The 576,716-nt window shown below is 33.5% G+C and overlaps 27 protein-coding genes, 3 long non-coding RNA genes and 1 other non-coding gene across 86 annotated transcripts; 11 read left to right on the top strand and 20 right to left on the bottom strand.

Moving 5' to 3' along the window:
* The first annotated feature begins 2,444 nt into the window (after positions 1–2,444).
* On the top strand, positions 2,445–3,587 carry LOC125056237. The gene is made up of 2 exons (XR_007118024.1): positions 2,445–2,592; positions 2,775–3,587. It is a non-coding gene; the product is annotated as an uncharacterized LOC125056237 (long non-coding RNA).
* A 51,249-nt stretch (positions 3,588–54,836) lies between these two features.
* Positions 54,837–66,512, bottom strand: LOC125056231 (alaserpin-like). The gene is made up of 9 exons (XM_047659264.1): positions 66,414–66,512; positions 65,198–65,286; positions 61,013–61,156; positions 59,003–59,206; positions 58,482–58,580; positions 57,257–57,397; positions 56,180–56,389; positions 55,549–55,693; positions 54,837–55,016 (listed from the first exon to the last, which is right to left on the bottom strand). The coding sequence occupies exons 1-9, from the start codon at positions 66,433–66,435 to the stop codon at positions 54,892–54,894; spliced, it is 1,179 nt and encodes a 392-aa protein (XP_047515220.1). The 5' UTR covers positions 66,436–66,512; the 3' UTR covers positions 54,837–54,891.
* Positions 66,513–72,665: 6,153 nt separating this feature from the next.
* LOC125055705 (alaserpin-like) lies at positions 72,666–82,230 on the bottom strand. Its single transcript, XM_047658189.1, has 9 exons — positions 82,158–82,230; positions 80,957–81,045; positions 78,658–78,801; positions 76,680–76,883; positions 76,151–76,249; positions 75,000–75,140; positions 73,970–74,179; positions 73,339–73,483; positions 72,666–72,821 (listed from the first exon to the last, which is right to left on the bottom strand). The coding sequence occupies exons 1-9, from the start codon at positions 82,177–82,179 to the stop codon at positions 72,700–72,702; spliced, it is 1,176 nt and encodes a 391-aa protein (XP_047514145.1). The 5' UTR covers positions 82,180–82,230; the 3' UTR covers positions 72,666–72,699.
* Positions 82,231–87,040: 4,810 nt separating this feature from the next.
* LOC125055703 (alaserpin-like) lies at positions 87,041–98,159 on the bottom strand. Its single transcript, XM_047658188.1, has 9 exons — positions 98,083–98,159; positions 97,004–97,092; positions 94,319–94,462; positions 92,775–92,978; positions 92,231–92,329; positions 89,712–89,852; positions 88,694–88,903; positions 88,100–88,244; positions 87,041–87,205 (listed from the first exon to the last, which is right to left on the bottom strand). Exons 1-9 carry the CDS (start codon positions 98,102–98,104, stop codon positions 87,081–87,083), a joined length of 1,179 nt encoding a protein of 392 aa, XP_047514144.1. The 5' UTR covers positions 98,105–98,159; the 3' UTR covers positions 87,041–87,080.
* A 5,676-nt stretch (positions 98,160–103,835) lies between these two features.
* On the bottom strand, positions 103,836–136,348 carry LOC125055700 (alaserpin-like). Of its 2 annotated transcripts, none has more exons than XM_047658183.1 (9): positions 115,457–115,545; positions 114,241–114,329; positions 111,941–112,084; positions 107,872–108,075; positions 107,343–107,441; positions 106,190–106,330; positions 105,161–105,370; positions 104,535–104,679; positions 103,836–104,015 (listed from the first exon to the last, which is right to left on the bottom strand). In XM_047658183.1, exons 1-9 carry the CDS (start codon positions 115,476–115,478, stop codon positions 103,891–103,893), a joined length of 1,179 nt encoding a protein of 392 aa, XP_047514139.1. In that variant the 5' UTR covers positions 115,479–115,545; the 3' UTR covers positions 103,836–103,890. The 2 variants fall into 2 exon arrangements, with proteins under 2 accessions (XP_047514139.1, XP_047514140.1); XM_047658184.1 differs by lacking the exons at positions 107,872–108,075; positions 111,941–112,084; positions 114,241–114,329; positions 115,457–115,545 and adding exons at positions 130,790–130,993; positions 132,768–132,911; positions 135,068–135,156; positions 136,277–136,348 and having other exon boundaries at positions 103,842–104,015.
* An 11,894-nt stretch (positions 136,349–148,242) lies between these two features.
* Positions 148,243–163,705, bottom strand: LOC125055702 (alaserpin-like). Its single transcript, XM_047658187.1, has 9 exons — positions 163,566–163,705; positions 162,488–162,576; positions 155,727–155,870; positions 153,928–154,131; positions 153,412–153,510; positions 151,524–151,664; positions 150,500–150,709; positions 149,906–150,050; positions 148,243–148,422 (listed from the first exon to the last, which is right to left on the bottom strand). Exons 1-9 carry the CDS (start codon positions 163,585–163,587, stop codon positions 148,298–148,300), a joined length of 1,179 nt encoding a protein of 392 aa, XP_047514143.1. The 5' UTR covers positions 163,588–163,705; the 3' UTR covers positions 148,243–148,297.
* An 8,707-nt stretch (positions 163,706–172,412) lies between these two features.
* LOC125055701 (alaserpin-like) lies at positions 172,413–205,899 on the bottom strand. 2 transcript variants are annotated; one of them, XM_047658186.1, is made up of 9 exons: positions 205,758–205,829; positions 185,677–185,765; positions 178,729–178,872; positions 177,182–177,385; positions 176,639–176,737; positions 174,771–174,911; positions 173,752–173,961; positions 173,129–173,273; positions 172,413–172,591 (listed from the first exon to the last, which is right to left on the bottom strand). In XM_047658186.1, exons 1-9 carry the CDS (start codon positions 205,777–205,779, stop codon positions 172,467–172,469), a joined length of 1,179 nt encoding a protein of 392 aa, XP_047514142.1. In that variant the 5' UTR covers positions 205,780–205,829; the 3' UTR covers positions 172,413–172,466. The 2 variants fall into 2 exon arrangements, with proteins under 2 accessions (XP_047514142.1, XP_047514141.1); XM_047658185.1 differs by lacking the exons at positions 172,413–172,591; positions 173,129–173,273; positions 173,752–173,961; ... (3 more) ...; positions 178,729–178,872; positions 185,677–185,765 and adding exons at positions 194,409–194,625; positions 195,129–195,273; positions 195,767–195,976; ... (3 more) ...; positions 202,272–202,415; positions 204,633–204,721 and having other exon boundaries at positions 205,758–205,899.
* On the bottom strand, positions 201,733–201,851 carry LOC125056340. Its single transcript, XR_007118043.1, has one exon. It is a non-coding gene; the product is annotated as a 5S ribosomal RNA (ribosomal RNA).
* Positions 205,900–211,764: 5,865 nt separating the features above from the next.
* Positions 211,765–223,422, bottom strand: LOC125055699 (alaserpin-like). The gene is made up of 9 exons (XM_047658182.1): positions 223,269–223,422; positions 222,142–222,230; positions 219,736–219,879; positions 217,054–217,257; positions 216,347–216,445; positions 214,156–214,296; positions 213,127–213,336; positions 212,501–212,645; positions 211,765–211,981 (listed from the first exon to the last, which is right to left on the bottom strand). The coding sequence occupies exons 1-9, from the start codon at positions 223,288–223,290 to the stop codon at positions 211,857–211,859; spliced, it is 1,179 nt and encodes a 392-aa protein (XP_047514138.1). The 5' UTR covers positions 223,291–223,422; the 3' UTR covers positions 211,765–211,856.
* Positions 223,423–226,498: 3,076 nt separating this feature from the next.
* LOC125056238 (alaserpin-like) lies at positions 226,499–236,704 on the bottom strand. Its single transcript, XM_047659269.1, has 9 exons — positions 236,598–236,704; positions 235,043–235,131; positions 233,722–233,865; positions 232,027–232,230; positions 230,959–231,057; positions 229,714–229,854; positions 228,820–229,029; positions 228,153–228,297; positions 226,499–226,684 (listed from the first exon to the last, which is right to left on the bottom strand). Exons 1-9 carry the CDS (start codon positions 236,617–236,619, stop codon positions 226,557–226,559), a joined length of 1,182 nt encoding a protein of 393 aa, XP_047515225.1. The 5' UTR covers positions 236,620–236,704; the 3' UTR covers positions 226,499–226,556.
* Positions 236,705–258,024: 21,320 nt separating this feature from the next.
* Positions 258,025–281,717, top strand: LOC125056077 (alaserpin-like). Of its 21 annotated transcripts, none has more exons than XR_007118001.1 (10): positions 258,025–258,181; positions 262,304–262,392; positions 264,522–264,665; positions 265,638–265,841; positions 266,306–266,404; positions 267,426–267,566; positions 268,202–268,411; positions 270,986–271,130; positions 277,898–278,116; positions 278,437–278,516. XR_007118001.1 is itself a non-coding variant. In XM_047659003.1 (10 exons), exons 1-9 carry the CDS (start codon positions 258,160–258,162, stop codon positions 281,212–281,214), a joined length of 1,182 nt encoding a protein of 393 aa, XP_047514959.1. In that variant the 5' UTR covers positions 258,025–258,159; the 3' UTR covers positions 281,641–281,717. The 21 variants fall into 21 exon arrangements, 20 of the variants coding, with proteins under 20 accessions (XP_047514959.1, XP_047514960.1, XP_047514957.1 ...); XM_047659003.1 differs by lacking the exons at positions 277,898–278,116; positions 278,437–278,516 and adding exons at positions 281,087–281,214; positions 281,641–281,717; XM_047659004.1 differs by lacking the exons at positions 277,898–278,116; positions 278,437–278,516 and adding exons at positions 280,555–280,682; positions 281,641–281,717.
* A 43,413-nt stretch (positions 281,718–325,130) lies between these two features.
* On the bottom strand, positions 325,131–357,399 carry LOC125055678 (2-oxoglutarate dehydrogenase-like, mitochondrial). 7 transcript variants are annotated; one of them, XM_047658142.1, is made up of 23 exons: positions 357,261–357,399; positions 356,175–356,294; positions 355,430–355,564; positions 351,251–351,401; positions 350,448–350,515; positions 346,930–347,062; positions 344,465–344,543; positions 343,705–343,881; positions 342,162–342,310; positions 341,469–341,554; positions 339,536–339,715; positions 337,529–337,709; positions 335,927–336,145; positions 334,908–335,101; positions 333,928–334,181; positions 333,180–333,292; positions 332,327–332,514; positions 331,814–331,907; positions 331,154–331,346; positions 329,788–329,925; positions 328,975–329,139; positions 327,547–327,642; positions 325,131–326,172 (listed from the first exon to the last, which is right to left on the bottom strand). In XM_047658142.1, the coding sequence occupies exons 2-23, from the start codon at positions 356,259–356,261 to the stop codon at positions 326,073–326,075; spliced, it is 3,180 nt and encodes a 1,059-aa protein (XP_047514098.1). In that variant the 5' UTR covers positions 356,262–356,294; positions 357,261–357,399; the 3' UTR covers positions 325,131–326,072. The 7 variants fall into 7 exon arrangements, with proteins under 7 accessions (XP_047514098.1, XP_047514099.1, XP_047514097.1 ...); XM_047658143.1 differs by lacking the exon at positions 346,930–347,062 and adding an exon at positions 348,897–349,014 and having other exon boundaries at positions 357,088–357,394; XM_047658141.1 differs by having other exon boundaries at positions 357,088–357,394.
* Positions 357,400–358,381: 982 nt separating this feature from the next.
* LOC125056322 (calcium uptake protein 1 homolog, mitochondrial-like) lies at positions 358,382–369,173 on the top strand. 4 transcript variants are annotated; one of them, XM_047659365.1, is made up of 11 exons: positions 358,382–358,799; positions 359,152–359,284; positions 359,830–359,989; positions 360,427–360,464; positions 360,895–360,906; positions 361,233–361,347; positions 365,311–365,471; positions 366,256–366,391; positions 366,670–366,775; positions 367,795–368,012; positions 368,498–369,173. In XM_047659365.1, the coding sequence occupies exons 1-11, from the start codon at positions 358,573–358,575 to the stop codon at positions 368,650–368,652; spliced, it is 1,461 nt and encodes a 486-aa protein (XP_047515321.1). In that variant the 5' UTR covers positions 358,382–358,572; the 3' UTR covers positions 368,653–369,173. The 4 variants fall into 4 exon arrangements, with proteins under 4 accessions (XP_047515321.1, XP_047515320.1, XP_047515323.1 ...); XM_047659364.1 differs by lacking the exon at positions 359,830–359,989 and adding an exon at positions 359,439–359,598 and having other exon boundaries at positions 358,384–358,799; XM_047659367.1 differs by lacking the exon at positions 360,895–360,906 and having other exon boundaries at positions 358,385–358,799.
* Positions 361,808–371,628, bottom strand: LOC125056324 (carbohydrate sulfotransferase 11-like). 2 transcript variants are annotated; one of them, XM_047659375.1, is made up of 3 exons: positions 371,495–371,628; positions 363,203–363,449; positions 361,808–362,506 (listed from the first exon to the last, which is right to left on the bottom strand). In XM_047659375.1, the coding sequence occupies exons 1-3, from the start codon at positions 371,534–371,536 to the stop codon at positions 361,824–361,826; spliced, it is 972 nt and encodes a 323-aa protein (XP_047515331.1). In that variant the 5' UTR covers positions 371,537–371,628; the 3' UTR covers positions 361,808–361,823. The 2 variants fall into 2 exon arrangements, with proteins under 2 accessions (XP_047515331.1, XP_047515330.1); XM_047659374.1 differs by lacking the exon at positions 371,495–371,628 and adding an exon at positions 364,102–364,417.
* LOC125056323 (PDZ and LIM domain protein 3) lies at positions 371,562–400,527 on the top strand. 6 transcript variants are annotated; one of them, XM_047659370.1, is made up of 12 exons: positions 371,562–371,695; positions 372,226–372,317; positions 383,406–383,554; positions 386,118–386,198; positions 387,169–387,246; positions 388,270–388,444; positions 395,248–395,394; positions 396,791–396,838; positions 397,207–397,295; positions 398,387–398,507; positions 399,081–399,137; positions 400,083–400,527. In XM_047659370.1, exons 2-12 carry the CDS (start codon positions 372,228–372,230, stop codon positions 400,167–400,169), a joined length of 1,122 nt encoding a protein of 373 aa, XP_047515326.1. In that variant the 5' UTR covers positions 371,562–371,695; positions 372,226–372,227; the 3' UTR covers positions 400,170–400,527. The 6 variants fall into 6 exon arrangements, 5 of the variants coding, with proteins under 5 accessions (XP_047515326.1, XP_047515325.1, XP_047515327.1 ...); XM_047659369.1 differs by lacking the exons at positions 371,562–371,695; positions 372,226–372,317 and adding an exon at positions 374,523–374,705; XR_007118039.1 differs by lacking the exons at positions 371,562–371,695; positions 372,226–372,317; positions 400,083–400,527 and adding an exon at positions 374,522–374,705 and having other exon boundaries at positions 397,905–398,507; positions 399,081–399,120.
* Positions 400,528–408,551: 8,024 nt separating this feature from the next.
* On the bottom strand, positions 408,552–427,483 carry LOC125055812 (E3 ubiquitin-protein ligase MARCHF8-like). The gene is made up of 7 exons (XM_047658430.1): positions 426,966–427,483; positions 426,168–426,289; positions 422,224–422,368; positions 420,962–421,082; positions 412,999–413,220; positions 411,852–411,966; positions 408,552–410,507 (listed from the first exon to the last, which is right to left on the bottom strand). The coding sequence occupies exons 1-7, from the start codon at positions 427,165–427,167 to the stop codon at positions 410,355–410,357; spliced, it is 1,080 nt and encodes a 359-aa protein (XP_047514386.1). The 5' UTR covers positions 427,168–427,483; the 3' UTR covers positions 408,552–410,354.
* A 482-nt stretch (positions 427,484–427,965) lies between these two features.
* LOC125055886 (nucleolar protein dao-5) lies at positions 427,966–432,928 on the bottom strand. Of its 2 annotated transcripts, none has more exons than XM_047658570.1 (7): positions 432,713–432,928; positions 432,315–432,421; positions 431,797–431,872; positions 429,871–431,097; positions 429,688–429,789; positions 429,352–429,480; positions 427,966–428,485 (listed from the first exon to the last, which is right to left on the bottom strand). In XM_047658570.1, the coding sequence occupies exons 1-7, from the start codon at positions 432,818–432,820 to the stop codon at positions 428,330–428,332; spliced, it is 1,905 nt and encodes a 634-aa protein (XP_047514526.1). In that variant the 5' UTR covers positions 432,821–432,928; the 3' UTR covers positions 427,966–428,329. The 2 variants fall into 2 exon arrangements, with proteins under 2 accessions (XP_047514526.1, XP_047514525.1); XM_047658569.1 differs by lacking the exon at positions 429,352–429,480 and adding an exon at positions 428,741–429,196 and having other exon boundaries at positions 428,265–428,485.
* Positions 432,929–433,551: 623 nt separating this feature from the next.
* On the bottom strand, positions 433,552–435,230 carry LOC125056249. Its single transcript, XR_007118031.1, has 2 exons — positions 435,150–435,230; positions 433,552–433,977 (listed from the first exon to the last, which is right to left on the bottom strand). It is a non-coding gene; the product is annotated as an uncharacterized LOC125056249 (long non-coding RNA).
* LOC125056247 lies at positions 433,596–435,947 on the top strand. Of its 3 annotated transcripts, XR_007118030.1 has the most exons (4): positions 433,596–433,738; positions 434,075–434,149; positions 434,570–434,699; positions 434,779–435,224. It is a non-coding gene; the product is annotated as an uncharacterized LOC125056247 (long non-coding RNA). The 3 variants fall into 3 exon arrangements; XR_007118029.1 differs by lacking the exons at positions 434,570–434,699; positions 434,779–435,224 and adding an exon at positions 435,875–435,947; XR_007118028.1 differs by having other exon boundaries at positions 434,570–435,224.
* A 3,014-nt stretch (positions 435,948–438,961) lies between these two features.
* On the bottom strand, positions 438,962–492,349 carry LOC125056112 (PDZ and LIM domain protein Zasp). 11 transcript variants are annotated; one of them, XM_047659056.1, is made up of 17 exons: positions 492,134–492,349; positions 474,749–474,853; positions 455,955–456,106; positions 453,820–453,994; positions 452,968–453,098; positions 452,775–452,866; positions 451,980–452,313; positions 451,307–451,495; positions 450,412–450,502; positions 447,762–447,927; positions 446,446–447,138; positions 444,730–445,491; positions 444,519–444,657; positions 442,643–442,829; positions 442,070–442,190; positions 441,098–441,213; positions 438,962–439,745 (listed from the first exon to the last, which is right to left on the bottom strand). In XM_047659056.1, exons 2-17 carry the CDS (start codon positions 474,851–474,853, stop codon positions 439,668–439,670), a joined length of 3,531 nt encoding a protein of 1,176 aa, XP_047515012.1. In that variant the 5' UTR covers positions 492,134–492,349; the 3' UTR covers positions 438,962–439,667. The 11 variants fall into 11 exon arrangements, with proteins under 11 accessions (XP_047515012.1, XP_047515011.1, XP_047515013.1 ...); XM_047659055.1 differs by having other exon boundaries at positions 444,519–445,491; XM_047659057.1 differs by lacking the exon at positions 451,980–452,313 and adding an exon at positions 452,496–452,637 and having other exon boundaries at positions 444,519–445,491; positions 492,134–492,348.
* Positions 492,350–493,442: 1,093 nt separating this feature from the next.
* On the bottom strand, positions 493,443–508,271 carry LOC125055963 (translocation protein SEC63 homolog). Its single transcript, XM_047658753.1, has 12 exons — positions 508,025–508,271; positions 507,501–507,832; positions 507,017–507,187; positions 506,290–506,496; positions 505,401–505,629; positions 503,900–504,193; positions 502,928–503,054; positions 501,412–501,629; positions 500,514–500,713; positions 499,034–499,199; positions 498,102–498,223; positions 493,443–493,626 (listed from the first exon to the last, which is right to left on the bottom strand). Exons 1-12 carry the CDS (start codon positions 508,146–508,148, stop codon positions 493,576–493,578), a joined length of 2,241 nt encoding a protein of 746 aa, XP_047514709.1. The 5' UTR covers positions 508,149–508,271; the 3' UTR covers positions 493,443–493,575.
* Positions 508,272–509,316: 1,045 nt separating this feature from the next.
* On the top strand, positions 509,317–510,277 carry LOC125055692 (iron-sulfur cluster assembly 1 homolog, mitochondrial). Its single transcript, XM_047658173.1, has 3 exons — positions 509,317–509,456; positions 509,632–509,923; positions 510,003–510,277. Exons 2-3 carry the CDS (start codon positions 509,632–509,634, stop codon positions 510,104–510,106), a joined length of 396 nt encoding a protein of 131 aa, XP_047514129.1. The 5' UTR covers positions 509,317–509,456; the 3' UTR covers positions 510,107–510,277.
* Positions 510,278–510,823: 546 nt separating this feature from the next.
* Positions 510,824–524,556, top strand: LOC125055691 (polyadenylate-binding protein-interacting protein 1). Of its 3 annotated transcripts, none has more exons than XM_047658171.1 (8): positions 510,824–511,118; positions 511,394–511,608; positions 511,985–512,137; positions 513,560–513,778; positions 517,695–517,799; positions 520,492–520,669; positions 521,871–522,006; positions 522,685–524,556. In XM_047658171.1, the coding sequence occupies exons 1-8, from the start codon at positions 511,007–511,009 to the stop codon at positions 522,782–522,784; spliced, it is 1,218 nt and encodes a 405-aa protein (XP_047514127.1). In that variant the 5' UTR covers positions 510,824–511,006; the 3' UTR covers positions 522,785–524,556. The 3 variants fall into 3 exon arrangements, with proteins under 3 accessions (XP_047514127.1, XP_047514125.1, XP_047514128.1); XM_047658169.1 differs by having other exon boundaries at positions 511,391–511,608; XM_047658172.1 differs by having other exon boundaries at positions 510,825–511,118; positions 511,391–511,608; positions 521,883–522,006.
* A 1,341-nt stretch (positions 524,557–525,897) lies between these two features.
* LOC125055974 (D-2-hydroxyglutarate dehydrogenase, mitochondrial) lies at positions 525,898–533,094 on the bottom strand. The gene is made up of 9 exons (XM_047658767.1): positions 532,846–533,094; positions 532,168–532,315; positions 531,345–531,542; positions 530,270–530,463; positions 529,576–529,744; positions 528,792–528,921; positions 527,094–527,250; positions 526,832–526,997; positions 525,898–526,309 (listed from the first exon to the last, which is right to left on the bottom strand). Exons 1-9 carry the CDS (start codon positions 532,945–532,947, stop codon positions 526,053–526,055), a joined length of 1,521 nt encoding a protein of 506 aa, XP_047514723.1. The 5' UTR covers positions 532,948–533,094; the 3' UTR covers positions 525,898–526,052.
* Positions 533,095–533,702: 608 nt separating this feature from the next.
* Positions 533,703–536,029, top strand: LOC125055851 (ribosome biogenesis protein BRX1 homolog). Its single transcript, XM_047658499.1, has 5 exons — positions 533,703–533,912; positions 534,014–534,290; positions 534,926–535,209; positions 535,421–535,658; positions 535,789–536,029. Exons 1-5 carry the CDS (start codon positions 533,790–533,792, stop codon positions 535,998–536,000), a joined length of 1,134 nt encoding a protein of 377 aa, XP_047514455.1. The 5' UTR covers positions 533,703–533,789; the 3' UTR covers positions 536,001–536,029.
* Positions 536,030–536,740: 711 nt separating this feature from the next.
* LOC125055849 (choline transporter-like 1) lies at positions 536,741–547,791 on the bottom strand. Of its 3 annotated transcripts, none has more exons than XM_047658496.1 (12): positions 547,355–547,791; positions 546,750–547,284; positions 546,406–546,578; positions 546,279–546,338; positions 545,814–545,981; positions 545,566–545,701; positions 540,976–541,123; positions 539,873–540,013; positions 538,828–538,990; positions 538,142–538,363; positions 537,503–537,649; positions 536,741–537,089 (listed from the first exon to the last, which is right to left on the bottom strand). In XM_047658496.1, the coding sequence occupies exons 1-11, from the start codon at positions 547,457–547,459 to the stop codon at positions 537,506–537,508; spliced, it is 1,995 nt and encodes a 664-aa protein (XP_047514452.1). In that variant the 5' UTR covers positions 547,460–547,791; the 3' UTR covers positions 536,741–537,089; positions 537,503–537,505. The 3 variants fall into 3 exon arrangements, with proteins under 3 accessions (XP_047514452.1, XP_047514453.1, XP_047514454.1); XM_047658497.1 differs by having other exon boundaries at positions 537,513–537,649; positions 547,355–547,790; XM_047658498.1 differs by having other exon boundaries at positions 540,976–541,111; positions 547,355–547,790.
* A 4,516-nt stretch (positions 547,792–552,307) lies between these two features.
* On the top strand, positions 552,308–553,234 carry LOC125056008 (39S ribosomal protein L55, mitochondrial). Its single transcript, XM_047658815.1, has 3 exons — positions 552,308–552,444; positions 552,531–552,731; positions 553,005–553,234. The coding sequence occupies exons 2-3, from the start codon at positions 552,537–552,539 to the stop codon at positions 553,149–553,151; spliced, it is 342 nt and encodes a 113-aa protein (XP_047514771.1). The 5' UTR covers positions 552,308–552,444; positions 552,531–552,536; the 3' UTR covers positions 553,152–553,234.
* A 647-nt stretch (positions 553,235–553,881) lies between these two features.
* On the top strand, positions 553,882–555,891 carry LOC125056007 (holocytochrome c-type synthase). Its single transcript, XM_047658814.1, has 5 exons — positions 553,882–554,028; positions 554,117–554,332; positions 554,585–554,821; positions 554,903–555,027; positions 555,120–555,891. The coding sequence occupies exons 2-5, from the start codon at positions 554,162–554,164 to the stop codon at positions 555,355–555,357; spliced, it is 771 nt and encodes a 256-aa protein (XP_047514770.1). The 5' UTR covers positions 553,882–554,028; positions 554,117–554,161; the 3' UTR covers positions 555,358–555,891.
* A 115-nt stretch (positions 555,892–556,006) lies between these two features.
* On the bottom strand, positions 556,007–558,317 carry LOC125056005 (BRISC and BRCA1-A complex member 2-like). Of its 2 annotated transcripts, none has more exons than XM_047658811.1 (7): positions 558,061–558,317; positions 557,676–557,974; positions 557,424–557,599; positions 557,079–557,201; positions 556,935–556,998; positions 556,666–556,819; positions 556,007–556,258 (listed from the first exon to the last, which is right to left on the bottom strand). In XM_047658811.1, exons 1-7 carry the CDS (start codon positions 558,143–558,145, stop codon positions 556,074–556,076), a joined length of 1,086 nt encoding a protein of 361 aa, XP_047514767.1. In that variant the 5' UTR covers positions 558,146–558,317; the 3' UTR covers positions 556,007–556,073. The 2 variants fall into 2 exon arrangements, with proteins under 2 accessions (XP_047514767.1, XP_047514766.1); XM_047658810.1 differs by having other exon boundaries at positions 556,007–556,273; positions 558,061–558,316.
* A 264-nt stretch (positions 558,318–558,581) lies between these two features.
* Positions 558,582–565,151, top strand: LOC125056006 (uncharacterized protein YJR142W). The gene is made up of 7 exons (XM_047658812.1): positions 558,582–558,838; positions 558,907–559,004; positions 559,111–559,251; positions 559,430–559,607; positions 559,814–559,949; positions 560,504–560,733; positions 563,152–565,151. The coding sequence occupies exons 1-7, from the start codon at positions 558,754–558,756 to the stop codon at positions 563,262–563,264; spliced, it is 981 nt and encodes a 326-aa protein (XP_047514768.1). The 5' UTR covers positions 558,582–558,753; the 3' UTR covers positions 563,265–565,151.
* Positions 565,152–565,673: 522 nt separating this feature from the next.
* On the bottom strand, positions 565,674–572,897 carry LOC125056003 (methionine aminopeptidase 2). Its single transcript, XM_047658809.1, has 8 exons — positions 572,663–572,897; positions 572,264–572,458; positions 571,790–571,950; positions 571,302–571,476; positions 569,627–569,835; positions 568,997–569,087; positions 567,692–567,866; positions 565,674–566,782 (listed from the first exon to the last, which is right to left on the bottom strand). Exons 1-8 carry the CDS (start codon positions 572,799–572,801, stop codon positions 566,530–566,532), a joined length of 1,398 nt encoding a protein of 465 aa, XP_047514765.1. The 5' UTR covers positions 572,802–572,897; the 3' UTR covers positions 565,674–566,529.
* Between the last annotated feature and the right edge of the window lie 3,819 nt (positions 572,898–576,716).

Genomic DNA, 576,716 nt, shown 5'->3' with positions numbered 1-576,716 from the left:
GGCGGCCACACGCTACAAATCGTCGCAGCTCGCTTCTTGTGGCTCGCACCGGCCACTAAACGCCGACACAAAAAGCTGCCACACGCAACTCGCGCGATTCCGCGCCCCTCTCTCCCTTACCTCAGTTAACCTGAAGTCGACGGTAACGCACGCACGTAGTCTGTGTTTCATATAGGTAGATAAATATGAATATCTTCTCTTCTTTTAGTGCCTCTCCATTACTGGAGGTTGGCCGTCAGTATCTAAATATGAATATAGAATTATTTATATCAGAGAAACAATCCCGTCCTGCGATTTGGGATTCAAAAAGTGATAGTTTTATTTTTAATTTTCCAAATATTTTCCAGAATATGGCCTCATCATATTTTCACTGAGGCCAAATGCTTCATCATGTACAGTTCAATGGTTATCGATTACCGACCTGTTGTGGTGAGGGGATATTTAATATGTGTATCCAATAACTACGGTTTCGTCTTCTACGACGACGTATTTTTATCAAAAGTAGCGCAATTAAACCTTCGTCAGAGTCCATTATGATACTGCAGGCAAGGGTTAAAAAAGTAGCAGCCACCGACCGCAAGTGTCGACCACCGGCCACAAGTAGCTGTCGCGCGCTTCAGCTACCTTTGTAGCCGCTTCTAGCTTCTCGTGGCCGCGTTTGTGGCTGTGGCATGTGGCCCGTGTGCGGCGACAGTAAGATACTTCTAACAATTGCGTTGTACATGAGATGGATTTAATGTTTGTAAACGTTGTTACCCTTGCGAAGCACAAACCCCATTATTTTGTATGCTTTCTTACAAATTCCACTATCTAGATCCCGAAAACTCTATTATTTCCATTCTGCTCTCATATTTTTATTTTGCCGTCAAAATACATGAATACGTTTTCATGTCAGTTAAACGAATATATAACTAAAACAGGAAATCATAAATAAGCCGACGGCGCACGCGAACCACACTAACTAGTAAAATCGTAACTTGATAAAAAGACTTTGAACTTTAAAATGTTTAGTAGCCAATTATAAAAATATAATTTAGAATTTTAATCGTCCTATCGCGTGCCTCGATAAGAGTGGTTAACGTCTTGGAATTCTACTTTATGTTTTTAATCTTCGCTGAGAGGTAAGACTTGAAAATGAGAGGCTTTATGGGCATATGGAGGGTGAGTAAAGATTCGTTTAATGATGATTCATTTAGGAAGTTTCAAGCTTTCACGGATGTGTGTGTGTGTTTGATACAAAAAGTGAAAAATAAATGTACTGCCTTGCGATTCTGTAACACACTAAAGCAGTCGATTTGGCATTCTGATAAACAATAAACTACAAGCTCCCTCCTTAACAGAATGCCATATCGTAAAATGACTGCTTTACGACTGATTTGAGCGTGAAAACCGCTGTGTGAGTTCGAAAAGTGAGTTACAGAATCGCAAGGCAGGTTTTCAGTATTAGACCACGGTATAATCTAAAATGTTATTTTAGTTTAAAACTGCATTTGTTTTTAATATAACAAATGACTCCTTCTGGTTGTCTCTTGTGTCTGTGCCTTCCCAGTTAAAATAGGCGTAAGGTTTTTGACATTGACGATGAAACGATGAAACGTCAATTGTTTTACGTTTAAAAAGTCTTAAGTATAGTAAGGCATATGTAAGCACATGGCGAGAGGAACAGAAAAGTGACAAGAATTAAACTGGGGCCCAAGGTACAATAAACGCAAAAATAGAAGACAATTTAGAGAGGATAAACTATATAAAGGAAACAGCAGGTACGTAGCAGAGGATAGCAATGCAGAGAAAAATAGCAGGATTCTGAGGAGGCCTTAGCAAAAAAAGGGCCTACATATATCTAAAACAAATGAGATGATATGAATATGACTGTATTTAAATGTCATATCTGAAATAAATTGTTATTATTACTATCATAATTTTTTGACGTGATAACGTCTTTAAAATCGTTTTAGTCGGGTGACATGTTCAGAAACTTGTGTCACACCAAAACCTCACGAGCGCGATCGCAGGTATAACGAGAGAGAGACGGACCGATCTCCCGTCTCATCTCGAGAGCTGCCAGTCATTCCGTGAATGTATGAAGAAAAATGTATATCATAGTCGAATAAGTAAACTTGTCATTTTACACCCGAAATTTATCATCAAAAGTGTGAATAAAACGATAGATGTAATTTAAAATTTGAAAAAATTGTTATCTTCATTAATTCCTTACTTCCCAAAAACTTATATCACCAATAAGACGTTATCACGTAAACATCTCGATCGTAACCCCACGTTTTTTTTTAATGGCTCTGGCACGATTTGTGCATTAGCCAGCGTCAAGTATAGGATTTTTTATACTTCGTGCTTGTCTTTAAAAATTCGACCGTGTCCTCCATGTACGGTTTAAGCACTCGCCCGGTACCACACAGGCCTCCCAAAGGCCGAGAACAAATTTTAAATTAACCCTAGAAAGATAACGTGCGCCTCAGAGGCGCCCGCGAAATATATATTTCGCTGCCATTTTGTTACCGACGCGCATACAAGTTTGTGTTTCCGGGCCAATTCAATCCTTGGTCATCACTTCCGAGAGACTACTGCTTCTGTTCGGTAAGTACCACAGTTTTGCTGTTAGAGCGATGCGTTGCGCTCGGGAGGCGCATGTTTATCTTTTGTGTAACTTTCGCCACTTTCATAGTGATTTTGTTTTTATAATTTTTTACCAATGTACGGTAAGTTTAAAGGTAGGTTTTTTTTATTGGTGAATACTTATTGTAATTAATTGTTTGAAGGAGCGTTTTAGCATCATGGCGAGCAGAAGAGTGTTGGATGAAAGAGAAATTGTTTCTTTATTGAATGAAGAAGATGAAGGCGCAGATGTCGGCAGTGACAGTGAGATCGAGGACCATGTAAGTGAAGACAATGTGCAAAGCGATACTGATGATGAGTACGTAGATGAAGCTATGATTTATGAACATTCGAATGATCCTTCATCGCAGAATGTCTCTGAAAATACTGGACATGACCAACGCCGCCTAATGATGTGATCAGGGGCAAGAATAGGCATGTTTGGGCTACTGCTAAAGGACAAAATAACAGAAGAACGTCTGCGATCAATATAGTTCATTCCAATAGAGGGCCTAGTCGCATGTCTCGAAATATTTTTGAACCACTTACATGCTTTGAGATATTTACAACTGACGAGATTATGCAAGAGAAAGTATTGAGAATATCCTCCCACAAACTAACCGAGAGATGTCTGAAGAAGCTGATGAGGAACCTCCAGCTAGAATTCGACGGTACTGTAGCTTATATACAAAAAAAAGAAGAGAATGTCCAAGATGAGTTGCACAATATGTAAAAAGACAGTGTGCGGAGAACATAAAAAAGATGGTTGCAACAATTGTCTTTAGCCGTTGATTTTTCCAGTATTTTTTTAAAATTGAGACTGATTATATAATAATTAATTAATTAATAAGAAAAAACACTATAAAAATTACCTATTTTTAAAAATTTCTACCTAAGTACAGAAGACTTCTAATTTTTGTTAAGGGTTTATAAATACCTACAAATTTTCATATTTTCAATAAAAATTTATGATAATACTTATGTATTTTATTTACTTATTAATAATTCAACAATTTACAGTAGTGAATGAAATAAAAATAATTGACATTCATTAAAAAAATCTGCTATTAAAATAGTGCGCCTCTCAGGCGCATGTTTATCTTTTCAGTACAAAAAAATAACGTTATCTTTCTAGGGTTAAATTAAAACTTGCCCTCGAACCGGGAATCGAACCCGGTACCCCTCACATAGCATCATAAAATCATAAATGAAACAGACGTGAAAATGTGTCAACAAGATGGCACCCCATTGGGATGTTCAAATAAATGTCTTTATTTTGTTTTAGGTTAGGTTAATTCACTATGTTTTCACTAAAACTTCACCTCACAATATGTTTATAATTCTAAAGTTTTGAACTCGACTTCTTACATAGGTGTCGAATTCGAAATTAACACATTTACGACTCAAAATTAACTTATCAAAGTTCTGATTGGATGTGAAAGTTAAATTGAAAACCATTTAAAGGCATTCATCGGTGAAGTTCGGCGAATTACTTCGGCCAAGACTATCCATTATGGGGAATAGGGTTTTCAAAAAACGTCAAGGAGCTAAAACCGTACCAATTTATCACGCGCTCGTGCGTCTCTCGTTGGCTACTAAAAGAGAGTCGCACAATACTAGTAACATTTGTTATTTATTAAACCATAATTTTCAAGGAATATACTTAGGGATACACAATGTACGGATAAGTTCTACATAAGTTCCAAATTAGCTATATATTACTTATTGGTATGATAAACACTATTGTTGCGTTTCACGATTGTCAGATAGCGCTATTCGTCACATAAAGTCCATCGTAAGTTATGAGTCCGATGAATGTCAAATAGCCAATTTATCTTCCAAATAATTTATGTGTTGCATAGCTATTTGGTACTTTATCCATACATTGTGTAACAGACCCTTAGTGTATACTTATAAAAATCTGAAGAATTTTCTAAAATCCGTCTGCAAAAACCAACCCAGGAGTTCAGACACCACTCATTCGAATTCGTCGCGATTATAACGGATTAAACAGTTCTTATCCGAAGCTGGATATATTCCGTATCTCTTACATAATCCGCTGTGTTGCTGGTATTTTTTTTCTTGCTTTTTCAAAATAATACTATATATTTTGATATAATATGTATTTTTTGTATATAAATATAATGATAGTTTGTTAAATACGTTTTTAATTATGTATGATGAAGTAAACTTCCATAAATCAATACAAAATAATCATTGATTTAACTAAAAAAAATCAATGGTTCTACAACCTTTTTAGGTCAGGGCCTCAGATTTCTGTATCTGTTTCATGCTCATTTGGTAATCTAATAGGTACTACTTATCTGGACTCTCTGTCTGCTAATAGTTACAAGCTTGTTACTAATATGCTTGTTACAAAGAAGCATGGGACTAGGTCAATTGGTGTGAATTGTCTTTTAAAAAATAATAATAATAAAAAAATAACGCACGCAATTTGACGCGTAAGTGATGTCATAAAAAAATTGTTTTCATCTCTGGGCGCTAGCTACCCAGTACTCCTCCAAATTGACCATAGAGCTATTCTCATCTTTGACAAACTGGGAGGCTCAAACCCTTGGTGTTGTGTAGAGATGTGGAGTCTGTCTGCATCTTCTACCCCAGCCTTGCGATGCTGTAACTCACTTTTCGAACTCACACAGCGGTTTTCGCATCGGCGGTCGCTCTCAAATCAGTCGTGAAGCAGTAATTTTATGATTTGGCATTCTGATAAGGTGGGAGCTTGTAGTTTATTGTTTATCAGTGATTTCGAATAGTGAGTTACAGAATCGCAAGGCAGTTTTAGCATTTATTCTGAACCATCTGCCCATTAGGTATTACCGAACCAATTCAACTTCGGGTTAAATAAGAAAATAGCGAATCGATTATTAAAAGACCGGCAGCCTACTCGCGAGCCTTATGGCATTGTACCCTTGTACACACACACAGAAATGTATGTATCGTTGAAAATTGTACACGATCCATACCAGCGAGCGACCATTTGCGAATTGTACGACTAGCTTTATTTCAAAATAATCCTACTGGTCATTGAATGATTGTTCCACTTAGAAATCGAATCGGGAAATATCGGACTTGTTTATGTTTCGAATGAACCCTCTCATCAAATATTATGTTTTCAGGGTGGATTTGTTATATTCGTCGATCATTTTTTATGACTCGTTTTTGTTGGGATAACACAAGTTATTTCAACAAATAGTTGTAAATTTATCAACTTTTTCATGTACAGTGTAAACTCTATATACCGCATTTCAAGGGACCGAGCATTTTTGTTAGTTATAGAGAGTTTGCGTTATAGGGAGAGAAGAGAAAAAACCGCAAATTTAACCAATTACAATAATTTATATATGCAGGATAATATTAAGTGATACGATATAAAATTTTTTCAAATCATAAATTTTTCTTTACTTCGGACCCCACTGTGAACAAAAATTACTCCACCGAAAAGTGACCCTGTACTACACGTTTTGGCGCATTTGATAGGGATTCTGAAAAGGTATTACAGCGACTCATGGCCATGTGTAATGTAGTGAGATAAATCAAATGAAAATTCTTATTTTCAAAATACACTTTACTAAATAACTATATATATTTATATATGTAATCTTCATCTAGAGATAAAATCTTTTGCTTCCGTACGAACACTACGTGGGTGGCCAGATCTTTTTCTGTCACAAATAGAGGAAATCTCATTGAACCAATTAATAGCCCAGTATATCGTACAATGTATCAGCGCCATAATGAGAAATCTCAATGAACAATCATATAAAAGTGACAGATTCCAAATTCAAATGTAATATGTTGTTAATTTTCCATTGTAATTCCACAGTATTTATGGCCATAATAAGTATATATAAACACTTTATTAACAGTCACAGACTCTATGTACTATGTATATTAAAACTACCCAACTGAACCAGATTATTACCTTATAAGAGTAATAAGCATTCGTGCAGGTTTCTCCTGGTTCTTCTCAACGCTTTTCAATTAAATATAAATAGTACATTTATTTGCTAAATTAGGCATTAAATTTCAGCTCCTTATCTCATATGAAACGCTCAACAGGTCGCAAACTCAATTACAATAACACGTGAGAAATATCAAAACCCTTCGAACGAGCAAGATCACTCGAGTCCCTTGTTGAAATTCACGTTATAGACCCCTTGGGAGTAACCGATGAGCGTGGAAATTCTGCCTTTAAAGGCTTCTTATCTTTGACGTCTCGCCTCATCAATGTTTGAATAATTTCCAACGTTCGCTTAGCGTTACATTGAAAAGGAATACAGAAGCAGCTCGATTTCATTCAAATTCGATTTTCAAATTTTGTAACGACGGAAGTGTTTTTGTAACACAAAATGTTTTAAAATTACGCTGTTAAAAACTTTGTATCTGATATCTACCCTTATCGTCTTATATATAAAATACTAGTGTCACGGTGTTTGTAACTACTTCTCCGAAATGGCTCGACCGATTTTCGTGAAATTTTGTCTGCATATCGGTTAGGTCTGCGAATTGAAGCAAATCTATTTTTCATCATTCATATGTTAAGGGTGGTCCCCTAATTTTTTATTTTTTGGACAAAATTTTTAGTTCTTATTTTTTATGATACTGCATACAAAAATACATACAACCCTCAATTTTCATCCCTCTACGATCAACCCCTATTTTTCATTATAGTAGATAGTTATTTTTATTGAACTTTAGTATTAGAGGTACACAAATGAAAACCGAAAAAGGCTTTCACTGTCTTTATTGTCCACTGTCTTACATGGAGGTTTTAGGGCGACTCATTGATCCACGTGCAAGTGGAATTACGAAATAACTATACGTAGACAATATTACAAATGGAATTACGAAATTTCTATATAGACAATAATTACACCTCTACAGAACTAAAAAAATGTTTCCTAGAAATAATATACATTCAATACATCGTTTGCCAGGTCAGCTAGTTTATTTATAAAAAAACACAAGCCCGTCCTAACAAGTGACCCTAAATCGACAAGATTGCAAAATCAATGAACAAAAATTACACACGAAACAAATATAAGAAATTAATTGTGAAAAACAAAATTACATAATTAAAAAATACATAAAATAAACTAACTACTATAGTAGTAAATGATTCTAGCTTAGCCTAAAATTAATTCTTATAATGTCACATAATTTCCATCATTATGTCATAAAGAATTCTATTTCATTAATTACGAACGAGCTCGTACAATTTGCTATCTATGAATTGTGACGTATCATTAGATCTGCAAACGGTTTTTCCTTCTGATCGAATACAAAGCTCGGCCTTAATTACCTGACAGAATTAATTCGATCTCGTACTTCTAATTAAAAAGGTTTATTGATCTCAAAACCTTTATCAGTACATAAATTAATTTTCATTTATCCTACTATTATAAACGCGAAAGTTTGTAAGTATGGATGGATGTTTGTTACTCTTTCACGTAAAAACTACTTAATGGATTTTAATGTAACTTTACAATAATATAGCTTATACATCAACACATAGGCTACACTTTATAAAAATGTGTGAATTTTCCTAAATATCAAGTAAATAGATTAAAATCTACCATCTGCGAGCTATTCTGGCGTGCGCTGCCAAAACCGCTAGAGTTACGTATATGTAATGTATGATGGTAATGTTTATGTTAAATAGTCATACAAAAAAGCCCACTATACGTAAGCCATTATAGCCAAAAAGACACTTGTAAATTAAGAGGTCAATCAAAACATAATCCCTCACTATTATAGAAGACAGGATCTCATTAATCGTTAACAAAACAAGCCGTAAGACAGCTTCTGACAGCACATTACACATCGTCAATACAATTCTGAGCCAACTTGATTGGATCATGAGACGTAGATTTGCGATTGTCACGTACGCTTATTTTACGTGATATTAAATACAAATTAACTATATGTTAAAAATTCACTTGATTATCATTTTTAGTAACCTATTGAAGAGAGATATAAACCTGTATATTTCTATTTGACCAAGATAATTTTATTAGAAATCCTCTTCTATTTGTGCCTAAAAAATTGAGCAAACTGGTTCACATAAGAAAGGAAATGAAAATAGGAAGCATTCACTCTCGCTCTATCTCTTTCTATTCCTCTCCCCCGGAGCGTTAAACGTTTAACGCAACATTGTTGGAAGTCGCATTGGAAGTTTCACTACAAAAATTAAGCAAACTGATTGACATAGTAAAAGAATAAGAAAATTGAATTTGTCTCATAAGAAATTAATAATGTCAAAACTTGTAAAAACTATGTGAGTGCTTGATAATACAACCTTATTTAAAAAAAAAACATTTACGATACTCCCAAAATTGTATTACATAGGAAATCTATATCTAAAATACGTCGCTGAATATATTTGAAAATCACTATTTCTCGCGCAGCCAATTTAAGCCTTTCATATCTATTTCATAGTGTTTCATACGAAGTTTTGCAGTTTTATTCGTTCCCCGAGTGCGAATTCCGTTTTTAATAATTCCTTGATGCTGCCAACATTTTTCATTTCGTCCACAATCCAATTAAAATCTGGCAAAATATAAACAGCGGATTATTTCCACCCGACTACATTTTCTATTTGTTTTATACGATACTAGATAGTACTCCAGGCTCGCATGGGTGACGATATTTTTTAGTTATGTTGCCTCGTTTTAACACCGTACGAGCCTTATTAACTCAAAATTCCATCAGTATCACGTTGATGGCTTTCTTTTTGCAAACTAGCGACCTATGAAATCGATTCCTGGTAAATACGACTTCCAATTGTTTAAAGAAAGAGTAGATTCCCTCATAGGCCGACAAGCTAGTAAATGAGTGTCAATAGGCTTACTGCCCTTTTGGTTAAATAAATATATAATCAATTTTCTTTATAACTATGTTTATGTAACCCACTCGAATCATTACTCACCCTTGTTCTATGAGAAATGTTTGTCGCGTCACTCACTCGTTAAATTAATATGTATAATTAGATCTCAGGGACAGTTTAATTTTTCACATTGATAGGTATGCAAACAAACAAATATATAAACAAATACGACGGAATCGTAATTTTTCATGGACTCAAATTTTTTATTTTTGAAGTTATACTTCTTTAGGCGCGTTATGAAAAATTGATGAGAGTGAAATTTTACGATTGCGCGCGCACCGTGACACAAACTTGTCAGTGTGATTATATCGTGCGCGAGCGAGATGGGAATAAGACAATCTACAAGTAAAAAGAAATAGAATATGCGTGAAGTTCGAAGATCGCAAATTTTGAATAACCATAATGATTAATGACATTTGTCATTTACCTTTTAAACAAATAAAGGAGTTTTAATTATTTTTTCAAAGAAATTTAGCAATGTTTTTTTCACAAAGACCTAATGTTACTTAGTTAAAAGGTTATGAAACATGCCAAATTATTAAATTGAATTAATAATATAATAAAATAATAAATAATAATTGTTATTAAAATTAATTAATAATTGAATAATATACTAAATATTAAATATTATTAAATTGTTTACGTTAAATATTAATTATTAATTAATTATATTTAAAAAAATAAAGAAAGCCAAAGAAGTATAACTTCTTACGCGCGTACATAAGTACACGCAACCTTTTTTTTTAAATAATAACACTGTCATCAAAATACAGATACCATTATAATGTTTATTATTTTCTTGATTCTCTCGAAACCCTTATTTTATCGTATAACGCATACCCTATTTGTATTGTGACGAACACCGAGCTCACAAATCTTCAATTATTTAATTACTACGGAACAAGGAGACTTCTTACCAACCCGTGGAGTTATTTGTCTAGATCATGCACTGATCAGATCACATTCGCAATCACGCGTGGCTGTTTGCCCATCCCAAGAGAATTATTGTCTGTTATTATAGGAATCGATCAGCCAAAACACATCAGTAATAATTTAGTTAAAGCCTCCGCTATGATAAATAAAGTTACTAAATAATAGTGAGCAGTGTTGGCCTAGTGGCTTCAGCGTGCGACTCTCATACCTGAGGCCGTAGGTTCGACCCCCAGGTATGCACCAATGGACTTTCTTTCTATGTGCGCAATCAACATTTGCTCGAACGGTGAAGGAAAACATCGTGAGGAAACCGACATGTCTTAGACCCAAAAAGTCGACGGCGTGCGTCAGGCACTGGAGGCTGATCACCTACTTGCGTATTAGATTTAAAAATGATCATGAAACAGAATCTGAGGCCCAGATTTGAAAGAGGTTATAGCGCCTCTGATTATTATTTAATAATATTTAGGGTCTATTCGAGCTTTCTATATAAAATTAAAAATATAAATGATATTGTTGCTGCTTATAAAAACGATTTCAAATTAATAACACAAAAGTTATATATAAACGAAATTCTTAAACTTTTAGAAAGCCGTGGATAACATCTGGCTTGCTACGTTGCATTAATCGGCGAGGTTATCTGCATATCTTATCATTTCTTTAAAGAGTACACGTAATATCGAAATTTCTGTAATAACATCCTTCAATACCTAAAATTATACATGACCTTTCCCTCATTTTCAAAAATCAAATACATATGCTTTCACATATCCACCAAACCAACCTTTCCTAGAACCCACTAAACGACAAAGTACGTGGGCTTCATGATTGATTCGGGTCTTTATTGGGGCACTCAAATACCTTTATTCTTCAGTTCGCAAACTTAAAGTGTATTTTAGTCAGAAAACCTTTCGACCCACATACAATCATGATAGCATACTGCATTACGGTATGGGGAAGAGCCATCGTCTTAGATCAGAGCTCCCCAAACTTTTTGTGTCGTAGATTGCCCTTGCCATGTTTTTCCGTGTTGGTTAGACCCCCTACTATACCTGATATTGATTTCCTGTAAATGACTAACTGTATTGAAGTTTAGTGTTAAAAACTTAAAGTAAAAACACATGTTAATCGATATAATACATTTATTAATTGAATTTAAATTAAAACTACGCAAAATAATTTGTTTATCTGATATGTAGGTACTTTTATAAATAATGTATGTTTTGATATTATAAGATAGTATGATGTAATTATATAGGTACAATCAGTGTATGTGTTGAGATCCACTACCGTGGACCCCCATTTTCATTTTATGGACACCCAAATTTTTTTTCGCTGACGTAGACCCCTTGCAGGTTATCATAGACCCCTAGGGGTCGATATAGACCACTTTGGGAATCACTGTCTTAGATGATGAAAATTGAGCGTGTAAGTACGATAAAACAAAACATTAAACGGTTAGACATTTATACTTAATAGCAATATGCCAACTTATTTGGAAACAAACCGAACACACTATCATCAAAATTTTCACTCTCGATTCAAAACTTTATACAAACAATATTAAGCAACATCTAAACCTGTCTTATAATAGTCATGATCCAGACCCACAAAGGGATTTAACAAGTCATAAAAGGGCGGCTACCGCGTCCCTTTCACACCCTTTTTAGTGAATGCTTTGCCGGACGAAAGGAGAAGTATTTATTATGTATTCTCTTTTTAAATACCTGAAGCTCGCTGGGAAGAACTCAACTGGGAGCCGATCCGACAGTTAGCTAGTTCGCTATAACCAATGAACTAAATGTTTGAAATTATAATGAATATCAAAAAATGGCTTTTAACCCTAGAAAGATAACGTTATTTTTTTGTACTGAAAAGATAAACATGCGCCTGAGAGGCGCACTATTTTAATAGCAGATTTTTTTAATGAATATCAATTATTTTTGTTTCATTCAGTACTGTAAATTGTTGAATTATTAATAAGTAAATAAAATACATAAGTATTATCATCAATTTTTATTGAAAATATGAAAATTTGTAGGTATTTATAAACCCTTAACAAAAATTAGAAGTCTTCTGTACTTAGGTAGAAATTTTTAAAAATAGGTATTTTTTATAGTGTTTTTTCTGATTAATTAATTAATTATTATATAATCAGTCTCAATTTTAAAAAAAAAACTGGAAAAATCAACGGCTAAAGACAATTGTTGCAACCATCTTTATTATGTTCTCCGCACACTGTCTTTTTACATATTGTGCAACTCATCTTGGACATTCTCTTCTTTTTTTTGTATATAAGCTACAGTACCGTCGAATTCTAGCTGGAGGTTCCTCATCAGCTTCTTCAGACATCTCTCGGTTAGTTTGTGGGAGGATATTCTCAATACTTTCTCTTGCATAATCTCGTCAGTTGTAAATATCTCAAAGCATGTAAGTGGTTCAAAAATATTTCGAGACATGCGACTAGGCCCTCTATTAGAATGAAGTATATTGATCGCAGACGTTCTTCTGTTATTTTGTCCTTTAGCAGTAGCCCAAACATGCCTATTCTTGCCCCTGATCACATCATTAGGCGGCGTTGGTCATGTCCAGTATTTTCAGAGCCATTCTTGGATGAAGGATCATTCGAATGTTCATAAATCATAGCTTCATCTACGTACTCATCATCAGTATCGCTTTGCACATTGTCTTCACTTACATGGTCCTCGATCTCACTGTCACTGCCGACATCTGCGCCTTCATCTTCTTCATTCAATAAAGAAACAATTTCTCTTTCATCCAACACTCTTCTGCTCGCCATGATGCTAAAACGCTCCTTAAAACAATTAATTACAATAAGTATTCACCAATAAAAGAACCTACCTTTAAACTTACCGTACATTGGTAAAAAATTATAAAAACAAAATCACTATGAAAGTGGCGAAAGTTACACAAAAGATAAACATGCGCCTCCCGAGCGCAACGCATCGCTCTAACAGCAAAACTGTGGTACTTACCGAACAGAAGCAGTAGTCTCTCGGAAGTGATGACCAAGGATTGAATTGGCCCGGAAACACAAACTTGTATGTGCGTCGGTAACAAATTGGCAGCGAAATATATATTTCGCGCCTCTGAGGCGCACGTTATCTTTCTAGGGTTAATAAATAATAGTTTTAAAAAACACGCTTTTAAAGCACATCAAACTAAAAAGTGAAAAATAATTCCTAATTTAGGCTGAACATGGTAATGAACAAAAAATACTGGCATTATTGTGAAAAAGCGTGGGTTGCTCGATAGACGAAAAATATGGCACAGAGCGCCACACATTTTATTTTTAAGTAATTTTTATTTTATTTTTTATTCATTTTTTTTTCGGATTATTGCATTGTCATCGATCTTTGACAGGTGCGCAAAGTTTGAATTAAATCTGTCCGTTAAAAGTGGGTCAAATTGGAGTCCGAAGGAGTCGGTTACATACATACTTACATACATACATACATACATACATACATACAGGTGAAGCTAATATAAAGCGTGTAAAAAGAACTTGTGTTGTATTAGATTTAAGCAAGCACTAAATGGTTAAATACAACACAATCAATACGAACGTTTTATTGTATTTAAATAATTTAACATTTAAAGTGCAGTACAGTTTCATATAAAGACGAGAAAACGTTGCCTTATTAAAACTAAGCCAAATCTATATATACCCAAATAATTTACGAATAGAAATATTGGAAGATCGCAGTTATTACATTCAGATTGTAATATATTTGTATACGGTTCGTGCTCAGATTTTCTCCCCAAAGCCGTCGTAATGCCACGCTCGTGGGCTGTGAAACTATAAGTTATACTCTATTGGTTTTCCGCACTAAATGTTCACAATGTAGAGTGATCGTTTTATCCCTTAATCCTGTATCACGCATCACTAATGCACTATATACACTGACGAGAACAACTACTATATTGACCATCTCACGTGGAAATCGAACATATCAATCATATGGTCGACGACTCATTGGTCTAGTGGTTAGTAGACTGCGAATCCATGGGTCCTGGGTTCGATCCCCGGCTGAGACGAACATCGATGTGATGAGCATTTGGTGTTGTGCTTAGGTCTTGGGTGTTTAAATATGTATTTATATGTCTATCTATCTATAATATGTATGTATATCCGTTGCCTAGTACCCATAACACAAGCTGCACCAGCTTAGCATGGGACTCAGTCAATTGGTGTGAATTGTCTTTAAAAAAATATATATATCTGTTGAATTGACATTTTTGGTGTGTAGCGGCGTGAAATGTCAGCTGTCACACGGAATAGTTTAGTTATGAAGCTTACGTTATTGCACACACACAAACACACAAATCTCTTATTACATTATCTCTGACATATTATTATAAAGAGGAAAAATGTGTATATTGACACGAACCAATTTAAAAATTACTGGACGGATTAGTAAAAAAAAATTACAATTAGGATGGTACGTTCTTGACAAACTAAACTATATTTATCTCCAAAATATTTACGAACAGAAATGTGGAATGTGAAGCCTCCATTACCAGGCCTCATTTATCTATATATTTGAATATTATGTTTCAAAACTTTCATAGGATTTGTTTCCGAGTATTAAACGTTGAGCCTTATAACCATTGTAGAGGTACCTTTATATAAATACATTGCCAAATATAGAGACATATATCAACGGGTAAAAAGTGTCAGTTGGAAGCGGATGATTCTTGTAAATTTATCAAGCGGGTGACGGTCATTTGTTTTCGCGTTAGAATTTGTAATTACGTCGCGTGGAAATGAATCCTTTATTTTCATAAAGATTGTGCTTTGAAAATGATTATATTTTGCGTTGGTTTTTATTACGTAGATGTCAGATGTGGAAATTTGATTCGATATTCAAATTTATATTCGTTATTTAAATGAGTAGTCGCGTATACAAAAGAAAATGTTTGGTATATTATAAAAACATTAAGTTTCACTACAATCTTTTAGGTCTGGGCCTCAGATTTCTGTATCTGTTTCCGTTTTTTTTCTTTCTAATAGACAATATTCCTTGTAGGCTTGACACACGCCGTTGACTTAGGGGTCTAAGGCATTTCGGTTTACGATGTTTTACTTCAACGTACGAGTGATTAATGCACATATACAAGTTCATCAGCCGGAAACGAACCTACAACCTCAGGGATGAGAGTCGCATGCCGAAGCCACTAAGTCAACACTGCTGACATGAAATAAACTAACTGCCATACTCCGTCTGAGTACATGATATCGACTTCGGAGACCAGAGAGATCTATTTCAATCATTATGTATATCTTAGACAACAGATATTGCTGGCTGTAGAGAGGAATATTGAATGTTAATGTTAATATAGTATCACTAGCTGATTCGGCAAACGTCGTTTTGCCATTTATATCATTTATAATAAAAAATTGGGGTTGATTGTAGAGGGGTGAAAATTAGGGGTTATATGTGTCTTATAAAAAAATAAAGAATAAGTTTTTTATCTAAAATTAAAAAAAAAATTAGGGGTAGACTACCCTTAACATTTAGGGGGATGAAAAATAGATGTTGTCCGATTCTCAGACATACCCAATATGCACACAAAATGAGAATCGGTCGAGCCGTTTCGGACGAGTTTAAACACGAACACCGCGACACGAGAATTTTGTATATTAGATTTATATAATATTTTGATAAAAGTCAACAATTATTTACACGAAATTGCATAATGCCTTTCAGATCATTCTAATTTATACATTATGACTTTTCATACATAAAGGTAACTAACATTTCCGCAGTATGTTAGCAATATGCACAATTTTAATACTAGCTAAACTTTTACCCTCCATTGTTACGAGTACCTATACAGTATTGTGGATAATCCGCTCCAATTTCCGATATAATAAAAATACCGGCTTAAAATTTATAACTATTACAGAGACTTTATATTTAATTTATAGTGTTTTTTTGTTGTTTAGAGAACAAACCTACCGGCAGGAGGTTCATCTGATGTTCAGTGATATCGACTCAATGCCCACGTACAGACTCAATGACAGAGGGCTCGCGAGTGCGTTGCTGACCTTTTAAGAAGTGATACGCTCTTTTCTTGAAGGACCCTTTTAGAATAAAAAAAAAACTATGGCACTTCACGATGATAATTGGACAACAGCATTTCCAGTTTGCACGTAAAACTATTTTTGGGTTTTTGAGCTCAAAATTTTACTGTCTCCCATAGTAGGACTGACATGTATAGATTGATAGGAAGAGAGGGAAGAGAGAAATACACTTTCGGCAATTTCGCTCTTTTCACTCCTACAAAGTGTGAGTTAGGGGCGCAGAGGTCGATTACTGGTTGGTGGGTTGGGCAAAATGTGTTGCAGATAGCTATAAAACAGAAAACCGTCAGAAATATTTTTAATTTCTATGAGATAGCAATAAAAATCGGTTCCCAAATTTGCGGCTCTAAAGTCTGCCGCCCTAGCCAACTCAGCCTTCTGGTAAATCGTCATCAATTTAATCACCAAATAAACTTCTTAACTACACTCATAGTTCGCCGCGAGCAGTAAAGTAGAATAACCGAATATTTCGGATGTAACGTACCGACATACATACACTTCACAGTACATTGGGTTCCCGCAAACTGTGGCTCGTGGTTGTTTTACATCCAGCCTACTACTCAGTTTAACGGAGTTTATTTGCTTACTTTTGCACGAATTTCATACTGAATATTATTTTTATTATGTATATAATTACACTAGCATCTTACTAAGCTGATGCGCGCGTATTTGGGGATTTTGAGAAATTATCCAACTTATTTTTTTCCGGAAGCCTTCCAGTCGGCCACTACCAGAGGGCTCGCGAGTGCGTTGCCGGCCTTTGAATAATTAGTGCGCTCTTTACAGTACCCTAAGTTGAATTGGGACGGAAATACTTCACTGGGCAGCTGGTTGCACTTAATGGTGCGCGGTAAAAACGCTCAGTTGTGGAACGATTATATTTATTATTTTCTCATTCGTGTGTGTGTATTTTTTGTATATGTTGTAGCAATTATTTTAAATACTTGTTAGGATGTCGTGCTAACAATTATTTGTACAGTAAAATAAATATTGTTAGTTGAAGTAACAATAGAAGGTTTTTACGCATTTTCAACCCTGTATTACTTAATTTGACGATGTATTAGGACAAAAAAACACGAAAATTGCCTTAAATTCAGATCACGTGATGAGCTAAGTACAATGTCTAGCGTGTGATTAATCTAGTTGCGATGAGCTTGGGGTAAGCAGGTGCTCATGATTAATTATACACGAAATCACTCAGAAACAATTATTTATCATTTAATTGAATGGGCGAAATTTATTCCACATTACATTAGTATTTTTCAATGTATCCTGAAGGATTAAAAATGAAGAACAGTAGTAATGTCTTGTTCTAACGACTCTGGGTTTAGATTTTTGTAACTAACCCATCGTAGATCTTTACTAACCTTTATAGATCTGGGCCTCAGATTTCTAAATCTGTTTCATTATTATTTGTCATTCTAATAGGCTAGTAGGTGATTTGCCTCCTGTGCTTGACGCACGCACTCAACTTTTTGGGTCTAAAGCAAGCCTGTTTTCTCACGATATTTTCCTTCACCGTTCCAGCGAATTTTAATATGTACATAGACAAGAAAGTCACAAGCGGGAATCGAACCTATGACAAACAACATACGTTTATACGTTTCAACATACCTTCGACTGGTGTTTGGCGAAACAAACAGAAACATATTTATATACTTAGGCACTGGGCAGACCCAAGTTGTAGGGGATTTTTTTTACACCCAACTAAGGTTTTACCCTTAAAATTGTTGTCCTATACATGTTACATAAAAATATTCCCCATAATGTTACACAGCCACGTAACGACAGGGGAAGAAAAATTGTATTATGTCACGGGATTGATGGAAGAAGAAAAATTATGCTGTCAGAATAAAAATGTTAACTCCGCATATTTTTTCCACATTTTCTTAACCTGTTTTTAGGAAACTATTTTTATCATAAAAACCAATTTATCATCTACTAGATATATACGTTCACGTGGCTTATTCGCATCTAAGCGTACAGTATAAAGCTATTAATACCATGTAGGGGATCGTCATATATTATATTGTGTGTATGCTTTATGGGGTCATGCTGCTGATGTCGAAACTATTTTCATCCTGCAGAAGAGGGCTATTCGTGGAATCTATAATTTAAAATGGAGGGAATCTCTAAGAGATAAATTCAAGGAAATTAATATACTTTCCTTGTCCTCGCAATATATTCATGAAAGTATTACGTATGTACTATGTATACAAAAATAGTGATAAGTTTACTAGAATAGAACATACGCACAATGTTAATACTCGGAACAAACGCAGGCTGCAATTTCCCCGTACTAGACTATCTAAAGTTAGATTCTTTTTTGGGAAAAGGGATACTCTTCTTTAATAACTTTTTTACTATAAAGTTAACGATTATCTAGTTGATAAAAGGGCCTGGGACTAGTGCTAGACAAAGCTGGACCATAATGGCGTCCCAGTGGGGGGGTCCTATTTGCAAAACGATACAGAGGATTATCGCTCACGACATGGTCAGATGACATTATCAAAGAGGCTGGCTCGAACAGGATGCAGTTTGCCCATTACAGAGATACGCAGAACCTTCAGAGGGGTTCTTGCAAACTAGTTAGCAATTTATTTAGTACAGATAATAATTAGTGCTATTTATTATCTTTTATATATTATAATATTATAAGGTTTACTTTGGCATTTTATTATTACTGATACAAAAACTATTATTCATAATCTACAAGATTCTATGATTTGTCTATACCGAACACGCATAGAACGATTAAGAATAATTCAATATTTTAAGAAGGTACAGAGCGCTAAATAAACATTTTGGCATTTTCAAAAACGGAACATAAATGAAATAATTATCATTCTTCATTCAAAACCAGTGACGCTGTTCAAAAGTTAATGAGGTGTCAGTGAAGACACTTTCCATGAAAACGCCACCGCTCCGCTCGCACTTGAAGAATGTTTCACTGCTTTTCATTTATAATACTTGTATTCTAATTTCGTTAATTTGTGTAATATATACAGACATATACCTAGACTAAAGGGGTATACATACACATCATTCTCTTCGCTTCGTTTATGTTAACTCTTTTTGTTCAGATAATAAATATAGTATGAGGAGTCAGATTTTTAATACATTTATTTTATTTATAAAAAACCCTAAGCCGATACAAGTGTCGAACAAGTAAAAAAAAGTATTTATTTATATAATTACGCCTTTTTCCCGAAGTGACCAAGGATCTACACTCGCTACGGTCCTGACCTACTTCGCTCGCATCACCCACTTTCATGACTTCCACCATGTATGCACGTTGGTTATAGGAACATTTAAATTCTCGCTTCTCTAGTTCCTCCTGGATTTGGTCCAAAGTTTAGTTTGGAGTTAGATGAGGCCTACCCAACCCGACTACACCATCTACGGTTGGCTTGTATATCTTATTTATAAGCCGCTTCTTAATCATTCGTTCTACACCACCATCCCTCCTAAGCAATGTAACAAGCTACAAAGATGCAGGGAACGAAGACGGTATCAAATAGCCACTTTTTCCTTGTGTCTTTATCCTTCTGTGTAACATAATTGTTTAGCTTATAAGCTCATCTGAAACACAAACGCTTAGAATCAAAGATAGAAAAAAAACCTCATAAGCATCCCTTTTCGTCTTGTTACTTCTTCTAAGCCACTGTGGTCACGAATCTCACTATTTCTTTGGACTACTACTATAATAATAATAATAATAAAACCCGTTTTATTTACAAAATAAAAAAAAAATATAAAGAAACATATACAGCTAAGATAATTTTACATTTTTGTCATAAAAAAATTTCTTTTGCTTGTTATCCTATATCCTAGCTACCTTCAGTACCGTCGATCGGAACCCCTTCACGGGTAAAGGCCTCCTCCAGCTTTTTTCAACTGACTGACTGACTGACTCTCTACTACTATAATAGAAAAATTAAAATGAAATATGTATCTATCTGTGGTCAAAGATCAGACAATGATAAGTATATTCATTCATATATCGAGTGTTTTATATTTTAATAGTGCCTCCAAGATTTCTTAATAATTTAATTGTCCTATAAAGTAGTGTAATTGCGTTTAGAAGTGATATTATTTGCAGAGAATATTTAAGGTTGCCACTGTAAAATGGAGCCATTAAAAGTCTGGGCTAATTTTAACTATAGTATTTAGCTTAAAATTAAGCATTGAATAATACTTTTACTACACATTCGTACTATTGACACGTTTGTTCTATAGTTCATATAGTTGTTAAACAAATGTTTGCGGTTAGTTCCATATACGCCGACGAAGCACTGTTCAACGCTCCCTGAGTGCATACAAAAACCTATTGCTATTGTTCTGTTAGGTTAACTTTTTGATTTTTGGGATTTATTAGAGTAGTTTGTTGTTTATGGTGTAAACAATTTAAAACTGCAGCTTCCGACATACATACCCGTGATCTGAGTCATAAAAAAGTAGATGCATATTGCATGGTCAACTCTACGTATATGAGGTACATGTTTAATAAAACCTTATATGTTGTTTTCTAGGCGTTAATATGGTTAATAAATGTATTTTATGATTTGATTGAAGCATGTATGAAACAAACAAATTTAATCATTTTATATTTACAGAATTAAAAATATGAACAATTTAATTTTAGATGGGACCTTCACAAACGTTTTATCATAATCCAAAGCGGTTCTAATAGCAATATTATAAGATAAAAAATATATTTGAAAATAAATTATTCTAGTCTTTTAGCAGCGGTCTTCTTCCTGCCCATGATGAATGTGTTTTACAATCAACCGCTTAATAAAACTTGTCTTGATGGACATTCGGAAAAAAAAGGATTTGCCAACGAATTATAATTTGGATACCCCTTGTGTATAAAGCGATTGTTTATGCTTATCATTCGGAGCTTAATTTAAAAAAAACCTCACTAATATACATGTGGATGTATTAAATGGAACATATTCTTGTCGTAAGTAAAAATTATTGACAATTTTTTTATGGAACACACGGGGGCGGACGGACAGGAGGCTCATCTGATGTTAAGTGATACTGCCCTTGGACACTCTCAATGCCAGAGGGCTCCCGAGTGCGTTGCCGGCCTTTTAAGAATTGGTACGCTCTTTTCTTGAAGGACCCTAAGTCGAATAATAAATAAAATATAACAAAATACTAGCTGACCCGGCAAACGTTGTTGTCAGCTATTATTTTTAGCTAGTATTTTTTATAACTGAAATGTAACTAATTTCCTTGAACTGGGCGGGCAGACTGTTAGAAGCCTTGCATATGCCGGCAGAAATATATTAGAATAGCAGATGTCACTACTAGCATAATAACTACATTATCGACCTATAAAAATCCATCCATCCCCACATCATAAATAATGTTTTCGAAAGCAGTTTTCCGTATACTACGGCAAATAACACATTTCCCATTCGGGGTCGTAAATTCGACAACTGTGCTTCCATTTGCAATTGAAAGGCTTCTTTATAAACGGATATGTCCATTTTTACGAGTGACTACAATTTCAATGTATTTAAGGACATATTTCACTTCTTATAATATGTTTGATTGTGTGTGTCTGTGAAGTTAGCAAAACATGAGACAGTTGGAGTTCTGGTAACAGACAGAATAGTTTTATGGGGTCTGATAGTTTTTAGAAAGAATACTGGATATTTAAGTCTCGTATTATATACTTTTTACAAGCGTAAAATGTTCTTTTTTTTTCTTAGTGGGTGCGGTTCATTTTTAGTGGGTCGGCCTTTAAGGGAGGAGTACACTCAAATTTTGAATAGTTGGAGGTCGTATCTCTGTTCTGCCAGCTTCCGGATTTTTTAAAAATATATAACGGATAGGAGGCTCATCTTATATTAAGTGATACCGCTGCTTATGGCCACTCTCAGTGGCTAAGGGCTCGGGAGTGCGTTTACGGCCTTTTAAGAATTGGTACGTTCTTTTCTTGAAGGACCCTAAGTCGAATTGGTTCGGAAATAGTTGCTGCGCGGCAAAAACTGCCTTATAAAACGCTCAGTTGTGGAACGATGGACGTCGAGGTGATACGGGTGGGATTTTGCTTTCTGCGCCGGCCGATAATGTAAAAGTTTAATATATTGCCATTTTATTTGTGCAACATTTTATTATAATTTATTAGAATGTTTGAAAAATGCTCATTATTTTCTCACGTTTTTTTATTTATAAACAGTACTTTTTCTTAAAATTATAAGGAACTATTTAATTTGTGATGTTGTATTAAGACCTTACTTTTAGTATCGTTACATTAACAATAAATCACTTTTCCACGTGTTCCATTTGTGTTTGTGAAACATAGTTTTATTTAATTAAACAAAATGTACGAAAAATGCTCATTATTTTCTCACTCTTAACATTATTATTGCTCATACAATAATAGAGAACTATTGTATAGAGACCTCAATTTTCGAAATCCAAAAGAAATGCTCTACTGTGATCAGCTACGAAATTACATAAACTCTCTGAGGCCAAAAGTGTTGCAGACCATTGTACGTGGATTATTCTAATGCATTCATTCGGCAATTCTACAACTCATACAATGGATGTAAGAATAGAAATCAAAGGTTGACTAAGAGGTTACCAATCACAAATAGAATTGAAATCGAATTCACTAATTGATTAGTAATCCGGCAGAAAAGCCGGCGGCTTTGACCGCCTCAAAGGGTTGTAAACACGCTCGTACACGAAATAAACCACTTCACATTATGAGAGCCTATACACTTATAATCCTAACTTTTTTCATTAGTCGAAGTCGCATTTACGGGTTTTTCTTGTCCGCTGTTGGTAGACCCTGATGATTAAGGAGTCAATGGACGCAGGTACGCATGGCACAAGTTGATCTAGTCTTAAACATAATACATGTCTTGAATATTGATGTTTCAAATCCAAAAAATATTATTATTTTTGTGCATTTTGGAGTCAATTAGATTGTTTTTAATCGAAGTTATACGTAATGTTGCTACCATGTTACTATTAACTAGAGCAGTGTTGGCCTAGTAGTTTTAGTGCGACTCTCATCTAGGTCGTAGGTTCGATTCCCGGCACCAATCTTTAACAAAACACAATTTGTAGTTGACAAACGAATGGTTTGTGATAATATAATGTATTTTTATTTTATAAATTATCTCTGCACAAAGACATCATTTAATATTACGATCTAGCCTAATTCTAAAACTAATCTAATTTAAAACTAACCATATTTACTTATGTGTGTTTAAAGTGTCCAATATAACAACTTATAGTCTATATTAAAGGCAAGACACTCTGTTCTTGTGTCTTTTTTTTCACTACGGTTTAGCACTTAAGACTAATTCACACTCACGTTTCATATGGTTTTGTCCTTTCCAACCTTCTTACTAGGTCCGTGGTGTCAAAGAGTTGAATAGCCTCGACATTCACGTGATGGTGGAGCCTTTGTTTGTGGGTTCCAGCAATCTTTTTGATTATTGTGGTGACGTCCTCTAATAATATTATGTATTTCAGTTTTAATCCACTAAAGGGTCCATAAATATATACTCCTTTGAAGGTATAAATCCTCATGTATCAATTTATTAAAGGTTAAAGGTTGTTGGACTGAGTTTCCGCACTTAGACTCTCACTAGGTCCGTTGTGCGTAAAATCCTGGCTAACTAAGCCGGCCTAGAACCTTCCAGAAGCACAGAAGTCTCCTGGGCACTTCGCAGGCTTCACGGAGCGACCTCACTGCTCCGAGGATTTCTCTACGTTGGTTACCCACAGCATCACATTCCAGGACTACGTGGGTGACTGATTCCCCTGCGCTGAAACAGCCTCTGCACATGGGGCTGTCTGTCGCGCCTATTGTTAAGGATAATAAACATATTTTTGTCCTATGTCCTATCCATGTGACAATGGCCCGTAATTGTCTCTATCATTGTTTTGAGATTAGTTCTATTAAGGCTCAGAAGTCAATTTTTTTTAAAATTCGCCTAAGTTCTAAACTAATCGCTAATATAATCATATTATAACCATTCTTGCCTATCCCATACAAGATATTAAACCTGTTTTGAACATCGTATACCCGAGACCTTTTTATAGCAAAGTTGTCTTTTATCTAAAGCATATCTTTACAAAAAGCTAAGTGCTTCGTGGAGCACTATGTCATTGACAAAAGTTGTCGGGCAATTAATCGCCGGAGAGTGTCAAGTTCTTAATTGACAACGTCCGGAGAGTCACTTAAGCCCGTAGGATACTTGGGATGAGAATGCATCGAAAAATGTTTAAGGCTAAACTTTGATTAATTTATTAGGGAATTTTTGTTCCCAAAGCGCAGCTAAACGGTCGTGCTTTCATACCACTGCACACACCTATGGATTGTTTCTGTGAGCGGTAATAACTATGATGGAAACCAATGACCATTTATTACAGAAATACATACATTACCCTTACAGTACTAAGCCAATACGATAATGTCGAGGAAAATAATGAAGTATATAATAAACTTGAGTAGAGTGTCGGAGAGTTTATTGCCAGTTCTTCTCTTCCGTTCTACACCCTTGGTTTGAGAACTCGCAGCAAATGTTAAATTAGAAGCATTTCATATATATATATATATTTTTTTACGTTCATAAATGTACATTGTGTTTCCTATATGAATAAATGATTTTTAATTTTGAAACACATAGTGAACAGACTCTGCGCGATATATATATATAATATATATAATATCGCGATAGTGTCGGAGACAGCATTCAGTAGGCCCAACGTCTTTGTTAACGGGAATCTAACTGGAACATACTGGTATCTGATACCCTTGGTATCGCAAACAGGCTTCCTTTGCCGTCGCACATATCCCATAGGTACATAGTACCGAGTTCTTGGAGAACTCTTAGAATAGTGCGGTCTCTACTGCAACTTCTCCCAAAAAATAAGCGTATGAAAATTTTGTTTTTTTTTTTGGCTTAAGTTAGGTTCAATACGATCTTTATACAAAATCGTTGTATTTCCGAACTAATTCGACTTAGGGTCCTTCAATAAAGGCCGATAAAGAACTTGCGAGTTTTCTTTCAACGTGAGTGGCTATGGGCGGTGGTATCACTTAACATCAGGTGAGGCTTTTGCACGTTTGTCTCCAGTTACATACTGGTCACAATGTATACATTTTTAATAATCGCAATCTCACATATTCAATAACACAAGTTAGTAGCCTCATACATTTGGTCAGCCAAAAGTCAAAAGCCTGAAATCCTAAGATAATTTTAAGTTCGATTTAATTGATATCAGCGTAAACAAACGTTTATCAAGAGTCTCGAGAATATTTTATTACTAAAAGCCAGTTCATTAGGTTGCTTGTAAGTGATCTCTTTGTTTGAATTCATAACGATAATAAACAAATTGTTCTGTGAAGCAATTAAAAATCTTAGTACTTGAACTTTTAAAGAACACTACACCCTAGATCTTGGCCTCAAATATCTATATCTGTTCTTCCTAATAGGCTAATAGGCTATTAGGAAGAATTAGAAATAAAAATCCTCATTATTATTATAAGGAAGTACTTACGGCGTTATTAAACCCGATATTAAAATGATACTTTATAAAGTATACCTATGTTCTAATAAATAAAGCAGTGGCGCAACAATCTTAGGTCTGTGTCTCAGATCTGTATCTGTTTCATGATCATTTGTCAATCTAATAGGCAAGTAGATGATCAGCCTTCTTTGCCTGTCACGAGCCATCGATTTTCAGAGTTCAAGGCAAGCCGGTTTCCTCACGATCTTCTCCTTTACTGTAAGAACGAGAGTTAAATGCACACATAGAAATAAAAGTCCATTGGTGCAGTTTCGGGGTTCGAACCTACGACCTCCTCCTCCTCTTGAGTTGAGGATCACTTATGTCAGACTCAGCGGCTCAGACCCAATGTGGAAATGATCACTTATCGAAGTTATTAGCCCCTAATCTCATGTTGTTCACGAATCCAAGTATATCATGATGTTTTCAAATAGAATCAAGTATATTTCCAAATTCGGGGACCACTAAATTAAAGTAAGCAGCTGGTTCAGCTATATAATATATTTAGCGATATATATATATCACTGACTGAAATTCTAAATATAACGTTTTTTCTTTAATTCGATCTCATTATATTTTCTTATTGTAATAAAATCATTCCGAAAATGTTTTATGTAAAAGTTGCTTTTGTTAGACGTTACAAAGTTCGTCCAAGTTTCCGATAAAAATATTTTGGCGCACTTTTATCTTGCCTTTTAATAGGCAAAGTTTTAACCCGTGAGATAGGATGCATAAATTGTATTAAAGCTTCCATAGTAAAAGCCTTAGCTTGCTTTTCAATAGTTTTTATGAATTTCAAAGCTGCAATGAAACCTATTTTATCAATACATATTTTTTTATTTGCAATGCGTATGAACTTAGTATGCATAATTAGTGAGCATAGTGGAGAGCTTCTGACCCTGATGTTGTGTTTGACCAATCAACACTTGTTCCGTGATGATGATAAGTATACGGAATCCGTATAAAAGAGACTAAGACCCCCGAGTTTGTTTCGACATTTCTTCTCAGGGCAGTCAGTTAGGAAATGTCGACTTCATCTAGTTTAGGAAGACATTGTAAAAGTGATTTATATAGTCCTACTTGCAAGAATAAACTATTTCATTTCATTTCGTACGAGTGCAATTAGGATCCTAAGATTTTGGAAATAAACCTCTGCTAAAAGTATTCTTTGTGTATAGTAAGAATTAAAGTAATCTAAGTTGTATGTTATATTACTAATTCTATTTTTTTTATTAAATTGGCGCCTGATAGATAGTACCGATGACCCCAGAACGGATCAGTAACGATAAACTTAATTTATTAATTTGTTAAATATTTTCACTGCAATTTGAATTTTAAAAATTAGTAATTAAATTAATAAATTCTTCTTCAAAATCAAACTATAATAAAAAACTCATTGTGATCATTTTTTTCGTAACTAGGTGATCAACCTACTGAAGTCCATTGGTGAAGTGCCGGTGTTCAAAGTCAAAGTCAAAATCATTTATTCATATAGGTACACTTATGAACGTTGAAAAAGAAATATACATTAAATGCTTTTAATTTTACATTTACTGCCAGTTCTCAAATCAAGGGCGTAGAACGGAAGAGAAGAACTGGCAATAAACTCTCCGCCACTCTTTATAATCGCCATGTTTTTTTTACACAACATTTGTAAGGAGCTGCATTACACCATGTTCCACATGACATCTTAAGAAATAAATAATAATAAAATAAATTAAAAACAAAGACTTGTCCTCTATCAAAACCGTAGGTTTAAGGCTGAGAGGTCGCCAGCCTTGGTCTAGCCAACAATGCTCTTTCCAAACTTTAATTACCCAATGAATATTTCCAAATTAGCGAGCGTAATGAAAGCTTGAATTTCCAAAGCAAATTGTGGATTAGGTCGTCCGAAATGGGCACATAGCTTTAAACCTTTTATCGTAGTCCAGCAGTGTAGGGTGACATAAATACGACACTCGACCACATCGGTTTACAGATATTTTCCTACCAAACATGAATATTAAACCCCATTTGCGTTAGGATCTCACCATAATGGACGATTAATTTCAATTTCTGACTCAGAATATTTTAGTAAACTACAATCGCTGGTATTATCTTTGAACTGTCAACATGACGGGATCATGTCGAAATCAATCCGCGAAACGACGGGGTAGTTTTTTTGATTCAATATAAATAAGTGTATTTTTCTTTTCAATAATTTTTTTTTATTTTATTTTAAAAGGCACACTAACGAAACACATACAAACACTTACAGAGAACACATAACATAGAAAACAAGATACATGCATGTGCATCAATAACAAGTGTGCACAACATTTAGAGGGAAACATTACTATGATGAAGATAAAATATCTTAAACTTTAAAAGTAAAATAAAACAAACTAGATTAAAAAAAATACAAACATGCAATTACAATTACATTACAATTATATATAATGAAATCTCAATCGGTTATTTTTCGGTCGGGTCGGTTGATCCTCAACTGATGCGTATTGGAGTCGCCTGTAATGAAGATGAAAAAGAGAAAGAGAAAATGATGATAAAAGAGAAGATGCCAAATGCAAGGATTTCCACTTCTTTGCTGTTTTTACAAGAAATGACGATCCAAATCGTAAAGTGCGGCATGTGGGGATTTTTACAACGAAAGGTTACAACTTCTAGATAAGCGTTGTGTAAAAAAAAGGGTGCGTGTACTTATGTACGCGCGTAAGAAGTTATACTTCTTTGGCATTATTAAAAATAGTTTTTGATTGCATGCAAATAATTAATAACAATTAAATAATCAAAGACTGGAAAAGGAGTCATTAAAGTCAATAAAGTTCAGTTTACATTTGAAAAATTAATTAAATAAATATTTATTATTATTCTCTTACATTAAACAAATAAAACACTATTTATCTTTAAAACATTTTTATTTCATTATACTATTTATTTTTAAGTGACTCTAATGTCTTCATCAGAATTTCGGTTTGTAATTTTAAATTAATCATTACTTGGTTGTGCATCTACGAGGCTTCTCCAAAACTACTTGCTTTCTGCAACAAATAAGAGAATATTAATTTAAGCTCTGTCCATGCAAAACTTAAAATTTTTTATAATTCATATTATAAATTTTTTAACACATTTATATTAATATAATTATATAAATGTGTTAATAATATAATTTGTAGCACATGCTACAGACCTGGATAGCAACTTTCTTTTATTCTATTTAGAGATAGAGATAATTTAAATATAATACCGGTGTCTTCCTTGTAGGTTTCTTTGGAGTTGTTTGGGGATTCTTGTTGTTCAGTTCGACATGATTTTCTTTAACCTTTCTTTAATCCTACAAAATAATGAAATTGTTAAGTTATGTTGTCACTGTTGTGCACACCTTTGTTTGGCTTTTTTAGTATTCAAGTTATGTCAAAACTGATTTATTACCTTGTCATTGTCGGCTTTATTTGCTTTTGGGATATCAATTGTTTCCAAAATGATTTTATTTGTAATAACCTGAAATATATAAATAACATCTATTAATTTAAGTATCATGGTGAGTGGTTCGCACTCAGGTATTAAGGTGTATTATACCCACTGTCCATTATAAGTGGGAATGGGCTCACTTCTGGCAGGACAGAGTTTCGGTACTACAAGTGCAACATGGATGTTTTGAGGTATTACAATATCTCTAACTACCCTGTAGGGGAATAAAGTAATGTTGTAAGCATATGCCTATGCTTGAAAGGTTGAACCTTGAACATCACCATACATCATATTTATAATTAACATTCCTACCTCGACACCATCACAATCAAATTCATTGAAATCTACTTCAAACCATTGTGTCTCGAGAAGGTGATGGTGGCTTTGTTCCACCTCCAGTTTTTGATGTTTCACGGCGATAAGATGACAACTCTTTTTTTGTATTCAATTTAGTGCACTTCCACTGATTCATCAATTGTTTTTTGTCTCTTGTCCTTATATTTGCTAGATTAAATCTGATGTTTTGATTAAATAATGTGGTCATTTTTTTGAGATGCAGGTACTTATTAAAATGTTTACTTCTCTGTTATATCGCTCCAAGCCTTCATTTTCTCCTTATTAGTATTCGTGCTTAAATCTTTGTTCTCAATTATTGATATATAGGGTCGTAGAATATTTCTAAAAAGTTGCTGTAACAAACGCAATAAACAAAAGCAATGAATAATGGTTCATGTTTCAGTTTTAATCAACAATAATACTCGATAATACATACGGATAGTTAACCTCAATTGTATTGAAGCACTCAGGAAGGTTAGCACAGTTTTTTCACAAATATTTTATATTATTTCACAAATATTTTGTATAATGAAAATAACTAGGTATATAATTATTAATTTTAAACAATAATTAAAAGTTAAAACTCCTATATTTGTTTAAAAGGTAAATGTCATTGTCAGATGTCAATTGTCATGGTCATTCAAAATTCTTGTTAAGCTGCTAAGCTAGAATATGCGTGAAGTTAGCTTCACGCATATTCTATTTCTTTTTACTTGTAGTTTGTCTTATTCCCATCTCGCTCGCGCACGCTATATCACACTGCCAATTTTGTGTCATAGGTGCGCGCGCAATCGTAAAATTTCACTCTCATCAATTTTTCATAACGCGCCTAAAGAAGTACAACTTCAAAAAGGATGACGAAATCAGGTTGTGTAGTTCATGGAGTACTCCGGAGAAAATTATTAGAATAGATATGATGCGTGGTACACTAATATTTAAATAAAAATTGTTTTTAAGCTGTTATTTATTAAGATGTAGCTGGTTCCCTCGACTTCGTCTGCGCAGGATTTAAATAATATTTGTCTAAATGATGTAGCGTGAAAGACATATTTTATCTATTTTAAATACCAGAAGTGATAAAAGTATCTATTTTCATTAAGGAATCAATTTATTACTACCAAATGTGCATTTGAAACAATTTTGAAATATTTATTGTAGTAATGGTTCACTATTTTGGATATAATGGATTACACATAAGACGTAGATATATACTGTTGTGAGCTTTTTTGTAGGCCTATTTAAGATAAACATTTCCATCATACATTACATATGTGTAACTCTAGCGGTTTTGGCAGCGCACGCCAAAATAGCTCGCAGATGGTAGATTTTTCCCTACTTACTTGATATTTTGGACAATTCACACAATATCTTTATAAATTGTAGCCTATGTGTTCATCTGATGTATAAGCTATATTATTGTACAGTTTTATTAAAATCTATTCAGTAGTTTTTACGTGAAAGAGTGACAAACATCCATCCATACTTACAAACGCGTTCATAATATTAGTAGGATACATCACGTTACTACCGAATTAATATTTGCCGACTAGTAGATATTTATTAAATATTCGTAAAGATCATACCCAAATTACGGTTTGGGTATGCACCGTGTATTTAGGCACCTTTAAAATTAGACTTCATTTCTCTACTACGTAGACTAGACACGTCTCTACCTAGTGCGTGTTTTGTGATTATGTTTGAAGGTGTATTTTTTGCTTTTTGCATATAAGCATTTTTGGCTTTTGTGTATAATGTAATTGTTTAGATATATAAGTAGCTGTAGGTATACTGACAAGAAAATATATAAAGAAATAAAACAACCCAATCTTAACCTTCTGATACATTCGTATTCTGGTGTGAAGGTGATAAAACTGGCCCAAATTTTTTTTTCAATAAAGCCTTCTGTTCTCGACCGGTTGTACGACCAGAAAAAATAAATCTTCTAATTGCCTAGTGTTGTTTAAACAAAAATTTGTCAGTAAAAAATATTATTTAATATATAATTTGTCATAAGAAAATACTGATGGAATGGTTGAATTTTTCAAAAGAATTTTTTTTTTTTGTTTGATAGATATTTTGTATTGATCGATTACAATATAATCGATGCTCGTTCCGCGCTCTCGCTTGCACTTCAAGCCTTAAGTGGAACGCCTCATAGCGAGGTAGCGCCGCATGCGTCATGGTTTTTCGTGCGTGCAGCCGGCTCCATCGAATTATCAAACGTTGTCATGTCAAAAAGAATAATATTAAGAGGAATAGCAAAATTTTTCGTCTTCGCCTAATAGTAGGTTTGATATTCTTATTCGTATTCATTAAAGTAGTATTCGCTGCATCACTAATATAAATATTCTAAATAAAACAATAATTATTAATTAATATAAATGTCAATCAAAGCTAAATGAAAGCTAACGTTCTAATAGTTTACGTTATTATGAATATAGAATTGTATGATGATTTATTGAATTCAAAATTTCATTGGACTCTAACTGAATGGAATCAGTCAGTGTAAAACGAAATACAATATGTTGCGTTTGATTGTAATTGGACGAACTGTATTAAACATAATATATATGTATTCTCTCACGCATAACTACGATTGTTTCAGTATAGTCAGTCACTTGAATAGGTATTTTGCCTATTAATAACACACGGTTGAATAGTAGGTATATAATGTTTTATATAAAACCTGCACTTTTGTAAAAAATATTGTTCACACGCTTTGTATCTTTAGCAAATAAATTTTACGTTACATAGTTTTTTTTTTAATATCTGAAGATCGACAAAAAATAAAATTTATACAGCGTATTTTCAAATAATTTGATATCACTATGTACATAACTAACCTACCATTTTCACGCTAAGGGAATGAAGTTCTTCGAGAATAAATTTTTTGTACCGAAAGCTAAACAGTTCTTTGTCTGGAAGAGCCGGAACTTATACGTGTGTGTGATAGAAATAATTAATAATTTCGATTGAATATCATCCACACTGAACTATTACTTAGCTTGAATTCAGAAGTTATTTTTAACTTTGGAGCACCCGTGTCTCGGCATATAATATACTCGCGCGCCGTCTTTCAAACCGAGAGTTTATTTCGTCTTTGTTATTTTGATTTGACACAAGTAGATTTGTCCATATGGGAAATTATTACTTTATTAAGCGGTTAAGGATAACATCGTGAGGACACCCACGTGTCTAAGATCCATAAATCGCCGGGATGTGTCAGGAACCGGACACCTATAATAATCAAGATTGTCAATGTGTGTGTATTCCAAGACGTAGGAGGAAGTAGAACAAAAATTAGTTCAAAGTCGGAGTTCTAAGGCAGCTCTGGGTAACGCAGTACTAGTCATTTATAACATTGTGAATACAATTTTTTTATACAATTGGGGCAGATATGCAGGAGGCTCATCTGATGTTAAGTGATATGGACGCTCGAAATGCCATAGAGCGCGTGCGTTGCCGGCCTTTTAAGAATCAGTTCGCTCTTTTTTAAATACTTTAGTTGGCAGCTGGTTCCACATAGAGGTGGTGCGCGGTAGAAACTGCTTGAAAAACGCTCAGTTGTGGAACGGCGGACGTGAAGGTGATACGAGTGGATATTCGCAATCTAAAAAAATAATGTTAGGATTAAACCATATTATTGCTGAGTCAGGGCCAATAACAATCACACACACACACATTACACACTTAAAAAGTACCTTATTCCTTTTTATTTTCTTTCCAGAGTTTTTCTTTTTTGATTATTATTATTATTATTTTGTGTGTCTATGTCTATGTTCTAAAACGAGCATTGCAATTGTTTAAAAATAGAAGAATCAGCTCTTTTAAAACAAAATGGTGAGACGAATGCGGCAATGCGGGTAGCCAGTTGTGCTCGTTAACTGATACTAACTAACGTATTTTAAACCGTCCAATTAAGGCGCAGTTTTACTTACAAATCCATTCACAATTTGTTGACCGCATCAAATTCATTGCTGAACCCTTAATTGTGTCTTATTACTACTGTACTGTAAAGTGATAGTACGAAAATCTTCATTATGTATAGATTTTCACATCTGCCTTAATAATACTAGTGGACCCCACAGACGTTGTCCTGCATGATATTTCAAGCTATTAGGATATTAAAGTATGAAAGCATCGACTGCAGCGCCACCTGCCGGGCTGATTTGTGAATCTAAACCATTCCCAGATCCCCTTGAACACACACAAACAATTTCATCAATATCGGTCTAGTCGTTTGAGAGAAGTTCAGTGACATACACACTCACAGAAGAATTATATATATAAAGACTAGTGGACCCGACAGACGTTGTCCTGCATGATATTTCAAGCGATTAGTAAAGCAAAGTATGAAAGTACCCACTGCAGCGCCATCTGGCGGGCTGATTTGTGAATCTAAACCATTCCCAGATCCCCTTGAACACACACAAAAAATTTCATCAAAATCGGTCCAGTCGTTTGAGAGAAGTTCAGTGACATACACACTCACAGAAGAATTATATATATAAAGACTAGTGGACCCGACAGACGTTGTCCTGCATGATATTTCAAGCGAATAGTAAAGCAAAGTATGAAAGTACCGACTGCAGCGCCATCTGGCGTGCTGATTTGTGAATCTAAACCATTCCCAGATCCCCTTGAACACACACAAAAAATTTCATCAAAATCGGTCCAGTCGTTTGAGAGAAGTTCAGTGACATACACACTCACAGAAGAATTATATATATAAAGATGTTCACTGTTAGCACTGACTTTTTGGAGTGGGTCTTGATGACTTATAAACAGAACGTAATAGCTATGAAAATAGTTTTAAGTAGCACATAAATAGTAGCTTTTCAAACAAATAAAGGTCTGCATCTGTAGAAGTTATAAACCGACTCAGAAAATCATATTTACTACAACCTTTTATTAACGCTGAGAGAATAGACTTTAGTTTATTGGCTAATAGTATGGAAATGTGACTTTGCGGTCATAGAATATATTTCTAAAAATACTGATAAACTTACGTACAATATCTTTACGTATTTATCTGTGCACCCTCTAAAACCCCAAGGCGCCACCAACAATCGCCTTAGGCGATATGCGTAACAGCAGAGCCTTATCCGCTTCCCGACTTGAGTTTGTGAAGATACTTAACACAGCAAGTATCCTAAAGTGAATGGCCTGGCCATTCGCTTTAGTAAAATAGCTAGGGGAGATCGGGTCCAGTCCTTGCAGGGATGGATCACCATCCCTTCTTTTCAACGCATGGACTCCTGCTTGCCAGCTTGGGCACTTTTTAGATGGCGAGGATTTAGTGAGCGCGTCGCCGTCACGCATGGTTAGGTATGTCCGACAAGCCTTACTCTTTTTCTTCTTCTATCTACTTGTATATGGTTCATTCATCCGTTCTACATGGCATCTAAATATTGGTATTGGTATCCTTGTCACTACATCCTCCTTTAACCAACACTGTTCACCTATCTCACTATTACTAATTTTATGATCGAAATAATTTTTTTATTATTATTACCTTAATAACTGCCGAATCTGTCAGAGAATGAATGAAGATCTGCTGTATGTGATTCGGCGGATTCGTAAATTAAAAATACACCTCAAAGACTATTGAAATATTGAAGTAAAATGCTTACCAAAGATATCATTTACGTCTTGTTAGTAGAATAGTAACACTATCTGTGAGAGATGGAAGTTAACTTGATACTTACTATTCGTTTTGGACTTAATATTTCGGAGTATTTTATCCCATAAAATGCCTGTTGTCTGTCTTAGTAGTATAACATTATAAAAAAAACGATATTAACGTTTTCAAATTCTTTTTTCTCTGTTAGAAAAAACGAAAAGCCGATAGAAATACTCAATCAAACGTGAATCAGACAACCTTGGGACGGAGCCAAAATTTTGTTTTCATATTAAAGAGATGCAGGGACATGTCATATCAGGAATAGATCTGATAATCTTACTAAGAATCTCGTATTAAATAAAACGTAATATTCTTTTAAGGGGCTCCAAATGAAACCACGGGTAAAATCTATACAAACAAGACGGCGACTTCGCAACTCATAAATAAACAAAATCTGAACGCGGGTCAGGCCAACAACGCAAAAATTCACGGCTCGCCGACCGGCTAAGCGGATCCATTCCGAAATTTTTCAATTTATTTGAGCAGGATTTCCTTCTGGAATTAATATTATTTATTCATACTGTTAATGACGCTTATTGTTCAAAGTGACACTTTATATATGTCAACAGTTGAACTGTGACCACAATTTTTTTTTTGACAATTCACACCAATTGACCTAGTCCCATGCTAAGCTGGTGAAGCTTGTGTTATGGGTACTAGGCAACGGATATACATACATATTATAGAAAGATAGACATATAAATACATATTTAAACACCTAAGCACAACACCAAATGCTCATCACATCGATGTTTGTCTCAGCCGATGTTCGAACCCGGGACCCATGGATTCGCAGTCAGGGGTACTAACCAATAGACCAATGAGTTATAACGTTGTTTTATAACTTTAAATTCAAAACTTTTAATAGCCCGTAACTTGATTTTGGGTTATAAATTAAATTGTACTCTGAGTTTGAGTGAGTGCATATAATAGTGTAATAATGTATGGTTATTACTTACGAGTAATAACCATACATAGTTTTCCGTCCTAGAAACCGAATGGAAAATCGTTCTTACTTCAGTAAAAATATATAAAGTTATGGTCTTGTTTGATAATAAAATAAATCATTGTCGCTACAACCTTTTTAGGTCTAGACTTCAGATTTCTTTATATGCCTCCTCTCCCTGACACACGCCGTCGACTTTTTGGGTCTAACAAAGCCGGCTTCCTCACGATATTTCCCTTCACCGCTGGAGCGAATGTTAAATGCGCACATAGAAAGAAAGTCCATTGGTACACAGCCGGGGATTGAACCTACGATCTCAGGGATGATTATTTGCGTGCTGTTTTAAGTTTTTCTGTAAGGCTAAGGTTTGTTTTGGTGTGCTGTAGGGTGTTTTCATATTTTCGATTTTGAGGCCTTTTTTGTCACACCACCACTATGTGGAACCAGCTGTAATGTATTTACGAACCAATTTGACTTAGGGTCCTTCAAGATTACACCGTACCAACTCCTAAAAGGCGACGCACTTGCGAGCCTGGCAGTCTTAGTGCCCATGGGCTCTCACTTATTACCTAACATCAGATGAGCTTTCTGCCTATTTGCCCCCTGTGCTAAAATAAAAACATCGAAATACGTAATAACCACTAATTAATAAGCTACATTACCTCATCCATGGCAATTTTGCTATGCGATTGATTTGCATGCAGGTTTGATTCTTGATAAAACAATTATTGTTTCGTATAGCCAAAGACTGGTGACCTATAAAAATAATCAATAATTCACAAACGTCAATATATCTTTAAAATATCCGCCCCATTTATTACGTTACTTGTATAAGTTTTCTGTTGCCTTATATGATCATGTTATTCCTAGTTTAATTTATGTGTATATGTAAAATAATTAGAATTACATCGCGATATTTTATTTCCGAGCGTAAATACTAATTGCAACATATATAAAGTTAAATATTAAAAACCCCAAGTTTCAAAGCACCTAAACTTACTCTGCTCTATGAGTTACGTTTGTAAATTAAAAACATGTTTAACACACATAGTTGACATATGAAAAAATCAAAAAGATGTAGTTCAGTTGACACAGTAATTTCGTTGAAAGTTTGCGCTGCAAAGTTGTAAGGCGGTAAAAACTCGTTACGCCAAATCGGCCACTAAAACTCGCGAAGCGAAAATTCTATCCAACTTCAATTTACTTTTATTGTTCTTGCTTCCTGTTGTGAAAAAAAACTTTGTGCCAAGACACGCTAAACACACTTATAAACTAGCTGACCCAGCTTCGCACGGGTCCGGCTTGACCTTTTAAAAACTCCCAACAATTATTACTTATTATTATCATCCGCAAATTATATATCATCTGTATATATACTTATAATTGTCTTTTAATTTAAACAATTCATACATTTTCGCCATATGCCCTTTAACTTATATGTTATTTTTAAGTAATGTTATTCTTATACTATTACTAACTTCTAACTAGTAATCTAGTTGACTGTTTTGTTTTGTGTGTTTCTCTTTTAAAACTTTAAAGTTATTTGTGTACCCATATATTTAGTATATTTTGCTACCACTCAGTATGACTTTGCAGTGGAATGGAAGCCTGGTTATCCATATCTCAGGTTCTTACCTAGTTTGGAAACTCTACCAATACCTTCTTAACTGTAATCGTATTGGTTGCAAATGTTATATGGGAAAAATAAAGAATTATAATTATCTTTTTTATTCTGAACTTGTTAAATTAATATCACCAGTTGCTCTGTACGATTTATAAAAATTTAATTGTATTGTAACAATTTAAAATTAAGAACTTCAGTCCATGTATCAAGCTACAAAGAGGCAAGGAACGAAGAGGCTATTTAATAGCCATTCCCGCCTTGTGCCTTTATCCTTCTGTGTACAAACGCCACTTAGAATAAAAAACGACGGGTTGCACTCCGGGAGTAACGGCAGAAGAGAATACTTGATTATTAACGTTTACTATTTCTTATGTGGTAAAATACAATATTTATTTATTGCGCTATCGTACACAAGCATGACAATTTATATTACATTAAATACGCCGCGCCGTCTACTTTTCATCCGTCTTACGAATTTTTCGATCAGGTCACGTGTCCTGATGCGAGTTTAAAAATTTTTACCCATTCCAAAAAAAGTGTACAACGCCGCTAAAGAAGTTTTCACTTCAAAAAAACCTTTCTCACCTAGTCTTAATCTTACTTACAAATTCTTCCTAAATTTGTTTGTTCCCTTTGCAGTAGAGACTCTTGGGCCGTGGGGTTCAAGTGCACAGGCGCTAATTATTGATTTAAGTTGGCACCTGGTAGATAGTACTGGAGACCCCAGAGCTGGTGCTTTCCTCGCTCAACGAAAAAGTATTTAAGGTACACTTCCACAGGCACCAAAGTTTTTAAATTTGTTTTCATTTTCTTTTTATTACTTTTTAATTATTTTAATTATTACTATGTAGGTTAAGAAAATTGTAAATACTGTATATTTGATTGTTATGATTAGAAACTTATTTTTAGATCACATAATATCTTAATTATCAATACTACTAAATAGATTTTCGGGTATATTTTCAAATCGGAGATTTTGATTAAATAAATGTGTATACGTGGACTTTTTATTGCGAAACCAGGGCAGGCCGTCGGTTATATACTAATTCTTTTGAGTTGCAAAATTTCACGTTTGAATTCGCTTTCTTTCTGATCAAAAGCCTCCGGGAAAATCTTTCTCAGTGATCTTTATTTGAGTTTTCGTTCACGTTTTACAGAGGTAACGTTTAATTTGCGGATTTTCATCAAATGCCCTTTGTTTAGCGGACGAAAGATATTTTTGTATACTTTTCAATTTTCCGAATTGCTACGGTGACATTTAAGGCGTTTCTTTTTTTAGCTGCTCTAAAAAATAGTATCTTATGACAGAATCTTAACTTTAAAAATACTTCATTTGTTTTAGACGAGTAATTCATTTGTTTTAGACGAGTACTTCATTTGTTTTAGACGAGTACTTCATTTGTTTTAGACGAGTACTTAATTTGTTTTAGACGAGTACTTCATATTTTGTTTTAGACGAGTACTTCATTTGTTTTAGACGAATACTTAATTTGTTTTAGACGAGTACTTCATTTGTTTTAGACGAGTACTTCATTTGTTTTAGACGAGTACTTCATTTGTTTTAGACGAGAACTTCATTTCAAGGTCTAAGGGAATATAGGGATTTCTTTTTAGTATTTTGTTTAGGGATTTCTAAAGTGAGTAGACTAAACATTGGTTAATCCAGGGTCTGCAGTTTTCGAACAGTCCTAAACGGTAATTTTCAGGATTGGGTTAAAGTCAGGAACGGATGGCAACTTTTTTATATTACAAAATAATATTGCTGCTGTCAATAACTGAGGGTAAGATTCCGAGTCAAGAATAAAGCTAGGACATCAAAAACGTAGTTTCTGACTGAGTTTCAAGTTTTAGATAACGGTGATTGGAGTGGAAGCTTCAACTGCTTTTTACCGATAAACCCACAGGAGGTTTACGATTTAAATTTATATTTTTATGTGTGTTGAAGCAAAGCTTCTCAAAGCCAGCCAGTTTTTTTGCAATGACCTCCAACACACAACAATTTATAGTCTAAATAATCTAATTAAAACTAAGTATTTTAATATCTAATTAATTTCTCCTAAACAAAACCAATTAATACAAATAAGAAATATTGTTATATTAAAGCGACTTTTTCTTGTTCTCAGACTTCATGGTCCGAGAGCTGGCACCAATTTTTGGGCAGGTATTTGAGGCAAGCTGAAAACTTGTCACATACCTCTCCTATTATATTCCAACACGGAATTGCAGACCTGGCTGGTGAGTAGCGGGGCTAAATCAACCCCTACATTTTTGAAAATATTATTTTTTTTTTCCCAAAAATATATTTGAGGCAATACGCAATTTATATATGTTGCAGTGTAATACTTAATAAATACGAAAAAAAATAAGCCAGACAATTTAATCGGGGCTTTAACATTACCAGACGCGTGCAAATATTTTAAAAAAAAATTATAAAAAATGTTTTTGAGGCAGCTTGAAATTTTAATGGAGTGTTATTTATAACTATAAAATAAAATTCCCAAAAAGACAGATCATTTCGGTAGGGCTTTCTACCTGCCAGGCGATCAAACAAATAATGGATGGGTACGGGCCTGTACTACTATAGACAAGCTGTAGTGTGAGCGGCAAGCTGTCTTCGTTCTTGCTTGCCGCGTTACTATTGGCTCTAGCGAGGCCACGTGACTTACAATGAGCTTTCTAGTTAGAATTTCGGATTAAAAAAATATAAAATTTTCTGAATTTGTACTAAATACATTTTGCATAAAAGTGATTGTAATGATTTATGGACGTTAAAGGGAGATATTTTTGTGATTTCTTTTTTATCTTAAAAAATTAGCCATTTTGCCAATTTTAATGCGAATTTAAACGTAATGAATTGTTAAATATTTGATATTTCCGTAAAAATATTTATTTTTTGAAGAGAATTAAAAAAAAAAAATTCAGTACAGAATTCATACTGTTGCCCCTACATTCAAAACTAAAAATTGTTTCTCTGACATTATTGCAAGTCAAAATTTATACGGAAATTTAAAACCTTTTTCATCTTAAAATTAATAAGGGTTACGTATAAAAAAAACCAATGATTAACATACAAAATCGCAAAACTAGATTTATAAAAATATAATATTTCTTCAGTGTTTCAATTATTTAAGTATAAAAAAATTTGAAATAAATTAAATTCGTTTCACGTCAGATAAATTATCATTTTTCGTCTGTGGATCAGAATCTTCATCAGAACTACTTGAATCTTCGGATTCATCTGTATCAGATTCGGCAACCTCTTCATCATCTGCGAAAAGAAATAGATATTTATTTTTTTAATTAATCACAGAAATTTGAATGCAGCAGTTACTAAAAATAAACCATTTATTCTCACCTGTAGTATGATTTTCATCATCGTTATTTTTATTTTCCTCGTGAACAACAGCGTCGAATACCAATTGCGGCATACACTCTCCGTCAAACCAGTGAAAATCTAGCGTATCCTCATTAAGTGTCCATCCGTTTCTATTAGGTGTCAAAGAACTGGGGAATCGTAAATATGCATTTCTCCAAATGCTTGTTATATATTGCGTTCTTAAAAGATGTTGTTTTAATTCAGAATAAAGAACAGCTGTAAATGCTTAATTTTATTTATCAGTATGTAATGCTTGAAAAATAATTAAATTAATACAATACCTTTTGTAAGAGTATAAATATTGGATTCAATCACAGTATTTTCACTTCATTTTTTCATCATCTGAAAGGTTAGGAATCACTGGCAAAACAATATGATTATATTTTAACCTATGATGTTTACAGATATTTAACACCTCCTGACTTTTTTTTAGAGTTTTCTCCACAAAAGCAATCACTTTAGCATCATTTTTTCAAACTAACTTTTCACTAGACATTTTCTAATTAGTTTTAAATAGTGTAATAATACCATTAGTAGAATAATACGACTGAAAGTAACGACTCCGAAATTCTAACTAAAAACCTCATGGGTTATTGTAAGTCACGTGGCCTCACTAGAGCCAATAGTAACGCGGCAAGCCAGAACGAAGACAGCTGTCGATATGCGCTCTCTCTCACACTACAGCTTGTCTATAGTAGTACAGGCCCGTACCCATCCATTATTTGTTTGATCGCCTGGCAGGTAGAAAGCCCTACCGAAATGATCTGTCTTTTTGGGAATTTTATGTTATAGTTATAAATAACACTCCATTAAAATTTCAAGCTGCCTCAAAAACATTTTTTATATTTTTTTTTTTTAAATATTTGCACGCGTCTGGTAATGTTAAAGCCCCGATTAAATTGTCTGGCTTATTTTTTTTCGTATTTATTAAGTATTACACTGCAACATATATAAATTGCGTATTGCCTCAAATATATTTTTGGGAAAAAAAAATTAATATTTTCAAAAATGTAGGGGTTCATTTAGCCCCGCTACTCACCAGCCAGGTCTGCAATTCCGTGTTGGAATATAATAGGAGAGGTATGTGACAAGTTTTCAGCTTGCCTCAAATACCTGCCCAAAAATTGGTGCCACCTCTCCTACTATCAAGAGAATGCTCGGTGGAGAGAAATGTTGCGTATTTAAGGCCAAAGACAAATCTTTATGGATATAATTCTTCTGTACGTGTGTATGTCACTTAACTCCTATTAAACGGACCGATTTGAATGATTTTTTATGTTTGGGTGGCGCTTTGAATGGCTTAGATTAAGAAATCAGCCCGGCAGATGGCACTGCAGTCGGTATCTAGTTAATTTTTTATACAGCAAATAAACAGCTGGTATATAATTATGCAAAATCCTCTGTGGATGTGTTCGTAATTAAACTCCTAACGGCTGGGCAGATTTTTATTTGTTCAAGTGAAGTCGTGAATGATTCACATTATTAGATATTTTTTTGTATGTAAGACGTGTGCAGGACAACGTCTGTCGGATCCGCTAGTCTTCCTATAAAATGGTATCGAAAAATTCAAGACAACATGTGTCGGATCCGCTAGTCTTCCTATAAAATGGTATCGAAAAATTATATGACCGCTATCATCGTTGTATCGCAATCGAAGGTCAAATTCTATCAAAAAAAAAAAATTTTTTGTATGTTAGCCTACAAGATTTTCAGCCTTCGAAAACTTATATTATATATGAAATAAATATCACAAGCATAATATTTTAAATTATTATTCTGTTAATCATGCTGTTCAATTAATCATTGGGCGCCAAACGTCAACCATCGATTATAAATTAAACATGCATTTAATAAAACACTAATTGTCGATTTGCGTGTTAACTTTATATTAAGCTTTTGTTTTTGAATAACACTCGTTTGGTGTTGATACAATATAATTATATCTTATATCACTTTAAATGGTTTTAAATACTTAATAAAGAATTACTGTTTGCGGGATTTCAAAGACCGATGGAACGATGTATGATAGGGAAGAAAAGAATAGACAAAATAAAGAATACGGCTATAAGAAAAACAACTACGGTAACAAATGTAATAATAAAAATAAATGAACTAAGGTGGAAATGGGCGTTAAGAGGTAAGAAGAACAGAAAAGTGGAGCAAAAAAGTACTTAACTGGTGCCCAAGATATAGCAAATGATAAAGAGGAAGACAACTTAGAAGGTGGATAGACCAAACTAAAGAATCAGGTGGTACATGGCAGAGAGTGGCACGGTGCAGAGGGGAATTGAGGGGTTTGGACCAAGCCAGCAAAAAAGAACACAGATACCTAAAATAAAAATGAAATAAATACGAAAAGAGGTTATAAAATATTTGCGGGATTTGGACCCCTAAAAGTATATGTTGATACTGAATAAATTTTAATTGCGATACGGGTTGACGTTTTTGTATATAAATTCCACATTATCTAAACATCCGTAGCGATATTGACCTTGGGATCGTGAGGTTACAATAAGTAAATATTTTAGAAGTTTTTGCGCTTGTCTTTTTGTGTTAAAGTAATCCTAACCATTTAGCAGAGATATATGTCGTTCATTTCTTTTGGCGATCCCAAGTGGTGGGGGCCTGATGACCTGTAGCACAGGCATCAGTCTCACACAAACAAGCATTTCTTTCAATAGAAGAAAATAATGTATAATATTATATGATAAATTTATTTTGTAATAAATAACTGTTTCTTTATTTTGGGCTTTATGTATGAACTTTTCTAACTCTCACAGCGGTTTTCACAGCGGTGGCATTCTGATAAACAATAAACTACAAGCCCTCTCCTTATCAGAATGCCAAATCGTAAAATGACTGCTTCACGACTGATTTGAGCGCGACCACCGCTGTGAAAACCGCTGTGTGAGTTCGAAAAGTGAGTTACAGAATCGCAAGACAGGACTACCAGCGCGGAAGCGCAGTGACTGAACTATCAAAAAATGTTTTCTAACATATTCCATGGCTTAAGTAATCAACAATAAAAATGTCTCTTACCATATGAAAAAAATGTACAGATTTAAAAAGCTGTCGAAATTTTATCTAAAATACAGACTGTGGCCATTCTAACAATGAGTACAAAACCTTCTATGAAGCTTAACACTTATAACAAATAAATCTCAAAGAAAACCCTAATATCATCTCGGTTTTCCTTATTAATGTTCTTTAATAAAAACAAAATGTCAAAACGGGGAAAGAAAGCAATTGTATACTTCATCATATTTTTTAATTTAACCTCAAACAATCTAATAAAAGCCAAAGATTTTGGTCATAATAGCAACTCGTTCTTATAATTACACTCATAATGGCTTTGAAACGATTAAACTAATTGCTGTGATAACAATGTAGCTTATAATTACATTATTTAAGTTTAATAAATTAAAACCATAGTTTTCACAATATAAAGTAACATGATTATTATTATTCCCTTCGTAACTTTGGTAAAAAATCCTACCTTTAGGGTCTGTTTCACAATGTACGGATAAGTTCTACATATGTTCCAAATTAGCTATTCATTACTTATTGGTAGGATAAACACTATTGTTGCGTTTCACGACTGTCAGTTAGCGCTATTCGCACATAAAGTCCATCATAAGTTATGAATTCGATGAAATGTCAAATAGCATAATCTATCTTCCAAATAATTTATGTGTTGCATAGCTATTTGGTACTTTATCCATACATTGTGAAACAGACCCTTAGTATACGATTGTAACAAGACTGCGTGATTATGTAATACGCTTATTTGATTTGTCGAACGGAATGACGATTAATTTCGGTTTTCTGATTGGACTATGCTGTTGACCAATCACAATCAATCGAAACGTGCTATCGTATCATTTCTCTAAAATCTTATTATACTTAAAGCTTAAGTCTATTAGGTACTTTCGTTAAAACAAAATAAGACTAAAAAAGTTTTATAAATAAGCAAAAGTCTCTCTGCAAGTCTACAAAAACGGCATCACCAACGGGATATATGGAAAAGCAGCTGAGCTGTCAAAAACTTTGTATATTTTTAACGGATTTCTTATCTGAAATTTATTTTTCAATGCCTATAATTTTAATTAAAACCCTACCCTCGTACCATGTACAAAAACTATAACATAAAAGGCCCTTTTTTAATTTGTCCTGTTCACTGTTTGGATATATTTTAATTGATTTGTTTTGTTCCAATAGTTTTGTCTGAATAACTATATGTCTTTTGTATTTTTGCACTTCTTGCGCTTATCTCATCTAATTTAATTTTTTGAAGTTATACTTCTTTAGGCGCGTAATGAAAAATTTATGAGAGTGAAATTTTACGATGCGCATGCACCGTGACACAAAATTAACAGAATGAAGTTGCCCACGGAAGATGCTACGGCATTGGACATAATTTAAAAACAACATTCGAATAATAATACAATTTATGTTACACTTAATGTAAGAGAATAATAATAAATATTTATTTAATTTTTCAAATGTAAACTGAACTTTATTGGCTACTAGCTGGCCTGGCGAACATCGTACCGCCTAACAGTCGATTCTTTATTTTTTTTAAATACTTATTCTGCTATTCGGGTCACCGGTCTAGCTAGTAAGATAAAAAAAAGAAAGTTGATAAGACAACAAATACATTATGTCAAAAAATAATAATTTACCTTCCCCTAAGACTTGAACTTTATGATATGGTATTAAAGTTCAAATTGACTTTTAAGTTTAACTTATTACGAATATTATGTATGGGAATATAGAAAAGTGTTGTTTTTATACTTTTTCACTCATTTTTTTTTAATTTTTCTCTCCGCAAGAACCATCCACGTACTTCAAGGAATATTATAAAAAAGAATTGGCCAAATTGGTCCAGGCGTTGTTGAGTTATGCGCTTACCAACACATTTTGCGATTCATTTTTATATTATAGATAATGACTCCTATTCCAGTCTTTGATTATTTAATTGTAATTAATTATTTGCATGCAATCGAAAACTATTTTTAATAATGCCAAAGAAGTATAACTTCTTACGCGCATACATAAGTACACGCACCCTTTTTTTCTTCAAGTGTTTGACTGGAAAAGATAAGGCCACCAGTCGCGAGTTTTTTCTCCTTTTAATTTAATTATGTCAATTGTATTAAATTTCTGTATATGAAGTGGTTTTACATAAATAAAATAAACATTTGAAATTCGACAATTTGTAATTGCAAAATCTCTTGAACAAAATTGGATATCTCGTTATGCATAACTCTTGGTTGTTGTACAAGTCTGGAAATTTCATATTCTTGCCGCATTGAGAAACAGTAAAAGTTAAGTTCATGAATAGCGATCTAGGTTAGATCATTGTTATTCAGTTAAAAGAATTTACAAAAAATCTTTGTAATTATAATTTATTACTTCGATTATTTCATTTATGCAAACAGGCATCTCCTGGACAGGCATGCCTGGAAGCCACATCTCACTTAACATCAGGTGAGATTGTGGCCAAGCGTCTGTCCAGTTCTGTATAAAAACAATGTGTATCACCACGATTATCTATCTAAGGAATTCGGAACAACGACCTCTATATTGCCAGTTCTTCTCTTCCGTTCTACGCCCTTGATTTGAGAATTGGCAGTAAATGTAAAATTATAAGCATTTCATATATATATTTTTTTTACGTTCATAACATTGCGTCACCTATATGAATAAATGATTTTGACTTTGACTATAATATCTAAATTCTAAATAGATTCATGAATAAATTCACTTAAGTCAGAAAAACACTATGCAAGTTTTATATGTTTTTTTGTGAAAATGCAAAAAAAACAAATCATTGGCGCTACAACCTCTTTAAGTCATGGCCTCAGATTACTGAATCTGTTTCATGATCATTTTTAAATCTAATAGGCAAGTAGGTGATCAGCCTCCAGTGCCTGACACACGCCGTCGACTTTTTGCGTCTAAGACATGTCGGTTTCCTCACGATGTTTTCCTTCACCGTTCGAGCAAATGTTAAATGCGCACATAGGAAGAAAGTCCATTGGTGCACAGCCGAGGATCTAATGTAGGACTCTCAGGTATGAGAGTCACACGCTGAAGCCTCTAGGCCAACACTGCTCGTTTAATGCTACAACTAACTTATATTTCATAATACAGAAGAGAGCCCGTCCCGGCTTTGGGATGCTATGTAAACGATTGCCCCGTCTTACCTTCCTCGGAGCAGGCGGAAAATAATAAACGACTCAGATATAAGAGTATTACCACCATACTCACCATAGCTGGTGCTTTCCTCGCTCAACGAATAAGTATCGCAATACAGCAAGGAAATGTTGCCAGAAATAAAGATACAGTGCCACAGGGACCAAATTTTTTAAATTTTATGTTTTCTATTTGTCAATTTTGATTATAGACCAGTGCCGATAATTTTTGAAACCAAAAAAAATTACAGTAGGATGAAACCCATTAGAAAAGGAGGGGAATATGATCAAAATGAAAGGAAAAATAAATTACGGTCGATCTGAGGTCGGGAAGGGGTAGGGGGGGGAGTTTTAAGGGTAAAAAACGGTTTATCTCGATTTCCGGCAAAACTAAAAGTCCTATCGAAGAAAGTTAAATGGCAAAGTTGTAAGTAATAAAAAGATCTAAAACTTTTATATTCACACATTTTTCACATAACCTCAAAATTTATGTGAAAAATACAAAAAACCAAGTTTTTGGTTTTTAATTTTTATCTTTTACAAAAATATTTTTTTTTTAACGAAATTTGGTGAAAACTTACCTTTCTATGTCCCAAATACGCTGTAATTTATTTGATTAAAAATATTTATTTGTACCTTATTTTGAATGAATATCGAAAAAACACCCTAATTTTCAATCGAAAATTCTGACGTCAAAATTTCAGCTTTTTTCAAAAAGTTGGTGTGCTTTCAGTTTGTTGAAATCTCTACTTTCCTATGGTAAAAAAATATATATATATTACCATAGTAAATCTTCTCAGAATATGCAAAAAATCGTATGCAGTAACGCCCAGACCCGTCATCCCCTTCCCTACTTCTCTATGAATCTTCTTTAAATTATAATTAGATGCCTATTTATTACTATTTTAAGATAACTTATATATACCTGAGTGACCTAAAAAAAAATTAGCCTTTAGATGGGCTAAAATTTTCGTATTTCATAGAGAAGTAAGGAAGTGGATGACAGGTCTGGGCGTTACTGCATACGATTTATTGCGTTTTCTGAGAAGATTTACTATGGTAATATATATATTTTTTTTTACCATAGGAAAGTAGAGATTTCAACGAACTGAAAGCACACCAAGTTTTTGAAAAAAGCTGAAATTTTGACGTCAGAATTTTCGATTGAAAATTAGGGTGTTTTTTCGATATTAATACAAAATAAGGTGAACAAATACTTATAGTATTGTCTTTGATTTACATAACCTTTACACATTTAAAGAAAAACGCTTTTTACCGGATTAAAGTTATGTATTATTATTATAAATTTACAACTATTTGACATAATTTTAAATTTATCCGACGTTTCGCGTGCTTTACAGCGTGCGTGGTCACGGTGACTGAAGACAAAAGATGTTAAATGTCAAAAGGTATCACAGCTGCAGAGAAAGTTGCCTTATCTGTATTTGTTTCCCCGGAGTTGGTATCGACTAAAAGATGGAGGGTTTTGGCAAAAATGGCTCACGGTGTCCTCTATTTTCGCGGATTGTTTTTCTTTTTGAGATTTTAATTTGGATATTATTGGATCCCAGGTGTTTGACAATTTTAGGCCGTCTTCTCTATTGAAATTGGGGTGTTTTTTGATTTCAATGGCTTCGCGTACCAATCTTGGGAAGAATCTTTTCTCTTTCGCAAGTACTTTCGGTTGGTCAAAGCGTATGTAGTGATTAGGCCTATCTAGTATGTGTTCACAGACTGCTGATTTTGTGTGTCGTCTATGTCTTATGTCTGCAATGTGTTCTTTGAGTCTGCTGGACATATTGCGTTTAGTTTGCCCTATGTAAGACAGGCCACAGTCGCAATCCAGTTTGTATATACCTGCATCTTGCAATGGGGTGTTACTTTTGATTGGTCTTAGGAATTGCTGAATCTTCTTGTGCGGCTTGAAAATTGTATGAATAGAAGCTCGTTTTAGGATCCGGCTAATTCTATCTGTAACTCCCTTTACATATGGCAAGTAGGCTGGCTGGCGGGGAACTGTTTGTGTCTTGTTTTTGTTTTTGTGATGTAGCCGGGGGATGCGCAGCTTGTTTCGGTGTAGCACCTGTTTGACATGCTGTAGTTCCTCCTCGAGGTGGGCATCATCACAAAGACGCTGGGCTCTCTGAAACAAACATTTACCGACAGAATGCAGTTGTGAAGGGTGGTGGTGGGATTCACCATTGAGGTACCTATCTGTGTGGGTTGCCTTCCTGTGTATTGTGTGACCTAGTGTGCCATCTGCTTTGCGTATAATTAAAATGTCTAAAAAGGGCAGACAGTTGTTGTTTTCTTGTTCAACAGTAAATTTAATGTTCTTGTGTATTGAATTTAAATGTGCTAGAAATGCAGATATTTTGTCATTGGGGAGTACTACAAATGTGTCATCGACATATCTCTTGTACAGTCGAGGTTTAACCGGGGCATTGGCTAGAGCTCTCTCCTCAAAGTCCTCCATGAAGATGTCAGCGACTATAGGTGACACTGGAGAACCCATGGCTACTCCATCAACCTGCACATAGAACTCATCTTTCCACATTAAGTATCCTGATGTGAGACAGTGTTTTACAATATCTACATAATCTGGTGACATGTTCTGTTCCCTAAGTCTTTTTGCAATGATATCTAGATATCATTGCAAAATGTGCAGGTTGATGGAGTAGCCATGGGTTCTCCAGTGTCACCTATAGTCGCTGACATCTTCATGGAGGACTTTGAGGAGAGAGCTCTAGCCAATGCCCCGGTTAAACCTCGACTGTACAAGAGATATGTCGATGACACATTTGTAGTACTCCCCAATGACAAAATATCTGCATTTCTAGCACATTTAAATTCAATACACAAGAACATTAAATTTACTGTTGAACAAGAAAACAACAACTGTCTGCCCTTTTTAGACATTTTAATTATACGCAAAGCAGATGGCACACTAGGTCACACAATACACAGGAAGGCAACCCACACAGATAGGTACCTCAATGGTGAATCCCACCACCACCCTTCACAACTGCTTTCTGTCGGTAAATGTTTGTTTCAGAGAGCCCAGCGTCTTTGTGATGATGCCCACCTCGAGGAGGAACTACAGCATGTCAAACAGGTGCTACACCGAAACAAGCTGCGCATCCCCCGGCTACATCACAAAAACAAAAACAAGACACAAACAGTTCCCCGCCAGCCAGCCTACTTGCCATATGTAAAGGGAGTTACAGATAGAATTAGCCGGATCCTAAAACGAGCTTCTATTCATACAATTTTCAAGCCGCACAAGAAGATTCAGCAATTCCTAAGACCAATCAAAAGTAACACCCCATTGCAAGATGCAGGTATATACAAACTGGATTGCGACTGTGGCCTGTCTTACATAGGGCAAACTAAACGCAATATGTCCAGCAGACTCAAAGAACACATTGCAGACATAAGACATAGACGACACACAAAATCAGCAGTCTGTGAACACATACTAGATAGGCCTAATCACTACATACGCTTTGACCAACCGAAAGTACTTGCGAAAGAGAAAAGATTCTTCCCAAGATTGGTACGCGAAGCCATTGAAATCAAAAAACACCCCAATTTCAATAGAGAAGACGGCCTAAAATTGTCAAACACCTGGGATCCAATAATATCCAAATTAAAATCTCAAAAAGAAAAACAATCCGCGAAAATAGAGGACACCGTGAGCCATTTTTGCCAAAACCCTCCATCTTTTAGTCGATACCAACTCCGGGGAAACAAATACAGATAAGGCAACTTTCTCTGCAGCTGTGATACCTTTTGACATTTAACATCTTTTGTCTTCAGTCACCGTGACCACGCACGCTGTAAAGCACGCGAAACGTCGGATAAATTTAAAATTATGTCAAATAGTTGTAAATTTATAATAATAATACATAACTTTAATCCGGTAAAAAGCGTTTTTCTACAAATACTTATTTTTAATCAAATAAATTACAGTGTATTTGGGACATAGTAAGGTAAGTTTTCACCAAATTTCGTTAAATAAAAAATATTTTTGTTAAAGATAAAAATAAAAAACCAAAAACTTGGTTTTTTGAATTTTTCACATAAATTTTGAGGTTATGTGAAAAATGTGTGAATACAAAAGTTTTAGATCTTTTTATTACCTCTAACTTTGCCATTTAACTTTCTTCGATAGGACTTTTAGTTTTGCTGGAAATCGAGATAAACCGTTTTTTACCCTTAAAACTCCCCCCTACCCCTTCCCGACCTCAGATCGACCGTTATTTATTTTTCCTTTCATTTTGATCATATTCCCCTCCTATTCTAATGGGTTTCATCCTACTGTAATTTTTTTCACTTTTTATTTATTTTAAAGGCTATCTGCACTGGTCTATTACTTTTATTACTTACTACGTAAGTTAAGGAAACTGTAAATCCTTTATATTTGATTATTATTATTATTACTAATAAACTACATTTATTATTGTATATTTCATAATATACAATACTTGCATTGTATATTATTAAATATTTAACTAAAAATTTAAAAATAATTACTAAAAATGCTACTAAGCAAGTTCTTTACGCAATTAGTATCATCAAAAGACATTTAAAATGGCTTAGCAGATTTCTCCATTAGAGCTATTCAAGAAGTTGAGCTAAAATCCTTTAGCAGCTAGAGCATTATATTTTTGTACCGTGGCTGCAAAACGTGAGGCACATACCAACGGTCACCTGATTATAGTTCACAGCTCTCACATTATGAAACGGGCATTTTTTGAATACAAAGTCTATAATATACGTTTACAGCAAATTCAAATTCATTTCTTCATATTATAGGTGACACAATGTATAATTTCAAGTTCATAAGTGTACATTGTGTAATACCTACATGAATGAGCAGTCATTTTATGATTTGGCATTCTGAAAAGGTGGGAGCTTGTAGTTTATTGTTTATCAGAATGCCAAATCATAAAATGACTGCTTCACGACTGATTTGGGAGCGACCGCCGATGCGAAAACCGCTGTGTGAGTTCGAAAAGTGAGTTACAGAATCGCAAGGCTGGCACTAAACCTAAATTTAGAAACCTTTTTTTTTATTTCTTATAACTTGTATTACCTACAGGATAACAGGATACATAATTTTTAACTGATTCCAAAAACACCTGTATGCACCCATATGCTTATATTTCGAAGCTCCCCGAAAATCTAATTAAAAAAAATAAACCAGTGACTGGGCCTCAGATTTTTGTATCTGTTCAATGATCATTTGTCAATCTAATAGGCAAGTAAGTGTAAGGCAACCCGTTTTCCTCGCGATGTTTTCTTTCACCGTTCGAGCGAATGTTAAGTACGCACATAGAAAGAAAATCCATTTGTGCACCGCCGGGATCGAACCTACGACCTCAGGTATGACAGTCGCTCGCTGAGGCCAACACTGCAAAAATCCAATTTACATTCCGCAAATCTAAATTTATAGACTTAATCCCGATTGCTTAATTGCAAAATATATATTTTATCGCTTGTTTACCTACACTAATTAATTATTAATGGCGAAAATAAATATATATTAATTTCACATTTGTCTAACGGTAGTACAATTAACGGGCAATTAGCAGACAAAGGGAATACACGAGCTAGATATAAAAAAAGAGGCGACGTGGTTTTTGTCAAACCGTATTCTATTTGGCTATATGTGGCTTCATTGCCAGGTGACTAATGTGTCCTGTCCGTCAATGATTTGTGTCCACACTAATGACTACGTGAATGTTATAGTAGCCACGGGCTGGGGCTATTGCCATTGTATATTCGAGGTGACGTACAATTTAACATGTCTATGTAATGGTAACAAATGAGTTATATTACCCTTAAAAAAGGTGTTAGCATAATTTAACTAACTCTAGACAAACATATGACCAGTTGTTTTCTACGGCTGTGAAGCTTGGAGAATAAAAAAAGATACCCGCCGGCGCTTGGAAGCATTTGAGATGTGGTGTTATATACCCATGCTTTGTACAGGCTGGGTCCAGAAGGTCTCTAACGAGAAACTTCTTAATTAGGTTGGAACATGTTGTGTGTTGCGTCATGACCGCTACCACCTTCTTCAATTAATTATAATGGGTAAAATCCAGGATCAACGGCGTGTTGGTAGGAGGAAAAACTCATGGTTTTTTGGGAGTGGACGGGTATTGCAACTGCGAAAGAGTTGCTGCATCTAGCATAGGACAAAACACGCTTCACGGAACCGACGCCCACCTCCAGTAATGGAAGCAAAAGAAGACTTAAACATTCTTGTAACACTGATACTTTAGACTTTAGGTATATTAATACTTAATTTAAACCATACACGAATAATATTTAATGAAAGCTGGGTGTTTTATAACATTTATATAAAGAGAGATGGCCTGATTATAATTTAGAGTTTTTGTAATACAAGTATAATCTAAAGTTAAGTTTAAACCTCGCAAGCGCAATTTTAAGCTATTGCATAGATTTTATTGCGGGTTTTGAGCGCCGCGACCGAACCAAGAAATTCCGTAACGAAAAAAACCTTACACACGATGACGTAATATAGGTGAGCGTGAGCGCGGCCGGTGCATCCGGTACGCGTTAGAGTGAGACAGACTATATAGGCATTTTAGTCTGAGTCTGGTAGAGTGGTAGATTGAAATAATATCAAAGAAAAAACTTGAATTAATATCAAAGAAAAACAAATACTGCATAAATAAATAATTATAACTGCATAAGTTGATAAAAAATGCTATGCAATAGCTTTACCGCGGCAGTCCCCGAGTGCCACATTAGAACACAGAGTGTTATTTTATTTTTGCTATCAAACATCATACATTCAAGGAGGATAATCAGCTGATACTTATGAAGATTTGTTACAGAAAGGATATACATGTGTAAAAATGACCTGAGAACTTAAGAATGCGCAAACAGATCTATGCAACTTCCTCACAATCACAGCACACTTACGGCTTTACGAGGGGACTCTTTGTATCGAAGAAATCGCATTTTACGTCAAAATCAAACACGTTTTAGATATACGGGAATCTAACACAGCGGTAAGACTTATCTATAATTATATAAGTTATTCGTTTCTTGTTTAAAACAACATTTTCGAATAACACTTTATTAAATACATGTCACCTTTTACAAGTCAAGTTCAATATTATTCAGCTTTAACACCGTTAAAAATGGGTATATCGTTTACCCTTATTTCAAAGTAAAATGGTCTATTAGCAAAGAATGTAACCGGCGGTTGTGAGTCAAGACTGGCTGTCGTACCATCGAATTCTGAAACAAAACATTGGAATTATAATAAAATATAATAGAAAATTATCGAACAATTATTGAAAGAATGTTGTGTAATATAATAAGTCAAGGCCAGTAACATCCAATAAAAACATATTTATTATCATAAAAAGTAACTGTCATATTTTTTTTGTGTTACATGGGGCAAACGAGCAGTTGAGCAACTGATACAGCTCATAGACCGTTGCCAGTAGGCTTGCAAGTGCGTTGCCGGTCCTTTAGGTTACATAAGAAAAATGTAACCCAGGCTCCAATCTATTGAAAGTCCCACCAGTTGATTCAATATATACTGAGACAGTTATTATGGTATTGGATCACGATATTATTGACCGTCGGACCCCTGCCATACAGGCTCTATTTTAACTAATCAGTCACAGTCCTTTGTCTTACTTGTTTTTTTTTTTGTTCCTTTGTTTAATCCTTTGTTCTGAGTGAGCATACTCACTAACCGATTTAAGTCAAAATTGAATTAGCATTATATTTAATTGTCAGAATGAATTATATCGTGACTTACCGTTGCCTGCTGCACCTTCTGCGCCATCCTCATTGACTTCAATGAAAGCCTTCTGTATGGCGTCAGATATAAATATGTCATCCCATTCCATTAGCATTTTACTTAAACGGGCTTGTCCGGGTACAAATAGTTTCGTAACGTTCATCTGAAAAAATATTCAATTCTAAATTGGATTATTCTAACTGCCCATAAAAATGTAAGCAGAATAAGATTATTTAATGGAGTAGTAATTTAAAACAAAGGTTTTGTGTGTAATGTTCCTTATATCGAAAGGCACAAGGGAAAGAAGGAGAAAAGCACCCAAAAAGAAGATGGATAGAATATATAGAAGCTTTTGTAGGAAGCGAATGGAGAAAAGAAGCAATGGACAGAGATATTTAGAAAAAGCTGGAGGAGGCCTTTACCCGTGAAGAGATTCCGATCAATGGCACAGAAGCCAGGATATAAGAATAACAAGAAAAAAATGCATATAACAAATCTAAACTGTACTGTCGAGATAATAAACGGGCTTTGTTATTATTATGTTCGCCAACATAAATGAAGATTTAAAATCGGAAGTTAGGTCTAAGTATTATCTAAAAACGTTATAGAAAACACAATGTTTAAAAAACTTTAGAAAATAATAAGTTACCTTAAATAAAACATTTTTCAGGTCTGTTGTAGTTTCAATTTTGAACTTAGGAATTGTGACATGGACTTGTGTATCGTACATGTTATGAATGGCTCTGTCGATTGCTGATGGGTCTCGTAATTTCTCCTCTAGCTGGTCTATTCCATCGATTTCATTGGGGAGCACCAGTATCATAGATGCTTCACGACCTTCATAGAACATTTGGAGGACCTGTAAAATATGTTTATTACCTGTTAAGTACACAAACACATGTTCGTACATGTGAATAAAACAAAAATAAAGTGTGTGCGTGTTACGTTTACGCGCGATTGAAGTAAAACTTCTTTGGCGTTGACGGCATATATCACTGAAATGATTAAAGATCAAATAAGAAATATCATATTATAATTTAATTATATTTATTATTCATGTGCTTAACAAAGATTATTCAAATACGAAAAAACTGGCCGTATCTATAACAAAAGAAAAGCAAGCTAGGATGGGAACCTTCCCTTTATAGTGGAATTTTAATTTGGTCACATGTTACTTGTATGGATTTTCATTTTAAATATAAATATAATAATAATAACATAATTACAAGAATCAGTATCAAATAAAACGAGTGAATGCTATCCTAAAAAAAACTCTACCAAGTAACTGAACTTAAATCAGTTCAAATAATGCACCACTAGATGGCGCTGACGGACTTATAAAACGCGCTATCGTTGTTATTTTAAATAGAGAAAACTACACAGACTATAGTAAGCATTACCTCCGTCAAAAACATACCCCCTAGTCGCGCTTAAAGAAGTTTTACTTCAATAATTAAATTTAAAACAGCCTGTATTCGGGTACTTAATAATCAGAATTACATTAAGCCCATGTCGTTATGTTTGACAGTTTACAGTTACAGTAGTAAAACACGACCTCCTACGGAGTGAAGGTCTCCTGCAAATTCTTCCATTTGTCTCTCATCCTCGCCATTATTTTCCAATCCTTCCCCGCTATCCCTATTATTGCACTTGGTTATTTAATCCAAGAGGTTTTACGGTATCTGCAAACTACAAGAGTTATAAAACTCTATACTTTAAACCTTACCTTAGCGTCTAATTCTGGAACCTCCACGTAATTGAAATAAGATTTTTGGTACATCATCGGAACTGTTACTAATCTCTCTTTAGTAATATGGAACACCTGGTCGTATGTATTGCCATGGTTGAACGGCTTCTGCCAGAGACCCTATAGAACATTAAATAAATAATGAAAAACAATTTAATAAATTACATATGTATTTATATGTACCTAGGTTTTATGAAGCTGCTTGGAACTAATAATTTTATATAGAACATTATATTATGCTGACAGTTTTGTCTTGTTGCCAATTTAAATGTTGAATTTATAACTTAAAAATATCTTCTAAATATAAAATATAAAAATGATGCGTGCATCATGCGTGAACGGCTGGACCGATTTAGAAAATTATCTTTTTGTTGTGTTTGTTATTCTCAGGAAAAGGTTCTTATGAAAGAAATATTAAGAAAATTGCGCGGAAAATTAGATAATTTAAGAAAACTTGACCACCTTGTTAAGTTATCCTAACTTATGTTACGATCAGCGCTATCAGTGCATAGCGCTTTTACAATTCAAACTTTTTTGATGTAACCTTATGGCATTTGACATAACATTGACAGAATGCGTACTGCACAAATCGTCAAAAGGATTTAAGAAAAATTAATATCGTTTAAAACAAATGCTTCGATTGGAGTTATTATATTGATAATATTCATATGAATTAATTATATTGATAAAATACTTCTGTTCTCGTGGCGGAATACCAACAAAACTAAAAAACTAAAATATACGCGCCAGAAAAACAAACAAAGAATGTTCTTATATCATATACACTTTGTTTCCTAAATATTTTTTTTAGATAATTATACCAATTAGAAATCAATATTCATAGTTAAGACAGGACAACGTCTGTCGGGTCCGCTAGTTATTTTATAAATATTTTATTTTCTTAGCTTAAAATTTACTTGTGACAAAATATTTTATTAATCACACAGGAAAATTATTATTTATCTTTTTTTTATTATTGTATTAATGTGAAATAAAATAACACTTGGGGATCAACTAACAAACAGGCGCTAATTAAAGATTTAAGTTGGCGCCTGGTAGATACCGGTGACCGGTGTCTTTATAAGTACTAATGTCATTTTCACTCGTGTATATCGTTTTATTATATTCATAAGTATCTGATTATCCTCTTTGTAACTTTACAATAAGATTTAAAAGTTATTGCGTATTTTAAATGTTATTTTACCTTAAAGTAGATAGCGTTGACAAGAACAGCATGAGTATCGGCATCCAAGGAAAACGGGTCAACGAGATCTTTAATTTTTTTATTCGTTTGTTCTTCAACCTGTAATTAATGTTTGTGTTAACCCAATTGCAACATGTTCATTTTTGTATGAAATTCACAAAGAGATAACGATTTTAATTGCATTGTAAGCTTGTATGGATTAATAGATTTTAGGCTGACTGCCTAATGCTACCAGCATTTACCCAAACCTCTGCCAAAAAATTAGAAAAAATCTGACTATATGTCCTGGCAGAAAAATCAATTATCTAACCACTACAGCTGCCAAATCTGTATAGAAAATCTACGAGAGATAGAGAGAGAGAGGCACTACAATTCTAAACAAAAATTAATGAAAAACCCGTATTAAAACATGTTTCTACGAAACAAAAAAAAATATTAAACTATACTATGGCAGAAAAATTTATGTCTGAATAATGATAGTTTAGAATTTTGAAATTATTGTTGTTAAATGTATTTATTACCCAAGCGTTGATTTCGTTAGCGGTTTTCTGTGCTTGAGTAAAGTCTACATTTTTGAATTCGGAATCAAACACGTCACGGATGGTCGTTGCAAAGTTTTCATATACTTCAGATTTGGACGTGACGTATATTTTACTTGCTGTTTTAAGTTCCACTCCATTTATGGTTTTTAAGTTTCTTTTGGCCTCTGAAAACGCAGCTATTATCTGAAACATTTATAAAAAAACGTTAACTCTTGAGATGAAAGATGCATTAAATTAAAATAAAAATAAAATAAAATATGTTTATTATGGAACATATGATACATGTAACACGTATTCCACGTCATTAAATTTGAATTTGTAGGCTTCCCTACTCATCGGCAATAAGACAGAGGGTGTAAGCTGAGAGAAAAAGCCGGAGAAAAAACTCTCGGTACTCTTTTAAAATAGCAAATCATCAAACAACACTTATTTTAAAACAAATATCGCAAATTAATTAGAAGTAGCCTGTCTAGCACTAGTCCCAGGCCCTTTTATCAACTAGATAATCGTTAACATTATAGTAAGCCTTTTTACACAGCTTTTCTTTAATACATTTCTTAAATTTATTAAAAGGCAAAGATAAAATAGCCTCTGGGATTTTATTAAAGAAGACTATCCCTTTTCCCAAAAAAGAATGACTAACTTTAGATATCTAGAATACGGGGAAATTGCAGCCTGCGTTTGTTCCGAGTATTAACATTGTGCGTATGTTCTATTCTAGTAAACTTATCACTATTTTTGTATACATACATAATATTTTCATAAATATATTGCGAGGGAAAGGTAAGTATATTAATTTCCTTGAATTTATCTCTTAGAAATTCCCTACATTTTAAATTATAGATTGCACGAATGGCCGTCTTCTGCAGGGTGAAAATAGTTTCGACATCAGCAGCATGACCCCATAATAATAAGCCATAAGTCATTAAGCTATGAAAGTAACTAAAATAAACTAGTCCAGCTGTATCGACATCAGTTAGTGAGTGAATTTTTTTAACCGCGTAGACTGCAGAACTAAGTCTCTTCGCCAATCCGTTAATATGAGGGGACCACTGAAGTTTTGTATCCATGGTGATTCCAAGAAATACAGTTGTCCAGATTCAATTCCTCACCATTTATCTATTATTTTGGTCTAGTATCCAAAACCCTTGCATTTTTTGCACAAAATGTATTCCTTTTTTGCATTAAATTGAAGGCTATTCATACTAAACCATTGGATAATCAAAGATTGTTGTTGTTCACATCGTCAAAATTCGTTATTTGTCGTTTGATTTTAAAAATCAAGGACATTACATCAGCAAACAAAACTATCCGATGTTTTTTCTCTACCATAAAAGTTACATCATTTATATAAACAAGAAGGAGGAAAGGGCCAAGAATTGAGCCCTGTGGTACCCCCATATCTACTGCCAACCCTAAGGACCTCTTACCATTCACTTCAACCTTCTGAGTTCTACCATGTAAATAGGAAGTCAGTAGGTTATATCTTATGATGTTGTGAACTTCGGTACATTTAAATGCTAGTTTAGTTAATTATATAAGGAAGCATAGGCTGTGAAATATCTTTTTGGGTTCCAGATCTCTCTGGACCTTAAAAGTTAAATGACTTGTTAAATGACGATTCACGACTAACGGCTGTAAGTACATCTGCATTGAATTTGTCTTACAATAAAGCTTTAAAATGAAAGGTCATTAACTAACTCTAGTATAATATCAGCATTGTTAAGAGATTGAGTATTTTAAATAAAAAAATACTAGTAATAACTAAAAATAGAAGTGTATTTTTTTTTAAATAAAATTTATGTTCACTTAATCATATATTTTAGAATTGATTGTTACTTATACTGTAGAAAATGCAATATATATGTGATGTTCTTTAATAAATATACTTTAAAAGTGGATTCAATATAACATATTTAACTTATATAAATAAAAAAATAAAATATAACTAAAATTAACTTGAATCCCTCGAATAGCCTCTTCACTTACCGCATTATCGTTGGCCATGCCAATGGCCTTCAAAAGTTGGTGGTGCGATTCACCCTCAGAGGCCAAGGCGAGCTGGGCCAATGGGGTCAGTACAGAGTATCCTGACAGCACTACACTCTGTTGTGGATTCTCCTTCACTATTTCCTGTAAAGAACGTATTTAGTATTTTAATAAACTGCAAAGCAGTCGTTATTTCATTATTTACATTTCTCGACGCTTCGAGTGCTTATAGTTATGGTCAGTCGTTCAAGAAGTTTTTTTTAATAGTAGGCAAATGGGCAGGAGGCCCACCTGATGTTGAGTGATGCCGCCGCCCAAGGACAGTGCCAGAAGCAAGTGCGTTGCCGGCCTTTCAAAAATTGATACGCTCTTTTCTTGAAGGACCCTAAGTCGAATTGGTTTGAAAATACTGCAGTGGGCAGCTGGTTTGGCTGTCTAGCTTTTAATATAAACAACAGACAATATTTATTTTTAATAATAAAAATAAGGCTACATTAAAATATTTATATTCTATTTGAATTATTACTTCAATTATGAACTATAAACACTAAAAGACGAGCTCGGTTGAACCGTTACTTTCTAAGGGGAGATGTCTCTGTTATTTTTCGTAGGCGTCAAGTCTTGAATCCACAGGTAACATCTTGGGGGAACACATAACTCCTTCTATATACGCCTATGCACTAGTTGACTACTACATATAATTAATTTTTAAGATTGCACGACATGTTTTCTATTTGCGGTACGTCTGTGGTCTACACCTTTTCATTATCATATAATAATACATAACAAGCTTTTAATGCCTTGCTACACGTAATACTAATTGTTTCGCTGTAAATCAAATCAAGGACTTCTCGGTCAAGTTTTGAATTAAAAAATATATTTCATTACAAAACACATCCAAATGATTGTTTCCTCTTTAAATATCAGCCATTTCAATAAAGTCGCCGATTTTTAGGTCTTATTTATCCTTTTATTTACCTGTATATCTATATTTAATGGATCTCAGAAATGCTGATTTCCTCACAATGTTTAACTTCATAGCGTGGGTTTGAAACCGTCCTCGCAGAAGATAATATATAATTAATTCGTTGGTATGGTATACATCTTAGACATTGAAGCTTGTATGAGATACGATAAAAACAAAATCTAGCATAAGCTATATGAATAAATGTGTTTATGTATTATAACAATGCATTACAATGTGTAAGATTTGGAAACCCGTTTAAGTAAAAAAATAACCGTGTCAGGGTGTCCATAACAAATTACAAAAGGGTGCGTTTACTTGTGTACACGCGCCTAAGAAGTTATAATTCTTTGGCATTAATAAAAATAGTTTTTGATTGTATGCAAATAATTAAATACAATTATTAAGTAATGTCAAAATTATGTCCAATGCCGTAGCATCTTCCGTGGGCAACTTCATTCTGTTAATTTTGTGTCACGGTGCGCGCGCATCGTAAAATTTCACTTTCATAAATTTTTCATAACGCGCCTAAAGAAGTATAGGGTGTCTCAGTAAGAGTGCACTTTTTAAAATTGTAATATTTTTGTTTTCCTGCAAGTGACAACTCTGAAATTTGACAGCTGTCACCTCTGTTTATTCCGATTATTAAAAATGGAGCGCTTTTCAAAAGAACAACTCGTTATAATTGTGAAAACTCATCACAAAAGTAACGCTGAAAACGCTCGCAAACTTCACCAAATTTTCAGCCGAGAAAGTGCACCTAATGTGTCAACCAATCGAAGAGTGGTCAAAAAATTTTAAGAAACTGGGTCAATTATGGATTATAAGAATCCTTTGCGTCAACGTACCGGTCGGTCCCTTGAAAACATTGCTGCTGTAAACGAGTGTCGTCGAATACCCAAAAACATCAATTCGACGCAGCAAATTTTGACTAAAGACCTCCACCTTCATGCGTACAAGATTCAGTTAACTCAAGAGCTCAAACCAGCAGACCAAGGAAAGCACCAGCAATTTGCTCAATGAGTAATGGAGCAAAGGGAAGTCGATGCCAATTTTTCGAAAAAAGTCTTTTTCTCCAATGAACAGAACAAATTATCTCACGAAATTTTGATGTCAACTAGCCACCAAGATCGTGCAATTTAACGCCGTGCGATTTTTTCTTTCGGGTTTTGTGAAATCTCGAGTTATTTGCGAATAAACCCGAAACCATTCCTTAGCTCCAATCGGAAATCCAACGCGTCATCGGTGGTGTACAGCCACGTCTCGGTGCAAAAATCATGGAAAATTTCATGAAAAGTGTAATGGCCTGACATCCGAGCCGTGGAGGTCATTTGCCGGATATTTTATTCCATACTTAATCGGAACATGTCTTCTTTACAATACAATAAAAATATCAGAAGTATGTTATAAAATACTTGTCTTTATTTAAAAATTAAAAAGTGCACTCTTACTGAGACACCCTATATAACTTCAATTTTTTTTTTTTATTTAAAATTATAATTTTGATTTTTTTTAAACTGTTAACGACAATTTCTCCCAATTTTTTTAACAAAAAGCTGTGTGTGGGGGGGGTATATTTAGGGTGTCTCAGTAAGAGTGCACTTTTTAAAATTGTTATATTTTTGTTTTCATGCAAGTGGCAACTCTGAAATTTGACAGCTGGCACCTCTGTTTATTCCGATTATTAAAAATGGAGCGCTTTTTAAAAGAACAACTTGTTATAATTGTGAAAACTCATTACAAAAATGGGGAAATTTACGCTGAAATCGCTCGCAAACTTCACCAAATTTTCAGCCGAGAAAGTGCACCTAATGTGTCAACCATTCGAAGAGTGGTCAAAAAAGTTAATGAAACTGGGTGAATTATGGATGATAAGAATCCTTTGTGTCATCGTACCGGTCGGTCTCATGAAAACATTGCTGCGTAAACGAGTGTCGCCGAATACCCGAAAACATCAATTCGACGCAAAAAATTTTGACTAAAGACCTCCACCTCCATGCGTACTACATTCAGTTAACTCAGGAGCTCAAACCAGCAGACCAAGGAAAGCACCGGCAAGGAAAGCAAATTGTTCAATGAGTAATGGAGCAAAGTGAAGTCGATGCCAATTTTTCGAAAAAAGTCATTTTCTCCGATGAACAGAACACATTATCTCACGAAGTTCTGATGTCAACTGGCCACCAAAATCGTGCGATTTAACGCCTTGCGATTTTTTCTTTGGGATTTTGTGAAAACTCGAGTTTATGCGAATAAACAGGAAAACCATTCCTGAGCTCAAATCGGAAATTCAACGCGTCATCGGTAAGATACAGCCACATCTCTGTGCAAAAGTCATGGAAAATTTCATGAAAAGTGTAATGGCCTGTCATCGGAGCCGTGGAGGTCATTTGCCGGATATTTTATTCCATACTTAATTGGAACATGTCTTCTTTACAATACAGTAAAAATATCACAACTCTGTCATAAAATACTTGTCTTTATTTAAAAATGAAAAAGTGCACTCTTACTGAGACACCCTTTATTATCAATGCTAATAATTGTCAAAATGTCAAAATCATTTAGAGTATAAGATGACCTATTGTACGAGCCAAGGCTGTAGATTTTACAGGCTCACTCAGGCTTTCTTAGCTTAGCTTTATAAGCATGGCGCTTTTCTAAATCGTCGGAGTTACGCCCCGAGAGTATAGACAGACGTAGGCACTCTCTTCGACGGTTACATTGCATTCATTCGTTACATAGCAAAGTGAGTGAAAAGTGAAAAAATCCTCTATTATGTTAGCACCCCGATGAGCCAGGATCGAACTATTAATAGCTTTATATAAATATTGAATTCAAGATATTACATTAGAAAAGCATAATCATCAATTATACAGACGTTACATTTCAAAACGCATAACTGTTATCTGAGTTATGCATTTTACTCATTAGGTGATTTAACTGGAAAATGTGTACTAATTTACAAGTAGAATTTTATAATTCACTAGATATTTATTTTTTATAATGTTTTCTCAATGTTTAGTAGTTTTTAAGTTTATTCATTACCCTTAACGGAATAATAATACCTAATAATAGCCTACTTTAATTCACATTCACATTTTCTTGTAACATAATATATACTGTTGATATATTATGATGTGGCGTACTTTAATAAATAAATAAATTATTATGAAAATATATAATTTATTTACGTAATAGATAATATAGATATATAAAACACTCACATAAAACATTCTCGATGTAAATGCATCATTTCCCCTTTTGAGGTCTCCCGGTAGTACCACGGCGATCGTGACGGCGGCCACAGAAAACACTGAAAAATATTAGCGAATTTTAACACTCAATATTTAGTTCATTTCAATTTTGGATAACATAGGTTAACATAATTTTGGTAAATTGAAGTTAAAAGCTATGTTAGAAATTGAATATTAAAAATTAGCGTTAATTAGACGTACATTTGAAGCAAGATTATTATGGTTTAGTTAAAATAGTGTAATTTTTTTTTTATTATTGTTGCTTAATATATTATAAATTACTAGAATTACAGAAAACATAAAAAAACACTATGGGTTCTAACGTTGGGGCTTGAAACTACAGTACTTCCTAACAAACTAAAGAGTTAAAAAAAATTTAATAAAAAATCCGGTTAAAAAAAGGTTTTATAATCGTCGCTTCAATGGCTATTAATTCAGGAATCAGGGTATTGAACATATTACACTTGACATTGTGCTTCCGGGACTCATATAACTGATATTCGGAGTTTGGGAAACCTACCTACTTCTTTCAAGTTTAAGAAATATAAAAAAAAAACTAAAAAAATATAAAAAAAGAAATATAGTGGATAAAGTGTATACAATAACATAACCAACATAAACATAAACAAACAATAACATAAACAAATCTAATCAAATTAAAGAAACTTTATTTAAAACAAAAATGTGTGCGTGTACTAGTGTACACAGTACACACGTAAGAAGTGAAACTTCTTTATGAACTTATTTTTTCAAAAAATGATCTACTATATGCAACTTTACAGAAATTGGTTAAATAATGTTAAATTAGATAAAGTTTTAGAAAAGGCTTTATTATCATAGACATGAATACAAATAATAAAATTATTTCATTTTACCTTATTTCTACTAAGATTATGACAGAATTTCATTAATTGTAATATAACTATTACTATCAATGTTATAGTTATTATATATTTTTGCTATTAATGCCTTTGAATCTCTTCGAATCAACCATGGTAGGGACAAAAAAATAATAATGCGTAAAGGAAAACTGTGACGCGCAACCGAAAACTGTGACGGTAAATTTTTTTCCAACGCCGATAAAGAAGTTTCACTTCAATACAAAAACAAAATAAACTTAAAACTATTCGGTGTTAATTGAACCAAAAATACTAAATAAATGTTTTAAATAGAAAAAATAACTTACAATAAAATAAAGCGATCTTCATACTGCCAGTCGACCCGTCCTCTTGCCGGCCACACTCTAACCTGTTGTACAAAGGTTTTACTCTCTTTAAATATATGTCAATGCGTGATAGTAATTCATAGGGTGCGTCCACATCTGGCGAATATGCCGCGAATGTGCAGCTCGCGAGCAGTTTGCGAGGTGCGCGCGTGCAGTCACGGCAATGGTAGCGTTAAATTTATTTTTATGGACAGATCCTTTATAGCCACTGTGTGAGCCCAGTTTTTATAGAGCTCTTGCTTAAGACGGGAAGCCTCTCTGCAAGAATGACCGAACCATGGCCAAGATTTACCACGAATGGGAACCACAGAGTATGGGTAATGGGATATAGAGTTCCATTGCTTGTAGCACCACATCTCTCACTCAGCGACTCTCTCTCTCACTCGACTCAGCGCTGGCGTCAAGACCCTTGAAGCAGACTTGTGACCATGGGTATGCTGCAAAGAAATAACGCATGTCATCCCAATTGGCCGATTTGTAATGCCAGACACGACGGCATTCCGAAAACTGCGGGCGGGTTCGACGTCTAATTGCCATAACGATAGGCACCAAGCAGTGGTCGGAGGACCCCAGAGGGACATCCACAATAACCTCATAGAAGCCTGGATGAGAAGTCAGTATAAGATCTAATAGCGAAGGCTGATGGTCAGCTCGGTCTGGTATTCGCGTAGGCGAAATTATGGTAGCCTCTTCCCAAATAGTCGGTCGTACGAGAATTCCACCACTCAAAATGATGGGCATTGAAATCACCCAGTATAACGACTTCAGCAGGCGAAAGAGACAGAAGGGAATCGAGAGCAGTTTAAACATGTTCTATAAATCGATCAACTTCGGTGTTGTCGCTGTGTGACCTGTAAAGGCCACCGTACCCACAAGGTTGAATATCAAGGTAGATCTTCATTTTTTGGTACTGAAAAATATTTTTAGAAGGTATAAAATTTAAAAAAAAATACTTGGTGAGACCAAGTTCTCTTATTTTTTTATCTATATCTATATTTTTATATAGCATAAAATAACAAAAATTTCATGCTTATTATTTGACCGGTATAATTGGGTATAATGCAAATAATAGGCGTGAATCTCTGATAGCAGCAACATAATAAGTACTCTGTAACAGCGAACCTGATTTTAATATCAAGATTTTACACCACACGATTTCAAGGTTGCGAAGTTCAACCTTTTTGTATTTTCATGTATTGCATCTTTGGCTATATCTTTAGCACGTGGGTAATACTGAAAATGTTTAGAACTGGCCAGTTGGAAACATTTTGAATTTCAATTTTAGAACACTTTGGTAACCTAACCTATATTGCATTAATTTGTCATTTGATTTTGTAAAGTGTGGCGGCAAATCTAAAACTCTTGTTACACGTGGAAGTGAACCCAATGCGACATTTTCGGTCAATGATTTTTTATTAGGACTTTCGTTGTGGACTAACTGAGCAAAAAAGCTATGATTGAGCGCAAAAGCGTAAATGCATTTTTTTAGTCAAAGCCCCAAGTTGACAGTTGCAGAAGTCCAAGAACATCTGGTCCGACATTTTCTTGGACCTGCAGCATTAAACATAGAACTCCGAATCTCCCTCAAAGATATTCGATCTCCTATAGCTCTTCAGAAACTATTGCTTCTTCACGCAATTCTGGACATTCTCTGCAAGAATTTCCTCGAAATATTTTCAATGTTGCAATGGGTGTTATGTAAAATTGAAAAATGAGGGATTAGTAACTCGTCAAGCGAAGCAAGTACACACTGAGTGAAAAGTGTAAAAAATCTTTGTGCTCAGAATGTAAGAATGAGAAACATGCTTGATTTTGTTATTTTTTCTTATGTAGGTATGAATATAATTCTAAGTATCAATTAGTGGGAATCAGTTACATTACACAGTTTATTTTATAAAACTTTTATTTGAATAAAACATTGCCTTTAGTACTTACTTGAGTTTTATTTATTGCATGTTTTTATTAGGATTATTTGATTTTTTTTTTATTGAAAACTTTAGGTTTATTGCCATACATCTATTACAAAAAATGTGCCTTAATCTGTATAGATAAATGAGTCACCTGTGTCATTTTATCCCAAAACGTTCCTGTGACTCATATATTATGACTCATCGGACAGGGAAGTTGTTAAGATGGTTAAGGGTAAATCAGGAAGAGGACCTTGCAAAACTGTCAGTCGAAGTCGAAAGAATCTTATTGTAATTTAATATTGAACGAAAGTCAACGGCTTTAGATATATAACCACTGTGATGATTTCACGAAACCTATTCTGAGCATCTTAAGTAACCATTGATTAAAGAATGTGTTAGGAAGTATCAGCTGCATTATTTAATACATAGGAACACACAGGCTGACTTCTCATAAGTCAAAACAGCAAATTTTTCTAAATACATAATGTAAGTATTAAAAAAATATGTTTTTATAAATTGTATTAAAACTTTCTTAATTCATAAACTATGTATTAAAATGTAAATTATAAGAAAATTATCATTATTAAACGCATTATGACCCTGTAAAGTGTATTTTGTAGTTAGTTATTCGGTCGTTTCTTTAATACAATCTCAAAGAATCTTTTTATGTGCATTTATCACGCTCTGATAAGACTGCTATTGTTTCCATAATGAATGATTGTGTTATTCTATATAAAAACTATGCATGGTATAAGATAACGTACCATTTCGACGGTCCCTACGTTTAAAGCGACATGTCAAATAGAGAGGTTTTCAGGGGAGCGTAATGAATGTTTTTTTTTTTATAAATATTCTTCTCCCCTGCCATAGCGTCCAGGGACTTTTTCTTTCTCTTAACTTCACATCACACGCCTCTCGTAATAAATGTTTGAATCTCTCTAGAAATTTATCTATTCACTTTTTGATACTAATATTTTCTGAAAGTTTATGATTGTATTAACCATATTTTGTGTGTTTATACACGTTTTCATGAAAAACTTGATAGATGACTGTTTCTACATTATAAAATTTATATAAGCCAGTCGGTCAAGTCTTAGTTTTATTGAAGTACCCCGAGTCGAATTGTTTCAGAAATAATTCAGTTTCAGCTGGTTCCACATACCTAGTGGTGGTGTGCGGCAAGAACTGCCCTAAGAAATGCGTTACTACTACAATATTTTTCACTCGAACCCATACATCAGTTTTCCTTAAAATATGTGTGTTTTTGTATGTCGTGTTGTCTCTGTAAGTATTTGTATGTGTTTCGTTAGTGTGCCTTTTTAAAATAAATAAATAATTAAACTATATTTAAGATAAACGAATAGAACTCGAATGAACTATTGAACGCCTACGGAGCACTCCAAAGCAAATTATATATACTTTATATCAACTATAAAATTTTGAATAGCATGCTAGCATGAATATTCTCATGCTAATCGTAATTAAATGAGAAAAGACGTGTTACGAAGTATCCACGAGAAATTAATTGAGAAGCATCTCTACTAATATTATAAATAGAAAAGATTTATATTTGTTTATGTTCGTATCGAATAAATTAAAGAAATACCTACAGGTTCTTTATCGAAAACTCTTATACCATTATATATATAACAAACAAACGTGCGAATGCAAGTACTATATAATTTAAGTCAAGTGCAAAATTGATTGAGTTTAAATATAGTTTGCTATTATATTTTAACAGGCGCATATAAAGTTTTAGAGTCCAGGCATAGTATAATTATGGAGCCGGAGACAAAAGAGCAGACGCGTTTGAAATTGATAACCGCCGCCGATTGACACCTGTAACGCTGGGGGCTAGCGGGTGAGTTGCCGACTTTTCAGGTAATGGTACACTCTTTTCTTTAAGGCCCCTAAGTAGTATCAGTTCGGAAATCAGCAGCTGGTTCTACAGGTGGTGCGTACCAGAAAATGCTATGTTGTCGAACGAACTCGAACTCTACCTCGACGTCAGTTGATGGAAGTCAGCCGCAGGAACAATTCCTCAGAGGAGTCACACAAGTTTGACTTCCAAATGATACAATATACATCTAATACGTTTTTGAGATATGGGAGTGACAGTTCCCGTTGAGTTTCAGTGTTATATTACCCTTAGTGCGGATGGGTCTAGCGGTAATGCGATATTACGGTGTTAAACTAGTGAGCATTACCGAAAATTTATAATTGTAAGGGTAAGATTCAAAGACGAGACTTTTATAACCCTTAGATCCGAAAAAAAATACAGGTATCATAAGACCGACTTGCATATAAATAACAATTATAACTTTATCAAATATATAAATATGATGCTAAAGTAGTTATAAGACCCATAGATATATGTAGTTAATAAACAGTATTTATAATACTTTATAATTACCGTGGGTAATGGTTATAAAATAAATGTAAAAGCAATATGTTATGTAATATAGAAATGTTATGTTCTTAGCTACTTAAAATAGCCTTTTTTGATAAATTTGGCAGGTAATAACTTCAAGGTAAGGGTCCTAATGGCAGCTTACAAAAAGATATTCAATGTATCTTACCATGTGTCACAGACGGCTGTCAGACTTGGGAATTATCTCAGAAACATATTTTAAAGTTGAGAATACCAAAGGGAATGGAAAGAAGCATGGTGAGTGTAACACTGAGACATCGCAAAAGTGTAGAACAGATATGATTATGATCAAAGTAGAAGACATTATAATGAAACTAAGGCAATTGAAAATGCGCGGGACCGGACACATGACGAGAGATAATAAGAAACTTCTTAATTAAGTTGGAACATGTTGTGTGTTGCGTCATGACCCCGTGTGTAATCCTGGGCACGCAGTTGCTCCAGCGGGGGAACAGGGGTTCATGCGTCGAAAAGAAGGGATGCTGACGCATCCCTGCAAGCATCGTTCCCGTCCTCCCCCAGCTTTATAAACAGGGTGAATTGGCCGATGTGAAAGGCCCTTGCTGTGCCAAGGTCCATTCCACATCATTCGTGGCCGTAGAGGACCGTGATACTAACGGCTGATCGCGTGGCTGGATGCAGACAAGACTACGCTGTTACCGTGTCCTGCCCCGGGCGATTGCTGGTGGCGCCGTGGGGTTTTAGTGGGTATGCACTGTTGTGCGAGTCCCACATAACCCTTCCCCACCAAGGTCAACCGTGCCGCGGGAGGGTATGCGTAACGCATTTCCCCACGAAAAAAAAAAAATATAAAAAAAAAAAATGACCGCTACCACCTTCTTCAATTAATTATAATGGGTAAAATCCACGATCAACGGTGTGTTGGTAGGAGGAAATACTCATGGTTTTTTGGGAGTGGACGGGTATTGCAACTGCGAAAGAGTTGCTGCATCTAGCATAGGACAAAACACGCTTCACGGAACCGACGGCCTACCTCCAGTAATGGAAGCAAAAGAAGACTTAAACATTCTTGTAACACTGATACTTTAGACATATTAATACTTAATTTAAACCATACACGAATAATATTTAATGAAAGCTGGGTGTTTTATAAAGAGAGATGGCCTGATTATAATTTAAAGTTTTTGTAATACAAGTATAATCTAAAGTTAAGTTTAAACCTCGCAAGCGCAATTTGAAGCTATTGCATAGATTTTATCGCGGGCTTTGAGCGCGGCGACCGAATCAAGAAATTCCGTAACGAAAAAAACCTTACACACGATGACGTAATATAGGTGAGCGTAAGCGCGGCCGGTGCATCCGGTACGCGTTAGAGTGAGACAGACCAGAGTATATATAGTCTGGTAGAGTGGTAAATTGAAATAATATCAAAGAAAAAACTTCAATTAATATCAAAGAAAAACAAAATAAATGCCGTGGTAAAATTGCATAGCATTTTTTATCAACTTATGCAGTTATAATTATTTATTTATGCAGTATTAAATACTATGCAATTTTACCGCGGCAGTCCCCGAGTGCCTCATTAGAACACAGAGTGTTTTATTTTTGCTATCAAACATCATACATTCAAGGAGGATAATCAGCTGATACATATGAAGATTTGTTACAGAAAGGATATACATGTGTAAAAATGACCTGAGAACTTAAGAATGCGCAAACAGATCTATGCAACTTCCTCACAATCGCAGCACACTTACGAGGGGACTCTTTGTATCGAAGAAATCGCATTTTACGTCAAAATCAAACACGTTTTTGATATACGGGAATCATACACAGCGGTAAGACTTTTCTATAAATATATAAGTTATTCGTTTCTTGTTTAAAACAACAGTTTCAAATAACACTTTATTAAATAAATGTCACCTTTTACAAGTCAAGATCAATATTATTCAGCTTTAACACCATTAAAAATGGGTACATCGTTTACTCTTATTTCAAAGTAAAATGGTCTATTAGCAAAGAATGTAACCGGCAGTTGGAAGTCAGGACTGGCTATACTATTGAAATCTGAAACAAAACACTGGAATTATAATAAAATATAATAGAAAATTATCGAACAATTGTTGAAAGAATGTTGTGAAATATAATAAGTCAAGGCCAGTAACATCCAATAAAAACATATTTATTGTCATAAAAAGTAGCTGTCATATTTTTTTTTTGTGTTACATGGGGCAAACGAGCAGTTGAGCAACTGATTCAGCTCATAGACCGTTGCCAGTAGGCTTGCAAGTGCGTTGCCGGTCCTGTAACCCAGGCTCCAATCTAATGAAAGTATAGTCCCACCAGTTGATTCAATATATACTGAGACAGTTATTGTGGTATTGGATCACGATATTTAATGACGGTCGGACCCCTGCCATACAGGCTCTATTTTAACTAATCAGTCACAGTCCTTTGTCTCACTTGTTTTTTTTGTTCCTTTGTTTAATCCTTTGTTCTCAGTGAGCATACTCACTAACCGATTTTAGTCAAAATGGAGTTAGAATTATATTTAATTGTCAGAATGAATTATATCGTGACTTACCGTTGGCTGCTGCACCTTCTGCGCCATCCTCATTGACTTCAATGAAAGCCTTCTGTATGGCGTCAGATATAAATAAGTCATCCCATTCCTTTAGCATTTTACTTAAACGGGCTTGTCCGGGTTCAAATAGTTTCGTAACGTTCATCTGACAAAATATTCAATTCTAAATTGGATTATTCTAATTGCCCATAAAAATGTAAGCAGAATAAGATTATTTAATGTAGTAGTAATTTAAAACAAAGGTTTTGTGTGTAATGTTCCTTATATCGAAAGGCACAAGGGAAAGAAGGAGAAAAGCACCCAAAAAGAAGATGGATAGAATATATAGAAGCTTTTGTAGGAAGCGAATGGAGAAAAGAAGCAATGGACAGAGATATTTAGAAAAAGCTGGAGGAGGCCTTTACCCGTGAAGAGATTCCGATCAATGGCACAGAAGCCAGGATATAAGAATAACAAGAAAAAAATGCATATAACAAATCTAAACTGTACTGTCGAGATAATAAACGGGCTTTGTTATTATTATGTTCGCCAACATAAATGAAGATTTAAAATCGGAAGTTAGGTCTAAGTATTATCTAAAAACGTTATAGAAAACACAATGTTTAAAAAACTTTAGAAAATAATAAGTTACCTTAAATAAAACATTTTTCAGGTCTGTTGTAGTTTCAATTTTGAACTTAGGAATTGTGACATGGACTTGTGTATCGTACATGTTATAAATGGCTCTGTCGATTGCTGATGGGTCTCGTAATTTCTCCTCTAGCTGGTCTATTCCATCGATTTCATTGGGGAGCACCAGTATCATAGATGCTTCACGACCTTCATAGAACATTTGGAGGACCTGTAAAATATGTTTATTACCTGTTAAGTACCCAAACACATGTTCGTACATGTGAATAAAATAAAAATAAAGTGTGTGCGTGTAACGTTTACGCGCGATTGAAGTAAAACTTCTTTGGCGTTGACGGCATATATCACTGAAATGATTAAAGATTAAATAAGAAATATCATATTATAATTTAATTATATTTATTATTCATGTGCTTAACAAAGATTATTCAAATACGAAAAAACTGGCCGTATCTATAACAAAAGAAAAGCAAGCGAAGGATGGGAACCTTCCCTCTTTAGTGGAATTTTAATTTGGTCACATGTTACTTGTATGGATTTTCATTTTAAATATAAATATAATAATAATAACATAATTACAAGAATCAGTATCAAATAAAACGAGTGAATGCTATCCTAAATAAACACTACCAGGTAACTGAACTTAAATCAATTCAAATAATGCACCACTAGATGGCGCTGACGGACTTATAAAAGGCGCCATCGTTGTTATTTTTAAATAGCGGAAACTACACAGACTATAGAAATCGTTACCTCCGTCAAAAAAAAATCCGACATACCCCCTAGTCGCGCTTAAAGAAGTTTTACTTCAATAAATAAAATAAAAACAGCCTGTATTCGGGTACATAATACATTATGTTTAACAGTAGGAAAACTTGACCTCCTACGGAGTGAAGGTCTCCTGCAAATTCTTCCATTATTTTCCAATCCTTCCCCGCTATCCTTATTATTGCACTTGGTTATTTAAACCAAGAGGTTTTACGATATCTGCAAACTACAAGAGTTATAGAACTCTATACTTTAAACCTTACCTTAGCGTCTAATTCTAAAACCTCCGCGTAACCGAAATAAGATTTTTGGTACATCATCGGAACTGTTACTGATCTCAATTTAGTAATATGGAACACCTGGTCGTATGTATTGCCATGGTTGAACGGCTTCTGCCAGAGACCCTATAGAACATTAAATAAATAATGAAAAACAATTTAATAAATTACATATGTATTTATATGTACCTAGGTTTTATGAAGCTGCTTGGAACTAATAATTTTAAATAGAACTTTATATTATGCTGACAGTTTTGTCTTGTTGCCAATTTAATTTAAATTTAAAATTAAAATTTGTGTTTGTTATTGTCAGGAAAAAGTTCTTATGAAAGAAATATTAAGAAAATTGCGCGGAAAATTTGATAATTTAAGAAAACTTGACCACCTTGTTAAGTAATCCTAACTTATGTTACGATAGCAATTTTTTTTCAGTGCATAGCGCTTTTACAATTCAAACTTTTTTGATGTAACCTTATGGCATTTGACATAACATTGACAGAATGCGTACTGCACAAATCGTCAAAAGGATTTCAGAAAAATTAATATCGTTTAAAACAAATGCTTCGATTGGAGTTATTATATTGGTAATATTCATATGAATTAATTATATTGATAAAATACTTCTGTTCTCGTGGCGGAATACCAACAAAACTAAAAAACTAAAATATACGCGCCAGAAAAACAAACAAAGAATGTTCTTATATCATATACACTTTGTTTCCTAAATATTTTTTTTAGATAATTATACCAATTAGAAATCAATATTCATAGTTAAGACAGGACAACGTCTGTCGGGTCCGCTAGTTATTTTATAAATATTTTATTTTCTTAGCTTAAAATTTACTTGTGACAAAATATTTTATTAATCACACAGGAAAATTATTATTTATCTTTTTATTATTATTATATTAATGTGAAATAAAATAACACTTGGGGATCAATTAACGAACAGGCGCTATTTAAAGATTTAAGTTGGCGCCTGGTAGATACCGGTGACCGGTGTCTTTATAAGTACTAATGTCATTTTCACTCGTGTATATCGTTTTTACATCATATATTCATAAGTATCTGATTGTCCTCTTTGTAACTTTACAATAAAATTTAAAAGTTATTGCGTATTTTAAATGTTATTTTACCTTAAAGTAGATAGCGTTGACAAGAACAGCATGAGTATCGGCATCCAAGGAAAACGGGTCAACGAGATCTTTAATTTTTTTATTCGTTTGTTCTTCAACCTGTAATTAATGTTTGTGTTAACCCAATTGCAACATGTTCATTTTTGTATGAAATTCACAAAGAGATAACGATTTTAATTGCATTGTAAGCTTGTATGGATTAATAGATTTTAGGCTGACTACCTAATGCTACCAGCATTTACCCAAACCTCTGCCAAAAAAATAAAAAAAATCTGACTATATGTCCTGGCAGAAAAATCAATTATCTAACCACTACAGCTGCCAAATGTGTATAGAAAATCTACGAGAGATAGAGAGAGAGAGGCACTATAATTCTAAACAAAAATTAATGAAAAACCCGTATTAAAAGGTGTTTCTAAGAAATAAAAAAAATTTATTAAACTATACTATGGCAGAAAAATTTAAAATTTATGTCTAAATAATGATAGTTTAGAATTTTGAAATTATTGTTGTTAAATGTATTTATTACCCAAGCGTTGATTTCGTTAGCGGTTTTCTGTGCTTGAGTAAAATCTACATTTTTGAATTCGGAATCAAACACGTCACGGATGGTCGTTGCAAAGTTTTCATATACTTCAGATTTGGACGTGACGTATATTTTACTTGCTGTTTTAAGTTCCACTCCATTTATGGTTTTTAAGTTTCTTTTGGCCTTTGAAAACGCAGCTATTATCTGAAACATTTATAAAAAAACCATAACTTTTGAGATGAAAGATGCATTAAATAAAAATAAAATAAAATATGTTTATTATGGAACATATGATACATGTAACACTTATTCCACGTCATTAAATTTGAATTTGTAGGCTTCCCTACTCATCGGCAATAAGACAGAGGGTGTAGGCCGAGAGAAAAAGCCGGAGAAAAAACTCTCGGTACTCTTTTAAAATAGCAAATCATCAAACAACACTTATTTTAAAACAAATATCGCAAATTAATTAGAAGTAGCCTGTCTAGCACTAGTCCCAGGCCCTTTTATCAACTAGATAATCGTTAACATTATAGTAAGCCTTTTTACACAGCTTTTCTTTAATACATTTCTTAAATTTATTAAAAGGCAAAGATAAAATAGCCTCTGGGATTTTATTAAAGAAGACTAATCCTTTTCCCAAAAAAGAATTACTAACTTTAGATATCTAGAATACGGGGAAATTGCAGCCTGCGTTTGTTCCGAGTATTAACATTGTGCGTATGTTCTATTCTAGTAAACTTATCACTATTTTTGTATACATACATTTACATAAATATATTGCGAGGGAAAGGTAAGTATATTAATTTCCTTGAATTTATCTCTTAGAAATTCCCTACATTTTAAATTATAGATTGCACGAATGGCCGTCTTCTGCAGGGTGAAAATAGTTTCGACATCAGCAGCATGACCCCATAATAATAAGCCATAAGTCATTAAGCTATGAAAGTAACTAAAATAAACTGGTCCAGCTGTATCGACATCAGTTAGTGAGTGAATTTTTTTAACCGCGTAGGCTGCAGAACTAAGCCTCTTCTCAAATCCGTTAATATGAGGGGACCACTGAAGTTTTGAATCCATGGTGATTCCAAGAAATACAGTTGTCCAGATTCAATTCCTCACCATTTATCTATTATTTTGGTCTAGTATCCAAAACCCTTGCATTTTTTGCACAAAATTTATTCCTTTTTTGCATTAAATTGAAAGTTATTCATACTAAACCATTGGATAATCAAAGATTGTTGTTGTTCACATCGTCAAAATTCGTTATTTGTCGTTTGATTTTAAAAATCAAGGACATTACATCAGCAAACAAAACTATCCAATGTTTTTTCTCTACCATAAAAGTTACATCATTAAAATAAACAAGAAAGAGGAAAGGGCCAAGAATTGAGCCCTGTGGTACCCCCATATCTACTGCCAACCCTAAGGACCTCTTACCATTCACTTCAACCTTCTGAGTTCCACCGTGTAAATAGGAAGTCAGTAGATTATATCTTATGATGTTGTGAACTTCGGTACATTTAAATGCTAGTTTAGTTAATGATATAAGGAAGCATAGGCCGTGAAATATCTTTTTGGGTTCCAGATCTCTCTGGACCTTAAAAGTTAAATGACTTGTTAAATGACGATTCACGACTAACGGCTGTAAGTACATCTGCATTGAATTTGTCTTACAATAAAGCTTTAAAATGAAGTATAATAGCAGCATTGTTAAGAGATTGAGTATTTTAAATAAAAAAATACTAGTAAAAACTAAAAATAGAAGTGTATTTTTTTTTAAATAAAATTTATGTTCACTTAGTCATATATTTTAGAATTGATTGTTACTTATACTGTAGAAAATGCAGTATATATGTGATGTTCTTTATTAAATATACTTTAAAAGTGGATTCAATATAACATATTTAACTTATATAAATAAAAAAATAAAATATAATTAAAATAAACTTGAATCCCTCGAATAGCCTTCACTTACCGCAGTATCGTTGGGCATGCCAATGGCCTTCAGAAGTTCGTCGTGCGATTCACCCTCAGAGGCCAAGGCGAGCTGGGCCAATGGGGTCAGTACAGAGTATCCTGACAGCACTATACTCTGTTGTGGATTCTCCTTCACTATTTCCTGTAAAGAACGTATTTAGTATTTTAATAAACTGCAAAGCAGTCGTTATTTCATTATTTACATTTCTCGACGCTTCGAGTGCTTATAGTTATGGTCAGTCGTTCAAGAAGTTTTTTTTAATAGTAGGCGAACGGGCAGGAGGCCCACCTGATGTTGAGTGATGCCGCCGCCCAAGGACAGTGCCAGAAGCAAGTGCGTTGCCGGCCTTTCAAAAATTGATACGCTCTTTTCTTGAAGGACCCTAAGTCGAATTGGTTTGAAAATACTGCAGTGGGCAGCTGGTTTGGCTGTCTAGCTTTTAATATAAACAACAGACAATATTTATTTGTAATTATAAAAATAAGGCTACATTAAAATATTTATATTCTATTTGAATTATTACTTCAATTATGAACTATAAACACTAAAAGACGAGCTCGGTTGAACCGTTACTTTCTAAGGGGAGATGTCTCTGTTATTTTTCGTAGGCGTCAAGTCTTGAATCCACAGGTAACATCTTGGGGGAACACATAACTCCCTCTATATACGCCTATGCACTAGTTAACTACTACATATAATTAATTTTTAAGATTGCACGACATGTTTTCTATTTGCGGTACGTATGTGGTCTACACCTTTTCATTATCATATAATAATACATAACAAGCTTTTAATGCCTTTCTACACGTAATACTAATTGTTTCGCTGTAAATCAAATCATGGACAACTCGGTCAAGTTTTGAATTAAAAATATATTTCATTACAAAATACATCCAAATGATTGTTTCCTCTTTAAAAATCAGCCATTTCAATAAAGTCGCCGATTTTTAGGTCTTATTTATCCTTTTATTTACCTGTATATCTATATTTAATGGATCTCAGAAATGCTGATTTTCTCACAATGTTTAACTTCATAGCGTGGGTTTGAAACCGTCCTCGCAGAAGATAATATATAATTAATTCGTTGGTATGGCTAGTTTTAGTTTAGTTAACATTGCAAGGACACGGTTATTATATAGGAGTTAATTGAATTCTAAAAATACATCACGACACATCTTAGACATTGAAGCTTGTATGAGATACGATAAAAACAAAATCTAGCATAAGCTATATGAATAAATGTGTTTATGTATTATAACAATGCATTACAATGTATAAGATTTGGAAACCCGTTTAAGTAAAAAAATAACCGTGTCAGGGTGTCCATAACAAATTAAAAAAGGGTGCGTGTACTTGTGTACACGCGCGTAAGAAGTTATAATTCTTTGGCATTAATAAAAATAGTTTTTGATTGTATGCAAATAATTAAATACAATTAAGTAATGTCAAAATTATGTCCAATGCCGTAGCATCTTCCGTGGGCAACTTCAACTTCTGTTAATTTTGTGTCACGGTGCGCGCGCATCGTAAAATTTCACTCTCATAAATTTTTCATAACGCGCCTAAAAAAGTATAACTTCAATATTTTTTTTTATTATCAATGCTAATAATTGTCAAAATGTCAAAATCATTTAGAGTATAAGATGACCTATTGTACGAGCCAAGTCTGTACATTTTACAGGCTCACTCAGGCTTTCTTAGCTTAGCTTTATAAGCATGGCGATTTTCTAAATCGTCGGAGTTACGCCCCGAGAGTATAGACAGACGTAGGCACTCTCTTCGACGGTTACATTGCATTCATTCGTTACATAGCAAAGTGAGTGAAAAGTGAAAAAATCCTCTATTATGTTAGCACCCCGATGAGCCAGGATCGAACTATTAATAGCTTTATATAAATATTGAATTCAAGATATTACAGTAGAAAAGCATAATTATCAATTACACAGACGTTACATTTCAAAACCCATAACTGTTATCTGAGTTATGCATTTTACTCATTAGGTGATCTGACTGGAAAATGTATACTAATTTACAAGTAGAATTTTATAATCCACTAGATATTTATTTTTTATAATGTTTTCTCAAAGTTTAGTAGTTTTTAAGTTTATTCATTACCCTTAACGGAATAATAATAATAATAGCCTACTTTAATTAATATTCACATTTCTTTCATTTTCTTGTAACATATTATATACTGTTGATATATGATGTGGCGTACTTTAATAAATAAATAAATTATTATGAAAATATATAATTTCTTTACGTAATAGATTATATAGATATATAAAACACTCACATAAAACATTCTCGATGTAAATGCATCATTTCCCCTTTTGAGGTCTCCCGGTAGTACCACGGCGATCGTGACGGCGGCCACAGAAAACACTGAAAAATATTAGCGAATTTTAACACTCAATATTTAGTTCATTTCAATTTTGGATAACATAGGTTAACATAATTTTGGTAAATTGAAGTTAAAAGCTATATTAGAAATTGAATATTAAAAATTAGCGTTAATTAGACGTACATTTGAAGCAAGATTATTATGGTTTAGTTAAAATAGTGTAATTTTTTTTTTTATTATTGTTGCTTAATATATTATAAATTACTAGAATTACAGAAAACATAAAAAAAACACTATGGGTTCTAACGTTGGGGCTTAAAACTACAGTACTTCCTAACAAACTAAAGAGTTAAAAAAAATTTAATAAAAAATCCGGTTAAAAAAAGGTTTTATAATCGTCGCTTCAATGGCTATTAATTCAGGGTATTGAACATATTACACTTGACATTGTGCTTCCGGGACTCATATAACTGATATTCGGAGTTTGGGAAACCTACCTACTTCCTTCAAGTGTAAGAAATATAAAAAAAAAAACTAAAAAAATATAAAAAAAGAAATATAGTGGATAAAGTGTATACAATAACATAACCAACATAAACATAAACAAACAATAACATAATCAAATTAAAGAAACTTTATTTAAAACAAAAATGTGTGCGTGTACTAGTGTACACAGTACACACATAAGAAGTGAAACTTCTTTATGAACTTATTTTTTTCAAATAATGATCTACTATATGCAACTTTACAGAAATTGGTTAAATAATGTTAAATTAGATAAAGTTTTAGAAAAGGCTTTATTATCATAGACATGAATACAAATAATAAAATTATTTCATTTTACCTTATTACTACTAAGATTATGACAGAATTTCATTAATTGTAATATAATTATTACTATCAATGTTATCGTTATTATATATTTATGCTATTAATGCCTTTGAATCTCTTCGAATCAACCATAGGGACACGAAAAAGATAACGTGTAAAGGAAAACTCTGACGCGCAACCAAAAACTGTGACGGTAAATTTTTTTCCAACGCCGATAAAGAAGTTTCACTGCAATACAAAAAGAAATAAACTTAAAACTATTCGGTGTTAATTGAACCAAAAATACTAAGTAAATGTTTTTTAGATAAAAACAATAACTTACAATAAAATAAAGCGAGCTTCATACTGCCAGTCGACCCGTCCTCTTGCCGGCCACACTCTAACCTGTTGTACAAAGGTTTACTCTCTTTAAATATATGTCAATGCGTGATAGTAATCCATAGGGTGCGTCCACATCTGGCTAATATGCCGCGAATGTGCAGCTCGCGAGCAGTTTGCGAGCTGCGCGCGTGCAGTCACGGCAATCGTAGCGTTAAATTTCTTTTTATGGACAGATCCTTTATAGCCACTGTGTGAGACCAGTTCTTATAGAGCTCTTGCTTAAGACGGGAAGCCTCTCTGTAAGAATGACCGAACCATGGCCGAGATTTACCACGAATGGGAACCACAGAGTATGGGTAATGGGATATAGAGTTCCATTGCTTGTAGCACTACATCCGCGACAGACTTAGCAATGGCGTCAAGACCCTTGAAGCAGACTTGTGACCATGGGTATGCTGCAAAGAAATAACGCATGCCATCCCAATTGGGCGATTTGTAATGCCAGACACGACGGCATTCCGAAAACTGCGGGCGGGTTCGACGTCTAATTGCCATAACGGTAGGCACAAAGCAGTGGTCCTCCGACCACTGCTTGGTGCCTGGCCTCATAGAAGCCTGGACGAGAAGTCAATATAAGATCTAATAGCGAAGGCTGATGGTATAAAACTCTTGTTACACGTGAAAATGAACCCAACTCGTGAACATTTTCGGTCAATGATTTATTATGACTTTCGTTGTGGGCTAACTGAGCAACAAAGCTATGATTGAGCCCACAAGCTCGTAACTCTTCAGGAACTTCAATTGCTTCTTCAAGCAATTCTGGACATTCCCTGCAAGAATTTCCTCGAAATATTTTCAATGTTGCAATGGGTGTTATGTAAAATTGAAAAATGAGAGATTAGTAACTCGTCAAGCGAAGCAAGTACACACTGAGTGAAAAGTGTAAAAAATCTTAGTGCTCAGAATGTATAATGAGAAACATGCTTGATTTTGTTATTTTTTCTTATGTATAAATATTCTAAGTATCGATTTGTGGGAATATGTTACATTACACAGTTTATTTTATAAAACTTTTATTTGAATAAAACATTGCCTTTAGTACTTACTTGGGTTTCATTTATTGCATGTTCTTATTAGGATTATTTGGTTTTTTTTTAAATTGAAAACTTTAGGGTTATTGCCATACATCCAGGTTCATAACAAAGATGTGCCTTAATCTGTATAGAGAAATGAGTCACCTGTGACTCATGAACTTATCCCAAAACGTTCCTGTGACTCATATATGACTTATCGGACAGGGAAGTTGTTAAGATGGTTTAGGGTAAATCAGGAAGAGGACCTTGCAAAACTGTCAGTCGAAGTCGAAAGAATCTTATTGTAATTTAATATTGAACGAAAATCAACGGCTTTAGATATATAACCACTGTGATGATTTCATGAAACCTATTCTGAGCATCTTAAGTAACCATTGATTAAAGAATGTGTTGAGAAGTATCAGCTGCATTATTTAATACATAGGAACACACAGGCTGACTTCTCATAAGTCAAAACAGCTAATTTTTCTAAATACATATAAGTATTAAAAAAATATGTTTTTATAAATTGTATTAAAACTTTCTTAATTCATTAAAGATAAACTATGTATTAAAATTCAAATTATAAGAAAATTATCATTATTAAACGCATTATGACCCTGTAAAGTGTATTGTGTAGTTAGTTATTCGGTCGTTTCTTTAATACAATCTCGAAGAATCTTTTTATGTGCATTTATCACGCTCTGATAAGACTGCTATTGTTTCCATCATGATTGATTGTGTTATTCTATATAAAAACTATGCATATAAGATAACTATGTATAAGATAACGTACCATTTCGACGGTCCCTACGTTTAAAGCGACATGTCAAATAGAGAGGTTTTCAGGAGAGCGTAATGAATGTTTTTTTTTTTATATATACCTATTCTTCTCCCCTGCCATAGCGTCCAGGGACTTTTTCTTTCTCTAAACTTCACATCACACGCCTCTCGTAATAAATGTTTGAATCTCTCTAGAAATTTATCTATTCACTTTTTGATACTAATATTTTCTGAAAGTTTATGATTGTATTAACCATATTTTGTGTGTTTATACACGTTTTCATGAAAAACTTGATAGATGACTGTTTCTACATTATAAAATTTATATAAGCCAGTCGGTCAAGTCTAAGTTTTATTGAAGTACCCCGAGTCGAATTGTTTCAGAAATAATTCAGTTTCAGCTGGTTCCACATACCTAGTGGTGGTGTGCGGCAAGAACTGCCCTAAGAAATGCGTTACTACTACAATATTTTTCACTCGAACCCATACATCAGTTTTCCTTAAAATATGTGTGTTTTTGTATGTCGTGTTGTCTCTGTAAGTTTTTTTTTGTATGTGTTTCGTTAGTGTGCCTTTTTACAATAAATAAATATCATAAAATTTTTAATGTAATAAAGTTGTGGTAAATTTTTTTTTTAAAATATTGATTTTTCAATTTGTTAAAAAAAAAATTATCAACAAATGGCGGGAATTTTTTTTTTTGCAAATCAATAAATATCTTGTATTAATAAAAAAACGATTATATGATGATTTAGAAAAAAAAATTTTTTTTAACAACATTACATTAAGTTTTTGTTTAAGTAAAAAAAATGTTATAAACAAAGTATAAATATTTTTTTAACTTTTATGGCACGATCTTGTTAAGTATGTATGTAAGAAAGGCTCTACAAAGCGAAATATTTTTACGACCATTATTTAAACATTTTTTTTCACTTACAATTAAGACGGTCGTTCGAGAAAATTTCGTTTGTTAATAATTATTTAACTTGTTGAAAAATTAACTTTAAGTAAAATTTTCAACGGGAATAAATTAATTATAGTGTTCAGAACACACCATAATTTTTTCAAATTTAAAAAACAATATTCAATACCTTAAATAAATTAATTAAAGGCGCTTTTGACGCCACGCGCGAATCCTAAAAATGTCACGCGCAGACCTATTTTCAGCGTTAAATTAACATTATAAATAATGGAGATAGAGTTCTGGGAGTCAGGAGTTTTTTGTTGGAAATTTCCTCCTCTTTCAGAATCTTTATTTGAAATTTCTTAAATATTAATAGTTTATTAAATATTGGCAAAAAACTAAATGCCATTATTTTTTCATCTTTAATTGTGTATAACTTTTGCAATTTTTTATGTGCTAATACACGCTTTTAGCACATTTTTCTAGGCGTCATTCCGGATCCAATGAGCTATCGCACATAATTTTAAGAGCAGTATCTCTATTTTGTTCCATTTTCAACTTGTCGACTAGACTAAATTATTAATGGCGAAAATAAATATATATTAATTTCACATTTGTCTAACGGTAGTACAATTAACGGGCAATTAGCAGACAAAGGGAATACACGAGCTAGATATAACAAAAGAGGCGACGTGGTTTTTGTCAAACCGTATTCTATTTGGCTATATGTGGCTTCATTGCCAGGTGACTAATGAGTCCTGTCCATCAATGATTTGTGTCCACACTAATGACTACGTGAATGTTATAGTAGCCACGGGCTGGGGCTATTGCCATTGTATATTCGAGGTGACGTACAATTTAACATGTCTATGTAATGGTAACAAATGAGTTATATCACCTTAAAAAAGGTGTTAGCATAATTTAACTAACTCTAGACTTATGACCAATTATTGTTCTGTACGGCTGTGAAGCTTGGAGAATAAAAGAAGATACCTGCCGGCGCTTAGAAGCATTTGTGATGTGGTGTTATCGTCCCATGCTTTGTACAGGCTGGATCCAGAAGGTCTCTAACGTCATGACCGCTACCACTTTCTTCAATTAATAATAATGGGTAAAATGCAGGATCAACGGCGTGTTGGTAGGAGGAAAAACTTATGGTTTTTTGGGAGTGGACGGGTATTGCAACTGCGAAAGAGTTGCTGCATCTAGCATAGGACAAAACACGCTTCACGGAACCGACGCCCATCTCCAGTAATGGAAGCAAAAGAAGACTTAAACATTCTTGTAACACTGATACTTTAGACTTTAGGTATATAAATACTTAACTTAAACCATACACGAATAATATTTAATGAAAGCTGGGTGTTTTATAACAGTTATATAAAGAGAGATGGCCTGATTATAATTTAGAGTTTTTGTAATACAAGTATAATCTAAAGTTAAGTTTAAACCTCGCAAGCGCAATTTTAAGCTATTGCATAGATTTTATCGCAGGCTTTGAGCGCGGCGACCGAATCAAGAAATTCCGTAACGAAAAAACCTTACACACGATGACGTAATATAGGTGAGCATGAGCGCGGCCGGTGCACCCGGTACGCGTTAGAGTGAGACAGACTATATAGACATTTTAGTCTGAGTCTGGTAGAGTGGTAGATTGAAATAATATCAAAGAAAAAACTTGAATTAATATCAAAGAAAAACAAATACTGCATAAATAAATAATTATAACTGCATAAGTTGATAAAAAATGCTATGCAATAGCTTTACCGCGGCAGTCCCCGAGTGCCACATTAGAACACAGAGTGTTATTTTATTTTTGCTATCAAACATCATACATTCAAGGAGGATAATCAGCTGATACTTATGAAGATTTGTTACAGAAAGGATATACATGTGTAAAAATGACCTGAGAACTTAAGAATGCGCAAACAGATCTATGCAACTTCCTCACAATCACAGCACACTTACGGCTTTACGAGGGGACTCTTTGTATCGAAGAAATCGCATTTTACGTCAAAATCAAACACGTTTTTGATATACGGGAATCTAACACAGCGGTAAGACTTATCTATAATTATATAAGTTATCCGTTTCTTGTTTAAAACAACATTTTCAAATGACACTTTATTAAATACATGTCACCTTTTACAAGTCAAGTTCAATATTATTCAGCTTTAACACCGTTAAAAATGGGTATATCGTTTACCCTTATTTCAAAGTAAAATGGTCTATTAGCAAAGAATGTAACCGGCGGTTGTGAGTCAAGACTGGCTGTCATACCATCAAATTCTGAAACAAAACATTGGAATTATAATAAAATATAATAGATTATTTTTCCGACCCTAATGTCGGCCAATAGAATTGCACCATTCGACGTCACATGGTATTATACTGAAAATTTTTTGTGAAATTTTTTTCTGGTCGTTGCTTCAAGAAAAGTATTAAGTAGTTGTTTTATTCATTATGATATTCTTATTTGTTAACTGTACATTTCGTCTCATGGTGCAATTCTATTGGCCGACATTTGGGTCGGAAAAATAATCCCCCGAATACCACTCGAGCTTCAAAATTATCTGGTATTTCCCTCAAGGTTCCCTGCAAACGACTATAGTCGTCATGACGACTATATTAATTGTTTGCAACGAACCTATCGGGAAATACCCGATAATTTTGAAGCTCTTGTGGACATATGAAAATTATCGAACAATTATTGAAAGAATGTTGTGTAATATAATAAGTCAAGGCCAGTAACATCCAATAAAAACATATTTATTATCATAAAAAGTAACTGTCATATTTTTTTTGTGTTACATTGGGCAAACGAGCAGTTGAGCAACTGATACAGCTCATAGACCGTTGCCAGTAGGCTTGCAAGTGCGTTGCCGGTCCTTTAGGTTACATAAGAAAAATGTAACCCAGGCTCCAATCTATTGAAACTATAGTCCCACCAGTTGATTCAATATATACTGAGACAGTTATTATGGTATTGGATCACGATATTTAATGACCGTCGGACCCCTGCCATACAGGCTCTATTTTAACTAATTAACAGTCCTTTGTCGCACTTGTTTTTGTTCCTTACAATCCTTTGTTCTCAGTGAGCATACTCACTAACCAATTTAAGTCAAAATGGAATTAGAATTATATATTTTAATTGTCATAATAATTTATATCGCGACTTACCGTTGGCTGCTGCAGCTTCTGCGCCATCCTCATTGACTTCAATGAAAGCCTTCTGTATGGCATCAGTTATAAATAAGTCATCCCATTCCATTAGCATTTTACTTAAACGGGCTTGTCCGGGTACAAATAGTTTCGTAACGTTCATCTGAAAAAATATTCAATTCTAAATTGGATTATTCTAATTGCCCATAAAAATGTAAGCAGAAGATTATTTAATGTAGTAACAATTTAAAACAAAGGTTTTGTGTGTAATGTTCCTTATATCGAAAGGGACAAGGGAAAGAAGGTGGATAGAATATATAGAAGCTTTAGTAGGAAGCGAATGGAGAAAGGAAGCAATAGACAGAGTTATTTAGAAAAAGCTGGAGGAGGCCTTTACCCGTGAAGGGGTTCCGATCAATGGCACAGAAGCAAGTTAGGATATTAGGATAACAAGAAAAAGAAAATTTATATTACAAATCTAAACTGTACTGTCAAGATAATAAACGGGCTTTGTTATTATTATGTTCGCCAACATACAACAACAACTAAGTATTATCTAAAAACGTTATAGAAAACACAAGGTTTAAAAAACTTTAGAAAATAATAAGTTACATTTGATAAAACAAGTCTCAGATTTGTTGTAGTTTCAATTTTGAACTTAGGAATTGTGACATGGACTTGTCTATAGTACATGTTATAAATGGCTCTGTCGACTGCTGATGGGTCTCGTAATTTCTCCGCTAGCTGGATTATTCCATCGATTTCATTGGGGAGCACCAGTATCATGGATGCTTCACGACCTTCATAGAACATTTGGAGGACCTGTAAAATATGTTTATTACCTGTTAAGTACACAAAAGGTCCATGAACTTTAGTATTCGTACATGTGAATAAAATAAAAATAAAGCGTGTGCGTGTAACGTATATGCGCGATTGAATTAAAACTTCTTTGGCGTTGACGGCATATATCACTGAAATGATTAAATATTAACTTAAATAAGAAATATCATATTATAATTTAATATTTATTATTCATGTGCTTAACAAAGATTATTCATACGAAAAAACTGGCCGTATCTATAACAAAAGAAAAGCAAGCTAGGATAGGAACCTTAATTACCCCTCTTTAGTGGAATTTTAATTTGGTCACATGTTACTTGTACTTCATTATAAATATTTATTTTATTATTTTAAATATATTTTATTATTTTATTATTTCAGTCACATATTTTGATAATAATAATAACATAATTACAAGAATCAATATCAAATAAAACGAGTGAATGCTATCCTAAATGAACATTACCAAGTAACTGAACTTAAATCAGTCGCGCCTAAAGAAGTTTTACTTCAATAATTAAATTTAAAACAGCCTGTATTCGGGTACTTAATAATCAGAATTACATTAAGCCCATGTCGTTATGTTTGACAGTTTACAGTTACAGTAGTAAAACACGACCTCCTACGGAGTGAAGGTCTCCTGCAAATTCTTCCATTTGTCTCTCATCCTCGCCATTATTTTCCAATCCTTCCCCGCTATCCTTATTATTGCACTTGGTTATTTAATCCAAGAGGTTTTACGGTATCTGCAAACTACAAGAGTTATAAAACTCTATACTTTAAACCTTACCTTAGCGTCTAATTCTGGAACCTCCACGTAATTGAAATAAGATTTTTGGTACATCATCGGAACTGTTACTGATCTCTCTTTAGTAATATGGAACACCTGGTCGTATGTATTGCCATGGTTGAACGGCTTCTGCCAGAGACCCTATAGAACATTAAATAAATAATGAAAAACAATTTGATAAATAACATATGTACCTAGGTTTTATGAAGCAGCTTGGAACTTATTATTTTGAATAGAACACTATATGCTGACAGTTTTGTCTTGTTGCCAATTAAATAAATATATAAATGTTGAATTTATAACTTAAAAATATCTTCTAAATATATAAAAATGAATCCCTATTTCCCTTAGTCACGGCATCATGCGTGAACGGCTGGACCGATTTAGAAAATTATCTTTTTGTTGTGTTTATTATTGTCAGGAAAAGGTTCTTATGAAAGAAAAATTAAGAAAATTGCGCGGAAAATTAGATAATTTAAGAAAACTTGACCACCATGTTAACCCTAGAAAGATAATCATATTTTGTAATACGGAAAAGATAATCATGCGTAAAATTTACGCAAGAATTTGAATTAGTTGTAGGTCTAGGTTTAATAGTTTATTTTAATGAACTGTATGTTATTATATATACACATATATTAGAATAATTAATACTGCAGATAATTTTTTAAACTCCTTTATTTTTACTTAAAAAAAAAGAAAACTTTAAACGTGGTCCGCTACTTCACTGTCGGTGTCCTCACACGGAAGCTCGTCATCACTTTGCATAAGAGCGGCCAGGATTTCGTGTTGGTTTCAATTGATACTCCCCATTGTGATATATATTTGCCTCAATATCTTTAAAAATGAAATTATAATATTAGTTATAATATAAAGTATTAAAACAGTACTAAAACTGTCATATAAGCCAAAATCATAAAAGTCACGATAAAGATAATCATGCGTAATTTTGACTCACGCGGTCGTTATATTTCAAAATCGGTGGCACTTACCTTATTGACACATACGTCACGCGGCAGCTCCCAACCACGAATGAAAAGTCCTAAACGCACAGCTATGGATTCGCGCCAATTAGAAAGATAGAGCAATTATTCGAAAACGCATGCGTAAATTTTACGCAGACTATCTTTCCAGGGTTAAGTAATCCTAACTTATGTTACGATAGCAATTTTTTTTTTCAGTGCATAGCGCTTTTACTTCAAACTTTTTTGATGTAACGTTATGGCGTTTGACATAACATTGACAGAATGCGTACTGCACATATCGTCAATAGGATTTAAGAAAAATTAATATCGTTTAAAACAAATGCTTCGATTGGAGTTATTATATTGATAATATTCATATGAATTAATTATATTGATAAAATACTTCTGTTCTCGTGGCGGAATACCAACAAAACTAAAAAACTAAAATATACGCGCCAGAAAAACAAACAAAGAATGTTCTTATATCATATACACTTTGTTTCCTAAATATTTTTTTTAGTTAATTATACCAATTAGAAATCAATATTCATAGTTAAGATAGGCAATGTCTGTCGGGTCCGCTAGTTATTTTATAAATATTTTATTTTCTTAGCTTAAAATTTACTTGTGACAAAATATTTTATAAATAACACAGGAAAATTATTATTTAACTTTTTATTATTATTATATTAATGTGAAATAAAATATATACCGGTGACCCCAGAGCTGGTGCTTTCCTCGCTCAACGAATAAATATCGCAATACAGCGAGGAAATGCTGCCAGCGTTAAAGGTACACTGCCACAGGGACCAAACTTTTTAAATTTGTTCTGATTTTCTTTTTATTAGTTTTTATGATTACTATGTCGATTAAGAAAATTCTAAATACTGTATATTTCATTGTTATGTTAAGGTTTTGATAAACGTAATACATAATTAAATGTGAAAAGAATTAAAGGTATTATAGTCATGTGTGAACGCGTAAAAGAAACGCCTCGGCTTTATAGGCGATATTTATAGGTAATACCCTTTATTATATATATATATATATTTCATAAGATCCAAGGGTTAAGCCACAGTTGAGACTTAGTGTTAATCTCGTATGTCAAATACATATTGGATTTGTCATAAAGAAGTCATCGAAGTATCGAAGCGTACAGACGGCGGGAAACGACTGTGCATGGTCTAATAAAACTGTGATGAAAAATTACTCGATGAACATTTTCAGTTCACTCCATGGAGACCTTTCGCCGAGTCGTTTTAGAAACCTTGCTGTGTTAATTTATTTCCTATTGTTGTTAAATTCGAGCTTGGCGGACCCATGCGACTTCTTCAATACAAAGAGTCCTGTCGTGAGTTGTCTGCTGAGATATCGCGGGCTACTTGATTGTGAGGAAGTTGCATGGATCTGGTTAGCGCTGTCTTTATAAGCACTCATGTCATTTTCACTCGTATACTTCGTTTTTACATCATATATTTATATGTATCTGATTGTCCTCTTTGTAACTTTACAATATGATTTAAAAGTAATTGCGTATTTTAAATGTTATTTTACCTTAAAGTAGATAGCGTTGACAAGAACAGCATGAGTATTGGCATTCAAGGAATACGGGTTAACGAGATCTTTAATTTTTTTATTTGTTTGTTCTTCAACCTGTAATTAATGTTTGTGTTAACCCAATTGCAACATGTCCATTTTTGTATGAAATTCACAAAGAGATAACGATTTTAATTGCATTGTAAACTTGTATGGATTAAAAGATTTTAGGCTGACTGCCTAATGCTACCTGCATTTACAAAAATCTATTAATTAAATATATATAAAATTAAAAATAATTTATAAAAATCTGACTATATGTCCTGGCAGAAAAATCAATTATCTAACCACTACAGCTGCCAAATCTGTATAGAAAATCTACGAGAGATAGAGAGAGAGAGGCACTACAATTCTAAACAAAAATTAATGAAAACCCCGTATTAAAAGGTGTTTCAAAGAAATAAAAAAAAAAATTATTAAACTATACTATGGCAGAAAAATTTATGTCTAAATAATAATAGTTTAGAATTTTGAAATTATTGTTGTTAAATGTATTTATTACCCAAGCGTTGATTTCGTTAGCGGTTTTCTGTGCTTGAGTAAAGTCTACATTTTTGAATTCGGAATCAAACACGTCACGGATGGTCGTTGCAAAGTTTTCATATACTTCAGATTTGGACGTGACGTATATTTTACTTGCTGTTTTAAGTTCCACTCCATTTATGGTTTTTAAGTTTCTTTTGGCCTCTGAAAACGCAGCTATTATCTGAAACATTTATAAAAAAACGTTAACTCTTGAGATGAAAGATGCATTAAATAAAAAAAAAAATAAAAAAAAATATGTTTACTATGGAACATATGATACATGCCTTTTTACACAGCTTTTCTTTAATACATTTCTTAAATTTATTGAAAGCCAGAGATAAAATAGCCTCTGGGATTTTATTAAAGAAGACTATCCCTTTTCCCAAAAAATAATTACTAACTATTAAAAACTAACGAATAGCCCTCTTTGGCAGGGTGAAAATAGTTTCGACATCAGCAGCATGACCCCATAAGTCATAAGTCATTAAGCTATGAAAGTAACTAAAATAAACAAGTAGCTGTATCGACATCGACTGCGACCGAGTAGGCTGCAGAACTAAGTCTCTTCGCCAATCCGTCAATATGTGGGAACCACATCCATGGTGATTCCAAGAAATACAGTTGTATCATCCAGATTCAATTCCTTATCGTTTATAATTGGTCTAGTATCCATAACCCTTGCATTTTTTACAGAAAATTTAATGCATTTTGTCTTTTTTGCATTAAGTAGAAGGTTATTCATACTAAACCAATGGACAATCGAAGATAGAGCATTGTTCACATCGTCAAAATTTCTAAAAATCGATTGGATTTTCAAAATCAAGGACATAACATCAGCAAACAAAACTATCCAATGTTTTTTCTCTACCATAAAAGTTACATCATTTATATAAACAAGAAAGAGGAAAGGGCCAAGAATTGAGCCCTGTGTTACCCCCATATCTACTGCCGACCCTAAGGACCTCTTACCATTCAACCTTCTGAGTTCTACCGTGTAAATAGAAATATTATACCTTATGATGTTGTGAACTTCGGTACATTTGCTATGCTTGTTTAGTTAATGATATAAGCATAGGGCGTGAAAAATCTTTTTGGGTTCCAGATCTCTCTGGACCTAAATTTTTTATTTTAAAATTTAAAAGTTAAATGACTCTAATGATTCACGACTAATGGCTGTAAGCAGCTGCATTGAATTTGTCTTACAATAAAATTAATAGCTTTAAAATGAAAGGTCATTAACTAACTCTAGTATAATTTCAGCATTGTTAAGAGATTGAGTATTTTAAATAAAAAAATACTAGAAATAACTAAAAATGGAAGTGTACTTTTTTTTTAAATTAATTTTTAAATTTATGTTCACTTAGTCATATATTTTAGAATTGATTGTTACTTATACTGTAGAAAATACAGTAAAAATACTTTAAAAGTGGACTCAATATAACATACATATTTAACTTATATAAATTAAAAAAATATATATAATTAAAAGAAACTTGAATCCCTCGAATAGCCTTCACTTACCGCATTATCGTTGGGCATGCCAATGGCCTTCAAAAGTTGGTGGTGCGATTCACCCTCAGAGGCCAAGGCGAGCTGGGCCAATGGGGTCAGTACAGAGTATCCTGACAGCACTACACTCTGTTGTGGATTATACTTCACTATTTCCTATAAAGAACGTATTTAGTATGTTAATAAACTGCAAAGCAATCGTTATTTCATTATTTACATTTCTCGACGCTTCGAGTGCTTATAGTTATAGTCAGTCGTTCAAGAAGTTTTTTTTTTAATAATAGGCAAACGGGCAGGAGGCCCACCTGATGTTGAGTGATGCCGCCGCCCAAGGACACTTACATTTCCAGAAGCAAGTGCGTTGCCGGCCTTTAAAAAATTGATACGCTCTTTTCTTGAAGGAACCTAAGTCGAATTGGTTTGTAAAAACTGCAGTGGGCAGCTGGTTTGGCTGTCTAGCTTTAAATATAAACAACAGACAATATTTATTTTTAATAATAAAAATAAGGCTACATTAAAATATTTATTTTCGATTTGTATTATTACTTCAATTATGAACTATAAACACTGAAAGACGAGCTCGGCTGAGCCTGTTATTTTCTAAGGGGAGATTATTGTCTCTGTTATTTTTCTTAGGCGTCAAATCTTAAATTCACAGGTAACATCTTGGGGGAACACATAACTCCCTCTATATACGCCTATGCACTAGTTAAGTACTACATATAATTAAATTTTAAGATTGCACGACATGTTTTCTATTTGCGGTACGTCTGCGGTCTACACCTTTCCATGATCATATAATAATACATAACAAGCTTTTAATGCCTTGCTACACGTAATACTAATTGTTTTGCTGTAAATCAAATCATGGACTTCTCGGTCAAGTTTTGAATTAAAAAATATATTTCATTACAAAATACATCCAATAGATTGTTTTTGATCATTCTTCTTTAAAAGTCAGCTATCCCAAAAAATTCGCCGATTTTTAGGTCCTATTTTTATTTATTGCGTTTTAGAAATGCCGATTTCCTCACGATGATTAACTTCATAGTCGGGGATTGAACGTTCTCTGCTCTGGATTAACAGTTGTTGCCAGAGCCAACACTCCAACTAATCAAATAGTAATACATACATCTAACATAATATTGTAAAATTATTATTATAAAAATGATTACCGTCCTCGCAGAAGATATATATTATATGATTATTATATAATTAATTCGTTGGTATGGCTAGTTTTAATTGCAAGGACATGTCATAGGAGTTAATTGACTTCTAAAAATACATCACTGACACATCTTAGACATTGAAGCTAGTATGAGGTACGAAATGAAAAAAGTGTGTTTATTTATTATAACAATGCATTACAATGTGTTAGATTTGGAAACCCTTTTAAGTAAAAAAAACCGTGTCAGGGTTTCCAGAACAAATTAAAAAAAAGGGTGCGTGTACTTATTTACGCGCGCCAAAGTAGTATAACTTCTTAAGTTATACTTCTTTGGCATTATTAAAAATAGTTTTTGATTGCACGCAAATAATTAATTTTAATTAAATTATCAAAGACTCGAAAAGGAGTCATTATAGTTACTAAAGTTCAGTTTACATTTGAAAATTTAAATAAATAAATATTTATTATTATTCTCTTACATTAAGTGTAACATAAATTTTATTATTATTCGAATGTTGTTTTAAATTATGTCCAATGCCGTCGCATCTTCCGTGGGCAACTTCATTCTGTTAATTTTGTGGCACGGTGCGCGCGCATCGTAAAATTTCACTCTCATCAAATTTTTATAAGGCGCCTAAAGAAGTATAACTTCAATAAAAAAAATATTTTAAATTACAATTTTGATTTTTTTTAAACTGTTTACAACAACTTCCCCAAATTTTTTCAACAAAAAGCTGTGTGTGGGGGTATATAATATGTTGTTGTAATATTATTGTCAATGCTAATAATTATTTCGACATTTTGCTTATATTCTCTTTTATAAGAATCATTTAGAGTATAAGATGACTGATTTTGCTCACTCAGACTTTCTTAGCTTAGCTTTATAAGCATGGCGAGTTTCTAAATCGTCGGAGTTACGCCCCGAGAGTATAGACAGACGTAGGCACTCTATTCGACTTTTAAATTGCATTCATTCGTTACATAGCAATTAACATGTCATTATTTCGTTTATAATCTGTTGTTGTCACGAGTAGTTGATATAAAGTAAAAAAATCCTCTATTATTTAAAGCACACTGATGAGCCAGGATCGAACTATTAAAAGCTTTATTTAAATGTTTAATTCAAGATATTACAGTAGAAAAGCATAATTATCAATTACACAGACGTAGAAATTTCAAAACCCATAACTGTTATCTGAGTTATGCATTTTACTCATTAGGTGATTTGACTGGAAAATGTATGCTAATTTACAAGTAGAATTTTATAATTCACTAGACATTTATTTTTTATAATATTTTCTCAGAGTTCAGTAGTTTTTCAGTATATTTATTGCACTTAACGAAATGATAATAGTAATAGCCTACTACATAATTTTAATTCACATTTACATTTAAACACATTTCTTTAATTTTCTTGTAACATAAATACTGTTAATTATGATGTTGCGTTCTTTAATACATAAATGAATTATTATGAAAATACATAATTTATTTTTGTAATAGATTATATAGATATATAAAATACTCACATAAAACATTCTCGATGTAAACGCATCATTACCGCTTTTGAGGTCTGTCGGCACATTCACGGCGATTGTGACGGCGGCCACAGAAAACACTGAAAAATATTAGCGAATTTTAACACTCAATATTTAGTTCATTTCAATTTTGGATAACACAGGTCAACTGGTAAATTAAAGTTAAAAGCTATGTTAGAAATTAAATATTAAAAAGGAGCGTTAATTAGACGTACATTTGAAGCAAGATTTTTATGGTTTAGTTAAAATAGTGTGACAGATATTTTTTTGTTTTTATTATTATTGCTTAATATATTATAAATAAACTAGAAGTACAGAAAACATAAAAAAAAACAATTTCTAATCTTGGGGCCTGAAGGGCTAAACTACAGTACTTCCTAAAAAACTAAAGAGTTGAAAAAAAAATGGTTTAAAAAAAAGGTTTTATAATTGTCGCTTCAATGGCTATTAATTCAGGGTATTGAACATATAACACTTGACATTGTTCTTCCAGGAGTCATATTATAACTGATCTTCGGAGTCTGGGAAACCTACCTAATTCCTTCAAGTGTAAGAAATATAATAAAAGGAAATATAGTGGATAAAGTGCAAGAAGTGCATAAACACTTAATCTAAAATAAAAATGTGTGCTAGTGTACACACTTAAGAAGTGAAACTTCTTTATCACCTTATTTTTCGAAAAATGATCTACTATAGGTATGCAACTTTAGAGAAATTTAAGTTAAATAAAGTTTACCAAAAGGCTTTATTATCATAGACATGAATACAAATAATAAAATTATTTCATTTTACCGTATTACTACTAAGATTATAACAGAATTTCATTAATTGTAATATAAATATATATATATATGGCTTTTAATGTCTTCGAATCAACCATGGTCGGGACAAGAAAAAGATAACGCGTAACGGAAAACTGTGACGCTTAACCGAAAAATGTGCCGGTAATTTTTTTTTCACAAAAGCTTCACTTCAATACAAAAAAAAATAAACTTAAAACTATTCGGTGTTAATTGAACCAAAAATACTAAATATATGTTATTAGTATTTAAATAGAAAAAATTACTTACAATAAAATAAAGCGAGCTTCATAATGCCAGTCGATCCGTCCTCTTTCCGGCCACACTCTAATCTGTTGTACAAAGGTTTACTCTCCTTAAATATATGTCAATGCTTGATAATAATTCATAGGGTGCGTCCACATCTGGCGAATATGCCGCGATTGTGCAGCTCGCGAGCAGTTTGCGAGCTGCGCGCGTGTAGTCACGGCAATGGTAGCCGCGTTAAATTTCTTTTTATGGACAGATCCTTTATATCCACTGTGTGAGCCCAGTTTTTATAGAGCTCTTGCTTAAGACGGGAAGCCTCTCTGCAAGAATTACCGAACCATGGCCGAGATTTACCACGAATGGGAACCACAGAGTATGGGATATAGAGTTCCATTGCTTGTAGTACCACATCCGCGACAGACTCAGCGCTGGCGTCAAGACCCTTGAAGCAGACTTGTGACCATGGGTATGCTGCAAAGAAATAACGCATGTCATCCCAATTGGGCGATTTGTAATGCCAGACACGACAGCATTCCGAAAACTGCGGGAGTGTTCGACGTCTAATTGCCATAACGGTAGGCACCAAGCAGTGGTCGGAGGACCCCATTGGGGCATCCACAGTAACCTCATAGAAGCCTGGATGAGAAGTCAGCATAAGATCTAATAGCGAAGGCTGATGGTCAGCTCGGTCTGGTATTCGCGTAGGCGAAATTATGGAAGCCTCTTACCGAATAGTCGGTCGTACGAGAATTCAACCACTCAGAATGAAGGGGCATTGAAATCACCCAGTATAACGACTTCAGCAGGCGAAAGAGACAGAAGGGAGTCGAGTTATGCTCAAAACAATAGCCTGGATAGTGCAAATGTTCCACAGACGAGGGAAGTATCTTGGTCTCCGTTAGAATCAATATGGTGGTGAAAATGGACCAGGTTCATCAAAAATGATAACTGTGTTTAACATGTACAATAGAATTGAATCTTCATATTTTGGTGCTGAAGAATATTTTTAGAAGTTATAAAATTAAAAAAAAATAATAGAACCTGTTGAGACCAAGTTCTATTATTTTTTTACCTATATCTATATTTTTATATAGCATAAAATAACAAAAATTTCATGCTTATTGTTTGACCGGTATAATTGGGTATAATGCAAATAATAGGCGTGAATCTCTGATAGCAGCAACATAATAAGTACTCTGTAACAGCGAACCTGATTTTAATATTAAGATTTTACTCCACACGATTTCAAGGTTGCGAAGTTCAACCTTGTAATTTCCATGTATTCCATCTTTGGCTATATCTTTAGTACGTGGGTAACACTGAAAATGCTTAGAACTGGCCAGTTGGAAACATTGCTAATGAAAACTTTTTTGAATTTCAATTTTAGAATTCTTTGGTAACCTAATGTATATTGCATTCAATTGTCATTTGTTTTTGTGAAGTGTGGCGGAAAATATAAAACTCTTGTTACGCGTGAAAATGAACCCAACTCGAGAACATTTTCGGTCAATGATTTATTATGACTTTCGTTGCGGGCTAACTGAGCAACAAAGCTATGATTGAGCGCACAAGCTCAGGAACTTCAATTGCTCCTTCAAGTAATTCAGGACATTCTCTGCAAGAATTTCCTCGAAATATTTTCAACGTTGCAATGGGTGTTATGTAAAATTGAAAAATGAGAGATTAGTTACTCGTCAAGCGAAGCAAGTACACACTGAGTGAAAAGTGTAAAAAATCTTTGTGCTCAGAATGTTATAATGAGAAACATGCTTGATTTTGTTATTTTTTCTTATGTATAAATATTCTATGTATCGATTAGTGGGAATATGTTACATTACACAGTTTATTTTATAAAACTTTTATTTGAATAAAACATTGCTTTTAGTACTTACTTGAGTTTTATTTATTGCATGTTCTTATTAGGATTATTTGTTTTTTTTTTTAATTGAAAACTTTAGGTTTATTGCCATACATCCAGGTTCATAACAAAGATGTGCCTTAATCTGTATGGAGAAATGAGTCACCTGTGACTCATGAACTTATCCCAAAACGTTCCTGTGACTCATATATGACTTATCGGACAGGGTAGTTGTTAAGATGGTTAAGGGTAAATCAGGAAGAGGACCTTGCAAAACTGTCAGTCGAAGTCGAAAGAATCTTATTGTAATTTAATATTGAACGAAAGTAAACGGCTTTAGATATATAACCACTGTGATGATGTCATGAAACCTATTCTAAGCATCTTAAGTAACCATTGATTAAATAATGTGTTAGGAAGTATCAGCTGCATTATTTAATACATAGGAACACATAGGCTGACTTCTCACTGACAGTAGGTATTTATAATACTTTATAATTACCGTGAGTAATGGTTATAAAATGAATGTAAAAGGAATATGTTATGTAATATAGAAATATTATGTTCTTAGCTACTTAAATATAGCTTTTTTTGATAAATTTGGCAGGTGATAACTTCAAGGTAAAGGTCCTAATGGCAGCTAACACAAAGATATTCAATGTATCTTACCATGTGTCACAGACGGCTGTCAGACTTGGGAATTATCTCAGAAACATATTTTAGTTAAGTTGAGAATACCAAAGAGAATGGAAAGAAGCATGGTGAGTGTAACACTGAGACATCGCAAAAGAGTAGAACAGATAAGATTATGACCAAAGTAGAGGACATTATAATGAAAATAAGGCAATTGGAAAGGCGCGGGACCGGACACATGACGAGAGATAATAATATAATAGTAATAATATTTTTTTTATAATTTAAAATTATTACCTCATTCGGTAATCCGGAAGGAAGGAATTCCATCCTTCTCTGTTGTTAGCTCTGTCTAGCCAACAATATCATCTAGTGCGGATTTAAGCTCAATATATTTTTGATCAGAAGATAATGATCTTACGTTGAGGGTGCAAATGTAGATAGTATTTTTCGTTTGGATAGTTGTTCTTGGGGGGGTTTTGGTCGAACTCTCCCGCCGTGACCGGCCTTACTGGGAGGTTAGGAGTTGGAAGAGGGTCCGATTTAGATTGCTATGCTGTGTTGTGATCCGGTGTCTTCGGTTGGAGTTGAGTCGATTCTGTCTGGGAAAGAATTAGTTCAGGCTTTTGTATAATAGTATAAGATAGTTCTTCATGTCCCCTTTGTTTTTCTTAGGTTGTTTACTAGTCTGTTGAACAATTTGGTTGTCAGAGTGGAGCGTTTCCGGGGACTCTGATAGGTTTCTGTTGCTTGACTGTTTCTCTGGGGGTTTTTTGTTGCTCAGTATAATAATTTTATCATATTTTATAAAGGCTGTGTTTCCTGCCTCTTTTTCTTGCTGTAGATCTTTACGCTTAATTAAGACTTCGATTGGGTAGTTTTCTTTTAAGTAATAGGAAGTATTTTGAAGGTTATGTTTGTTTTCTTTGTATTTTTAATTTGAAACCTAAAATTGAATTATATTACTATCGGTCGTACTTTTTCACCCTTTTTCGCCAACCTTCTAACATCTTCTATATGACGAGAGATAGTAGGTTGAAATGGACAAAAATGATTACAGAATAGCAACCACTAGATAGAAAAAGGAAAAAAGGGAGATAGAGAAAGAGATGGACAGACGATGTAAAGAGAATATGAGGCACAACTTGGACAAGACGAGCTAACATTAGAAAATAATGGAAGCAGCTGGAAGAGGTATATGTGTCATAGGACACGCTGAATACATCAGCTATTAAGTTAGGTTATGTAACTTAAACGAGTGTTTATATATATTATACTCGGTGTCAGTAATAAAGGCTTAATAAAAATAAAACTCCGAGGAGACTTTAAGCTTGAAGATGTTATTATAATTAGGAAATCGTTAAGTCTGACATGTAGCCTAGACAAGTTGGCAACAAGTTTTTTTAACTATGTGCCTATAAAGACGTTTAAAATAGTTGGTTTTTATTAAAAAACCAACAGTAAAACTATTTTAAAAAAGTTTTAAGGGTAAAAAACGGTTTATCTCGATATCCGGCAAAACTACAAGTCCTATCGAAGAAAGTTAAATGGCAAAGTTGGAGGTAATAAAAAGATCTAAAACTTTTGTATTCACACATTTTTCACATAACCTCAAAATTTATGTGAAAAATTCAAAAAACCAAGTTTTTGGTTTTTAATTTTTATCTTTTACAAAAATATTTTTTTTTAACGAAATTTGGTGAAAACTTACCTTTCTATGTCCCAAATACGCTGTAATTTATTTGATAAAAATATTTATTTGTTCACCTTATTTTGAATTAATATCGAAAAAACACCCTAATTTTCAATCGAAAATTCTGACGTCAAAATTTCAGCTTTTTTCAAAAAGTTGGTGTGCTTTCAGTTCGTTGAAATCTCTACTTTCCTATGGTAAAAAAAAATATATATATATTACCATACTAAATCTTCTCAGAAAACGCAAAAAATCATATGCAGTAACGCCCAGACCTGTCATCCCCTTCCTTACTTCTCTATGAATCTTCTTTAAATTATATATATGTATGTCTATGTAATGGTAACAAATGAGTTATATCACCTGAAAAAAGGTGTTAGCATAATTTAACTAACTCTAGACTTATGACCAATTATTGTTCTGTACGGCTGTGAAGCTTGGAGAATAAAAGACCTGCCGGCGCTTGGAATCATTTGAGATGTGGTGTTGTAGTCCCATGCTTTGTACAGGCTGGGTCCAGAAGGTCTCTAACGAGAAACTTCTTAATTAAGTTGGAACATGTTTTGTGTTGCGTCATGACCGCTACCACCTTCTTCAATTAATAATAATGGGTAAAATCCAGGATCAACGGCGTGTTGGTAGGAGGAAAAACTCATGGTTTTTTGGGAGTGGACGGGTATTGCAACTGCGAAAGAGTTGCTGCATCTAGCATAGGACAAAACACGCTTCACGGAACCGACGCCCATCTCCAGTAATGGAAGCAAAAGAAGACTAAAACATTCTTGTAACACTGATACTTTAGACTTTAGGTATATTAATACTAAATTTAAACCATACACGAATAATATTCAATGAATGCTGGGTGTTTTATAACAGTTATATAAAGAGAGATGGCCTGATTATAATTTAGAGTTTTTGTAATACAAGTATAATCTAAGTTAAGTTTAAACCTCGCAAGCGCAATTTTAAGCTACGGCATAGATTTTATCGCGGGTTTTGAGCGCGGCGACCGAATCAAGAAATTCCGTAACGAAAAAAAAACTTACACACGATGACGTAATATAGGTGAGCGTGAGTGCGGCCGGTGCACCCGGTACGCGTTAGAGTGAGACAGACTATACAGGCATTTTAGTCTGAGTCTGATAGAGTGGTAGATTGAAATAATATCAAAGAAAAAACTTGAATTAATATCAAAGAAAAACAAATACTGCACAAATAAATAATTATAACTGCATAAGTTGATAAAAAATGCTATGCAATAGCTTTACCGCGGCAGTCCCCAAGTGCCACATTAGAACACAGAGTGTTATTTTATTTTTGCTATCAAATATCATACATTCAAGGAGGATAATCAGATACCTATGAAGATTTGTTACAGAAAGGATATACACGTGTAAAAATGACATGAGAACTTAAAAATGCGCAAACAGATCCTCACAATAGCAGCACGCTTACGAGAGTACTCTTTGTATCGAAGAAATCGCATTTTACGTCAAAATCAAACACGTTTTTGACATACGGGAATCATACACGTTTCTTGTTTAAAACAACAATTTCAAATAACACTTTATTAAATACATGTCAGCTTCCTCTTAGGGAAGTTATTTTAATTAGCTTTAACACCTTTTACAAGTCAAGTTCAATATTATTCAGCTTTAACACCGTTAAAAATGGGTACATCGTTTATCCTTATTTCAAAGTAAAATGGTCTATTAGCAAAGAATGTAACCGGCGGTTGGAAGTCAGGAAGGGCTCCGTAAGTATTGATAACTGAAACAAAACATTGGAATTATAATAAAGTATAATATAAAATTATCGAAAAATTATTGAAAGAAATTTGTGTAATATAATAAGTCAAGGCCAGTAACATCCAATAAAAACATATTTACTGTCATAAAAAATAACTGTCATATTTTGTTGTGTTACATGGAGCAAACGAGCAGTTGAGCAACTGATACAGCTCATAGACCGTTGCCAGTAGGCTCGCAAGTGCGTTGCCGGTCCTTTAGGTTACATAAGAAAAATGTAACCCAGGCTCCAATCTATTGAAAGTATAGTCCCACCAGTTGATTCAATATATACTGAGACAGTTATTGTGGTATTGGATCACGATATTTACTGACCGTCGGACCCCTGCCATACAGGCTCTACTTTAACTAATCAGTCACAGTCCTTTGTCGCACTTGTTTTGTTCCTTACAATCCTTTGTTCTCAGTGAGCATACTCACTAACCGATTTAAGTCAAAATTGAGTTAGAATTATATTTAATTTTCAGAATGAGTGACTTACCGTTGGCTGCTGCAGCTTCTGCGCCATCCTCATTGACTTCAATGAAAGCCTTCTGTATGGCGTCAGTTATAAATAAGTCATCCCATTCCAGTAGCATTTTACTTAAACGGGCTTGTCCGGGTTCAAATAGTTTCGTAACGTTCATCTGAAAAAATATTCAATTCTAAATTGGATTATTCTAATTGCCCATAAAAATGTAAGCAGAATAAGATTATTTAATGGAGTAGTAATTTAAACAAAGGTTTTGTGTGTAATGTTCCTTATATCGAAAGGCACAAGGGAAAGAAGGAGAAAAGCACCCAAAACGAAGGTGGATAGAATATATAGAAGCTTTAGTAGGAAGCGAATGAAGAATGGAAGCAATGGACAGAGATATTTAGAAAAAGCTGGAGGACGCCTTTACCCGTGAAAGGGGTTCCGATCAATGGCACAAAAGCAAGTTAGGATATTAGGATAACAAGAAAAAGAAAATTTATATAACAAATCTAAACTGTACTGTCAAGATAATAAACGGGCATTGATATTATTATGTTCGCCAACATAAATGAAGATTTAAAATCGGAAGTTAGGTCTAAGTATTATCTAAAAACACAAGGTTTAAAAAACTTTAGAAAATACTAAGTTACCTTTAGTAAAACATTTTTCAGGTCTGTTGTAGTTTCAATTTTGAACTTAGGAATTGTGACATGGACTTGTGTATCGTACATGTTATGAATGGCTCTGTCGATTGCTGATGGGTCTCGTAATTTCTCCTCTAGCTGGGTTATTCCATCGATTTCATTGGGGAGCACCAGTATCATGGATGCTTCACGACCTTCATAGAACATTTGGAGGACCTGTAAAATATGTTTATTACCTGTTAAGTACACAAACACATGTTCGTACATGTGAATAAAACAAAAATAAAGTGTGTGCGTGTTACGTTTACGCGCGATTGAAGTAAAACTTCTTTGGCGTTGACGGCATATATCACTGAAATGATTAAAGATCAAATAAGAAATATCATATTATAATTTAATTATATTTATTATTCATGTGCTTAACAAAGATTATTCAAATACGAAAAAACTGGCCGTATCTATAACAAAAGAAAAGCAAGCTAGGATGGAAACCTTCCCTCTATAGTGGAATTTTAATTTGGTCACATGTTACTAGTACGGATTTACATTTTAAATATAAATATAATAATAATAACATAATTACAAGAATCAGTATCAAATAAAACGAGTGAATGCTATCCTAAATAAACACTACCAGGTAACTGAACTTAAATCAGTTCAAATAATGCACCACTAGATGGCGCTGACGGACTTATAAAAGGCGCCATCGTTGTTATTTTTAAATAGCGGAAACTACACAGACTATAGAAATCGTTACCTCCGTCAAAAAAAAATCCGACATACCCCCTAGTCGCGCTTAAAGAAGTTTTACTTCAATAAATAAAATAAAAACAGCCTGTATTCGGATACATAATACAGTATGTTTAACAGAAAGAAAACACGACCTCCTACGGAGTGAAGGTCTCCTGCAAATTCTTCCATTATTTTCCAATCCTTCTCCGCTATCCCTATTATTGCACTTGGTTATTTAAACCAAGAGGTTTTACGATATCTGCAAACTACAAGAGTTATAGAACTCTATACTTTAAACCTTACCTTAGCGTCTAATTCTAGAACCTCCGCGTAACCGAAATAAGATTTTTGGTACATCATCGGAACTGTTACTGATCTCAATTTAGTAATATGGAACACCTGGTCGTATGTATTGCCATGGTTGAACGGCTTCTGCCAGAGACCCTATAGAACATTAAATAAATAATGAAAAACAATTTAATAAACTACATAATATGTATTTATATGTACCTAGGTTTTATGAAGCTGCTTGGAACTAATAATTTTAAATATACTTTATATTATGCTGACAGTTTTGTCTTGTTGCCAATTTAATTTAAATTTAAAATTAAAATTTGTGTTTGTTATTGTCAGGAAAAAGTTCTTATGAAAGAAATATTAAGAAAATTGCGCGGAAAATTAGATAATTTAAGAAAACTTGACCACCTTGTTAAGTAATCCTAACTTATGTTACGATAGCAATTTTTTTTCAGTGCATAGCGCTTTTACAATTCAAACTTTTTTGATGTAACCTTATGGCATTTGACATAACATTGACAGAATGCGTACTGCACAAATCGTCAAAAGGATTTCAGAAAAATTAATATCGTTTAAAACAAATGCTTCGATTGGAGTTATTATATTGGTAATATTCATATGAATTAATTATATTGATAAAATACTTCTGTTCTCGTGGCGGAATACCAACAAAACTAAAAAACTAAAATATACGCGCCAGAAAAACAAACAAAGAATGTTCTTATATCATATACACTTTGTTTCCTAAATATTTTTTTTAGATAATTATACCAATTAGAAATCAATATTCATAGTTAAGACAGGACAACGTCTGTCGGGTCCGCTAGTTATTTTATAAATATTTTATTTTCTTAGCTTAAAATTTACTTGTGACAAAATATTTTATTAATCACACAGGAAAATTATTATTTATCTTTTTATTATTATTATATTAATGTGAAATAAAATAACACTTGGGGATCAATTAACGAACAGGCGCTATTTAAAGATTTAAGTTGGCGCCTGGTAGATACCGGTGACCGGTGTCTTTATAAGTACTAATGTCATTTTCACTCGTGTATATCGTTTTTACATCATATATTCATAAGTATCTGATTGTCCTCTTTGTAACTTTACAATAAGATTTAAAAGTTATTGCGTATTTTAAATGTTATTTTACCTTAAAGTAGATAGCGTTGACAAGAACAGCATGAGTATCGGCATCCAAGGAAAACGGGTCAACGAGATCTTTAATTTTTTTATTCGTTTGTTCTTCAACCTGTAATTAATGTTTGTGTTAACCCAATTGCAACATGTTCATTTTTGTATGAAATTCACAAAGAGATAACGATTTTAATTGCATTGTAAGCTTGTATGGATTAATAGATTTTAGGCTGACTACCTAATGCTACCAGCATTTACCCAAACCTCTGCCAAAAAATTAAAAAAAATCTGACTATATGTCCTGGCAGAAAAATCAATTATCTAACCACTACAGCTGCCAAATCTGTATAGAAAATCTACGAGAGATAGAGAGAGAGAGGCACTACAATTCTAAACAAAAATTAATGAAAAACCCGTATTAAAAGGTGTTTCTAAGAAATAAAAAAAAATTATTAAACTATACTATGGCAGAAAAATTTAAAATTTATGTCTAAATAATGATAGTTTAGAATTTTGAAATTATTGTTGTTAAATGTATTTATTACCCAAGCGTTGATTTCGTTAGCGGTTTTCTGTGCTTGAGTAAAATCTACATTTTTGAATTCGGAATCAAACACGTCACGGATGGTCGTTGCAAAGTTTTCATATACTTCAGATTTGGACGTGACGTATATTTTACTTGCTGTTTTAAGTTCCACTCCATTTATGGTTTTTAAGTTTCTTTTGGCCTTTGAAAACGCAGCTATTATCTGAAACATTTATAAAAAAACCATAACTTTTGAGATGAAAGATGCATTAAATAAAAATAAAATAAAATATGTTTATTATGGAACATATGATACATGTAACACTTATTCCACGTCATTAAATTTGAATTTGTAGGCTTCCCTACTCATCGGCAATAAGACAGAGGGTGTAGGCCGAGAGAAAAAGCCGGAGAAAAAACTCTCGGTACTCTTTTAAAATAGCAAATCATCAAACAGCACTTATTTTAAAACAAATATCGCAAATTAATTAGAAGTAGCCTGTCTAGTAGGGTGGGTCAAAAAATTTTATTTTAAGTAACCGATTTCTAATAGCGAAAATATGTTGTAGTTAGGTATTGTTATAAACCCTTGAAAATATTTTTTTAATTATTTTAAGTGGAACAGCCCGCGCAACGGCCTCGAAGTTTTGAAAAAAAATAGCTCAGGTACCCACTTTTACACCTTAAGTTACACGTTTGAAGTTGGGTATAGTTTAATGTTTTAATAAGTGTCCATTAAAATACGCATTACTTTTCTTATATAAACAGTGTTATTTATTAAAAGAAGATTTTTTGAGGTAAGTACATTCAGAGAATTCATGTATCAATGTGGCTAGTTTCTAGTGAAATGTTGCGAAATTGTAAACTATGTACTTTTGCTTAAGAACTTGGAAATCAAATTTTTCTATCATGTCAAATAATAGACAGTTTGACAAGTGCCCTATATATATTAAGAACTATAGAAGATATAAAAGAAATCGTGTTATCAATATACCAGGATGTCATGAAATGTTACGAGTGGATAGACTACAGAAAATTAAAAATAGCAGTGAATAAGAGCCTGCGTTTTCCGAAATTGCAGAAATTGTAACTCAGAAAATTTAAGGAGAAAAGGCATCAATCCCTGTAGCCTTGCATACAACAGTCATTCAGCTCCTGAAAGCATTACAAGGAACTGCAAAGGCCATTGAGGTATCAATAAACGCTTTTCTTTTCGCCAAAAATATAAGTACTGTTGACCTCCTGGCTATTGGATGCGATGGAACAGTAACAAATACAGGTAAATTTATTAGTGTCAAAAGGCTATTTGAAAAAAGACTTCAGAGACCTTTGCAATGGATAATTTGCTTGCTGCATTGAAATGAACTGCCCTTGAGGCATTTGTTTGATTATATGGATGGTAAAACTTCTGGCCCATCTACGTACAATGGTCCTACTATTTGTATGTTGCTGGATAAGTGTGAAACGCAAGCTGTAGTTGAATTAGAGTCAATACCAGGTCAAAACCTGATGACTTAAGCACAGACCAAAAGTATTTGTATGAAATTACCTTAGCAGTAATTACTGGAAGAACTTAGCAAATAAATCACCTGGATAAATATCACATGCTCGTTGGTTGACTAAGGCAAACCGGATCTTGCGGCTTTACATTTCTACACCAACGCCATCAACTAATTTTATAATTTTAGCCCAATACATTGTAAAAGTATATGCCCCCGAGTGGTTCCAAATAAAGACACACTCATTATACAAAGACGGATCACGGCACCTCTGGACATTGATTAAATGTTCGCGATTTTTATCAAGTGCATTAAAAGCAGTCCTAGATCCTATTATTCACAGAAACACATATTTGCCCACCCTAAAAATCTACTATTAGCGATGTTAACAGATAAAGAAAAGCGTATAAGAGAACTTGCAGCTAGAAGAATTCTAAAAGTAGTTCATCTACAACGGGAAAACTACCACGCACTTTTGAAGTTCCTAAGCTTAATTTTGATGCTAAATGTTACATTGATCGAATAAACTGGCCAGAAACCAACTTTCATCCACCTATTCTAAGAAATCAAACTAATGACGAACTTATTCAGATAATGGAGAAAAAGGTGACGAAAGGATGTTGTTTATTAGGCTACCTTGCCATATACTAGCGGTTGAACCAAGTGTAAAGATAGTGACAGAAGCTGCAATGTCGGCATGTGATCGGAAGTGAAACTCACTTCAAGGAAAGTTATGGCGAAATTCAATAGTAGGCGGGATTTTTCTATAAAAATAAATAATTTTTTGATAACCTTTATGTGTATTTGTTTAAGTGTTTTGTTTTAAACGTGAATAAATATGTCTTTCGCTAAATATTTGTAATGTTTCAATAGTATTTCAAGTAATTTCTAATAAAGAACTATCGTATTTAGTAATACATGTTTTTCTCAAAAACTAATAACTTTGAAGCTCATGCGCGGGCTGAAGATGTATGTTTTATTATCCGTTTTTTAGCTAAACATACTTTTTATAGTACACTACAACATAATATTACTATTAGAATTTGATTCATCAACTTTTATTTTTTTCCTAACTAGAGTGACCCACCCTACTGTCTAGCACTAGTCCCAGGCCCTTTTATCAACTAGATAATCGTTAACATTATAGTAAGCCTTTTTACACAGCTTTTCTTTAATACATTTCTTAAATTTATTAAAAGGCAAAGATAAAATAGCCTCTGGGATTTTATTAAAGAAGACTATCCCTTTTCTCAAAAAAGAATGACTAACTTTAGATATCTAGAATACGGGGAAATTGCAGCCTGCGTTTGTTCCGAGTATTAACATTGTGCGTATGTTCTATTCTAGTAAACTTATCACTATTTTTGTATACATACATTTACATAAATATATTGCGAGGGAAAGGTAAGTATATTAATTTCCTTGAATTTATCTCTTAGAAATTCCCTACATTTTAAATTATAGATTGCACGAATGGCCGTCTTCTGCAGGGTGAAAATAGTTTCGACATCAGCAGCATGACCCCATAATAATAAGCCATAAGTCATTAAGCTATGAAAGTAACTAAAATAAACTGGTCCAGCTGTATCGACATCAGTTAGTGAGTGAATTTTTTTAACCGCGTAGGCTGCAGAACTAAGCCTCTTCTCAAATCCGTTAATATGAGGGGACCACTGAAGTTTTGAATCCATGGTGATTCCAAGAAATACAGTTGTCCAGATTCAATTCCTCACCATTTATCTATTATTTTGGTCTAGTATCCAAAACCCTTGCATTTTTTGCACAAAATTTATTCCTTTTTTGCATTAAATTGAAAGTTATTCATACTAAACCATTGGATAATCAAAGATTGTTGTTGTTCACATCGTCAAAATTCGTTATTTGTCGTTTGATTTTAAAAATCAAGGACATTACATCAGCAAACAAAACTATCCAATGTTTTTTCTCTACCATAAAAGTTACATCATTAAAATAAACAAGAAAGAGGAAAGGGCCAAGAATTGAGCCCTGTGGTACCCCCATATCTACTGCCAACCCTAAGGACCTCTTACCATTCACTTCAACCTTCTGAGTTCCACCGTGTAAATAGGAAGTCAGTAGATTATATCTTATGATGTTGTGAACTTCGGTACATTTAAATGCTAGTTTAGTTAATGATATAAGGAAGCATAGGCCGTGAAATATCTTTTTGGGTTCCAGATCTCTCTGGACCTTAAAAGTTAAATGACTTGTTAAATGACGATTCACGACTAACGGCTGTAAGTACATCTGCATTGAATTTGTCTTACAATAAAGCTTTAAAATGAAGTATAATAGCAGCATTGTTAAGAGATTGAGTATTTTAAATAAAAAAATACTAGTAAAAACTAAAAATAGAAGTGTATTTTTTTTTAAATAAAATTTATGTTCACTTAGTCATATATTTTAGAATTGATTGTTACTTATACTGTAGAAAATGCAGTATATATGTGATGTTCTTTATTAAATATACTTTAAAAGTGGATTCAATATAACATATTTAACTTATATAAATAAAAAAATAAAATATAATTAAAATAAACTTGAATCCCTCGAATAGCCTTCACTTACCGCAGTATCGTTGGGCATGCCAATGGCCTTCAGAAGTTTGTCGTGCGATTCACCCTCAGAGGCCAAGGCGAGCTGGGCCAATGGGGTCAGTACAGAGTATCCTGACAGCACTACACTTTGTTGTGGATTCTCCTTCACTATTTCCTGTAAAGAACGTATTTAGTATTTTAATAAACTGCAAAGCAGTCGTTATTTCATTATTTACATTTCTCGACGCTTCGAGTGCTTATAGTTATGGTCAGTCGTTCAAGAAGTTTTTTTTAATAGTAGGCGAACGGGCAGGAGGCCCACCTGATGTTGAGTGATGCCGCCGCCCACGGACAGTGCCAGAAGCAAGTGCGTTGCCGGCCTTTCAAAAATTGATACGCTCTTTTCTTGAAGGACCCTAAGTCGAATTGGTTTGAAAATACTGCAGTGGGCAGCTGGTTTGGCTGTCTAGCTTTTAATATAAACAACAGACAATATTTATTTGTAATTATAAAAATAAGGCTACATTAAAATATTTATATTCTATTTGAATTATTACTTCAATTATGAACTATAAACACTAAAAGACGAGCTCGGTTGAACCGTTACTTTCTAAGGGGAGATGTCTCTGTTATTTTTCGTAGGCGTCAAGTCTTGAATCCACAGGTAACATCTTGGGGGAACACATAACTCCCTCTATATACGCCTATGCACTAGTTAACTACTACATATAATTAATTTTTAAGATTGCACGACATGTTTTCTATTTGCGGTACGTATGTGGTCTACACCTTTTCATTATCATATAATAATACATAACAAGCTTTTAATGCCTTTCTACACGTAATACTAATTGTTTCGCTGTAAATCAAATCATGGACAACTCGGTCAAGTTTTGAATTAAAAATATATTTCATTACAAAATACATCCAAATGATTGTTTCCTCTTTAAAAATCAGCCATTTCAATAAAGTCGCCGATTTTTAGGTCTTATTTATCCTTTTATTTACCTGTATATCTATATTTAATGGATCTCAGAAATGCTGATTTCCTCACAATGTTTAACTTCATAGCGTGGGTTTGAAACCGTCCTCGCAGAAGATAATATATAATTAATTCGTTGGTATGGCTAGTTTTAGTTTAGTTAACATTCCAAGGACACGGTTATTATATAGGAGTTAATTGAATTCTAAAAATACATCACGACACATCTTAGACATTGAAGCTTGTATGAGATACGATAAAAACAAAATCTAGCATAAGCTATATGAATAAATGTGTTTATGTATTATAACAATGCATTACAATGTATAAGATTTGGAAACCCGTTTAAGTAAAAAAATAACCGTGTCAGGGTGTCCATAACAAATTAAAAAAGGGTGCGTGTACTTGTGTACACGCGCGTAAGAAGTTATAATTCTTTGGCATTAATAAAAATAGTTTTTGATTGTATGCAAATAATTAAATACAATTATTAAGTAATGTCAAAATTATGTCCAATGCCGTAGCATCTTCCGTGGGCAACTTCATTCTGTTAATTTTGTGTCACGGTGCGCGCGCATCGTAAAATTTCACTCTCATAAATTTTTCATAACGCGCCTAAAGAAGTATAACTTCAATATTTTTTTTTATTATCAATGCTAATAATTGTCAAAATGTCAAAATCATTTAGAGTATAAGATGACCTATTGTACGAGCCAAGGCTGTACATTTTACAGGCTCACTCAGGCTTTCTTAGCTTAGCTTTATAAGCATGGCGATTTTCTAAATCGTCGGAGTTACGCCCCGAGAGTATAGACAGACGTAGGCACTCTCTTCGACGGTTACATTGCATTCATTCGTTACATAGCAAAGTGAGTGAAAAGTGAAAAAATCCTCTATTATGTTAGCACCCCGATGAGCCAGGATCGAACTATTAATAGCTTTATATAAATATTGAATTCAAGATATTACATTAGAAAAGCATAATCATCAATTATACAGACGTTACATTTCAAAACGCATAACTGTTATCTGAGTTATGCATTTTACTCATTAGGTGATTTAACTGGAAAATGTGTACTAATTTACAAGTAGAATTTTATAATTCACTAGATATTTATTTTTTATAATGTTTTCTCAAAGTTTAGTAGTTTTTAAGTTTATTCATTACCCTTAACGGAATAATAATAATAATAGCCTACTTTAATTAATATTCACATTTCTTTCATTTTCTTGTAACATATTATATACTGTTGATATATGATGTGGCGTACTTTAATAAATAAATAAATTATTATGAAAATATATAATTTCTTTACGTAATAGATTATATAGATATATAAAACACTCACATAAAACATTCTCGATGTAAATGCATCATTTCCCCTTTTGAGGTCTCCCGGTAGTACCACGGCGATCGTGACGGCGGCCACAGAAAACACTGAAAAATATAAGCGAATTTTAACACTCAATATTTAGTTCATTTCAATTTTGGATAACATAGGTTAACATAATTTTGGTAAATTGAAGTTAAAAGCTATGTTAGAAATTGAATATTAAAAATTAGCGTTAATTAGACGTACATTTGAAGCAAGATTATTATGGTTTAGTTAAAATAGTGTAATTTTTTTTTTATTATTGTTGCTTAATATATTATAAATTACTAGAATTACAGAAAAAATAAAAAAACACTATGGGTTCTAACGTTGGGGCTTGAAACTACAGTACTTCCTAACAAACTAAAGAGTTAAAAAATTTTTAATAAAAAATCCGGTTAAAAAAAGGTTTTATAATCGTCGCTTCAATGGCTATTAATTCAGGAATCAGGGTATTGAACATATTACACTTGACATTGTGCTTCCGGGACTCATATAACTGATATTCGGAGTTTGGGAAACCTACCTACTTCTTTCAAGTTTAAGAAATATAAAAAAAAAACTAAAAAAATATAAAAAAAGAAATATAGTGGATAAAGTGTATACAATAACATAACCAACATAAACATAAACAAACAATAACATAAACAAATCTAATCAAATTAAAGAAACTTTATTTAAAACAAAAATGTGTGCGTGTAGTAGTGTACACAGTACACACGTAAGAAGTGAAACTTCTTTATGAACTTATTTTTTCAAAAAATGATCTACTATATGCAACTTTACAGAAATTGGTTAAATAATGTTAAATTAGATAAAGTTTTAGAAAAGGCTTTATTATCATAGACATGAATACAAATAATAAAATTATTTCATTTTACCTTATTACTACTAAGATTATGACAGAATTTCATTAATTGTAATATAACTATTACTATCAATGTTATAGTTATTATATATTTTTGCTATTAATGCCTTTGAATCTCTTCGAATCAACCATGGTAGGGACAAAAAAATAATAATGCGTAAAGGAAAACTGTGACGCGCAACCGAAAACTGTGACGGTAAATTTTTTTCCAACGCCGATAAAGAAGTTTCACTTCAATACAAAAACAAAATAAACTTAAAACTATTCGGTGTTAATTGAACCAACAATACTAAATAAATGTTTTAAATAGAAAAAATAACTTACAATAAAATAAAGCGATCTTCATACTGCCAGTCGACCCGTCCTCTTGCCGGCCACACTCTAACCTGTTGTACAAAGGTTTTACTCTCTTTAAATATATGTCAATGCGTGATAGTAATTCATAGGGTGCGTCCACATCTGGCGAATATGCCGCGAATGTGCAGCTCGCGAGCAGTTTGCGAGGTGCGCGCGTGCAGTCACGGCAATGGTAGCGTTAAATTTATTTTTATGGACAGATCCTTTATAGCCACTGTGTGAGCCCAGTTTTTATAGAGCTCTTGCTTAAGACGGGAAGCCTCTCTGCAAGAATGACCGAACCATGGCCGAGATTTACCACGAATGGGAACCACAGAGTATGGGTAATGGGATATAGAGTTCCATTGCTTGTAGCACCACATCTCTCACTCAGCGACTCTCTCTCTCACTCGACTCAGCGCTGGCGTCAAGACCCTTGAAGCAGACTTGTGACCATGGGTATGCTGCAAAGAAATAACGCATGTCATCCCAATTGGCCGATTTGTAATGCCAGACACGACGGCATTCCGAAAACTGCGGGAGTGTTCGACGTCTAATTGCCATAACGGTAGGCACCAAGCAGTGGTCGGAGGACCCCAGAGGGACATCCACAATAACCTCATAGAAGCCTGGATGAGAAGTCAGTATAAGATCTAATAGCGAAGGCTGATGGTCAGCTCGGTCTGGTATTCGCGTAGGCGAAATTATGGTAGCCTCTTCCCAAATAGTCGGTCGTACGAGAATTCCACCACTCAAAATGATGGGCATTGAAATCACCCAGTATAACGACTTCAGCAGGCGAAAGAGACAGAAGGGAATCGAGAGCAGTTTAAACATGTTCTATAAATCGATCAACTTCGGTGTTGTCGCTGTGTGACCTGTAAAGGCCACCGTACCCACAAGGTAGAATATCAAGGTAGATCTTCATTTTTTGGTACTGAAAAATATTTTTAGAAGGTATAAAATTTAAAAAAAAATACTTGGTGAGACCAAGTTCTCTTATTTTTTTATCTATATCTATATTTTTATATAGCATAAAATAACAAAAATTTCATGCTTATTATTTGACCGGTATAATTGGGTATAATGCAAATAATAGGCGTGAATCTCTGATAGCAGCAACATAATAAGTACTCTGTAACAGCGAACCTGATTTTAATATCAAGATTTTACACCACACGATTTCAAGGTTGCGAAGTTCAACCTTTTTGTATTTTCATGTATTGCATCTTTGGCTATATCTTTAGCACGTGGGTAATACTGAAAATGTTTAGAACTGGCCAGTTGGAAACATTTTGAATTTCAATTTTAGAACACTTTGGTAACCTAACCTATATTGCATTAATTTGTCATTTGATTTTGTAAAGTGTGGCGGCAAATCTAAAACTCTTGTTACACGTGGAAGTGAACCCAATGCGACATTTTCGGTCAATGATTTTTTATTAGGACTTTCGTTGTGGACTAACTGAGCAAAAAAGCTATGATTGAGCGCAAAAGCGTAAATGCATTTTTTTAGTCAAAGCCCCAAGTTGACAGTTGCAGAAGTCCAAGAACATCTGGTCCGACATTTTCTTGGACCTGCAGCATTAAACATAGAACTCCGAATCTCCCTCAAAGATATTCGATCTCCTATAGCTCTTCAGAAACTATTGCTTCTTCACGCAATTCTGGACATTCTCTGCAAGAATTTCCTCGAAATATTTTCAATGTTGCAATGGGTGTTATGTAAAATTGAAAAATGAGGGATTAGTAACTCGTCAAGCGAAGCAAGTATACACTGAGTGAAAAGTGTAAAAAATCTTTGTGCTCAGAATGTAAGAATGAGAAACATGCTTGATTTTGTTATTTTTTCTTATGTAGGTATGAATATAATTCTAAGTATCAATTAGTGGGAATCAGTTACATTACACAGTTTATTTTATAAAACTTTTATTTGAATAAAACATTGCCTTTAGTACTTACTTGAGTTTTATTTATTGCATGTTTTTATTAGGATTATTTGAATTTTTTTTTTATTGAAAACTTTAGGTTTATTGCCATACATCTATTACAAAAAATGTGCCTTAATCTGTATAGATAAATGAGTCACCTGTGTCATTTTATCCCAAAACGTTCCTGTGACTCATATATTATGACTCATCGGACAGGGAAGTTGTTAAGATGGTTTAGGGTAAATCAGGAAGAGGACCTTGCAAAACTGTCAGTCGAAGTCGAATGAATCTTATTGTAATTTAATATTGAACGAAAGTCAACGGCTTTAGATATATAACCACTGTGATGATTTCATGAAACCTATTCTGAGCATCTTAAGTAACCATTGATTAAATAATGTGTTAGGAAGTATCAGCTGCATTATTTAATACATAGGAACACACAGGCTGACTTCTCACTGACAGTAGGTATTTATAATACTTTATAATTACCGTGAGTAATGGTTATAAAATGAATGTAAACGGAATATGTTATGTAATATAGAAATGTTATGTTCTTAGCTACTTAAATATAGCTTTTTTTGATAAATTTGGCAGGTGATAACTTCAAGGTAAAGGTCCTAATGGCAGCTAACAAAAAGATATTCAATGTATCTTACCATGTGTCACAGACGGCTGTCAGACTTGGGAATTATCTCAGAAACATATTTTAAAGTTGAGAACATACCAAAGGGAAGCATGCTGAGTGTAACACTGAGACATCGCAAAAGTGTAGAACAGCCCTGCGATTCTGTAACTCACTTTTCGAACTCACACAGCGGTTTTCGCATCGGCGGTTGCTCTCAAATCAGTCCTGAAGCAGTCATTTTATGATTTGGCATTATAAAAAGGTGGGAGCTTGTAGTTTATTGTTTATTAGAATGCCAAATCATAAAATGACTGCTTCACGACTGATTTCAGAGCGACCGCCGATGCAAAAACCGCTGTGTGAGTTCGAAAAGTGAGTTACAGAATCGCAGGGCAGATAAGATTATGACCAAAGTAGAGGACATTATAATGAAAATAAGGCAATTGAAAAGGCGCGGGACCGGACACATGACGAGAGATAATAATATAATAATAATATTTTTTTTTATAATTTAATGCTTGGACCTCATTCGGTAATCCGGAAGTAAAGAATTCCATCCTTCTCTGTTGTTAGCTCTGTCTAGCCAACAATATCATCTAGTGCGGATTTAAGCTCAATATATTTTTGATCAGAAGATAATGATCTTACGTTGAGGGTGCAAATGTAGATAGTATTTTTCGTTTGGATAGTTGTTCTTGGGGGGGTTTTGGTCGAACTCTCCCGCCGTGACCGGCCTTACTGGGAGGTTAGGAGTTGGAAGAGGGTCCGATTTAGATTGCTATGCTGTGTTGTGATCCGGTGTCTTCGGTTGGAGTTGAGTCGATTCTGTCTGGGAAAGAATTAGTTCAGGCTTTTGTATAATAGTATAAGATAGTTCTTCATGTCCCCTTTGTTTTTCTTAGGTGGTTGTTTACTAGTCTGTTGAACAATTTGGTTGTCAGAGTGGAGCGTTTCCGGGGACTCTGATAGGTTTCTGTTGCTTGACTGTTTCTCTGGGGGTTTTTTGTTGCTCAGTATAATAATTTTATCATATTTTATAAAGGCTGTGTTTCCTGCCTCTTTTTCTTGCTGTAGATCTTTACGCTTAATTAAGACTTCGATTGGGTAGTTTTCTTTTAAGTAATAGGAAGTATTTTGAAGGTTATGTTTGTTTTCTTTGTATTTTTAATTTGAAACCTAAAATTGAATTATATTACTATCGGTTGAACTTTTTCACCCTTTTTCCCCAACCTTCTAACATCTTCTAAGTATATGACGAGAGATAGTAGGTTGAAATGGACAAAAATTACTACAGAATAGCAACCACTAGATAGAAAAAGGAAAAGAGGGAGACAGAGAAAGAGATAGGCAGGCGACATAAAGAGAATAGGAGGCACAACCTAAAAAAAGAGCTAACATTAGAAAATAATGGAAGCAGCTGGAAGAGGTATATGTGTCACAGGACACGCTGAATACATCAGCAATTAAGTTAGGTTATGTAACTTAAACGAGTGTTTATATATATTATACTCGGTGTCAGCAATAAAGGCTCAATAAAAATAAAACTTCGAGGTGACTTTAAGTTTGAAGATGTTATTATAATTAGGAAATCGTTAAGTCTGACAAGTAGCCTAGACAAGTTAGCAACAAGTTTTTTTAACTATGTACCTATAAAGACGTTTAAAATAGTTTTACTGTTTTATTAAAAAGTTGGCGTAGCAGTTCGATTCGAGAAACAAGCTATAACATTGTTTTCTAAAGACAGACTATTGCTTCTAGGAACTACACTTATAACTTTACATTGTATTACCTAAAGGATACATCATTTTTAACTGATTCCAAAAACACCTGTATGCACCCATATGCTTATATTTCGAAGCTCCCCAAAAATCTAATTAAAAAAAATGAACCAGTGACTGGGCCTCAGATTTTTGTATCTGTTCAATGATCATTTGTCAATCTAATGGCGAATGCTACACGCTCGATATTTATCATGATATTTATCTTGTATTTTTTTAGTATACTACACACTCGATACGAATCGCGTCAGTACGACGGTAAATTTCATTGAGTACACTCGTACGTTTCGTGTTATAATAATGAGTAACAATATTAAGAAAGCTTGCGTTGCTATTATATTAGCGATAGCATTGAAAAAACGTATAAAGCGAAAGAAATGGGCGAAACATTGGTTTCACGATAGAGACAGAGATAGGACAACAGAGCACCACTCTAGCAATAATAAGGTAAGTATATTATGTGATAAAATTCATTCCCAAAAAATTATTGTGGTTCATCAAAATATACAGGGGATGAAAAATAAAGAATTAGAAATTGAACTATTCTTGAATAGTCAAAAAATAGACTTTTTGTGCATAACAGAGCACTGGCTAAAAAAATATGAAGTTTTGTTTAATTTTTGAAACCACAGGGTTGGTAGTGTGTTTTGCAGAGAAAATGCAATTCATGGTGGCTCATTAATCCTAATAAGTAAAAAACTTAAATGCAAAGAAAGAAATGATATTATCAGCCTCTCTGTAGAACTAACTATTGAAATCTCCTGTGTGGAACTGGAGCAATTCATTGTTGTATGTCTATATTGTCCTCCATCAACTGTCTATAATAATGTTGAAAATGTATTAGAGGAGATATTGTGTAAATTAGTAAAGTGTAATAAAGGGCTAATTGTGTGTGGGGACTTTAATGTCAATTTACTTTGTCATTCTAATTCAAGTGTACGCATACTTAGTCTTTTTCGTTCATACAATTTAATAAATCAATTTCATTCACCCACAAGAATAACAGCTAGCACCGCAACTTGTATAGATAAAATATATAGTGACATAGCCCCTTTGAATGTTTGTATTTTCAATAGATTTAAATCTGATCACACTGGTCAATGGTTTGAATTCCAATTAAGGAAACAAAAAATATGTAAAAAGAAGAAAATTGTGATAACTCCTATTACAAATGACCGTTTGGACAGATTTAGAGAAGCATTGGTCTATAGAATGCCATTTCTGTGTGGCAACTCATCCCCTAATAATTTATACAATACTTTTTTTGGATCATTTATTGATGAATTCAAGAAAGTATTTACTCAAAAGACTTTATTGGTCTCTGAGAAAACAAGTTTCTGTGACTGGGCAAATGAGGAGTTACACAGGAAAAGGTTAAAATTATATGAAATCTATGACGAAATGCAATATAACACTAGTGTGGAATTTAGGGAATATGTTAGGTTGTATTCAAATAATTTCAAAAAAGATTGCAAAACTGCAAAGTCTCAATATTTAAGTTCAAAAATAAAAAATAGCATGGATAAAGTAAAAGCTACCTGGAAAATAATAAATGAAGAATCAGGTAAAACGTCTGACAAACGAACTGATTATATGTTAAAAGTTAAAGGGAAGTTAATAAAATCTGACCCAGAGGTAGCTTCTTCTTTTGAAGAGTTCTTTACAAATGTACCACTAAATACGACCAAGTCCCTAGATTCTTCACCTGCTGCTGCGATCTCATTGCTAGAAAAATGTGTACCTGAATGTAATATTAAATTTCAGTTTAAACATATAACTTGTAATGATATCGTTAAAACTTTTAAGCTTATTAATTTTAAAAAAAGTAAAGATATATGGGGTATGTCAACAGTCATTTTAAATTCCGTTATTAATGTAATAAGCTCTGAATTGTCTATAATTTTTAACAGCTGTATCGATTGTGGAGTCTTTCCGAGACGAAATGAAATTAAGTAAGATTACACCGTTGTTCAAGGCAGGTAGTGAGTCTGATCCGTCAAACTTCAGACCTGTCTCCGTGCTCCCTGCGTTGAGCAAAGTTTTTGAAAAGATAATGCTAGACCAGCTTTCTTTACATTTTAATAAAAATAAACTCTTACATAATAAACAGTATGGTTTCACTAAGGGTCGCTCCACAATCGATGCCGGTGTGAAGTTGATTTCGGACATATTTAACGCCTGGGAAGAATCATATGATGGAGTCGGCGTCTTTTGTGACCTGTCAAAGGCCTTTGACTGTGTTCATCCTGATATACTCGTTGGAAAGCTTCAACACTATGGCGTTGATGGCAAAGCTTCCAGCCTGATGAATTCATATTTAAAGGGAAGGATCCAAAGAGTTCATGTCAATGGAGTCACCTCTCCGGGTTCGCCGGTATCAATGGGCGTCCCCCAAGGATCGATTCTCGGGCCTTTCTTATTTCTGATTTACATAAATGACCTCCCATTCTTTGTCAACGAAGTTCATGAGATGGTATTGTTTGCTGATGACACTTCACTTCTATTTAAAGTGAATAGGAATAACGTATTATTGGACGATGTAAACAATTCTATCTCTCGTATAGTTAACTGGTTTAATGTAAATAACTTATTGCTTAATGAGAATAAAACAAAATGTATTAGATTTACAACTACTAGCGTAAAGCGAGATATTGGTAACCTGAAAATTAAGGACAGTGAACTAAACTTTGTTGACAAAACTGTTTTTCTAGGCATAACAATAGATAGTAAACTCCAATGGGGCCCACACATAGAGACTCTTTCGAATAGGCTGAGCTCTGCAGCATATGCAGTAAAGAAAATCCGACAGTTTACTGATGAGGACACGGCTAAAATTGTGTATCATACCTACTTTCATAGCGTTATGTCGTACGGCATTTTATTGTGGGGTGCTGCTGCAGAGGTTCAATCCATATTTGTGCTGCAGAAGCGGGCTGTTCGGGGTATTTGTTGTGTTTCTCCGAGGGAGTCGGTACGGAATAAGTTTAAGGAATTAAATATTATGACACTATCTGGTCAATATATTCTTGAAGCCTTGTTGTATGTCCAAAAAAATATAAACGATTTTAAAACAAATGGTGACTTTCACCAGTATAATACGCGAAATAGAACTAATTTGAGTGTACGACCAACCAGGCTCCAAAAGATAAACCACTCCTTATATGGAAATTGTATTCGTTTTTACAACAAACTCCCAAGCGCAATTAGAGAATTATCACTAAATAAATTCAAAGTCCTCGTTAAACGAAAATTAATCAACAAAGCTTTTTATAAATTTGAGGACTACTTAAATGATCCTAATCCTTGGGATTGAATTGCTCCAGTTTAATCTTGGCGATTAAAAAGAGTGGCGGAAAGTTTCTTGCCAGTTCTTCTTACCCGCTCTACGCCCTTGACTTGCGAACTGGTAGTAAATGTAAATTTACGATTAATTTAACTTGACTATTCAAAAGTGTACTTGGTTACCTACTTGAATAAAGATATTTTGAGTTTGAGTTTGAGTTTGAGTTTGAGAAAAATATACACATCTGAATTTATTAAATCAAATTACCCTATCAATCGGCTTTTCATTTTTATTCAAAAATTTCAGCATATGATATACCCAAGACTTTGGATTGTATACATTTTCAGCTGCAGCACCCGATCGCTTCGAATCTGTTATTTTTTTTAATTCTTTTCTATAGTTCGATTTTAATGAATTGATCTTGGCAATCACGTCTTTAGCTGTCGCGCCTGGTTTAATTTTCTTAAAAATTTGAAGCAGCTGCTCATACGCATTCGCCCTTTTCACTTTATTAATTATGTTTGCATTTGAACTGTCACATATCTCAGGTAGTGTTTCTAATACAAGTATAAATTCTTTCAAGTGTTTTTGGTCGTTTGTTTGAAGTCCGGCGGGCGCCGACTCAATATGCGAGTCCTTGATACGAATCGTGGATTTTTAGATTTCTAAAAATCCACGATCCGTATCAATTATCGTCGATAAATATCGAGCGTCTAGTCTCTGGTCGATATTTATCGCGTCACAATTAATTCTGCCAGCGATGGAAGAGGACGCGCATATTGAGTCGGCGCCCAGCGCACTTCAAACAAACGACCAAAAACACTTTTAATGAAAGAATTTATACTTGTATTAGAAACACCGCCAAGATCCGTTCATTAAAATCGAACTATAGAAAAGAATTTAAAAAAATAACAGATTCGAAGCGATCGGATGCTGCAGCTGAAAATGTATACAATCCAAAGTCTTGGGTATTTCATATGCTGAAATTTTTGAATAAAAATGAAAAGCCGATTGATAGGGTAATTTGATTTAATAAATTCAGATGTGTATATTTTTCTCTATCTTGAAACCAATGTTTCGCCCATTTCTTTCGCTTTATACGTTTTTTCAATGCTATCGCTAATATAATAGCAACGCAAGCTTTCTTAATATTGTTACTCATTATTATAACACGAAACGTACGAGTGTACTCAATGAAATTTACCGTCGTACTGACGCGATTCGTATCGAGTGTGTAGTATACTATAAAAATACAAGATAAATATCACGATAACTATCAAGATAAATATCGAGCGTGTAGCATTCGCCAATAGGCAAGTAAGTGTAAGGCAACCCGTTTTCCTCGCGATGTTTTCTTTCACCGTTCGAGCGAATGTTACGTACGCACATAGAGAGAAAATCCATTGGTGCACCGCCGGGATCGAACCTACGACCTCAGGTATGACAGTCGCACGCTGAAGCCACTAGGCCAACACTGCAAAAATCCAATTTACATTTCACAAATCTAAATTTATAGACTTAATCCCGATTGCTTAATTGCAAAATATATAATTTATCGCTTGTTTAACTACACTAATTAATTATGAATGGCGAAAATAAATATATATTAATTTCACATTTGTCTAAAGGTAGTACAATTAACGGGAAATTAGCAGACAAAGGGAATACACGAGCTAGATATAACAAAAGAGGCGACGTGGTTTTTATCAAACCGTATTCTATTTAGACTAGTGCAGATAGCCTTTAAAATAAATAAAAAGTGTAAAAAAAATTACAGTAGGATGAAACCCATTAGAAAAGCAGGGGAATATGATCAAAATTAAAGGAAAAATAAATTACGGTCGATCTGAGGTCGGGAAGGGGAGGGGGGGGGGGGAGTTTTAAGGGTAAAAAACGGTTTATCTCGATATCCGGCAAAACTACAAGTCCTATCGAAGAAAGTTAAATGGCAAAGTTGGAGGTAATAAAAAGATCTAAAACTTTTGTATTCACACATTTTTCACATAACCTCAAAATTTATGTGAAAAATTCAAAAAACCAAGTTTTTGGTTTTTAATTTTTATCTTTTACAAAAATATTTTTTTTTAACGAAATTTGGTGAAAACTTACCTTTCTATGTCCCAAATACGCTGTAATTTATTTGATTAAAAATATTTATTTGTTCACCTTATTTTGAATTAATATCGAAAAAACACCCTAATTTTCAATCGAAAATCCTGACGTCAAAATTTCAGCTTTTTTCAAAAAGTTGGTGTGCTTTCAGTTCGTTGAAATCTCTACTTTCCTATGGTAAAAAAAAATATATATATTACCATAGTAAATCTTCTCAGAAAACGCAAAAAATCGTATGCAGTAACGCCCAGACCTGTCATCCCCTTCCTTACTTCTCTATGAATCTTCTTTAAATTATATATATGTATGTCTATGTAATGGTAACAAATGAGTTATATCACCTGAAAAAAGGTGTTAGCATAATTTAACTAACTCTAGACTTATGACCAATTATTGTTCTGTACGGCTGTGAAGCTTGGAGAATAAAAGAAGATACCTGCCGGCGCATGGAATCATTTGAGATGCGGTGTTGTAGTACCATGCTTTGTACAGGCTGGGTCCAGAAGGTCTCTACCGAGAAACTTCTTAATTAAGTTGGAACATGTTTTGTGTTGCGTCATGACCGCTACCACCTTCTTCAATTAATTATAATGGGTAAAATCCAGGATCAACGGCGTGTTGGTAGAAGGAAAAACTCATGGTTTTTTGGGAGAGGACGGGTATTGCAACTGCGAAAGAGTTGCTGCATCTAGCATAGGACAAAACACGCTCCACGGAACCGACGCCCATCTCCAGTAATGGAAGCAAAAGAAGACTTAAACATTCTTGTAACACTGATACTTTAGACTTTAGGAATATTAATACTTAATTTAAACCATTCACGAATAATATTCAATGAATGCTGGGTGTTTTATAACAGTTATATAAAGAGAGATGGCCTGATTATAATTTAGAGTTTTTGTAATACAAGTATAATATAAGTTAAGTTTAAACCTCGCAAGCGCAATTTTAAGCTATGGCATAGATTTTATCGCGGGCTTTGAGCGCGGCGACCGAATCAAGAAATTCCGTAACGAAAAAAAACCTTACACACGATGACGTAATATAGGTGAGCGTGAGTGCGGCCGGTGCACCCGGTACGCGTTAGAGTGAGACAGACTATACAGGCATTTTAGTCTGAGTCTGATAGAGTGGTAGATTGAAATAATATCAAAGAAAAAACTTGAATTAATATCAAACAAAAAAAAATACTGCATAAATAAATAATTATAAATGCATAAGTTGATAAAAAATGCTATGCAATAGCTTTACCGCGGCAGTCCCCAAGTGCCACATTAGAACACAGAGTGTTATTTTATTTTTGCTATCAAACATCATACATTCAAGGAGGATAATCAGATACCTATGAAGATTTGTTACAGAAAGGATATACACGTGTAAAAATGACATGAGAACTTAAAAATGCGCAAACAGATCCTCACAATAGCAGCACACTTACGAGAGGACTCTTTGTATCGAAAAAATCGCATTTTACGTCAAAATCAAACACGTTTTTGACATACGGGAATCATACACGTTTCTTGTTTAAAACAACAATTTCAAATAACACTTTATTAAATACATGTCAGCTTCCTCTTAGGAAAGTTATTTTAATTAGCTTTAACACCTTTTACAAGTCAAGTTCAATATTATTCAGCTTTAACACCATTAAAAATGGGTACATCGTTTATCCTTATTTCAAAGTAAAATGGTCTATTAGCAAAGAATGTAACCGGCGGTTGGAAGTCAGGAAGGGCTCCGTAAGTATTGATAACTGAAACAAAACATTGGAATTATAATAAAGTATAATATAAAATTATCGAACAATTATTGAAAGAAATTTGTGTAATATAATAAGTCAAGGCCAGTAACATCCAATAAAAACATATTTACTGTCATAAAAAATAACTGTCATATTTTGTTGTGTTACATGGAGCAAACGAGCAGTTGAGCAACTGATACAGCTCATAGACCGTTGCCAGTAGGCTTGCAAGTGCGTTGCCGGTCCTTTAGGTTACATAAGAAAAATGTAACCCAGGCTCCAATCTATTGAAAGTATAGTCCCACCAGTTGATTTAATATATACTGAGACAGTTATTGTGGTATTGGATCACGATATTTACTGACCGTCGGACCCCTGCCATACAGGCTCTACTTTAACTAATCAGTCACAGTCCTTTGTAGCACTTGTTTTGTTCCTTACAATCCTTTGTTCTCAGTGAGCATACTCATTAACCGATTTAAGTCAAAATTGAGTTAGAATTATATTTAATTTTCAGAATGAGTGACTTACCGTTGGCTGCTGCAGCTTCTGCGCCATCCTCATTGACTTCAATGAAAGCCTTCTGTATGGCGTCAGTTATAAATAAGTCATCCCATTCCAGTAGCATTTTACTTAAACGGGCTTGTCCGGGTTCAAATAGTTTCGTAACGTTCATCTGAAAAAATATTCAATTCTAAATTGGATTATTCTAATTGCCCATAAAAATGTAAGCAGAATAAGATTATTTAATGGAGTAGTAATTTAAAACAAAGGTTTTGTGTGTAATGTTCCTTATATCGAAAGGCACAAGGGAAAGAAGGAGAAAAGCACCCAAAACGAAGGTGGATAGAATATATAGAAGCTTTAGTAGGAAGCGAATGAAGAATGGAAGCAATGGACAGAGATATTTAGAAAAAGCTGGAGGACGCCTTTACCCGTGAAGGGGTTCCGATCAATGGCACAAAAGCAAGTTAGGATATTAGGATAACAAGAAAATTTATATAACAAATCTAAACTGTACTGTCAAGATAATAAACGGGCATTGATATTATTATGTTCGCCAACATAAATGAAGATTTAAAATCGGAAGTTAGGTCTAAGTATTATCTAAAAACACAAGGCTTAAAAAACTTTAGAAAATACTAAGTTACCTTTAGTAAAACATTTTTCAGGTCTGTTGTAGTTTCAATTTTGAACTTAGGAATTGTGACATGGACTTGTGTATCGTACATGTTATGAATGGCTCTGTCGATTGCTGATGGGTCTCGTAATTTCTCCTCTAGCTGGTCTATTCCATCGATTTCATTGGGGAGCACCAGTATCATGGATGCTTCACGACCTTCATAGAACATTTGGAGGACCTGTAAAATATGTTTATTACCTGTTAAGTACACAAACACATGTTCGTACATGTGAATAAAACAAAAATAAAGTGTGTGCGTGTTACGTTTACGCGCGATTGAAGTAAAACTTCTTTGGCATTGACGGCATATATCACTGAAATGATTAAAGATCAAATAAGAAATATCATATTATAATTTAATTATATTTATTATTCATGTGCTTAACAAAGATTATTCAAATACGAAAAAACTGGCCGTATCTATAACAAAAGAAAAGCAAGCTAGGATGGGAACCTTCCCTCTATAGTGGAATTTTAATTTGGTCACATGTTACTAGTATGGATTTTCATTTTAAATATAAATATAATAATAATAACGCAATTACAAGAATCAGTATCAAATAAAACGAGTGAATGCTATCCTAGATAAACACTACTAAGAAAAGAACTTAAATCAGTTCAAATGATGCACCACTAGATGGCGCTGACGGACTTATAAAAGGCGCCATCGTTGTTATTTTTAAATAGCGGAAACTACACAGACTATAGAAATCGTTACCTCCGTCAAAAAAAAATCCGACATACCCCCTAGTCGCGCTTAAAGAAGTTTTACTTCAATAAATAAAATAAAAACAGCCTGTATTCGGGTACATAATACATTATGTTTAACAGTAGGAAAACTTGACCTCCTACGGAGTGAAGATCTCCTGCAAATTCTTCCATTATTTTCCAATCCTTCCCCGCTATCATTGCATGTTATTATTGCACTTGGTTATTTAAACCAAGAGGTTTTACGATATCTGCAAACTACAAGAGTTATACAACTCTATACTTTAAACCTTACCTTAGCATCTAGTTCTGGAACCTCCGCGTAACCGAAATAAGATTTTTGGTACATCATCGGAACTGTTACTAATCTCTCTTTAGTAATATGGAACACCTGGTCGTATGTATTGCCATGGTTGAACGGCTTCTGCCAGAGACCCTATAGAACATTAAATAAATAATGAAAAACAATTTAATAAATTACATATGTATTTATATGTACCTAGGTTTTATGAAGCTGCTTGGAACTAATAATTTTAAATAGAACTTTATATTATGCTGACAGTTTTGTCTTGTTGCCAATTTAATTTAAATTTAAAATTAAAATTTGTGTTTGTTATTGTCAGGAAAAAGTTCTTATGAAAGAAATATTAAGAAAATTGCGCGGAAAATTAGATAATTTAAGAAAACTTGACCACCTTGTTAAGTAATCCTAACTTATGTTACGATAGCAATTTTTTTTCAGTGCATAGCGCTTTTACAATTAAAACTTTTTTGATGTAACCTATGGCATTTGACATAACATTGACAGAATGCGTACTGCACAAATCGTCAAAAGGATTTCAGAAAAAATAATATCGTTTAAAACAAATGCTTCGATTGGAGTTATTATATTGGTAATATTCATATGAATTAATTATATTGATAAAATACTTCTGTTCTCGTGGCGGAATACCAACAAAACTAAAAAACTAAAATATACGCGCCAGAAAAACAAACAAAGAATGTTCTTATATCATATACACTTTGTTTCCTAAATATTTTTTTTAGATAATTATACCAATTAGAAATCAATATTCATAGTTAAGACAGGACAACGTCTGTCGGGTCCGCTAGTTATTTTATAAATATTTTATTTTCTTAGCTTAAAATTTACTTGTGACAAAATATTTTATTAATCACACAGGAAAATTATTATTTATCTTTTTATTATTATTATATTAATGTGAAATAAAATAACACTTGGGGATCAATTAACGAACAGGCGCTATTTAAAGATTTAAGTTGGCGCCTGGTAGATACCGGTGACCGGTGTCTTTATAAGTACTAATGTCATTTTCACTCGTGTATATCGTTTTTACATCATATATTCATAAGTATCTGATTGTCCTCTTTGTAACTTTACAATAAGATTTAAAAGTTATTGCGTATTTTAAATGTTATTTTACCTTAAAGTAGATAGCGTTGACAAGAACAGCATGAGTCTTAATCTTCTCTTATCTTTAATTTTTTTATTCGTTTGTTCTTCAACCTGTAATTAATGTTTGTGTTAACCCAATTGCAACATGTTCATTTTTGTATGAAATTCACAAAGAGATAACGATTTTAATTGCATTGTAAGCTTGTATGGATTAATAGATTTTAGGCTGACTACCTAATGCTACCAGCATTTACCCAAACCTCTGCCAAAAAATTAAAAAAAATCTGACTATATGTCCTGGCAGAAAAATCAATTATCTAACCACTACAGCTGCCAAATCTGTATAGAAAATCTACGAGAGATAGAGAGAGAGAGGCACTACAATTCTAAACAAAAATTAATGAAAAACCCGTATTAAAAGGTGTTTCTAACAAATAAAAAAAATTATTAAACTATACTATGACAGAAAAATTTAAAATTTATGTCTAAATAATGATAGTTTAGAATTTTGAAATTATTGTTGTTAAATGTATTTATTACCCAAGCGTTGATTTCGTTAGCGGTTTTCTGTGCTTGAGTAAAGTCTACATTTTTGAATTCGGAATCAAACACGTCACGGATGGTCGTTGCAAAGTTTTCATATACTTCAGATTTGGACGTGACGTATATTTTACTTGCTGTTTTAAGTTCCACTCCATTTATGGTTTTTAAGTTTCTTTTGGCCTTTGAAAACGCAGCTATTATCTGAAACATTTATAAAAACACCATAACTTTTGAGATGAAAGATGCATTAAATAAAAATAAAATAAAATATGTTTATTATGGAACATATGATACATGTAACACTTATTCCACGTCATTAAATTTGAATTTGTAGGCTTCCCTACTCATCGGCAATAAGACAGAGGGTGTAGGCCGAGAGAAAAAGCCGGAGAAAAAACTCTCGGTACTCTTTTAAAATAGCAAATCATCAAACAGCACTTATTTTAAAACAAATATCGCAAATTAATTAGAAGTAGCCTGTCTAGCACTAGTCCCAGGCCCTTTTATCAACTAGATAATCGTTAACATTATAGTAAGCCTTTTTACACAGCTTTTCTTTAATACATTTCTTAAATTTATTAAAAGGCAAAGATAAAATAGCCTCTGGGATTTTATTAAAGAAGACTATCCCTTTTCCCAAAAAAGAATGACTAACTTTAGATATCTAGAATACGGGGAAATTGCAGCCTGCGTTTGTTCCGAGTATTAACATTGTGCGTATGTTCTATTGTAGTAAACTTATCACTATTTTTGTATACATACATTTACATAAATATATTGCGAGGGAAAGGTAAGTATATTAATTTCCTTGAATTTATCTCTTAGAAATTCCCTACATTTTAAATTATAGATTGCACGAATGGCCGTCTTCTGCAGGGTGAAAATAGTTTCGACATCAGCAGCATGACCCCATAATAATAAGCCATAAGTCATTAAGCTATGAAAGTAACTAAAATAAACTGGTCCAGCTGTATCGACATCAGTTAGTGAGTGAATTTTTTTAACCACGTAGGCTGCAGAACTAAGCCTCTTCTCAAATCCGTTAATATGAGGGGACCACTGAAGTTTTGAATCCATGGTGATTCCAAGAAATACAGTTGTCCAGATTCAATTCCTCACCATTTATCTATTATTTTGGTCTAGTATCCAAAACCCTTGCATTTTTTGCACAAAATTTATTCCTTTTTTGCATTAAATTGAAAGTTATTCATACTAAACCATTGGATAATCAAAGATTGTTGTTGTTCACATCGTCAAAATTCGTTATTTGTCGTTTGATTTTAAAAATCAAGGACATTACATCAGCAAACAAAACTATCCAATGTTTTTTCTCTACCATAAAAGTTACATCATTAAAATAAACAAGAAAGAGGAAAGGGCCAAGAATTGAGCCCTGTGGTACCCCCATATCTACTGCCAACCCTAAGGACCTCTTACCATTCACTTCAACCTTCTGAGTTCCACCGTGTAAATAGGAAGTCAGTAGATTATATCTTACGATGTTGTGAACTTCGGTACATTTAAATGCTAGTTTAGTTAATGATATAAGGAAGCATAGGCCGTGAAATATCTTTTTGGGTTCCAGATCTCTCTGGACCTTAAAAGTTAAATGACTTGTTAAATGACGATTCACGACTAACGGCTGTAAGTACATCTGCATTGAATTTGTCTTACAATAAAGCTTTAAAATGAAGTATAATAGCAGCATTGTTAAGAGATTGAGTATTTTAAATAAAAAAATACTAGTAAAAACTAAAAATAGAAGTGTATTTTTTTTAAAATAAAATTTATGTTCACTTAGTCATATATTTTAGAATTGATTGTTACTTATACTGTAGAAAATGCAGTATATATGTGATGTTCTTTATTAAATATACTTTAAAAGTGGATTCAATATAACATATTTAACTTATATAAATAAAAAAATAAAATATAATTAAAATAAACTTGATTCCCTCGAATAGCCTTCACTTACCGCAGTATCGTTGGGCATGCCAATGGCCTTCAGAAGTTCGTCGTGCGATTCACCCTCAGAGGCCAAGGCGAGCTGGGCCAATGGGGTCAGTACAGAGTATCCTGACAGCACTATACTCTGTTGTGGATTCTCCTTCACTATTTCCTGTAAAGAACGTATTTAGTATTTTAATAAACTGCAAAGCAGTCGTTATTTCATTATTAACATTTCTCGACGCTTCGAGTGCTTATAGTTATGGTCAGTCGTTCAAGAAGTTTTTTTTAATAGTAGGCGAACGGGCAGGAGGCCCACCTGATGTTGAGTGATGCCGCCGCCCAAGGACAGTGCCAGAAGCAAGTGCGTTGCCGGCCTTTCAAAAATTGATACGCTCTTTTCTTGAAGGACCCTAAGTCGAATTGGTTTGAAAATACTGCAGTGGGCAGCTGGTTTGGCTGTCTAGCTTTTAATATAAACAACAGACAATATTTATTTGTGATAATAAAAATAAGGCTACATTAAAATATTTATATTCTATTTGAATTATTACTTCAATTATGAACTATAAACACTAAAAGACGAGCTCGGTTGAACCGTTACTTTCTAAGGGGAGATGTGTCTGTTATTTTTCGTAGGCGTCAAGTCTTGAATCCACAGGTAACATCTTGGGGGAACACATAACTCCCTCTATATACGCCTATGCACTAGTTAACTACTACATATAATTAATTTTTAAGATTGCACGACATGTTTTCTATTTGCGGTACGTATGTGGTCTACACCTTTTCATTATCATATAATAATACATAACAAGCTTTTAATGCCTTTCTACACGTAATACTAATTGTTTCGCTGTAAATCAAATCATGGACAACTCGGTCAAGTTTTGAATTAAAAATATATTTCATTACAAAATACATCCAAATGATTGTTTCCTCTTTAAAAATCAGCCATTTCAATAAAGTCGCCGATTTTTAGGTCTTATTTATCCTTTTATTTACCTGTATATCTATATTTAATGGATCTCAGAAATGCTGATTTTCTCACAATGTTTAACTTCATAGCGTGGGTTTGAAACCGTCCTCGCAGAAGATAATATATAATTAATTCGTTGGTATGGCTAGTTTTAGTTTAGTTAACATTCCAAGGACACGGTTATTATATAGGAGTTAATTGAATTCTAAAAATACATCACGACACATCTTAGACATTGAAGCTTGTATGAGATACGATAAAAACAAAATCTAGCATAAGCTATATGAATAAATGTGTTTATGTATTATAACAATGCATTACAATGTATAAGATTTGGAAACCCGTTTAAGTAAAAAAATAACCGTGTCAGGGTGTCCATAACAAATTAAAAAAGGGTGCGTGTACTTGTGTACACGCGCGTAAGAAGTTATAATTCTTTGGCATTAATAAAAATAGTTTTTGATTGTATGCAAATAATTAAATACAATTATTAAGTAATGTCAAAATTATGTCCAATGCCGTAGCATCTTCTGTGGGCAACTTCATTCTGATAATTTTGTGTCACGGTGCGCGCGCATCGTAAAATTTCACTCTCATAAATTTTTCATAACGCGCCTAAAAAAGTATAACTTCAATATTTTTTTTTATTATCAATGCTAATAATTGTCAAAATGTCAAAATCATTTAGAGTATAAGATGACCTATTGTACGAGCCAAGGCTGTACATTTTACAGGCTCACTCAGGCTTTCTTAGCTTAGCTTTATAAGCATGGCGATTTTCTAAATCGTCGGAGTTACGCCCCGAGAGTATAGACAGACGTAGGCACTCTCTTCGACGGTTACATTGCATTCATTCGTTACATAGCAAAGTGAGTGAAAAGTGAAAAAATCCTCTATTATGTTAGCACCCCGATGAGCCAGGATCGAACTATTAATAGCTTTATATAAATATTGAATTCAAGATATTACAGTAGAAAAGCATAATTATCAATTACACAGACGTTACATTTCAAAACCCATAACTGTTATCTGAGTTATGCATTTTACTCATTAGGTGATCTGACTGGAAAATGTATACTAATTTACAAGTAGAATTTTATAATCCACTAGATATTTATTTTTTATAATGTTTTCTCAAAGTTTAGTAGTTTTTAAGTTTATTCATTACCCTTAACGGAATAATAATAATAATAGCCTACTTTAATTAATATTCACATTTCTTTCATTTTCTTGTAACATATTATATACTGTTGATATATGATGTGGCGTACTTTAATAAATAAATAAATTATTATGAAAATATATAATTTCTTTACGTAATAGATTATATAGATATATAAAACACTCACATAAAACATTCTCGATGTAAATGCATCATTTCCCCTTTTGAGGTCTCCCGGTAGTACCACGGCGATCGTGACGGCGGCCACAGAAAACACTGAAAAATATTAGCGAATTTTAACACTCAATATTTAGTTCATTTCAATTTTGGATAACATAGGTTAACATAATTTTGGTAAATTGAAGTTAAAAGCTATGTTAGAAATTGAATATTAAAAATTAGCGTTAATTAGACGTACATTTGAAGCAAGATTATTATGGTTTAGTTAAAATAGTGTAATTTTTTTTTTATTATTGTTGCTTAATATATTATAAATTACTAGAATTACAGAAAACATAAAAAAAACACTATGGGTTCTAACGTTGGGGCTTAAAACTACAGTACTTCCTAACAAACTAAAGAGTTAAAAAAAATTTAATAAAAAATCCGGTTAAAAAAAGGTTTTATAATCGTCGCTTCAATGGCTATTAATTCAGGGTATTGAACATATTACACTTGACATTGTGCTTCCGGGACTCATATAACTGATATTCGGAGTTTGGGAAACCTACCTACTTCCTTCAAGTGTAAGAAATATAAAAAAAAAAACTAAAAAAATATAAAAAAAGAAATATAGTGGATAAAGTGTATACAATAACATAACCAACATAAACATAAACAAACAATAACATAAACAAATCTAATCAAATTAAAGAAACTTTATTTAAAACAAAAATGTGTGCGTGTACTAGTGTACACAGTACACACGTAAGAAGTGAAACTTCTTTATGAACTTATTTTTTCAAAAAATGATCTACTATATGCAACTTTACAGAAATTGGTTAAATAATGTTAAATTAGATAAAGTTTTAGAAAAGGCTTTATTATCATAGACATGAATACAAATAATAAAATTATTTCATTTTACCTTATTACTACTAAGATTATGACAGAATTTCATTAATTGTAATATAATTATTACTATCAATGTTATCGTTATTATAAATTTTTGCTATTAATGCCTTTGAAGCTCTTCGAATCAACCATAGGGACACGAAAAAGATAACGTGTAAAGGAAAACTCTGACGCGCAACCAAAAACTGTGACGGTAAATTTTTTTCCAACGCCGATAAAGAAGTTTCACTTCAATACAAAAAGAAATAAACTTAAAACTATTCGGTGTTAATTGAACCAAAAATACTAAGTAAATGTTTTTTAGATAAAAACAATAACTTACAATAAAATAAAGCGAGCTTCATACTGCCAGTCGACCCGTCCTCTTGCCGGCCACACTCTAACCTGTTGTACAAAGGTTTACTCTCTTTAAATATATGTCAATGCGTGATAGTAATCCATAGGGTGCGTCCGCATCTGGCTAATATGCCGCGAATGTGCAGCTCGCGAGCAGTTTGCGAGCTGCGCGCGTGCAGTCACGGCAATCGTAGCGTTAAATTTCTTTTTATGGACAGATCCTTTATAGCCACTGTGTGAGCCCAGTTCTTATAGAGCTCTTGCTTAAGACGGGAAGCCTCTCTGTAAGAATGACCGAACCATGGCCGAGATTTACCACGAATGGGAACCACAGAGTATGGGTAATGGGATATAGAGTTCCATTGCTTGTAGCACTACATCCGCGACAGACTCAGCAATGGCGTCAAGACCCTTGAAGCAGACTTGTGACCATGGGTATGCTGCAAAGAAATAACGCATGCCATCCCAATTGGGCGATTTGTAATGCCAGACACGACGGCATTCCGAAAACTGCGGGCGGGTTCGACGTCTAATTGCCATAACGGTAGGCACCAAGCAGTGGTCCTCCGACCACTGCTTGGTGCCTGGCCTCATAGAAGCCTGGACGAGAAGTCAATATAAGATCTAATAGCGAAGGCTGATGGTATAAAACTCTTGTTACACGTGAAAATGAACCCAACTCGTGAACATTTTCGGTCAATGATTTATTATGACTTTCGTTGTGGGCTAACTGAGCAACAAAGCTATGATTGAGCCCACAAGCTCGTAACTCTTCAGGAACTTCTATTGCTTCTTCAAGCAATTCTGGACATTCCCTGCAAGAATTTCCTCGAAATATTTTCAATGTTGCAATGGGTGTTATGTAAAATTGAAAAATGAGAGATTAGTAACTCGTCAAGCGAAGCAAGTACACACTGAGTGAAAAGTGTAAAAAATCTTAGTGCTCAGAATGTATAATGAGAAACATGCTTGATTTTGTTATTTTTTCTTATGTATAAATATTCTAAGTATCGATTTGTGGGAATATGTTACATTACACAGTTTATTTTATAAAACTTTTATTTGAATAAAACATTGCCTTTAGTACTTACTTGAGTTTTATTTATTGCATGTTCTTATTAGGATTATTTGGTTTTTTTTTAAATTGAAAACTTTAGGGTTATTGCCATACATCCAGGTTCATAACAAAGATGTGCCTTAATCTGTATAGAGAAATGAGTCACCTGTGACTCATGAACTTATCCCAAAACGTTCCTGTGACTCATATATGACTTATCGGACAGGGAAGTTGTTAAGATGGTTTAGGGTAAATCAGGAAGAGGACCTTGCAAAACTGTCAGTCGAAGTCGAAAGAATCTTATTGTAATTTAATATTGAACGAAAATCAACGGCTTTAGATATATAACCACTGTGATGATTTCATGAAACCTATTCTGAGCATCTTAAGTAACCATTGATTAAAGAATGTGTTGAGAAGTATCAGCTGCATTATTTAATACATAGGAACACACAGGCTGACTTCTCATAAGTCAAAACAGCTAATTTTTCTAAATACATATAAGTATTAAAAAAATATGTTTTTATAAATTTTATTAAAACTTTCTTAATTCATTAAAGATAAACTATGTATTAAAATTCAAATTATAAGAAAATTATCATTATTAAACGCATTATGACCCTGTAAAGTGTATTTGGTAGTTAGTTATTCGGTCGTTTCTTTAATACAATCTCAAAGAATCTTTTTATGTGCATTTATCACGCTCTGATAAGACTGCTATTGTTTCCATAATGATTGATTGTGTTATTCTATATTAAAACTATGCATGGTATAAGATAACGTACCATTTCGACGGTCCCTACGTTTAAAGCGACATGTCAAATAGAGGGGTTTTCAGGAGAGCGTAATGAATGTTTTTTTTTTATATATACCTATTCTTCTCCCCTGCCATAGCGTCCAGGGACTTTTTCTTTCTCTAAACTTCACATCACACGCCTCTCGTAATAAATGTTTGAATCTCTCTAGAAATTTATCTATTCACTTTTTGATACTAATATTTTCTGAAAGTTTATGATTGTATTAACCATATTTTGTGTGTTTATACACGTTTTCATGAAAAACTTGATAGATGACTGTTTCTACATTATAAAATTTATATAAGCCAGTCGGTCAAGTCTAAGTTTTATTGAAGTACCCCGAGTCGAATTGTTTCAGAAATAATTCAGTTTCAGCTGGTTCCACATACCTAGTGGTGGTGTGAGGCAAGAACTGCCCTAAGAAATGCGTTACTACTACAATATTTTTCACTCGAACCCATACATCAGTTCTCCTTAAAATATGTGTGTTTTTGTATGTCGTGTTGTCTCTGTAAGTATTTGTATGTGAGTGAAGCCACCCAAGTCACTAGGGTTCTTTTTAAAAGAAATAACAATGATCTAGTTATTGAGAACCCTGATACCTCTCATAAAGATAGGCAGCTCCGAGCAATGACACCTTGGAATGAAACAATAAGTCATTAAGAACAAAGGCTCATTAATAAACAATAAGTCATTAAGTCTGCATTCCTAAGACGACACCAGTGACCACCGGCATCCTACCCCGCGGACGCCGCATCTTTTGTATATAAGCAGAAGACTCGTGACAACTGATCATTCACATCACCACCTAGCACTAGGCTCTAGATAATCTTAAGTAATTTGTATATCTTTAAAGTGTAATCTTTTATATCTTAAATAATTTGTGTATTTTTAAAATAAAAAGTGTAATCTTTTAAATAAAGTTTTTTTTAAATATCTCACACGTTGAGATATTTTGACTGGCGCCCAACGTGGGGCCCAGCAACGTAATTTCTCGTCGCATAATAAATAAATAATTTAACAACGCGATCATCGATCCAGTTGATTTCAACGACCAAGGAATTACGAAGTTTTCTTAAAAACAAAACGCTGGGTAACACAAGAAATAAATAAGTCAAAATATCAAGAGGAAAAGTGAAGAAGGACATGTTCCGGGAACTACTACAAGGTCTTCTGTAAGTACCTTTGCATTTTAAATCCCGCCAAAATTCCTTTCTTTCTCAAACCTCCGACTTTTGTATATAATAGAGTAAGTGTTAGTAATTGTGGTGTGAATCACCCTCCTTCTGGTAGTGAGGGCAATACCAACTTGCTCCATAGTGTGTCAAGTTCATTAGATAGTAATACTAACTTGCTCCATAGTGTTCCAAGTTCATTAGATTTTTTTAGTATACAAACAAAAGAAGGATCAGAAATAATGGATCCTAAAACTTTATTAGCATACGTCCCATCTTATAATGGTGACCCAAACAGATTATATAACTATTTAAACAGAGCAAAACAATGGTTAATGCGCGTGGGAGGTGAGTCCCCAGATACTACTATGTTACTTATAAGTAAGTTAGAAGGCAAAGCAGCCGAATGCGTGAGTATGATGGACCATGAATTAAAATGGGCAAACATAGAGGAAATCTTAAAGAGTGAATGTGGCGATAATCGTGAACTTAATACATTATTAATAGAAATAGTAAATTTAAAACGAAAAAATACATATAGTGAATTAATTTTTGAGTTGAAACAAAAATTATTTTATATGAAAAGTAAGTTAATGGATACTTATAGAGATAGGAATAGGGTAGAAGATATGATGATACCATATGTTAATGTAGCACAAAATACTTTGCGTAATAATCTTCCATATCATGATCAAAACTTTATTTCAAATTGTAGTTTTACAGAATCTGTAAATCGGGTATTAAATTTCGAAGCAGAGGGAAGATTTGATAATATAAAACAAAAATTTTCGCAAATTTTACCTCTACCAAAGATTATACAAAATTATATTAAACCACACTATCCGATGTTTAATGCAGCGGGACCTAGTTACCAGTATCCGCGATCGTATAACATACCGCAACAACATTCGAGACATGTTTATCCACCAACACAAAGGTCAATTAATCAAAGAATGCATTCAAACAGACCAAATAACGCTTGGATACCGAATCCAAATAATGTATTTACAAAACCTAAACATGACTACTTTAGGGGTCAACAACAACATTATCCTAATCAAAAGTTTCAACAAAATCGGTTGCCAAATGAGACGACTGATGTGTCAATGCGAACGGCTCCTCACCTTAGACCGGGGCAAATAAATTTAGGGAAAGGTATGGTAGCGGAAGAAGTTTTCTTCCATGAGGAAAATATGGGGGAAGATGAATATTATGGATACCCTCATGAATACGAGGAATATAGTGAACAAGCAATTATTGATGAATCCTCAAAGGTTATTAATGAAGAAAATTTTCAATCGGAAGAAAAAGTAATAAAAAAATCATAGAATTTAATCATGTTAAATCATATTTACCATATTTCGAAACAAATAATCCAAAGTTAAAAATTTTGATAGATACCGGTAGTCAACGTTCTTTTATTACAAAAAAGGCTTCGGAAAACTTTAGTGAATATTATAAACAAGAGAAATTCACGGTGCGAACTTCTCATGGTGTAACACATCACGATGGTTTAATTGAAACACCATTTTGGACAAAATATTTTGGCGATGTAGATAAGGGTAATATGAAATTTTATGTATTTAATTTTAGTGACAAATATGATATTTTAATGGGTACCGACATGATAGAGCAGATAGAAGCATTAATTGATTTAAGGGAAAGAAAATTAATTTTACCAGAAAATGAATTATTGATTTTTCATATGTCTGATGACAACTTATTAAACATTAAAGATTTATGTAAAACGTATAGTGATTTGTTTACCGAAGACGTAACAAATAGCACAACAACTTCAATACGTCATAAAATTACGTTAATAAACGAGGAACCTATTTATCAACGACCATTTAGGTTACCACAAACTCAACAACAAGAAGTGGATAGTCAAATTCGTAAATTATTAGACGAAAACATAATAAGACCGTCCGAATCTCCATGGTCATCTCCGGTTCATTTAGTTCCTAAAAAAATGGATCAATCAGGTGTTAGGAAATGGAGTAATAGATTATAGGCGATTAAATGAAGGAACTAAATCCGATAAATTTCCTTTGCCAAATATAGAAGAATTATTTTCAAAATTACAAGGTAATAATTATTTTACAACATTAGATTTAACTTCAGGATACCACCAAATATTAATGGAAAATAACTCTATTGAGAAGACAGCATTTAGTACACCTAACGGTCATTATGAGTTTCTTAGAATGCCATTTGGTTTAAAAAATGCACCAGCAACTTTTCAAAGAATGATGAATAATGTATTAAGAAATGAGATCTCGCATAATATCTGTTTAGTTTATTTAGACGACATTATAGTTTATTCAAAAAATGAACAGGATCATATAAATAAACTACAACAAGTTTTTGAAGCGTTACGAAAAGTTAATTTAAAGTTAAACCAAAACAAATGCGTTTTTATGAAAGAAGAAATTGAATTCTTAGGACATATTTTAAATAAAGATGGCTTAAAACCAAATCAGTCTAAAATCGAGGTCATTCAAAAATTCCCTATACCAAAAACATTAAAACAAGTTAGAGGATTTTTAGGATTGATAGGATATTATAGAAAATTTGTTCCTAATTTAAGTAAAATTATAAAACCACTTACGGGAGTTACTAAGAAAAACGCTATTATAGATATTACAGATAAGAAATATATAGAAGCATTTGAAAAATGTAAACATTTATTGAGTAATACTCCTATTCTAGCTTTTCCCGACTTTGATAAAACCTTTGTTATAACTACAGACGCTTCTGATATAGCATTAGGAGCTTTATTAAGTCAGGATAATCATCCAATAGCTTATGCATCGCGAACACTGAGTGAAACTGAACAAAAATATAATACAACAGAAAAAGAATTATTAGGTATTTTATGGGCTGTAACACACTTTAGACCTTACATTTATGGAAGGAAATTTATATTAAAAACAGATCATAAAGCCTTAATATGGTTATCAAAATTAAAAGAACCAAATCAAAGGTTAACTCGTTGGAAGTTAAAATTGCAAGACTATGATTATAAAATAGAGCACGTTAAAGGTAAAGAAAATTATGTAGCAGATGCCTTAAGTAGAATACAATTACACCACACAAGTGAAGACTCATTAGCTGTACAACATGACGATGACAATAGATCATTAAATACTACACCAGTAAATACAGACACTAATTCTTGGATATCAGATAAAGACAATAGGTCATTGAATAACACAATACACTCTTGTCAAGAGAATAGCGATGGAGGCATACCAATTATTAATAGTTATCCACCCAAACGGTTAAGACGTGTAGTGTTTGAAGTTGCTCCGTACAAAAAAGCAAATTATGAAAGAGGTATGTGGTATTTTTATATTCCACCTAATAATGAAGAACAAATCATTAAAGAATTTATGTTAGAATATTTAAGTAAAGATAAATATGCTTTTATCATACCTAATGAAGAGTTATATTATAAAGTTACAGAAGTTTATAGGAAGTATTTTGATCATAATAAATTTAAGCCAGTTAGGTATACAAGAAATTTAATCGAAATAGATGACAAGGAAGAACAATTAACATTAATTAGAGAATATCATTTGTTTGAACATAGACATGCTGGTATAGAAAGTGTGTATAAACAGTTACGAGACAAATATTATTGGGAAAATATGCGTAAACAAATAAAGAAATATATTTTAAATTGTGAAACATGTAAAAAGGAAAAATATAACAGACATCCTAATGTATCTTTATCTTTAGAAACAGAGACTCCTTATGAGCCTATGGATATATGGCACATTGACTTCATGTCTTTAGAAGGACAATGGTATCTTACAGTTATAGATAAATTTTCAAAGTACGCTATAGTCAAACCATCCGAAAAAAGTAGAGTATACGACACTATAGCAGAAATTTTTGCGTTAATAGGTACACCTAATAAAATTATTCATGATGGTGAACAATCATTGTGTAGTATTATCATGCAAGAACTTTTTAAAACTTATAACATTAAAGATTATACAACTACACCTCAACATCATAAATCTAACTCAGATGTAGAAAGATTGCATAATACTATTCAAGAACTTTATCGTTTACAAAGAGATTCTGATCTAGAAAAAAATCAAAAAATTAACTTAATAACACATTCCTACAATAACACGGTGCATAGCTCCATAAATATGACACCATTTGAAGTTCATTTTGGAAGGAAAGCAAAATTGCGTAGCTTTGATAATCTCAAAGTAATTATACAAAATTATACAGCTCAACAGCGGGAATTTTCAAAAAATTTAAATAAAAATGTTCATGAATTATTAAAACGAGGAAAAGAAGTTAGAAATGAACGAATTAATAAGAAAATTAAAACCCCTAAAATTTATAAAGTAGGTAATGTCGCTTATTTAAAAAATAGCATGGCAGATCGGCATAAAACTAAACCTAGATTTTTAGGTCCATTCACTATAGTCAGTGTAGAGCCACATAATAAGTATAAATTGAGTAATGGTCGATCATATCATGTTGAAGAACTAAATATTGTTCCAGACTCATCTTCTTCGTCACAGCATTCAAGTTCAGAAAATTAACTCCATCAGAAAATGTAATTTTAATAGAATCTAAACCAACCCGATTACTAGAAGGACGGTGGGCGATTATTCATAAATTAGATATTAAACCTATAAAGAATAACCTAGATAGTATTGAAAATTCTATGAAAAATGCTCTCACTAGATTTAAGTCTGATGAAGTTAAGCATGTATATCAGAGAATCGATATTATTTTAGAACATATCAGGGAAATTTGTAAACATTTGAATATACAAAGTAATAGTCGCGTAAAGCGTGGGTTAATTAATGGATTAGGATCTGTAATCAAATCTATTACTGGTAATTTAGACCAAAACGATTTAGATAGTATTCAAAAAGATTTAGAAACTCTACGAGTAGCATATAATAAACAAGTATCTGTAACAGACGATACATTGGAAGAATATAATAAGCAAATTGCTAATATAACCTTAATTCAAGAGCAAATTAATCAACAATTTCAAGGAGTATTTAATTCAAAAATACAACAAAAAGTAGCGATTTCCTTATTATTACAGGCTCAAACTTTACAAGATGTATCTGAAAGACTTAGTACTGCGATCACTTTTGCAGAACATAATATGTTTCATTATAGCATTTTACAATCTCATATTTTACAGGATACTATAAGTAGTATACCAAAAGAAGTAATGTTATCTAATAATATAAATGATATAGAATCTTTTATAACAGTAAATAGTCGAATTATTAATCAGATAATATACTTTGTTATTAATATACCATTAGTTAAGATTCAAGTTTATAAGTCAAGGAAAATTGTTCCCATTATCCAAAATAATCCCTCCTGTACCTATCCTATAATGCAAAAGGTTACTTTAGCATACAACGATGAAGAAATCTATGAAGTAGAGGACTGCCGAAATTTGGATTTTCAGATATGTAAAGGAAATTTAATTAAAATCAATACTTGTGAGTCAGAAATACTAAACAAGAAAGAAAGTGACAAATGTCAAGCTGTTCCAATAAAATGCCCAGTTCAGGAAGTATTTCAAATTTCACCAAAAGCTTTATACATGTTTTTTAATAAAACTACAGAAGTAAGTGCAAATTGTAATAATCACCAAGAAACTTTATGGACAAAAGGATCAAACATTTTGTACGGTGAAAACTGTGAATTAAATATTTCTGGTATAAAAATGTTCAAAACCACAGAGTCAAAAGACAAAATGATAATTGCTAATATTGATATTCCAATGATAGAAACTGCATCAGAAATAGACATTGTATATGACGCTACAAAAATCAAGTCTAAGCTGAAGCAACTAAAAACTATAGATTCTTTTAGTGAACACAGACAACATGAAATTATTCAATATAGTTGGATCAGTGTTATAACTATAATAATTGTCATCATAATTTTTGTTAAAATTCTCAGATCCAAGGTTTGGAAACCTAGGACTTCGAATTTGGAAGGGGAGAGTGAAGCCACCCAAGTCACTAGGGTTCTTTTTAAAAGAAATAACAATGATCTAGTTATTGAGAACCCTGATACCTCTCATAAAGATAGGCAGCTCCGAGCAATGACACCTTGGAATAAAACAATAAGTCATTAAGAACAAAGGCTCATTAATAAACAATAAGTCATTAAGTCTGCATTCCTAAGACGACACCAGTGACCACCGGCATCCTACCCCGTGGACGCCGCATCTTTTGTATATAAGCAGAAGACTCGTGACAACTGATCATTCACATCACCACCTAGCACTAGGCTCTAGATAATCTTAAGTAATTTGTATATCTTTAAAGTGTAATCTTTTATATCTTAAATAATTTGTGTATTTTTAAAATAAAAAGTGTAATCTTTTAAATAAAGTTTTTTTTTAATATCTCACACGTTGAGATATTTTGACTTGTGTTTCGTTAGTGTGCCTTTTTACAATAAATAAATATCATAAAATTTTTAATGTAATAAAGTTGTGGTAATTTTTTTTTTTTAAATATTGATTTATTCAATTTGTTAAAAAAAAAATATCAACAAATGGCGGGAATTTTTTTTTTTGCAAATCAATAAATATCTTGTATTAATAAAAAAACGATTATATGATGATTTAGAAAAAAAAATTTTTTTTTAACAACATTACATGGATTTTTAAGTTTTTGTTTAAGTAAAAAAAATGTTATAAACAAAGTATAAACATTTTTTTAACTTTTATGGCACGATCTTGTTAAGTATGTATGTAAGAAAGGCTCTACAAAGCGAAATATTTTTACGACCGTCGTTCGAGAAAATTTCGTTTGTTAACAATTATTTAACTTGTTGAAAAATTAACTTTAAGTAAAATTTTCAACGGGAATAAATTAATTATAGTGTTCAGAACACACCATAATTTTTTCAAATTTAAAAAAAAATATTCAATACCTTAAATAAATTAATTAATGTGCCGTAGTCGCTTTTGACGCCACGCGCGAATCCTAAAAATGTCACCCGCAGACCTATTTTCAGCGTTAAATTAACATTATAAATAATGGAGATAGAGTTCTGGGAGTCCGGAGTTTTTTATTGGAAATTTCCTCCTCTTTCAGTATGTTTATTTGAAATTTCTTAAATATTAATAGTTTATTAAATATTGGCAAAAAACTAAATGCCATTTTTTTTTCATCTTTAATGGTCTATAACTTTTGCAATTTTTTATGTGCTAATACACGCTTTTAGCACATTTTTTAGGCGTCATTCCGGATCCAATGAGCTATCGCAAATAATTTTAAGAGCAGTATCTCTATTTTGTTCCATTTTCAACTTGTCGACTAGACTAAATTATTAATGGCGAAAATAAATATATATTAATTTCACATTTATCTAACGGTAGTACAATTAACGGGCAATTAGCAGACAAAGGGAATACACGAGCTAGATATAAAAAAAGAGGCGACGTGGTTTTTGTCAAACCGTATTCTATTTGGCTATATGTGGCTTCATTGCCAGGTGACTAATGTGTCCTGTCCGTCAATGATTTGTGTCCACACTAATGACTACGTGAATGTTATAGTAGCCACGGGCTGGGGCTATTGCCATTGTATATTCGAGGTGACGTACAATTTAACATGTCTATGTAATGGTAACAAATGAGTTATATTACCCTTAAAAAAGGTGTTAGCATAATTTAACTAACTCTAGACAAACATATGACCAGTTGTTTTCTACGGCAGTGAAGCTTGGAGAATAAAAAAAGATACCCGCCGGCGCTTGGAAGCATTTGAGATGTGGTGTTATATACCCATGCTTTGTACAGGCTGGGTCCAGAAGGTCTCTAACGAGAAACTTCTTAATTAGGTTGGAACATGTTGTGTGTTGCGTCATGACCGCTACCACCTTCTTCAATTAATTATAATGGGTAAAATCCAGGATCAACGGCGTGTTGGTAGGAGGAAAAACTCATGGTTTTTTGGGAGTGGACGGGTATTGCAACTGCGAAAGAGTTGCTGCATCTAGCATAGGACAAAACACGCTTCACGGAACCGACGCCCACCTCCAGTAATGGAAGCAAAAGAAGACTTAAACATTCTTGTAACACTGATACTTTAGACTTTAGGTATATTAATACTTAATTTAAACCATACACGAATAATATTTAATGAAAGCTGGGTGTTTTATAACAGTTATATAAACAGAGATGGCCTGATTATAATTTAGAGTTTTTGTAATACAAGTATAATCTAAAGTTAAGTTTAAACCTCGCAAGCACAATTTTAAGCTATTGCATAGATTTTATTGAGGGCTTTGAGCGCCGCGACCGAATCAAGAAATTCCGTAACGAAAAAAACCTTACACACGATGACGTAATATAGGTGAGCGTGAGCGCGGCCGGTGCATCCGGTACGCGTTAGAGTGAGACAGACTATATAGGCATTTTAGTCTGAGTCTGGTAGAGTGGTAGATTGAAATAATATCAAAGAAAAAACTTGAATTAATATCAAAGAAAAACAAATACTGCATAAATAAATAATTATAACTGCATAAGTTGATAAAAAATGCTATGCAATAGCTTTACCGCGGCAGTCCCCGAGTGCCACATTAGAACACAGAGTGTTATTTTATTTTTGCTATCAAATATCATACATTCAAGGAGGATAATCAGCTGATACTTATGAAGATTTGTTACAGAAAGGATATACATGTGTAAAAATGACCTGAGAACTTAAGAATGCGCAAACAGATCTATGCAACTTCCTCACAATCACAGCACACTTACGGCTTTACGAGGGGACTCTTTGTATCGAAGAAATCGCATTTTACGTCAAAATCAAACACATTTTAGATATACGGGAATCTAACACAGCGGTAAGACTTATCTATAATTATATAAGTTATTCGTTTCTTGTTTAAAACAACATTTTCGAATAACACTTTATTAAATACATGTCACCTTTTACAAGTCAAGTTCAATATTATTCAGCTTTAACACCGTTAAAAATGGGTATATCGTTTACCCTTATTTCAAAGTAAAATGGTCTATTAGCAAAGAATGTAACCGGCGGTTGTGAGTCAAGACTGGCTGTCATACCATCAAATTCTGAAACAAAACATTGGAATTATAATAAAATATAATAGCTTATTTTTCCGACCCTAATGTCGGCCAATAGAATTGCACCATTCGACGTCACGTGGTACAACCTACATGGTATTATACTGAAAATTTTTTGTGAAATTTTTTTCTGGTCGTTGCTTCAAGAAAAGTATTAAGTAGTTGTTTTATTCATTATGATATTCTTATTTGTTAACTGTACATTTCGTCTCATGGTGCAATTCTATTGGCCGACATTTGGGTCGGAAAAATAATCCCCCGAATACCACTCGAGCTTCAAAATTATCTGGTATTTCCCTCAAGGTTCCCTGCAAACGACTATAGTCGTCATGACGACTATATTAATTGTTTGCAACGAACCTATCGGGAAATACCCGATAATTTTGAAGCTCTTGTGGTATTACATATGAAAATTATCGAACAATTATTGAAAGAATGTTGTGTAATATAATAAGTCAAGGCCAGTAACATCCAATAGTATAAGATCCCGCTATACAACGACCTTCACCGAGATGCTTATTTAATGAAACTTATTTTATATTTAATTTAATATGTCAATAAATATAATCCATATGGGTTGCCTAGCAAATTTCAGTCCAGAGTATGTTTAATGAATATTTAAAAAAAAAATTTTTTTTATAATTTGCATGTAGTAAATTTCTTGAACTTTTTTCAATCAATATTTTTAATCAGGGTAGTATTATATATGTATCACTAAAAACTTCTTCTATACTCAAGATGTATATATACTTTAGTGTCACATAAAAAATATACACATAAATAATTAATTGATTAAAAACAACCTAACTTTTGCATATTCTATGGGCTTCATACTTTCGATTGGTATAGAATTTATCTAATAATCATACCGGTGAAATGTTTAAAAAAATATTTTTTTTTAAATTAATTAAAAATACTCTGGACTGAAATTTGCTAGGCAACCCATATGGATTATATTTATTGACATATTAAATAATATATAAAATAAGTTTCATTAAATAAGCATCTCGGTGAAGGTCGTTGTATAGCGGGATCTTAGACCACAATAAAAACATATTTATTATCATAAAAAGTAACTGTCATATTTTTTTTGTGTTACATTGGGCAAACGAGCAGTTGAGCAACTGATACAGCTCATAGACCGTTGCCAGTAGGCTTGCAAGTGCGTTGCCGGTCCTTTAGGTTACATAAGAAAAATGTAACCCAGGCTCCAATCTATTGAAACTATAGTCCCACCAGTTGATTCAATATATACTGAGACAGTTATTATGGTATTGGATCACGATATTTAATGACCGTCGGACCCCTGCCATACAGGCTCTATTTTAACTAATTAACAGTCCTTTGTCGCACTTGTTTTTGTTCCTTACAATCCTTTGTTCTCAGTGAGCATACTCACTAACCAATTTAAGTCAAAATGGAATTAGAATTATATATTTTAATTGTCATAATAATTTATATCGCGACTTACCGTTGGCTGCTGCAGCTTCTGCGCCATCCTCATTGACTTCAATGAAAGCCTTCTGTATGGCATCAGTTATAAATAAGTCATCCCATTCCATTAGCATTTTACTTAAACGGGCTTGTCCGGGTACAAATAGTTTCGTAACGTTCATCTGAAAAAATATTCAATTCTAAATTGGATTATTCTAATTGCCCATAAAAATGTAAGCAGAAGATTATTTAATGTAGTAACAATTTAAAACAAAGGTTTTGTGTGTAATGTTCCTTATATCGAAAGGGACAAGGGAAAGAAGGTGGATAGAATATATAGAAGCTTTAGTAGGAAGCGAATGGAGAAAGGAAGCAATAGACAGAGTTATTTAGAAAAAGCTGGAGGAGGCCTTTACCCGTGAAGGGGTTCCGATCAATGGCACAGAAGCAAGTTAGGATATTAGGATAACAAGAAAAGGAAAATTTATATTACAAATCTAAACTGTACTGTCAAGATAATAATCGGGCTTTGTTATTATTATGTTCGCCAACATACAACAACAACTAAGTATTATCTAAAAACGTTATAGAAAACACAAGGTTTAAAAAACTTTAGAAAATAATAAGTTACATTTGATAAAACAAGTCTCAGATTTGTTGTAGTTTCAATTTTGAACTTAGGAATTGTGACATGGACTTGTCTATAGTACATGTTATAAATGGCTCTGTCGACTGCTGATGGGTCTCGTAATTTCTCCGCTAGCTGGATTATTCCATCGATTTCATTGGGGAGCACCAGTATCATGGATGCTTCACGACCTTCATAGAACATTTGGAGGACCTGTAAAATATGTTTATTACCTGTTAAGTACACAAAAGGTCCATGAACTTTAGTATTCGTACATGTGAATAAAATAAAAATAAAGCGTGTGCGTGTAACGTATATGCGCGATTGAATTAAAACTTCTTTGGCGTTGACGGCATATATCACTGAAATGATTAAATATTAACTTAAATAAGAAATATCATATTATAATTTAATATTTCTTATTCATGTGCTTAACAAAGATTATTCATACGAAAAAACTGGCCGTATCTATAACAAAAGAAAAGCAAGCTAGGATAGGAACCTTAATTACCCCTCTTTAGTGGAATTTTAATTTGGTCACACGTTACTTGTACTTCATTATAAATATTTATTTTATTATTTTAAATATATTTTATTATTGTATTATTTCATTCACATATTTTCATAATAATAATAACATAATTACAAGAATCAGTATCAAATAAAACGAGTGAATGCTATCCTAAATGAACATTACCAAGTAACTGAACTTAAATCAGTTACTCCCCTAGTCGCGCTTAAAGAAGTTTTACTTCAATAAATAAATTAAAAACAGCCTGACGCCTGTATTCGGGTACTTAATAATCAGGATTACATTAGGCCCATGTCGTTATGTTTAACAGTAGTACAACACGACCTCCTACGGAGTGAAGGTCTCCTGCAAATTCTTCCATTTGTCTCTCATCCTCGCCATTATTTTCCAATCCTTCCCCGCTATCCTTATTATTGCACTTGGTTATTTAATCCAAGAGGTTTTACGGTATCTGCAAACTACAAGAGTTATAAAACTCTATACTTTAAACCTTACCTTAGCGTCTAATTCTGGAACCTCCACGTAATTGAAATAAGATTTTTGGTACATCATCGGAACTGTTACTGATCTCTCTTTAGTAATATGGAACACCTGGTCGTATGTATTGCCATGGTTGAACGGCTTCTGCCAGAGACCCTATAGAACATTAAATAAATAATGAAAAACAATTTGATAAATAACATATGTACCTAGGTTTTATGAAGCAGCTTGGAACTTATTATTTTGAATAGAACACTATATGCTGACAGTTTTGTCTTGTTGCCAATTTAAATGTTGAATTTATAACTTAAAAATATCTTCTAAATATATAAAAATGAATCCCTATTTCCCTTAGTCACGGCATCATGCGTGAAAGGCTGGACCGATTTAGAAAATTATCTTTTTGTTGTGTATATTATTGTCAGGAAAAGGTTCTTATGAAAGAAAAATTAAGAAAATTGCGCGGAAAATTAGAAATTTTAAGAAAACTTGACCACCATGTTAAGTAATCCTAACTTATGTTACGATAGCAATTTTTTTTTCAGTGCATAGCGCTTTTACTTCAAACTTTTTTGATGTAACGTTATGGCGTTTGACATAACATTGACAGAATGCGTACTGCACATATCGTCAATAGGATTTAAGAAAAATTAATATCGTTTAAAACAAATGCTTCGATTGGAGTTATTATATTGATAATATTCATATGAATTAATTATATTGATAAAATACTTCTGTTCTCGTGGCGGAATACCAACAAAACTAAAAAACTAAAATATACGCGCCAGAAAAACAAACAAAGAATGTTCTTATATCATATACACTTTGTTTCCTAAATATTTTTTTTAGTTAATTCTACCAATTAGAAATCAATATTCATAGTTAAGACAGGACAACGTCTGTCGGGTCCGCTAGTTATTTTATAAATATTTTATTTTCTTAGCTTAAAATTTACTTGTGACAAAATATTTTATAAATAACACAGGAAAATTATTATTTAACTTTTTATTATTATTATATTAATGTGAAATAAAATATATACCGGTGACCCCAGAGCTGGTGCTTTCCTCGCTCAACGAATAAATATCGCAATGAGGCGAGGAAATGCTGCCATCGTTAAAGGTACACTGCCACAGGGACCAAACTTTTTAAATTTGTTCTGATTTTCTTTTTATTAGTTTTTATGATTACTACGTCGATTAAGAAAATTCTAAATACTGTATATTTCATTGTTATGTTTAGGTTTTGATAAACGTTATATATAATTAAATGTGAAAAGAATTAAAGGTATTATAGTCATGTGTTAACGCGTACAAGAAACGCCTCGGCTTTATAGGCGATATTTATAGGTAATACCCTTTATTATATATATATATATATATATATATATATATATATATTTCATAAGATCCAAGGGTTAAGCCACAGTTGAGATTTAGTGCTAATCTCGTATGTCAAATACATATTGGATTTGTCATAAAGAAGTCATCGAAGTATCGAAGCGTACAGACGACGGGAAACGACTGTGCATGGTCTAATAAAACTGTGATGAAAATTACTCGATGAACATTTTCAGTTCACTCCATGGAGACCTTTCGCCGAGTCGTTTTAGAAACCTTGCTGTGTTAATTTATTTCCTATTGTTGTTAAATTCGAGCTTGGCGGACCCATGCGACTTCTTCAATACAAAGAGTCCTGTCGTGAGTTGTCTGCTGAGATATCGCGGGCTACTTGATTGTGAGGAAGTTGCATGGATCTGTTTAGCGCTGTCTTTATAAGCACTCATGTCATTTTCACTCGTGTACTTCGTTTTTACATCATATTATTATATGTATCTGATTGTCCTCTTTGTAACTTTACAATAAAATTTAAAAGCAATTGCGTATTTTAAATGTTATTTTACCTTAAAGTAGATAGCGTTGACAAGAACAGCATGAGTATTGGCATTCAAGGAATACGGGTTAACGAGATCTTTAATTTTTTTATTCGTTTGTTCTTCAACCTGTAATTAATGTTTGTGTTAACCCAATTGCAACATGTCCATTTTTGTATGAAATTCACAAAGAGATAACGATTTTAATTGCATTGTAAACTTGTATGGATTAAAAGATTTTAGGCTGACTGCCTAATGCTACCTGCATTTACCCAAACCTCTGCCAAAAATTTATAAAAATCTGACTATATGTCCTGGCAGAAAAATCAATTATCTAACCACTACAGCTGCCAAATCTGTATAGAAAATCTACGATAGTGAGAGAGAGACACTACAATTCTAAACAAAAATTAATCAAAAACCCGTATTAAAACATGTTTCTACGAAACAAAAAAAATTATTAAACTATACTATGACAGAAAAATTTATGTCTGAATAATGATAGTTTAGAATTTTGAAATTATTGTTGTTAAATGTATTTATTACCCAAGCGTTGATTTCGTTAGCGGTTTTCTGTGCTTGAGTAAAGTCTACATTTTTGAATTCGGAATCAAACACGTCACGGATGGTCGTTGCAAAGTTTTCATATACTTCAGATTTGGACGTGACGTATATTTTACTTGCTGTTTTAAGTTCCACTCCATTTATGGTTTTTAAGTTTCTTTTGGCCTCTGAAAACGCAGCTATTATCTGAAACATTTATAAAAAAACGTTAACTCTTGAGATGAATGATGCATTAAATAAAAATAAAAATAAAATAAAATATGTTTATTATGGAACATATGATACATGTAACACTTATTCCACGTCATTAAATTTCAATTTGTAGGCATCCCTACTCATCGGCCAAGAAAACAGAGGGTGTAGGCCGAGAGAAAAAGCCGGCGAAAAAACTCTCGGTACTCTTTTAAAATAGCAAATCATCAAACAACACTTATTTTAAAACAAATATCGCAAATTAATTAGAAGTAGCCTGTCTAGCACTAGTCCCAGGCCTTTTTATCAACTAGATAGTCGTTAACTTTATAGTAAGCCTTTTTACACAGCTTTTCTTTAATACATTTCTTAAATTTATTAAAAGCCAGAGATAAAATAGCCTCTGGGATTTTATTAAAGAAGACTTTCCCAAAAAATAATTACTAACTATTAAAAACTAACGAATAGCCCTCTTTGGCAGGGTGAAAATAGTTTCGACATCAGCAGCATGACCCCATAATAATAAGTCAAAAGTCATGCTATGAAAGTAACTAAAATAAACAAGTAGCTGTATCGACATCGACTGCGACCGAGTAGGCTGCAGAACTAAGTCTCTTCGCCAATCCGTCAATATGTGGGAACCACATCCATGGTGATTCCAAGAAATACAGTTGTATCATCCAGATTCAATTCCTTATCGTTTATAATTGGTCTAGTATCCATAACCCTTGCATTTTTTACAGAAAATTTAATGCATTTTGTCTTTTTTGCATTAAGTAGAAGGTTATTCATACTAAACCAATGGACAATCGAAGATAGAGCATTGTTCACATCGTCAAAATTTCTAAAAATCGATTGGATTTTCAAAATCAAGGACATAACATCAGCAAACAAAACTATCCAATGTTTTTTCTCTACCATAAAAGTTACATCATTTATATAAACAAGAAAGAGGAAAGGGCCAAGAATTGAGCCCTGTGTTACCCCCATATCTACTGCCGACCCTAAGGACCTCTTACCATTCACTTCAACCTTCTGAGTTCTACTGTGTAAATAGAAATATTATACCTTATGATGTTGTGAACTTCGGTACATTTGCTATGCTTGTTTAGTTAATGATATAAGCATAGGCCGTGAAATATCTTTTTGGGTTCCAGATCTCTCTGGACCTAAATTTTTTATTTTAAAATTTAAAAGTTAAATGACTCTAATGATTCACGACTAATGGCTGTAAGTACAGCTGCATTGAATTTGTCTTACAATAAAATTAATAGCTTTAAAATGAAAGGTCATTAACTAACTCTAGTATAATATCTGCATTGTTAAGAGATTGAGTATTTTAAATAAAAAAAATACTAGTAATAACTAAAAATAGAAGTGTATTTTTTTTTTAAATAAAATTTATGTTCACTTAATCATATATTTTAGAATTGATTGTTACTTATACTGTAGAAAATGCAATATATATGTGATGTTCTTTAATAAATATACTTTAAAAGTGGATTCAATATAACATATTTAACTTATATAAATAAAAAAATAAAATATAATTAAAATTAACTTGAATCCCTCGAATAGCCTTCACTTACCGCATTATCGTTGGGCATGCCAATGGCCTTCAAAAGTTGGTGGTGCGATTCACCCTCAGAGGCCAAGGCGAGCTGGGCCAATGGGGTCAGTACAGAGTATCCTGACAGCACTACACTCTGTTGTGGATTATACTTCACTATTTCCTGTAAAGAACGTATTTAGTATGTTAATAAACTGCAAAGCAATCGTTATTTCATTATTTACATTTCTCGACGCTTCGAGTGCTTATAGTTATAGTCAGTCGTTCAAGAAGTTTTTTTTTTAATAATAGGCAAACGGGCAGGAGGCCCACCTGATGTTGAGTGATGCCGCCGCCCAAGGACACTTACATTTCCAGAAGCAAGTGCGTTGCCGGCCTTTAAAAAATTGATACGCTCTTTTCTTGAAGGAACCTAAGTCGAATTGGTTTGTAAATACTGCAGTGGGCAGCTGGTTTGGCTGTCTAGCTTTAAATATAAACAATAGACAATATTTATTTTTAATAATAAAAATAAGGCTACATTAAAATATTTATATTCGATTTGTATTATTACTTCAATTATGAACTATAAACACTGAAAGACGAGCTCGGCTGAGCTTGTTATTTTCTAAGGGGAGATTATTGTCTCTGTTATTTTTCTTAGGCGTCGAATCTTAAATTCACAGGTAACATCTTGGGGGAACACATAACTCCCTCTATATACGCCTATGCACTAGTTGAGTACTACATATAATTAAATTTTAAGATTGCACGACATGTTTTCTATTTGCGGTACGTCTGCGGTCTACACCTTTCCATGATCATATAATAATACATAACAAGCTTTTAATGCCTTGCTACACGTAATACTAATTGTTTTGCTGTAAATCAAATCATGGACTTCTCGGTCAAGTTTTGAATTAAAAAATATATTTCATTACAAAATACATGCAATAGATTGTTTTTGATCATTCTTCTTTAAAAGTCAGCTATCCCAAAAAATTCGCCGATTTTTAGGTCCTATTTTTATTTATTGCGTTTTAGAAATGCCGATTTCCTCACGATGATTAACTTCATAGTCGGGGATTGAACGCATATGCTCTGGATTAACAGTTGTTGCCAGAGCCAACACTCCAACTAATCAAATAGTAATACATACATCTAACATAATATTGTAAAATTATTATTATAAAAATGATTACCGTCCTCGCAGAAGATATCGTGGCCTTCAAGCCAGAGGGGCGTATAAGCAATACCCCTACTTTTCAGGAGACAAAAAAAACTTAATAAGTTTTTTTGCAATGTATCTCTTTATCTGAAAATGTACATGTGTCTACTAAAGTACTTTCTTAATAACGTGAAATGATTATTTTCTTTGTAAGTATTTAAAAACTTGCAATATTGCACTTACTTCCATTTGGCTCGACAGTTGTAGGCAAACCGTATGTTTTCTTTTCTCAGAAAACGCTTTTATCGGATGGACGTAAAATACAAAAGCTTTTTACGCAATGAAATATTTAAAAAAACATCTGAACTTAGTTCAAGTATCGTGAAAAATCATAAATAAATATTTTTTATATAATTAAATGCAGTATTTCTACCATTTTTGAAGATAACACGTCCGTCTGGCTTGTCAAAAATATAAAATTAGTTTTGTTCCAAGACAGACGTAAGGGCTTCTTAGGGTTAATTTCGATGGCAGTGAAATAAAACAAGGCACAAAAATAGTTTAAAATTATTATTATTTAAAAAGGAACTTGGAACCATTAAACTTTTAAAAGAAAAACTTAGCATAGGTATAATTAACACTCTAGTATTACAAAGATAATTATTGTTTCTTTGGTCGTATTCAGCATTCACGATTGCAGAGATCTTAAAGCTGTTGAAAAAAAGTTGTTTACCTACATAGAAACAGAATAAACAAACTAAAAAAACTGATAATTATAAAAATATCTATAAAGATGAAAAACATGAATAGTATTAAACTTGGTTACCTATTAAAAAATAGATGTTTACCTAAATAGAAACAAAATAAACAAACAAAAAAAATACATCTATAAAAATATCTATAAAGATGAAAAACATGAATAGTAAGTACTTTCCATTTAGTTGCATGCAATCTCATTTAAATTTAGAGCAGGTACATGCAAACGACTTAATCTATTTAGATCCAACTGAGCAAGCAAAAGTAATAAGTTCAAACATCTATGTAGGTTCTTATCAAATGAACTGATTAATTCTTTTTCCCTGACCGACGTCTTAAATATGAGGCTCGTGTTGCAGATAATTCCAATTCGTCATCATCTTGACGAGGCCTAGTCTGAGGCAACGATCCTGATACAGACTGAACAGGAAGTTTTTCATAGTAGTAGTTATGATTCTTGGTAATCGTCCCATCTCAACGCATTTCCATCAGATCTTTATGTTTTGCTTGTTTTAACAAAATTTGTCCTGGGTACAGTTTTGCAAGATTCGAATTATGTTCCGATCTAGTCACTCTCTCCTTTAATTTTACCTCTTTGAATTCTTCCCAGAAAACATATTTAAAAAACAACGAATGGGAAATGTTTTTATTAAATCGTAACCATCTTACGTTAGCCCATTGCAAAACAGTTCCATCAGTGGCTTTCATTGTATTTGGAATAATAGTACTTCGCAGTGATTTGAAATCCAAAAAGTCTGTGTGTTCCATAACTTGAACATTATATGGATTGTCTTTACGAGCTAGTCGTATGACATTTTGCCAGTCATCAGGGATGTAGATTTTGGCATACTCAGAAGCTCGTTCAATTGTCGAGTGCATGTTGTCGCACTCCATGTAGGTGTGACCAGGTTCAAGAAATTTATAGTCAATGACTCTAATCTCATTGTCAGGTGATGTAATGATATAATTGAACATAGCAACAAGCACAGAATTTCTATTCTGCCCTGGACAGCAGTCAGAAAATAAAATCAGGTGATCGACATTGGAGAGATTTGAGATGTAATTATAGAGACATGTTGATACTTCGTTTGATCCACGGTTGCCTTCATATTCCGGCCAAAAATAACAATAGCCTTGTTTAGTCGCTGCATTGTGAATTGTGAAATTCATGCTACCTAACTTCCGTTTATAAAATACAGGTTTTCCTAAAACCAAAGGACAATATAGCACTGCTTCAAAGTCAAAAGTACAAACATGCGAGCGACTATCTTCTATTGCTTTAATTTTATCCGATGTTTTTTCTTCCTGTGCATAGTATTTTCTGTTAACATGCTCTTCATATTCTTCTTGTTTCGCCTTTTGTTCTTCTTCAGTTAATTGCTCATATTTGTTACACCAACACTGGTCCTTTCTTGGTTTGTGGAAACCTATATTCTTATTTAAAATTAGTTCTTTATACGAAGTTTTTCCAATGGGTTTCTTATGGTTCTCCAAACATTGCTGCTTATATAATTCGTACATTTTTTCTTTATTGAGAATGGTCTCCAAATAAATCTTTTTTGTATCTTTACGGCACCAATGAGAAGGCACTTTTGGAAATGAATCTATGTGATCATTAGCAAACTTTATGTTGTCTTCGCTAAATTTGTTGCAAGGTATGTGATGACCTCTTTTATCAGGGGAAGGTATATTACCCACTCCTCGGCGCGCTTTCTTCAAAGCAGTACGGACCATCTTGTCACTGATATCCAGTGTACGAAGAAAAAAAGGTTGACACACATTTACCGTTTCCGAATTAATCTTGAAACTGTAATTCAAAGTGAATTTCCTTCTCGAGTTTGTCACACGTGATCCTGTTGCTTCAGTTAAAACCACGTTCGATACTATAAAATCCCTTTGTCTTTCAATACTACCCAAACCCCAAAATGACAAATGAATATTCTTTCTCGTACTATTATCAATTTTTGTATGACAAGCTCGTTGACACTTACAATTTTCATTGCCACACTTTTTTGCCGGTACATTTTTTCCTTGACTTGATATGTATGTTTCACCGCAATTTTTCTTCGTTTTTCTAATGTTTTTTTTCCAATTTTCCGGTATTTTTCTTTTGCATCTTTTCACTTTTTGACGATCAAGGTTACTTTCAAGTGTGGGCGATTCTTCTATTTCTTGTGGATTAGTAATGCTGACTGGTTGTTCAATTTGAACTAAAGATGAGGACGTAATGGGTGACATTGGCGAGCACTGAATTTCCTCGTCATCAGGTTGGTAATTAGGGTCTGCTACAGAGTCATCGCTGTCATCAATGAAAGTTGACAGATTCTCGTTATGTGGGTTTTCAGAAGTTTCTATAATGCTAGGGCTTCCTATTGAGTGTATGGATGCTACTGGTGTAAACAGCGGTGTAAGTTGTTTTTCTATTGATGGAACCGATGATTCTAGTAGTTCGTAATCCTTGTTTGTCCTAAATACTGACAATGGTGATTTATTGGAATATAATATTGGAACATTAAAGTCATAACCGTTAAAGCCTAAATTTTCCATTCCATCAAGGTTACTTTCAAGTGTGGGCGATTCTTCTATTTCTTGTGGATTAGTAATGCTGACTGTTTGTTTAATTTGAACTAAAGATGAGGACGTAATGGGTGACATTGGCGAGCACTGAATTTCCTCGTCTTCAGGTTGGTAATTAGGGTCTGCTACAGAGTCATTGCTGTCATCAATGAAAGTTGGCAGATTCTCGTTAAGTGGGTTTTCAGAAGTTTTTATAATGCTAGGGCTTCCTATTAAGTGTATGGATGCTACTGGTGTAAACAGCGGTGTAAGTTGTTTTTCTATTGATGGAACCGATGATTCTAGTAGTTCGTAATCCTTGTTTGTTCTAAATACTGACAATGGTATACGGCCGACTATTGAACACTGCGACTGCGCGGGTGGAAAGAGCGCGGCGCGAATTCAAGGTCGTATACGCATACGTCTTTTTGGCATGACATTTTATTGGTAATCAAAACAAATTCGAAAGTCGTATGAACATACGTCTATATGGCCCGACAATATATTGGTAGGTCATATGAAAATCGATAATCGTATGAAATCGAATGTACGTACGACTTTGTGGTCCGTTACACAATTCGTCATTAGTGGTTACGACCGCGGTACGTCTTTCTGGCATGAAAATAATATCTGAATTCAGTTATACGCCTAAAAGTATTTTATTAATATCTTCTAAAGTAATTAACTTACAAATATGAAAAAAACAGAGGTGGTGTATCGATAAACTTAGAAATAATTGACGTAATAAAAAAAAAAACGATTTTTTTTTATACGCCCCTCTGGCTTGAAGCCCGCGATATATATTATATAATTAAGTCGTTGGTATGGCTAGTTTTAGTTTAGTTAAAATTGCAAGGACATGTCATAGGAGTTAATTGTCTTCTAAAAATTCATCACTGACACATCTTAGACATTGAAGCTAGTATGAGGTACGAAATAAAAAAAGTGTGTTTATTTATTATAACAATGCATTACAATGTGTAAGATTTGGAAACCCTTTTAAGTAAAAAAAACCGTGTCAGGGTTTCCAGAACAAATAAAAAAAAAAGGGTGCGTGTACTTATGTACGCGCGCCAAAGAAGTATAACTTCTTAAGTTATACTTCTTTGGCATTATTAAAAATAGTTTTTGATTGCACGCAATTAATTAATTTTAATTAAATTATCAAAGACTGGAAAAAAAGTCATTATAGTTACTAAAGTTCAGTTTACATTTGAAAATTTAAATAAATAAATATTTATTATTATTCTCTTACATTAAGTGTAACATAAATTCTATTATTATTCGAATGTTGTTTTTAAATTATGTTCAATGCCGTCGCATCTTCCGTGGGCAACTTCATTCTGTTAATTTTGTGGCACGGTGTGCAAATTACACTCTCATCAAATTTTTATAAGGCGCCTAAAGAAGTATAACTTCAATAAAAAAAAATATTTTAAATTACAATTTTGATTTTTTTAAACTGTTTACAACAACTTCCCCAAATTTTTAACAAAAAGCTGTGTGTGGGGGTATATAAAATGTTGTTGTAATATTATTGTCAATGCTAATAATTATTTCGACATTTTGCTTATATTCTCTTTTATAAGAATCATTTAGAGTATAAGATGACCTATTGTACGAGCCAAGGCTGTACATTTTGCTCACTCAGACATTCTTAGCTTAGCTTTATAAGCATGGCGAGTTTCTAAATCGTCGGAGTTACGCCCCGAGAGTATAGACAGACGTAGGCACTCTATTCGACTGTTAAATTGCATTCATTCGTTACATAGCAATTAACATGTCATTATTTCGTTTATAATCTGTTGTTGTCACGAGTAGTTGATATATATAAAGTAAAAAAATCCTCTATTATTTAAAGCACACCGATGAGCTAGGATCGAACTATTAAAATCTTTATTTAAATGTTTAATTCAAGATATTACAGTAGTAAAGCATAATTATCAATTACACAGACGTAGAAATTTCAAAACCCATAACTGTTATCTGAGTCATGCATTTTACTCATTAGGTGATTTGACTGGAAAATGTATGCTAATTTACAAGTAGAATTTTATAATTCACTAGACATTTATTTTTTATAATATTTTCTCAGAGTTCAGTAGTTTTTCAGTATATTTATTACACTTAACGGAATGATAATAGTAATAGCCTACTACATAATTTTAATTCACATTTACATTTAACCACATTTCTTTAATTTTCTTGTAACATATATACTGTTAATATATGATGTGGTGTTCTTTAATACATAAATGAATTATTATGAAAATACATAATTTATTTTTGTAATAGATTATATAGATATATAAAATACTCACATAAAACATTCTCGATGTAAACGCATCATTACCGCTTTTGAGGTCTGTCGGCACATTCACGGCGATTGTGACGGCGGCCACAGAAAACACTGAAAAATATTAGCGAATTTTAACACTCAATATTTAGTTCATTTCAATTTTGGATAACACAGGTCAACTGGTAAATTAAAGTTAAAAGCTATGTTAGAAATTAAATATTAAAAAGGAGCGTTAATTAGACGTACATTTGAAGCAAGATTTTTATGGTTTAGTTAAAATAGTGTGACAGATATTTTTTTGTTTTTATTATTATTGCTTAATATATTATAAATAAACTAGAAGTACAGAAAACATAAAAAAAAACAATTTCTAATCTTGGGGCCTGAAGGGCTAAACTACAGTACTTCCTAAAAAACTAAAGAGTTGAAAAAAAAATGGTTTAAAAAAAAGGTTTTATAATTGTCGCTTCAATGGCTATTAATTCAGGGTATTGAACATATAACACTTGACATTGTTCTTCCAGGAGTCATATTATAACTGATCTTCGGAGTCTGGGAAACCTACCTAATTCCTTCAAGTGTAAGAAATATAATAAAAGGAAATATAGTGGATAAAGTGCAAGAAGTGCATAAACACTTAATCTAAAATAAAAATGTGTGCTAGTGTACACACGTAAGAAGTGAAACTTCTTTATCACCTTATTTTTCGAAAAATGATCTACTATAGGTATGCAACTTTAGAGAAATTTAAGTTAAATAAAGTTTAACAAAAGGCTTTATTATCATAGACATGAATACAAATAATAAAATTATTTCATTTTACCGTATTACTACTAAGATTATAACAGAATTTCATTAATTGTAATATAAATATATATATAAATGGCTTTTAATGTCTTCGAATCAACCATGGTCGGGACAAGAAAAAGATAACGCGTAACGGAAAACTGTGACGCTTAACCGAAAAATGTGCCGGTAATTTTTTTTCACAAAAGCTTCACTTCAATACAAAAAGAAATAAACTTAAAACTATTCGGTGTTAATTGAACCAAAAATACAAAATATATGTTATTAGTATTTAAATAGAAAAAATTACTTACAATAAAATAAAGCGAGCTTCATAATGCCAGTCGATCCGTCCTCTTTCCGGCCACACTCTAACCTGTTGTACAAAGGTTTACTCTCTTTAAATATATGTCAATGCTTGATAATAATTCATAGGGTGCGTCCACATCTGGCGAATATGCCGCGATTGTGCAGCTCGCGAGCAGTTTGCGAGCTGCGCGCGTGTAGTCACGGCAATGGTAGCCGCGTTAAATTTATTTTTATGGACAGATCCTTTATAGCCACTGTGTGAGCCCAGTTTTTATAGAGCTCTTGCTTAAGACGGGAAGCCTCTCTGCAAGAATTACCGAACCATGGCCAAGATTTACCACGAATGGGAACCACAGAGTATGGGTAATGGGATATAGAGTTCCATTGCTTGTAGCACCACATCTCTCACTCAGCGACTCTCTCTCTCACTCGACTCAGCGCTGGCGTCAAGACCCTTGAAGCAGACTTGTGACCATGGGTATGCTGCAAAGAAATAACGCATGTCATCCCAATTGGCCGATTTGTAATGCCAGACACGACGGCATTCCGAAAACTGCGGGCGGGTTCGACGTCTAATTGCCATAACGGTAGGCACCAAGCAGTGGTCGGAGGACCCCAGAGGGACATCCACAATAACCTCATAGAAGCCTGGATGAGAAGTCAGTATAAGATCTAATAGCGAAGGCTGATGGTCAGCTCGGTCTGGTATTCGCGTAGGCGAAATTATGGTAGCCTCTTCCCAAATAGTCGGTCGTACGAGAATTCCACCACTCAAAATGATGGGCATTGAAATCACCCAGTATAACGACTTCAGCAGGCGAAAGAGACAGAAGGGAATCGAGAGCAGTTTAAACATGTTCTATAAATCGATCAACTTCGGTGTTGTCGCTGTGTGACCTGTAAAGGCCACCGTACCCACAAGGTAGAATATCAAGGTAGATCTTCATTTTTTGGTACTGAAAAATATTTTTAGAAGGTATAAAATTTAAAAAAAAATACTTGGTGAGACCAAGTTCTCTTATTTTTTTATCTATATCTATATTTTTATATAGCATAAAATAACAAAAATTTCATGCTTATTATTTGACCGGTATAATTGGGTATAATGCAAATAATAGGCGTGAATCTCTGATAGCAGCAACATAATAAGTACTCTGTAACAGCGAACCTGATTTTAATATCAAGATTTTACACCACACGATTTCAAGGTTGCGAAGTTCAACCTTTTTGTATTTTCATGTATTGCATCTTTGGCTATATCTTTAGCACGTGGGTAATACTGAAAATGTTTAGAACTGGCCAGTTGGAAACATTTTGAATTTCAATTTTAGAACACTTTGGTAACCTAACCTATATTGCATTAATTTGTCATTTGATTTTGTAAAGTGTGGCGGCAAATCTAAAACTCTTGTTACACGTGGAAGTGAACCCAATGCGACATTTTCGGTCAATGATTTTTTATTAGGACTTTCGTTGTGGACTAACTGAGCAAAAAAGCTATGATTGAGCGCAAAAGCGTAAATGCATTTTTTTAGTCAAAGCCCCAAGTTGACAGTTGCAGAAGTCCAAGAACATCTGGTCCGACATTTTCTTGGACCTGCAGCATTAAACATAGAACTCCGAATCTCCCTCAAAGATATTCGATCTCCTATAGCTCTTCTTAATGGCGGTACGGCGGTAATCTGCGATGACGGAAGGCAACGGGAAACCACCGTCATAATACTCCCTAGTTGATCAGCTCTGATCATTAAGCATGGATAGCACAAATATAGCCACGGCCCTGAGTCTCCGGCGTCCCTTAAATGGGTCAGGGGTGCGAAGAATCTCCGGAGGGGATCACGAACAAAAACAACGACACAGGCTAAAAATTGGAACATGGAACGTAAGGAGTCTTAAACAGCATGGGAAACTACATAATGTCATCAAAGAAATGAGGCGCCTAGAAATTGGGGTGTTGGGTATTAGTGATACTAAATGGCCAGGAAACGATCGATACAAGACCACAGAGGGCGAAGTACTGTACTACTCGGGTAAAAATGGCTCAACCGAACCTTATGGAGTGGCAGTCCTGCTCACCAAAGAAACTGCTCAAGCCGTTCGCGGTTTCATACCACATTCCAACCGAAGTATGCTGTTACGTCTGGAAGCTAAACCGCAGAACATAAATATCATACAAGTATATGCCCCGACAGCCGACAAACCCCAGAACGAGTTGGATGAATTTTACGCGGAAGTTAGGAATCTTTTACAATACACGAAGAAACATGACATAAATATTATAATGGGAGATCTAAACGCAAAGGTGGGTGCAGGGGAGGTACCAGGAGTGATCGGACCTTATGGATTAGGGGTAAGAAATGAACGGGGCGAAGCGCTCATTGAGTTCTGTCAAGAACATGAACTCGTAGTCACGAACACCCTGTTCAAACATCACCCAAGGAGGCTCTACACATGGACCTCACCAGCGCATACACCAGATCACATAGTTCGCAACCAGATAGATTACATAGCGATAAATAGTCGTTTCAAAAATTCGATTAAAAGTGCTCAAACCTATCCTGGTGCTGATATCAACTCTGACCACAACCCCGTTATAGTTAAAATGTGCTGTAACCTGAAAAAACTAAAAAAGACTAAAATCATCTGTCGTCCGGATATACGCAGTATCAAACATCCGGATAAAAGAGTAAAAGTCTCCAAGGCTATAAACCGCTGGGCTGAAGAAAATTTTAATACAACTGCATCTGTAGAAGAAGTGAATCATGCTCTAGTTAGAACCATTACCGATATTAATGAAACTATTTTGGGTCAGACGCAATATAACAAAAGACAACAGTGGATGGAAGATGAAATCTTAGACCTCATGGAAGAAAGACGTCTGATTAAACAATTCGATCCACACGCATACAATGCCCTAAATAAGTTAATCAGGAGGAAAATGCGAGCAGCTAGGTCAAAATTTTATGAGGACAAATGTGTTAGGTTGGAAGAGCTCAACGCCAAACATGACAGCTTTAACTTACACAAAGAGATCAAAGAGATGGCTGGATTGCGGAAAAGGACAAACCGGAATACGTTAGTGGATGATAGTGGTAATATATTATTAGACGTAGAGAGCAAGAAATCTACTTGGAAACTCTATGTTGAAGACATATTCGCAGATGCAACTAGAAGAATCACAGTAACACCAGGAAATGAAACTGGACCTCCTATATTGAGAGCAGAGGTAGTAAAAGCTCTAAAGAGAGCCAAAACTGGAAAATCTCCAGGTCCAGATCAAATTCATGTGGAGATTCTCCAACTATTAGAGGAACACCTTGTGGATGCGGTAACCAACTTCTTCAACTGTATTTATGCAACGGGGATTATGCCGAAGGATTGGTTAAATTCAACGTTCATCACCCTCCCGAAGAAACCTACGGCTAAGAAATGCACAGAATATCGCACAATAAGTCTGATGAGTCAGGTCTTAAAACTTTTTCTCTCGATTATACATGAGAGGATTAGAGGCAAATGCGATGCACAAATTTCGGAGAGCCAGTTCGGGTTCAGATCTGGAGTAGGAACCAGAGAAGCCTTATTCTCATTGAATGTGCTTGTTCAAAAATGTCGAGACTTACAGACAGACGTCATTATATGTTTTGTTGATTACGAAAAGGCCTTTGACCGTGTCAAACACGAGGTACTTATGCGTCGTCTGCAAGAAGTCGGAATTGATGGCAGGGATATGAGGATAATACAAAACCTCTACTGGAATCAAACCAGCACGGTGAGAGTGGACGGTGATGAAACCGAACTAATTTCAATCTGTCGTGGAGTCAGGCAAGGGTGCATTCTGTCCCCGCTTCTATTTAATCTGTATTCAGAAGCAATTATCTCTGAAGCACTGGAAGGCAAAGAGTGGGGTATCAAGATCAATGGGCAAATAATTAACAACTTGAGATACGCCGATGATACCACTCTTATAGCAACAACGCCTGAAGATCTACAGAGTATAGTTGACCACGTCTATGAGTGCAGCAAAAGAGCGGGGCTATCAATGAACCTTGCCAAAACCAAGTATATGGTGATTAGCAGAAGAGAAGACTTAAACCCAACAATCTCGGTGGCAGGTACTACTTTAGAGAGAGTTAATAAATACAAGTACCTAGGCACATGGCTGACGGAAGCATGGGAGTCTGAAAATGAAGTGAAGACCCGAATAGAAGTTGCTCGTGCTTCCTTCAACAAAATGAGAAAGGTACTTTGCAACAAGGACATCAGTCTGCACCTCCGAAGTAGGATGCTTCAATGTTACATCTGGCCAGTTGTAATGTATGGTTGCGAGGCTTGGACCTTGAAGGAGGCAACCATTAAGAAACTTGACGCCTTTGAAATGTGGTGCTACCGAAGAATGCTGAGGATAAGCTGGGTCCATAGAGTCACGAACGAAGAAGTTCTACGGCGCGTCAAACGATCCCGAGAACTCACGTTGAGCATTAAAAAGAAGAAGATAAGTTACCTGGGACATGTGTTTCGACACGAAAGGTACCGACTTCTTCAAGTAATCATGATGGGCAAGGTCGAGGGGAAAAGACGCGCTGGCAGAAGGAGGAAGTCGTGGCTCCGCAATATTAGAGAATGGACGGGAGTGGCCAGCGTAGAACAGCTGATGCGCTTGGCGAAAAATAAGAAGGAGTTTGACGAGCTGACCGCCAACCTCCAGTAGTGGAGAGGCACTTTAAGAAGAAGACGAAGATAGCTCTTCAGAAACTTCAATTGCTTCTTCACGCAATTCTGGACATTCTCTGCAAGAATTTCCTCGAAATATTTTCAATGTTGCAATGGGTGTTATGTAAAATTGAAAAATGAGAGATTAGTTACTCGTCAAGCGAAGCAAGTACACACTGAGTGAAAAGTGTAAAAAATCTTTGTGCTCAGAATGCTATAATGAGAAACATGCTTGATTTTGTTATTTTTTCTTATGTATAAATATTCTAAGTATCGATTAGTGGGAATATGTTACATTACACAGTTTATTTTATAAAACTTGTATTTGAATAAAACATTGCTTTTAGTACTTACTTGAGTTTTATTTATTGCATGTTCTTATTAGGATAATTTGTTTTTTTTTTTAATTGAAAACTTTAGGTTTATTGCCATACATCCAGGTTCATAACAAAGATGTGCCTTAATCTGTATGGAGAAATGAGTCACCTGTGACTCATGAACTTATCCCAAAACGTTCCTGTGACTCATATATGACTTATCGGACAGGGAAGTTGTTAAGATGGTTTAGGGTAAATCAGGAAGAGGACCTTGCAAAACTGTCAGTCGAAGTCGAAAGAATCTTATTGTAATTTAATATTGAACGAAAATCAACGGCTTTAGATATATAACCACTGTGATGATTTCATGAAACCTATTCTGAGCATCTTAAGTAACCATTGATTAAAGAATGTGTTAGGAAGTATCAGCTGCATTATTTAATACATAGGAATACACAGGCTGACTTCTCATAAGTCAAAACAGCTAATTTTTCTAAATACATATAAGTATTAAAAAAATATGTTTTTATAAATTGTATTAAAACTTTCTTAATTCATTAAAGATAAACTATGTATTAAAATGTAAATTATAAGAAAATTATCATTATTAAACGCATTATGACCCTGTAAAGTGTATTTTGTAGTTAGTTATTCGGTCGTTTCTTTAATACAATCTCAAAGAATCTTTTTATGTGCATTTATCACGCTCTGATAAGACTGCTATTGTTTCCATAATGATTGATTGTGTTATTCTATATAAAAACTATGCATGGTAACGTACCATTTCGACGGTCCCTACGTACAAAGCGACATGTCAAATAGAGAGGTTTTCAGGAGAGCGTAATGAATGTTTTTTTTTTTATATATACAATTCTTCTCCCCTGCCATAGCGTCCAGGGACTTTTTCTTTCTCTAAACTTCACATCACACGCCTCTCGTAATAAATGTTTGAATCTCTCTAGAAATTTATCTATTCACTTTTTGATACTAATATTTTCTGAAAGTTTAGTTTTCATGAAAAACTTGATAGATGACTGTTTCTACATTATAAAATGTATATAAGCCAGTCGGTCAAGTCTTAGTTTTATTGAAGTACCCCGAGTCGAATTGTTTCAGAAATAATTCAGTTTCAGCTGGTTCCACATACCTAGTGGTGGTGTGCGGCAAGAACTGCCCTAAGAAATGCGTTACTACTACAATATTTTTCACTCGAACCCATACATCAGTTTTCCTTAAAATATGTGTGTTTTTGTATGTCGTGTTGTCTCTGTAAGTATTTGTATGTGTTTCGTTAGTGTGCCTTTTTAAAATAAATAAATAATTAAACTATATTTAAGATAAACGAATAGAACTCGAATGAACTATTGAACGCCTACGGAGCACTCCAAAGATAATTATAATATATAATTTATATCAACTATAAAATTTTGAATAGCATGCTAGCATGAATATTCTCATGGTAATCGTAATTAAATGAGAAAAGACGTGTTACGAAGTATCCACGAGAAATTAATTGAGAAGCATCTCTACTAATATTATAAATAGAAAAGATTTATATTTGTTTATGTTCGTATCGAATAAATTAAAGAAATACCTACGGGTTCTTTATCGAAAACTCTTATACCATTATATATATAACAAACAAACGTGCGAATGCAAGTACTATATAATTTAAGTCAAGTGCAAAAGTGATTGAGTTTAAATATAGTTTGCTATTATATTTTAACAGGCGCATATAGGGTTTTTTGAGTCCAGACATAGTATAATTATGGAGCCGGAGACAAAAGAGCAGACGAGTTTGAAAGTGATAACCGCCACCGATAATTGACACCTGTAACGCTGGGGGCTAGCGGGTGAGTTGCCGACCTTTCAGGTAATGGTACACTCTTTTCTTTAAGGCCCCTAAGTAGTATCAGTTCGGAAATCAGCAGCTGGTTCTACAGGTGGTGCGTACCAGAAAATGCTATGTTGTCGAACGCACTCGAACTCTACCTCGACGTCAGTTGATGGAAATCAGCCGCAGGAACAATTCCTCAGAGCAGTCACACAAGTTTGACTTCCAAATGATACAATATACATCTAATACGTTTTTGAGATATGGGAGTGACAGTTCCCGTTGAGTTTCAGTGTTATATTACCCTTAGTGCGGATGGGTCTAGCGGTAATGCGATATTACGGTGTTAAACTAGTGGGCATTACCGAAAATTTATAATTGTAAGGGTAAGATTCAAAGACGAGACTTTTATAACCCTTAGATCCGAAAAAAAATACAAGTATCATAAGACCGACTTGCATATAAATAACAATTATAACTTTATCAGATATATAAATATGATGCTATGTAAAGTAGTTATAATACTCATAGATATATGTAGTTAATAAACAGTATTTATAATACTTTTTAATTACCGTGAGTAATGGTTATAAAATGAATGTAAAAGCAATATGTTAAGTAATATAGAAATGTTATGTTCTTAGCTACTTAAAATAGCCTTTTTTGATAAATTTGGCAGGTAATAACTTCAAGGTAAAGTTCCTAATGGCAGCTAACAAAAAGATATTCAATGTATCTTACCATGTGTCACAGACGGCTGTCAGACTTGGGAATTATCTCAGAAACATATTTTAAAGTTGAGAATACCAAAGGGAATGGAAAGAAGCATGGTGAGTGTAACACTGAGACATCGCAAAAGTGTAGAACAGATAAGATTATGATCAAAGTAGAGGACATTATAATGAAACTAAGGCAATTGAAAATGCGCGGGACCGGACACATGACGAGAGATAATAAGAAACTTCTTAATTAAGTTGGAACATGTTGTGTGTTGCGTCATGACCGCTACCACCTTCTTTAATTAATTATAATGGGTAAAATCCACGATCAACGCTGTGTTGGTAGGAGGAAAAACTCATGTTTTTTTTGGGAGTGGACGGGTATTGCAACTGCGAAAGAGTTGCTGCATCTAGCATAGGACAAAACACGCTTCACGGAACCGACGGCCTACCTCCAGTAATGGAAGCAAAAGAAGACTTAAACATTCTTGTAACACTGATACTTTAGACATATTAATACTTAATTTAAACCATACACGAATAATATTTAATGAAAGCTGGGTGTTTTATAACAGTTATATAATGAGAGATGGCCTGATTATAATTTAGAGTTTTTGTAATACAAGTATAATCTAAAGTTAAGTTTAAACCTCGCAAGCGCAATTTTAAGCTATGGCATAGATTTTATCGCGGGCTTTGAGCGCGGCAACCGAATCAAGAAATTCCGTAACGAAAAAAAACCTTACACACGATGACGTAATATAGGTGAGCGTGAGTGCGGCCGTGCACCCGGTACGCGTTAGAGTGAGACAGACTATACAGGCATTTTATTCTGAGTCTGATAGAGTGGTAGATTGAAATAATATCAAAGAAAAAACTTGAATTAATATCAAAGAAAAACAAATACTGCACAAATAAATAATTATAACAATAGCTTTACCGCGGCAGTCCCCGAGTGCCACATTGGAACACAGAGTGTTATTTTATTTTTGCTATCAAACATCATACATTCGCGGAGGATAATGAGATGCTTATGATGATTTGTTACAGAAAGGATATACACGTGTAAAAATAACATGAGAACTTAAGAATGCGCAAACAGATCTATGCAACTTCCTCACAATCGCAGCACACTTACGAGGGGACTCTTTGTATCGAATAAATCGCATTTTACGTCAAAATCAAAAACGTTTTTGACTTACGGGCAGCATACACAGCGGTAAGACTTATCTATAAATATATAAGTTATTCGTTTCTTGTATAAAACAACAATTTCAAATAACACTTTATTAAATACATGTCACCGTTTACAAGTCAAGTTCAATATTATTCAGCTTTAACACCGTTAAAAATGGGTACATCGTTTATCCTTATTTCAAAGTAAAATGGTCTATTAGCAAAGAATGTAACCGGCGGTTGGAAGTCAGGACTGGCTGACATACCATTGATAACTGAAACAAAACACTGGAATTATAATAAAATATAATAGAAAATTATCGAACAATTGTTGAAAAAATGTTGTGTAATATAATAAGTCAAGGCCAGTAACATCCAATTCAAACATATTTACTGTCATAAAAAGTAACTGTCATATTTTTTTGTGTTACATGGGGCAAACGAGCAGTTGAGCAACTGATACAGCTCATAGACCGTTGACAGTAGGCATTCAATGCGTTGCCGGTCATTTAGGTTACATAAGAAAAATGTAACCCAGGCTCCAATCTATTGAAAGTATAGTCCCACCAGTTGATTCAATATATACTGAGACAGTTATTGTGGTATTGGATCACGATATTTATTCACCGTCGGACCCCTGCCATACAGGCTCTATTTTAACTAATCAGTCACAGTCCTTTGTCTCACTTGTTTTTTTTTGTTCCTTTGTTTAATCCTTTGTTCTCAGTGAGCATACTCACTAACCGATTTAAGTCAAAATTGAGTTAGAATTATATATTTTAAATGTCATAATAATTTATATCGCGCCTTACCGTTGGCTGCTGCAGCTTCTGCGCCATCCTCGTTGACTTCAATGAAAGCCTTCTGTATGGCATCAGTTATAAATAAGTCATCCCATTCCATTAGCATTTTACTTAAACGGGCTTGTCCGGGTACAAATAGTTTCGTAACGTTCATCTGAAAAAATATTCAATTCTAAATTGGATTATTCTAATTGCCCATAAAAATGTAAGCAGAATAAGATTATTTAATGTAGTAGTAATTTAAAACAAAGGTTTTGTGTGTAATGTTCCTTATATCGAAAGGGACAAGGGAAAGAAGGTGGATAGAATATATAGAAGCTTTAGTAGGAAGCGAATGAAGAATGGAGAAAGGAAGCAATAGACAGAGTTATTTAGAAAAAGCTGGAGGACGCCTTTACTCGTGAAGGGGTTCCGATCAATGACACAGAAGCAAGTTAGGATATTAGGATAACAAGAAAAAGAAAATTTATATTACAAATCTAAACTGTACTGTCAAGATAATAAACGGGCTTTGTTATTATTATGTTCGCCAACATAAATGAAGATTTAAAATCGGAAGTTAGGTCTAAGTATTATCTAAAAACGTTATAGAAAACACAAGGTTTAAAAAACTTTAGAAAATAATAAGTTACATTTGATAAAACAAGTCTCAGATTTGTTGTAGTTTCAATTTTGAACTTAGGAATTGTGACATGGACTTGTCTATAGTACATGTTAAAAATGGCTCTGTCGACTGCTGATGGGTCTCGTAATTTCTCCGCTAGCTGGATTATTCCATCGATTTCATTGGGAAGCACCAGTATCATGGATGCTTCATCACCTTCATAGAACATTTGGAGGACCTGTAAAATATATTTATTACCTGTTAAGTACACAAAAGGTCCATGAACTTTAGTATTCGTACATGTGAATAAAATAAAAATAAAGCGTGTGCGTGTAACGTATATGCGCGATTGAATTAAAACTTCTTTGGCGTTGACGGCATATATCACTGAAATGATTAAATATTAACTTAAATAAGAAATATCATATTATAATTTAATATTTATTATTCATGTGCTTAACAAAGATTATTCATACGAAAAAACTGGCCGTATCTATAACAAAAGAAAGGCAAGCTAGGATGGGAACCTTAATTACCCCTCTTTAGTGGAATTTTAATTTGGTCACATGTTACTTGTACTTCATTATAAATATTTATTTTATTATTTTAAATATATTTTATTATTGTATTATTTCATTCAAATATTTTCATAATAATAATAACATAATTACAAGAATCAGTATCAAATAAAACGAGTGAATGCTATCCTAAATGAACATTACCAAGTAACTGAACTTAAATCAGTCCCCTCCCCTAGTCGCGCTTAAAGAAGTTTTACTTCAATAAATAAATTAAAAACAGCCTGACGCCTGTATTCGGGTACTTAATAATCAGGATTACATTAGGCCCATGTGTTTAACAGTAGTAAAACACGATCTCCTACGGAGTGAAGGTCTCCTGCAAATTCTTCCATTTGTCTCTCATCCTCGCCATTATTTTCCAATCCTTCCCCGCTATCCCTATTATTGCACTTGGTTATTTAATCCAAGAGGTTTTAAGGTATCTGCAAACTACAAGAGTTATAAAACTCTATACTTTAAACCTTACCTTAGCGTCTAATTCTGGAACCTCCACGTAATTGAAATAAGATTTTTGGTACATCATCGGAACTGTTACTAATCTCTCTTTAGTAATATGGAACACCTGGTTGTATGTATTGCCATGGTTGAACGGCTTCTGCCAGAGACCCTATAGAACATTAAATAAATAATGAAAAACAATTTGATAAATAACATATGTACCTAGGTTTTATGAAGCAGCTTGGAACTTATTATTTTGAATAGAACACTATATGCTGACAGTTTTGTCTTGTTGCCAATTTAAATGTTGAATTTATAACTTAAAAATATCTTCTAAATATATAAAAATGAATCCCTATTTCCCTTAGTCACGGCATCATGCGTGAACGGCTGGACCGATTTAGAAAATTATCTTTTTGTTGTGTTTATTATTGTCAGGAAAAGGTTCTTATGAAAGAAAAATTAAGAAAATTGCGCGGAAAATTAGATAATTTAAGAAAACTTGACCACCATGTTAAGTAATCCTAACTTATGTTACGATAGCAATTTTTTTTTCAGTGCATAGCGCTTTTACTTCAAACTTTTTTGATGTAACGTTATGGCGTTTGACATAACATTGACAGAATGCGTACTGCACATATCGTCAATAGGATTTAAGAAAAATTAATATCGTTTAAAACAAATGCTTCGATTGGAGTTATTATATTAATAATATTCATATGAATTAATTATATTGATAAAATACTTCTGTTCTCGTGGCGGAATACCAACAAAACTAAAAAACTAAAATATACGCGCCAGAAAAACAAACAAAGAATGTTCTTATATCATATACACTTTGTTTCCTAAATATTTTTTTTAGTTAATTATACCAATTAGAAATCAATATTCATAGTTAAGATAGGCAATGTCTGTCGGGTCCGCTAGTTATTTTATAAATATTTTATTTTCTTAGCTTAAAATTTACTTGTGACAAAATATTTTATAAATAACACAGGAAAATTATTATTTAACTTTTTATTATTATTATATTAATGTGAAATAAAATATATACCGGTGACCCCAGAGCTGGTGCTTTCCTCGCTCAACGAATAAATATCGCAATACAGCGAGGAAATGCTGCCAGCGTTAAAGGTACACTGCCACAGGGACCAAACTTTTTAAATTTGTTCTGATTTTCTTTTTATTAGTTTTTATGATTACTATGTCGATTAAGAAAATTCTAAATACTGTATATTTCATTGTTATGTTAAGGTTTTGATAAACGTAATACATAATTAAATGTGAAACGAATTAAAGGTATTATAGTCATGTGTGAACGCGTAAAAGAAACGCCTCGGCTTTATAGGCGATATTTATAGGTAATACCCTTTATTATATATATATATATATTTCATAAGATCCAAGGGTTAAGCCACAGTTGAGACTTAGTGTTAATCTCGTATGTCAAATACATATTGGATTTGTCATAAAGAAGTCATCGAAGTATCGAAGCGTACAGACGGCGGGAAACGACTGTGCATGGTCTAATAAAACTGTGATGAAAAATTACTCGATGAACATTTTCAGTTCACTCCATGGAGACCTTTCGCCGAGTCGTTTTAGAAACCTTGCTGTGTTAATTTATTTCCTATTGTTGTTAAATTCGAGCTTGGCGGACCCATGCGACTTCTTCAATACAAAGAGTCCTGTCGTGAGTTGTCTGCTGAGATATCGCGGGCTACTTGATTGTGAGGAAGTTGCATGGATCTGGTTAGCGCTGTCTTTATAAGCACTCATGTCATTTTCACTCGTATACTTCGTTTTTACATCATATATTTATATGTATCTGATTGTCCTCTTTGTAACTTTACAATATGATTTAAAAGTAATTGCGTATTTTAAATGTTATTTTACCTTAAAGTAGATAGCGTTGACAAGAACAGCATGAGTATTGGCATTCAAGGAATACGGGTTAACGAGATCTTTAATTTTTTTATTTGTTTGTTCTTCAACCTGTAATTAATGTTTGTGTTAACCCAATTGCAACATGTCCATTTTTGTATGAAATTCACAAAGAGATAACGATTTTAATTGCATTGTAAACTTGTATGGATTAAAAGATTTTAGGCTGACTGCCTAATGCTACCTGCATTTACAAAAATATATTAATTAAATATATATAAAATTAAAAATAATTTATAAAAATCTGACTATATGTCCTGGCAGAAAAATCAATTATCTAACCACTACAGCTGCCAAATCTGTATAAAAAATCTACGAGAGATAGAGAGAGAGAGGCACTACAATTCTAAACAAAAATTAATGAAAACCCCGTATTAAAAGGTGTTTCAAAGAAATAAAAAAAAAATTATTAAACTATACTATGGCAGAAAAATTTATGTCTAAATAATAATAGTTTAGAATTTTGAAATTATTGTTGTTAAATGTATTTATTACCCAAGCGTTGATTTCGTTAGCGGTTTTCTGTGCTTGAGTAAAGTCTACATTTTTGAATTCGGAATCAAACACGTCACGGATGGTCGTTGCAAAGTTTTCATATACTTCAGATTTGGACGTGACGTATATTTTACTTGCTGTTTTAAGTTCCACTCCATTTATGGTTTTTAAGTTTCTTTTGGCCTCTGAAAACGCAGCTATTATCTGAAACATTTATAAAAAAACGTTAACTCTTGAGATGAAAGATGCATTAAATAAAAAAAAAAAAAAAAAAAAATATGTTTACTATGGAACATATGATACATGCCTTTTTACACAGCTTTTCTTTAATACATTTCTTAAATTTATTGAAAGCCAGAGATAAAATAGCCTCTGGGATTTTATTAAAGAAGACTATCCCTTTTCCCAAAAAATAATTACTAACTATTAAAAACTAACGAATAGCCCTCTTTGGCAGGGTGAAAATAGTTTCGACATCAGCAGCATGACCCCATAAGTCATAAGTCATTAAGCTATGAAAGTAACTAAAATAAACAAGTAGCTGTATCGACATCGACTGCGACCGAGTAGGCTGCAGAACTAAGTCTCTTCGCCAATCCGTCAATATGTGGGAACCACATCCATGGTGATTCCAAGAAATACAGTTGTATCATCCAGATTCAATTCCTTATCGTTTATAATTGGTCTAGTATCCATAACCCTTGCATTTTTTACAGAAAATTTAATGCATTTTGTCTTTTTTGCATTAAGTAGAAGGTTATTCATACTAAACCAATGGACAATCGAAGATAGAGCATTGTTCACATCGTCAAAATTTCTAAAAATCGATTGGATTTTCAAAATCAAGGACATAACATCAGCAAACAAAACTATCCAATGTTTTTTCTCTACCATAAAAGTTACATCATTTATATAAACAAGAAAGAGGAAAGGGCCAAGAATTGAGCCCTGTGTTACCCCCATATCTACTGCCGACCCTAAGGACCTCTTACCATTCAACCTTCTGAGTTCTACCGTGTAAATAGAAAATATATTATACCTTATGATGTTGTGAACTTCGGTACATTTGCTATGCTTGTTTAGTTAATGATATAAGCATAGGCCGTGAAAAATCTTTTTGGGTTCCAGATCTCTCTGGACCTAAATTTTTTATTTTAAAATTTAAAAGTTAAATGACTCTAATGATTCACGACTAATGGCTGTAAGCAGCTGCATTGAATTTGTCTTACAATAAAATTAATAGCTTTAAAATGAAAGGTCATTAACTAACTCTAGTATAATTTCAGCATTGTTAAGAGATTGAGTATTTTAAATAAAAAAATACTAGAAATAACTAAAAATGGAAGTGTCCTTTTTTTTTAAATTAATTTTTAAATTTATGTTCACTTAGTCATATATTTTAGAATTGATTGTTACTTATACTGTAGAAAATACAGTAAAAATACTTTAAAAGTGGACTCAATATAACATACATATTTAACTTATATAAATTAAAAAAATATATATAATTAAAAGAAACTTGAATCCCTCGAATAGCCTTCACTTACCGCATTATCGTTGGGCATGCCAATGGCCTTCAAAAGTTGGTGGTGCGATTCACCCTCAGAGGCCAAGGCGAGCTGGGCCAATGGGGTCAGTACAGAGTATCCTGACAGCACTACACTCTGTTGTGGATTATACTTCACTATTTCCTATAAAGAACGTATTTAGTATGTTAATAAACTGCAAAGCAATCGTTATTTCATTATTTACATTTCTCGACGCTTCGAGTGCTTATAGTTATAGTCAGTCGTTCAAGAAGTTTTTTTTTTAATAATAGGCAAACGGGCAGGAGGCCCACCTGATGTTGAGTGATGCCGCCGCCCAAGGACACTTACATTTCCAGAAGCAAGTGCGTTGCCGGCCTTTAAAAAATTGATACGCTCTTTTCTTGAAGGAACCTAAGTCGAATTGGTTTGTAAAAACTGCAGTGGGCAGCTGGTTTGGCTGTCTAGCTTTAAATATAAACAACAGACAATATTTATTTTTAATAATAAAAATAAGGCTACGTTAAAATATTTATTTTCGATTTGTATTATTACTTCAATTATGAACTATAAACACTGAAAGACGAGCTCGGCTGAGCCTGTTATTTTCTAAGGGGAGATTATTGTCTCTGTTATTTTTCTTAGGCGTCAAATCTTAAATTCACAGGTAACATCTTGGGGGAACACATAACTCCCTCTATATACGCCTATGCACTAGTTAAGTACTACATATAATTAAATTTTAAGATTGCACGACATGTTTTCTATTTGCGGTACGTCTGCGGTCTACACCTTTCCATGATCATATAATAATACATAACAAGCTTTTAATGCCTTGCTACACGTACCTAATACTAATTGTTTTGCTGTAAATCAAATCATGGACTTCTCGGTCAAGTTTTGAATTAAAAAATATATTTCATTACAAAATACATGCAATAGATTGTTTTTGATCATTCTTCTTTAAAAGTCAGCTATCCCAAAAAATTCGCCGATTTTTAGGTCCTATTTTTATTTATTGCGTTTTAGAAATGCCGATTTCCTCACGATGATTAACTTCATAGTCGGGGATTGAACGCATATGCTCTGGATTAACAGTTGTTGCCAGAGCCAACACTCCAACTAATCAAATAGTAATACATATTACATACATCTAACATAATATTGTAAAATTATTATTATAAAAATGATTACCGTCCTCGCAGAAGATATATATTATATAATTAATTCGTTGGTATGGCTAGTTTTAGTTTAGTTAAAATTGCAAGGACATGTCATAGGAGTTAATTGACTTCTAAAAATACATCACTGACACATCTTAGACATTGAAGCTAGTATGAGGTACGAAATAAAAAAAGTGTGTTTATTTATTATAACAATGCATTACAATGTAAGATTTGGAAACCCTTTTAAGTAAAAAAAACCGTGTCAGGGTTTCCAGAACAAATTAAAAAAAAGGGTGCGTGTACTTATTTACGCGCGCCAAAGTAGTATAACTTCTTAAGTTATACTTCTTTGGCATTATTAAAAATAGTTTTTGATTGCACGCAAATAATTAATTTTAATTAAATTATCAAAGACTGGAAAAGGAGTCATTATAGTTACTAAAGTTCAGTTTACATTTGAAAATTTAAATAAATAAATATTTATTATTATTCTCTTACATTAAGTGTAACATAAATTCTATTATTATTCGAATGTTGTTTTTAAATTATGTCCAATGCCGTTGCATCTTCCGTGGGCAACTTCATTCTGTTAATTTTGTGGCGGTGCGCGGTGCGCGCGCATCGTAAAATTTCACTCTCATCAAATTTTTATAAGGCGCCTAAAGAAGTTTAACTTCAATAAAAAAAAATATTTTAAATTACAATTTTGATTTTTTTTAAACTGTTTACAACAACTTCCCCAAATTTTTTTAACAAAAAGCTGTGTGTGGGGGTATATAATATGTTGTTGTAATATTATTGTCAATGCTAATAATTATTTCGACATTTTGCTTATATTTTCTTTTATAAGAATCATTTAGAGTATAAGATGACCTATTGTACGAGCCAAGGCTGTACATTTTGCTCACTCAGACTTTCTTAGCTTAGCTTTATAAGCATGGCGAGTTTCTAAATCGTCGGAGTTACGCCCCGAGAGTATAGACAGACGTAGGCACTCTATTCGACTGTTAAATTGCATTCATTCGTTACATAGCAATTAACATGTCATTATTTCGTTTATAATCTGTTGTTGTCACGAGTAGTTGATATAAAGTAAAAAAATCCTCTATTATGTAAGCACCCCGATGAGCCAGGATCGAACTATTAATAGCTTTATATAAATATTGAATTCAAGATATTACAGTAGAAAAGCATAATTATCAATTACACAGACGTAGACATTTCAAAACCCATAACTGTTATCTGAGTCATGCATTTTACTCATTAGGTGATTTGACTGGAAAATGTATGCTAATTTACAAGTAGAATTTTATAATTCACTAGACATTTATTTTTTATAATATTTTCTCAGAGTTCAGTAGTTTTTCAGTATATTTATTGCACTTGTAGTGGTGTAATTATTGTCTTTATAGAAATTTCGTAATTGTATTTGTAATATTGTCTACGCATCATTATTTCGTAATTCCACTTGCACGTGGATCAATCAGTCGCCCTATAACCGCCATGTAAGTCAGAGGACAATAAAGCTAGTGAATTCTATTATGGTTTTCATTTAGTGTACCTCAAACACTAAACTGGTGACCCCGACGTGATTCGCGGGCGGCCTGACGTGATTCAATGGGAACAAAAAGGAAAATCTAAATAGGGCGGAGCGACTCACAAAAAAATGTAAAAATTTGTCGTGCAAGTATACGAAGAAAGCGCACAACAACGGCGAAATCGCAGCCATGGCCGGAGCATCATCAGCAGCACCACAGATGCCTGCTGTAGCAGACACAATTACGGGGCTCATGCAGCAAATAAACAAGCTCAGGCTGGAAGTTGCGGCACTCCGCAGCGAGGAACAAGATCAAGGACGTCCCAGGAGTTGCGGCCATCAAAGCTACAGGAGCAGGTCCGCGTCGCACAAAAGAAGGACTCCAGGGGATCCAGAGTGGCTCTGCAGGTTTCATTTCCGGTGGAGGAAGAACGCGAGGAGGTGCGAGGAACCTTGTGCCTGGCGTAAAGACAGACAGCGGCGCGGGAAACTAGAACCAGTATATCCGCAGGCGGTGGACGGATGTACTGAGGGACAGGTATCTAGTAATCACCGTTTGTTAGTTAGGGATAGTTTATCTAAGTTTACTTTCCTGATAGACACAGGAGCTAATATTTCTGTAATCCCGAAATGGTGTGTTAAACAACGCACACTAATTCATTGCGATTTTAAATTATACGCGGCTAATGACAGCGAGATAAAAACATACGGCATATGTTATTTAACAATAACTTTTGGTCTTAGGAGGGATTTAAAATGGCCGTTCATAGTGTGCGATGTTAAGCAACCAATAATTGGGGCAGATTTTTTAAGAAATTTTAGATTATCTGTAGATTTATATAATAATAGATTAGTTGACCTAGTTACTAATTTGTACGTTTGTGGAACAAAGAGTGTAAACTCGATAGGAGCGGTGAACTCTATTAGTAGTAGCCAGCCGTACGCGGAATTACTTGAGCAATTCAAGGAAATCACGCGTCCACCTATTTTTAAGGAAGTGCCAGAGCATTCTGTCTATCACCATATTGAGACAGCAGGCCCGCCAGTGTATACGCGCGCAAGGAAGCTGCCACCTCACAGGTATGATTTAGTTAAAAAAGAATTTCAGCTGATGCAGGAGTTAGGGATATGCAGACCATCGAGTAGTCCGTGGGCCAGCCCACTACATGTAGTGCCTAAAAAGAACGGTGACATTCGACCTTGCGGGGACTATAGAATGCTTAATGCAATAACAAAACCGGACCGTTACCCGATACCTAGAGTTCAGGACTTTACCTATGGTTTACATAACAAAAAAGTTTTTTTCAAAAATTGATATTTGTCGAGCGTATCATGTTATAAAAATTAGGCCGGAAGATATTGAAAAGACCGCGATTATTACCCCATTCGGACTTTTTGAGTTCCCAAGGATGACGTTTGGACTGCGTAACGCGGCACAAACATTCCAAAGGTTTATAAATAGTACGATATTAGCAGGCATAGAACATTTGAATAGTTTAGATGATAAGAATATAACCGGAGAATCATATGTATTCGGGTACCTTGATGACGTCATCATTGGATCAGATAACGAGCTAATACACCAAAAGCATTTGCGACTATTGTTCGAGCGTTTCAGTAAATACAGTATGTCAATTAACTTAGGAAAATGCGTTTTTGGTCAAACAAAAATAGATTTTTTAGGATACGAGGTCTCAGAAAAAGGTATTAGTCCGTTACACGACAAAGTTCAGGCTATTGAAATGTACCCGAAGCCAGAAACTATTGTTGACCTTCGCAGGTTTCTCGGCATGTTAAACTTCTATAGAAATCACATACCAAACGCCGCGAAAGTACAGGGAACGTTAGATAGGTATTTACACGGAGCAAAAAAGAACGATAAGCGTAAGATACAGTGGACAGACGAGGCTAGTAGGGCATTTGAATTGTGTGAGGAGAATTTAAAGAACGCCGCTACTTTATCGCATCCGATTGCAAACGCAGAATTAGCTTTAATGACCGACGCATCCGATTTCAGTATCGGCTCGGTGTTACAACAAAAGGAAAACAACACTTGGAGACCCCTAGGATACTTTTCAAAAAGGCTTACGGAATCCCAAAAGAAGTACTGCACATATGACAAGGAACTTTTGGCGATTTACTCAGGCATCGTTTATTTTAGGGACTTAATAGAAGGTAGGAATTTTACGGTGTATACAGACCATAAACCGTTAACATTCGCATTTAGTAAGTTAAACTCAAATAAAGAATTACCTAGAAGGGCGCGACAGCTGTTATTTATTAGCGAATTTACAAATAACATCCAACATGTAATAGGTAGTGAGAACGCAGTTGCGGACGCATTGTCGAGGATAGAAGAGATAACATGTCCGAACCCGATACAATACGTAGACATCGCCCATGCGCAGGCCGATGACGCTGAGTTAGCAAATTTATTGAGTACAAGTACCGCTAGTAGCATACAATTGAAACAAATGAACTTAAATAATTCCGATGACTTGATTTATTGCGAAACGTCTACTAAAAATATTCGTCCATACATTCCGAAAGAGTTTAGAAAGTCTATATTTGATTATTTCCATGGGTTAGCGCATCCAGGGATAAAGGGATCGCGAACACTTATTTGTAAAAAAGCATTTTGGCCAAATATGAACAAGGATATAGGGATTTGGGCAAAGACATGTATTCAATGTCAAAAAAGTAAAATAGTGCGACACACGGTGTCTAAGTTAGGTACTTTCGAGGAAGGCGACCGTTTTGCACATTTGCATATCGATTTAATAGGACCACTACCCGTGACGGAACATGGCTATCGGTACTGCGTGACGATGATAGATCGGCGTACACGATGGCCTGAGATTTGTCCAGTTACTGATATGACAGCTGAGACTGTTGCAAAAGCAGTTTATGATAACTGGATCTGTAGGTATGGTTGCCCAATTTTCCTGACGTCAGACCAAGGCCGGCAGTTTGAGAGCGATTTATTCGTAGATTTAATGAAAATATTAGGCATTCGTAAAACACGTACTAGCCCTTATCATCCGCAGGCAAATGGTAAAATAGAAAGATGGCATAGGTCTTTAAAAGCGGCATTGATGGCGAGGTTAAATAATAACGCAGCTTGGTTCGCAGAATTACCTACGGTGATGCTAGGACTGCGAGCAGCGTGTCAGGCGGACAGCGGTTACATAAGCGCAGCGGAATTCACTCTAGGTCATTGTTTACGTTTACCTGGTGAATTTTGTAGCGATAGTATTACCAAAATAGAGAATCCACAAGCGTACATAATTAGATTGAGAGATATTTTAAATAGTATTAAACCTAAATCTAGAGATTTTAGTAATAAAAATATGTTTGTACATGCTGATTTAGGTTCCTGTTCACATGTTTTCTTAAGAATAGACGCAGTACGGAAACCTTTAGTACCACCTTATTGCGGACCCTACAAGGTATTGGAAAGGAATAAAAAGAATTTTAAGATTGCGATAAATGATAAAATTTCTTACGTTTCAATAGACCGTGTAAAGCCAGCGTATATACTAGATGAGTTTAATTACAATCAGGTTAGCGGAAACTTAGATCAGCATAAGCAGGTTAATGAACCTTTAAAAACGCGTAGTGGTAGAAGTATTAAGCAACCCGTTAGGTTTATGTTTTGATTTGTAAGCAACATACTTAGTATTGCAAATTCCGCGATTGTTCAGCTAATTGCAAAACTAATTTGTATTTAGATTTAAAAGAAAAATATAGAATTCATTTATACTACGTATATAGTTATAACATTTACACTTTGTCATAGTTTTATTTAGAAGTTTCAGTAGTATTTTTTTTTTTTGCGTTTATATGTATCTACTAATTTTTTTTTTAAGAAGGGGGTGTATGTAGTGGTGTAATTATTGTCTTTATAGAAATTTCGTAATTGTATTTGTAATATTGTCTACGCATCATTATTTCGTAATTCCACTTGCACGTGGATCAATCAGTCGCCCTATAACCGCCATGTAAGTCAGAGGACAATAAAGCTAGTGAATTCTATTATGGTTTTCATTTAGTGTACCTCAAACACTAAACACTTAACGAAATGATAATAGTAATAGCCTACTACATAATTTTAATTCACATTTACATTTAAACACATTTCTTTAATTTTCTTGTAACATAAATACTGTTAATTATGATGTGGCGTTCTTTAATACATAAATGAATTATTATGAAAATACATAATTTATTTTTGTAATAGATTATATAGATATATAAAATACTCACATAAAACATTCTCGATGTAAACGCATCATTACCGCTTTTGAGGTCTGTCGGCACATTCACGGCGATTGTGACGGCGGCCACAGAAAACACTGAAAAATATTAGCGAATTTTAACACTCAATATTTAGTTCATTTTAATTTTGGATAACACAGGTCAACTGGTAAATTAAAGTTAAAAGCTATGTTAGAAATTAAATATTAAAAAGGAGCGTTAATTAGACGTACATTTGAAGCAAGATTTTTATGGTTTAGTTAAAATAGTGTGACAGATATTTTTTTGTTTTTATTATTATTGCTTAATATATTATAAATAAACTAGAAGTACACAAAACATAAAAAAAACAATTTCTAATCTTGGGGCCTGAAGGGCTAAACTACAGTACTTCCTAAAAAACTATAGAGTTGAAAAAAAAATGGTTTAAAAAAAAGGTTTTATAATTGTCGCTTCAATGGCTATTAATTCAGGGTATTGAACTTGACATTGTTCTTCCAGGAGTCATATTATAACTGATCTTCGGAGTCTGGGAAACCTACCTAATTCCTTCAAGTGTAAGAAATATAATAAAAGGAAATATAGTGGATAAAGTGCAAGAAGTGCATAAACACTTAATCTAAAATAAAAATGTGTGCTAGTGTACACACTTAAGAAGTGAAACTTCTTTATCACCTTATTTTTCGAAAAATGATCTACTATAGGTATGCAACTTTAGAGAAATTTAAGTTAAATAAAGTTTAACAAAAGGCTTTATTATCATAGACATGAATACAAATAATAAAATTATTTCATTTTACCGTATTACTACTAAGATTATAACAGAATTTCATTAATTGTAATATAAATATATATATATGGCTTTTAATGTCTTCGAATCAACCATGGTCGGGACAAGAAAAAGATAACGCGTAACGGAAAACTGTGACGCTTAACCGAAAAATGTGCCGGTAATTTTTTTTTCACAAAAGCTTCACTTCAATACAAAAAGAAATAAACTTAAAACTATTCGGTGTTAATTGAACCAAAAATACTAAATATATGTTATTAGTATTTAAATAGAAAAAATTACTTACAAAAAAATAAAGCGAGCTTCATAATGCCAGTCGATCCGTCCTCTTTCCGGCCACACTCTAACCTGTTGTACAAAGGTTTACTCTCTTTAAATATATGTCAATGCTTGATAATAATTCATAGGGTGCGTCCACATCTGGCGAATATGCCGCGATTGTGCAGCTCGCGAGCAGTTTGCGAGCTGCGCGCGTGTAGTCACTGCAATGGTAGCCGCGTTAAATTTCTTTTTATAGACAGATCATTTATAGCCACTGTGTGAGCCCAGTTTTTATAGAGCTCTTGCTTAAGACGGGAAGCCTCTCTGCAAGAATTACCGAACCATGGCCGAGATTTACCACGAATGGGAACCACAGAGTATGGGTAATGGGATATAGAGTTCCATTGCTTGTAGCACCACATCCGCGACAGACTCAGCGCTGGCGTCAAGACCCTTGAAGCAGACTTGTGACCATGGGTATGCTGCAAAGAAATAACGCATGTCATCCCAATTGGGCGATTTGTAATGCCAGACACGACGGCATTCCGAAAACTGCGGGCGGGTTCGACGTCTAATTGCCATAACGGTAGGCACCAAGCAGTGGTCGGAGGACCCCAGTGGGGCATCCACAGTAATCTCATAGAAGCCTGGATGAGAAGTCAGCATAAGATCTAATAGCGAAGGCTGATGGTCAGCTCGGTCTGGTATTCGCGTAGGCGAAATTATGGAAGCCTCTTACCGAATAGTCGGTCGTACGAGAATTCAACCACTCAGAATTGCATTGAAATCACCCAGTATAACGACTTCAGCAGGCGAAAGAGACAGAAGGGAATCGAGTTATGCTCAAAACAATAGCCTGGATAGTGCAAATGTTCCACAGACGAGGGAAGTATCTTGGTCTCCGTTAGAATCAATATGGTGGTGAAAATGGACCATGTTCATCAAAAATGATAACTGTGTTTAATCATGTACAATAGAATTGAATCTTCATATTTTGGTGCTGAAGAATATTATTAGAAGTTATAAAATTAAAAAAAAATAATAGAACTTGTTGAGACCAAGTTCTATTATTTTTTTATCTATATCTATATTTTTATATAGCATAAAATAACAAAAATTTCATGCTTATTGTTTGACCGGTATAATTGGGTATAATGCAAATAATAGGCGTGAATCTCTGATAGCAGCAACATAATAAGTACTCTGTAACAGCGAACCTGATTTTAATATTAAGATTTTACTCCACACGATTTCAAGGTTGCGAAGTTCAACCTTGTAATTTCCATGTATTCCATCTTTGGCTATATCTTTAGTACGTGGGTAACACTGAAAATGCTTAGAACTGGCCAGTTGGAAACATTGCTAATGAAAACTTTTTTGAATTTCAATTTTAGAACTCTTTGGTAACCTAATGTATATTGCATTCAATTGTCATTTGTTTTTGTGAAGTGTGGCGGAAAATATAAAACTCTTGTTACGCGTGAAAATGAACCCAACTCGAGAACATTTTCGGTCAATGATTTATTATGACTTTCGTTGCGGGCTAACTGAGCAACAAAGCTATGATTGAGCGCACAAGCTCAGGAACTTCAATTGCTCCTTCAAGCAATTCAGGACATTCTCTGCAAGAATTTCCTCGAAATATTTTCAATGTTGCAATGGGTGTTATGTAAAATTGAAAAATGAGAGATTAGTTACTCGTCAAGCGAAGCAAGTACACACTGAGTGAAAAGTGTAAAAAATCTTTGTGCTCAGAATGTTATAATGAGAAACATGCTTGATTTTGTTATTTTTTCTTATGTATAAATATTCTAAGTATCGATTAGTGGGAATATGTTACATTACACAGTTTATTTTATAAAACTTTTATTTGAATAAAACATTGCTTTTAGTACTTACTTGAGTTTTATTTATTGCATGTTCTTATTAGGATTATTTGTTTTTTTTTAATTGAAAACTTTAGGTTTATTGCCATACATCCAGGTTCATAACAAAGATGTGCCTTAATCTGTATGGAGAAATGAGTCACCTGTGACTCATGAACTTATCCCAAAACGTTCCTGTGACTCATATATGACTTATATATATATGACTACCCTGTAGTTGTTAAGATGGTTAAGGGTAAATCAGGAAGAGGACCTTGCAAAACTGTCAGTCGAAGTCGAAAGAATCTTATTGTAATTTAATATTGAACGAAAGTCAACGGCTTTAGATATATAACCACTGTGATGATGTCATGAAACCTATTCTAAGCATCTTAAGTAACCATTGATTAAATAATGTGTTAGGAAGTATCAGCTGCATTATTTAATACATAGGAACACACAGGCTGACTTCTCACTGACAGTAGGTATTTATAATACTTTATAATTACCGTGAGTAATGGTTATAAAATGAATGTAAACGGAATATGTTATGTAATATAGAAATGTTATGTTCTTAGCTACTTAAATATAGCTTTTTTTGATAAATTTGGCAGGTGATAACTTCAAGGTAAAGGTCCTAATGGCAGCTAACAAAAAGATGTTCAATGTATCTTACCATGTGTCACAGACGGCTGTCAGACTTGGGAATTATCTCAGAAACATATTTTAAAGTTGAGAATACCAAAGGGAATGGAAAGAAGCTTGGCGAGTGTAACACTGAGACATCGCAAAAGAGTAGAACAGATAAGATTATGACCAAAGTAGAGGACATTATAATGAAAATAAGGCAATTGAAAAGGCGCGGGACCGGACACATGACGAGAGATAATAATATAATAGTAATAATATTTTTTTTATAATTTAAAATTATTACCTCATTCGGTAATCCGGAAGGAAGGAATTCCATCCTTCTCTGTTGTTAGCTCTGTCTAGCCAACAATATCATCTAGTGCGGATTTAAGCTCAATATATTTTTGATCAGAAGATAATGGATCTTACGTTGAGGGTGCAAATGTAGATAGTATTTTTCGTTTGTATAGTTGTTCTTGGGGGGGTTTTGGTCGAACTCTCCCGCCGTGACCGGCCTTACTGGGAGGTTAGGAGTTGGAAGAGGGTCCGATTTTGATTGCTATGCTGTGTTGTGATCCGGAGTCTTCGGTTGGAGTTGAGTCGATTCTGTCTGGGAAAGAATTAGTTTAGGCTTTTGTATAATAGTATAAGATAGTTCTTCATGTCCCCTTTGTTTTTCTTAGGTGGTTGTTTACTAGTCTATTGAACAATTTGGTTGTCAGAGTGGAGCGTTTCCGGGGACTCTGATAGGTTTCTGTTGCTTGACTGTTTCTCTGGGGGTTTTTTGTTGCTCAGTATAATAATTTTATCATATTTTATAAAGGCTGTGTTTCCTGCCTCTTTTTCTTGCTGTAGATCTTTACGCTTAATTAAGACTTCGATTGGGTAGTTTTCTTTTAAGTAATAGGAAGTATTTTGAAGGTTATGTTTGTTTTCTTTGTATTTTTAATTTGAAACCTAAAATTGAATTATATTACTATCGGTCGTACTTTTTCACCCTTTTTCGCCAACCTTCTAACATCTTCTATATGACGAGAGATAGTAGGTTGAAATGGACAAAAATGATTACAGAATAGCAACCACTAGATAGAAAAAGGAAAAAAAAAGGGTGCGTGTACTTATGTACGCGCGTAAGAAGTTATACTTCTTTGGCATTATTAAAAATAGTTTTTGATTGCATGCAAATAATTAATTACAATTAAATAATCAAAGACTGGAAAAGGAGTCATTAAAGTCAATAAAGTTCAGTTTACATTTGAAAAATTAATTAAATAAATATTTATTATTATTCTCTTACATTAAACAAATAAAACACTATTTATCTTTAAAACATTTTTATTTCATTATACTATTTATTTTTAAGTGACTCTAATGTCTTCATCAGAATTTCGGTTTGTAATTTTAAATTAATCATTACTTGGTTGTGCATCTACGAGGCTTCTCCAAAACTACTTGCTTTCTGCAACAAATAAGAGAATATTAATTTAAGCTCTGTCCATGCAAAACTTAAAATTTTTTATAATTCATATTATAAATTTTTTAACACATTTATATTAATATAATTATATAAATGTGTTAATAATATAATTTGTAGCACATGCTACAGACCTGGATAGCAACTTTCTTCTATTCTATTTAGAGATAGAGATAATTTAAATATAATACCGGTGTCTTCCTTGTAGGTTTCTTTGGAGTTGTTTGGGGATTCTTGTTGTTCAGTTCGACATGATTTTCTTTAACCTTTCTTTAATCCTACAAAATAATGAAATTGTTAAGTTATGTTGTCACTGTTGTGCACACCTTTGTTTGGCTTTTTTAGTATTCAAGTTATGTCAAAACTGATTTATTACCTTGTCATTGTTGGCTTTATTTGCTTTTGGGATATCAATTGTTTCCAAAATGATTTTATTTGTAATAACCTGAAATATATAAATAACATCTATTAATTTAAGTATCATGGTGAGTGGTTCGCACTCAGGTATTAAGGTGTATTATACCCACTGTCCATTATAAGTGGGAATGGGCTCACTTCTGGCAGGACAGAGTTTCGGTACTACAAGTGCAACATGGATGTTTTGAGGTATTACAATATCTCTAACTACCCTGTAGGGGAATAAAGTAATGTTGTAAGCATATGCCTATGCTTGAAAGGTTGAACCTTGAACATCACCATACATCATATTTATAATTAACATTCCTACCTCGACACCATCACAATCAAATTCATTGAAATCTACTTCAAACCATTGTGTCTCGAGAAGGTGATGGTGGCTTTGTTCCACCTCCAGTTTTTGATGTTTCACGGCGATAAGATGACAACTCTTTTTTTGTATTCAATTTAGTGCACTTCCACTGATTCATCAATTGTTTTTTGTCTCTTGTCCTTATATTTGCTAGATTAAATCTGATGTTTTGATTAAATAATGTGGTCATTTTTTTGAGATGCAGGTACTTATTAAAATGTTTACTTCTCTGTTATATCGCTCCAAGCCTTCATTTTCTCCTTATTAGTATTCGTGCTTAAATCTTTGTTCTCAATTATTGATATATAGGGTCGTAGAATATTTCTAAAAAGTTGCTGTAACAAACGCAATAAACAAAAGCAATGAATAATGGTTCATGTTTCAGTTTTAATCAACAATAATACTCGATAATACATACGGATAGTTAACCTCAATTGTATTGAAGCACTCAGGAAGGTTAGCACAGTTTTTTCACAAATATTTATATTTAAAATTAATAATTATATACCTATATAATTATTAATTTTAAACAATAATTAAAACTCCTATATTTGTTTAAAAGGTAAATGTCATTGTCAGATGTCAATTGTCATGGTCATTCAAAATTCTTGTTAAGCTGCTAAGCTAGAATATGCGTGAAGTTAGCTTCACGCATATTCTATTTCTTTTTACTTGTAGTTTGTCTTATTCCCATCTCGCTCGCGCACGCTATATCACACTGCCAATTTTGTGTCATAGGTGCGCGCGCAATCGTAAAATTTCACTCTCATCAATTTTTCATAACGCGCCTAAAGAAGTACAACTTCAAAAAGGGAGATAGAGAAAGAGATGGACAGACGATGTAAAGAGAATATGAGGCACAACTTGGACAAGACGAGCTAACATTAGAAAATAATGGAAGCAGCTGGAAGAGGTGTATGTGTCACAAGACACGCTGAATACATCAGCTATTAAGTTAGGTTATGTAACTTAAACGAGTGTTTATATATATTATACTCGGTGTCAGTAATAAAGGCTTAATAAAAATAAAACTCCGAGGAGACTTTAAGCTTGAAGATGTTATTATAATTAGGAAATCGTTAAGTCTGACATGTAGCCTAGACAAGTTGGCTACAAGTTTTTTTAACTATGTACCTATAAAGACGTTTAAAATAGTTTTACTGTTGGTTTTTTAATAAAAACCAACAGTAAAACTATTTTAAAGGAGTTTTAAGGGTAAAAAACGGTTTATCTCGATATCCGGCAAAACTACAAGTCCTATCGAAGAAAGTTAAATGGCAAAGTTGGAGGTAATAAAAAGATCTAAAACTTTTGTATTCACACATTTTTCACATAACCTCAAAATTTATGTGAAAAATTCAAAAAACCAAGTTTTTGGTTTTTAATTTTTATCTTTTACAAAAATATTTTTTTTTAACGAAATTTGGTGAAAACTTACCTTTCTATGTCCCAAATACGCTGTAATTTATTTGATAAAAAATATTTATTTGTTCACCTTATTTTGAATTAATATCGAAAAAACACCCTAATTTTCAATCGAAAATTCTGACGTCAAAATTTCAGCTTTTTTCAAAAAGTTGGTGTGCTTTCAGTTCGTTGAAATCTCTACTTTCCTATGGTAAAAAAAAAATATATATATATTACCCTACTAAATCTTCTCAGTAAACGCAAAAAATCATATGCAGTAACGCCCAGACCTGTCATCCCCTTCCTTACTTCTCTATGAATCTTCTTTAAATTATATATATGTATGTCTATGTAATGGTAACAAATGAGTTATATCACCTGAAAAAAGGTGTTAGCATAATTTAACTAACTCTAGACTTATGACCAATTATTGTTCTGTACGGCTGTGAAGCTTGGAGAATAAAAGACCTGCCGGCGCTTGGAATCATTTGAGATGTGGTGTTGTAGTCCCATGCTTTGTACAGGCTGGGTCCAGAAGGTCTCTAACGAGAAACTTCTTAATTAAGTTGGAACATGTTTTGTGTTGCGTCATGACCGCTACCACCTTCTTCAATTAATAATAATGGGTAAAATCCAGGATCAACGGCGTGTTGGTAGGAGGAAAAACTCATGGTTTTTTGGGAGTGGACGGGTATTGCAACTGCGAAAGAGTTGCTGCATCTAGCATAGGACAAAACACGCTTCACGGAACCGACGGCCTACCTCCAGTAATGGAAGCAAAAGAAGACTTAAACATTCTTGTAACACTGATACTTTAGACATATTAATACTTAATTTAAACCATACACGAATAATATTCAATGAATGCTGGGTGTTTTATAACAGTTATATAAAGAGAGATGGCCTGATTATAATTTAGAGTTTTTTGTAATACAAGTATAATCTAAGTTAAGTTTAAACCTCGCAAGCGCAATTTTAAGCTACGGCATAGAGCGCGGCGACCGAATCAAGAAATTCCGTAACGAAAAAAAAACTTACACACGATGACGTAATATAGGTGAGCGTGAGTGCGGCCGGTGCACCCGGTACGCGTTAGAGTGAGACAGACTATACAGGCATTTTAGTCTGAGTCTGATAGAGTGGTAGATTGAAATAATATCAAAGAAAAAACTTGAATTAATATCAAAGAAAAACAAATACTGCACAAATAAATAATTATAACTGCATAAGTTGATAAAAAATGCTATGCAATAGCTTTACCGCGGCAGTCCCCAAGTGCCACATTAGAACACAGAGTGTTATTTTATTTTTGCTATCAAACATCATACATTCAAGGAGGATAATCAGATACCTATGAAGATTTGTTACAGAAAGGATATACACGTGTAAAAATGACATGAGAACTTAAAAATGCGCAAACAGATCCTCACAATAGCAGCACACTTACGAGAGGACTCTTTGTATCGAAGAAATCGCCTTTTACCTCAAAATCAAACACGTTTTTGACATACGGGAATCATACACGTTTCTTGTTTAAAACAACAATTTCAAATAACACTTTATTAAATACATGTCAGCTTCCTCTTAGGAAAGTTATTTTAATTAGCTTTAACACCTTTTACAAGTCAAGTTCAATATTATTCAGCTTTAACACCGTTAAAAATGGGTACATCGTTTATCCTTATTTCAAAGTAAAATGGTCTATTAGCAAAGAATGTAACCGGCGGTTGGAAGTCAGGAAGGGCTCCGTAAGTATTGATAACTGAAACAAAACATTGGAATTATAATAAAGTATAATATAAAATTATCGAAAAATTATTGAAAGAAATTTGTGTAATATAATAAGTCAAGGCCAGTAACATCCAATAAAAACATATTTACTGTCATAAAAAATAACTGTCATATTTTGTTGTGTTACATGGAGCAAACGAGCAGTTGAGCAACTGATACAGCTCATAGACCGTTGCCAGTAGGCTTGCAAGTGCGTTGCCGGTCCTTTAGGTTACATAAGAAAAATGTAACCCAGGCTCCAATCTATTGAAAGTATAGTCCCACCAGTTGATTCAATATATACTGAGACAGTTATTGTGGTATTGGATCACGATATTTACTGACCGTCGGACCCCTGCCATACAGGCTCTACTTTAACTAATCAGTCACAGTCCTTTGTCGCACTTGTTTTGTTTCTTACAATCCTTTGTTCTCAGTGAGCATACTCACTAACCGAGTTAGAATTATATTTAATTTTCAGAATGAGTGACTTACCGTTGGCTGCTGCAGCTTCTGCGCCATCCTCATTGACTTCAATGAAAGCCTTCTGTATGGCGTCAGTTATAAATAAGTCATCCCATTCCAGTAGCATTTTACTTAAACGGGCTTGTCCGGGTTCAAATAGTTTCGTAACGTTCATCTGAAAAAATATTCAATTCTAAATTGGATTATTCTAATTGCCCATAAAAATGTAAGCAGAATAAGATTATTTAATGGAGTGGTAATTTAAAACAAAGGTTTTGTGTGTAATGTTCCTTATATCGAAAGGCACAAGGGAAAGAAGGAGAAAAGCACCCAAAAAGAAGATGGATAGAATATATAGAAGCTTTTGTAGGAAGCGAATGAAGAATGGAAGCAATGGACAGAGATATTTAGAAAAAGCTGGAGGACGCCTTTACCCGTGAAGGGGTTCCGATCAATGGCACAAAAGCAAGTTAGGATATTAGGATAACAAGAAAAAGAAAATTTATATAACAAATCTAAACTGTACTGTCAAGATAATAAACGGGCATTGATATTATTATGTTCGCCAACATAAATGAAGATTTAAAATCGGAAGTTAGGTCTAAGTATTATCTAAAAACGTTATAGAAAACACAATGTTTAAAAAACTTTAGAAAATAATAAGTTACCTTAAATAAAACAGTTTTCAGGTCTGTTGTAGTTTCAATTTTGAACTTAGGAATTGTGACATGGACTTGTCTATCGTACATGTTATAAATGGCTCTGTCGATTGTTGATGGGTCTCGTAATTTTTCCTCTAGCTGGGTTATTCCATCGATTTCATTGGGGAGCACCAGTATCATGGATGCTTCACGACCTTCATAGAACATTTGGAGGACCTGTAAAATATGTTTATTACCTGTTATGTACACAAACACATGTTCGTACATGTGAATAAAACAAAAATAAAGTGTGTGCGTGTTACGTTTACGCGCGATTGAAGTAAAACTTCTTTGGCGTTGACGGCATATATCACTGAAATGATAAAAGATCAAATAAGAAATATCATATTATAATTTAATTATATTTATTATTCATGTGCTTAACAAAGATTATTCAAATACGAAAAAACTGGCCGTATCTATAACAAAAGAAAAGCAAGCTAGTATGGGAACCTTCCCTCTATAGTGGAATTTTAATTTGGTCACATGTTACTAGTACGGATTTTCATTTTAAATATAAATATATTAATAATAACACCAATTACAAGAATCAGTATCAAATAAAACGAGTGAATGCTATCCTAGATAAACACTACTAAGAAACGGACTTAAATCAGTTCAAATGATGCACCACTAGATGGCGCTGACGGACCTATAAAAGGCGCCATCGTTGTTATTTTTAAATAGCGGAAACTACACAGACTATAGAAATCGTTACCTCCGTCAAAAAAAAATCCGACATACCCCCTAGTCGCGCTTAAAGAATGTTTACTTCAATAAATAAAATAAAAAAAGCCTGTATTCGGGTACATAATACATTATGTTTAACAGTAGGAAAACTTGACCTCCTACGGAGTGAAGGTCTCCTGCAAATTCTTCCATTATTTTCCAATCCTTCCCCGCTATCCTTATTATTGCACTTGGTTATTTAAACCAAGAGGTTTTACGATATCTGCAAACTACAAGAGTTATACAACTCTATACTTTAAACCTTACCTTAGCATCTAGTTCTGGAACCTCCGCGTAACCGAAATAAGATTTTTGGTACATCATCGGAACTGTTACTAATCTCTCTTTAGTAATATGGAACACCTGGTCGTATGTATTGCCATGGTTGAACGGCTTCTGCCAGAGACCCTATAGAACATTAAATAAATAATGAAAAACAATTTAATAAATTACATATGTATTTATATGTACCTAGGTTTTATGAAGCAGCTTGGAACTAATAATTTTAAATAGAACATTATATGCTGACAGTTTTGTCTTGTTGCCAATTTAAATGTTGAATTTATAACTTAAATTCTATCTTCTAAATATATAAAAATGAATCCCTATTTCCCTTAGTCACGGCATCATGCGTGAACGGCTGGACCGATTTAGAAAATTATCTTTTATGTTGTGTTTGTTATTGTAAGGAAAAGGTTCTTATGAAAGAAAAATTAAGAAAATTGCGATTAAGCAATTTTTTTTTCAGTGCATAGCGCTTTTACAATTCAAACTTTTTTGATGTAACCTTATGGCGTTTGACATAACATTGACAGAATGCGTACTGCATATATCGTCAAAAGGATTTAAGAAAAATTAATATCGTTTAAAACAAATGCTTCGATTGGAGTTATTATATTGATACTAGCTGACGGGGCAAACGTTTTGTTTTTTTCGTTTTGCCATGTATATCATTTATAATAAAAAATATGGGTTGATCGTAGAGGGGTGAAAATTATAGGTTGTATGTATTTTTTAATGCTGTATCATAAAAAAATAGAAATTAAAATTTTTGTCTAAAAACTAAAAAAAATTTTTTAGGGGTGGACTACCCCTAACATTTAGGGGGATGAAAAATAGATGTTGTCCGATTCTCAGACATACCCAATATGCACACAAAATTTCATCAAAATCTGTCAAGCCGTTTCGGAGGACTATGGCAACGAAAACTGTGACACGAGAATTTTATATATTAGAAAATACTTCTGTTCCCGTGGCGGAATACCAACAAAACTAAAAAACTAAAATATACGCGCCAGAAAAACAAACAAAGAATGTTCTTTTATCATATACACTTGGTTTCCTAAATATTTTTTTTAGATAATTATACCAATTCGACATCAATATTCATAGTTAAGGACAACGTGTGTCGGGTCCGCTATTTATTTTATAAATATTTTATTTTCTTAGCTTAGAATTTACTTGTGACAAAATATTTTATAAATAACACAGGAAAATTATTATTTAACTTTTTATTATTATTATATTAATGTGAAATAAAATAACACTTGGGGATCAATTAATGAACAGGCGCTAATTAAAGATTTAAGTTGGCGCCTCAGAGCTGATGCTTTCCTCGCTCAACGAATAAGTATCGCAACACAGCAAGAAATGCTGCCAGCGTTAAAGGCACACTGCCACATGGTCCAAACTTTTAAAAATTTGTTCTGATTTTCTTTTTATGATTACTATGTCGATTAAGAAAATTCTAAATACTGTATATTTCATTATGTTTAGGTTTTGATAAACGTAATACATAATTAAATGTGAAAAGAATTAAAGGTAATATAGTCATGTGTGAACGCGTACAAGAAACGCCTCAGTTTTATAGGAATAATGAAAGCGTACTATTTCATAAGATCCAAGGGTTCAGCCACAGTTGAGATTTAGTGCTAATCTCGAATGTCAAATACATATTGGATTTGTCATAAAGAAGTCATCGAAGTGTCGAAGCGTACAGACGGCGGGAAACGACTGTGTATGGTCTAATAAAACTGTGATGAAAAATTACTCGATGAACATTTTCAGTTCACTCCATGGAGACCTTTCACCGAGTCGTTTTAGAAATCTTGCTGTGTTAATTTATTTCCTATTGTTGTTAAATTCGCGGGTGCTTGGCGGACCCTTGCGACTTCTTCAATACAAAGAGTCCTGTCGTGAGTTGTCTGCTGAGATATCGCGGGCTACTCGATTGTGAGGAAGTTGCATGGATCTGGTTAGCGCTGTCTTTATAAGTACTCGTGTCATTTTCACTCGTGTATATCGTTTTTACATCATATATTCATAATTAGTATCTGATTGGACAATCAGATACTTATTTGTAACTGTACAAAAAAATTTAAAAGCAATTGCGTATTTTAAATGTTATTTTACCTTAAAGTAGATAGCGTTGACAAGAACAGCATGAGTATCGGCATCCAAGGAAAACGGGTCAACGAGATTTTTAATTCTTTTATTCGTTTGTTCTTCAACCTGTAATTAATGTTTGTGTTAACCCAATTGCAACATGTCCATTTTTGTATGAAATTCACAAAGAGATAACGATTTAAATTGCATTGTAAACTTGTATGGATTAATAGATTTTAGGCTGCCTGCCTAATGCTATCTGCATTTACCCAAACCTCTGCCAAAAATTTATAAAAATCTGACTATATGTCCTGGCAGAAAAATCAATTATCTAACCACTACAGCTGCCAAATCTGTATAGAAAATCTACGAGAAATAGAGAGAGAGAGAGACACTTTTAGAATTGCTAAACAAAAATTAATGAAAAACCCGTATTAAAAGATGTTTTTACGAAACACAAATTTTTATTAAACCAGACTATATACCCTGGCAGAAAAATCAACTGCCTACCCACTGCTGCGAAGGCTGTATAGGAAATCTAAGAAAGGTCATAAAATACCGTTTTCGCCTCAAACATATGAAGCTTTATTTTTGTCTTAATTTTTTTACTGAAATGGATTAGACTAAAATTTCTAGGCCTGTAGGTACATTGTAATTATTTTACAATTATTTAAATTTATGTCTAAATAATGATAGTTTAGAATTTTGAAATTATTGTTGTTAAATGTATTTATTACCCAAGCGTTGATTTCGTTAGCGGTTTTCTGTGCTTGAGTAAAGTCTACATTTTTGAATTCGGAATCAAACACGTCACGGATGGTCGTTGCAAAGTTTTCATATACTTCAGATTTGGACGTGACGTATATTGTACTTGCTGTTTTAAGTTCCACTCCATTTATGGTTTTTAAGTTTCTTTTGGCCTCTGAAAACGCAGCTATTATCTGAAAAATTTATAAAAAAACGTTAACTCTTGAGATGAAAGATGCATTAAATAAAAATAAAAATAAAATAAAATATGTTTATTATGGAACATATGATACATGTAACACTTATTCCACGTCATTAAATTTCAATTTGTAGGCATCCCTACTCATCGGCAAAGAAAACAGAGGGTGTAGGCCGAGAGAAAAAGCCGGCGAAAAAACTCTCGGTACTCTTTAAAAATAGCAAATCATCAAACAACACTTATTTTAAAACAAATATCGCAAATTAATTAGAAGTAGCCTGTCTAGCACTAGTCCCAGGCCCTTTTATCAACTAGATAATCGTTAACTTTATAGTAAGCCTTTTTACACAGCTTTTCTTTAATACATTTCTTAAATTTATTAAAAGCCAGAGATAAAATAGCCTCTGGGATTTTATTAAAGAAGACTATCCCTTTTCCCAAAAAATAATTACTAACTTTAGATATTCTAGTACGGGGAAATTGCAGCCTGCGTTTGTTCCGAGTATTAACATTGTGCGTATGTTCTATTCTAGTAAACTTATCACTATTTTTGTATACATACATAATATTTTCATAAATATATTGCTAGGGAAAGGTAAGTATATTAATTTCCTTGAATTTATCTCTAAGAGATTCCCTACATTTTAAATTATATATTGCACGAATAGCCCTCTTTGGCAGTGTGAAAATAGTTTCGACATCAGCAGCATGACCCCATAATAATAAGCCATAAGTAATTAAGCTATGAAAGTAACTAAAATAAACAAGTAGCTGTATCGACATCGACCGCGACCGCGTAGGCTGCAGAACTAAGTCTCTTCGCCAATCCGTTAATATGTGGGGACCACTGAAGTTTTGAATCCATGGTGATTCCAAGAAATACAGTTGTATCATCCAGATTCAATTCCTCATCGTTTATAATTGGTCTAGTATCCATCACCCTTGCATTTTTTACAGAAAATTTAATGCATTTTGTCTTGCATTAAGAAGAAGGTTATACTAAACCAATGGACAATCGAAGATAGAGCATTGTTCACATCGTCAAAATTTCTAAAAATAGTTTGATTTTCAAAATCAAGGACATAACATCAGCAAACAAAACTATCCAATGTTTTTTCTCTACCATAAAAGTTACATCATTTATATAAACAAGAAAGAGGAAAGGGCCAAGAATTGAGCCCTGTGGTACTCCCACATCTACTGCCGACCCTAATGACCTCTTACCATTCACTTCAACCTTCTGAGTTCTACCGTGTAAATAGAAATATTATACCTTTTGATGTTGTGAACTTCGGTACATTTGCTATGCTTGTTTAGTTAATGATATAAGGAGGCATAGGCCGTGAAATATCTTTTTGGGTTCCAGATCTCTCTGGACCTAAATTTTTTATTTTAAAATTTAAAAGTTAAATGACTCTAATGATTCACGACTAATGGCTGTAAGTACAGCTGCATTGAATTTGTCTTACAATAAAATTAATAGCTTTAAAATGAAAGGTCATTAACTAACTTTAGTATAATATCAGCATTGTTAAGAGATTGAGTATTTTAAATAAAAAAATACTAGTAATAACTAAAAATAGAAGTGTATTTTTTTTTTAATAAAATTTATGTTCACTTAGTCATATATTTTAGAATTGATTGTTACTTATACTGTAGAAAATGCAGTATATATGTGATTTACTTCACGTTTATACTTTAAAAGTGAACTCAATATAACATATTTAACTTATATAAATAAAAAAATAAAAACTTTAGAGGTGTTAAGGGACACCCGGATGGAACGAAATTCCTTTCAATTAATTTATTTGATAATTGGTATCATAACAGTATGATAGATTTTCTCGACACCAATCTTACGACGAAAAAAAAAAGCCAACATCACGAGGTGTTCCCAGGCGGTCACCCATCCAAGTACTGACCTCGCCCGACGTTGCTTAACTTCGGTGATCGGACGAGAACCGGTGTATTCAACGTAGTATGGACGTTGGCAATAGCTAAATCGAAAATGTAAAATATAACAACTATAGCAAAAAGTGTCGTTACAACTTTTGGTCTTAATTTATTCCGTCTAGCCCCCTTTCACAACGCTCGATAACTTCGTTCCAACAAGACTAATTTAGTTAAGTGATTCCAAAAATAATTTTCATTTCTTATCCCTACAAAAAAAAGCCAACATCACGAGGTGTTCTCAGGCGGTCACCCATCCAAGTACTGACCTCGCCCGATGTTGCTTAACTTCGGCGATCGGACGAGAACCGGTGTATTACAATAGCAAATAGCAAAAAAGTGTCGTGACAACTTTTCGTAAGAATTTTTTCCGTCTAGCCCCCTTTCACAACGCGCGATAAGGAACTTCGTTCCAAAATATAATTAAAACAAACTTGAATCCCTCGAATAGCCTTCACTTACCGCATTATCGTTGGGCATGCCAATGGCCTTCAAAAGTTGGTGGTGCGATTCACCCTCAGAGGCCAAGGCGAGCTGGGCCAATGGGGTCAGTACAGAGTATCCTGACAGCACTACACTCTGTTGTGGATTATACTTCACTATTTCCTATAAAGAACGTATTTAGTATTTTAATAAACTGCAAAGCAATCGTTATTTCATTATTTACATTTCTCGACGCTTCGAGTGCTTATAGTTATGGTCAGTCGTTCAAGAAGTTTTTTTTTTAATAGTAGGCAAACGGGCAGGAAGCCCACCTGATGTTGAGTGATGCCGCCGCCCAAGGACACTCACTTTTACAGAAGCAAGTGCGTTACCGGCCTTTCAAAAATTGATACGCTCTTTTCTTGAAGGACCCTAAGTCGAATTGGTTTGGAAATACTGCAGTGGGCAGCTGGTTTGGCTGTCTAGCTTTAAATATAAACAACAGACAATATTTATTTTTAATAAAAATTTTTAATAAAAACAAGGCTACATTAAAATATTTATATTCGATTTGTATTATTACTTCAATTATGAACTATAAACACTGAAAGACGAGCTCGGTTGAGCCTGTTATTTTCAAAGGGGATATTATTGTCTGTATTATTTTTCTTTTGTGTCTAGTCTAGAATAGACAGGTAAAATCTTAGGGGAACACATAACTCCCTCTATATACGCCTATGCACTAGTTGACTACTACATATAATTAAATTTTAAGATTGCACGACATGTCTTCTTTTTGCGGTACGTCTGCGGTCTACGCCTTTCCATTATCATATAATTCATAACAAGCTTTTAATGCCTTGCTACACGTAATACTAATTGTTTCGCTGTAAATCAAATCATGGACATCTCGGTCAATTTTTGAAATAAATAAATAATAGTTTAAAAAAACTAGAACACACGCTTTTAAAGCACATCAAACTAAAAAGTAAAAAATAATTCCTAATTTAGGCTGAAAATGGTAATGAACAAAAAATACTGGTATTATAAGCGTGGGGCGCTCTGTGCCATATTTCTCGTCTATCGAGCAACCCATGCATGCATGTGGGCATGTGTGGATGCGCCATTAAGTAAAAAATAACCGTGTCAGGGTGTCCATAACAAATTATAAAAAGGGTGCATGTACTTGTGTACGCGCACCTTTTTTATACTTCTTTGGCATTAATAAAAATAGTTTTTGATTGTATGCAAATAATTAAATACAATTAAGTAATGTCAAAATTATGTCCAATGCCGTAGCATCTTCCGTGGGCAACTTCATTCTGTTAATTTTATGTCACGGTGCGCGCGCATCGTAAAATTTCACTCTCATAAATTTTTCATAACGCGCCTAATGAAGTATAACTTCAATCATTTTTTTTTTTATTTTAAATTACAATTTTGATTTTTTTTAACTGTTTACAACAACTTCTCCCAATTTTTTTTAACAAAAAGCTGTGTGTGGTGGTATATAATATGTTGTTGTAATATTATTGTCAATGCTAATAATTATTTCGACATTTTGCTTATATTCTCTTTTATAAGAATCATTTAGAGTAAAAGATGACCTATTGTACGAGCCAAGGCTGTACATTTTGCTCACTCAGGCTTTCTTAGCTTAGCTTTATAAGCATGGCGAGTTTCTAAATCGTCGGAGTTACGCCCCGAGAGTATAGACAGACGTAGGCACTCTCTTCGACTGTTACATTGCATTCATTCATTACATAGCAATTACAATTCATTATTTCGCTTATAATCTATTGTTGTCACGAGTAGTTGATATAAAGTGAAAAAATCCTCTATTATTTAAAGCACCCCGATGAGCCAGGATCGAACTATTAATAGCTTTATATAAATATTGAATTCAAGATATTATAGTAGAAAAGCATAATTATCAATTACACAGACGTAGAAATTTCAAAACCCATAACTGTTATCTGAGTTATGCATTTTACTCATTAGGTGATTTGACTGGAAAATGTATGCTAATTTACAAGTAGAATTTTATAATTCACTAGACATTTATTTTTTATAATATTTTCTCAAAGTTCAGTAGTTTTTAAGTATATTCATTCCACTTAACGGAATGATTATAGTAATAGCCTACTAATTTTAATTCACATTTACATTTAAACACATTTCCTTCATTTTCTTGTAACACAATACATGTATATACATAACAAACCTAAGTTCAACGAATTACTTGATATTACGAATATTTTCTTGTTCCTCTCCGATTTGTTATATCGAGGTTGAACTGTATATACTGTTGATATGGCGTACTTTAATAAATAAATGAATTATTATGAAAATACATAATTTCTTTTTGTAATAGGTTATATAGATATATAAAATACTCACATAAAACATTCTCGATGTAAACGCATCATTACCGCTTTTCAGGTCTGTCGGCAAATCCACGGCGATCGTGACGGCGGCCACAGAAAACACTGAATAATATTAGCGAATTTTAACACTCAATATTTAGTTCATTTCAATTTTGGATAACACAGGTCAACTGGTAAATTAAAGTTAAAAGCTATGTTAGAGGAGCGTTAATTAGACGTACATTTGAAGCATTATTATGGTTTAGTTAAAATATTGTAACAGATTTTTTTTTTGTTTTTATTATTATTGCTTAATATATTATAAATAAACTAGAAGTACAGAAAACATCAAAAAACACTATGGGGTCTAACGTTGGGGCCTTAAGGACTAAACTACAGTACTTCCTAACGAACTAAAGAGTTAATTTTTTTTTAAAAAAACCCGGTTTAAAAAAAAGGTTTTATAATTGTCGCCTCAATGGCTATTAATTCAGGGTATTGAACATAATATAACACTTGACATTGTGCTTCCGGGACTCATATAACTGATATTCGGAGTTTGGGAAACCTACCTACTTCCTTCAAGTGTAAGAAATATAAAAAAAAACTATAAAAAAAGAAATATAGTGGATAAAGTGCAAGAAGTGCATAAACAAATCTAATCAAATTAAAGAAACTTTATCTAAAACAAAAATGTGTGCGTGTACTAGTGTACACACGTAAGAAGTGAAACTTCTTTATCACCTTATTTTTCGAAAAATGATCTACTATATGGAACTTTACAGAAATTGGTTAAATAATGTTAAATTAGATAAAGTTTAACAAAAGGCTTTATTATCATAGACATGAATACAAATAATAAAATTATTTCATTTTATCTTATTACTAATAAGATTATTACAGAATTTCATTATTTGTAATATAATTATTAGTATCATTGTTATCGTTATTATATATGGCTTTGAATCTCTTCGAATCAACCATGGTAGGGACACGAAAAAGATAACGCGTAACGGAAAACTGTGACGCGTAATTTTTTTTTTCAACGCCGAGAAAGAGGTTTTATTTCAATACAAATAGAAATAAACTTAAAACTATTCGGTGTTAATTTAACCAAAAATACTAAATAAATGTTTTTTAAATAGAAAAAATAACTTACAATAAAATAAAGCGAGCTTCATAATGCCAGTCGACCCGTCCTCTTGCCGGCTACACTCTAACCTGTTTTACAAAGGTTTACTCTCTTTAAATATATCTCAATGCGTGATAGTAATTCATAGGGTGCGTCCACAACTGGCGATTATGCCGCGAATGTGCAGCTCGCGAGCAGTTTGCGAGCTGCGCGCGTGCAGTCACGGCAATGGTAGCCGCGTTAAATTTATTTTTATAGACAGATCCTTTATAGCCACTGTGTGAGCCCAGTTTTTATAGAGCTCTTGCTTAAGACGGGAAGCCTCTTTGCAAGAATTACCGAACCATGGCCGAGATTTACCACGAATGGGAACCACAGAGTATGGGATATAGAGTTCCATTGCTTGTAGCACCACATCCGCGACAGACTCAGCGCTGGCGTCAGGATCACCCTTGAAACAGACTTGTGACCGTGGGTATGCTGCAAAGAAATGACGCATGTCATCCCAATTGACCGATTTGTAATGGCAGACACGACGGCATTCCGAAAACTGCGGGCGTGTTCTAAGTCTAATTGCCATAACGGTAGACACCAAGCAGTGGTCGGAGGACCCCAGTGGGGCATCCACAGTAATCTCATAGAAGCCTGGATGAGAAGTCAGCATAAGATCTAATAGCGAAGGCTGATGGTCAGCTCGGTCTGGTATTCGCGTAGGCGAAATTATGGAAGCCTCTTACCGAATAGTCGGTCGTACGAGAATTCAACCACTCAGAATGAAGAGGCATTGAAATCACCCAGTATAACGACTTCAGCAGGCGAAAGAGACAGAAGGGAATCGAGTTATGCTCAAAACAATAGCCTGGATAGTGCAAATGTTCAACAGACGAGGGAAGTATCTTGGCTTTGCCGTCTCGAGGTGAAAATGGACCATGTTCATCAAAAATGATAATTGTGTTTAACATGTACAATAGAATTGAATCTTCATATTTTGGTGCTGAAGAATATTTTTAGAATTCATAAATTTAAAAAAAAATAATAGAACTTGGTGAGACCAAGTTCTATTATTTTTTTATCTATATCTATATTTTTATATAGCATAAAATAACAAAAATTTCATGCTTATTGTTTGACCGGTATAATTGGGTATAATGCAAATAATAGGCGTGAATCTCTGATAGCAGCAACATAATAAGTACTCTGTAACAGCGAACCTGATTTTAATATTAAGATTTTACTCCACACGATTTCAAGGTTGCGAAGTTCAACCTTGTAATTTCCATGTATTCCATCTTTGGCTATATCTTTAGTACGTGGGTAACACTGAAAATGCTTAGAACTGGCCAGTTGGAATCATTGCTAATGAAAACTTTTTTGAATTTCAATTTTAGAACTCTTTGGTAACCTAACCTATATTGCATTAATTTGTCATTTGATTTTGTAAAGTGTGGCGGCAAATCTAAAACTCTTGTTACACGTGAAAATGAACCCAACTCGAGAACATTTTCGGTCAATGATTTATTATGACTTTCGTTGCGGGCTAACTGAGCAACAAAGCTATGATTGAGCGCACAAGCTCAGGAACTTCAATTGCTTCTTCAAGCAATTCAGGACATTCTCTGCAAGAATTCCCTCGAAATATTTTCAATGTTGCAATGGGTGTTATGTAAAATTGAAAAATGAGAGATTAGTTACTCGTCAAGCGAAGCAAGTACACACTGAGTGAAAAGTGTAAAAAATCTTTGTGCTCAGAATGCTATAATGAGAAACATGCTTGATTTTGTTATTTTTTCTTATGTATAAATATTCTAAGTATCGATTAGTGGGAATATGTTACATTACACAGTTTATTTTATAAAACTTTTATTTGAATAAAACATTGCTTTTAGTACTTACTTGAGTTTTATTTATTGCATGTTCTTATTAGGATTATTTGTTTTTTTTTTAATTGAAAACTTTAGGTTTAATGCCATACATCCAGGTTCATAACAAAGATGTGCCTTAATCTGTATGGAGAAATGAGTCATCTGTGACTCATGAACTTATCCCAAAACGTTCCTGTGACTCATATATGACTTATCGGACAGGGTAGTTGTAAAGATGGTTAAGGGTAAATCAGGAAGAGGACCTTGCAAAACTGTCAGTCGAAGTCGAAATAATCTTATTGTAATTTAATATTGAACGAAAGTCAACGGCTTTAGATATATAACCACTGTGATGATGTCATGAAACCTATTCTAAGCATCTTAAGTAACCATTGATTAAAGAATGTGTTGAGAAGTATCAGCTGCATTATTTTATACATAGAAACATACAGGCTGACTTCTCACTGACAGAATTTATAATACTTTATAATTACCGTGAGTAATGGTTATAAAATGAATGTAAAAGGAATATGATATGTAATATAGAATTGTTATGTTCTTAGCTACTTAAATATAGCTTTTTTTGATAAATTTGGCAGGTGATAACTTCAAGGTAAAGGTCCTAATGGCAGCTAACACAAAGATATTCAATGTATCTTACCATGTGTCACAGACGGCTGTCAGACTTGGGAATTATCTCAGAAACATATTTTAAAGTTGAGAATACCAAAGAGAATGGAAAGAAGCATGGTGAGTGTAACACTGAGACATCGCAAAAGAGTAGAACAGATAAGATTATGACCAAAGTAGAGGACATTATAATGAAAATAAGGCAATTGAAAAGGCGCGGGACCGGACACATGACGAGAGATAATAATATAATAGTAATAATATTTTTTTTATAATTTAAAATTATTACCTCATTCGGTAATCCGGAAGGAAGGAATTCCATCCTTCTCTGTTGTTAGCTCTGTCTAGCCAACAATATCATCTAGTGCGGATTTAAGCTCAATATATTTTTGATCAGAAGATAATGATCTTACGTTGAGGGTGCAAATGTAGATAGTATTTTTCGTTTGGATAGTTGTTCTTGGGGGGGTTTTGGTCGAACTCTCCCGCCGTGACCGGCCTTACTGGGAGGTTAGGAGTTGGAAGAGGGTCTGATTTAGATTGCTATGCTGTGTTGTGATCCGGTGTCTTCGGTTGGAGTTGAGTCGATTCTGTCTGGGAAAGAATTAGTTTAGGCTTTCGTATAATAGTATAAGATAGTTCTTCATGTCCCCTTTGTTTTTCTTAGGTAGTTGTTTACTAGTCTGTTGAACAATTTGGTTGTCAGAGTGGAGCGTTTCCGGGGACTCAGATAGGTTTCTGTTGCTTGAGTGTTTCTCTGGGGGTTTTTTGTTGCTCAGTATAATAATTTTATCATATTTTATAAAGGGCGGTGTTTCCTGCCTCTTATTCTTTCTGTAGTTGGACTTGTAGATCTTAACGCTTAATTAAGACTTCGATTGGGTAGTTTTGTTTTAAGTAATAGGAAGTATTTTGAAGGTTATGTTTGTTTTTTTGTATTTTTAATTTGAAACCTAAAATTGAATTATATTACTATCGGTCGAACTTTTTCACCCTTTTTCCCCAACCTTCTAACATCTTCTAAGTATATGACGAGAGATAGTAGGTTGAAATGGACAAAAATTACTACAGAATAGCAACCACTAGATAGAAAAAGGAAAAGAGGGAGACAGAGAAAGAGATAGGCAGGCGACATAAAGAGAATAAGAGGCACAACCTAAAAAAAAGAGCTAACATTAGAAAATAATGGAAGCAGCTGGAAGAGGTGTATGTGTCACAGGACACGCTGAATACATCAGCTATTAAGTTAGGTTATGTAACTTAAACGAGTGTTTATATGTATTATACTCGGTGTCAGCAATAAAGGCTTAATAAAAATAAAACTCCGAGGAGACTTTAAGCTTGAAGATGTTATTATAATTAGGAAATCGTTAAGTCTGACATGTAGCCTAGACAAGTTGGCAACAAGTTTTTTTAACTATGTACCTATAAAGACGTTTAAAATAGTTTTACTGTTGGTTTTATTAAAAAGTTGGCGTAGCAGTTCGATTCCAGAAACAAGCTATAACATTGTTTTCTAAAGATAGACTATTGCTTCTAGGAACTACACTTATAACTTTACATTGTATTACCTACAGGATACATCATTTTTAACTGATTCCAAAAACACCTGTATGCACCCATATGCTTATATTTCGAAGCTCCCCAAAAATCTAATTAAAAAAAATGAACCAGTGACTGGGCCTCAGATTTTTGTATCTGTTCAATGATCATTTGTCAATCTAATAGGTAAGTAAGTGTAAGGCAACGGGGGCAAAGGGGGAGTTTTAAGGGTAAAAAACGGTTTATCTCGATATCCGGCAAAACTACAAGTCCTATCGAAGAAAGTTAAATGGCAAAGTTGGAGGTAATAAAAAGATCTAAAACTTTTACACTTTTACGTATTCACACATTTTTCACATAACCTCAAAATTTATGTGAAAAATTCAAAAAACCAAGTTTTTGGTTTTTAATTTTTATCTTTTACAAAAATATTTTTTTTTTACGAAATTTGGTGAAAACTTACCTTTCTATGTCCCAAATACGCTGTAATTTATTTGATTAAAAATATTTATTTGTTCACCTTATTTTGAATTAATATCGAAAAAACACCCTAATTTTCAATCGAAAATCCTGACGTCAAAATTTCAGCTTTTTTCAAAAAGTTGGTGTGCTTTCAGTTCGTTGAAATCTCTACTTTCCTATGGTAAAAAAAATATATATATTACCATAGTAAATCTTCTCAGAAAACGCAAAAAATCGTATGCAGTAACGCCCAGACCTGTCATCCCCTTCCTTACTTCTCTATGAATCTTCTTTAAATTATATATATGTATGTCTATGTAATGGTAACAAATGAGTTATATCACCTGAAAAAAGGTGTTAGCATAATTTAACTAACTCTAGACTTATGACCAATTATTGTTCTGTACGGCTGTGAAGCTTGGAGAATAAAAGAAGATACCTGCCGGCGCATGGAATCATTTGAGATGCGGTGTTGTAGTACCATGCTTTGTACAGGCTGGGTCCAGAAGGTCTCTAACGAGAAACTTCTTAATTAAGTTGGAACATGTTTTGTGTTGCGTCATGACCGCTACCACCTTCTTCAATTAATTATAATGGGTAAAATCCAGGATCAACGGCGTGTTGGTAGGAGGAAAAACTCATGGTTTTTTGGGAGTGGACGGGTATTGCAACTGCGAAAGAGTTGCTGCATCTAGCATAGGACAAAACACGCTTCACGGAACCGACGCCCATCTCCAGTAATGGAAGCAAAAGAAGACTTAAACATTCTTGTAACACTGATACTTTAGACTTTAGGAATATTAATACTTAATTTAAACCATACACGAATAATATTCAATGAATGCTGGGTGTTCTATAACAGTTATATAAAGAGAGATGGCCTGATTATAATTTAGAGTTTTTGTAATACAAGTATAATATAAGTTAAGTTTAAACCTCGCAAGCGCAATTTTAAGCTATGGCATAGATTTTATCGCGGGCTTTGAGCGCGGCGACCGAATCAAGAAATTCCGTAACGAAAAAAAACCTTACACACGATGACGTAATATAGGTGAGCGTGAGTGCGGCCGGTGCACCCGGTACGCGTTAGAGTGAGACAGACTATACAGGCATTTTAGTCTGAGTCTGATAGAGTGGTGGTTGAAATAATATCAAAGAAAAAACTTGAATTAATATCAAAGAAAAAAAAATACTGCATAAATAAATAATTATAACTGCATAAGTTGATAAAAAATGCTATGCAATAGCATAACCGCGGCAGTCCCCGAGTGCCACATTGGAACACAGAGTGTTATTTTATTTTTGCTATAAAACATCATACATTCAAGGAGGATAATCAGATACCTATGAAGATTTGTTACAGAAAGGATATACACGTGTAAAAATGACATGAGAACTTAAAAATGCGCAAACAGATCCTCACAATAGCAGCACACTTACGAGAGGACTCTTTGTATCGAAGAAATCGCATTTTACGTCAAAATCAAACACGTTTTTGACATACGAGAATCATACACGTTTCTTGTTTAAAACAACAATTTCAAATAACACTTTATTAAATACATGTCAGCTTCCTCTTAGGAAAGTTATTTTAATTAGCTTTAACACCTTTTACAAGTCAAGTTCAATATTATTCAGCTTTAACACCGTTAAAAATGGGTACATCGTTTATCCTTATTTCAAAGTAAAATGGTCTATTAGCAAAGAATGTAACCGGCGGTAGGAAGTCAGGAAGGGCTCCGTAAGTATTGATAACTGAAACAAAACATTGGAATTATAATAAAGTATAATATAAAATTATCGAACAATTATTGAAAGAAATTTGTGTAATATAATAAGTCAAGGCCAGTAACATCCAATAAAAACATATTTACTGTCATAAAAAATAACTGTCATATTTTGTTGTGTTACATGGAGCAAACGAGCAGTTGAGCAACTGATACAGCTCATAGACCGTTGCCAGTAGGCTTGCAAGTGCGTTGCCGGTCCTTTAGGTTACATAAGAAAAATGTAACCCAGGCTCCAATCTATTGAAAGTATAGTCCCACCAGTTGATTCAATATATACTGAGACAGTTATTGTGGTATTGGATCACGATATTTACTGACCGTCGGACCCCTGCCATACAGGCTCTACTTTAACTAATCAGTCACAGTCCTTTGTCGCACTTGTTTTGTTCCTTACAATCCTTTGTTCTCAGTGAGCATACTCACTAACCGATTTAAGTCAAAATTGAGTTAGAATTATATTTAATTTTCAGAATGAGTGACTTACCGTTGGCTGCTGCAGCTTCTGCGCCATCCTCATTGACTTCAATGAAAGCCTTCTGTATGGCGTCAGTTATAAATAAGTCATCCCATTCCAGTAGCATTTTACTTAAACGGGCTTGTCCGGGTTCAAATAGTTTCGTAACGTTCATCTGAAAAAATATTCAATTCTAAATTGGATTATTCTAATTGCCCATAAAAATGTAAGCAGAATAAGATTATTTAATGGAGTAGTAATTTAAAACAAAGGTTTTGTGTGTAATGTTCCTTATATCGAAAGGCACAAGGGAAAGAAGGAGAAAAGCACCCAAAACGAAGGTGGATGGAATATATAGAAGCTTTAGTAGGAAGCGAATGAAGAATGGAAGCAATGGACAGGGATATTTAGAAAAAGCTGGAGGACGCCTTTACCCGTGAAGGGGTTCCGATCAATGGCACAAAAGCAAGTTAGGATATTAGGATAACAAGAAAAAGAAAATTTATATAACAAATCTAAACTGTACTGTCAAGATAATAAACGGGCATTGATATTATTATGTTCGCCAACATAAATGAAGATTTAAAATCGGAAGTTAGGTCTAAGTATTATCTAAAAACACAAGGTTTAAAAAACTTTAGAAAATACTAAGTTACCTTTAGTAAAACATTTTTCAGGTCTGTTGTAGTTTCAATTTTGAACTTAGGAATTGTGACATGGACTTGTCTATCGTACATGTTATAAATGGCTCTGTCGATTGCTGATGGGTCTCGTAATTTCTCCTCTAGCTGGTCTATTCCATCGATTTCATTGGGGAGCACCAGTATCATGGATGCTTCACGACCTTCATAGAACATTTGGAGGACCTGTAAAATATGTTTATTACCTGTTAAGTACACAAACACATGTTCGTACATGTGAATAAAACAAAAATAAAGTGTGTGCGTGTTACGTTTACGCGCGATTGAAGTAAAACTTCTTTGGCGTTGACGGCATATATCACTGAAATGATTAAAGATCAAATAAGAAATATCGTATTATAATTTAATTATATTTATTATTCATGTGCTTAACAAAGATTATTCAAATACGAAAAAACTGGCCGTATCTATAACAAAAGAAAAGCAAGCTAGGATGGGAACCTTCCCTCTATAGTGGAATTTTAATTTGGTCACATGTTACTAGTACGGATTTTCATTTTAAATATAAATATATTATTAATAACACAATTACAAGAATCAGTATCAAATAAAACGAGTGAATGCTATCCTAAATAAACACTACCAGGTAACTGAACTTAAATCAGTTCAAATAATGCACCACTAGATGGCGCTGACGGACTTATAAAAGGCGCCATCGTTGTTATTTTTAAATAGCGGAAACTACACAGACTATAGAAATCGTTACCTCCGTCAAAAAAAAATCCGACATACCCCCTAGTCGCGCTTAAAGAAGTTTTACTTCAATAAATAAAATAAAAAAAGCCTGTATTAGGGTACATAATACATTATGTTTAACAGTAGGAAAACTTGACCTCCTACGGAGTGAAGGTCTCCTGCAAATTCTTCCATTATTTTCCAATCCTTCCCCGCTATCCTTATTATTGCACTTGGTTATTTAAACCAAGAGGTTTTACGATATCTGCAAACTACAAGAGTTATAGAACTCTATACTTTAAACCTTACCTTAGCGTCTAATTCTAGAACCTCCGCGTAACCGAAATAAGATTTTTGGTACATCATCGGAACTGTTACTGATCTCAATTTAGTAATATGGAACACCTGGTCGTATGTATTGCCATGGTTGAACGGCTTCTGCCAGAGACCCTATAGAACATTAAATAAATAATGAAAAAAAATTTAATAAATTACATATGTATTTATATGTACCTAGGTTTTATGAAGCAGCTTGGAACTAATAATTTTAAATAGAACATTATATGCTGACAGTTTTGTCTTGTTGCCATTTTTAATTTTGAATTTATAACTTAAAAATATCTTCTAAATATATAAAAATGAATTCCTATTTCCCTTAGTCACGGCATCATGCGTGAACGGCTGGACCGATTTAGAAAATTATCTTTTTGTTGTGTTTGTTATTGTAAGGAAAAGGTTCTTATGAAAGAAAAATTAAAAAAATTGCGCGGAAAATTAGATAATTTAAGAAAACTTGACCACCATGTTATGTTACGATAGCAAATTTTTTTTCAGTGCATAGCGCTTTTACAATTCAAACTTTTTTGATGTAACCTTATGGCGTTTGACATAACATTGACAGAATGCGTACTGCATATATCGTCAAAAGGATTTAATATCGTTTAAAACAAATGCTTCGATTGGAGTTATTATATTGATACTAGCTGACGGGGCAAACGTCGTTTTGCCATGTATATCATTTATAATAAAAAATAGGGGTTGATCGTAGAGGGGTGAAAATTATAGGTTGTATGTATTTTTTAATGCTGTATCATAAAAAAAGAGAAATTAAAAATTTTGTCTAAAAACTAAAAAAAAATTTTTAGGGGTGGACTACCCCTAACATTTAGGGGGATTAAAAATAGATGTTGTACGATTCTCAGACATACCCAATATGCACACAAAATTTCATCAAAATCTGTCAAGCCGTTTCGGAGGACTATGGCAACGAAAACTGTGACACGAGAATTTTATATATTAGAAAATACTTCTGTTCCCGTGGCGGAATACCAACAAAACTAAAAAACTAAAATATACGCGCCAGAAAAACAAACAAAGAATGTTCTTTTATCATATACACTTGGTTTCCTAAATATTTTTTTTAGATAATTATACCAATTCGACATCAATATTCATAGTTAAGGACAACGTGTGTCGGGTCCGCTAGTTATTTTATAAATATTTTATTTTCTTAGCTTAGAATTTACTTGTGACAAAATATTTTATTAATAACACAGGAAAATAATTATCTTTTTATTATTATTATATTAATGTGAAATAAAATAACACTTGGGGATCAATTAATGGACAGGCGCTAATTAAAGATTTAAGTTGGCGCCTGGTAGATACCGGTTACCTCAGAGCTGATGCTTTCCTCGCTCAACGAATAAGTATCGCAACACAGCAAGAAATGCTGCCAGCGTTAAAGGCACACTGCCACATGGTCCAAACTTTTTAAATTTGTTCTGATTTTCTTTTTATTAGTTTTTATGATTACTATGTCGATTAAGAAAATTCTAAATACTGTATATTTCATTATTATGTTTAGGTTTTGATAAACGTAATACATAATTAAATGTGAAAAGAATTAAAGGTAATAAAGTCATGTGTGAACGCGTACAAGAAACGCCTCAGTTTTATAGGAATAATGAAAGCGTATTTCATAAGATCCAAGGGTTCAGCCACAGTTGAGATTTAGTGCTAATCTCGTATGTCAAATACATATTGGATTTGTCATAAAGAAGTCATCGAAGTGTCGAAGCGTACAGACGGCGGGAAACGACTGTGTATGGTCTAATAAAACTGTGATGAAAAATTACTCGATGAACATTTTCAGTTCACTCCATGGAGACCTTTCACCGAGTCGTTTTAGAAATCTTGCTGTGTTAATTTATTTCCTATTGTTGTTAAATTCGCGGGTGCTTGGCGGACCCTTGCGACTTCTTCAATACAAAGAGTCCTGTCGTGAGTTGTCTGCTGAGATATCGCGGGCTACTCGATTGTGAGGAAGTTGCATGGATCTGGTTAGCGCTGTCTTTATAAGTACTCATGTCATTTTCACTCGTGTATATCGTTTTTACATCATATATTCATAATTAGTATCTGATTGGACAATCAGATACTTATTTGTAACTGTACAAAAAAATTTAAAAGCAATTGCGTATTTTAAATGTTATTTTACCTTAAAGTAGATAGCGTTGACAAGAACAGCATGAGTATCGGCATCCATGGAAAACGGGTCAACGAGATTTTTAATTTTTTTATTCGTTTGTTCTTCAACCTGTAATTAATGTTTGTGTTAACCCAATTGCAACATGTCCATTTTTGTATGAAATTCACAAAGAGATAACGATTTTAATTGCATTGTAAACTTGTATGGATTAATAGATTTTAGGCTGCCTGCCTAATGCTACCTGCATTTACCCAAACCTCTGCCAAAAATTTATAAAAATCTGACTATATGTCCTGGCAGAAAAATCAGTTATCTAACCACTACAGCTGCCAAATCTGTATAGAAAATCTACGAGAAATAGAGAGAGAGAGACACTTTTAGAATTGCTAAACAAAAATTAATGAAAAACCCGTATTAAAAGATGTTTTTACGAAACACAAATTTTTATTAAACCAGACTATATACCCTGGCAGAAAAATCAACTGCCTACCCACTGCTGCGAAGGCTGTATAGGAAATCTAAGAAAGGTCATAAAATACCGTTTTCGCCTCAAACATATGAAGCTTTATTTTTTCTTAATTTTTTTACTGAAATGGATAAGACTAAAATTTCTAGGCCTGTAGGTACATTGTAATTATTTTACAATGATTTAAATTTATGTCTAAATAATGATAGTTTAGAATTTTGAAATTATTGTTGTTAAATGTATTTATTACCCAAGCGTTGATTTCGTTAGCGGTTTTCAGTGCTTGAGTAAAGTCTACATTTTTGAATTCGGAATCAAACACGTCACGGATGGTCGTTGCAAAGTTTTCATATACTTCAGATTTGGACGTGACGTATATTGTACTTGCTGTTTTAAGTTCCACTCCATTTATGGTTTTTAAGTTTCTTTTGGCCTCTGAAAACGCAGCTATTATCTGAAACATTTATAAAAAAACGTTAACTCTTGAGATGAAAGATGCATTAAATAAAATAAAATATGTTTATTATGGAACATACGATACATGTAACACTTATTCCACGTCATTAAATTTCAATTTGTAGGCATCCCTACTCATCGGCAAAGAAGACAGAGGGTGTAGGCCGAGAGAAAAAGCCGGCGAAAAAACTCTCGGTACTCTTTTAAAATAGCAAATCATCAATCAACACTTATTTTAAAACAAATATCGCAAATTAATTAGAAGTAGCCTGTCTAGCACTAGTCCCAGGCCCTTTTATCAATTAGATAATCGTTAACTTTATAGTAAGCCTTTTTACACAGCTTTTCTTTAATACATTTCTTAAATTTATTAAAAGCCAGAGATAAAATAGCCTCTGGGATTTTATTAAAGAAGACTATCCCTTTTCCCAAAAAATAATTACTAACTTTAGATATTCTAGTACGGGGAAATTGCAGCCTGCGTTTGTTCCGAGTATTAACATTGTGCGTATGTTCCATTCTAGTAAACTTATCACTATTTTTGTATACATACATAATATTTTCATAAATATATTGCTAGGGAAAGGTAAGTATATTAATTTCCTTGAATTTATCTCTAAGAGATTCCCTACATTTTAAATTATATATTGCACGAATAGCCCTCTTTGGCAGGGTGAAAATAGTTTCGACATCAGCAGCATGACCCCATAATAATAAGCCATAAGTCACTAAGCTATGAAAGTAACTAAAATAAACAAGTAGCTGTATCGACATCGACCGCGACCGCGTAGGCTGTAGAACTAAGTCTCTTCGCCAATCCGTTAATATGTGGGGACCACTGAAGTTTTGAATCCATGGTGATTCCAAGAAATACAGTTGTATCATCCAGATTCAATTCCTTATCGTTTATAATTGGTCTAGTATCCATAACCCTTGCATTTTTTACAGAAAATTTAATGCATTTTGTCTTTTTTGCATTAAGTAGAAGGTTATTCATACTAAACCAATGGACAATCGAAGATAGAGCATTGTTCACATCGTCAAAATTTCTAAAAATCGATTGGATTTTCAAAATCAAGGACATAACATCAGCAAACAAAACTATCCAATGTTTTTTCTCTACCATAAAAGTTACATCATTTATATAAACAAGAAAGAGGAAAGGGCCAAGAATTGAGCCCTGTGTTACCCCCACATCTACTGCCGACCCTAATGACCTCTTACCATTCACTTCAACTTTCTGAGTTCTACCGTGTAAATAGAAATATTATACCTTATGATGTTGTGAACTTCGGTACATTTGCTATGCTTGTTTAGTTAATGATATAAGGAAGCATAGGCCGTGAAATATCTTTTTGGGTTCCAGATCTCTCTGGACCTAAATTTTTTATTTTAAAATTTAAAAGTTAAATGACTCTAATGATTCACGACTAATGGCTGTAAGTACAGCTGCATTGAATTTGTCTTACAATAAAATTAATAGCTTTAAAATGAAAGGTCATTAACTAACTCTAGTATAATATCAGCATTGTTAAGAGATTGAGTATTTTAAATAAAAAAATACTAGTAATAACTAAAAATAGAAGTGTATTTTTTTTTATAAAATTTATGTTCACTTATAATCCGGTCAAATTAGACTAAAAAATAGGGGTAAGGTTACCATAATTCGCACTTGGCTGAAATTTGGTAGGATTGCTCAATACACTATTATAAAGGAAATGTGAAAAGTCCTCATCGATCCGGCACGTGCAAAAAAATTTACTCCGGGTCAAAGATCACAAAAATGGATTTTTCGCGATTTTCAGCAAAATGGTAAGTTTTATCATAAAATTAGTTGACACAAAAATTGTAGATCAGATAATTATCTATAAAAAATGTCAGAACACTTTTTTTCCTAAGAGCCACCGTTTTTGAGATATAACGATTCAAAAAGTTGAAAGAGTTGTAATCGTCATAATATGCACACGTTTCTACGCCACCTTTGAGGTAGTGTACTTAGCGCGTTTTTTTTAATGTGGTTTCCCCGGTAGGCCTATTCCACTGATCTTTTATGATTCTGTTTAATTTGAAACTATTGAATAACTGTAGATATTGACAAGGGTTGAAAATGATGAAAGGGGTGTATATTACAAAAAATAAGAAAATTTATCCGTCTGAATCTAAATCATCATTAACTTCTGCTTTCTCTTGTTCTTGTTCTTCTTCTCTTCCTTCTCCTTCTTCTCCTTCTTCTTCTTTATCTTCTTCATTCTGGGTGTTAACCCATCCCATCCAAGTACTGACCTCGCCCGATGTTGCTTAACTTCGGCGATCGGACGAGAACCGGTGTATTACAATAGCAAATAGCAAAAAAGTGTAGTGACAACTTTTCATAAGAATTTTTTCCGTCTAGCCCCCTTTCACAACGCGCGATAAGGAACTTCGTTCCAAAATATAATTAAAACAAACTTGAACCCCTCGAATAGCCTTCACTTACCGCATTATCGTTGGGCAAGCCAATGGCCTTCAAAAGTTGGTGGTGCGATTCACCCTCAGAGGCCAAGGCGAGCTGGGCCAATGGGGTCAGTACAGAGTATCCTGACAGCACTACACTCTGTTGTGGATTCTCCTTCACTATTTCCTGTAAAGAACGTATTTAGTATTTTAATTAACTGCAAAGCAATCGTTATTTCATTATTTACATTTCTCGACGCTTCGAGTGCATATAGTTATGGTCAGTCGTTCAAGAAGTTTTATTTTTTAATAGTAGGCAAACGGGCAGGAGGCCCACCTGATGTTGAGTGATGCCGCCGCCCAAGGACAGTGCCAGAAGCAAGTGCGTTGCCGGCCTTTCAAAAATTGATACGCTCTTTTCTTGAAGGAACCTAAGTCGAATTGGTTTGTAAATACTGCAGTGGGCAGCTGGTTTGGCTGTCTAGCTTTAAATATAAACAACAGACAATATTTATTTTTAATAATAAAAATAAGGCTACATTAAAATATTATAAATAAAAAAAATAAAAAATAAATAAATAAAGATATAAATATAAATAAATCGGATATAAATATTATTTATATCCGATTTGTATTATTACTTCAATTATGAACTATAAACACTGAAAGACGGGCTCGGTTGAGCCTGTTATTTTCTAAGGGGATATTATTGTCTGTATTATTTTTCTTTTGTGTCTAGTCTAGAATAGACAGGTAAAATCTTGGGGGAACACATAACTCCCTCTATATACGCCTATGCACTAGTTGACTACATATAATTAAATTTTAAGATTGCACGACATGTTTTCTATTTGCGGTACGTCTGCGGTCTACACCTTTCCATTATCATAATACATAACAAGCTTTTAATGCCTTGCTACACGTAATACTAATTGTTTCGCTGTAAATCAAATCATGGACATCTTGGTCAATTTTTGAAATAAATAAATAATAGTTTAAAAAAACTAGAACACACGCTTTTAAAGCACATCAGACTAAAAGTAAAAAATAATTCCTAATTTAGGCTGAAAATTGTAATGAACAAAAAATACTGGTATTATAAGCGTGGGGCGCTCTGTGCCATATTTTTCGTCTATCGAGGAACCCATGCATGCATGTGGGCATGTGTGGATGCGCCATTAAGTAAAAAATAACCGTGTCAGGGTGTCCATAACAAATTTAAAAAAAGGGTGCATGTACTTGTGTACGCGCACCCTTTTTATACTTCTTTGGCATTCATAAAAATAGTTTTTGATTGTATGCAAATAATTAAATACAATTAAGTAATGTCAAAATTATGTCCAATGCCGTAGCATCTTCCGTGGGCAACTTCATTCTGTTAATTTTGTGTCACGGTGCGCGCGCATCGTAAAATTTCACTCTCATAAATTTTTCATAACGCGCCTAATGAAGTATAACTTCAATCATTTTTTTATTTTAAATTACAATTTTGATTTTTTTAAACTGTTTACAACAACTTCTCCCAATTTTTTTTAACAAAAAGCTGTGTGTGGTGGTATATGATATGTTGTTGTAATATTATTGTCAATGCTAATAATTATTTCGACATTTTGCTTATATTCTCTTTTATAAGAATCATTTAGAGTATAAGATGACCTATTGTACGAGCCAAGGCTGTAAATTTTGCTCACTCAGGCTTTCTTAGCTTAGCTTTATAAGCATGGCGAGTTTCTAAATCGTCGGAGTTACGCCCCGAGAGTATAGACAGACGTAGGCACTCTCTTCGACTGTTACATTGCATTCATTCATTACATAGCAATTAACATGTCATTATTTCGCTTATATTCTATTGTTGTCGCGGGTGGGTAATATAAAGTAAAAAAATCCTCTATTATGTTAGCACCCCGATGAGCCAGGATCGAACTATTAACAGCTTTATTTAAATGTTGAATTCAAGATATTATAGTAGAAAAGCATAATTATCAATTACACAGACGTAGACATTTCAAAACCCATAACTGTTATCTGAGTTATGCATTTTACTCATTAGGTGATTTGACTGGAAAATGTATGCTAATTTACAAGTGGAATTTTATAATTCACTAGACATTTATTTTTTATAATATTTTCTCAAAGTTCAGTAGTTTTTAAGTTTATTCATTACACTTAACGGAATGATAATAGTAATAGCCTACTAATTTTAATTCACATTTACATTTAAACACATTTCTTTCATTTTCTTGTAACACAATACATGTATATACATAACAAACCTAAGTTCAACGAATTACTTGATATTATGAATATTTTCTTGTTCCTCTCTGATTTGTTATATCGAGGTTGCACTGTATATACTGTTGATATGGCGTACTTTAATAAATAAATGAATTATTATGAAAATACATAATTTCTTTTTGTAATAGGTTATATAGATATATAAAATACTCACATAAAACATTCTCGATGTAAACGCATCATTACCGTTTTTCAGGTCTGTCGGCAAATCCACGGCGATCGTGACGGCGGCCACAGAAAACACTGAATAATATTAGCGAATTTTAACACTCAATATTTAGTTAATTTCAATTTTGGATAACACAGGTCAACAGGTAAATTAAAGTTAAAAGCTATGTTAGAAATTAAATATTGAAAAGGAGCGTTAATTAGACGTACATTTGAAGCATTATTATGGTTCAGTTAAAATAGTGTAACAGATTTTTTTTGTTTTTATTATTATTGTTTAATATATTATAAAAAAAACTAGAAGTACAGAAAACATCAAAAAAACACTATGGGGTCTAACGTTGGGGCCTTAAGGACTAAACTACAGTACTTCCTAACGAACTAAAGAGTTAAAAAAAATTAAAAAAAACCCGGTTTAAAAAAAAGGTTTTATAATTGTCGCCTCAATGGCTATTAATTCAGGGTATTGAACATAATATAACACTTGACATTGTGCTTCCGAGAGTCATATAACTGATCTTCGGAGTCTGGGAAACCTACCTACTTCCTTCAAGTGTAAGAAATATAAAAAAACTATAAAAAAAGAAATATAGTGGATAAAGTGCAAGAAGTGCATAAACAAATCTAATCAAATTAAAGAAACTTTATCTAAATTAAAAATGTGTGCGTGTACTAGTGTACACACGTAAGAAGTGAAACTTCTTTATCACCTTATTTTTCGAAAAATGATCTACTATATGGAACTTTACAGAAATTGGTTAAATAATGTCAAATTAGATAAAGTTTAACAAAAGGCTTTATTATCATAGACATGAATACAAATAATAACATTATTTCATTTTATCAGATTATTACAGAATTTCATTATTTGTAATATAATTATTAGTATCATTGTTATCGTTATTATATATGGCTTTGAATCTCTTCGAATCAACCATGGTAGGGACACGAAAAAGATAACGCGTAACGGAAAACTGTGACGCGTAAATTTTTTTTTCAACGCCGAGAAAGAAGTTTTATTTCAATACAAATAGAAATAAACTTAAAACTATTCGGTGTTAATTTAACCAAAAATACTAAATAAATGTTTTTTAAATAGAAAAAATAACTTACAATAAAATAAAGCGAGCTTCATAATGCCAGTCGATCCGTCCTCTTGCCGGCTACACTCTAACCTGTTTTACAAAGGTTTACTCTCTTTAAATATATCTCAATGCGTGATAGTAATTCATAGGGTGCGTCCACATCTGGCGATTATGCCGCGAATGTGCAGCTCGCGAGCAGTTTGCGAGCAGCGCGCGTGCAGTCACGGCAATGGTAGCGTTAAATTTCTTTTTATGGACAGATTCTTTATAGCCACTGTGTGAGCCCAGTTCTTATAGAGCTCTTGCTTAAGACGGGAAGCCTCTCTGCAAGAATGACCGAACCATGGCCGAGATTTACCACGAATAGGAACCACAGAGTATGGGTAATGGGATATAGAGTTCCATTGCTTGTAGCACCACATCCGCGACAGACTTAGCGCTGGCGTCAGGATCACCCTTGATTGGATACCCTTGAGACAGACTTGTGACCGTGGGTATGCTGCAAAGAAATAACGCATGTCATCCCAATTGGCCGATTTGTAATGCCAGACACGACGGCATTCCGAAAACTGCGGGCGGGTTCGACGTCTAATTGCCATAACGGTAGGCACCAAGCAGTGGTCGGATTACCCCAGTGGGACATCCACAATAACCTCATAGGAGTCCGGATGAGAAGTCAGTATATGATCTAATAGCGAAGGCTGATGGTCAGCTCGGTCTGGTATTCGCGTAGGCGAAATTATGGAAGCCTCTTCCCAAATAGTCGGTCGTACGAGAATTTAACCACTCAGAATGATGGGCATTGAAATCACCCAGTATAACGACTTCAGCAGGCGAAAGAGACAGAAGGGAGAGTGCAGTTTGAACATGTTCTATAAATCGATCAACTTCGGTGTTGTCGCTCTGTGACCTGTAAAGGCCACCGTACCCACAAGGTAGAAAGATTGAATTCTTCATAATGTAAGAGGCGACGGAAATTTATATCCCCACAAATGTAAACGCATACATGTTATGCTCAAAACAAAAGCCTGGATAGTGCAAATGTTCAACAGACGAGGGAAGTATCTTGGTCTCCGTTAGAATCAATAAGGGCGGCTTTGCCGTCTCGAGGTGAAAATGGATCATGTTCATCAAAAATAATGATGATATAATTGTGTTTAACATGTACAATAGAAATGAATCTTCATATTTTGGTACTGAAGAATATTTTTAGAAGTTATAAAATTAAAAAAAAAAATACTTGGTGAGACCAAGTTCTTTTATTTTTTTTATCAATATCTATATTTTTATATAGCATAAAATAACAAAAATTTCATGCTTATTATTTGTATAATTGGGTATAATGCAAATAATAGGCGTGAATCTCTGATAGCAGCAACATAATTAGTACTCTGTAACAGCGAACCTGATTATAATATTAAGGCGGAAACATACTACTAAAACGCGACGCGACGCGACGTGTCGTGTCGACACCCGATGTCCATCGTGCACATTACCAACACGTGACACCACGACACGCTTGCAAATTCAGAAGTCATTTAGCTGATTTATTCCCCGCGCAATGTGCGAGCAAGTTTTTACCAATTTGAGGTTCAGATTCGAGGAATGTTTGCAGCGCAATGGTGCACACCTGGATGATGTTATTTTTAAGAAATAAATTTCCCAAATGTCTATTTTAATTGAAATAAAAAATTGTATGTGTATTGTGTTTAGTTTATTTATTATATTTTAATCAAATTCGCAAATCTTTCTGGCCCACACTGTATTTTTCTAATAAACTGAATTGAGCAGGTTATCTGTATTAAACTAACAACATCTTAACTCCCTGTTTTTGTCTTTGTGTTGAGGTAATCTCATGTCATATAAAACAGAATATTGTTTCACCAACTCAATTAATTGTTTGTCGTTGAAGGGATGGTGATCCATCCCTGCAAGTACTGGACCCGATCTGCCCTACTAATGCGAATGGTCCTGTCTGCGAAGGATACTTGCTGTGTCTGTGCTGTGCATCTTCACAAACTAACAATGGGCGTGGGGAGGTGGACGTACCCGCCGCATCGCATGTTAGGCAGCGGATAAGGCTCAGCTGTTACCGCATCCCGTCTAAGGCGATTATTGGTAATGCCTTGGGGTTTTAGTGGGTATTCACAGTAGCTAGTCCAACGTCTCTCTCGCACTATGCAGTTGCGCCGCGGAAGGATATGCGCAATGCATATCTAGCTGCTGTGGTCTCTGGCAGAAAGACCAGCGCTGTGGAACAGTCTGCTCCTCAGCATGATGCTGAGTTGTGGCCAATTACAACCACAGCACACATATATTTCACAATTTAAACGTACTAATGATATGTGAAAAATCTGAGCGCGAAAAATTCTATTATTTTTTTAAATTGTGTTTTATATTTCTTATTATCTAGGACGAATTTAGTCCTTCTTTTATTAATTTATTTCCTATTTTGACAGTAACTTAATACTAATACGATGGACAACTTATTAATATAAAAATGAAACTAAAACATAATATAAATAAAACCAAAAAAAATAAACCTTTTTATAACTAGTTTTAAATAATGCAATTCTTGTGAATTCAGCTAGCGTGAAACTGAATATATCCGTCTTACATGCAATAATATTCAAGATGCGCAAGACATGCTTAAATAGCGCTTCTCTCAGTAAATTTGGACGAACATGCAACATTTTGCTATGCTACCCCAGTGACGGTTCGGTTGTTCTGTGAATTTTTCTCTATATAAACCTCAGAGTTATATATATATACGTATAATTAACAAATAAAATAGGGGTTGATCGTAGAGGGGTGTAAGTAAGGGTTGTATTTTTGGATGCTGTATCATAAAAAAATAATTATTTTATCTAAAAAATTAAAATTTCATATGACTCGGTCATTTCGGGAGAGTATGGGAACGAACATTGTGACACGAGAATTTTATGTATATACCTATATATATATATTTAAGACAATGCACACCAATTGACTTAGTCCCATGCTAAGCTGGTGAAGCTTGTGTTATGGGTACTAGGCAACGGATATACATACATATTATAGATAGATAGACATATAAATACAAATTTAAACACCCAAGACCTAAGCACAACACCAAATGCTCATCACATCGATCGTCTCAGCCGGGGATCGAACCCAGGACCCATGGATTTGCAGTCAGGGGTACTAACCACTAGACCAATGAGTCGTCAAATTATATATTAGACTATAAGTTATTTGTTTCTCTTTTAAAACAACAAATTCAAATAACACTTTATTAAATATATGTCATCTTCCTCTTCCTCTTAGGAAAGTAATTCTAATTAGCTTTAACACCGTTGAAAATGATTAAATCGTTGAGCCTTATTTCGAAGTAAAATGGTCTATCAGCAAGAAACCTCTTAGGCTGTTCCGGAATAAAATCAGCGGCGAAGCCAACAGCGAATACTGAAAATAAACGAATGATAGATATTTTATTAAATTCCGTAAAGAAGGAATATTAATATCCATTTGTAATGGCACTTAAAGACGAAAAGTATAATTATCTCTAGGATTACTTCTGATTGGACGTAGACTAAAGAGTATTCTTTGTGTAATTTGCGTCATTAAAACCTTTTTAGACATTTAAAACTTCATCGATATGAACTCGATTGCTACATTATTTAAATAACTCAAATGTTTGATGTTGTTAAGGATCGACTTAGATTTGTTTTGTTCTTCATAATAAATTTTTAATACCAATGGCGCTACAACCTTTTTAGGTCTGGGTCTCAGATCTGTTTCATGATCATTTAAGTTTCTTAATAGACAAGTCGTCGACTTATTGGGTCGTTGGGTAGGCAAGCCGGTTTCCTCACGATGTTTTCCTTCACCGTTTGAGCGAATGTTAAATACACAGATAGTCCATTGATGCACAGCCATTGCGAACCTATGACCTCAGAGATGAGAGTCGCACGCGAAGGCCATTGCTCTTTTTGGTAACAATTGATAATTTTTTACCGATTTAGCAAAACTAAATTAACTGAAGATGGGTGGTATCACAAGGAATTGCTAAATAAACTGGATCGTCTCCAAAATTTCTGTATCCGATTTATATTCGGTCTAAGAAAGTACGACCATATCTCTGCGTTCCGTAAACGGCTAGGCTGGTTACCCATTCGTCAGCGACGCGATGCTCATGTTCTCCATCTCCTATATTCCATTCTGTTCAACCCTAAAACTCCTTCCTATCTCAAAAATGATTTCAAATTTTTGGGATCCCATAACTATAGCTTACGCTCTTCCGAAAACTATATCCTTGAAATCCCGTGTCATAACTCCTCCTTTCTTGGCGAATCCTTTAAGGTCTCTGCAGTTAAGCTATGGAACTCACTTCCAGTCCCTATTCGCTTAGCTCCTTCTCTATCTTCCTTTAAATCTCTTCTTTACAAACATTACCTGTCCACATCGTATCCCTAACTTTAATAATATGTACCTACCAACTGTCGTGAGACTGATCTTAATTTAGGAAATTGAAAATGATTCATGTGCACTTTTTATTATTATTATTTTTATGTTTTTTTTTCATGTATACTTTATTAGTTTAGTTTGTTTTTTGTTCCTGATAAGTTTCTTTTTCTAAACAACTAAATGTAATACATGTATTTTTGCACTTCTTGCCTTTCTTATGTAATTTAATACTTTTTTTTCTCACAGTGGTTGCCTGGAAGAGATCGCTCGAAAGCGATAAGGCCGCCAGTTGCTCTACTTTTTATTTAATTATGTCAATTGTACTATATTAATGTATATGCAACGAAGTGTTAATAAATAAATAATAAAAATAAATATATAATTGTGTCACACAACTTATTTAATTATTAATAGGGATATTTATAATAGATATATCATCGTACACATCATTTATAACATGACTTACCGTTGGCTGCTGCAGCTTCAGCCCCTTCTTCATTGACCTCAATGTAAGCCTTTTGAATAGCATCACTTATTTCGAGCTCATCCTCTCCTTCTATCAGTTTACTTAAATGAGCTTGGCCGGGTGTAAACAATTTTTTAACGCCCATCTAAGGGAAATAATAGTCCATTTTAATTATTAGATTTGAATTTAGCAACGCACGCCTCACCAAAAGTAGGTTGGTTAAAAATTCCAAGTTTGTGTTTCATCTTAACAATGAACAAAAAGGTGGTTTAATATGCTAGAGAATCATCATCATGATTTAACAACGCCCACTTCATCAAAAGTAGGATTGTTAAAAATTCCAAGTTTGTATTAGATCTTTACAATGACAAAAGAAAAAAGGATGGTTGAAGATGCTAGAGCAACGGAACATGTTTTTATGTAATAGGAGACAAACAGGCAGGAGGCTCACCTGATGTTAAGTGATACCGCCGCCAATGGACACTCGACAATAGGCTCGCAAGACAAGACCGACGCTTTGATGTTCAAAGATATAGTAATTAGACAAATTTCATTCTTGTCGTTTTAAAAATGTCTTAATAAATTAAAACGTCACAAAAATCTTTATTTACTTCAATAGACGCAATATGTTACAAAATTTAACACGTCGGAAGTCAATATTACGTACCTTTGATAAAACATCTTTCAGGTCTGTTGTAGTCTCTATTTTGAACTTAGGAATTGTGACCTCCACTTTAGTTGAGTACATTTTATAAATTGCGTCGTTCAGTGCTGATGGGTCTCTCAACTTCTCCTCCAACCGCGTGATTCCGTCGACTTCATTCGGGAGTACCAGTATCATGGAAGCGTCATTTCCTTCATAGAACAACTGAAGAATCTGTAAGAAATGGTAATTATTAAATGCCTTATCAGTAAAAAAATATTTTCTTCATCAGTTTCTCTGACTTTCTTCTCAATTTCGTTAATATCCCATTAATTAGGTATATATATCTAGATAGATAGATGTATCTAGAATATCTATGAAATATCGGCGGAGCATACTGTGGCTGAGTGTCACCTGGACAAGGGAGCGTCATGACCTGGTATCGGTCATTGGGGTGGACCTCACTTTACCGGGTATTATATTGGCTATGCTAAGAAGTGAGGAGGCTTGGAGTGCAATGGTCTCCTTCTGTCAGCATGTAATGCTGCAGAAGGAGGGCGCTGAGTGATTGAGGGAGAGGTCTGGGGTTGACCATAGACTGGCCGATGGTTAAAGGCTGGGATCTCGGTCTCAAGCGGCCCGGAACCGCAGGACTTGATTGAGCTCTATATCGGAAATAAGTCCCTTGGGTTGAATGCCTTGGTAAACCCCGTGGGCCCATCTGAAGGGCGTGTGGAGGGCTGAGGTGTTTTAAGTAGATAGGGTCACGCTACCCCTCTGAATAGCAGAGGGCTTTGCGTGTAGAGCCCCACAGTCCCCGCGTCAAGCTGGACATCCATGGCGCGGGCCTGCGTAAGCGCATTTTCACCTCATTTAAAAAAAATCTATTAAACATACTGTTCATATTATAGATCTTACCGTGGCATCTAGTTCCCGGACCTCAGCATATTTGAAGTCAGATGCTTGGGACATCATTGGAATTGTAATTGACGTATTTTTTGTAACATAAAACGGCCTGTGATTTGTGGCGGAAGGGCTGAACGGAATCTTCCAGTGACCCTTTAAAAGATGTTAATATTGCAATTTAATAAAACAGATACATAGTACTATATATATCACACATTCAGGATCGTGCTATAACCCAAAATAGGGAATTATTTATTTATTAACACTTTTCCATTTCATATTTGATACATATTACATACCCTTACCACTAACAAGCGATTTCTTCCAGGCTAGTAAGGAAAAATAAAAAAGAGATACTAAAGGTACAGTACAATAAGGGCGTAATTTAAAAAAATACATTACAGATAACATTGTAAACTTATACAATTAAAAAAAGAAACTTAAAGCTAATCTTAAGAATCATGAACCACAATGCTAGATTCTACAATAAATATTAAAAATACATACAATTAGAATATATATTATTTTTACATATTGATTATATAAAAATGAAATATATAAACAAAAGTCACGACGGAAAAGAGAAATTATCAAATTAAATTAAAAATGAGAATAAAAATTATTGTCCCTTTCACAATTCAAGTTAGAATTTAATTAAGTATGATAAATTACAGAAGACAAGAAGACATTAAAATACAGAATTGATGGTACAGAATCAGCGCTAAGTGTACCTTCCGTATGTCAAACACGTGTTGGATTTTGCATACAGAAATTATACTGCGGACTGCGGAAAGCTACTTGTTTTGTAATGAACCGTCTTTGTTTAAACATTCTAGTATATTATATGCTTGTTTTTCAGCTGTTGTGTTTTTTTTTAATTTGCTATTGAAGTAAGTACTGCACAACAGTAAATATATATTATTTATATTTTTTTACTGCTAATTCCGTTTATTAAAACCTAAAAATAACAATCAAATATACCGTATTTACAATTTTCCCAACATAGTAATAATAATAATGAAAAATTAATAAAAAGAAAATTAAAACAAATTTAAAAACTTTGGTCCCTGTGGTAATGTACCTTTTCCGCTTTAATTATCTTCCAAGGGATCAGCGACATCCCATCCGGCCGCTTGCCATCATCTCTTGCGATGCCTATTGGCTCCAAAATAGCTGGGACATTGGACGGAGGCAAGAGAGCGGAGACCTTACTTATTTATAATTTATAATGTTTATTATTGTACATGTTCTAGTTACCTTAAAGTATATAGCGTTCACCAGAACAGCTCGAGTAGCGGCATCCAATGACTGGGGATCAACGAGGTCTTTAATTTTTTTATTAGTTTGGTCTTCAACCTGTAAATAAATATTATTAATAAAATTGCTTTACTGAAATTCCTTTAAAAACTCCCAAAAATTAATACTTTTGTACGTATAAAATGATGAATCAGTAATATCTTCAGATGTTTGACGACACCAGACAGGCAGGTTGGTAACCTTTCTGATGAGGAGAACCTTTTTGTCACTTTTACTTACTTTTCTATATAATATCATATAGAAAAGACAATTCTATCTATGCTCACCCGAGTCATGATACTGGTCCGATACCTAAGAAAATTCTGGGACCCAGATATTTGCCTAGATACGTGAATACTAATGTACAGTAACTATTTAAATACGTTTGATTATTGCATAGAATTACAGTCTGTATATTATTAAAAAAAAATAAAAAAAACTTCATTCATGACTCAGATTCATCTATCGCTAGTCCCCACACTAGGAAGTCCCTGTGTTGTGGGAAGTGTCACAACTAATTAAACACAAGTCGTATAAGACATTAAGTATGCATGAATGTGTGAGTGTGTGAATGTGTGTGCGTATTTCAGAGTGTTGAGTAATTGTTGTATTTATATCTAGTATTTCAATTATGTATAATACTAGTGGATTCGGCCAAGCGTTGCTGTGGCTAAGATTTTTGTTATATTACATAGTAGTAAACTATTCAAGGGAAACGGTAGGAGAACACCAGTCATGTGGACCACCACGCTTTTTTGGTGGTAATGCCATTAAATTGTAGCTTATGTGAAACGTTGGAACTTTCAACACAGCGCCATCTGTTAGAATTGTGACTATCAAATAATTAACAAATCATTTGCAATAAAATAATATTGCGGGTATAAATTGAGATCTAAGCTATCCTATCTTTTAAGTAAGATCAAACCGCACACGGTGTGCAAATTTGATTGAAATCGGTTCAGTAGTTTAGGAGTCCATAGCGGACAAACAACGTGACACGTAATTTATATATATTAAGATTAATATTACCCAGGAGTTGATTTCGTTTGCGGCTCTTTGTGCTTGTGAAAAGTCGATATTTTGAATTTCGGAATTAAATACATCACGAGTGGACGTTGCAAAGTCTTCATTTAGTTGATAGTTGTTGCCGATGTATACTTTATTTGCTGTTTTAAAATCAACACCTCTCACTGATTTGAGGATCTGTACATTCTGAGAAAATGCAGCTTTTGTCTGAAATAAAGAAATAAGTAAAACAACATTTCCATTCTTTGAAACTGATTATATTGTGTCTATAATATAAAAATGAATCGCAAAATGTGTTGGTAAGCGCATAACTCAACAACGCCTGGACCAATTTGGCCAATTCTTTTTTTATAATATTCCTTGAAGTACGAGGATGGTTCTTACGGAGAGAAATTTAAAAAAAAATTGAGTGAAAACGTCTAAAAACAACACTTTTCTATATTCCCATACAATATATTCGTAATAATACTTAAAAGTTAATTTGAACTTTAATACCATATCATAAAGTTCAAGTGTTAGTGGAGGGGTTCCGAGAAGGTACATTTTTATTTTTTGACATAATTTATTTGTTGGCTTATCAACTTTCTTTTTTTTTATCTTACTAGCTTGACCGGTGTCCCGAATAGCAGAATAAGTATTAAAAAAAATAAAGAATCGACTGTTAGGCGGTACGATGTTCGCCAGGCCAGCTAGTTAAATATAAATTTAACAATTGAATTTTTAGTGCTTCTCAATTGATCTCATTCTCAGGCTGATATGATTATGATATATCGAATGGTAGATTTTTCTGGAATCGGTATTTATAATACCTAACGCATAATACAATATAAAGTATTATACTCTTAGTAATATATATTTCTAATTCTTATAGACATTGTTATGTTATCATTGACAATTAAATCAATTAGACAAATTATTGATATGGAACAGCCGTAATAATCATGGTAATTTTGTCAACCAGCTGTATTAAAAAATAATGTTAATAAGTTCGAAATGTTAAGTAAACCCCCGCTAGATATCGAAATAGAACACAAGATTGTTTATGATGTTAAATAAATTTTAATAAAACTATTTTTTTTTTTACTTAATTTAATTGGTTTCAGCTTTTAAGTGTCGCCATACTCTAGCTGGAATGTTTGGTATATTTGTTTTGATATGAACAATGCTAGTCTATTACTTTATTTTTTATTGTCTTTGGTTATATTTATAGAAACTTTAAAATTTACATATTAAGTAACCGTTAACTGTACTTAAACGATTCTGAATGTGGCATTGTTTGACAATAATGTTTATATCATAAAATAAAGTTATAATAACAAAACTTCAAAGATTTATTTTAATTATATGATTTTTTATTGCGACTTTCAACAAGGTTGCGTTAAACGTTTAACGCACCTGGGGAGAGGGAATAGAAAGAGACAGAGCGAGAGTGAATGCTACCTATTTTCATTTCCATATTACGAAGTTTCACTTCTTCCTCGCGGAAGAACTCCACCCACTATTTTTTTGCTCTCTAACATCACACATTTTATGACAATCAAACAAACAGAAAAGATATCCATGTGTGAAAATTACATGAGAACCTAAGAAGCAGCGCTAACCAGATCCATGCGTCTTCTATATACTATACATACAGAATACTTAGCGCCTGTGAATAATTATTTGCAATATCATTTTCGCTTATTTGCCTCCACTTACAAAATGATCATTGGGCATGCCAATTGCCTTCAAAATCTCATCGTGTGATTCTCCCTCAGAGGCAACGGCGAGCTGGGCTAATGGGGTCAAAACGGAGAATGGTGACATCACCACACTCTGTTGAGGCTTCTCTCTTACTATTTCCTGAAAAGGGATAAATACAATTCATATTTTACAAATATTTTCTATAATATTTGATAGTAGTTTTTGCTGACTTTGAAGAGTGTTTTTGCAATGTTATGTTAAATAATTCTAATTCCTACATCAATATTCTGTACCTATAATCTAGGCAAAGATGATTGTTTTGATTTTGACATGCGATAGATGATGCAGAGGAACCCAATATCTCTACGCAACGCCAAGAGATGGAAAGAGATTGGTCGTCGACGATTCCAACCGCTTTTCGTTAAAAATAGTCAAATGGAAGGAGCTGGTACTGGGGAGCTCCCGCCCAGAGGAGAGAACAGTACTCCATGTGGGGCGTAATTTTATTCAGTAGCAAGGCTGGCCCGGAGTGAAGTACAGTCTTGCCGTGCTGAGCACTCCAAGCTTCTTGGAGGCAAATTTTTTCCCTACAAATGAATGCGAAACTGGACGTCGTTCGTTTTGTCCACGTCCAATATTCCGACATTACTGCTTAAATATAATATTATATAATATATAATAGTAGTTCGCTAGAATGTGCAAGTATTATAATTCTGTGTGTTCACATGTTGATATTTTTCACAATAGTAGTTTTGAATTTAGAAGGATTATTCGCGGTGCAGACTTGCAACCAGAATAACTTTATTTTCTTTTTTGTCATTAAATTTTTCAATGTTTTTTTTTTTTTGTCATTAAGTTAAATATATGTACATATTGTAAACTGTATTTAATTGTTAATATTTAGTAAACCAGCACTGAAGATTCCACTAAAATGCTGTGTACAGATATAATTGGAAATTCAGGTTTGCAAATGTTGCTTAGTGTGTAATAACTATATGTATTTCACCAATCTGTTTTCTGTTTCTGTTCCTTAAATGTAAAAATAAAAAATAAAAATAAAAATAAAATAAATAATATAATAATACGGCTGCTAAACTTTTTTTTTCATAAATTTTTTTTTTAAGAAATTGAATTTTTATTTTTATTATAATGACTCTCCGAAGGCCAGTCCGTGAAGACTGCGAAGTGCCCAGGAAGCCTGAGCTTCTGGAAGGAGCTGGGCGGGTTTAAATAGTCAAGACATTACGCACAACCGACCAAATGAGCATCTAAGTGCAGAATTGAGTCCAAACTACATATATAGTTATATACATATATATACAGTAAAAATACTTACAGAGAACATGCTGTATGTGAAGTGGTCATTTGCATTTTTGAGGCCACGCGATAGTACGTTGGCCATCGTGACAGCCGTCACTGATAACACTGAAAAATATTAAATAACCACTAAAGGTGAAGGATTTTGGATCGATATCCAGTGTTTTTTGAGATGCTGACACACAAAAATAGATATTTATAATATGAGTATAGATTAATATCCTATTAGGCATTCCTCAAGTATTATTAATCAGTTAAACCTAAAAAAATCTCCGTTTATGTTTATTGTTCACATTCAAGGTCATAGAAGTATGGTTTGTTTATTACGTCATTTTAACTTAATATCGCGGCGCTGCGCCGCGTCCGGACGGTATTTCTTTAAACTAATTCAAGAATCATTAAAATTATGTAATTGTATTAAAGATTGTGTAAATTATTCATATAAAAACTCAGTCACTATACAGTAGTTGTGGTCAGAACTTTACCTGTTGAAAGGTCATTTAAAGATAATATAACATTTGCGTTTCTACCTCAAAGAATATACAAATCGACAGATCGGGCTCGCATTTATATCTTTTTTTAAATATACACGTAAAAAAGTTACAATAAACAAGACTACATTGAGTGATTTTTTCTTAAACTATGGTTGCTTTATTACATCATCAACATCTCAAGAGTTAAACACTTCAACTATAACGACTTTTAAGGACAAAATTACGTCATAAATAAAAATGTTAGATCTATCGACTATACATATCTATAATAATTAATTAAGAAAGTATATTTATCAAATTAATAAGGTTAAGAAAAAACAATTAATAACCTTAAGTCCCTTCTGGACCTTTAACAGATTATTTGGTAATAAAAAGTAATTTACGAGTGTATTAACATGAAAATATTTCATATATTACTCCTATGTAGTCTTATACGCCTTTATGAAAAAAGACTAATAAAGTTTTAAAAAGTTCTAATTTGTCTTTTTCCATATTTTGTCTATCTTATCGAAAAGAAACAAAGCCAAAAGATTAAAAAAATACAAAATCCTTCAATTATTTGCTGTGTGAAAGTTAAACAAAAATAGCTACCCTCAAAAAATTTATCGAAAGGTACCCTCCATTTTGACAAAGAATTTTCGAAATATAAAATGTATATGAAAACTCAATAGTTACTATGGCCACCATTAGCAAGGTTGTTTAATTGTTACTTTTCAATTTATATCGTGTTAATGCACTGGAGTCGAGGTGTATTTTACAATGTCTGATGAATCATGACGAAGTATGAACCTACTATATTATTATATAATTACAATTATCTACTCATATCGTATAGCGTCAAAAAGTATGAAAATATTCCAGAAAACATTATTAGTAGGTTATAGTTGTTATGTATTTTTGTTAACAAACTTAAGTTACTTAAATACAAAAAATAACTAATTAAAGATTTCAGTTGCCTGGTAATTACGGGGACCCCAGAGCTGGTGGTTTCCTCGCTCAACGAATAATTGTTTCAATTTTGTTTTTATCTGTATATTTGTGAGTTGGAAATAAATAAATAAAATAATAAAAACAACTTACAACAAAATAAAGCGAGCTTCATAATGCCAGTCGATCCGTCCTCTTGCCGATCACACACTAACCAGTGCTTCTTTAAGCAAATCTCGTTGTTGTTATGTCAATTTACAACGAAAATTCCCAATTCGCAGAATCTTCGTTTGTATTGTACTTACTTGAAAATTGCGATATGAAATTTTATTAATTTATTAGTCTTTTTCCTTCTGGTTTTAGTAGCTTACATCATATATGCACGCATTATACTTTTTTTCTTTTTTTCTGTCTTCGTCCGGCTATGCACCAATGGAATTTCGTTCTATGTGCGCATTTAACATTTGCTTTCGTAAACCGGCTTGCCTTAAACCCAAAAAGTCGACAGCGTGGGTCAGGCACAGGAGACTGATCATCTACTTACATATTTGATTGACAAATGGAAAAAAATATGTTTGTTAAACAGGTCATCATCACTTATTCCACGTCATTAAATTTGAATCTGTAGGTGGATACTCATCGGCAAAGAAGACAGAGGGTGTAGGCCGAGAGAAAAAGCCGGTGTAAAAAACTCTCGGTACTTTTTTAAAATAGCAAATCATCAAACAACACTTATTTTAAAACAAATATCGCTAATTAATTAGAAGTAGCCTGTCTAATACTAGTCCACACATACAAAAACTCTGAGGGTCCAACCTAAAACGGTTGTAGTGTCAATGATTTTCTTTATTTAAGGTATTAAATATTCCTATTATTCTAGAGGGATTCCTCTTAACATAAGTAAAAAATTAAGTAAATGAGAGATCGTAGGAAATTTCGTCTTAAATAAATTGACATAAGAGTCATCTTCAAGGTGACCTATTGTTATTGGGATGTGATAATTACTATTTGGATATCGCGAGTCAGCAAGAGGTTTTTTATGCCTCATTAAACATTCGTTGCTCAGCTAGTTGCTAAGCCCAGTCTCAAAACACATTTCCGTATATAGGTATTTTTTACAGTTGGTTTAAGCCTTTTAATACTTTACTGAATTAGAATCATTGCGGTGCACGAATGGACTTTTACGCTGAAGGAAAACATCACGTGGGATCCGTTAGATCTAGAAATCCACGAGGTGCGTCAGGCACAGTCTGGTCTATTAAGAAAAAAATATCACGAAACAGATAGAAAACTTGTTTTTAGTACCTGAAATATTAACCATCAAGTAAGAACTTCAGCTTAGGACAAATGTTTAAAATATGGTAATATCGTGATACAGGACTTTTTAAACAAATCATTTACTATGAAGATTGTCTTAGAATTTGGAATTCATCCATATAGTGATTTTAGATTAAAGAAAGATTAACTTTCTTTCATTATTATTAAAAGTAGTATAAATGTCGAAGCAATTGCGTCATTGTCAGCTGTCACTGTCATTATGTCACAGAGCTTATAAATTAACAACATCAAAGTCAAATTAGTTCAAAACCATTAATTTTTGTGGTTTATTCGATTTCCAATACTAATAGATCTACAAATTAACGACTTATTTGATAGTCCATAGTAAACGGGATTCCATAGTCAATGTTATTAAAAGTAATTTATTTTGTTGGAACAATGGCGTCAGTGTCAGCTGTCATTGTTATTATACTTTAATATGCATCAAAGTCAAATTAATTCAAAATACAGTTGTTTATTTGACTTGACAATGTTGCTAGATCTATGAATTATCGACTATTTAATGCTCGAGTCATTAAAATAAAGACTCTAATGTCGAAATGAAACGGCTGATGCCAACAAAGTTCGTCAGCAATGATGACGTCATTATCTTCATTTATCCGCAGGTCCTGTTTTTCTTAAAATTCAGGTCGTGCTTTCTCGTTATTGTGCCTAGTTCCCCGTTCACTTTGTCTTACCCTCTTTTCCTGTCGATTGTCTTGTCATTCCTTTTCGTCTACACCCTATTCTCTCCGCCATACATCATAATGTAACTGTTAGAAAGTATTTTTATTCTATTAATTAAAGTAATTGTCTTTGGTAGTTTATGGTAAGGCTGTCTAGCGCCTGTCGCCGCTGCGTTTGATGTCGGATTGTAAAAGATATCGAATTTGACTTATTGGGTCTGTCCAGGCTCTTGTGTAAAAAATGATATTTTAAACAATTAAAAATTACGTATAAAATAAAAGATATTTAATTTTAAAACAAATCACAAATCCAGAACATCAAGCAAACGGCCAAAATATGAAATACAGATATCAGGAAAAGAACAAAGATTACTGTGCACTAACTTTCTCCCTTCAAAAAAATGCAAATGGTCTGGACAATGGCCAGGTACAATGAAAACAGGTGCCCACAAAGACTTGCAAAATGACCGGTGCCTTATTTCGTATATGTGTTTATATTTTTATGGAATAAAATAAAGCTACATTATCTATATACATTTGGCTAATCTTGAAATACTTGTGATAGTTCAAGGGAGGTTTGAAGTGTAGAAGATTGAAACATAACAATATCATTACAAGTTATATCTTTAAATTGATATTTAATATTACATTTAGATATCCATTTTTCTAGTAATGATATCGCAGCAATAGGTGAAGAATCCAGGGACTTAGTCGTATTTAAACACATAATAAGTAAAGAAAAATACTATAAATGCCAATTGAAACTTCTATTAAAAACTGTTCCTATAGAGCTGGGAAATATTTGTCTTCGTCATTTTGAAATTAAAATTTTGTTGTATATTCATAGATGTCTTCAGAAATTTGTGTTTCTTAGCCATAGTATGAGGTCCGATCTCTTTGGTCTGTTTTGTATTAAGTTTTGACACTAATTTATGTAGGTGATAAGTCCACCGAGTCATTTTTATAGATAAAAAAAATATTAAGTGTAATATTAAGTAACATATTTACAACTTTTATCTGTACTAAGTAATATAGATATCTACTCCTATCCTTCTGTGAGCACTGAGCATGTCATGCTACAGAAGGAGACAGCAGAACGAGAGAGGGAGCGCTTTAGGACGAATTCTAGGGGTAGAAGACGGGGAGTAAATAGGAGAAGATATGCCCATCTCCTACCTCTTATGTAGTGTATACTGCACCGGAGGTTTTTGAGCGGGACCTCAACATGCCGTTGAGGTCCCGGTAGAATGCGACAGCGACCCCGGAGCCTCTGTAACGCGGCTTTGTCGGAACTACTCGAGGTGGTTTTAGTGGGTATTGCTCACCCAGTCTCTGAATAGCAGAGATTCTGGTGTGGGTCGAGTCCCACATACCCCTGTTTAGGGGATGCGCAAATGCATTTCCACCTCGGATATCCAAAAAAAAAAGATATCTACTCCTAATCACTTTGCAAGAACCCCTCCGCAGGTGCAGGCCTCCTCTTAGGATCTCTTAGTATCTCTGTCATGCGTGAGTTGCATCTAGCTCAAGCCAGCCGTTTTGATAACGTCATCCACCCATCACAGCCTTCCTCTATATCGTTTCCCAACAGGGCCTCCCCACCGGGTCACCCATATGGACTATCGATCGTCTGATAGTTTTGCTACCTACCCTGCCAATCCCCATTTAAGCTTAAGGGCATCAGTAGCTTTTCCAAAAGTTACAGTACCTATTTTACATCAAAGCACACAAATAATTTAAATAAACCTTGTTTGTATAATTGGATATTTTACGAATGCATGTTGTAAGAGAGATAAATAAAGCCTTATTATAATTTATCGTTTATATAATAAAGCCCACGGGTCTAATATTTCTTTCGGCGAAAGTTTAATGGACTCGGTTTAAAATTTATCTCATTATCTGTAAAATTTTCATTACAGCGTAGCTAATGAGATTAAAAATGTATAAATCAATGTTTTTGGGTGTGTCTCTGACCGTTTTTTGCCTTTTGTAACAGTTTTGAGCGTTAATGAAACACGATACTTACAACCATCAGCTGTTAATGAGTACAATGACGTTATAGTCTGAAAAGCCAATCAGTTATGTATCCGAGCGGCTTGATCACTTGCGGTTGCGTAGAGATGTAGGGTCACTGTGCATCTTCTACCACATTTACCATGGAGAGTTGTTCAGAGTTGTTCGGATTAAAAGTAGCAGCTGAGTTTCATCATCGAGACAGTATTCTAAATTTAACCCATATCACCTTGACGTCCGTCGTTTCATAACTGAGCATTTTTTAAGGCAGTTCTGCGGCACACCACCTTGATGTGGAACCAGCTGCCGCTGAAGTATTTATATAAAAATATATTATTTTGACCATCCTTTTCATATTCTTTTCTAGAGTTAAAAACGCGAATTCCATTATTCTCATCTTGTTTTTCAGTTATCGTTATTTTTTATAATTTTAAAGTTCTTGTAACAATCTATAAACTATGTGCTAGAATGGCATATAGGAACATATAAGCTGGCACTATAGTCGCCAGAACTAAGCTTTTAAATCAATGAAAGCTGGCAGTACAGTTTCAAATATTCAATGGAAAAGGGAATAAACATTTTTTAGTTTTTGTAAATGCCTTAATTGATTAGATGCGTATGTTACTGTGGGATCGATTTGGAGTTAAAACTAACTAAGTTTTTTTAACTATTAATCACTACAGACTACCATGACTCTTTTTGTTTAGTTAAGTTTGGTAGCAGTTGTTGGAAGGGTGTTCAAATACATGAAACTCTTTGTTTGAAGCTAAGTGTCAAGTGACTTTAATACTTTAAAACAAGGGTATACAATTAGGGGTGTGTAACATATAACAGGGCATATAACATACAGTGAGGTTGCGATGCTGGACTAACAAAAAACTGTAATTTGACTTGACCGGGTGGTAAAACTAAATGACGCATATGTTACCTATAAAGGATATAAACGATGACGACCTATTATATATGTTAACGTAAAATTGTAAAAACCGTTAGATTGTAACACTTTACAATCTCGCGAGATAGATTACAATCTAACGGTTTTTACAATTTTACGTTAACATATATACAATCTCGGAAACGTGAATGTTATATTACAATTTATGAATGTATGAAAAGCGTAAGGGCGCATTTATTACTACCAAAACTGACATTTTACAATACGTTGGGCCAGGAAAGAAGCTCTGTGGTCACCGACACGATCTACCAGGCGCCAACTTAAATCTTTTATTAGCGCTTGTGTCGGAATTTATTTTATTTTTGCTCTCAAACATCACACATGTTAAAATGAGCACAATCAAACACACACAAAATATGTTATAGAAAGAATATACAGTATACACGTTTATACACGTGTGTGCACTTTAGCCGGCAACGCACTTGCGAACCTTCTGGCAATGTGAGTGTCCATGGGCGGTATCACTTAACATCAGATTAGCCTCCCGCCCATTTGCCTCCTATTACAAAAAAAAACGTTTGAAAATAACATGAGAACTAAAGAAGGCGAATTTTCATGGCAAAATAGTGCAGTGGTTTCCCCTTGCCTTCTGCACCGCAGTATTCTTGTGATCAAGAGCGCCTTGCCGCCAACGCAATCCGGACTAAGTATCGTGTGTCCGGACCCCCTATCTCCCAGCATTGTCAATCTACAATACCAAACGAGTTGGTTACCGCAATCTCGATAATAGTATACTCGACGTAACAGGGTTGGCCGCGGGTTGGAGTTGGTGGCGAGAGGATACAGTTGGTGGCGACAGTACAGCCTTGCGATTCTGTAACTGTAATAAGGAGGGAGCTTGTAGTTTATTGTTAATGAGAATGCCAAATCGTAAAATGACTGCTTTACGACTGATTTGAGCGCGACCGTCGCTATAAAAACCGCTGTGAGAGTTCGAAAAGTGAGTTACAGAATAGCAAGGCAGTACTTGAACACAGGTCATATTGCGTATCATCCACTTATACCCCTTGTTAATTTGATAAACGCGCTAGCGAAGTCACATTCAATAGCTAGTATATTATTACTAATTTCTTTTGAATAAAGTCTTAAAAGTTTATTACGTTTTCCAACTAATCTCGCATCAATTCTCAAGTCATTTTAGCCGGCAACAGTTCGGAGTGGTTACTGGATTTTAAAAGTCATTTTTCATCCCTTATGACGTAATCGCTTATGAACTCTTAGCTTTTTATTTGGCAAAGTAGGTTTTATATTCAGATTTTATAAGCTCGGCGGAAAACGGATTAAGGATTTATATACTTGGTGATAGAACATTGAATTTTCCAAGTTCGGTGAGTCATTAAAATAGGAGTTTATTTCACTCATAAGATTCATAAAGAACATGTACTGAAGTGATTGTTATTTGTATGTGTATATTATAAGAAATAAATAAGTATATATAAGAAGAAAGAATAACACAGGAAACAGAAAAACACACAAATGGAAAAAATAAAAATAAATTAAATAAAAAAATTTCAGTGGCGCTACATCCTTTTTAGGTCTGGGCCGCAGATTTCTGTATATGTTTCATGATCATTTGTCAATCTAATAGGCAAGTAGGTGATCAGCCTCCTGTGACACACGCCGTAGACTTTTTGGGTCTATGGCAAGCCGGTTACCTCACGATGTTTACCTTCACCGTTTAACCAAATGATATATTATGCGCACATGGAAAGAAATTCCATTAATGCACAGCCTGGGATCGAACCTACGAACTCAAGAATATCAGTTGCACACTGAAGAAGTAGGTGATCCTTATACATAGCTTCACCTACTTCCTAATTAAGTATATATATGTTGATAAAATGTAAATGTTCTTTCCCGTATAACCAAGTGAATAGCGATCACAGAAACATAATCTCATTACTACCAATACTGGTAGTAATTATTTTATTATTTTTGTTTCACTATTATAGGTTGAGGGTGGTGGAAAGACAGGTAAACACGGTCGGTGATCGCGGTGTATTGGGCTGTCTTGAATTATAAATCATTTACTTCTGTTATATCAAATTTTGGATATTATTATCACTTTATAAGGCTTTTGGACTCACAAATAAGGTGTACAATTGTTGTGTAATATAATAACAATCTATTTCTCTTTCTCTTTCTAGTTTCATAGGATAGTCCAAAAATCCTCCTGGCTACTTTATTTAGTTAGTTTTAAGATTTAGTTTAGCTTTATATCAGTTTTTATATTGTTTCAGACTCCTTGTTTATTTTTTTATAAATAACATGTACTCATTTGTTTTATTTTACATAAATAACCCATAACCGAAAAGCATTCAAATAGTTTATAATTTTACAGCATTCCCTCTTTATAATGGAAGGCGCTATCATTTATCGTCACAGATAAGCAAAAGAACAAAAGCGTACTTAAAGAAAAAATTTTTTAACCGGATTAAAGTTATGTATTATTATAAATTATACAGATAATCTGGATACAGATAATGCAACTTTCTCTACAGCTACTTTTGACATCCAACACCTTTTGTCTTCAGTCACCGTGACCACGCACGCTGTAAAGCACGCGAAACGTCGGATAAATTTAAAAGTATGTTAAATAATTGTAAATTTATAATAATACATAAATTTAATCCGGTTAAAAAGTTTTTTCTTTAAATATGTAAAGGTTATGTCAATAAAAGACAATACCAAAAGCGTACTTTAAAATAATCATAATCTAACCATAAAAAGTTCTCTCATCAGACTCACTGACAATAATCATTTAAAGACTCTTGCAAACATCTCTTAAGCCTATTAGTTTTTCAGACAAAATATAAATTAAATCAACACACAGAAACCCAGTTAAAATATCGACGTAGGAAAGCATATTTGCTGTAAGTAGACAAAATACCTAAAGTGACTTTTTACTGCCATTGGAATCAGAAAAAAAAACCGCATCGAATGTTCCGGGTCCTGTGCCTCTACGATGAAAAAAAAATTACATACGCCGTTGAAAACGCCCGTACTTATATTTTTTTTAGCAAGATTAAATGCTGTATGTGGACCAAAATCCAGTCATTTTAGACAATTTGTACTTACAGCAAAAGAAAAACTGCATTTTTTTCTTTACAAATACTTACTTCTTCCCATTTAAAAACTTAACGCTACTTACAGCATTTCTGCGGCGTGTGATTTTTACATTCGTTTACTTACAGCAGTTTTTTTTTAACCATTTACGACATTTTATTTCAAGCAAACATTACATTACCAAATGACCCACTGCATTTCTAGATCTAATCATAATTATAAACTAATCTTACATCTTGAATTGCAATTGAAAGTACTCAAATACATAAATGTACTGCATACAGCATATTTACCGCCTGTAAATTGATAATATTTCCGCGCGTACATTTTTCTTCCTTAGTTACAGCGTTTTAAAGATTTGTGATTTAAAAAACTGTTTGCTGTAACTAGCCAAACACGTACTTATAGTAACTTTGGATAAAAAGTTTACATTGCAAATGGTGACTGGCAGTTAAATAAATATATGTTTCAAAAATGGTAGCAATATCATGGATAGGTTCGACACTATTAATTTTTTTCCGAAATTAATTTAGTTTTTTGGCTCTGGTGAACAATTGCAATATGTCTACTTACAGCAAATATGCATTCCTACGTCGATATGTAGCAGGGACTTATTTTTTCTAATAAGCAATAAGCTTCTTTCGCTCCTCGGAGGTAATAATATCCTATTAGTTACGCACGTGTCGTAATGAGCGGCAAAACATTTTTTAATAAAATGACGTCACCAAATTAAAGGATTTCTAAGGACCGAAGACTAGTAGTGAAATTGGTTTAACATTTTACTGCGAGGTTAAATATCTAACAGCAGAGCAGAGTTGGCTTCAGCCATGTCTCATCCCTGAGGTCTTAGGTCTGTGTACCAATGGAATTTCTTTCTATGTCCTATTTTACATTCGCTCGAATGGTGAAGGAAATAAGCGTGAGAAATCTGGCTTGCCTTAGATCCAAAAAGTCGACGGCGTGTGTCAGGCACATGAGGCTGATTACCTACTCAAACTCAAACTCGAAATATCTTTATTCATGTAGGTAAACAAGTACACTTATGAATTGTCAGAAAGAAGTTAAATTAATTGTAAATTTACTGTAGATTTGTAATTCTAATTGTAACTGTACTGCCTATTAGATTGATTAATGACTGAATGATCATGAAACAGATTCAGAATTTGAGGCCCAGACTTAAAAAGGTTGTAGCCATTGATTTAAAAAAATATCTAACAGATCTCTGTGCCGGCTGTGCACTGATTGACTTTTTCTTCTAACACCCGTACAGTGAAGGAAATCATCGTGAGGAAAACCGTTTCAAACCTAAAAAATCGTTTAAATAGAATAACAACTACTTGCAAAAAAAACAAATGATCACGAAATACAAATCGAAATCTCGAAATAATCGATTTTTGTTTAGTTTTTCGTATTTTTTTTTTATTGGTAATTGTTTTTTTTTTGTAATGTTTGTTTTGTTTAATAATTGTTTTGATTGGTATTTGTATGATGTCACATTAAATATTGTATTTTATTTTTCTTGTACAAGTGTGCCGAGCGTTGGCAAGCTTTTTGTCAATAAAAAAAAATAAAAAAAAAAAAACTGGCGCCAAGATAGGCCTTGTACTGGGATTCGGTAAAAATAGAAACTTAATCGCTGAGTATGATTTCCGTACAATTTATTAGAGTAAACAGCATGTCATTACTCTTTGTATTAAGAAAATATGAACACAATGCATTTAAAAGATTACCATAGAATCAACAATTGATAGCCTAATAAGGTCATCGGCTTTTATCAGTTAACTAATCGGGCATCGACTTTCATATTTATTTATTCTGCCACATATGGTTAAGATAAAATAAATGCAAATATATATACACTAGTTGACCCGGCAAACGTTTGTTTTGACATGTATGCGTATATCTTTATATATATAATTCTTCTGTGAGTGTGTATGTCACTGAACTTCTCTCAAACGACTGGACCGATTTTGATGAAATTTTTTGTGTGTGTTCAAGGGGATCTGGGAATGGTTTAGATTCACAAATCAGCCCGGCAGATGGCACTGCAGTCGGTACTTTCATACTTTGCCTAATATCCTAATCGCTTTAAATATCATGCAGGACAACGTCTGTGGGGTCCACTAGTTATTTGTAGAAAACATTTTTTTAGTTCAATAAAAACAACTACAATAATAAAAAAGGGGTTGATCCTATAGGGGTGAAAATTAGGGATTGTACATTGTATCATAAAAAATAAATAAAAATAAAATTTTTGGGGTGGACACCCCTAACCACTTAGGGGTTTGAAAAATAGATAGTAGCCGATTCTCAGACTCACTGAATATGCATTAAAAAATTCATAAGTATCGGTCGTGCCGTTTCGGAGGAGTATGGGAACGAACATTGTGACACGAGAATTTTATATATTAGATAGATGTTCACAATCACAGATCCTTATACAAGTGTTTAAAGCGAATTTAAAAAAAGAATAGCTGAAAGTACTCAACCCCTCTGCTGTGTTTTATGAGGGGGCAATACAATCATTCGTACATAATTCTATAGACATATAAGTATACTTAAAAGTGTACTCAATATAACATATTTAACTTATATTGTTCCAAGTATGTTTTCAGTTCACAAAGGAGTTTGTATGAGCTGGAAACTTTGAAACCAAGATTGTGTTTAATGAACCATAAAATATTTACAAACCCTTATAACGCTTAGGGATTTGACTTGTTCAGGGTTTTGTTATGGTTATTTTGAAACGTTGTTACTAGCAACATAATAAAAATTATGGCCGATGGATTTTAAAATCTGTCTCAGGCAATGATAGTGTCCATGGGCACTTAACATCAGATGAGCCTCCTGCCAGTTTGCCCCCTGTTCAATAAAAAATGTACTAGCTAGATGTTGTGGGCAGCTAGTCTCTTCCATTTAATACACTTATGATAACAAGTACTAGAAGTAATAATAAAAAATTTAATCAGTGGCGCTACAACCTTTTTGGGTCTGGACCTTAGATTTTTTTATCTGTTTCATGATTGTTTCTCAATCTAATAGGCAAGTAGGTAATCAGCCTCCAGTGCCTGACACACGCTATCGACTTTTTGGGTCTAAGGCAAGCCGGTTTCCTCACGATGTTTTCCTCCGTTCAAGCAAATGTTAAATGCGCACATAAGAATGTACATTGGTGCACAGCCGGGGATTGAACCTACGACCTCAGGTATGAGAGTCACACGCTGAAGCCACTAGGCCAACACTGCTTATACAGTAAACAAATACAATAAAAAAACACTAATAGGTAAAGCGTTATTCATGTCGCTAAAACCCTACCATTCAAACAATTCCAGTGAAAATTAACAAGAATTTGACGAACGAGCTGTTAAAACCTTTAATGAATTTTAATTTTACGAACGGCGCGTTACATCGTTAGACTATTTAGCATTGTACCTTAAGGCTGACTTTATTACGGAGTTTGGAATTTAATTAATCCTTTTCTTTACGAAATTAGATAAAACATTATGAGAAAGTTTCGGTGGAGCCTTTGAAACCGAGCTTTCTTTGAAATTTCAATATTTTTGCCCTATGATGTCTTGCAAAGTTCTTTGAAGGTTCACCTGATAGCCTCTTAATTTGTTTACTAATACGTGATAATTGAGAATATGTTTTTTTTAATATACCATAAATTTATGTTATAAGGCATGTATTGTTTTTATAGTACATTTACTTTTAGATAACGAGAGTACATTACTTTATAATTTAAAATCGACAACAAGTTGGATTGTTACGGAAGACATATTTCGGAGGCTGGAAAATAATATATTAACATGAGTTTGAGGATCACAACAACTCACTGCTACACTCCCATTCACACTCTCACACACTCACGACTTAAATTATTTTTTACACAACACGGGGACTCCCTAGTGTGGGGAGTAGCGATAGATGAATTTTGTGTGAAATCGACTCCCTGTGGGGGTGAGAGATACGACCTCCAACTGTTCAAAATTCGAGTATACTCCTCCCTCAAAGGTTTTCAGGATTTTCCTATTTAGTGATTACGTCAACAGTAATTATTTACTTTTTTACACATATTACCCACACATTGTCTATGCTTGTAAACAAAATGCATTTTGGAGGATTCCTACAACAAATTAATGCGTTTATGTACTATTTTAGAGAGCTCTGCTTACTTTTGCTGACAAGAAGAAGGGAGAGGGGGGGGGGGGGATAAAATGCAGTAAATCTGCTTACGTAACACTGGAACGGCCCTATACCGATAACCTTAACAACCTTGGGAAATTGATGCAAGATTATTTATTTTCCTTATACATACTGGAAACATAGATGTCTACAAGATAAAAATGTTATAACTGACCGGGCAAACGTTGTTCTGCCATAGAGATTTTCAATTATTCTTGTAAGTTTCCTTATGTTTAAAAATAAAATACATCAGTACAACCTTTTTAGGTCAAGGCCTCAGATGATATGTTTCATAATTTGCCAATAGGCAAATGCCTGATACACCCCGGCGACTTTTAAGGTCCTAGGCAAGCCGGTTTCATCACGATGTTTTCCTACACCGTTCAAGCGATAAATGCGCAAATAAAGACCAATGGTACACAGCCGGGGATCGTACCGACGACCGAGGGATGAGAGTCGCAAGCTTAAGCCACTAAGCCTGTTGCTTTCCTTATGGTTAGGACAGGTTTTAATACCAAAATATCTAAAGCAGAAAATATCTTCTGATTTACACTTACCACGAAATTTGGAGGTGTCACAAGTCGACTTATCCTTATGAATTGTATCCCCAAATAAGGAATCGTCATCGTATCTCAGAATAGATTGGTCACATCCCCGAAATTCAACCCTCCTTGATCTAAATGTAGGTATTCAATTCGAACACAGGTGATAGATGTGATCGTTACTCCAATAATTCATGAAAATGGGCGAAAATTCGTTTTTGCTTGCGGACATGATATGTTTTCTAACGATTTAAAAGAATTGTTTGAATGAACAATTCCAAAGCAAATAGTAACTTTGTGTCACATAAAAATGTATTAAGATCATGGCGAAATTATTTAAACTTATATATAGTAATATCTTAGACTATATTCTTCACTTGAGCCATGAATATAAATAATTAAAACATAGTAAAAGAGCACTAAAATAAACGGCACAAATATAAATTTTTCCTCCAACTTCGATTTTGTTCCCTTTTAGTTGTGACTGGTGCCGTGGGATTCAAATGTACGGTCGCTTATTAAACATTTAAGTTGGCGCCTGTTAGATAGTACTGGAGACCCCAGAGCTGGTGCATTCCTGGCTCAACGAATAAGTATTGAATACAGCAGGGAAATGCTGCCAGCGTTAAAGGTATACTGCCAACCACCAAACTTTTTAAATTTGTTTTGCTTTTTTTAAATAACTTTTATTATTACTTTGTAGGTTAAGGATATTGTGAATACTGTATACTTAATTGTAATCAATAAAATTATGTTTAAAGAGTTAATTGACATTAAAACACTTTTATAAACTTACAAATGTTCGTCGTTAGCCTATATATAAAGCTGGAAGCTGGAAACTAATGTTTTAGTATGAATTGGTCAACCTTAGTAGAATAACTGAAACAATAACTTAGAGGTGGTAATAATGCGGAAATGGAGAGACTAGCGCTGCGTGTGCCAAATAATCACACTGGACGTGGTAAGCGGTCGCAATTGCTTGCAGTGCCCCGAGCTCGTACAAATTTACTAAGAAGCGCCATTTACGCGTGTCTTGCGCACCCTGGATATTATTGCATGTGAGACGGATATATTTAGTTGCACGCTAGCTGAATTCACAAGAATTGCATTATGTGTAGCTAGTTATAAAAAGGTTGAGGTTTTTTAAGTTTTGTTTATAATATGTTGTTAGTTTAATTTTCATATTAATATGTTGTCCATCGTATTAGAATTAAGTTACTGTAAAAATAGGAAATAAATAAATAATAAAAAAAGGACAAAAGTTGTCCTAGATAATAATAAAAACAAAACACAATTTAAAAAAATAATTAAATCAGTTGCGATCAGCTTTTTCACATATCATTTCAATTCAACTTAAATGTTTTAAAGACGAAATTTAATATGAAAAACGTTTAGTTGTTTTATAAATAGGACATCTTAACGAACATGTAACATTTAAAATGATTCGTTTACGTCTACGAGATTTTATAGAAGAGATGTACACTCTCACTTAAAGCTTAAACCTCCTCATTCAAAAAACTAAATCACTCTTTTAACTAAAATACTCCTTAGTCTCTTTCTGTCGGAATATATTATGTTACATATAAAGTCGCAGATAGGTTGCCTAGCTATATCAGTTTTAATACTTAATTAATGGAACCATAAACTTGACTAATTTTGATAAAGCAACCAGGAAGACTGGGATCAAAACAAGGAAACATCACCTCTTTCCCCTCTCAAATGGATGCCGATTTTTAAATATATCAAAGATCCAAAAAAATTAGAGTAATATATGTATTTCTCATACCGAATCTTGGTCCATGACGAACTTCTTGATTCGAAGATAATTAAATCCGTTGAACACAGATCAAGAGCAGATCATCAAAATGAGTTTCATGCATGGTTTATCGCTGTTTAACATTCAGAAAAACAAACGAAAGTGTTTACTGATGTCTGAAATTGGATCGTTCGGGAACCGGAAATTATTCGCGCCGTGTCACGTAACCTTATTACCGTGTCACGTGTAACACCCATCACTGTAGGATGTTAGTGGCTAATCTGTTATCGCTTCGATGGCTCAGTAGTTCAGCGACTTAGTTCGTTGGAAAAATGCAACAGTCGAAGGACACGGTAGAAGGCGAATGCTGTAGGCCTTTGAGATTCTTTTTTTTACTTGGCAATATAGACTTAATAGACATAGACATAAATTTTTTTACTAACAAAACACACACACAGAAACACATGTGTAATATGTATAATTGTGTAATATGTGTGTGCTGTGGTTGTAATTGGCCCTAGCTCTGCATTATGCTGAGGAGCAGACTGTTCCACAGCGCTGGTCTTTCTGCCAGAGACCACAGCAGCTAGATATGCATTGCGCATATCCTTCCGCGGTGCAACTGCTTAGTGCGGGAGGGTCATGTTGGACTAGCTATTGTGCATACCCACTTAAACCCTAAGGCGCCACCAACAATCGCTTTAGGCGGGATGCGGTAACAGCAGAGCCTTATACGGCGGTTGCGTCCACCTCTCCACGCCCATTGATAGTTTGTGAAGATGCTTGACACAGCAAGTATCCTTCGCAGACTGGACCATTTGCTTTAGTAGCTAGGGCAGATTGAGTCCAGTACTTGCAGGGATGGTAATCCATCCCTTCCATGGACCTTCCTCGCTTGGGCACTTTTTAAGTGGCAAGAATTTTAAGCACGCGCCGAGGCTTTTTTGCCTTGACCTGACTTAATGTCCTACATCCCATAGATGGGGTAGAGGTCATTCACAGTGAGTCTCTATCTATATTCCTTTGATGGTATAAAGAAGGACCGCACTATGTAACTAATATATGTATTGTATCAACAATCAACAAATATTCTAAAGAACCTACAGTACCTACGTTTGATATTAAGTGAGTTTGGCTATTGGAGATCACGCCTATCCAGGACGAGTCTAAAGGCAAGCAGTTCCACGATCAAACCATCCAAATCGTGTAGTGCGACACTTGGGATTGTCACAGGTGAAACTCCAGTGTAAACGTATGTAATCTGTTCATGAATTTGTAAGATTAGCTTTTAAGTTTTTAGTCTGTAATTAATTTCTTTTTTGTATTACTTTAGATTAAGGTTCTATATATATACATATATATATTTTATATAACATTTGGTTCTGCACTTCTCGCACGCATCATGTTTCTTTTTTTTAGTTTTTCTTTTTAACTAGGGTTGCCTGGAAGAGATCGCTATTAGCGATAAGGCCGCCCGTTGCATCCCTTATAATTTTTATGTATTGTGTTTCTTTTATTTGCAACGAAGTGTAAATAAATAAATAACCGTAATCAAGTGTAGTGTAGTTCCAAGGAGCATTCTCCAGGGTGCAAACCAAAGAAGACTAAAGACCGTGATAGTTGTGATAGAGACTGTACTTAGAAACCAATTTTATAGTTTGTTTGTCGGATCAAACTGCTCCGCCAACGTTTTAATTAAACCAACAGTAAAACCATTTTAAACGTCTATATAGGTACATACTTAAAAAACTTGTTGCTAACTCGTCTGGGCTAAATGTCAGACTTAACGATATCCAAATAATAATTACTTCTTCAAACTTAAAGTCACCTTGAAATTTTTTTATTATTATTACTAAGCCTTTATTGCTGACACACAGTATAATATATATAAACACTTGGTTAAGTTACATAACCTAACTTAATCGCTGATGTTTTCAGCGTGTCCTGTGACACAAAGACCTCTTCCAGCTGCTTCCATTTGTTTTTTTTAAATATTAGCTCTTCTTGTCCAAGTTGTGCCTCCTATTCTCTTTATATCGTCTGCCCATCTCTTTCTCTGTCTTCCTCTTTCCTTTTTCCATCTCGTGGTTGCCATTCTGTAATAATTTTTGTCCATTTCAACCTACTATCTCTCATCATGTGACTGGTCCAGCGCCATTTCAATTGCCTTATTTTCAGTATAATGTCCGCTACTTTGGTCGTTAAACGTATATGTTCTGCTCTTTTGCGATGTATCAGTGTAACACCCACCATGCTTCATTCTATTCCTCTTTGGCAAATTCTCAACTTTAAAAGATGTTTCTGATATAAAACCCAAGCGGTATCCGTATGTGACACATGGGAAGATACATGGAACACCTTTTTCTTAGCTGCCATTAAAGTCTAATTTGATGTATTAATCGTAATATAGTGCATAACATTCCTATAATATATAATATATCCCATTTACCTTCATTTTATAACAATTACTCACGGTAATTGTAAAATGTTATAAATACCGTTTATTAAATTAACTTAATTAGCTATGAGCTTTAGAACTAAACCATCCTCACAATGGGTAATAACAGGTGTCTCAAAAGAAAGTTCATATTTAGTTGATCGATTTAAAAAAAGTGAGTCCTGTATCAAAAAAATGTTTATTTATTATTTGAGTATACTTTTTGGGCATTAATTAAAAATAACACTGAAACTCAACGGGAAATATCACTTACATATGTCAAAAACGCATCACCTATTTGTGAAACCAGCTGCTGATTTCCGAACTGATACAACTTTGGGGCATTAAAGAAAAGAGCGTACCATTACCTGAAAGGTCTGCAACTCATCCGCTAGCCCCCGGTTTCAGGTTATTATTACACTCAAAGTCTGCCTGCTTTCTCTCCAGCCCCATAAAAAAATACTAAGTCTGAACTCTAAACCTTTATATGCGCCTGTTAAAATATATTAGCAAACTATATTTAAAATCATAATTTTTCGCATATAAAGGTTTACTCACATATAATGTAGCATTGTAATCGTGTAAGAGTTTATGCGTGTGTATTTTTTTTATTTATGTATGAACATAAAAAAAAATATAAATATTTTCTATTATATTGAGAGAGATGATTCTCAATTAAGTTCTCGTGAATATTTAATTACTCGTCTTTTCTCATTTTAAGTACGTTTAGCATGAAGAATATATAAAATGTAATAGTTTATCTTGAAAAAGTAATGAAATTTTCTTTCATTTCATTTCCAACACTAACTTAGATTAAATTCAAACTTATTTGGTCAATCACAGATTAATTTTACTTCCCAACAATTTCATATAACTAATTCTAAAGCTGTGAGTTACTTTCAACACGACATCAATTTACATTCATCAAAACAATCAAGTTACATTCGACAACAAACGAATTAACAAACAAATATGGTGGCGCGGGGCATATTCTGTTCAACCAATCAGCGCGCGAGGTGCGATCCGTTTCACAATTTGACGGTTTCACTTCGATAGATTACAATCTACCGAATAATAATACGTTACATTGTAAGCAGTTCGTTGAGGTTCACAGTGTTTACAATTTTACGGTGACATATATACATAATATATGACTTTGGAGTGCTCCGTATGCGTTAAATAGTTCATTCGAACTGTTGTCGTTTTCGTGTTCTTAGCTGTAATTTAATTATTTATTTATTTTAAACAGGTACACAATCGAAACACATACAAACACTTACAGAGAACACACGACATACAAAAACACAATACAAGCAAGTGCATCAATGACAAGTGTGCAAAACATTTAAAGGGAAACTGATCTAAGCGTTCGAGTGAAAAATATTGTAGTAATAACGCATTTCTTGAGGCTGTTTTTGCCGCGCACTACCACTATGTTGAACCAGCTGCCCACTGAAGTATTTCCGAACCAATGCGACTTAGGGTCCTTCAGGATAAGAGCGTACCAATTTTAAAAAGCCGGCAACGCACTTACGAACCTTCTGGCAATGTGAGTGTCTATGGACCATCACTTAACATTAAATGAGCCTCCTGCCTGTTTGCCTCCTGTTACATACAAAAAAAATCTATACAAAACTCTCGTAATAAATATATATTATTGATCTGCTATACGTTATATTAATGACCACAAACAATGAACCACAAATGACAGACTATAAATTAGCTTATCTAATTTTTAATTTATTAGTTAACTAGTTATACAATTGACAATGCTATTACTGTAAGGTACGTCACGAGTGCTGTCACAGCGCAGGAGTTTAATAAGGTATTTAATATTGATTTAATTCCTCGGCCTAAATGGTGCATCTAGTTCTATACTAATGTCTAGGTTTTGCATAGTTTGTTTTTATACAATACAAACAATCATTATGAAAACATAAGCAGTCTTATCAGAGCGCGACAAATGCATATAAAAAAATTCATTAACTCAGATTGTATTAAAGAAACAACCGAATAACTAACTACAAAATACACTTTACGGGATAAAAAGGCGTTTAATAATGATAATTTTTAATCAACTTTAATTTTAGTTTTAAGGTTATCTGAATTAATTAAGAAAGATTTAGTACAATTTATTCAAAATATTTTTGAAGTTATACTTAGGCGCGTTATGAAAAATTAAAGAGAGTGAAATTTTACAATGCGCGCGCACCGTGACACAAAATTAACAGAATGAAGTTGCCCACAGAAGATGCTAACACAGCATTGGAAATAATTAAAAAACAACATTCGAATAATAATAGAATTTATGTTACACTTAATGTAAGAGAATAATAATAAATATTTATTTATTTAATTTTTCAAATGTAAACTGAACTTTATTGACTATAATGACTCCTTTTCCAGTCTTTGATTATTTAATTGTAATTAATTATTTGCATGCAATCAAAAACTATTTTTAATAATATCAAAGAAGTATAACTTCTTACGTGCGTATATAAGTACACTCACCCTTTTTTTATATATACCTATATGTACTAGCCGTTTCGCACCCGCTTTGCTGGACGAATTAAAATAAATTTTATGTTTCATTATTTTTTTTTTTATTCATATTTTTATTATTCTTCTTTTTAACTTCCCGCTAAGAAAATTGAAATATTTCGAAAATAGAGTTTTTAACAGATGTTGACGTTTAGAGGTTCTAGGAAGCCTCCCCGAATGTTTCCGCGGTGAAGTCCGTATGGATAAATTTTCATAAAAGTAAAACAGCAATAAAAAAATGAAGGAACGTTGGAATTTAATATCTAGGAAAAATTTCGCATCGAATGGTGGTAGTTTCATGTCGATACGATCAGTGGTTTAGGCGTGATTGAGCCTCAAACGAAGACCATTTCATTATATATAAATAGATTTAGAAAAATTTGCTGTTTTGACTTATTTCACTGAGAAGTCAGGCTGTGTGTACAATTATGCAGCTGATACTTCTCAACACATTCGTTAATCAAGTGTCACTTAATTTGCTTAGAGTAATTAGGTTTCATGAAATCATCACAGTGGTTAAATATCTCAAGCCGTTCACTTTCGTTTAATATTAAAGTACAATAAGATTCTTTCGACTTGGACTGACAGTTTTGCAAGGTCCTCTTCCTGATTTACCCTAAACGATCTTAAGTCGACATCTTTATAACGAATTTGTACGCAATCAGATAATTAAAATTAGTTTTATGTTACAAATAAATCAACTTGAGTGTATAAACAAAACGAATAACGGAGACATCAAATGTTAAAATCTAAAAAATAATTCACCACATAATAGGTATAAATTATTTATTTATTTCGTAAACAGTTATCATAAATTAAATATAACCAAATACAGTTATACTAAAGATATAAACAACATTGGAATACATAATATGTACAAGCTTCAAACTTTTACGAAAAAAAAAATCAATAAAAATTTAAACATACATTTAACTAAATAATACCTAATTCGGCAGCGTTGTGTGATGCTGTGCTATATTTTATTTAGCTCTATGGATATTGTTAATATTGTTTAAAGCATATAATACGAACTAAGCAATTAAAAAAGCAGTAAATATATTAGATTATCCTAATTATCTAAATAAATGTAGAAATAAATATTATTGTAGACATCGAAGTTTGTGTCCTTCAGTATTCAATCGGCTTTGGACCGTAAGTACTGTATAACCTCGAAAAGTTGAACTTAAAAAACGTTCATTGACTTCGCAACCTTGAAATCGTGAGGTGCAAAAACTTAATACTAAAACCGGGATCGCTGTTACAGAGTACCGATTCTTTTGTTGCTATCCACGCCTATTATTTGCATTATACCCAATTAATAAGTCAAATAATAAACATGAAATTCTTGTCATTATATGCTACATAAATATATAGATTGAGACCAAGTTCTCTTATTTTTTTAAATTGTATAGCATCAAAGAATATTCTTCACCAGCAAAATATGAAGATACTAGTAGACTCGGCCAAGCGTTGCTGTGGCTAAGATTTTTGTTATATTACATGGTAGTAAACTATTCAAGAGAAACGGCAGGAGAACACCAATCCACCATGCTTTTTTGGTGGTTATGCCATTAAATTGTAGCTTATGTGAAACGTTGGTAATTATTTTGATAAGGATCAATAGGTACGAACAAAGAGCCTTTTCTAGCGGTGGTATTTTAATAAAAAAAATGAAAGAATTTTTGAAATCAGTCCAGTAGTTTCGGAGCCTATTCATTTCAAACAAACAAAAAATCAAACCTTTCCTCTTTATAATATTAGTATAGAAGATATTGTATTGTATATGTTATAACACTTCAACTTTAAACACAATTATATCATTATTATTTTTTACGAACAAAGAAAACACTTTTTGGCTTATTCCAGATGGCAATAAAATAATTTTTAATGTCACAATCATTCTGTTGTTTTTGGTAACATTAGACATAGACATAATTCAGTCGTTTATAATTTACATAAATATGTAACTGAACATAAAAAGAGTTCATAGATTCGACGAATAGATTAATAAAACCAATAAATAGTTTTGCATTTAGATATATCCTTAAATAAATTATAAGAATAACTATCACGCATTCAAATATAAACAAAGATTATTCTGTGAATTCCCAATGACCCGGTATTGTTTGACATAACAACATCGAGATTTACTTAAAGAGTACACCTTTGTGAAACTGGTTAGTGTGTGGCCGGCAAGAGGACGGATCGACTGGCATTATGAAGCTCGCTTTATTTTATTGTAAGTTATTTTTTGTATTTAAATAACTTATACCGTAACTATATTTAGTATTGTTGGTTCAATTAACAACGAATAGTTAACGGGTTATTAACGAAATTGTAATGATCTTAATTAGTGGTCCGTTGATTACAATTGTAATTATTTTAAAATAAAAATGCATTGTATCATGAGGATAAAGTTTAATAATATTATTTGTCACCAACATTCATATTTTTATCAAGTTTATCTTTTAACCTTGACTTGTGTCTTGTATATCGAACAGTTGACCTTACGCCTTATTAAAAACAATAGGTGCTTTTGGTTATGTATGCTTTTCTTTATGGAGGTGGGCATCATTGTTGCGTTTTTATTGATTTCTTCATTATTAGTGACATATATGTTTTAATGTATTAGCCTATATTAATTACATCTACATATAATTTTTTTATATAATAATAATAATAGATCTGTGATCTTTAATATATTCTCACTACAGTATATCTCGGAGTTTGGCAAAGGCCTCCTCTAACCCTTTTTACTGTTCTCTATCCTTTGCGACTCTTCTCCTTGTAGCCTATTAGTTCTATATTTCTAAGAAAAATAAGAGACTATTGTATTATTTATTATACGTACAAATACTGTATTTAATTGTATACAAGTAACAGAAACAAGTTGAAAAATCTTCTTCTACAATATATTCAAGGTCAAAACTGTTTCAATATGAAATCAGTTAAAAAGAGGAAACGTTTATATTCATAGGAACAGAGAGGTCACCGTAACCGTCAAATTGGGATAACTTTAAATGATTAGGTATTGTAAAGTGTATCTTGACTCAAAGCGTTAAAGACGTATTTACATTACACAAAAATCGAATAATTTTGTTAATACCTCCGAAATACTATTGAAGATTAGTTTCGATATAATATTTTTATGTCGGAATCGAAGGTAGAATTTTAATAAGTATGAAATTATAAAACAAATATTCATATTTGTTTATTAATTTAATCATTTTTTACCATAATGGATAAAATTCTCCATATCATGCTATACGTTTTCTACCCACATTCTGGGGAAAACATTGTTTTGACAATTTCTCCGTTGAAATATCGCAATTAACAACGCGAACGACATAAGAAAACCGGAATATGTTAAAACTTAAAACCAAAATTTTTCTTGTGTTAGGAAAAATTATATATAGACGAAATATAAATAAAACGAAACGATATAGATGAAACTAAAGTCGAAATCGAAGTATTCTTGATTACTTTTCTTTAAAAACAATATCATGCCAGACGTAAAAACAAGTGACAGAAAATCCATTGCCCAGTGGGGTTCGAACTCACGACCTTAGAGTCACCGACATATCACTTCCAATAATATCGATTAACAATAACAAACTTGCCCCTTATCTATGACGGTGACTATACTTGTTATCAGGAAAACCCATTTGTAAAAATATATAGGTTTTTCCACTAATTATGACTAACTTTGTATAGCTATTGTTATGCTTCCGTTATTTCAAAAAAATTACGAGGCGCACAAAGCCTAGACAACAACAAAAATTGGCACAAAATATGTATTTTCTGTTTAGTGATATTTTTTTTTCTTAATAGGCCAAGTCTGGCACTGTCCATCGTTTGACGTCTTTTGGGTTACCTTAATATGATGTTTTACTTCACTGTATGATCAAGTGTCAAACGCCCATATTTGGTGGGCTGAAAAGTTCGTAGACTGACAAATTGATGGTGCTACTACTATATAAAATATATGGTTAAAACGAAATATAGTATTTTGAGTGTAGGAATGTTTATAAAAAATGGATAAATATGGATGTAAATATATGAGGAACATGTATACTAACTTTTTTAGTATAGTAGTTTTATTCTAAGAGTACATTGTCTTCACATATAATTATTTAACTAATTAATGTAAACAAAATATAGTAAACCTATTTTAAAAGAGTAAGTGTGGAGTTTTTAGCCCATTCTTCTCCACATGAAACTACCTTTTGGAAGGGGCAACTAGAATCTTCTTTATATTTTATTTGACGTTCAATGGTGCCATTTTAGGTGGTCTAATTGAAATCAATGATTTGACTTGACTTGATAAAAAGGGAAAGAAAGAAACGTTCCTTAGTGACGTATATAGTTGCACGTTCAAGCCACTAGGCCAACACAAAGACGCAAACCACTAGTTTCATTATACAGACATTGTGGTTTCAACACAATAGTTTCCTTCTATACATGTATTCATTAATAATAACTAGTTTTAACAAAAAAATACCAAAGATTCGTCACAGTTACATACGTTCTAGTTACACATTGTAGTCTTAACCTAGTTTATTGCCAAGTTTGTTTTTCACCGACTTCAAAAAAGCAGGGTATCAATTACGTATATTCTAAACGTTTAGTTTCCAACCTATTTTGTGCCCCACCTTAGCCAAACTAAAATTCTTATGCTACGTAACATACATAATTTATATATTATTAAATTGAATTGTTCACTTAAGAAATTTAAATGATAGGTATTAAGAAGAAATCACTAGGAAAATTTAACGAAACAATAAGTTAATTTTCAAAACATAATGAAATTCAAATCCGTGCACGAGATTTTATATTGGGTTCCAATTTGGTTAGCTTCAGTCTCAAGTCTCCATGTTTAGTTATATCCCGCTGATTTCGATTGCCATTCTTAACAATCAATCTTCCCCCCTTTGGGGCTCACACTGGGAAACACTAGCTTCTAGATAAAATAATTAATATATTCAAAAAATATATAAGGTAAACAAATGCTTCGCGTACAAAGGCTCAAGGTTATGTGTTGAAACCCCGTTTGTTTTGTTTCCTCTAGCTGTTCTATCAGTCTTTTTCACTCTTTCGTCTCGATCTGGCATACTGTATTAATATTGAGATAAAAAAGGACAGAGTACTTTAAAATACCCGAAGAAGGAAGTTTAAAATTAGACAAAAATACAGGTGATTGTTATTTTTATGTCTTACTAAAAATTTTATTGCATTTGCCGTTTCTTTAATCAATTCTCTTAAAAGATAACATGATACCAGCAATGTATACGGTCATTTGATCACGATGTAAAGTTTCATGTATGTTACAATGACGTAATGATAATCAAGCTATAGCCTTGGCAACCACAAAAAACCTAGACGGTGATATTCAAACTAGTTTTTTAGAGATTAATTGCTGAAATAACGTTTTGTTTTTTGTTGCCGTGTTCATTTTTTGTAAATCTATAATCGATTGATAACAAAAAATAGATATTAAAACGTTTTTATGAATATAGTTTAAAATTTCCGGTAATTTCATATGTACAGGATTTTTTAAAGACCCAAAAATTACGTTTAATGAACTTATTCTCTAAGAATAATACACTTTAACATATAGACATAGTGTATATGTATACATAGTTAACTAAACAAACATTTGATACGAAATATTCTAGTTTTATTCATTGAAATTATAGAATAATAGGGATTTCATGAATCCGTGAGATTAGCTTTTTAGTTTTAAGTTTTTTTTTTATATTATTTTAGATAAAGGTTTTCTACCCATCATATTTCTTTTTTAGCTTTTTACCTTACGAGGGTTGCCTGAAATAGATCGTTTGTTAGCGATAAGGCCGCCCGTTGCATACCTAATATTTTTTATGTTATTTGTTTTTGTATAAATGTACCGAAGTGTGAATAAGTAAATAAATAAATATATTCATGAGTTTTTTTATTTCTCTCTTAAATAAAATAAAAAGACTAAGTTTATAATATAAAGGTTTATTTATAATAGTATTTAACTATCACTTGTTTATGTACTAAGTTTTTGTGAGAAATGAATAAAGAATATTATTACTTATTACATTAATAAGAAACGTCAAATAGATTTGCTGATTTCTGTTTAGTCAAATTATACCAAGTTGATACGAACTTTAGTGAGCTCAGTAAAGCGAAGGGAAAAAAGCAAAGTTATCGAGCCAGTAGCGTTATGATATTAATAAACTTGCTTCAAATGTACGTTTAATTCACGTTATATTAAGATTAACGCTCCTTTTTAATATTTAATTTCTAACATAGCTCTTTACTTAATTTTACCAGTGGACCTGTGTTATCCGAAATTGAAATGAATGAAATTTTTCAGTGTTTTCTGTGGCCGTCGTCACGATGGCCGAGGACCTATCGAGAGACCTCAGAAATGGAAATGATGCGTTTACATCGAGAATGTTTTCTGTGAGTATTTTATTATTATCTATTACAAAGAGAAATTATGTATTTTCGTGTGTTTGTAATTTATTTATTTATTAAAATACGCTTCATCATATATGATGCTATATCAACAGTATATGTTACAAGCTATATTATCTATAATATGTGACAATTATGGTTAACATAAATGTTACAAAAAATAAAAACGTTTTTTTTTAAATTGATCAGCTATCGAATATGTCAAGCTCTAGATAAATAGTGTTTATTCCGTTAAATATAATAAACTTAAAAACTACTGTACTTTGAGAAAATATTATATAAAATAAATTGCTTGTGAATGCTTATAAATTTCTACTTGTAAATTAGCATACATTTTGCAGTCAAATCAAATGAGTAAAATGCATAATTTAATTGCGATAACAGTTATGGGTTTTTAAATTCCAACCTCTGTGTAATTGATTATTTTGCTTTTCTACTTTAATATATTGAATACAACAATGATATGAAGCTATTAATATTTCGATCCTGCATCATCGGGGTGCTTTAAATAATAGAGGATTTTTTTTCTACTCTATATTAACCACCCGCGTACAACAATAGAATATAAGCGAAATAATTAAATGTTAATTGCTATGTAACGAATGAATGTAATGTAACAGTTGAAGAGAGTGCCTACGTCTGTCTATACTCTCGGGGCGTAAATCCGACGATTTAGGAAATCGCCAAGCTTATAAAACTAAGAAAGCCTGAGTTAGAAAAATGTACAGCCTTGGACATCTTATACTCTAAAGTCGAAATGATTCTTATGGTGTTAAATATTAGAAAAACGAGGAAAAACCTATTAATCTTAAAAAATAATATTACAGCTATTTACCCACACAATCAACGCTTTTTGTTAAAAAAATTGGGAGTTGTTGTAAACGGTTTTAAAAAAATTGTAAATTGTAATTGAAAAATATTTTTTGAAATGAATAAACACTTTTTTTATTTATTATTAACTTATTTATGCTAGACTTTTTTATTCCGTACCTCATTCTAGACTAAGTCTATCTATGATGTCAGTGATGTTATTTTTAAATTCAATTAACTCCTATGGCCATGTCCTTGCAATTTTCCTGTATCGGTCTTGTAATAAAAACTAGCCATAGCAACGAATGAATTATATATCTTCTGCGAGGACGGTAATCATTTTCATGTATTACAATATGTTATATGTTTTACTATTAGTTAGGCTTAGTGATTCACAATTGTCAACCCAGAGCCTGTGCGTTCTAACCCAAGCTATGAAGTAAAATATATTGATGAAATCGGCATGTCTAAGATCCAATAAATAAAAATAGGACCCTAAAATCGACTTTATTGGAATGTCTGATTTTTAAAAAAACAATGTTTTGGATGTATTTTGTAATGAAATTTATTTTTTAATTCAAAACTTGACCGAGAAGTCCATGATTTGATTTACAGCGAAACAATTAGTATTACGTGTAGCAAGGCATTCAAAGCTTGTTATGTATTATGATAATTGAAAGGTGTAGACCGCAGACGTACCGCAAATAGAAAACATGTCGTGCAATCTTAAAATTTAATTATATCTAGTAATCAACTACTCTAGGCATAGGCGTATTTAGGGAGTTATGTGTTCCCCCAAGATTTTATTTGTCTATTCTAGACTAGACACAAAAGAAAAATAATACAGACAATAATATCCCCTTAGAAAATTACAGGTTCAACTGAGCTCGTCTTTCAGTGTTTATAGTTCATAATTGAAGTAATAATTCAAATTGAATATAAATATTTTAATGTAGCCTTATTTTTGTTATTAAAAATAAATATTATCTGTTGTTTATATTAAAAGCTACACAGCCAAACCAGCTGCCCACTGAAGTATTTCCGAACTAATTCGACTTAGGGTCCTTGAAGAAAAGAGCGTATCAAATCTTGAAAGGCCGGCAACGCACTTGCTTCTGGCAATGTGAGTGTCCTTGGGCGGCGGCATCACTCAACATCAGGTGGGCCTCCTGCCCGTTTGCCTACTATTAAAAAATAAAACTTCTTGAACGACTGACCATAACTGTAAGCACTCGAAGCGTCGAGAAATGTAAATAATGAAGTAACCATTGCTATAATTAAAATACTAATTACGTTCTTTACAGGAAGTAGTGAAGGAGAAGCCACAACAGAGTGTAGTGCTGTCAGCATACTCTGTACTGACCCCATTGGCCCAGCTCGCTTTGGCCTCTGAGGGTGAATCGCACGACGAACTTCTGAAGGCCATTGGCATGCCCAACGATAATGCGGTAAGTGAAGGCTACTCGAGGGATTTCAAGTTTCTTTTAATTATAATTTTTATTTATATAAGTTAATTATGTTATATTGAATCCACTTTTAAAGTATATTTATTAAAGTACATCACATATATACTGCATTTTCTATAGTATAAGTAACAATCAATTCTAAAATACATGACTAAGTGAACATAAATTTTACAAAAAAAAATTATTGCACTTCCAATTTTACTTGTTACTAGTATTTTTTTTATTTTAAATACTCAATCGCCTAACAATGCTGATATTATAGTATTGTTAGTTTATGACCTATCTTTTTACACGCTTTATATTAGCTTCACCTGTATGTATGTATGTATGTAACCGACTCCTTCGGACTCGATTTTGACCCACTTTTAACGGACAGATTTAATTCAAACTTTGCGCACCTGTTAAAGATCGATGACAATGCAATAATCCGAAAAAAAAAATAAAAAAAATTAAAAAAATTTAACTAAAAAAATAAATAATAGTTTAAAAAAACTAAAAAACACGCTTTTAAAGCACATCAAACTCTGTGCCATATTTTTCGTCTATCGAGCAACCCACGCTTTTTCACAATAATACCAGTATTTTTTGTTCATTAGATACTATTTTCAGCCTAAATTAGGAATTATTTTTCACTTTTTAGTTTGATGTGCTTTAAAAGCGTGTTTTTTAGTTTTTAAATCTTTTTTTCTATTATTTATTTTTTATTATAGTAATTAATTTTATTGTAAGACAAATTCAATACAGCTGTACTTGCAGCCGTTCGTCTTAAACCGTTAGTCACTTAACATTTAAGGTCCAGAGAGATCTGGAACCCAAAAAGATATTTCACGGCCTATGCTTCCTTATATCATTAACTAAACAAGCATTTAAATGTACCGAAATTCACATCATTATTATAAGATATAATTTGATGCATCTTTCATCTCAAAAGTTTTTTATAAATGTTTGTTTCAGACAAAAGCTGCGTTTTCACATGCCGAAAGAAGCCTCAAATCCGTGAAAGGAGTGGAACTTAAAACAGCAAGTAAAATATACATCGCGTCCAACTATGAACTAAATGAAAACTTTGCCACGACCACCCGTGACGTGTTCAATTCCGAAGTCAAAAACGTAGACTTTACTCAAGGACAGAAGACCGCTAGCGAAATCAACGCTTGGGTAATACACTCATTTTAACAATAATTTCAAAATTCGAAATTGTCATTATACAGACATAAATTTTAATCATTGTAAAACAATTACAATGCAGCTATAGCGTCATTTTAGTCTATTCCATTTCACTAAACACATTGTTTGAGACAAAAACAAAAAAAAATTATGACAGTTCCTCTTAGTTCCTCCTATACAGTTCGTAGTAAATTTTTTTTAATTTCATAAATTGTTTGCAGATTTGTAGTATCTCTCTCTCTTAGATTTTCTATAAAGCAGTTGATTTTTCTGTCACGACATAATATAGTCTGGGTTAGCAAAACTGTGTGATTCATTGTAACATTTTACATAATTGTAGCATTTACACCGTAAAATCCACTAGTCTACAATGCAATTAAAAGCGTTATACCTTTGTGAACTTCATACAAAAAATTATCAAGTAGCAATTGGGTTAACACAAAAATTAATTACAGGTTGAAGACCAAACCAATAAAAAAATTAAAGATCTCGTTGACCCGGATTCCTTCGATGCCAATACTCGTGCTGTTCTTGTCAACGCTATCTACTTTAAGGTAAAATAACATTAACTTACTTCTAAATTTAATTTTTAATTTTACAAACAGGACAATTAACTTATGAATATGTGATATAGAAAAGATATACATGTGTGAAAATGACATGAGAACTTATAAAGACAGCGCTAACCATATCCATGCAACGTCCTCACAATCGAGTAGCCCGCGATATCTCAACACACAACTCACGACAGGACTCTTTGTATTGAGGAAGTCGCATGGGTCCGCCAAACAACAATAGGAAATAAATTAACACAGCAAGGTTTCTAAAACGACTCGGCCAAAGGTCTCCTTGGAGTGAACTGAAAATGTTCATCGAGTAATTTTTCATCACAGTTTAATTAGACCATGCACAGTCGTTTCCCGCCGTCTGTACGCTTCGATACTTCGATGACTTCTTTATGACAAATTCAATATGTATTTGACATACGAGATTAGCACTAAATCTCAAATGTGGCTTAACCCTTAGATCTTATGAAATACGCTTTCATTATTCCTATAAAACCGAGGCGTTTTTTGTACGCGTTCACACGTGACTATTAAAATTATCTTTAATTCTTTTCACATTTAATTATATATAACGTTTATTAAAACCTAAACATAACAATGAATATTAGAATTTTCTTAATCTACATAGTATTCATAAAAAAATATTAAAAAGAATGAAGGCAGCATTTCCTCGCAGTAATGCGATATGCTATTAATGCTCTGGGGTCACCGGTACTATCTTAAGTCTTTAATTAGCGCCTGTGCATTTAATCCCTAAATATTATTTTATTTTACATTTATAACCGTAATATTAATATAATATTTTGTCACAACTATATTCTTAGCTACAACAGAAATAAAATAATATGTTTAAGTTATAAATTCAACATTTAAGTTGAAGACAAAACTGTCATCATATAATGTTCTATTTAAAAGTATTCGTTCCAAGCTGCTTCATAAAACCTAGGTACATATAAATACATATGTAATTTATTAAATTGTTTTTCATTATTTATTTAATGTTATATAGGGTCTCTGGAAGAGTCCGTTCAGCACTTACGCAACATACGACCAGGTGTTCCATATTACAAAAGAGAAATCAGCAACAATTCCGATGATGTACCAAAAATCTGAATTCAACTACGCTGAGCTTCCAGAATTAAACGCTAAGGTAAGTTTAATAACATATGAGTTTTATAATAACTCTTGTAGACTGCAGATATTGTAATCACTGAGTTCAAATAATCAAGATAAAAGAGTACAAGGTAATAGTAATGGTACAAGGTACAAAGGATAGCGGCGAGGATGAGAGACAATTTGGAGGAGTCCTTCATTCCGTAGGAGGTCGAGCTTTATATAGTTAAAAAGTAAAAAGTAAAAAAAAATCATTTAAACATATAGGTAACATAATTTACACTTATGACTCGTCAGTAAAAAAATACATATTAATGCTTCTAATTTTACATTTCCTGCCAGTTCTCAAATCAAGGGCGTAGAACGGGAGAGAAGAACTGGCAATAAACTCTCCGCCACTCTTTTTAATCGCCATTTTTTTTACACAACGTTTTTAAGGAGCTGTAGCCATAACACCATGTTCCACATGACATATCAAGTAATTAATAATAATAACATAAATTAAAAAAAAACAAAGACTTGTCCTCTATTAAAGTTAAACATAATGACATGGTCTTATTATAATCCTGCTTATTAAGTACTCGATTTATATTTTTTATTTTATTCATATGTACGAATATCAAACTTAATGGATCTTTTATATACTTAACATATAGTAAACATATTTTACAGATCCTCCAAATGTTCTATGAAGGTGAAGAAGCATCCATGATACTGGTGCTCCCCAATGAAATCGATGGAATAACCCAGCTAGAGGAGAAATTAAAAGACCCATCAGCACTCAACAAAGCCATTTCTGACATGTACTCCACTGAAGTCGAAGTCACTATTCCTAAGTTCAAAATCGAAACTACAACAAACCTGAAAGATGTTTTATCAAAGGTAAGTTATTAATTTCTGGTGTTTCTTTAAGCTTGTGTTCTCTAAAACATTTTTTGACAATACTTAGACTTAACTCCCGATTTTAAATCTTCATTTATGTTGGTGAGCATAACAAAGGCCCTCTATTATCTTAGCAAAAGTACAGTTTATATTTGTGATATCCATTTTCTTTTTCATGTCATCCTAATATCCTAAATTCTTTCTGTTCCATTGAACGGAACTCCTTCACGGGTATAGGCCTCCACCAGCTTTTTCGAAATATCTATATCCATGGCTTTCTTTCTCCTTTCGCTTCCTACTAAAGCTTCCATATCTTCTATCCACCTTCTTTTTGGGTGCCCTCTACTTTTTCCCCTTGGTCCTTTCATGTTGGAAAATATAATACACATAATAGGGTGGGTCAAAAAATGTTTTTTTAAGTAATCGATTTCTAATAGCGAAAATATGTTGTAGTTAGGTATTGTTATAAACCCTTAAAAATATTATTTAACTATTTTAAGTGTAACAGCCCGCGCAACGCCCTCGAAATTTTGAAAAAAATAGCTCAGGTACCCACTTATACACCTTAAGTTACACGTTTGACGTTGGGTATAATTTAATGTTTTAATAAGTATCCATTAAAATACACATTAATTTTCTTATATAAACTGTGTTATTTATTAAAAGAAGATTTTTTAAGGTAAGTACATTCAGAGAATTCATGTATCAAAGTGGCTAGTTTCTAGTGAAATGTTGCGAAATTGTAAACTATGTGTTTTTGCTTAAGAACTTGGAAATCAAATTTTTCTATCATGTCAAATAATAGACAGTTTTACAAGTGCCCTATATATATTAAGAACTATAGAAGATATAAAAGAAATCGTATTATCAATATACCAGGATGTCATGAAATGTTACGAGTGGATAGACTAGAGAAAATTAAAAATAGCAGTAAATAAGAGCCTGCGTTTTCCGAAATTGCAGAAATTGTAACTCAGAAAATTGAAGGAGAAAAGGCATCAATCCCTGTGGCCTTGCATACAACAGTCATTCAGCTCCTGAAAGCATTACAAGGAACTGCAAAGGCCATTGAGGTATCAATAAACGCTTTTCTTTTCGCCAAAAATATAAGTACTGTTGACCTCCTGGCTATTGGATGCGATGGAACAGTAACAAATACAGGTAAATTTAGTAGTGTCATAAGGCTATTTGAAAAAAGACTTCAGAGACCTTTGCAATGGATAATTTGCTTGCTGCATTGAAATGAACTGCCCTTGAGGCATTTGTTTGATTATATGGATGGTAAAACTTCTGGCCCACCTACGTACAATGGTTCTATTGGTATGTTGCCGGATTAGTGTGAAACGCAAGCTGTAGTTGAATTGGAGTCAATACCAGGTCAAAACCTGATGACTTAAGCACAGACCAAAAGTATTTGTATGAAATTACCTTAGCAGTAATTACTGGAAGAACTTAGCAAATAAATCACCTGGATAAATATCACATGCTCGTTGGTTGACTAAGGCAAACCGGATCTTGCGGCTTTACATTTCTACACCAACGCCATCAACTAATTTTATAATTTTGGCCCAATACATTGTAAAAGTATATGCCCCCGAGTGGTTCCAAATAAAGACACACTCATCATACAAAGACGGATCACGGCACCTCTGGACATTGATTAAATGTTCGCGATTTTTATCAAGTGCATTAAAAGCAGTCCTAGATCCTATTATTCACAGAAACACATATTTGCCCACCCTCAAAATCTACTATTAGCGATGTCAACAGATAAAGAAAAGCATATAAGAGAACTTGCAGCTAGAATAATTCTAAAAGTAGTTCATCTACAACGGGAAAACTACCACGCACTTTTGAAGTTCCTAAGCTTAATTTTGATGCTAAATGTTACATTGATCGAATAAACTGGTCAGAAACCAACTTTCATCCACCTATTCTAAGAAATCAAACTAATGACGAACTTATTCAGATAATGGAAAAAAAGGTGACGAAAGGATGTTGTTTATTAGGCTACCTTGCCATATACTAGCGGTTGAACCAAGTGTAAAGATAGTGACAGAAGTTGCAATGTCGGCATGTGATCGGAAGTGAAACTCACTTCAAGGAAAGTTATGGCGAAATTCAATAGTAGGCGGGATTTTTCTATAAAAATAAATAATTTTTTGATAACCTTTATGTGTATTTGTTTAAGTGTTTTGTTTTAAACGTGAATATATATGTCTTTCACTAAATATTTGTAATGTTTCAATAGTATTTTAAGTAATTTCTAATAATGAACTATCGTATTTAGTAATACATGTTTTTCTCAAAAACTAATAACTTTGAAGCTCATGCGCGGGCTGAAGATGTATGTTTTATTTTCCGTTTTTTAGCTAAATATACTTTTTATAGTACACTACAACATAATATTACTATTAGAATTTGATTCATCAACTTTTATTTTTTTCCTAACTAGAGTGACCCACCCTAACACATAACCTTTGTTTTAAATTACTACTTCATTAATAATCTTATTCTTCTTACATTTTTGTGGGCAATTAGGAGAATCGAATTTATAATTCAATATTTCTTCAGATGGACGTTACGAAACTATTTACACCCGGACAAGCCCGTTTGACTAATCTGATCAAGGGACAGGATGACTTAGTCATAAGTGAAGCCATACAGAAGGCTTTCATTGAAGTCAATGAGGAAGGCGCAGAAGCTGCAGCAGCCAACGGTAAGTCACGATATAATTCATTATGACAATTAAATATAATTCTAACGCAATTTTGATTTAAATCGGTTAGTGTGTATGCTCACTGAGAACAAAGGATTGTAAGGAACAAAAACAAGTGCGACAAAGGACTGTGACTGATTAGTTAAAAAAGAGCCTGTATGGCAGGGGTCCGACGGTCAATAAATATCGTGATCCAATACCACAATAACTGTCTCAGTATATATTGAATCTACTGGTGGTACTATACTTTCAATAGATATTGACCTCAATATCGTCAATAGTTAGAAGATCATTCTTCAGAGTAATGTTTCGTAATAATGGATGTTAAACGTAAGGTGTATTGCTATAATACAGACCAAACTATAACTTACCTTTATGCTATATAAAGGTAAGTTCATTCAAACAAACATTTTTAATAAGCATAAAAACGAAAAATACATTACGTAGGTTTATTTTGTAAAAACAGTGATCCAACATCTTACTCTGAGTGTTCATCCAAATCAACATGCACAAACACAGTCAAGAAATATTGATGGATCACAAAAATAGATTTTTAAATATTTATTTCTGCCGCGTTTACACACCAATAAATATTGACGAGTTTTCAAGGATCACGATATATATTGACCCCTGCTTAACTTCTAGTGACAATCTAGTCTAGTTTAGTCGAACTCTTAAGTTTATGTACCACGTGATCCCAAGATTGCAACAGCGCTACAGATATTGAGAGAACTAGATCGAAGTTGTAAACAAAATCGTCGAGATATCGCTTTCGACTTTGGACTCTCATGGCAAAAGTGTCTTAATAACACTGATAGGTTTTTCAACAACTGAGCGTTTCACCTAAGTATTTCCGAACGAATTTGACTTAAGCGAGAGAGGTATGCCAGGGTTGCAGCAAGTGGAGATTCGATCAGCCTAACCCTTCGAGAAAAGGCGTGAATACAAATAAAATGTATAGGACTAGTGGAAATTTTTTAATTAAAATTAAAACTATATTTGGCACGAATGCGAAACAAATAATGTTTAAATATTCATTAAAAGACTAAAAGTTTCAAGTTGGGATATTGCCAAATACCAACCATAGGGCTTACATTTTAAACCACATAAGTCGTCGTATAAAATAATTTAATAAAGAAAATTTATATGATAAAAGAATAAATATTTATTATATTTAACTTATATATTATATATTGCGACGTAGTCTAATTTGCTCTTTGCACTGAAACAAAAGCAGAAAATGGCTGCCTTACGTCGTCTATTAAATAAAAAAAATTATGAATGATATTGTTTATGGAATATGGTACACATTTTTAAATTTAAACTATTATAATAAAGTCTCATGTAACTCATGTCATGTCACAGGCTCCTGAAATACAGTTTTCACTACATTAGGATCCTACGTGTTTCTTATGTAACTTAAAAGGTCGGCAACGCACTTGCGAGCCCACTGCCAATGGTCTATGGGCGGCGGTATCACTTAACATCAGGTGACCCTACCTCTCGTTTACCCCTGTTACATTAAAAAAAACTATGACAGTTACTTTTTACGACAATAAATATGTTTAAGTGGATGTTACTAACCTTGACTTATATATTACACAACATTCTTTGAATAACTGTTCGATAGTTTTCTATTTTTTTTTATTATAATTCTAAGGTTTTTTTTCAGCTTTCGGTGTTAGCTACGCATCCAGTTTTATACCCGAATCATCAAAGACCTTCTTTGCTGATAGACCATTTTACTTTGAAATAAGGCTAAACAATTTACCCATTTTTAACGGTGTTAAAGCTGAATAATATTGAACTTGACTTGTAATTAATAAACTATTTTTTGCATTATATGGGTTTCTTTAAGACCAAAATATATATATTAACAATGAATCTACTGTGTAGATTCGCCCGCAGTTTGAGACACAATTATAACACTAAACTAACGGATATTCTATTTTTAAATACTTAAGACGAACACAAGCTTAACACATATGTATTAACTATAAGTTAGTCTAAAATACATCCCTAGAAAACCTTTGCCTTCACGATATACGATATAGTAATCGTGTAGTTTAGAAAGCCACTTTAACTCTTGTGGAAACAAAATACGAATTAAATTTTATTTATATTTCAGAATTTATAGTAGTCGCTGAAAGTTTTGTTGCTGAGGCAGAACCAAAGATATTTTTCGCTGATAGACCATTTTATTTTGAGATCAAACTCAACACAGTTACTATATTCAGTGGTGTAAAAAATTAATCACACACAAAAAGTTATAATTTCAACTGTATCATACAATGTAATGTAATTGTCTTAAGCAATACAAATTAATTGGCAGCATTTTTTTGTCTTATTTCAATCATGTGTTGAGTTAAAACTCAACAACAAATTTCAATAAGTCAAAACTTTATTTTACTGAAATTATGTATTTTACTAAAACATTAATACATATTTTAATTCACATGCTCTCGATGTACAAATACTAAGCTTATAGCTTGAATTAAAAAAAAACAGTGGGGCTACAACCTCTTTAGGTCTTGGCCTCAGATTTCTGAATCTGTTTCATGATCATTTATAAATCTAAACAGCAAGTAGGTAGGATCAGCCTCCAGTGTCGGTGCATGTCGGTTTCCTCACGATGTTTTCCTTCACCGTTCGAGCAAATATTAAATGCGCACATAGAAAGAAAGTCCAATGGTGGACAGTCGGGGATCGAACCTACGACCTCAGGTATGAGAGTCGCACGCTGAAGCCACTAGGCCATCACTGCTCATAGCTTGAATTAGCCTATGATTTACATACCACCGTAAATGGGTACATTCATATACATACACACACATTCATAACCTCTGAATTAATGTGGAATAGATGTAAACACAGATGCATGAATTCTTTTGTATGTGTGTAATGTTGTAACTTTATTTACGTATTTTTCTTATGCTTTATAGGAAGGAAATAAAAAACGTCTCCAGTGCATCCCTTGCTAACCCATTTGCCATAACATTCATTATATTTGCAGTAGATACATATTTTTACATATGTTTCATTTGTTTTTCAGCATTTCAACCGGTCGCTACCAGCCTTATTTTAGATGAACCACAAGCAAAATTCTTCGTGGCTGACAGACCGTTTTATTTTGAAATTAGAACCCAATCAACTCCCATCTTCAGTGGAGTCAAATTTGAATGAATCTAATTTTAAATTTCGAATTCAATACGTACTGAAATGTGAAATTAAAATTGTTATTGACCGAAAAAACTAAAGCTTTGGCTGTTTGCTAAACTTTGTTTATAATTGTCAAAGTTCTAGCGATATCATTTATATTTTTAATTTCAACATTGAACAAATTACGAATAAATTTCTTAAAAACATGATTTTTTAATATTATACTCTTTAAACCAAAATTTGAAAGGTACGTATTTTTTTTAATTTCAGGCTTCCCACAACTCATTTCTTATGTACCTACAGAAAGTTTTTTAGCTGACTCGCCTTTTCTATTCTTCTTAAGAGTTAATCATAGCACTCTCTTTAATGGTGTCTTCTATTCTTAGGTACTATTTCCTCTTCTCTCGCTCTATCTGGAAGCCAAATTGTTTTATAATGCTTCTTAATTTTTCTAACGTTGGTGTGCGTACTTTATTGCTTTATGGTAATTAATACTCAGAAACATTGAATATATATTGGAAATAAATTTAACGAAATTATTTACTAACAAGATGACTTTATACACATTTTATTTTATCGATAAATTTAATACACAGCAACTTAGTGGTAATGTGATTTTTTGTAACAAGTTATCATTTAAACTTGGATTCATATATTTATACGCATTGCAGGAATTCTTGTATTGTATATCGCAGATACCGAAGAGCCACTATTTACTGCCAACCACCCCTTTTTATTTTACCTACGATCAGGAGAGACTACCATTTTTAATGGTGTTTACTTTGCTTAGGTATACAAATTCAAGGTGCACACACATTTCTATCATCAATTGCCTCGAGCTGTCAGCTGCTTAAATAACAAAAATATCTAAAAGTAATATTTAAAAGTAAATAGGTTCTATTCACTTTTAAACTTTATTTGAATTCATTAATTAACTTGGAACTCTCTTACCTCACTTTGTAACAGTTCAAACAAATATTTAATAAATACTTAAATTACAGTGTCAATTGTGCGTATTAATAATAATAATAAAAACTTTATTTATGACCAAAGGGTTTGTGACAGAATTCATATATCGCTAGTCCCCAAACTAGGGAGGCCCTGTGTGGGTAACTAGAAAAACAAATTACGTGGTACATGTTTAAATTAGTTAAAAAAAAGTAATTAATTGAGTGTTGCAAATGAAGTGAATGAGTGAGTGTGTGAATAGGTGTGTATGCGCATGTATTTGAGAGTGTAGCTGAAAGTTGTTAGGATCGTGCACTGTGTCTGTGTTACGATGTCGATACTTTAAGCGTCTATAAACCTACGAATAATTGGTAGGCGGATTAATTATTAAGTAATAGAATCGTTAATTAATATTAATTTTTATTCATATTGATTGATTTTTTGGTATTCCAGTATTCGGCATAAGTAACGTCTTCGGAATTGCACCCGTTGCTTCGAAGAAATTTTACGCGAATCATCCTTTCGTTTTTTATTTAAAAACGGAACAAACGACTTTTTTTAATGGACTTTACATCACTTAGATATAAAAATAATTGTGGGTAAATAAACTTTTGGCTCATTTACATGTTTTAGCTTATGCAATTATTACCGTCGGGGTTTTATTACATAAAATTGTTAAAGCGATAATACTGTTGGGGTTGTAATACATAAAATTATGTTCAAGCAATTATCTTCGTTTTATAATTTCTATTTATTACCGTTGGGGTTTTATTATATAAAATTATGTTAAAGCGATATCACCGTCAGGGTTTTATTACATAAAATTATGTTCAAGCGATTATCTTCGTTTCTAATTTCTATATTATAATATATTCCTGAAACAGAACATGAATTCAGAAGTAATTTATAGGGTACGATTTCTTAGTAATATTTACAAACTGCAGCATATATTCTAGTTAAACTTTAACATTAGTTGCAAATTTACAATTTAAAAAAACAATCGAAATTTATGATAAAAACAATTAAATAAATTATAAAATTTATATAACATAATATATACATAATACATATGTATACATAACATCTTCGTTTTTTAACGTTTGAAAATATATTTATTTAATTATTAATTATTATTAACATAATATTCCAGTTTTTGGCCTGTATCGAAAAATGAAGGTGATATCTCCTGGGAGGAAATTTTTTGCCGATCATCCATTCGTATATTATTTAATGAATAATGAAATTATTCTTTTTAATGGCGTGTACTTCGATTAGGTATTTTAGTTTTTTTGTCTTCACGTCAGTTCAAATAACATTAAATCCATTTTTAATTCACAAATGGTTTACCACGATTTAACAGTAGACAAAAGAAAATTTTCGTTTAACATATATATGTTGTATTGTATGCACACAAAAAATATGCCTTGTGAAATACTATGGAATGCTCATGAAGGCATGAATATTCCAACGTTTCGTATGCATGGTCATGGGAATCTTTGAAGAAGTAATTCCATTCTCACAAAAAATACACACATCTAGTAAATATTTGTTACTATTCATAGGAATAAATTATTAATAGAATATATATTTCAGAATAGTTTGTTACACAAATTTTCCAAACAAAATTTACTGCCGTTATTGTTACATATATGTATTTCTTTTCAGAATTTTCAGCTGACCGTATCGGCTTTATACCCATTGTTCCTCCGATACAATTTTTCGCTGATCACCCATTCCTCTTTTATTTGATAAATAGAAAGATAACTCTTTTCAACGGAGCTTACCACGCTTAGGTATTATAGGAGTTAATCATTTTTTCATTGGCATGTGGGTAGTGTTAATGTGTAGTGGGACCAATAGCCAAAACAATGACATACCTCAAATTCGCGACCCTGTCGAAATTAGTTCCGACCTCATCAACATTTTAATAAGAACAAGTAGTTACTCTATATATACTGTAACATTTAAAGACGCGTATACACGTGGACTTACCGTCCATATTTAATATCCTAGCTGTCTGAAGTCTTGACTTAACACTTATTATAAATCTTGTATCCTATATACATATGGAAATAACAGTAATGCTAAATCTCCCTTGAAGTTTCTTCCAGCTCAATTTGTATATATTTTTGTTCCAGAATTCGGAATTGCTTTACTTTCGGCAGTAGTTTCCTATCCCACTCAGAGGTTTTACGCTGACCATTCCTTCCTATTTTATTTGAAAACGGGAGAAAATATTATTTTTAACGGAGCATTTTTCAATTAGGTCAGTCTCAATACAATTATGTCTAATATAAGTATTTCATTAAATCGATATTCATTCTACTTTCGTTTTTGAATCTTTGTGTATTACAAAATAAAATTACGAGTTTATCTAATACATACATATTACACATTTTCTACTGCTATGTGTGTGATGTTAATTCCAAATTTCTGACTATTCAAATTAGCAACTTGCTCGGAAATTCAAACTTCTTGGGTTTGCATGTATGAATGGTGATTGGTCTTCATTTTTCTATTGTATGTTCAAATGCACGTTTTTGTTTATTTCCATATATATATATATATATATATTTATCTCCCTATTTCCAAGTATAACTATCTCCCAGCTGTTACCACGTTTGTGTGTATCCCATAACTAAATTTAAATTTTGTTCCAGAATTCAATATTGAATTTAATTCGGCAATAATTTCCTATCGCGTAAAGAGGTTTTATGCTGACCATTCCTTCTTATTTTATTTGAGATCAGGAAAAAATATTCTTTTTAATGGAGTATTTTGCAATTAGGTACTGCCATGTCTAATACGAGTCATATATAGATGGTACTCCATCAATTGCATCTTTGTTTAATTTACCAAAAACTAACAAGACCCTAAAGGTTTTTATAAAATTATTTATTCAAAATAAAAATTACTTTTAATTTCCAATTAATAAAAACACTTCATTTCCCCTATTTATTTTTTGTTTGTGCTGTTGTCCTATATATTGACAAATTTGTGAGTTAATTTCCAATTCACTATTGAAATAGATTATTAAAAGTGATTTTTTTATCAAATTAGCTGAAATTTGTCAGAATATTGGTCGTAAACGTTATTACGTATGAATTTGCATGTATGGCTTTTGGCTGTTCTCATTATTGCATTGATTTGTTTACACATATTTTATAAAGTATAGACAATAATATATCTCTATTTCCAGGTTTAAAAACTCAGGGACGAGGAGTAAACCGAGAATTTAGGAAAAGTGCATACAATTTTAAAATAAATGCTTCAAATGTACCTAATGTTTTATTTTTAAATTTGCCTATACGGAAGTAATCAACAATACCATACAATTTTATCGTCCATATTATTATCCCTTGTTTCAACTTAAGGGATTTAATATTCCCTTCAAATAAATCAATTCAATACTTGTTTGGAAATAGTATATATAGTGGCTTCCTAACGAGCAGAAATCCTTGGAGCAGTGAGGCCGCTCCGTACAGCCTGCGAAGTAAACAAATGGCGATTAAAAAGAGTGGCGGAGAGTTTATTGCCAGTTCTTCTCTCCCGTTCTACGCCCTTGACTTGAGAACTGGCAGTAAATGTAAAATAAGAAGCATTAATATGTATTTCTTTACTGACGAGTCATAAGTGTACATTATGTTACGTATATGATTAAATGATTTTTTACTTTAAACTTTATTAGAATTCATTAATTAACTTGGAACTCTCTCACCCCACTTTGTAACAGTTCAAACAAACATTTAATACATACTTAAATTACAGTGTCAATGGTGCGTATTACGATGTCGATAGTTTAGGCGTCTAAAAACCACTTACGAATAATTAGTAGGCGGATCAATTATTCATAATATTCATATTGATTGATTTTTTGGTATTCCAGTATTCGGCCTAAGTAACGTCTTACATCTTAACTATAAAAATAATTGTGAAACTTTTGGCTCATTTAAATGTTTTAGCTTATGCAATTATTACCGTCGGGGTTTTATTATATAAAATTATGTTCAAGCGATCATCTTCTTTTCTAATTTCTATATTATAATATATTCCTGAAACAGAACATGAATTCAGAAGTAATTTATAGGGTACGATTTCTTAGTAATATTTACAAACTGCAGCATATATTCTCGTTAAACTTTGACATTAGTTGCAAATTGACTATTTAAAAAAAACAATCGAAATTTATGATAAAAAACAATTAAATTAATTATAAAACTTATATTATATAATATGTATACATAACATCTTCGTTTCTTAACGTTTGAAATTATATTTATTAAATTTTTAATTATTATTAACATAATATTCCAGTTTTTGGCCTCAATCGAAGCATGAAGATGTTATTTCCTCGGAGGAATTTTTTTGCCGATCACCCATTCGTATATTATTTAATGAATAATGAAATTATTCTTTTTAACGGCGTGTACTTCGATTAGGTATATTAGTTTTATTTTATCTTCACGTCAGTTCAAATAACATTTAACTTCCATTTTTAATTAACAAATGGTTTACCACAATGTAGACAAAAGAAAATGTTGGTTTAACATATATATGTTGTATTGTATGTAAACAAACAATATGCCTTGTGAAATACTATGGAATGCACAAATAAAGGCATGAAGAAAATATAAGAATTCCAACGTTTCGTATTCATGCATGGTCACGGGTTAATGTCTTTGAAGATGTAATTCCATTCTCACAAAAAATACACACATCTAGTAAATATTTGTTACTATTAAGAAGAATAAATTATTAATAGAATATATATTTAAGAATAGTTTGTTACACAAATTTTCCAAACAAAATTTACTGCCGTTATTGTTACATATATGTATTTCTTTTCAGAATTTTCAGCTGACCGTATCGGCTTTATACCCATTGTTCCTCCGATACAATTTTTCGCTGATCACCCATTCCTCTTTTATTTGATAAATAGAAAGATAACTCTTTTCAACGGAGCTTACCACGCTTAGGTATTTTAGGAGTTAATAATATTTTCATTGGCATGTGTGTGTTAATGTTTAGTGGGACCAATAGCCAAACTATCACATACCTCAAATTCGCGATCCTGTCGAAATTAATTCCGACCACATCAACATTTTAATATGAACAAGTAGTTACTCTATACGTAATGTAATATTTCAAGACGCGTATAAAAGTGGAATTACCTTCCATATTTAATATCCTAGGTGTCTGAAGTCATGACTTAACACTTATTATAACTCTTGTATCCTATACACATATGGAAATAACAGTAACGCTAAATATCCCTTGAAGTTTCTTCCAGCTCAATTTGTATGTATTTTTGTTCCAGAATATGGAATTGTTTTACTTTCGGTAGGAGGTTCCTCTCCCACTCAGAGGTTTTACGCTGACCATTCCTTCCTATTTTATTTGAAAACGGGAGAAAATATTATTTTTAATGGAGCATTTTTCAATTAGGTCAGTCTCCATACAATTATGTCTAATATAAGTATTTCATTAAATCAATATTCAGTCTACTTTCGTTTTTGAATCTTTGTGTATTACAAAATAAAATTACGAGTTTATCTAATACATACATATTACACATTTTCTACTGCTATGTGTCTGATGTTAATTCCAAATTTCTGACTATTCAAAATAGGAACTTGCTCGAAAATTCAAACTTCTTGGGTCTGCATGTATGAATGGTGATTGGTCTTTATTTTTCTATTGTACCTATGTTCAAATGCACGTTTTTGTTTATTTCTTCATTAATAGCTATATATATATATATATATGTATTCCTATTTCCAAGTATAACTATCTCCCAGCTGTTCCCACGTTTGTGTGTATCCCATAACTAAATTTAAATTTTGTTCCAGAATTCAATATTGAATTTCATTCGGCAATAATTTCCTATCGCGTAAAGAGGTTTTATGCTGACCATTCCTTCTTATTTTATTTGAAATCAGGAAAAAATATTCTTTTTAATGGAGTATTTTGCAATTAGGTACTGCCATGTTTAATACGAGTCATATTATATAGATGGTACTCCATCAATTGCATCTTTGTTTAATTTACCAAAAACTAACAAGACCCTAAAAGATTTATAAAATTATTTATTCAAAATTTAAATTACTTTTCATTTCCAATTAATGTCAACTCTTCATTTTCCTTATTTATTTTACGTATATGCTATTGATTACTCCAATATCTTGACAAATTTGTTAATCAATTTCCAATTCATTTTGAAATAGACTATTAAAAGTGATTTTTTAATCAAATTAGCTGAAATTTGACAGAATATTGGTCGTAAATGTTATAGCGTATGAATTTGCATGTATGCGGTTGAGGCTGTTGGCTGTTTTCATTATTGCATTGTTTTGTTTACATATATTTTTATAATGTATAGATATTAATATATCTCTATTTTCAGGTTTAAATACTCAGGGACGAGGAGTAAATCGAGTATTTAGGAAAAGTGTATACAATTTTAAAATAAATGCTTCAAATTTACCTAATGTTTTTTTTTTAAATTTGCCTACGCGGAAGAAATCAACAATACCATAAAATTTTATGGTCCATATTATTCTCCTTTGTTTTAACTTAAGGGTTTTGTGAGCAGTGTTGGCCCAGTGGATTCAGCGTGCGACTCTCATACCTGAGGTCGTAGGTTCGATCCCCGGCTGTGCACCAATGGAATTTCTTACTATTTGCGCATTTAACATTTTCTGGAAAGGTGAAGGAAAACATCGTGAGGAAATTGACTTGACTTAGACCCAAAGTCGACGGCGTGTGATGATCTCATGATCAGTTCGAAACAACACCGGACCTCACCGCCTATAAGAAAAATAATCAAGAAACTTCATACAAAAATCAGGGGCCAATTGATTTGGGCGTTTTGTTCTTTTATAAGAAAAGTTCTAGTGTGAAAGTGAATAAGTAAGAACTAAGGGTTAGAACACGTGTATTATTATACTATAGTATAATATTTGGACTCACTTTCCACACTTAGACGCAAATTTGGTCCGTTGTGCGCTATAGTCCTGGCTAATTAAGCCAGCCTACCTCCTTCCAGAACCTCCTAAAATTTTCCAAGACACTTCGCGGGCTTCAAGGCCTCACTGCTCCGAAGAGTTCTGCTCATTAGGAAGCCACTATTTATATACTATTTCCAAGCAAGTATTTAATAGATTTATTTGAAGGGAATAAGTTAAATTTCTTAAGTTAAAAAAAATAAGTCATCAACAACAACAACAGGCTACAGATTTCTGAATCTATTTCATGACCATTTTTCAATCTAATAGGCAAGTGATCAGCCTCCTGTGCCTGACACACGACGTCGACTTTTTGGGTCTACGACATGTCGGCTTCCTCATGATGTTTTGCTTCACCGTTCGAGCGAATGTATGCATAGAAAGAAATTCCATTGGTGCAGAGCCGGGGATCGAACCTATGTCTTCAGGTATGAGAGTCGCAAGCTGAAGCCACTAGGCCAACACTGCTCTGCGTACCTGTAAGATTACTAATAAATAAATAAATGATTTGGCCTGGCCGTCATGAAACGGTAATTCGCCAAACTCACAAACTGACCGGTCTAGAATTCCCGGCTTAAACCAATTTGAAAAGCATAGCACGAATAGACTACGCTTTTGTGCCTTAATGAACGCTGTCAGAACAAACGGTGGAACAAGCGAAGATTAATGCGGCCCACCTTTCACCGCCCTTGTTATCTTTATAGCCATATTGTACTGTGATTTACATTGTCTTCGGGTTAATGGAAACGTGATCGATTTATGACTAATTTAAGATATTGATTTATGTCTTCAGTTACAAGGGTGCAAATTATCAAATCATTTTACGACAATTGAATCATTCAGTCTGCTTTTTGGTGAGGGAATATATTTATTAAAACATGTGTGCAATTCACACATGGTAGAAGTGAAACCTTCAAAAATATTGGTTTCAACATTATGAGACGAATTTAATTTTACATTTTAAGTTTAATATCAATTATTAATTTTGATGAAAACTAAAATGATTAAAAAAGTTTTTATAATTAATAATATGTAAATTATACTTTTTTTCGCTATCTGAATCTAGTATTAGTATTTTTTTTAATAAGACATAATAATAATAATAATTAAATTAAATAATAATATAATTAATTATATTTTATTTTTTAAGTTAATATCAATCTTTAATTAAATAATTAAAGTTTGAAAGTCGATGAAAACAGTCGACAGTAAAAAGAGACAAACACATTCATAAGATTTAACGTGGGAGAAAATGAGATAGGAAGCATTATAGAGTATAATGCTTTTTAATCACACCGATGCTAAAGAATTTTTCACTTCAAAAACACAATCCTCTCTTAACAGGTGACACTAAATCGACAAGAATGCATGGCAAATAAAATTAAACACTAAACAAAAATACAAAAAATTAATTAACAAATATAGGCACTAACAAATAGAACTTTTGTCAGTTGACCCAACGGACAATAAAAAAGGTCCGTTAACCTATGTAATTCATTGACTAAAGTTATACACCGAATCATATGTGCCCTTTTCAGAAAGTTAGCCCTAGATATGAGAGTCTCAATTAAACATTAAACAGTGTTGCCCGTGCTCTAAATGGGTTGGTTATATGTACATTTATTTAATGAGTTAGTAAAAATTTCAATTATATATTATATATGTTACCGGAAATGTATGAAACTAGGAATTGTATACAAATCCTAGGAAACTTATATAATTCCGAAGCTATTTAGGAAATGTATAAAATATTGTTTCAAAAACTATTTAATACATAAATGTCCTAGGAAATGTGCACAATTCCTAAGAATTTTATGTAAATCCAATATCGTATGAGGAAATGTATAAAAAGAACCTAACCTAACCTACCCATTGATATCTCAAATATTTGCATTTCCGATTGCTATTTAGACAATGTATAGATTTCCTAGTAAATGTGTCTAATATAATTTATTTTACATATTTTCGTGTGATTTTAGGAATTACATACAATTCCGAGGAAATGTAATATAATGACATACATTTCCGGTAACATATATACAAAAAGCTTCTTTATAGCTAACCTGGTCAAAATTGATCAATTCTACGTTCTGCCGACTTGCCTGTTTTGCGGGGAAGAATTTCACCCAGATTTCTTCTTTCTTTGTATGTTTTTTTTGGTTTCGATATTATGAGGTTCTATTGAATATGTATGTACGTAGTTAAAACTACTACAAAACTAAACAGAGGATTCCAAATTGAAGTTACAGTGAACGTAGCATGGTTGAGAATCTCAAATGAATAGGCAAATACGTACGCGCTGGCTTAATTAACAGACATTCACTATATTAAGCATCAGTTCTGGTAAGTATAATCAAAAGAAAATAGATTAGATGCGTTATAAAATTATCCTGGACAAATGCATAACAAAAGATAAATAATGGCGCGTTGTGTTGTGGATTAACTGAATGACGGCTGGTATGGTCTGTCGAGCGACATACCTACTACATTTATTAGTGTTTCATTTTATTTACATTACACATTACATCTTGCACCAGCTCTTGTTGCCTATCTTTACATAATTATGATGAATGAAACTACAATAGGTTTATTCTAAACTTAGTTTTTAAACAAAAGATAATAAAACTAATAATAAACAAAAAACTTAATATACTTAATAGACAACTATACGGTTAGAATTTTGGAAACAAAATAACAATTGGAAAAACAATGACATCGTCAAAAAAATTGGTAATTATTTTGTTTTTGAAAAAAATACATACATACATATAAATAACATTATACATAGGTTCAAATGCAACTTTAAAATATCACTTATATAACAATAAAATAATATACATTGAAATAAATAACTAAACTTAACATAAACTAAATTATATCATTAAAAGGAGTCCCTTTAGGCAAGGTTCCAAAGATACTGGCAGCGTTCCCCCTTTGAATTGCTAGACTAATTCTTTGTCCGAGGTAGCTGCCAGATCTTCGGTTAATTATACATAACATTCTAGCTCTCTTCTCTCTCTATCTCTTTTTACACATTTTATATGCCATAATTAAGAAATTCTAATCTGTTGATATCCATTACCAAGATGAGTTACAAGGAGTCCTTGTATTAACAGCCTTCTTAAATAATATAAAATTATGTAAGTAAACATAATTGTACTTTAATTAAATTAAGTAATACCTCCTTAGTCCACATGGCGGATTCGTTTTCGGTAAAACAATTTTTTGCTATTAATACTGTACATTAATTTTTAAATCAAATCACGTCAAGTCTTTTTGAAGGCTTTATTTTTAAGCTATATTTATTATATAATGGTCTGGGGCTCAGATTTCTGTATCACCTCGACGTCTGCCGTTCCACAACGTTTTCAATGCAGTTTTTGCCGCGCACCACCACTATGTGGAACCAGCTGCCCACTGATGTATTTCCAAACCAATTCGACTTAGGGTCCTTCAAGAAAAGAGCGTACCAATTCGTAATTTAGAACATAAGTTTAACAATTACTCATAAATGACTTTACTTCTTATTATTACATTTGCATGCCTGTTTGGCTGATTGTGCGGACTTTTCTTGTTGTTCTATTTTTTTTTTATTTTGTACCACTATCATGGCAAAGCAAGGATTTATTTATTATTTATTTATTTAAAAGGCCGACAACACACTCGCTAGCCCTCTGGCATTGAGTGTCCATGGGCGGCGGTATCACTTAACATGAGCCTCCTCCCCGTGTGCCCCCTGTTCTTTAAAAAAATATATAGTAAAAATAACAAGAAGTATAGCAATCTATTTTACTGAAGCGATAATTACCAACGTTATCAAAAAAAGCAACTGTGTTTTGTAAACATAAAAAATATCCCAGGCACGGCCACAGTTAGCTTAGTGCCAGTGTACACAGACAATGTGCTGTCTATGCCCTCACATAACAGACTATTGCGCAACAAATTTGGGGTTGACTTCGTGTAGTGGTCATGCCTAACAAAGATTTCGAATCCCTAAAACCATATCGTTACGTACCCACTTACAAAATAGCAGGTGTCTCTAATAAGTGGCCCGAATTTGTCACCGCCCTACCTTGTTGAGGCACTGAAGGTTGTAATCTGGTGATTACAAGGGATCTGTTTACCTACATTTGTCTAAGGGTATTTCTCATCTGTGATGTAGCTATTATATAATCACTGGTAATTATAATATTGTTATATTAAAATCTTGGTGAAACAGGTCATTATATAATAGGTATTTTATTCTGGTGCAAAGCTTCATGGATCTTGGAGAAATTGAAAAATGAATAAATTTTCTTCTTAGGCAGAAGACATTCTTATTCTGAAGACATGTTTGTTAGGTTAGGTTTGTGCGGACAGAATTTTCACCTGATCGTATGGAAATTATCGGTTCGCAAACATATTCTTTGCCATTTCTTTTTATAAAGAATAATGTAACATCTATAGTTGCAATATATGTAAATATGTGAGCACCATGTATCTACACAATAATTTAGTTATCTGTTGCATTGCTTTTTATATCACAAAGCGCCTATTTTATTTTAGTATAGCAGTTTTTCTTTATTCTAGGTACATGGTCTTTACATATAATTATCAAATCAATGTATATACATAATATTGTAAAAACTATTTTAAAAGAGTAAGTATGGAGTTTCTTGCCCATTTTCCGTATAGGTGTTTTAGTCTGAGTCTGGTAGAGTGGTAGATTAAAATAATATCATAGAAGAAACTTTATTTCTGCATTAATATCAAAGAAAAAAGAAATACTGCATAAATAAAAAATAAATAAATAATTATAACTGCATAAGTTAGTCCCCGAATTTTTTTAGTTGGTTTGGTGCTATTTTTATTTAGTTTAATTTAATTCATGTTTTTATTGCGATACAAAATTCCAATTAAAGCTTAGGCCGTCGTAAATTCAAACCTACGGGACCTTTCGATTCCCATTTCATTAAATTGATTATATCACCTCTGTTGTGCCTTTTATGGGGACTTTGATCATAAAATCCTTTGAGTGTTCTGTTAAAACGGATTGAAACACGTCTAAGTATTAAGGAATTAAGTTTAACAATTAGAAATAATTAATTATACGTCATGACACTAAAAGTAATTACAAAAAAATTAATAAATAAAAAAGGGGTGATATTTTCTCCTTAATTTTTGTAGTCGTTTGTAGATGATAACAAAAATATGTCTATTCTCTTCTTCTTTTTTGTAGCAAGCCCCGCCCCGCCTTAAAAAAATAGTGGCGTACAACCTCTTTAGGTCTTGGGTTTAATATGATCATTTTTAAATCTAATAGGCAAGTAGATCAACCTCCAGAGCCTGAAACACGCCGTCGACTTTTTGGATCTAAGAAATGCGCACATCGAAAGAAAGTTTCATTGGTGCACAGCCGGGGATCAAACCTACGACCTCAGGTATGAGAGTCGCACGCTGAAGCCACTAGGCCAACACTGCTCTAATCCCATAAAGCCCCGCCTTAGCGTTCTAAAATCCTTATGACCCTACAAATTTTAAATTTTACAATGAAACATACATATTTTTTATATAAATAATTAAATTGTTCAATTATGAAACTTAAATGATAGGAAGTATATTTCATAACATAATGTAAAGATGAAATTCAAATTCCAAATAAATTTAATAAAATTTTGAATAGGCCTCCTTAACAATAGAATTTCCCCCCTGTGAGCCGTGAGCCCCACGCCAAATACTAATCTATCCACAATACTTCGAAATGGTAAAGGATAATCGCTGTCAGCCTACTTTGAAACATTCTCCAGACCGCAGTGGTTAATCTCTGTTGAGACATTTACTTTGAACATGGCAACGGAGAAGCACGGGCGTGAACGCAGTCATTCGTAGCTGATTCCCAAATATAAATTTAATTTTTTTAGTGTACATTCTATAAAAAAAGTGTGTGTACTTATGTACGCGTTAGAAGTTATACTTCTTTGGCGTAATAATTTTCTTCGAGCACGTAAGTGGGACGTTTCCCTCTTGTCCATTTTAATGGTCACTTCCGATCGATATAATATCTACTAATCATGATATTTTACAATAAACACTTTGATTTTTATAACATTGGAACGTATAGAAATCATTATGTTGGTTTAAATAAACACGACTCTGAAAAACACTACGCCATGACAGACAATGCAACTTGTCGATAAAACAGAGCAAGCGCCAACTAGCAGTCCAGACTGTTTTACCGACGTTTGAACAGATCAGGGTGTCGGTTTTTTGTGACGGTGTGAGAATTTAATCTCATCATTATTCCCTAACTCGCCAACAGAAGTATAACTTCAAAAATGATTAGAAATTCCATTAATTTATTAGAAATTGCTTAGAGAATTACAAAATTCTACCAAAGGCACCATTCTATTCGGTCCATACGGTTCAAACGAGGTTCTTATATCAAACTAATTACAATTTGATTGGGTAAACGTTTGCACAGCATAATTAGTTTTAGTGTTTAAACTGTGGGTAATAAATAATCAAGTATTTACGAATAATTTATTGCTTAATCGCTTTTGTATTGAAATAAACAGCACCATCCATATAACTTGTTTGCTACTAGAAATGTAATTAACGATAAACCTTCAGAACTTTTAGACACCACGGGCCTAGGAGATTTTTATTTCTTTAATTTTTACCCCGTATGTAATACCATGAGATTCCAAAAATGACGTGAGTGACGAAGGGAGCGTTGTGAGTGCGAGGTGAACTCACGGATTAACAGAATCGCACGGCTGCTCGTCATACTTCTTCTTATTCTTCGCCAAGCGCATCAGCAGTTCTATGCTGGCCACTCCCGTCCATTCTCTGATATTGCGGACAACACAAATTATGAAGATGGTGACGGCTAATTAGTTTATACATGGACAGGGCACGTAGCCCGTTATACAGATGGCCAAAAACGGTAGCCGAATGGACTGGCTAAAAAGCAGAAAGAAACAAGGTCAGACCAAAAAAGCGATGAGCCGACGACACCTGTCAAAAATTGGATGATGACGGAAAAAGAAAATAAGGTGGAAGCAAGCTTTCTTGTCCTTGGAGTTGGAGGGGACGCATCTTAGAGTAATAAAATTGTATATATTTCTTTTTATATAATGTATGTAAATAAGGTTTTGATAAATAAAGCCTTATTAATATATACGAAACCGAACCACTTAAGAAAACAACTCATTAAACAATTATACGTATCTTAATGTAAATGAGACAAAATCCGAAAAGGTCTAATTTCCATGTAATTGCCGTAGAATTATTCAGTACAAGCCGTATATAAGGCTTTATGTAAAACTAAAATATTCAAGGATAGGAAGCTAGGAGAAAATTCCCACCATTTAAAACATACAGGTGATTCGCGGTATTTGCATTTATTCGTAAATTATTCATGAAGCCATGTCTCCGTAACGAGTGGTTGGAGAGCAAGCCTACTGCCGATAATGAACTAAATTTTTTATTCGGTTACCGAGACTGTCCGTTCTGTATTAAATGGAATTACTTTTGATATCCAAATTCTAAATTCTTAAATCTAAAATCATTTAATCATATTGGTAACACTTTGTACACTTATGACTTGTATGTAAAGAAATACATATAAATGCTTCTAATTTTACATTTAGTGCCAGTTCTCAAATCAAGGGCGTAGAACGGAAGAGAAGAACTGGCAATAAACTCTCCGCCACTCTTTTTAATTTCCATGGTTTTTTTTTACACAACGTTTGTAAGGAGCTGCAAGTAACTAATAATAATAACATAAATTAAAAACAAAGAGTTGTCCTCTATCAGCAGGAGGCATGGTGAAATAGGAGCACGCACTTACATTCTCGTGGGAACAACACGCAAACACACAAAATATATATATATATATATAGGTGATATATTATACACAACGATGAATAAAGGCAACATTTTATAAATTCCTTTTAAATGTCCTGTATATTGTGTATAAGTTTTTCTTTCTTTCTTTCTTATATATTAAAACATTTTTGTTGTTTACTAAGCAATACTAACATAGCAATTATAGTCTAATTGTTACTCTAACTAAAACTACATACGGTTAATCTGAAATAAAGAAGTTATTATTATTGGAATGGCCAGTAATCATTGGAAATCGGTTCTCCCAGGTCTTCAAACGTACAAAACGTAAAATCAAGTAGCTATCGAAACTGAAAAGTAGTATCAATTTATATAAACTATACATACAAGGTTAAATTGAAAGGAAAATTGATACTAAGGCCTCTGTAGTAAAGAAATACAAAATCCTTAGATAAAACCTAAAGTCTACAAACAATTTTCCTTTTCTTTTTCGTGTGTCCTTTTTTATTATTGTCCCTTTTACTGTTTACATATGTTTTAATTGCTTTGCTTTGGTTCATTACTAGTCTAAGTAATTTTACATCTTTTGTTAATTTAATTTTTGAAACTTTAGGCGCATTATGAAAAATTTATGAGAGTAAAATTTTACGATGCGCGCGCACCGTGACACAAAATTAACAGCCACGGAAGATTCTACGGCATTGGACATAAAAACAACATTCGAATAATAATAGAATTTATGTTACACTTAAATAAGAGAATAATAATAAATATTTATTTAATTTTTCAAATGTTAACTGAACTTTATTGACTATAATGACTCCTTTTCCAGTCTTTGATTATTTAATTTTAATAAATTATTTGCATGCAATCAAAAACTATTTTTAATAATGCTAAAGAAGTAGAACTTCTAAGTACACGCACCCTTTTTTTTCTCACGGTGGTTCCCTGGACGACTTCGCTCAAAAGCGATAAGGACAGTTGCCCTCCTTTTCATTTAATTATTTTAGTTGTATCTGTATTACTACGAAGTGTAAATAAATACATGTAACCCTATTCCTTTTCTTTCTTTTTTTGCGACTGAGGCGCAAACTAGCTGCTGTGGTCTCTGGCAGAATGACCAGCGCTGTGGAACATTCTGCTCCTCAGCATAATGCTGAGCCAGGGCCAATTACAGCCACAGCACACACGCATTACACACTTGAAACGAACCGAATGGGAAAAGGGAAACACTATTTTTTTTTATATCTCTCATTAAATTTTTTTGTTCTTTGATGATTGTTATTTTGTGTGTATGTGTTAGTTAGTAATAAATGTTACTAACAAAAACACACATTTTGTTGTCTATGTCTAATATTGCTATACAATATGTACTAAACAAAGTTTGCAAGTCACCCTCATAGTACGGAATTTGCAAGCCACTAATTAATTAAACAATAGAACACACGCACCGGGGCATGAATAGAATCTTAAGCTTTGTAATTTTAAATGAAGGCAAGTTAATAAGATTCCTGAAACTTGACCAGGCAATAGACCTTTGATGTTAACATAATGAATTTTCTAATCAAAATTATCACGCTCTAACTTATCTAATGTGGGGATAAGTTAGTTGCCTCTACTAAGGGTGTATTGAAGTTAATTTATTTAAAAAAAAAGTTACTATTACAGATTACTCCAATGCTGTACCTATTTACATTTATATCACACTAGCCGTTTCGCGCCCGATTTACTGGACGAATTAAAATAAATTTTATGTTTCATTATTTTATTTTTTTTTCATATTTTTATTATTCTTCTTTTTAACTTCCCGCTAAGAAAATTGATAATTTCGAAAATCGAGTTTTTAACACATGTTGACGTTTTGCGGTTCTAGGAAGCCTCTTTTGTTTTTATTAGCGGGAAAAAAATTCATAAAAGTAAAACAGAAATAAAAAAATGAAGGAACGGTGGAATTAAAAATAAATAGCCATAAACCATCTAGGAAAAATTTCGCATCGAATGGTGGTAGTTTCATGTCGATACGATCAGTGGTTTAAGCGTGAAAGAGCCTCAAACGAACACCATTTTCTTTTTATATATATAGATTACACATAGAAAAATAAAAACATGAAGTGTGCAATTCACACGTGGTAGAAGTGAAATCTTCAAAAATTTTGGCTTCAAGATAATGAGATGAATGTAATTTTAATTTTTTTGTGAAAACTACAATGATTAACAAAAGTTTTTATAATTAATAATGTGTAAATTAGCCTATTTTTACTATATCTAAATTAATTTTCTTTAAATTATATTTTTGACGTGACAACGTCTTATAATTCGATGGAGCCGGCTGCACGCACGAAAAAACATGACTCATGCGTCGTTACCTCGCTCTGAGGCGTTACGTGGCTATGAGGCGTTACCTGGCTCTGAGGCGTTCCATTTAAAATTGACATGATTGTATATATGCGTTTAAATAAATGTAACTTAATCAATTCAATTGTGATTTCCATTTACCTCCTTCTGTATATCCATACAAAATATCTATCAAACAAATCAAATTAAAATTTTCTTTTGAAAAATGCAACCATTCTATCAGTATTTTCTTATGACTAGGGATGTGAAAAAATAATCGATTATTAATTAAGCAAAAATCGATTTTTTACGCGATTTTTATATTTAAAATAATCGATTATTTTTATAATTGAAAATCAATCATAGTCGATTTTTTATCTGCCACCTCCCGACATTATGTCTGGTCTTCTATAACCCGGACCTCGAACTATTAGGGATATTCGATATACAACGATGTTTACAATGCGATACATTGAATCCGATTCTATGAAGATGTATACTCGATGCATTGATGTTTTTTTGTAAAACATCGAAAGGATGATAAAACCTGTTAATTTTACAAGAACTCAAGTTTGAATAGAACACTATAATTTAAAAGTAAAATCAATTTATTCAGCAGCACATGACTACATACAATTAAAAAGTCAACAAAAATACTGCAATGTGCTACTGAAAAGGCATACACTCAGCATTTATCAAATCATGTACAATCTATCAAAACGAGACTTAGAGAAAAGTTACGAGAGAGTTAATTTCGATTTTGATTTTTGATTATTCTTAAACGTTAATTTGTGTTCATAAATTCTATTGTTTTTTTTTTTAATTAAAAAAAACCATGAAAAATAAAATATTTAGGGTTTTTATTTTGAAATTAATTCAAAAATTATGAAAAAATCGATTAATTAAAAAAGTCGATTATTTTTTTAAGAAAAATCGATTATTTATTAATCGATTATTTTTTTAGCATGAAAAATCGATTATAAATAATCGATTCTTCATGCAGAATGTCACATCCCTACTTATGACGTTGTCACGTTCAACTATCGTCAGTAAACCGACTTTACAGACAACCGATTTTTTATTTTAATTTTTAAGTTTAATATCTATCTTTATCTTTGATAAAAACTAAAATAATTAAAGATTGAAAGTCTATGAAACGAAAAAGCGACAGTTAAAAGAAACAGCCACATAAATTCATAAGATTTAACGTGGGAGAAAATTTAAAATTTAAACATTGTATAATGCTTCCTATCTCATTCTCTCCCACGTAAAATTTTGTGAATTTATGTGCCTTTCTCTTTTTACTGTCGCTTTTTCGTTTCATAGACTTTCAAACTTTAATTATTTTAATTTTCATCGACTTAATCGTCTTTCAATTAACAACGATGCTAAAGAAGTTTTCATTTCAAAACAACACAACATTAAACAGTAATAGATTAAGACTATTTCCTACAGTACTGACATGAAGCAGACATTTCATCAATTCACTCAACGGACAATTAAAAACGCCTGTTAATATCTGCAGTTGATTAATTATTTTTATACATTGCGTCATGTATGCCCTTTTCGAGAGGTTAATTTTTAAAGGTACTAATAGTATCAGCGGTCGATGTTGCCTCTTAACCATCAGGTACCCTGAGGCCTAGGCACTGGAGCACTGCAGAACTGTTTTCCTTTCCACGTAACAACTTTATCAGATACATGGTAAACGCAAATTCTCAGCGCACTCTGAGTTCGTTTTAACCCACAGAACTTATTATGAATAATGTAAATGGGCGGGTAAAATGGGTACAAGTATTTTTTCCGGATCGGCAGTGACTAAGTAACTAGTTTAATATTGTTTTATGTAAATGGGATTTATCAGTGATTTAATAGCGAATACTACGTCCGCTATGGTGTATCGTATAATTCATATTTTCAGTACATGACAGATATAAAGGCATCTTTTTCACTGTAGCCCATAAATGGTTGTTTATATATGGTTTTATTTTAGTATATAAGTCACTTGTAATACTGTACATTATTCTATGTACATCTCCACATTCCTCGATAGTAATATCTAGAGAATGTAATTGCAGCGTCACAAAGTTTTCTTTGGCTCTTGCAAACTTAAAACACTATTTTGACCGGATTGAAGTTATGTATTATTATAAATTTACAACTATTTAACATAATTTTAAATTTATCCGACGTTTCGCGTGCTTTACAGCGTGCGTGGTCACGGTGACTGAAGACAAAAGATGTTGAATGTCAAGAAGTATCACAGCTGCAGAGAAAGTTGCATTATCTGTATTTATTTCCCCGGAGTTGGTATCGACTAAAAGATGGATGGAGGAAAGATGGAGGATCTTGCAAACTTATTTGTGTACACAGACCCGTTTATTTAGTTTTTTATTAGAACATATAGTATTAGAGTTTTATAAGATACTTAAAGTTAGACCTAATTATATATTAGTTAAGTTTCACCATTAATCATTAAAAAGGCTGGATTCAAAAGATTTACATGAAAACATTTGTGAATGCAATCAAGCATTGGAAAAACAGTGCCACACAGCTTGTCCGTCTAACGAATGGCTTCAATCTAAATTTAATTCCAAACCAAGAGCCGGTACTCTACTTAATAGACTTTCCCGAGTTCTTTTCCACTATATTTAAGTAATACTTAGCGTCTTAATTAACGACAATTGGAAAATTAAATATGGTGAATAGATAAGTTTCTCAATACCTAAGTAACACTGAAAATGTTTAGAAAATGAAAAACGGCTTAATGTAGAAAGTTGCCAATACTTTTATTGTTTTTCGAAGTAATCTCCGTTCCTTTCTACACATCGTCGCATTAGATTCTTCCTTTGGGGTCTCTTCTATGGTATTTTCGTACGCTTTCTCCGCATCTTCAGGGCTCGTATTTTTAATTTTATCTTTAGATCTTATAATAGTAATAATATCTCCTTTATTCCTTGAAATATTCACTTATAATACCACAAGAGCTTCAAAATTATCGGGTATTTCCCGATAGGTTCGTTGCAAACAATTAATATAGTCGTCATGACGACTATATTTGTTTGCAGGGAACCTTGAGGGAAATGCCCGATAATTTTGAAGCTCGTGTGGTATTCGGGGGATTATTTTTCCGACCCAAATGTCGGCCAATAGAATTGCACCATGAGACGAAATGTACAGTTAACAAATAAGAATTTCATAATGAATAAAACAACTACTTAATACTTTTCTTGAAGCAACGACCAGAGAAAATTTTCACAAAAAATTATCAGTATACCATGTAGGTTGTACCACGTGACGTCGAATGGTGCAATTCTATTGGCCGATATTTGGGTCGGAAAAATAATCATCTATATTTACTAAAGATACATACTTAAATAACTAATGCTTACATTTTCTCTAGGACCTTGTATCAAGTATAATTTTCGATCGAAAATTTTCGCCTTGCAGACAGTGTCAGAACTTCGTAAGATAGTTTGCTTTAGACCCACAAATACGGTACAGTCAAAGAAAGTACTAACAGTAGTAAATATTTTTTTTAAAGTAATCAATGATGCAGATGATAAAAATTAGGCTCTCTGCATTACTCTTGCTCTTAAAAATAGTGGTGGAGAGTTTATTGCCAGTTATTCTCTTCCGTTCTACGCCCTTGATTTGAGAACTAGCAGTAAATGTAAAATTAGAAGCATTTAATGTATATTTCTGTTTTGACGTTCATAAGTGTCCATTAAAAATAAATAACACGGTCATAGAAGAAAAAAGTACAGAAAAATATCTCGGTCTTAGAATGGATAGCGGTTTGACGTGGAATACACAAATTGAGCACATCAGATCTAAGCTCTGTTCACTTATGGGATCACTTCGACACATTGCTCGGTGTATCCCACGTCAGGTACGTTACACCATCTACAACTCGTTGGTCAAGCCACATCTACTTTATTTAATTGAAGTATGGGGCAGCGCCGCTAAAACTAAATTAATAAATATTCAAGTATTACAAAATAAAATTATAAAAATACTGTTCCACTATAATTATCTTGCACCTACCATAAATATATATCGAGACACAAACATAATGAATCTAAAACAACTTTATATTTATCACACATGTATTCTTGTAAAAAAAAATTATAACAAGTTCTCTCCACACTAGTTTAGCTTTCTCCAAACCGCCACGTGTACGAAGTATGCGTCGAACGAGTTATCTTGCATTACCTAAAGTACGTACGAACTATGGCAAAAAAATGTTTACCTACGAAGGCGCACAGCTGTATAATAAACTACCCACAGATATAAAAAATATGACTTCTATTAATTCATTCAAATCGAGGCTAAGTGAATATGTTAAAGAAAATTACTTTTAAATTCATTTCTTATTACTTACTTATTACTTACTTTTAATTCATATTTCTTTGTTTACTTTTATTTTTTAAATTTATTGCATGTACTATTGTTATATTTTATTGTGATTATTTTAAGAACGACTACAATGTTACGTTATCTAGAGTATTATTCTCATGTAAGTGACATCTTTTGTCTTTTTTGAGAAATAAAGTCTTTAAACCTAAACCTAAGTGTACACTGTGTTACCTATATGAATAAATGATTTTTGACTTTTCAATCAACTATCTCATACATTACTAGTACGACAAAATACCAAACCTAACCGTTGTGTACAAAAACGACGCTAGTAAGTTTACGCAAAAACGTCTTCAAACCTTGTAAACAGAAATTGTCTATACAAAAATATATCACAGAGAACATAAGACAATCGTTTAAGCTACTTATTGTACCAATGCACTGATTGAAAGTGGTCTCCTATTTATACAGATTTGTTCTTATCATGCGAATGTTTGCCTTTGTCAATATATTTATTTTTTTGTATTTATTACACAACACACATTAATTCATTAAAGGCCGTGAACGGATTTGCCAGCTTGGCAAAGTCTATCTATAGGCGGCGGTAATACTTAACATCAGATAACCCTTCATCCATTTCTCCCCCTGTTAAACAAAAAAAATAAAGCAATAATGAATACACATCTAAAACGTCTACAACGAATAAAGATTATACGTCTCAGAAGAACATTGCATAATTATCGCATAGTATGTCATAAAACTTATGGAAAATCACTTTGAGAAAGCCGGTAATTTAAAACAATTTTTTTTCTCCTACTAAAATCTAATCAGGTGAGTCTCACTTATTAAATTATATTATTAGAATTATAATACACGTTTGTTTCGCCAGAAATCAAACCACATACGCAAAATATTAAACCACCACAGTACGAGTAAATACTAATATTTCGTATCAGTACTCTTATATATTATATAACTAGCCTTTCGCGCCCGCTTTGCTGGACGAATTAAAATAAATTTTATGTTTCATTATTTTTTTTTTTTTTTTCATATTTTTATTATTCTTCTTTTTAACTTCCCGCTAAGAAAATTGAAATATTTCGAAAATCGAGTGTTTAACAGATGTTGACGTTTTGCGGTTCTAGGAAGCCTCTTTTGTTTTTATTAGCGGGAAAAATTTTCATATAAGTAAAACAGAAATAAAAAAATGAAGGAACGTTGGAATTAAAAAAATAAATAGCCATAAACCATCTAGGAAAATTTCGCATCGAATGGTGGTAGTTTCATGTCGATACGATCAGTGGTTTAAGCGTGAAAGAGCCTCAAACGAACACCATTTTCTTTTTATATAGATATATAGATATCAACAACAATTATATTATTTTTCCGACCCAAATGTCGGCCAATAGAATTGCACCATGAGACGAAATGTACAGTTAACAAATAAGAATTTCATAATGAATAAAACAACTACTTAATACTTTTCTTGAAGCAACGACCAGAGAAAATTTTCACAAAAAATTATCAGTATACCATGTAGGTTGTACCACGTGACGTCGAATGGTGCAATTCTATTGGCCGATATTTGGGTCGGAAAAATAATCATCTATATTTACTAAAGATACATACTTAAATAACTAATGCTTACATTTTCTCTAGGACCTTGTATCAAGTATAATTTTCGATCGAAAATTTTCGCCTTGCAGACAGTGTCAGAACTTCGTAAGATAGTTTGCTTTAGACCCACAAATACGGTACAGTCAAAGAAAGTACTAACAGTAGTAAATATTTTTTTTAAAGTAATCAATGATGCAGATGATAAAAATTAGGCTCTCTGCATTACTCTTGCTCTTAAAAATAGTGGTGGAGAGTTTATTGCCAGTTATTCTCTTCCGTTCTACGCCCTTGATTTGAGAACTAGCAGTAAATGTAAAATTAGAAGCATTTAATGTATATTTCTGTTTTGACGTTCATAAGTGTACACTGTGTTACCTATATGAATAAATGATTTTTGACTTTTCAATCAACTATCTCATACATTACTAGTACGACAAAATACCAAACCTAACCGTTGTGTACAAAAACGACGCTAGTAAGTTTACGCAAAAACGTCTTCAAACCTTGTAAACAGAAATTGTCTATACAGAAATATATCACAGAGAACATAAGACGATCGTTTAAGCTGCTTATTGAACCGATGCACTGATTGAAAATGGTCTCCTATTTTAACAGATTTGTTCTTATCGTTCGAATGTTTGCCTTTGTCAATATATTTATTTTTTTGTATTTATTACACAACACACATTAATTCATTACAGGCCGTGAACGGATTTGCCAGCTTGGCAAAGTCTATCTATAGGCGGCGGTAATACTTAACATCAGATAACCCTTCATCCATTTTTCACCCTGTTAAACAAAAAATAAGGCAAAAATGAATACACGTATAAAACGGCTACAACGAATAAAGATTATACGTCTCAGAAGAACATTGCATAATTATCGCATAGTATGTCATAAAACTTATGGAAAATCATTTTGAGAAAGCCGGTAATTTAAAACAATTTTTTTTCTCCTACTAAAATCTAATCAGGTGAGTCTCACTTATAAAATTATATTATTAGAATTATATTACACATTTGTTTCGCCAGAAATCAAACCACATACGCAAAATATTAAACCACCACAGTACGAGTAAATACTAATATTTCGTATCAGTACTCTTATATATTATAAAGGGTATTTCAACAAGAAGTTTGTTTTTCAATTGTGGCAACACCGAGAACGTGATAGTTTTGACATTTAGTTTTTGGCGGTATTCGTAGCAGGTGCTATGGCAATTATTACAATGAATTCAATTTCGCTCGAAAATCGCATTAAAATAATTCAAATCCACTATAAAAATGGTGGTTCTGTTAAAGTTACATTTCGTAAAATTCGTGATATTTTCGGCCAGCATAATCGTCCTTCTGAGACCGCTGTTAAGAATTTGGTCGCGAAATTTGAGTCGACAGGCTCGGTACAAAATGTGCCAACACCAACACGTGTTCGACCGGGTCGTTCAACAGAAAACATCGTAGCCGTGAGCCACAGTGTTGAAGAAGATCAAAATTTGTCAATTTCACGACGTTCTCAACAATTGGGGTTATCCAAAAGCACAACATGGCGAATTTTGCGAAAGGATTTGGCTTTGAAGCCTTACAAGATTCAACTGGTGCAGGAATTAAAGCTGATCGACCATTCAAATCGCCGCAGATTCGCTCAGTTCATTCAGGAACAACCTGCTGGTTTTTCTGAAAAAATCATTTTTTCAGACGAAGCCCATTTTCATTTGTCAGGGTACGTCAACAAGCAAAATTGTCGCATTTGGGCTTCTGAAAATCCTAAAGCAATTATTGAGAAGGCTTTGCATACTCAACGTGTTACTGTGTGGTGCACTATGTGGTCTGGAGGCGTGATTGGGCCGTTTTTTTTCGAAGATGAGGCTGGAAATGCGGTAACAGTCAATGGATCACGGTATCGCGAGATGTTAACCACTAAATTTTGGCCTATTATTGATGACATGGATATCACTGAAATGTGGTTTCAACAGGACGGTGCCACATGTCACACAGCCAATGAAACGATCAATTTATTGCAAACCAAATTTCCCGAGCGCATAATTTCGCGAAATTCAGCTGTTAAGTGGCCAGCCAGATCGTGTGATTAATACCACTGGATTATTTTTTGTGGGGCTATGTTAAAGACAGAGTCTATACGGAGCCAATCGAATCGATTGCAGCCTTAAAACTCAAAATCCGTGATGTCATTAACGAAATAGACCCTCCATTTTGCCAAAAAGTGATTAAAAATTTTGATGAAAGAATCAACATCTGTCAGCGTGGTCGTGGTGGACATTTGCCAGATATCATTTTTCATTCATAATTGCCAAACTTTTCTCTTTGTAATACAATAAAAATTTTATTCATTTTCCTCTAAATTCTTTGTTTTATTTTGTTTTAGAAAACAAAGTTCTTGTTGAAAAACCCTTTATAACTAGCCGTTTCGCGCCCGCTTTGCTGGACGAATTAAAATAAATTTTATGTTTCATTATTTTTTTTTTTTTCATATTTTTATTATTCTTCTTTTTAACTTCCCGCTAAGAAAATTGAAATATTTCGAAAATCGAGTTTTTAACAGATGTTGACGTTTTGCGGTTCTAGGAAGCCTCTTTTGTTTTTATTAGCGGGAAAAATTTTCATAAAAGTAAAACAGAAATAAAAAAATGAAGGAACGTTGGAATTAAATTAAAGAGCCTCAAACGAACACCATTTTCTTTTTATATATATAGATATCAACAACAATTATATCCTATTAATTAATAGTGTTTATAATATGGAATTGGGGGGAAAGCGACCACCACCCTCGATTCCATATAAAATAATAAAAATTAAAAAAGCACTCAACGTCACAACAATTAAATTTATGCACTATCAACGTAAGATCCCTATCATCCAAAACAAAATAATTAGATCTGAACAATGTATAGAAGATAGAAAATAAATAAAGAGAAATAGAAAAATATGAAGGAGGGTTTTTCCCTCAAAGGGACCCTATAATACTAGACTCCAAAACAACTATCTTAATTTTTTACAACTTTAACACAACTAATACTCATATTAATAATTGTTAACTAACCATTTTTTGTATGGGTTCAGTAATAAAGCTGTAATAATAATATTGAATTGACACAACCACAATAAACTACAAAATCACTAAACGTTTAAAAACTACGATGGCCATAAACAAGATTAAATTGTCTCACCCGACTTACAATGGGTAACTCCGAACGTGATTATCTTGTTATCTCTGTGGTTTATTCGGCTTCGTCTGTTTCACACACGGCCAGTTCTCAAGAATTGAGTTTGTATTGAATTTCCGTATCCGAACGTGATAAAATGTGTTTCAAAGGCCTAAAGGACAAGACAAAACTAAAATGCTTTGATAATTTGATGGTAATCTTTACACCAGCATTAAGCCAATTCAAAAGAATATAAAATTTGGATGGGGCTAGGGATCCCTATAAACAAACGTGTCCATACTAAGAAAAACTCATCGTGACTGGCAGAGTGGTAGGCTCAGCCAGACCTCGAGGCGGAGCTCGCTGGACAGATCAGGAAGTTGTGTGGCCCATTAAGACGTCCTCCAGAAAAGAAGAGGGAACATGATTTCTACCAAATTAAGCGTAAGGCCGTTTCTCCACTGCTCCGGTCCGGCAAACGTTTATCACCGATCCGATTTAGATACTCACAACAGTACTTACGTACTTCTCCACTACTCCGCCATCCGGTTTTTAACGATCCCATAACTTGCTAGATCGGAATGCGGTGTTTTATCGGTCCAAGTATATCAAATTATGTTGCTATTTATTTATATGTTTATACTTATAATATTTTAAGATAGACAATATAAAAAAGTAATAAACTTGCCAGGTCAATAAAATATTCAGAATGTATGACGTTTTATTAATAAAATAAAGTATATGGGTTTTAGTTACACCGTAAGTGTTGCATGATAAATGAACAAGTATCGATTATTGTCGGATCGGATATAGTAGAACCGCAAACCGACTTTCCGATATTTTTCTCATGACTCATTCCGGTATCCGACGCCGGACCGGAGCAGTGGAGAAAGGGCCTAAATGTTTAAAAAAATCTTGCGGCAGAGTCCAGCCACAAACAACATTTTATATGTAAATATTTTTGCCTATCATGTTTTTTATTTACGCCCAGACAACATAATCAAATGTTAAAACCTGCTATCCGGGGGATTTTGTCACTGTATTTATTATTCAGCTAATGTTTATATATTTTTTATAAATGTTTGTACATTTTTCATTTATTAAACAGTGATAGCGTGTGATACTCTCGAGTCGGGCTTAAAACCCTATACAGTCAAGCAACTGTAACACTTATGTTATAAATTTTAATAAATAAATAAATCGTTTCTATGCAAATAAAGTGGTACATTCAGATTGATTAAATATAAAGAATCCGTATAATCAGCCATATAAATAGGCATCACGAACAGTTCAAAAATCACATTACATACATTTACTAAACATCTCAAACGATATTTTGTTAACTTGTCCTATTCTGATACTGAAAATATTCTTATTGTGCAAAAATAGTTTTAATATAAATGTGTAGAAATAATTAATATAATTTTTAAAATACTGTTTACGTGTCAAAAGGAAGAGACTGGCTGCCCACAACACAGGGAATCCTAGTGTGGGGGCCAGTGCACTTTACTTTATCTAAATATCTTGTATATTGTGCATAATAAAGTTTTTTCTTTCTTTCTTTCTTTCATAATGTCATAACAGTAATAACAGTTAAGTTATTTATAATTTTTGTCAAAACTTTTCGTTTAATTACTCCCCCATACATTAAACACCTTGCCTTTAAAAATTTATTTATACCACTTTAATTACACCAAATTATATGCTGCATCAATCGATAACATCTATGTTCTACGCTAGTACTACGTGCTACGGCGTAGCATGCGGATGTAGCTGATATCACACTTGAAAATAAAATAACGAAACTTTTCACCTATATTTATTTCAGTTGACAACATTCAGGATTTCGTGAATAAATCTCCAATTCCATTTACAATTCGAAAGTTGGTTTCATTCATAGGAACCTAACAATAGTTGCATGCACTCGATGTTACTAGTTTATAAACAAACAAATGCGGATAAAACTTTTGCTTCGGATGGTCTAGCGACGTCGATATTTACTTAAAATAAATCGTATCGATAGAGTTACACAAAAAGTTTAATATTGACATATTTGTTTTGTATTATTATTGCATTATGTTTCTGTTTTTGCGTCTGAGGCGCAAACTAACTGTTGTATAGAAAAAAACTTTTTTACCGGATTTGAAGTTATGTTTTATTATAAATTTACAATTATTTTACATAATTTTAAATTTAACCGACGTTTCGCGTGCTTTACAGCGTGCGTGGTCACGGTGACTGATGACATAAGGTGTTGAATGTCAAAAAGTATCACAGCTGCAGGTAAAAAGTGTTTTTCTATGTCTAAAAGTTATGTCAAAAAAAGACAATACTATGTGTAACTGCTGTATGACAGAATGACCAGCGCTGTGGAACACGTCTGCTGCACAGCATAATTCTGAGCTAGGGCCAGTTACAACCACAATATACACACATTACACACATAAAGTGTACCATACTCCTTAAAAGAAAATGTTTTTTTTTTATTTCTTTATTTTTTATTTTTTGGTGTGTTTCGTAAGTAATAATAGTAAAAAAAATACATAGACATACTATGTATTTTTCGTATCTAGTAGTTGCCTATGGGATGATTGTAACTTTGATTGCGGTCTTCATTTCTAAAGATATGGCGCCGCACAACTTCCTCCTCTCTCTCCTGTCATCGGCAAGCCTCTGCGCCTGGGTGATGGTAAGACTTGTAAGGGGCTTTGCTTGATCGGTCCAGCGAGTAGGGGATCGGCCTTGAGTCTGGTGTCCTGCCAGTCACGATAAGTTTTTCTAAACTTTCTGGATCTCTGCGTGTTACATGTTAATAAAACTCAGGATGCGTTGGTAACAAAGTGTCGAAAGATTTCTTACTTGTTACCGTCTTAGTATGGATTCCAACTAGTCATTATTAAATTTCATGATTCATTCATCGCATGTTAACAAACACTTTTTGGCCAAAACGTATCGGAGATTTTCTAGCCAGCCTATGTGTTTGATTTCAGAACTGGCAGATTCTAGCAGGTTTTTTTCATAATGATCAATATTAGCAAAAACAATATTTTGACTTTCAGCACTTGAAGCACTGAATATCACTTCAGTCAAGTCTGTCTGTAACATTAAAAACAAAATAAGTGGCGCTACAACCTCTTTAGGTCTTGGCCTCAGATTTCTGAATCTGTTTCATGATCATTTTTAAATCTAATAGGCAAGTTGATCAGCCTCCAGTGCCTGACACACGCCGTCGACTTTTTGGGTCTAAGACATGTCCGTTTCCTCACTATGTTTTCCTTCACCGTTCGAGCAAATGTTAAATGCGCACATAGAAAGAAAGTCCATTGGTGCACAGGGATCGAACCGACCTCAGGTATGAGAACTGCACGCTGAAGCCACTAGGCCAACACAGCTCAATCATCAATAATAGCAAAAATAATATTTCGACTTCCACGATATACAAAGCACTAAATATCACTTCAGTCAAGTCTGTCTTTAACATTGGCATGCAAAAAGGAGGACATAAAAGGCGCAGTTATTTATAACGGTCCAGGTTAGTCGACGATCAGTCAGTTCAGCACTTGCCTATAAATCGTGCCAAGCCTCTCTGCACTGCAGTCTATGGATTGTTTAATAAATGCACGATGACTGGCGATCGTTATCCGAGAACTGGCGTTGATTGATCCCGTTTTGAAAGATATATAAGCGCAATTTAGCGAGACCAAACATATCATATATAACTTATCTAAAAATTGTGTATAACGTATAAATCTGTAACGTTTGTTGAGATACATCACAACAGAACTAACAGTGTAGTACTGTTTTAAATTTACCCTCTTATTTATTAGAAATCATTCCAATTACATGTTTTTAACTAAAGTATATATGTATACTTATTAGCAGTATTATTGCTAAAAAATCCTGCAATACAACTGGATAGTTTTATAATTTATAATGTAAAAAAAAATTTTAAACAAATTAAACCAATATAAAAATTACGTCCTAGAAACATATTATAGTGTTATGGATTTAATAGTTTAATAGTTCTTTAAAGAAGTTTTCAATATTGTTCAATGTAATATAAAATATAAATTCCCCCATCTATGGTTAATAATTAAATTGTTTAAATGTGTGGTGTGAATTGGCGTAATCCGTAGGTTATTTCTTTCAATCATAGTTATTATAATAGTTATTATAATATAAAACTAAACAATTAATCTGATTATAATTGAGGTAATTAAAGCGTTTTAATCAAGTTGCCTAAGTATTAATAATTATTGGATTTGAGCTCATGACCTCGTACCACCACTCTTCACCACTAAACATTTGTATAAATGTACTAAAAAGTACTAGAAATAGTATTCATGCAAATTATTACACGCGTAATTAAGTATAGACCTATAAAAAGACAGTCTCCGAAGTAAACTCAAATACCTTTTGTTAAAGACAATGGGTTCCGAAGATTCAAAATTGAACTCCAAATATAGAAATGATAAGTTTTATATTTCAGTTACTTTTTATCTTTCCTTTCGATCTTGATTTAACGCCTTTGAGGTCATTACTGAGGCTCACCAAAATAGCTTCGCTTAATGAAGTCGTGAAAGAAAATTGAGTTTTGTTAAAGGGGCGATTTTAATTTGATTTCAAACTTTTCGAATGTCTCAGTTAAGAGCGACATCGGCTAACCAAAAAATGGAATCGTTCGCTAGCGGTTAATTAAAATAAATTATTCGCTGGGTATTACCGGGCGCTGCAGTATTTTTAACGGTTGTTTATCTTGTTATTAACTCCACTTTTTGCTCTTATTACGTTACTGTTACTGTATGTTATTACATATTGGGTTTATGTTATGATCGAATATCAATATGTTATATAAATAAAATTCATTTCAGTTTGGTTCATTGTTTGTAAGGAAACTCCTTCGAAACGACTTTGCTGAATTTCATATTTTTTTAAGTATATTTGGTAGGTCTGTCGGTGGGTTATACTATATTTTTAATCTTGTAAGTGATAAAACCACGACAAAAAAAATCAGTTTTTTTTAAATAATTTGCCAATACGCACATCAATATCCAGCCAAGTACCAATTCTTAAAGGCCGAGATCGCACTCGCGAGCTGTCTGGTATTGAGAGTGTCCATTAGTATCACTTAAGATCAGTTCAGCCTCCAACCCATTTGCCTCCTGTTTTATTAACCATACCATATGAAACAATTATTATGGATTATAAAAAAGCATTTATTTAGAATTTTTTTCGAATTAAGTAGGTAACTGATATTGTTAAGCATCCTTGCGATAAAGTATTAGAAAAGTTCGGGTTTTAATGAAAATACTATTAAAAATAAAGTATGATCGTGATGAATAAAAACATTTCATTTAGAAGAGTAAAAAGCAATACTTATTTTATTTCAAATAAATATCATATTTATAACGCCATTCAAAACATGCAAAATATTTTGGAGTAGATTGTAGATATTCATTAAAAAATCTGTGAAAGTATGTTTTACGCTGGGATGAAAGGAGACAGCTGAAAACTGAAGTTAAAACAGAGAAATAAGACTGACCTCTTTGACTAAATACATCTTCTGCCAAATTGTCTTTACACTGTGATGAAAAAGACAACTATTTTTTAGTTTTTATATATTTTACTATGTAGTAATTTCGTGGTGCATTCTGAATTATTCCTAATAACAGCTTGATATCGAACAGTTAACAAGACTTTATGAACGTATTTATTACAGTAATAGATCAATCGTTTTGATTGTTTGTTATTGGTCTATTTGGAAAAAAAACTTACGAACAGAGAGTCTTCCCCTTAGAGACTGTAAGAAGTGTTATTGGAGACTTTCTTATGTTAAATATTTTAGTAAATTATATTAGTGTATAATTATTAGTCCTAAGTTGTACTAGAATCTATTAATAAAAAATATTCGAACCAAGTGAACGTATCACGTATAGCAGGGCAGCAGGCATTTTACAGTGACGTCAATTCAAGTTAAAACGTCATGAAATAGGCAATCATTCTTCAACTATTTTTTAGTCTTTATATATTTTACTATGTACTAAAAACGTTGATAATCTTAGCGTAAAATGAGCGAACGAGTCTTTAACGCTCAGAACGCCTTTTCTGAATAAAAAACCTATTCTTAAGTCGATGTAAACTTCGTAGCGAGGCGGTTAAGGCTGCGTTGATTTTATAGGGTGTCGTGTGTTGCCTTAAGGGTTTACCTTCAAGATAAACTTAGATAACCTAGACTTAGAAAGTACTTTGTAACAAGTTTAACCACTGATGTTCTTGTTTTAATCGAAAGCACGCTCTAAGAAGTAATGTATTTAAAGTGTTTATAGTACTTATGTCTATTTTATTATATACAGTACTCCGTAATCCCTCCTGATGATAAATGAGTTGTGGCCTATTGGTCCCTGTCCAGGAGATGGAAGAGGGAAAGGGATTCCGTTCCTTTGCTGTTATTACAAATAACGACGAACTATCTTGCAGTGCGGCACCGGCGAATCGAACAACGAAGGGTTGAAACTTCAGCGGGCTTCTAGATTAGCGTTGTTTGAAGGGGATGATGGAATCAGATTGTGTAGTTCTCTGAAGCATTCTCTGGAGTGCAATATATAGAAGAAAGGTAGGCAACTGAACGACGATAGTCAAAACTCAAGAGTTGAGATTTAGATTTCGAGTTGTTCTAAAAATCTCTGTCTTATAAACGTCAAAACAAACGAATATCAGCAAATTTACTGCCAGCAAATTTAGGGTGTATAATGAACTAGAACTGTCTCTACTCTAGAAGAGAACTGTCAATAAACTCCCTACCACTCAGTATATTGTTTAATAATATGTATTAGGAACTGCATTAATCCCTTACTACACAATGTCATTAGAATTAATTTAACTTTTTTTCTGACGTTCATAAGTCTACTTGTTTACCTATATGCATAGAGTTATATAAATATAATAAAAATGTCTTTATTCATTTTAAGTAGATGTGCATTACAATGTGTAAGATTTGGGAACCCTTTTAAGTAAGAAATACCTGTGTCAGGGTTTCCAGCTCTTCCATAACAAACTTAAATATAATTCCTTAAAATATATTTATATATATTCTAATTACAACATTTTGAGAGTACACACTCGCATTATAGAGAGAACAACACTCAAATAAAAGGTGAATCACGACTTAAATAAATAATATAGCGAAAAGGTTTAAGTTTTTAGTTTATTTTGTATTATTTTAGATTTAGTTTGGTAATTCTATAATTTTTCGGTGTTACTTGTAATTATGTTTTTTACCGCATTGCATTTTACCCTTATTTTTTTTTTTTTTAGTTTTTTCCTTACTAGGGTTGCCTGGAAGAGATCGCTTGTAAGCGATAAGGCCGCCCTTCTCTTTTACTGTAACGAAGTATATATAAAAATATACACATTCAATGTAAGTTCAACCAATCACCAAAACTTGGGACCTCTAGAAAAATTATCAGATGTAGAAATATGGCCATAATAAGTCCCTTTATGTAAAACACTTAATGTACCAGTTTTGGTAATACAGATCAGGCGAATTCACTTTAATATTTATAAATTGACAGACACGTAAATTCAAGCTAAAATGGCGTATCTCAGACTGCACTTTACATTGGGTAAGCTTTTCATTGAAGCTTTGCATTATTTGTTAAAGATCGGAACAGGTGCGGTGTTGGTACAAATTGTAGACTCGTGCCGTGGACACATTTTGTGTTCTTTATCGCTCGACAGAGTCCAGAACTCCTTTGTTCTCGCCTGAAAATTTAATACCGAAAGGTTATCACCGAATGAAACATTACAAATCGTACAATTGACTTGTGGCTAATTTGCACATTTGTTTGTGGATTTTTATAACATTATTCGTAATATACGAGGGGAGGTCCAAAAGTTCGTGGAATGAAAGGGTTTTAGTAAAAATGAAACAGTAAATTTATTTTTCCTTTTCAATATAATCACCCTTAAGCTGAATACATTTATTAGATCTATGAATTAATTTTTCTAAACCATCGTAAAAATATTTTTTATCTTTTCCCTCAAAATGAGCCAAAATTGCCTCCTTTACCTCATTGTCGTCGGAAAATTTCCTTCCCCTTAAGTCTTTTTTTAAATTGGGGAACAAATAAAAATCACTTGGGGCCAGATCTGGACTATAGGGTGGGTGGACTAGTGATTCGAAGCCATGCGTGTGTAGAGCAGCCATTGCAACTTTGCTCTTGTGAACCGGCGCGTTGTCTTGCAAGAGCAACACACCCTTGGTCAATTTTCCCCGACGTTTTTCTTTGATGGCATCCTTTAATTTTTCTAGTATTGTTGCGTAGTATTCTCCGGTTATGGTCCTGCCCTTTTCTTTATAATCAATCAGTATTATCCCCTCACAATCCCAAAAAACAGTAGCCATCAACTTTCCAGCCGACTCCGACACTTTGAATTTCTTTGGCGGTGGTGTCCCCTTTTTATGCCATTGCATGGACTCTTGTTTGGACTCAGGCTCGAAGTGATGAACCCATGTTTCATCGCCGGTAACAATTCGCTCCAAAATTGATCCAGGATCGTCGCTACACAACTCCAAAAAATGTTTTGACGCTTCGACGCGCTGCTGTTTTTGAAGCGGCGTGAGCATTCTCGGTACCCATCTTGCACTGACTTTTGTCATACCCAGGTGGTCATGTAGGATTCGCAAAATTGTGGTATCTGATACTCCAACTAATGCAGATAACTGTTTTTTCTTCAAACGGGTGTCCTCCAGTACAATTTTTTCCACTTTTTCGACGATGTCTGATGTGGTGGCCTCAACTGGCCTTCCTGAGCGGGGGTCGTCTTCAATCGACTCCCGACCATGTTTAAAAAGACCATGCCATTTGTAAATCATTGATTTACTAGGGCACTGTTCCCCGTAAACAGTTTCCATTTCATTTAAAATGGTCTGAGCGTTCTTTCCTTGCTTGGTAAGGAATTTAATGACAGCACGGTGTTCAATTTTCTCCATAGTTTCAGTTTTCTTCCGGATTGACGTGTTTAGCAGGCGAGTGTTCGTAAACGAATGACGCAATAGGGCTGAAACTCCATTTATATACTAATTATGAGTGCCCAATTAGTATGACACTAAGCGAGCGCCCCTATCCCCACTCCATCCCCTCCATTCCACGAACTTTTGGACCTCCCCTCGTATTTACGAATTGCCTGCTTGTGTGTACCCACAGACAGGCACATAAAAAATAAGTACAATTTTTTTTTAAAGGACAATTCACACCAATTGACCTAGTCCCATGCTAAGCTGGTGAACCTTGTGTTATGGGTACTAGGCAACGGATATACATACATATATAGATAGATATACATATAAATACATATTTAAACACCCAAGACCTAAGCACATCACCAAATGCTCATCACATCGATGTTTGTCTCAGCCGGGGATCGAACCCGGGACCCATGGATTCGCAGTCAGGGGTACTAACCACTACACCAATGAGCCGTCAAATTGAACAGTATTATCAAGCTGTGTGAAGTGAACATTCGATTTATATATTTAACTTTTGGGATCGGGAATTACTTTTATAGAATTGCTAGATTTAGCAACAGATAACCAAGGTTTATAATTTTCCATTTATTTAAGTCATATTTTCTTGTATAATTTTATACATACATTGGTTAAGAACTTATAAATAAATATACCACTTATAAATAATCATACTGGGCCGGATGTATTAAAATTGGGTATAAAACCTGATTTTTATAGCTATACTAAGCATTAATCATTCGGACGGAGTTTGAGTTTGATTGAGTTAGTACTTTCTGGGCCACTTAAAATAGCCTAGTTTGGGCCTATAGGCGTAAATTTTGTAATTAGTTCAGTTGATGGCACCCAAATAGAAAACTAATTCTGTGGTGCATTCTGAATTGTTCCTAATAACAGCTTGATATCGAACAGTTAACAAGACTTTATGAACGTATTTATTACAGTAATAGATCAATCGTTTTGATTGTTTATTATTGGTCTATTTGGAAAAAAACTCACCAACAGAGAGTTTTCCCCTTAGAGCCTGTAAGAAGTGTTATTGGACACTTTCTTATGTTAAAATTTTTAGTAAATTAGATTAGTAAACTAGAATCTATTAAAAAATGATTGGAACCAAGTGAACGTATCACTAGCAGGGCAGCAGGCATTTTACAGTGACGTCAAGTCAAATCAAAACGTCATGTTAAGGCAATCATACTTACTTGACACTTAATATCCTTAACGTCTAGAGGGTCCACAGTGAGTCTTTATCGCGTTCGGTCTTGAGCCTCGTATTTTACCTCACTCCAAGTCTTTCCGGCTCTCTTTGCCTCATCTGCAAGTGTACGACATCAGGTTTCCCTGGGACGGCCTTCTTTGCGGGTTCAAATCAAGCGCCTGCTTGGGGATATAATTAGAACCTCTCCGGGGAGTATAGCCTATACATTTCCATTTGCGTCGCTTGATCTGCTGGCTAATCGGAGTTTCTCGGCAGCGCTCCCATAATTGGTAATTAGAGATCTTCTCGGGCCAGTGGATGTCCAGAATGCGGCGAAGACAGCGGTTGATAAAGACTTGGTGGCGAGATGTCTTTTTAAATAAATAAATAACAAAACGATTATTTGGAAAGTGGTACTTTTAGATCGATTTATTATACAAATCCGCACAAACAATCATACAAAAATAGGCATGCAAATGTCATATAATAAGTTATTTTGCTGTAAGAAGACTGTATGTTATTTTGAAAAGTAAGTATTACAGCATTCAATGATTTGCTAAAAATTACTTGTCTCGTCTGGGAATCGTACCGACTCAATGTGAAAAAAAACACCGCGTCTTTTTTGATGCCAATCAAGAGAATGGACAAAAAATAATAATTCTACTTAAGTAACATAGTATTTTTAAAGAAAGGAACAACGTGAAATTAATCATTTTAATCAAATTAAACATAAATGAATCTGCCGAAGTCAATCTAGTAATTTTTGCTCAATAATAATTACTTTTCAAAATAAAATCTTCTTCTTGCAAATATCTTATGTACGATATTTAAGGTACTTTCCCTTAAAGTCCCATAGTCTTGGGACACCCTGTATAGTATTTTATATAACCTAATTAAGCGCCACGCTTCATGGACGATCTAGATTAGTTGCAATCCACTTGCAAGTTCACTATTTATGGCACAGCCGATAAAATATAGTGCTACGTTCCAAGTTCTAAGTGCGCAGATACAAGAAAGTATAACGATTTATTTCGACTGTTCGCATTGAATGTGTAATACTTTTCTAAGAGAGAAATTTACAGTGTAAGGTTATTTCAATAAAAATACTCGAGTATGTGTAATTTTATAGTTAACAGCAGACCGGCTAAGCGTTGGTGTGGATAAGGTTTTTGTTATATTACATAGTAGTAAACTATTCAAGGGAAACGGTAGGAGAACACCAGTCATGGGGACCACCATGCTTTTTTAGTGGTTATGCCAATGAATTGTAGCTAATGTGAAACGTTGGTACTTTCAACACAGCGCCTTCTGTTAGAATTGTGACTATCAAATAATAAACAAATATTTGCAATAAAATAATATTGTGGGTATAAATTGAGATGTAAGCTATCCTATCTTTTAAATTAGATCAAACTTCACACGGTGTGCAAATTTGATTGATATCGGTTCGGTAGTTTAGGAGTCCATAGCGGACAAACAAAGTGACACTTAATTTATATATATTACTAGCTGACCCAGCAAACGTCGTTTTGCCATGTATATCATTTATAATATTAAATGGGGGTTGATCGTAGAGGGGTGAAAGTTAGGGGTTGTATGTATTTTTTATTGTTGTATCATAAAAAAATTGTAATTAAAAATTTTGTCTAAAAAATTAAAATTAAAATTTAGGGGTGGACTACCCCTAACATTTAGGGGGATGAAAAATAGATGTTGGCCGATTTTCATAGAAACCGGATAAGCACAAAAAATTTCATCAAAATCGGTCAAGCCGTTTCGGAGGAGTATGGCAACGAAAACTGTGTCACGAGAATTTTATATATTAGAAGATATTATTGTAGCGAAAAAAAACCCTAACTTAGGTGCTTTTTATCTTATTGTCTTTATTTTATTTTTGCTCACAAACATCACACGTGGTGAGGATAGTCAGATACTTATGAAAAATGTTATAGAAAGGATACACGTGTGAAAATGACATGAGAACTTCAGAAGGCGCAGCGATAACCAGATCCATGCAACTTCCTCACAATCGATAGCCCGCAATATCGCAGCACGACTCGGGGACTCTTTGTATCGAAGAAGTCGCATGGAGCCAAGCATCCGCGAATATGCCATGTAACATAATTTTGTAAAAATAAAACAAATAATAGTAATAGCAAATAATTAACACAGTAAATCTTTATCTTTCACTAGCTGACCTGGCTAACTTCGTTCCGCCCTACAACCTTATAATATCGTTGTTACTTTAATTTAACTTATTTTAGGATTTCATTAATGTTAAGTATTACATTAATACAACTTTTTTTTAAATACAGAAATGTTTTATTGTTTGCCATTGCGAAAGAAGAATGGCAGTTTTACACATTAGGCATCTTCTCTCTAGCGTCAATATGGCGATACTGCATGTTAAGCACTTTCTGATATCCAACATCTTTTGATCAGGATCAAAGCATGGTTATGCATCTCCTCATTCACCTCAAGATCTGAATTTCTTGAACTGACACGAATTCGACGTAAAATGATGCGTAGTTTTGTCAACAGATGGCACCATATGGTTTTTGCATTCGTAAAATTAATTAATTTATTTATTGTAAATCGATAACCTATCCGATATTTTATTGCTTATTCTGCTATTCGGGACGGAAACAAATCCAACAAATCAAAAACCATGGCAATCGGTCCAGCCGTTCTCGAGTTATAAGTGTTGTAACAAACACGACTTTCTTTTATATATATAGATAATGAGAATTGGCCGGATGGACGTTGCCTAGCAACTGATTAATTAGAGGAGAAATATAATTGTATGTTCAATCAATGACAAATACTAATTGGTTTTATATATTCTTAGTAGTATTTATATTGACTTCTTTGACTCAATGTCCTCACCCCCAGACATGGTTGGAATAAAAACATAAAATATCTATTAAAGCATCAGACCCAATTTGCAAGTGACAGAAAACGTACAATACTTGATATTTCCCCCGAGTGAATTCTTATAAGCATTATTACCTGTGGAGGTATAAAGCTGCTTCTCAGACAGGTGAACCCGTGCGGGCGTTAAAAATGTCGGCAACATTTCTGTTGAATAAAATATGGAAATCATCCTTCTAATGATGGCTTATGAATTTATTGAGTGGAAACATGTTGCTTTTACAACAATTCATAATTGGTTATATTTTCGTCTTGCTTAATAAACTTTCATTCAATACAGTCAATTAAGAATATTTTTACCCACTTGTAATTTGAGTGATGAATGATGAATCTAGTTTTAATTAAACCATTCTTTGTTTTGTTAAAAGATTTTTGAAGAAAAACATCTTTAGGCGCATGAGGGTAAATTTTTTTACACATGAATTAATAATAATAATATTAGCGTCACGAAGATGTGCAGCGTTTTTGTCGAAGAAAAGGGAGAGAGCGAGAGTGAGAAAGGGCTAAATACCCGCTATTGGTTGATGTATTCGTTTAGTAGTAACATATTAGAACTTAAGATGGCAATTTGGCGCATGTGCAGTAAACGCAGATTTTTTATTTATATTATCATTAGCACGTATACAGTGTGTAAACATTGTGAATATAGATATACAAATATATGGAGTGATCATATACTGGTTCATGATCATCTATTGGGGCTTTTACCTTAGTAATAATTAATTTACAAAGAAGTTTCACTTATGTCATGTGCACTTTGATCGTACGAATGGCCTAAGCATTAGCCAGCCAGGTTATTAAATGTAACAAATGCTACGGCTGAATATCAATGAGTCCGCAGCGACGACGCTGTTTAGTAAAGAGACTAGGCTGTTCATTAAACGGCTACTTAAGCTAGTTGGCTGCGACATTTATACTTTATAAAATATTTGGTCTCATTTTCTTTTTCCAAAATAATCGGAACCGACTTGACTTGTTAAAAATGAGTCGCGGTCCTTTTTCTCTTTAAATCAACAAGAAAAACCGTTATATTGCGCACGACAGAACCCATAAAAAGTAAAAACTTTACTTCATTATAGTCCAGGGGTAACGATGGAGCTTTCAATTTGGGAATTATCCTAAATCGACTACTGAATAATTCAAACCTTGAATTATTGACGACGATCTTGAAGCACAATATCTCAAAAGTAAATTTATGGTAATACGACTTAGTGTCTAATAAAACATCAAGAATTCAAATACTTTGAAATGATACAAATTCGACGGAAGATCAAACTAAGTGAATATTTGATGGCTCTGAAAAGGAATACTTAAAACGGTTTAAATTGAAGATTACTTTTTACTTAGACTTATAGAGTTCTAGGGCGATGTTTTTCAACCTCTTTTGTGCCCCACCTTAGCCTTTTTATAATTCTTGTGCCCCTTGTGTTACATACATAATTTTTAATATTAAAAGTAAAGTTGAATTGTTCACTTAAAAAACTTAAAAGGAAGAAATTACTAGGAAATTATTAACGAAAAGTAAATTTTCAAAACATAATGAAAATCCTGAAATTCAAATTCTAAATAATTTTAGTAAACTTTCGAATAGCTCCTCCTCAACAATCAAATTGCCCCCCTGTGGGCACTGGGTCCCACGTTGGGAAACACTGGTCTAGGGTATTTGGAGTCATTTATTTACGTCCATAGGTACAAATTGTTTTACCTATATGAATTAATTATATTTTGCGCTAAATCAATTTTTTTATAGAACAGGATTCAAACTGGAAGGAGGCTCATTTGATTTTAAGTGATTCCTCCAAAAGGGATCGAAAGTGCGCTGCCGGCATTTTAAGAATTGTTACGCTCTTTTCTTGAAGTTGAACTGGTTTTTTAAACTATTATTTATTTTACGTTTGGTTTGCACTTATGTTTCTGTTGAAATTTAGCGCCATTTATGTGTAAATAATTCGTTATTTTTAATGTTTTTTATTAAGGACTAGCTGACCCGGCTAACTTCATTCCGCCTAACAGTCTAATAATATCATATTAACTTTAGTTAAACTTGCGAATGAACGAATGGGTGCGGTAAGAAAATGAGAACAAAAAGGAATATAGGTACTTGAAGAGCGTGAATAGCATTATTTTATTACGTGACTACATAGAGCGATAAATATTGGTAATTTCGTTTAGTTACATTTGTTAATTATTTCTCACTAACAAGGTCACATATAACTGCCCTGCGATTCTGTAAATCACTTTTCGAACTCACACAGCGGTTTTCGCATCGGCGGTCGCTCTCAAATCAGTCGTGAAGCAGTCATTTTATGATTTGATTGACCGCTGTGTGAGTGCGAAAAGTGAGTTACAGAATAGCAGAGCTGTACACATTCTTGCTTTGGGAATTAAAACTATGAGAGTTTAAGGAGTTATAACCCTTGACGTCCCACATTACGTAACTAGGTTAACATGAGTTAAAACATAAGAATTATTCAAAGGTCCCCCATGCACGTTGTCACTCGTTACAAACAGAACAATGGGTGCCCTTTATTTTCCTCGACATTATAACGCTGTTAGTTTCAACTCCTTTGTACTGAGTCTATGGATAAATGTCACTAACAAGCTTTTCGTTTGGAGCGTAAATAGTGAATTTCCGTGTGCCCCAAGGCTCTTTCACCAATTTTTAGAGGCAATACTAACGTTTTTCTTCATTTTATTGTTGTTGAAAGCCGAGTTGTCTTTGTTATAAATTCATTGTTCTACTATAACTTTGGTTGGATAAAACCACTTAATTTCTAATTACATATAACTATTATGTACATAATTAATTTCTAGCAAGTGCTCGAACCATGACGGAGTAGATTCTGTGAAAATCGGGTGTGTTAGACTAAAATATCAACCAGTATCGATTGGAGGCGTCCTACTTGCCTTGCATCTAAAACACATCTAAAAAAAAGATACATAAGATAATAAAAAATTGATACAGCTATAATTGTTGGCCTATTTTGATTTTCTAAAACATTCTTAAAATGCTTAAGATACACAAGATAAAGACAACGATATAAAAATTGATGCAGGAAAGAACCTAGCAAAATCGTTGGGATATAAAAAAATGCATCCTATATTTGTTTGCGTAACACAATAATTGTTTGCGTAAGAAAACCTTTAAGGAATTCAGAGTTGACTCATAGCAAATAATGTGAGCTCTGTGAAGCAAATCTCTGATTGTTTGCTTTTATCATAGTGTAGAGGAGTTTATACGTAATATTATAACAGTTGCAGACATAGATCGGTTTGCTTTATTAGGGTTTTATATTTATATTTCATTATATTAATAAAACGATAAGTGGATATTGCGTTGAATGAGTTTCACAAATACATATACGTTTTTGATTTTAGGTCTATAAAAATGACAACAATTCCAAAAGAAGCCACGCTTATATTTCCTATTATATTAGATGTTAATATTTTTCTTGACAGATTTTTCAATGCAAAATTATCTTCATAAGTAACCTAATGGCTACCTACAATTCATAAACCCGAAACTATATTTATGTAACATTTAATTAAATAACATTGAATGCGAGTGCATTTAACGATTCAAAGCTATCCATTCCCGGTAACCAGTTTTGATGAGCAAAAAGTTCGTCATGATCGTAGAATCGACCTATTGTACATTCTTGTTTCAGAGAATGTACAATAGGTCGACATCACTGACATTCTATATATTATGTAACACATTTGTCACTTAGTTTTAAGAACCCAGTCAAGTCAAATTACATTTTTCTAGTCCTGCGTCCAAACACAAAATCACCACTACCACTAATTATGTTATAAACCCTTGTTATACACGATTAAAGTGAGTTCGAACAGAGTGTTTCATTTAATTGAACATCCAACAACCGCCACCTAACGTAATTCGCGACTGATTTATTTTACTTTTTTTTTATAGACCGGGGGGCAAACGGGCAGGAGGCTCACCTGATGTTAAGTGATACCGCCGCCCATGGACACTCTCAATGCCAGAGGGCTCGCGAGTGCGTTGCCGGCCTATCAAGAATTGATACGCTCTTTTCTTGAAGGACCCTAAGTCGAATTGGTTAATGAAACTATAGAGTACTTTTGTATATACACAGATAGATACCTAGTGTATTGAAATCAAGGATAATATAAAATAAATAACGCATTATTTACACATGTATGACGCTGGTAGCATAATATTTTCACCGCGGAGAATTAATGGCCATGGCTGGATGCGTTCACAAAGGCGTAGTCTTTTTATAAAGCTTTGAAAGCACACCATTGTATTGTGATTTCAACCGCAATGTGGTAAATAATAAAAAAAGCCATCTTCACGGTACATTACTCACTGGGAATTATTCAGTACAATGCCTTATTAAAAACTATGAACGTTATCGTTTATATTATGTAGGTATTAATCAATGTTTCGTTTACGCATGGTTGAATAATTCTTTATTTATTTATAAAACTAATTCTAATCTCGTACCAACACTAATTACCTGCCAATGTTTCGGATTGTAACTATGTCATAGTTAGTTAATTACGAGAGATACAAATGTCTTGATATTTTCCACATCACCAAAGAGGATGCTAGGAAATAATTGAAGGGAAGAAAGACTTTGTTTAGCAGTAACAATTTAGTTTTTCTTTAAAATATTAATTGTCGTTTGTTTAATGTTTGTTCTTTTTGTCGATTAATGTATTTATCATTTCTGTTTCAAATATATTGTTTATCAATCTAATCTGTTTTGGCTTTGTATAATTGTTTTGTTTTATAATATGGATAACAGCTGTATGATTACTAATAAATAAATAAAGCTTGCCAACCCTAGGCACGCCGACATTTGTAAAAGAAAATGAAAATACAATATTTTATGTGACAACCACTTATAGGCAAACATAATATACAAGAGAAAAAAAATATATAATAACTAAAGGAAAATCTCAAAATTTCAAAGTGTGAGGGGAGCTCGTTTAACAGAGTGCTCAATCTGGACATCGGTGAGTTTTGGCCAAAGCACGTTCTAAAAGGAGGGACAAATATAATGATGGGATTGCTGAGGGTATACGAAATTTAACTTTATTTAAAATGTTAAGGAAATTCACGTGATTCTGAACCTTCTTTTAATGTAAACGCGATTTTACCAGTTCTTTTTAGTCATTTTCCACCTTGACTTGTGAAGTTAATTAAATCTAAATTTAGAAGCATTTCAATTTGTTTTATTGACGTTCTTATTTTATTTATAAAAATACAAGCTTGTCCTAACAGGTGACTCTAAATCGACAAGATGAACCAATAAAAAATTCACAAACGAAACAAAAAACAAACGTAAGAAATAAATGATTGTGTTATCTAAATGAATAAATAATATTTTATTTTAATTATAATAAGCTAATAGATAAAAGTTGTGGATTAGTCTAATTAATCTTAAATTTAAACTACCTATGTATTTTTTTCTTAATTATAACCAAAACATTAAAATCTCGTTAAAACTGCCATTTTAAGCGCCTAATGATTTTTCCCGAGCAAATGAGTCCACAACGTAGATCTTACGACACGCTTTTTAAGAGAATGACTTCGCTAATGCAAACACTAGTCTTTGAATACGAAGCATGAATAATACAGGTTACTGTATAGCTCGTACAGAAAATTCAACGTCTAAGTAGGTCATACAAGCGATAATGAGTGAAATTGTAAAGGTAACTTTAAGTACTATTTACTTGAGATCCATTGAGTATTATTGTAACTAATCCCATGGAACGATATTGATTATACTAAAGCACTAATTTTATTTATTATTTGAACAAAAGTGTTTTTATCTTATGTATTTTTTTTACATTTGAGCAGTGTTGGCCTAGTGGCTTCAGCGTGCGACTCTCATTTCTGAGGTCGTAGGTTCGATCCCCGGCTGTCTACCAATGGACTTTCTTTTTATGTTTGTCATTTAACATCTGCTCGAACGGTAAAGGAAAACAACGTGAGAAAGTTGACGGCGTGTGTCAGGCACAAGAGGAAAATCACCTACTTGCCTATTAGATTGAAAAATATACAGAAATCAGAGGCCCTGATGTTGTTTGTTGATACACTATATATAAAAATATACATTAAAAAGAATTAAATAACAGTACTTCTTATTTTTATTTATTGGTCTCGTATCCAAGAAAATTAAACGTATCCATATTTCATTTATTTATAAGTATACAAGATGTATGGTTGTCTATTACGTATAAAACTATTTTCTGCACATCCAAATCATTTGTTTGTATAGATGTATGTATTGCAGATCTATATATAATATCGATATATATATCCAGATCAGTCCACGGACGACGGAACACACAAAAAATATATTTCATAACCTCGGGTTTGTTTATTAATAACAATAATAATATTAAAATAATTTTATTTCAGATAGGTACTTTAACACATTTATATTTCTATCTCATCCTTTTCAGCTATCTGTGTGCCCTTTTTGGAAAACGCCTCCTCCAAATTCCGTCATTACAGTCTGCACTGTGCAACTGTCTGTCATGTACCACCTGCGGTTTCCTTAATTGGGTCTATCCACTTTCAAATTGTCTTACTCTTTTTCGTTTATTGTATTGTACCAGTTTAGTACGTTCTTTCTCCACTCTTGCCATTTGCCCTGTGTGGATTTGTTCAAGCCGATTATAAATAAAATGAACAGTGAAGTCACCTTAATATGTCCCTTTCAAACCCGGTAGCTCATGCATTGCAGTTGAACATTCTAACCACTACACATACATAAAATGAAAAGCTAAATAATAAGATGCAAAACAAAAGTGATAGATGCCTTACATTATGCCCTAAAACAGAAGTGGCAATGGGCGGGGCATATTGCAAGATACACAGATAATAGGTGGACCTTAAAGACAACTGTATAGATAGGACCAAGAGGAAGAGGTCGCCCAAAAAAAAGGTGGATAGAAAAAATAGAAGCGGTAGCAGGAAACGAATGGAGAAAGAGAGCCATATACTGAGTCAGATGGAAAAAGCTGGAGGAAGCTTTACCCGTGAAGGGGTTCCGATCGATCGTCCGATATCCGATCATCGACTTGACCAATGAGACGGAATCTATGAAACAAAAAAAAACCTTTCAAGTCCAAATTTCCTACTATACATATTTTCTACGCATTCAAATAAATTTACAACCAGTGAGCTACATGGATTTAAAACTTAAATAATACTTGTTCGTAAAACGAGCTAACAACTTTGTCCCTCCTTTGTTTTCTAATATAATATTTCGTAATAGCGGTTTAAGTTCTGTGTACTTCAAGACCGTCACAGTCAGACGATAAGTGCTAACCCGGGCTTTTGTAAACGTTTCTTCCGCTTTTTTATTTCTTTTCTTCTATTTGTACTAACAGTTTTATTTATTTTAGGATAAAACTTTACTATGGGTTTAAATCGGCGTCAAATATTCAGAAATAACTTTGTTAACAAAGCCCCTGTATTATAGAGATCTATCTCCGGTCTTTTCTACTAAAAAATACATTTTCTACTCATCATACTTAGGAATGTTTTTGGACGTAGTCGGCAATCGACATTAAGTCGAAAAAATAATGGTAAATTTGTCGAATGCTCCACCACATAGAAAAACGGTTAGGTTAGGTTAGGTCCCTTCTGAAATGAATTTTGTGATTAATTTCACGAATCATGATGTTTTAATTAATTTCTATGGGGTTATAGAGAATGCGCCACCACATTATCCCATGGTCCACGATTGCCAAGTGATGAAAATATGTAGAATTTTGTTTAAGCTGTTTCAAAGTGGAGATAAAATTTATTAAAAAAATTGTCCATTCTATTCTTTAACTATGTACATTGTACAATGTTAATTAATATAAATTAATTCGCAGACTGAGTTCGCAGTAGCGATATTATGTATTTAATATTATATATTTTCGATTTAAATAAATTAATGATATATCAAGAGATCATAAACCCACAGAATATCTACTCCATCTAACAACGATAAACGACTTTTAAGCCCTAATTTATTCAGCCCCAAAAACCGCATGTTGGTCGCTCGGTGACATAATAAAAACAAAGTAACTCGTACATAATGAGGGCAATACATCTCCGCTGGCACGAGGCTAGCCGCACGTTGGAGCACTTTCAAGATTCTTATCTGGCGGTAGTCTCATTTCAGCGCACAAAGCGATCTTCACGCTATTTATAAAGCGGATAAAATGGCAGGGCCACGCGAAAAGGCGTCAAGATTACAGATCGTATCTGGCAGAGTGCGTTTTGCACGTCATTCCAGCCATTCAACGGTCGTAGCTTGTAAAATAAATGTCTACTCGTATCAGATTCGCTTGAGTCTTGAAAGCGGGTTTATTATTTGAAAACTGCTTCTTTTTTTTCAAATATTTTATGGACTTAGGGCATATTCAGTAATTGTCAGTGTGTAATTAACATTTGTATAGTAATCTTATATCGTGATAAATTTCTCACAAGTTCACATACCTACATCAATTATGTTGTTTATTTAAGCAACGAAATTTAATTGTTAACTTTTGTTTCGTTGCTTTTGAATATTTAAACTAATTCTTGCTCTAAATATGCCGTCATTACTTCATGTGTCCACAGCTAGGACAAACCAGGGTAGCTAGGAATAGGGCACATACGTTGTGTTAACGGAACTTTTTTACTATCCGTTGAGTGAACTGACAAAAGTTCTACTATTTGTTAGTGCCTATAGTAGTTAGTTAGTTTTTTATTATGTAATTGGTACATAGAAATTAATTAGGAAATGCTAAACTTTTCCTAATTAATTTCTTTTTTGCTTTTTGGTTTGACTTTTTTATTGGTTATGTATTCTTGTCGATTTATGGTCACCTTTTAGGATTGTTTTTGCAAATACATAAATAAAAAAAGTCACCTGATGAGCTTAGATATAATTCGTTCTTATAAATTAAGTGAAATTTATGTTTGTTGGCCTTACCACTTAAAGCACCGTTAATAGGTATTAACCGTCGAGGTCGACGGTCAGCTGGTTTTTTGTACAGATAGTTTTAAGAATTTTGTTTTTTATTTAAACATAAACATAAAAGTGGTCCTCACAAATACTGTTTGTTTGTGCTTTTTTTTTAATATGGCCTTAAGGGCCTTTATAGCTCAGCTCGGGCTGTTTTAGCGAGCGTAGCTCGGCCTGAATGGCAGTTTTCGGCGCGACTAGCGCAAGGGCATCTCCTGCGAGACTCGGAACTCGGCTTGGTCGGGGTTGTCAATCGCCTGAAGGGCAGAACGGAAGATCATTGGAATGAGCGAAGTACGAGGTAAAGGTCCACGCCTTTACCGTTGAAGGCGGTTTTTTACCCTAATCTGTTTTTGACTATTATTATTTTCCGCACTTTTAAATTGTTGTTAGTTACGGTGATTGGAACATCTGGATCTGTGGATCCGTTAGAACCTCCTTCGAGCCTTTTTGTCGGGAAGGGGTTGCACTCCTGCACTTCTACGCAATTATTTTATATGGTTTCCTGAAAAAGAACGCTTGATTCGTCTAATTCTTTTTTCAGGTTATTATTGTTATTTATTGTTATTCATGAATATGCAAAAGTGTGAATAAGCAAATCTAATTGGTATCTAGATGCTTTGAATGAATCTTCTAGGTCTACTCAATTCTCTACTTTAGTGAACACATTGCCGAAATTTTGCAAATGAAATAAAATAAATCAGTGGCGCTACAACCTCTTTAGGTCTTGGCCTCAGATTTCTGAGTCTGTTTCATGATCATTTTTAAATCTAATAGGCAAGTAAGTGATCATCCTCCAGTGCCTGACACACGCCGTTGACTTTTTGTGTCTAAGACATGTCGGTTTCCTCACGATGTTTTCCTTCACCGTTCGAGCAAATGTTAAATACGCACATAGAAAGAAAGTCCATTGGTGCACAGCCGGGGATCGAACCTACGACCTTAGAGCCATAGGCCAGCACTGCTCTACCATCTATAGTACTAAGGGGGCGTCCATTAATTACGTGAGGTGCTTAAGGGGGGAGGGGGTCGAGTCAAATCTCATTTAATCTTACGTTGGAGAGAGGGGGTGTCTCGGCAAATATCAAGCAATTTTTTTCTGATTGAAAAAAACATTAGGAAAACGGTTGACCCTAAAGGCCATCCCTGCAATTTCCCGCTAAACGCTCAACATTTTACTTATTTTGTTTTAGTCGTAAATAAAAGCACGAAGCAATTTTTTTTTTCTTTTTACAATAACAATCCAACGCGTTTACGTAAGAAACCCACATTTTGAAAAATCTCACGTGAGATTGGGGGATGGGGTTGAACAAAATTTCACGACATCTCACCAGGGGGGGAGGGAGGTACAGAAAATTTAAAAAAAAACACCTCACTTAATTTATGGACGCCCCCTAATTTAGGGGACAAAAAAATTTGTGATAAATAAAACAACGTTAGCATTCGAATATGTATATTTGTAAATCTAGACAATGTAACGTAAATAGCTCAGACCTTTCAAACATTCATTCATAACCTTACATACATTCACTCTGAGCCGATTTCAAAAAAATGTGCACAAAACAAAGCATGTGTTGGACAATATAATACGCCTAAATTGCTAAATTCAAAATGATTTGGTGTTAACCCTTACAGACAGCCGTGCCGCGGTAACTATTGAAATTACAGCAAAAGCCTAAGTTGTTACATCTATGTAATATCTTGAAATATCATTGAAGGATACAAGAATTTTTATTGAAACATCATCGTTCTCAATTCAAAATTCGAACTATCTTTGTTCTCAATTCAAATTTGGAATTATCGTCGTTCTTAATTAAAAACTCGAACTCTTCGTTCTTAATTTAAAATTCGAACTACAATAGTAAATTTAAAACTCGATTTAGTTAAGTTCTTAATTCAAAATTCTACTTGTTTATAGATAGTTTTAATGCATAACAGGAATTAAACTCACCTTATAACTAAATCAGTCTACTTAGTACTCAGTAATCAGTCAGACTGAGCTTTAGTTATAAGTGTTAGTAGACTGTTATAGTATTTATAGGATTGCCTATGGCCATTAAATATTAAATTTTTACAGTAAGTTTAAAAATATTTTAAACAATATCATAAATTACAGATTTTACATTATAATTACTACGAATTTTTTTTGTACGTGCCTCAAGTTACGCAGCTCCGACTAACAAAGGGCTTCGACTCAACGGCAACTACAAATTTACACTACATTTTATTTACATCGAAACGTCAAAAGTAAAACTAGAAAAAATAAATAAGAATTTACCTAAGTACTCTAAGTAATAAAAAATACTGAAAAGAAATTCCGAGATACAATTTCGAAAAAACTATTGCCTTCTGTGGGAGAAAATTTAGTTTGAAAATATTTATAAAACGCAAAATTCGTCAAGCAAGTTCTTCAGCTCCTTGTTGTGGGCGGCTTTGGAGCCTGTGGCCGGAGACGCGGCGGTCGCTCGGCCGTTGTAGCTGCAAACAAAATTCATTTATGTACATTGACTATGTACAATTATGAACTATATGAAACGAAATGAATAAATAAAGAAAACAACTGTCAACTAAGGCAAGTCTATAGTATTGTCTTTTATTGACATAACTTTTACACATTTAAAGAAAACACTTTTTTACCGGATTGAAGTTATGTATTATTATAAATTTACAATTATTTTACATAATTTTAAATTTTTCCGACGTTTCGCGTGCTTTACAGCGTGCGTGGTATATATAAATAAGGCAAGTTTAGTTAAGAAATCGAACCTACTTCAAAACAAGGTTATCAGAGCTGTACAATGTACATTAATTACCCCTATAACACGTGTTCGTATAACACGAATGCCGTCCCCCCTATAACGCGATGTTTCAAGTTATATTTATGTAGTGAAATTTATAATTATTTGTCAACTCCATATATAGCTCCATTTTGTGCTGCTACCTTCAATTGTGTTGTTATAAAAATAAATTAAACAACTTTATTAAATTCGTTTAATTTGTTTTACGAGAATATTTCACAGCGCGATTTTCTATAACGCGGTCCGAATACTCTACGCCCTTGAACTGGTAGTAAATGTAAATTTAGAATTAATTTAATATGTTTTCTGTTGACGTTCATAAGTGTACTTGTTTACCTATATGAATGTCGCAGCCAACTAGCTTAGTTAGCTGTTCAATGAACAGCCGTGTCTTTTAACTAAAACGGCGCCGTTTAACTAGCGGCCTGAAAAATGTTCAGCCAGTTGATCAAGGCAAATGACTTGGATCGATGACGTTTCATTACTTGCCTAGCCTGTTGACTGTTAATTTAAATTTAATTCCACTTTCTGCCACTCTCAAACTCGAAACAAAACTCTTCAAACTGTCAACATGGCGTCAACAAACCTCAACTTTGATGGTGTTTTCCAAAGTTTCATGAAAAACTACAATTTGACTCAAGCAATTTCATTTTAAAAGAAATACATTTTGTCATGTTTCATCTTTTTTATTTCTGCCACATGGTCACTCTATCGTACGAATGGCCTAAGCATTAGCCAGCCAGTTTATTAAATGTTGTAACAAACGCTACAGTTATACGGCTAGGCTTTTAATTGAACGGCTAATTAAGCTAGTTGGCTGCGACATGAATAAAGTTATTTTGAGTTTTTTAACGCATTAACGTTATAGACGTATACGAACGAACAAAACGTAGCTTGCAGACAACAAAGAGGTGATTCGTAATAGATACATTGCCAATCAAAAAATCCAGTACTATATATTGACCCCACATCTGTGAAATATTAGAAATAATCGCCACAAAAGCAACAAAAGCCGTTGAATTGTTATCAAGCAGCATAATGCGTCTATTCTCACCTAATGGTGCGCGGAATGATCTCGGTTTGTGTGTCTGTCTGTGGCTCACTGCGGCCCAAGAGTTGGCTAAACCACCCGCCCCCTTCCGAACTACGCCTGTAACCAAGTACGTTACGGCGTCTTCATATGCGTCAATAGGAACCCTGACCACGTATACGTATGATCGTACGAAAAACTTAAAGTATGACCGTATTTGCCATGTTAAATGTAACGAACGCGTTCGTACTGTCAGAGTTGCATTAACGTAAGGTTTGACTTACTATAGAAAAGTTTTACATAACTGCGAGCTACGCTTTAGTTTTAAAACAGTTTGCGACTAAAGGAATTGTATGAAAATGGTCACGTGACGAAGTGTGAATGTATTATACAATACAATACAAATAATTTTAGATTAACCGAGGCATGTCAGTTTGTTTGAGACCCAGATATATTAAAATACTGTGATTTCTCAAGTCAAAGTATTTTGATTATAAATGCGTCTGCTAATTTAAAAATTTTAAATAAATAAACATTTTAACTGGTAAAAAATACAGTGTAAACTCTTTATAACTTCATTCGATATAACGTAAAAATTAGTTGAATTTATTTGGTTTAACCCAATAATGGGTTATGGTAAACGTTATAGAGAGGGAATAATTAATGTATGGGACATTAATTATCCCCTCTCTATAACGATACATTTCTATAACGAATAAAAATGCTCGGTCCCTTGAAATTCGTTATAAAGAGTTTACACTATATTGAAACAATAAATAGAAACAGGATTCACGTGTATTTAGGGTTTTTATTTGAAAGGGGAAATTTAATTAATTTATAATTCATTATCAAAATGTTTTTAAATTAATAAAGAAATAGTTTCCTGTACCATAAATATTCCGTCATGCTTGCATCTGATGTTTTGTTGGTTTGTATTCTTAGTTATTGTATAACGAACTTATTCATAAACGTATAAAAATGGCGAGTTGTTCAACTTGTCTACGGCATAATATTTTTTTGTCTCTGTCATAATTTACTCAGAAAACATATACGCTTGAGGCAAGGTAAGGTTCAAAAATTTCATGTACAGTGCAAACTCTTTATAACATCATTCGTTAACTAAAAACCCACTAAAACGTAAAAATAGTTATATTTGTTTGGTTTCATACATAATTCATTAAGTCTTTATAACTCAACACCCATTCTGTATAACGAAGAAATATTTTCATGTTTAAACATCAACTAATTGTTTTTATAATCAGCTTACAAAACTTTATAACTATTGTAATTGGTTCAATTTCTTTTTTTATTTCTATTCACTCCCTATAACACTCACTCTCTATACCGAAGAAAAAAATCTCGGTCCCTTGAAATTCGTTATAAAGGGTGTACACTGTACTTTGAAAATCAGAAGACATTGAAATTGAGTCTTATAATATAAAAAATAATTACCTAATTTGTTTCTGGTTCCTCAGCAGGGTGCGGAATCTGGGTTCGACGTAGCTCCACGAACCCATGTTCTTGTGCTCCTCCTGGCTCCAAACGAGCTGAGCGTTGGGGTACTTCGCGATCTCACTCTTCAGCTGATCGTATGGGAACGGAGATATTTGCTCCAAGCTGGAATTTTATTTACCTCTTTATTTTACAAAGTCTTTCGTCTCTTTCTCTCTAATTCACGCTATGATGAAAAGAGAGAAGAGTACTTCAGCTAAAAGCGGAAATTGACTTAATTTTTTTATCACTTAGTAGAAGTAGGTGATTTAATAAAGTAGGTAATTATATATTTTAACTGTTATATAAATTAGGTTTTTATTTTACCATATACCAAAATTGTTAAAATATGGATTTCTTTGAATTTTAAAGTTAAGTAAAAAATATAATTCCTATTTTGATAGCAAAAAGTTGATCCCGCCTGTAAGGACTGAATATGAATTACTCAAAACTATTAACGTTGACTTTTACGTCCATCATTTGTCAATCTAATAGGCAAGTAGGTGATCAGTCTTCTGTGCCTGACACACGCCGTCGACTTTATGTGTCAAAGGCAAGTCACCTGACGATGTTTTCCTTCACCGTTCGAGCGCATGTTAAATGCGCACATAAAAAGAATATCCGTTGGTGCACATCCGTGGATCGAACCTACAACCTCAGCCAAAGCCACTAGACCAAAACCGCTACCACGTTATTTTAATAATGTAATTATGTAATTCACATTCATTATTACTTTCTCTTTTATTAAAATATTAATATAAAAATGAGTCTCACCGAACAATAGCGATATCCTTCTCCAGCCCTCTGTCACGTCGTTCCTTGAGAAGGTCGTAGTAAACGCGTCCAGAGCAGAAAGCTACTTTCCGGACTTTCTCGGGATTCTCACAAGCCGGGCCTTCCTCTGGCAGCACTCTTTAAAAATATTATATTTAATCAAAAGATACTCCATAGTGATCCCACTTCTCAAAAGTACAGTATAACGCGGTAGAACCGGACCGCGTTTTAGGAAATCGCGTAGTAGGGGTACTATATTAGAACCGTTATGGATTAATTCAACTAAACTAGAAACACGGATTTATTAAGTCATTTTTTAGTTTAATTTAATAACGCAATTGAAACAGGTGCAAGGTATGCAAAATTAATTGTGGACTTGACAAATCATTATAAATTTCACACTACAAAAATAAACTACAACTTGAGAAATCTCCGCGTTATACGAAAACGCGTTATAGGGTTACCGAGTTATGGGAATTACTGTATTTAGAAATAAATTGGTATTTAATTTTGTAATTTTGATTGCTAATTTGACGTAATCGTTTCAAAAGTCTATCATAATCTGCTTTAAAATATATAAAAGATTGTTATGTATTTTATATCATGATATATATTGTATGATTAACTGTACCCCTTTTTATAGAACAGGGGGCAAACGGGAAGGAGGCTCACCTTATGTTAAGTGATACAACATGGACACTCTCCTAATACGTTGCCGACCTTTTAAGGATTAGTACGCTCTTTTCTTGACCCCATAAATCGCATGGAGGGAATGCATTTACGCACAGCTGTTTGAATTTTACCAAAATGCCCCATGATGATTAGCTGTGCCCTGCGGCTTCACTCGTCTTAACAGCTCAATAAACCATCCAAAAATAAGATTTAATTCAAACCCACAGGTCCGAAAACCCCAGAAATCAATCACAAAATATCGCACTAAACCAACTGCGGGAAACTCTCAAAAGAAAATGTTTTTACTGTTCTCGCATTTCGAGTTCAAATGTACATAAATCTAATATATAAAATTCTCGTGTCACCGTTTTCGTTGCCATACTCCTCCGAAACGGCTTGACCGATTTTGATGAAATTTTTTGTGCTTATCCGGTATCTATGAGAATCGGCCAACATCTATTTTTTATCCCCCTAAATGTTAAGGGCAGCCCACCCCTAAATATTTTTTTTTCTTTTTAAATATTTTTTTCTGTTTTTATTTTTTTATGATACAGCATTAAAAAATACGTACAACCCCTAACTTTCACCCCTCTACGATCAACCCCTATTTTTTATTATAAATGATATACATGGCAAAACGATGTTTGCCAGGTCAACTAGTTATTAATAAATTTAACCAATTCATTAAACCAGCCTTTTAAACGTAGTGCCCTCGGCCATATCGTCGAAGGAGGATTTGCACTCAGGGTGTCTCAAGAGCGACTTGGGCGTCATCAGGATGAGAGGTTTGCGGAAGGGCAACGCGATCTGACGCCTCAGGATGTGGAACAGCGATGCTGGAGTGGAACAGTTTGCCACTATCCAGTTGCAGTCGTGGAGCTGACGTACTGTAATATTACCAACTCATTATTACCAATCATTACCAAATCAACTATTATCAGTTAACAAATTAGAAGAAACAATGTGTCTAAAAATCGTATAAAAAATTAAAAATAATGATACATAATTTAATAGCCACAACACTTTTACAGGTTTGGAGCTGATCTACTGTAATATGTATTACCAATCACAATTACCAAATTAACTATTAGAAAATAATCTTAAGCCAGATAAAAGATTTAAAAAAATTAAATACATATATAAATCTTTTGTAGTTTTATAATTAATTTATAATAATGATCGATTATTACTATTATTATTCATTACCAACTAATTATTACCATACCAACATTTATAGATTATATACTCGTGTGTACAATATTGATAAAAATGAATCTTATTGTTCGATTTAAATTAAATTACTATACTAACACAATTTTCCAAAAAAATATATATTATATATATTTTAACTCACCCTCATAGTCATGGCTCTCGGGCGGCATGTAGTCAGGGTCGTCGGAGCTCATTTGCAGGAAACGCTCAAGGCGGGCGGACGAGTGCTCTGGGCCCTACAATTTACATTATTTTCTTAATATTCTGCTGAATATACAACTCATCAACAGCTCTTAGAGTCTAGGGAAATTACCGTGCTAATTGAGGTCGCTGTGCTGCCTTTTTAATTATTTCGATAACACCGTGTGTCTTCGCTTAGAATCAGAAGCAGGTAATAAGAATTTTTGAAAGGCTAAGGTTGCACAAAAAAGGTTGGGAATCGCTGCCATAGACACAACATACAGTCACAACAACAAATCAGGTGGCGAATGTCGTTTTGATATTTACAACTTTTTTTTTTTTCAAATATTTTCTTTTAAAACCGAAACTACTTTAATTTATATAATATTTAATGAATTGCGTATTGTGTAAGAGATGAAAGAGAAAGAAGAGTTATAATAATTTTAAACACTTTCTATAAAGTTTATAGACTTACCATGCCCTCCATACCGTGAGGCTGCAGCAGAACAATACCGGATTGTCGCACCCACTTTGCCTGACCGCTGGAGATGAACTGGTCAATGATGCACTGGGCCACGTTGTTGAAGTCTCCGAACTGGGCCTCCCATAGCACGAGGGCATTTGGATTGGTCACCGAGTAACCCACTTCGAAGCCAAGTACACCTGAAAAAAATTACAGGAGTTAACTTAACATATATCATATATAACATATATATTATAGTTAATAATTAGAACCGCAAACCAAATGCTAGCAATCATCGCACACTTGAAGCCAAAATGAGCCCTTTAGTTTTTCCCACACTCATAAATTGTAATAACAATCTCGTTTCCGATAATGTCCAATGTCGACAACACTTATATTCTTTAATAATAATTTATTATGAGTAATATCATGATAGTCAATTCTTATATTATTTTATCGCATTATTAAAATATATTATTACTTTATCAAATTAATATTAATTAATATGTTTCACGCAAATAATAATTAATCGAATAATATTTTTTAACCAAAAGCAGTATTTTTTAAAACTGTAGTAGGAAGATTTTTGAATGTTTTTGGTAAATTATTATAAACCTTGATTTCCATACAAAAGGTGTATAGTGTGGTTTCTCCTACTCAATTCCAGATAAATTTTTGGCATAGCCAATAGGTGACAGAAGTGTCACATAGATGCAAGAACCCATACATAAGTCAAGTAAGTTTTGTCATTTTAAACGAAACAAAGAGTTTCATTTAACATACATTTGAACATCCCTTTAACAACCGCCACCAAAGGTCTTAAATATAATAAAATACTTTTATTTCGTTAAAGAAATTGACTTACCATACTCGGAGAGGGAGCTGTTGCAGACAGTGTAAGGCGCCTGGTCAGGGTAAAGATGCGCCAGCGCACAATACGTCGCCTTGTCCACTTTCTGGTGGTGCAGTACGTGATGTCTGTGGAATACATACGTGAATTAACTCTCTTAACAACCGGCGGGTTGTCTCAAGCTACTATCACGTGCTGTCTCAAGCTCCGTGAAGATACAATCAAAATTATTCCAGTAAAAAAAATAGTTTACCAAAATTATCCTACTAAACCTTTTATGTTGGGATAAACATTTGAAGTGAAACTTCTTTAGGCGCATGAGGGTATTTTTTTTTACGGAATGTCATGCAAATGTGCAGCGTTTTTGGCGAAGAAAAGGGAGCGAGCGATTGAGAGAGACTGAGAAGAGTGAATTTATTAAATATTTGTTTTTTATGATGAATTGTAAATTAAAATACCACGTGTTTTTATTATCGAAGACATAAATTTATAATTTGTATTAATTTTCGACACTTTTAATTAATTTTAACGACAATTAAATTCATTAAATTCCTAACATATCTTCCTTTTTCCATTCCCTCTAAGTCTCGAAAATCTAGTTTTAGATTTGTATAAATATGAACAAGAGTTTAAATTAGTTTGCCAAAAAAGTTTCACTTCTGACATGTTTTTGTTTAGTGATACCGCCCATGAACACTCAATGGCAGAGGACTCGCGAATGCGCTGCCGGCATTTAAAATCTGTATCACAAATATTGTAATACCTGTGCGAGAAAGTTCCTCTCTCCACATCTTCTCCGGAGAGTCGAACGTGGATGCCTTCTTTCAACAGAGAGCCAAAAGCCATAGCCTCGGCCAACGCCCAGTCCACGGTGCGTTTCTCGACCATCTCCATGCGGGCTTTGAGGATACGTAGCAGACCTTTGTGGATCTCGAACTCGGCTGCGTTGGGGGGAGGGCTGGAGAAACGCTTTCCAATGTGGACTAGTGTTTCTTCTACCACTCCGGTTGGGGACATCTGATGGTAATATACAAAAATATTAGTTCACAAATTCATCAATTAGGTTTAGTTCTTCAAATTTGGAGCCTAAACCTAAACTAATCCAAAAACTAAAAGCAATGAAAACTGTTTTATTTTTAACTGACTCCAAAAATATAGGAGGTTATCAATTCAACATGTGCAGGAATACCTTTGTAACAATTTAATTGTTCAAGCATTCTAAAACTAAAGTATATTTTGCTATTAAAAACACATATAAGCCATATTGAAACTCAAGATATTTAATTTTCGGGAGAAGAAAAGATTCAAAGACAAGTTTAAGTGCGTACTCTCCCAAGACGATCGAATCTTTCCCGCCTAAGCCGTAATGCAATAAATGGATGGACCGATTTTGATGAGTTTAAGTGGATTCGAGAATAGTACAGATTATTTACAAAAATATATTTTTGTTAGTTCTCTTAAGTTTGAAATATGTGTAGGGGACAAGAATTTTCTATTAAAACAATTCATCAGTTCACGTTTCAATAAATCAAATTTGCGATATTTGTTTTAAAATAAGTGTTGTTTGATGATTTGCTATTTTAAAAGAGTGCCGAGAGTTTTTTACGCCGGCTTTTTCTCTTGGCCTACACCCTCTGTCTTCTTTGCCGATGAGTAGGGTGGAATAAGTGATACCTCTGTCTTATGTTCCATAATAAACATATTTTTTTTAATAGTCATGAAGACCATAAACAATGACCTCACCTTAAGCGGGTCCTTGCCCTCGAAGAAGCCAGACCAGGGCGAGTCGAGCCAGTCCTTGTACTTGATATGTGTCTCTTGCTTGGCCTGGTTGTACGCATCTTCGCAGATCTTTTCATATTTATCTTTCACGTCTTTGACCTCTTCCGCGGTGACCACGCCCTCCGTGATCAGACGGTCCGCGTAGATTTCGAGTACTGCAATTTTTTTTTATTTATTAAGATTTACAACGTATAACTAAATTATGTAGTGCCGTCTCTCATCCCTGAGGTCGTAGGTTCAATATCCGGCTGTGCATCAATGGACTTTTTTTTAATGTGCGCATTTATCGCTCGAACGGTGAAGGAAAGCATCGTGAGAAAACAGACTCAAAAAGTTGACGGCGTGTGTCAGCCACAGGAGGCTGATCTGTTTCATGATCATTTGACAATTATTATTACAAATCTGATCAGATCAGATCTTACTTATTAGATACAAATCTGAGGCCCATACCTAAAAAGGTTGTAGCGCTTCTCATTTAATTTTTACACTAAATTATGTACGCTAATGAAAAATCTTCATATAACTACTCAATAATAATGATACAAATAAAATCATTTACTACCAAAAGGTACAAAGAACCCAAAAAATGAATCGAATTTGTATGCGGTCACGTGACAATGCGTGAGAGAGTTTTTTATTATGTTTGGAATGGGGAGCGTTCAAGTATTACGTCACGCAATTTTTAGAGATTATTCACTCCTCCCCATGTTCCCCATGTAACGCGCCGTAACGTTTTTCTGTTCCCAAGTACAGTACTGTACCCAAGTATAGTAAAACGTTTCGTGACCAGCCAGTGAATTTTTATACCTAAAAGTTACTATTATGTGGTGTAGAGTACTGGAAAGTCGAAAATAATATTAACAATAACGCGTAATTCAATCCCCGCACCGCATCGTAACGTTTTACAAAAGGGAAACACCCCCCCCCCCCCCCCCCCCTAAATTCTTCGTTACGTAATACTTGACCTCTTCATATCATACCAGGTTTAGTCTTCCGAATCTTCTGGTACATGAGCGGCTGCGTGAACATGGGCTCGTCCACCTCGTTGTGGCCGTTGCGGCGGTAGGAGACGATGTCGATGACCACGTCCTTGTGGAAGGTGGCTCTCCACTCGGCCGCCACGTTGCACACGTGCATCACGGCTTCGGGGTTGTCGCTGTTCACGTGGAATATTGGGGCGTTGACCACGCGAGCTACGTCTGTAAACAATTATATATGTCAATACTAGCCGTTTCGCGCCCGCTTTGCTGGACGAATTAAAATAAATTTTATATTTCATTATTTTATTTTTTTTCATATTTTTATTATTCTTCTTTTTAACTTCCCGCTAAGAAAATTGAAATATTTCGAAAATCGAGTTTTTAACCGATGTTGACGTTTAGAGGTTCTAGGAAGCCTCCCCGAATGTTTCCGCGGTGAAGTCCGTATGGATAAATTTTCATAAAAGTAAAACAGCAATAACAGAAAAATTTCGCATCGAATGGTGGTAGTTTCGTGTCGATACGATCAGTGGTTTAGGCGTGATTGAGCCTCAAACGAAGACCATTTTCATTATATATATATAGATAGATGGAAACCAATCAGAGCCAGTTAAAACTGTCTCATCAATATTTCGGACGGCGCATAAGGGTAAAAATTTTACGGAACGTCACGAAGATGTGCAGCGTTTTTGTCGAAGAAAAGGGAGAGAGCGATTGAGAAAGGTGAATTACCTTATAGAATTTTTGTTTTTTTGATAGATTAAATGATATAATTGTGGAGGCGATATTAGTGAACTTTAAATGTCGTTTCTTTGTACAATATCTTTGTAATTTCAGAGAAACAATTCGTGGTTTATTGTGAAAATCCTTAATAATATCTAATATATAAAATTCTCGTGTCACGGTGTTTATGGTTAAACTCCTCCGAAACGGCTTGACCGATTGTCATGAAATTTTGTGTGCATATTGGGTATGTCTGAGAATTGGACATCTATTTTTCATCCCCCTAAATGTTTATATTTTTTTATTTTAAGATATTTTTTTTATGATACAACATTAAAAAATATATACAACCTCTAACTTTCACCCCTCTACGATCAACCCCTATTTTTTTATTATAAATGATATACATGGCAAAACGACAATTGCCCGGTCAGCTAGTATCTTATATATTTTTCTGGTTTTATCTTAAGTTACTGTTCTGTAGTATTTCTGCTACATACAGTTTTTTCCATCCACATTATAACTTATTGTCTCATTTATTTTTTATTTTCTCACAAAAACTTAAACGTAGGACATAAGCAAGTGTGAGTTATATTCTTACTTCTGTTTGTGTAATGTATGTATGTGTGTAATGGAAAAAGCTAGTCTGTGTGAGACTGATGCCTGCTAAAGGTAAGAGTATCTGTGTCACAGGTCATCGGGCCTCCACGACTACGGATCGACAGAAGATCTTATACAATACAATACATTACAATATTTAAGGAAACCACATGGGGTATGTGTGTATGTGTAAATTATGTGTATGTGTGTGGGTGTGTGTCTGTGTCTATAACTCAAAAACTGTTATAAGCAATTTATTATTGATTTTCCTGAATTTACCTGTACAATAAGCAGACGACCTGGAATGCCTGGGGTCCGTGGTGAACCCGATCTGGTTGTTGGCCACAATGTGAATGGTGCCGTGGGTGGTGTATTCGGGCAGGTCTGACAAGTGCATCGTCTCGAAGACCACGCCTTGGCCGGCAAAGGCAGCATCTCCGTGGAGAAGGATAGACATTACCTGTGAAAGGACCAATATATTAGAACATGTTGGAGAATTTTCAGATCGCTTAGTTAAAAGAAATAGATTACTTTTAAAAATAAAAAGTTTATTTCAATGAATACTTAAAGTATTTTTTTAATAAAACATTGTTTATTATAATGAATTTTGTAAGTATATTTTATATAAAAAAGGAATTTAATGAATACTTTTAGTATTTAAAAAAAAAAGTCTATTTTAATGAATATTTTTTTTATTTTTTTTATTGAGGCGACCTCGTCGACGTTTTCGATTGCTTATAGTACGAGATCCGACCGCGTGATTTATACGTTCATATGTTTGATTAATAAAATATAATTTTTATCGATATTTATAACTAAACCAATGCAGATCCGCAAAGGTGGCCATCCAAATTTGGCCGCAATTAATTTTAATTAAAATGTAATTAATTATTTATTTTTGAACAATTACGTTCACTTGTAATTGTTAAAAAATATATTTCATTAGAAAGAAATATACCTGAGATACCGAGAAAGTTCAAGGTGCCATCCCTCACTTGGCCGCAACCTAATGTCAGCCAGGTGTAAACAGGTATAATTTCGTTAAATATATACGTTCATAATGTATTATCATGTTATACATACCAAATTGAAGATTAATTCTTTCCCTACATGATGAGATATAGGTGCCTATGCAAAAATGCCCGCAAATAGTGACTGCCAACGATTAAAGATAAATAAAAGCGAGAGAAACTTAAGATAAACACCCCATGTCGAATAAAGATAGAGCATCCCAGCTGCTTGTCGTTTTTATGCTACTGCGCATGCGTCCATAGATAAGGTGCTCAACTAGTAGCTCGCGTATTTGCTTGGAGTTTAAAATACATATATTTAAAATATATATCAATATTAATATTAATGTTTAAAATAAATATATCAATATTAATATTAACAAAGTTTTATAATTTTGGACTTGAAAAAAAACAACGTGGCGCATAAGACTGTCAAAAACATATGATTGCAATATTCAGTACGGTATTTAGTTGAGCACCTTGCCTATGGACGCATGCGCAGTAGCATAAAAACGACAAGCAGCTGGGATGCTCTATCTTTATTCGACATGGGGTGTTTATCTTAAGTTTCTCTCGCTTTTATTTATCTTTAATCGTTGGCAGTCACTATTTGCGGGCATTTTTGCATAGGCACCTATATCTCATCATGTAGGGAAAGAATTAATCTTCAATTTGGTATGTATAACATGATAATACATTATGAACGTATATATTTAACGAAATTATACCTGTTTACACCTGGCTGACATTAGGTTGCGGCCAAGTGAGGGATGGCACCTTGAACTTTCTCGGTATCTCAGGTATATTTCTTTCTAATGAAATATATTTTTTAACAATTACAAGTGAACGTAATTGTTCAAAAATAAATAATTAATTACATTTTAATTAAAATTAATTGCGGCCAAATTTGGATGGCCACCTTTGCGGATCTGCATTGGTTTAGTTATAAATATCGATAAAAATTATATTTTATTAATCAAACATATGAACGTATAAATCACGCGGTCGGATCTTAGACTATTATTACGTATAAAGTTTACAAATTAGCAAAACAACGAGTCAATTATAACTAAAAACGCGTCCACATTTTTTTATATTAAATTTTTGAAACTAATTACTTAAAGCGGTCCATAAAAATGCCTACGGGACATCCAAAAAGGGCTCTCATCGCTGCCCGTTGATAACCATTTTAGTTGATGCGTTGCCGGCCTTTAAGGGCGGTATATTCTTACTTTTAATTAAATTAAGTTTTGTCAAAATTTATAAAAAAACTCACCTTCTTGCCTTCGTTGTCTCCTCTGTAGAACTGCTCGGCGCGAGTCTTGCCCTGCACTACGGGGTCGACTGCTTCCAAGTGGCTAGGGTTAGCGCACACTGCCAAACGAATGTTCTTGTTGGTGACGCGGTTCAGGCGCTCGATGTATGTACCCAAATGGTATTTTACATCACCGGAGCCCTGAAATATATTTAATACATTTAGTATTGCAACAGATATAAAGAACATATAGTATGTAGTTAAACATATACAACATTATTGAGATCACAATTAATTTATGTTTGTCATATATTTACATATTTAAAAAAATCACGTCACGTATCGCATTAGACTATACAAATTTAGTCCAACTGACATTTGACATTTGGCTAACCTTTTAGACAATAAGGAGATAAACAGATTTGACAACCGACATTTGACAAAGCTATTTGACAATAAGGAGATAGACAGATTTGACATTTGACATTTGGCTAAACTTTTTGACAATAAGGAGATAAACAGATCTGACAACTGACATTTGACTAAGCTATTTGACAATAAGGAGATATACAGATTTGACAACTGACAGTAAATGTTAAAAGCATTTTTTTTATACTTTATAAATGCTTTATGTTACTCGTAGTAGCATGCGTATATTTGGCTTAATAAAAAAAATTGTTAAACCTTTTCATTTACTTAAAAATTTGCAGCTAAACAGCAATTGAAAACTAAGGTTCTTGTCTGTCATTACCTATGGGGCTATAAAGGTCGAATATTTCGTCATGATCGTAGAACAATGTCGGATTTGAAAAAAACTCCAAAATTCCATGTGTTTTAAATTTCAAATTAATCAGTCGGTAAAGTCACGGATTTGATAGATGCTCATAGAAGCAAGTGATTTTTCTAGAAAACTGTGTAATTTAATGTTTCAAAACAAACCCTTTTGTTTGCTTGTATGCCAATTTTCATAATAACATAATATGAATTAAAATAGTTATGACAAAACCTTCCGCGAATTGCTTAAAGTTGTTATTACAACGCAGTGTATACGTACTTAAAGCAATAAAATTTTACGACCGACCGTGGTCGGTAGGACAAGGTATTGAGTGGAGTCGAACATGACTTTTTTATTTACAACTATTTAACATAATTTTAAATTTATCCGACTTTTCGGGTGCTTTACAGCGTGCGTGGTCACGGTGACTAAAGACAAAAGGTGTTGGATGTTAAATAGTTGTAAATTTATAATAATACATAACTTTAATCCGGTTAAAAAGTTTATTCTTTAAATTAAAAAAAAATGTTAAATGGGCTACCTCCTGACCTACACTTTATATAGCGTAAATATATTTGTCAAAAACTACACACAAAAAAGTTCAAAAGTACATAAATTTATTTATAAAAAAAACACAAATAAATAACATCGACTCCACTTATTAGACGCGAGACTATTTGAAATGAGCGCAATTTAGAATGTTGCGCTCATTTTTTGAGGACGTTTTTTTGACGTTGAGTGTGCATCTTGGGTTTTTTGTATATCAATGGTACAGACTATATAACATAACATGTTATACAACATTGCTATACAACATGTTTCAGATAATGTGGACACTGAATATTATAAAACATGTTATAATAACATGTTATTGATATGTATGCTAGGACGAACCCAGCATCTACGTTTTTTTGTTTTTCTTTTGTTATTTCAAATGGTTATATAACATTGTTATATTGCATTGTTATTCTAATGTGTACAGTATTGTTTTATGTTATTATGTTGAATAACAAGGTTACATAATGTGGACGTGTTATAAAACACAAGTTATATAATATGTTACATAGTCTGTACGCACCCATACTATTCTACGACTATGACGATTTTATCATTAATATTACAAAATGTATACTATTTTTAATATTCAATTATTTGTTGTAATAAAATTATAAAACTTACGTCATCTTCAGCCTCCAATCCCGCAAACTGTGTAAACAGCTGATGCAGCGGTTTACGGCAAACATTCGCCAATACGTTAAGACGACCTGCGGACAAAAATACCGAAATAGCATTTCACTTTAAAACCACTATTAAGCGAAAAATACCAAAGGAAGTTATGGATTTATTGAAGTGAAACTTCTTTAAGCGTATGAGGGTAAACATTTTACGGAACGCCACAAAAATGTGCAGCGTTTTTGACGAAGAAAAGGGAGAGACCGATTGAGAGAGTGAGAAGGGTGAATTACCTTATAGAATGTCTATTTTCAAAACTAATATTTCGTAAAGAGAGTTTATGAAATATTAGTATTTTATATTTTATGCAAAATAATTTATTGAAATCTCAAATGACGAATTGTAAATTAAAATGCCACGTGTTTCTATTATAGAAGAAAAAATAAATTTATAATTTGTATTAATTTTCGACACTTAATATTTTAATGACAATTAAATTTCTAACATATCTTCCTTTTCCCCTCCCTCTAAGTCTCGGAAATCTAAAGTTTTTGATTTATATAAATATGAACTAAAAAATTTGTTTGCCAAAGAAGTTTCTGACATGTGTATTTAGTACGCACACACTTTTTTAATTATAAATCCACATCTATTTTATAAAAGATTTATCAAAAAACTGTTAGGAAAAAATATAATTACCTCTATGAGGCATTCCCATGATGATGGATTCGACTCCAAGTTTGGTCGACATGTCGATGACCTGCTTCATGGCCGGGATGAGGATCTCGCATCCTTCAAGACCGAAGCGCTTTTCCGAAGACCATTTCTTCGCCAAGAAGTTTTCAAACCTGAAGTTTTGATGATTATTATTTTTCTACTAAGTTTTTACATTTCTTTTTTTGCGACTGAGGCGCAAACTAGCTGCTGTGGTCTTCCTCAGCATAATGCTGAGCCAGGGCCAATTATAACCACAGCACACACGCATTACACATTTGAAACGAACCAAAAAAATGGCAAGAGGATTTTTTTTTTAATTCTTTTTCTTTGATTATTGTTGTTTTATGTGTTTATGTGTTTGTTAAATATGTATCAAAATAGTACTTTTATTCTACTAGCGACATCTAGTAATAAAAAAACTTCTTTATGATTCATGCTCTAATAAAATTCTAAAATTTGGCGAGCACTTGTAGTTTCAATAGTGTTTTTGTTAGTAATAAATATTATGTCTATGTCTATTTTATCTATACTAATATTATAAAGAGGAAAGATTTGATTTTTTGTTTGTTTGAAATGAATAGGCTCCGAAACTACTGGACCGATGTCAAAAATTCTTTCACCGTTGGCAAGCTACACTATTCCCGAGTAACATAGGCTATGTTTCATTTTAAAAAAAAATTAGGGATGCTTACTAAAACTTGAATAATCTAAACATAACCCATTATTCTTCGACGATTTTAATTCAATAGTTCTATGTGTTAATCAAAATAATGTTCGACGTCCTGGTGGACAGAAAAACTGTGCCCAATTTGTGTTCCCACCGCAATAACTTATTTTAAATTTAATATTATGTATATAATAAATAAATTCATTTCGTAATCCCACAGCGAACTTTTATTATATAAAACAACTAACAATTTAATATTGCCAAAGCCAAAATAGCCAAAGATTGAATACAGAATATATACAAAAAAAATATTTGTAGATTATTTGATTCATCCAGTTGATAGCGTCGTCTAGAGATTTAATTCAGTTATTTTTCAAATCTCGTTCGTTTTTACTTTTTATAATAAGTGTAGTGTCATCAGCAAAGAGTTTGCAGTTCTGGTGCATAGCATCTGGGAGGTCATTTATGTATGTTACTAGCTGACCCAACAAACGTCGTTTTGCCATGTATATTATTTCTAGAAAACATTTTTTTAGTTCAAAAAAATAGGGGTTGATCATAGAGGGATGAGTGTTTTTGTATGCTGTTTCATAAAAAAATAAAAACAAAAAGTTTTGTCTAAAAAATAAAAATATTTTTTTTGGGATGGACACTCCTTATCACTTAGGGGTTCGAAAAATAGATAGTAGCCGATTCTCAGACTTACTGAATATGCATGAAAATATTCATAAGAATCGGTCGAGCCGTTTCGGAGGAGTATGGGAACGAACATTGTGAATTTTATATGTATGTTATAAAATATAACTTTAGGAATTAATATTTTGATCTGTTACATCTTATTAAATCTCTATTACTCACCCAGCAGATCTGGTGAGACGGGCCAGAATCAATCTCTTCTGATCATTGCTCATCTTGGTGACGTTTGGTGGCTCCATTCGCTGCCTGATCCAGTTGCATTGCTCCAACGAGTTTATGAACATAAATTCTATACCAATGTTGTTGCAATACGCCTCTTCCAAGCGGTTTAGAATTTCTCTGAAACCCCAAAACATATCACTTAATATGGAAAAACCACCAAATATTGACTCAATAAGGAATCATTGGTACGGCCCTATTGGTCGTTATATAACCTACAAGATTTTGTTATTATTTTTTATTTACAGTCAAAACCGTTTACGACGACATCGTTTAGATCAACATACCGGTTATATTGACCAAAATCAACAGTCCCGGCTGAATTCTAATGTATTATACTCTATCTTTCAATTCCGTAGAATTCTGATAGCTAGAATTTTTTGATATGTCGGGCCTTCTCTAGTACCTCCTGGATCTGGTCCAGGTATGTTTGTATGTATGTATTCTTGAAAGGCCGGCAACGAACTTGCGATCCTTCTGGCAATGTCAGTGTCTATGGGCGGCGGTATCACTTAACATCAGGTGAGCCTGCCCGTTTACCTATTACATAACAAAAACTAATTACATAGTATCATTTTAATGAGACTTTTTATAATAATTAGAGACTTTTTATGATAATTTTCAGGCAGTCTTCGGGAATCTAAACCGCCATCGATAGGTGGATAAATTATAACTTATCTTCCTCAATTAATATGAACCTTACCTCAACGGCAGGGCCTTTTCCTTCTCGCCAATAAAGGTGGTCGAGGGTAGTTTGAAAACCCTATCCATATCGGCTTCATCTAAAATACAGTGTCTTATAAGAGTAGGAACATCATATAAACAATTGAATGCGATAAAAGCACACAAAAAAAGCATACATTAAATAATCATATCCCTTTACTAGCTTCAACAAAATCCTCTATCAGGACAAATTCCTACATAGCAAAAAACCCCTATTCGACAGGACAAAATACCATAACAATTTCCCATACAAATGATTTTATTTTCACTTTCGTACGCCACCTTGAGATGTTGGATGATATCCAGAAGCGACGCGCCTATATTTAACATTCAAGGTCACAAATCTTCCATTTAGACATACGTTACACTATCGTTATATACATGTGCATATAATAAATATCATGCAATCCATGCGTTCTAGCCGTGCGTGCGTGATCGTGCCCATGTTAAGGTGACAAATTCCAACCACGACCGTAAAAGATGGACTAAAGTTTTCGTGTACAAATCGGTAACCATGACAACGGCTCTAGTCCACGTTTTAGGCCGACAAGGTTCCATCTGCCCCGTTTCCTTACCAAACCTGTAGCTGCTGTGTATCACTTCGCGTGGATTTTTTCCCGCCGTATTGTAGTTCGCAATTTCCAACGGATCCAATTTCGCTATATGATGGCCCCGAATCTGTTTTTCGTTATTGTTTAGTAAAAAAAACTGCAACCTTTGGTTAGGTTATAAGAAGCGAATGGGAATAAATAATATAAGCCTTTGTGTGTGCAGCCTGCAGTTGTCAAAAACATGCTTTTTCTTGTGTAACCTGTCTAACAAACGAACACAAGAAATTTTGCTGACAATTTTACGCCAAACAACTAAATCCACTTAACTAAGTCTCACTTAGATATTAAGGAGTTGTAGAGACATAATTTTAATTAAAACTTTAACGCCAATTAATTACATTATATGTTATTAATTGACGTTAATATGTATTAATATTTATTGTGTAATACCCGCGTAAAGGCACTTACACTACACTTAAAATAAACCTTTGAATTCACTTCGATATACCTTATGTATTTTAGTAATATTATACACTGGGGTAATTTAACCTTACAAACCAGCTACCCCCAAGTAAAGGAATATGATTATACAACGTATAGTATTTAACAATCTACTTAACAGTCACAGAATATGGGTTTTTCGAATGATAAGACCGATAAAAAAGCTAGTCTCAAATACGTCTGTTTTAAATATACCGAGCGGTATCTCAATACCTATTCATGCAAGGTCACCCATAGTCACGACTTCGAATAGAAAACCCGGCACCAATACGAAAATATAATAAGAAGCAACTATCTACTGCAAAGCTTATCTCCATAACCCCATTAAACTTGCGAATTGAAGCATAAACATAATCAAAGTCCATGAAGTTTTTAAACACAACTAATTTAATAGGTAAAACAAAAGAATGTCACCAAGTAAGTCCAGATCATTAATTAAGATTTGGTTATCGTTATCATTAGTTTCAGAACAATCCAAAATTCGTTGTTATTGTGACAATAATCTATTGCCTTGCGTCATACGATAACAGCTTTCGGAAATGAATTTGCAAAAGATAAAAAAAATTACCGTTAAAGATTACATAAACAGGGCATAGATAATATGATTAACTATACAAACTACTGTGCCTAAAGAGATCGTAAAAATACTCGCGACAGGACGATGGATATACGAAAATGGTCACAAGTCACGCCGTCAAGTATTTATAACTAAACTCTGATTTTTCATTGCGTAGAAATTAGAATTCTGAAATTTTATAAGTGTTGCTACTAAAAAAGTTCTCCACCGAAAAAGGGACAAATTTGACCCATTTGACCAATAGAAAAAAGAATGCTACGTATTTTTTATGTTTTACCTAGAAAAAGATAAATCTAAATATTTACTCAAGTGACCTAATACAAATATAACAAATATTTCAATATCACGAACAATATATCGAATTAACTTTAATTACTTTATATTATTATTTAGCTGGTATCACTGCCTACTAATTCCAGGTTTAGTAAACCTTTCTAAAAACATAAAATGTTATCTTTACTTGTGCGCTTCTTACTGTTTGTTAAGAAAAGGGACGTAATTATCACGCCGTAAAACCACTTTAAATGTGGAGCACCGCACTTTATAAAATGTATGTATAATGTATATTGTATAAGACTCAGATGTTCAGACTCGTATTGAATATGCCCGGCCAAAAAGGTTTGTAACCACTGACTTGTCAAAAAATGATAGCTGTCAGAATTCTACGAAATTAATAATCAGAGTGAGTACAGTAGCCTGTCAAGTCAACAATATTCTTGCCCCGTCGTCATATCCCGAACAATATTGGTAGTAAAAACTCCTTTAACATGAATTCATGAACTTTGGCCCGTCCAAGCCTCAACCGCTATGTCATACCGAATCGTACGTGCTGCCTAATGACTGCTTCGTTAGCGAAGGCACGCAGGCCGCCGTGCCAATCTCCACTTGACACCGGATCACCGGTGGAGATGCCCAACGGGTCAAGATGCGCGACGAGGTGACCACGTGACTAGTGGAATTCACTCGTTAAAAACATTGCGCACTTGTATTTAACATCATAACCCAGCTTCATAAAAGCTCATGAGAGGAGAGCTTTTGAATCTTTAGCATCATCCTTCTATTCACTCACGTCACTTCGCAGATTAAAATCGCCCAATTTAGCCAAGAAACCATTAGTCAAAAATAAATTTTCGAATTAGCATAAATATATAACTTTTAATTTGTTTTCGTTGAGACTAGCAATTCTTAGGTTCGGTCTATGGATGCATGTCAGTTAGTTAAACAAACCAAGTTAACTGATGATGAAACGAATGGTCCTATCAGTGGGAGACAAAACGACGTTATTGCACTGTTAAAAAACAGAAATTCCTCAAATGTCTTATGTATATTCTTAACGTTGGCGCATTTTGATTGGTCAACTGGACGCGTCAGCAAGTGAGCGCTGCTTACCAATGAAACAAAATAAACAAACGTAAAAAATCATCGTCAAAATAATTACGTTTCAATGAAATCAAGCAAATAAGCCAGGGATTTCAAGTACAAGTGCAAAAACGTTAAGTCTGTTCCGTCTTGGTTTTAGTTGGGATCCCCATGAGGTACAAAACAAAGTGAAACTAGAATTAGAGAAAATGTATAGAATATTTTATCCCTAATCTGTATTAATCTAGTATAAATATTTATGTTTATAAATAATTAAATTATAACAAAGTACTTGACTCTTATAATAAGGCTCACCACCAATGTTTATCACACAAAGAGCGTTAACCACAGACTACACCACAGATATATACAACGTCCATAGATTATTTAATGACAAAGCTTGACAACCTGGCGTGTCAAAATGGCGGCGTTTAACTAAAAAATCGCAATAATTCAAACCTCAATAAGTTATATTCTGAATGTATTACCATAAAAGAGCAATTTAAGCAAAAAATTAAAATAATTCCCTGTTGTTTTGTACCGTCATAGCTGAACTACCCACCAAAAAAATAATTCGCCTAACATTCTAAGTCTCAAATTCGCTACATAGTAGACATTCAAAACGAAGCTACAGCAAAAGAAATGCTTCAACAAAATGCTAATATTATCACATACATGCAATTTACAAGCTGTTGGGTGAAAAGCTTATAAATAACTTAATATTGATTGAAACCAATCACTCAATAAAAAGATTATTATAAAAATCGGAATTTGTAACTGAATAATAAAATTAACTAGATTATTATTAACCAAATTTATCTTGAACAATTATAATTGAGAATTTTATACAATAATAATCAATGTGGACAGAAGATTCCAGACAGAAATGATATATTGAAACCTGGTGATAAATATGACAGGTACAAAGTACAAAATAAAGATATCTTTCTTTATTGAGAAGCCGGACATAAAATATCCAACTATTGAATAAATATTGTTTTCACACCATTCAAGGTCCACTAGTATAAGAATGAAAAAGATTAAAGAATTACAAGGAAAATCGAGATGTAACGATTCTCGGACGTCTTATCAGTACAAACTCCGATATGTATGTAATAATATCAGCACTGACGAAAGCGACACGACCAACATACTAAAATACACATAGAGGCTATATTAAACGCTTAAGCACGTAGGAGATGTAAAAGTCGACATGAATTATTAGTTATATGAAGATATTCTTGTACCAAATTCTTTTATCTGAATCTAAAGCATTGAGAACAAATACAAATTAATTTAACCATTAAGTCCAATATGTTAAGAGTGATTTTAAATTGCAGGACCATTTTAAAGTACCATAAGCGCATGCCTTCTCTGAGTATTGTAGTAAGAAACAAGTGATTGCTTCCAACCGCAAATCCTACCAAAATTGAAATATTTCCTCATGATGAGCTCCGAACTCGACGCGCGCATGCCCAGTTGGGGCAGGTTAGCCGAGGTGATGCCCAGCGGGTCCAGATCGGCAGCCAGGTGGCCGCGAGCCTGTCACCCCCCATTTATATTAGCCCTGAACATGATTCTGATGCCAACGTGGCTCACAAAATTTGGATAAGGTTCTGACAACTTTTATTAGGTTGGGTAAGTGATATGTCAATGAAATTATAGGGACGGTAGAGTTCAATGGATCCCTAGAGGGTAACATCTGAATTAACATATAGGTAGCATTTGGACATACAAAAAATATTAAAAAAACAAAGATGAATTCAAAAGTAGAACGCACAACGTCTGTTCTCATGAATTTGATATCAACCTCAATAAGAGTAGCAGGTCCTTGCCCAATTTTAGGTCCATAACAAAAATCTAGTTTTTCAATAACTAATAGCTGCTAACACAAGAATCATGCTCTTCTCATGACACGACCAAATGACACAATCACACTAGGTTCTAGGTTACTTTAATTTAGACGAATCTCCTAACAGGCATTTTCTAGAACTTTACTTAAATTGACATCTCATCAAGTCGTTTAAATTAAATTCGTAAAAGAACTCATATGATAACAGAAATTTACTTATTTATTTAAAATGAGTCATCACACAAATTGGATTATACCTTAGAACCAAAGTACTCATTCGTCTCTTTCTACCTTATTGCGTTTATACCGTGATGAAAAGAGAAAGTTTAAAACTACGAAAGCTAGCTTCTGAACCATCAATAATATTTTTTTTCATAATAGTTTCAAAATAGCACTCGTCAATAGGTCGTGTCAATCAAATTGGGCGTTCTGTGCCAATAAATATATCACGTTTTGTGCCACTGACGATTAGTTTGTTTACATCCAGAAACCTACAGAACCCACATACCCCTGTTGCTAGTGTATTAACGTTTTAGTGTTAAAGGCTTTGTAAAAAGTAGTCTTTATAACGAAAAAAATTGCAAGAGAAATCACGAAAACTAATAATTTTCAGTGTTATTATATTAGCATTGTATATTATACTGTTAATTTATATAAACTCCATTAACTTAACATAAACTCGAATTAATTCCAACTACTTCGGACGACGTTTCGATACTAGAAACGTCAATTTATGTGAATGTAATAAATTGGCGTTTACATGTTTTGTTAATGTAATGAAATCGCGTAAGACAATATTACAATATATGGATTACAACTGATCTAACAAATTATAAACCATTTTAATTGGCTTATATGAATTGCAATACAAGGATATTCTGTAGTATTAAACTTGTGTCACATGGGAGCAAACTTTTATATGATTTATTTATTTATAATTATTATGTACAGTATGACAATTTATAGATAAATTAAAGCTTAAAGACACTTGGAAATTGTGTCATAGATTTTAGTCTCAAAACAATAGAACTAAAGCAATATCTTTTCGTTATAAAGACTTGAATAACGCTAAAAAGGTGAGGTATGCAAATTATAATAAACACAATAAAAAAACATTTTTCACCTGGTAACTTCTGATGATGGCTTGAACCGCTAAATGGTCATCAATGATCTTTTCGTTGATAGGTGATCCTAAAACAAAATACAATGCTTGACATTTGTAACTAGACTCCTTGTGTTTACCTTATCTAATTTATTTTTTCACTCACCAACCGCCTGCTGCATATGTAATTATCTTTTTAGAATCCCTATTAAATGCGCCAAAACTTATAATACAGGGTCACTTTTCAGTGGAGTAATTTTTTTTCACAGTGGGGTCCGAAGTAAACAAAAAGTTATGATTTGAAAAAAAAATATATCGTATAACTTAATATTATCTTCAATCCACTCAATAAACAACTATAAATAGTATGTCTAACGCAAGAACTCATCAGTACCAATCTAGTGGATATTATGAAAAAGATACAGGATGTAGAATTTTTCGAATTTTAATAAGAATTAGTCAAAAAAGTCAATTTTCTTATAGAAACGCAAAATAAATTATAACTCTGCAGGGGTTGTGCTTAGAGACCTCCCGTAGAACAAATTTTTGCAGCTGATGACCTCATCTTTCCCCTATTTGCGTTTGATCTACGACTTTTTTGCCACCCTGTATATTGTAGATATTTTTTATTTTATTATTTAAATTGTCATACATTTTAGATAGAGTTTGTAACATACACCGTAGATTTAGTACGATATGGTAAACTTTAATAAATAAATACTCTCATAGTTTTCTCGCTTACCCAGTTGTCATTTACTCAGGTTTGACTGTACGTTAATGTTTCATATAATACACTCTATAGTAAAATGAGATCTGTATCTTACCGGAAGCAATAGAAGGCATCCCACCGGCAGCTGGAACAAGTGACGTCAGAGGCACTTCGTTTTTCGTATAAGGCGCGAGGTTTGGCGGCGGTGTATAGGCGACGCCCGGTTGAGCCCCATTTGTCGCGTTGCGGAAGAATGCGTCCCATGACTAGTGTTTAAATTGACAATAATTATATAACCATTAAATAATAAAATGTAGGTTTATAAATACAGTCAAAATCTGTTATAACGACATCGAAGGGACTACTCATATTTGGTCGTAAAAACCGATAGTCGTAACAACTAACAGCCGATGACCTTGTTATTAAGTACCCGTAGTAACGAGTATATTGTTCTAAACGATGTCGCCGTAAACGGTTTTGACTGTATAATTACTTTAAGTACGGAATTTTAGATATAAAGCTATTTTATTTGTCTATATACTCTCTTTTTATTTCCAGAGTAAAAAAATATATTCAGTACTGTCTTTTATTGACATAACTTTCACATATTTGATAATAAAACAATTTTTTACCAGATTGAAGTTATGTATTTACAATTATTTTTCATAATTTTAAATTTAACAGACGTTTCGCGTGCTTTAATAATAATACGTTAAATTGTAAGCAGTTCGTTGAGGTTCACAATCTTTCGACAGTTTATAATCTCGCGAGATAGATTACAATCTAACGGTGTTTACAATTTTACGGTGACATATATACTTAAATAAAACATACATTAAAATGTAAAATTTAAACATATATGCAAAAGATAAACAAATTAAACAATATCACTATACTGCATATATTTTTAATGACTTTATTATTAGATAGCGGCTTTATGGTGCAATATACATGGATAGCAGCAACTAGACATACCACGACGTACTACACGACGCAACGATATTTCGATAAAACAACTCCAAAGGTCACTTTATACGCCTAGACATAGGAAAGCCCTCATCGGTGATAAGGCGTGTGAACTTTTATCCCTATAAATTGATAACCTTTCACATTACATATACTAGCTACGCACGCCCGCGTGGAGATTTATCAACATAATCAACAATAATCGGCTCATACTCATACTTCCCCTGCTACTGCATCATACCTGTCCTTACTTAGGGAGCGTTCAAGTATTAAGTAACGGGGATTGAATTACACGTTATTGTTAATATGATTTTCGACTTACACCACATAATAGTAACTGAAGAGTCAATAGGTGGTCACGAAACGTTTTACTATTCTTGGGTACAGTATTGTACTTGGGTACTGAAAAACGTTACGGCGAGATACATGGGGGAGGGGGGGGCCAATAATCTCCAAAAATTGCGTTACGTAATACTTGAACGCTCCCTTATGGAGCCGAAACCAAAACGCTCACACAACATAATAAAACGCGGCGGAATAAAACGCTGGCCATAGACGGACCGCATGTTGCAGCCGAGACCGACTATTGTGGCCAGCGTGAGAGTCGCACAGCGGGCGATGGAGTGTCCAATACTTGGCATCTCTCTTCGCGATGGCGTACGAAACGAAGCCATTCGTGAAAAGACCGGCATGAGCGACGCAGTAAGGGCTGTCGCAACATCTAAGTGGCTGTGGGCAGGCCATATAGCGCGCATGGACCCGCAGCCTTGAATGGAGACCACGGCAGAACAAAAGAACGCGCGGCCTACTAGGTGGACTGACGACGTCGTCAAGGAGGCTGGCTGTCAGTGGATACAGAGAAGCCAGTGCAGGGCGTACTAGAGAAAAATGTATGAGGCCTACGTCCAGAAATGGATCAAATAAAGAAGATGGTCATTCATCAGAAATCTATATCTATTTGTGAAGCCGTACAAAATGTGTTTAGTGATTTTTGAGTTTACCGCGATCAAGCAGACACGGCCTTCAGTTTATTTGTATCACGCTTTGTACAAATAACAGTCATTTTGTGTTTATTTTGACGTATCAAGAAGTCAATAAACATTATCTGTAGACTAGGTATAGTAATCATATTACACTAATCCACCTGACGCGATATAAAATGTTTATATAATTAAATGTTTCGTTTGTGTGATCAATCTAAATATATTTAATACTATACATATTTAGTAATTCTATGAACGGTAAAAAAATATCTCTATATACATATGATTAATGAAAGTCAAATGTGTTGCTGAAATATGTATTTTAAGAAACAAAATTTAGAGTTTCTTATTTTACTTGAAAACAATCACTTTTAATATACACAATATATATAATGCAAAATGTTCTAACAAAAAAACTTCGAATTAAAATTTATATGACAAGCCAAAATTATCTTTTCCACGGACAAATTAAATGAAACATCAGTTAACACATAATATATAATCAATAATCTAAAGAGTCTAATCTAAGAAAAAACAAAAAGCTAACCCAAGAAATAAACAAAAAAATAAATAAATAAATAAATAACAAATCCAATAAATTTTTGACATACGGAAGTCATCTGTCAGATTATAAGAAACTTCAAACCCAAAAAACATTGACTATAAGATCATAATAACTAGACGCATCTCAATCCTGTAGTTTATGGTTAACCATAAATATTAAGAAAGATATTTGCAACCTCATGAATGGGGGTGAATATTTCCTAATCATTATGGTTAACCACAAGGGCCTACCTCCGCATACGGACTCGCCTTATCATATGCCGACAGCGTATTATATCATATTTCGGCCATACAATGCGCAGAGGCCATGAAAACTTGGATAAACTGATCAACCATAACCAAATGGGCCGATCAACTTTTTCCTCTTACTTTCCTTTTTCTTTTTCCTTTCTGTCCACGACGCTCAGACATGAGCTACCGCCTATCTCTAGACGATTGTATAATGAAGTTTCATAATCTATAATTTCTATGAATGATTGCCCAATCCACGTAGGAGTAAAGTCATTTTCATTTATCGTGACTGTTCAGTTTGTGTTATCGTTTAGCAAATTAAGGATGTATTGAGATTAAGCTGAATTGGAACAAGATTAAGCCGGATAGTACTTGCTTGTAAATTAACAATTCATGATCTTCTTTGACATTGAAAACATGTGTTTTTATAATAAAATAATCCTTTTATGAATCATGGCATCAAACTGTTTCTATTCGCGCATTTATTTGATTAGATTTTTTTAAGACTTAATATTTTCCTTTGTATTTTTAAAATGAAATAAATTTTCATTTTCTATAAGGTATTACTGATAAACAAATGAATGGAAATTAAAATTTCTTAACCTTGAACTAAAACTGAACAAAACATATTTTTTGTTATTAATTTCCGTATTACGTTACGTACTAGATGGTTCTATATTTTTAAAACAATGGTTGTCTGTTATATAAAAGCTTTACCGAAGCGAAAAACCTAATACTTGTGTGAGACCCCAAGGGCTCTGCAATCCAAGATTAGTGGGCCAACTGAACTCTGGGTGCTCTAAACTTAGTATCGATTATATCTCCCACAACTTTAAGGGGGATTTATACTGCGCAAATGTTCTATTGCCTAATTTGACTATTTCATCCATAGTAAGTAAACTATGTACCGTTGAAAGTGGACCACAAATTATTGTTTATAGACTATCATGAACTTCACAGATTTCAAAAGCCTTTGAAAATTATCGTTACACTTCGCAACTCGTAGATAAAAATAGAAGGCGTGCCTCAGGCGACAGCAATGTTACACAATAAGCGCCATTGCGCAATATCGATTTAAATGTTATCTTCTTACGCATATCTTACCGTGAGCCACTATGTCTTAAAAACCTTCCTCATATTTGTACAAACTATAGTCATAATTTATAAAGTACTATTTAAAAACAGAATAAAAAAGGAAAGATGATGTGCAAAGAGTAGCTGGCCCTATGTGGCTACGTAAAGCTAGAAACAGAGAAGGTTGGAAGCCCTTAGAGGAGGCCTATGTCCAAGGACAAACTGTATAACAGAAATCAACCGGCTTGCCGATTAATTATTAGTATTTTTATGTACTAGTAGTAGTAATTACAGCAATAAAGGCAGACTTTTTAAACATTTGTTATCTATTTACTACAAGTCAGAAACGCTTTACATGTCTAGCCCAAGAACTTCAAACCTAAACTGAAATTTAGTTCACAATCCGTCATCTACTTAGAACAATACAAAAAACATAATTATTTCTTCTATGCTACTAATGCAAATTCAATACTTACAGCATGTACAGAATTAGGATCTGTAAGCCAGTTGTTGTACATAGTCTCGACATATGCCGAACTGGATCCGTTGAGGAAAGGCTCCGCTGCAGTTGTACTTTTTAGCCTGTTGGCATTTACTGTCATAGCTGCAGCCTATTTAAATTAATAAATTTTATTAAAAGTATGTTTAGTATATATGTTAACATACAAGTGCTACAGAATTTAATTAATATACTTATAAATTTGAACAAGGCGATAATTTCTCACCTATAACAAGGCATGAGTAATAACAGAAAAAAAAATAGAATAGAAAATATTTTGAACATCTAAAAAATTTAGCATGATGGGTCAATGTTAAATTTTTATCAGATATCTCTTATCACAAACAACAATGTCATGAGGACAGTAAGCAAGCACCACAGTGTTATCAAAGATTTTTTATAATCTTAAAATTACTCTTAAAGTAATGATAAGTATTTAGCTTTTGATTTGTGTTACACTCAATTTTGCCTTTTGTAGAACATGGGCACATAAGCTTACACAAAATCAATCTTTAGTTTTTGGATATAATATAAAAAAAATGATTTCCGATTATATTAAGAGTAAAAGTTGTATCATTTATTAGTAATATTAACCAGCTTATTTGATTGATATTTACATAATTAAAAACATTGTTAGCCTTCAATGATGTTTTTTGGAAACATTTGTTTTATATGATTTTGCTAATATGAACAAATATTGGAAAATATAATTGTACAATTACCTGTGGTTTTTTGATAAGCCATGATGCAAATCTTTCAGAGTTGCCAATTTTACTTGAAGCTTGAAGAATTACTTTTGCTCGATGCATTTTGACAGTGTGATTGTAGTTTAGGTCTTAAATCTGCATAAACAAATAAAAAAGATTTAAAATTAATACATTTACATTGTAAGGTGTAAGGTAAAATCTTTCAATTCAGTGAATAATTAGAATAATATAGTTACAAAAGAAATGGATTTATTAAAGATATAGAAAAATTAAAGAAATAGGCGAAAGTGGGCCAAAATATTGCTTACAATGTCATAGAAACTGGCACCTTGACAAGATAAATTAAATATGCCTACATTTAAGTTAGTATCATATATATCTGGACATAATAAAACAATTTTTTTATTGAATATGCAGAGTAAAAATACAACACAGTTTTGGCAACATTTCAATGAAACATATGGTTATATTGAAAATATTTTTTTTCAGAATGTTATTATTAATATACTTATAATTTCACCTAATCACTACGAGTGTACTAATATTATTAAAGGGAGAATTATGGTATTGCATTTTTATTGATAATACAAGCATAATTCTCTAAGCTTAATTGCTTAAATTTTAATTAATGTAAAAAATATTTAGAAATTGACACTTTTGCTAATCTATAATTGTTCTATATTTGCCAAATTTTCAAGGTTATGTTATTCTAAGGATGATGAATAGTAGTTCTATCACTATAGGCCATAATCCTTAAAGGCTTATCGTAATTGCATTATATTTAAACTGTAATAATTATTATTTTGGTAATGATAACATAGATAAAACCCTAATCATGATGTCGCCGATGTTAAGTGTCTATAACACTGCACTCGTAGAAATTACGGGAAACTATTGACATTTGATTGATAGAACATTTAGTACATACCTCAAATATATCTTTAAATATCAGGATCAATACACAGGGTCCCGTGATTCAAGGTTACATAACACGCACCTTTCTATTACGTATAAAATGAAATGTTAACACTTACACATCGGCAAAATTATCAGTAAGTGGAATATTAAATTTTCGAGAGATTCTTTTATTTATTTGGTTACCTTAAATAATCTAATTAATAGTAATACCACAGTAAATTTTAAATAACTTCAAATTAATTCTCAATCATATTTTTTCCAATAAATTCTAGCTTTTCCTCCCCCACAGACGGACTGAGTGAGCGAGAGCGAGGGTACAGATGACATAAGCAAAGCTGAATTAACAGACTAAATCAAAATGACAAGAAAATTAACGGTTTGTGTTGTGACTGTGGTTTTCAACTATATTATAATTATTTTCAAGAGTAAGTTGTGACAAAAAATTACATCTATATTCATAAAAACTGAAATATTTAATAATATGAAAATATGACTATTTCACTATTCTTAATCTCTCTGTAAATAACTAGACATATTTATCAAAAATCTACATAATGTGCGTTTTCCAATTACAGAGCATTATGCGACTCAGTGCCGCACAATGCCGCATAATGCTGAAGCTTAATTGGAAGGTGAATTAGTTTTCAAATGCATCAGCAGAGTGCGCTAAGTCAGTGTTGAAAAAAAAATCTTCTGAATAGAGTTAGCAACCTCATTAATGTATAAATAATGTGGTAAACTTTACATCATTTACGTTTTGAGTAATTTTTTTTTAATGATTTCTAAAAAAAATATATACTTTTTCAAAACCATTGCAATGTTTACAAAAGTATAATCCTGTAAAATAAATTTGTTTACAGATCCGAATTTTAAAATAAAATTGTATTCATATTTTAAATGTGGAATATAAAAAAAGTAACTATTTATTTTATATTTCTATATTTTTTTTTTTAGCAGTTTGAAATAACTTTAATTATTTTCAAAATCTACGAGGAAACGAAAGCCTTACAAATTTTTCAACAATAAATATTATTTACTAACGAAAATTTCGATAAATGCCAACTTAAAGAAAAAACACTGGTAAATTTTCTGTCACTGTGTTGGTATTGATTGCGAGAAGCACGCGAGAGCATAAGTCTTGAGAGTGCTCAATTGTGCGAAGCGTTGCTGTAGTTGGAACATTCAACGTTGAGCATTATGCCGCATAATGCGCTCAAGTGCTGTAATTGGAAAACGCACATTATACATTTTAGTTAAGCTGTCATCTATTTTTGACTTTTGCCTTTTTGACAGATTTCATACAGGTTTAAATTCAGTTAAGTGGTAGTCCCAAATAAATAAAACAATAATACGCAAATTCATATTTTTTTTATTAGAAACGTTATTGTTGTACTTTTCATAAATTTTAAGTAAAAATGTTATGAAAATATCGTTATTTTTAGTATACGAGGGACAAGGGAAGACATTAAACTAACAAAAAACATTTTTTCATAAAATGTATTCAATATTTTTGAAAGTTCCTGTAGGAGCGTTGAAATCCTTCAATAACACATCAAGAGGAACAATACTTCCATTGGTTAGAAACATTTACAATCAACAAGGGCTTGGTACATCAAGGTCTGAATGTAAGACACATACCCATGAAGATCAAATTAAGAAAAATAAATTATTATTATTTTCTTTATTATTTGGAGTCAGTACTTTTACAATTTATAAAACATGGTAAGTGACTTTTACCTAAAATTTAGTAAAAATACTTGTCTATTAAAAGTCTCACTGTCTAGCAATCTAGCCAACAGTAACTGAAGTTCAAATTTTTATATGACTGAAGGATGGACACAGATGTAAAAATGTAGCTACAACATACATTTCTTATTATAAATGTGTACATATCATGCTGGATACATTATGTTAGAATCTGCAATCTGGGTTCCTTATTCATTACCACTAACAGTTATAATCTCTGAAGGTTTACTAATGTGAGCCTTTTTGCACTGCTTGAGGGTCCATTTGTTTGTTTGAGCCATCACCCGCTTTTCTGCCTTATAAAAATGTTGTTATGTTTTTTTTGTAGGTCACAATATAATATTTTTCCATCAATAATTGCTGCTGAACAAGTAGCAGAGTCTGAGAGTGAATCAGAAAGTGAGATGGAGACAAGGAAAAAGAGATTTAGAAAAGAGAAAATAGGCTTTAGAGACAGAAAGGTATTATAATGAAAGCAAATTTAATTTTTTTTAAAGTTACAACTCTAATTGTTTAGTAGATTTTCTGTTGTTTTAAAATATAAAAGCTTTTTATTTATTCTTGAGATTCCTTTGTTGTCAAATTCAATTTTTATAATTTTGTTTTGTTTCAAAGATTATTGAATATGAAAACAGAATGAGGTCCTACTCAACGCCTGACAAAATATTTCGATATTTTGCAACTGTTAAACTTACATATGGTGATAACACAGAAGTTTATATGACACCTGACGACTTCCTGAGAGCTATAACTCCTGGAATGAAACAACCTGATGGTATTTTTTATTTTTGCTTGTTTTTTTATGTTTGTATATATGTATATCTATTTAATTATGCCTATATTTTATTCTATACATTCTTTTTGGAATGCCCTAAAAATCTTAACTGGAGAAGTACTTAAAGTGTCAAACACATGATAAGTGAAAATGGCTAGATGAATGACAACATTCAAAATTATTAAAAAGGTTAATTTAGTAAATTTTACTTTCTGGACGCTGCTCTAAAAGATAATTGAATACGAGAATCGAATGCGTCACTATTCCACTCCGGACAAGGTATTTCGTTATTTTGCCACTCTCCAAGCGCAACATCATGATCAACATGAGGTCTTCATGACTCCGGATGATTTTCTACGCTCTATGACGCCTGGAGTTAAACAACCAGATGGTAATAAATGTGATCTTAAGAGTCCCCAAGTGAATGGGGCCGCCTCATTCCTCGAGTCCATGATGCAAAACGATTGATCATGTTGAAGAAATGAAAATTGATATGTATAAATTATAATGATAATATAGCCCATAGATATATTAATGATCAACTCTTTGTATCATGTAACCAAAAGAAATGCTCACTCAACATGTTAAATTTGTATTTCTTAGTAAATTTTATTTGTCACATCACATCCAAGCATTTTATTGTAAAATTAATTATTAAATAATTAGTTTTAATTTTTTTTTTTAGTTTTTCTCTTTAACTAGGGTTGCCTGGAAGAGATCGCTTATTAGCGATAAGGCCGCCCGTTGCATCTCTTATAATTTTTATGTATTGTGTTTCTTTTATTTGCAACGAAGTGTAAATAAATAAATAATACTATATTTTAACAGGTTTGGGCCTTGATCAATACAGAAGATATGATCCGAAGGTAAGCAAAGCGTATTCAAGATAATTTTATCTGTATAAAACAGATGCAGCAAAAAAATAAAAAATAGCTTTGTTCGTTGTTTCGAAAAATAACATTTATAGACTGATTTGATTGTCTTTATAGGCAAGAAAGTGATCAGCTGTGTGCCTCAAATCCTAAACCATAGTGGCCTATTGTAAAGACACTTAAATTTTTAGATCTAGGAATTGTCAGTTTGCCATCGCATACATGAAAAGATACTTGTATATAGGGTTTGAACCTGCGATCTTAAGTTTGAGAGCCTAAACACTATTCCTGACATTTAAACACCACACCCTCAAATCAACACTTTGTATTAAATATTAACCACTTTTTAGTTAACAGTAAACCGATGTACGAGTTCCAATAGCACCTGCAATCTCTTAAGCTCACCTATTTCTTGTCTTTTCAGAACGTCAGTGAGGTACTGTTCTATCGCCTCCTCTTCAATTACTACTCACTTTAATTCAATTACGCACAATTCCACATAGGCGTAGAACTAGAACCGAACCCTTATAAAGCTTCTAGTCAAACGTATTTTTAGAAAAATGTAGCATGCACCTTACAGTAAAATGAGTTTAAATTAACGCTTTTCTTAGTTCAACACTTAGCCCTTTTAGGTAGTGAACAGAAGCTTTTTACTTTTGATCTGATTAGTCGTAGTTTGCTCTTTTTGAATGGCAGAATTCGTAGTATTGACGGCTTGATGCATTTTGTTGTTTGGTAATTCATAGGTATAAACTTTTACAGACTATAAGCCAACGTTTGAACTTGGACCTTGATGAAGATTCTATATTTTACAAGCTGGGATCCTCTGGATTGATCACGTTTAGTGACTACATTTTCCTGTTGACTGTGCTTTCAAGTAAGTTTTCTTTATGTATTATTTCGTCAAACGCATTTCAGCAGCATATTTAAAAACCAGTGCTTAAACTCATGGTCTTAGCCGCAGATTTCTGTATACGTTTCGTGATCATTTGTTTTCAAATAGGCAAGTAGGTGAACAGCGTTCTGTGCCTGATATAGGCGTCGACTTTTTGATGTTTCTTCACCTTCCGAGCGAGTGTTATATGCGTTAAAAGTATATTGGTTCACAGCCGGGGTTCTAACCCACGACCTCTGGGATCAATAACAAACCTGCATAATTATGTTGTGGGATTCATAAATCTACAATACTCTAACAATCTACTATATTATTGATAAAGGAGAATTCCATTCGAAACTTATTAGTATTTTTATATAGTTATAGTACTTTTTTCTATCAACTCAAACGTCAGAAATTGTATTGGTCCTTCGAGCCGGATCCGGGCTTAATAAGAAAAAAGTATGATTTAATATAGTTTATTTTCTTACATACTTATTATAAACATCTGAATCGTAACCGAACATATCAAAGTCAATACCGTAAATGTCTAATAAATCTTTGAGCATCTGTTTATCAATTTGCCCGAAATAATACCTAAGTAGTGCAGAAGTGTTTTTGCCATCACGTGATTTATTCATTACTGTGCGTAACCGTGTGCGTCTGTCTTTCACTCGCGGGCTCAATAAGTATCCTAGACCGAGTTGTTGGATGACGTATGAAGAGTCCATTGACAGTGTTTCGACTTTAGATATGACAGTGAAGTTTATAGCGCAAGGAGAGCAGAATTGATAATATGGCGCCCAATGTTCGTCGAATGTTATGGTTTTTGACTTCTGTTTAGATATTAAATAAGCAACAAACTCGTAGAATGTTGGTCCGAAACTTTTGATGTTCCCCAAAATTTTTGACGCTGCGTCTCTGTGCTCTGTGACGATTGTTCTAGCCAGCTTCCTATAAAATGGTGGTGAGATGTTCTCCAGTTTGTCTCTGTAGGCGGATAGAAGTCTCACGAATGGTTCCCGCACTACTAATAAGGATATTACGCCAGGCGTATTTATTGCATCCCTCAATTCGTCTTCACTCGGTCTGGGAAACTTTCGTCGCGCCAATGTTAGAGGTGTATATCGACTATGCGATAAAAATTTCTTTTCATAACCACCTAAAAACAAATATGAATTTTTATTTATCGAATACAGTACATTTTTTGTTTATGATAGAGTTATGTAACCTAGCATGTATACAGGGTGTCCAAAAAGTCGTGGCCAAACGCAAATAGGGGATAGATGAGGTAATCAGAGAAATTTTTATATCGTATAACTTAATATTATCTTCAATACACTCAATAAACAACATTAAATAGTATGTCTAACGCAAGGACTCATTAGTACCAATCTAGTGGATATTATGAAAAAGATACAGGATGTAGATTTTTTTCGAATTTCATTAAGAATTAGTAAAAAAAATCAATTTTCTTAGAAAAACGCAAAACAAATTATAACTCTGCAGGGGTTGAGCTTAGGGACCTTCCGTAGAACAATTTTTTGCAGCTGATGACCTCATCTATCCCCTATTTGCGTTGGCCACGACTTTTTGGCCACCCTGTATATGTTTTAGTTTATAATTAGAAGTACACTTATACTCTTTTAAGGTGACAAAAGTTTCCCTTAGATTTAAGTACCCTTAAACAAGTCGTTACTCCAGCGTCGCAAAGCCATAATTTTGTGTTAGTTAAAAGCTCATGTTTTAAACGAATGAAGCCAGTTGACACCCAGCTTCAAACAAATCAATCCCTCCAACAACCGCTATCGAACCTAACTAAAGAATCGAGTAAATTTATGTGAAAATATTCTCTTACCTAAAATATTAAACTTGTACAACCAAGAAGAGCTTGCAGCTTTAAATATATTACACCATACAAGGTTATGTTCGTGATCCACGAAGAATTCCTTACTATTTATTGGCTGTGACTGAAGTGAATATTTCCGGCAAGCCTCTTGGACCCTTAGAGATCTATTTTCTAATTCAATAAGCGTTGCATTATCTGGATCTTTCCACTCCGAGGTATCTCCTTCCACGTCGTCACCCAAAACTGGTCCCTGTAACTAAAATAATAGTATTTTTAAACTGAAGTTTGTACATTCGCCGTTATTTTTACATAAACACAAATTTCATCTTAAAACCAAATAAAACTTATATTTTTATGAAAATAAATATATCTTTTATCTATATTTAAATTGTGCAATTTCCCGCCAAACAATATATATTTACACGAGTTATTGTACATATTCATATATTCATATGTACCATATATGCACAATTTTCCAATATTTTTAAGCTTATAATTAAAGTCAAAATCATTTTTTCATATAGGTAACACAATGTACATGAACGTCAAAAAAGAAATATACATTAAATGCTTCTAATTTTACATTTACTGCCAGTTCTCAAATCAAGGGCAATTAAACATTACATTAATAATAAAAAAAATATAAATAGATTAAAACAAATTTAAAAAGTTTTAATAGTCCCTAGTCCCTGTGGCAGTGTGCCTTTAATGCTGCCAGTTCTGCGCTGTATACTTATTCGTTGAGCGAGGAAAGCACCAGCTCTGGGGTCACCGGTACTATCTACCAGGCGCCAACTTAAATCTTTGATTGCACCACACGGCCCAAGAGTAGAGTACTCCAAAGGGACCAACAAAGTTGGAAACTTATATTTGAGCTGTTTATTATGTTTATTTCGCAAAATACTTACTAGCCACTTAGTATAATTGTCAAGTATTAATGAATCCTTCACTGGCGGGCTTGTATTGCTCTTCAATAGAGTCATTTTCATAACAATGACGTATAAGGTTGCCCAAAACAGGAAGGTCAAAGTTTTCGCTCCACACCTCAAGCCATAATACACTTTTGTATTCATCTGCGAACGGAGTCGTTTCATCGAGAACATATTGTCGCGTCATGTGGAATTTATTTGTAAAAATTATATTAAAACACATTTGTGTTGTTAGTTCTGTGAACGCATGATCGGCGTTTGTTGGGATCGGGATGCTGCGTACGGAGCATGAGCGAGATTAATGATTTTGTCTGTATCTACGTCATGTTGCATCACATGTTCTATTTGAATTTAATGTAATGTTCTTACTGATGGGTTTTAATGCATTTATGTTAAGATAAATGTAAAAATATCTAAATAAGAAATGTTTACAAAATTAGTGTATATTTAATATTTGCAAGCGTCACAAAGCTATAAAACTCGTAACTAAAGAATACTAAATCCCTTTTGGACTATTTTTTGAGTTTATATGGGCTAATTAGGTCATATATTATGTTATATATTTGAGTATCAGTATTCCTACAGCTACTTATTATACAATATATAAACAATTACATTATAGACAAAAGCCAAAAAAGGAATACACATTCAAACATAAACATAATCCTACACAGTTATAAATTATTACCTACGTATACAATTTTTTTTAAAATAATTATATATATAATAAATTGTAAGATGCATACATTGGTCAGATGCGTAACTTTGGTCAGTTCCCACCTTAATATATTTAAAATTAATATTAAATATATTAGGAATTGGTAGATGTTAGGTTTTACTGGAATATCTTAGGATTTACTGCAGTTCGAGCTTTTAAAGTAAAATATACATTATACATATGTTCTGAGAAAAATAATAGTGCATAAACGAATTAATTTTTTGTAGGAATCCTCGAAAATGCATTTCCTTTTTTAAGCATAGACAATATGTGTAAAAAAGTAAATAATTACTGTTGACGTAATTACCAAATAATAAAATCAAAGACCCCATACTTGAACGGCCCCTAGGCTGAATCTTAAGCATGGTTTCCTCATTGCTGGCAAATGATGGAAAACCCTATTAATCCACGTTACTAAAACTTCATAAGTATTTAAAAAATACTTCAAAAAATGAAATTAAAATTTTCAGCGTCCCGCCGCCATTTTGAAATCGCGTTTCGAATGTTTGATCTAAACGGTGATGGCGATGTAGACTGCGAGGAGTTTGAGAAGGTGGCTGCCCTCATTCGACAGCAGAGCAGCATTGGATCACGGCATCGCGACCATGCTAATACTGGCAACACTTTTAAGGTGAGCTCTAGAACTCAAACTCAAAATAACTTTATTCATATAGGTAAACAAGTACACTTATGAACGTCAGAAAAGAAGTTAAATTAATTGTAAATTTACATGTACTACCAAGTTCTCAAGTGCAAGAAGAACTGGCAAGAAACTCTCCGCCATTCTTTTTAATCGCCAAGTATTGTTATACAAATTGTTTGAACTGGAGGAAATCAATCCCAAGGATTAGGATCATTTAAGTATTCGTCAAATTTATAAAAAGCTTTATTGATTAATTTACGTTTAACGAGGGCTTTGAATTTATTTAGTGACAATTCTATAATTGCGTATGGGAGTTTGTTGTAAAAATGAATACTACATATATATATTATACTAGCAGACCGGCCAAGCGTTGCTTTGGCTAAGGTTTTTGTTATATTACATAGTAGTAACCTATTCAAGGGAAACGGTAGGAGCACACCAGTCATGGGGACCACCATGCTTTTTTGGTGGTAATGCCATTAAATTGTAGTATAAAACGTTGGTACTTTCAATACAGCGCCATCAGTTAGAATTGTATCAAATAATAAACAAATATTTGCAAGAAAATAATATTGCGGGTATAAATTGAGATGTAAGCTATCCTATCTTTTAAGTTAGATCAAACTGCACACGGTGTGCAAATTTGATTGAAATCGGTTCGGTAGTTTAGGAGTCCATAGCGGACAAACAACCTGACACGTAATTTTATATTTATTAAGATTTGAACTACACGATTCGCAGTCGAAATTGCAACCATCATCACAAATTTCAGGGAATAAACTCAGCATTAACCACCTACTTCTTTGGACCGAAGCTCAATGAGAAATTGACTATTGAAAAGTTTTTGGACTTCCAACATCAGTTGCAAAAGGAAATACTATCTTTGGAGTTTCAAAGGAAGCAACCAGGTATTTCTTTTACTTTATATATATAACTATCTACTACAATAAAAATAGGGGTTGATCGTAGAGGGGTGAAAATTAAGGGTTTGTATTTTTGTATGCTGTATCATAAAAAAGTAATAATTAAAATTTAGGGATGGACCACCCTAACATTTAGGGGTTGAAAGAGGAGTATGGGAACAAACATTGTGATATAATAGATGTAGAAACTTCCTTTTCATTAGAATTGTTTTGTTTACATATTATTCTTACAGTTTTATAAAGTGAACTCAAATATTTTACAGATGAAAACGGCCGTATAACGGAAGCAGATTTCGCGGAGCTGTTGCTGGCCTATGCCGGATATCCCGCTAAGAAGAAAGCCAGGATGCTGAAACGTGTTAAGAAAGCGTAAGTTGACAATTATCAAATATTATATCTTATTATTATTTAAATTTTGATCAGCCATTTCTAACATAAATCCTTTTGTTTGTTTAATACATCCAAGTTATAAGAAACTGTTAATTGTTTAATGAATTTTATTCAGAAATTGAATTGCCAAAACTCTGAGTTTAAAGAGTTCACTAAAACGAATTTATTTTTTCAATAAATTCGTGAAATGTAGAATCGCGTAATAATCAGATCAACACTTATTTTGTATATTATTTTTTACTTATGACTAAATTTGACAAAATAAAAAAAACAAATACATATTAAAATGTATTTCATAAATTTGTAATTTATCTTAATTAATTTCCAACACACAAATATACAGTATTTTCAATATTGTTAAACTACATAACAATAATAATTAAAAATTAAAAGACAGAAAATTTCTAGATGTGAAATGTCAATAATAATAATTCTAGAATTTGTTACAACTGTATTCTAAAAAAATTATCGACGAAATAGCTTATGAGTTAGCCAAAAAAAGAAATATTAAATAAAAAGTGCGTGCGTACAAAGTACACGTGTCAGAAGTGAAACTTCTTTGTAAATAAATTATTCAGTAATTAAGCTGCCTATTAAATTACCAAATAATGCAACAGTTTCATTATTATCATAATTGCTAACTTATGTCCACATTTTCTAAAATAGCCAACTGGGTCTTAGCAAAAAAGGTATTGGTTCTGTGCCCTTATAAAAATACAAAATCAACAAAAAAATGGTAATTTAGTTACTTAATAAAATAATAATGATATTGATATGTATTAAAAACACCATCGGTGTTCAAGTCTCAATCGCCCTCTCTTTTTCTTCAATAAAAACGCTGCACATCTTCGTGACGTTCCGTACAAATTTTACCCTCACGCTCCTAAAGAAGTTTTACTTCAAAATCGATTGTTGTAGTCATTTAATGTCTTAAATTATCACGCTTTGAACCCCTCATTCTAGGGTGTAACATTATGTATTATACATAATTATAACAGATTTCGCGACCACGGCGTCGGAATAACAAAGGACGACTACCTAAAGTTCTTCCACCTCCTAAACAACATCAACGATGTGGACACGGCACTTACGTTCTACCACATAGCGGGCGCGTCCATCGACCAGCCGACGCTCCGACATGTCGCCAACACCGTGGCCCACGTGGACTTGGATCCTCACGTCATTAATGTGGTCTTCACCATATTCGATGAGAATAGTGAGTTTAATTGGTCTTTTAAATTTTTTTTTTCAGCTCTAGGAAGTTTTCTTTTGAGTTCGTAGGTTCGAACCCCGAAATAAACTTTCTTAGTAGATTTAACACTCGCTCGTACAAGAAAATATTGTGAGGAGAACCGGCATGGCTAGTGTTTCCCAACGAGGTGCCCACGCTCCATCGGGGGGCATTTCGATTGTTTAGACTTTAGAGGGTATTCGAAAATTTATTACAATGAATAGGTTTCAACTTCAATTTTTCATTATACATTTTGAAAATTTACAACTTCCTAGTAACCTTTCCTAAACCTATCATTTAAGTTTCTTAGGTCAACAATTATTTTTTTAATATTGAAAATTATGTGTTACATAGCAAAAGAGTTTTAGAATGGGTAAGGGAGCGTTCAAGTATTACATCACGCAATTTTTGGAGTTTTTTTTATCTTTTTTATTATGTTCCCAACGAAAATAAACTAACTAAAATAACAGTGGACGGACAACTAAGCAACCGAGAGTTCGTGGCTGTGATGAAGAACAGGTTGCTGCGAGGTCTGGAGAAGCCGAAGGACACTGGATTCGTCAAACTCATGTATTCGCTCATTAAATGCGCCAGAGACACAAAACCGGCATTACTCGATTTTTAATAAATTATAGAATTAAAAATATATATGTCAAAATTTTTTTATTACTTAATAAATTTGATTGTACCCTCATAATAAATTTTCCATACATACTGTATTGGTCTTTTACCTTCAAATATGGTCACGGACCATGTTATAATACATTATGATATTCGTGTTTGAGTTAAATTAAATTTACTATGATTCTATTTTATATAGAAATCAAGTTATATGTTATTGTAAACTAACTAATATTTTAAGTGTTACTTAACATTTAACTGTATGCCATGTTTTAAATAATAATAATGCATTTATAAAAAGTATAATTAATAAAATATTGTTATCTCCACCTATTTCGTATAACATAAAGACAGAGAATCTAAAACGAAAGAGAAAATTATACGTTTTGTTTGTAGTAATTCGTCAAACGAAACGACGCATCGTATCGAGTATCTGTGATTGGCCATCCTTGGCCAGCCATCTTGTTTCCAATCGATGAATGTAGGCGCGCTCTGATCGCAGGTGCTGAGACCTGAAAGATGGTGCCTGGTAGAGTCTGGCTAATGTAAGAAGAAAACGAAAAAGCGCGGCAAATTTAAAAACATTTAGTATGGTATCCCTAAAAGTTTGATATTATGTGGATTAAACTTACTTGATACTTGATTTTATTTTATTATTTTTAACGTTGATAGTAACTGTATTTCTATGAAATTAAATACTATACGTATTTAGTCTTTTACTATTTATACTTAAAATGACTAGCATTGCATGGAAAACTATTCTTATTATTAAACAGAACTTTATTCGGAATAATCAAATCAAATCCTGCGAAAGAAACGAAATATTCTATCAAATAAAACAAAGTTTAGGCTATTATACCTGTTAACTAATCGGAAAAGTTGCATGAAGTATCAAGACAATAAATCATACTAACCTAAGAAATTTAATAACATTCTGTGTTGCCATCCAAAAATTTTCAAATAATTGAATTATCTTCTTTCATTAGCCAGACTCTAAGGTCGAAGTAAGGGCAAACGCCTGACGAAGGACCGTAGCGATTCTGACGTGGAAATCGATCAGAACTAGGGTATAAGAGCGACAGAATATCGCGGCATTTTGACTTTCGTTTTATATTTTCAGATGTTTTCAATCAATTTTAATGTTATAAAAATTTTCAAGATCTGCACAACAAAATCAATTAAATTTTAAATGCATCGGAATGTTATAAGCTCTCTGCTAAAGTTAGTTTTAAGCTTTAATTTTTATTAATGTTTTTTAAGAACTTTAAATGTTTATGTCTGGTCAATAATTTAAGATATACGCCCATGAAGAGAAACGCACATTGCGAGTCAAATCTTTGGTTACGTAAAATGAGTTGCTAAATATATTTTATTACTGCTAATAAACCAAATACCATCAAACTTATCGATAAAAGAAACGTTTTCTCTGATGTCAAATGTCAAAATTTAAATGACCTTTTTTTACAGACAAGATGGCGGATAGTTATCAGCTGTTTGATTTTATTTGTTTAATTAAAAGTACTTTTATTATTTTGAGTCATACTAGTTGTAAACAATTTTTTGTTGGTTGGTATGATTTTATCCGTATGAAAATATTTTAAACAATGTATGAAGTTGAGGGCGGTTCAGTTAAGAGGCTTATTCATACTAAATAAAGGCGTTCCTCCATCCTAAAGGATCTTTGACCAGTCTATCCGCTGACGCTGAATTTGTTAGCGCGTTCAGTTTAGGTGTCGCTACAATGTATTGTTTATTTAGCTTATATTTATTATAATTTTGATTCCTGCAATGTTCAAATAATTTAAGCTTATTGTGATGTTGCGTTTATTAAATTGTTAAACATGTGTTTTTTTTATTTACTACATCTACCCTAACAGCAAAAAGCGATAGTTGTGTAATTAAATTGATATTCTCTTTTGGCAAAATAAGGCTGATTTTCGGCGGTATTATTTTTTAATTAACCGCATTCGCGTCGGTATGGCTGGCTGTCAGTCACACCGGAAAAGTATGGCATGACACTGCCGCCTTTTATTTTTAAATGGACTATGGGAAAATACTAGAATTTTTGTGGACACACTAATTAATACGACGAGTTCGACTAACGCCCACCCCAAAAACAATAGTTTTACTTATAATTAGGTATTTCATCGATCTCTAATTACATAAATGAATAACGATTCTTACATAAAAAGAATAACGTAAAATGTGATTACCTTTTGCCGGCAATTTAATGTTCACGTTTTTGAATGAATTTGAACCAAGAGCTTAACAACTAACCTAGGTAACGCTACGAACATTATTTATTTTTTATTTTCGTATTTTTAAGATCTAAAAGATGATTGCTAGGTGGTAAATCACACAGACAATAGGGGAAGGAAGGTATGTCCCAGGAAATACCGGAAATGGCGTTTAAAAACTTAAATTTATATTTAATATCTTTTTGTTTTCAGGTTAACTAAATGTCCAGTATATATTGAACACAATTGATTATTCGTAATTATTGTTTAATATACTATATGAGGCGAAGACAGGGGCAAAGTTTAAACACTAATCTTCTTACGGTCTCTCTCTCGGCTCTCTTAGTATAGAGTACTATACTAATATCATAGAACGTAAAGATTTTGTATTTCTGTAACGAACTCAAAAACTACAGGGCCGATTTCAATTTCTTTCACTATTAGAATACCTTGTTCCTGAGTAACATAGCCTATTTAATTCCTAAATATTTAAAAATATAAATATCTAGACGTGCCGGACAGGGCGATATTATATAAATATTGTTTACAATTCCGCATTTCAGCACTTGTGCCTAACTTCAGGCATAAAGTACATCCGTCTATATTTACAATGTATTTCAGATCCAATTGATTTATCCTAGATCCGTCCATTGAACCGATAGAAAGAATTGCGATTTTGGCCCAGAAACAGTTCGCCTTTAAATCACGCCACACGTCTCACGCGTTCGACGCGAAAAATAGACATTGTTTTGATCCCGGGATTGAGCCTACACTGTTGGACCGGCTTACAACGAGATAGCACGCCCTCTGGTGAGTACACGTGTCTAAGGGTGAGATCTATAGTGCGCACTTGGACTTTGCTCAGACTTTACTTACGAAAAACACTAAGGTTAAACTATGATTTAGTATATTTATAGACATTTTAACGGTGAGATTAAGCTAAGCTCAAGCTAAGACAGAAATTGATGTTTCGTTTCATGCAATACCTTCTTTATTATCCTTTAAAAAAGTAAAGAATGGTTGTAGTTAAGTCTGAGCAAAGTCTAAGTGCGCACTATAGATCTCACCCTAAAAGATTATTGTTTAAGACCGGCGTTTTTTAATTGAATTCGCCCATTTTATTAAGGCACTATATACATGAATTTTAATTGTAAATGTTTATTAAATTTCTATTCGTATAACCTCATCTAAAGCACCTTTTATTTTCATTGATTTGTATACTTACATTTTGTTTGAACTTTTGATCTACTTCAAAAGTGTACTCAAAATTTAAATTCCCGTCGTGCACGATTGCCTTGCGATGTGCAATTTTCACATAAATTAATGATATTTGCTTTTAGCAATGCCTATGTATCAACGGCCTCCGTTCTGGCGTGTGCCTCATCAGCGACGCGACCCTGAAGACGATGCCAGTAGCTATGCCAGGAAGAAAGTGAGTTTCTTTGATCTTATACCAGACTCAGTTTATTAGAGCAAGGTTAGCCGAGTGGTAAGGGTGTGAGATAGCAGTGTTGGCCTAGTGGCTTCAGCTTGCGACTCTCATCCCTGAGGTCGTAGGTTCGATTCCCGGCTGTGCACCAATAGACGTTATTTCTATGTGCGCATTGAACGCATTGTTGAAGGAAAACATCGTGAGGAAACCGGCTTGCATTAGACTCAAAAAGTCGACGGCATGTGTCAGGCACAGTACAGGAGGCTGATCATCTACTTGCCTATTAGATTGACAAATGATCATGAAAACATATACAGAAATCTGAGGCCCGGACCTAAAACGGTTGTAGTTCCACTGATTTATTTATTTATTTTTATTTAAGCGTGTGAGACAGTTTCGTTTAAATTGCGGTTAAATTAAAAAAAAATATAACCTACAACCTTTTCCGTGGCGATGTTACTACAGACGAAATTTATATTTAACAGAAAAATATGTTTTTAATTCAAAGAACGATTTACTGTCGTGTCTGTGCGGACACATTACACCAGTAATAAATTGACACGAAAAGTCTATTTGGTTGGAGAATGTGGCAGACCCATTTCTGTTTCCTTGCTTTTTAAGAAAAGTAATCAGAATTCTGAGCCTACCAACCTGAAACAATGTTTCATGAAGGGAAGTAAGCTAAGACATCCGCCCTACATACTTAAGCCACGGGGCAATATAATTCCAAACTCTTAATATTAAAACGCATTTTAATATATTTCATATTTCTTCTCTCTTTAAAAGATATGCGTGTCCTATCTTTCATAAAATGTGCAAATATATACCTAGTAAGTAATTAGATTCCCAGACTGTCTTTTAGTAGAACTATAGCTATATTGATGGTATAATATTTGGTTTTATTCCATATAGAGTGAAAATATCTATATCAGACCTCGCTAAAAATAAGCAAGGTGATGATGCCAGCCAAATTATGCGTCTCCACCTTCAAAATGATTAATTAACTATTTATAACGTAACAATAAACGCAGCTCATGAATCAATCAACGTAACGCAATAACATGCTGATTGATATTTCTTAGGAAATGAATGTCAAAAATACTAAAGGAAGTACTATTTCCCCTTTTTTAATGCACTGTGTCAACTAAAGTCCTTATCTATCTCTTTTCATTACACCGTAAGTACAATTTGACAGTAAGAAACAAAAGAGTCTTTAGTTAAATGAGTTATAGTGATTTAGTTTTGAAAAATACCCTGCTGAAAAATATTCGCTGAATAATTTCTTCATCACGTGCCACTTTATTACTAAACGATGGCTGTTAACAAACTAAATTGCCGGATATCTTGTGCGATTATGTACGTCTTCTTAATTAAAGATTTAATTGTAAATTTAATCATGTGTAAACATTATTAAAATTCGTATCAAGCAATGGTTAGGTGCACGCGAAACGTTGGTACAATTTAATAGTTTTAAATAAGTACTTATAATTAAACGATTAATTTTCTTGTATATTTATTTGATTTAATTTTAATAAGTAATTTTAAAGAAAGCATTGTTAAGTGCATATCTAATACCTTATCTGCTGTTGTTTTTTTTTGTAGCAAACAATTTGTAGTATATTTTGTATTTTTATTTTATACATATTTTTTTATTTTTTGTAACATTACCAAAATTGTCATATATTTTAGAAAGATTGTAACATATACTGTAAATAAAGCTTTACGTATGTTGTGGTAAAATTCAATAAATAACAAAAAAATAAATAAGTCAGTAATCGATATTCGTGTATACGATATTCGGCTCGTCTTAGTCAACAAAGCTTTGGTCTCCGTAGAATTAATCAATCAATAATAATAAATCGTTTATTTGCAAATAGAGTGGTACGTTTAGATCGATTTATTATAAAAATCCGCACAATCACACAATGCAAATGTCTTATTATTGTGATATAATAAGAACATTAACATAATGTCATAATAATAAGTTGAAAATATTATTCTGAAAACCCATTGCTGGTTCTTCCCAAAAGTTCAGCGGCCTTTACGAAATCCCCGAAAACAGAAGACTAAATATTTATACTTGATGTAATCACTGTTGATTGTCTGTCAGAATTGCATCACGGGAAAAAGAACTTCCGTATCGAATTGGGTCGATAGAGGGTAACGCGGGGAGGGGAGGGTGTGATTTGTGGTGGAGCTAATTTTGCCCACACAACGTTTTACACCGTCGTGCTCGCTGGTCAGCGCGATTGCGCCCGCGCATAACCCTTAACCATGGGGCGTCTGCAGACATTCGTTGTGACATTGAGGCGAGAGACCCGGGACACGAACTGGGGTCTTCGACTCGTGGGTGGCTCTGATCTGGCAACACCACTCATCGTTACTCGGGTACGAATCGATGTAAACAAACAGTTGGTAACATTCTGTGTTTTCTCCTAAAATGCTGGACAGAAGTAGTCAATTTTTTTTTTATTTTTCAAACTCTCCGACTATTGTGGTGCGGGACTTTATTTTATAGACATTATTTTGTTAAGAAATTTCCAAATAATATATATATTTATATTCCTATTCCTATATATTCATAGGCGAGTGGGGGCCCGCCGTCTCTTAGTTTCTTATTAGATTTCTGAAGTATGAAATAAGGGTCCGCACATATTCAAATACTTGTCTCTAAATTTTATTCAACTTATTAATTGAATATTAATTAGATCTCATAATTAATTCATTTCAATTTAGTTATTATATTAATACCATTTATTTGAGGTTTAATAATGGCACCTGTTTAAAGATAAAAGCGTTGTTTATTATAAACTAAATCGGTCAGTTCGATACTTGTCACCGAATTCTCGTGACCCAAATAGCAATGAGCTTCCGGCGGTCGCTATACAATTAAAACAATTAGTTCGAGATGTTTCTAGAAAAACAAACAACTATTTATTTTATAAATTACACGCCATTATGTGTCGCAGAACATTCGAAGTTTAGATTGTACCACCATAATATGTTTGTATCATAAATTGCAAATAAATTATTATAATGAATATATTATGTACTGTTAATTGTTAAAAAGTAGTTTAGCCCAAGCGAGCTCCTGCTTTTTTTATATTCAACGTATTAAAAAAACAATATTGCAAGAAAGTCTGCATATCTTGGACCGAATCAAAGAAAATTTCCACTACATAGTAATTGTCAATGTAACAGATGTATCTGTGTCCATATAATGCAGAAAAAAACACTAAAATGTATTGATATTCAACCTTGAAATATCAAAGGAAAGCAATATTTGGTTTTCAGAAACATGAATCACGCTTTAAGTAGTATGTCGAACGCTGGCTTGTTTATTTATAATCCTATGCTAGATTTAGAGCAATGCTAGGTCCGTACAACTAGATTAATATTTCTCGACTATTCAATTATTTATGAACACTTCACAGTAATAGGTAACATAGATGATTTGGGAGTATCACTAAGAAGTAGCATCTTCTTCCAAGCAAGAAAAAGATAGATACTATATATGCTATAAAAAAATTATAAATATACCTTTTTAGATCTAGGCCTCAGATTTCTCATCTAATAGGCATGTAGATGATCCTGTGTACACGCCGTCGACTTATTGGATCTAAGGCAAGCCGGTTTCCTCACGATATTTTCCTTCACAGTTTGAGCATATGTTTAATGCGCTTATGAAAGAAAGTTCATTGGTGGATCGAACCTACGACCTCAGTGAGAGTAGCACGCTGAAGCCACTAGGCTAACATTGCTCTATGTATGCTATAACAGGACCAAAATGTCTTTTCTTCTATAAATTTCCGTATTGCGTTGTAAGTTGATTCGTTAATGGCGTAATATAAATTCTAGAAGCAATGCAAAGCAATAGTATTCTGTCACTAGTAAGACGAAATGATTTTAATTAGTAGTTCGGTTTTGTACGTAAAGTGTATACTTGTATGATTAAATCTTCATTGTATATACTAATAAAGAACTATTAATAAATTTTTATTTGCTCTTTAAGGCGGCTTTTCTACTCCATCTGCCTACCTTTGGATATAATACACGTATGACGCAAGACAGTTAAGAATGATGTCAGAAATGTTTCTGACATCTTCAAAAAGCTTTACACCAATTCACGTAAACAAAATGGACGCGACGGGAAATTATTTTGTAAAAAATTAATCCTTAACAAGGCATATTTTTAATTTAAAGTAAAGTACAGTAAAAAATCAACGTAACAAAGTAACATAATGTACACTTATGACTCGTCAGTAAAGAAATACATATTAATGCTTCTAATTTTACATTTACTGCCAGTTCTCAAATCAAGGGCGTAGAACGGAAGAGAAGAACTGGCAATAAACTCTCCGCCACTCTTTTTAATCGCCATTATTATTATTATTTTACACAACGTTTGTAAGGCAAACATAACACCATGTTCCTTCCACATAATTTAGTAATAATAATAGTAATTTAGAATTTGTAATGTTTACTGTGTACTGTGTAGGGTAGAGCGGGGCTAGTTGAGCATAGGGGCAAGTTGGGCAATCGAAATATCTCGGAAACTATTCACCTTACGCGGGAGTATCATATAGCGAAAAGAAGGAGTCGTAGGAGAGGTAATCATCGCACGATAGCTAGTGGCAGCTCGACGAGTGAGTGAAGTGTCACGGCGTTTTGTTTATTTTGTGACCAAAAAGTAAAAACATTGTTTATCGCAAGTTTTCGTCTGTCTTTGTCAAATGTTCTCTGTTTTCAATCAGGAGAGTGTTAATCTTTCAGAAGATTATTGTATTTTTGATTTGTAAATAGATTTTGGGTGTAATTCTAGGCATTTATTTACAATCCTACTTTTCTTTTAAAATTCTGGGTTGGGGTAACTTGAGCAACTATAGCTCAACTAATTCTACGACTTAAACAACTGATGAGTAATGAATCTTTTATTTTTTGTTTGGATGCGGACTTACAAATGGAAGACTACAAGATGTTCCTACACTACTGAATACTTAAATAATGCTGCAAAGACTGTCCACGATGAGGGAAAAAGTGTGAATACCGCCGCTAAAGAATTCGGTATTGGTTGACTTTTAAATAAATTAAATGAAGGTGATGATTCATTTATGGGCTATACAACACCGAGGGAAGTAAATCCTCTCTCACAAGAGAACTGTTGAAAAAATTCTTGCTACAAATGGCATTTTTCTCCAAAAGACGTCCGTCACCTTGCCTAAGAGTGTGCTGAAATTCCACCAAGCTGAATTGCAAAAAAGATTTCCGGAAAAGAATGGTTGATGATGTTTTAAAAACAAAAAAATCGTAGCTATCCATACAGAAACCAGAACCCACCAGCCTTGGTAATCTTTTTTAGAAATTATCGGAAGTAATGGATAGCTATGGATGCTCATGTTTTGTTGATTCTAGTTTCGGTTAAATATACAAAGAAAATTTCTTTAAATTTTGTTGTTCTGTCAATAAAAGACTATAAATGTGTAACACACTGTCTAACACATATTTTATTTCATCTCAAGTTAACATAGAACCCATGGTTTGGCCTAGACATTCTTAGTGCTCAACTTGCCCCATACCCTTGCTCAACTTACCCCACCTATGGGGTACATTGAGCATACTTGACTTTCTGCATTTAAACATCTGTAGCTATTATATTAGACTTGTTACAAAAAAATACTATGGACACATTTGTTAAGGGATAAATTACTAATCCATCAGGACACATAACAACTCATTGAGACTTATCATTGAGGAGCTATATCCAAGCAAGTGAAAAATTGCTCAACTAGCCCCGCCCTACCCTACCTATTCGTAAACTATATATAAATTTCAATCAAATGGGCTCAAAAATTCTTCAGTTACTAAACAAATCGAAACTGTGCTTTTTACGGCACAAGAAAAAATATTACCAATACGTAAATGTCCGCTAATTAAAATCGTTTAGAAAAATTTATACACTATTTCGACATTTAATATCAGTGTTAATTAAGTTAATTGTTGTTTATTGAGCCTAGATTTTTAATCTAGATAACAATTAGGTCAAGATGCGTTGACTAACAGATGGAGGATGTATGATGCGAACCAAAAAATAGACCAAGGTTAACCAATATGGGAACGAAGGCCAATGATAAGTGCAATATTAATATTAATCGATATTATAAACGAATTGCTTATAGTGCTTTGGATTATAAACACAACACTGTTTGGTCACGTACTTGATAAGAAGGATTTAAATTTCAAATATACATATAAGCTTTTATTTATTTATTATCGATTAATACAGAAATACTGTACAATTAAAATAATTAACTAGCAACCTTATTCGAGCGATCTTTCTAGGCAACCGTGAGAAAAATAGTTAAAATAGTTACGGTATAAGATTGTATAGTTGTATAGAAATCCACGAATTTTATTATTATATTTTCGTGTCGTTTTAAATAAGATATTAAAAATGTACGTTATATTCAATTATATATTCAAAATTACGTCTTTTATATGAGTTTGAAGTCTACATATGTATGTATATGTATATATACTATAATATTTGTATAAAAAGTTATTAATCGCGTCACCATAACCAGACGCTTTCAGATGTTTGGGGAATAAATAGAGAGTTAAATGAGAAATAAATTCTCAAAAATTAAAAGGCCGGCAACGATCGCGAGCACTATGGCGTTGAGGCCATGGGCGGCGGCCCCTGTTCTTTAATTTTTTTTACTAAAAATACAAATTAATTAATAAATATGTGCAGCCTTTGATGAAAGACCTTCTAGTAATTAGTTTGACCAGTAATAGCGTAACACTGGCGTCATTATTTCACTATATGACAGGTTGACGTAAAAACATGCGCACGCGATATCCTTCTAGAACGCTGTAGACTGATTAACCGATGCAGAAAATAGAATCAACTTAAAAATTACTCAATAAGCCGCATACTATCGAGATTAAATGTGACTTCATATTAATTGGAACAATGTGTACGTATACCTCTTCATTACTGGTTAACCGTCAGTCTCGTGAACCTTGTCTGACACAGGACAGATGCAGCAATTCATCATCATACCCATACACTCCCTAACGTTACGAAGCCATGATTTTTTTCGTTCTACCAACACGCTGTTTACCCTGAATTTAAACATATGATACATAGTAAAACTCAACATGTTTATTCATACCTACATTTAAAAGCTTTTTAACGGATTAAACACGAATTTATTACTTATTTACTTTACAGAAGTCGTGGTTATAGACGAAAACGCATACATTTGCCTTAAAAAAGTTGTATTATTGAAACTATAGTATCCCAGTAGTAGTTCCCATAATTATTGTATACGGAATTTATAAAAGCTCTCGTTTTATAGACTACACTTTTCCAATATGTATTTATTTATTGATTTATTAGTACTCTTAAAAAATCAGCGGGCCTCAGATTTCTGTATCTGTTTCACAATTTGTTAATAAGGAAATAGGTGATCAGCCTCCTGTCATCCTGTGCCTGACACACACCGAATTTTTCGGCCTAAATCCGAATCCTCACGATGTTTTCCTTCACCGGCGAATGTTAAATGCGCACATAGAAAGAAAGTCCATTGGTGAACAGCCTACGTCGCTCTCAAAGCAACTAGGCCAAAACTGCTCTATATATTAGTGCTCTTACACTACATTTTAAAAATCCAATAATGGAATACGTATTATACATAACATAAGAAAGTTAAAACATTTAAAAATACACTTTTTCGACATATTTATTAAAAATAATTCGTCGTGAAACTTTTCCATAGTACACCTGTCCTCGGCATTGAGTCATGATGGATTTGCACAAATCACCAGTCAATTTGTCGGCCTTTACCAGGTCGATGTTTTCAATAAAAGTGTCAGTGACGGTTGGCACGACAACGTAGGCGGCCGCATTTAGCTTGGCCACTCGCCAACTTAGTGCATATCATACAAATCTCCCCAAACGAATAACAAGGTCATTACAATTATGGATTGAACCCATTTCATGAAATTATTGATTTTGTTAGAAGGTTAGAAGTCCTTTCTAAGGTTTAAATTAAAAGAAAACTCAAAGGAACAGGAGGTGAACATTAGGGATGTTATGAAGCTCCGTAATTGTAACCTAAACTATCGGATATCCGAAATAAAAATATATCATATATCTTTATATATATATAATTCTTCTGTGAGTGTGTATGTCACTGAACTTCTCTCAAACGACTGGACCGATTTTGATGAAATTTTTTGTGTGTGTTCAAGGGGATCTGGGAATGGTTTACATTCACAAATCAGCCCGGCAGGTGGCGCAATATATATATAATTTACAACTCTTCAATTTATTACATTTTTATTTTAATAAATAAAACTTAAAATTGTGGAGGTATATAATAATTACTTAACTATTTTGGTTTAGGTTTAAAGACTTTATTTCTCAAAAAGACAAAAAAAAAAATTTGACCGATTATAATACCAACTGATAACTTAACCAAATTATTACGTACTATTTGTGTTTATATTTAACTTCAATCTAGTAACCGTAACCGAAACTATCCAAAACTAACGGATAATCCGAAATAATTACATCCGAAACCGATATAATTTTATTTGAATATCCATAACCGTTTCCAGATCCGAAATGGCGTATCCATAACATCTCTAGTGAACATAATTCTGTTTGTTTTTATTGCAGTTTAGGTCGTTTTTCATTATCTATTTTTAATCTGTCGGTAGAGCCGACAGTCATAATATGCCCAGATATAAACTGATATAAACAAGAACAGTTCGTAATATACTCTGTGTTATGATGCACTACTAAAAAGCAATTTTTTTTAAATTTATACATCATTTACTCATTTCATAATTACGTTACCTTTAATTATCGGAATTAAAATGGGTTGCTATGCTATGCTTAATAAGTAAAATAATGAAAAATTTTGCAAAAATGATAATTATTGACCGTTCTCGATAACACATATTTCTTTAATTCCTGTGTTTGCAATTAAACTCCTCCGAAATGCTCTACTGATTTTCGTGTAATTTTGTGTGCATATCGATTAGGTATGCGAATTGGATAGAATATATTTTTCATCCCCCTAAATGTTAAGGGTGGTCCCTAAATTTTTATGTTTTAGACAAAACTTTTTGTTTTTAAGTAGCATACAAAATACCCTTAGTTTTCCCTCTACGATCAACCCTTTTTTTTATTATAGTACATTTTTATTGAACTGAAAAAAAACCCAGAACTAATATAACAAAACAACGTTTGTCGGGTCAACTAGTATTAGTATAGATTACTGTATTCGAAAATACGTAAAACTCAAACTCAAACTCAAAATATCTTTATTCAAGTGGGTAACCAAGTACACTTTTGAATTGTCAAGTTAAATTAATTGTAAATTTACATTTACTACCAGTTCGCAAGTCAAGGGCGTAGAGCGGGTAAGAAGAACTGGCAAGAAACTTTCCGCCAGTATTTTTAATCGCCAAGTATTGTCATAAAAATTGTTTGAACTGGAGCAAATCAATCCCAAGGATTAGGTTCATTTAAGTATTCCTCAAATTTATAAAAAGCTTTGTTGATTAATTTTCGTTTAACGAGGGCTTTGAATTTATTTAGTGATAATTCTCTAATTTCGCTTGGGAGTTTGTTGTAAAAACGAATAAAATTTCCATATAAAGAGTGGTTTATCTTTTGGAGCCTGGTTGGTCGTACACTCAAATTAGTTCTATTTCGCGTATTATACTGGTGAAAGTCACCACTTGTTTTAAAATCGTTTATATTTTTTTGGATATACAACAAGGCTTCAAGAATGTATTGACCAGATAGTGTCATAACGTAAAACAAATAACCAAAAATATCTTGACCTCGCTCATTATTAGTAATGTCATGGACTACGGTTATTCAACCTCACAGGTGAAAATTATGACATAACATTACTCATACACGTATTTTTAGTATGTTAAGCCTCAGCGAGTATTTTAAATATAAACGAATTTGTTAATTGTAAAACTAAGATGCGACATCATTTGCTATATCTCTATATATATATATATATATTATATATAAAATTCTCGTGTTCCATCTTCGTTCCCATACTCCTCCGAATCTGCTCAACCGATTCTCATGAAATTTTTTATACATATTCAGTAAGTCTGAGAATCGGCTACTATCTATACTTCAAACTCCTAAGTGATAAGGGGTGTAGACCTCAATTTTTTTATTTTTTTTTCGATTTTTTTATATTTTTTATGATACAACATACGAAAATGCATACAACCTCTAATTTTCACTACTTTACGATCAACCCCTATTTTTTACATACATAGTTATTTTTATTGAACTAAAAAAATGTTTCCAAGAAAAAATGTACATGGCAAAACAAACGTGTGCCGGGTCAGCTAGTTTCCTATAATAAAGCTACTTTAATTCCATAATGTTAAAAATTACATATCAATTAGTTTTGTTATTATTCTCTTAGTCAACGGTAGTTATATTTCCGTTTCTTTGTGTTCTGCAGTATAGACTCCTTTTGACCTCCTCCTGAACTTTCTATTTGGTTCTGTTGATATTCCCTATACTCATTAAATGAAGCCCAATCGAGCTTATCATATAACCTTTCTTTATAGACAAGTAGGTGATCAAAATCATATTCTTAATACGCGAAACCTGAAACTTAAAAAGAAAAATCCTTTGGTACACATTGGTATCAAACGCGTGTATTTGAGAGTTTCCAAAATAAGCAAATAATCTTATTATTTTACCTTATACATAGTACCGAATCGTATTACTAGGTTTTTTGTTCACAAAAACCTAAATGCCCACACAACAATATATAATATATTATATAACCTCAATTATGTAACTGTTTGAGACGTGATCCACCTGTTCCGTATTAAAATAGTTTTTTTTTTTTTTTTTATAAAACAGGGGGCAAACGGGCAGGAGGCTCACCTGATGTTAAGTGATACCGCCGCCCATGGACACTCTCAATGCCAGAGGGCTCGCGAGTGCGTTGCCGGCCTTTCAGGAATCGGTACGCTCTTTTCTTGAAGGACCCTAAGTCATAGTTGACCAATTCATAATAATTCCAGGTAACTCCTGGCACACCAGCTGGCCGCGATTTAACAAGAGGTGATATAATCGCCAAGGTCGATGACTACGATGCGAGGGACTTACGACATGAAGACGCGCAGAACCTTTTCAAAAACGCCAAAAATCAAATAAAACTCGTTGTTCAAAGGTAATTATTTCACATACGTTCGTTGATACAGGCGAAAGCACTGATTAAAGATTTCTAATTCTATTAGACATAGACATAACATTTATTACAAACAAAAACACACACACACAATAACTATAATAAAAAAAAAATTTGAGATATAAAAAAAAACATTCTGTTCGTTTCAAGTGTGTAATGCGTGTGTGCTGTGGCTGTAATTGGCTCAGCATTATGTTCAGGAGCAGAATGTTCCACAGCGCTGGTCATTCTGCCAGAGACCACAGCAGCTAATTTGCGCCTCACTCGCAAAAAAAGAAAGAAAATGAATGTAATAAATACTTAGAAGAAATAATAATAACAGTTACCAGTGTACGTAATGAAGTCTTGTGTAAAGGTGTATAGTAAAATTAATAAAAATGTAAATTAAATTAAAAGTTAAAAATAAGAATAATTGTTAAGACGTAGATTATTTTTTTTTTGGGCGGATCATAAACTAGATTTCCTTATTAATTACTTTGATGTTAAATTCTTTTGAAATGTCATGCTGGAGGATATTACGAATACCGTGGACCGCAAAACGCACCAATGCACCGATCCTTACCCATCTCTATATTTAAACCCGTTTATCAACTATATGCCAACAACGCATCATTTCGTACTTTGGTCACACAATGCGTAGGGGCGAGAACCTAGAGACGCTCATCATGATTGGCAACACTGAAGGCTGGATCGCGTGGAAGTTCGCCAACGGGATGGACTGATCATGTCAAAGTCGTCCTCAAAATTATACACAGTTGTAAAAACGCGCCAGATCTTACTGAGCTGACCACGATAGTCAGACATGAGATACCGACACACACAGAGAGCCAAATTAGTGAAAAAGGTCCCATAATATTCCTACATAGTTCCCATATCACGTACGAAACTAATTTAGCACTCATTGTTTTATATATATCACTAGCGGACCCGACAGACGTTGTCCTGTCTTAACTATGAATATTGATTTCAAATTGGTATAATTAATTAAAAAATATTTCAGAAACAAAGTGTTTATTATTCTAATGCTTTATGTTATACATCATTCTGTGTTTGTTTTTCTGGCTCGCATATTATTATATTATCAATATAATTACTCCGATCGAAGCATTTATTTTAAACGATATTAATTTTTCTTACATCCTCTTTGACGATATTTGCAGCACGCATTCTATCAATGTTATGTCAAACGCAATAAGGTTACATCAAAAAGTTCGAATTGTATGGTGGTTAAGTATTCTTAAATTTTCTAATTTTCCGCGCTTTTTTTTTCCTTTTTAACCTTCTCCTGACAATTACAAACACAACAAAAAAAGAATCAGACAAATCGGTCAAGCCGTTTTCATGTTATGTCGTGACAACGGAAAACAGGTTTCATTTTTATATATATAGATATGGTCCCTTGTAATCTTTATAAAAACCAAGTAGTTGGATTTAGAATTACGTCGCCCGAATTTGATGATACTGATTATGTAGGTGTCTTGATTGGAACACCTCAACGTGATTTTTGCTGCCGGAGTTGCGTCTAAGTATTAAAAAAAAAGTTTATAATTTTGTGTAATGTATTGAAATTCGTAAACAAACCGTACATTTTCTACTTTTCTATTGGTTATTAGAGATGTGACATTCTGCATAAAAAAATCAGTTTTTAATTAATCGATTGTTTTTTTAGCATGAAAAATCGATGAATAAAAAATAATCGATTTTTTTATAATTTTTTCAATACATTACACAAATCATTATCAAAACCCAAGTAGGTACCAACCCAATCACAAAATTCTTGTAAGGGCTTAAATATTCACCATTAAAAAGTTTACACGTTTCTGTTTGACATTAGTTGTCAAATAGGTGGTATTTTGTGACAGTTGTCTATGGATAGAAGGCACAGATTAGTCGTATTTTGATTAAATGAAGTTTAATAAACATGTCTTCAAAGTTTGTAACGAAATTCTCATGAACGGATGTCGTGTAAACACAATCCTTGAACTGATTACGGTTTTATTCATGTCCTAGATTCAAATAGCTCGTGAATTTTGCTATAAATCATTTTGAATACCCGGGGTTTAATTATAATATAGTATCTCATTAGATCTATTACCCTTCTGAAGTAAATTTTATTTCGAACATAATATTATTAAAATTGTAGAATAACAAATAACATTTATACATTAATGGGTTTCGTTAATTATTTAGAATAATTGATTTTCTTTATGTCGCTTTATCAAACTTTATATTCTTATGTTAAGATAAAAAAGCTCTGATATTATCTCGTTCGTTTCTTTCAAAATGTCAAAAAGTGATAAGGACAAAAGATTAAATAGGAGCTCATAATATACTCATAAATGATAAAAAATCAAGAAAAATCACTTCAACTGCATTACATCGTACTCAGTAAACAATATTTATAATTTTTAGCATAAGTTCAATTTTTTGAGTTTTTAAATATCCTAGGAACATTTATTCTATTTCAAGCAATCTTCTTCAGTGCACTTTAGAGTATTTATGTTTCATTACTCTCTATGAAAGCTCACATAAGAAGTGTATTCAGGAGCAGTTCAAGCCCACAGTACTACAGCCCATCGCCAAGTTACATGGGCAGAGTCACGCCTTCCTTCTATTACACTTTTGAGTAAGACTTGATGTCGTCTGCAAAAGCTTTTTATGTTTAATACAAAAATAGTCCATTGTCGTAAAGTTATTATATTTTATTTTATTATATAGTGTCTGTTTAATGTTTCTTTCTTTCTTTATATTCGAATGTAAAGAATATTGACGACTCATTGGTCTAGTGGTTAGTACCTACCCCTGAATCCATGGGTCCCGGGTTCGATCCCCGGCTGAGACGAACATCGATGTGATGAGCATTTGGTGTTGTGCTTAGGTCGTGTTTAAATATGTATTAATATGTCTATCTATTTATAATATGTATGTATATCCGTTTTCTAGTACCCATAACACAAGCTTCACCAGCTTAGCATGGGACTCGGTCAATTGGTGTGAAATGTCTCTGAAAAAAAAAAATATATATGAGCGTAGAGCACGTCATAAAATAATCTAACAATACTTATATATGCAATACATTTTAACGGTAATGTAGTCTGACACACGGTGTGTGTGTAGTCGTATCTTCAATAATAGTATTGGTATTGTCCGCTAAGGACTTAATGGTATATATCTAAATATATTAAGGGTCTGTTTCACAATGTACGGATAAGTTCTACATAAGTTCCAAATTAGCTATTTATTACTTATTGGTAGGATAAACACTATTGTTGCGTTTCACGACTGTCAGATAGCGCTATTCGTCACATAAAGTCCATAATAAGTATGAGTCCGATGAAATGTCAAATAGCACAATTTATCTCCCAAATAATTTATGTGTTGTATAGCTATTTGGTACTTTATCCATACATTGAGAAACAGACTCTAAGTATTATGTAGTTAGTAATAAATGAGCTTTTTATTCATTAGAATTAGCATGCGTATATATATAGAAATGCTTGTGACCTTGTAAGCGCATTATGTTCCTTGAATAAACTTGAGCACTTGGACTTGAGCTTAACCCTTGTAACCTTAATACTAATCTGTACCTCCCTTAGGGACTCGGAGCGGGAAGGGCCAAAAAGCGCGCCTATGCAACGTTCTCCAATACAAAACTCTGTCCCACCACCGTTTAGGTAAGTCCCACTTATAAACACTTATTAAAAATGTGCTGTGACCCTAATTAGACCCTGGCAGCGATACTAATCTGGCAACATAATAAAAATAATTCGTTTCGATAGACGTTACTATAAGCTGCCATAAGCTGCCTCCACCCAAGATCTGGTCCTCTATTTTACGTAAAAATCTTAATAAATACGTATAACTCGAGACCCACTGGACTGATTTTATGGTTTTTGTCTCCGTCTTGAATACAGAATTTTTCAAAATTTTCATGTGTTTTCGTAACTAACATTTAATTCCGTCGATACGGTAATCTCTAAAAATTAAAGAACGTATTAAATTAAGGAATCAACAAAATATGTCCACTACATTCCTATATTGGCGTATTTTAGATTATAAAAATCTATAACAATGAATAAAGTAGTGAAATGAATAGTCGTTTCCTATTTATTGTATTACTTTTATAAAATCATAAATTAAGTTCAGCTAGTAACATGACATTCATTGACTGTTGGGCGAAGTTCGCCGGGTCAGCTCGTACAATATATTTACTGTCTTAATTTCCCTTGCATTTTAGTTATGGGATTATGTTAATGAAATAGTAGTATTCTCATTTATAGAGCAGTGTTGACCTAGTGGCTTCAGCGTGAGACTCTCATCCCTGAAGTCCTAGGTTCGCTTATAACATTCGCACGAACGGTGAAGGAAAACATCGTTAAGAAACCAGCTTGCTTTAGACACAAAAAGTCATCGGCGTATTTCAGGCACAGGAGGGTGATCACCTATTGCCCATTAGATTGACAAATGATCATGAAACAGCTACAGATATCTAAGGCTAATACCTAAAAAAGGTTGTAGCGTTTTATTTATTTTTAATATATAACCGTTCACAACAGTCGTTGTAATGTAGAAGCTGCCTGAAACACTATATACCTGAAGCACTATATCATCAGTACAAAATGGTGAATACTTCTTCAAGCCCTTAACGGTGAATATCCCGTCTCTCTTATAAAGAGATAACATAGTAATTTGTTTAGGACACCCAGCCCAAAGCCCGGTAACACGTGGCGCGGACCAGAGTCCCTTCCTCGCAGCACACCACTCCTACAGCCCCAGTATTCGTTGCAGCATGAGGGAGAGTACAGAACTGTCATGCTATCACCCGACTCCGCCAGGAATGAGGATGTTGTTGATGAGTCTATTACAAGCCAGGTGAGTTTATTTGAATTAAATAAAATAAACTTGCATATCGACATTCATACATAGATGTTCTATAGCAATTTCTATTAAGACTGGCCAGACGTGAAAGTGTCCGCTATCCTATTAAGTTTGATGGGGCGAATGTTGCACACGGCCAGAATATATAGAATTCAGGACCAGCATGATTTGGTCATGGCACGTGGCTGTTCAAATATGTACTGCCAAATTTCTAACTTAAAAATACAATTTTTTAACTAAATTGCGATTTTGTGCCCACAATGGATACCTGAGACCTTAGAATAGAAAACGAACTTATTTTAGTTATAATTTTCACTTAGGTAAAAAAATAACATGCATTTATAAATCATGACAACACTAAACGATATATGAAAATTAATTTAAACTAAAGAAATAATTTTAAATTGCTTTCCAAAAGTTAATAATCGTATTACATTAAAGCAGCACTTGCCGCAACTAATCTTTATAGTTTTCCAGTCTTAAATTCCATATTGCTGCCAACACAATCGCCAAATCCTATGTCACTTCATGGGCAATTCGTAATGCCAAGGTATAGCCTATAACGGCGTAAGCTCAAAACGCATCAAGTATATTTTCAGTTTAAGTGTAAAAATGATGAAAAGTGGTTCAAAATCTAAATCAAAATATCATTTATCAGATTACTGGTTCTAATTTTACATTTACTGCCAGTTCTCAGATCAAGGGCGTAGAACAGACGAGAAGAATTGCCAAGAAACTCTCTGTCATTCTTAAATCGCCAAGTATTAATTTACAAAATATTTGGAAGCTAATTAACATTACTGTATTGTTTTTACTTAAGTCTTTTCTACTCTGTGATGAAATGAGACAGAGTATTTTTAATCACCGAAATTACAGACTTTTTAATTAATTAGTTTTAAATACGTTCCATACGTTAAAAATACGTTAAATAAATTTATTACATGACCATTGACCATGGATACAAGCCCTTTCGCCCGTCGTACGAATTTGACTTAATGCATTGCGTTCCAAGTGTTGTCCATCTTGCCATCCGCAACAGCGTTCATATTTGCAATTCCATAGTAATGTTCATCACTAGGAAACCAGCATGTGAACGTCCAGAAACTTCTAGAAGGCTGGACCTACATAAGTTAAAACAAAATTAAACTTATCGGCTTGAATATTTGGTCTGAAAAACACATTAATTTAAATTCTAAAATAACTTCTGTCTGACATACTTTTAGCTTAATAACCTGCCATCGAGTTTTCTTTTTTCGTCATAATGTTTTCCTCGCAAAACAGGTTACCCAACTTCTAAAAAGAGAACGTTATCTGGACCGTTGCCAGTGCTCTTATGCTGTGATATTAATTAAACGCTGATAACATATTAGACGCGTCATTACATCTAAGTAGTCCATAAATGTTTTATTCAATGAATGACATTGGTTAGTGGGTCTAATAAACACAATAATAGCGTTTTATATTCATATATATAAACAAATCGAGTGGATTTTTACCACGTTAATTCGCTCTTTGTCATTAAGTTAATTCTATGATTTTTCGGTTAATTTTGTACAAAAACGATGATACCTTTTGAAGCATAGAGTTTGCTTTTGTGCTAGTGACAGGAATAATACTCATTTTTGAATTTTTTAAATTAATTTGGATACATTCAAAAATACCGCGCGATCAGAGTTGGGTTTTTACGTTCGCATAGAGCCGCTAGATGTGATGTGATGTAAATAAACACATTATTTTGAATAGTTTGATCTCCAATTAAAAGTTAAAACCACAGATTTAAAAATATCATTCAACCAATCTTCTAAATACCGAAGCAAACATTTTTAAGTCATATTTTTTTCGACTAATTACGACCTAAAATATCGATTGTTTGCTGTAAAGTCAAAGTCCAATTTTATGTTGACCCGTGTTCTTAGAACTCTTGGCTATATTTTTAATATGAAAATTGAATGGACTAATAAAAATTTAAATTAAAAAAAAGGGTGCGTGTATGTATGTACGCGCGTAAGAAGTTATACTTCTTTGGCATTATTAAAAACAGTTTTTGATTGCAAGCAAATAATTAATTACAATTAAATAATCAAAGACTGGAAAAGGAGTCATTATAGTCAATAAAGTTCAGTTTACATTTGAAAAATTAAATAAATAAATATTTATTATTATTCTCTTACATTAAGTGAGAAAAAAATGTATAACATAAATTCTATTTTTATTCGAATGTTGTTTTTAAATTATGTCCAATGCCGCAGCATCTTCCGTGGGCAACTTCATGCTGTTAATTTTGTGTAACGGTGCGCGCGCATCGTAAAGTTTCACTCTCACCAATTTTTCATAACGCGCCTAAAGAAGTATAACTTCAAAAATCTAATGTACGTTTCCTTAGTCATATGATTTTTGAAGAAGGGTGTTTAAGAAATCGTATATGAGATTAACACTTCTCTAGAAGCTACAATGTGACATTAAAAATAAATATTTGAAGCTTCCGAGCCGGTCTATCTGGTCTCTAATGTACGAGCAAGTGCTTAAATCCATTGGTACTTCTCTTAAACAAATTTAAACAATATTAAATCTTTCACGACTTTAACGTACATGAATTTGTGTATTTGTTAAATTACTTTTATCCATTTTTTACATAATCAGAAAAAAGATGTTTACACTACTGTGGTTAACTGAACACAGTTTTTATTGCGTTCATAGCGGCGGAGGAATTTGGTTTATAGATGTCATATTGTATGTATGTATTGTTCCACTATGTGGAACCAGCTTAAGTATTTACGAACCAATTCGACTTAGGATCCTTCAAGAACTAATTCTTAAAAGGCTGCCATCTTCCAAGCTCTTTGGCAATGTGTCTAAGGCCTACTGACCGTTTTATATAAAAAAAGACGCACGTAACGGTCAAATGTGACGCGTAACCGAAACATGTGACGCGTAACCGAAAAATGTGACGCGTAACGAAAAAATGTTACACAAAATTTTTTTCCAACTCCGATAAAGAAGTTTTACTTCATAAATCAGAATACAAAGCTACAGGGAATTACTATCATTCAGGCCATTACCATTTCACGTCTAAAATCTGTACAATTAGCAATAAATAACGAATCAAGGGTGTACGTCGCCTACGCGTTTTTCTCGTCATATTTCCAAAATAGATGCATAGAAAATGTTTAGGGAACGACTGGAGACGCAGTTCGCGATCGTACGCCCGACAAGACGTCCGTAACAATGGCTGTTAACCCAAACTTCTTTCCCAATGGGTACCAGGATCCCAAACATCCCGATGATGAAGTCGTCTCAAACTGGGTGCGTTGTGATGTGCAATTATTAGTTCTAAGTGACTGTCAGATATTGAGGTTTCATTATTTTTTAAGGATTACTAAGATCAAGATCGTTTGTTCCGTGTCATTCGTTTTTTAGTTTATTTGGTGATGTGTTGCGTTGTTCCCAAGTTATTCATATTGCTGATCTATCATTATTGTGACATATCTATATATATATATATATATATATAAAAATGTTATGTTGGTTTGTGTACGCTTCAAAAACTCAAAAAGTAAAATTTTAGCATGATATAATCCGCATAAGGATTGTTTTTATAATTTTTTTTTTTTTTTACTTTTTCATTTTTTTTCCACAAGTATTGCGAAACTGAACTTATATGAAATGTTTTCTTTGTATTGTTTCTCATTTCTCAACCTTCACAATGTGCCACGGCGAAGCGTGGTAGGGAACAGCTAGTCATTTATAAAATATTAATAAAAAATACGCAGGCGGTATATATTTTTATTAAAAATGTATATTTATCATCGTCGAATAACGTAAATCGAAATAACCGTGTTCATGAAGCCTAACGTATGATTCGTTATCTCGAATGTTCAAACTAATTTTGGCGCACTCGAATTGCGTCTTATGTTACATTATGTGATGTAATAACTTCGTCATTATTTATGGTCGCGAAATACTTGGAGGGAAATAGACAAGCTATTGATGCGCGAGGTTTGAAGTCTCAAAATGCATGCTATTTTATTCATTATTTTCTTATGTTTGCAACTAGGTATAGTTGTCTGACACGTCCAGTTTCGTTTTTTTATTTCAAGTCGGTGCCAGTTCGTCGGTGGTATTTATTTATTGATTTGCAACATGCGTGAACCTGAACCGCGGTTGCTTAAAATTTTGACATTTAGAGATTTAACAGAAACGTAATGACAGATGTAATGACGATGTTTTTGTCCATCCCAAACCACAAATGTAACTATACTAATGAAGTTAATTGTGGATGAATAAATCAGTGCGGCTACAACCTTTTTAGGTTTGGGCCTCAGATTTCTGTATCTGTTTCATGATCATTTATTAATCTAATAGGCAAGCAGGTGATTAGCCTAAAGGTCTAAAGCATGCTGGTTTCCTCACGATGTTTTCCTTTACCGTTCGAGCGATAGAAAATAAGTCCATTGGTGCACAGCCGGGGATCGAACTTACGACCTCAGTAGCACGCTAAAGCCACTAGGACAACACTGATCAAGATAAATGTATGCAAATAAATATTTAAACTTTATGTTCTATTGTTATAAATGCAGCGCCGGGTTTATATACAAACTAAAACAAAAAACGTGCATTTAGTTCAAAAGGATTAATAAAATTTTAAGTATATATGATTTCATTTTACAATAATCATTTAGTTAAATCGTAAACACCAGCTGTTATTTCTATTTTGGTTTCAATGTCGGTACTTCAACTATTATGAAACATGTTATTACTTATTATCCATTACCCTCAATCGATTAAAGAAATCGAAGAGGATATAAAGTGATACCAAATTAGATATATAGTATATTAACCTAATTATTTATGTAATTAGTACACGGAAAAGATTTAATAAATAGAAGGTTAGGTTAGGTCATTCCCAAGTAGCCCAAATGGTGATTTATATAAAAAACACAATTCGCCATTCCCACGGAGAATGTTCTAGAATTGTTATTTAAAAAACGTATTTCGCTGACTTTTATATGAAGTAATAAAATAAAATAACTACCGCCCCCGTACCTCGTTTATTAGCAAATTTATTCGATTCCCGGGAAATAATAAGCACCCACTGGATTTGATAATGGAAATTTAGGCTTGCTTCCATATTATAAACAATCCCTTTTAGGTTTCTTTCCCTGGGTTTCCAATTGTTTAAAGAAAGATCATACTCTTCCCTCAAAGGCCGGCAACGCACCCACTAAAATGGGTGTCCATGGGCTACGATGACTACCCTTTTTGGGCGTACCCATAAGCTGGACATCTAAGAAGTCTCACCCAACCTTTCCCTGGAAAATAATTCTAGATACTTCAATAATAACTTCTTATAGTGAAACCAAACTTTTTAGTGCTTACAAAAACGAAATGGCGCCACGAAAATCACGATAACGTTTTATGAAGGATCTAAAGTAAGCCATGCGTCAGTGCTTCGTAATTTCAAATGAACGGAAATAAATGTCGAATTTAGTTTGCACATTGGCACAATTCTCAGTGTTAAATTATATCCGCTAAGCTTCATTCATTCTTGTAAATACAATATATTGCGGCACTCTATCGACATATTACCTAAATAATCTCTTGATAATGTAAACAAGTTATATTCACTTTTATTTTATTTGTATATAATAAAGCTTGTTTAGGAAATCTGACCTGCTTTCCCTTCTCTATGAAGCTAATGTTATCGGTTTTTTAATTTTCCAAAAAATCCAGAGATTGAAACTCGGTTCGTGTTTTTGTACATAAAATTGCAACAATTTGTCAAGGGTTTCACGTGTTAGGTAATAGATACTTAACTAATTCATAAACAGCTCTCATTATTTTATTTTCAAATTCAGCGTTAACAGGGTTTTAAATAAATATCAGAATTTGACCTCGTTACTATTGACAGACAAGATGGCGGATGTTTACGATCAGCTGTTTAGTATTATTTGTTCAAATACTTTATTTTTAAGATTTAAATTAAATTAATGAATATGTCTAAATGCGTGTCTGAGACGATTATTCTACGTATATTTATGTTAAAATTAAATGAGTTAATTGGGGCCCACGGTTCTTTATAAGACAAAATGTGAACATTAATTTTCAGGTTAGAGGGTTTAATTAAAATTGAGGTATACTTTATCGACAATTTCTTTGATAATTAATTATTTTAATAAGTCAAGACAAAAATCATTTATTCATGTAGGTAACACAATGTACACTTATGAACGTCAAAAAATAAATATACATTAAATGCTGCTAATTTTACATTTACTGCCAGTTCTCAAATCAAGGGCGTAGAACGGAAGAGAAGAACTGGAAATAATTAATAAAACTTTTGATACGATCTAGTACGTATGAACGTTGTTGCTACTGTGCGTACGCATCTGTTTTATAAATAATATTTCGTCACGAAACAACAGACGATCATGGCTAAGTTGACTAATTTTACAGAAATATTTTAGACAGCGGAATTTCACGGTCTCTCGTATATAAAACTGATTTATGTTACAAAAAACTTAAAGCGTCATGTTTAAAATTATTTTACCTCATCATTCGTACACATAAAATGTTATATTAAACGAATACATGCAACAACAGACAAGCTCACCAGTATTAATTTATTGCTATTATTTTTTGCTCCTTTTTGTCATTGATAATGTCTTATTTATTTAGTAATAAGACTGTTAGTGTACAAGGCACAAGCCAGAGCCGAGCGGTCACTTTTTAATTAAGAACTAATAGGGAAGTTACTTTAAGAATTAATCACTTAATTATTATTAATTGAATAATTACAGCCATACAGGACCACTCCCCTGGTATTGCCAGGCGCGAAGGTCCGCCGTGAACCTGGACCCACAGAAAGCTATTTGCGACACCATCCCAACCCAGCCATGAGGGCGCCACCTCACCACGATTACCGCGACACACTCATGAGGCAGAAGGTAAAAATAGTTTTGTCCTCTTAGACACAGCATATGACTCAAATCCAAGGATGTCGTTAATCCAGGATCGAACGTCAGTTTATGACATCAAAGTCAAGTGTGAACTCCAAGATACTTGGTGTATTGGCTAGAGGTAAATAGCTGGTCTTTGCAGCAGCCTCATAACATGCGTTGTATTTTCTCATCTGGTGTTAAGTGATACCGCCGCCCATGGACACACGTTGGCAGAAGGCTCGTAAGTTCGTAGCCTGCCTTTTAAGAATTGGTACGCTCTTTTCTTGAAGGACCCTTAGTCGAATTGGTTCGGAAATGCTTCAGTGGGCAGCTGGTTCCACATAGTGGTGTAGTAAAACTAATAATTTACCTAATCACAGATAATGTAGGCTAGGAATAGTCATGTTATGTAGCATATATAAGTTATCGCTACATTCCTCACGTACGTGAGATCGCCTCGCACCACCACTATGAGGATCCTGCAATAAAAGAGCATACAGACTTTCTAAATACCGGCTACGCAGTCGCGAGCCTTCTGGTATTGATTGTAGGGAGTGCCTATGGGCGGTGGTGTTTCTTAACATCCGGTGAGCCTCCAAGTGCGCCCCGTTTTATAAAAAAACTAGATACACTTTATTTAGACATCAGTACGCTGCAAAGACCAGCTATTTGCCTCTGGCCAATATCCAAAGTATCTTTGAGTTGTCCACGAACATTCAGACGCTCTTGGAAGTCATAAAGCAATTCAATAGACACATGTCACCATCCTAGAATCGAAACAGTTTTAAGCTACACTCTTTTCTACGAAACATTTTCACAACATACTAAAGTTCCAAACGATTTCTCCAGTTATAAATGGCTTTAGATTTCTTAACCCTCATCCTACGTGACACACATTTTATGACATAACATATGATTTGGCAGCTATTTTATATTTTGCAATACATAAATAATTCTGTAGATTGTCCACGCACGAAAGCACACTCACACATTAAGCTTTGGCTTAGTAGAAAGCACAACACTATATACTTACAATAACCATATAAATAAAATTACTTAATTGGATTAGAAATCTTTTTGAAATCGTAGGAAAGTTGTTTCACTGCGGGTAACGAACCATATTCTCCGCTTGTCTATGATACAGAAAAGATATATTTTATACTTTAGGTAATCTCAAATGCCGGTAGTGTGACAACTAAAATGGGTAATATGACTGCCCTTTTTGGGGCTTTCGTTGGCCCGTTTGCCCCCCTATAAAAAAAATTCTTTAAAAAAAAATTTTTGCATCGAATTTTTAGCTATTGGTAATCCTTATTATATTTATTTTTAAGTGGAATTTACGTTCACATTTTAAAATATCAAAATTTTATAGTTATATATGAATATTTTTGGGAAAACTCAGGTGGCAGAATCGGTGCTGCAGCGAGTTGTTGGTGAAGACGCGAATAAGGTGGATAATATAACGCATGCAGGATTCACATTACTCATTTCTCGATATACATTTAATAATAGTAGCAAAATAAGTTGTCAACTGAAATTGCACAGATAACATTATCAATACGTTCCTTTTCATGTGTTTTTAGTACGGAATTCGCAGGAACAGCGAACAATTCTTGTCTTATTTACAACTAATTTTGCTATAGATCATTTTATATCATACAAAGTAGCAATTATAGATGCTATTTAATAATTGTGCGTTAAAATTAACTATCATACTCGAGCATAATTTTCTATTCATTTCGTTCACAAGTTGCGTGGTTTTAGAAATGTAATTTTTATCAAACTGATTTGTGTCAAAGAGTGAATATAATATTTCAGGTTGTTCACAAGCAATTCAACTCTCCAATCAACATGTACTCAGAACAGAACATAGCAAATTCTATCAGACAACAAACATCTCCTTTGCCGTGAGTATATTGCTAAGAATATTAAACTATTACGTGGTGACCACCCTTCAACTAAAAATAATACGCATTCCTCAAAGGCCATAATTACCTAAGTCACGTTCATCTTTGAACTGATTTTCAAGAGCATGGCTATTTGCCAAACGAAAATATCTGACATTCTCATATGGTTAGTCTACTTTCTAGGTTTAGGTCTTATGCGTAATCTAATTTAGATGGAACATTAATTTGTTATACATTTTATTAACATTCAACACTCAAAAATATTGCTACGTAGACGTAATATTTAAGAGATGTTTTAGAGTTCTAGTTATTTTATCCACAGACTACAAGACAGTATTATTATACTGATAAGACTCAGATAAATTGAAGAAATTACTACGTCTGTAATATATCTAAGCAATAAACCATAGTATCTGTGGAATTTTCATACAGTTGACATTTCTGTATGTTTGCTTTCTATCCTATGACGTTTATATTTCAACAATATACTCTAATTGATTTAGAAAAAGAAACTTGATTTTGGAAACCAGTCATCACAACAACTGAAGCGATTTTCTAACAGCTGCAAATGTAATTTCAACATTTTAATCGAGTTATTTGTTTCAATAGCTCTAACGGCTACGGCCGCCCTCACGTTGTCAAGAGGCAAGTGTTTTACTAGAAACGAAGCCAAAACAACTGTCGACACCCCATTCTAATGACGCATTAATGCTTATTTTTACTTCTATTTATTGTCTCCTTCAAACATGGCGGCCAAGTCGACATGTTAACTGCGTTAAACGCGAATTTAATTACTCTTCAGCGATGTAATCGGTAACAATTGACATTGACCTAAATATTTCGCCTTACTCTATAAATGTTGTCTCTGATTGCATCGCTATAAATAAAATACAGTGTTTCCAGTCACTGTTGCGTAGATTATCGTTATTTCTAAAAATACAGTAGATTATATATAAAACTTTTAGGACTTAACTAAAAACCTTTACTTACAATCTACTGTATTTTTACTGGCAACATTACCCTTTCCTTAGTCGACTAACTAGTCTTCTGTTGCGCCTCTAACCGACTAAAAACTAACTTGTGGGCGTTAGCTCGAAGCCCTACGACCCGGCCAAGTCGGACACGTACCGTGCACTGCAGGAACAAGGTCTGGGGGACGCGCACGAAGTGCCCACACCGCAGACTAAGGTCTTCACGGCACCAGCCACTAAGGTAAGCATTTTTTTTGTCTATGGAATGAGAATCTTCGTGGGATCAGTTCAGTGCCAAATTTTCTTTTTTATTATGTTGACGTAACCAACACTTTTAAGTCATTATAGTTTTATCTTCTTGATACTTAGTATGAAAATATAAGAATTACATGTGTTCGCATAACTGGCACGCCGTTTCTAAGATTAAACCTAAGATTTAGACACATTTAGCTCTAAGTCCGACTCCCAACGTCAAAAAAGAATTGGATTTTGACAGTCTCTATTCAGAATATCACCGTAAAAATAATATAGGCTGTAGATTATATTCCATGTTATTCTTATTTGCAAACTAGCACCAGAAGTTGTAAAAGTGACTTATAAGGCAATTACTCATCGAATTCATAGATATGTATTTATTTCAAGTGTTAATTTGTAAAAAAAAAGGTTTTAGAGTCGACCCTAGAAAACCTAGACATACAAAAGGATTGATTAAAAGATCAGTATTTTTATTACTTTTATTTGAAATACGTAGAACCGTATCCATATTTAACCAAAAAACAATAAAATGTTGGTATTAATTATATTTTTCACACAGAAACCAGTGCCGCCCAAAATTTCGAAAGAGGCATCACAGGGAAAACAAACGACCTTCGTAAGTATTTAAACACCCGTTTGTTAAGCATTGAGTGTTTTGACCTCATACATTGCAAAGTTTATGTACATCTTAACGTTATTAATGCAACTCAATATATCTTTTTATAGATTTTTTTTTTATTAACATTAATAATTTATTTAAAGACTTCAAATGAATATTGAATATGATATTGTTGGACTTGGCTTTCAAGCTGTGTATATTATGTTCATGTATGTCCACAAATTTATCGGAAACTATAAGTCATATCGAGATTAACTTTTTTACTTTTGTAACATTATTTAATAACTAGGACTCTTACATAAATGATTTTAATTAAAATCTATGGTTTTTGCATATTGGAGACATGTGTAGTACCTAAGTAACGAAGACAGGTATTTGAAATCGGCATAATTGTTTTATGAGCATAAAAGTTACTTCTTAGGGTGCAGACACATTTCTATAACTGTTTGCTAATTAAGCCCATAGGCGAGTTAGCCTTTAACGTCTCCAGTACCTTAGGGAGCGTTGAAGTATTACGTAACGAATTTTGGGGGGGGGGGTCCTTTTGTAAAACGTTACGATGCGGGGCGGGGATTGAATTACGCGTTATTGTTAATATTATTTTTGACTTTCCAGTACTTTACACTACATAATGGTAACTTTTAGGTATAAAGAGTCACTGGGTGGTCACGAAACGTTTTAGTATACTTGGGTAAAGAAAAACGTTGGGGCGCGTCACATGAGGGGGGAGGGGTCAATAATCTCCAAAAATTGCGTGACGTAATACTTGAACGCTCCCTTACTCACAAGTTTTGCAAAGCTACCTTTTCTTTATTTTTTAAATATCATATTTATATTTTGTTAGAATCCTGTTAGTAATTTATTAAGTATAAAGCATACTGTGCTTGTATTGCCCGTTGTCAAAATAAATGAAGAAAAACAATTATATAACTTATTTTTCAGGTGAACTCATTACATGAAGAGCACATCATACAATCGAACTCGTTCAAACGTCTCATGTACAACGTTCTCGGAGAAACGGAATTCTAGCCATAGACAACTATAAGTCAACTGTCATTTTGCGTTCCTCAGAATTGTGATAATCAAATGATTCAACGAGTTTTTAGTCGGTTAGTTTAACATCGACTGATGGAAGGGCGCCATATTTAGAAATTATAAGACTAACAAATTAATGTAGGAGACAATCTCCGGTGTGTAATGTTATTTTCGGTGGATTAATTATTCTAATACTCGAGTATTAGGTATTATATTGTAAGTAGGTAAATGTTAAATCTGTTTGTACAGACTATTTTACATGTTATGAGTGTACTATCTAGTCAGATGACCCGAGCTCTGGTCGAGAGAATAAGTTTCGAAATATTTTATTAAATTATTTATTTTTATTTAACCTGCGTTTCATTAATTACCTTATATGCGCCGTCACTATAAAACTTCCAATACTTTCGACTTTAATATTGTACGTAATCTTAAATTTTCGAGATGGACATTTGAAAAACTACATCTACAACAATTATTGGGTACAAAACCTTTATTAAAGTCGTATGGAGTTCCAGCGCCATTCTGGAATTGAAATAAAAAACAAATATCTCAAAATAACTTATATTTATATTCTGGAGTTAACAATTTACATAACAAAAAATACAGTCTTACAAATTTCATCAACTATAAGTACAGATCGTAAGGAAAAATCAAATTTTGAGCAAACAGAAATCACTTACGATATTATATCACAGGCGTAAAAGCCATATTTCAAAGAATAAAATGTACAACGAATCGACTGAGCAATCGAGACTAGGTTGTCTCTTTTTTATAGATTATACGAGACAAGGACAAAACATCCCCTCGTTTGCCTCAGCATCGCTCAATCGAATCCATAGGACCAATTTCATCAAAACAAGGCACTAATTTAGTTACAACCAATAAACTTAAACCTGAAATTATTTACACTTGGCATTCAGAAACAATTAAAATTCATTTAATTGTGCAATAAATTTAGAATTTTGACAGCTCAGCCTTAACACATTGCCCTTATATTCCAGAAATAGAGTTACATTATGGCATTATGAAAATATGTATGGAGTGAAATGAATCTGCACTTGAATAGATTATAGTCCAAAGTTGCGGAAAGAGCTTTTATACCCTAGCACCAAATGTCATAACTATCCTATCTACAGGTAACATATGCTCCCTCATGCGTACATGTTCAACGAATGCGCTGTTAACGAGGCGTTTTATCAGTGTTTCCCAATTCCCATGGCCCGCCCCCATGTGAATTTTGATTATTCGAAAATTTATAAAAAAATATTCGGAATTAGATTTTTGAAGTTATACTTCTTTAGGCGCGTTATGAAAAATTGATGAGAGTGAAATTTTACGATGCACGCGCACCGTGACACAAAATTGGAAGATGCTACGGCATTGGACATAATTTAAAAACAACATTCGAATAATAATAGAATTTATGTTACACTTAATGTAAGAGAATAATAATAAATATTTATTTATTTAATTTTTCAAATGTAAACTAAACTTTATTGACTATAATGACTCCTTTTCCAGTCTTTGATTATTTATTTGTAATTAATTATTTGCATGCAATCAAAAACTATTTTTAATAATGCCAAAAAAGTATAACTTCTTACGCGCGTACATAAGTACACGCACCCATTTTTCTATATGTTGTGAAACATAATGTTTCGTTAACAATTTCCCAGTAAAATCTATAATTTAAGTGAACAATTACATTTTATAAATATGTTACATGGCACAAAAGTGGGAAACACTGCGTTATATAAAAACCCCTATCCTTTGTCTTAGTAACATGCTGATATAAGAAACATTCCTTATGCATAACGTTCTCTAGTAGTTAGAACATTTTCGAAAGCAGAGTACCGAATTTTGATATTTTTTTTAACTGGACCGTTTGGCCACAATCCTACCTGATGCTGTGAGATGCGGTCTATTGGGCACGCCCCTCCAGGAGATGCACTACAATTGGGGAGAATGTATAACAAAAGACGACACGACAGCTAGTTCTATCAACAACATATCCACTTCAGTCACGTGACCTAACACTTCATTTTACATTGTCCAATCAGAATAGCGTATGTTTCGTCTGTAGTTTTACGTTCTCATCCTCTTACATTCGAATGTTCACACGATAGGTTGAATCGAACAGTAATACTTAACTCTTAAATTTCCAATTATTCTTAGTAATACATATAACATTTGGTCGAATTCACACACACAAACGCATAGAAATTAGAATCCAAAGACTCTGATCTATTATTTTTTTGTATTAATAAACTTGCTGAAAATTAATGCAGGGTTAAAACTATACATATCCTCTTTTATTGATTAGATATGGAAAAGGATAGCTATATTATAATCTTACGTTTGTGTATTAATACGTTACAAAAAGTTGTGTGTGTGACAAGTTCGTCTAACGTGCGCATACGTAGACGTGTACGCATGTTATTGACATTCACAACAATCACACAAAATGGCCGCAAAATGAAAATGCCGAACTTGTACTGCAATTCTAAATCTACCAGGAATTATATGCTATATTCGCCCATACATTGAGATACATATTATATACAAATATTTTACACTTTATACATATGTGATGTTAAACTTATTTACATAAAACATAAGGCTTTTAATTGTATAAACAAAACTCTTTAACGCGATTATAATTAACTTAATTTCCAGTCATGGTCATCGAAAACCTTGCCCTTATTCATAAATGTTATTTTAATTCACGCTTAAATTCGTTTGAGTTTTATTCAAATATCTTTCTCGCAAACAATGATGAACATAATAAAAAAAACGGAACTTACTGAGTCGTGAGAGCAAGTTTTATTTGTTAAAGAGAGCGATGATTTGATAAAATGAGATTCTGCATTAAATGTAAAATGCAATCTAAAGAAAATAGCTCCAACTTAACTAATTTGTACTCTACATTAGAGTCAAAGCGTATAAACTGCACAAGGCAAAGAAACATGACGAGCCATAGTTACCATAATTCTCAAAATTATATTGCCATACTACAATAAACATTCATTTACCGTGAAACCTCTTTAAGTGGGAGCTGGATAAGTGAGAAACCTCTTATTGAGAATTGCAAGGAGGTCCCGACACTTTTTCATCGAATTACCTCTGTTAATGGGACAGGGGATAAATTAAATCCAGGATTTTCTTGATATTTATTCTGCAATTGGGACTCTGTAGCTGAACTTCATGTATAGGTTAGAAATTTTATCAGATTGGGTTACGTTTGTTAGTCATAAACTCATAAGCTTTGATCTCTAAATGGTACAAAATTCTTGGTCCCTTGAGATCCAGATGAAGAAGAAGAAGAGATGAAGAAGAAGAAGAGATGAAGTAATTTAGCTTCCGTATCTTATCCGACTAAAATCAGTTCAAAAGCAATTCCGAAGGTCCGAATTGGAAAACAATTCAAATGTCTATATTCGGTATTTGATAAATATGTGTGTCTTTAATTAGACACACCAGTATGAAGTCTCGTACCCCCGATGGGGCAGACACACATTTGCGTTTATTCAGGTTTCCTTTTCAGCTAAGAAAAAATTTGATATCTTTAAAAATTGATTTCTTTGCCTCATTCATTTTGTAGCATACACATGTATAAACATACATTTCATATTCACATAAATTTCATATTTTTATCGACATTTTACATCGATATCATAATATCGTCACTCGCACAGAACTACACAAAAACTGGTCTTGCGGGATTCGCGCGTGAATGTGTGCGTGCACGCAGGTAACTAGTAGTACGTAGCCAGTGCGCTTAGTGGCTTGGTATTTGACGCACATATGTTTATTTCTTTATATTCTATTAAGTGAATATTGTAACCAAACATGGAATTAAATTAATTCACTTTAAAATGGTGGTTAATTCATTTACCCCATACTGGTGACCCCGATAAACGTTTTGGCGATTCCGGTCTGGATTCTTGAACATTCGTTAAAACAGTATTACCCCGTATTACTGAAGTGAATAAACTATTAGTGTGCAGTGTAAAAAAGAGATAAGTGAACAGTATAATATAATATCACATGTTCAACGACCATTTGGACTTCAGTACAAAACAACTTGACCTTGTGAAATTTTAAAGGTGAACGCCATGTCGATCAACAGAGACACCACTAGTGCTGTGCCATCGAATGTCGATGTTTTTAAAGTTGGTGTACGTGTTCCCCCGTTTTGGCCAGAGGAACCCGAAATTTGGTTTGCCCAAATTGAGGGTCAATTTTCAATATCCGGAATAACTAATGATTCGACTAAATTCAATTATGTCATCGGTCACTTAGACAATGAGTATTCTCGTGAAGTAAAAGACATAATTATCAACCCACCAATTTCCGACCGCTATGAGAAGCTTAAAACTGAGTTAATAAAGCGACTCAGCGCATCCCGGGAGAAGAAAATAAAGCAGTTATTGATGCATGAGGAGTTAGGTGAGAGAAAACCCTCACAATTTCTTCGTCATTTACGAAGTTTGGCGGGCGCTGGCGTACCTGAAGATTTCTTAAAAACTATTTGGATAAGCCGTCTTCCACATGGTGTACAAACGGTGCTCGCAGGCCAACCGGTGTCAGCACCGCTAGACGATTTAGCTGACTTAGCTGATAGAGTGGTTGACCTTGCGTCTACAGCACCGAGTGTTTCTGCGGTTCAACAAGGCGTTACACTAGTCAATGAGTTGACTAAGGAAATAGCAGAGCTTCGTCAGCAAGTGAAGAATCTGTCCTTGCGCAGCAGAAGAGTTCAATTTCGGTCTTCAAAAAACAGTCGGCAGAAATCAAGAGAGCGATCTTCATCGAGTTACCGGAAGTTTCCTGTGTGCTGGTATCATAGCAAGTTCGCAGAAGGAGCTCACAAATGTGTGCGACCGTGTGACTTCAAGTCGGGAAACTCTCAGGGCAGTCGATAATGGCGACTGGCGATTGCCCCACTACCTCACCTGGTCGTCTTTTTGCCATGGATCGGAAGTCGAAAATGCAGTTTTTAGTTGATACTGGCAGCGACCTCTGCGTTTTCCCTCGATCGAAATTACACGATCGTCGACCTAAGACTGATTATAGTTTGTGTGCTGCAAACGGTTCTAGTATAGCTACTTATGGTTTTGTAAATTTTGACTTAGATTTAGGGTTAAGACGTGTTTTTCCATGGCGTTTTGTTGTAGCCGATGTAACTAGACCTATAATTGGTGTTGATTTCTTAAACTTTTATAATTTAATAGTAGATTGTAGGAATAAACGTCTTATTGACAATTTAACGTCAATTTCAGCTGTGGTTAAAACTATTCAATGTAAAGATGTTTTATCCGTTAAATTAGTAGTTAATGGTAAATCTGTATATCATAGAATTTTCAATGAATTTCCTGAAATTTGTAAACCAGCTGGTACTTGTAATACTACACCACACAATACTGTACACCACATACGCACTACTCCTGGTCCTCCTGTTTCTTCAACTCCACGTCGACTAGCTCCAGACAAACTCAAAATAGCTAAAAAAGAGTTCGAATCCATGATTGCTGCTGGTATAGCTCGACCATCAGAAAGTCCATGGTCTTCTCCCCTACATCTGGCTCCGAAGAAAAATAATGGATGGCGTCCGTGCGGTGATTATCGTAGACTGAATTCCCGCACAGTACCCGATAAATACCCTATAAGACATATCCATGATTTTTCTTCTAACATTTCTGGTTGTAAAATCTTCTCCACCATTGATTTGGAGAAAGCGTATAATCAAATCCCCACTAGTCCTGAAGATGTTCCTAAGACTGCCATAACGACACCCTTTGGATTGTTTGAATTTCCATATATGACATTTGGTCTCCGAAATGCGGGACAAACTTTCCAAAGGTTTGTGGATGAAATAACACGTGGTTTAGACTTCGTTTACTGCTATATAGATGATTTTTTGGTATTTTCCAGAAGCAGTGAGGAACATGAACAACATTTACGTGAACTTTTTAAAAGACTCGCAAAATACGGTATGCTGGTGAATACATCAAAATGCGTTTTTGGCGTAAAAGAGGTGGAATTTTTAGGATACTCCATTTCTGAAAGTGGTACGAAGCCGTTAGAGTCCAAGGTGCAAGCCATACTTGATTTTCCGCCACCAACAACCATTCGCCAGCTTCGTGGTTTTCTTGGGATGTTAAATTTTTACAGGCGTTTTCTTCCAAGGGCCGCTGAAATTCAAGCACCGCTTCACGCCTTGCTCACAAATTCTGTTAAAGGATCTCAACCCATCCTGATTTCGGGCAATGCGTTATCTGCATTTCAAGACTGTAAGAATAGTTTAGCAGAAGCCGCGTTATTAGCTCACCCAGATTGTTCAGCCAAACTAGCTTTAGTGACAGATGCGTCTGACAAAGCTATTGGGGCAGTCTTGCAGCAGTTAACAGCGGATGGTGCTTGGCAGCCGTTAGCATTTTTCTCGAGGAAGTTAAGTCCTTCACAGGTCAAATATTCACCGTACGACCGTGAATTATTAGCCATTTATGAAGCTATTAAATATTTTAGGCATATGTTAGAGGCGAGAAATTTTATTGTCTTTACAGATCATAAACCGATCAGCTTTGCTTTCCATGAAAGGAAAAATAGTTGTTCGCCTAGACAGTTCAGACATTTAGATTTTATATCTCAGTTTACTACAGATATTCGTCATATATCCGGCAAAGATAACGTTGTTGCTGATGCTTTGTCTCGAGTTGTTGATGAACTATCAGAACCTGTAAGTTTAGACCTTCTAGCTCAAGCTCAATCGTCTGATCCAGATCTCATAAAACTCTTGAACGCTGGTTCATCGTTAAATTTAAAACAGGTTATGGTTCCTGGTAGCCGAATTCCTCTTTACTGTGACGTCAGTTTATCGACTGCCAGACCGTATGTTCCAAGTTCCCTTCGCAAGCAAATTTTCGACAGTCTCCATTCTTTAAGTCATCCCGGAGCTAATGCTTCTGTAAAACTTATTTCTGAGCGCTTCGTTTGGCCTGGGGTACGTAAAGATTGCAGAGAATGGTCGCGTTGTTGTATCGCTTGCCAGCGTGCGAAGGTTAGTCGCCACGTTAACGCTCCACTTGGATCTTTTCCCTTGCCTCGGGCAAGGTTTAAAGAAATCCACATTGATCTAGTAGGGCCTCTACCTCTTTCTCGTGGCTACCGTTATTGCTTTACTGCCGTCGATCGTTTTACTCGATGGCCAGAGGCAATACCGATTGAAGATATTACAGCTGAAACCACAGCCAAAGCTTTACTTTCTTGTTGGATAGCACGTTTTGGATGTCCTACGGCTATCACAACTGATCGTGGCCGACAGTTTGAATCCGCTTTGTTCAAATATCTTTCTCAGTTGATTGGTTTTGAGCACAAGCGCACAACAGCCTATCACCCAGCATGCAACGGTCTGGTTGAGCGATTCCATCGCCAGCTGAAAGCAGCGATCGTCTGCCACGCTAATGATAAGTGGACTGAGTCGTTGCCGTGGGTTTTGTTAGGAATACGGAGTTCATTCAAAGATGATTTACAGTCTTCATCAGCTGATTTAGTTTATGGTGAACCCCTTAGACTTCCTGGCGAATTTTTCGAGCCTACAAGTAATGGAACTACAGACTTATCTGAGTTTTCCGCGAGGTTGCGTAGTTTTGCTGAGAAAGTACGTCCTACACCGGCATCACGACACAGCAAACATAAAGTCTTCGTTTTTAAGGAACTACAGTCCTGTGATTTTGTCTTCCTTCGTGAAGACGCTTTACGAGGCTCTCTTCAACCTTCTTATACAGGTCCGTACAAGGTCATTTCGAGAGGTGATAAAGTTTTCAAAATTTTAGTAAAATCGAATGTTGTATCAGTTTCAATCGATCGTTTAAAACCTGCTTTTATTTTGTCTAATGCAGAAAAACCTCCTACTTCTTCAGACCCTAAACAAGCTAATATTACTCGATCTGGGCGCAGGGTAAATTTTCCTGATTTTTATCGCCCTTGATGGGCTCTGGAGGGGAGTGATGTAGCATACACATGTATAAACATACATTTCATATTCACATAAATTTCATATTTTTATCGACATTTTACATCGATATCATAATATCGTCACTCGCACAGAACTACACAAAAACTGGTCTTGCGGGATTCGCGCGTGAATGTGTGCGTGCACGCAGGTAACTAGTAGTACGTAGCCAGTGCGCTTAGTGGCTTGGTATTTGACGCACATATGTTTATTTCTTTATATTCTATTAAGTGAATATTGTAACCAAACATGGAATTAAATTAATTCACTTTAAAATGGTGGTTAATTCATTCACCCCATAATTTTAATATTAAATTATACCGAAAATTACACATAGCAAAATTTTCGCAGAAAAATAATTTTTCAGAATTTTGTAATATGGCAATACCATTATGAGCATTACAGTACCTAGTATTAGAAAATATTAATCGAGGACGGACTATCGTAACAGGAACATGAAAATCCTAAACAGCGTTAAACGAAATACCACGTAAAAATATTAGTAGTAATTCCAGATTGGGACAAGAAACTTGGCGATTAAAAAGAGTGGCGGAGACTTTATTGCCAGTTCTTCTCTTCCGTTCCACGCCCTTGATTTGAGAGCTGGCAGTAAATGTAAAATTAGAAGCATTTAATGTATATTTCTTTTTTGACGTTCATAAGTGTACATTGTGTTACCTATATGAATAAATTATTTTTGACTTTCACTTTGTAATGTTTTGTTAGGATCGTTAATTTGATTATTGGAGGCTAATATTGAAATATTTTACTTTATATTAAGGAGTTGGTGGTGCTATTGGGGGTGAATTAATTTTCGTTTTTCATCAAATGTATTGATATTCTGGTGTTCTACAAGGCAATTTTGATAAGCTAGTCTGTAACATTTTCACGTCAATTATCTGTGCTTGTGTAGTTTTTCTACTCTTTATGGGACGATATAATTAGTTTTTTAAACGAAAAATGACTGTCAACTCTTAAATCAAATTTTTACGTGGATTTCGTTTAACCCTATTTATTAGAAAATTAATATAAATAATCAATAATTTTAAAGCCAAAAATTAGTCGCAGCTCGTCAAATGAAAGACGAAATAAATTCATAAAAAGGACCTATTTATTTACACTAAGCGCTCGACTACAGTGAAGGTTTAGCAAATTGGAAGTTTCAAGGATTAAAAATGGCTTATATAAAAAAAAACCTAAGCCGATATAAGTTACACCACACCAACCAATTAAGTAGCTCATATAAATTTGAACACATACAGTCAAAACATACCGATTAGAACATACCGGTTATATTGACCAAAATCAAAGGTCCCGGCTGAATTCTATTAATAACAACGTCATCGGCTGTTACGACTAACAAATATGAGTAGTCCCTTCGATGTCGTTATAATAGATTTTGACTGTATTACTAAACAAACAAATAGTACACAATAGGGGTCAGATTAACATTACACATATGCCCTTGTGCAAAAACTAGTCATGTAAACAAAAAACACACATGTTTTTGTTTATAATCATAGTTTTCGCACAAAAAATATTGTCAATCAACTTGAAGGTTGACCTCTTCAACTTCAATTGACAATTGACACATGTAAATCAAAAAAGGTTTTATACAATATTTTGCGTTAAAAACACAATATTCATAGACGTAGTTAGCAATGACTGGTACGGTTCACAAAAAATCATTTTCATAACTTAATTGCGATATTATCTCATAGCATTGTGAATTTATATTCAAGGATTTGGCGTTTTAAATATTTTTAATTTCATATAATTAGTGTTGAATTTAAATAATATGAATGATTCATAATTTAACGAGCGTAGTTTAATTTTTTAAGTAATGCAAATTAAACGTTTCCGCATTCAGCAATTCACAAGTTATACACATATCACCTGTCAGCTGCCAAACTCAACTGTCACCGACTTGACAGCTGACATGTTACGTATTAATATCCAAATAAGTAACATAATTCCGATAACACACTTATTACTAAGCACGAATATTACTTACTCAATAGTCACTTATCTAACACTGAACTCGGGAACTCACCGCATCCATTTAGCGATCACTAAGACTAATGACGAATGGGGGGGTTCAAACACTGTCAATTAGCACTTACCTAATAGATGTTATCGTCCAGGTAGAGGGTGAGGTTACCTCAGGAAGGGTGATTAGGGTTTAAGAGGGATTCGCGACTCGCGCGCAAATTCGGCAGCGATCGGGCCGCGCGCGCCTCGCGACGTGCTTCGAGTGCGAGAAGGGAGCGTATATCGGCTTCTAGGGGGTCAACCGCGATGTGGTATACACCTCCCTGTATAGAATTAATAAATTAGGCCCAAAGCATTTTTGTATCGACAAGTTAGAAGTAAGCTCCTAAGGGAGCGTTCAAGTATTACGTAACGAATTTGGGGGGGGGGGGGTCCTTTTACACGTTACGATGCGGGGCGGGGATTGAATTACGCGTTAATGTTAATATTATTTTCGACTTTCCAGTACTTTACACCACGTAATGGTAACTTTTAGGTATAAAGAGTCACTGGGTGGTCACGAAACGTTTTACTATTGGGTACAGAAAAACGTTACGACGCGTTACAGGGGGGGAGGTCAATTATGTCCTAAATTGCGTGACGTAATACTTAAACGCTCCCTAAGCAACGTTCTAATGAAGCGAGCCGGAAGACAATCTAATATTGTCGGCCTACGCGAGTTAGTACCCAGTTTCTTTGTCAGATTAGTCTCATTTAACTGTTTTGATTAGAGAAATAAATTATTTGTGTTGATACAACTGATTTAGTATAAAAGTAAATAATAAATAATCGTATTTTTTTTAATCGTAAAATTTTGCTTTTATTATATTAAAGAAACCGTTACCACTAATTCGTCATTTTAAAAGCGTAAATAATTTATGCACACCTGTCGCTTGTGTTTGTATCACTATTAAGACATTATAACAATTAATATTATGCAAAAACAAAGAAAAGCTAATACATTTTGTATATCTCTACTTAGTCAAAATATATAAAGGCATCAAGGAACTTTGATATTTAAAAACTTTAATAATTATTATAACCAAAGACACCATGTTTTTTTTTTAATATTATTTGTAGAGTGATTCTACAAATATGACTATGGTGTGTGATTTGGTTGTAACATCATAATGTAATATACGAGTAAAAAGTTAAAGACGGTTCAGTATTAACACAAAAAAAACCTTCACAACGAACAATATTGGTTTCGAGATAATTAGACGAATTTAATTTTACTTTTTAAGTTTAATATCAAGTATTAATTTTGATAAAAAATACAATGATTAAAAAGTTTTTATAATTAATAATATGTAAATAAGATTCTATTCACTATCTAAATTAAGTATTGCAATTTTCTTTTAATTAATTGTTTCAATTTAAATTTTTAAGTTTAATAATTATAAAAACTAAAATAATTAAAGTTTGAAAGTCGATAAAACGAAAAAGCAACATTAAAAAGAGACATACATATATGATTTTTTTATAAGATTTAACGTGGGAGATGAGATAGGAAGCATTAACACCGCTATAGACTAATTACTTTTAATATATCTCACATACAAAATATAAATTTATCAAGTTAACAAATTCTATTTAACTAGCAGTTAACGATTTAACTTTTAAGTTACCTCAGCAGGTTGTGTGACAACCTCTTCAACGGCCACTGTAACCGGATGTGAAAGACGAGTATCCGAGTATCGCCGGACCTCTTCCGGTTCAGCTCTCAGTCTGGGGTTGTCCGTACTAAAAAAAATATTTGGAAAATCATAACCATACGAAAGTTTCTATTGCAAATGTTTAATAATAATAATTAATTGCAAGAATATGGTACAAAAATGTGTAAGGTGGTACAATCGTAAGTTCGCATATTCTGCCACACACAATGGCGCGCAAATTTGTCTTAAAGGAATTTTACATTTTACATTAGTAGTCATATGAATTTATCAATTCTTATATTATTTGTATCGTACATATTATATAATACGTTATTAAATTTATACCAACTACTGCGTCTCACGCAAATAATCATTTATTGAATAATATATATTTTCCAAAAGTAATTTGTTTTGTTTGTTTTGTGTTAATTTGTTATAATTTTGTGTAAACCAAGTTTATACAAAATTATAACAATTTACACAGCCTCAGTGCACAATTGGGAATCGAAGCTTCGACCTCAAGGACGAGTCGTACACAAAAGCCACTAGGCCAGCAGTATTTACTGCATCACACATACGGGATATATAAAGAGAAATACAGTGTAATCTCTTTATAACGAATTTCAAGGGAACGAACAGTTCTTTTCGTTATAGAGAGTTTTCGATATACGTAGGGACGAGAAAAAACAACCAAATTTGAACAATTACAATATGTTATATGTATGTATGTTTGTATGCTATGACAGGCAATGTAATCTAAGAATAATGGCACACGTGTTAATAAAATCAACAGTAACAAAGGCGAGAAGGCTGTTAATGACCTCAGGTGTCTTTCTTAGAAATTTCGGCACCTCAATAGGTTAGTTTTGTGAGCTGATTATAAAAACAATTACACTTAAGTGTCTTGTTGATGTCTAAATAGGAAAATATTTTTTCGTTATAGAGAATAGCTGTTGATTTATCAAGAGTGAATTAATGTATGGGTTTTGTGTTAAACAAATAAAAATTTTACGTTATAGAGAGTTTACACTGTACAAGTTTTAATCAAGTGTTCACATAACATGTTTAATTTTTAATTCTAATTGTTTAACGGGAAATAATTAATAAAATTTTCACTCACCTTAGCCGGTCTTCGTTAAGCGCAGAAAGCCGCCGATGTGGATTACCCCTATAAGTCTCGAAGCCCCCACTTTCATCCTCCTCGTGGTACGCAGCCGGAGGGGGCAAAGGCTCAATATTGGCCACCACCTGCCCCCTCGCACTCCTCTCCCGTCTCTTACTACGCAACGGCGGTGACAAACTAATCGGTACCTTTTCTGGCGCATTTTGTATGAGCAATATTCTGAAAAATTATTATTTATGGTTTTACGAATCATCTACAGTTAACGTATAGGTCTTGAAATTTTAAGCCTAGTCTATGTCGTAATATCAATGGAACGGTGTATGAGAGGGAAGAAAAGAATGTATAAAATAAATAATATATTATTAAGAAGAACAACAAAGTGAAAATGGGCGGACAAAGGTAAAAGGTAAAGACAAAAGGTGTTGGGTGTCAAAAAGTATCACAGCTGTAGAAAAAGTTGCATTATCCGGAGTTGGTATCCGGGGAAATAAATACAGATAATGCACCTTTTGTCTTCAGTCACCGTGACCACGCACGCTGTAAAGCACGCGTAACGTCGGTTAAATTTAAAATTATGAAAAATAATTGTACATTTATAATAATACATAACTCTAATCCGGTTGAAAAGTTTTTTCTTTAAATGCCAATGTTTTGTTTCACTAAATATATAGAAATGCTATACCACAATATTTACATAACAGTATTATTAATTTTTATCACGACATCCGCTAGATTTTATCACGTATCGCAATCACGGTAGTTTCATATAACTTAAATACCTATTGTTATTTATTACATAAAACGATAATGGCACGTAATATACCTTTATCTGTTTATGGAACGTGCTTAAATTGATAATTTCTACTTCCTAGTGGAATTATCTCTTAGATATAAAATTCTCGTATCACAATGTTCGTTCCCAAACTCCTACGAAACGGCTCGACCGATTCTTATAAAATTTTTTATGCATATTCAGAAAGTCTGAGAATCGGCTACTATCTATCTTTCAAACCCCTTCGTGATAAGCAATAAAATAAAATAAAAATTTTATACATCATACAAAATACACACATTTCACCCCTCTACGATCAACCCCTATTTTTTATTATTGTAGATAGTTATTTTTATTGAACTAAATAAATTTTGCCTAGAAATGCAAACATATTTTGCCGGGTCAGCTCGTAGTTTTATATAAAAAAGTATTAACTACATACTATGCTTATGTTCCAAATTTGAAAGGTCAGACTTGACGTTTAAGAGTAGTGGCGAAGTTACTTGCCAAATTTGAAAATGGACTCAACGATTTTCACACTAACTAATTTGCCACTATTCAAGGAAGATTTCTTAGTTAAGTTAATATTCCAATTAAGAACAGAAAAACCCTAACGTACTGTATATATCTATACGTACGTATATAGAATATAAAAAACCATGTAATAACATTTTCCATTTCCTTAGCTTAATGGAAAATCGTCATTACATGATAATCAAACAAACGTATATAAATAATGAATAATGATGGACTAATATGACGTCATTGTTAAAATCTATTAAAACATTAAACGAAAAACAGTCCAATAACAAATCAAAATAATAGGCCATTGGACTTTATATAATAAATAAAATGTTTTTTAGTAATCATCTACAGTATATGTTACAAGCAATTTTATAAATGATAATTTCTAAAATAAATATGACAATTATTGTGGTAATCCTATAAATAAATGTTACAAAAAAAATTACATTTCCAATTTTAGATTTTACTAGTAATTTATTGCTATAAAAACATTGTGGAGTAAAATAGCCTGTAAATAATTTAACTAATTGGACAAAAAAAACATCATAAAAATATCAATTTTAATATTTCAGTCACGTAACACAAAATGGTCAGAGATTAGTCGAAACGACGATGACGTAGCAAATTTTGTTCGTCTAATCCTAATACTGTCTCTCGAGTTATTTTCGTCGGCAACTGTTTTAGATCGAAATATAATATGTAATACAGTCGACTCTAGATAATTTGACAATCGTTCATTTTAATCTATCGATAATTTGAATTTTTTTCCGGTTCCTTGAAAAATACTCGATAAAATAAAGTCAATGTTTATTGGTCAACTTCGTAATTCAAAGTTGAAGGAATAGTAACTTGCTCTCCAACATGCGATAGTTGGAAGTCCGGGCTTAACTACTTTCTATAATATGAAATGTTTCTCAGGAACAGATCAGTCAATTGTTTTTAATGTCTTTGGACAATGATAGACTGAATTCGTTTACTCAAAAACTGATAACGGACTTATTTAAAATTAAAAATTGTGAATTTAATTATTTAATTATTAATAAATAAAAATAATACAGAAGACGTTTGTTTACTGCGACGCCATCTTGCCTAGAGAAGCGTTTTGGCGGGATTTTTATGAATATTTTTAAAATCTAGTTAAACATCAGTACAATTATATCTTGTGTGTCTTAGCAGTAGTCGCCTAGTTAACTGAGCGACTCTACCGAGAGGACGCAATTAAAACTATTTATTGTTAGAGCGCAATAGGGTTTTCTTTTTATGTGAGGCGAAAAGACCAAGCTTACCCCGTCCGTCTATAAGCAACGAGATTGGAGTATGGACAATGGCCTATCTAATCTATTGCGTAATAATATTTCTTAACGTTAAAAAAATTTGGGTACAAGCTAGTAAGGTAAAGGAATATAACACAAAACCATCAGACGCCATAATGAAATCATTAATTCCGTGTAAAAATAAACATTGAAGTTGTTTGTCACACGAGAAAAATTTATTGTCGTAATAATCAAACAAAACCTTGGTGAAACAAAACTCATAATATTTTTGAAAGCTCGTTTTTTATTTTTAAAACAACGCATATGTAATTAAACGCCAAAACCGTATCAGTTCCATTTTTAAATTCTTTATGTCTGACATACGTCAAACAACTTTGAAAACGTTAAGACTTCCGTATGTGTTTGTTTTTGACATATGTGTATCATAATTAGAAGTAGTTATAGGGAGAAATTGGCTGTGCCAAAAATTAATCTGGAATTCCATAGAAAAACACCTTTTGTATGGCAAACAAGGTTTATAATAATTTACCAAAAACATTCAAAGATCTTCCTACTAGAGTTTTTAAAAATCGTCTCAATGTACTACTTTAGGGAAAAAAATTGTATTAATGATTTTGCGGGAAACACAAACATATATTTTAATAATGTGATATTGTATCACTACAAATAATATAAGAACTGACTAATTGATATTACTCATTATGTGTATATATATATACATATATGTATATATCTTCTATGTAAAATTCATTTAAGCCAAATTTGCACGCCATTTTGTGTGGCAGAATATGTGAACTTTTGATTGTACCACCATAAAATTTTTGTACCATATTCTTGCAAATAAATTATTATTATTATAAAATGATTTTTACATATACTTTGCTCGATTCCGAAACCTTCCCTAAGGCATGTCGGTTTCCCCACAAACTCTTGCTTAATACTCCGCTGAGAATACCATACGTCAAAATATCTTTTCGACATTGGGTTTTCATACTGTGTAAGAGTCGACTTGGAGTCCTTCCGGCATGCCAATTATAATAATATTATGTAGGATAATTTTTATAGTCGATTGCCTAAATGATCATCGTTTAATGGTCCTAACAGACTGTGTTTACGTCACAACTGTGACGAAAAATGACTCAGTGGAAATTTTCAGCAACTCTATAGAGTCCTTTAGCCGAGTCTATTTAGCAACCTTGCTGGTGTTAATTATTTGCTACTAAGTCCATTGAAAAGTTACATTTGGGGTTGCGTTTTTTACAGGACGCAATTTTATTTATGGAACATGTAGGGGGGGGTCAATACAAGCTTAACTCCAAGTTTGTGGGGTTGGCGTGCTTGTCCCCCGGCCGCCATTTTCACTTTTTTACTTATAACTTTTTGAATTTTGGATTTATGATAAAAAGTTACAGATACATAATTGTAGGCACAGCGATTTGCTACAAAATGTGTCTTTACAAGTTTTATGTACGATGGATAGTTTAGGAGATATAGCCAAAAACGTGGTTTTTGGACCCCTTTTTCCAAGATGGCGGCCGGGGGACAAGCACGCCAACCCCACAAACTTGAGGTTAAGCTTGTATTGACCCCCCCTACAGGTCCCATAAATAAAATTACGTCCTCTAACAAATGTTCAGTTTGGCCCTCAAATTGTAACATTTCAATGGACTAACTAGCGGACCCGACAGACGTTGTCCTGTCTTAACTATGAATATTGATTTCAAATTGGTATAATTAATTAAAAAATATTTCAGAAACAAAGTGTTTATTATTCTTATGTAATACAACATTCTTTGTTTGTTTTTCTGGCTCGCATATTATTATTTTATCAATATAATAACTCCGATCGAAGTATTTGTTTTAAACGATATTCATTTTTCTTACATCCTCCTCGACGATATTTGCAGCACGCATTCTGTCAATGTTATGTCAAACGCCATACATCAAAAAAGTTCGAATTGTATGGTGGTAAGTATTCTTAAATTTTCTAATTTTCCGCGCAATTTTTTTATTTTTTTCTTTCATAAGAACCTTCTCCTGACAATAACAAACACAACAAATAAGAATTAGCGAAATCGGTCCACCCGTTCACGCGTGATGCCGTGACCAAGAGAAATAGAGATTCATTTTTATCTTAATATATATATTTCTTGTGTGCGTGTGTATGTGACTGAACTCCTCCTAAACGACTGGACCAATTTTGATGAAATTTTTTGTGTGTCTTCAAGGGGATCTGGGAATGGTTTAGATTCACAAATCAGCCCGCCAGATGTTAAGGGTAGTCCACCCCTAAATTTTTATTTTTATTTTTTAGACAAAATTTTTAATTTCTATTTTTTTATGATACAGCATTAAAAAATACATACAACCCCTAACTTTCACCCCTCTACGATCAACCCCTATTTTTTTATTATAAATGATATACATGGCGAAACGACGTTTGCCGGATCAGCTAGTATATATATATATATATTATTATTCTATTTATTCTTACATAATTATGTATTTACATTGTATATTCGCGGATGCTTGGCGAACCCACGTCAATGTTGGCACTATTCCACTTTCCTAATATCCAATGGGACGAGTTTTAGCACAGATTGTAAACAAAATAAACAGTCTTACAAAAGCTATGAAATTTTGGTAAATGATCCTTTGTCCTTGACAAATGAATTAGATTTAATGTTATAGGTTAATGTACCTATTAGTTGGACGACATTCATTTTTAAACAACTGAGTACAAGCTGTTCCTGAGTGATTTCTTCCAGACAACCAGTTTTGAGAAGAAATTACACATCTATGGGCTATTAAACTACTACCACGGACTCTACTGTTTCCCTTTTTTTATCCAACAGGAGGCAAACGATCATCAGCTGATGTTGAGTGATACCGCCGCCTATTGACTAACATTGCCATAGGGCTCTGTACTTTGCCGGCCTTTTAAAAACGTACGCTCTTTTCTGAAAGGACCCTAAGCCGAATTGGTACGTAAGCACTTTAGTGGGCAGCTGGTTCCACATAGTGGTGGCAAAAACTGCCTTAAAAACACTCAGTTGTGGACGGACGACGAGGTGATAGGGGTCGAATTTCGTATTCTACCTCGAAGTCCGATAATGAAACTCAGCTGCAGGCAAACGAATCACTTAACAATAATAAAATAATGGAAATAAGTTGAAATCTTTAAAAAAACTGATTTATATACTACGTATTAATTCATTTTACGTCTAAGATAATAACTAATCAAACACATGCCAACAATAGGTACAAAATAAGTTTTGTATCAGATTCATTTATATATTCCGTCAGTCTTCATTATGGTCTACTTTACCCAAAAACAACAGAATTCACGAAGCTGCTACAAATATTGGTTACGTCAACCAGCCTTGATCTTACAAGATTCAAGTATAATGAATCGAATGACCTCCGTTTTTCTCTCGAAAATAATTACGCACGTAAAAAAATTTGCACGTACCACATCTTACGTCATACATACCTAACCTACATTATACATGACAGCTTGGTAATAGGCTAATATGAAATGGTTAGTTCGTATACATTAATTTACTTTCCGCTGTTAAAAAACAGGCGCTACAACCGTTTGGGTGCCTGTGACATTTATTTGTATTTTAATAGGCAAGTAGGTGAGCTTTCTGTGCCTAACTTTTTGAGTCTATTCCCTGTTTTCTAACTAGGGAATGTTAAAAGTGCACATAGATAGTCAATGTGCCAGGGTTCGAACTTGACTGATAAAAGTCGCACGCTGAAGTCAATTTTTTTTTTTAAATTTATACGAGGTGAAAATGCGCTTACGCAGGCCCGCATCAAGGATGTCGAGCTTGACGCGGGGACTGTGGGGCTGGGTTTACACTCAAACTCTGCTATTCAGAGGGGTAGCGAGACCCCACCCACTAAAACACCTCAGCCCTTCACACGCCCTTAATATGGGCCCTCGGTGTTCGCTAGGCAAGGACGCTGAAGTCACTAGACCAACACTGCTCATAAAAAAGTCAAAAGATGGAAGATAATTTAAATAAAATGCAATTCATTCGTGAGAGAACAAGATACTTAGATCTTTAGCTAACATATTAACATAACCTATACATTGTTTCAGAATTTAAACAACACAAATCTAAATACATATATTAAAACAAAAATTTCACACCATCACATAGCCGAATCTAGTACGTATTTAGTCATTTTTATTGGTATTTTTTCTTTCTATTTGAACCTTTTCGTATACATTATGTATTCCATCTTTGGATATATGTTTAGTATAATTGTTTTTTTGCTTAGGATAAAGAAATAAATAAAAAAAATTGAATCAGTTTTATTACAAGATTCCATGTTTTTTTCCTATAGATTGAATCTATAAAATAATTAGCGAACTAGAAAAAATGTGTCATGCCAACACTACAATAATCTTATTTATGGGTTATCAGAACATGACTCATGAGCCTTTCCCATTGCAAGAAAAATCTTCATAAATATTTGTTTCGTAAAGATTTTCGTCGAAGGTTCATGTTCTACAACGTGGTGGTGATCAATTAGTTTTAATAATTATTATTTATTTGTAAGAATATAGTACAAAAATATTATGGTGGTACAATCTAAATGTCGCAAATTCTGCCGCACAAAGCGTGCAAAATTGTTTCACATAATTAAAAGGTCGAATTTAACATTGAAGTTACATTTTACATTACATTATCAATCATATCATCAAAGTCAATTCTTAAATTTTTTTATCACTGATATTATTACGTTATCAAATTAATATTTATTGTAATGTTACACACAAGTAATAATTAATAGAATAATATTTTTTCAAAAAAAATATTTAATCGTTTTTAAACACTCTAGTAGTATATTTGAATGTTTTTGGATAAATATTATAATTGATTGCTATACAAGATGTGTTTTTCCTCTACAATTCCCTATTAAATTTTGGCATAGCCAATTTTTCCTCATGTCTACTTCGGCAGTTGTCTATTCCCGTTGACCGTATTGTGAACGAACATTTCTAGAATATACGTACAGGGAAGAGATACAATTTTGATCTTAAACAAACCACGATCGCATCGACAGCGCTATTGAACTTCAAAATTGCATACGTTAGTGTCTGTATCAGAAATTACACACTATACTCTGATTTTTTATTAAATATTGGAATATTTGTCATTTTCTTATTAGGTCACTTGAGTAAGCAAATATTTAGATTTAGCTTTTTGTAGGTAAGACATAAAAAATACGTAGCATTTTTTATTGCCCTCAAATAAGTCAAAATTGTCCCTTTTTCTGTGGAGAACTTTTTGTAGCAACACTATGAAATGTCAGAATTCTACGAAATGAAAAATCAGAGCATTCGCACAATTCTTCTATCGTTAAAACTCACCTATTATGGGCTCGCCAACGATTGCACAAATGTAAGTACTGCCGACACTGGATGTACATAAAGACAGCTCCGCCCGTGAAACCCACCGCCACAACCACCAGCTTTGTCCAAAACGGCCAAGCTGAAATCACAGTCACTACTATCAAAGTAATTCATTCATCTGGCCGCTTGCATGGTCTGCAGATCATAAAAGGTCTCGGGTTCAATTCCAGAGGAGTGAAATTTTTATTGGTAAACGTTTAGCGGTTCAAGACCACGATACCTTTTATTTCTCCTAAGCGAAATTCGAGAATGATCACTAAATAAATTCAAAGCCCTCGTTAAATGTAAATTAATCCATTCATATACAGGTTGGCCAAAAAATCGTGGACTAAACGCAAATAGGGGATAGATGAGGTCATCAGCTGCAAAAAATTGTACTACGGGAGGTCTCTAAGCTATCTCTAACCCCTGCAGAGTTATTATTATTAAAATTCGAAAAAATCTACACCTGTATCTTTTTCATAATATCCACTAGATTGGTACTGATGAGTTCTTGCGTTAGACATACTATTTATAGTTGTTTATTAAGTGTATTGAAGATAATATTAAGTTATAAGATATAAAAAAATTCAAATCATAACTTTTTGTTTACTTCGGGCCCCACTGTGAAAAAAAATTACTCTACCAAAAAGTGACCCTGTATTACAAGTTTTGGCGCATTTAATCGGGATTCTGAAAAGGTATTACACGTGGCCATGAGTCGCTCTAATATATTCTAGGACGTAAAACAACAACGATTCGGACTTATGATAGATTATTTACCGACCTGTGACCAGTGCTGTGTGAATCGGACTAGATTCAAAAAAATGGACAGATGGCTGGAGGGTTACGTAGGAATTTGATTAGACGGTGCTGATTAAATATTATGGTCAAGGCAGGAATTTTGAGCATTTATTGTAAAATGTTTTGTTTCCTACAAACAACCATTCCTACAAACAAACGTTGTTTGTAATTCTATTCTTTCAAGAATAATTACTTATAAAAATACTAATGAATTACTAAAGTAATATTACAAAAATCTATGCATTCATAAAATTGCGTAACGTAAAGCTTAATTTACAATGAAACTAAAATTATTTGAGACAAAATATAAAATAAAATACTTCATACAAACGGTACGGCGTGTGCAACTTTGTCAACAAGCTTATCTTATTTCAACATAACCCTGTCACCGAGTATGACCACATCGAGAGCAATTCTCTGCCCATAAAGGGACTTACCAATCTGTCCCTTGTTAACCTCCTCGACCGCTCTCTCTATAAGTACGAACAGTGACCACATAACGCAAAGCGCAGCTACGCAGTGGAACAGGACGGCGCAGCATAGACGCCGCCTTTCAACGCCTGACATCTCCAAGAGGCGCCACTAAAACAAATATTTTAGATCAGTTCCTTTATCACCTTGACCTTCGCTCAATACACAGCTGTAAACACATTTTATGGTAACACGTAATCGGTTGCTAATTGCACCTGCCGAGACGAATGGGCCTTGGGCTTATTTTAAGGTCTTAAAAAGTAGTGTAAGTGTTTTAAAGTTACAGCGAAATTTATGTGAAAAGAAGGAAAGAAAAAATATTATACACAATAGGGAGCGGTCAAGTATTACGTCACGTAAATTTTTGGAGATTATTGACAAACCGATGTAACGCGCCGTAACGTTTTTCTGTACCCTGTAAAACGTTTCATGACCACCTAGTAATTCTTTATACCTAAAAGTTACCATTATGTGGTGTGAAGTCGAAAATAATATTAACAATAACGCGTAATTAATTCCTCGCCCCGCATCGTAAACGTTACGATACGTAATACTTGAACGCTTTATTTATATATACTGTGTACACTATTTATTTATTTTATTTTAATGCTTTCCTTATATTACTAAACCAATACGATAATTTCGAAATTATATATGAAATATTAAATACAAATTACAATATCGCTCCTGTGAACTCACTCTGCGAACATATAAAGATGTCGATAGTGTCAGTTAGCGCAACGTGTGCAGACAGATTCTGGCTCTTGGTATGGCCATCAACCTTGGGCTTCGCCGTCACACAACTGCCCTAGGAATAAAGATCCCCGGGTTCTTGGAGAACACTTGTGTTGCTCACCACCGCATACTAAGTAGATAGTAGGCCATTTAATTACTTCTGCAGACTGGCACGTGATAGTATTGTGTAAAACGACTTATGGGTGAGATTCAGAGTCTAAAATTCACTGTAAGACTTGATAGATTTTGCCATAGTTTACGCTACGTTCTGTAAGTGTGACCTTCCCACGTCAAATACAATATATTTTTGACTTACAGGAGTATTACTTAACGCTCAGTTTCGACTCAATATTACTGTCTTTTGCATACAGAATTCATTTCACAAATGAAGCATAGATTATTGAAAAATATTACGATAATAACATCGTTTAATATATTTGTGGTATTCAAATTACGCTTTAAGTGGAAAATAAAAATGTTCGTCATGATAATATAACTTTCGAAATTCGACCATTAAATATGATCTTCTTTGAATTATAATTAGATGCCTATTTATTACTATTTTAAGATAACTTAACCTGAGTGACCTAAAAAAAAATTTTAGCCTTTAGATGGGCTAAAATTTTCGTATTTCATAGAGAAGTAGGGAAGGGTATGACGGGTCTGGGCGTTACTGCATACGATGTTTTGCATTTTCTGAGAAGATTTACTATGGTAATATATATATATTTTTTTATCATAGGAAAGTAGAGATTTCAACGAACTGAAAGCACTCCAACTTTTTGAAAAAAGCTGAAATTTTGACGTCAGAATTTTCGATTGAAAATTAGGGTGTTTTTTCGATATTAATTTAAAATAAGGTGAAAAAATAAATAGTTTTAATCAAATAAATTACAGTATATTTGGGACATAATAAGGTAAGTTTTCACCAAATTTCGTTTAAAAAAATAAATTTTTGTAAAAGATAGAAATAAAAAACCAAAAAGTTGGTTTTTTGAATTTTCCACACCAATTTTGAGGTTATGTGAAAAATTTGTAAATACAAAAGTTTTAGATCTTTTTATTACCTACAACTTCGCCATTTAACTTTCTTCGATAGGACTTTTAGTTTTGCCGGAAATCGAGATAAACCGTTTTTTACCCTTAAAACTTCAGCCTCCAGTGCCTGACACACGTCGTCGACGTTTCCGGTCTAAGACATGTCGGTTTCCTCACGATGTTTTTTTCACCGTTCGAGCAAAAGCCGGGGATCGAACCTACGACCTCGTATTGATATAAACAGTAATAAAAATAATAATTCTTTATTTTCTCCCATATAACATTTGAAACCAACAGTACGATAACAATTAAGAGGGTATTGGAATACTGGTTTCCAAGCTAGTGAACCTGTGATATGGATAACCAGGCTTCCATTCCACAGCAAAGTCATACGGAGTTATAACAAAAAAGTACATATATGATTAGGTAACAAAATTTAAAGTTTCTAAAAAATCTTATAAAAAAACTAATCAACAGTCAACTAGATTCCTACAGAAATATTGTTGTGTGTGTGTCTGTGTAAGTGAGTGTGCGTATGTGAGTGAATATTTTGGAAGGTGTGTGAGTTGGTATCAGGCACATGCTTGAGACTATATGTGGAAATTATTTAAGTACATCTAGCAGACTTTCCGTTTGGACATAGTTCAAAGTATGTAAAAATTTATAGACTATTCGCTTTACTCATTTTTTAGTTATAGTATGTATAAGAAAATTGTATGTCTTAAATATTCAAATGAAGTCCTCAAATACAGTCAGGACAAGAACACATTGACTGTTTCAATGAATAAAACACGAATATTAATTTAACCTTTGATATGAAACGAGAAGCAATTAAATTTGAATTAAAATGTATTTTTGTTAATTAATCCGCACTAACATTAATTTACTTTGTCCTTACACTTTTGCTGTCATCATTGTAGATTACGCTATAATATGTTCGTTATAAAATCAAAATATATATGTTCATTATAAATTTCATTACTTTTCATTTACTATCAATATTTTATAAATATGATGCCTCCCACTAAGCTTTTGATTTTGTCTTTTATACACTACAACTGTATATACAATAATACTGAAATAATATGTTCGCACATAAGAATGTTTTTAAGTAACTTTAAAAAGTTTATCAATATTGAAGTTTGGGTTAACAACTGCTTAGGAGATGAATAATTATTTGTATATTTGTGCATTAGCTTATGATACACTTAATAAATATATAAATAGATGAGTGTGAAGGTAACGCATAGACCAGAAATCCTAGCCTCGATTCAAGGATATTTCCATTTGGGTAGGCACAGAAAACTGATAACTAACTATTATTGAAACAAATGAAAAAACTAAAAATAGGTTATGAGTTATGACAGAATAGTGTCTGGGCGTTTTTAAACAAAACAGTATACAAGCAGATATAGATGAACCAAAGCTGTGAACTTGAGAAGTGATGTCTATGTTTTAGAACTCTCAACCGAGGCCAAAGTCAATGCTAATAGCCAACACATATAGCCGAGATTATATAAGCCGATATAATGTATTAATAGACACTTATTGTTTCGGGATGGGCCAACAAACTGATCACCTACTTGCCTACAAGAATCAAAAGACACAGAAATACCTTCTTAGTGGACAGGACCAAACACATGTATAATATATATGAATATTTCATCTTTTAATACTTAACAAAGCAAATAAATACATTGCAGCAAATAATTTATGCCATAGGTATAGTAAAATTTTCCTCATCAATCTCATGTTTATTACTATAAATAACTACAACTTTATTCACCTCAGGTTCATTACCAGGATAAAGATGTTGTTGTGACATGCTTCCGTCTGATAAATATAGCTTATCTTATATATATTAAGTACATATAATATTCAAAGCTCTAAAAAAATAAAAAATAAATTAAAATAAAATTAATTCCCATGTGAAACCTAATATTCAGTGTAACAGATATATCACTGCTTTGTGTGTTTCAAACCAATTACACTTATTACAGAACTCAAACATAGGATTTCCTCATTTACACATTAACTAACTCATGATGGCAATTTAAAATGTTTAATTTTAACATGTCATAATATTTTAGGAAGTCTCAAGTAGAATGTTGTTATTATTATTTTCTAATTATCTTACCTCATTAAATGGTTTTATCTTTGTATGCATTATGAAATTAAATTTGCAGAGTTCACATGATCTTGTTTCGGATGCCGTCAACCATTGTTGTAAACAGCTTTGGTGGACAAACTTTAAGCTACCTGCAATAAAATTAGAAATTAGAAATAAGCCAAGGTCAATCAAACTCAAATGGGTATATATATATATATATATATATATATATATGAATTTGTTAAATATACAACCAACAATGATATGCACTAAAAGTAAAGGGAAAGAGGTGCCTTTCTATTTGAAAACATTAGACTCAAGTATCTACATTGATTCATAGGCCCTAGTGTCAAAACAGTAATAAACTAAACATACAATCAGCCTTAATTAGCTATTAGCTCATGTAAGTTGTATGTTTATATAAACTATACAGTTTTGATGAACTTAATAAGAAAAATGTTCAGCCTGTTTGTTTTAATTAAATTATAAAGAAATTTAAAATGTATGTGTGCTTTACATCACAACATGTTCAAACAACTAATGTGAAAAACAAATCATCTTTATATAACCAAACCTAATGTTAATTTTACAATGACCAGGCTGTAGTCATTCAAATCTACACATCCCATAAAACATAATTATGTAAATATCTGATCTATTTTTAATAAAATCTTCTTAATATAACTTCTTTGAATTGATATTCTTTGTCACCAAAAGACATCATTATTTTAAAGGACCATCTTCTTTTTAATATTAAAAATTAATGTATGATATTAATAATTTTGTTAACACCTTATATATATATATAACAAAGAGAAGACTTACCAGAACAAAAGCAGGGTGCTAGTAGTGGATTATGGATCTCGCTTTCACAATGACAAATTCTGCAGATATCACCACTAGAATTACTGCAAGAAGTCTGGCTGCTTCCAGACCCTGCACGTATCGTCTCCTTGCCACATCCACCACCCCATTCCCAACTTTCAATTTCACTCGAATTTTTCACGTTTATTTGTTGAACAGGCATTATTACACTCAATAATTCACACTATTCCACTTTGAATTTCCAGATTTAATTTAACAACACATAATATCGACAAAGCAAAATGTAAGAAACATTACATTTATTTTATAACCAACCACTAAACACGAACAATAAAATAAACCTTTTCTCATTTTAAAAGGTTTAGATAATACTTTACGCCTACAATTGAATTACAATGTTTACACTGCAAATCAAATAACTACAATAGGTAGAATAGCTGGTAGGTATTTAGGTACTTGCAGTTTGCAAGGAATCACACGGAATTCTATTCATAACGAATGTTAAAATCTGTGGAGTGTTTGACATAGTGGAATGAAAACTCGCATTTAGAAGTGATTATTGACTATTGAGATGTGAGAACGACAGAACGGAAAACGGTAGATCTGTGAAGTTTATCCGCTGAACGTGAACTGTAATTACCACTGACCTATACTGTCTATGACTTAATATAATCCTAGCCTGTGGATATAGTAAAAATATGATTTTTGATAAAAAACATTTAAAAAAAAAAGCTTCATGAGATCAATAGAATACTGAAATTAAAAAAAAACTTTTATCGATTATAACGCGAATTGACTTGATTAACTGATTGAAAACACTGGAAACATTGAGCTAAAATAGTATAACAAAGTCGCGTTTCTTTCTAATTATTTAAATATACAATATTAATTGTATGTAAATTAATGTTAAAAAATTACACTATTTCAGCCAAATGATTTTGTTAGAAAATAACTACGTAGACGTAATGTTTTACGTACGACAATTAAGAAAAAACAAGTATTTATATTCAGAACATTTTATTAAAATAAAACCATTTGCATTTATCAAGAGGCGGTCCTTACCAAAAATTATTAGCGTATGAATTAAGAAATAAGACACAAGCAAACATTTTCTCACTAGGACCTAACTATTTACAATTTGAAATTATGCTTAAGTAAAATATTTACAATAATAAATCTTAAAGTTTATTTATAATTACTTATGTGTACACATAGTAACTATAACAATAAATGTCAATTATTAGGTAAATAACACCTAAAACTTAAAGACTAATCAATTATAGATATTTTAATACTATGTTAAATGCTATAAGTCCTGAAACACTGGTGTTTATTTGTATATATTTTACAACTAAGGTAATTAATTAATCTTCAAATTTAATAGAATGCACCCCCATATCGATAACACCACCTCGATATGACCCTCTTTTCTTCTTAGTTTTTTCATGTTTGAATGACTTGCCGCGTGTATGCTTCAAGTCCATGCTTGCACGCTCACCCCATGAGCCACGCGCTCCTTTCTGTAAACAAATATAACAACATTAAGGTATATTCTATTCATATTTACCATTATTTCGTTTTATAATTATAATGCTAGCTAGTTATATGTACATAAATTAATTGATATTGATTTATAATGTGCACATGAATTTCTTCTTCAATGAAAAATCATTTTGTTGACTGTTACATGCAACATTATTAAAAGTTTATGTACAGTACAGTGTTAAAAATGATGCTCTCATCATAATGTTATACTGTATACACTTAAATCTTACCTAATTATCAAAAACAATTTTTTTGTTTTGTTTTTCTCCACTATCAAAGCTCTTTCTGTCATTGAAGTTTTTGTTGAATCCCCCCCTATCTCCACCTCCCCAAGAGTGCCTATCACCGCGTCCTCCCCTGCCGCCCCTATCACCTCCCCTGCCTCCTCGTCCTCCCCTATCCCCTCCTCTGCCTCCCCATCCGCCTCTGTCCCCACCCCTACCTCCCCTGCCTCCGCGGTCGAAACCACCACGCCCTCCCCGGCCTCCACGGTCAAAACCACCACGACCTCCTCTGCCTCCTCTATCATTAAATCCCCCACGACCCCTAAAACCTCCCCTTCCTCCACGATCCCCTCTGTCATTAAAACCACCCCGATTAAATCCACCTCTGCCCTTATTCTGCCATACATTTGATTGTCCATCAGCTTCATCTTCACCATTTTCTTCTTCGCCGTTTTCCCCTTCCTGTTTGAGAGAAAATAATTTAAAAACCGAGACAACCCTATGTATTTCTATGAGTTATAATACAAAGTAAATGCCCAAAATTAGCCATGTTTCAAATTTTAAATAATAATAATACATAGAGTTGCCTTGGCTTTTTAAAATTTTAGGGCATTTACCTTGGCTTCAAACGAATTGTCCGTAAGTCTAGGATCCACTTCAACTTTCTCTGATACAACTCTTCTAAATGGAACCGGTTTATTATTAACCTTTTCAGATTCATTGGGTGTTGACACTACAGCAGTGCCCTAAAATTATCATAAGTATTCATTAAATTTCAAGAACAACCTTCACAATTAATATTGAAATGTGAATGAATTGTCACTTTAACTTTATTTTAAGTAACAAATAAAGAAATTTGACAATGGCTAATATTTATTGAGACTAACCATTTACTCGGAAGACATTTATTTATTTATTATAGTGTACTTGTAAAATTCAAAAGTTAGGCAAACCTTTACAAAGTTGCTGTATGGTTTTTTAGCAGGTGTTGCGTCTTCCATTTCCGACGCTTTTCTTTTCTTGCCTCCTCCTTGTGGAGTATTCTCCTCAGTTTCCTGAAAAGTGACATAATAACAATTGAAGTTTCGTAAAACATGATTATATTGAAAAGAAACAAATTGTAATTAATTACAAACCTTTGGAGCTTTCTTGACAATCTTAGTTGCAGATGGAGCTTCATCGCTGTCGTCAGAAGAATCGGAATCCTTCTTCTTAGCTGGTGTGTTTAGTGACTTTGCTGGAGTAGCCGAGAGTTTTGGCACTTTGGCAGCCTTGGGTTTATCATCATCACTACTGTCATCACTATCATCTGATGATTCCTTTTTTGCTTTTACTGGTGCTGGTGTTGGTTTTGGCTTTTCATCTTCACTGTCACTATCATCTGATGAAGATTCCTTAGCCTTGGGTTTAGGTGTTGCCTTAGCTGCCTGTTTAGGAGCTGGTTTTTTTTTATCATCTTCACTGCTGTCATCAGATGATGATGACTTCGAAGGTTTCTTAACTGGTGTTGGTTTTGCTACTGGTTTTTTACCTTTTGGTGGCTCCTCATCACTACTATCATCACTATCTGATGAAGCTTGTTTTGCCTTTACAGTTTGAGTAGGTTTAGCTGCAGTCGGTTTTTGAGCTTTTTTAGGCTCATCATCGCTACTATCATCTGATGATTCCTTAGCCTTTGCTGGTGTGGCAGCAGGTTTTGTTGGAGGTTTTGCTACTTGTTTCTGATTGGGTTTAGGTTTTTCATCTTCACTGCTGTCACTGTCATCAGATGATTCCTTTTTGGGAGTAGGTTTGACTGGAGTCTGCTTACCTTTTGGGGTCTGTTTTTGAGCTGTTTTTGGCTTTTCATCTTCAGAATCATCACTGTCATCAGACGATGATTGTTTTGCAGCAGGTTTAACTGGTGTGGCTTTAACAGGAGCCTTAGATTGTGGTTTTTGTTGAGGTTTCTCATCTTCACTGTCATCACTATCATCTGAAGATGACTGTTTAGGTTTTGCTTTAGGTGTAACCGCAGTGACTTTTGCTGGTGTGGCTTTAGTAGGCTGTTTTGGTGTGGCCTTCGGTTCTTCATCACTACTGTCATCACTATCTTCAGAAGATGATTTTTTTGCTGCTTTGTTATTTTGGACAGGAGTTTGTTTGGCTGGAGTTGTTTTCGGTACTGGCTTCTGTGCTTGCTTAGGTTTTTCATCCTCAGAGTCCGAGCTGTCATCAGATGACTCCTGTTTTTTCACAGCTTTTGGTATGGAATTTGCAACTTGTGGCTTCACAGGCTGTTTTTTAGGTTGCTGTGTTGCATTATCTTCACTGTCAGAGTCATCCGAAGACTCTTGTTTCTTTTTTGAAGGCGGAACAGATGTCTGAAATGTTGATAGTGTTGTAAAATAATGTCTCGCATTCAATAATTTATAAAAAATATTTACAATAAATCAGAGGTAGTGACGATATATAGAAATATCATTGTGAATCAATTACAATTTTACATCATTTTGATATACAATATACTTAATAAAATAAGATTATTATAACACTTGCAACATAAAATATACTCTGACATGAGCTTAAACTGGGGTCTGAGAGCCTGGTTGTCTTGGTAAGAGCCTCACAGCACATACCACACAACCACTAAAGTATTCAATGGTTTTCTCAGTTTTCTTTGCTTTCTTGGGTTTAAAAAAATATCTGACTCTGATCCATGGACTGACACCACTCATCAACTAATATCATGTGTAGCAAGTTTAAAAATAATTAGATGCCGTTCAGAAAAAAATTGTTTATTTTTAAGATTATTTAAAATTTAGCAACTTCAGTATTGAGGAACATTATTTTCTATGTATATATTAGGCAGTTTTACAGATATTGACAGTGACCTTGATAGTGTTGGGTAAACTAATTGAAACATGAGTTAAAAGCCCAAAACAAATTTATATATCTCCTACAGCAAAAGTAACACTTACATCCAAATAATCAAAAAGATATACATAGAGAACATAAAAAAGTAACTCAATACCAGATATTTGTTGCAAGTCTAATAATATACCCTATATTACTTGTCTCACCTTGGATGGTGTTTTTCCATTAACTTGTGGTGTTTTCTTTTGTGGCTGTTCATCTTCATCACTAGAATCGTCTGAGCTGTAATTATCAACAATTCATAAAAATAATATAGTTTAGAACCATTTATAGGTTTAAGTTTGTTTAATGTTAATAAACTTACCAAATACAGGTAACATATATTTATGATAAAATTAATATTTATTTTTAAAAATAGAATAGAATATCTACTACCAGATTAATAAAGTATATTGTGGTGTTATGGCATTACACTTAAATAACCTACATTAAAATAAAACATTTCTTGGTAGAGGTTATTTTTAACCTTAAAGCCTAGAAATTATAACAAAATGAATTCACTTTGAGCAGTGCAGACGTATTTTAAATTTTTGCTATTCCTAACAGTCATAAACCAGGCTAAACTCCAACACATGATATGATTGTACCAGTTGAGAGAATTGATGGAGCAATAAAGAAATTTAATTGCTGTGGGCTTACAGTATAAGATCGAGAATACACTTACCTTTCAGCCTGTTTTTTATTTATTTGTTTTGCTGAAGTGTCGTTTTTGTTGAGTTTCTTGTATTGAGCTACTATATCTGTCAGTGATGGTAAACCAGGATTCGCTTTCTAAAAAGATAAAAATATAAAATAATTAGGTGGGTAATTAAGTTATAAATTAAATTATATTGAACCAAACAAGGATGACCAACGTAGAAAAGTAGAAAATTTAGTTATGGCTAACTGAAAATAAATTACTAAAAATTTATAATAATAATACAAATCACTTCACTACATTAATACGCAATTCAATCAATCTGTTTTATTTGCACTTAAATTTTTAAAGTTATTATGAGAAGTTTTTTTCCGCGTGGTCTTATAAAAATTCACACGTGGTGTACAAAAATGTGGTTAGCTTACCGCTTGTGTCTTAGCTTGAAACTTCTGCGCCAGCGGTTTATTAATGGATAAAAGGAACTCGTAAACAATTCCAAGCACTTCTGCCTGTATGTCTCCCGGTAAATTCATATTTAATTAAATTTCACTGTGATGTTAAAATTTAAAAAAAATTAATGGAACGCCGGCCACGCGCTACACTCGCTTTGGCGCTGGGTGACAGATTGAAAGAATCGCCTGTCGCCATTCGCCAGCAGATTCGCCATTCGCCAGACGTGAGACGAGTGTTGCCAACTCGGATTTTGAAAATTACGTAGGCCACCGCCAGATTAGAAAATTTCTATCTTGAAGTATCATAGTTTTGATATTTCAGTTATAGCCACGCTGGGAGTTGCCATTTGTTTTAGTTTGTTGGTTGGGTTCTATTAATTAATTAAAATAAATTAAGATTTTTTAGAAAAATCGTCGTATAAACCTCCCAAAACATCTTGTTTCTTCCTTGTTTAGGGGGGGGGGGGGGGGGGGGGGGGGGGGGTTAACCACCAAGTTACTAATCTGAGATACCATGTGCAAAATTAAGAAAGGTACGTTGGTACTTAGGATTATGATGCATGTGCATGCAAGGGTATGCTCTAAAACAACTTAAACTACATTGAAAAAATCCCTAATTCGTTGTTAGTTCCCCTACGCCACTAGCCACTGTGCCACAGTTACACAATACTGAATAGTGAATACAGCTTGTCACAGATAAGTTTTACTAAGAATAAAGACGACATACGGAAACGGACATAGTGTTCCAATTCCATTTCAATCACAGATTTAGTAGAATGCTAGAATAAGGAAATTAATGTTTTTTGAGATTATTCATTTAGCGATACTGTAAATATAAACTAGTCTTAAAATGTTGCGTAAATTAAGAGAAGTGTACCGGGTAGATAAACGAACATATAAAAATTTTGGTCATAAAAGAGAACCCGAACCACTGTTTACAGTTTTGTGGCATGGATTTCTTACATTTTCTTTTATTGGCATGGGGATTGAATGGAAACGGTAATATATTTATTCTGGGTGTTTGTTTATTTTAATATTGTAAAATTTATCTATGTAGGTTAAGAAAATTTTAAATACTGTATATTTGTTTGTTATTTTTAGTTACATGAATAATATTATAATTATCAGTCACTAATTTCATGTTCAAAATGTTTATATAACTTCAGTTTTCATTTATAGCTCACAAATAACAAGTTTTCGTTGGACGAGACTTTACTGTCTATAATGGATTGATCTTTCTGTAAAAAAATGTTTTACTCATCATTTTAATTTATTTTTACATATAACATAAGACTCATGATGTTTAATAAAATAGTTTTCAATTGATTGTTTCAGAATGTATCGATTTTTCTTTGATGAAGAGCCTGAAAGGAGTTCACTCACAGACTTAGAATAGATTTTAATAATTAGGTAGGTCAATCAATATTTAGTTGTCTAAATAATATTGTAAATATATAAATAAATTATTTACTGTTCTTTCTTGTGTCTTTTAATAAAATATACATAGAATATGTCTTTAAAGATATATTTAATTTTTCATTAATTTCCCCTATTTAATCCTAATTCTACATACTAAACAATTTTAAGCTCTGGTTCTAGGTCATTCCTACACCTTCCCATAACATCCTATCTTTTGCCATCCTGATCAATCAAAGTTAGAAAATACCTTAATATTTCATGGTTAGCTTTAGTTTGAATACTGGTACAAATTTAGGTTTTATTTTTTATTTTGGTTCCTTAAAAGCTTCCTATTCAGTATGGTTCCTATTATAATTACAATTTAGTTTGAGTTGTTTTAGACTTTCTTTCATTTCAATTATTTTCTTTTAGGTTCCAATATATTGGTACTGTAGTATGTAGTCCAAATATTATATTTAAGGAGAAGTCTTGGTTGGAGATTGTGATTTTATTATCATTGAACCATTAAGTATCTGTGATATTAATATGGATAAACTAAAAGGTTTTATTCAGAGAACTAAAAACTTCTGATAATTTTTTTAATTTGTTGTAAAGCTACAAGCCTAGATCTTATTTTGCAGAGAATTTCAAAGGGCCTTTATTAAATATTTTTTAAAAATATTTGTGGTATGTCTAAGGCATAATGGGCATTTTGTTAGGTCTTTATGGCGCCTTGGTTTCCATAACACCAAAATCTTAACTTTATTTAGACTGCTGAAGAAGCCAGAATGTACTTAGAATCATTGTGAGAAAAATTCTATGACAATGATGATGAGGATTCAGCAGGTATTGCCTATTATTGATCTCATGGAAAATAATGAAACTGTTCAACAAGAAACCAAGCAGGAGAGAATTGCAATGGAAATTACACAATCTTAATCTTACAAAGTGGAAAAAGCACTTTGCAATCAGATTTACTTCAACTGGATCCTCGCATACAATCCTTTGTTACCTGTTTTCTGTAGTGATGGTGAACTGTTCCTCCAACCTAAAGGGAGGATCCTCGACCAGTTTAACCACTGACTGGCTGGCTTCGCCCCAGTGGCTAAGGTCGAGAATTTTACGTATATGTTAACGTAAAATTGTAAACACCGTTAGATTGTAATCTATCTCGCGAGATTATAAACTGTCGAAAGATTGTGAACCTCAGCGTACTGCTTACAATTTAACGTATTATTATTCGGTAGATTGTACTACACTAACTTAGTTATCATTCAAACTTCTTTGGTCAATTACAGATTAATTTTACTTCCCAACAATTTCATATAACTACCGAATAATAATACCTTAAATTGTAAGCAGTTCGTTGAGGTTCACAATCTTTCGACAGTTTACAATCTCGCGAGATATATTACAATCTAACGGTGTTTACAATTTTACGGTGACATATATGTATATATATCCTTAGCAGCCATAATTAAACATGGTTAGCGCGTTTTAGGCCATGATGACATGTAGGTACGTGATTTGTAAACGCAGATTGTGTATGTCGCTACAAAATTATAAACCATATTTTGATAACTACTTAACGTATTTGCCGCTGATGAAGAATTTAGCTAAAGAGGGATTCTTTTGCCTTTGAACAATTCGTCGTAATAGAATTCTTAAATTCAAAACACCTGCTGATAAAGAAATTTCAAAAAATTGCGTGGTTATTCTATAGAATTTCTTTGACAGTATTGGCAACGAATTCAGGCGTAGGTAAGCACAGTTTTTATGGGCGCTCTGAAGACGAACTTTGAAAATTGAAGTGCCGCTTGCGGCTTGGCGGTGTGGCAGATGAGCTGTGCAAAGCACGTTTCTGCTACGCGAATAGGGTCGAGAGATCAAATCCTACCTTTGGCATTTTTTTTATTTTTTATTACTGAAGTTCATAAGCTATTTTTAACGTTTTTATTATGAATTACTATTTTGAGAACAAAATAATATAAATATTTAAAATAATTCACATACCTACATTAATTTTTGTTAATAATATTCTTATTATTTACATGTTATTAAAACTGATTGTTCTTAATAAATATTACGCAATTTTATTTCTGCGCTTGAAACATGATTATACGTTTTAAAAAAGTTTCAAGATCCACTGAAAAGTCATTTATTTATTAAAAAATGAGGCAAACAACTATTTCCCACTCTTAGTTAATTTTAGTTCACGTTCAGTGCAATAAAAGTATGTATTATTTTAGAGCGTGTGCATAAAATTAAAAATGAAATCTATGTGTGAGCGAAAATTATTCAATGGGTGGGTATCTTCAGTCCCTAAAATTGTTTAAAGTTTAATTAAAATACAAAATAACGACACTAAATTCACATCTCGTATTCAAGTTTCTCATCCACAAGACTTAAAAAACTTAGTCGAAGTTCACATTAACTACGGTCTAACCCAGTGTTTCCCAAAGTGGTCTATATCGACCCCTAGGGGTCTATGACAACCTGCAAGGGGTCTACGTCAGCGAAAAAAATTTGGGGGTCCATGAAATGAAAATGGGGAAGAAAAAGATTAACCTATTAGCATCAGGTTCATCCTTCTCACTAAAAATATTGACTTATTGCTTATGTTATTTTATTTTATGTTTATTTTATGCTACGTATATTTTACATAACAGATACAACATTTTATTTTGAGTAGTTTTAATTTAAATTCAATTAATAAATGTATAAATTGACATGTGTTTTTACTTTAAGTTTTTAACACTAAACTTCACTACATAGACCAGTGCCGATAATTTTTGAAACCTAAAAAAATTACAGTAGGATGAAACCCATTAGAAAAGCAGGGGAATATGATCAAAATGAAAGGAAAAATAAATTACGGTTGATCTGAGGTCGGGAAGTAGGGAAGGGGATGACAGGTCTGGGCGTTACTGCATACGATTTTTTGCGTTTTCTGAGAAGATTTACTATGGTAATATATATATTTTTTTTACCATAGGAAAGTAGAGATTTCAACGAACTGAAAGCACACCAACTTTTTGAAAAAAGCTGAAATTTTGACGTCAGAATTTGCGATTGAAAATTAGGGTGTTTTTTCGATATTAATTCAAAATAAGGTGAACAAATAAATATTTTTAATCAAATAAATTACAGTGTATTTGGGACATAGAAAGGTAAGTTTTCACCAAATTTCGTAAAAAAAAAAATTTTTTTGTTAAAGATAAAAATAAAAAACCAAAAACTTGGTTTTTTGAAATTTTCACATAAATTTTGAGGTTATGTGAAAAATGTGTGAATACAAAAGTTTTAGATCTTTTTATTACCTCCAACTTTGCCATTTAACTTTCTTCGATAGGACTTGTAGTTTTGCCGGAAATCGAGATAAACCGTTTTTTACCCTTATAACTCCCCCCCCCCTTCCCCTTCCCGACCTCAGATCGACCGTAATTTATTTTTGCTTTCATTTTGATCATATTCCCCTGCTTTTCTAATGGGTTTCATCCTACTGTAATTTTTTTCACTTTTTATTTATTTTAAAGGCTATCTGCACTGGTCTAACAGTTAGAAATTTACAGGAAATCAATATCAGGTAAGTAGGGGGTCTACCCAACACGGAAAAACATGGCAAGGGGTCTACGACACAAAAAAGTTTGGGGAACTCTGGTCTAACCAATTGCAACCACTTATTTAGATTCTACCTTCATTTAGTTTAATAAACATATAACCCGAATAAACATCTAATGACAAACAACTTAACCAATTTGTTGATGACACTGGAAGGAACTAGCTAGATACAGGCTAGGCCTAGTTTAAACGCTAGTAGTGAAACGCTCATAGAATTATATGCGGCGTATGTCAGGCACGGGAGGCTGATCACCTACTAGCCTATTAGATTGACAAATGATAAAAAAACAGACCCAATTAGGGTTGTAGCGCCACTGATTTATTTTTTACTTTTACATCTTATTAAGGAAATCTAGGACTAGTATAGAAAAATAAAACACAATTTTTTGATAAAATACTTTATTTAAGCTCACATTATAAAATTTGTATGCTTTAATACTAACTAATATGGTATTATAAGCTAGATAAGTAGTGTAACCACTAATAAACAAATTAACTTAATTGAATCGACTTCATAGTATCATTTAGTCATCTTAAATTTATCAAGTATAAAATATAATGATAAAATTAAATTGGTGCACCATTTAAAATCCAATTAATCCTGTTAATGTTAGTTGATTAAAACATTCCGAAAGCTGTGTACAAAGCCTTAAGAAAAAATATGTCAAAATATTTATCACAATATTACGAGCAGAATTTAATATAAGCACCGAAGAGTTAGATGAACGAAGACAACCAATTTGTGAAATACACCAAGCATTTGTCAAATAACAATTTGTTCAATTTCATTAATCTTGTGTTATGTATTCCACAATTTGGATGGATTACATAATTAATAAATATTATTGGCAAATATTAAAAGTTATAAGAATTATTTACAGTTTAAATAGAAATTGGATTTTCGTTGATTTTTATGATTTCAATTTTTGACTAGTATTACCAACTTACAAAAAGATTCTACACTGTGGCACGATTGCCGTAGCAATTTTGTTTTATATATTGGTATATAAGGTTATATACAATTAGTAAAAAACATATGATTGCCGCATGGTAATGCATTGGCAATTTATATATAGTGCCTAATACTCCTGAGTTCTTTTTATCGACACTGTTTTTAGACTTTTTAATTTCTTTAGGAGTTTGGAGAGATTTACTTGAGTTTTCTGCGTCATATTTAGGAATAGTCTCGCTGATTTTAACTTGATTTATTAAGATGTCATCGTTTTGTGTCTCTATTACATCTTTAGTTACATCTGTCTCTGTCTCTGTCTTTACCTCGTGAGGGACTGTGTCTTTAGCTTCGGAACATCTATTCAAACTTTCTTGTAAGTAACTGTCTATCTTGATTAGCTTTTCCGAAATCAAGGTATTGGCTAATGGACTGTGTTCCCGCTCAATTCTCATGCCCTCGAATTTGTCAATAACGCCGTCCGGTTGAAGTAACTGTTCCTTACATAATGAATTTACAATTTTATAACTGGTAAGATCGTCAAAGTCATTTTTCAGATAATTGACAGGGGTGACCGATCTTTTTATAAATTGTGAAGTTAGTGAATCCATTTCCGGCCGAACCGGTGTGAACTTGACTTTGATGACGTCTTCGTTGGTTATGGTTTCTGTTTTGACAATATCATCGACCAACGCTTTACCGTTGAGTCCAAAGCTTTCAGACACATTAGGTGAATCTGTAACGTCGTGTTTCGTAGAGCTTTGTATGTGGTCTATGGTTACTTTGCTGAGTAACTTCCCCTCAGTACTCCTTATATCGGAAAACAGCTCTCCATCGAAGTGGAGGGGCGTTTCCAATTTCCTGGTTCGTTGTGGTGGACCGAAAGGAGAAACAGAGACAGGGCGAAAAGTTACGGTAGAATAAACAGTGTCGGAGTTGTATACAATTTTTGGTGGGCTTCTAGCGGGCGTGAACCCTGCAGAAAGGTCTTCCTCCCCTGGCGAAGAAACTCTGTCCTTCGAGATTCTTTTTGCACACCTTTAACAAATAAAATAGAAGTAAGGCACACATTACTGGATACATTAGTTGTAGTTATATTTTGTTGTAATTCTGTGTTAATATTTGGAGATATAAACATTTAAACCAAACGTAAAATACATAATTATTCTACAATACATATAATAGCCAAAACGTACTGACACAAAACAAATATGTACAGGTCATCTACATACACTAGCAATCCCAGGCATCACACGCATCTACTAGGTACGTCTACTTCCTTCTAAACTCCTTAGAAGGTTTTTACAAAACAATGTTAATACCGAGCCTTTAGACAAGCCCTGCGATTCTGTAACTCACTTTTCGAACTCGCACAGCGGTTTTCGCAGCGGCGGGCGCGATCAAATCAGTCGTGAAGCAGTCATTTTACGATTTGGCATTCTGATAAGGAGGGATTTGGCATTCTGTAGCTTATAGTTTATTGTTTATCAGGATTACAAATCATAAAATGACTGCTTCACGACTGATTTCAGCGCGACCGCCGCTGAGAAAACAGCTGTGCGAGTTCGAAAAGTGAGTTACAGAATCGCAAGACTGAATCTTTTATTGATGTGAATTGGAGTACCGAATTTATCATTATGGGTCTCACTAAAGGCTCGAATATTCAAAATTTAACACACACGATTAGTTCCTGGGGACATAGCACTAAATGGCAGCGTATGACGAGGTTGTGTGTGAATACCTACTTCAACCTATCGGATAGTGTTCTGTTAACAAATGATTAACACAATGTCGCGGACACAGAACATTCATGGTATCACAAAGGGGGATTGTGTAAGTTGGATATTGTTTTGACTATTATATGTTTGTGAAACGTCTTAAGAACGGCAGGTGTGGCTATGGCACTATAAATAGAAGACAGTAGACATTATTCCAAAATATTTTTTTAAAGAAATGAACTATTCTGTTTTAAAAATTTCGGTTTGTACGAACTACTATTAGGAACCAGTTTCCAGAACAATTTCGTCGTAATTTTTCCCAAAAAATAGATTTTAAGTTAAGTTTAAAATTTCGTTTTGTAGTTTCTTCTATCGGGTTACAAATTGAATTAGGGCTAAAAAAATCAGAATGGGTTTATTCAATTTCGCCATAACGTACCTATTTTAAAATCTTACATAATGCAATGTATAAACATTTTTATTTTAAATAACAACCAGTTCTTATTTTTTTAAGAATTAAAATTATTCTGTTTGCGATACTTGTTTTGTACCACTGTTAGGATTTCAACAATTTCCCCGTAACTTTTGGTTATAAAACACCGATGTTTCACAATTGCCATAATATGGTTTAAATATTTTGTAAGTGTCGTGTTTTCCTCTCATCATACGCACCGTGCAGTTGAAGCACTGACTGTGGTAGTTATTGTTGAGCGCCTCCACCCACCTGTCGCCGGCCTCCACTGGGAAACCGCACGCGAAACATTTCGTCGTGAATAACTCATTCCAGTCTATAAATAACAAATAATATTAGATACAGCCTATACTATAACTGCAATAATTTCGTTGTTATCGCTAGAGCGTCAATATTATCATCAAAAATTTGTTTGTATCTTGCTTTCTTGGTAATTTTAATTACCTATATAACATAGATTATTGGGTTGCAACAGGCGGTCTAATAGCTAACAAGCGTTCTCCTAACCTCAACCCTAGTAAGAAAATAACTATAAAAATGAAATACCTACAATAAATCGTGCGCCAAATCAACAAAAATACAATTACAAGTAATACTGAAAAATTATACAATTACAAAACGGTATTCTTAAATAAAAAGAAAACTAATATCACAGTTCATGAATTATATTAATACAAAAGAATACAAGAGTATTTTAAACTATGTTATCGAATAGTCGCATCATTCAGTTATTCATTCAGAATTAAGAATTCAGATGTTCATTTATAATAGTCAGTTATACTTTTAGCTTGCTGAAGTACTGAAAACTTGTTCTATAGAAAACAAAATGTATAGAAATGGTTCTTTAGAAGGCACGAGACTGTTTAATTGATGATTATTACGAATTACAAAGCAAGTCCGCGTCTCTGGGCACCAGGTTTCTTGGAAATAAAAACTGGGGGGAAAGGGAAACGTGAGATTTGAGGTCGTGCAGCATGATAGGTTAATTATATCAACATTTTTCGATACTTAAAATATCTGTAAAGTTACACTGAAAGACGCAAGACACTACATTAAATCGTTTCCAATCGGATATAGACAGGCATTATTATATAACTTAAATAAGAGTTAAACTAGATTTAATATGTGTAGTACTCGCGAAACCAAAGAAAATTAAACTCTTGACCACTTGCCTGCCTCACAGTAAGGTAAACCGTCTTCTAAGAAGAATGGATTGTTCCCGAAAAGCTTCCCGCAGTACACGCAGCTGAAACACTCGGGGTGGAAATGTTTTCCAATAGCATTGAGGCAATCCTGAAATGAAAAGGAATTATGAAAATTCTAAATAATAAGAGAAAATAAAATTTGTCTCATCAGTATAGATGACTCAGAACGTGGGGCAAATAGCTAGAAATGTGGTTGTTATACGTGATACGACTGCCCATGGACTGACAATGCCAGAATGCCAGAAGGAATTGATTGGTCTACCATAGACTTAGCTCACCCGGTTCATACAGAAATATGTTATGAATAGAAACGTTGATTAATCTCACGTACCCAGTACCTACTGAGTAAAATGTTAAATATGATGAACTATAAATAAGAAACCTGAAATTACACTAAAAAAAGTTTAGTACGCATAACGCAGCATATATATATCTTGTACACCCAGATGTGGAAGTAACATTATCATATAATGAAAAGCTCTTCCTTCGAGCTTATTTTAAACTCAAAATAATTTTAATATTATTTTAAAGTACGCTTACCTCCTTAATCTTAGCATGGCACTTGTCGCAAGCCGGGGCTATATATTGTTCGAAACAGAACTCGCAGTACAATTGACCGTTTTCTTCGACAAATCCAATGTCCTGCAAGGGACGGCGACATGTCGCGTTCACGCAGATGAAGTGTTCGGGACACCAGATGCGTCCCAAGGCCGTTATGAATGGGCCCCTAATAATAAACACCATTTAGTGTTAATTAATGATTAAATAATCTCAGTTGTTTAATATAAAATACTTAATTTAATGTTAAACTGCAAATTGTAGCACATGCCACAAAAACCATGCTAAATTATGCACACAAGTTAATATCAATTCTTCACAGAATAGGTACTTTTTAAGATAGAAGGTCTGATGTTTTTACAGCACAAGAAATATGTAATTCAACAATTAAAACTTTAAAAAGAAGTGTGAAGAGAAATTCAATATCCATGATTCAATTACATATTTGGTTGCTGGTAAATCGGTTTATTAATCTGAGTATATTAGGTTACCTACCTAGTTATGGCTTTGTCACATACATGGCATATGTATTGTCCATCAGAAACATCCACTGAAGTCATTTTACTTAAAGGTCTCGCGATTATATGAGAGTCTCTCCTACCATCGTCTTTCTTAATGTTTTTCTTTTCACGTCTTCTAACAACGACTTCTTCTGAATCGTTTTTGGTAGTATTGGAATCTAGATGATCGTGTCCGTTTGTTTCGTGTACATTCTTATGGTTATTTTCGATTTTAGGGGATTTAGGGTAAGTGTACAGTGAATTATCATGCAAGCTATTATTAAGGATTCGTGTGTTGTCTGTCCCTCCCTGACTTTTTATAAAATCTTTTCCGTTCTCAACATTACCCAACGGCTTGTTGATGTTATTTTTATTAGTTATCAAATTTGAGGAGCCGTTTCTTTCTGAAATTTTGTTGGCATCGGAGCCTTTGTTTATTGTATTGTAATCTAGAGAACTGAATGTATCGTTGATAGCATCGCTCCTTTCAAATAACTTCCTTTTTGACATTGTATTAGAAAACGTATTATCAAGTTTTGTGTCATTCTTATTGTTTTCGTAATTGGGTGTGCTCTCATATGGTTTATTGAATCCAGTCTTCTGTTTTAAAGTTTTAATGGAGTTATTTTCCATTTTGTTCTGTTTACTTTCTTCGGAACTTAAATATCCGTTACCATTTTGAATTTTCTCAGTGTGATTAAAAGTCGGTTTTATAATTGGATCATCGATTATTGTAGAGTTATGATTATTAAATATTGGGATAGGTGTGGTCGGTAGTGGTGGTGGAATAGGAGCATCATCACTGTTATTCATAAACTTGGCGGACAAATTGTTATGTACTGGACTGATTTCATGCTTAAATCCCCTTTCTAGCACTTTCTTTGAAGGTCGCGTAAGTGTGTTGTCTCGACTGCTTTCACCAGAAGTCAAATTGTCTGAATTATTAAGAGGATGTTTTGTTACAATTGTGTCTTGTATTCGATCGGCCATTGACTGAATATGATCGGCGGGTTTTATTTTTCTTTGTATGCCAATTTCATATCCATTTAATGCCATTTTGGCCATTTTCCTTATCAGGCGCTCTTCAGCTGGACTTTTAAATTCCATTTTGTGAGGACTTGCTGTGTTTTGTGTTTCATTAGCTGTTAGAAAAAACAAAACATCTATGAAAACAACACACACTAAAAGCTTGTTAAGTATATCAACTTTTCTTATATAATGTCAATAAAATCAATTATAGAAGAAAAGTTTCTTAGCATTTATGCATGCTCTTATAACTAATTAATTTAAAACTAAAGTAAATCCTACTCTACATGCAGCTAGCAGTAACAGTTTCACACGCTTCAACACTTAGTCACCTAACGTTTCCGTTGCAAGAACCGCAAAGAGGAACGCGAGATCCTGGTAGCACAGCTTTGTTCAAAACTCCCCTCCCCCTTTTTGGAGCCGATGACACGCCAAAAGTTTTGCCACGAGCGGCAGCCCCTACACTGGAACCTGTTGATGGGGTAGGATCACACACTGGACCTCGGTTAGCACCAGAAATTGAAGGACTCATTTCAAACGTACTTGTATGAGTTTGTCTAGTGGTATCCACATTTTCATTAGTAGTATTAGAAGAGAAATTTTGTGTAGAAGGCGAAAAACTCATGGCAGGTGAAGGTAAAGATTGCTTAAAGTTAATAGCAGATGGACGATTAAATGCCTCTATTGGTTGATATGAATCAGAAGACGCGAAGCCACCTTTTTTTATTTCTATCATTTTAGCAGTTTGAGCGCTTTCGTATTCTTCAAAGGTTTTTCTAGTGGTCTGCACTGTCGTATGCCCATATTCTGCCACATTCTGTGACTCCATCTGTCTTTGTCCATAATTTTGATTCATCATAGTATCCTGCTTTACGGACATGTCTCCTTTGTTATAACTTTCAGACTGTCTTTCAAAGTTTGATCGATTTTCTTCCTGAACCAATGGAGGTATATTTTCATAAAAGGTTGGTTGTGTCTGTCCTGGGTAAAGATCTCTTTGAAAAGTAGATGGTAGTTGGTGTGAGAATGTTTCACTTTGGCCGAAATTACTTTGAGAATAATCTTTAATACGTGGGGCTTGGGCTTTCGAAGAAGGCCCTTGAGCCGGTGTTCGCGATCTTGGCTTAGGAGTAGGTGTACGACTGCCTTCTCCTCCAGGCGGCTGATATGTATGACTTTCTGGAGCATAATGTTCCATAGTAACTAAGTTCATCTGATACCGAGGTATTATAGGTGCAGGTTTATTTATAAGGCTTGGAGTCGAAGGTCGACTTCGAGGTGGTGATGTTCTTATGGTATTTTCATCTGAAACAGGTTGAGAAACCATAGAAATAGGTGTGATCTTACTCTGTAACGTTTGGGGCGATTCGCTAACTGACATCTTAATATCTTGTTCTCTTTTCAAAGGATGTAATGGCGCAGGAGCTACAATAGTAGGAGAGTCATTTTGTTGGGACGTATTTCTATTTTCAGGATTCACTACAGGAATAAACGTTTCTTGTGAAACACCGAAAGCATTTGGAGAGGAAGGTACTTCCTGTTTAAATTGGGGCTTGTTTATAATTTTGGTTTTATTTACTGGTATATCACCTGGAAGTATCGATAGTTGTGATGAGACTGTGGTCGATAATGAGGTCTGTTTTTGGTCTAATTGTTCAAAATAGCTTTGGGTTGTATGCGTTGAGCTAGATGATGCACAAGTTGTAGCAGATTGTGAATTGGATGACATAGATTGAGTGTTAATGCTACTATCATTTACAGACGTAAAATTCAATTGTTGCGATGAATATTGACCAACTGGTCGAAAAGCAGAAACTTGAGAACTTGTTTGCAAATTGTTACAAGTATTATTCGTACTTGTATTAAAGCGTTCTTTGTCTTTCGTTTCGAATTCATTAAGTACTGACTGTGGAATAAATTGTTGGGAAGACACTGATTGAAAATCTCTCTTATTACTATCATACATAGAAATAGAAGAAGTAACATCAGTATCATTTAACAAAGTATTGTCGACTTTACATATATTACTAACAGGTGTAAAAGGTCTATCAGGCATTGTGGTCAGAGCCGCCACCATCGGGGATATGTCGAAATTCTTTTCAGAGTTTGAAGTTGCTGTTGCTGTTTTAGTTTTTTTATTGGTCGGCCTAGACATAGAAGGCTTTACTTGACCTGGTTTAGAGGTTTGAAAACTTTGAGAAAGCGTATCTTTTTGCGATACTTTCGAAGTATTGCCTGTAGATTGCAAAGAACCCTTACCTGGATTTCCGTGACTTGGTGTAGATATATTCTGCGGTTGTGTATGTGAAATGTTATCGCCGAGATTTATTAAAGTATTCTGTGTTTCAGTGTTGTTATAATTGAATTGGCCTCTGTTTTGTGAAATTTGTGGTTGAGTCTCGTAGGAATATGATTTTCTAGAATGAGCTGCTGCATCCATGTTTGATGGGAATGCCTTGATAGTAGATTTCTCATTGTATCCTTTCGTTTCATGCATTGACTTTTCCATAAGTTTGGTTTCATTGGTGCCAATTGATTGAAATTCCGATGGTTGGGTCTGATATGACATGTATGTCCGTCCTTCAGATGACGCTTGTTCCGAAAATGATTGAACGGTGCACGAAGAAAATTCTTTCGCTACTTGTGATTCTTCACTTTGGATAGATGATTTGGTAAATGATGAATCTGCTATTGCGGTAGACATCGAAGCGGATGAAAATGAGACAGAAGAAGAGAATGCATTTTCTTGTGATGTTGATATAAATTGGTCACCTGATACAATTTGATCTTTCTCTACTTTAGATTCAGTAGCTTTCTTTAACAATGTGCCTGTTGTAAAGGAAGCGGGATCTCCTGTGGGATTACTGGGAGCGTATTCTGAAGAAGTTTGTAAAGGTGTATCGTCTTCTGGGGGGTTCGGTGGGGGCCACACAATGCTTTTAACGTTTTTGTCTGTTAGCGTGTTATCGGAAACAAATGTTAGAAATGGAGGGAGGGACAAAAAAATACAAAATATATTAATTAACTGAATATAGATTACATTAAATTATAAGCTGATCTGTTACTGCTTAAATTAAGAGCGTCTGTGAATTGTATGATATTTATATCAATACAGCTTAGCGCATTCCGAAATAATATTTACACTGCTTGTAGCTGAATGAAGTTGTGCTGTGATTTATTTCCTATATATAAATTACCTTTAAATAATGAAACAGGTGCCTCTGTCAAAGATACATTGAAATTTAGAACAACTGATACAGAATGTAAAATAAATAAACTTTATTACTATAACACAGCTACAAGAGCGATTTAATTTACACGATTAATTAAAATTATCAGTAGTATAACGACGAAGCTGTAACAATTGTGTGTACACCTAAAATATATAAGCAACGTAAATAATGAAGCAAGCCTGAAAATTTTCGAATCCGTAAGGCAATTTTAACACAATATATTTCTCTTACAATGTATTGTAAATTATATCAATATCAAAAATATATTTGAACGCGCACTGGATATGAACTTAAATATTAAGCTTTATAATTTAGTCTATACAGCAAATGTGACTCTCTTACTCGGTGCGAAGGGAGCAGAGAGTGGTGCGGCCGGCGCCGGAGTATGCGCGGGCGCTACTACGGGACGCGCGGGAGACATCGGGGCCGATCGGGGGGAAAGAGATGGCGAATATGCCGATCCGATTGATGAACCGAATGGCTTCGGACCAGACAGGTTACTTCCGGGCTGAAATAGAATAAAAAATAATCATATAAAAATTAAATATATTACATACGGTGCAACGGTTTGCCTTAGCTCACTTAAAAAGGCTTCATAGCCATGTGAATACTGAAGCAATCCAACTTCTTGACAAAACAGGAATAGGACACCTATAGAGAACTACCTAAACCTGCAAGAGCGGTATCTCAAACACACGAACTTGGTGTCAAAACATTATAGAACACTAACACTGGTAATGAACATTACCTTAGTTTAAGCTTTTCACTACTATTGTAGAAAATTAAGTCAACATAATGATGACATATGACATATGATTTTAATTCATGTAAAGTCGCACTCACTTTTTTGAACTTTACTGTAGGAAATAATAATCATGAATAAACGAGAAGGTTTAACCTACATATTAAGTGACCAAACATAACAATTTTAGGTGAAATGAATGAAACAGTTAAACTTTATCGTGTCAATTATAAAAGTTCAAAGATGGCTAAGATCTCTTTTGCTATTTGGACTATTTTGATGCCTTTTTATAAATTACTTTATCTTGAAGCTGCATAAAATATTACACAACAACAGCAGTAATGAGCAATCTGACCAGAATATGGCAAAACAGAAACGTGCGGATTGCTAACACCAGGCTCGTTAGTCAATTCGTACACCGGACAAAATATAGAGGCATCCCAGATGTGTATTGGAGAATGTTGCATATACCATGGACTGCAAAAACGAACCAATTTTCAACCAACTAAAGATCACCACAAGATTGTCAACTATCATTTACAAACGTGTGAATAGCTGCTTTGGACGTATTGACAGGATAGAACCAAATAGTCTGGAAAAGTTGGTAATGGTAGGGAGAAGTGATGGCAGGAGAAGTCGGGGTCCATAGCTTACCCGTTGGTCTGACCAGGTAAAGACATTTATGGGTCTAAACATCCCTAACGCACTAAGACAAGCTGAGGATAGAGTGGTGTGGAAGCAGCAAGTCGATGTATCGCTTAGGGCTTTTCAAGACAAGAACGACCTTCAGTAATGAAGACTATGAATATGAACTACATTAAAAAATGATATTTAAATTAAAAGGATTTCTGGATTCTGTTCTAATAATTCATCACAAAGTAAATGACAAAATAGGCGGTAATTGAATGAAGTCACTTAACATAAGTAATTACTTGCAACATCGCCATTCTTTGTTCATTCATTTTTCATTCACTTGAAACAGCCCCTGTTTATCACTCGATAGTTGTCCAATAACTACCAGCTTCATCAATCACAAATTATTATAAACCCGATATCAAGGTGAAATTCTCGAAACGGCCAAACGTTGCCAAAAGTGTCACTATTCTGACGTTATAGAACCTATTAATAAGTGAATGAATTATCAATAGAAATAGTAATGGACTTTAGAGTCAAAACAATAATATCTATTATTAAACAACTATTTACAACTGTTTTGAAAGTAACGTGACTATATATAAGTCTAGGTGCTTACAAACATTTTGTAAAAAGCCTTGGCTATTTAAAAGTGAGACAGAGTGTTGCCAGTTTGTTCTACGGCTTTGATTTGAGAACTGGCAGTGAATGTAAATTTAAAACCATTTCTTATATTACATGAATAAATGGTATTCATTAACGATCTCCGCCATTAAGTTGTGGACTACGCTGCCCGACTCCGTACGATTGGCTACCTCTCTATCATCTTTTAAAACTCATCTGCATAAACATTTCTTAACCTTATCCTATCCTGATCAATCGTGACTTGTATAAATCTTATGTTTCCTTTTACATCACTATTTGCTGTCCATGTATTTGTAAGATTAGCTTTTAAGTTTTTAGTCTGTTGTTAATATTTTTCTTTTTTTTTGTATTACTTTAGATTAAGGTACTATGTATATATGTATTTTTTTTTATATAACATTTGTTTCTGCACTTCTCGCACGAATCATGTTCCTTTTTTTTTAGTTTTTTCTTTAACTAGGGTTGCCTGGAAGAGATCGCTTATTAGCGATAAGGCCGCCCGTTGCATCCCTTATAATTTTTTTTGTTTGATTTATTGTTTTTTTGCAACGAAGTGTTAATAAATAAATAAATATATATATATATATATATTTGAATAGGCACACTGAAAGGTAAGTATTTATGGGATAAATATACTATTAATAATATAAAGAACAGATTTTAAACTTAACTACAAAGATTTTAAACAGATTGAAGACTATAAACAAAAATTCTTTCCCCATTAAAATGCTACATTAAATTTCCCTTAAAGGCCGGCAACGCACCCGCTAAAAAAGCTAGCTTGTACGATTTTTTAAGCGGAAGTTCTAGCAAGGGAGTCTCTAGATGTCGCACATAAATAGATATTTTTTATGAATATTATTCTGAATGTTTATAATGTTCTATTAAATTTTTATTTGTATACAAATTAAATTTAAAGGCCGACGTATATAACCACAGTACCTATAAATAAGAATTAATAATTTTACTCACGCTAAACAATGATGAAGACCCATTGGTGTAGTTGCCTGTGGAGAGCGGAGGCAATGGCGTTGTGTACGGGTTCGTTGGGATGCGTCCACCACTGTTAAACCATTATAACAATATAGAAAATCGTCAAAGTACATCATATATAGTCTGTAGTTGTATATATAGGTGATCCATAGAAATGTGTACTAAAAAGATATTTTCATAATTCCATTATTTATTACTCTTCAGTGAAAGCATTCCGTCGTGGTTCGATCCCTAGCTGTGCGCCAATGGACTTTATTTATATGTGCGCATTTTCTGTATTTTAGGTACAGAAGACTGATTACCTTGCCTAACAGAAAACATTGATAATGAAACAGATGTATATAATAACGTCACTGTTCTTTGTTGTGGTTACTCTTCAACTAAGAGCGTAAATCAATAATTGACCTCTTTCAGAGCGATGTTACAATATATTTATAACGCTCTGAAAAGGATCTTTCAGGATTTTCAATGTTTCCTGCAGTCCACACATTTTACACCGATTTTTTTTATAGAACAGGAAGCAAACTGATAGGAGGCTCATCTGATGTTAAGTTATTCTTGTATGCGTTGCCGGCTTTTGGTACACTTTTTCCTTGAAAGACCCTAGGTCGAATTGGTTCGGAAATTGTGGGCAGCTGGTTCGCTGCAAAAACTGCCTTGGTCAGTTCTGGAACGATGAACGTAATACGGATGGAATTTCGTATTCTGGCTCGACATCCGATGATGAAACAAATCACTCATATGTTGTGAGGTACACGACTGCTATGGGAACAATAAATGTAAAGTAAATGGATAAAATGTGTCTGAAAAGTGAGCGATGACAGCTTACAGCATCTACTCTCCTTTTGAAAAAGAGATAACCTAGAATACTTACGGTGCTACGGTAACAGGCTCCAAGTTCGGGGCCGGTGGGTTTTGGCGAGCCACGAGCTTAGCGTGAATGTCGCAGTAGAGTTTGCCATTCAGGTTGTAATAACCCTGGTTCTTAAGCGACGATCCACATGTCGAGCATTTGAAGCACTCAACGTGCAAATTCTTGTCCTTTATGCGCACGAATACACCACTGTGGAGTGAGTTTTTTGACTTTGAGTTTATTGTATGAGAAGAATATTTTCTATCGTTTGGAGTGATTTGACTTGATTTATCGATGTTTTTATCATTAGTGATGTTATGTACCTAATGATTTCGACTGATGTATACGTATGACATGCTTTCTTGTACTACGTGCTCCATTCTACAAGGCAAGTTAAATCTAGATACAATGTGCCTAAACGCTGACCTATTGACAACATGCCAAATGACTACGTAGATGATATGATAGTGTGCGTTATGAACAATGAGTTATTTGCGACTTGTGGTCATGAACGATATAATGTATACATATCGTAACATCAAAATATACAAAGTGTTCAGCGACAGTATCATTGTGTGTACAAAGATACCGCTAACATTAAAATTATCATGTGCACATATCTATGCGCGTGTTAACTAGTCTACTACATTTACACATCGACACGGTTGCATCAGGCATTTCGAGCTTATCTTACACGATGTGGCTGTCACAGTCGGAGCAAAATGGTGCGTCGCTGACGACCGGCAGGTGGTTCGATGGCTGAGGCTGAGCCGGCACTCCGAGAGCGATCCGACCGTCCGGTAACACTTGATGGCAGCCCACCGGGATGCTTGGCCGGTGAGGCGCTTCCGGCACGAGCCGATCGGAGGACTGTCCCTCGCGTGACAAGGATTGCACCCGACGAGTTTGAGGCTTTGGTAGATGGGGTGGGGGCGCACTTTGGGTGCGCGATTGCGAATGAAGTGACCGAGCGCTCGGTGCCCCAGCACGCGTCACGCTTGCCCGCGAGTAAAACGTTTGTGGCGGCTCTGCCGATGCCCGCAATATCATTATTAACTACTAAACATTACTACATGACTGACATTTCATGCAAGAAAGGATTAGTTCGCCATCGATCGTGTTAAATTCAGGTGGGATAATCGAAATGAAATTTGATTTGAAATGCCAAAATAGCCGTTTGCAACCGTGTCGAACATGTCGTTCGACTTACGTAATAAGGCGCTCGCAATCTTCACAGATATTCTGTCCCACGGGAAGTCCTCCCGTGTTAACGGGTACCTCGGGTTTGGCGACCGGCGCCTGGACATGCCTTAGACCGCTCACTGGCGTTGTCGGAGCAGATGGCGCTTCGGCTTTTAGACAATTACCAAAATCAATTTTGAAATAATAAGAGGGTTACACAGGAAATGAGATTTACCAATGACAAATACAATTATGAGGCATATTTTCTATAATTTATTTTTAAACATCAATTTGACTAAAGCTTTACCTGGTTCCGGATCATTTTGCTCCTCTTGTAAAACTTTGAAAACTGCGCTCTTCTCAGAATCGTATGTTTTTTCGTTCTTCTTAAAATTCACTCTGCAATCACAAATATAAGTATAGACGAACTTTTTGTTAGTACATATTTATAAATACTATCAATCATTTGTATAGCTGTTGAGATAGCCGCAAATACGTACCCTAGGACTCCGCCTGCAAGAACTTCAGTTTGCGCAGAGAGCGTCTCAGCGATGGTCTTGTCACTGTACATGTTGACAGGCGTATTGTACTGCTTGTTCACGATACCCTTTGTCGAATCCGAACCGTTCATCTGGAATTTATGAACGCGTCTATTAACGCTGGCTTGGCGTGGCTAGGCTTGGTATCCAATTTTGTTTGCACAATAAATAGAAGAAGCTATAAGAGATTTTTAAGAGAATACAAAACGGGAAATACCGTATTGGAAGAATTTTAAACTGCGAGTGCGTTGTTGACCTTTCTACCCTTTATTTGGGGGCAGTAAAGAAAAGGTTTCCTAAAGTTTTTATTTAAAATGCCTGCCTTTTATTACTCCTGTACATTGTTTCTTCGGAAATCAAAGCTTCCGGAATAACCAAGAAGTAATTACGGACAAATATGATTGTGTTTGGCCAACCCTTCTTTGTATTTAGGGGTCCATTCCTTTATAATAAAATTTCCCAATGTATGGATTCTGATACAAAATCACAAATCACATAAAAATTACAGTAAACAAATTGGATTTCGAATCTTCGGAGGCCTTCCTACGTATCTGGGCATGGATGGATTTTATTTCTATGTGCGCATTTAACATTCGCTCGAACAGTTAAGGAAAACATCGTGAGGAAACCGACATATCTTAAATTTAAAAAGTCGACGGCGTATGTCAGGCACTGGAGACTGATCACCTACTTGCCTATTAGATTGAAAAACGATCACGAATCAGATTCAGAAATCTGAGGCCCTGATCTAAAGAGGTTGTACTGATTTATTTTAAAAATCATAATTTTGAAAAAAATGGCTGTAATACTTACATAACCAAATGGTTTAGCAACACTGTTGTGGCCAGAACCAAACGCCCGTGACGCTTGAGGTGTCGCCTTCAGTGAAGTGTTGGTGACGGGAGTCGGAGATGTACCAAGAGCCCTGGAACCAGGCCTTGGCAGGCTGCCTGTGGGAGTCACTGATGGCCTCCAGGTTCCACCGCCACTGGAATTAATTAATTTTAGGTTATTAACATTCTTTTCTTTTTCAAAAGTTTCAAGTGACGCACGGACTTTAGGAAATGGCCCATTTTATAATGCTCTTCATAGGGACCATAATATCCCCTGAATTTATACTAAAGCGGGCCATAGACGGACCGCATATTGCAGTCGGTCTTGACTGCAACATGTGGTCCGTCTATGGCCCGCTTAATATTATTAACAGTTTGTTTAGTTGAATCTCAGGAATTCAAATTGAAAAATTCCATTCATCGAAGGCTATATTACACCGCACTCATAGGGATGAAACCGCAAAACTCAGCGCCTTATACCGCCTGTTTAAGCATTAATTATAATTCTGATAAAGACAAAGCATTGAATAGCAATATTTCTTCTTCTTTTTGGTGACTGGTTCCAGATGGAGCAACCCTTCCACTCGTACCCATCCACTCCCTAACGTTACGAAGCCATGATTTTTTCCTTCTACCAACACGCCTTTTGTATAAAAAGAACAGACATGGACTCAGGAATACTTCCATATCTGTCAGATGCCAAATGTGGATTTTCAACAGGGCGCTAATAAAGAAGATTAGAGTATGCCAATGGACTATGTAGCGTTCGGTTCTTCAATTAATACATAAAGGACAAGGTAACAAACGGTGTGATACGAACATAAAAGACGTAACACATACAACAGAGTTAAAGTGGAAATGGTATATGTCATGGCAGATGGGTCCAGAAGATTCTTAATCGGAAGATGAAATAAAAGGGATAGCGGGGCAGAATTGGAAAATTGTCCCGAGGAAGAGATAAGTGGAAGAATTTGGAGGAGACCTTCTCTACGTCGGAGGTCGAGTAGTGTAAAACTTAAATGACATGAACTTAGTGTAGTTTAGAGAAGTGTAGTACTCGAATAAATGCTATTAAAAACACACCTTTATTCAGTGACAGTACTAAGTTAAAAATCGTAAAAAAAGTGTTCTATTGTATTTCTATATTTGTTGTTTCGAAGCCTTTTCAAGACATTACGCAAATGGCTTGCATAATGTAGATAAGCGGCTGACTACCATATAAGACTTAGTAAATAAACTTGAATGCATCTTGAATGTCAATAATATTATTAATGCATCGGCGGAAGCTGAACGTCTTGTGTACGGAAGATGACAAAACCACAATAGCCTTTTGACATTGAGAGATTAAATTTCAGTTCTATGTTTTTATTATTGCTTCGTAATGTTTACATTAACAAACGTTGTAACACATACAAAAAAGTTAGTGGAAATGGATGGTCACATTGCCCGCTTTGTGATGACAGATGGGTCAAAAAGAGTTACTTGGAATGGCCCAGTGCGAAGAAACCAGAGAGGATGCTCATTGGAAAATGGTGACGAGGATAAGAGAGAAATGGAAGAATTTGGGGCTAGTGTACATAACGACATGGACTTAATGTAATACTGATTATGTAGCACTCAAATACAGGCTATTTTTTATTAATAGTCATTTGTTAGTTTAGATTGAATATTTATTCACACCTAAATAGAATCACGTATACATGAGTTTCCAACAGATTTGTATTTTTAAATAAGATGGATAGGGGTGAAAGAATTTCCAGAAATTAATCACGCTATCTAATAATAAAAAAATACTAATAATTAATCGGAAAGCCGGTTAATTTATGTTTTACAGCTTACTCCTAGACATAGGCCTCTTCTAAGACCTTCCACTCTTCTCGGTGTCTAGCTTTACGTAGCCACATATGGCCGGCTACTCTACTAATATCATCTTTTTATTTGCCTTCGCTTTCTTTTGACATGGCGAGGAAGCCATTCGTCGCTTTTTTCGTCCATCTATCTTTGTCTTCTCGCAAGATGTGTCCTGTCCATTTCCATTTCAATATTTTACTAGGAGGGTCCATGGGCGTCGGTATCACAAACATCAAGTGAAACAAAAATACTTCTACCACTTACCGCTGCACGGTGAGTTCAAGAGCAGTCCCCGCTGCCCGGATGGTGTCTTGCGCCTCTTGGTGTCGCAACGCATACACCTCAGTATTATTTACTCGTATTAGAGCGTCACCAGCTTGCAGACCCGCCCTTTCAGCTGCGCTGCCACCGTTCACCTGAAACGGATGGATTTTAGATAAGTGTTTGAAGAGCAAATGTTTATGAATGGGTTTGAGTTGTCATAATAGAGTAGAAATCTCATGACTCTTTGTCGGCATCGGCTTTGCACCAATCTTTCTTTCTATTTGCGTATCTAATGGATCATTTGGTGAAGGAATCGTGAGGAAACCGACATGTCTTAGACTCAAAGATGGACATGTGTCTGACAGAAGTCTGACCTACTTGTCTATATAAAAAAATAAAAAAGAAACGCGATCTCAGGCTAAAACTGTATAGGCTTGTAGCACCACTGGATTTTGTATGTAACTTAATACGACTGACATTTAAAATTCAGGCTTTACAATATCATTACAAACTCTTATTACTAATGTTTCTGCATATGTATTAAGCACACATAATCCTTAATTTAATGTCAAAGAAAATTAGCAGGTATATTTTTGATAGTGTTCACTATCCCCCAAAGTGTGAGACGTAGGTACTATAATTATAAGTGTAAGAGGATTCGTAAGTGACATTATGAGATAAAAGATTTCCCAAAGAGTCTTGACACGGCTTCCGAAAGTAGAAACTATATCTAGAACAAATTCCGTATTAAGAATTACTATCGTTACCTAGACCTAAAATATGTTTGAATCAAGGTTATAGAAAAACTAACATGAGTCGGTTTCGATAGAAATAGCTATGTGTAAACACCGCATTCTTATAAGAAAGCAAGACTTTTCTTTTACATAGCACTATTAGACTTCAGTTCAAAGAATTGCATTCACTTAGTGAGAAAATTTAAGGTTGGTTACTTATGTAGATACATACAGATTAAATGTTGAATGGAATAAGCTTTTAGTTACTAAGCATTGTTGGCCTAGTGGCTTCAGCGTGCGACTCTCATCCCTGAGGTCGTAGGTTCGATCCTGGCTGTGCACCAATGGATTTTCTTACTATGTGCGCACTTAACTTTCGCTCAAACGGTGAAGGACAACATCGTGAGTAAACCGGATTGCCTTAAACCCAAAAAGTCGACGGCGTGTGCACAGAAGGCTGATCACCTACTTGCCTATTGGATTGACAGATGATCATGAAACAGATACAGAAATCCGAGGCCCAGACCTAATTTTATAGCGCCACTGATTTAATTTTTTTGTTTATACCTATGTACGTTATCAAATTATTACAAAATTATCTGCAAATAATAAAATATAAATGGAATGCAAATTTGGGAACTTGTAATATAAATAAGTAGAATAATAAAAAATATTGAATGAAATCCATAGTTAAATCAGCTATGAATGGCATTGTAAGATATAAATTATTAGGGTATTATTAATAACGTAACGTTATTAATAATAATTTTGCTTAAGATAGAAATATGCTTCGTATTCAGAAATAAATGTATAAATTAAACAAAAAATCAGTGTTAAAGTCAAAAATATTACTTGATATTACGAAGGTGAGCGTAATCAGTTTAAAATTAAACCTTTACCCAAGTCTAGGTTACCGGACCGGTCTTGTATTCTAGGCTAAACAAGTATTTTTTGCCAGGAATGCATCGAACTCTGGAATGTGGGGAGGGGCGGAAGGAAACGACTATGACGTCACTTTAACCGTCTGCTTAATGCACGTGCGATCACAATTTGTCCAGACTTTAAATTTTACGATTTTTGTAATATCTTTAAAGAAAATGTATTTTGGTATTTATAACTACAGTCCAATAATCTGTGCTACTCTTTAGTTGGTTATAACATAGTCCGCAGAATACAATTGAAAACACGGAAATACTATATAGGTTAATAATATTGTAAATACTGCATATTTGTTTGTTGGAAATAAATATGTCATTCTACGTGCTTATAACGTTCAAAAAATGATCACTGTAGCCGTAACACACTGTAAAAAACACAGAAATTTAACTAAATTGTATTTCGTGATTGGGATGAAAAAAACCGACAAAAACAACAGGAAAATTTTGCATATACAAATATTTATTTACATAAATTCTCAGCATTTGCATATTAGGTTCCTAGTAACAATTAACTAAAGTTCTTTAACGTCATGAATTTATAGAAATATGTGTACACTAGACACAACTTATGTACAATATAATTTACTTACAAGAGGGCCTTCAACTGCAAAATTCTCATTAGCAAAGAGCACCTGTTTCCTAAACGAATATGTATTAAATTACACGGACAATTAAAACGCGAACCTAATAAGAATTAAGCACCTAAACCTTAAGGCTTCGCATTAAACGGGTTTCGGACACTCTCACTTTTTTATTTGCTATCACAGAACAAAACGAATTGAACTCAAAATGGCGAACTAAAGTTGAAGGCACACGCGTCAAACTTTTATTCTTTCCCCTCCCCAATTGAGGTCATTGCGTTGTCCAGCTTTTTCTTACTGTCCACATAACTTATTAATAAACGTTGTTGTACGTAACTTTTATTTATAATCTTTAAAATGAATACGATAAACTGAATGGTAATTTTGATAATGAAATATATATACTTTGTAGGTTTCAATAGCTTTTTTATGTTACAAGAGGCTCAACCAATGTTAAGTGAAAACGCCGCCCGTAGACACTCACATTGCCAGGAGGCTCGCAAGTGCGTTGCCGGCTTTTTAGTAAATGGTACGCTCTTTTCTTGAAGGACCCTAAGCTTACCATTCCATCTCTTGTTCATAATAACAAAATCCTTTGCTATAATTTATTAAGCCTTGCAAAACATTTTAAAATCATAAACTTAAAAGATGATGAACTGGAAAGTGTCTCTTATCGGAGTTCACGCCTGAAATTACTACAACCATTATTTTTAAGTATATTAATAGATTCCCGACTTATTGGTTTTGCTGCAAAACCGTTCACTAGGAGGAATTTTGTGCGCTCTTTTCATTATTTACATGGGCTATAGATATAAGCATTTATACGGTTTCTAAAATATGAATGTTTGTGAGAATTTAATTACATTTTGGTCATGTTTCTCAGGTTAAAAATCATTGAAATGACCTAGGCAAGCGAACAGATTCTTCGATGACTCACTCGAATCGTGATCTTGATAACGTTTACGCTTCACACAATTAATAACAGATTTAAATGCTTTAAATAAGTTTGTCCTTGCTTTGTATTTTACGGCTGTATTTTTAAAACATTTCATAGAAATATACACCTATCATCACCAAAGGATCAATCTACTATATAAAAATAAGTCGGGTTTTCCTTCCTGACGCTATAACTCCAGAACACACGAACCGATTTCCACGGTTTTGCGTTTGTTAGAAAGGTCTCGGGCTCCGTGGGGTTTCTAGCAAAGAAAATTCAGGAAAAATTTCAACAGAAAAGCGGGATCACCAAACGAAATGTTACATAAAACGAAGCCATCTGGTGGCGAAACGGAGTTCGCCGGGTTTGCTAGTATGTTCTATAAACGTAGCATATACAACATACATGCCCATTGTATATATGATCCCTATAAATATACTTTTCTACATTTGTTTTTGTTTTGTCGTGATTTTGAATTCTTCCGACTTCCGTGTGTGCATTAACCACTATACGAAAGATACGACCACTATATAAAGATGAACGCGTTGGAGACTCATTGTGGACGCACTCTTACCCTTTCTAGGGGTTAGGCAATTAACCACTACAAAGGAAGACTATGGGAAAATTTTGGACTTTTGAAAAGTACATACACACTCGCATTGTTTAAAAGGCCAAAAGACTTCAATGTCATTTGTAGAAACCGTTTAAAGACATTGGACAAACCAATGTAATAAATCTTGTTTTTTCATGGCTACAATTATTCGTTTGTCCTTGCACACCTTTTTAGTTTGAACTTGGGTTATATTTCATATGTTATTCTATGGCAATGCCCTTTGCGCACGCGCAGGCCGTATAAGGTAGAAATACAAGAACTGGAGATTAATGCAGTCCCGTCGGGCGAGGTCACTTATATTTTTATTGTTTACTTTTAATAGCGTCTGCGCACGCGTCATTTTTCTTACAAAATTAAACAGCTGTTCTATAGACTGGTTCTGATGGAATTTAAATTGTTTAGTTACTGGCGTTACAGTTCTTGGTAATGTAAATTCTTCTATAACTTTTACAGTACTATTTTTTTAATAAAAAATACTTGAACGAAAAGTATTAGAACATTTAGACCATAATGAAGTCTTTATGAACTTTATGGGCATAATCTGGACCGTTTTATAAAGTATTTATTTACCCTAACATTTACAATGCATTCATTTAGGTAACACAATGTACATTGTACACTTATGAACTTCAATAAAGAAATACATATTAAATGCTTTTAATTTTACAGTTACAGCCAGTTCTCAAATCAAGGGCGTAGAACGGACGAGAAGAACTGGCAATAAACTCTCCGCCACTCTTTTTATATTAACTGACGTTTCGCGTTGGCCTAGTGGCTTCACCGTGCGACTCTCATCCCTAGAGTCGTAGGCTCGATCATTTAGCACCCTCGAAAAAGAAAGAAAGAATAAAGAATATCCTACGACCTCAGGGATGACAGTCGCACAGCCGCAGGTGCACACGAATACTTTAGGTTCCATAAAGTTTTTCATCAACAAATCGCGTTAGTTATAATTATGTATTTAAATATAATTGACTAATTAACTATCACGCGATGACACCATTGTCTTTAAACGAGAATTATTATTATTGATAAATATGTATAACCATTATTGTAAATACAAAAACATAGAAATTTAACACAATCTGTCGTATTACGTTGCCAATTAAATTATAATTAATCTGAGGGTCAAGTGTACTAAATAATTACTTAATTCTATTCAAGAAACCTATGTAACTTTAAAATCTGTAAAACAGCTTAAGTAACGCGTAACTTTTATTGAAGAGTCGTTCGTTAATATTCGGCCGTTGTTAATACAGTCGACTGTCGACTGAGACCCAAGGACCAGATATAAAGTACAAAATAACGAGCATTTAGTTCTACGAGGGGGAGGGGGGACTCAAGTAAATAAGAGTTTGATCAAAATTCGTGGTTTATTATTAAATAAAAATAATAGTCGATTAATTTAGATTAAACAAGTTTCTTTTTAAATCTTCATTTAGGTATCTGTGTACCCTTTTTTGGCAAAGTCCTCCTCCAAATTCGACCATTCCTCTCTAGACTCTACTTTATGCCATTTATCACCTGCTGTTTCTTTATATTGTCTATCCACCTTCAAAGTCTTACTCTTTTTCGTTTGCTGTACATTGGGCACCAGTTTAGTACTTTTTTGCTCCACTTTTCTGTACCCCGGCGATTTCCACTTTAGTTTATTCATTGTTATTGTAACATCTGTTACCTTAGTTGTTTTTCTCATAGCTGTATTATTTATTTTGTCTATATTTTCTTCTTTATTATACATCGATGGAACGATATATTATTATGTATTAACAATTAAATACAATTATGCACAAATTTTTATTTCGAAAAAGTCCGTTTTTAAGTGAGCGACTTCAGTCTATCAGTGTCATGATGTCATCATACATTAACATGACTTATAGAAAGTAGGCAACCCCGGACTCCAAATTATCTCAATTTGGCGGGCAAGATACTATTCCTTAACCTTTAATTACCGAGGTAAACAATTAACAGTGATATTATCCAATCGAGTATTTTTTAAGGGACCGGAAATTCAAATTAACGAGTGTCCAATTATCAAGAGTCGACTGTACTAAATAAAGTATGTCGCATTTAAATAATTTTTTAACGAATAATATCTCAAATTGTACATTATAATTGTTTATAGAACAGGGGGCAAACGGGCATGAGGCTCACCTGATGTTAAGCAATACCGCCGCCCATGGAACTCTCAATGCCAGAGTGCTCGCGAGTGCGTTGCCGGCCACTTAAGAATTGGTACGCTTTTTCCTTGAAGGACCCTATATCGAATTGGTTCGGAAATACTTCCGTGGGCAGCTGGTTCCACGTAGTGCGCAGCTAAAACTGCCTTAATTTATTTAATATAGTAGACGTTTGAAGTGCTTTTCAGTAAGTACCTATTATATAACTCATCATGTATTTAAATAAAATAAATATTATGTTGACTTAATTTTCTAAAAAACTAGTGAATAGCTTAAACTAAGGTCATGTTCATTAACAGTCTTAGTTTTCTATTTGACACTATGTTTGTGAATTCCGACAGCACTTGCACTTATTCACCACACTAATTTTAGTAACTCAAAAGGTTTAGTTCTCTTCAGGCGTCTTGTTCCTGTTGTACCAAGAATTGCCTCAACATAGCGCAAACATAAAATATAATAAAATGAATCTATGATAAAAGAAACGTATTGAACAGTTGACGTATACAAAAAACACATAATTCATTTAATTATTTAAGTTATATATTAAATTCTAACGGATTCATTGACTTGCGCTGTAGATCTATTATTTGCATGTATGCCTCCATGGGAGGTCTGTAATTACCAGCTGAGACACATTTTCTACGAACGACATTATTCAAGTACGTCCAATATAAAGTACTCGTATCGGCAATGCATTATAGACAGAGAACACAGAACATTATATGTACTACAATTTCCATAGCCCAATAGACGATCAGCACAATCGGAGTATCGTGTCTCCAGGTCAGATTAGAAATCTTTAAAGGATGGCAACGCACTTGTGAGCCTTCTGGCAATATCAGCGTCTATGGACGGTATCACTTAACATCAGATTAGCCTCCTGTCCGATTATCTCGGATTAAAAAAAATTTGCAAGCCATAACATGCTAGAATTTGCGTATTTTTGCGCGTTGTGTATTTATAGCTAACGTAAATACAAAAACAAACAAATTTTAATATAGAATCAGGCGTTAATTAAAGATTTAAGTTGGTGCCTGACAGTATGCTTTTGGCACCTTTCCTCGCTCAACCAATAAGTATCGCAATACAGCGAGGAAATACTGCCGTAAGGTGCCACGGAACAACTTTTTGGCGAATGCTACACGCTCGATAATTATCGTGATATTTATCGTGATATTTATCTTGTATTTTTTTAGTATACTACACACTCGATAGGGATCGCGTCAGTACGACGGTAAATTTCATTGAGTACACTCGTACATTTCGTGTTACAATATGAGTAACAATATTAAGAAAGCTTGCGTTGCCATTATTATTATTATTATTATCAGTATATGCTGATATACATCAATATCCAAGACTTTGAATTGTAAACATTTTCCGCTGCAGCACCAGATCGTTTCAAATCTGTTATTTTTTAAATTATTTTCTGTAGTTTGCCTAGTTTGCATTTGAGGTGTCCCATATGGCCGATTTACACGTATTAAGTTGACTAAAAATTTACTAAATATTAACTTAATTTTAAGTAACTTAACCCGTGTAAACAGTGAATTTAGTAAGAAGTTGCAAGTTAAAATTTAGTTGCAACTAAACAAGGTAGAATAGAATTTTGTCTATTTTTCGGTTAAGTTGGTGGGCGTGGCTAATCACTTGACACGTTTGGACAGGCAAAATTTAGTTAAATTTAAGTGAAAAGCATAAGCTGGCGGAGTCATTGCAAAGCTATGCTTTTGCTTTCGGCGCTGGAAGCTCAAAAACATATCCAAAACTATTTGTCCGATATGCGTATACAACAATTAATGAACAGTAGTAGAACCCCTTCCCCAATGAATAATAGTAGCCGTTTTACTCCTTCGCCTTCTTCAAATACGTATTACGTTGAGTCCCCAGAACCTTCACAATCATGTATTGGAGCATACAATACAGTAAATCCCCAATCAGGAAGAGAAAATCCTATAATATTTTGTTCTGTGGTCGTCCATCTTGAGCGAATAAATGAGTTTAACTAATTATTTAGTATTTTTACGTGTAAACGGTTACTTAAAATTTAGTTAAGACTTGGCAACTTAATACGTGTAAATCAGCCTATACTTATAGGTAATGTTTCTAATACAAGTATGAATTCTCTATATTATTCCGCCTCCATATATGCGCGTCCTCTTCCATCGCTGGCAGAATAAATACTGACGCGATAAATATCGAGCAGAGACTAGACGCTCGATATTTATCGACGATAATTGATACGGATCGTGGATTTTTAGATTTCTAGAAATCCAGCGATCCGTATCACGGATCGTGATACGCATGTACTACACCTCGTAATTTTGGATCACGATCCAAATATCACGATAAATATCGAGCGTGTAGCATTCGCCTTTGCAGTTTTCTATTTATACATTTTTAATTAACATGTTAAGAATATTAAATACAATATAATATTATAAATAGAATTATTTTATTTATATAATTTTAAAATTACATTATACGTACAATTTGTATTTACAATATTCGTAACCTACAAAGCTATAATAAAAATAATTAGAAACTATTAAAATGAAAATTAAAACAAATTTAAAAAGTTTAGTCCCTGTGGCAGTGTACCTTTAACGCTTGCAGAATTATTATTAAATTATGTTTAAAATTGTACCTAAACAAAACTATATAGAAACAGTATATGAAATATTAGTAATGGATTATCTTCAACAATTTGTTTATACATAAATGTTAATTAGTAATTACTGTACACAATGGGTTTTTCCTTTAACCTTTTAGGCTTTTAAATCCCTGACTTCCGGTCTGTTTCCTTATTCAACGCAAATTATAGTCTGTATTTAGTTACCTTATTTGGTTTTCATTGTTTCAAAATTTCATCAACATTACCTTGATGACTGGAAGTTGTCCACAGTCCGTTTCACAAGGCATTTTCTTTGGCGAACTGTGGAATCGACTCCCGGTGGGGTCTTCCCTGAGAGATACGACCTCCAACTATTCAGAATTCGAGTGTACTCCTCCCTCAAAGGCCGGCCACGCACCCATTGACATGGGTGTCTATTGGCTGCGATGACTGCCCTTTTTGGGCGTCCCTCAGGCTCTCTTGCCTTTATAATATTATAAATAATAAAAAAAACTAAGCGATTAACTATACCTAACTATACCTACATACATCATAACAGTTTCTCCTTTTAAGTGAAAATGATTACATCTACAGTATTAATAACACAATACGCCATTTATGAACTTAATATCTACCTTATGCGGTAAGAAGCCGTCTATGGAACGGAATAAAAATGGAGTACCATGTTAACCAAAAACATGTTCGCATAAACTTAGGAGATAGAATGTTCTTTATTATAAGATTGAGAGAAATAAAATACGTGAACAGAAATGTTTCATAATTTTTTTTTCCATTACCAGAAAGCTTACGTGCCTTATTGGCCCGCTAGCCGATTTTTTATACATATGTTTTAATTAAGACATGGAACCTAACCGCCTAACTTTAGACTAATAAGTAATTTAAGTCTAATTACTAATAAGGATTTTGAAGTTATAATTATTTTGGCGCGATGGAGAAAAATGATGGGAGTGAATTTTTAGAACACGTCCAATTAAACAGTGTGAATAAATAAATTATTTTGGTGTTTTTATTAAAGCAATTTCATATACGACGGTGATAGTATTTACTAATAATTATTTATTATTTATTAGTATATTTGAATATATTGATAAAACTGATTTGAATAAACTGTTTTGAGTCCATTTATAGATTTGAGGTTAATAGTCGGTATGTATAATTTTTAATTGTTGCTTCTGTTGATTCTCTTTTTGTCCAATAACACTTTTTAAAGTCTCTATTAAAATGAAGACAGTCTATTCTTGTGTTCTATGATAAACACGTATACACTAATTCACTAGTTCTAATGGTTTTGACCTTTTAAGTCTTCACACTAGGCCCGTGGTGTCAAGAAGTTGAATAGCCTCGACATTCACATGATGGTGGAGTGTATATTCTCCAGCTCAAGCCGAAATTTGTGAGTATTTTCGCATAATACTTTTATGAAACTATCGCAAGACATAGATTTCTCTATTTTATGACGTTCTTTATCAGTTACATACTTCCTAATTGAAGTGTGTACAAGATTGTCTATGCGTCATTCTTTCAATATTCGTGCTTTATCACTCGTATTTAAATGATATTATGTAAATATAACATATTGATATGTTTAATCACGGGTTATTCCATTTTACCGAATTATAAGTATGTACAGTAAATATTTTCCGCGTACGCAGTAGCTAGCTGTAAAAATTGACTCACAAACAATAAACTACAAGCTCCCTCCTTATCAGAATGGCAAATCGTAAAAGACTGTTTCACGACTGATTTGGGCGCGAAAACCGCTGTGTGAGTTCGAAAAGTGAGTTACAGAATCGCAAGGCAGTAGGTCGGCCTAGGTACCGCTGGATCGACAAAGAGCTCGCGAGTCCGAGATACCATACCATACTTATAATAACTACACTAGTTTAACTAACTCAAAAGTGTCTTTAGGCTTCGCCGTATCTAATATATAAAATTCTCGTGTCGCGGTGTTTGTGGTTATACTCCTCCAAAACGGCTCGACCGATTCTCATGAAATTCTGTGTGCATATTGGGTATGTCTGAGAATCAGACAACATCTATTTTTCATCCCCCTAAATGTTAAGGGTAGTCCACCCCTAAATATATTTTTTTATTTTTAGATATTTTTTTCTGTTTTTATTTTTTTATGATATAGCATTAAAAAATACATACAAACCTTTAACTTTCACCCCTCTACGATCAACCCCTATTTTTTATTATAAATGATATATGTATATGGCAAAACGACGTTTGCCCGGTCAGCTAGTATTTTTATATTATACCGTATCAAGAAGCTGTACTTGGTTGGAATCATGTGATTGCCTCAGCATTCACTTGATAATGTGGCTAAGGCAACATTTCTCCGTATTTAGGACTCCACATTAAGATCCTTGTCTCATGCCAACTTTTTTTAACCTATTTGCTCTATACAATCAAAATTACAAAAATTATTAAGCTGACCTCTCCGTACTGGTTTAACTGTGATACGTAGGAAGGCCTGCAATAAAATGCAGACAACAAAGAGGAAACTAAATCATAAATGCCTCAAAAATCAGTAAAACAATAAAATCTTCGAAATCAATCGAAGCTGATCGATTAATTGATATGATGTTTACGCTGGATTAAATCTTTCGCTATTTTTTGCCATCGCCCACATACATTTATCTGAACAATCCATCAGACACCACCGTTCCATTTAGCCTTTTAGCTAACAAAGCGTTTTTGCATTGATTAGCAGATCCGGGAATTAGGAGGGCGATGACCCATTAAACAAAATATTAAATATTGTACGCAAGCGCAGTTAATTTGTAGGATGTGCGAAAGTCTAGCATTATCCATCTGAATAATACTAGTTGCCCAAAGGCACATAATGCTTGATTTTGCTGACTTAAAAAAAAATTAAGTTTAAATTAATATTTTCATAAGGCAAGTCCATAGTCAAACTTCCGTGCGTGACACGCTGCCCGGCAACCGTTTGATTCGATTTTTTTTTGATTATATTAAAATATGTCATCTATTTCGTAAACCTACAGCTGACATAAATTGTATGTAACAAAAAACAATAATAGTAAAGCCAAGTTCATTAACAGTGTATAATGTTCGCGTGTCCGAGATACCACACTTGCATATTTTTTTGTTTTTTATAAGTCTTTATCTTGCAATCAGTCAGTTAGACTATGAGCAGATGTGTTGAGAACTGTTAGGCGTTCAGAGCAAAATCTCCATCGAGACTGCTCCTCTCTTTCAACCGTGTCTATCAAGACTTAGGATTTGTCGCCTTTTAAGCCTATTTATTAGGTCCGGTATGGTTAGTTGCGTGGCTAGCTTATTAGGATGCATTTCTAGTCTTTTTCTGTATTTCATACTCCAGGTTTTGATCTCCTCTTTGACAGTCCTGATTTTGAGGTGCTCATGAATCTCCGATGTTTTTATAAACCACGGACAGTTGGATATTTGTTTCAAGATGTAATTTTGAACCCTCTGTATGATACTTATGTTAGAGTCACACGCCGAACCCCATAGTTGACCACACTTGCATATAATAAATAAAATACAACACATGTACCAAGTTCAGATCGATCACAGGTTAAGCGAAATGTTTTTAAGTACCGTTTGTGCTCATCATGACGATTCAAACATTCTTAACATTGCGATCGACATAAATGATTTGTGATTTCTAAGAATTAGGTTCCGATAAGCTGTATGCTAAAACGTTGTATGTTTGATTTATAAATAGGACTAATGATAACATCTACCCACTATGTCTACCGGTGACTTGGACTGGATAAATTTTGGAAATGAATTTTACTGCGGATAATAAGCCTTTGAAACATATAGTATTCTAATGGAAGAATTTCGGAATCATTTTTTCATTACAAAAATATATATTTACTTTCATCCAAAAGTTTTTTTATGTAATTAATATAAATGGGTTGTTACCAAAACAAAAACTGAATAGAATTTTATATTATATTCACTCATAAATCGCATGATGCAGACAAAAATTTGCCACAGATTGGTACTTTTTAAGTGTTTCACTTTAGCATTTCTAAAGTGAAACAATTGTGTGGTAAGGAACTTTTTACGCGCACCACCACTGTGTGGATCCTGGCCATTAAAGTATTTCCGAACCTCGAGGCGAGCAGTGCGTTGCCGGCTTTTTAGGAATTAGTCCGCTCTTTTCTAGAAGGACCCTTAGTCGAATTGGTTCGGAAATACTTCAGTGGGCAGCTGGTTCCACATAGTGGTACGCGGCAAAAACTGCCTTAAAAAACGCTCAGTTGTGGAACGACGGACGTCGAGGTGATACAGGTGGAATTTCGTATTCTGCCTCGACGATGATAAAACTCAGCTGCAGGTACACACTACTCATTTTACGCCACAAAATCATCCAAATATATGCTTTTAACATATATGCTAATACTACAATTAAATCAATAGATCACATCTATAAATCACTATTTATGTATTATGGTAATAGATTTTTCTGAATCCTCATAATCGTGAGTGTGGGAAGACAGATCGTGATAAGAAAGTAATTTATTTTCATTCTCATGAACTTATTTATCATTTACATTGGTTTATACAGCTATTGTTCCGTTACCCTAACTCAGTTAGTTACGTATTAGTTTAGTGAGAAGTACCCAAAACCTTTTTGACGTGATAACGTCTTTAAAATCGTTTTAGTCGGGTGACATGTTCAGAAACTTGTGTCACACCAAAACCTCACGAGCGCGATCGCAGGTATAACGAGAGAGAGACGGACCGATCTCCCGTCTCATCTCGAGCGCTGCCAGTAATTCCGTGAAACTTGTCACGCGGAATCCTCACGAGCGGAGGCTGGCATAGCGTTCGAGTGAGTGGACCGATCTTCCGTCTCGTTATCACGTAAACATCTCGATCGTAAACCTACTTTACAAACAACCAATATTTTTTTTATCATACAAATCAAATATGAATGCTTTAACATGCTAAACACAGTTAATGTGCCTAAAGTAATATAATATTTAGTCCCTAATATCTAAGCTATCGCGGAATATTCTTAAGGAGTATTCTTTTATGAGCACACCCCACATACACACCCTCACTTTCACACCATGACACAACACAGACGAATTAGGTATTATGTACTTAGTTAAGAATTTAATAATTTTCTTCCTTTCGTAAAATATGTTTGTGTGTATTTCATCTTCTGGCGATGTCTAGCCGTTCGTATTATCCTCCCATCTTCTTTTCTGCCTCTCTTACGATTCTGTTCGATTGCTTCTTTTCTCTCATCCTAGATTTCTCTCACTTTAGATTCTCGGTCTTTAAGTTGTGTTTTTATTTGAATATCGCTTAATTATTTTTCCTTTTTACTCATGTTGTACTTCTTTCCATACATTTTTGACAAATTATTCTATTTCCCAGTTGTTATGTCAACTTGCTTCAACGAGCTTTTATTAATCCTACAACTAACATAAATTATATATAAAATTATACTAAATATAGCCAAAGATGGAATACATAATATACAGGAAGGTTCAAATATTTACGATAGGCTTTAGGGATTAATACTACGACTTCCAGCCAAGCTATTTGGCACATCTCTTTACTACAGATCATAATATATTACAACACGTATAGGCGAGAACATTGATTTATATTACACCTATGCTATGAACACGCAAATATTTATCTTAATAACCGTCCTATACAAACAAGTAAGATCTAGTTGCCATGAGCCAAATAGGTCGTTACTAATGAAATAAGATAGACGATAAACAATTTATTAGCTGACCGAGCAATATGAATTTAATTGGGCTGCAATTTATTAATGCCTGTCACGTCTACCTAAATTAAACATTATCTAGGTTCGGAAGCAAATAATGTGGTATATTCCAAATATAATAGTGTTTGATTATTAGCGTTCACATCATATAAGGATATATCTACAGGATAATTTACAAGCTACAGGGTGGCGCAATAGAACGTGCATTTATTAAGTATAGGCTAAAAAAATAAATACAAAAGGTATATCCGTGGGGAGATGGGAGATATTATCACCTCAGATTTATTGACAAGAGTTTTCACAAATCTGCGTTCTTGTTTAGAGGAGTGTTGTCTTCGGGAGGGCCGTTATTTAGATGATGTTATTTTTAAAAAATAAACTTCATTTAATTACCTAATCATCCTATATTTTATTTCAACTATACCTTTTGTATTTATTTTTTTAGCCTATACTTAATAAATGCACGTTCTATTGCGCCACCCTGTATATTTTCTAAAATACATGACCCTTATAAATATAAATAAAACAGTGGCGCGTTAACCCCAGATTTCTGTATCAGTTTCATGATTTGTCAATCGAATAGGCAACTAGATCAGCCTCCTGTGCCTGACACACGCTGTTGAACCTACGACCTCAGGGATGAAGCCACTAGACTAACACTTCTATCTACATAACAATTATGGTAAACATAAATTCTTTTTTGACGTTCATAAGTGTACAATGTGTTACCTACATGAATAAATGATTTTTGACTTTGACTTTCTTTTCTTGAAGGACTCTAAGGAATTATCGGCCTTTGTATTTCTTACATATCTGATGTTTTTTGTGATTTTACGGTTATATAGACTGGCAATAATTATTTGGCGCAAATATAGTTTATGAAGGAAGTGAAGGAACTATGTGTATGTTCTGGGAACTAGGAACTTAGATTTTAATTGTGTACCAATATTTTTTTCTATTTAAAACTCTTACGGCCAAAACATCATCAAAGAACTAATAATCAAAGTGTGTGAGGCACAGAAGACTGATCAGCTAAATGCATATTAAGGAAGATTATAAAATAAAGAAATATAGAAATCTGTGGTCAGGACCAAGGAGGTTTAATTGTCGTCGTCATTTGTTTTGTAATGGAATTTTTCTGTTTAAAAAAATGAATATTCTAAGTCAAAATACTAATATTGAATGATGTGATGCAACATATCGAGGTCATTTAACAGTTAATAAGAGGTAAAAGCTCCTTATAACTAATCACCCACTTAAATACTAACTGGAAATTGATAAAACGTGACAAATGTAAAACAACCGTTTGTCTTTGACAAACAAAAAACAATTGTTTGCTATCGCGCGTAACGGGTCGTTAAAATACCTATGTTAAACTTTGTATACATTTAGATTGAATACAATAGTGTAAAATATATTTCTAGATATATTACTATGCATTGATTCTTGATAGAAATAGCAAAGATTTTTGTATATTTGTTACATTAAGAAACTGGTGACCAAGGTATAAGAAACGAAAAAGAGGAAGACAACTTAGAAGGTGGATAGATCATATTAAGGAAACAGCAGGTACATGGAAGAGTAGCACAGTGCAGACAAGAATGACGGGATTTGGAGGAGGCCTTTACCAAAAAAGAGCACACACTAAAAAATTAGTAATGCGAAGCGTTGTGTTGTTTAGTCTGTGGTAGTTCCTCTCCTCGGTGTTGAGATGGGCAGACGATATAAAGATAATAGGAGGCACAACTTGGATAAGAAGAGCTAACATAAGAAAAGAACGGAGGCAGCTGGAAGAGGCCTACGTAACAGGACACGCAGATCACCAAAACCGGCACATCTGATGTATTAGATTAAGTTAGGTTATGTAACTAATACAAATGTAAATTTGTATATTAGGTGTCAGCAATAAAGACTTAATAATAATAATAATAGTAAGTGTAAAAGTCCCTTAATTAAAAGGCTGTCATTATTACATTTGAAACAATTAAAATAAAACTTTTTCAAATATATGTAGGGTCAAACGGCTGATGTTAAAATCGCCCTGAACACCAACTATTCAGACGGCTCGCGAGTGCGTTGCCGGCCTTGAGATTTGGTACACTACTAATGGTTTGGTTAAGTATATTATCCCTGAGTAATAGCGGCATTTTTTAATTAAAATCAATTCCGTGCATTAGTAGGTACTTTTAATAATAATTTATATTTCTCATGAATCAAGCTGTATTTTCCTGTTTTCAGTGTATATTATGATCTGATGACTAATTATTAATAATAGAATGTAGCACGTATTGATTTGCTGGTTGTTTCATGTTGCATGCATCTACAATTCTTTTTATAGTCTGTCTAGACGGACATCGATCTATTGGCTATGGTGTATGGCATCGTTTGCTAGCTAGGCGGTAACGTTGAAAGGTAGCCCAGACCTGCGTCTATTATTTATTATTCTCAATAGTTGATTGACCTTCTTTATAATCTGCACAACTTTTGCATTGTCCATAATAATAGAATACTTATCTATGGAAATAAAAATGAATCGTAAAATATGTTGCTAAGCGAAAAACTCGAAGAGGGATAAATTAAGTTTGTTTTTAATTATTGACATTTGAAAAAGGTTTTTATAGAAATAAAATATGAAAATTTAGTTATATTTAGTGTATAGTAGACGCGGACGGCTTGTTTAAAATAAAACATATTTTTACCAGATTGTAAAGAGCCACAAAATAATGAGATCATAAATCTATTCGAAGTGTACAAATAAATACAATAATTTTATTTTGAATGACAAAGACAAAAAACATTGTTTAGCTACATAGTAATGTAGCTAGCTAGCTATGAAGCACAAATTTCTGAAGACTGATATATGACCAAGTGACATTTTTTATTTCTGATTAGACAAAAGACATAAAATATTTCCCAGCAAGGGACAGTTTTATTTGATAATTAAATTATCGTTTTTAAAAGTTAAACCTTTTCTAAAATATTTCAAGATCATAATTGATCAATTCGTCTAGCCAATTACGAGCGTGAGCGAGACAAACGAACCGAAGTACCAAGTAAATAGAGAGGAACAAGTCGTAGATAAAACAATACCATATATGAATTACAGATTAAAAATTTGTGAAGTATTGTCAAACATAACACTTTCATTGTGTTTAGACAAGCAACAGAACTTGTTTGAATTAGCATTTACCGAATTACCAAATATTTGTCCCGCCTACTTAGTGCCTATATTAGTAAATTGACTATTTAAGACTCGATCTAATATAGACTAAATAGGATGTTTATATATGACAACAAAAAAGTTTTACTAAAATTAAGAATAATGTCGGAAAAATAATATAATATATAATAAATTCTGTCTCATTATATGTCCACATCGTATCCCTAACTTTCGTGGGACATGTATTTCCTTTTCTTATTTTTTTTTTATTTATATTTTATGTCTTATGTATTCTTGCACTTCTTACGCCTGGATTACCTAATTTATTATTATTAATTTTTTCGCACACTGGAAGAGATCGCTCGAAACCGATAAGGCCACCAGTTGCCCTTCTTTTCATTTAATTATGTCAACTGTATTATATTTCTGTATGCAACGATTATTATTACAGATAATAAGAATCCTAGAAATAAAATCTATTATTTATATTAGATGGCAACAAAAATCTATTAAAATCAATTATAAGGAATATTACAACAGATAGCAAGATTAAGTTAATTAAAATCTATGATTTCTATTAAACATAGCAACTAAACGTTTAAGAATAAGGACTATTACTACAGATAACAATAATTCTACAATTTTTATTGTCTGTGATTTATGTTTAAAAAAATATGAAATATCTTTAGGTGTTTTATTTAAGTGTAGCAGTATTGGCATGACTTGACACTCATCCCTGAGGTCGTATGTTCTAACCCCAGTTGTGGACCAATGAACTTCTATATGAGCATTTGACACTCGCTTGTATGAAGGAAAACATCGTGACGATATGATACACATATGTATATGTCACCGTAAAATTGTAAACACCGTTAGATTGTAATATATCTCGCGAGATTGTAAAGTGTCGAAAGATTGTGAAACTCAACGAACTGCTTACAATTTATGGTATTATTATTCGGTAGTTATATGAAATTGTTGGGAAGTAAAATTAATCTGTAATTGACCAAAGAAGTTTGAATGATAACTAAGTTAGTGTAGTACAATCTACCGAATAATAATACGTCAAATTGTAAGCAGTACGCTGAGGTTCACAATCTTTCGACAGTTTATAATCTCGCGAGATAGATTACAATCTAACGGTTTTTACAATTTTACGTTAACATATACATTGTTCAAGACAATCCACCAATTTAAGCAGCTGTTCTCCCATCACTGTCCATAGTGCAGAACTACGTAACATGACGTTCGTCTATATAAAACATACCTTCTGAACAACGAGCGGTGTGCCAAAGTCCTTCCCGCCTTGCAGCCTGAAGCCAAGTGGTTGCTGTTCCGACTTGTTCAGCCGCACAGTGATTAACTGTGCCATCTGGAATAAAACAATATATTTATCCTTATGCATATATAATTCAAATACAATTAAGTGAGGAAAATCAGTTTCTATTGCGACGCAAAATACATTTACACGAATTTAGTACTTCAGCGTGCTTCTAGCATAGTACGTAGTGTGTATTTATGAAAATGGCTCCCATCTTCGTCTCTCTCTCTCTTTCTGAATTGTTCCAACTAATACCACAAGTTTTGTAATTGTATTGCCATACACAAATATCTCTCGTTAACATTTTTAAGAGACTAAAGTTGATAATCATTTTTTTTTCACATTTGATAATCATTTAAATTATACTTAAATACTACACACGACACACGTCTTAAATACAAACACACACAAAAAAGTCATGTTTGTCATTAAAATCAGTCCAATCGTTTAGGAATTACACACACATTAGATTAAGCTTTAGAAAAATACTGCTATGACCTCCTACAATCCTATAGGATCAATACGCTTAATAAGCGTAAGGAAATTTGGGTGTAATTGCGGTATTAAAAGTTAATATTTCCCGCGGGCGTGGTATTCGATTGACCCAATTGAAGATTTATTTTCACTCAGCCGTAGATTCGCTGACCGCTTCACTGTTTGGCCAGTGCGATCTATTTTATCTCGCGGAAGATCTAAGTCAAAAGATATTAGTGAAAGGCAAACTTTCGTTTAACGCAGGGAGTAAACAATAAGTTAATCATTTATCAGTTTTTGATGATTTCTCCAATGATAAGTGGATCTATTGTTAATGGCGTATTGGAAAAGTGGGACACACAATATCTGACAGGATATTATTTATTTCAAAGCTAGGAATGACATAATATCCGCTTTTCCAGACGGAAATTAAACGGCTTAAATGTGTGTGTAAAAGTGAGTACGTGAGAGTGTGTATGTGGGATGTGCTCATAATGGTGATTTAGATTTAAAACTTACGATTGCCTTTTTAAATTATAAATAATGAATCTTATAACTACATTTTTTATAAGTAAATAAAAATATATGTTATTTTCAAATTTTTGCTACTATTAAAGCTATATACGTTAAAATTCAGCTCGTGGCTAATATCATTAATAATATATTTATAATTCTAATAAAAAATTTACATTGTAAATACTGCATATTTGTGTGTTGGAAATAAATACTTGGTATTTCCTCCAACTTTGATTTCGTTTCCTTTGGAGTCCTTTTCCTCAAGTACACAGGCGCTAATTAAAGATTTAAGTTAGTATCGAACCCCCCCAGAGCTGGTGCTTTCCTCGCTCAACGAATAAGTATCGCAATACAGCGAGGAAATGCTGCCAGCGTTAAATGAACACTGCCACAGGGACCAAAATTTATAAATTTTAGTTTTCTATTTATCCATTCATTATTAATATACCTCGACCACTTTTAGTAACATTATTATTAATAATTAATGTATATTTTAATAATCAAATCAATTTTTTAATATCTAACATGAATGTTACCCTACATACATTACCTAAGACGAACCTGGGAACATAATTAGCACACGAAAAACAGGACGCATTACAGGTTGCGCAAGCGTCGGGAATGAAGTGCATTTTTTCAACTATCAATCACGAATAGTGCTTTTGCAAATACTACTATTCATAGACCAGAATTACAGTATAAAAACGGTATTGATTTTTTAGATTTTAGAGCTGAATTTTTAACGTAAATTTTTGATAGATGATGATCACTAATTTATTTAAAAAAAAAAATTGTGGCGCTACAATCTTTTTGGTCTAGACCCCAGATTTCTGTATCTGTTTTTTGATTATTTCTCAATCTAATAGCCAAGTACGAATTCAGCCTGTGTCTGACACACACCGTCGACTTTTTGGGTCTAAGGCAAGCCGGTTTCCTCACGATGTTTTCCTTCACCATTCGAGCGAAAGTTAATGAACTATGAGATTCCCACGCTGAAGCCACCAGTCCAATATGCTATGACAATTTATTTAGGTATTCAAAAACATTGCCTTATGTATTATTGAATCGTTTCACGCTTAAACAGTAGTTTAATGTAATAATAAAATATATTTTTTATGGCAAATGGTCTCTTCCAAATCGCGCCATTGCTGTTTCCTCAATTTGTATTATTTTAATTATTTAATAATAATCATTTATGTATCATATCATTTTGGGTTACAGATATAGATTCATTATTTATAATTAAAAATAAATCTTATATTTTTGTTGTTAGGTGTAAAAGTGAATAAATATATTTTGACGTAATGTTACCATCTACAGCTATTACAGTAGATCTAGTATTTAACAGTACAAAAGTATTTAGAACCTCTCGGTATTAGAGATGTCGGCAGTTTACAAGCGGCAAAGCAATAATTGTTGCACTTTTTATAATTAAAGTCTCCATACTAACTGTATATCTTATAATTTGTTTCGACTTTGAAATAGGAATTATAAAAACTATCTTTCATATAGAATGTTCGTGAACCAAGTTAGTTCACAATTTTATCTATGAAATTAAAATTAGAAGTTAATACTGAGACTTAATAAATAAAAATATAGTATGTTATAATACAATTAAATGAATCACTATATACGTTAATCAATAACTATACAACAAAAATTATATATAACCGCTTCAGAGAAAACTTTTTGCTAACACTGGCCACTATAAAAAGTAAAAACGTCTGATAGTACATTCCTCGGCCTACACTGCAAATCAAAAGGTCGTGGCACTCTTCAGTCGACATCTCCATCAATACAATAAAAATAAGTTCTAGTTCAAGTTTCGCACTAATGAGATATTCAGTCGTCACAAAAGGCTATAAAGGACATATAATAAAAGAAACAAGGTTCTAAATAAATTTCTTTTCACTGCAATGAAATAATGTTATAATAGATGTTTAAGCTCTGCGTTCATTTGACACGCGTTCTTTAGTCTATAGAAAATTCTACGACATTGACATTTGAAAAAAGAACGCGGGTTATTAATTTCTCTTAAACACAGATTAGTCAAATTTTAACCCATAAATTACAAAAATGAGGTCATATATGTTTAAAATCGCGACTTATAATGAAAAGTAACGAAAAAAGCTGGAAGCCTACAACCCAGAATAAGAACCCAGTGAAATACTACACATAAATGTTTGTAGCATATTTTGTGTTCACATTTTATTGTTCTATAATAGAACCCCACAGGACTACAACACGTTTTTATGAGATGGAACAGACGGTCTCTTCTTTTCTGCCTTTGTTTTGAGCCTTACATTTCAATTTGTCTCATAATTTAAGAGACAAAACATATATAAACTATTTGTTTATATTGCGTTTCCGTTGGGACAGACGAAGGCCCTAAGTGACTTTCTAGGTTTTAGCGTCATTTTCCTATCTCTATTGTTATTATATTCTGTTGTTTTCCGACCTTCGCTCGTGATTGACCGCCATTTTATCTTAGGAATGTAAACTATATAACAGCGCATTAACTATGTCATCTTATCTATTTACCTATACTAAAGTAAATACAAAATGCTTTCCGTTATTATTTACGTTTGATACCCGTTTAAGTGTTCATAAGGATTTTTTTCTAAATTTTCTTCGTCAGTCCGTCAGCATACTTGATGACGCACTAATAAGGGGCACTTATAAATCTATATATATAAAAAGAATCCCAAAATATGTGGCTAAGCGCAAAACCTAAAGACTGGTTCTTAATTTTTTTTTCAAATTTATTCTTTCGTTTTTAAGAAGGTACACGGACTAACCTAAAAAAAACAGTTAAACAATTTCTGTAATTTGGAACGCAAGATAACTACTGTTCTATATGTTAGTACCTATGTAGTAATTTAAAACGTAATCTAAGTAAAAAAATATATCAAGGTGAAGTCCGCGGACGTTCGAAACAAATATCTGTCATAAATAAGTGTATATCCTTTTAAACGTTTAAAAAGTATTGTTATTATGTTTCAGGTTAAGATTCAATTCGATATTAATTCCATAAAAAGATATTTAATTAATCTAAGAACTACTTACGTTATTTACATAACTGGAGTGTTTTTTTTTTTGACTACTAAATTAGGACAAACAGGATACAACAAACAAATTAACGTACATATAAAAATATGAAAAGCGGTGCTGTCCCTACAGCACGCGGACTAAGCGAAACCAAGTACAAAAAACAGTAATAATACAACAATAAAAAATCCACAAAAAAAACTATTGAAATAAAAAAAAATGAACTCGCTAAATTCTGTCTTTAGCCGTGTATATGTATAAGTCTCCTTCAGCGTAAACTAAACTCTCGAACACATTCAAATCTCCCACTTAAACCAAAGACAATAAGATACTTTTATATATAGAATATTGTAGATGAACGGTATTTTTTTTTTAAATATATTGTCTGCACAAAGACGCAATTTAACATAACGATCTAGCTTAACTTAAGACTAATAAGTGATTTAAGTCTAACCTAATTTACTAAAAAGGATATTTAACATAAGAAAGTGTCCCATAACACTACTTACAGTCTCTATTAAGGGAAAGACGCTCTCTTCTTGTGTTCTATTTTTTATCCACTTACCACTGAACGGTAACATACAATAAATATTAAAAGTCTGACCTCCTCTCACAGCGAAAGTAAAGGTATGGGTCCCTCGGGTCAAGCAGTGATGAAATGTACCGAAACCGATGAGTTGTGATTTCTTGGATTCATAACTTCCGTGAACCATCGATGTCCACATATCGGCTGTTTACCGGTTTGTTAGTCATTTGATGACGTCACATATGAGTCGGCGCGTACGCAGATACGAAATTTAAATAACGAATATTTATTCGTTTGATATAGGAACAATGCGGTATACGCGGTCACGGGCTTTTCAAATTCGATAAATTAAAAAAAAACAAAAGTATTTTATTCCGGATGAGAGAAACCTTAGGCGGTATCAAATATTAGTAGGTTACAATGTTATATGTTAACAATGTAATATACACAAAAAAAAGATGTCCAAATTTCGAAATTCGACTATAAAAATATTGTTTAGGTATATAATAAATAAATAAATCAGTGGCACTAAACTACACTATTACCACTTTTTTTAGTTCCTGGCCTCAGTTTTATGTATCTGTTTCATGATCATTTGTCAATTTATAAGTGGCGAATGTTAAATGCGCATATATAAATAAAGCCCATTGGTGCACAGCTGGGGATCGAAACTATGACCTCAAGGATGAGAGTCGCACGCCGTAAGACATTAAATACAAAAGTTAAAGGGCTTTTACACACACACATATATATATAACTAAGCTTTTCAATATATTGGCCACTCGGTACTTCTGCAATAAATTCAATTGTTTTATGACTGTGACATTGGCAAAACATTTCAAAGTGAATGCTTTATTAAAAATAGATTTTTTGGCAAACGTCAAATGAGAGCAGGCAGTTCCAGATTTAACAAACCAGTATCGAGAAATGCACCTGGGTAAACATATATAGAACATTTGTTGAAAGTAGACGGCATGTCCAGGGAAAAATCATGGCTTCGAACGTAGGGAGTCGACGGGTACCACGGTAAGAGTTGTTGCATCTGGCACAGGACAAATCACGCTTCATGAGACGGCCAAACTCCAGTAATGAAGAGGTACCAGAAGTAGAAGAAAGTTGGAGTTTCGCAACGTTAGGGAGTGGACGGATACGAGCAGAAGAGTTGCTGCATCTGGCACAGGACAAGTCACACTTCACGAGACTGATGGCCAACCTCCAATGGAGAGGCACCACAGGAAGAAGAGCATTTGTTAAAAAAATAACGGCTTGAGTTATATTCAGTCTCCATTTTACATTGCCCTTACAGAAAAACTTTTTCTTCCTTGATGAGAAATATAATATGTAAAATACATCAGTAGTTCAAAGTAGTAGTTTCTTCTTACCTACATTAAATTATCTTATATCTTCGATCTCTGCCCTGTTCAAATTTAAAAAATAGCTTATGTTCAGGGATTAGTAACTTTCTTTCTTAGTATAAAAATAAAGATTTGTTAAGGAAAAGGAAATCTTTCTTCTTTTTCTTATTGACACTACATAATATTTCTGGCATATCGTGCCCGGATGATGCACTTCTTCACAGACACTCTTCTATCAGCTTATTAGGTACCAGACACATTGAATTTCCAAACCAATTCGTATTACTTAAAAAGAGCGCACCAATTCTTTAAAGGCCAGCAACGCACTCACGAGTCCTCTGGCATTGAGAGTCCATAGTACAGCCCCCTGTATAATAAATAATAAAGATTCCTCGCCTTGCTGATTTAAAGCTGATGTCATTGCTACTCCTTTGATTGCGTGACGTGTTTATTTGTCCAGCTGCGGCCTTCTGAGGTCGTTCTATTGTCTCTGGTATTAACATGATTTTGAGACAAACGGAATTGCTTTCACTAGAGAATGATTGCGTATGAGACGCATTATATTGCATGCCAGAGTCCGGCCGATGTGTCGCAATCTGGCGTCAGCTGCATTCAAAGATACTGGCGACATGGCGCCATCAAAATTACACTGTGTTTATCGCAAGGTAACAAGAAATATATGTTTATTTACGAAATAGATTTTAATAATATATATATATGTATATAAATTTTACGAAATTTGATTGCTTATCAACTGAAATGTTGAAAATATTTAGCGAATTATTATTTAACTATTTTGACACTAATTTATTAACCTAATTAACAATATATGTAGAAAAATAGTACTGAAATTCAAATTCAAAATCATTTATTAATTTAGGTACCTAACACAATGTATGAGCTTTTACTGCCAGTTTTCAAAATCAAGAGCGTAGAACGGACAAGAAGAACTGGCAATAAACTCTCCGCCTCTCTTTTAATCGCCACTCCTTTATTATTTCGTAATTGACAGTCTCTTAATTTTTTAATTTTAGTATAACACATAGTTGTGGATGTGGAACTAGCTGCCCACTGAAGTATTTTCGAACCAATTCAACTGAAGGTCCTTCAAGCAAAGAGCGTATCAATTCTTTAAATGCATTTCTTTTCGAGCCCTCTAGCAATGTATCTCTATTATCTATGGGCGGCGTTACTACTTATCATCAGATGAGCCTCCCGCCCGTTTGCCATCTGACATATAAAAAAAATGTACTCTAGGTAGTCTATTTCTAGACATATATAAGAGTCGCATATCACGAGTAAAACTTTAAATTCGGGAATTTTGGTCCGGATTTCGTAAAAACCGTATCCTAGCCAGTTAATATATTTTCACAGCGAACATTATCACGACCTCGTGATATTTCTGTACCCGTGGGCGTCGACGTACACTTGGCACTTCCCAGCGTCCGACACATTCAGACATCCCGTGAATTTTCAGTATTAGCTAAGCGTTAGGTAATGGAAATGTCAATAACCCTTGAAATTCAATGTAAAAGCCTTGATATAAAATAGGGCAGTTGGGAAATGTTTGGCCGACATCCATTTGATGCGTAAACCAACAAATCTTAATATTATTTATCGTAATGTATCACGCGATAACTGGGATTTTTATCGATTAAGTAAACAAAGTGATAAGCCAAATTTGCGTCGCAAAAATAAACTTTTAAACTATTTCGCTTAAAGGATCCCAGTTTTGTACAAAAGTTTTAGTAGCAGTGTGAAGAGCAGTGTAGGTTTAATCTCTTCAGCGTGCGACTCTTATACCTGAGGACCCTGAGGTCTTAGGTTCGATGCCCGGCACCAATGGACTTTCATTCTAAGTCTATGCGAATTCGCTCAAACGGTGAAGGAAAACATAGTGAGGAAACCGGCTTGTCTTAGACCCAAAAAGTCGACGGCGAGTGGCACAGGAGGCTGAATAGTATTCAGTGAATACCTACTTGCCTTTTAGATTTAGAAATGATCACGAGACAGATACAGAAATCTGAGGCCCGGACCTAAAAAGGTTGTAGCGCCACTGATTTATTTCGTATGAAGTCCCGTGTCCCATGAACTTCAATGTATGGCTCAACGGTCAACAGAAATAAGAACCTTCATCTTACACGCTAAGTAATAAAACAGTAATATATATAAAAACTAGCTGCCCCCACGAACTTCGTTTCTCCTTAATGTGATAAAAATAAATTGTGGTGGACACCCCTTATCATTTAGGGGTTTGAAAGGTAGTTGTAGTAGCCGATTCTCAGACTTACCGAATATGCATAAAAAGTTTCATAACAATCGGTCGAGCAGTTTCGGAGGAGTATGGGAACGAACATTGTGACACGAGAATTTTATATATAGAGATAAAAACATACATAACAAAATCGTAACTACGCGACTTGATAGTCATTCAACAAACAAATCCACGTGAAACGACTTGTGAATGAGTTTATTTTGGAAAGCTAGTCAATGAACGCGGTTTCGTCTATGTAACGACGCGCGACGTCAGAACATTAAATAGATGAACGGAATTTTTATGCAAAAATTCTTCACCTACAAATCTGAATAGGTTTGTTTGAAAGAATTACATTAAGTTTAATTTAAATGAAATACATGTATGATGAATTACATTTAAAAGTTTAGTTACGATCCTTATCTACTGGTAGGGGAGCCCAAGAGGGGATTTCGGGATTTACTCAAGCGCGGCAGATTAATATATAGGGGGATACCTTGTACCCGGTTAAGTACCTCCACAAAATATGAGGCCCATATATAAAGCCGCACGTGAAGGAGACAGAATCAGTTTAGTAAAAAAAAATTGACCATCAGAAATTCCCGAGCGCGTCAGATTAAGGTAGGGTGAGTTAATTACATCCTAAAAAGTGTATATTCCACTAATCTGACAATTTGAGAGTGACGGAAAAAAAGGGGAGGGCAACAAAGTTGTAAAAAAAAACGTCATCTCGACATTCTCGAGCGTAGCTAATTTTTTTTTTATTTTGAAGGAAATAATTCAAGAATAATGAAAAATATATAATCTGACGATTTCCGCAAGCCGAAATAACAAAAATTCGTCGATAAAGTTAAATGCGTGCAGCTGCGTGATGCCTACATTTCCTTTAACCGATCGGAATCTACTAAACGGCGTTCTAAACATTTCCCTCAAAATTACATTTCCTGTGAATTTGAACCGATTCGGACCGATAGATTTTGAGAAATTTTGAAAAATCTTAAAAAAATAAGAAATATTTTTTTTTAAGTGGTATCTTTATCGATCAACTTCAAAAACTAATCCGCCTTTGAGCTTGAAAAACCACGTCGATCGCCACCAAGCTGGTTAAAAGCGGTTGATTCGTTCGAGAGATAAATTTTCAATTAAAATTGCAAAATTATTTATGAGGATGATAAAACTGCGTCGAATGCCGCCAACCGCGTGAAAATTGCTTGATCCATTCAAAAGTAGTGTTCTATGAAACTTCTATCAGACTTTCGAGCTGGGAGAGCTCAAATGCATAGAAATGTTATTTCTTTGAACTCAGCGAGCTCAAAATATCAATTTTAAGCGCCCAGGAATGGAATTAGCGGGAAGTTGCAGGGATGGCCCTTTAGGTGAACCGTTTTTCTAAAAAAATTTTGTCAGATCAGGCGAATCCCTCTAGATAATCGTCAGATTATGAGACAGTACGTTTAGAACATAAAAATGAATCATATATATCTTAATCTGACGCGCTTGAGTATTTCAAAATTGCGATTTTTTTTTTGCAAATTAAGAAAATGGCTGTGGGTTTGCGTCCCATCGAAATCGTCAGATTAGTGAATGAGAGCTTTTTTTGGTGCACTTAACACTCCCTTAGAAAATCTGACGCGCTCGATAATTTTTTTTTTTTTTAATTTTCAACCCTTAAATACAACCACCCGCATCATGCAAACGATCAGATTAACATACGTACATTATTAAAAATACGTAGGGCATAGATGCTATCAATATCTGACGCGCTCGAGGATGTCCATGCAACAGTTTTTTTTTACATATTTAACAATCTATAGCCGCTTCCCCCACCGATGAAAAGGAATTTATCATATAACATTTTTTTCTTCTTTTTATCTAAGCTTTGCATCCCAATAGGTCTCTACGACGCTCGAGTAAATCCCCATTTAGCATCGTGGGCTCCCCTACCATACACTAAAATGGGATATATTACATTGTTTGTGGGCATTGAATACGCTTTTGATTTAAAAAAATATATTTCTTTAAACTTAAACCAAACAATAAAAAATCCTAAATCGGGTACGCTGCGGAAACTATTGACAATAGAGCAAAGTGATGTACTACAGTTTTATAGAGGACATACTACATGCCTGTGATACCATGTCTAAAAAAAAATTTCCTTTTAAAAGTCTACCGAAGAAAGCGTTAGGCTATAGAACATCGTGCTTACTAACGAATTAATGCGGGAACGGCTTATTATGAAAATAAGTTTCAAAAACAACTAAACGTATAGTAATGATGATATTTATGAACATATAAACATATTATGAATATAAAATATACAGGATACAAGCTAAATAGAACATCTGATTAGACTTTCACAAAAATGGCGGGTTTTATTTACTTTTATCAAATTTTACACATGCGTAGGTTTTGAACATCGGTTAGCAACAAGAGAACATTGGCAACAAACCAAAAAATCCACAAAATCATAATTTGCATTCCTAAACTTGTGTTCTTATGTAAAATTAATATTTTCTTATAACATTTTAGAATGCTTAAAAGACATTTATTTACATATTTTAAGACTATAGCAAGATTCATCATTAAGCGTCATACCATTGCTAAAATCTCAGAGGCTCGTAAATTATAATCATATGTATTGCTGTGTATACTGTGATTATGTGAAACAAAAGACTGCGCATTTCGTTTGATTTGTCATCTTTTTTTTTATGGCTCTGGCACGGTTTGTGCATTAGCCAGCGTCAAGTATGAGATTTTTATAATACGTGCTTTTTGCCTTAGAAATTCGACCATGTCCTCCATGTACGGTTTAGGCACTCGCCCGGTACCGCACAACCCTCCCAAAGGCCGAGAACATTTTAAATTAAATTAAAACTTGCTCTCGAACCGGGAATCGAACCCGGTACCCCTCACCTAGTTGCCACTTAATAAGACCGATAGGCTATGAGGCCCCTTATTTGTCATCTTTGTATTTAACCAATCAGAAACAAACTAAAAGCGTCGGTCTTTGATTTTACGTTCTCCACAGTTTTTACTAACCTCCATAAGTAGAAATAATAATCAAGTACAACACTACTACTCTATATGATCTTGGCCGCATCCTGCGTTGATGTACAAGTAAGTAGTAAGATCAGCCTTATGTGCTTGACGCATGTAGACGATTTTTGGTAAAACATGTCGTTTTTCTCACGTGTTTTCCTTCCTTTAGTTTATAAGGAATTAAAAATTTGTACTGTGGTATATTCAGACACCAAGGTAAAACTTCTTAGTGTTTTCTGTTTTAAGTTTATTTATAATATATTTAGCAGTAAAAAATATTTTATTTTAGCCGTGTTAAAGGTTGAAGCAACCTTTTTTTTAATGGACTATCAAAAAGAAAAATAATTTTCATTTTGTATCAGTCGAGCTCCTAAAATTTAAATATTTCAATTGATTTATTAATTTATAAGTAATCTTACAGCTACACATATCCATATTATAAAAGAAAATAGACAATATACAAAGCCAAAACAGATTACATTGTTAAACGAAATATACGAAACAGAAGACATAAGTCAATTACACATTAATAGATAAAAAAGAAAACTGAAATTAAACATTAATATTTTAAAGAACATTTTTTACTACTGCTAAATTGTATTGTAAAATAACAATTAATCAGTGGCGATACAACCTCTTTAGGTCTTGGCCTCAGATATCTGAATCTGTTTCACGATCATTTTTAAATCTAATAGGCAAGACGGTGATCAGCCTTCAGTGCCTGATACACGCCGTCGACTTTTTGGGTCTAAGACATGTCGGATTCCTCACGATGTTTTCCTTCACAGTTCGAGCACATGTAAAATGCGCACATAGAAATAAACTCCATTGGTGCACAGTCGGGGTTCGAACCTACGACCTCAAGTATGAGAGTCGCACGCTGAAGCCACTAGGCCAACACTGCTCTATAAATTGTATTGTAGTAAGCTAAAACCCGAAACATTGGCGAGGCACATGGGATTGAGATTGCGATAATCTTATCGCGTAGGGAATTTTAGAATTGGCAAGGGCTTTATAAGTTTGTGAAAATCCTGTATTTTCGTCACAGTATAAACAGTTTTTGATAAATTCTGCTATAACACACGGATTTTATTGACGTATATCGTTCCCGACGTTATGACCTAAGAATGAGCAAAACGGATGTTCACTATTGATCCCGATGTCTCATTGGCATGTTTATGAATGGAAATTTGCTTATTCAAGCGTTATATTTAAATAAGTTTCGCTTGCGTCTAACTAATTGTACAATAGGTTACGGAATGGAGCTACTTATGGAGCTAGTACGAGAAAAGATTTTTAGGCTTGTTATTATATATTTTCCATATCATATTTTAATTTTACACAATCGTATTAAATCTAAATCTCTGTATGGAATCTGTTTGTATTAATCGAACAGCAGCAGTCTTGTTTAGGAGGCCCTTGAATGCATATAAAAGGTATACAATTTACTATAAAGTAAAATAGTTCTTCAACTTACATTTTATGTTGCTTAACTTTAGGCTATCTAATAATTGAAGAGCTATTCGTTAGAAGCATTAATTAATTACCTAAATAATAAACAAAAATATATTTAAAAAATAAATTAGTGGCGTCTCTCTGTATCTGTTTCAAAATTTGTCAATCTAATAGGCAAGTAGGTGATCAGCCTCCTGTGCCTGACGTACGCCGTTGATTTTTTGGGTCTAAGGCAAGCCGGTTTCCTCACGATGTTTTCCTTCACCGTTCGAGCGAACATTAAATGCGCACATAGAAAGAAAGTCCATTGGTGCACAATCGGGGATCGAACCTACGACCTCAGGGATGAGTGTCGCACGATGAAGCTAAAAATATTTAAAATATCATAAAAAATAAAGAAACCATACATTAGTGTAGTATCTATAAAAAAGCTATCCTTTGTTCAAACGCGATCAAGCAATAAAGGATATTATATAGCCCCTGATACAGTTATGACTAATCCAAATAAACTCTGACCAAGCGACCTGTGAGTCATCTGATCCTGGAGACGAAAAATAAATAAAAACCGCTCCCTTTGTTAGACTCGCGAGACACCTTAAGGTGTAGACACATTCAAGCCAATGCTGCACAAAACGCGACCTTATTTTTCAAACTCATATGAATAAATATTGGTATAGCCTGTCTGGACATCTTAATCTCGGACTATGTTCAATAATATTAAGGTATAACGGACCAAATGGGCGCCTAAATAAAGAAACTGATTCACTTCAAGGTAAAATATTTTAAAATTTTAATAAATTATTGTTTAAATTTTTAGTAGTTAATTAATATTTTTTATTTTTATTAACGAGTAATCTAGTCCATTTTAATATTTTGAAATAAAAGACAAAAAAAATTGATGCAAAAATATGCAAAAAAACGTACGTAAATGTACACGCGTTAGAAGTTATACTTCTTTGGCGTAACAAGATAAAAAAAATCCAAAATTGTATTCTACGTTTGTAGAAAAAAGACACTAACAATAGAAAAAACTAAAATGTTGACTATAGCTAACTTCAGGGTGTCGGTTTTTTGTGACGGTGTGCGCGGGCATCGTAAAAATTTACTCTCATCATTTTTCCCTAACGCGCCAAAAGAAGTATAACTTCAAAAATTTAACTAGTGTTTCACGAGTCTAAGACACATTTTTCCTCTCAGAGCCAACGCAGGAGGTTTCTTGAAAGAAATGTAAAAAATGTATAGAATTAATTAGACTTTGTTTGTATGAAGTAAGATAACAAAGTTGTGAAAAACAATTGAAATGTTGTATAAAATACTATAAAACACTATAATACGAGTAAAACATACTTTTAATAACTAGGAAAGTATTGAAAAAATAAAGTTTGTGAGTTTTTTATAACCTGCTATAATTTTTTATGCTAACATACGAAACCACTTTAAGATGTTGTCATTAAAGAATCGTAGTAAATTAATTGATATATCGTTTGCGTTTAAGATATTAGGGAATCAGGTTGATTGCCCCAAACCTTTTAAATAAATTTAAATTTCGTATACCCTCTAGGTACCCCAGAACGCGTTTTCGCCAAAACTCACCAATATCCAGATTTAGCATTCTGATAAACGATCTAGGTCTGGATATCCATAGTTGCTTTCACACTTTGAAATCAATTTTCCTTTAGTTTTTATGCGTGCTACATTAAATCTTGTATTATATTTATGTTAATCATCATGTATCAGTGTGCCAAACGTTGGCAAGCTTTTGTAAATAAATAAAAGTAATTCCATAACACCGAAATTCTAGAAATTCTTTCACCAGCAGAGATCACTTGGTGCCATGTTTAATTATTATCTGTGTTCACGAAAATGGCGCGAATAAACTACAACTGGTATTATTAATCAATGAAAAGCGAACCATCAACAAAACAGACAGGAAAATTAAGTTAAGAATTCTAAGAAATGTATTTTTGTTATCAAACGAGCTATTTATTAATTCCAAGAAGCCTTTGATCTAACGCACACGGCAACGATACCTTAAGTAGAAATCACGTTTACATACCTGATAAACAATCTCTATTTATTCAAAATCCATATATTTAAGTCTATGAGTCACATAAGATACAAATTGTCTAAATGATCCAAAAAATAAAAACACTTTATTTGAAATACCCACTTTAAATCATCAATTTTTTTTTTTTTTTTTAATGGCTCTGGCACGGTTTGTGCATTAGCCAGCGTCAAGTATAAGATTTTTATAATTCGTGCTTTTTGCCTTAGAAATTCGACCATGTCCTCCATGTACGGTTTAGGCACTCGCCCGGTACCGCACAACACTCCCAAAGGCCGAGAACAAATTTTAAATTAAATTAAAACTTGCCCTCGAACCGGGAATCGAACCCGGTACCCCTCACCTAGCTGCCACTTAATAACACCGCTAGGCTATGAGGCCCCAGATAAATCATCATTGTAAATTAAATTTTAGAAGTGCCATAGATAACATTGACTCTAAATGTCACTGTCAATTTAGACTTTTTTTTTTTTAATATTATGGCAATAGGTTTTGACTTTTGTGAAATGTTAGTCCCTGTCTCACGCTGAAGTTGGAAATTAACAATTACGCTTAAAGCAGATAAAATACATACGGAATATATTATGTTACAAACATACATTTAATTTGACACTAAATAACTTTCTAGATTTTTTCTAAATGGTTTAATAGGTATGAGTAATTAAAAGATCACATTTGATTTCCATAAATGCACATTAAAATTTAGGTTAACGACCGGTTTAATGATTGCTCAAATCATCAATGATTTCATCTTCGACTCTTTGATTTGTTTGTGTCTTCGCACTTTTCGACTCATGTATCTAAGTGGTACTTTAAATACAGAGTTCATTATCATATTCCAAAGTTAACACTCCGATAAGAATGCACTATAGAAAATGCATAATGTGATGGCACATTAAAATAACTGCGCAGTAACATTTCTGTGAGGTAATTACCATATAGATATGAGATTTTCTAAGGGACCGGGTATATATTATATACAAACGAGTATCATCAATTTGCATTTCCCATTTCCGTATGGTCCTTTGTTTTAATATTATGACAAAGGACTAATTAATGTGGTCAAGTTGTTATTATCATGGTGACTATAGCGTAGATATACCAGCAATGTATACATTTATCATAACTAAAACAGCGATGACCTAGGTTTAGTATGTCTAAACCGAATAGAATAGTGCAAAGAAATACACGACATAATATTTTCCTCGTATTAGAATAAAATTTTAAATCGATTTTTTTTATATTAATAATATCAACTTCTATATTTTTGCACTGCATGTTTAGAATGGGAATCTACATGAAAAAGAAACTTCACGCTCGTCATATAACATTAAGACGTCTTAAGCTGCTTATTGGAACATCCATAGTGCAACAAAATGCAAGATCAAAGGGCTTGCAAGTGAACGTTTTAAAATTCCCTTTAGTTTGGGCCATTGCACTCTGGGACTCGTATAACCGGCCTTTATCAGTCCGTAGTTCGATTCATCGCAACCATGCCCGCTTCGGGATATCACCAATCGTAACTGCAGGCTATATTCAAACCGTGAAGCCAGATCGAGCCAGAAGCGTGAACCCTGATCAGCATAGACAATAACTCTATAATTATAGAGAGTAATGTCTGTAGCAATAAAACCCCATCTGTCTGGACTGTCAGAAACGTCAATAATCTAAAAAGTTACTTAAACTAAATATGGGAAATATAAAAAAATAATTACTATCTTGTACGAAAATATCTCGTTACTCGTAATTACTTCGTAATGTACGTATAATAGTGTGGTAATATAATACGACATGTTATTTTGACATAATTTAAAATTTTGTACATAAACAAAGATTAAAGAACCCGGTGCACTTATAGGTCATAATTATAAAAAATAATTATGTCATGTATTACAGAATCACCCAATCCGTTATAATTTTGTCACATTTTATGAAAATTTCGGCATCCTAATTCTAAATTCCACGCAGACGAGATGCGGGCCGAAGCTACTAGACAATAAACCTTGATACAAGATATGTACCACCAACTAATTCGATATTGCAAAATAACTAGTTCTAGGTCATATGTTACGATAACTAATACATATTTGTAGTAAGATGTTTTTACCTTTAGCAAACATAAACTTGACTAATCAATATTCATACAAGTTGGTACGATGTAATCGACTTATCTATTAGTTACATTAATAACTATTAATTATCATTGTAATATTTCTAATTACATTTCGTAATTTCCAATTAGCTTCACATTGTGGGTGCCAGCTCAAACTATCGCAAATCAGTAAACCACACAATTGTCTGACTCATTGTCCACAACTCGGACAAAACATGATCTTATGCAATGCACCAAGAACAGCATACCGAAATTAGAATATTATGACATTTGTATATAATCGAAATTATATTCGTAAACCAAATATTATCGAAAATTAAATCATTTTTTCAAACAACTGAAAATCAATGATAAACAAAACAACTTTATTCCATATTCAAAATACAATTTAACGTCGATTTATTACATAAAGGAACGGTCTCAGATTACTCATTTCGACCACCCAATTTAACTGTGAAACAGCTGTTTCAGCGAGGTAATACTTACATTGGCAGATTCCTTGATCAGCAAATTCTTCACTCGGCACTGTCAATCACTGGTTCAAAACACGGCGCGTTTCCTAATAGGCGTTCGGGCTCGCGAGATATATTTAGAGCGTAATACGACACCGGGAGCGTGTGTCGGTCGTTCGGTCGTGAGCTTGTTGCGAGATTCGGCGCGCGAGTGCCGACTGCGCGGCAACCTACCACAGACTAGATTGAACCCACGCAGCGATACCGCGCTTCACCAAGTACCTTATTTATTACTTATTTGCCAGATAACGCAACAAAAAATATATGTATTATTGTGAAATCGGACCAAATATGTCACCTTCACTTCACTCGTTAACGATATAACAGTTTTCTTCGTTTGATCTAAATTTAAAAAGACAATAATTCTGGTCAGAATTTACAGAATGCAGAGTCGAAAAAGAGAATGAACCCGGATTTTTATTTATCATATTATATACCTCAATTGTAATGCATACACTAAATTATTTCACTTTATTGGTGGTTGAAAGAGATCCTATCTTCTTTTCAAGTAAGACATTGAATTGTTTTGATAATTAATCAACATCGCCGATTTGTCAGCGCATAAAGCGCTTTTTTATACTGTAAGTTAAGCCTTACGGCGAGCATCTTCTGTATAATACCTTCTATGAAACACCCTGCATAGTTGCTTCACGACGTAATTTAAAAAAAATATCTTTTTTTTTACTGATTTTAGTTTTTACAGCAGACATTTTGTAATGTTCTTTATACCAAAATAATCAAATTATCAAAATATGTGCTTAAAAAAGCTATTCACAAATGTTATAAAAGTACAAAGGTTATTAAAACAAATCATTATAACAGGAAACTAATTTTCTTCTACTGTAAGTTTTAGTTTTAAAACTTGCTATTTAATACCACCAGCCCCGAGGACGATACCCTCGCTACTTGTGAAGCTTTAAGCTCTCGCAAGCTTTCTGTATAAGTACTGTTATAAATATGTATAATTTAATGGTTAAAGTCGAAAGTGTTTACGAAGAATATATACAGATTCTTATTGATGACATAATCGATAATTTCAGATAAATAAATGAAAATCAGTGTTATGCAATATGAGAGCAGTGTTTTTGTTTCTAATCGCACTAAGGCTTACGATCAGTTGTCCTACCGACTTGAAACAATTATTTCCCCCGATTTTAATTGCAAGTTTTAACTGAATCAGCTGTCATCACATCGTAAACACAATTTGAAAGAAAGTGACGAAAGAGTACTTTAGAGTGAAAGGTCTGAGTCTAAATTTTCAGTTAATAAATGAGAAAAATAAAGAAATTAATTTTATTTTATTAAATGCTTGTCCATAATAAAATCCTTATAATATAAAAGATACTATATTCATTCTCTCAAACCATACAATACGTACATTAAAAACTCTATAAAAATTAAATAAATATATGTTATTTACTCTTCCTCCACCTCGTCGTCCGTAGTGAACTCACTTTCATTGTCCCCCTGAAACAAACATATTCATGAAAAATAACATCATATTAACATATATCTAATATATAAAATTCTCGTGTCGCAGTGTTTGTGGTTAAACTCCTCCGAAACGGCTCGACCGATTCTCATGAAATTTTGTGTGCATATTGGGTATATCTGAGAATCGGACAACATCTATTTTTCATCCCCCTAAATGTTAAGGGTACCCCTAATATTTTTTTTAATTTTTGATAAAAAAATTATTCTTTATTTTTTTATGATACAGCATTAAAAAATACATACAACCCCTAATTGTCACCCCTCTACGATCAATCCCTATTTTTTATTATAAATGATATACATGGCAAAACGACTATATATATAGAGACTATATGAGGAGAAGAGCACAAGTCTGCCCATGGAGACCTCTGTTCCAACACTTTTACTTCAGGGACTGATCGAGGGGAGAGATGGGACATGATACCATGACCATCTATACTCTATAAGTTATAATTAACTTCTAGAAAAATTGCACTTCCATGTTCCTGTCTACCAGACTCATAATCATGCTATGTTTGACATTCCTCGCATCAACACCAACTATCCAAAAAAACTCAGTTTTGTATCGCGCAGCCCAGATATAACGACCAATATTTAAACCTTTACTTGTTTAAGCTATCGCGGTATATGGTTATAAGGAGTATTAAGAATATCCATAGCGGTAAATCACCTGCATCATAAGGACACCCCACATACACACCATTACACAGAACAGCCGAATTAGGTATTACGTATTTAATAATATTGATTTTTTCCTTTCGTTAATATTTAAACCTTTTTGTATATTATATGTGTTCCATCTTTGGCCTTAAGTTTTTTGTTGTACATATATCATTTATGTTAGGTGTAGGAATACAAAATAAATAATTTCCCACGACAATACTGAACCTAGTCCTAACCAGGGCAATCTTGGGATCACGCGGTACAAAAATATAGGAATTATTTCATTTATTAAATCATTTAATTGTTATATTATATATATAGGGTTTTATATATAAACTTCATCATCGAACGTCGAAGCAGAATACGAAATTCCACCCGTATCACCTCAACATCCACAACTGAGCATTTTTAAGACTGTTTTTGCCGCACACCACCACTATGTGGAACCAGTTGCCCACTGAAGTATTTCCGAACCAATTCGACCAATTCCTAAAAGGCCGACAACACACTCGCGAGCCCTCTGGCATTGAGATTGTCCAAGGTAAAACTTCCAAAGAAACGGCATTATTTTCATATCATATGGAATCTCTTTCCGTATCTCGCTTAAGACGCCATTTTGATTAACCTATTATGTACGAAAATAATATCCATTCTTTAATTACTCAACACTTTATTTAGCTCCGCTGTGCTAAACCATTAAAGAAACAAATATTTAATCAATACACGTGAACTTTTAAAGCATTGTCCTTTCGCATCTCTTGAGAAAATAAATTACCCGCCGCTACCGTTAAGATGCTTAATGAGGGCATTGACATCCCATTTTTAACAATTGTTTTTTATGCCAAAATAAACATGACGAAATAATGTAACCGCGATTTGCTTCACGTGTTATTCAATGATACGTTGACACATTTGAACCTACTTATGACCATATCTAATATATAAAATTCTCGTGTCACAATGTTCGTTCCCATACTCTTCTGAAACGGCTTGACCGATTCTTATGATTTTTTAATGCTTATTCAGTAAGTCTGAGAATCGGCTACTATCTATCTTACAAACCCCTAAGTGATAAGGGGTGTCTACACCAAATTTTTTATTTTTTAGAGATTTTTAACTTATAACTTTCAACCCTCTACGATGAATCCCTATTTTTTTATAATTATTGTAGATAGTTATTTTTATTGAACTAAAACAATGTTTCCTAGAAATAATAAAAGTACCTACATGGCAAAACAACGTTTGCCGGGTCAGCTAGTATTTCTATATAAATAAATAAGATGCGAAAAATATGGAGAAACAGCAATATAACAAAATCCACGAAGACCAGGCTTGTCAAGACACTTATATTCCCCATATTTCTATACGTAGCTTGAGAGATGTGGAAAGGCAGAGAGACGCTCTGGAAATGTGATGCTGAAGAGAATGATTGGGGTTTCGTGGACCAAGTTTCGTACAAACTTCTCGATACTTCTAGAACTCGGTATTAAGCGTCTGTTCAACAGTACAATCTCGCATCCTTACATTCTTCGGACACGTATCTCGGTGTGGTGATCAGTCCATAGAACACCTTGTCGTCCAAGGGAAGGTAGACACTAGACGGAAGGTCACCTACGCGTTGGACTGACCAGATCAAGTCTGACGTAGGCGGTTCGATGAGTGCAGCAGAATGACCTCTAATAGGCAACGATGGCGTAACGTCATGAAGCGCCCCACATCTGCTCCTTCTAATACTACTACTACATATCGATCACGACTGCTCTATCAAGAGTGTACCGGAAATAAAGAAGAAAGAAGAAGGCGCTACAGCCTTTTTAGGTCTGAGCAGATTTCTTATTCATGATAATTTGTCAATCTAATAGGCAAGTAGGTGATCAGTCTCCTGTGCCTGATACACGCCATCGACTTGGTCTAAGGCAGTTTCAACACGATGTATTTCTTCAGCGTTCGAGCGAATGTTAGATGCACATAGCATAATTCGAACGCGCGAAATCTTAATATATATAAATTACGTGTCACGTTGTTTGTCCGCGATGGACTCCTAAACTACCGAACCGATATTAATCAAATTTGCACACCGTGTAGTTTGATCCAACTTTAAAGATAGGATAGCTTACATCTCAATTTATACCCGCAATATTATTTTATTGCAAAATATTTGTTTATTATTTGATAGTCACAGTTCTAACAGATGGCGCTGTGTTGAAAGTACCAACGTTTCACATAAGCTACAATTTAATGGCATAACCACCAAAAAAGCATGGTGGTCCCCATGACTGGTGTTCTCCTACCGTTTCCCTTGAATAGTTAGCTACTATGTAATAAACAAAAACCTTAGCCACAGCAACGCTTGGCCGGTCTGCTAGTTTCTTATAAATATTATTTAGACTTCTTAAATCTTGTCTCGTTATTTAAGCCGATTAACGAAATGCATTGAACCCAAATGCAGGGCTTCAATGCAGGCTATTAAACCGAGTTTATTGCGATCTGAATTTAAACGCTATTAAAGTTATGTAAAAGCAATGATTTAGCAAAATCCTGATAATTTACTTTCAATGACCGCTAACGATCGCCATTAAGGTTTTATTGTATGAAAGTGAATGCGAAGACCCAATTTGAATATGAAGGGACTTGCAAAATTGAAACGTAGTCAGAGAAGTAGGGAAGGGGATGACGGGTCTGGGCGTTACTGCATACGATTTTTTGCATTTTCTGAGAAGATTTACTATGGTAATATATATATATTTTTTACCATAGGAAAGTAGAGATTTCAACGAACTGAAAGCACACCAACTTTTTGAAAAAAAAAAAAATATTTTGACGGGTGAATTTCGATTGAAAATTAGGTTCAAAATAAGGTGAAAAAATAAATATTTTTAATCAAATAAATTACAGCGTATTTAGGACCTAGAAATGTAAGTTTTCACCAAATTTCGTTAAAAAAAAAATTGTAAAAGATAAAAATTAAAAACCAAAAACTTGGTTTTTTGAATTTTTCACATATATTTTGAGGTTTTTATTACCTACAACTTTGCCATTTAACTTTCTTCGATAGGACTTTTAGTTTTGCCGGAAATCGAGATAAACCGTTTTTTACCCTTAAAACTCCTATTTTTATTTCATCCTACTATTATTTTTTTCACTTTTTATTTTTTTTAAAGGCTATCTGCACTGGTTTACTGGGATACTAATTCCAAGACCATTACAAGAATTGGTACGCTCTTTTCTTGAAGGACATACTTCGGAAATACTTCAGTAGGCAGTTGGTTCCACATAGTGGTGCGTGGCAAAAACTGCCTTAAAAACGGTCAGTTGTGGAACGTCGAGATGATACGGATTGTATTTTGTATTCTGCCTTGCCACCAATAGTACTACTATGCATTTTGTTATGTGTGCTCTCATAGATAGGAAATTACATTTGTGTGCGTGCTGTTCTGCTTACCGACTCTTGAAGAACAATATCAAGTGTTTATTTTTTACTAAATATACTTCACCGCCATAGTTTGATTTATTCGAGTTTTTAGTTTTAAATTGAATATTATATATTTAAGCCCTTCTTCCGAAGGGGTACGCTGACAGGCTGGGTCCAGGTATGTCCGACAAGCCCTACCCAACCCGACTTCGCCAGTTTCAATCTAATTAATTAAAAGGCCGACAACGCACTTGCGAGCCTTCTGGCAATGTGAGTATTCATGGGCGGTATCACTTAACATCAGATGATTGCCTCTTGTTATATAAAAAAAAAGACAGATTTTAATAAAAATCTTAAATAATAAAAGAATTACCTGGTCATTATGATCCGAATCGGAGTCAGAGAGGTCCCACTGTGGATGTTCAGCTGGAACTGCTGCTGCTTCCTTCACATCCAGTTTCATATCCTGCTGCTGATCCATACCGATGTATGAATCTAAAGAACAACACATTTTAAACCCATACACAATTATTATCTCGAACAACAAGTTCGTTCATTCAAACACATCATTTTAAAAATATACTTGAAGCAATTCGACTTAGGGTCCTTCAATAAAAGAGCGTACAAATTCTTAAAAGGGCCGGCAACACACTTGGGAGCCTTCTGGCAATCTAAGTGTCTATGGGCAGCGATCACTTAACACCAGATAGGTCTCCTGCCCATTTTTCCTACTGTTACATAAAAAAAATCCTATGGTTGACTCTCAGTAAAACAATGTACGGTTTGGAAGTTCCAGACCAATAAACTCCTCTTGAAAGAGGGAAAATGAAACAGAAATATATCATCGCTATACGTTGCGACGTCTAAAGACTGATAAAATTATAAAAAATGTTGCAAAACTTAAAAACCTATAAATAAAATTATGTTTATTTAACAACAATAAAAATAAAAACAAACATATTCTATATCTGTAAAAATCGTAAAACTTCAATATAAAATAATGGAATAATTAATGTATTTACAAAACATCAACAAGGCCCTTCTAGCATTTACTTATGTCTGTGAACGAGCGTCTAAGAAATTATTACTATTCATTAGTCCCATAATGCCTGTTGTAACATCGATGCGACATACTTTTGTAAAAAATATTGTACATATTGTTAGAAACTAATATTTTTATTTTATATAGTTTATTTTCAAATAATTTCACAACACGATGTACATAACTAAATTACTCTAAATTTTCTCACTAAGTGAGTATTCTTTGAGAAATAAAGTATCTTTTATTAAAAACACTTAACATACCAGATCTAAGGCAGCAAGCCAGAGTGTAGACACCAGGCCAACGGGGCGCTGTGAATCTCAGCTGAAGTTCGTGCGAGTCGACGAGCGCTGTCACATGCGCCGGCGCAGTTAGGAGCGTGTGAGATTTGCGATCGCAAATATAACACCACCAGAACTCTTGTTTCTCCTGTCAATACGACTTTCTTTAAATGACTAAATTTAAAGGAAATTATCCGCCAAATAAGAGTTAGTGGGATTTTTGATACAAAAAAAATTATCTTATGATTTTTCGGGTACTTTTGGAAAAACACCAAATAATAACTCTAATTTTAGAATGGGGGAATTGTACGATCACAAAAATATCTTGAGTTTCTCAATTAAAAATGAAAACCACAGACTTTGAAAAATATCCGTCAATCGGTCTTCTAAAAACAAACGCAAAATTTTTCATGTCTTATTTTTTTTTCGTCTAATTAAATTTAAAACCGTCAAATCACATTTATTCTTATTTATTTGAAATTCTAATATCACCTTACTCAGAAATCACACTTTCTATTATTGAAAACCTTACAAAAAATTCGTATTGATATTGTTACGACCAATTAGAGCAGAGCAAATGCCGCACGAGGCGCAGGGTATTTCTGATTGAATATTCAGTGGAGTATAGTGGTGACGAGATGATGGACCGCTGCTCTTTATAATTTAAGCTATAGTGTTATTTGAAGTGTTAAAAGGAATCAATCTAAATAATTTACTGTACGATAATTATTCGTGTCTTTTGTGCTCGCACTTTGCCCGCATCACGCCCGCTAAAGCTACGGTTTCCTAGAAAAGCGGTGCCGTTATCTAACGGCCGTAATGTAACGTTGGGTGACGTCACCCATACGTTGTCTATAAATAACATCGGAGTCGGTTTTCTAGAGATCGTTATGTCTCACCGTAACGTCAAATAGCGGTGCTGTAATTTGCATGACGGCCGTCATAGCGGTGATAACAGTAGTTCAACGTTTTTCGCGTGTAGCGGTGCGCATATTAATTTTAATACAATGACTTGGACGAGCGAAAATGATGAACAATTAATTGATTTTGTTAAAAATCATGAAGCTTTGTACAATATAAAATTCAAAGAGTACAGACAAGCTCAGATGAAGCAAAATTTGTGGAACGAAATTGAAATAACACGGTCGCACTACTAGGAAACCACAGCTTGGCCACCGTAAAGACGGCCGTTATTAACAACGCTTTTATAGGAAACCGTAGCTTTAAGCAGCCAATGACGACGTCAATATCTATGGAGACGTCAATATCATCTCCAATTATATATATACTCGGAGAAACGGTCAGAAATCACATTTCAGCCTGCTGAAAAGTTCTCTAAGTAGTGGAAAAATCGAGAAACATTGCAGTCGACCCGTCTTCGTAACAATACTACAGATTTCATATAACACAAAACGTAAAAATATGTCTGGACCATGCAACCAATATATTTGACTACACTCACCAATGGGAAGTAAGGACAGTGTACAGGATGGGAACTCTTAGATCTCCCCTCAAGTCTTTCCCGCTTCTGCAGTCTCTTCTGGAACTTCTCCCACTGGTCATCATCATCATCCTCCGGGGATGACTTATCGCGCGACTCGTTCGCCGACGCGTCGCTATGCGTGCCCGACTCATCGGAACTGTTCGCATCTGATTCTTCGCCTGAAATACGACAAAAGATTTATGACTGACAATAAATTATAAATTTGTGTGTTATTTATTACTTCCATTTGTATTCTTTTGTCTTGATTTTTATGTGTGTACCTGTTTGTAGTCGGTGCAAAGAGAATTATAAATTAACTAGCTGATCCGGCAAACGTCGTTTCGCCATGTATATCATTTATAATAAAAAAATATGGGTTGATCGTAGAGGGGTGAAAGTTAGGGGTTGTATGTATTTTTTAATGCTGTATCATAAAAAAATAGAAATTAAAAATGTTGTCTAAAAAATAAAAATAAAAATTTAGGGGTGGACTACCCTTAACATCTGGCGGGCTGATTTGTGAATCTAAACCATTCCCAGATCCCCTTGAAGACACACAAAAAATTTCATCAAAATTGGTCCAGTCGTTTAGGAGGAGTTCAGTCACATACACACGCACACAAGAAATATATATATATTAAGATTTGTAACAGAAATAAAGATTACATTATAACCATAAAATAATTTTAAGATTTTGAACGATTTGTTTTTATTATAAATAATATATTTTCCCAACAAAAAAACTTTAGTAAACTGTGGTCTAAAATTTGTTCATTTGTAATTTGTTGTATATTTTACCTACAAAATCTGACCAGTCGGTTCTGAGTTATAAATGTTCGAAACAGCCCGAATTTGTTTTACTAAAATAATTTTATACCATCATCATCCTTCTTCTTTGGTTCCTTTTCTTTCTTCTTAACATCAGCTGGTGGGGGCGTAGGTGGAGCTGCTTTAACTTGTTTGACGACTTTTTTGCCTTTCTTCTGCATTTTCTTGCCTTGTTTCATCCAAACCGGCCGCTTGAACACATCTTTCTTGTCATTCTTCTCCTTATCCTTTTCTTTATCATCACCTTCCACGTTTTCTTCTTCTTCCCTAATTAAGAGAAATTCACGGATTGTTAAAAAAGTGTTTTTCCCGCTTAAAATACAATGAAACAGATGCAAAACCATGTCCCTATTCCTTATTTCAAAGACTGTTTAACTTATAAAAAATCAGTCTTAATAAAATACTCATCTCTCTTTTCATCACAGCGTAAACATCATTTGACGGAAAGAGATGAAAGAATACTGTACGGTTACTGAGTGAACGGGATGCTTTAAATAATAGAGTATATTACTTAATAATACAATTTTAATAAATTTTATTACTGCTATGAAATGAAATGCCGGCGACACGCTCGCGTGTGTGAAAAAAAATATCTGAATAAAGTGCTTTCATCTGGCAATACTCTAGGGATGTAACTCAAAAAAATTAAAGTAAAATTGTATTAATAAACTCGTGGTTAAATTTCATGCTATCGTTGAAAATTTCAAACAAATACCTTTGATCTACGACCAAGCTTTAGTAAGTTTAAGGCACATTTTAAAGCAAGGTTAAGCTAGTTCTAGCTATTTCTCGAAACAAATACTATTAATAATTGTATTAATTTATTAATATAATATTCGGAATTGTAACTAGAGCTACTTGAATAACTAAAATTAAGCATCAATTGTTTCACTAGTTTAAATAAAAAAATAAATCAGTGTTGCTACAACTTTGTTAGTTCCCTTAGATTTCTGAATCTGTTTCATAATATTTTTTAAATCTAATAGGCAAGTAAGTGATCAGCCTCCAGTGCCTGACACACGCCGTCGACTTTTCGGGTCTAAGACATGTCGGTTTCCTCACGATGTTTTCCTTCACCGTTCGAGCAAATGCTAAATGCGCACATAGAAAGAAAATCCATTGGTGCATAGCTTGGGATCGAACCTACGACCTCAGGCAGCCCGCACGCTTAAGCCACTAAGCCAACACTTCTTTCGTTAGTTTAATACAATTAAACACATAATTGTTTTAATATTATCACATATAAAGAAATCACAATTATTTGAGGGCAATTTTTTTATTTTTATTTTTTTAAAGACAATTCACACCAATTGACCTAGTCCCATGCTAAGCTGGTGAAGCTTGTGTTATGGGTACTAGGCAACGGATATACATACATATTATAGATAGATAGACATATAAATACATATTTAAACACCCAAGACCTAAGCACAACACCAAATGCTCATCACATCGATGTTCGCCTCAGCCGGGGATCGAACCCGGGACCCATGGATTCGCAGTCAGGGGTACTAACCACTAGACCAATGAGTCGTAGAATCTTTAAATAATAAATCTGGACTTACTTTATCTTATTTTTCTCTCTGATACTGCTATCACCAAAAAGTTCTTTCATATTCGTTCTCTGTAATAGCACTGTGACAGTAACAATTGCACCCGCTGTTACCACTGTAGAGTTCTCGTCATCTATCACTGAAATCATTCATTTACATATTAAATGCTTTAAATACATAAACAGCATATAGTTTCACGTGGTCTTAAATGTATAAATATTATAATTATATTGGTACAAAATTATTATAGTAATACACGATAATGAATTTTATATTTACTATGACATTCGTGTAAATAAAAACATTTAATAGAATCTTTATTTCTGGTACAACTTGCGATTTTTTTATACAGAAACATTTATACCTATAAATAATCTCTGACTATTAACCGAAAACAACACTAAAAAAGGAAAGAAAGAAAAATTATTAAATGTCTTTACGTCAGATCGATTTCATTAATGGACACTGATAAATACATTGCAAACTAACAACTTGATTGCTGAAAATCGAACCTAGGACCAATTAAATTCTAAAACTAACTAAAAAATATTTAACCGATCAATGTTATATAAAATAAATCAGTGGCGCTACAACCACTTTAGGTCTTGGCCTCAGATTTCTGAATCTCTTTCATGATCATTTTTTAAATCTAATAGGCAAGTAGGTGATCAGCCTCCAGTGCCTGACACACGCCGTCGACTTTTTGGGTCTAAGACATGTCGGTTTCCTCACGATGTTTTCCTTCACTGATCGAGCAAATGCTAAATGCGCACATAGAAAGAAAGTCCATTGGTGCACAGCCGGGGATCGAATCTACGACCTCAGGTATGAGAGTCGCACGCTGAAGCTACTAGGCCAACGTTATATAATATTGATAAAATTAAACCCCAAAGATAACCTTTATTTAAATTTTAAATCTTTAAATCACTTAAAAAACATATATTAAATTGAATATAAAATGTATTCTGAAAAGGATGAACCTACCTTCAGTATTGACCTGGAAATGTATGTACGGCATATTTCCCAGCACTTTAACCAGATCCTCGTACTGTTCATCATTCAAAAACCTTAACAGCTGTCGTCTCTCATCTCCTGGTAATTGTGCTAATTGTAGAAGTGATTTTATATGCTTTTTTCTATTTGTAAAGTATTTTAAATGATCCTCTGTTATGTATGGCAGTTGTAACAATGGAGATTTGTACTCCCAGAGTCCTTGCACAATCATAGGTGATAGTTTCATACAGTTTTCTATTGTTTCTATTGTTGGGAGACGAGGTACTGAAATATTCAATATATATTAACTTTCTTTAAAATTTTAATCGATGTTTATACAGTAACCTCTATAACGCTGTAGACCCGGACCGCGTTATAGGCAATCGCGTTGTAGGAGTATTCTCGTAAAAACGTTTTTTTCAACAATTCAAAAACTATACTAATAAAGTTATTTAGTTTTATTTTATAACACAAAACTAATTATGGACTTCATAAGTCATTATAAATTTTACACAACAGAAAAATATCTCTGCGTTATATGTGTGATGGAAAACGCGTTATTGGGTCTGCGTTATAGGGACTGTAAACAACAATTCTCTTGTAACACTGTGATAAAAGGATAAATCAGTGTTAACGAAACGATTAACAATTGAACTTTACTATTTTAGCATACTTTTTCTTTCTATTAAATTGTGATAATACTTGGATAAAAATGTTAAAAATCATGTTTTAATTAAATTGTATAAAAATTAAGACAGAACATATACATATATGTGTTTATATTTTAAAATATTACATTACGGGTAAATCTATAAAGTATGTTTGTTACACACTTTATTTATCATTAATTTATTATTTATGACATGGATTTTTATATAAAATGCTATATCAAATTATATACAAATTTGTAAATATCATCTAGTATATAGTTAAGGGAGCGTTCAAGTATTACGTAACGAATTTGGGGGGGGGTCCTTTTGTAAAACGTTACGATGCGGGGCAGGGATCGAATTACGGGTTATTGTTAATATTTTTGTCGACTTTCCACTACCTTACACCACATAATGGTAACTTTAAGGTATAGTCACTAAGTGGTCACGAAACGTTTTACTATTGGGTACAGAAAAACGTTACGGCGCGTCACATGGGGGGGGGGGGCTCAATAATCCAAAAATTGCGTGACGTAATACTTTAACGCTCCCAAAGGTTATTAAATAACAATAAAGCCTTTATATTCCAAAACTCTACGATCTGTGATCTTTAATATATTTTCACTACAGTATATCTCTGAGTTTGGTGTGCCTCTTGGCAAAAGGCCTCCTCGAACCCTTCCCACTGTTCTCTATCTTTTGCAACTCTTCTCGTCCTCCCACCTTTTACGTTATCGGCCTCTTCTTCTTTTGCATATGACCCGTCCATCTCCATTTCAATTGGTATATCTTAGTGAGAATGTCTGTATAGGTTAGTAGTTAATTGCAGAAAAGAAACTTACTTCGTCTAGCATAAGCCAATGCAATGAGCTGGTTCACACAGTTGACCATCTCAACAATGAGATCCGGGCACCGTGACACAATATACCGTCTATCCACTTCTAGCGTGTCTTCTGGTAACTTCATACGTGACAAATGTGCGTGTAGTAGAGCTCTAGCTTTAATACTGTATGGTCGACATAATGGTTGCTCTTTGTTTTTCTCGCCCAGGTTTGGCAGATCCCGTAGTAACTAAAAGGAACATATATACTTTTAAAAAGAGGAGGTATTATATGTATGGTAGTAAATGTAAAATTACATCAATATTTTTGAAGTTATACTTCTTTAGGCGCGTTATGAAAAATTGATGAGAGTGAAATTTTACGATGCGCGCGCACCGTGACACAAAATTAACAGAATGAAGTTGCCTACGGAAGATGCTACGGCATTGGACATAATTTAAAAACAAAATTCGAATAATAATAATAGAATTTAATTTTTTCACTTAATGTAAGAGAATAATAATAAATATTTATTTATTTAATTTTTCAAATGTAAACTTTATTGACTATAACGACTCCTTTTCCAGTCTTTGATTATTTAATTGTAATTAATTATTTGCATGCAATCAAAAACTATTTTTAATAATGCCAAAGAAGTATAACTTCTTACGCGCGTACATAAGTATACGCACCCTTTTTTTAAATACATTAGGATAAACACAAAAAGTAAATTTTTAAGTGATGATATCACATTTGCAGGCCAATATGCTATCAATTTAAACACAGGCATGTTAAATACAATAAAACATTGCATAGACATGTGCCCTTACCAAGATAATAATTTATTACCCTAGTAATAAAAAGTACTGAAGTATAATTTACAATAAAACTATAGTCTAGAAATACTTACACTGGGCACTTCTTCATTGTCTGTTATTCTCTCGATTATTTCTGAGTTATGCCTTTTATCAAACTCACATGATGCTGCAAGTATCATAAGGGCCCTTTTCAATGGCATAGATGGAGTTTTATGACAGAAAAAGAAATACATCTGAGTTGTATCTAGCAACACTTGTTCACCAGAGTAACGTATGGAGCGATACCACCAAGTACCCACCTGCAATTTAAAATTTGGTTATATTTAATATTATTTTATTTATTTATTACACTTTGTTACCTTACACAAAGACATACATTTAAAAATCAGGTTACATAAGTTATTAGGCAATGAATCAACGTTAAAGTATTCGGATCCAACGTCAAATCTAAACTACTTTCATGGGTGTAAAACATGAAAGGTCACTAAAGACTCTGTCTTCGTCAACCGCTGTCCGCCGTTCCAGGCAAACCTGAACTCGTACAGTTGCATAAAAAGCCAAAAAAAAAATAAAAAAAAAAAAGAAAGAAAAAAGATTCACTGCCCCATCTAGGGGTTATGGGGCATTAAGTCCAGTAATAAAGTTAACACCTTAAAAACAAATTGAGTCTTCTTTCAGTTTCAACTGATCAATTTATTTTTCATGAACACTTTATATTATTGCAACAACAAACAACAGTGTGCTGATTTTCATTTTCACATTATTTATAATTTTTATTAAAACATATGATACAATTATAATTATTCAAATAAAACTTACAACAGTGGGAAGAGCCACCATAAAAACAAGTGCATATAGCCCAAGCACCCACACACTATTTTCCTTTTCTACTATCCAACTCGGCAGGGCTATGCCAAAACTCATAGCACCTGGCCCATCAGGGTTGCCATATTTCTCCCAATTTCTTCTAGCTTCATCATCCGTTAATGCCTTAAAATTTCAGGTAATTATTGAATTTTAAAATGTAAATTTTATACACATCAACATTGTTTTTTATCATGCAATTTAATTTATTTACTTTTTTATTATTTAATTACTACAAAAGAAACATTTTGATAATAAATGCAATTTGTATGCTACGTTATCAGCTTTACCAATCAATTAAATAGCCATAAAGATATTTCTATGAATTCTTGAAGTTAAAAAATCTTTCAATATTTATAATTTCTCACCTATAAAGGTATTTAACTTTATTCATTAAGTACATACAAATCGACTATGTTACAAAAGAAGTTATACTTACTTGATAGGCCTTTGTTAATCTCATAAATGCCTTTTCATCTCCTGTCTCTTTGTCAGGGTGCAATATAAGAGACTGTTTACGATAGGATTTCTTAATTTCAGCTTGAGTAGCGCCAGGCGGCAAACCCAAAATATCATATGGATCAAAATTGGACATTTCATAATCAAATTGGGAAACTTTGACTGTAAGAAATCCTAATAGAACCCACCCTGATACTATAGCCAATATAATAAGGAAATTTTTGAAGTTTTTGTATGGTTGTGATTGTTCTATAATTATCTTTTTCTTTAAACAACTTGGACACTGACATTGTTCAGCTAATTTTTCTGGATCTGTAAAAACAAAAGTTATCATAATAGTATTATAAAAGTGTGGTGTACAACCAAATTTATTCCAACATAACAGTACATTCAAAGGCCTTGGCATTTCTTGTTACTGATGACTGAAAATCTTATTATGACAGTATTCAACAACAAAGCCTAAGCAAAAATTAAATCACCGAGTAAAAAAATCGTGGAATTTACCTTCTTTTCGTTTCCTTGGCCAGTAATAAAATGTCGCCGGAACCAAAATTAATGCAAGAAATGATAAAACAAAATAAAAGAATGTAGATCCACTCTCATCGTATTCGAATTTTTGTCCTCCCATTATTAATTAAATATTATAACACAATTTACAATTTAGGTACATTATTTTATTACTTTAAAACTTAAAAATTCAGCTGACATCACACAACATGCATTAAGTGTCAATAGCAGTGAAACTGACGTGTCATTTAATTTTTTTTAAACATACGGTACAGTGTGACAATGTAAGATATTTAGCTACTAGTCTTTTAGACTACGATGACATCTTAACGCAGTCAGTGATACAATTTGTTTATCAGTAAATATGCTTAAAATTTTATTTCGGGTATACATATATGCTATTTTTAGTCACATATTTTGAGTGATTTTACTTTTTAGTTAGGTTCAACTAAAAAAAAGGGTGCGTGTACTTATGTACGCGCGTAAGAAGTTATACTTCTTTAGCTTTCTTTATTTTTTTTAAATATTAAATAATTAGTAGTAAATATTTAACGTTAATAATTTAATAATATTAAGTATATATTCAATTATTAATTAATAATAATAATTATTATTATTATTATTTATTATTTTATTATATTACTCATTCAATTTATTAACTAGGTAAATTTCTTTGAAAAAAATAATTAAAACTCCTTTATTTGTTTAAAAGGTCAATTATCTTAACCACAAAGGTCATTATCGTCATTCAAAATTATTGGCATAGCTGCTAACTTCACGCATATTCTATTTCTTTTTACTTGTAGATTGTCTTATTTTCATCTCGCTCGCGCACGCTCGGCGCCCATCTGGTTTAAAAAGAATTCGTTAGTGGGCAACTTCATACTGATAATTTTGTGTCACGGTGCGCGCGCATCGTAAAATTTCACTCTCATCAATTTTTCATAACGCGCCTAAAGAAGTATAACTTCAAAATGTTTGTCTTTCGTCAAATGCAATGGAACGAGAGAAGAAAGAGAAAAATATATATTTGACGCTTTGAACAAAAATGCCACAGGTAAATCATATTTTTATTTTATTTTATTTACAATCAAGTATACAGTATTTACAATTTTCTTAACCTACAAAATAAATAATAAAAATTATTAAAAAGAAAATCAAAACAAATTTTAAAAGTTTGGTCCCTGTGGTAGTGTAAATAAATTACAGGTAAATAATATTATGTATGGCAAGAGCTGTTTTGTGTATTTCCTTACTCTTTTCTCAATTCACGAACCAACTAACAACTTCAATGACAACTGACAAGTTGTCAAATTTAACTCAGAGTTCAGACTTCAGATTTTCTATTACGATTTGATTTCTAAATTTTCAAAATGTCAACTTATATTTTGTGTTTTGAAATTTGAATAAACATTTACAGAAAAATAAGGTGAAGTTGCATAATATTATTACTTATCAAGACAGTGCATTCCCTCAATATAGCGTTGAATTTATTAGGGTACATAATGAAACTTGATGTTCCAATGTTGTTAAAACCTTATTTATTCTTAATATCCCAATGATATTTTTTCTTATTTCATCCGAGTTCTTATTACTGCTTATAGATGGCCACTAAAACAATAGCAAGTGCGACGGTCAGAGCTGTGAAGAAACGCGTTCTACCTTCACGAGCTGCTCTAGTCCTAACTCAGTCAGCTGTTCAGAAAGTAAGAGAAATTATGGCAAAAGAAGATGCAAAGGGTTTTATAGGATTGAAAGTAGGAGTACGTCAAAGGGGTTGCAATGGACTATCGTACACATTAGATTATGCAAAAGAAAGGGGCAAGCTTGATGAAGAAGTTAAGCAGGATGGGGTGACTATTATAATTGATAGAAAGGCACAGTTGACGTTATTAGGTTTGTAATAATTCATTATCCTATTTAATATTTATAAATTGACACAATTTAAGAACTTTACCATTAATTTTGATTTCAGGTACTGAAATGGATTTTGTGGAAGACAAATTGTCGTCAGAGTTTGTATTCAATAATCCAAATATCAAAGGCACCTGCGGTTGTGGAGAATCTTTTAGTATATAAAATTGTTTTTTTTGTGATAGACAGTTTAACTAGTTCTGTAATAAATTTAGCTAAGATTACTTTCTGTTACCTCTTGCTACATTTTGTTTTACAATTGCAATGAGGAAATAGTACTATGTATATATAGTTAGTATTTTATTTTTTATTAATTATAGTATAATAGAAAAATTATTGCTTGTTCAATTTATTAAATAATTTAACCATTTGAGGTTAATCTTGATATATGCAAATAAAGTTATCACACCATTAATAATCTTAGTTTAAATATCAATGGTAAGAAAAGTTCAGATACAAACAAACTAGTAAAAAAATAATAATATTCAACTATTTATTTGAACTCAATACCAGAACAGATAAAACTTTAATACCACTTAATGATGTGATATGAAAATATTTTATGATGAACATAACTAATTTTTTCAAAAATCATCTACCTTAAAGATAATTGGTACATTTTGATTAGCTATTTAGTTATACACTTAAAATATATTGCAATTTTTTATTGCTTAAGGTAGATGATATCATTTGAATAAACTACTAAGTATAATATTATTCTTCATTTCTTATTGTTATTATAGTCTAAACTAAAACATTAAGCATTTTAGAAAAATAAAGTTATTTATAGATATTATTAGCTTTTTTGTGATCAGAAATTGCGTGTATTGAAACGTGACATACAAATAATAGACTATCTCGCTCTTTCAAAGACAAATAAGATTTTTCATTCCACTTACACGATTCACAAATGGAGGTGCCACTCTGAACGAAGTGTTTGCCTTTGTTTACGTGTCGAACGAATTCATTAGAGCGAGTGTCCAAATTGCCATATTTTATGGCATATTTGTGCAATTTTTTACCAACGAATAAGTTAAAATATCAAAATCGCGAATATAGTTGGAAATGAGCTTAAACCAGGATGTCGGTTCGAGGGGAAGAGGTCGCGGTTGGCAGCAACCCGATAATCCTCCAAAGGAGTTGCGTCGTCCTAAAGCTGTACCTGATGAAACAAAAGGTACATAATTTGTGTCATTAAAAGAGGTCAAACTTTCTCTTGAGTCCTGATTACGCGCTCCGTTCGTTAACTTTATTCAAAACTTAGGTGAAAGTGTCTTGATGATTTTCATTACGATGACGTAGACATGGCATGACAGAAAGCGGCCGGTTGTGTGGCCAGTCATTTTGATATGCCTACTATTTTTGTAGTTATCACCAACCAACCAGATTTTAGGTTAGTACTTATCTGAATTAAAAAAAAATCATTTAGCACTATGTATTGCGTTCCAGTAGAAGCGCCGAAGTCAACTCTATCTGCAGAGGCAAAGGAATGGTATCCTCCAAACTATGTACCCCAAGCACCTGCAAGCTACACACCAGATGATAGCCAGTATAGAGTGCAAAAGTTTTCAGTGCAGAATCGACTCCGCCAAGCACAAGACCAGAACCCATACAACTTGAATGAAATGTCGCAATATTTAGATGAAGCAGAGAATATGGACTTAAGGGTATGTTTAACAGTATTCCTAAGTTTTGATAATGATTGCAACAGTTATATTGATGTCTTATTTGTACTTCTTGTAGCTCCACTTTTAATAAAATCCTGTATCATTATTACAAATAAAGACAGTATGAAAGTGATTATATATATAAATATATATTAAGGGGTAGAAATGTTCCTTAGGTAGGAATTAATTAATTGTACTTGATTAATTTGCAAAGTAAATGCAGTATAATAGTAGTGTTTATTGAGGAAAACTTAATTTATATAAGATTGCAAATTACGGTCTTATTAATTTCCACATTACAAATGAGATCCAGCTTATTAGTATACAGACTTTTTATGTATAAAATATATTTTGTTTATAATAACATTATTTCTAGGAGCACATTGGTTACCTAATCACCGTAATGTGTGAGATAACATTTGACCCTGGTAAATTCGACATTCTCTGCGGCTCCATAGTGGACATGTTTGCGTCCACATTACATAATGCTTCTTACACGAGGGCCCTTGTTGAAGCTATTGTGAATCAGGTAATATTCTGGTATTGTTTGTTAAATCTTTAAAACACAGGTAAAAATTAAAGATTTTAAAAGACCTCCTTCGCATAATTTTGTGGGTAACATGTGTGGTATACAAACTAGGCATTACACAAGAAATTGTTGGTAAAACAAAAATTTATTTACATTGAAAAGGCCTCTAAAGAAAAATTACCATTAAGTCCAGACTTGCCAATGTTAATTTAAAGAGTTATACATTTCTCAAAAAAATGCTTCTTTTAATCAATACAGATCACAGACATAAACGTATGACTGTATATTAAAAATAAAAAAAATTGTGTGTAACTCCTATAATTTTAAATATACACATAGTCGGAGTTGTATATACTATAAAAGCACTTTTTTTTAACCCTACAAATCTTTTAAGGGTGATTAAGAAATATGAAGAGCTTCAAACCTTGTAGTTAACAATTCTAACTTGAATTAACCTAACTTAAATGTAATTGGACAAACAAATTTTAAAGTCATTGTCATCATTTAATTTTTTAAGTAATTTTATTGTACTTCAGGGTAACAGTAGGTCATATCCTTGTCTTTTAAACAATATTGTCAAATTGTTATTATTATATCACACGGCTTAATACACTGATATCTGTGTCTGTGGATTTGAAGAAACCCCTCCATTTTGTTTTTAAATTAGAAAGGCTGACTGCCGATTTGAGGCACTCACTAAATTGTTTGAAAGAAACTAATGTTGGTTATTGAGAGGTTTTCTTTAAAGAACTTTCCCCAAATGTGTGTTGTCAATAGCCTTTCTTTACCTGGGACATCAGTGAGATAAAACCAGTTGTCGAAATCTTGGCCTCGGTCTACTATTGACACCTTGCGTCTTCACCATTCAAGTAACGAAATTAACACACATGTAATGTGAAATGTAGCCACACATAAACCTAGATAAATCACACGCGAGGGGGCCGATGGCTGACCATGCGTCATACTCGTGAACGGGTGCTACTTGTGGTGACTGGTCATACTTGAATTCGTGTATGCGTTGATTCCCACGAGAATGTAAGTGCGTGCTCCTATTTCACCATGCCTCCTGATGATAGAGGCCAAGTCTTTGTTTTTAATTTAAGTTATTATTATTAATTAATTAAGTTAATTAATTGATAACTTAAGATGTCATGTGGAACATGGTGTAATCGTTGCAGCTCCTTAGAAACGTTGTATAAAAAAGAGAGGCGGAGAGTTTATTGACAGTTCTTCTCTTCCGTTCTACGCCCTTGATTTGAGAACTCTCACTAAATGTAAAGTTAGAAGCTTTTCATATACATTCTTTTTTTGACGTTCATAAGTGTACATTGCGTTACCTATATGATTAAATGACTTTGACGCCAATTCCAACATAGTCACATACCTCCTTCTTCATCGTCCTAATTAATATTCTTTTAACAGTCAATCGCCGAGTCGAACTTCCGTTACAACGGTGCACGGCTATGTTCAATGTACGATTCGGTTGCTACACCAGAGGAATCGACCTTCCGAGCATGTCTTCTCGAGCGCTGTTCCACAGAAGAGAACAAGATTATCAGCGGAGTGGAAACTTCGGAGGAGAACATGAGAGGATTCGCCATGTTCCTAGCCGAGATCTATACGCAGCTGGAGGATAGTCAAGTAAGCATTTCTTGTTTTTTCCTTTTAAATATTTCATTCCTCGGCCAAATTTTTGAGATATGGTTTGATTAGGAAATCCCTACCATAAAATTTACTGATTAGAAATACCTGTTGTTAGGTTTTTATGTCTATAAATTGATTGTGTTGTAATGATTTAAAATATCCAAATATCTATATATTTCACACTACAAGGCATCTTAAGATTGAGAAGAACAAAATTCCTTTAAGATTTATGAGTTTAAAAAGGAAAAAAACTTATGGAGTCGTAAATATTATTAAAATACAAGAATCTGAGAAATATGACCCAGGGGCTGAAAACATCGAATGTATAATTATAATAGGTCAAATGTATAACGTTAGCGTGTGTTGGAAATGCTGTTAACGTGATGGTGGTGTGTACAATCGTTACGTCTTTTGTTTTACATACTCTATGGTGTCTAGGTAAAATAGAACTTTATTGAAACTAGTCTGTTTCTCTATGACTCTGTGGGCAGGCCAACTAGCTTAATAAGCCGTTCAATTAACGGCCTAGCCTTTTAACTAAACAGCGCCGTTTAACTAGCGGCCTTAAAGATCAGCCGTAGCGTTTGTAACAACATTTAATAAACTGGCTGGCTAATTCTTAGGCCATTCGTACGATAGAGTGACCATGTGTCAGATAAACATCTGACATAAAAATCTCAATCTAAATTGCTTGAGTCAGTCACAGCTAAATTCACACTTATTGTCAATACACTCTTCCATTGTTGTTGTTTTTCATTAAACTTTGGAAAACACCATCAAAGTTGTGGTTTGCCGATGGCGTATTGACAGTTTGAAGAGTTTTGTTTCGAGTTTGAGAGTGGCAGAACGTTGAACTAAATTCAAATGAACAGTCAACAGGCTAGGCAAGTAATGAAACGTCATCGATCCAAGTCATTGGCCTAGCTTTTTTTGACAAACTGGCTGAATATATTTCAGGCCGCTAGTTAAACGGCGCTGTTTAGTTAAGAGGCTATTGATTGAACGGCTAATTAAGCTAGTTGGCTGCGACAAATATATAACAAGAACATTTCAAAGAAGTAAAATACACCCTGTAGAATGGTTCGGGACTTGAACATTCTCTAGTTTCTTAAGTACGATTTTGGCGGATTTTGCCATGAAAGTGAAATATATTCCTACGATTCAAATGTTATATACTCTATTTAATATCTATAATTATTTATAGTTTAAATTACTAATAAGAATAATACTAGTAGCCTATGACACTGAATAATAATTGAAAAATTGCCATAAAGCGTGAAGCATTCTGTAACTATAATAAGACATGGCATTTTTCCAATAGCAAGAGTACGAGACGGTTTTCGCATTTTGTTTTTTAAATTTTTATTACGCGTATTAAAAGACGATATACTAAATATAGTTTGGAAGTTAGATATGTGTAGAAATAGGTAAACAATATGTGGATTATTAGTTATATTATCATTCTTAACACGTTAAACGCCAATAGAAAAAAATGAAAATCGTAAAAAAACTAGTTTTATTAAATTCTGCCCATGGGTTACATAGTTACAGCCAAATATATAACTGAGGTCACCGGTGCACCCCATGGCGCACAAATACAGAAAAGACATTTTCCGTTACCCTGCGCCGTGCCGCCCACCCCGCCGGTCACCCGCTATTCACTTCGACAGTGTTAGTGCGCTCGCGCTTACGACGATTGCCTCTGCTTTACTCTTTCTATTAGTTTCCTACTAAATTTGTTTTCGCTACATAACGAACTTAACTTAGATTGCGTTAATAATGTACGAGATCCTTAGGCATTGGCTTAGCTATGGAGGAATTAGACACAGAATGAATTGCAACAAATCAACGCGTTAGCATATTATTTTACAACAAACCCTTTGAGAAACAATGTTTGCCACTCAGAATCAGATAGCGAACAGATGCTAATACCGAAAATAAGACGTTAGGGCAACTGACAACTGGTATACAAGCTTAGAACTAGGTTATTGGAGAAACAAACCCATTTAATTGGCACTTTGCGAAAAAACAAGAGAGTTAGGCTGTTCTGGAATTCAGAACTGTAGAAAGGTAAAATAATGGCTGTGGAGAATGAAGACGGAGTAACGGTGTTAAAATGGAAGGATAAGAGGGACGTGCTTTTGCTTTCGACAAATTTGCTGTGGTATAGTAAAAAGGCAAACAGATTCGGAAGCCGAAGATCATATTGGATAATAATAAATCCGAAGGGTCTGTAGATATGAGTGACCAAATAGGTGCCTATTCTTCGGCATTGCAGAGAACCGTAAAATGGGCGGTTTAAAAAAATCGTAATCATCGTAAAATGACCATAAAACGGTTTGGGCTTAGGTTGACATAATTGTGAACCCTGTATGCATGTTTTGTTATTTTTTTCCTTTCTGACATCTTTTCTCATCAACTTTTACTGTATTATTTGACAAAATTAAGGCTAAATATTAATATTTCTAAGGGTTGGGTTGTTGTAAGGCGTGCACTTGTGGATTTTCCGAACTTTTTTACACTTTGCAATTTCCTAGTTTTTCTAAAGATAAATTTTATTTTTCAGTAATATTGGTACACAACACAACACACCATACTTTCTGCTAATTTTTGTTTAAAAAATAAAGACTGAATTGAGTTAAATATCCAACATTTTTGAAACGAAGTTTTATTTTTGCTTCTTTTTTAAAATCTTTCGATTTTTTCAATGTACTATCTAGGTACATTTGTCCCAATGGGAAGTATTGTTCTACGGTGCCGTGCCGGTCACATAATACTTTAAAATCAACAGTGGGTATGGCAGACGACGAGAAAAAACGGTTTGAATATGTCTTTAACTTGAGGTCACCGGTGACCCCCATGGCGCTATGATAGAGGAATGATGAGGTCACCGGTGACCCCCATGGCGTTCAACGTGTTAACTTACATACTAATAATTATAATTAAAAATTGATAAAAAGAAAATTTTAACAAATTTAAAAAGTTTGGTTCCTATGACAGTGTACCTTTTTGCTGGCTTTATTCCTCGCTGTATAGTTGATCGAGTAAAGCATCAGTTCTGGGGTCACCAGGCGCCAACTTAAATCTTTAATTAGCGCCTGTGCACTTGAATACAACCTTATATATTAAGTTATCTAGATCATTTTATTAGGTAAGGTGATCAGTCTATCTATAAAAATTCTAGATCTAAGATTCTCAGAGTGTCCCTGTATAACTGTGAATTGATCATAGACAGGAAATTCCTTTGGCAACTAGCTGTGCTCGATAATAAATGATAATATAAGATGACTGCTGTAACAGTAGAATAGTGAAACTCATAAAATATATTCGTGAAGTCATCAAACACCCCAATAATCCCTGACATACCAAAACTTTACTAAAAATGCTAAACAGATGTCAATATCTCAATATATTTCTTAATAATAAAATCCTTATTGGACACGATTTTATTCACATATTCTAACATATAATAATTATCTCAAATTTATAGAGGCATTAGATTAGGCATTTAAAATTAATCATCCGCCATCTTGTCTAGCGAGTTTCGAGTTTATTGAAATTTTAGACATAACATTTATTACTAACGAAACACATTCAGAAACACTCAACATAATAATAATAGTAAAAAATAAAGAAGAATAAGATACATTTTAAGTGCGTAATGTGTGTGTGTTGTCGTTGTAACTGGCCCTGACTCGGCTTTATGCTGATGAGCATTTTGAGATGTTTATAAAAAGTTATAGGTGTCGGTACGGGGGTACCGACACCGTAAAAATATATTGTTTTTTATATTATTATTATTATTATTTTGTGTGTTTCGTTAAGTAAATCTTTAACACTCAGTTCACCAGATCACTCTCAGCATTTTAGACCACGACATTGACAACTCCTACTTAACCATATTTCTTTCCAGGGTGGACGAATCAAGACGTTAGGCGAAAGTCTCTGTAAGGTCTTGTTACATCTCTTGGACACGGACAAGGAGACGAATATCAAAGCAGTGTGCCAGTTATTGAAGGTAATTAATATATATAACTATATGTTAGTATTACTTAGTTAAATGTATTTAATAAATTTGAGAACCTTTTTGCATATACAATCAAAACCGTTTACGACTACATCGTTTAGAATAACATACCGGTTAGATTGACCAAAATCAAAGGTCCTGGATGAATTCTAATGTATTAGGTACTTAATAATAACGTCCTGGATACCTTTTGTAAAACGTAACGATGGGGGGCGGGAATTGAATTACGCGTTGTTGTTAATATTTTCGACTTTCCAGTACTTTACACCACATAATGGTAACTTTTAAATATAGTTAGAGCCACGGGAGGTCACGAAACGTTTTACTATTTGGTACAGAAAAACGTTAAGGCCCGTTACATGGGGGGGGGGGTCAATAATCTCCAAAAATTGCGTGACGTAATACTTGAACGCTCCCTAAACTGCAGGGACAACTGGTTGATAAAGATCGTACCAATTTTTAAAATACCAGCAACGCACTCACTCTCCAGCATTAAGTGTGTCCATGTGGCGGCATTAACATCAGGTAGGCCTCCTGCCCGTTTGCGCCCTGTTTTATAAAAATAATCATAATAACTGTATATGTACAAATAATAAAAGGTATATAGTATAATAATAATTAAGCCTCGTTTATTACATTACAAAGATACACTTATACAGAAATGATTATATATCTTTATTTTTCCAAGATTTTTCCGCTTTCTTTAAAATAAATAAATCAGTGGCGCTACAACCTTTGTAGGTCTGTGCCTCAGATTTCTGTATCTGTTTCATGATCTTTTGTCGATCTAATAGACAAGTAGGTGATCAGCCTCCTGTGCCATACACAGTCGACATTTTGGGTCTAAGGCAAGCCGGTTTCCTCGGATGCTTTCCTTCTCCGTTCGAGTGAATGTTAATTGTGCACATAGATGCAAGTCCATTGGTCGGCCGGACCGGGGATCGAACTTACGACTTCAGGATTATAGTCGCACGCTGAAGACACTAGGCCAACACTTGGCCGCTTTCTATACTTGATCTCAAATTGTTTTCAATCCAGATTTTCGCAAATTTTAATTGATAAATGTCGAAAACCGATCGTCGAATACAAAGATATTTTACAAAAACAATCCATCGATCGGTGATAGAAAAGTATTTTATGAGCATGGATTAAAATATCAATCTCTAGTAGTAAAAATTGAATTAGGATTGAGTATAGAAAGCGGCCAATATAGAGTATATCCTCCTAGTATAGTATATAACTTCTTTATATTGTTTCGTCACTTGTACCAGTTTAAAAATCATTATTCAACTATTTATGGTTTATAGTACATTAAAACACCTTATAATCTAACCTGTATTACTAGTAAGAATGTGTTTGATATGATATCAATTGTATTTAGTTAGCAACTGATTTATAGTTCAATGCCCCATGATTATTGCATTCTTTTGAATTATTCATTGGATATTGTTGCTTCGATATTGAGAAAGTTAAACCTTTGACCGACTCGATTCCGGTTGAAATGATTTTTAAACTTATAGATATAATTGCCTTATAATAAAAATAACTAAAATTGTATACAGAACAGGGGAAAATGATAATAGGTTCCTGTTTTGTTTACATATCAAATTTTATCAAATCCAAATCTATTACTTTTAAATTGTGCAAAATGAATAATTATTTTTTTAAAACTGTTACAATTACATCCATCTGCTACTTAAAAGTCTATTTTCCTAAAATAAAAGGTTGGTACATAAGCAATTTAACAACACATTTCACGAGAATAATTTAAACTTTAAAAGTCGTAGTAATATTAAAATTAAATAAATAATTCAGTGGCTCTACAAACTTTTTAGGTCTGGGCCTCAGATTTCTATCTAATCTATTAGGCAAGTAGGTGATCGGCCTCCTGTGCCTGACACGCCGTCGACTGTTTGATTCTAATAATATAAAATTTAAAACATTTTATTTTTTGCGACATCCTCATTAAAAAAAAATGTATCGATTTTATTAAAGCATTCTTTGACGCTGTCGACAAATTGACAAAAGAGTTTTTTGTTATTTTAAATGCTAATTGTATTATACCCAAAACTATGTTTAATCATTGTATGGGTTTGTTTACTAAGACAAGTCGGTCAGGGACGATAACAGACTCGCAAGATAAGATCAAATTGAATTTGGCATTATGATTATAATTATAATCGTTCAATAGCGTAATTTCTATTGTAAAATATAAAGATAGGAAATAACGAGTTATATTATTATTATTACATATTCACGAGCGCCAGTGTATGTATGATATCACTGTTGTAGTCTGAAGACCTAACAATAGTAAAGTGGCTTAGGGATCGTTCAAGTATTACGTCACGCAATTTTTGGAAATTATTGACCCCCCCATGTAACGCGCCGTAACGTTTTTCTGTACCCAAGTATAGTAAAACGTTTCGTGACCACCTAGTGACTCTTTATACCTAAAAGTTACCATTATGTAAAGCACTGGAAAGTCGAAAATAATATTAGCAATAACGCGTAATTCAACGCATTGTAACGTTACAAAAGGACACACACCCCCCCCCCCCTAAATTCGTTACGTAATATTTGAACGCTCCCTTACACTTGAACTAATAAAACTTAGTATTTACTGAATAAATAATTGTTTTCGTATTCAGAATATATATTTTTATTGATCCGTGTATATCATCAGTTATCAGGCATAGCTCTAGACGCGGATTGTCCAGGGGGCATTAACGCGGCCTTCGAACGTTTGAAGCGACGAGCGCAATTGCCCAGCGTACGAGGCGTGCTCGCATTGCGCGCTACTCGGTGGGGATTGGCGGAAAATGATCCAACACCTCCTCTAGAAGACCCGCGGAGGAGACAAAGTGAGTATTTTTATAATTACTAGTGGACCCGACAGACGTTGTCCTGCATGATATTTCAAGCGATTAGTAAAGCAAAGTATGAAAGTACCGACTGCAGCGCTATCTGGCGGGCTGATTTGTGAATCTAAACCATTCCCAGATCCTCTAGAACACACACAAAAAAATTCATCAAAATCGGTCCAGTCGTTTGAGAGAAGTTCAGTGACATACACACTCACAGAAGAATTATATATATAAAGATGTTTGTATATTCATTTAAATGGGTTATAAGAAAATGGATTACCGTCAAGTTTTCGCGGGACACTTAAAGTCTCAATATATATTCTACATAATTTTATTTGTTAAAGTAGTACTTTAAGAGCTAAAAACATATGCATATTATAAAAGAAAACACGTATACGATACACAAAGCCAAAACAGATTACAATAATAGACAAAAAGAAAAATAAAACTGAAATAAACTTTAAAGAAACGAATACTTAATATTTTAAAGAAAAAAACTAAATTGTTACTGCTAAACAAACTTCAACGTCAAGCACTTCTCGCTTATTCAAATGTTAATGCTCTCAAACATCTCATATTAAAATAAGGACAGTAAAATATTTATATAATATGTTAGCAAATGCACGTGTATGAGAACTTCAAAAGCCGCAGCACTAAACCAGATCCATGCAACTTCCTCATAATCGAGAAGCCCGCGATATCGCAGCACACATCCGAGGGAACCTTTTGTAGTCGCAAAAAAATGATCTTTTCAATATTTTTCGTCACTTTGCTAGATGTTTAATTTAAATTTAGGTATAAATATGACATGAATCGAAAAGAAATATTGATTAAGTAACAAATTCATCTATTTAAATAGAAATAAATTTAAGGTCAATCAAAATGGAGACTGTTTCATCCAAAAACTAAATACCTTTTTCAATAGTATAGTATTTTTTTATTTAATATGTGTATAAATAAAATAAAAATTGCCTTTATTCGAGTACACTATAACTACAGTGTCTTTTAAGTTTTACACTACACGACCTCCGACGGAGTGAAGGTCTCCTCCAAATTCTTCCACTTGTCCCTATTTCTTGCGAAATTTTCCCCCGCTTTCCCTTCAGTTTCATCTTCCCAAGTTTGTGGCCATCCTCTTTTTTTTCTTCCCACTGGGCCATTCCAAGTAAGGGTAATATGTGTATAGCCAGTTAAAAAAACTTTGTTTCAGACGGTTTAATGACCCCGGAAGGCGGTTATCTGGCAGATGGGTACACCCTGACGCCGGAGGAATGCGCCTTCATGCAGAATAACCTGCCCAACAACAAGACGGCGGTGTTGGAGGAAGACATACTGTGAGTATATTTTCATGTGTAATGAAGGTAGCTTACCTATGAACACTTACATTGGCAGGCAAGAATGTGTTGCCGGTCTTTTGAGAATATATTTAACGACTCATTGGTCTAGTGGTTAGTACCCCTGACTGCGAATCCATGGGTCCTGAGTTCGATCCCCGGCTGAGACGAACATCGATGTGATGAGCATTTCGTGTTGTGCTTAGGTCTTGGGTGTTTAAATATGTATTTATATGTCTATCTATCTATAATATGTATGTATATCCGTTGCCTAGCTTCACCAGCTTAGCATGGGACTAGGTCAATTGGTGTGAATTATCTTAAAAAAAAAAAAAACCCTTTGTAAGATCCTAAATAGTATTGTTTGGGATATACTACGATAGACACAGTGGTACGCCAATAAGGCATATAATTCCACTCAGTAGTGTAAAACCCTAGGAGTAGGAACCAGAAAATCCCGTGCTAATTCTTAAAGGCCGGCAACATATTCGCTCGCTACTTTATAAGAATTTAGACGGTCTTTGTTTATTCAGTGTCTAGTAATTAGATTTTTACTAAGTAATTATTAATCTTACTACTATTACTTTATTACATTTAAAAAAAATTAGATTAAAGAAGAAAAAATTTAAATTAGTTAAATAAGGAAGGAATTTTACAATAAAAATATGTATATTTCAGTGAGGAATTAGATGGTGACGGATGGGGCACTGGAATGGACGCAGAAATGCGGGAGGGCTTCCTTGAGTTTCTTAAGCACTCGAACCAGATTAAGCGATAACCGACACACGCTTAACCGGATCAGACCATAGATTAAAGAGACAAAAAAATACAAAATTACTAAAAAGTCACAAAAAATATTTCGCTGTCATAGCACATAGCAACGGCAAATACAATAGCATTAAAGTAGGCTTATTGTACCTTTGCACGGAAGTGTATTGAATATTTTAAACAGTGTAAACGTCAAACGTCACGCCCGGTGACATTTGACTTTGTTTTGAGATCTGTCAATCGGTGACATTTGATGTTGACAGCTTCGCGACATTTGAAAATCGAATTGTGTTTTTGAAATTGTAATACACTTTTGGGCGTAGACTACGAAACTTATATGCGATATTTACATTGCCTTACAAAAACAATTTTAACGGATTTTTTTTTATATGCATAATATACCGTTAAAGTTGTTAACTGCATGTTAATGCTTTTTAACTGACCATAATTTAGTTTTGGTGATCCGGAGAGTTGGTTTGACTGTTGTAATTTTAATTTGTTTTACGTTTTTTGAAGTGACTAAATGTAAACAAGTATCTGTAGCGCAAATTTATATTTTAGTAATGATTTTAATGAATTAGCAATAATAAAATCAATATGACAATTGTCATGGTTTTTGTGTTGGCTTGTTTACATTTCGTCGTAAAATTATTTAGTGATCTCATTATTGTTCCATTTATTTTGTCTGACAATTGAATCACTGCGTAGAGCCGATTATACGAATGCATTTTTAAAATTCGAACAATATGAGAGTGCTTTCAGTATTGCCAGTAATAAAAATGAAAATAATAACTTTTCAGTCGAAAGTCGTTTAAATACTTTACAGTAGTCTGCTGTACGTCTGATAGTACTGTTTTTTAAATCAACCAAGGAAAATTTTAAATATACGAAGTCGAGATGTTAATAGTGCCATTCCGTTAATCGTGAGAAAAAATATCTTATCTACTTGATGAGAAATATATAAATGGCTTTTTTTATGCATAATGAGAAATAAAATTGTTATCAGCCACAGTTATTTCACACATATAATATTTAACGAAATGTTAGAAAAATTGGGAAAAGTAAAACTTCCTGCTCACAAGTGACCAGATTCATTATCTATGGAAAATCATAGACCAATCATATTTTATAAAAAATAATACTACATCTATTGAAAGAAGTGTTAGAACCGTTCACACTAGCCTCATAGTCTATGGTAAATTCTTAAATAATATTTTATGAAAAATATCAATGAATGTGTGCAAATAAAATCTATTTAAATATATTATGGGGTAGCACACTTAACAATATTCGATGAAATTTGCGCTGTCATATCGCATTAAAAAGCTTCCACAGCATTTCTTTTTAGGAGTGTGATTGTTAATTTCTAGGTGGAATTGGTATTATAAAATATTTTTGTATAATATACAGTCTGCCCGACTATGCCTGATAGTACAGAATTTTTGGGTTGAAACCAAAAAAAAAATACAAATACCCTCAATATTTCATTCTAATTTAAAGTATAGTGAAATTTCCGTCAGTTTTGACAGGTGACATTTGTTTATGTTCTATTTAAATAACTAATGATTAACGGGTTGGTTCCCAAAAATTCTGCACTTCTAACTCTTTAATTAATGGCATTTTCTCACGTACCCTTCCGTGAAAACATTTACAATTATGATACACATAATTTATTTTAAACAATTAGGCAGATGTTTATAATATTCCATTGTATTTGTGTTGCAGTGATATTATGAATGTTATAAGAATAAATGGATATTTTAATAAAAGTCATTTAAATAATCGATGTTTTATTTCAAAATAGACTATTGTAACAATAGGATGAAAAAGTAGATAACTACAATAAATACCCAAACAACAACAAAAATATCAGAAAAACAAGTCTTCGCACACAATAAAATTTATCACAGATTTATATGTTGAAATTATTTTTCATACTCCTTAATAAATATTTTACGTAGAAAAACTTTCGCTCTCTCATAACCTATAAAAGGGTCCTACATTATGTATGACATTTATTATTATTATTTCCTCTTATTCCTTATTATTCAACAAGAAATTGTAGAAATATGCAAAGAATAACAGATTTAAACTCTCTTTATAAATACAATTTAAGACTTATATTAAGTTACGCCACATTACAGATAAACAAACACATAATGGGTGAACTCAAACGTTGAAAACTTTTTGTAATGGCTTTTATATTTTGTGCCAACCGGGCACAAGGTACTTCGCGTTGAAAACTTTAGTTTTGTGTCTGTAGTTTGAAAATTATTACACACTAAATTTGCGTCAAATACTTGTCAGTCATGTTGTAGTTATTAGAGCAAATAGAAAAATGGCATCTCTAAAATTAAAATGGTGAGAAACATTTATGCGACCAAAATATTTTCATACTGTCGTGGGCTATATAGTTTGAGTGTACGACCAACCAGGTTCCAGAAAATAAACCATATGAAAATTATATTCGTTTTTCAACAAACTCCCAAGCAAAATTAGAGAATTATCACTAAATAAATACAAAGCCCTCGTTAAGCGTAAATTAATCAATAAAGCTTTTTATAAATTTGACGAATACTTAAATGATCCTAAACCATGGGATTGATTTGCTCCAGTTCAAACAATTTGTATGACTCAAAACTTAGCGATTAAAAAGAGTGGCGGAGAGTTTCTTGCCAGTTCTTCTTGCCCGCTCTACGCCCTTTACTGGTAGTAAATGTAAATTTATTTAACTTCTTTTTTGACGTTCATAAGTGTACTTGTTTATTTATATGAATAAAGATATTTTGAGTTTAAGTCCTTTTATACAATAACTTCTGCATCTTCTACCCCATTTACCATGGAGAATTTTCAGAGGAGTCGTTTGGATTAATACCTGCACTTGAGTTACATAATTGGACGTCGAGGCGGAACACGAAATTTTTTACTTGATTACAATACCCATCGTTTCAGAACTGTGCGTCTTTTAAAGCTTTGTGTAACCCGCTGCCCACTGAACTATTTCCGAACTAATTCGACTAAGGGCCTCCTTCAAGAAAAGAGCATACCTATTCTTAAAAGCCCGGCACGCACTCGTGAGACTCCTGCCCGTTTTCCCCGTTAAATTAAAAAAAAACTATAAAGCAGGTTATATGTACCTTTATTAAAAAAAACTGTATTTAATTAGCAGAAAACAACAATAAGTGTGTAACAATTAATGAAAAAAATGACAGTATATTTTATTACGTAATATACAAAATAAAAAACAATAAAAAAACTGATTTTTACACAACCCGAGTTTAGTTATCTGGCAACACCTTATACGGGTTAAGAATGCCATTAGGATCCATACATTGTTTTAAATCCCTCATAAGTTGCAAGGCCGTTTCATCTTTGCTGTAATGGATAAATTGTGGTTTGCGGAAACCAACTCCATGTTCAGCACTAATAGATCCCTTGACCTTGGCTACTTCCTCGAATACGTAGGGTTCCAACATGTCACAGATTTCTTTTGAATATTCTGGAGTTGAGACATTTATATGAATGTTGCCATCACCTAAAAATATTTTACACATTTTAGTCTAATGTAAAAAAATTATTGATATTTTGCCATGGTGACAATTTTCATTATGCATTCCTTCACTGTTTAATATTTGTTATTAATAATCACAGCCGGGGTTAGAATGCACATGTTAAGCTTAGACGCATATTTGGCGCGAATATCAGTGGCGCTACAATTTTTTTAGGTCTGGGGATCGAATCTACGACCTTAGGGATGAGAGTCGCAGTCTGAAGCTACTAGGCCAACACTGCGAACTGTGACAACCATATGTAAAACTTCAACCCTTTTGCGGATTATCTTCATCTATGTATCCACTATCTGCGCGTGTGTCCTTCTTCTAAACGGCTGGACCGATATTGATAAATTATTTTTGGAGTATTTTAAAATTATAAATAAAATATGTATGTAAATTTCAAAATTTAGATTATTTTTTGGGCATTTAAGACGTGAGTTCAGCATCAAAGTCTGTATATACTCTAGTATATATATAAATAGTAGTTGCAACAAACCACATACCAATGTGCCCATAGCCGTAAACTCGCGTGACCTTATTACCCATGCGCTTGCGCAGTAATAACACGATATCGTAGTAGTTCTTTAGCGGGATAGAAACGTCGTATTTGAACACGTAACCATCAAGTAAACCCGCGCCAGGTATGCTTTCTCTAATATGCCATATATTCTAAAACATTTGTTATGTGAGTTAGATTATACAATTACGAATTAATACGATTATTAATATGTAATGTATTTATTTAGTATCAAATTTTGTACCTACCTTCATTTTCGCGGGTTCCGAAGTAATCGTCCCGTCAACAATCTTACCGCTTTCCATTTCTTTCGTTAAAAATCGATTCAATTTCTCTTCATCGTGACTTTCATCACTACCACTTGTTTCTATGAGCACATAGAATGGGTAATCTTCTAAAGGATTCCTGAAATAATATAAAAAAATCATGAATATTACGGTCCAAAATTTAGAGGTAATCAACATATCTAGGGGGTTTTAAGGGGGTACTTTTTAAAACGCACGTTTCTATAAAATTTATATTATTTTCGGACCCAAACAATAAACAAAATAAAAACTCTAAGCGTGAGTTATGTAACCTAATGGCCGATTTACATGATCATTAGTGTTTAGGAGAGTGCTTTAGGATAGTACTTTAGTTGAAACATGTAAACGCTACTTGCTTTAGTAAACGCTACGCTAAAGAACTTGCCTTTCAAGTTGTACTAAAGCACTCTCCTAAACACTAAGATAATGTAAATCGGCCTTAACATTAGTTAAGTTACATATGTATATATAATTTAGTTAATAAAAAGAAGCGTATATAAAATGTAAGCAATTATCGCACATATGAAGCCAAAATGTGCCCTTTTTTTCCGTGCTAATAATTTGTAATACAACATTCATGTTTCCGATAATGTCCAAAAATGTTGTATTGAAGTGTCACTTAGATTTATGAACCTTTAGAAAAGCAAGTTTTTGTTAGCGTCGCAACCCCACCACCCTTAATTTTATGTTAGCTATGTCACCGTAAAATTGTAAAAACCTATAGATTGTTATCCATCTCGCGAGATTGTAAACTGTCGAAAGATTGTGAACCTCAACGAACTGCTTACAAATTAACGTATTATTATTCGGTAGTTATATGAAATTGTTGGGAAGTAAAATTTATCTGTAATTGACCAAAGAAGTTTGAATGATAACTAAGTTAGTGTAGTACAATCTACCGAATAATAATACGTTAAATTGTAAGCAGTACGCTGAGGTTCACAATCTTTCGACAGTTTATAATCTCGCGAGATAGATTACAATCTAACGGTGTTTACAATTTTACGTTAACAGCTATAAGCTAATGTTTTAAACGATTGAAGTTAGTTGATGTCAACAACAAGAAATATCAATGAAAAAAGTAATACTATGTACGCGCGTAAGAAGTTATACTTCTTTGGCATTATTAAAAATAGTTTTTGATTGCATGCAAATAATTAGTTACAATTAAATAATCAAAGACTGGAAATGCAGTCATTATAGTCAATAAAGTTCAGTTTACATTTGAAAAATTAAATAAATAAATATTTATTATTATTCTCTTACATTAAGTGTAACATAAATTATATTATTATTCGAATGTTGTTTTTAAATTATGTCCAATGCCGTTCCGTGGGCAACTTCACTCTGTTAATTTTGTGTCTCGGTGCGCGCGCATCGTAAAATTTCACTTTTCACACAAATTTCATAACGCGCCTAAAGAAGTATAACTTCAAACATTGCAAAATTTATAAATATTTTTACATCTAGAAGAAATGGAAGCTAAAAATAGTAAGTATATGGTTCGTTTTAAGCCGATAAACTCCTATACAATACGATAATATTTATATAGTCATGCTGATAATACTATCACATAACAGATAAATACAACACAATATATGTAATGAGTTTTTATTTTATTTAAAAATGCTAAATACTTACGAAAGTTTACAATTTTCCATAGTGGAACTGATTGCCTCGTTGTCCGCCATTTCGAACGCCGACAATATCTCACCAAGAGATTCTTTTGCGCTTTTATATAACTCCAATACATCTTCAAATGAGTTGACACCTGAATACATGGAAAGTTGAGCGTGCGACTCTCAACCAATGGCTGTGCTCCAATGGATTTCTATGTGCGCGAAACTTGTGAGATCGGTAAAGGAAAACGAAAGGAAACCGAAACGAGACAACAATCATACAACATGGTCGACTAATCAGAAAATATTTCATGATGTATCTAGACTTTTTTAATGATTTATTTCTGCCCTCAAACATTTCAACTTCCTCACAATCGATAGCCCGCAATATCGCAGCACGAATCGGGGACTCTTTGTATCGAAGAAGTCGCATGGATCCGCCAAGCATCCGCGAATAAAGAAAATAATAATAATAGCAAATAATTAAACTCAGCAAAGTTGCTAAAACGACTCGGCGAAAACTCTATGGAGTTGCTGAAAATGTCAGATTAATTGCAAATCTGACACAATCTGTTTATATCAAACGATGAGCACAAATATGAGATATTATGTCTACAATGAATTATTGTTTCTTGTCAACCGTATAGTACAGTGGATGGGTATTTGCAAGCTTATTAAAATAACTATTCTCACAAGATACTTAACCAAAACTTCGTAATTTGTGTTTTAAAGGAGGAAAATTTAATGTATATATTGTGATGCACGATCAATGTAAGATATATTAAAAACAAAATATATAAACCTACCAAAGTATCCAAGCGATACGGACTTAGACAGCGCTGGGCAGTGAACTGCCACCTTCGTGACCACACCAAGAGTACCTTCAGAACCTATGAATAGGTGCTTCAAATGGTACCCCGTGTTATCTTTCTTCAGGGTGCGTAGACAATCTATTACTGTACCATCTGCTTTTACCTGAAGTGAATATATTCAGCTATACACACCGCAATAAAGCCTTTTTAATTGTATTCAAAAACGTTCATTTAAAGTAAAGTTAAAGAAAAAATACTATATTGTTATTACTAACAGCTGACCACTGAAGTATTTCCGAACTAGTTCGGTACTTCAAGAAAACTGCGTAATAATTAAAAGGCCGGCCTTTCAATTTAAGGGCCCATGGGCAACTGTGGTACATCATTAGATGAGCTTCCTACTTGTTTAGCCCCTGTTCTATATACTGTGTAAACTCTTTATAACGCAATTCGGTATAATAAATAAAGTTATTTGTTTGGTTTAACACAAAACTCATACATTAATTCACTCTTTATAACGCAACCATAATTCTCTATAAAAATGTTTTCATATTTAGACATCAACACAACATTTAAGTGTAATTGTTTTTATAATCAGCTTACAAAGATATTCCTAAGATAAAATCTTTAGTATTTCCGATTTCATATTGACATGAAAGCTATCATAAAAATACCTAAAACAACGTACAGCTTCGATCCCCAGTATGGAACCATGTAGATTCCCATATCTCAACAATCGTAAGCCACCAGCGTTTGTGCTCACATTTCCCCCGATATGGCATGAACCCTTGGCTCCAAGGTCGAGTGGCATTATTAGATTGTGGTCGCGGACATAATTGTCCAGGTTCTCTAATACACACCCGGCTTCGCATACAAGTGCACCTAGAAGAATTCATTTCTAATAGAGTGGCCGCTTTATACATATTGATGATAGCGTGCGACTCTCATTCCTGGAATCGTGAATCCCCGTTATGAACCAATGTATCCCTCTCTATCGCTCGTGGTGTAGGAAAACATCGTGAGGAAACCGGAATGCCTTAGACTCAAACAGTCGACGGTATGTTAGGTCCAGAGGGCTGATCATCTACTCGCTTTTTGAAATAACTGGGCATTCTATATTGATTTGACGAAAACTATCGTGTTTATAGTACAGAGTAAAAGTGACATTATTTCAATATATATTCAGGGATTTTTGAAATGTCTATTATATGGTGAGTCCGAAAGGAATGAAACGCGTGATATTTCTGTATGAATTTGGGTGGCGCCCTGGATGATTTAGATTCACAAATCAGGCAGATGGCGCTGCAGTCGGTACTTTCATACTTTTGTATCCTAATCGCTTGAAATATTATGCAGGGCAACGTCTGACGGGTCCGCTTATATATAATATATATAATAATAATACGTTAAATTGTAAGCAGTTCGTTGAGGTTCACAATCTTTCGACAGTTTATAATCTCGCGAGATAGATTACAATCTAACGGTGTTTACAATGTTACGGTGACATATATACAATAACGCCACAAAAATTAACATGTTTTTATCCACTAACAAAAGGTATATTTGTAATAGCAGTTAAAAATTTGTGATACAGAAGTCCAGGGTCTAGGGTATGGTTGTGACCACAATTACCCTTCCATTAAGTTCTAATACTAGTGAATCAGACCACTTCTTAAGTTTTCCAAAGAAAAATCTCTTTTCCAACACGATAGCAATTATTCGATATTAGTACCTGCCCACAAAAAAGATTATATTTTTCTTACCAGATATTTCATCTAAACTGATGATTTTGTTCATAGAGCTGAGATTTAAAACAATTTCATCAAAAACAGGCACAGAGCCTCCCACAAGGCCCGTGTTCCCGCCTTGGGGACACACAGCTAACTTCCTGTCATTGCAGTAAGACAGAATTTGTGATACTTCCTCTGTTGTTTTTGGTTTTAGTACGACTTTCGACTGGCCTATGAAAATTAGTATACTGTTAATATAAAAAACAACGTTGAGTGTATTAATATATAGCTATAGTCTACCCGACTTCGAGTGGATATATTTAATTAGTATTAAGTACAGTAGCGGGAAGGGAATTTTGTTTTGTGCGGACTGGACTTATATAAAAACCTATAGGGTCTAAATCAGTGTTTCCCTTTAGCCTTTCTAAAACTCTTATGTATCTAATTAATATTAAATAATCGCACTGTTCACTTAAGAAGAAATTGTTAACGAAATACAGTAAGTAAATTTTTAAAACATATTGAAAAACTGAAATTCGAATTACAAATTTTCGAACCCGATTTTTTTTTTCCATTAACATAAAATAGACGGAATTTTATATTATAGCGACTTGGATGTTTTAGCGTATCCAGACAATTTGTAACTGCGTATTATCCGCGTGCCATAAACTAAGCGTTGAGTATCGGATTCTTTTACCAAAGAAATTAATTCTTAACCCTCTGTGGCACGCGTCGAAATTATTCCATACAGCTAGCTACACAGACTTTTTTTTCTTAAGACAGTCTTAACACGTTCATGGTCAGACTCTTTTAGGAATATTACTCAGCTGGTTCCTCCCGAATTTTACAAACTTACCTCGACAATTTTTTATCCAATCAATGTTGAACGGTAATACGTCGGACTCCTCAGTTAAAACACGATCATTGCTAAGTAAAGATTTGAAATAATCTATATCTGGTGGTTTGATAGCACCGTAATTCTTTCGTTTAATGCTGTATTTTTCCTGAAAATTGTCATTAATGAAGAGCTATGTTATATTGATAATAGTTACATTTATATATACTGAGTTAATTTATTAACAAACTTTATAGCGATTTCTATTTGAACATTTTGTGTAAATTCAAAAAAAATCTTGCGGTGTAAACCAAGACGTTTGGTTCCGTTATATTACAAAACTATAGTACACACGTCTTTAAGAACTAGGTATATGCAAGGGAAAACAAAATATTGTTTGCCGGTATCGAATCCACGACTTTTACGATGATTCAAGAGATTATTAACAAAGATATTATTAACATGATATTACATTAAACGAAAGCAAAAAGTAAGTTCGCTGGAAAGTTGTCTGAAAACGATGTTATTAGATGCTGCTACTCGAAGCTACTAAATATTATTTCCATACACAGAGAAATATTAGTGAAACGCAACAGTATAACAGAAATCGCAAAATAGTTGACCTGTTTTACGTCGCACATCAATCTCAAAGATATTGATAAGAAAAATTAATAAAGCATAAGACAATCGTAAACTTACCGAAGATAAGCGAGGTAGCGCACTACTAGAGTATTTAGCGTAATTTACTATATTAATATTACGAAAATTAATAACAACAAGATCAGATATAGATCGAATCATCGCGTTAACATTAACTGGATTGATTTAAAAAAATTATATCATAAAAAGAACTAAACAAAATATAAATAAACAATCTCAACTAGTTAAAAATCTAGAGCACTAACTACCTATAACAACATGTTTCTATGTATTTACACAATTTCACAATGCGTACTGCGTAGTGCCGAGTGTGCGTTTAAATTCTATAACACGACGTCATAGAGTACATAATATGTATAGGATATAGAGTCAACACTCGACAATGCAGCGCACTGGCGCTATCTGGAGATCTTTGTTCTAACTAAAATATGGGAGTATATAAACGCGCGTATGCATAGAATTTCAAATTACCATTGACCATTTTGATAAGCTTTGACTTTGCACGACATATAGCGCACATAGTAACCAGTAACTATTATTTTATTACTTTTACTGGTAGTCCACCCTAGCCCACAAACTTATCAGTAATTAGATAACATAGCCGTCAACCCCAAATAGCGTTAATATAGTACCCGCGGAAAAGCAAGTTTTTTTTTCAAAACTATGAAAGTTCCCTTTCCCTAAAGTTAAATTTGAAAACTACAATAATACACAAAATCAAATAACATAATATATTGAAATACAACGCAATTTAGTACATTTTCACTTGCATATAAACTCTATAAATAATAGAGTATTCTTATTGTAATAGAGGATAACAGTATAACACTGACATTGATATTTCGGAAGTAAATTGTCATTTGTCATTTAAATTTGATTATTTTGATTTTCAAATTGCTTGAAGCTTCACGTTCACGACTCACGTCCGTTTCACGTGGTAAAGAGGTTATTATTTTTATAATCAAGTGTATACAATTAAAAATATGGGTAAAATAAAGGTAAAGAAAAACAAACCCAAGGTGCCTCAGATACAAGACCCCAAAAAGGATGATAACATGGTGGTGTTACCACCGGTACGAATGTCTGATGACCCTACGCCTAAACAGGTTAGTTTATACAAATTTACCAGTATTAAGGATCTTTTTTGATGACTACTAGTCATATAAAATTATTGTACAACTTATCTAATATTGTTTCTTCATTTAAGATTAAATGGATCAACAGGCAACGAATCTTAGTATTTGCTGCGCGTGGCATTAATCACAGACATCGTCATTTAATGGAAGATTTAAAGAAACTAATGCCTCACCATAAGACGGAATCCAAAATGGAGAGGAGCAAAAACTTATATGTGGTTAATGAAATCAGTGAAATGAAAAATTGCAACAAATGTATATTGTTTGAAGGAAGAAAAATGAGAGACTTGTATCTTTGGATGTCTAACATTCCTAATGGACCTAGTGTTAAGTTTTTAGTTGAAAATAGTAAGTTATTTTATGTCAATCCATTACTAAGACTTAGGGCAAAACCTATCTCCTTGGAAACTCAAAAGATAGTTAACAGTGCCTATGGTGTCTGTTCTGGTACTGAAATTTATGTTTGATAGTCACATAATAGGTATTAATATTTAGTAAGGAAGTCTTTTAACCCATGCCATCCGTGTCATTACTGTAACAATCACATTTCTTGAAACCTAATAATGTCAACTGAACCAAACATTCTGAGTCAAAATATGCCATATATCAACTGTAATATATTTTGACATACTCGTTAATCTCAATCAGTTCTTATGCTCATAATAAACTTTTGATATATTTACTAATAAATTGAGTGTTGAGTTTCATATTTTCTATTAAATCTTCAGTGTTGAGTTTCCGTATGTTGGGATTTCACAAGTAATTTTTCAATAAAAAGGCTGTAAAATATTATCATCTAGATCAATGGATGCTGATGAAAAATTTGCTAGTGAAAGTATACTTATTATTACTTACTATAAAGTATCTTAAAGGTTTAAAGTTAAACATAGTTTTATAAACCTTACTTAAACTACCTGCTGCACTCTATTCTATTTAGTGAATTAATTTTCTTTAGAAATGAAGTAATCAATATTTTCTTACAGTTTACACAATGGGAGAACTAAAAATGACTGGTAATTGTCTGAGAGGGTCAAGGCCACTATTATCATTTGATCCTCAATTTACTAAGGACCCACATTATTCTCTATTAAAAGAATTACTTATACAAATATTTGGTGTACCAAAACATCACCCAAAGAGTCAGCCATTCTTTGACCATGTCTATACCTTCATGATACTTGATAATAGAATTTGGTTCAGAAATTATCAAATATTGTCTGAAGATGGTGCGCTAGCAGAAATTGGACCTAGATTTGTTTTGAATCCTGTAAGTATGAACAAATTGCTGTATAAAATTTATATGTATCATTCAAAGAATGAAACTTATTGAAAAGGCACATTTTGCCAAAATATATTTAATAAATTTCCTATCAATAAGGTTAAAAAAACACATTTTAATGAATACTTACTTGGACAGACTTTATTGTGAGTTATTGATGAATTTGTGACGGTAATTATGAATTTTGCTAAATTTTTAGGTAAAGATATTCTCTGGCTCATTTGGTGGTGCTACACTTTGGGAAAATCCTAAATATATAAGTCCAGCTAAACTGAGACAAGCATTTGCTAAAAAAGCTGGCAACAAATATGAAAAGAGAATCGAACAGAAAGTTCTTCATGAAGCAACCAAACCAGAAACTGGATATCCAGACATCGAGGATGCGGCCTTCTTCAAAGGAGATCCATTGAAAAAAGCAGAGCATGTGGTTGTAAAAGGTAATTTCTTAGAAATATTTTTATATCTTTTAACTTTTTCTACTCCATTAACTGCCTCGTTATATAATTTATGTTAATGATGTATGTCTGACTGAACCTGCTAATATCTTATGTTATTTATATCGTACAGAGGAAATCCAAGATGAGGAAATGAAAGTTGAAGCGGAAAAAGAAAATGCTGAATCACCTAAAGAACCTTTTTCCATGAAATTAAAGAAGCCCAAAACTAAACCAGACATGGCAATTCGACGCAAACAACTAAAGGCGAAAAGTAAAAAAATCTCTGACCAGATAAAGAAAAGGAAGCAATTTAAGAAAAAACCTGTTAAACCTAAAAAATAAGGTTAGGTAGAAATAAAATACATTTTACACTCGATTGTTTTATTATAATTATCAAACAGTTAAAAAATGTCAAACAACTTTTACATATAAAAATGCATGGAAGAAATGTGCTGTCGAGGTAAAACTTACATTAGAACATTAAATTAATAATACTAAAAATGAGATTGCTAATAAAATATAGCCATTGTTCTAAAGAACATCATTTTTTTTAAAATCTATAAAAAAGAAGTATAATTATCAAATTACATTATTATGCTGAGTGATTCATTTGATTAAAACATAGTACATAATTAAAAATAACTAAAACCTAAGCGTTTGTTGTTGATTAGACCTAATGATAGCAATATGGAAAGTAAAAATGAGCAAATTGTCAAAATAATGGACGGTTGATCAACCTCTCAGTGCAAAAAGCGTGACTCCCAAACACGACAGAACATTTAAAATTCACTTACAAAATAGATTGAAAATGACAAATAAAATACGACTTAGATTATAAAAAACTACAATCTTATTCACTTGTGTACTTGGAAGATTTAATTAATAAATTACGTATAAATTAAAAACTACGTAAATGAGTAAAAAAATATTCGTTTGTACTAAAACTTGATTATGCATTCAGTGTCAAAAATATTATCAACAGTTTATATGTATAAAAAATAATTTCATGTTTAAATTGCATTTCTTTTAAAATAAATCTGGTGTATGATTTATATTGAAGTTTCGATTGAGATTCTTTTTTGTCGATTTAGAAAGCGTTTTCTCTATAAGTAAATGTTGTTGATTAAAAAAAATATACACGCTTACTCTATAATATAGCATCCATGGAAGAGTGGCACCGAGTCTGTGTCACTTTGTGAGTATATGTCAAGACTATCTGTGAACTTTGAATTCAAAGACAAGTTTAACTTATAAACTAAACTTACTCGCATCTGTCAAACACTACCGACAATCGACAGATGAAAAAGATATATAAAAAAATTGGTTTTAAAACCGGAGATGACGTTTAGTATTGATAAAGCAGTGTAAGGCACGTTTAGATGGCGACTAAATGATTCTTTTTAAATTAAATATCAAGTTGCATAAATTTACCTGAAACAATATAAAAGGTTTTTATTCCAAAAAAACTAATTGATTTTCTAAACAGGAATATAGATACTGTTAGTAGGTTAACCTTTTCTAACCAAATAGATCGATCATGAACATTGTATGAAAGCGTTTATGTTTTCGGTTTTCGTTATAAGGTTATATGTCTCTTTTCATCGCAGCGTAAACACAATATGAGAAAAGGAGACGACGACAGTTAACCTTGCAACTGATTTTATGAGCGACTATGTAAATTTTCATCCCACTCTTGGCATTTCAAAATATGAGCAGTAAATATACTGAAAAGTTAGATCACTTAAGACTGGATAACGAAACATTTTCCTAACGTAGCGAAAGTACGCTCCAAACTAAATAAATCTGTGTTAGTATACATTGTTAGTAATCATGCATAAACTCACAAATCAGTACTTTTGTAAATCCTCCATTTCGGCAGTATCAGCCTTGTGTCCCCCCAACTCTGCGAGTCTAGAATTCTTCCATCTCCCGTCATCGCCGTTCATATTTCGGTCCTCGCACACGCAGAGGAATAGAGAATCCACTACCATCTGAAATTGAACTAGATATTTGCACAATAGGCTATTCGGAAATACATATTTTAAAAACCATAAAGTTTATTTTAAACTATACTAAGCTATACACATGGTTATTTTTAAAAATTCAAACCAAACATTCATAATTTCAATAACCCGCCAAAACGCTTGTCTACGCAAGATGGCGTCGCACCATGCCTGTCACTTTATCAACTGTCAATTTGTTAATTGTCATTTTGTAATTAAGCATTAATTATAATATTAGGACCAAAAACAACGACGGAATAAACTCCAAAACAGTGATAGGATTACTTATATTATTCAACTAATCTGTGACCATTTTGTTATGTAACTGTTGTATGAACAACAATATTATTACTATTAATTTCCTAATAAATAATTATTATTTACGATATTTTATTCTATAATGCTTTTAACCCACGATATTACGGATTACTCTCAATAACACTTCATTTTTCTATATGATGTTCTATTATATGAACTTACCTCATAAAGCGACAAAATGCAGTGAGCGATGAAGAAAGAAAAAATGCAAATAACCAAGGTGGGAACAGCGAAGAAATGCAAATCCGAATTCCTTTTGAGCAGCAACAACCCAATGATTCCAGTCAATGCGGTCACGATGCACTTTCCAAGGAATAATATGAAATCACCCACACTGTTTATTGTCGCTACTTGTAGGGCATTGTTCACTATTGTACTGAAAGCCTACAATTTTATAATAATTATATAATTTAGTAAATTTTTTTTCTGAATTTATGGCCAGTAATTTTTTTGAAGTTATACTTCTTAAGGCGCGTTATGAAAAATTGATGAGAGTGAAATTTTACGATGCGCGCGCACCGTGACACAAAATTAACAGAATGAAGTTGCCCACGGAAGATGCTACGGCATTGTACATAATTTAAAAACAACTTTCGAATAATAATAGAATTTATGTTACACTTAATGTAAGAGAATAATAATAATTATTTATTAATTTAATTTTTCAAATGTAAGCTGAACTTTATTGACTATAATGACACCTTTTCCAGTCTTTGATTATTTAATTGTAATTAATTATTTGCATGCAATCAAAAACTATTTTTAATAATGCCAAAGAAGTATAACTTCTTACGCGCGTACATAAGTACACGCACCCTTTTTTTAATTTCCATAAACAACAAACTCACCTTAGCAGCCGCTTTACAGAAATGACATCTCTCAATACTAATAATTGTATAGGCATTGTGGTTCAAATAGCGTATAAATTTTTCCAAACAATAGAAGCAACAAATACCGCATTTAAGTCCACATTTCGCACAATCGGAACCCTTTTCCGCTCTCGAAGATAACCTAAAATATAATTAAACGGTTAATTTGCGGTTTTATTATAACTGATAAAGTTCTATATATAATTTTAAACATAAAAAAAAAACACTAAAAAGTATTAAATATCAGTATTTCTTATTTGCTTAGAGCTTAAATGTATTTTTTTTTTCAGAAAATTTGATTTATATATGAAATATTACTAGCTGGCCTGGCGAACATCGTACCGCCTAACAGTCTATTCTTTATTTTATTTTTAATACGTATTCTGCTATTCGGGACACCGGTCTAGCTAGTAAGATAAAAAAAGAAAGTTGATAAGACAACAAATACATTATGTCAAAAATAAAAATTTACCTTCCCAGAACACCTGCACTAACACTTGAACTTTATGTTATGGTATTAAAGTTCAAATTGCCTTTAAATATTATTACGAATATTTTGTATGGGAATATAGAAAAGTTGTTTTTAGACTTTTTCACTCATTTTTTTTAATTTTTCTTTGCGTAAGAACCATCCTCGTACTTCAAGGAATATTATTTAAAAAAATCAGACAAATCGGTCAAGCCGTTTTATGTTATGTCGTGACAACGGAAAACGGGTTTCATTTTTATATATATAGATTATAACATTAGAATGTTACACTTCACTGTAAATGGCCTATAAAGTAATCATCCATAACGCGATTTCCGTCCCTATATAACGCGGAGATTTCTCAACTATTATTTCAGTTTATGCCGCCCGTTGCATCCCTTATTATGTATTTTCTTAATGCAACGAAGTGCGAATAAATAAATATTACAACATCCACGTACATTCTAACACAAACATTCCTTTATTTCCGTTCCTTAAGAGGATTTTGAGATTCCGAGTTTGTAAATATTATTCCAACGTTAAAAAACTACATACTTAGCGTGTAAATAGGTGAGAATCAAACGCGGTATCTTGAACAATGTAATCAGGAAGGACCCCTTCGCCACAGAACCCAAGTGATATTTCAAAAGCTTCCCAATCGAATACATCACTGGTGAGGGGTGCGTGTTCGTGCCTCTGAAAAACAAATACAATGTAGCATATTTTTATCGACATTTTACATCAATATCATAATATCGTCACTCGCACAGAACTACATAAAACTGGTCTTGCGGGATTCGCGCGAATGTGTGCGTGTACGCAGGTAACCGGTGATACGTACCCAGTGCGCTTGGTGGCTTTGTATTTGACGCACATATGTTTATTTCTTTATATATTAAGTGACTTGTAACCAAACATTAAATTAAATTAATTCACTTTAAAATGGTGGTTAATTTATTTAGCCCATAATAATATTGAGATATTTCTGTCAAATACCTCGCGAGGGCCGGAGTTTTTTGGGCGGAAGGCATTTGATTCAATTCGATTAATGGAATACCAAGAAATTATTTAGGGAGCGTTCAAGTATTACGTAGGGGGGGGGGGGGTCCGTAAAACGGTACGATGCGGGGCAGGGATTGAATTACGCGTTATTGTTAATATTATTTTCGACTTTCCAGTACTTTACACCACATAATGGTAACGTTTAGGTAGTCACTAGGTGGTCACGAAACGTTGTACTATACTTGGGTACAGAAAAACGTTACATATGGGATCAATAATCTCCAAAAATTGCGTGACGTAATACTTGAACGCTTCCTTACGAGAAATTAGAACTCTCTTTTTAAAAGGGGCAAACGGGCAGATAACTTGACTGGTGTTAAGTCATACCACCTCCAATGAACACTCACATTAGGCTCGCGAGTTACCGGCCTATTAATTGGTATTAGTCGAATTGGTTCGTAAATACCTGTGGGCAGCTAATTTTTTTTCATGCAAATTATTTTTTTTTTTAATTTCCGATAACTATAGTTCAATTTTAATAACATTAACTTATGACTGATTTACTCTAGGATCCATAGACAAAGATAAAAAAATATTTGGCTGATATAAGTGTCATTCCTTCCGGGCATCCGAAAAGCATCCTAAATAAACCTTACCTAAAATACCAATGCGAGACAGCACCAGCGATGGTCATCTGTTGACAGCCGAGAATGAACTCGCTCCCCCATACAAGGCAAATAAGGCACATCCACCACATACTCTTCACCCACATTGGATTGAACTCTATTGGATCTAGAATATAGCCTAATATAAACAAAATATACGTAAATGAAACAGATAAAGCAATAAATAGTACCTATACTAACCCACATTTCGAAATCCTACAGCTACCATAGATATAATATATATAATAATATATAACAAAAAACAATTATACTTATATAGCCAAAGATGAAATACATAATATATACAAACAGATTCAAACGAAATGAAAAAATCAATATGATTAACGTAATACCTAATTCGGCTGTGCTGTGTGATGGTATGAAAGTGAGGGTATATGAGTGCTCATGATGCAGGTGATTTAGCTCTTGACATTATTGATACTATAAGCATATTCATAGCTTAAACAAGTGTTAGCTTTTAAAATTAAATTGAATTCTAAAAAAAAATTATGAAACATTCTTAAGAAGCTACAAGTGCGCACGTGCAATAGTTACTCATTTGACTCGTTCGGTTGCCCGAAATGGGATGGTCGGGTCGGAGTAGGGAATAGATTATAAACGAGGCTGTAACACATGCATAGTGAATCATGCCATCATTGGAGTGTTTAATTTCTTACCCTAAGAACTAAATCAACTATCCCTTACACAAGTCAAGGCTTAAATATTGGTTATATGTATGGGTTGCGCGATACAAAACTGAGTTTTTTGCATAGTTGGTGTTGATGTGAGGAACGTGACAAAGCACGATTACGAGTCTGGTAGGCATGATAATTTATAGAAAATGTTAAACGAAACAGACATACGCACATTTGTGTCTGTTATAGGCTATATAGGGGTTTATGGACCTTCAAAAAAATTTATGGGATAGGAAAACCTGCAAGGCCGTGGTCTCGCGGGTATGTTGCCAACCTTTTAGGGAACGGTATGCTTTATTGTTAAAATAAAAAATACCACATAATCTACATATTCATTATAATACATGTTAAAGATTAGTTCCATGAATTGCAAAGTTTCTATAAATATCTGCTAGTTCATCATTTAAATAGTCAATGACATTTCCCAATACTTACTTGAGATAACTGTCAAACCCAAAAATTTATTTGTCGGAGCAAATGTATCAGCTGCCATTGTAATTATAATTTAATAACATCAAAATCAAATAATAGTTAAAAACTGTTAAGTAGTGTATTTGATTTGCCAATATTAATACATAGATCTACAAATTAGCAGACTATTTGATACAATTTTAAAAAATCCAAATCATTTATACATATAGGTAACACAACGTAAACTTATGAACGTGAATAAAGAAATACATATTAAATGCTTCTAATTTTACATTTACTGCCAGTTCTCAAATATAGGGCGTAGAAGGGGAGAACAGAAGAACTGTTCATAAACTCTAGTAATATCATAAATTTAACCAAATAAAATAAACAAACCAGCCAAATTAAATAAACCTCAACAGTTTTTAACTAATTTGACTTTTATGTTATTAAATTATAATTACATTGGCAGCCGATACCGCCGCCATTGTTCCGACATAAATTTTTGTACCTAGTTGTTTAAACTTGTTTGATGGTATCAATAAAAGAGAGTCTAAAACTCTTATTATAAAAGACGAATAGTAACTACTGCTATATACTAATAAGGGATTACCACAAACACGAAAAAATATTAAAATAAACCTTTAAGCAAGATGGCTGTGCAATGATCGGGATAGCAGCTACTTCACCTATTAAAAATAAATATAACAGGATATTGGGAGTAGTCTTTAGAAAATAATGCGTAATAAATCGATGCATTTAAAACATATTTAACATGATACAGGCCAATAAATCCTTCTTTTCCGTGACAGCTCTATTACTCTTTAAAAGCCGATAATGATGGATTAATTTGTATGTATGAAAATGACAGTTTGTGTCAACAAATTTTCATACAAATTAACGGTATGTTCCGATATACACTGCGAGTACTGTATAGTGCTCCCACTGTTCAAAAATTCGTTCCGCCATGGACTGCCAGTAAACAGCCGCAGCGTCCTAGGGAAATATATGACGTCACAAATCCCCGCTATACTTCTACTGCGAGCACTGGCGTTTTCGAGGTAAGGTACTCGCAGTGCTTTGATCACGTGATCAATCAAAACCACTTGAATGCCTAACGGCTGATATAACTTACAGTTTAATAACAAACATTTAAAATTCTAATTAAAGAATTAGCTTGGACCAATTAATGAAACAATGGAAAACTTACGAAAATTGAGTTTGAGTTATGATAAACAGACTTTTTCTAATTAAAAAATACTTACTTTCTTTGTAGTATTAATTCAATTGACAGTTAATATTAATATAGATTTTTTTAATGCGATAATACTCCAATAATAGTTTTTCTTGTTGAATTGAAAAACTTTGATGCACTCATTTGAAAACTGTGTCGAAAAACGAAGCTGACTAGTATACTGGACTGCGTTCCGTTTTAAATTGTAACCAGTATAGCTGGCTATAGAGAAACGGTTTCACAGTATACTAAATTGACGGTACTCTGTACAGTGGTCGCAGTGTATATCGGAACATACCCTTAGTTTTCTACATACACTACTGTTAATGCATCTTGACTGACCAATGACCTCCAATATGAAATGAATGATGACCAATCATAGGCACGAATAGGGACATAACTGCGATGCGAAGTAAAATTTTGACATTTAACCATGCAATTTCAGATTAGTTCAATATCCATAGTGCTTGAAATCACCAATCTCATTATCATTCTCGGATGTTACATGGTTATATTTAAAGTCTGTGCGAAAAGAATGTGCAGTGCTATACCAACATCATTGGTTGTATGACAATATTTAAAAAAAACCTCCAAAATAGAAATTTTATACTACATGAATGTATTTTTGATGCATATTTGGAGATTTTCTCTCAAATCGAGAGTACAAAAAAAACTTTAGGGGCATTTGAAGTTGGTTTACGGGGAACATTCTATAGGTGTTGGCAACGACGTCATTATAGTCCAGCAATCATAATTAAGCATCACTTAATATGACATTTAAATTACATTATCTTTGTGCATAAATGAAATGACGCGTATTATTTCATTAAATTAATTCACGTAACTGCCATGTTGGTTCTCTTTCCGTATTTGTAAATATTTCTTATATTATTAAAAACTAACAAAGCAGCCTTGGTTTCAACAATCGGGGTGAATGACGTAATACGTAATACCTTCTATGTAAATGAGTCAACTATCACAATGTTTTTATGACTAACAAAAGATACATTGTTAACATTTTATATAGTTTCTAGGTTAGGGTAACACCGATTTTAACCAAGGCTAAAAGTAACGCTTGCACTCGAGATTATATCAGTTAACATTTAAAAGCGCATATTATTATTTGTAAATTACGTAAAACACAATTTAAATAAAAAAAAGGGTGCGTGTACTTATGTACGCGCGTAAGAAGTTATACTTCTTTGGCATTATTAAAAATAGTTTTTGATTGCATGCAAATAATAAATTACAATTAAATAATCAAAGACTGGAAAAGGAGTCATTATAGTCAATAAAGTTCAGTTTACATTTGAAAAATTAAATAAATAAATATTTATTATTATTCTCTTACATTAAGTGTAACATAAATTCTATTATTATTCGAATGTTGTTTTTAAAATACAATTATGTCCAATGCCGTAGCATCTTCCGTGGGCAACTTAAAGCCCGTCACAGACTTAGCTATAATATATATTAATATTTTTATGGCTAGGCATATTACTATATATTTTCTATACTAATTTTCGCGTGACCGCACACTCAGCTATAATATATATTTCTGTGACGTCACGAAGCGATACCGTAATATACATTATTGCATATTACTATATATTATGTTAAAGCAAGACATATTCCGACATATTTTGAATGTACAGCGTGTTTCGATCCCCGCACACCTTTCAGTGTCATTTTTTATCAATTCATGTAGCTCTAGAAATGACGATCTTGAACTTCTAAAATATTGGGCAAATTTTTTTGAGGATAACTCGCGATACAAATTAAATTCGCCACTAGTTTGTTTATTTCTTATATGTGACTCGATCCATTTGGTTCTAGTTTTTGTGCCTGACCGGGCAACTAACATATCGAAAGCAGCAGCGGAATCGTTTAATCATTAAGTCCATTAACAATGTACTTGTTGAATTCATAATTACTGTTAGTATTTTGAAATAAGAACACCCTTAATTACAAAATACGTGCAAACACTAGGACGACCATCAATTAAATGAAGGCAAAATATATATTTCTCAGTGTGTGGTAGTTTGCTATAATACATATTATAGTACGGTATATTAATATATATTATAGCTAAGTCTGTGACGGGCTTAATTCTGTTAATTTTGTGTCACGGTGCGCGCTCATCGTAAAATTTCACTCTCATCAATTTTTCATAACGCGCCTAAAGAAGTATAACTTCAATAAATATTCTCAATTTAGAAAATAATTAATAAAATTGCTTACTTTTCAATTTAGCACTCTCATTATAAGTTTGCGCCTGCACAGCTGCATTGTCAATTTGATCTGGCAATATTGAGCCATTGATAAAGAAGTTCGTTTTGTATGGAATCCCAGGATAATTTGCAGTAGCTAGACATACCTACAAACACATTTTAATATATTAAGTATGTTAGTACTGCATTCAATGTTTTATTATAATAGCAAATTCAGCCCTTTATTGCCACACGGCTAATATAATAAAACATACTCACAACAACAAATGACCAAAACGTAAAAAACAGCACAAGGAAGAAAAATGTAATAATTGGTTGAAGGAAGAGCGCTGGTATGGACCCAAGACAGTGAGCAGTCTCCTTAAACAGGGCTGCCAGGAATGATACTCGAGACCGCATCACCCAAACAAGAAGTAACAGGATAACCTATAATTAAAATAAGTTCATAATTTCAAGCTGAATTAATCCAGTGTCTCGGCGGTTTAAAAGTCTGAGACCTTGACCACAATATATGACAATATATACTTTATTTTATTTACACTTTTTACTTAAACATATTGTCTGTGAGTAATAAAGAATCATAAGTTAATAAGACTAAGTCTGACTGAAATATAAGTAAAATTATATAGAAAAATTAGGTAAATTATTAAAACTTCTCGGCATTTTAATTGAATTCTTTGCCAAACCAACTGCTAAAATTCAAATATCTATAAATATACTCACTGTTATAATTGTTGCAATAATTGAATACCATAGAAATGCCTTTTCATTCTTGAAAGATTCCTATAAAACAACATAAGTATAGTGATAAATTAACCCTTAAAATATCACATATTCTGAAAAGCCTTACCGCCAAAAATGCAGTACTATCAGAGAAATCTCTCTGTTTTGTTCTAAGCTCATGATAGGTGTACCACAATAATACTGTTCCTGCTATGCTCACTATAGACACAGCAATCATAAATATCCAAGATACCAGTGTCGCCAATAAATGCAGTATTGATACCATTATTAAGGAAAATACTGAAATAAAATATATTGTAATATAATATTATTTAATAAATATATTGTATACTTGTAAATAAAAATTAAAAAAAAGTATTATTTGTAAACTTAATACAATAAAAATAAGTTTCCTACTATTAAAACAAACAGGCAGTCTATAATTTTTTATTGCAATGTGTTGATACTTACTAAAAGCTATTATAACACAAATTATCATTTCTTTCCATGAATTGTATAAATCAGACAGCATTTGCTCAATTGTGTCCCAACTATTGAGTAAGTCATAAAAATCTGTAAAAACCTTTTGAGCTACTTCTTTAGCTGTCTTTGGAAAACATCGGTTAAGAAGTGGAAATGATTCATAAACTGGTAACACAGGGCAAGGGCCTATGTAATTGTTTAAACCTTGATTGTTAGTTGTTGTGTTCAAATTAATATCATATCTACATAAACTTGACCCAGTTTCTTTGTAAAAAGTTTGTATATCTGTAAACGTTTCCATTTTTTTGCTTGGACATTTCTTAACACAAATCTTAAGAGATTTCCGCAACTCTTTAACGTCCATAAAAAACAAGTAAGGCTTATCAACAGTGGTTATGCCCGCAAGTGGAAAATTTATTAATTTCTTATTATTCGCCACTCCACATGTATTTCCAAATGAATCATACCCATTTATAAGGCGTTGTGGATTTCCATAAACAAAGGCAATTGCAGCAACAATAATCTAAAAAAAAATTAAATTATAAAACTTTACAAATACTTTTGATGTTACTAAGGCCAATGAGAATTCTTACCATAAGTATCCAAAAAATGACATAAATAACAAGCCATAACACATCAGTGCAACCCTTTTTTGGTTGTTCATTTTGAGGAGCTATTTCACTTTGAGCACACCCCATTGGTAATCTAAATTTATGGATAGTCGTGCATATACGATAATAGTTTGTCGAAACAAACTTATAAGTTTAAACCAAGAGATTCTCGTCAGCCATACGCCAACACAAATAATTATAGGCGGGGCTCTTAACTAGAGCATCACTGTTTGTGTCTATAACTCTATAAAATATAAAACAATTTTTTTTTATTAATCAATGCATTATTTTGTTTTTATTACAGATTCTACCATTAATAATAATAAAATTTATAAAGAGTTTCATAGATACTTTGTTACACTAAATTTTAAATTATTGTGATTTTGAGTGCCGACGCGGACGAGACGGAAAGCACAAAAACAATCAAACTTCAAAGATTATAATATAAAAGTAGATAAGTCATAAGAGTGAGAACTTCGTTGGCTCAAAACAGAATATTATTACAGCCGGCTGATGTCAATTGTCAGAAGACATAAATTTTTTATGTATAGTATATAATATGTTGATGTTATACCTGAACGTGACATACGAACAATAATATGACGGTTTTACATAACAATAAAACCGATATTATGTGCCGAGAAGGAAAACATACAGCATTGTATAATGAAGAAGCAATGTATACTTAGCCATGAAGTGCGATACATACCGAGTGAAATAGTTCCGCTTAGATAGAATAGATGGCGCTGTAATCGCCTCAACTTCATACTTATCTTAACCAGCTAGGACGGTGTCATTTCCACAGTCATAGAGTCTTCACCAGGAAGAGCTTCCTACAATGCTGTATGTTTTCCTTCTCGGCACATAATATCGGTTTTATTGTTATGTAAAACCGTCATATTGATGTGCCTCCGGAAAATATACAGCATTGTATAATGAAGACGGGTTTGTTATCTGCTGGTGGATGTATATAGTACAATATAAAACACAACGCTATGATGATTATGAAGAATTAAGGTCCGGGCTTTAGCTAAAGCCGTTATTGTTTATATAACTATTTTATTTACTTGCCATTATTCTTAATCAAAGCATAAGTATTTAGCAATTATTATTCTTAGTTACGGTATAAATATAACTACAGTTACTAGTAAGTATATACTCATCTGATTTAGATGTACAATTAACATAATAATATAAACTTCCTATCATAACAACAAGGTATTTCTATAATTACGATGGTGCAAATGTATTCAAGAAAGAGTGATGAGTTTTCTCTACGAGAGTCTATCTCGCGGCAGTAATGATTAAAGAATCTATGTATTTGAAGATTTCCAATTACCCCGTGTAATAAAAAATTTCATCTATTGGTTGATTTTCGACCTAATTATTTTGCTGTTGATGGATAAAAAAATATTGTTTAGATTTTTTACTTGAGATCTTGTTGTACCTGTTACTCAAAGCAATATCTTTTTTTTTTTTTTTTAAAGACAGTTCACACCAATTGACCCAGTCCCATGCCAAGCTGGCGAAGCTTGTGCTATGGGCACCAGGCAACGGATACACATACATATTATAGAAAGATAGACATATAATTACATATTTAAACACCTAAGACCCAAGCACAACACCAAATGCTCATCACATCAATGCTCGTCCCAGCCGGGAACCGAACCCGGGACCCATGGATTCGCAGTCAGGGGCACCAACCACTAGACCGATGAGTCGTCAGGACTAACTGAAGTCTCACTAAAGTGATAGGGCATATGTTTTATCGTGGTGTTTAGAAAGTTTCCATGTTGACTGGCGTCTTGAGTGTCTGTCTTAGATTCAAATACCGGTGTTAAATAAATGTTACCACCATTATCCACGAATTGCTCGTCAGTAATTTCTAATAAAGTGAACCCTGCGGCCCAATGCTAAATGCAATACTGTGGCTGTTCTGCGAGCCGTATTGAATAAAGTGTCCCTAGGAGGGTTGGAAGAAAGCCAGTCTAGTACTATTCGCGGGCCCCACGTGACGGATGATTTCACGACTTTTGGTTTAGCTACTCCTAATACTCTGAGGATATTGTATTTAATAATAAAATTTGAAAATGTTTGTTGTTCTACATGGGGACCGCAAAAAGTTAAAATTGCCGATTTGCGAACAAGGACGGTTGATAGGATAAATTCCTGTTTTGGCTTTCTGTACTGTCTAAGTGTTTGTTTTGTAATATTATGTATGTTAGCTGTAAGATTACTTATAATTAAATAAATAAATAAATAAATTTTCTTTTAGAAAAAGTAATGTTAAATTTTTTGCAATATCGGCTGTTTGAGGGGATTTTGGGTTCACTTGAGAGTTGTCACACCATGACAGCCCTCTTTTGATTGCGGGTAAATAAGTGGACAGGTGGAGTGACCAACTCTTCAAAAGTAAATCTTTTTCCAGTGTGGACCAGTCTTTTATTTGGGCACCCCACCCCCAATTTCCCAAACTTTTAGGGTCAATGCTTGTATTTGTGGAGGAGACAGTGCAATTGTCGTATCTAGGAGTGTCTGCGATAGGTATTGAATTTCGTGGGGGTGATCTAGAGACCGTTTTCCGGTTTCCGTCTAGATGTGATCCCCCCCCCCCCCACCCAACCCCAATCCGAGGCGTCCGTCGCTAGGAAGTGGGTTGCAGGTTCTTTGTGTATAGGCGTCGTCTGATGAGTAGCTCCGAGCCACCACATCAGTTCCTGCCCTACAATCTGAGGCAGCAGTTGACCTCGACGGGGTCGGATCTTGTTGAATTGTCGCAGAAAGATCTGTACCTGGCGACAGTGAAGCCTCCCGCGGGGCACGAGTTTAGTTTGAAAGTTTGCGAAGTTTACTTGCCCTAGCAAAGCTTTGTAACTCGCGAATACAACGCATAACTATGGTGTTTGCGCTGTATTTTTAACTTGGGTAGCGACATCACATTGACCATAGTATTCCAGCGAATTCCAAGGTATTCTAAATTTTGGGTTGGTACCAATACGGATTTTTTGGTAATTGATTTTCCAACCTAGGTGTTCCAAGTGTCTCACGGCCTCCGCGGCCTGAGAATTTAACTTGGAGTGGTCTTGGTTGACCAGAAGGTAGTCGTCTAGGAAGACTAGCACTCGACATCCCTTCGCACGTAAGGTCTCCGCGACCCAACATGATACTGCAGAGAAAAGGTGTGGTACTTACGCTAGCCCAAAAGGAGTCATGTTTTCGTATAACTGCCCTTTTTAGCTGAGCCTTAAGAAAGGTCGGTGTGATCTCGCTGCCGGTAGATGGAAATAGGCTTGTGATAAATCTATTTATCATCCAGTCCCCTAGTTGAAGAAAGTCTGGGACTAAGCCGTGGGTGATCAACCGAAAATGTTTTGTCTTTACGAATCGGTTTAGTTCTCGCAAATCTACAACAGAACGCATCGTGCCGTTGCTTTTCCTGCGAAGAACCATTTTGGATATAAAACTGGGGGTTTTGTTGAGAACTGTTTGTAGGATACCTTGCTTGATTCAGGAGTTCTATGATTATCTGCGATGTCGTAGGTGACGGTTCGGTTGCGTATTGACTTACTATTCGATTTATTGGAATTAACAAAGCGGTTTTTTGTACAGAGGTATGCGGAATCCTTGAATTATGTTGGATAGTAATTTTTTTCCGTCATTGTTAGATAACGGGTAGTTTTAAAGTTGTTTATGACTATCGATTTTCCTGTTAAACGTTCGCATCGTTTCTTGTTTTAGGTGGGTATTACGAAAATTATTTTTTCCATTTTGTGCCTGGTGTCTGTATTTGGATGTAGACGCTTACGATTCTTTGTATCTAGGTTTAAAAACCAGAATTGCGGCCCACCGAGGGATTGTATTAGGGACGCGAGCTTACTTTTGTCAAATAAAAATTCCTCGCTAGGAGGTATATTACTAAGCGCAGTTTGAATACTTTTGTCCGAAATCTTACTTATTAATCTTTTACGCCTAGTTTCTATACATTCCGCTCGTTTTCCGCATACAATTTGCAGGGTTTGTTCATGCAATTTGTAAGAAGGTGATTCATTACCAACAATATAGGATATTTTTGTGAAAAGATTTAATCGCGGGTTTTAACTCCGTTGGGTTATTACGAGTCCAGTTAATGATTTTTTGTAATCCAGATTGTAGTAATTCCCTTTGACATAGGAGTTTTAAAAGCTTAATATATTATTTATTTTGTAATTTTTTTCTTTTTTATCGGCTTTCTTAATAATCTTTTTATCATCAATATTTGTGACCAAGCCCAGAGATTTCGATTTTCGGGTCGACGGATTAATAAAAAATGGCTATAGTAGTTGGTCGGTCAGTGGGTACCCTCGTCATTGGACGCACTGGCGTTGACATTTGGTACATAATATCGTTGATGCATTATAAAATTTGTGAGGGAGCTCACCTGATTATATAACGCGTCGATCATGGGATCGACCGTTACCTGTGCTACTCGTTTCCTTTTCTTTCGTGGCGGTCCCTCGCGCTCCGACTCGCTATCAGACGCGCTGCTGGTGCACGTGGAGTCCTCTTTGTCTTGTTCGCGACCTTGCTCGACACTTTTTTAGACTACTTGCCTGATCGGCCCCGGCGGCGGCCTTATCGGCATCGTGAGTCCATTACGCAATTGTGATGTATAATAATGCGTTTTGCTAATAATTAACACTAAGAAAGACTATAAGGTTTTAAGTCGTTATTGAGTTGTTTCGGTTTCGACCGCACGCGGCGAAAGTACACAACGCTATGACTGTGGAAATGACACCGTCCTAGCTGGTTAAGATAAGTATGAAGTTGAGGCGATTACAGCGCCATCTATTCTATCTAAGCGGAACTATTTCACTCGGTATGTATCGCACTTCATGGCTAAGTATACATTGCTTCTTCATTATACAATGCTGTATGTTTTCCGGAGGCACATCAATACAACAATATTATAGATCTGTGGTAGAAATGCTACTTCCTAGCCTGTGCCTGTGTCGCTAAATATTTTTCCCACATGAAAATTAAATTTATATCGTTTATCCACTAGGTTAAAATACAACAAATTTCTAAAATAGGTATTTAAATCATGTGTAATAAGTGCTGTTTCTTTCTAAATATAAGTGATAATACCAAGTAATCATTTCTGATTCTATTTTTTCAGTACACAATGTTTAGGAATTATTTTGCAAACAGTAAATCGTTACTCTTTCAACTATGCTGCAAAAGATATTTGAACAATACTGTAGCAAGTGTAACAAAAATACACCGAGAAATATATACTAGAATGTACCCTACCAAAGTTGTACTACCCAATGGAGCATCTATTAATATCAGATATCATGAACCTCGAAAAATCATTAAAGTAAGTATTCAGTGTTTTTATTAAACCTGGGCATGAGGAAGACACTTTTCTATATCTGATTCATTGATAATTTTACAAGTTTACAATACAGCCTCATTACTTTTCCAATTAGTAAGTCATGTAATTAAATTGTTTTTTCTTAATAAATGTTTACATCTATTATTTTATTAGTACAATCAAAATATTATTTTACTCAAGCCCTCAGTTTTCAAAGGAATTAAGGAAGTCACTAATCACCAAGTAGTACTAACTTTTATCTGGTTTTTTTTTCAGTTACCCTTAGATTTATCATTATTATCAGATGAGGAAAAGAAGATCAGATTAGACCGAAGAAAACCAAAGAAAAAAGTGAAAATTGCTGAAACTATAGAAGATAACTTTAATGCTAAAAAGTATTTAAAATACTTAAAAAAGAAGTAAATTAGAGATGTATAAGTAACTAGTATGCATTTAGTTTTTAGAATTTAATATAGAATAAAGAGGTATTACAGCTTGTTTCTAAATCTAGTTGAAATTGAAAATAACCTAAATTAAAACAAAGACTTAAAAAGTGTTTGAACCGTTTAGCAAAATTCGGTTTTCGAAAATTTACTTAAGATGAGCCTTAAGATTTAATGAATTTGATAGTTATTAACCTAAAAACATTTGTACTAGGCATGGGATATGGACAAACGATTACCTATAGTCGAATTTTTAATTAGACGAAGTCAACTGACGTTTACGGTGTTGTCAGTTTTTAATGAAATAAAAATAGTGTTGTGACAAAGTAGAGACCCCTGAATTAATGATCGGTGATGGCACTAGTCGCCGCGCCGCGGTTTTTAATAAGCCGTCAAAAAACTGATTGTAGTTACATAGTACTAGTACCTAACTTATATCAGAGCACTTTAATACAATTTTGAAATAGAAATAATGTTCTTCTATAGTTTGAAATGATTAACTATTCACACTCATTGTTCATTCATCTGATTGAACAAGATCTGAACGTAATACGTATCACTATTACTTTAAATATGGCAACATTATTTTACAAAGTGACATTAGCTACTGTCAGTTGGCTTCGTCTAATTAAAAATACGACTATAATATGTTGTTATAACTTTAACTTGACAGTGCTGAGTGATATATTTAGTCTGTGGTTTCATTTATAATTTTAAGAGATGGCTGTCAAAGTATTTTTATTCTATGCGCTATTTTCTATTGTCTATCCAAATTTCATGCCCCTAGTCGTCTCTATACTTATCGCTTAAAATTTTTAACTACATAAATGTGAGAATTTGAAAAGTGTTTATAGCAGGTATATTAATTATATAATATCTTATTAGGTAATTTAAAGTATTAGATACTGTATCTGATAATAAGGAGAAAATAATTCTTTCTTTCAGAAAATGTTCAGGTAACCTTGTAACCTTACGTAAGGAATATTCAAAATGGGAAATAAAGTATCGGCAGAAGCGGTGAACATATCATCCCCCGTTCAAAATGGAAATCCACCACCTGAATGCCCTATGCATAATAAGGCGGAAAAACCCAAAACCACAGATGCACGGCCATCGGAATGTCCTGTTCAACACGATAACAGCATTAATCCATATAACATGGTATGTTTCATATAGATGATGTTACACCACATTACACAATTATATTCATAAACTAGAATTTAGATATAGTGCTATAGAATTTAGTTATAAAATTCCGCGAATCTCCAACAATTATAGTAAACACAAAAATGATAAAAATATGTTTTGCATGCATATTATGTCAGAGATAATTCAAAATATTGATAACAATACACACTATTACCTAACTTAACACATATTGATTTTAAAATTGTTTATTTTGCTATATTTAAGATGCCACCAGCGAACCAACAGCCAGCTCCCGATCAACCATTTCAACTTCCAACTCAAAGACAAGTATCTACTATTCCTCGCGCCATGCCTGATGGTTCCACAGAATTTTGGGTATATCCCAGTCAACAGATGTTTTGGAATGCAATGCTACGAAAAGGTTGGCGCTGGAAAGATGAAGACATAAAACCAAAAGATATGGATGATATAATTAAAATACACAATGCCAACAATGAGCAAGTAATAAAAAATAAATAGATAGATAATTTGGCTTAAATAACATCATAATTGTTCATTAATTAACACCCATGTTTGTTTTAGGCTTGGCAAGAAGTTTTAAAATGGGAAGCATTACATGCAAAAGAATGTGGGCATCCACGACTTAAGAGTTTTGGTGGTAAAGCCACTCAGTATAGCCCTAGAGCTCAAATGAGATCACTGTTAGGGTAAGTTATTATTCTTTTTATTCATGGCAATAAAATATTGATTATAATATGTCTATAATAGATATGATAAAGTCAATGTCATTTATTTACAGCTATGAATTGCCTTTTGATCGTCATGATTGGATTGTAGACAGATGTGGGAAAGATGTTCGATACATTATTGATTATTATGATGGTGGAGAAGTAGATAATAAGTATCAGTTTGCCCTGTTAGATGTGAGGCCAGCAATGGATTCTTTTGAGAATGTGTGGGATAGGATGAAGGTTATGTATATGAGATACCGCTTTGAGTTACTGGGAGATAAAGAAAATCCTAAATTAACTAATTGAATCTGATAAGTGTTACTAGTTAGAATAGGCATTTTGAGAACCTTAAATTATTGTAATGCATATGTTTGGGACTTAATTCAAATCCGTCTAATTAACAATTATTAGCTTAAAGTATTATGTTCATCCCAGCACATTAATAATAATCATTGTTAACTGGTAAAAGTTATAAAATGTGGAGTTGTTCATTCGACATAAAATTGTCACTGCAGTGACTCTTTGTGATTTTTGATTGTAATTTATTGCTTCTCTGACTTCACCTACCTTTAAAAAAATTTTGACAAAAAATTAGATTACCAGTATCAAATAGTTGACATGTATGTATTGATCAGTAAGATTATATTAAGTAAAGATTTGTTTAAAATTTAAATGCCACAATTATTGCTAAAATTAGCCAACTACAACATTGTTATGGCCTTCATAGTGTTGTTAATTCATAAACTGGAAGTTTGGTAGAGATTTTGTAGATTCATCTTGAGTTACCCTAAATTTTGGAAAGTGTTAAATGTTTTCCATAAATAAAATTTTTGAAAGTTTGATTGTTGTTTTATTTAATGTTTTTAGTGCCACTTCATGCATGGTAGGTAGTATTATAACTGTAATTTGTAGCATTTATATTTTTTTCCAAAACTAAAAAAAATTCATAAAAATGTAAAAAAAAATGGTGGCTTTTATTAAGATTGCTTCAAGGATTTAAATAAAGTATAAATATCATAAATTTAATTATCAATATTAACAACAGGATGGCTTGCAGTTACTCCTTTACATTCATTCTTAAATATTTCAACTTGCTGTTCGATGTATGCTTCAAAGTTATTGTGTGGACAATTTGACAAAACTTTAAATTTTGGCTTTCCTTTTGAGCTGTGATATACAGAGCGGAGTGTTAAAACTGGAGGCTTTTCTGGAAAATTTGCATCTGTAAATAATAACCATATTTTTCCAAAAATATCTCCAATGTTGAGAAATATGGAAGAAATATAGTATGAACTAGCTTCAGTTCACAGCATGTTAAAATAAATACATGTTCAGTTGTCATGAGTGTTGAGCTCCAGCTCCTCTTGGTAAAATGACCTTGGTTTTGTACCATCTATTTAAGTTTTGTGTTAATGTTTTGTGATTAAAAATGTAAGTTCATAAAAGATTGTTGGAGTTACTAGAATTCTATAATTACCAATACTGCCTAAATTATTATAAAAACTCATTGATGACTTAAGCGAGTTACTTTGACACATTTCTGGACAATCAGTTAAAATAGTTATATTATTTTGATCTATGCTTATATAATTAAATGAAATGAAAATAAAATACCAATATCAATCTGGAGTATCCAATGAAAATCATTTGTTTGAAACAGCAATGCCGCACTTGTCCCATCATGCTCTAATATTGCACCTTCATACTTAATTATTAGTTGAGCTAACAATTCACGTTTAACTCTGTCATTGTTTATTATATCCTGAATCTGTATAATTGTAAAATAATATTTTAAATTGTGTTCTCTCAATTATATCATCTGATAGAATTGCCTAGTCTGATACAATGCACAGGTACTGGAATAAATAATTTGATGTAATTACCTTATTATTTAAAAGATTGGTGACCATTGGTACATAATCCATAAGCACTCCGCTTTGATGCATCCTAAAAATATGTTGGAGAAATTTTAGAAAAATAAATACTTTTAAAAAAATATATACATACCTATTTAATAGAATACTTACAGGGGTAATGTAATGTTTCCAAGAACTTTAGACAGAAAGGGTGAAAGAATCAGTTCCGCATTTGTAGAGTTTGGATATCTTACTAGTAGTAGTGCTGTATCTATACCAGGATTTATGTCTAAGCTGAAAATTGTTTAGTAATTATTAAGTTTTAATATAATGTAATGACATATTTACATTAAAATATTATTGCATTATGAGTCGAGACTTAGTGCTAATTATATCAATTACAATTTATTTTTAACATACAGGAGTCATACAGCAGTGAACCCAAGTTCACAACCCTGAATTTAACCATAAATTCTTAATAGCAAAAATAATAAACATTTAATAAGGTCAACCAACCTTTCATTGAATAATTCAGGTAACTTTGTTGTATTAACTTTTAGTTTGATTAGAAACTCTACAATGTGTGCACCCACCCATACTTCCACATCTTCTTCAGTAGTTAATGCATTGCCTAATAAAGCACTGTATTCAAAAGCTGCTCGAGAACTATCATCTTCATTTAGCTTCCTAACCTGTTGTATATAAGAAAAAAGTAATAAAGAGAACTAGATTTTAGTTAAAAGTGTAAAACCAGTACAGAAGACATACCTGGTAAATTTTATACAAATTAATAAGTTCAGATATAGCTCCACATAAAGCTTTCGGGTCACTTGAATTCCATTGACAAAGACTTGGAACTTCCTTATTTAGCAATTCTTCATCAGCATTTGATAGAAAATTATCATCATCAAACCTAAAATCTGGGGCAAACCATGGGGTTGAGGAATCAAATATAACCTCCCACTTTAATTTCTTTGAACAGTAAGGGAGCACTAAACGAAGCTGTGTTTCAACTGAATCTATACCTCCAGATATTCTCTCTAAATCAATTTTTGTCTTACATAGTCCTGAAAAGCATTTGTACGTTAGAAACTTCAAATAGTTAATAAATTGGGAAAGGCAGTTTCATTCATTGATTGTAAAACATAGGTACCAAGCTTTAAATCCTGATAAATACTTTGAATATATGGTCGAAAAACAGGCGAGATATCGCTTAAGATGCTAAAATTGTCTGACATTATTGTAGATTGTTTATAATCAAGAATTATAAAATTTTATAATTTACAGTAACTTAGACGTTCAAATCATATTAGACTATAACAATAAACTGATGAATGATGATTTTAATTTTAAAATATTAATAATATCTTTTAGAGTCTGTAAAGAAATTAAAGCTGTTTAATAAACAAAAAAAGAATATGATTCGTACTTTAATTAAAGAACAAGAATTTATTTTTGAAGTTTGAGCTAAAAGTATGGTGATTCGAGTCAAGTCTTGCTATATCACAGATATAGTAAACTATAACCTACATAATTTATCTGTCTACGCAAAATAGACGTCACTACTCAATTATTATGGAAAATAGAGGTAATTTAAAATATTCTTATCTGTACTGATCCTTATGTCAATTGTCATATCACTGATGTGTCAATACGAGCTGAAAGTTAAAAGTTAAAACTGTGTTGAAGCTTTTTCATTACTTTTTCATCTTCGTCTTTCAAAATAAATAGAATATTAATTAAAATCACAAATTAAATATCACTAACTAGACTTTAGAGACAATCAACCAATATTAGATTTTTTAATAGTACATTATAATCATTCTTTTAAGGTTTACAGAATAATATGAAAGACATGAATTCTACAATCGCTAGCAATATTTCTGAGATAGCAAAATTAGCAAGAAAGTTTAATTGTTTTTATTTAGCGGGTTTGTATTATTTGCTAACTTAAGAAGTTTTTGTCACCAGTTTATTAATTAATTTTTATTTGATATAGGTCTACATCAAGGTACTTGTAAACCATTCTTAGTGGGTGGTCATCAAGTTGGATTGATTCGTCCTGATATATTAAAACATTTGGAAAGATTTCCTGAGGTAATTCATTCTGAATTAAGAAATATCGTACAGAAAGTGCAAAGATATACTTTTTAAGCATTTGCTCAGTGTATGTAGTGTTCATGTTTACTACGTTACATTTAAGGTTTTTCGAGTTACTGGAAAGTATGTAGAATTAAACCCGGCATTTAGGGATTATAAAGAACGAACGTCAAGGATTGCGGCGGTGTTACAATCTTTAAAGAAGGAAGGTGAAATATGTGCTCTCAAGGGTTGGAGAGATGAGGTAAGAATATTTTTTTGTCTAATTATGAATATAAAAAAAAAATGTTATTAATGTTGCCAAAACTAGTGTAAGAAAAATATCTTCATCCTTTTTAAGCCATTATATTAATTAAAATAAATGTTGAAAATATATTTTTCATACTCTGTTCTGTCTCTAACAAATGTTTTTTTGTCCTCAGTGTTTTGAAGTGAGCACTCCATTCTATCATGAAAGTCTTATGGAGATGGACAGAAGCGCCATATGTCTTTTTGGCATAAGGAATTATGGTGTTAGCATAAATGGATACCTTTTCCACCCCATAAAAGGATTATGTATTTGGCTTCAACAGCGAAGTTTTACCAAACAAACTTGGCCAGGTATGTCTTTTTAATTAGACACAATTTATTTCTAAGAAAGAATCAGGTGATATTTTAATTTGATATATGAAATGATTTGAATTACTTTATTTGAATTATATACTTATAAATTTAAAAATAGCAGAAATTAATTATCTTTTACCTCATAATAGTAATACTACATAAATTATATTTTGAACCTATTGTTTTTATAACTTATTGTGTAGGCAAATGGGACTGCTTTGTGAGTGGTGGATTAGCAGTTGGTTATGGTATAATGGAGACTGCTATCAAGGAAGTTGCTGAAGAAGCTTCGGTAATTGGTGATTTAGCAAAAAAACTAGTTCCAGCTGGTTGTGTCAGGTATGTTGATAATGTTATCTTGAATTATGTGTCAAATATTTTAGTTTGTTATGGAATTTAAAAAATGCCTAATCATTTAGTGTCAACTCATTGTCTTATTCTTGTTGTGGTCTAAGTATTATAAGAAAATGTGCATAATTCCCGGATTAACAAGCATTAAATTATAATACATGTTAAAATTAATGCTTTTTAAATGACTGTCTAAAATTGACTTAAACTCTTGGATATCAAACATCAACTAATAAGATAATTTCAATACTTTATGGATTGGAATGCCATTACAGCAATGTTTACTTAGTTATTCTATACGCATTCATACTTTTGCAACCTATATTTTTCTGTAGACACCTAAAGGTATAAAATATGCAATCGATACTCATACTTATAAAATATACATAAACAATTTTATAAAATTGGTCAAGCGGTTTTGAAGCCATAGATTAGGCATAGATATGACACAATATGTTGCAGTCTTTTTCTAATTCAAATTACATTGTACAATTAGTTGAGTGTGGGAGGAGTGAGCTTAATAAATTAAAAATATACTATTTCAGCTTTTACTTTGAGAGTGAGAGAGGTTTGTTTCCAAATACAGAGTATGTATATGATCTGGAACTTCCGCAAGACTTTAAGCCTGAAAATGCTGATGGGGAGGTTGAAACCTTTGAATTGTTGACAGCTGAAGAGTGTGTACAAAGGGCTTTAACAACTCAGTTTAAAACCACTAGTGCACCTGTGTTGTTGGACTTTCTCATTAGACGGGGATTTATCAACCCTGAAAATGGTATGTTCAATTTTGTTTCTACCTGTTTTAAGATTCTTTAATTGCCAATTGTTTAAATATTTGACAATATAATATTATATTGCTGCGCAAGGTACATATTACAGTGTTTAATAATTTAAATTCATAGAAGTAGATTTCTTATTTCAGTATTTGACATTAGACATAAACCTTTTTCACATTCCAGCCCTGCGATTCTGTAACTCACTTTTCGAACTCACACAGCGGTTTTCGCATCGGCGGTCGCTCTCAAATCAGTCATTTTATGATTTGGCATTCTGAAAAGGTGGGAGCTTGTAGATTGTTTATCAGAATGCCAAATCCAAAAATGACTGCTTCACGACTGATTTGAGAGCGACGGCCGATGCGAAAACCGCTGTGTGAGTTCTAAAAGTGAGTTACAGAATAGCAGGGCTGAACTTTAATTAAATTAATAATAAATACAATTTGTAGAACAGGGGCTCCCTAGGGCTAGTATGGGAACTAGAGTCAGATCAGTTTTGTAACAGCTATATTTTGTTATGATTAAAGTTTATTATTATTACACAATGTTTATATAAAAGTGTATACCAAATGATGCACATTTAGGGCAAGATTATTTATTAAATTAAAACTGGTTTTGTCAAATACGAAAAGGTTTTATTAAAAAAAAAAATATATGTTTAATGTATACACTAATAGCTACTAGTGAAAATTGGTTCATTTCAATGGATAAGTGTTGTGGTTCAATTATTGCTTTAGCTTTTATAAGTCGGCTAGAGCCGGTCTTGTCTAGGTCAACTTACGCGCCGATAGTTATAAATTAAACGTAAACAGCCATGCAGACGATGGGTTCCCGTAGCAACCGGCACGTTGTCTTGTTCTCACACACTGTAATTATTGTAACCTGTCTTTGTCACTCGGAAATTAGTTAATTAGATTTTAGAATTGGTGATTTACGTAGTTTCATTAGGTCTTTTTTAATTAAAAGAATTATTTCTGAAGGCATATTTGACATAAATTATCTTTATAAAACCACAACAGGAAATATTATCAGTGAGTACACTAAACGATAACAAAATTTGCAACATGATTTCCTCAATTGCCTAGATTTAGGTCAAATTTTTTAATTTCGGTGTTATATCATTTCGTTTGGACACAATCTATACTAATATTATAAAGAGGAAAGGATTGATTTTTTGTTTGTTTGAAATGAATAGGCTGCGAAACTACTGAACCGATTTCAAAAATTATTTCACCGTTGGCAAGCTACACTATTCCCGAGTGACATAGGCTATGTTTCATTTTCAGAAAAAATAGGGATGCTTACTAAAACTTGAATAATCTAACCGAAGGTAAAAAAATAAACAAAAAACTTCCTTCAATCGCGTGCGCTGCGAAAACTATTAATGATAGAACAAAATGATGTATTAAAATTTTTCAGGACACATCACTATCTATAAAAAATATCGCGCAAGCATGTCTCTATCTTTTATAGTTACGTCCACAATAAGCGTCCTTATATTAATTTTTTGTTATTAAAATAGCTAGAAAAGGCTCTTTATTCGTACCTAGGTATTGGTCTTTATCAAAATAAATACCAACGTTTCACATAAGCTACAATTTAATGGCATAACCACCAAAAAAGTATGGTGGAATGGTGTTCTCCTGCCGTTTCTGTTGAATAGTTTACTACTATGTAATGTAACAAAAATCTTAGGGCCGATTTACATTATCTTAGTGTTTAGGAGAGTATTTTAGTACAACTTGAAAGGCAAGTTCTTTAGTGCGTTGCGAGTGAACGTTTACATTTCTTCCAGTAGAGTCTCATTACAGCGCCACAATGAACGCGCAACTACGTCGGCAAATACGCTCTATTCTACGCAAAATACTAACTGTAGTTATGGAACAAATAGAAGACGAGATTTTATTCGAAATAAATAAACTAAATATAAATAATAAATAAAATAGCTTCTTTTAAGGCAGTGTATGCCGAATGCCTAGCCTGTTTGTATTTGTATAAATTGTTTTTAACGTTCCACAAACATTCGTGAACAACATATTCAGACACAAATTTGATAGTTGTATCTTCCGACCATTTAGCCATCTTTAAAAATCAAAAAACACGCACGCGTTTCATGGCACTTGTGCACTCTCCTAAAGATTTTACTAAATTACGTGTTTATAGACAACGAGGGAAGATCTCGGGGGTTGCGCGGGCGCGGGAGGGGTATCACTTGAAACAAAAATAAAAAGCGATTCTATTTTGATTCAACTTGAAAGTCAAGTAGAACCGTACTAAAGCAAGTAGCGTTTACATGTTTCAACTAAAGTACTATCCTAAAGCACTCTGCTAAACACTAAGATAATGTAAATAGGCCCTTAGCCACAGCAACGCTTGGCCGAGTCTTCTAGTATTATATATATTTATGATTTTTTAAGAACCTAACTATCGGCATATCATCGAGTTACTCCACGTCCCCTTGCAAACAATCTACAAGTGGCCTCAAACGGACATTGTGACCAATGGAGATGGAGAAAATCTACAACATTAAATTTAGTACAAAAATTGGTATTTCGGGCCCATATTGGTAATATCTGAAATGTAAAAATTCAAGATCTAGTATTGTGAATCTACAAACGGCGCAGAAAAACAAAAGACATTAATTTGAAGATTCCAAAACTAGATTTGGGTTTTGTCACAGTTTGTAACATGGGCTCCATGTGTGGCGTATCCGTTTTATCTTTAACATTATTATCTCCGATTATTTTGTCTTCCACAGTTTTAAACTTTTTTATATTTTGCGGAATGTTATCTTTCTGATTAATTTTCTGATAAAGTTTGCAGTTGATATAATTTAGAACAAGTTTTCAGTATATCTAAAATGAAGTTTTAAAAAGATTTTGTTATTTCAGTTCAATTTTTGTACTTAAAATCTGGGATTTTACAGTTTGCTTGGCATTATATAATTTATTCATAGATTTGCCAATTAGTCACATTTCTACAGATAGCTAGTCTTTGCTTTTTTGTATAATTTTGTCTTTTGTCTGATCCATTTTCGTAGGTTAACTAATGCTTATGTTCAGTTGGACATTTTTGACATACATTAGATTATTTCCATTTGTTTGCTTGATCACACATATACAATAAGATCTATTGCATAACAGATAATAATAAATTATTTATCGAATTTTGGAGTAAATATATTTCATTTGAAAAAATCGTTAAACATCTGCAAATTTAAATAACGAAACGTCTGATCATGTCTATTGGTTTTAATTGGTTAATACACGCTACGGACCAATGACAGCTAGACCAATCACAATCAAGCGACATGATCGCTCATTTCGTTCACAGTTCACACAATGACAGTTGACATCGAGCAAGTGAATGGAAATATAGTTTTGATAGTTTAGCTAGGGACATTTAATTTCTGTGATACTTTACCGATTTGGTATAAGCGATATTAGTTGGTAATTTATAGGACGTGTGCGATTGGAATTTCTTATTACAAAAAATATGTAGGACTTGGATTGATTTAATGATGCAAACTTAGCAAACAAAATTCTAAGTATATTTGACGTTAAGTCATTTGAATCGCGATTGTAAAGTGAGTATGTTAATTGAAATATAATATTAGAATTAACCTAGATTTATGCTGTATATTATTTGCTAATTAAATTGTATTGAAGATTGTATTATTTTAGTGTATTCAATAGGAAGCATGTAACTCTAGTCAGTAAAACGTTCAAAGGCCGAAACATTTTTTATTGTTTTTATATACATAATTGTATTCAAACTTGTTTTTAAAATTTTAGAAAATTCCTGGTACGCCTAAATATTTATCAAGAGGTATGTATTAATAAAAATAGTTAAATTTAATTTGGCGCAGTAAAAGGAAATTGTTTTGGAATGTTAATTGTCTGTAATAGCGTGTAATGTGTCAAAATAGAATTGACATTTGAATTCAGGACATTTTATTAATAATAATTTCAATTGAGAAAATAATTTTGTATTATTTCAAATATATTTTAAGTTTTAGGCAAAGGCAAAATTTACGTATCTACCGAGATGACATGCCACGACGCGGGTAAATAGTTTTAAAACGATTGTATTAAGCCTAGTTATAGACGTTACTGTTATACTGATATCACGAGCAAAAAAATTCGATAAAATACACGTGATTACCAATAGTAATCTCAGACGATAAACATTTCGTTCGTTGCGTGTAATTTTTCGAATTATTTCTTGCGTCCGCGTAAATAAAGTCGAGTGTAGTTTCAGATGGAAAATGTACAAAGTCGCGCCTTACACTTTTTTACATTTCTACAATTAACCATTGTTATTGGCGAGACTTTTTACCAATTTTACATGTTAATCGTTTACATTTGAGATTTTTAGGGTATGCTTTCCTAAAAGTGGATAATAAATTATAAGTCGATGTGGCGTTTTATTTTTGAACCGAACCATTAAACCGACCTCATATAGATTTCAACGTGTCCACTCCAGAAATGCGTGGATATCTCAAAAACTACTGAACCAGATTCGACGAAATTTAACATTGATTCAATTCCAACATCACATACAGGTCAAACTGATAACATCGTTTTTTGAAGTCGGTTAAAATGGGTTGCATAAATAATTCAGAGACATTAAATGCATATATCTTTTAACCGATAAGTGCCAGTATCAACGATGACATCATTAAAGATGACTAGTATTGATGATTAAAAATAATTTTCAAATAAACAATTGAATACAACATCCGATTTTACTATTAAAATTCATGTCATTTTACCTACGTAAATTATTAGGTAAGTTCTGGCGGTATTCTATAAGTTCTAATAGAGTTCATACCGGCGCTGGAGTTGAATGTAAACAATTATTTCTAGTTGGAACAAAGCACAAGTTTGTTTGCTGAGAGATGATCAAAGTTTCAAAGGGTATTAAATAAAACACAATATAAATACATAACTTTAATTAAGGTTAGTTTTTATAGATATCAGTCAAACCTATAAACCCATACATATTAAGTAACTATAAGTTGATACTAAAGTAACTTTATTCGTAAAAAATCAGTCTAATCGAAGTCGCACCCTTCAACTAAAATACTCATCTCTTTTCATCACAGCGTAAACACCATTTGACAGAAAAAGACAGAGTACTTCAGTTCAAGAATGCAAATGATTGATTTTTTAAGAATGTTAGAGTAAGCCTTGGGCTTATATTTTAAATTGAATTTTTGAAAAAAGAATTCCAAAATGTAATGGAAAACATTTGTAGGAAGAACATTTAATGTAAAAATGTTTACAAAATCTTACAAATTAGTTAAACTTTTTCCCAATATGTATTCGAGGCGTTACAAAATGACACTGTGATGAATTATATCTATTTATATTCTTATATAAGCACACAAAAGCAATGTTATTCGACATATAAAAGTTATTAAGATAAGTAGTTTTTATTTGTAATAAACTTGAAAAAAAAACGACACATTTTACGTTTATTTCAAATGAAAACCGCTCCAATCTAGTTTCAATGGATGTCATTTTTGAAGTTTGACATTCGCATTCTCAAGACGAGAGACGTCTTTGAGTATTTAAAAACGTTAATTAAAATGAAATTTCTAGACATTTTTGACAGTTCTCAACAGATTATCACACCAAAACTATGTAAAGCCACAAGAAAACAATTTACATTTTGAAACTCGATTTGACGTTTGAAAATACGCGCCGCACCGCGGTTTTCACAAAAACTCTTAAAATAAGGCAAAAAAATTACGATTTGTTCATTTAATTGCAACATTTAAAAATACGAATCTAATAATCGTCTCCACGCGATACAACTTCCTTGCAAGTTGGTCTTAGAAGAATTGTATGCTCAAACTGGGCCGTGTAACAGCCCTTTATGTCGCAAAGGGGCGGATAGGCGTCTACAACGCCCTTATCGCACAAGTCCTTCAGAGCCATAGCATAGCGAGTGGCCCCTGCGCGTTCTAACCACCTTTTGCAGAACGCTAACGTACTGAAATTCTTGTTTATCAAGTTCAGTAGTTGTTTTGATGATTGAAGGCTGAAAATGTAATTTTAATACTATTGCATAACACAATCAACTTTGTCATCTTAATATATATAAATTACGTATCACGTTGTTTGTCCGCTATGGACTCCCTAAACTACCGAACCGATGTCAATCAAATTTGCACACCGTGTTTATTATTTACACAATATTATTTTATTGCAAAATTTTTGTTTATTATTTGACAGTCAAAATTGTAACAGATGGCGCTGTGTTGAAAGTACCAATCTTTCACATAAGCTACCATTTAATGGAATAACCACCGATAAAGCATGGTGCTCTCCTACCGTTTCCCTTGAATAGTTTACTACTATGTAATATAACTAAAACCTTAGCCACAGCGACGCTTGGCCGGTCTGCTAGTAAAATATATAATGTCCAAATATGATTAAAATTTTGTCTAACTTATTCTACATAAAAGTAATTAAGGTTTCTAATAGCTTTTTAATGATTTAGATATTCTAACTAGTGGCCCTTAGCAAAATAAACATATTAATGTAGTCTTATAGTATGTGAAGTTAAAAAAATTGCAACAGAATAGCCAACACTTTGTAATTTGGCGTTCAAGTATTACGTAACGAATTTTTGGAAAACGTTACAATTCGGAGCGGGGATTGAATTACGCGTTATTGTTAATATTATTTTTGATTTTCTAGCACATAATGGCATCTTTTAAGTATAAAGAGTCACTGGGTGGTCACGAAACGTTTTACTATTGGGTACAGAAAATCATTATTGCGCGTTACAGGGTATGTGTGTGTGTGTCAATAATCTCCAAAAATTGCGTGATGTAATACTTAAACGCTCCCCAATGCAAAATCGAAGCATTTAGAAACAATCAAAATCAAACCCAAAGTTTAGAAATAACTGGTGCTTTGTGTAGTTGAAATAAAAATGACATACCGTAAAGGCACATATTGCTGGTCAAAGTTCTTCATATAATGCGAACAGTCCATGTCATCGTGTACTTGACCACGGCCCGTGGAGCCAAACGTCTCGATCGCGTAGAACTCGTTTTCCTCCATACGCGTTGTTTCACCTCCCTTTACTATGGGCACTGTTTTACCCGCATGAATGCCTAAAAAATTTAATTAATATATAATGTATCTGGTATATGATTGGACAATTCACACCAATTGAGCTAGTCCCATGCTAAGCTGGTGAAGCTTGTGTTATGGGTACTAGGCAACGGATATACATACATATTATAGGTAGATAGACATATAAATACATATTTAAACACCCAAGACCTAAGCACAACACCAAATGCTCATCACATCTATGTTTCGTCTCAGCCGGGGATCGAACTCGGGACCCATGGATTCGCAGTCAGGGGTACTAACCACTAGACCAATGAGCCGTCAACTATAAGTGTACTTTTTTATTTGAGACCAAATAAAAAAGTACATTTATAGGAAGAAAAAAGGAATTGTTTGTACAAACTGCTGTATAACAGCCCTGGACGTAACAAGGGTATATATAGGCAACTATTACCCCGTTAGTGCAGAGATACTTAGGAGCTCTGAAGTATTTCCGAACCAATTCGACTTAGGGTCCTTCAAGAAAAAAGCGTAACAATTCTTAAAAGGCCAGCAACGCACTCGCGAGCCGTCATTGAGTGTCCATGGGCGGCGGTATTACTTAACATCACATGAACCTCCTGCCCGTTTGCCCCCTGTTCTAAAAAAGTGGCTCTGGTGTGTTCTAACCACCACAATTCATTGAAATATAACTTAAGAAAAGCAATATTTACTTAGACTATTTTACTAAAAATTTCTACAATCAATTAATATACTCAGCATTTGATTTCTTAGAATCTGTGGAAATTGGTTAGGGAGCGTTCAAGTATTACGTAACGTATTTTGAGGGGGGGGGGTCCTTTTGTAAAACGTTACGATGCAGGGCGAGGATTAAATTACGCGTTATTGTTAATATTTTTTTCGACTTACACCACATAATAGTAACTAAAGAGGTGGTCATGAAACGTTTTACTATACTTGGGTACTGAAAAACGTTACGGCGAGTTACATGGGGGGTGTCAATAATCTCCAAAAATTGCGTTACGTAATACTTAAACGCTCCCTTAGGTATCGACTTCACTTTACTAGTAGCCATGAGTCATGATCCTTATTTATCTATTGAAAAAAAATATTTTGAAAAATAAGGAACAGAAACAAAATTTCATCAAAAAAGGCACTTCATGCTTACGGTATGGTCCAATAGAGTGACCATTGAGGTTTCGGATTGGCTTCACCTGGTAAATCTGTCCATCTATTTCCACTTCATGGGACTCCATGACCTGAACACGAATTCAAATAATTGGTTTACGGTTTACAAACATATTAAACAAATACAATCATGGCAAAACATTTCAAATACAATATATCACTAAGGTGAGCAAAGTGAAAACAAAAGTAAGAGTACAAATTATTTCTTTGGAAATACAAATAAATAATTCAAAGGTTTGATTCTGACACAATAAGTGTTGCACATAGTATTGTCTTTTATTGACATAACTTTTACACATTTAAACAAAGCACTTTTTTACCAGATTAAAGTATAATTATATGTATTATTATAAATTATAATTGTTTTACATAATTTAAAAATTTTCCAACGTTTCGCGTGCTTTACAGCGTGCGTGGTCACGGTGACTGAAGACAAAAGGTGGTGAATGTCAAAATCACTGCTGTAGAAAAGTTGTATTATCTGTATTTATTTCCCCGAGTTGGTATCAACTAAAAGATGGAGGCTTTTGGTAGGTGTAAATTTATAATAATGCATAACTTCAATCCGGTAAAAAAATGTTTCCTTTACACAGTAAGTGTTCTTATTTACCTCTTGTACTGCAGCACCAACATCACACAACCTTACATCAACCCCTGAAGCCTTAATACCAGCCTCTGTTGCCTCTTGAACGCCCTTCACCAAAGGATCATAACGCGGGTTGAAGTGGAGCGTGAAGGCGCAATCAATGATACGTCCATTAATGTGTGTACCAAAATCTATCTTGACGACATCATCATATTCTAATACTGTGGTGTCACCTGAATTACAAATACATATGTAAAGAAATAATTATATTTCTTAAATTAGATTATTCATTATCTATTTTGTTTTTATAAAATACTAGCCGTTTCCCGCCCGCTGTGCTGGGCGAAATAAATAAAATTTTATGTTTCATTATTATTATTTTTTCATATTTTTCATATCTTCTTTTTAATTTCCCGATAAGAAAATAGAAAATTTTCGAAAATCGAGTTTTTAACAGATGTTGACGTTTTGAGGCCCTAGGAAGCCTCCCCGAATGTTTCCGACGTGAAGTCCGTATGTAGAAATTTTCAAAAAAGTAAAACAGCAATAAAAAAATGAAGGAACGTTAGAATTCGAAAAATAAAAAAAAAAGGAAAAATTTCGCATCGAATGGTGGTAGTTTCATGTCGATTAGATCAGTGGTTTAGGCGTGATTGAGCCTCAAACGAAGACCATTTTCATTATATATATATATAGATGTTCATTTAGTTTTGTTTGTTAGTCTATGGAGAAAACACTAGTTTTGTTTGTCTATGTATGTGTCATTTTTAATTTGAATATGAAGTGTTTATAATGTATTATCTTCTTTCATAATCTATAATAATATAAAGATGTAATATGTTTGTGTACATATTTTGTTTTTAACCAGCTTATCCCTTTATTTCCTTTTGATCTCTTTGTTTATTTTTTCTCGCGTTTAGTTCCCCAACCTTTTACTTGAAACTGGCATAAAGTTAAAACTATTGCCATAATAATAAAAAAAAAAAATGAAGTGTTCCTTATGAGTACATTTTTAATGATTGATTATAAAAGAAATAGGGTAAAAGTACAACTGAAATAGCAAACTCTAAATGTTGTTTCTTAAAATAAATATTTTTGCAACACATTTGAGTTTAACTCCCTTATACATATATAAATACTATCATTTTCTCACCTTAGAGTTCATTAACACTTGATAATGGACCTTCAGATAGAACAAAGAAAAATGATTTATGGAACAGAAGCAAAGCAATAATTAAGCTTATCTACATTAATTAAATGAATACAACAGAAAGTTACTTTAAAGTGGAGAAGTTATTTTTAATTTTAGTTATTTAATTATTAAATATTGGATGAACGATATGTTTCTACAATGATTGATCTAAAATAATCAATGAAGCTCGAGAATCAAAGGTGTGGTAGAGATAATGAATATAATAAAATATCGCCAGTTGCCTTTCCTTTACATGTAATTATGTTAATTTTTTTATATTATAAAGCAACAAAGTGTAAATAAATATAAAGATGTCTAAATTTTTTTTCTCAAAATATATTCCAAAAGTCAGATATTACTATTTAGTCTTATTTATATTACTACTATACTTTACTATGTTTATATATAGTTGTATATTGTTTTTATGTTTTACAATACAAATAACATTTATACAATACATATGCAAATTTATTTGATTAAAAACTGTAAATGAACATATATTCTTACCAGTGTTAGGAGTGTAATGAGCAGCACAGTGATTACGGCTACAACCAGTAGGGAAAGCCAGCCCTGCCTTCAACCCATCTTCACCAATTAGACGTCGAGCAGATGATTCCAACTCTTCGCATATTTCAATCATAGTCATACCTGGTTTAATCCATTCACGCATGTGCTTCCGAGTCTAGAATATTTAAATTTGATATTATGAGTTCTATATTTAAGCATTCAGCTTATGCATTGAAATAAGCTAATTATTTATTTGACTTGACTTTATTATACTTTTCCCAACCCATATTAAATGTATAACTTGATACAGAAGCTGCAGTTGATATGGTCTTGAAGAAAAGCACATCTACACGGACAGTCACTTTTAATAAGTTAGCCAATATAGGTTATACTATTGTTTTAAATAATTTAAGTATTTGAAGGAATACTTAAAATATCAACGCCAGATTAAAAAGTGATCATTACTTATTTTTATTTGTTGCACAAACCTGCCTATGTGCTTCTGCAGCATGTCTTATCTCTTGATAGATATCTTGATGCATCCTATCCAATGCTCTCTTTTCTTCACTTGAGAATCTTTCTTTAGCAGTTCTCTCATCAATACCTTCAGCTGGACCGTGGTCCATTATCTGACCCTCAGGGAAGTTTCCTAAGTTAAGTAAGTAATACTTAAACCAGTTGTACTTGACATGTACCCTAAGTCTGTATAAAAAGACAGACTAGCGTAATATATTTATTTATAACTTTAGTTCCTACTCATTCCAGTTTTTAAATATAAAAAAATACAGATTTAAATTCTTCTTCTTAATAACTTCAAAATTAGCAAAAAGTTTGAAACATCCTTGATGTTACTCTGTACCACCCATTACAGTGTTTTTTTGTTTTGCAGCATTGTTTTTCATATTAGATTGTGACCCTGTAAATAAGTATGAGTTTTTATTTAAAATATGATTAAACCTTACCGTCAGGGAAGAGCTCAGCAATAGGAATTGTAGGTGGGCTAGTTTGTGATTTTATGCCACTTTTATTTTTGTTCTTATTTTTCTTTTTCTTCTTTTTGTCTTCACCTTCACCAGCATTGTTTTCAACTGGCGCCACATTGTTTTTTTCAGACACTATTTCAGTACCATTTTCTCCTGTTCCCTCAGTAGGTGTAGCTGAAAGCAAGGGTTAACGTATCAAATCGAATCGACCAAATGCATTTTTATGTTCTTGTAATTAACTCGAAATCATTGTCGGTTAAATTATATTGACAAAAGCTACTACATGATAAACCTCGGAATAGTAATGGTGAAGATCTTGAGCATCAAATAGAATTTGTTATTCTATTTGATGTAAATTACTTAAATTTGTAACCTAACCTGTCTTCTTCTTCTTTTTTTTCTTTTTCTTCTTTTTAGCGGGGTCTTTGGTGTCGGATTCCTCTACACCGTCAACTTCCTCTTCTTCCTCATTATCCAACACTTGTTCAGTTTCTTCAATAGTTTTAACGCCAGCCATGACTCTACAATTTCAGAAACTTAATTTAGCAATAATAATCACTTAACACAATTCACAGCTCACATGCGTTGTGCATTTTTGATTTCTTACTTGAAGTTTCAACTCGTGCTTTTAGTTGAGTCAATTGTCATATTAATTATTACCAGTTCAAAAAATTTTAAAATTACTATCCAAAAAAAGGGAAATAATTTCTGGGAATAATAAAATATATAACAATGAAATAATGCTGAGCGCATCTCTTTAGTGTTTGAATTAGAATACTGAGTAGTCCACACATGGATTAGTCTTTTAACGTATATGCATTATAATATAATAAAGATTGGTAACTTAGACAAGAATTTTTACAGCAATAGCTGTACATAACATTCAGAATGCAAGCCCCGCAATCAATTCCCGCGATGTTACAAATTTAAAAAGTATCAGTGGTTTTCCGTCAGCCACAGTTTGTGCCTTGTTGTTTCCTTTGTACTTATATAATATTCTCATTTATTTATAATTACATTATAACATAGCATGGATCGAGACTTTATATTTGTTTTGGCATTAAAATAATTGCCCTTTATATTGTATATTTTTTATAGCCGAAAGACGCGATCATTGAATCAACCCGACTTCACCTTATTGGCGTGCTGCGTGCTTTGTGCTTTAAGCACACACTTTCTCTAGTCCTATACAGGCTACAGAGGCCCTTTTGCAATTACGTCGTTTGATTTGCCACTCGAAAACTAATGAAACTAATTGAATTTTGCGTATTGACCAAGTGCTTCGTTTTAGGGAGTTTAAAATAAAAATCATTAATTCATATTCATATAGGTAACTTTATATACACTTATGAGCGTCAGTAGAACCTGGTTGCAAGAAAAAGCCTGGTAGACCGAGGCTGCGTTGGTGGAATGGAGTTGTGAAGGACCTCGAAACGATAGGGGTTTCGAACGCAAGGAACACTAAACAGATTGCTATAGCGTGATATACTTGAGGAGGCTAAGGCCCACATGGGGCTGTATAGTCATTGATGATGATGAATTATCTGACATTATAATGGACTATGACCAGCACAAACTACGCCTCAAAACTACTTACGGGTCGGGTGCGTAATCTGGATATAATGAAGAGACTGGGTCTACGGGTTCCAAGCAAGAAGCCTGAGGCGGAAGTCTCAGCTTTTGGATGTACCGCGCGCATACTACAACTTGGTTAGCGAGGAGCCACTCACGCGAGCAATACATATATTAAATAAAATTTCTATCGAGGCAGACCTATTTGTTTGTACAATTGCTGAGTTCTCAAGAGCTGTTTGTTATATTATTAGTTATAAGACTAGGTGTGTATATATTAAATGTAATTTAATTGTAGGATTATCGGTGTAACTTGCTTGAGCTATATAATAAACACAAATACATAAATTTACTAGCAGACCGGCCAAGCGTTGCTGTGGCTAAGGTTTTTGTTATATTACATAGTAGTAAACTATTCAAGGGAAACGGTAGGAGAACATCAGTCATAGGAACCACCATGCTTTTTTGATGGTTATGCCATTAAATTGTAGCTTATGTGAAACGTTGGTACTTTCAACACAGCGCCATCTGTTAGAATTGTGACTATCAAATAATAAACAAATATTTTGCAACAAAATAATATTGCGGGTATAAATTGAGATGTAAGCTATCCTATCTTTTAAGTTGGATCAAACTACACACGGTGTGCAAATTTGATTGAAATCGGTTCAGTAGTTTAGGAGTCCATAGCGGACAAACAACGTGACACGTAATTTATATATATTAAGATTACAATACACGAGTTATTAATTTCAGGGCTAATAAAAATCATAACGTGATGGGCATTATGTTTATTCAAAAATTTCTATAGTTCGTTTCATTTTATACAAGGTAAACGGATTCTGTAGGAATTTAGCAACAAAGCTAAGCTTTTATCTCGGCTTATTGCGAGGTCACGGACGGATACTAATTGATTACACTCGAAATGTTGTAAAACTTTTAGTTTATTGCGTAAAAGGAAATGTGATCGTAACATTAGCTCCACGGTTATTCATACTTCTGCACATATCTATTGTTTTTGGTCCTAATATTATCTATAGATTAAAAATTGATATTTATCTGATGAAAAGCTGAGTCCTTGAGCATTGTATAATATATTGTTTGTTTTTAATTTCTGATAACATTTACTGTTTATTAATTTCCAAAACACAAATTTACATTATTTACATAATTCTTAACACATTAATAACAATAATTTAAAATTGATAAATACAAAATTGACGGCTCATTAGTGTAGTGGTTATGACTGACTGCGAATCCATGGGTCCCGGGTTCGATCCCCGGCTGAGACAAACATCGATGTGATAAGCATTTGGTGTCGTGTTTAGGTCTTGGGTGTTTAAATATGTATTTATATGTCTATCTATCTTTTTATGTATGTATATCCGTTGCCTAGTACCCATAACACAAGCTTCACCAGCTTAGCATGGGACTAGGTCAATTGGTGTGAATTGTCAAAAAAAAAACAAATTTAAAAAGTTTGGTCTCATTGGTTTGGCAATGTACCTTTACTGCTGGCAGGATTTCCTCGCTGCATTGCGATACTTATTCGTTGAGCGAAGGAAGCACCAGCTCTGGGGTCACCGGTACTATTTACCAGGCTCCAACTTAACTCTTTGATTAGCGCCTATGCACCTTAATCCTACGGCTCAAGCGAGAGATACTCCAAAGGAGACGAATTCAAAGTTACAGGAAAGACTCATATTAGATTGATTTTGTTGATCCGTTTATTTTTATGTTAGAAATGTATTATATTGAAATACAATATCTATCATAAAACAGCGGATGACCATGTGGTAAAGCGAATTGTGATTCGAACGATGACCGGTCAAACTCCGTACATCATTGCAGTTTCCTTCCATGGGCGAAGTTACAATTTCCTCTGAAGGTGATTCGAGATCGTGGGCATGGTTACGACCTAAAACGATCCATGTATCACGCATGCTTATTAAAGTTCAAAGAAACAGATGCTTTAAGACTCCTTATGGGGTTGTATCGTCACTGGATCATTAATATGTTATGACTTAGGGTCTGTTTTACAATGTACGGATAAGTTCTACATAAGTTCCAAATTAGCTATTTATTACTTATTGGTAGGATAAACACTCTTGTTGCGTTTCACGACTGTCATATAACGCTATTCGTCACATAAAGTCCATCATAAGTTGTGAGTCCGATAAAGTGTCAAATAGCACAATTTATCTTCCAAATAATTTATGTGTTGCATAGCTATTTGGTACTTTATCCATACATTGTGAAACAGAGGGTCTGTTTCATAATATATTATACTTAGTAACCCATAAGGGTATTTTCGGTTTTAATACTGTGTATTGAAAACTTACAACTGTATGTAAATTGGTGAGATTATTAGGGGCAACACTCGTTCTAGAAAACAATTATATTCTATATTATCCATATCCCCCAACCTATTATATCTATTCTGTGGTTGTATATAAAAGATGTCTAGTAGACCACATCGCACGGACACGCTTGCTTTATCACGCAATCTTACATATCGTTCTCACTAGGGCTATCGATTTACTAAAGCTCTGAGGAAAACCCAATAAAAGACATGAATGAAACGATATTTTTTTTGTTTAATGTATAATTTTGAAGCGTGAATCAAACATGTATTTATCAAATTACCTAGAAGTATACAATTCTAAGATAACATAAAATATTCAACCAATTTGAACTTAGGGTGCTTCAAGAATAGAATTTACCAAGTCTTAAAGGGCCGGCAACGCACTTGTGAGCCTTCTGGCAAAGTGTGTTCATGGGCGGTAACATCAGGTGAGTCTCCTGCCCGTTTGTCTCCTGTTACAAAAAAGAAAAATATGTATACGGTGTACACTCTTTA

Source organism: Pieris napi, chromosome 14 (genome assembly GCF_905475465.1).
Source record: "Pieris napi chromosome 14, ilPieNapi1.2, whole genome shotgun sequence".
In the NCBI taxonomy this organism is placed as follows: domain Eukaryota; kingdom Metazoa; phylum Arthropoda; class Insecta; order Lepidoptera; family Pieridae; genus Pieris; species Pieris napi.
This window is presented reverse-complemented; position numbering and strand designations above follow the sequence as displayed.

Coding starts and splice junctions, on each gene's coding strand:
- LOC125055705 (XM_047658189.1), bottom strand. CDS start 82,179: ATGAAGCTCGCTTTATTTTATT. Junction 76,884..78,657: donor GCATGCCCAACGATACTGCG/GTAAGTGAAGGC, acceptor TAAATGTTTCAG/ATAATAGCTGCGTTTTCAAA. Junction 73,484..73,969: donor TGAAAAATGTTTTATTTAAG/GTAACTTATTAT, acceptor ATATTTTGTCAG/ATGAACGTTACGAAACTATT.
- LOC125055678 (XM_047658142.1), bottom strand. CDS start 356,261: ATGCATCGAGCAAAAGTAATTCTTCAAGCTTCAAGTAAAATTGGCAAC. Junction 351,402..355,429: donor ATCCTAATTCTGTACATGCT/GTAAGTATTGAA, acceptor TTTAAACACTAG/TCATGGGACGCATTCTTCCG. Junction 327,643..328,974: donor AGGAACCAGAAACAAATTAG/GTAATTATTTTT, acceptor ACTTGGTTACAG/GCGTAGTTCGGAAGGGGGCG.
- LOC125055974 (XM_047658767.1), bottom strand. CDS start 532,947: ATGATTCGATCTATATCTGATCTTGTTGTTATTAATTTTCGTAATATT. Junction 530,464..531,344: donor CAGTTTAGATGAAATATCTG/GTAAGAAAAATA, acceptor GAATTCTTCTAG/GTGCACTTGTATGCGAAGCC. Junction 528,922..529,575: donor CGTATCGCTTGGATACTTTG/GTAGGTTTATAT, acceptor CCATGTATTCAG/GTGTCAACTCATTTGAAGAT.
- LOC125055812 (XM_047658430.1), bottom strand. CDS start 427,167: ATGCCTGTTCAACAAATAAACGTGAAAAATTCGAGTGAAATTGAAAGT. Junction 411,967..412,998: donor CTTAACGAAGACCGGCTAAG/GTGAGTGAAAAT, acceptor TATTTTTTTTAG/TACGGACAACCCCAGACTGA. Junction 410,508..411,851: donor TTGTCACACAACCTGCTGAG/GTAACTTAAAAG, acceptor AATTCTATACAG/GGAGGTGTATACCACATCGC.
- LOC125055699 (XM_047658182.1), bottom strand. CDS start 223,290: ATGAAGCTCGCTTTATTTTATT. Junction 222,231..223,268: donor GAAGCTCGCTTTATTTTATT/GTAAGTTATTTT, acceptor AATATTATTCAG/TGTTTTCTGTGGCCGCCGTC. Junction 217,258..219,735: donor GCTTGCCCAACGATAATGCG/GTAAGTGAAGGC, acceptor TAAATGTTTCAG/ATAATAGCTGCGTTTTCAGA.
- LOC125055691 (XM_047658169.1), top strand. CDS start 511,007: ATGAGCTTAAACCAGGATGTCGGTTCGAGGGGAAGAGGTCGCGGTTGG. Junction 511,119..511,390: donor TGTACCTGATGAAACAAAAG/GTACATAATTTG, acceptor ATTGCGTTCCAG/TAGAAGCGCCGAAGTCAACT. Junction 512,138..513,559: donor TTGAAGCTATTGTGAATCAG/GTAATATTCTGG, acceptor TTCTTTTAACAG/TCAATCGCCGAGTCGAACTT.
- LOC125055849 (XM_047658496.1), bottom strand. CDS start 547,459: ATGGGGTGTGCTCAAAGTGAAATAGCTCCTCAAAATGAACAACCAAAA. Junction 545,702..545,813: donor CGTTTTGGTCATTTGTTGTT/GTGAGTATGTTT, acceptor ATGTGTTTGTAG/GTATGTCTAGCTACTGCAAA. Junction 537,650..538,141: donor GCATTTTGTCGCTTTATGAG/GTAAGTTCATAT, acceptor GTTCAATTTCAG/ATGGTAGTGGATTCTCTATT.
- LOC125056238 (XM_047659269.1), bottom strand. CDS start 236,619: ATGAAGCTCGCTTTATTTTGTT. Junction 232,231..233,721: donor GCATGCCCAATGATCATTTT/GTAAGTGGAGGC, acceptor TCTTTATTTCAG/ACAAAAGCTGCATTTTCTCA. Junction 231,058..232,026: donor CAAACGAAATCAACTCCTGG/GTAATATTAATC, acceptor ATTTATTTACAG/GTTGAAGACCAAACTAATAA.
- LOC125056005 (XM_047658810.1), bottom strand. CDS start 558,145: ATGTCAGACAATTTTAGCATCTTAAGCGATATCTCGCCTGTTTTTCGA. Junction 557,202..557,423: donor CCTGAATTATTCAATGAAAG/GTTGGTTGACCT, acceptor AACAATTTTCAG/CTTAGACATAAATCCTGGTA. Junction 556,820..556,934: donor CCAATCTTTTAAATAATAAG/GTAATTACATCA, acceptor ACAATTATACAG/ATTCAGGATATAATAAACAA.
- LOC125056323 (XM_047659369.1), top strand. CDS start 374,592: ATGGGGCGTCTGCAGACATTCGTTGTGACATTGAGGCGAGAGACCCGG. Junction 395,395..396,790: donor ACACACTCATGAGGCAGAAG/GTAAAAATAGTT, acceptor GGGAAAACTCAG/GTGGCAGAATCGGTGCTGCA. Junction 399,138..400,082: donor AGGGAAAACAAACGACCTTC/GTAAGTATTTAA, acceptor CTTATTTTTCAG/GTGAACTCATTACATGAAGA.
- LOC125055886 (XM_047658569.1), bottom strand. CDS start 432,820: ATGAATTTACCGGGAGACATACAGGCAGAAGTGCTTGGAATTGTTTAC. Junction 429,790..429,870: donor TTGTCAAGAAAGCTCCAAAG/GTTTGTAATTAA, acceptor GTCACTTTTCAG/GAAACTGAGGAGAATACTCC. Junction 429,197..429,687: donor CATACAGCAACTTTGTAAAG/GTTTGCCTAACT, acceptor TCTCTCAAACAG/GAAGGGGAAAACGGCGAAGA.
- LOC125055700 (XM_047658184.1), bottom strand. CDS start 136,298: ATGAAGCTCGCTTTATTTTATT. Junction 104,680..105,160: donor TGAAAAATGTTTTACTAAAG/GTAACTTAGTAT, acceptor ATATTTTTTCAG/ATGAACGTTACGAAACTATT. Junction 104,016..104,534: donor AGAAGCTGCAGCAGCCAACG/GTAAGTCACTCA, acceptor GTTTTGTTTCAG/TTATCAATACTTACGGAGCC.
- LOC125055703 (XM_047658188.1), bottom strand. CDS start 98,104: ATGAAGCTCGCTTTATTTTATT. Junction 92,330..92,774: donor CTAACGAAATCAACGCTTGG/GTAATAAATACA, acceptor CATTAATTACAG/GTTGAAGAACAAACAAATAA. Junction 87,206..88,099: donor AGAAGCTGCAGCAGCCAACG/GTAAGTCGCGAT, acceptor GTTTTGTTTCAG/AATTTGATGGTATGACAGCC.
- LOC125056007 (XM_047658814.1), top strand. CDS start 554,162: ATGGGAAATAAAGTATCGGCAGAAGCGGTGAACATATCATCCCCCGTT. Junction 554,333..554,584: donor GCATTAATCCATATAACATG/GTATGTTTCATA, acceptor GCTATATTTAAG/ATGCCACCAGCGAACCAACA. Junction 555,028..555,119: donor CAAATGAGATCACTGTTAGG/GTAAGTTATTAT, acceptor ATTTATTTACAG/CTATGAATTGCCTTTTGATC.
- LOC125055702 (XM_047658187.1), bottom strand. CDS start 163,587: ATGAAGCTCGCTTTATTTTATT. Junction 162,577..163,565: donor GAAGCTCGCTTTATTTTATT/GTAAGTAATTTT, acceptor AATATTTTTCAG/TGTTTTCTGTGGCCGCCGTC. Junction 153,511..153,927: donor CTAACGAAATCAACGCTTGG/GTAATAAATACA, acceptor CATTAATTACAG/GTTGAAGAACAAACGAATAA.
- LOC125055701 (XM_047658185.1), bottom strand. CDS start 205,779: ATGAAGCTCGCTTTATTTTATT. Junction 195,977..196,795: donor TTCCAGAACTAGATGCTAAG/GTAAGGTTTAAA, acceptor CATATTTTACAG/GTCCTCCAAATGTTCTATGA. Junction 195,274..195,766: donor TGAAAACTGTTTTATTTAAG/GTAACTTATTAT, acceptor ATATTTTTTCAG/ATGAACGTTACGAAACTATT.
- LOC125056008 (XM_047658815.1), top strand. CDS start 552,537: ATGTTTAGGAATTATTTTGCAAACAGTAAATCGTTACTCTTTCAACTA. Junction 552,732..553,004: donor AACCTCGAAAAATCATTAAA/GTAAGTATTCAG, acceptor TTTTTTTTTCAG/TTACCCTTAGATTTATCATT.
- LOC125056322 (XM_047659365.1), top strand. CDS start 358,573: ATGTATTCAATATTTTTGAAAGTTCCTGTAGGAGCGTTGAAATCCTTC. Junction 359,990..360,426: donor TGGAGTTAAACAACCAGATG/GTAATAAATGTG, acceptor ATATTTTAACAG/GTTTGGGCCTTGATCAATAC. Junction 366,392..366,669: donor GTTTCAAAGGAAGCAACCAG/GTATTTCTTTTA, acceptor AATATTTTACAG/ATGAAAACGGCCGTATAACG.
- LOC125056003 (XM_047658809.1), bottom strand. CDS start 572,801: ATGGCTGGCGTTAAAACTATTGAAGAAACTGAACAAGTGTTGGATAAT. Junction 572,459..572,662: donor AAAAAAGAAGAAGAAGACAG/GTTAGGTTACAA, acceptor CCTTGCTTTCAG/CTACACCTACTGAGGGAACA. Junction 571,477..571,789: donor CTGCAGAAGCACATAGGCAG/GTTTGTGCAACA, acceptor TAAATATTCTAG/ACTCGGAAGCACATGCGTGA.
- LOC125056006 (XM_047658812.1), top strand. CDS start 558,754: ATGAAAGACATGAATTCTACAATCGCTAGCAATATTTCTGAGATAGCA. Junction 559,005..559,110: donor ATTTGGAAAGATTTCCTGAG/GTAATTCATTCT, acceptor GTTACATTTAAG/GTTTTTCGAGTTACTGGAAA. Junction 559,950..560,503: donor GTTCCAGCTGGTTGTGTCAG/GTATGTTGATAA, acceptor ATACTATTTCAG/CTTTTACTTTGAGAGTGAGA.
- LOC125056112 (XM_047659055.1), bottom strand. CDS start 474,853: ATGGCACAGTTAATCACTGTGCGGCTGAACAAGTCGGAACAGCAACCA. Junction 453,099..453,819: donor TTGCTAAACCATTTGGTTAT/GTAAGTATTACA, acceptor CATAAATTCCAG/ATGAACGGTTCGGATTCGAC. Junction 447,139..447,761: donor CTCTGCTCCCTTCGCACCGA/GTAAGAGAGTCA, acceptor ACACGCTAACAG/ACAAAAACGTTAAAAGCATT.
- LOC125056077 (XM_047658994.1), top strand. CDS start 258,160: ATGAAGCTCGCTTTATTTTATT. Junction 262,393..264,521: donor TTACATCGAGAATGTTTTCT/GTGAGTATTTTA, acceptor CGTTCTTTACAG/GAAGTAGTGAAGGAGAAGCC. Junction 271,131..274,182: donor AGAAGCTGCAGCAGCCAACG/GTAAGTCACGAT, acceptor TTTGTTTTTCAG/CATTTCAACCGGTCGCTACC.
- LOC125055692 (XM_047658173.1), top strand. CDS start 509,632: ATGGCCACTAAAACAATAGCAAGTGCGACGGTCAGAGCTGTGAAGAAA. Junction 509,924..510,002: donor GGCACAGTTGACGTTATTAG/GTTTGTAATAAT, acceptor TTTTGATTTCAG/GTACTGAAATGGATTTTGTG.
- LOC125056231 (XM_047659264.1), bottom strand. CDS start 66,435: ATGAAGATCGCTTTATTTTATT. Junction 57,398..58,481: donor TCAACGCTATCTACTTTAAG/GTAAAATAACAT, acceptor AATGTTCTATAG/GGTCTCTGGCAGAAGCCGTT. Junction 55,017..55,548: donor AGAAGGTGCAGCAGGCAACG/GTAAGTCACGAT, acceptor GTTTTGTTTCAG/AATTCGATGGTACGACAGCC.
- LOC125055851 (XM_047658499.1), top strand. CDS start 533,790: ATGGGTAAAATAAAGGTAAAGAAAAACAAACCCAAGGTGCCTCAGATA. Junction 533,913..534,013: donor ATGACCCTACGCCTAAACAG/GTTAGTTTATAC, acceptor TCTTCATTTAAG/ATTAAATGGATCAACAGGCA. Junction 535,659..535,788: donor AGAGCATGTGGTTGTAAAAG/GTAATTTCTTAG, acceptor TATATCGTACAG/AGGAAATCCAAGATGAGGAA.
- LOC125056324 (XM_047659374.1), bottom strand. CDS start 364,296: ATGTTCTCGATGAAACGACTCCGTTCGCAGATGAATACAAAAGTGTAT. Junction 363,450..364,101: donor ACAATTATACTAAGTGGCTA/GTAAGTATTTTG, acceptor CTATTATTTTAG/TTACAGGGACCAGTTTTGGG. Junction 362,507..363,202: donor GTACAAGTTTAATATTTTAG/GTAAGAGAATAT, acceptor ATTTGTTTTTAG/GTGGTTATGAAAAGAAATTT.
- LOC125055963 (XM_047658753.1), bottom strand. CDS start 508,148: ATGGGAGGACAAAAATTCGAATACGATGAGAGTGGATCTACATTCTTT. Junction 500,714..501,411: donor AAAGAAGAAGGATGATGATG/GTATAAAATTAT, acceptor GTCGTATTTCAG/GCGAAGAATCAGATGCGAAC. Junction 499,200..500,513: donor ACTGTCCTTACTTCCCATTG/GTGAGTGTAGTC, acceptor TCGTATTGACAG/GAGAAACAAGAGTTCTGGTG.